At 43.5% G+C, this 576,716-nt stretch overlaps 2 protein-coding genes and 1 long non-coding RNA gene across 15 annotated transcripts; 2 read left to right on the forward strand and 1 right to left on the reverse strand.

Moving 5' to 3' along the window:
• The first annotated feature begins 10,990 nt into the window (after positions 1 to 10,990).
• ARVCF (ARVCF delta catenin family member) lies at positions 10,991 to 292,574 on the forward strand. Of its 12 annotated transcripts, none has more exons than XM_073559056.1 (20): positions 10,991 to 11,078; positions 17,072 to 17,317; positions 175,029 to 175,187; positions 177,906 to 178,516; positions 199,279 to 199,778; positions 214,689 to 214,872; positions 229,605 to 229,722; positions 230,507 to 230,678; positions 232,294 to 232,311; positions 235,422 to 235,493; positions 264,903 to 265,030; positions 269,029 to 269,179; positions 273,212 to 273,404; positions 275,091 to 275,202; positions 278,753 to 278,843; positions 280,749 to 280,802; positions 282,598 to 282,689; positions 283,174 to 283,197; positions 286,326 to 286,440; positions 287,230 to 292,574. In XM_073559056.1, the coding sequence occupies exons 2-19, from the start codon at positions 17,102 to 17,104 to the stop codon at positions 286,425 to 286,427; spliced, it is 2,997 nt and encodes a 998-aa protein (XP_073415157.1). In that variant the 5' UTR covers positions 10,991 to 11,078; positions 17,072 to 17,101; the 3' UTR covers positions 286,428 to 286,440; positions 287,230 to 292,574. The 12 variants fall into 12 exon arrangements, with proteins under 12 accessions (XP_073415157.1, XP_073415159.1, XP_073415158.1 ...); XM_073559058.1 differs by lacking the exon at positions 10,991 to 11,078 and adding an exon at positions 11,098 to 11,425 and having other exon boundaries at positions 17,069 to 17,317; XM_073559057.1 differs by lacking the exon at positions 10,991 to 11,078 and adding an exon at positions 11,211 to 11,425 and having other exon boundaries at positions 17,069 to 17,317; positions 287,355 to 292,574.
• LOC141069481 (uncharacterized) lies at positions 201,013 to 210,383 on the forward strand. Its single transcript, XR_012226581.1, has 2 exons — positions 201,013 to 204,095; positions 204,345 to 210,383. It is a non-coding gene; the product is annotated as an uncharacterized lncRNA (long non-coding RNA).
• Positions 292,575 to 312,316: 19,742 nt separating the features above from the next.
• Positions 312,317 to 369,240, reverse strand: LOC141069482 (catechol O-methyltransferase-like). Of its 2 annotated transcripts, none has more exons than XM_073559070.1 (5): positions 369,092 to 369,240; positions 364,562 to 364,711; positions 324,332 to 324,525; positions 322,887 to 323,018; positions 312,317 to 312,674 (listed from the first exon to the last, which is right to left on the reverse strand). In XM_073559070.1, exons 2-5 carry the CDS (start codon positions 364,695 to 364,697, stop codon positions 312,495 to 312,497), a joined length of 642 nt encoding a protein of 213 aa, XP_073415171.1. In that variant the 5' UTR covers positions 364,698 to 364,711; positions 369,092 to 369,240; the 3' UTR covers positions 312,317 to 312,494. The 2 variants fall into 2 exon arrangements, with proteins under 2 accessions (XP_073415171.1, XP_073415172.1); XM_073559071.1 differs by lacking the exon at positions 369,092 to 369,240 and adding an exon at positions 367,739 to 367,762.
• Between the last annotated feature and the right edge of the window lie 207,476 nt (positions 369,241 to 576,716).

Below are 576,716 nucleotides of genomic sequence, written 5' to 3' on the forward strand. Positions count from 1 at the left end.
ATATTCACAAGGTCTTGCATTACCTTCCTAGATCTTCCAATGATTCTCCCAATCAGAGCTTTGGGTACCGGAACCACATTTTTCCGCAAACCCAGCCGATCCATAGCCTCCCTTGCTAACGCTAGGCGTTGAGCAACCGTCACATTACTCCGCCTGACCAGCTATTTGGCTTGGAGACATTGTAGATGCATCTCCTTCAGGACAGCTACTCGGTTTGATGTATCTTCTCTGGCTGATACTATCACCAACTGCCGAGTCTCAGGCGCCCAGTGCACCTTACACGCTTTGACCGCCTCTTTGAAAGCCTCATGCACACCTTCCTCAACACAGGCTTCTTGCATGTCTTTTGGTACATCAATCATAAACTTGAAGGTCGTGGCCTTGCTCTCTTCCTGGCCAGGAGGCTCTGGCTTTACCACGGACACTTCCCTCACTACAGTTGCCCCGACCGGGTGACTATCTTCTTCAGTTCTCAGCTCCTCAACCTCACGAGATCTCATCTCTTCCCGACCGTCTGCCAAGACGGGCATCGGCAGCTCCGTTCCACCACCCGTCGGACCCGGCCGCTGTTCATCACTGTCCAAGTTCTTCTCCCGCAGAAGACCACTTACAGTTTCTTTAAGCTCCAAGACCTCTTTCTCAAGCTTCTCAACCCTGTGCTCGGCCATTTGTCTCATGACTCTTTCTCGTTCGATATGTCCTTCCACTGTCTCCTTTATTAACTGTATCTCTCGATCTTGTTCTCTTTTGGCCAGCACGTGGCGCACTACTACCTCTTTAATTATATTGTTAAAGGGTACTACTGGGTCAGTCCCGTCAGCCGAGTGGTGAACCGTCCCATTACCGTTTAACCGTGTTTTTACCCCAGTCGTCTCATCTCCCAGCCCACCATCCGTCATATCACGAGACGTCAGGTCCGTAAGTTGGGTAGATGTACTTCTTCCGGTCAGTTCTACGTCTGACCTGTCCGCGTCAGGAGCCATCACTGTCTCAGTGTCTGCTGGCCCCACAGTCGAAACGTGTCCATCGTCCGACCATACGTCATCAAACAAAACAAAGTCCCGACCCCTCTCCAAGGCATAGACTAAGTCCAGTGGTATCCCGCCCCCTTGGCACTCACCACCTATGGGCCCCTCAAACATCACTCTGTCTACCGTATAGTTCACCGTGACCCCATGTTTACAGCGAACCTGGACCATTCTCTCGGTCAGACAGAAAGTGAGAGGAGATCCTGTCAGAGTCACCTGACACTTTGAGTCCAGCCGACCCGAGACTGCTTCTTGGTGCAGAATTACGGTACACACCTGTGGCCCGTCATCCGGAAAGAATATTCCACATTCAGAAAACAACATACACGAACATTGCTGTTCCTCTTTTGACACACTGGCCCCTTTCTGGACCACCCCAATTTGGGTCACTGCCCCCTCCCGGGACTCAACCCCTTTTTGGGTTACCCCCCCCAATTTGGGTCACTGCCCCCTCTGGGACTCCACTTCTTTTTGGGTTACCACCCCAATTTGTGTCAACGCCCCCTTCTGGGACTCCACCCCCTTTTGGGCTACCACCCTGATTTGGGTCACCGCCCCCTTTCGGGATTTCCCCATGTCCTTTATACTGGTCTCCTTAGACCACAGTTCATACAACACAGTTTGACTCTTGTGCGATACCATACAAGTCCTTGTTGGCACCCCCACAGCTCCTGCTGTCACTGATCACCGAGACCACCAGCTGCTGTACACACACAGTGGCTGGTGTCCTCTTCGTAACCCCGCCGAGTTACAGGAAGCCGCTTGTCCCCTTTGTAACTCCGCCGAGTTATAGGAAGCCGCTTGTCCCATTCATAACCCCGCCGAGTTACAGGAAGCCGCTTTTCACCTTCTTGACTCCCAATGAGCCACCGCAGGCTGAGTTGAGAAAAGAAAAAAAACACCACACAAAAAACTCACGTGTCCTTTCTGTGTGCTATTCAGGACGTTCCGTCTCCTCTCCTGAGACCGTCCAACACACAGGGCGCATTGGGTGCTATTCAGGTAGCGACCCTCCTCCCAGGGTTTCCCAACACACTGGCCACACCAACACACCACACAAAACTTACGTGTCCTGTCTGTGTACTATTCAGGATGTTCCGTCTCCGCCTGAGACCGTCCAACACACAGGGCGCACCGGGTGCTATTCAGGGAGCGGCCCTCCTCCCAGGGTTTCCCAACACACCGGCCTCACCAGGTCCAGGGGCTTAGCGGGTGCTCTTCAGGACATCCATCTCCTCCTGAGACTGCCCAACACTCTCGCCTCACCAGGTCCAAGGTCATACCACGTGCTCCAGGGAGATGATTCTTCTCCTAGAACCTCCCAACACTGACCATCCAGGACCTTGCTCACTGAACCCTCCAGGTACACAGTCTTTCCCACTGACCCAGGTCAGTACAACACGAACACCTGTCCGTTACCTGTGTCGGCCACACAGGTCCTCGGGTACCTCATATCCGCAGAGGCACCTTAGCAATCACAAGTCTCTTTCTCACTGACCCCGGTCAGTACAACACGGTTTTCACGTACGTCACCTGCTGGCCGCGCAGGTTCTCGGACCCCTCTACCGCAGAGGTATCCTATAAGTCTCTTTCTCCTGGGGAAACTGCTGCACTGGGCTCACCGATCCGGACAGTGCCTTACTCACTAGGCCGCCCCACTGTTCCAGAACCACAGCCGGGCAGTGGCTTCCCCAACCGTCAGCCCTCCTGGCTCAGCCTTGCCAGCACTGTAACACATGCCTTCGGAAACCGTTGCCCTTAGCAACCGAAACTTTGCAGTCCTTTTCTGTTGCCCCTAGCAACAAGGCTACAATATTGCCCTTTGCAGTTCGCCACCACATGTGAGGTAGCGCTGTCATTTAAGTAGGGGATCACTCGCTTGGCAGCCACAAAATCAGATCCGGCACAGGTTTTCCATAAACCAGTATAGTCGATGCGGTTTATTAAACATCATAAACCATGACCAGCAATATATAAACGGCATAGCGTCCATGACAGAGCTTCACTCTGTTAGCAATGTCCAATACGCAGGCTTTTCAGCCTCACAGTTATATCTCACCCCATCAGGCTTCTCCATACTGCAGACATTCATTCCCTCCAGGGAACTCTCAGGCACTTGCAGCCATTACTCACAGTGTCCACACGTGCTGTCAAGCAGGAAGCCCCATCTCAGCGGGAGCATTCACCCCATGTGACCTACCCTGGCAACATTATATGGTTCATAGCCACACCCATCGGGTCACATGACCCTGACCTCACTACAGGTCCTTCAAGCATTTACACACTCTTTACAACAGTGTTCTTTAAATACACCCCCTGGGTGGGTTTGTAGGTAACCAGGTCCGCCCATCTCTCTAGTTACCTGGAGACTTCTCCCTGACATATTAAAGCAGCACCTCAGCAATGTCATTGCTGATCCACACACATACATAAGTCTCCATCTCAAGGCCACCCACCTTGATATACATAGCGGTCCTTCCATATTCTGCCACTTATCCTCTCTCTTTGGACATCCACACAGCACCCCCTAGCGGACACTGGTCATTACACCACAATACATACACACACAAATGCACATACATATACCATACATTCATACACACACATACCATACTTACACTGTACATACACACAGATACACATACATATACCGCCCATCTCTCTAGTTACCTGGAGACTTCTCCCTGACATATTATAGCAGCACCTCAGCAATGTCATTGCTGATCCACAAACATACATAAGTCTCCATCTCAAGGCCACCCACCTTGAGATACATAGCGGTCCATCCATATTCTGCCACTCATCCTCTCTCTTGGGTCATCCACACAGCGCCCCCTAGCGGACACAGTGGTCATTACACCACAATACATACACACACAGATGCACATACATATACCATACATTAATACACACACATACCATACATACACTGTACATACACACAGATACACATACATATACCGTACATGCAAACACACACATATTCCATACATACACACAGATATACATACATATACCGTACATACATGCACACATATACCGTACATACACACAGGGCCACCATCAGGGCATTACTGCCCTTACTGGTGTATGGGGCACAGTGAGCAGAAGGAAAGAGGGGGGCCTCGGACATGCCGGCTGCTCGGGCGGCGTGCCCCTCCCCTTTGCTTCTACTCACCAGGCCCCAGGGGCAAGAGGGCCTGTCACCGTCAATTAAGAACAGTTACTCTGCTTTACTTTTCACAACTATGCGCGCAGCATCTCCTGTCTTCACAACTCCACCTTCCAGCTCGTCCTGTCTGGCGCCTGTTGATAGATCGCCTCCTTCTCCCTGCACACACTTTCAGCCTGTGCAGAACGGAGTCTGCACTCTCATGGCCGGAAGGAAGATGCAGCTGTGTGCAGGACTACAATTACCCCCTGGACCATAGGTAAAGAACGGCCTGAATCAGTTGCCTGATTGTTTAGCACAGTGATGATGGGAGGCAGGGGCTGCAGTTAGAGACTAGAAGCAGTGATTTACTAACTGTAACCCCAGAGCATTGTGCAGTCTGATCGGTGCAGGATTCTCATCCACACACAGCACTGACCAGAGAGCTCAGAGCTCAAGAACACAGTCATTAAATCACTAGCTGTATTCTCTGACAGGCTGCCTCCTGTCACCATTACTGTAACAAATCCAGGCAGGGACCGACCCCCTAACCCCTGACCCCCATTCCCCAGTGAAGCCTTTAGTCACATATACTGTACCTGTTGTATTTATCACACAGGTACAATACTTAGACACGTAAAACATACATGTATAGTATATCACATCTGCAGTAGACACAGGTTTTTATTATACATGGGTATATTCTATATATGTGTATTATAGTATATAGGTAGGTAATGTGAGTCTACTTCATATATAGCTATACACTGATGCATTGATATAGGCAGCTACCTCATTTTTGCATACTGCTAGTTTTGAAAAATCTCCCCAGAGTGTTTAAGCCCTTAACAAAATTTGACATACAGGGTACATCATATGTTGTCTCCCTGACTTTGATGCAGGCTTGCAAGCTGATCCCGCATCTTTCCTGGCAAATGATGGCAGTGATATTCAGCCATCATCTGTCACTAACAGCCGCTGTTCACTTGTTAAACATTGCTGTGGATCTGTGACAGCAGCATTTACAGCGTGTTGGCAGGGGAGAGTGCTGTTCTATGCGCCTATTGGCACTCTTGTCACATGATCGTGGGGAGCTGATGGGCTGCCATGATGGCCAGAGGCCTGTTGATGGCCTGTGCCTCTGCTAACAATACTCCTGTGAAGACCAGCCTGTAGTGGACTTTCATAGGAGATTGTGATTTTTGCAATATTCAGCAATATTGTGGCACTGCTAAATATAGCACAAGTTATCGGATTATTGCAGGTTCAAGCCCCCTAAGGGGATAAACAAATACAGAGAAAAGTAAAAGAAAAATGCTTTGAAAAATATGAAAAAAAAAAAATCAGCGCACCAGAATTGTGGATTGTCGTCATCCACAACAACATGAGAAAATGTAATAAGAGGTGATCAAAACATCAAATCTGACCCAAAATTTATATAAATGAAAACAACGGCTCGGGGCACAAGAAATAAACCCTTACATGTCTAAGTTGACAAAAAAATAAAAAAAAGTCATGTCTTTAGAAATAAGGGGAAGAAAAAAAAGCGCAAAAATGAAAAATTGCTTTGTCCTTAAGGAGTGTGACAAAGTCACTGGCAGAGTGCTGGAGGGGAGATATGTTTCACTAAAACTATTAGCTTCAGTGATTTGAAACCCAGAAGTTTCCTGCAGCACACTATGTGTTGAGAGGAGTTAATCGGTCATTTTAAAGGCTAAGTTTTTTACGGACAACCATAGAGTAGATGGTAGGTTGTCCACCTTATCTCCACCCCATGATGTGGTCTGAGGCATTCAGTGTGTCAGTTGAGGATTACCCTCATTGCTAACCTGAACCGTGTTTTGCTAACCCTGAGTGGGTGGATCCCCGATACCACAAGGACTGTGCTTTGTGTTACCACTTTGTTTTGTTTTCCTGTTTTGCCCAAAGGGCCGTGTTTATTTATACTTCATCATGGTATATGCCGCATATATAATAAACCAGTGAATATCTTAAAGGGACAGCATAACTGTGTACAGCTGAGTGAGCCGATCTAACACAGGGGTTAAAGCCCTTGTACACATTCAATATCTATAAGCACCGATCGGAGAGACTTCGTTTGTACAGTCATTCTGTACTGACAGAGTCCTTTAAAACCTTAGTTCCTTGCCCCCGTCGTATATTAACCTTCCAGCGTCTTCACCATTTTTTAGCACCACTGCAGTCCCGCTGCACCATCTTGTAAGCGCAACTTCTGACTGGCCGGAAGTCAGAAGCTGCATCGAAAAATTCTCAATGCAAGTTGGAACAAGGCCTGAACAAGGTTCTCATATACTTCATCTGGTCATGATGCTGTGGTATTTGTTCCTTGTATGTGGTATTATTCGGTCACCACGTTGTGATACTTTGTGGTGGTGGTAATATGTGGTCTGGTTATGGTGTGTCAGTATTTGTCCCCTCTATGTGGTATTATTTGGTCAGTATTTGGTGGTAATTTGTGGTCTGGTCATGGTGTGGTGGTATTTGTTCCATTTATGTGGTATTATTGGCCTTGGTATAGGGGATTATGTTGTGTATGGCGGTCACTTACTATCTCTGATATCAATAAGGGGAAGATTCTTGATTTCTAATATAGATGAAATAAAAGTAGAAAAAACGCACTTCCAGGGGTTCGCCTGTGAAAAAGTAATCGCCTATCTAAAGGCCATGTTCATATGTTTTTGGTAAGTATTATACATAAGTATTTGTAAGCCAAAAACAGAAATGGGAGAAAAATACAGAAGTGGTGACGAGTTTCTATTATACTTTTCCTATGATTGTTCCTCTCCTGATTTTTGCCGAAACAAAAGCTGCTGGCTATGTATGTGGTGATGGGAACTGTTACTCTGTGATTGGTGAGGATGTGGTGCAGAAGTGGAGTTTTTCCAAGAGTGGGCGGTGGGACTGTGGACAGTTCAAGAGGTGAAAGCGGAGCTGGAGAGGAGCCTGGATGGAGTATCAAGGGGGTCCTGAAAATTTTGCCAGTGTGGGGCCTCAAAATTCCTAGTGGCAGCCCTGATTGAAACTACAGCGTTCAACTCAGTAAGTCACACATAACTGGAATCTGCCCTTTATCATGATGTTCTCAGATTAGGTGGCAAAACTGGTGACAGATTCCCTTTAAAAGTGATTTCTACAGATGTGGCATGACATAAAGAATTTATAAGGCAAATTCCTCGCAAACAAGTTCTTAGCAAATAGTTTTCTGTAATGACATTTCCATTGTACCATTCGAAGAAAGCCAGTTATTTCCCAAGGAGGTGTTTGTGACCTGCTTCAGGCTGATCTCCTGTCTGCATGTCCATAACCTCGGTGTCAACTGTGAAAAAAAGAAACCTTGCGCATTGTTAGGCACTTGAGAAAGGTTTCATACCTTCACAGCCGTCCACGCGAAAAGCAGACATAAAAGAACAGGCTGAACCCTGTAGGAATTATACTGAAATTGTCAACTTTTTAAAGATTGTTGCCCAGCAGTACGGTGACTAATGAGGGGGCATATCAAAGTTTTCAAGTAAAACTTCACATTTTGGTTCTTTCTGTTTGGGTGACTGCCAATTGAAAAAATTCACAGAAAATTCTGTCTGCATCAATTTTCTTTTCATGCTTCACATTGTTACTTTGGTCTCTCCTATAAATACAAAAAATAAAACTGGAATCACAGAAAGCACAAGAATCCACCACTTTTTGGCATGTAATTGGTGACTTATTTGCTATTCAACATTTTTTTTATCAATTTATAGTCATTTCCTTTTGCAAATCAGTTTGTAAAAGTGAAATGAAAAGTGAGAGTTGTATTCGGCTTGGTCAGGCTTTAGACCGTTTTATAAAATGCAACTTTTTAAAAGAAAAAAAAAACAGTCGTAAATGAGAAATTGAAAAATGAGTCTAATTTCTCCCCCACACAATCCATGGCATAGATAAAGTGCTGTAGTTTTAGGCTGGCTTCATATTAGTATTAGGAAATCAACTTTTCTGTCCCATTGTAATGGAACGAACAAGAGAGTTTATGCAGGGAACAGATGTGTCACATCATGGAAAGAGACTGCTTTATGCACCGCATTGGTTATAAAAGGGGCTGGTTGGGTTTCAGTCTTTGAGTCTGTCACTTTACAAAAAAAATAGATTAAGAATTCTCTCTAAAGCGCTATCTTTTTGAAAAGACCTCTGAACTACAAGATCATACTTACAGAAGTGTCAACAATTTTTTTATTCTGTAATCCATTCTAATTATCTATTAAAAGGAAATTTGTGAGCAGGTTTTTGCTTTTTAATCTTATAGCAGCATAATACAGGGCACACAAGCCTGGTATGTGTCACTTATCAAGCTGTGTGTTGCAGTTTCAATACAATCATTATTTTATCAGCAGGACTACAGCTTACGTGCACACTAGTCAAGCTAATATGTATAATCCCAACCCCACCACTAGAGTTGAGCGACTTTGGTCGGATCGGGTTTCATGAAACAAAATTTGTTTCAGATGAAACTGGTCCGACTAGGGCAAAAAAAGTCGGAGTTTCGTCCGAAACCCAACCCCAATGCAAGTCAATAGGGAATAAAAGTCGGCATTGAGTGGATGAATGTCATCCGCTCAATGCCGACTTTTATTTCCCATTGACTTGCATTGGGGTCGGGTTTCAGACGAAACTCCGACTTTTTTTGCCCTAGTTGGACCAGTTTCATCTGAAACAAATTTTATTTCATGAAACCCGATCCAACCAAAGTCGCTCAAGTCTACCCACCACTGATTAGCAGCTTTCTGACAATTCACAATGTAGATAGGAAAGGTGCAGGTGAGGTTATACACAAAGCCCTGAACTCTAAGGCTACTTTTACACTTGCCGTGTTTTTGCGGGCCGTTTTTGCGGCCCCAATAGATTTCAATGGGGCCGCAAAAATACATCGGAGCGCCGTGTCCCATATGGCCATGAGGGCCGTATATACGGCCGTGAAAAAATATAGAGCTTCCTCGATATTTTTCACGGCTCACGGACACGGTCTCCATTTAAATCAATGGTGCCGCAAAAACAACGGTACCTTGTTTTTGCGGTACACCATATTTGCGGATTGCCGTTTTTTCCCCTGCAATTTGTTACAACAGGGAAAAACGGCGATCCGAGAAGTTTTTTGTGGCCAGTTTTCGCGGGAGACCGCAAAAATCATGGCAATACGGCCCGCAAAAACAGCCCTTAAAAACGTGCCGCAATAAAAATGGCATGTGTAAAAGTAGCCTTAGCTCTGCTACAACTACATTAGACAAAACAGGATTCTATCAAATCTACACCAAGCAGTCCAGTAAGTGATACATTGCTGGGATCAGGATTTCTTGGCCTATATTATGCTACTCTCAGAGTATGTAGCAAAAACCTGCTGACAGATTTCCTTTAATGGCATGTAAGAGTATATGCAATATTTACTGATCACGGTCTTCTCCAGTTTCCAGCACCACTCAGTGCCATGTGACTGCTCTGGTGCTTTGCAGGCTCTCACAGCATTTACTATGTGGGCAGGTGATAAAGGACGAGTTTTGTGCCTAAAATACTCGTCCTTTATCAGCGTGCATGTCTATGAGACTCAGAACAAGGCTGCATAAACTTACATTGAGAAAGTATCTTCTGGCCCAGAACAGACCCTGTAAGGGCTGGCCAGTATGATCTCGGGTCACATGGGTCAGAACAGAGCCGGAGAGGTGATAGAAAAGGGAAGACGGCAATCGGGAAGTATTCTAATACATTTCCAGACCATTGAATATAGAGGAGGTATTACGTAATACAACTTGTGATGAGACTTCTTTTAGTGGTCACTCACAGGAGGTTCACTGCATATTTTATTGTATCAGGTCACTTGTCACTTGTGGTTCGTCTGCTTTCACAGCTGCATGACCCCTAATGAAAGCAAAGCAGCCCCTCTTGAATAATTCAGTGACTTGAAGACACATTTGCATGCACAGTTTATATTGACTTTAGTGCTGCTGTTGGAGATATAGAGAGAATATAAGATCAAGCCTCTATTGGGTTCAGGGAATACTAATGTTCTGATTGCTATATTTATTGGCAAAAATGAGTTCCATGTCACAAAATAAGCATTTGTAACATTACAAGAGGCTTAGTGTTACATTCCATCTGTAGGGGAAGACATTAATCTCCGAGCACTGTGAGCACTGCGTTCTTTTCCTGGCACTTGATGCCAGCTGTGGTTGTTTTATCTCTTCTATGCCAACACGTTGCTTCTGTGATCCATTTTGCCCATGGCTTTGGCTGTCTATTAATGACATACTTTTGACAATCACGGCCTTTGTTGAAAGACAGCACAAATATGTAAATAAGAGGGGTCCTTGTTGGGAACATATATATTGAATTCTTAGACAATGATATGTAAAGAACACTGACTAAAAGTTTTGCCATAATTAAAATCAATATCTCCATTTGTCCCATGTCCCATTTATACTGCACAGACCCTCTGTTGGGGCGTTTTCTAATTATAATTATTTGGTTCCTATCGATAGACTTCCAGAACGCAGGTAGGTCTCGCGCTCTGCCGTGAATACAGCTCTGAAGTGGATGATATATACCATTAGTGCTCACTTTTAGTTGATTGACTTTAGGCTTTATTGATGATTCCAATGTAAATAAGCTGGGGGACCATATTTTCTTTTTTTTCTTTAACCAGGTGATTTATAAAATGTGCGGCAGAGCAGTTAGCATTTCAGGGGTTAGCAATGATTATTAAGACATCAGTAAAGCTGTCTGTAATTTTTCTGACTAACCTTTCCTGTCCTTCCTTTCTTTGTTGTAGCTGATTCTGCTTCAGGCTGCCGCTGTTCTTTCTATAGTCGTAGTGGGTGATGTCTGAGCGTCTCTAAAAGACCCTAACATTCGGCTAGGTGTGTATTGCCTTTTTCTCCCCTCTGCATGCGTTCTTTGCTCTTGCACTTCGTTTTTTATTTTGCTCTTCTAAAAATATTTATTATGTTTTCTTTCTCGTGAACTGTGATGTGCTCTCTTTATTCCATTAGATTTTAGAATTCATTATACACCTGCCATCAATACGCAGAGAGGAATCCGGCCTATAGAGGGGCCGGTATAATACTGAAACTTGGATACCAGCATATCATATTTAAACCCCCATCGGCCCAATAGTTAGATCTTTAGAACAGAACAACATTGCTATTTATGGCTATATTATCAGTGCCATCCATCACAATGCCAGAGAATAAAAAGAAAAACACATGTAAGTCTCGCATTGACTGTCATTATTCAACATGTTACTAAAACGTTTACTTAGTCAATTATCTAGTCATACTATTTTTGGGAAATCATTGTGCTAATAAATATGGCTGCCACAAGGTTTGTAATCCAGCTTCTCTGGGTTTTAAGATAACAAATCTGCCTAGAGGTGCAGTTAAAATAGATGGCAGGTTTTATTGCATAATTAGGCAGATTTAGAAGGAGCACCATGATGTTGCTATTATTTGTTATCCTGTCTTTTCACACTATTTACAGCTTAGAGATTAGTAAATATTTAAAGGAAACCTGTCATGTCCCCAGACACTAAAGTATTAACTCACAAGTGTGGGGTTATGCTGCAGATTAACCCCTTTCCGACGTATTTGTATGCCCACGTTGGACTCCCCCTGCTTTCTGCAGGCTCCTATGACATGTGCCCCTCCAACTGCCGCGGGTGGAATCGTGATCCACCCACGGCTGTTAACTTGTTAAATGCCGCTGTCAATCTCTGACAGCAGCATTTAACTCGCAATTACCGGAAGCACATCGCAAATCCCGCCCATCGGTGACCCTGTTACATGATAGTGGGTCAATGATGAGTTGGCATGACAACCAGAGGTCTGATAGTGCATTTGTCTGGAGGCCTGGACGGGTAAACCTATCTGCTTTTTTGCTGTTTTCTCCCCTCTCATGACAACCAGAGGTCTACAGCAGACCTCTATGGTTGTCATTGCCAGAGTGCTAAGAGCGCCGCCCCGTGGTCAGCGCCCGTAGCAAGTGAGCATTTCTGCACTATTGAAGCATGCAAAAAGTTAAAAAAAAAATGTTTTTAAAAATTTCAAAAATAAAAAAAATAAAAGTTCAAATCACCCCCCTTTCGCCCCATTTAAAATAAAACAATAAAAAAATAAAATATACACATATTTGGTATCGCCGCGTTCAGAATCACCCAGTCTATCAATATAAAAAAATAATTAGTCGTTAAACGGCGTAATGAGAAAAAAATTAAAAACGCCAGAATACGTTTTTTTTGGTTGCCGCTACATTGCAATAAAGTGCAATAACAGGCGATCAAAAGATCGTATCTACACCAAAATGGTATAAAGAAATGTTAGCTCGGTGTGCAAAAAGTAAGCCCTCACCCAGCCCCAGATCACCAAAAATGGAGACGCTACAGGTCTCGAAAATGACACCATTTTTTTAAATAAAAAAGAACCTAGACATGTTTGGTGTCTGTGAACTCATAGTGACCTGGAAAATCATAATAGCAGTTCAGTTTTAACATTTAGTGAACATGGTTAAAAGAAACAAACAGAAAAAACAACCGTAGAATTGCACTTTTTTTTGCAATTTCACCACACTTGGATTTTTCTTGCCGTTTTCCAGTACACAATATGTTAAAACCTATGGTGTCGTTAAAAAGTACAACTCTTCCCGCAAAAAACAAGCCCTCACATGGCCATATTGACTAAAAATAAAAAAGTTGTGGCCCTGGGAAGAGATAGAGCAAAAAACAGAAATTCAAAACCTGAAATACCCCTGGTCGTTAAGGGGTTAATAGCATTCTAAACCTTTGCGGCAGCCGCACTGACCGCCTGTCTACCAGGAGGACATGAATTGATTCCCTCCCGGCAGCCTTCGGCTTTCAGTTATTGAGGCTTGATGGCTTCAGTCATTGCTCAGTACATAGTGAGCGTCAGCTGTAACCACTCACTGGCACTGACTGACAGCCGGATTACAAGTGCTTGGGGACATGACAGGTTCCCTTTAACAACTTCATTCAGTAATGTAAACTGGTCAGTCATAACATTTAAACCACTGCCAGGTGAAGTAAATAACATTGATTATCTCTTTACAATGGTATATGTTAAGGGCTGGGATATATTAGGCTGCAAATAAGCAGTCAGTTTGGAATTTGAGGTTCTGGAAGCTTAGCAGATCGGCAAGTGAGAATTTGAGAGACTTTGAAAAGTGCTAAATTGTGATGGATAGATGACTAGGTCAGAGGATTTTCAAAGGTGGAAAATTTTGGGTCCTTGCAATAACACCTTACTGCAAAATGACTTAACTGTACGTCAAGATTGTAGGTCATTTTCTAAAATTTGATGTACGATTACTTCAGAGAGATGGCATAAACTCCTGAATTATGATGAGCTCAGAGGGTTGGAGACACAGCAGAAGCACTCACTTCTGTGATAAAACAGGCAGAGATATGAGTTACCTGAGGCAGAGATATGAGTTACCTCAGGCACAGATATGAGTTCCCTCAGGCAGAGAGATGTGTTACCCCAGGCAGAGAGATGTGTTACCTGAGGCAGAGATATGTGTTACCCCAGGCAGAGATATGAGTTCCCTCAGGCAGAGAGATGTGTTACCTCAGGCAGAGAGATGTGTTACCTCAGGCAGAGAGATGTGTTACCTCAGGCAGAGAGATGTTACCCCAAGCAGAGAGATATGTTACCTCAGGCAGAGATATGTGTTACCTGAGGCAGAGATATGAGTTACCTCAGGCACAGATATGAGTTCCCTCAGGCAGAGAGATGTGTTACCCCAGGCAGAGAGATGTGTTACCTGAGGCAGAGATATGAGTTCCCTCAGGCAGAGATATGAGTTCCCTCAGGCAGAGAGATGTGTTACCTCAGGCAGAGAGATGTGTTACCTCAGGCAGAGAGATGTGTTACCTCAGGCAGAGAGATGTGTTACCTGAGGGAGAGAGATGTTACCCCAAGCAGAGAGATATGTTACCTCAGGCAGAGATATGTGTTACCTGAGGCAGAGATATGAGTTACCTCAGGCACAGATATGAGTTCCCTCAGGCAGAGAGATGTGTTACCCCAGGCAGAGAGATGTGTTACCTGAGGCAGAGATATGTGTTACCCCAGGCAGAGATATGAGTTCGCTCAGGCAGAGAGATGTGTTACCTCAGGCAGAGAGATGTGTTACCTGAGGCAGAGAGATGTTACCCCAAGCAGAGAGATATGTTACCTCAGGCACAGATATGAGTTACCTGAGGCAGAGAGATGTGTTACCCCAGGCAGAGATATGTGTTACCTCAGGCAGAGATATGAGTTACCTCAGGCAGAGAGATGTGTTACCTCAGGCAGAGAGATATGTTTCCTCAGGCAGAGAGATGTGTTACCTGAGGCAGAGAGATGTTACCCCAAGCAGAGAGATATGTTACCTCAGGCAGAGATATGTGTTACCTGAGGCAGAGATATGAGTTACCTCAGGCACAGATATGAGTTCCCTCAGGCAGAGAGATGTGTTACCTCAGGCAGAGAGATGTGTTACCTGAGGCAGAGAGATGTGTTACCCCAGGCAGAGATATGAGTTCCCTCAGGCAGAGAGATGTGTTACCCCAGGCAGAGATATGTGTTACCCCAGGCAGAGATATGAGTTCCCTCAGGCAGAGAGATGTGTTACCTCAGGCACAGATATGAGTTACCTGAGGCAGAGAGATGTGTTATCTGAGGCAGAGAGATGTGTTACCCCAGGCAGAGATATGTGTTACATCAGGCAGAGAGATCTGTTACCTCAGGCAGAGAGATATGTTACCTCAGGCAGAGAGATGAGTTACCTGACGCAGAAATATATGTTACCCCAGGCAGAGATATGAGTTACCTGAGGCAGATATATGAATTACCTCAGGCAGAGGTATGAGTTACCTGAGGCAGAGATATGAGTTACCTGAGGCAGAGATATGTGTTACCTCAGGCAAAGAGATGTGTTACTTCGGGCATAGATATGTGTTACCCTGGGCAGAGAGATGTGTTATCTCAGGCAAGGAAATATGTCAGCTTAAGCTGCAAGTTCCTGCCGATTCATCTGTACACTCACTTATCATAAGTTACTTTTGCCCACCCCTGCCCAGTAGCTGTGTAATGTGCTGAACATGAACTGGAGCAGCTCTGCACAGACATAGGAAATAACAGTACATAGCAGGGACATATTTATACAATTAGGAACATTCATTTAACACATCCAATTGTGGAACTTATTATTCCAAGATCGATTGATTAAAATGTACTTTGTCCATGGGACAACTGTTTAATTTTTTCTTCTTCATAACTCTTTTGGGGTCCTGAATTCCTCAGTGATTCACTGTTGTTTAAGTGGAATTTGGGGAACCTCGACAATATTAATCTGTTGGTTTTAATATTATGACTGATCAGTGCATATTGAAAGAAGCAAATCCTTTTTAAACTTTGTCCTTCGCTTATAAAGCTGTTATGGAGCCTGAGTATAGCAGACATATTTCGTTTACTTGCAGCTGATTATAGGTTTAATTTCATGGAAGCTGCACTAATTATATATTTAGTAATTAACACTGTCTTGGAAAATATTATAGTTATGCTTTCCTACGAGAAATGCTAATAGCTTTACTTTAACTAGTTGTGAAATGAAAATGATCTAACCCTAAAATTATATAAATATGACACATTTTAGGCATTGCTGATTAATTTGTGCAGCAGTATGTCATTTCTTAATGTAGCCATGAGTTTATATAAAAAATATATGCATTTGTTTTTATTTTATTGAATAAAAAAAAATGAATCATCCTATCATGTATGTAATACGTGACCTAATTTCTACTGTACAGGTGAAAAGAAAGCGCGTTCTTTCTGCATCCTCCTTCTCCATTATGTTCATATCTGTTTATACATCATAATAGTCGCGTTATTGCAAATCTAGCCTGATATTTCCACTGATTAGTCACAGTATGGATGGAAAATCCAACAAATCCAGCACGGCTTGTTCCAAGGCAAAAGGTCTCCACTGTCTTTTGTTTGCTCATATAGGCGCCATTCAGTATTGTGACTGGCGCATGTGCATGCGGGCCTCGTCATACTCTCCACATACCAGTCATGCAAATGCCCGATACGATCTTGTAGGCTGGAATTTAAAAGGAAAGCATTCAGCATTGCTCATTAAAAATAAACATGTTCTTTGCTTCCCTTTGCTGTCCCTGATTTGATTTTCAGAGCCATAAAACCCCACAGCCCACGAGTACATACTCCAAATGCCTACTAGTTTGAGGATCACAAGTTTTCTAGCATTTCTGCTTCGTTGCAAAGATTGAAAGCCTACCTTAATGTTGTCAAATTGATGAGATCTTCAAAGAGTAGTCTCTGCTTCCAAGAAACCTATTATCTTTATGTTCTTTAACTTTACATTGTTATTTGCACAATGAAAATGATTTTGGAATATGCATGAAAATTTAATGTCAAATAGAAGCTTATTTTCTCCTTAAGGGCTTCGTATTTCCCCCAAGAGATTGTTTTACTCCTTAAAGTAGTAGCGGCTTGTTAATGCAAGCCAGTGGCAATTGTGTTTTTAAGTATTTTATAAAGATTGTTGCCTGGGTTTTTCTGTAATAATGTTGGAGAGAACACATTTATGTTAAAAGAGGTTAGGTATAAAATTAATTGTTGTTTTATAGAAGCAAAAGGCAGCAAAATGGCAAAATCTGTTCACGGAAACCTGAATTTCTCACCACCACAACACATGAATATGTTCATCCTGTGCAATAAATCATCACATTGCATGTTCAGTGATCTCTGTGAGTGATATGTGTACATGCTCCCGGTTCACCGAGCAACCGATAACCGTTTTCTAATTTTCCACCTTTTCCTTAAACCCTCTTTAGCAGTTACCAGCAAGACTTCTTTCACAAACAGTTATGGATGACTATGACATAAGGTCTGCTGCCAGTATCCTGGCCTCTGTGAAAGAGCAAGAAGCGCGCTTTGAGAGGTTGACCCGAGCTTTAGAAGAAGAACGTCGTAATGTGTCCCTTCAACTTGAGCGTGCCAATGTGCCCTCTGAAAGAATGAGCATGTGCAACATTGGTAATGGGCAACCGCTAACCACTGCCTGGCAGCAGCTAGTTCTGCAGGTAAAACCTGCTTTTTATATTGTGTTATCACTCGTGTACCAATGATTATTTGCTTGCATATGTTACTACAATTGGTTTTAACATGTTTTACAAGTAGGAGCTGTTCTTTAATTCTATTTATTGTGTATGCAATGTTCTATCCTTTTGCTGCTTTCATCTCTCAGCATTGATTAACTAGCATTGGTACTGTGGACTCTAGGAAACTGACCGACCTATGAGTCATTATGACTAGTGATGAGCGAGTATACTCGTTGCTCGGGTTTTCCTGAGCATGCTCGGGTGATCTCCGAGTATTTTGGCGTGCTCGGAGATTTAGTGTTTGTCGACGCAGCTGAATGCCTGTTTCTGGAATTCCCACATGTATTCAGCCTGTCTAGTAGCCGCAAATCATGCAGCTGGGTCGACAGAAACTAAATCTCCGAGCACGCCAAAGTACTAGGAGGACACACGAGCATGCTCGGGGAAACCCAAGCAACAAGTATACTCGCTCATCACTAATTATGACTTTTTATCTCATCTTCAGTGGTCAGCCGTACAAACTTTGATGACAATTTTAAAGAGCAACATCACATGCTTAAGCCTATTGACTTTTAGAACCATATGATTTGTCAAAACTACACATCACACTACTAATTTATCATTTTGTTATACAGAAGTCTGCCCATGTTGGTGAACGATTTATTCATTACAAATACTTTACAAACGAAAATTTTTTTTTTTTTACTTGCCTAACCCCAACAATTGGCAATGGCATAACATTCAATAATGACCTAGGTAATTATATAATGACGGCTAGCATTGCTAATTGTCACTAATATAGTGACTAACATGTAATTAATCCAAATAAATTATCCACCTGCTTTGTGAGGCCAGTACTTTTTTTTTCTGAGTGGGTAGGGTGGGGATTGTTATGCCTTCCTTTAGATAAAATAGTCAGGTCTGAAGAAAGGTTTAATTTGTTAGGTCTCTTACTATGCATTTTTAGGCTCATTATGGGTCTATAATGACTAGGGAAGTGACAAAGGATCTTGCTTGCCTATTGACTTTGAATGATTACATGATCAGTTTAATACTGGCCTCCGATTATGAAGATGTAATTGGAATGCAGGCATATATGAGAGATGGGGCTTGTTCACACATCTTTTTTGATGTTTCGTTTTTACCCTGAAAAAGAAAAGCTGTTTTACAGTAGTAGCAAAGTGAATTAATTTCTGAAATTTTGTGCACTTGCTACTTACCATATATTTTTTTTCCTACACATTTGAACCATCAAAGCATTTTTTTTTCAAAACAGCAGCATGTCTAGTCCCTCAACCTTTTTGCAGCAAATGAATGGGAAAAAAATGTTCCTGTGCTGACATAATCTTATAAATGTGTCACCTCTTTGTGCTCTGTAATGTCCGTATCTCACCATACAGGAAAATGGTCTGATCTTGCCACAGCTCCTGGGCAGGGGAGAGAGAAAAAAGCATACAGAGATTACAGTATATGATTGTAAATTATTCCATCTTTGAAGTAAAATATTAAAAAAAACAGGTAGGGAAATGCTTTACCTCACAAAAAGAATCAGCTGTGATCCCATGCTGTCCTGTCTGTATACTCTCTTTTGCTTCCTCCCCTGCCCAGGAGCTGTGGTATGATCAGACCATGTTCCTGCACGGTCAGACACAGCCATTACACAGTATACAGCAGGGGCACATTTATAAGATTATCTCAGCAAAGGAACATTTTATTTAAACACATCCAATTGTGGAAATTATTATTATTCGAAGAGGTATTGATTAAAATCAACTTTAAAATTAACTTTATTTGTGGGAAAACCCCTTTAAGTTATAAACGTGGGTGAATTGACACTTGCAGTATATGGGTATGGTCCCCACTTCTTTTTTTGTTCTATTAATTTGGTCATCTTGATTGTCATTGAATCTAGGAAACACGTTCTTTTGGTATCAGTTTTTAATTTTTGTCTATACTGTACAATTTAGAAGCAGAACAAGAACCTTTAGGCTATGTGCACACGCTGCGGATTCACCTGCAGGTCTTTCCGTGCGGAACCACAGGTAAAACCGCAGGTAAAGTGACCTGCGGTTTTCCTGCGGTTTCACGCCTCTACTATGTTAAAGGTGTGAAACCGCAGCGGAATCCTCAGAAACAATTGACATGCTGCGGTTTTATAAACCACAGCAAAACCACATGGAAAAACCGCAGCGTGAGCACAGCGGTTTTTAAAACCCATAGGGTTACATGGTACTGTACCATGTCTGCGGAACTGCTGCAGTTCCGCAGGGCCAAAACCGCAGCAGAACTGCAGCAAAAACTGCAGCATGTGCACATAGCCTTAGATGCTACTATGTGATGAGCCCACACTGAAAAGAACATTACTGCATCTGTGTCTTAGGCTACTTTCAGATTTCCGGATTTTAAATCCGGCGGGCTGCGGCGAAAAGTTGTCAAACTGGATCAGGTAGAAACCGCAGCCCGCCGGATCATCTGTTTTTGCCAGATACGGTGTAGGAGAGGGAGAAAGAGTTTTCACACATGCGCTCTGCAAAAAAGCGGTCCGGCGCTGTCAAAAAACGTTGCATGGAACTTTTTTTTGCAGATGCCGGACAGGCATTTTTTGCCATTTCCGGCAAAAGACGGACACACCGCATGGCCATCAGGCGCAATGCGGCGATAATGTAAGTCTATGGGAAAAAAGCCGGATCCGGTGGCAAAGTTCTCCCAACTTTTGAAGAAGGGAATGATGGACACGCCCAGCCACACCCATTTAACAACTAGTCACACCCATGTGCACACCTAATCACACCCATTTAGCACTGCTGATCACACTGACTGGTACTGAGGGCACAGTGGCTGGCATTATGGGCACACTGACTGGCACTAAGGAAGAGGGAAAACAGAGAGAGAGAGAAAAAAGAAAACAGAGAGAGCGAGAAAGAAAGGGGAAAGAAAGAAAGAACAGTGAGAGACAAAGAAAGAACAGAGAGAGACAGAGAAAGAACAGAGAGAGAAAGAAAGAGGGGAAAGAAAGAAAGAAAGAAAGAAGAGAGAGAGACAGAGAAAGAACAGAGAGAGAAAGAAAGAAGTAAAGAAAAGAAAAGAAAGAAAGAACAGAGAGAAAGAAAGAACAGAGAGAGAAAGAAAAAGAGAGAAAGAAATAAAGATTCTACAAAGATACTATAGCAGCCCGGCTCCCATTGTAGTGCCCACCTGAGCCTCCCGGTTGCAGGACCTATCATGATCCGCTCACATGGCCGGCATCCCCGATTCCAAGGCGATCCTGCTGTCTGTGCTGTCGGAGGAGGAAACGGTGATGGATCTGAAGCATTCCTAGTTCCGTCACAATCTCCTCAAGAAATTATCTCATTTCCGGTCAGCTTCCAGCACATCACTTCAGGTGGAACGTCATGTGTGTGTTTTAAAATGCTCCTCGGGGCTCCGCCGTGTACTCCTGTGTCCGTGGGAAAAGCACGCTTTGTATGCTTTGTACACACTTGGCTCCGCTCCGTACATCCCGTACACATATGGCTCCACTCCATACACACACGGCTCCACTCTGTCCACCTCATACACGCGTGGCTCCTCTCCGTACACCTCGTACACACGGCTCCTCTCCGTACACCTCGTACACGCGCGGCTCCTCTCCATACACCTCGTACACGCGTGGCTCCTCTCCGTACACCTCATACACACACGGCTCCTCTCCGTACACGCGCGGCTCCTCTCCGTACACCTCGTACACACGCGGCTCCTCTCCGTACACCTCGTACACACGCGGCTCCGCTCCGTACACCTCACACACACACGGCTCCTCTCCGTCCACCTCATACACACACGGCTCTGCTACATACACACTGTAAATCCTGACCCCACACATACTTACCTCAACCAGCACCATGACAACAGCAAAGCAGAGTCTTGCAGACGGTAGAGGCAAGGCTGAGCGCACAGGACCTGTGATGAGGTCACAGGAGGGGCGGAGTCAGGGGTGACATGATCGGGGGTCTGGACGAAGGCTCCTGATCATGTGACCCCCTGACTCCTCCCCTCCTGAGACCTCATCACAGGTCCTGCGAACAGAGCGAGCAGGCAAAGCGAGTGCGACGCTGTGAGTGGCTGCGGGGGGGAGGGGGTCTCATGCTAAGGCGAGGTGGGGGGGCGTGGTGGCTTATCTCCCTGCAGTGCGGGAGGAACTTGTAAACTATCACCGCCGTGCCCGCATAGGGCCGGCGGAAGGAGCAACAGTGGCCGCAGCAGCTGGCAAGCGGCCAGATGATTGGGCGCTGCCGCCCGCGGCCCACGTGACAGCGGCCCAGCGGGAAAATGCCCGGTTGGTTATATTGCCAATCCGGGCCTGCTGCCTTGGACTTTAGATTGTGTATACACATAGATGAGTCCTATAGTATTGTTGTTTTGGGAAGTATAATTTTGTGAATTGGAAAAGTGTAAATAGAACATTTCTTCCACATTTTATGTAACTTAATATAGTACGGCCAGGCTTCTTTACCTTTTTTAGTGCTGAAATAAGCGTAGCCTATATTACTTGGTGTGGTTTTCGATCTTTGCTCCCATGTTGTTAGATGAAACCCATTACCTTTTGTCTTGCGGAAAAAAAAGCACTCAAGTTATTTATCAGCAAAAGAAATAAATTGCAGTTGAACCATTGTTTTTAGCACTGCAGTAGAAATACGATATATTTAATGACTGCACGCTGGCCATGATATTTTTCCTGTGAAAGGATTATTCCATGAAATAATACTACCAGTACATTTATCTCATAGCCTGTGTCTGCTATGGTACAACAATTGCCACACACTAAGTCCACAGGGGCAACTCGCTTGATTTTTTGATGTACCACCAGAGGCATAGAAAGTAATTGCTCATTACTACATGGCTATAATTTTGAATTGACGGAATGGCTGAGAAAAAGTTTGAGTTTTTAAAAGGGATTTCAAACTAACAAAATTAAATGGAGATTGAGTATGCATGCTACCGCTCCATACAGCTCTTTGGGATGTATGGAAACAGTCCGGTACGCTTATATTTACTTTTTTACTTTAAAGAGTTATTCCAAACTAAGTTGAGATAGTTATACCCTCCATCCGGAATCTAAGCCATGGAGGTGGAGCATTGGAAACCGTTGAGAGTGACCTAGGAAGTTAAAGAAAAAGAACTGTTCTGCCACTTTCGGCTCTGTATCTCAACCTCCAATGGTCAAAGCCTGGTGAGAGTTACTCTTGTCTCGTCCATGGAAGGCTGAGATGGGAGTGGGAGTAACCCTTTAAAGTAATGTTCCAAACTACATGCAGCAGCGCCGGGCATTACGACTGCTGCCCGGTATGTTTTTTTCTAAAACACTCCAGCATTTCAGTGAAAATGTAGTTTGAGGAGTCAGAAGGGGACTTTTAAAAGGCAGAGACAAAACTTGACTGGCGCTGCCCTGAGCCGGATTCTCCCTGCTTCTCTCTTTCAGGTCCTTCCCTATGCACCTGTCAGTCAACTAGAGGAGTGCAGGGAGAAGCCGGCTGGGGGTAGGGCCGAACTAGTCATATCTCTCCTTATAGTCCCTTGGCCAACTCTTCAAACTGTTTTCTCTGAAATACTTCAGAGAAAAACATACCTGATTGCAATCGTGCAGCCATTCTCTGACTCATGCTGCCCAGTTTTTGGACAGCATAAATCAAGTGACAGGTTCCCTTTAATATATTAATTATTGCTTGTAACATAACTGCTCAACAAACGTAGACAATGTATTCAAGCTTTCTTTTTTTGCCACCTTTCCAGTATTCGTGCCATAATTTAAAAATATTGTTCATAAACCTAAATGTGACCCCAGCGTGTGAACACAGCATAGCTGACACAAATGTAATTGACAGTTACATTAACCTGACTGAACACAGCCAGGCGAGACAGGAATGAATAATATTGAGTCTAAATTATATATTGCACCTTACTATGATACTAACCTAATCACCACAGCCTTGCTGCAAAAAATGAGACCAAGGTCAGATGAAATAAAAAAGGCTGAAGAAAAAGGGTATTGAAATAAATCAGTCATAGCTAAGGTCTGTATTCATTCAGTGTCTGTGCAAAAATGGGATTCATGGAAGAGTAACAACACGATATCTACCGCTATCTAACAGTAACATCAATGGTTATCTCAGGATAAGAAAAAGAATAATAAATGGGTTATCCACAAGTCTTTAACCCCTTAACCCCCAAGGGTGGTTTGCACGTTCATGACCGGGCCAATTTTTACAATTCTGACCACTGTCCCTTTATGAGGTAATAACTCTGAACCGCTTCCATGGATCCCACTGATTCTGACATTGTTTTCTCGTGACATATTGTACTTCATGTTAGTGGTAACATTTCATTCAAATAACTTGCGTTTATTTGTGAAAAAAGCGGAAATTTGGTGAAAATTTTGAAAATTTCACAATTTTCCAGCTTTGAATTTTTATGCCCTTAATTCACAGAGATATGGCACACAAAAAAAACTTAATAAATAACATTTCACATATGTTTACTTTATATCAGCACAATTTTGGAACCAAAATTTTTGTTTGTTAGGAAGTTATAAGGGTTAAAAGTTGACCAGCAATTTCTCATTTTTGCAACACCATTTTATTTTTACGGACCACATCATATTTGAAGTCACTTTGAGGGGTCTATATGATAGAAAATACCCAAAAGTGACACCATTCTAAAAACTGCTTAAAAGGTGCTCAAAACCATATTCAAGAAGTTTATTAACTCTTCAGGTGCTTCACAGGAATTTTTTGAATGTTTAAAAAAAATGAACATTTAACTTTTTTTCACAAAAAAATTACTTCAGGTCCAATTTTTTTTATTTTACCAAGGGTAACAGGAGAAATTGGACTGCAAAAGTTATTGTGCAATGTGTCCAGAGTACGCTGATACCTGATATGTGGGGGGAACCACTGTTTCGGCGCAAGGCAGAGCTCAGAAGGGAAGGAACGCCGTTTGACTTTTTCAATGCAAAATTGGCTGGAATTCAGATTGGATGCCATGTCACGTTTGGAGATCCCCTGACGTACCCAAACAGTGGAAACCCCCCACAAGTAACCCCATTTTCGAAACTAGACCCCCCCAAGGAACTTATCTAGATATGTGGTGAGAATTTTGAACCCACAAGGGCTTCACAGAAGTTTATAACGTACAGCCGTACAATTAAAAAATCATATTTTTTTTTAGCAAAAATGATCTTTTCACCCCCAATTTTTATTTTGCCAAGGATAACAGGACCTAGAAGTTATTGTGCAATTTGTCCTGAGTACGCTGATACCCAATATGTGGGTGTAAACGACTATTTCGGCGCATGGCAGAGCTCGGAAGCGAAGCAGCGCCATTTGACTTTTTGGCTGGAATTGAGATCGGACACCATGTCGCATTTGGAAAGCCTCTGATGTACCAAAACAGTGGAACTAGACCCCCCAAGGAACTTATCTAGATGTGTGGTGAGAACTTTGAACCCCCAAGGGCTTCACAGAAGTTTATAACGTACAGCCGTACAATTAAAAAAGCCCCTGATGTGCCTAAACAGTGGAAACCCCCCACAAATTACACCATTTTGGAAACTAGACCCCCTAAGGAACTTATCTAGATGTGTGGTGAGCACTTTGAAACCCCCAGTGCTTTACAGAAGTTTATAACGCCCGGGCGTGAAAATAAAAAAATCATATTTTTTCCACAAACATGACCTTTTAGTCCCCAATTTTTTATTTTCCCAAGGGTAACAGGAGAAATTGGACCCCAAAAGTTGTTGTCCAATTTGTCCTGAGTACGCTGATACCCCATATGTGGGAGAAAACTACTGTATGGGGAAACGTCAGGGCTCGGAAGGGAAGTAGTGACGTTTTGGAATGCAGACTTTGATGGAATTGTCTGCAGGTGTCATGTCGCGTTTGGAGAGCCCCTGATGTACCTAAACTGTTGAAACTCCCCACAAGTGACCCCATTGTGGAAACTAGACCCCCCACGGAACTTATATAGATGTGTGGTGAGCACTTTGAACCCCCAAGTGCTTCACAGAAGTTTACAACGCCCGGGCGTGAAAATAAAAAAATCATTTTTTTTCCACAAAAATAATATTTTTGTCCCCAATTTTTTATTTTCCTAAAGGTAACAGGAGAAATTGGACCCCAAAAGTTGTTTTGCAATTTGTCCTGAGTACGCTGATACCCCATATATGGGGGTAAAACACTGTTTGGGCACATGGCAGAGCTTGGAAGGGAAGGAGCACCATTTGACTTTTTCAGCGCAGAATTGGCTGGAATTGAGATCAGACACCATGTTGCGTTTGGAGAGCACATGATGTGCACAAACAGTGGAAACCCCCAAATCTAACTCCAACCCTAACCCCAACACACCCCTCACCCTAATCTCAGCCCTAACCCTAGCCAGAAAATGGAAATAAATACGTTTTTTTAATTTTATTATTTTTCCATAACTAATGGGGTGATAACGGGGGGTTTGATTTACTATTTATAGCAGGTTTTTATATTTGGCAGCTGTCGCACGCTAAAAGACACTTTTTATTGTAAAAATAGGTTTTGCATCACCACATTTTGAGAGCTATAATTTTTCCATTTTTTGACCCACCGAGTCATGTGAGGTCTTATTTTTTGCAGGACGAGTTGACGTTTTTATTGGTACCATTTTCGGACACGTGACATTTTTTAATCGCTTTCCGATTTTTGGGACGCAGAATGAACAAAAACCAGCATTTCAAGAATTTCTTTTGGGGGGGTGCGTTTAAACCGTTCCGTGTGCGGTAAAATTGATAAGGCAGTTTTATTCTTTGGGTCAGTACGATTACAGCGATACCTCATTTATGTCTTTTTTTTATGTTTTGGCGCTTTTATGCAATGAAAACAATTTTATATAAAAAATAATTATTTTTGCATCGCTTTAATCTGCAAGCTATAACTTTTTAATTTTTTCACTGATGATGCTGTATGGTGGCTCGTTTTTTGCGGGACAAGATGACGTTTTCAGCGGTACCATCGTTATTTATATCCGTCTTTTTGATCGCGCGTTATTTTGTTCGGCGTTATGATGATAAAGCTTTATTTTTTGGTTTGTTTTTTATTTTTATTTTTTAAGGGGTTCGCTAAGGGGGTTAACTAATGGGACAGTTTTATAGGGTGGGTCGTTACAGACGCGGCGATACCAAATATGTTTACTTTTATTGTTTTTTTTACTTTATTTCCAAAAAATGAATTTATTAGGGAATATTTTTTTTTAATTTATTTTGCGATTTTTTAAATACATTTTTTACACTTTTTTTTTTAACTTTATTACAATGTCCCGGTGGGGACATAACTGTCATATGACAGATCGCTGATCTGTCACATCACAGATCGCTGTGACAGATCAGCGATCTGTCACAGGCAGTGCAAAAGGCTTCCTCGTGCCTGCGCTTTGCAGGCACTGAGGAAGTCGGTTCACTGCAGGCCCCCGAAGGTCCCCGCCGCCATTTTGGATCCAGGGACCTGCAGGGAAGGAGGCCCCCGCGGCAGCGCTGCACATTGCGCTGCTGTGGGGGTCTCAGGGAAGCACGGGGGGAGCCCCCTCCCTGCCGATGCTTCCCTAAATCCCTGGTACACTGCAATCGTGTCCGCCCCTGACACATAGTGCCGGGTGTCAGCTGTGATAAGCAGCGCTCACCACGTGGGCGCCGCTGATTGCTATGACGTATTATCCCGTCCCTGGGAATTAAGTCCCAGGGCACATGGACGGGATGGTATGTCATATGGCAGAAAGGGGTTAAAGAATTTTGGGAGATTACAGGTTCTATTATTGTTTCTCCAGTGCAAATTCGGAATTGTCTATGTTCAGATCAAAAGTCACATATGGTAAGGCAGTGACACAATATGATGCTGATCTTCTACCTCTACCTCATTATTGAAGTAAACAATAACTTTTGCACGAAAAAAAAAATTATAAAGAAGATATATTGCTCAATTCACTTATTCCATTTTTGAAGCATCGATGTAAATACTTATGTTCCAAAAAATGATAAAAGTAGTCAAGGAGTGATACCTTTATTGGCTAACCAGATAATTTATATTTGCAAGCTTTTAGAGCTCAAAAGGCCCCTTCATCAGGCTATATTACAAGTGATGAAGGGGTAGTTTTGAGCTCTGAAAGCTTGCAAATATAATTTCTCTGGTTAGCCAATAAAGGTATCACTCCATGAATACTTTTCTCATTTTTTTGGGACATACGTATTTACATTGATTTTTCTGGCTAACACAGTACCACAATATTATTTTGTATTGTACATTTTTGAAGCATAAAAGTGATGCTCTCAACATGCAGTTTTCAACGTGTCAAATTTTTTTACTATTTGCAAATTATTTTAAAAAGAAGTGGAAAAATGACTGAGCTACGTCAGGTACAATTAGACTGCACCGTGTCGCGGTATACGGCGCCTGAAACACTAAAATTCCATTCTGTCTGTCATATGCTGGTTTTAGTAAATGTACCTCAATGTCTGTTGTCTAGAGGCTGAAGAGTAGCTGTTTGTTGTGACAAGTTAATGATCTCAAAGACAAGAACAAGTCTACATCTGAGTAGCTGAAGAGAACTAAATCCAAGTAAATATCCACTGTGACGCGGCCTGCAGCGTCTGAGGCTCCGTCACAGCTAGCGCTGATGAATCATCAGCGCTAGTGGTATAGCATGTCATCACTAGCGCTGATGAATCATCAGCGCTAGCGGTATAGCATAACACATATCGCGTTATGCTATAGCGTTAATGCAGCCCGTCAACGCTATGCGTTGATAGGGCTGGTTAACGCTATGTGAACCTGGCCTTACCAGAGAAACCAAGGAAAGACCTGCTCACCGGCCACCCCGAAGCACAAACATGTTTCTCATCATAGACACAGACTGTTTGGGGCCTGGGTTCTTTCTGATGCATGACAATGCTAGACCTCATGTAGCTAAGGTGTGTCAGCAGTTCCTGCATGATGAAGGCATTGATGCTATGGACTGGCTGGCCCATTCCCCAGGACTGAATCCAATTATACACATCTGGGACATCGTGTCTTGTTCCATCCACCAACAGATTGTCCAGGAGTTGACTGATGTTTTGATCCAGGTCTGGGAGGAGATCCCTCAGGAAAACATTCGCCGCCTTATCAGGACCATGACCAGGCGTTCTAGGGAAGTTATACAGGCTCGTAGAGGCCACACACGTTACTGAGCATCATCCTTGTATTGAGGCATTTCCACTGAAGTTGGATCAGCCTGTAATTTTTTTTCCACTTGGATAACAAGTATCATTCCAAATCCAGACCTCCATGGGATATTAATTTTGATTTGCATTGATTATTTTTATGTGTAATTGTTCTCAAGCCATTCCACTATGTAAGGCATAAAGATATATATATGCATTTCTATACATACATACATATATATACAGTCATGGCCAAAAGTATTGACACCCCTGCAATTCTGTCAGATAATACTCAGTTTCTTCCTGAAAATGATTGCAAACACAAATTCTTTGGTATTATTATCTTCATTTAATTTGTCTTAAATGAAAAAACACAAAAGAGAATGAAGCAAAAAGCAAAACATTGATCATTTCACACAAAACTCCCAAAATGGGCCAGACAAAAGTATTGGCACCCTCAGCCTAATACTTGGTAGCACAACCTTTAGCCAAAATAACTGCGACCAACCGCTTCCGGTAACCATCAATGAGTTTCTTACAATGATCTGCTGGAATTTTAGACCATTCTTCTTTGGCAAACTGCTCCAGGTCCCTGGGTGCCTTCTCCAAACTGCAATTTTTAGATCTCTCCACAGGTGTTCTATGGGATTCAGGTCTGGACTCATTGCTGGCCACCTTAGAAGTCTCCAATGCTTTCTCTCAAACCATTTTCTAGTGCTTTTTGAAGTGTATTTTGGATCATTGTCCTGCTGGAAGACCCATGACCTCTGAGGGAGACCCAGCTTTCTCACAGTGGGCCCTACATTATGCTGCAAAATTTGTTGGTAGTCTTCAGACTTCATAATGCCATGCACACGGTCAAGCAGTCCAGTGTCATAGGCCGCAAAGCAACCCCAAAACATCAAGGAACCTCCACCATGTTTGACTTTAGGGACCGTGTTCTTTTCTTTGAATGCCTCTTTTTTTCTCCTGTAAACTCTATGTTGATGCCTTTGCCCAAAAAGCTCTACTTTTGTCTCATCTGACCAGAGAACATTCTTCCAAAATGTTTTAGGCTTTTTCAGGTAAGTTTTGGCAAACTCCAGCCTGGCTTTTTTATTTCTCGGGGTAAGAAGTGGGATCTTCCTGGGTCTCCTACCATACAGTCCCTTTTCATTCAGACACCGACGGATAGTACGGGTTGACACTGTTGTACCCTCGGACTGCAGGGCAGCTTGAACTTGTTTGGATGTTAGTCGAGGTTCTTTATCCAACATCCGCACAATGTTGAGTTGAAATCTCTTGTCAATTTTTCTTTTCCGTCCACATCTAGGGAGGTTAGCCACAGTGCCATGGGCTTTAAATTGTTGATGACACTGCACACAGTAGACACAGGAACATTCTGGTCTTTGGAGATGGACTTGTAGCCTGGAGATTGATCATGCTTCCTCACAATTTGGTTTCTCAAGTCCTCAGACAGTTCTTTGGTCTTCTTTCTTTTCTCCATGCTCAATGTGGTACACACAAGGACACAGGACAGAGGTTGAGTCAACTTTAATCCATGTCAACTGGCTGCAAGTGTGATTTAATTATTGCCAACACCTGTTAGGTGCCACAGGTAAGTTACAGGTGCTGTTAATTACACAAATTAGAGAAGTATCACATGATTTTTCGAACAGTGCCAATACTTTTGTCCACCCTCTTTTTTATGTTTGGTGTGGAATTATATCCAATTTGGCTTTAGGACAATTCTTTTTGTGTTTTTTCATTTAAGACAAATTAAATGAAGATAATAATAACAAAGAATTTGTGTTTGCAATCATTTTCAGGAAGAAACTGAGTATTATCTGACAGAATGGCAGGGGTGTCAATACTTTTGGCCATGACTGTATATATATATATTTTTGCATCCATGTCTGAGCCTGCATTGCCCTTCATCTGTGTTTGCTGGTCAGGCAGTGTGTGGAGGTCAAACCTGAGATGTCTGTGTTCAGACCTGGTTGGCCTTCATCTGCACCTGCTCCATCTGGCTGCACGGGAGTGATGCAGATATGCTTCAGGTATGGATTGCATTTGATATGGTCTTGCTTTCAAAACATTTAGAAGGCCGCAATGGCACAGTGAATAAATAAAAATGTAGAGTAGGACCCCCCATATGAGATTGCCTTGGCGTGGTGGGGTGGCTCAATATATTGATCAATATTTTGCTAAATGTCTCATTTTGAATGCAGTAAGATATGTGCATATGCACCTCATGTTATGCGTTCTGACCACTGGCAGTGCTGGCTCTTCTCTCTTTTAATATATATATATATATATATATATATATATATATATATATATATATATATATACACATTTCTATACATACATATATATATATATATATATATATATATATATCTCTCAATGACGGACTGGGACTGAAATTCAGCCCTGGCATTTGAAATCACACAGGACCATGCTGTCCCTGTCCCTGAGCACCGAATGGGGATATATTACTAACATTACCATGCCAATATTTACTACAAGACCAATATTTCTAGTAATACCAATAATATTGATATATAAGATTAAACAGTTATAATATCAAAATAATAATATTGCAATATTACAGGAAAATACCAACAAACCACAACCAATTATTACTAGCATATACAATATTGATAATACCACCATGATGATCGTTAAAGGGATTGAGGTCTATGTAACTTCAGACATCTGAATCCTCTTAGCGCACACTACGAGGATTCTCCGGTGCCGGCATTGGGAGCGGGCCTCATGTGAACGCAAGTATGTAATTTTCACACCTCCGGCCACATTCAGAATAATTGTACTCACCTTTGCTAATCTTGCTTGTATTGAGCAAGGCCATGCATGTCTACTTAGCAGGTGACTGCATGTATGAAAATCTCATACTTGCGGTAACATGATCAGTTGCGTAACTACAGTAGGTGCGAGGGTTGAAAACGCACCCCGGTCCTGGAGACTAGGGGGCCCCAAAAGTCCCTTTGGCCTATATAAAAAAAAGTCCAATGGTATTAAAGACTTACAATAATTGAGGGCCCCATTAGAGGTTTTCCTTTGGGGCCCATGCTGTTCAAGTTACGCCACTGCAGCTCATCACCAACTTCCGGCACCAGCACCAGCAAATCCTCACAGCGTGAAAGCTCTGGGAGAATTCAGAAGTCCGCAGTCACATAGAGTCACTTCATACATTAACCTCAAGCTTGGACAACTACTTTAACCAAAAACACTGTACTAGACTGATATTACCGCCATACAGTGACCATATAATGGTAATATCCGTTTTACACGAGTGCTCTGCATGCCATATATGTGTACAGCTTGCAGGTTCTCACCTGTGACGTTCTTGCTGATTGTTGTCATTCATTTTTCCTTTTCCTGTGCATTCGTTCCAGACCACCATGACCGCTAATTCCATCTATAACTCGTCCCTGCAAAATGTAACTGTAACAACCATGCTGCCGTTACTGCATGGCCTCCCATCCCCCGCACATCAACTTACTCACTGCTTCGGGTCATGCTGTGAATTCTGTCTATTGCCAGCCCTGTGCTCTGTGCCTCTGCTCTTCTGTATGTTTCCTGGCTATGTGTGTATAGGGGGGCGGCGCCAGAGCTTTCTGGTTCTTATGCAGTCAGGGTGCACCTGTCTAATCTGTCCCTGACCAATCACCTAGAGCCCTTGACTATTTAGTTCCGCCACACCCACTGAAACATGGCCTGTGCAATGTCTAATCTCAGTTAGTATCTTGCTGCTGAGGAAACCAGGCCCTGTCCTGTGTATTTCCTCCTTCTCTGGAGGAATACTTCTTGTCTTGCTTTGTACCTTGTCTGCCTGCCAGGAGGCTGAATATCCTGGCCCTTGAGTCTTGGTCCCAGTACCTTGTCTGTATTCTGTCCTACCTTAGTCTCCCTTGTCTGTGGATTTCTTCCCTGCTGTGTCTTTCCTTGTGTCCTCCCTGTCTGTGCATCTGCACCCTTGCAGCTCTGTCTGTGCATCTGCACCCTTGCAGCTCTGTCTGTGCATCTGCACCCTTGCAGCTCTGTCTGTGCATCTGCACCCTTGCCGCTCTGTCTGTGCATCTGCACCCTTGCCGCTCTGTCTGTGCATCTGCACCCTTGCCGCTCTGTCTGTGCATCTGCACCCTTGCCGCTCTGTCTGTGCATCTGCACCCTTGCCGCTCTGTCTCTGCATCTGCACCCTTGCCGCTCTGTCTCTGCATCTGCACCGCTCTGTTCCTACCTGTTCCTTTCCGAGCCGTGCCTGCTTGCCCAGTGTCTCAGCCTGCCTGTTAGTCACACCTGTCCAAGTGACTTGTCCCCGAGTGGGATCAGCAGCCACAGCCAGACACCACCCTGGAGTGGCACCCGACAGCTACCTGCCGCACAAGCCTGACCTCACCATCAGAGGCTCCAGTGAAGACCAAGGTAGCTGTCGTAGTCACGCCCCTTCCAGGGTAGTCTGGTTTGTGGCACAGTGGGGCCACAACCCCCCGGCTCGCGCCATTCAGCCAAGATGTGAGCGTGACAGTAACACAAACATCTTCACCTTACTTATTTTCCAGGACCCTCCTCACATTCTACCATCTCTACACAAACCACAACTTATAAAGCCTTATAAGGATTCCCCTGTGCCTCTTTTAACAATGCTCCTCTTTGCCCTCATAATAATTACACTGTACCTCCTTATAATGACAAAAATATCACCTGTCTTTTCTTATAGTAATAAGAACTCCATGCTTCCCCTAAAATTATAACAATCCTTCCATTGTGCCTTCTTTTATTAATGACAGTCCGTGCATAGAAATAACAGGTGCCCCATAGAAAAAGTCCTATCACGTCACAGTCAAAGAAGAGCACATCTCCCAACATTTTAAGAAATGGGAAAGGAAATATATTGCAGCACTTAGCCAGTTATTTTACCCCTACTGAAGCCTCTAAATGGTCTCACTCACTATGATACCCCTTTCATGACCCCTGTACAGTATTATGCCCCCACAAGCCTTACACAAAGTATGATGCTCCCCATATAGTACTATTGCCACTACAGCCTCTCATACAGTATGGTATCAACCACAGCCTCCAATATACAGTATGAGAGGCACCACAGACCCTCACACATTAAGATCTCTACCACAGGACCCTAAATAAGGTGTGATGTCTACCACAGCCCCCTTACAGTTTGATGTCTCCCGTAACATCCCATACAGTATAATCTATTACTATTATCAATACAACTATTGTTAATCTGTAATTAAGACTACCATATCTTCTCAGTATAGCACGGTGAGTTGTACAATTACAATTCTGGTTCAGTTTACCATATAGTATGGTGGTCCACTCCACAGCACCTTATATACTATGATGGTCCAACTCACAGCTCCCTATATAGTGTGATTTTTCCGTCTCAACTCCCCCAAAAGTAAAAACATCTCTTTACTCACCTAATCCAGACACCTCATCCCCCGTAGCGTCTGACTACTTTTCTATCCATTCTCACAGTGGATGCTGGGGACACGATGCAGTGACGTCATTGCACCACTGACTTTTCCTGTTGATGCTGGCTTCCGGCAGGTCGCAGACAGAAGGGATGCCCGCGGCCTGTTGGGGTAAGTGACGGAGCCAGCAACTTTGTGCTCCGTCACAACAGTTAACAATATGGGCGTCTTGATGATGCAGATTCTGATAACTATGTAGCAAAGTGGTCCACTACCAGACAGGCCCTTCTGGCATTTGCCAGATGGCCAGTCCGACCCTGATATAATATAAATAACAAAGATACACCGGCGCTACCAAGTAAAAATAATAATGGATATGTGCAATACAGCCGCTGCTGGCGAATACCCAGGGTCTGTGCACACCCAGGAAAAGTATATAACGAAAAGTGAAAATTGAATTGCACCTGCGCTGGCTGTCTATATCCTGAATAGGTATTGTACTTACTTCCTGTGAACTGTGGGGCTGCAGATGAATCCAGCATGTGCCATGTATGAAAAAGGCTGTACCCCGATGGAAACCAGAGACGCAACACCAAGGAGGCGTCCCTCCTGCAGACAGTGGTGTAGGAGCGTCCCTTCAATTGACAGCCGCTGGACACGCTGAAAAAGATGGCGGCGCACTCCGGCCGAGAGGCGCCGCCGGCGTGCAGCGGCAAGGAGGGAGGAGAACCAGGTGACGTCACCGGGGAAAAAAGGGAAGGGGGCGCATACAGGCCAAACTACAAGCCAACGCGTTTCTAAGGTCTGCGGACCTTCTTCATCAGGGCTGCCCAGCGTGTCCAGCAGTTGTCAATTGAAGGGACGCTCCTACACCACTGTCTGCAGGAGGGACGCCTCCTTGGTGTTGCGTCTCTGGTTTCCATCGGGGTACAGCCTTTTTCATACATGGCACATGCTGGATTCATCTGCAGCCCCACAGTTCACAGGAAGTAAGTACAATACCTATTCATCATGACCCACTTAGGTGGTCATTGCAGGATATAGACAGCCAGCGCAGGTGCAATTCAATTTTCACTTTTCCTGATATAATATATATATATATATATACACATACACATACATACATACAGCTCTGGCAAAAATTAATTAAGAGACCACCACATCAAAAACCTGTCATGCACAGCCCATTCTGCAGACCTGAACCCAACTGAAAACCTCTGGAATGTAATCAAGGGGATGACGGATAGTCACAAGCCATCAAACAAAGAAGAACTGCTTAAATTTTTGCACCAAAAGCAGTGTGAAAGACTGGTGGAAAGCATGCCAAGACGCATGAAAGCTGTTTTTAAAAGTCATGGTTATTCCACAAAATATTGATTTCTGAACTCTTCCTGAGTTAAAACATTAGTATTGTTGTTTCTAAATGATTATGAACTTGTTTTCTTTGCATTATTTGAGGTCTGAAAGTTGTTGTTTTTTATTTTGACCATTTCTCCTTTTCAGAAAAAAAAAACAACAAAATTTATTGCTTGGAAATTCAGAAACATGTTGTCAGAAGTTTGTAGACTAAAAGAACAATTTACATTTTACTCAAAAATCTAATATATAAAGCTCAATGTGGGTGTGTATGTATGTATGTCCGGGATTTGCATCTGTACCGTCGTAGCTACAGCCACAAAATTTTGTACAGTCACACGTCTGGACCCCGAGAGAGTCATAGGCTATGTTGTGAGGTGAAATTTTAACCCCGCGCGTTCCAATTCACCAAAGAATTTTGCCCCTTTCTACATAATGGGGAAAAAGTGAAAGGAAAAGTGTTGGAGGCAAATTGACAGCTGCCAGATGTGAACAAGGGGGACTTAAAGAATGAGAGCGATGGCGCCAAAGAGTATATACCGTACAGTTGCTAAGGTGGGGCCCTGACATGACTACCATGTGCTTCAACACATATACCACCCTCAGCACACATTTCACCACACATACACCAACCACACCAACCTTGCCACATAAAAGTCGAAACACAAAAGTCGCCACTCAAAACTCGCCACGCTGTCCCAGAGCTGTTTAAAAGATGAAAAATTAGCTGTGATTGGTTGCTATCAGCAACAGTTTTCTTTGTAGACAGTTGTGGTAACTGAGGCCTGTTATTCTTATCATTTCTATGGTGTTATTGTCCTTCTGCAAAACTGGAAATAACACAATTTATTACCATGCCAACACAGACCACCCTCTGACACAGACTGCAGGGGGAGCCCAGTATCACACAGGATAGGATTAGATACACGGCTCAGCAGTCAGTATCACACAGGAGAGGATTAGATACGCAGCTCAGCACACAGTATCACACAGAATAGTATTAGATACACGGCTCAGCAGACAGTATCACACGGAATAGGATTAGATACACGGCTCAGCAGTCAGTATCACACAGGAGAGGATTAGACACATGGTTCAGCAGGCAGTATCACACAGGATAGGATTAGATACACAGCTCAGCAGTCAGTATCACACAGGATAGGAATAGATACATGGCTCAGCAGACCGTATCACACAGGATAGGATTAGATACGCAGCTCAGCACACAGTATCACACAGAATAGTATTAGATACATGGTTCAGCAGACAGTATCACACGGAATAGGATTAGATACACAGCTCAGCAGTCAGTATCACACAGGATAGGATTAGATGCACGGTTTTTATGTGCAATATAATCATTATAATTTGTTATAACTAACCACAGTTGGTTACTATGCCCAGGCAACGCCGGGCTCTTCAGCTAGTATACCTATAAAGAAGAAAATCTGACAAACTGAAAATTTGGAAGTGGTCTCTTAATTTTTACCAGAGCTGTAAATATTAAGATTTGGTGTGGCTTTCTAAAAGTCTTGATTTGAAACCAACAGAGTTATTAGCGGTTACTGCACAGAGATGATGTGTGATTTGGCACTGTATGAATGTAGATGTTTATTGCTGGAGCCATTTGACACGTGTAATGTTCATAGTGACATCACTGCTCTTATTATAATAGAGAACATAGAAACAATCACTGAAAGCCTAATTCAATATAGTGTTCCATTATTTACTGTGGTACAAAGGGTAACATTTCTCTTTGTGGAGAGTACCAAGCCGGCATAAGAAGACTTATACGCCACACAATTCTTCTCTGGAAATTTAAAGAGGTGGCCCGCTACAATGTATATTGTGCACATCGATTTAAACATAAAAATAAGTATTTTCAAATACCTTATGCAGATACTGTATATTTGTCTCCATCACATGATCCCTGGCTACAGCCGCCTCTGACATCCGGTGATGTTACATCAACTTCCGAAATCTGGAAGTTAACTTTGCATCATTGAGGTGTGACTCAGTCTCATGCACTCCCACTGATTGACTGAGCTGTGGGAGGTGTTTCACCACATGTCAAAGCCCAGTATCTGGCATGCGCTTGTGGGGCTCTGCCAATGAAGACAAAGGAGAGAGGGAAAGCTTCTACAGCGTGTGCTGGATACTCAGCTGCGACATGTGGTGAAACACCACCCACAGCCCAGTCAATCAGTGGGAGCACGTGAGACTGGGACACACCTCGGTGATGCAAGGTCAACTTCAAAAGTCTGGAAATTGACGTGATATCACCAGCCGGGGGTCACATGATTGGGACTGAGTGAGCAGAGAGACAAATATGTCAACAAAAGGTATTTGCAAAAACACTTCTTTGAAAGATTTAAATCGTTGTGCACAATATACATTGTAGTGGACCATCTCTTTAAATATGCATATTGTCTCTTCAGAGAGGAAGAGGGCCTGAACTCTAGTGTCACCTATTGGAAGTAGCAGTCTTAAAAGTCAATACCGATCCTTCAATAAGCATTGCCACGTGACTTACATTCAGAAGCCAAACAAGACACACTATTTGTAGACGTGTGTTTCAGGGTGTTTGCCTTCCTCAGTGCAAAGCAAAAGAGGCCTGATTTGTCTAGATGAAAGGCTTTTGATGGGAGTCTAAGGGCTAACGTCTCTCCGTAAGAAAATACGTCTCCAGTTTACTGACTATAGATATAAAACACTGCAAAATTTAGGGAAACATTGAGGGCTAATTTTGTATTTGAACTCTCCTAGAGTGTCTTCTTCAGGTCATACTGTAGGATTTGATACAGAAGCAAATTATTATGCATTTTGATAGAGGTGAACACTTTGGCCAGATATTGTGTTGGTATCTTTCCTTTACAGTTTCTAATGTGCAAATAAATATTGCATATTACCATACCTGTAATACTATGGATGGACTATACTGGTTAATAGTAGAGAACATGGTCAGAAGAATCACGGCGACCACATGTACGTATGTAGATTGCAAAATGTGTAGAATACATTTTTTAACTTTCATATTCCATATTCACCTGATAGTCTGAGTCAAGGTTTTTATTTCCCGGCCTGTCCTTTTAGTGGGTTCAAAAAATATATTTATTTCTGCCAGTCTATACAAAGCCACACAATGTTCTTTTATAATCATATAAGAAACCATTGCCAAAGTTAAGCCGCAGTGAGATGCCTGGGCCCCTTTCCAGAGAAGGCCTGCTGTGGTCTTGACTTTGCTCTCTATTGGAAGGGACACTGCCATACCTTCCTGCCAAAGTAAATCATGACTGATGTCTTGCATGGCACGCTGTATAATACAGGTCAATGTAAAAGAATGATTTCCGCTTACTATGAGGGGCACATATTTAATGTACTATAAACTATGTAATGTAATATTTCCCCTTTTTCCCCGATTTTTAATTCAACATAGTTGCGTTTTTATGCCGTAGCAGAGATTTTTCACCTTTGACTTCTAGTCTTCTGCACTTCCACCTTCTCCACTCCACACTAATAGCAACCTTTGGAGGTACAAGAATTTGCTCCAGGACTTTGATGGGTATTGGACAGTTATGTCTAGGATATAAAGACACTACGAGTTTTCTACATATTGTGAAGAAGGGCTTAATGCTAAATATTCATGTATTTAGCTACTCAGTAAGTTTTCTGTTACTTTTTGTTGCCACTAGACCCTATTATTAAATTCTTACTTCTTCTGGCATATGGACATAACTGCGTAGACTTAGACCCTACAGAATTGTATTGAAGTACTGTATATAATCGGCATGCTCTGATTAGGGCAAGGGGCATTATGAAAGGAGCGGAGAGGGTGAGCTGTGACCATCACCTACTGTGAATGGTGGATCCTGTCTGTGGTGATAATGAGACTACCAAAATATTCTATGCAGATGAGAGAGTGTGAGTCTAATATTAGGACAAAGAAAATGAACGGTCAGCGGAGCGCTGTGAATGCAAAGACACCGCAAGTATTATTCTTTTTAACCTACAACTTGTTTCGACGGTAAGCCCGTCTTCATCAGGTGGTCTTTGTATTCACAGCTCTCCGTTCGTTGACCATTCATTTTCTTCGTCCTAGCTTACTATCCTCCACCGGAGGTGTATGGCTGGAGCTGCAGTGGATCACTGACTCTCGTTTATCCCATTTGCCACCCTCCTGGCGCTCCTCATCGACCGATACCCTTATTGAAATTTGAGTCTAATATTAGGCCTAGTGGTCAATTTGAAAATTGCAATATTTATGTTTTCTTATATGGATATTGAAAACAAACAAAACTAAAAATATGAAAAAGTCTTAAAAATAGGATGTAACTATGCCTTGCTATGTTTGGACAGTTTCCCCTTTTGCACTTGTACTTTGTATGTCATTTTCTATCTCCCTTCTCTCCTTCTTCTTGGATTGATGTTATTTAAGGTAAGGAACATCATTCTGTCTGCCTCACAGACTAGTGACAAGCTCTCTGCGTGTATAATGAAATATTCTCTTACATCAGCAATTAATATGCCATTTTATTTTGCAGCAGCGTAACAAGCCAGCAAATAACAATGAATATAAATTGCACGGTAGCATTGTTTGGAAGATTGACAACCTGTGCCCCTTGATTAGATTTTAATCAACAGCAAAGCATTAAGAGCCCATTGTGTGGAGCACTTTAACAGCCCTAGTAATGATATCAGGTTATCATATTGATAAGTTCATTGTTCACGCAGTGCGCTCAGAATAGATGTCACTGTGCAGATGTCTTTGGTCTTGGCAGTGTGATATGGCAGCTGCCCAAACCGACTTTTCTGGGCATTTCTGGGATGATCAGGCTGATGATGAGCTTGTATGGACACCTCCATTTTACACTTCGGACCACTACTGATTTCTTTACTGGGGAATATTGGCAAGCTTGGTTATCAGTAGTTAGCAGGCGCTTGCTTCAAGCAAGACCGGTGAAATTACCGTAAGCTGTGAGACCACCTGTTATGTTTATTTCATGCACCTTTCTAGCCCAAAGGCAGTAAAAAACCGATGAAGCGCATATTTTCATCATATCTGACACTGTCTTAATGACTTTTCTAGACATCATATCCGTTGGGTTTCATCAATTGAACTTTAGAGTTTTCATATGCAGTTTTAGGAAACCTCTGCAAGCCTGTAGCTGAATCACGGTGATTCCCAGCATAGCAGAACAATGATTTTTTGTGCAAATCATGCATAAACATTGTAGTTGGTTCTGCCAATTTTTTGACTAATTTTTTCAGTTAACATCATGGCCCTTTGATTTTTTTTTTTTTTTTTTTATACTACGGGATTTTTATATAGTTTGGGGGTAAATATGCCCACCAATGTCATCATAGACTACTGGAGCAACACATTTTCCTGGAAAATTTAATTTATGCACTGGTATATAACATAATATTAGGAAACTGGCAGAAAATGGATGTTATTAATTAAAAGAATGTATGAAAGATATGTTAAAATCAATTGACGTGAATAGAGGCGAGCTGCAATTCCACACACAATAGGTGTTTTTTTGGAAGAAAGCAGACATAGATTTCTAATAGCTGACAACCTGGTTATCAGAGTAAAATCTTTTGCTGCCCTGGATTTGTTATACACATTGCAGGGTTTGTTTAATTATCCTTATTTTATAGAGGTGACCGTAAACTACCATTGATTTTAATCCTAAATGTCTGTCTATCTAATGTAATAGCTTTTCTAATATACTACAATTAAAAAGTCCCTACCATTCCCTTTCTACTGTAAGTCGCTGCTGTAGCTTCTTTCCAGAAATCTCTGTTCCCATCTTGAAATTAAGCATCATCAGTGACGTCCATTTCAGGGGCTTGGCTATTTTCAGGATACATTGTTTGTTAATTCTACAGTATGCTCAGTACAAGCTACCTAGTCTCTGTGGAATATTACTTTCAATGCACAGTGGCAGTGAGCTCCCTCGCCATCTGCAATGAGAAGTGATGAGCTGGCAAAAGAGCTCACAGTCAGTATGCATTTTAAGGAGAGATTTTGGCAAGAAGGAAAAGACCAGGAGAGCAGCCTTGCCACTGAAACAAACATCACTTTTGGGGGTGGGGTTGGTCTCTGCTCTATTGCCCTATCGTCACTTCTCATTAGAGCCATTGAAGGAGTGCACTGTCACTGTGCAATTAAAGTAATATTGCACAGTGATAAGAACGCTCATAACTGAGTATAAATCGGAATTGACAACCGACGCATGCTCAGTAGAGCAAGGACAATCCTAGCCCTTTAAATGTACATAATTGATGACAACGCTTTGTTTCAGTGTGAGACAGAGGCTGGGGCTGTGACTGCAGCCTCTGTCCCCTGATGACATACTGTTTTAGTATCTCAGCATTCTTTAGGGATTCTCAAATGAAATGTCATCAAACTGGAAGTAGGTAAAAAAATGAAGCAGAGTAGAGAGGGGAAGATAGGAACTTATAAAGCAAAAATATATTGGAAAAGTGCTTAGATTATTACATTAAATAAACAGACATTTAAGATTAAAATCAATGTTGGTTTCAGACTACCCCTTATGGACATAATTTTGTGGCACTTGGTAATATAGAAGTACTTTGTGGTGTTGACATGTAGGACATATCTCACACCGTTTGCGCTTTCCAACAAATCTGTTTTATATCATTCCTCTGTATTTTTGGATTGTATGTGTTGGGTCATTTGAAGTCTTTTACCCCTTGTGCACTGTTTCTTCCTTGTTGTGTGCTGTATTTTGGTATCTGGCATAGTGTTTCTTGAGCGGTGTTCGCTATGTGGTATCTCCCTTGTGTTCTATGTGTCTATTTACCCAATGTTGTCTCTTGTAAGCTGTTATGACTATAATTGGAGGTGGTACATTGTTTTATGCAGTTACTATGCGTGTGTGATTGTACGTTCCCAAAGTGGACAAAAAAAACCAGAAAGGAAGTGAAAAATCTGCACTTCAGTAAGTGGCACTGCTGTTAGATTCCTTCATCAATGAATGCTAGTTGGACATGTGGTAGTTATGTAGATTTTTTAAAAACAGGTGTGCATGTGGGGCTGGCGGAATTTACTGCTGCCTGAGGTAATACCCACGCAGGCGCATTGGCTAATTTAAAAAAAAACGGTGTGTATGTGGGGCTGGAGGAATTGACTGCTGCCTGAGGTAATCCCCACACAGGCACAGTGGCTATTTTTAAAAACCGGTGTATATGTGGGGCTGTCAGAATTTACTGTTGCCGGAGGTAATCCCCACGCAGACGTAGTGTCTGTTTCTTGCGGCCACAAACTGCGAGCAGGCGCAGTGGCTGTTCCTTGCGGCCACGACGGAATTTACTGCTGCCTGAGGTAATCCCCACGCAGGCGCAGTGGCTGTTCCTTGCGGCCACGAACTGCGCACAGATGCAATGGCTGTTCCTTGCGGCCATGAACTGAAAGTGACATACACGTCACCGCTATTCCTCCGCTGGTGCAGTAACAGCCGCGCCGTTACTACGCATGCGCAAGAATAGCTGTGACGTGTATGTCACTTGCACAAGTGACATACACGTCACCACTATTCCCGCCGCGTCGTTACTATGCATGCACGAGAATAGCGGTGACGTCAATGTCACTTATGCTGGCGCAGTTCGTGCGAACTGCACCTGCGCAAGTGACATACACGTCACCGCTATTCTCGCGCATGCGTAGTAACGATGCAGCTGTTACTGTGCCTTGCTGCGAACTGCGCCTGCGCAAGTGACATTGACATCACCGCTATTCTCGCTCATGCGTAGTTACTATGCGTCTGTTACTGCGCCCACGCGAGAATAGCGGTGACGTGAATGTCACTTGTGCAGGTGCAGTTCGTGGTCGCAAGGCTGTTCATGAACTGCGCCTGCGCAAGTGAGACTGCCGCGGTGCCTTATGTGATTCGGTGACAGCGGCCAACTGGTGATTATATATGTAGATTACAGATACCCCTTAGTGCAGCCTTTCTTATAGATTGCACAGCTCTCCTGTTCTCAATAAAGCTGCTGATGGAGAAGCATATGGCTAGACCTTTCCATAAGTCTCTTCCGATTAAAAAAACAGATTTCCCGTAAGCAGTGGGTTTTTTTTACCAGACGGGGATAACTGCCCTATTAGAACAGAGCGGTGGCGTTGCTCGATTTATCGCGTATAGGACTGCCAGATTTAGCTAAGCCATCCATATTTCAAAGTCACATTCTTCGGAATGGTGGGCATACCAGCAGCTTGACTCTCAGTGATCATCTATTTTGACCCATCCTGTGTATAAGTATTAACTTATCCTGTTGGGAATAACCCTTTAAAGGAGTTTATCACTACAGAACAACCCTATATTCGCGAACAAGTATCAAGTAAAGTATTTTCGTATTTCTGTTGTGTTATTTGGACAGAAGTATGAAAATAAGCGCTATGTGTGCCATACACCTTTGGTGCCTGATGGACTCCCATTATAACGCCATTGACTACTACCGAGCCTTAACCGCTTTACTCCCAAGGGTGGTTTGCATGTTAATGCCCGGGCCAATTTTTACAATTCTGACCACTGTCCCTTTATGAGGTAATAACTCTGGAACGCTTCCATGGATCCCGGTGATTCTGACATTGTTTTCTCGTGACATATTGTCCTTCATGATGGGGTAAAACTTCATTCATATAACTTGCGTTTATTTGTGAAAAAAAAGGAAATTTGGCGAAAATTTTGAAAATTTCGCAATTTTCCAACTTTGAATTTTTATACTCTTAAATCACAGAGATATGGCACACAAAAAACTTAATAAATAACATTTCCCATATGTTTACTTTACATCAGCACAATTTTGGAACTAATATTTTATTTTGTTAGGAAGTTAGAAGGGTTAAAAGTTGACCAGCGATTTCTCATTTTTGCAACACCATTTTATTTTTACGGACCACATCACATTTGAAGTCACTTTAAGGGGTCTATGTGATAGAAAATACCCAAAAGTGACACCACTCTAAAAACTGCAACCCTCAAGGTGCTCAAAACCAGATTCAAGAAGTTTATTAACCCTTCAGATGTTTCACAGGAATTTTTTGAATGTTTAAAAAAAAAATTAACATTTAACTTTTTTTCACAAAAAAATTACTTCAGGTTCAATTTTTTATTTTATCAAGGGTAACAGGAGAAATGGGACTGCAAAAGTTATTGTGCAATTTGTCCTGAGTACGCCGATACCCGATATGTGGGGGGGAACCACTGTTTGGGCGCATGGCAGAGCTCGGAAGGGATGGAGCACCGTTTGACTTTTTCACTGCAAGATTGGCTGGAATTCAGATCGGATGCCATGTCAAGTTTGGAGAGCTCCTGATGTGCCTAAACAGTGGAAACCCCCCACAAGTGACCCCATTTTGGAAACTAGACCCCCCCAAGGAACTTATCTAGATATGTGGTGAGCACTTTGAACCCCCAAGGGCATCACAGAAGTTTATATTGTACAGCCATACAATTAAAAAATCATTTTTTCCACAGAAATGATCTTTTCACCCCCAATTTTTATTTTCCCAAGAGTAACAGGAGCCCAAAAGTTATTGTGCTATTTGTCGTGAGTACACTGATACCCCATATGTGGGGGTAAACCACTATTTGGGCGCATGGCAGAGCTTGGAAGGGAAGCAGCGCCATTTGACTTTTTTGGCTGGAATTGAGATCGGACGCCATGTCGCGTTTGGAAAGCCCCCGATGTGCCAAAGCAGTGGAAACCCCCCAATTCTAACTCCAACCCTAGCCCTAACCCTAGAACCCTAGCCCTAACCCTAGACCTAACCCTAATGGGAAAATGGAAATAAATACTTTTTTTTTCATTTTATTATTTTTCCCTAAGGGGGTGATAACGGGAAGTTTGATTTACTATTTATAGGGGGTTTTTATAATTGATAATGCGGTTTTATTCTTCGGGTCAGTACGGTTACAGCGATACCTCATTTATGTCTTTTTTTATATTTTGGCGCTTTTATGCAATGAAAACAATTTTATATAAAAAGTAATTATTTTTGCATCGCTTTATTCTGCGAGCTATAACTTTTTAATTTTTTCGCTGATGACGCTGTGTGGCAGCTCATTTTTTGCGGGACAAGATGACGTTTTCAGTGGTACCATGGTTATTTATATCTGTCTTTTTGATTGCGCGTTATTGCACTTTTTGTTCGGCGGTATGATGATAAAGCTTTATTTTTTGCTTCGTTTTTTATTTATTTTTTAAGGGGTTCAATAAAGGGGTTAACTAGTGGGACAGTTTTATAGGGCGGGTCGTTATGGACGTGGCGATACCAAATATGTGTACTTTTATTGTTTTTTTTTATTTTCAAAAAATGAATTTATTAGGGAATATTTTTTTTTAAATTTATTTAGCGATTTTGTATAAATTATTTTTACACTTTTTTTTTTAACTTTATCACATTGTCCCAGGGGGGACATCACTGTCATGTGACAGAGCTTCCTCATGCTGGCGCTTTGCAGGCATGAGGAAGCCGGCTCCCTGCAGGCCCCCGCCACCATATTGGATGCGGGGACCTAAAGGGAAGGAGACCCCCTGCAGAAGCGCTGCACATTGCGCTGCTGCGTGGGTCTCAGGGAAGCACGGAGGGAGCCCCGTCCCTGCCGATGCTTCCCTAAACCCTTGGTACACTGCGATAAGCAGCTGACACCCGACCGCGATCAGCTGCGCTCCCCCCGTGAGCGCAGCTGATCGCGCTAGACGTACTATTCCGTCCTTGGGACTTAGGTCCCAGGTCACATGGATGGAATAGTACGTCTAATGTAGGAAAGGGGTTAAAGGGGTTGCTCTGTTCTGGAAAACCCCAGTCTAATTACTTTAGGACCCCAATTAAAATAAAAACAGTCTACACTCACTTCCTACAATGGCGCCGTTCCTGCGATGTTGGTGCTACTGGTCCTGGAGAGTATATTAAACAGAGAAAAAAGGGGAGTACAAGTCCAATAACATAAAAATAATAAGCAAAGTTTTTTAAACATGTAGTACTGACAATTACATAAATGACAGAAGATATATAAAGGATCAGATAAGTATCTGCTGCTTGTTAGTCCAAAGAATTGACAAAATAAAGTGCTTAGTGCCTGTAACAAATATGGGCCATACTTGAGGGATATAAAAGTAAGAGAGATCCTAACAGGTGCGCATCCTGAAAAAATCACTATCCCAAGCCATAGTGCTTACCCATATTGAACTCTGCCAAGGACCACAAGCAGCGCCGCCACCGACGCGCGTTTCGCCTCTTTTTCAAGGTGCCGTGAAAAAGAGGCGAAATGCGCGTCGGTGGCGGCGCTGCTTGTGGTCCTTGGCAGAGTTCAATATGTGTAAGCACTATGGCTTGGGATAGTGATTTTTTCAGGATGCGCACCTGTTAGGATCTCTCTTACTTTTATATCCCTCAAGTATGGCCCATATTTGTTATAGGCACTAAGCACTTTATTTTGTCAATTCTTTGGACTAACAAGCAGCAGATACTTATCTGATCCTTTATATATCTTCTGTCATTTATGTAATTGTCAGTGCTACATGTTTAATAAACTTTGCTTATTATTTTTATGTTATTGGACTTGTACTCCCCTTTTTTCTCTGTTTAATATGTTATGCTGGGGTGTCCATTTCCCATTGAGACGGCACTACATAGTGGGCGACTCTACTGGGATATACATTTGGTTCCGTATGGTTTTGTTTTATATGGTCCTGGAGAGTGTCGTGACTTGTTTTGTCAAATGCAGCTGCAACCAATGAGCAGTCACTCATCAGCCCCAGCCATTACTATTTCGTCCATTCTGATAGAATATTGATAAACTGCAGCTGACGTGTTCCAGCTCAATTGTGTCGTTCTCTGGGAACAGCGGCACTGAAATTGCTACAGTAGCGCCACTGTAGGAAGTGAGTATAGACTGTTTTTATTGAAATGATTAAACTGGGATTATCCACAAGAGGACAACCCCTTTAAGACTCCATGGAGTCTTATGCTTCTGTTGTAAGTCCTTCAGGCACCAAAGATGTCCTCCACACCATAGCTCTTATTTTCATATTTCTGTCCATATAACACAACAGAAATACCTGATTATACTTGTTCGCAAACCTGAATTGAATTAATTATTGCTAGTAGGGGGTTTCCTGTTCCTCTCTCCCAATCTCCTATGGGTAGATGATAAATATTCTTTATGAGTCATGTCAATAAACCATGGAATTTCCCTAATTCACACTATTGGGTCTCATCTTATCATCAGACAGATTATATGTTTGACATTATGAGACATAAAATGTAAAATGATAGAAAAACTGCAAAGACAGGAAACCAAAACAAATTAAACAATTATACAAATTATACATGTAGCGCTTCTTTAGTTCCAAAGCATTATTTCTGAGGATATTTTGCCTGCAGGGATTTGTTGGAGACATAGACCATGTAATTTATGGCTTAAAAAGGGCTGGTACACCTTAGCTCATCATTTGCGTTTTCTGCACTAAACAAGTTGATGAATGTGAACTGCACTGTGTGATCCACCTGTGTGTGTGTCTTCTTCCATGTATGTCTTCGTATAATGGTGGTCATGTTCTGTCGGTGCCTGAGCTTTATTATGCAGGAATCCTCACATTGGGGATCAGTTAAAATAGGCTTGTCAGGAAGCATTAAACTGTTAATTAAACTGCACAACAAACAGCATACCTGGAGCTTGTTCCAAAAACGTCTACTCTGTAAGAATGTACCCAGAGGTCCAATGCTTATTAGTAGTGTGCTACTCTGGAGACCCCCAGACTCCCTGCTGTCAGTCTGGCACAGTTTGATGGATATGTAGATCTATATTATCATCGCCCATGCATTGTTAATAGATTCGGGCTGCCACATTCTTATTTAATTTGTTATTCATGAATATAAGCAAATATAGATGGAGGATTTACCTAGAAATGCCTCTTTCTTTGTAGGCATATTAAGTGTTATTGGGGTATTCCACGTACAGGTGTGAATGGTAATACTAGCAGTCTAAAGTATTGAAGTGTTGTCCCATTCAAGTGAAAATTTTGAACCAACGCTAAAAAAAATGTATGGTGTATGCAAGTACAAACCAGCCTGCATGCTGATATAGACTGAAGAAGAAATCATGGCGGCCTATTCAATCAGGTGAACACAGGGTGCTGAGGGTTGGATCCCCCTACTAATCTAGCCATCATTTTTATAGGACTACATATTAATTTTATATTTACAGCGCTGACCATCTGTTTATATATACATTACCTGTAAAGAATAATAATAGCACCTATTTCACTAGATATTGAAGTATGTCCATAGCATTGGAGCAATCAGGCTGTTGACACAAGTTAAAGCCGGAATGTAATGAGTCAGTCCTAAATCAGACCTTGGTTTAAGTGTTTGGCACTAGCACAGTGCAGAACTGGCAGGGAACAGGCCGGGTTTGTAAACTAGGTTCAGGTCTGCATACTTTTGCTGTAGTCTGATTAAATAATGACACTTTTATGATGGCCACAGTTCAGAATGACTTTTGTGCCAAGAGAATTTACCGCTAGATGCAGGTTAGCATGAGGCTCTTGGATTGCCAACATAAAGGTTTAGTGATCCTCACTACAAACGCACAAATCCTCCCTCTCCTCTCATAAGCTGTGACCGTCAAAACACTACTCCTGAAGGTGACATACAGCCGCTTTTATAGCACTGGGAGGACTTTGCATGCAGCACAAGGCTCGCGAATGATTCTAGCTCAGACTTTAGTTATCGGAGCAAATCTTGTTTTCCATTTGTAGCTGATAGTGTGCGTCATAAAATTAGAACGAGAAATGGTGTGAAGGATTCCTTTGTAACGCACTCCTGGCTATCATTCATTATTATTTCTATTATTTCATTTTTCACTCTTTTAACTTCTTGGAACACAGCTTTATCTAGCTGTCACGTAGCCACTATCTCTTATTTTTTTATCTGCATTCACAGGAATGCTCTTTTTTTAATACTTAAGGTGAAAAATACATTTTCAAAAAAAATATACTGAATCTTTGTCACTTCTTTGGATTTTGTTCAAGACGCAGCATGTATTCTACCCATGTCATGCTGTAGATAACGGCGAATGTAATGTTTTCTTTCTCTCCCTTAGCATCACTCACATCCTCACTGTCTGAGCACTTTTCAGTTTTCCTAATCATTGATCATGGAGCACAATAGAACGTGTAGTAAAGCCCTATATATTTACAGAGATGCCGGCATTTTTCTTCTTATTTTCCAGCATAGTTAGAGCATTTATTCAGTAGAAGGGCTCATTCTGTACATATTGTATGCCTCTGTTTTACAGCATCTCTGTGTGCAATATGAGCGGAAATTATTTGTACTGTCATCTATTTCTTTCTGACTTGGCTATAATCTGTGTTACTTTATGCCTGATAGATTTCCTGTGTGAATTCTTCAAGGTTTTCCATACTTTTCTCAAACAGATGAGAAAAAAACTACCAAATGTGTAGTCTACATAAAAGTATGTCTGGGTGTATTGCAATGAAAGCATAAAGTAAATTGCTCTTGAACATGTAAGTAAAATCTCTACAATATTCAATACTCCCGAGCAGGTACGGACTGGGGCTGAAATTCAGCCTTGGCATTTGAAAACACACAGGCCCATGTTGTCCCACCTCCCCTATCCCCAAGCTCCAGATGGGATATATTACCCTGGATGGAGGAAAGGAAGATTTACTACAAGACCAATATTTCTAATGATACCTGTGGCCTGCTGGGCAAGTGATGGAGTCAGCAACTTTGTGCTCCATCACAACTCTTAACAGTATGGATGTCTTGAGAACACCGATTCTGTTAACAACCTGTCACGTGCCCCGTCCTGAGTGACACAGCCAGCAGGCCGGTAACTGATACAATAGGACGCGGCACGTGAAATTGTCCTATGTGACGCGGCCCGCAGGCCGGTAACAAATACAATAAGACAAAGGAATAGGGAAAACCTGGGTAACAATAACAATGGTGGCCCTGCGATAGGGAACGGGGAAGTGGAGACCTTCTGCACTCCCCTGAGTCAGTGTCTCTACACTCCTAACGTTCCCTAGGCCGATTCCGCACCGAGCGCCGATCAGGAACCTGAAACCCTGACTCGCCCTGCACCTAAACCCTCACTAGGGAATTGGTCAGTGCGGAAACTAATCCCACCACTGCACTAAACACACATAAGGAAAAGTGACAAAACAGGGGAACACCACTTAGCTTTGCTCTGTTGCTTACGCTCCCAGCAACAGAGCCCACCACCTGCGTGCATCTTTTCCTCCACCGAGTCCAACATCTGGGTGCACTGTCCAGAAACGGATCTTCTCAGCACCATAGTGCAGCCTTGGAGCAAACAGAGTCCACATCTGCGTGCAGCTGTCCCGAAACAGAGTTCAGCAAATGAGTCCAGCCTTTCTGCCAAAGAGTCCCAACATTTTGAGTCCAGCTTTCAGCAACCGAGTCTAGCATCCTGAGTGCAGCTCTACATCATAGCTGCCACTCCACCAAGCAATGCCAGCCCTCCTTGCAGACACCATAGCTGACACTCCACCAATCCATGCCAGCCCTCCTTGCAGACACCATAGCTGCTACTCCAGCACTCTGACTGAGCTGCCTGTGACTCTCCTTCAGCTCCATTCTTTACCCAGGCTTGCTTGCAAATGAGGAACTATCACCAACAGTGATTAACACACCTGATACTCTCTTATAGAGCAATCACACCTGTTACCTAATTACGTGCACAAACTAAGGTAACCAGAGTGCAATGACCCTAATGGCCACCGGGGGAAAACTACAACTGAAATCACCACAGTGCAATGACCCTAATGGCCACCGGGGGCAAAACCACCTTTGGCACACAGCCAAGGGAAAAAAAAGTTACCTTGTGCATTTAACCTGTCAGATCCGACCTGGATCGTGTCACAACCTAGCAGACAAGGCAGCTCATGACCAGACAGGCCCTTCTGGCATTTGCCAAAATTACCAGATGGCCAGTCCGGCCCTGCTCCGGAGTAGTGACCGCTTGGGCCCCACCAATCCTGAGAGCCAGGGCTTTGAGCAGCGCCATATGAATAGAGTGATTGACGATCATGCGCACTGCCACTCCACTCATTCTAAAGGAAGTGCTGCACTCTGCAGTCTCCGGCGGTGTGTGCGCATGATTCACCTCCACCCCCTTCACATGGGGCTCTTCAGAGCCCCAGTTCTCAGTATCACTGGGGTCCCATCAGGCAGACCCCAAAGGATCAGAAAGTTATCCCCTATCCCACAGATGGGGGATAATGACCATACTTGAGAATGCCCACTGGAAAAGTGGTGGCACATACTAATGCTTTTTTTCACACATGGGACTTTGTGACCCCTGTTCACGTGATTGGTGGGGGTCCCAGTAGCTAGTTTCTCAGGAACCATACATGTATTACCTATCATGTTTATAGGTGATATATTGTAGTTAAGTAATAACATTCTCAACCATTCGCCTAGACGCTGAGGTTAGATCTGATATTATGTGTCTATTGTAGTATTTTGAGTGCATCAGGGTACAGTATGTTTGTTACATATTAGTGATGAGCGAGTATACTCGTTGCTCAGGTTTTCCCGAGCATGCTTGGGTGATCTCTGAGTATTTGGAAGTGCTCGGAGATTTCGTTTCTGTCGACGCAGCTGCTAGCCAGCCTGAATACATGTGAGGAATGCCTGTTTGTTAGGAAATCTCCACATGTATTCAGCCTGTCTAGCAGCCGCAAATCATGCAGCTGAGGTGATGAAAACTAAATCTCCGAGCACGCCAAAATACTCGGAGGACACCCGAGCATGCTCGGGAAAATCCGAGCAACGAGTATACTCGCTCATCACTATTACATGCCTCTGAATGGGGTTGTGTGGTTAATTCTGCAGCATGTGCACAGGATATTTACAGACGCCATTCAGGTTTCTGGGATGAATTTCAGTTGCAGAAATGTCGACAATCTGTTGAGCGTATCCTGATAATGTTCTCCTGTGAGTGAGCTGTTTAATACTACCTGCATAATTAGAGTAAAAATAAAGCCATAACCATCAGCACTTGCTAGCCAGATGACAGATCTACTTTAAAGTCTGTGCGTGCACACATACAGATACATTAAAATCCATCATCATCCGAAATCAATTTGTGTTGTAATTAGCAATGCAGGAGTGACATGTGGCGTTTCGGAGACGATGTTGCAGACAATGGTGTAATTGTTATACTTTTTGGAAATGTAAATGAAATCTTCACATCCCTGTAGTGAAGCAATTTCTCAACACCAGGCCTGTTAGGTCTTGTCACATTGTCTTTTGTCTCAAAGTAAATGCTTTTCTTCACTCTGGCAGAGCATATTCCCCACCCCAACAAGTTGCATGCTGTTTGGATCATCTTAGAGGCAGGGTGGGGGGCATACCATAGTAATGGCTATATATCGAACCTCTGATAATAAGATCTTCTCCATCTGCGCAATGGTCCATGCCAATGCACCTCCAGTATAGTTACTCACGTCTCACCAAGCTTATATACAGGTTGCCATTCACCAGCGTTCATACCAGCTGAAAGGAACGCTGGGTTTTAGTAGGTGACTAAACCTCATTCACAACATCAGTCGACATTGAAACTGCTATTATATAACCAAAGGTATTTAATTTTAAATCATGTAAAGTGCTCCAAGATGAATTTCATTGAAGCTCAGTCTGGTGTGTGTAAATGTAGGTCAACATTTCTTTTATTGTTAGATCTTTCCCATTAAGTGTTGTAACAAAAAGGAATTATTTAAATGAACATTATAATGAAGCATTAAATAAATCACAGTATCTACATAGTTCTTACTGAATAAATGATGACTAGTCCCTAGCTTAAGAAAAGTTATGTTCAAAGGATAGCATTTTTAACGATAGCCTCTAGGGGCAGTGTTCCTCTGGAACTCAGGGGCATATGGCTGGTATTTGAAAGCTTCATCTATTCCTTGACAGGTCTGTTTTTACAGCTGCTCTGGGCGCTCTGTCTGAATGTACCCTAAATTAGCTGGAGGACCAAGTAGAAAGAATTAAAAAAAAGAATAAAAATATGTTTTGCTTTGTCTGCAGCTCAAGGCAGGTATTGGTAAATGGGAAGATAAACCAGCACCTTAGGTATATAACATGAGTGTATGTACCTGATAATCACTAGTCATGCAGGTGTTTGTAGTCTGTCTTTCCATTGCAAACGCCAGGTCCGCTGCCTTAGCAAGGCTCATTGGTGAGTGGCTGCCAAGTGGATTTAGAGATTGCAGAACTTGTCGAAACCACAAACAGTGTTGCTGCATTACTATGTGAGCACATATACTTCAGAGAGCTGTCAGTCTCATTCACTAGCAAATCACGTCATGCTCTGCATAAGCATTTTTTGTGTCTCACTGTGATGGGTGAGGACTGTGCTTGGCATGAGTCATGGGCAGGTTCAGCAGCCATTGAAGGGATTATTGACTTTAGACATCTGTGCACATAACCATTGTGTATAGGGATATGCTTCTTTCTTAATCTATGTATTAACGTAGTAAGGGTGGTTTTACACAGGTGTTCATGCTTTTTTTCTGGGCCAAATGCAGTAAAGGATTTATAGTCTTGAGAGTGGTAAAGAAAGAACGCATACTTTTGCCTTCTGCTGCATCCTCTTTGCGCAATCAAAAAACTGCAGAAAAAAACTATAGTGGCTTAAAAAAAAAATCTTGAGTGTGAAACAGCCCTAAAGAAAAAAGACTTAAAGGGTTATTCCCTATCTTAGGAATGGGGGATAACTTGCTGGGGGTCTGACTGCTTGGACCCCCAATGATCCAAAGATCGGAGCTTTGGAACTCTGACGAGGCTTTTCAGCCCGCCATAAGTGGAGCAGACGTGCCCACGTGCGGACTCCACTCTGTCCACTGTCTTTGGGACAGTACAGCACTCTGCTTTTTATGGCAGTCCTATAGTCAATGAATAGAGCAGAGGCCGCTCATGTCGATCCACAAGTTGATTTTTTGGGAAAAAACATTTGAGGATGTGATGATATATTTCCTTTGAGCATTACTAGTTTCCTCTAAAATCTCTATTGTAGGTAAAAGATAGGTAATTCGTAAGTAACGTAAATCCTGCTTCCTTTCTAATGCAGTGGGAATGGCAATGCATAACAGGTCCTACGAGTAGCGATTGAGTAATGCGATCTTTGTCAGGAACCTTAGCCCTGCGCTTTTGTTATCAGTAATACTTCCCCTTGTATCCTTATAAGGCATGCTCCTGAATTCTTGAGTGCTATGTAATGCAAGTCTTGGGTCCATGGGCCACCTCACGACTGTACGTTCATGGCAGGAAGCATGCCAGGAGATATTCTCAGGAATGTAAAAAACCTTACGGCATTTCCCCTCTGAGTTGTTTATTTTTATGCAAGTCTGTGTAAGCAACTGCACCTAGCATGACGAGCATGAGAATGGCAAGGCCAGAAGGAAATATTCACATCTCGTAAGTGCGTGAGATACAGAGAATATGGCCTTACCGCTGTTGACACAGCCCCTTATACTACACTTACTATCAGCTACGCTAGAAGGAAAATGCATAATAACAGATAAGGGCCGTGAATTGCTCCATTGGGATCGGTAAAGTAGAAGTGTGGTAAAGTTATACAGCCTCGATAATGCTGTAAATTCTTCATTTTCTTTATAAGAAGAATATTTAGAGTTGAGAGTCCTCAGTGGTTGATACCTTTTAATGGCTAACTTTTCTACTGGCTAACACGGTACAAAGATATATATGTTTCCTGTATCATTTTCTTTAGACGTCCACTTTCCATGAGACGAGGTGAGCACACCCCTTCCGTGACTAAAGGGGTACAACATTTTGGTAAATATGCTGTACATCCCCCAAAACTGTCCAAGCAAAAGTATTACGGTAGAAATAGATCTTGTCAACGAGAATTCTTTCTTCTGTGCGTTAAGCCTGTACATAAGATGATTATTGATCAGTATACAGACGTTAGCCGCCATCAGATCATTTGTACGAATTATCCGACCATGAACATGTCACACAAAAGTGGCAGAATTGGGAAACAGTACAAAAAAGATTCAGGGTGTTAAAAATCTAACTGCCCCATAGAGACTAGAATATTGTCCGGCCAAGTTGCGTTTGTCAACAATTCCTCTATATTGAGTATGGCTCAAATCAGCTGCCTTTGGCACTCTAGGTGTTGTAAAGCTATAACTCCCAGCATTCCCTTACAGCCACAGGTTGACAGACGACTGGTATATTGGGAGATGCATATTCACAGCACCTGGGGTGCAATATGTTGCTGATCTATGCTTTATGGCTGCCTTTATAGGCTGACACTATTAAGGCCTTCATGCACGATAGATAGCTACTGGCCGAACAATAGGTTTCGCCAACAGTGATTCCTCCTGACTCCTCCATTCACAGGAGCGCTTGCTCTGCCGAGGGCGTCTTTGTCCTCTATCAGAGATCTGCGGCCAGACTCCTCTGACAGTGGTTTATTTCAACAAGCGCGAAAGGATCAGCAGTCCGAAGTCAAACATCCTTATCTCCCCCAGCATCATCTGTTGGGGTGAATTGGTAAGCCCTCATATGTCGGCCTAGCATACCAATATCATCAGGTTCGGTGACATTAGTCTAATGTGTATGAGGGCCTTCAGATGATAGAAATGGATACTTGCAAAATATAGCAGTATTTGACTACACAGGACGCACAGAGATGGCACATTGGGTTGAGCTCAAAATTTCTGATAGAGTTACCAGAAATAAAACTTCTAGAGAGCGGGCTTCTTGTGTCTCACACCAATATGTATTGTACTTCCCTCCCGGAGACTTGACATGATTTGTGCAGGCTGGTAAAGGCACCCACTATAGGTGGTGTGAATCGATTCACAGGACCAAGTCCACCAGCTGCGTCAGTAATCTGTGGCCACTGTTCGGTTAGCTCTGAAAACCTGGCTCTAATGTGACGGCATCCACAGCTCTTCTCTTGATTAGCCAGCCTGGTATGATGATGTATGTGGGTGATGTCACAACGATGACATTGCCCCAGCCCGCCTAATTAAAAGACGAACTTTAGCACCTATACATGTTAGATAGCTGTTAGCTGAAAGATCATTAGGGACAGTTACCTCTCTTGCCTCCCCAATACACAGGCATGTGTGGTTTATCAGAGCGCTCCTGTTTTTTTTTTTTTTTTTTTTTTTTTAAGAGAGCTGTTGCTGGACTCCTCTACCAGCGACTTATCTCCCAGGGAACAAAAAAACAATTGAACAGACAGGAACCTTCTCTCCCCTGATATGATCAGTTGGGGGAGAACCAGGAGGCCCCCATATATTACGTTGCCAGCTGAACCTGCTGATATTGGTGGGTTCAGCTGACTGTAGTCTAATGTGTGCAGGGGCCTTATACCGGGGTTACACTTGCGAGTGCAATGCAAGAAACTCGCATCAATACCCGGCACTGCCGCCAGCACTCGGACCGGAGCGTTCAGCTGCGTGGAAATACATGCAGCCGCACACTCCGGTCCTGAGTGCCGGCGGCAGTGCCGGGTATTGATGCGAGTTTCTTGCATTGCACTCGCAACTGTGACCCCTGGCCTTAACCCACATATACAAAATATACACACAATATTTTTAGAATATATTATCATTTATGAGCATTGCAGATTTTGACATTCACAAAAAGCAAATTTCTGTTACTTATTTTGCACCTCCTGAACTAGGGATCATATTTTCTATCTGAAGTTGTATGTTTTGACTGTTTATATTTGCGCTATAAATACCTCTCCATTATTTTTATATGAAGCCATAGAACAAAATATTACATTTGTTTCCTAATATACTTGAATAAATCGGCCATAAAGTCTGTCCTGCAAAATGTTATTAGTGTAAGTGTGTATATAAATCTGAAAGAAAGCATTACTACTCCAAATGTTACTATATAGTCCACCATACTCTCATGAACAAAGTACTGTACCTCCATTAGCGACAATACAGGCAATATGTGTTATATCTATCCAAGGCTTACAGAGCGTTGGGTCACAATGACTATCATTCTGACATTCTGTATGCACAGTAGAGACCAAAAGAAATCTAATGGCTACCCACTAAAGCGAGCCATGCCACGCGGTGCCAGAAGAACGGTGTTAAGATATGTTGCGAACTGGAATGCGGACATCGATATACATAGCACCATTATCAGGAGCATGATATGTTGTGAACGGTCCAGATGATAGTGTGGACCAGGAGCTGAAATCCTCTAAGTAGAGGAATTGTGCTGTAAATTAGCCCCAGATTAATTATTTTAATTACATAGTATAAGCATTTTACGAGTGAGAAAAAAGAAAATGGAATAGTCACTAGAGAATATGGGTCCCTGAGATATCCTTTTCTGCATTTAAAAGAGTTCTCGCCCAAGTGTTTTATGACATGTCCTATCAATATGTCATAAAACACTTCGGTGGCAAAAATCCTGTAAAAATATTGAGCTGCCTTTAGTTATACATGTCCGCTGTAAACCCGATGACTAACCATATATCCATCCTTCACAAGGAGTTGTCACTCTAAATCCTAAATGGAAAGTGTGAAATTATGTCATGAGGTATTCTAGCTTGTCTCCGTTCATAACTAGGCAGAATAAGGCATAAAGGGACATTTACCCAACACTGATGTTTCATACCCCATTCTTAAAGGGAACCTTGCAGCTGTTTCATGCTGCCTGGACTACGGGCAGCAGGAATCAGAGACCTGTTCCTCTATGCTAAAAATCACTGGGATACTTCAGAAAAATACAGATGAAAGCAGACCAAAGGAAGAGGTCCAAGAGGCATGTCTCCACCAGCTTCTCCCTGGCTGCTTAGCTGTAGACAGACAGGCAGGGGTGCACATATCATTGGTGCACCCTGTGCAGCCGCACAGGGCCTAAAGGTACTGTCACACTTAGCGATGTACCAGCGATCCCGACCAGCGATATGACGCGGTCAGGATCGCTGGTACATCGCTAAGTGGTCGCTAGTGAGCTGCCACACAGGCAGATCTCACTAGCGACATCGCTGGGGACGGGGATCGCTACTTACCTGTCAGACGGGGCGATCCTGAGTCCTCCCGCCCGGCTCCACGCGTCGCTCGTCTCTCCACAGGAAGCGCCACAGGAAGCTGACGACGAGAAACAGTCCTGAACGTTCTCGCGCGATCAGCGATAATCAGCGGGGGGAGCCGGGCGTAGGTAAGTATCAGACACAGAGATATCGCTAGCAATATCGCTATAACGTCACTAGTTATAGCGATATTGCTAGCGATATCTCTTAGTGTGACATGCCCTTAAGAGCTAGGGTGGGCCATTTCCAACTCCAAAGCAGGTGGAATTATGCATTTTGATGAGATATTGGGCTACAAAGGGCCCATATATTACTCATGCTTAGGGGCCCTTTTCTGTCTGTGTCCGCCAGTGTAGACAGGTGTATACTGAGAAACTTACCGAACTAAAATCCGCAACGTGCTCACAAATCTCAACAAATATTATTTTAGGGCTCCCAACAATGTAGACCACCAAAATTAGAACAAGCAACTCAACAGTATTTTTCTGTAGTATCAACACATCTCACAATGCTATAGAGAGCTTGTTGTCCTGCATAGTTGGAGATGGTGCCCGTCAGGGACCATAGAGTAGTTATTAGGGTTGCAGATCCCATTCTATCTGCCATGACAGTGGTCTGTGGCCGCTAGAATAGAGAGGGGGTACCACCTCTCACCTAACAGCGTCCTCAGCTCCTCTTGTGATTACCCGCTCTAACACAAGGCCATTATTGTGGCATAACGTACATGTGCCGATGAGTTGCAGATGCCACCAGGTAAGAGGCGGTTCTCCATCTCCCATTCCAATAGCCACAGACCACTGTAATGGCCGATAGTATGGGACAATCGAATCCATTCACACCAACTCTAGTAGTCATCCATAAAGGACAAAAGAAAATGAAGCCTCACCCTTGCTTCACATGTTTCACAGACTGGGTAATGGGTTGGGGAACACTGCTGATATGTGGGTGTCTGCAGATTGGACAATGGTAGGCTACTAAGGCATACCCCAACTGGTAACTCCCAAAGGACAATTTATTCATAGTTTTTTAACACATTGACCTTTGACGTCAAAATGAGCTAGGCAGCCTTACTAACCTTGTCTGACATTACCGTTCCCCTGGCTGCTGCCTCCTTGGCTGCTGCCTCCAGTCCCCCTGGTGTGCTGCCTCCTTGGCTGCTGCCCCTGGTATGCTGCCTCCAGTCCCCCTGGTATGCTGCCTCCTTGGCTGCTGCCTCCAGTCCCCCTGGTGTGCTGCCTCCTTGGCTGCTGCCCCTGGTATGCTGCCTCCAGTCCCCCTGGTATGCTGCCTCCTTGGCTGCTGCCCCCAATCCCCCCGGTGTGCTGCCTCCTTGACTGCTGCCCCCGGTCCCCCCGGTGTGCCGCCTCCTTGGCTGTTGCCCCCGGTCCCCCCGGTGTGCCGCCTCCTTGGCTGTTGCCCCCGGTCCGCCGCCTCCTTGGCTGCTGCCCCCGGTGAGCTGTCTCCTTGGCTGCTGCCCCCGGTTCCCCTGGTGTGCTGTCTCCTTGGCTGCTTCCCCTGGTGTGCTGTCTCCTTGGCTGTTGCCCCCGGTCCCCCTGGTGTGCTGTCTCCTTGGCTGCTGCTCCCGGTTCCCCTGGTGTGCCGCCTCCTTTCCTCCGGCCCCTGGTCCCCCTGGTGTGCCGCCTCCTTGACTGCTGCCCCCGGTCCCCCTGGTGTGCCGCCTGCTTGGCTGCTGCCCCCGGTCCCCCTGGTGTGCCGCCTCCTTGGCTGCTGCCCCCGGTCCCCCCGGTGTGCCGCCTCCTTGGCTGTTGCCCCCGGTGTGCCGCCTCCTTGGCTGCTGCCCCCGGTGAGCTGTCTCCTTGGCTGCTGCCCCCGGTTCCCCTGGTGTGCTGTCTCCTTGGCTGCTGCCCCCGGTCCCCCTGGTGTGCCGCCTCCTTGGCTGCTGCCCCCGGTCCCCCTGGTGTGCCGCCTCCTTGGCTGCTGCCCCCGGTGCCCCTGGTGTGCCGCCTCCTTGGCTGCTGCCCCCGGTCCCCCTGGTGTGCCGTCTCCTTGGCTGCTGCCCCCGGTCCCCCCGGTGTGCTGTCTCCTTGGCTGCTGCCCCCGGTTCCCCTGGTGTGCCGTCTCCTTGGCTGCTGCCCCCGGTCCCCCTGGTGCCGCCTCCTTGGCTGCTGCCCCCGGTCCCCCTGGTGTGCCGTCTCCTTGGCTGCTGCCCCCGGTGTGCCGCCTCCTTGGCTGCTGCCCCCGGTCCCCCCGGTGTGCCGTCTCCTTGGCTGCTGCCCCCGGTCCCCCCGGTGTGCCGTCTCCTTGGCTGCTGCCCCCGGTCCCCCCGGTGTGCCGTCTCCTTGGCTGCTGCCCCGGTCCCCCCGGTGTGCCGTCTCCTTGGCTGCTGCCCCGGTCCCCCCGGTGTGCCGTCTCCTTGGCTGCTGCCCCCGGTTCCCCCGGTGTGCCGTCTCCTTGGCTGCTGCCCCCGGTTCCCCCGGTGTGCCGTCTCCTTGGCTGCTGCCCCCGGTTCCCCCGGTGTGCCGTCTCCTTGGCTGCTGCCCCCGGTTCCCCCGGTGTGCCGTCTCCTTGGCTGCTGCCCCCGGTTCCCCCGGTGTGCCGTCTCCTTGGCTGCTGCCCCCGGTTCCCCCGGTGTGCTGTCTCCTTGGCTGCTGCCCCCGGTGTGCTGTCTCCTTGGCTGCTGCCCCCGGTTCCCCCGGTGTGCTGTCTCCTTGGCTGCTGCCCCTGGTGAGCTGCTCGCACCTGGTCATGTGACCTGCTCAGTAGCTGGGACATTTCGGGGATGACTCCCGGCCCTGTGAGGCAGGATAATCCCGTCCGTAGATTTTCTGCTCCCCACACTGTGTGGCGCCTGCTGGTGGAGCCCCCATAACAGTGAGGGAAGTATCTCCTTGGCTGGGCTCTCTTTCCTGGGCAGCCCGTCCTCCGCCAGCACTGCGTGCACCGGCTCCGCCGCCTGGCTGCTGGGTGTGGCCTGAGTTCAGCTCCCAGCTGTGGCCGTCTATCTGCTCCCACCCTCAGAGGAGGGGGACTGGGGCTGCTCGCTGTGGGGCGGCAGTCTGCCAGGGACGGAGAAGGGGAATGTGAGGCGTACAAAGGAGGAGCGCTGCCGGCGGACTGTGGGCTGTCTGAGGTGCAGGATTTGGGGCTCTTCCAGCGGCGGGCTGGGAGGCTGAGGTGGAGGAGGCACAGGACCGGGCTCCCGGCACGGAGGTGGAAGGAAGCAGCGGAGGCTGTCCCCGCCGGTAGTGACCTGTGGCCGTGCACGGAGGCGGCGGCACTCACAGCTGCATAGATGCCTGCAGAACTCAAGCAGGTCAGTGGTGTGTCCGTGTGTGGCCATTATCCGTGTGTGCTCCGCTCTCTGTGGCGCTGCCCTGCACACCGACAAGTTCCCCCAACTTCTAGGCGGTTGCAGTAGCCCCCATGTCGTGTTTGGGGGTCCCCCGTGTGGGGAGGCTGCACCCTGACTCCAGCAGCACTCGGCATACTTTACATTCTTGCTTCTGCACGGCTGGAGCGTCGGATTCTACTTTTCTGTGGCGTTACTGGGGTGGCCATACCCAGGAGTGGGCATCGGACCCATACTGTATAGTGAGCAGTTACAGTACAGCTGAGCTTCTGTTTGCCTACAAATCGTGACTCAGGGCTAGTTCTCACGATGCAATGAGCTGAATGAGCAAAGCAGCTCTGCTACATCTGTCGGATCCCATCGCATCCTAGCTCCCTGGAAGACTGACACTGTGAGGTGTGGGTGTGCTCCATGTCCCTCCAGATGATACCGAAAAGCTGCATCACGTTGTGTTTGCTGCACCCTGGCACTGTGTGGTGCTGGTACCATCCCCTATGTTATTGGCACAGCAGTCCAATAACCAGTAATAATTAACAGTATTCAATCTGCATAGTAATTTTTGAAGACCTCTCCCCTTGTCAACTAAAAATCAGCGTGTCCCCTCTCCCCCCATGTCCAAAAAGCCAATATGTTGATGCATCTCCTGGTGAACGGCTGGGTTCTGTCGCCACATCCGTTTTGTAATTTAATATCTTGAAAGCAGAACACATTATGCCGTGTTATTTCACTGATCAATATTTGCATCCATGAGATTGCATTTCACTTTTACTTCCTAACTCATTAGTATTGGAAATGGCTTCATAGAGCCTGATGGGGCGATAAGATTTTAATACAGTGACAACATCTTTTATGTACACATCGAAGTTCTGCTATAAAGTAAACTGATGTCCTGGGATCATCTAGCCGCTATGGACTAGCTGTAAATAATTGTCCTTTCTGTTTAGGCCAAGGTATCGTCAGTCAATGAGATGACATTGGTGCACGGTTTCCTACAGTACTGCTCACTTTTACTGTAATGTCTTATTACATGATCCATAGGATTTGTTACTAATGAATGGTCCTATTATGTGTCTGCTAAAAAGACAAATTGTCTGCAAGCTCCTACAGTATGTCAATATATCATCATACCTTGTTTGGAATAATCCCCCATTGCAATAAAGTCCGTTGTACTACTACCACTAGCAGATATTATGCTTGTCTTGATGTAAGCACGCAAGGGCAGGGTCCTCTCTCCTCTGTGGCAATCTATCATTGTTAGTTTGTTTACTGTAAGTGATATTTGTATGTAACCCCTTCTCATGTACAGCACCATGGAATCAATGGTGCTATATAAATAATAATAATTATATTCTGCAAATGGACCCTGAGAACTCAGGTCTCCAATACCATGCACAAGCTATGTCAGTTCTTGCCTGCTCTATCCAAGCCATTTCAGATCACATTTTTCATTAAGTGCATATGACATTGTTGCAGTTGTGTAAGTTTTGCCGCTGCTAAACTTTTTATTGCAGGGTGTGAAGTGAGACCTGGGAGGCTTAAGGCTATGTGCACACGCTTCGGATTGGTCTGCGGATTTGTATCTGTGGAACCGCAGGTAAAATGACCTGCGGTTTTACCTGCGGATTGGCCTGCGGTTTATCACCTCTACAATGGAGGAGATGGTAAACCGCAGCAGAATCCGCAGAAAAGAAGTGACATGTCATTTCTTGCTGCGGATTCAAAACCGCAACTTTTCCGCAGTTAAAAAAACGCAGCATGTGCACAGCAGATTGTAAATCACATAGATGTACACTGTCTGCAGATCTTCTGCGGCCAAAACCGCAGCGAATCCGCAGCAAAAACCGCAGTGTGTGCACATAGCCTTAAATACTGCGTAGTATATTTAGTATTGCCATTTTCACTCCAGTTTGCTATGATATAACCAGGTATATGTGGTAATCAAGATTTCAATGCAACATAATTCTGTTAACACCATTAATGGATGCCCTGGTGGGCCCGCCAATATCAATGCAAGAACAAATCTCTCATATGAGGGTCTTTACTGCACCAATATAGTGGGACCAAAGCAAAGATGGCACTTTGCCAAATTGGAATATTTTTTTTTCTACAAGTGTTAGTTTAGCTCCTTGTCAACTTGATGCATCAGCACCAGGTCTAGCAAACCACTATGAAGAGCAGGTTTCCAGATTTTCTGCATAGCTCTGCACAGAAGAGCAGTTCTGGATAAGCATATACCTGCCTTGGAATATACTGCTAAAGCTTAATGCAATATTGTGGTGGGAGGGTGGATGTGGGAATACCGAAGGTAGGTAAGGTGGAAACCACTAGATCTCCGTATACTGCCTTGGAGTTCTCTTGTAAAGCTTTGGCTGTCAGTATATTGGTGATGGGGGTGGGCTCTGGATTTTGCTTGGGACCCTCTAACTGCTGAATGTGGCTTCCAAGATAAAGGCCCCGTCACACAACAGCGATCTCACCAGCAAGATCGCTGTGTGTGACAGCTATCAGCGACCACCCCCCCCCCCCCGCCGGGATCGCTGTAGGAAAGCCCAGGACTTTTCTTTGGTCGCTGGTCTCCCGCTGGCCAGCACGCATCGCTGCGTGTGACAGGCGGGAGACCAGCGATCAGCTGGTAACTAACGTACACATCAGGTATCCAAGGGACGTACGTCCCTTGGATACCCGATGTGTACGTTAGTTACCAGCTCCCTGCATCAACGCGCTGGTAACTAACGAACACAGCGACGCGGCGCGCTCGGCATCGCTGTGCTGTTCGCTGGTGAAGCTGTCTGTTTGACAGCTCACCAGCGATCACATAGCGACTTACCAGCGATCCTGACACGTTGATATCGTTGTTGGGATCGCTGGTGAGTCGTTATGTGTGACGGGGCCTTAAGAAAGGTTGGGGACCACTGTGGCAGAAGAACAGCTATATGCAGTTCCTCAACCTTTCTGTCTGAACATACAGGTTCAGTTGACCAAGGTGCTAAGATGATGCTTTCTGTGTTATATTTGTTTACAAAATGTTATTAGGATCGCAAACTTATGTTTTTACAAACAAAAATGTGAAAAATAAAGCCTGAGATGTCTAGTAATGTGGCATCTGCCCGGTCCAATTCAATGTGTGACCTGATTGCATGGCTGAAAACTTGGCTTTGTTTATGTTGTTCCTTGGATGCTGCAATATCTTAATCCACACCATGAACATTGAGTTATTAGTGATAATGATCCCTTAATATTCACTTACATACACCTTTTTGTAACTCGCAGCAGAGCATATTAGTATCGGACTTGTGAATTGCTGTCAGCTATGAAGACAAACTGAAGTTCTTATGGGAGTGTTTCAACCTACTGTACAGTACGTAACGCGTTTCACACACCAAGGTGTTAATTGAAACTGTTCCATACGTTACAACTTGTAGATTTCAGCGTGAAGGCTCAGTATCTGGAAAATAGGTGATCTCATTACTCTGCAGATTTGTTTGCTTCCCCGTATGTATGCACTGATAACCTTAGCAGGTGGGTGTATTTTTTTAAATTACTAGGGTGTGTCAGGTGAATGATCCAAGGTTGGGCGTCCTGTCATCCAGGTTCACTTGTATAGACAAAGAAAAGAAATAAATCTCATAGATGGTACCACAGTGTACTCAGCTGATATTTCTTTCTTGGTTTCAAGATGAAAATTATTGATCTTTTTAAATGTAGTATATGTCCCCTGTGACTTCCCCTTACAGACTGGCATTTTATCTAGACAGATGAAGGATGTTTCTTAACGTTTAGTGTCTTGTTCATGTACTGTCTTCTTACAGTTGTGGCCAAAAGTATTGACACCCCTGCAATTCTGTCAGATAATACTCCGTTTCTTCCTGAAAATGATTGCAAACACAAATTCTTTGGTATTATTATCTTCATTTAATTTGTCTTAAATGAAAAAACACAAAAAGAATTGTCCTAAAGCCAAATTGGATATAATTCCACACCAAACATAAAAAAGAGGGTGGACAAAAGTATTGGCACTGTTCGAAAAATCATGTGATGCTTCTCTAATTTGTGTAATTAGCAGCACCTGTAACTTACCCGTGGCACCTAACAGGTGTTGGCAATAACTAAATCACACTTGCAGCCAGTTGACATGGATTAAAGTTGACTCAACCTCTGCCCTGTGTCCTTGTGTGTACCACATTGAGCATGGAGAAAAGAAAGAAGACCAAAGAACTGTCTGAGGACTTGAGAAACCAAATTGTGAGGAAGCATGAGCAATCTCAAGGCTACAAGTCCATCTCCAAAGACCTGAATGTTCCTGTGTCTACCGTGCGCAGTGCCATCAAGAAGTTTAAAGCCCATGGCACTGTGGCTAACCTCCCTAGATGTGGACGGAAAAGAAAAATTGACAAGAGATTTCAACGCAAGATTGTACGGATGTTGGATAAAGAACCTCGACTAACATCCAAACAAGTTCAAGCTGCCCTGCAGTCCGAGGGTACAACAGTGTCGACCCGTACTATCCGTCGGCGTCTGAATGAAAAGGGACTGTATGGTAGGAGACCCAGGAAGACCCCACTTTTTACCCCTAGACATAAAAAAGCCAGGCTGGAGTTTGCCAAAACTTACCTGAAAAAGCCTAAAACGTTTTGGAAGAATGTTCTCTGGTCAGATGAGACAAAAGTAGAGCTTTTTGGGCAAAGGCATCAACATAGAGTTTACAGGAGAAAAAAGAGGCATTCAAAGAAAAGAACATGGTCCCTACAGTCAAACATGGCGGAGGTTCCCTGATGTTTTGGGGTTGCTTTGCTGCCTCTGGCACTGGACTGCTTGACCGTGTGCATGGCATTATGAAGTCAGAAGACTACCAACAAATTTTGCAGCATAATGTAGGGCCCAGTGTTAGAAAGCTGGGTCTCCCTCAGAGGTCATGGGTCTTCCAGCAGGACAATGACCCAAAACACACTTCAAAAAGCACTAGAAAATGGTTTGAGAGAAAGCACTGGAGACTTCTAAGGTGGCCAGCAATGAGTCCAGACCTGAATCCCATAAAACACCTGTGGAGAGATCTAAAAATGGCAGTTTGGAGAAGACACCCTTCTAATATCAGGGACCTGGAGCAGTTTGCCATAGAAGAATGGTCAAAAATTCCAGTAGAGCATTGTAAGAAACTCATTGATGGTTACCGGAAGCGGTTGGTCGCAGTTATTTTGGATAAAGGTTGTGCAACGAAGTATTAGGCTGAGGGTGCCAATACTTTTGTCTGGCCCATTTTTGGAGTTTTGTGTGAAATGATCAATGTTTTGCTTTTTGCTTAATTCTTTTCTGTGTTTTTTCATTTAAGACAAATTAAATGAAGATAATAATACCAAAGAATTTGTTTGCAATCATTTTCAGGAAGAAACTGAGTATTATCAGACAGAATTGCAGGGGTGTCAATACTTTTGGCCACAACTGTACTTGGCTATTAGTATCTGTTGCTGAAGTCTGATCTGTGTTTCAGCGTGCTTCGCATTGGTCTTCTAAGGCTCACTGTATTGGAGGTTACCGTACTTTCTATGGCCATACATATTTGATACCTTAGCTAAAAGAAATTACTGAGACATTTTTTGTCATTTGACCTACTCTCCAGAGTTAATTTTGTGAAATAAGGGAGAACTAAACTAGAAATAGAAGATTAAGTTATCCAGGTATCTGTATTTATTCACTTATATAGCGTTGTTATATGCTATGGCACTTCACAGACATTATCAGCATTGTCCACATTGGGGTCACCATCTTAAAGCGAACCTGTCAGCAGGATTTTGCGAAGTAAACCATAGGTATAGTCATGTTGATACTGTTACACTGATTAAAATGATATCTGGAATGAAGAAATCTGTCTTGTGGTTCTTGTATAATCAGTGTTAGAAGTGTTTTTCAGTTAGTGATGTGACTGTGCTCCGGGCGGGACTGTAGGCAGAGTCTTATCTTCCTGCTCTAGAGAAACCAAGGAATGACCTTACCACAGGCCACCCCGAAGCACAAACATGTCCCTCATCATAGCGAGAGATACAGACTGTGCTATCAGTATGGTTTTGGAGTGTGGGAGGAAACTGGAGTACCTGGAGGAAACCCATGTAAGCATGGGGAGAAAATGCAAACTCCTTGTAGATGTCCTTGGTGGGCTTTGAAGCCAAGGTCCTCAGTGCTATAAAACAGTGCTAACCATTGAGTGGAACTTGCATAAATCTATTTTTTTTTTTTTTCCTTACAAAACTACCCAATTTAAATGACTCAAACTGATTTTCTGCTGCTCTTGTATAAAAATGGTCTTGCAGATAGTGTCAGCAGTCCCTTATAAGTGACAGTGCACTGGAAAAGATCGCTATGTGCAACTTGTGCATATTTTGATGTTAGGGCCTCAATATTTACCAGTAAAATACGACTGGAGGAAATGTGTTGAAAATGTAACTTGGAATGCACCTTTTTTTGATTGACTGAGGCTGTGTGCCCACGATGCGATTTTTAATAGTTTTTGCCGCGATTTTCGGCGCGAAAACGTTTAAAAATTGTCTACAGAACGCCCCCCCATGCATTCCTATGGCATTCCGCACATGCTGTGCTAATGCTGCGCTTTTTTCCGCGGCGGAAACGCATCACGGAAAAAATCGCAGCATGATCATTCTTTTGTGCGGAATCGCAAAGAATTGCCGCGATTCCGCACCCATAGGAATGCATGAGAATCGCTTACTTCCCGCATGTGGCTATGCCCACCATACGGGAAGTTAAGCGTCTCGTGCGGTTGGTACCCACGGTGTGGAGGAGAGGAGACTGTCCTCCAGGCCCTGGGTACCATACCCCTGTAAAAAAAAGAATAAAAAATCGGGGTATATTTACCTTCCGACGTCCCGCGCTGCATTCCCGGCCTAAGCGTTCCCAGTAATGCCTTGCGGCAAGGTCCTGTGATGACGTAGTCTCGCGTGCTCTAGCGGTCTCGCGAGATCGCTATAGTAACGCGAGACCAATGTCATCACAGGTCTCTCAAGGCATTACTGGGAACGCTGATGCCCGGGATGGCAGTGCGGGACGTCGGAAGGTAAATATACCCCGATTTTTTTTTTATTTTTTTTTTTTTATTTTTTTATTTTAACATTCTATCTTTTACTATTGATGCCGCATAGGCGGCCTCAATAGTAAAAAGCTGGTCACACTTGTCAAACACTATGTTTGACGAGTGTGACCAACCTGTCAATCACTTTCCAAGCGATGCTTCAAATCGCTTGGAAAGTGCTTGAGAAAATCGCGGCAAAATTGCGAACAGAATCGCGGTGAAATCGCGTGGAAAAAACCGCCCGATTTCTGGGAAGGAGTCCGGTTTTCAGTGTGCGTTTTAACACGCAACGTGGGTACATAGCCTAAGATTATTTTTGAATCCCCTCCCTATTATCTTTTGTGTTATAACACCAATAGAAACTCGTTTGATTATGAAATGTAACTTAAAAAGCATAAAGCATTTGTTACCCAAGTTCATCCAACATGTTTATGCTGCTGGCAATGTATGAAATAAGACTTTTGTGATGTAGAAGCTCTGTTATTTACTGGCACATTTGGTTTATGAAGTCTGTTCTGTGTTGGTGTGTAATGAGAAGAATGTCAGTCCTGCATCAATGACTGATAGCGATTTCTTCATGATGGCTTATTTATCTTAAATTATTCTGTCTCACCTTTCCAGGCCTCCTAGGCCTTTTTGATGCCTTAGGCGAACGATGATAGAGATCAATGCAGAACCTGCTGCTGACATGTTCTTTATAGAGCTTACAGATTTGTTACTGGCCTCATGCATGTGTATTACAGCTGCAAACAGTCTCCCAAGTTTGACAGAGCGATTGTCACAGGGATACCATGACAGAGAGGGTCCAGAAGATTGAGATGTATGATTTCACAAACTCCTGCACTGGTTGGAAGTATTTTGCCAGCTTATTAAACAGTGCAGGTTTTTTCCTTGCTGGCAGTGCAAGGGTTGATTTGTTCAAGTTGAAGCTCTTGGAGCTTTCCTACCTGGATTATCTCAGCTGTTCAGTGTTGGCTACTCCCCTCTGCTATATATGCTTCCCTTAGGCATTGCCAGTATTTGTTCTTACTGCCTGGTTTGAAGTTGTAAGTGTAGTTTGTGGTTGGAGTTAGGGAATTTTGTTCAGAAGACTGTTACTTGGAGTTTTTTGTGTGGACATCCTCTCCTATTTTGGTTTCTCTGTCCTTTTAACTCTTCTGTGTTCCACTCTGTTTGGATGTATTTTGTATGATTATTTTCATTTATCCCTGTCCGTCTTCCCTTATTTGTCTGGTTAGTGTAATCCTATACACTTTGTCTACCCATCTGCCTGGGTGATGGAGAGGACAGAAAAGGGTTGATATTGGAGCATAGCAAGGCACATAAACCCAGCATCTCCACCTTCAGGAGTAATATGGGGCACACGGATTGACTATTAGGGCTCATACTCACTGGCGATAAAATCGGACGATTGCAGTCCGAATTTAAATCGGATTGCACTCTGACCAATGTTAGTGAATGGGTGACATCTCACTTGCGATTATTTTTTTTTTCTCATCCAAAATCGGTCTGAGAAAAAAAAAAGCAGCATGCTGCGATTTGCAGCGATTTTTGGCAAAACAAGTCAATGGGTGCGATTAAAAAAACGGAACAAATACGGACCATCCTTTTTAAACGGATGCATTACCTTTCTGTGGCATAGAACACTGTAAATGGTCCTGTAAATGACTGAAGAAAAATAGTTGCTGGGAAAAAAAAACGGATTGCAAACGGATGTAAAACGGATGGAAAGATTAAAAATCGCATGACACTCGCATAACACTCCACCCTTTTTTACAGTCTAGAAATCGGACCGTTTTTTTAATCGCCAACGGGTATGAGGCCTTACGCCCCTAGTTCTAGAGACTTGGTTTGCGCCCACATTCCTAATGCACTGTGTGACAACAATAATGTGCATGCATACATATTTATTTGGTCTTGCTCTACCTCTGCATACCTCCCACTTGCTTCAGTTGGATTCCCTATCCTGTCAGATTTGTTTTTGTTTTTTTTTGGGTGGGGGGGTGAGATAGGGAGGTGACTTGGCAAAAGAGAGTAGTACAGAACACGTTAGCCAGAAGGACTAAGGGCCCCGTCACACATAGCGATCTCGCTAGTGAGATCGCTGCTGAGTCACAAGTTTTGTGACACAACAGCGATCTCACCAGCGAGATCGCTGTGTGTGACAGCGATCAGCGACCGGCCCCGGGCTGCCGGGATCGCTGTAGGAAAGCCCTGGACATTTTTTAGATCGCTGGCCAGCACGCATCGCTGCGTGTGACAGGCGGGAGCGATCAGCTGGTAACTAACGTACACATCGGGTATCTAAGGGACGTGCGTCCCTTAGATACCCGATGTGTACGTTAGCTACCAGCGCGCTGATGCAGGGAGCTGGTAACTAACGTACACATCAGGTATCTAAGGGATGCACGTCCCTTAGATACCCGATATGTACATTAGTTACCAGCTCCCTGCATCAGCGCGCTGGTAACTAATGTACACAGCGACGCCGCGCGCTCGGCGTCGCTGTGCTGATCGCTGGTGAAGCTGTCTGTTTGACAGCTCACCAGAGATCATGTAGCTACTTGCCAGCGATCCTGACACGTTGAGATCGTTGTCGGGATTGCTGGTGAGTCGCTATTTGTGACGGGGCCCTAACGCCTCTCTGAAAGCCACATGTAAAAAAAAACTGTGTGGATCTTCCCACTGCAGGGATTAGGTAATCCTTTTGGTGTACTTACAACTGTGGACCTTGGATCTCTTATGGAAACAAAGGGAGAATAGTTATAGTGTTATTAAGGCTTTTTTGCTGTCAGATTTCATCTGTAAAAAAGTCCCACTCTCTGTTTCAGTATATCCCACATACAAAAGGAAGTCCACTTAAGTGCTGGTTCTTATTAATAAGATTGTGTGTTTTCTCTGGTGTGCATGCCTTTCATCACAAGAGAAACTGCTAAGAGATTGGTTAAGTGCTTGGCCTTATTGTATACATGTTATCAGCTCTTAAAACTGCATTGTTCTGTGCTGTTGACATTGTTTGACCTTGGTCACAGCAACCTTAACCAGGGTCAGTAAATGAAGAGTATATTTAATTTGCAGTTGAGCTTTTAGAAAAAAGTTAAAGTGAATGTGTCGTTAAAGGGAACCTGTCTGGTCCCCCATGCCCTCCAATCTAACTACATTCCGCTATGTGTGATTTAAACACTTTATAACATAATTCAGTTAAATTATTTTAAAAAGCATTTATAACCTCTGCTTTTCCTATGCTAATGAGGGCTTTGACTAATCGATGGGGCATTAGTTCCTCAGACTAGTCAGCCCTATCATGCCCCTATGGGCGTGATAAAATAATTTGTAGGAGCCAGCCTCATCACTAGCCCATGCAAATATGTGCAGCGCTCGTTCCAGTAATTTCTCTGAAGCCAGGTGTTTGCTTCCCGCACATGTCTGGAAGATCAAAAGATGGCTTCCGGTCATGTGCAGTGAAGCTAGGTGTACACTTCCCGGCTACAGCGGTGCACTGCGTATGACCGGAAGCCATCTTCTGAACTTTTGTTCACTTCCAGGGGCATGGTAACATGGAATGAGGGCTGACTAATCTGGAGAACTAACGTCCCATCGACTAGTCAAAGCTCTCATTAGCATAGGAAAATCGGAGGTTATAAATGCGTTTTTTCCAGGACGTCCACCTGACAGCACCATGGAGGACGTCCTCCTCCTCCTTACAGGGACAGGAAAGCACACGAGAGGTTAAAAGGCCATGTCCCACCCCCTTTCCCTCAGTGTTTTTCCTGTCCCTGCACGGAGGGACACGTGAGAGCTTACCGGAGGGGCCCAGGGGATCGTGCGGCCGGTCCAATCCTTCCCCTGTCAAGAGGTCCCGGGGCCGAAACTTCCCGGTGGGGAGTCCCTCGGCTCCAAAGGCCAGGAGCAGGACGACGCTCCTGGAGGGAGCCGTTCCTCCCGGTGGGGGGGCTCTCGGCTCCAGGACGGGTCGGCTCCCCGCAGGCGGCTGACCGTGCGGGCACCGACAGAAGTGGGCGCAATCGGCCGCGGCGGGCCGAGTACCCGCAGGACGACGCCGACGGCTGGGCATTGGAGGCCGGAGCACCATAGCAGGCGGGGAGGCGGCTCCCTGCACGCGCCGAGCGCGGTCGCGCGCAGATGCCCGGCAGGAAGTGGAGGCGCGGCTTACCAGTGTCACATCCGGTGACGTCAGACGCCGGTTTCAAATCCAGGGCGTGCGCGCTCCTGGACCACAGCGTTCTCCAGAGTCGTCACAGGTCGTTCCAGGCTGTGTGACTGCATCGGACGCCAGGGGATGGAAGGCAACACTGCATCTGGTGGAGGGGTAAGTGCGCATAGCGCAGACCACCCTCCCCACCCGTCCCCACAGCCCAGATCTGATGAGGTGCCCCTTATGTTATCAGGAAAAGGGAACCCCGGCAGAGTCCCCCTCGGGGAAGGACCCGGTGAAAGCCACCTCCAAATCAGTCAGATGTCCGGTGTGCAGAGTAAAGCTGCCAGACACCTATAGCAAGACCCTATGCGGTCCCTGTACCTCCAGGGTCATAGGCGAGGAACAGCCATCTCTACTTTCCGAAATGAGGTCGCTGATAAGGGAAGAGATTCAGGCCTCTACAACCCGGCGTCGATCCCCCAGCCCTGGGCCAAGTCGCAAGCGTCCGAGGTGGGAACCAGTCCCAGTATCAGAGGCGAGCCCTAGCGAGGAATCCGATTTCCGGGACTCAGATCAGGAGGAAGAAGGCGAGATCCTGGGGGATATTCAGGAGCAGAACAGAAAGTACCTATTCAGACTGGAGGATATGGACGAGCTGGTACACACGGTCAGAAATACCATGCAGATGGAAGAAGTCCCTAAGCCACAGTCCAGACAGGACTTAATGTTTGGAGGACTGGTGTCCCGCTAACAGGTGGTGTTCCCTGTAAGCGAGCACATCAAAGCAATGATCCTGGAGGAGTGGAAAGAAGCAGAGCGTCAGTTGACACTCTCCCGAGACTTTAAAAATAGACTGCCCTTCGATCCCGAGGAAACTCGGGCGTGGGAAGAAGTCCCTAAGATCGACGTCCCAGTCTCCAAGGTTACTAAGAAGTCGGCTATCCCAGCCGAGGACTCATCCGGTCTTCGAGACCCGATGGACAGAAAGGCGGACGTCTTGTTAAAAAGAGCATGGGAGACGTCGGCGGCCCTGATTAGAGCCAACATAGCAGCCACCTCGGTGGCTAGGTCTATGTTCCTGTGGTTGGGGCAGTTGGAGGAACACCTAACCAACAAGACCCCGAGGTCAGAGATACTAGCATCTCTTCCTCTCTTGAAATCAGCCACGGCGTTCCTGTCGGATATGTCGGCGGAATCAGTTAGGTTTGCGGCCAGAAACAGCTCCCTCTCTAATGCGGCCCAGAGAGCAGTCTGGCTTAGATCCTGGTCGGGGGATAACCCTTCTAAAGCAAAGTTATGTGCCATCCCTTTCTCGGGTCTGAGGGTGTTTGGTCCAGCCCTGGATAATATCCTTGAGCTGGTGTCCGATAAGAATAAGGGATTCCCGGAAGAAAAGCCCAGGCGGTCCCAGTCCTTTCGGAGAGGCTCCTTCTTCAGAGGACAGTCAGAGTTTAGGGGCCGGGCGAGGTCTAATAGAAGCTCCTACAAAGGCTCCTTCAGCCAAAGTGGGAGGAACAGAGGTCCCCCATTTGCATCGACATCTAGATCGAGGAGACAATGACGCCATAGGCATTGGGGGGAGACTTCGCCACTTTGCAGCAAACTGGTCTCGAGTCACCAACAATCAGTGGGTCCTCAGAACCATCAGGGAAGGTTACAGGATAGAGCTCTATTCTCCTCCCCCCGACAGATATATTGCCCCCACTGTCGTCCGGGAGGACTCCGCAATGTGGTCGGATCTTCAGGACATGTTAGACTCAGGGGTCATAATACCAGTTTCACCGTCAGAAAGAGGGAAAGGGCACTACTCTTCCCTGTTTGCAATCACAAAGAAATCCGGCGAGGCCCGCACCATCATAAACCTGAAGCCACTAAATACTTGAGTCAGATACAGGAGGTTCCGGATGGAATCAATCCGATCCGCAATTCCTCTGATAGACAGGGACGCAGTTATGTGCACCCTAGACCTAAAAAAGCATACTATCAGGTTCCTATTCATCCCTCATCCCAAGGCCTACTAAGGTTCGCGATCAGTTCACCAGCCCGGACCTGCCATTTCCAGTTTCAGGGTCTTCCATTCGGGCTGGCCTCAGCTCCCAGGATCTTTACAAAGCTGGTGGTAGAGGTGGTGGCCTACCTGAGAGATCAGGGTATTGTGATTGTGCCGTACCTGGACGACTTCTTACTAGTGGCAAGATCCAAAGAAGCGCTCATCCGAGACAGGATCCGAACAACTACTGTGATGGAGTTCCTGGGCTGGGTGATCAACTGGGAGAAGTCGGACCTCACACCAGACACCAGAAAGGTATTCCTGGGAGTCCTCCTAGACTCAGCCGACAGAATATCCTGGCTACCCGAGCAGAAGCAGAAGTCCATTCAGGCCAGAACCAGAGGCCTGTTGAGCGTCAATGCTCCATAAGGGAAGCAATGGAGGTCCTGGGCCTCATGACGGCCTGCATCCAGTGCGTCCGTTGGGCCCAATTCCACTCGCGGTTGTTACAAAGAGAGATTCTCGCGAGGTGGGACAGGAGTCAGGCGTCGCTAGACAAACCCCTAAGGCTCTCAGGACGAGTAAAGGAGTCCCTTCGCTGGTGGTTACAGGCCAGGAACCTTCAGGTGGGCGTGCATTGGACAACCTCTCCATACGTGGTAGTCACCACAGACGCAAGTGCGTGGGGATGGGGAGCCCACATAGAAGGGAAGATCTTCCAGGGGAAGTGGCCAGCAAGCATCAAGGCCAGATCCTCCAATTTCAAGGAACTCTTCGCGGTCTGGGAAGCGTTGCGGAGAAACCGGTCGGTACTAAAGAGTCGTCATGTTCGCATTTTATCCGACAATACAACGACAGTGGCATTCCTGAAACACCAAGGAGGAACCAGACATCAACCACTACAGGCACTGGCGGAAGAGATATTCACGTGGGCAGACCGGACAGTTCGATCCGTGACCGCGGTACATCTAGAGGGTTCCCAAAACGAAGTGGCAGACTACCTGAGCAGACAACAGATCCACCCGACAGAGTGGGAATTGAACGTAGAGATCTTCGACCAGCTTTGTCAGCGCTGGGGGACCCCCAGTATAGATCTCTTCGCAAGCCGGAAGAACTCGAAGGTTCCCAGATTCTACTCCCTAAATCCGATGGACCATCCAGAAGGCGTAGACGCCCTGAGTCAGACTTGGGGAGAATCCCTCTCTTATGCGTTCCCACCACTGGCCCTCATACCGGCAGTGCTCAGAAAGATACGCGAGGACCACGCAAGAGTGATAGTGATAGTGCCATACTGGCCGAGGAGAAGCTGGTTTTCCTTTCTGGGAGCCATGGCAGTAGAAGATCCAGTCGAGCTGCCCTTGTGGGAGAACATCATCCACCAGGGCCCGATCCACCACCCGGACCCAGCAAGACTCCATTTATCGGCTTGGATCCTGAGAGGGACATCCTGAAGGCAAAAGGATTGTCGGAGCAGGTCATATCCACCTTACAGGCCAGCAGGAAGCCGGTGACGTCGGCAATTTATCGGAAGATATGGAAAAGATTCTGTCTGGAGGGTGGCAGGTCCGAGCTCGTGGCAGGCACCCCTGATCTCCCTAACATACTAGGGTTCCTGCAGGCAGGTTTTAATAAAGGCCTCAAGCCCAGCACTCTAAAAGTCCAGGTTTCAGCTTTGAGCGCCTTCTTCGATTATCAGTTAGCTGCACATCCCTGGGTGATAAGGTTTATAAAAGCCACACAGCGCCTGCGCCCCACGATTAGGCAGCTCACCCCGCCATGGGACCTGGGCCTGGTACTTCGGTTCCTCTGCTCGGACACTTTCGCCCTTAGTGAGAAGATAGCCATCCCTGCTCTCACTCGTAAAACGGCCTTTCTAGTAGCCATTACCACGGCCAAAAGAATAGGGGAAATCCAGGCCCTATCCACTAAGGATCCATACCTCCAGATAAGAGAGGATAGTATAATCCTAAGGTTAGACCCGGCATTTACCCCGAAGGTAGCCTCTACAAGAAATCTGAACCAGGAGGTAGTGTTACCCTCTTTCTGCGATAATCCCCGAAATGAGAAGGAGCGGCGGCTCCATTCGCTAGACGTGAGGCGCGCAGTTATAGAATACCTAGAGGCCACCAATAGTTGGCGTGTCGACCCGAACCTGTTCGTTCTCTTTGGAGGTAGGAATAAAGGGAAGAAGGCCTCTAAGGCGTCCATCGCGCGTTGGATTACCTCAGTAATCTCGGATGCCTACCAGGCTGAAGGCGCCAGCCCGCCTGATTCCTTAAAAGCCCACTCTACGAGGGCGGTATCGGCCTCATGGGCCGAGCGGGCGGGGGCGTCAGTTGATCAAATTTGTCGAGCGGCAACCTGGGCTAGTCTTAATACATTCTGCAAACACTAAAAACTAGATGTGTTAGCTGGCCAACAAACCACATTTGGGAGAAAAGTTCTCCAGGCAGTAATCCCACCCTGAGGAGGTGCTTTGGTACTCTCCATGGTGCTGTCAGGTGGACGTCCTGGAAAATAGGTATTAGACCTACCGGTAATGATGTTTCCAGGAGTCCAGCCTGACAGCACGGGTAGTTCCCTCCCTGTTATTTTATACTATGTTGTATTATGTTATGTCATATGCTGTAATATGATTGTTTCATTAAACCGTTACTAGTATCATCCACCTTGTGGTACTTGTCAAATCACTGAGGGAAAGGGGGTGGGACATGGCCTTTTAACCTCTCGTGTGCTTTCCTGTCCCTGTAAGGAGGAGGAGGACGTCCTCCATGGTGCTGTCAGGATGGACTCCTGGAAACATCATTACCGGTAGGTCTAATACCTATTTTTTTTTGCATACAACTGAATTATGATATACCGTGTATATATATATATATATGTATATATATATATATATATATATATATATATTATATATACAGTCATATGTAAAAGTTTGGGCACCCCTATTAATGTTAACCTTTTTTCTTTATAACAATTTTGGTTTTTGCAACAGGTATTTCAGTTTCATATATCTAATAACTGATGGACTCAGTTATATTTCTGGATTCAAATGAGGTTTATTGTACTAACAGAAAATGTGCAATCTGCATTTAAACAAAATTTGACCGGTGCAAAAGTATGGACACCCTTATTTTCTTGATTTGAACACTCCTAACTACTTTTTACTGACTTCCTGAAGCACTAAATTGGTTTTGTAACCTCATTGAGCTTTGAACTTCATAGCCAGGTGTATCAAATCATGAGAAAAGGTATTTAAAGTGGCCACTTGCAAGTAGTTCTCCTATTTGATTCTCCCATGAAGAGTGGCATCATGGGCTCCTCAAAACAACTCTCAAATGATCTGAAAACAAAGATTATTCAACATAGCTTTTCAGGGGAAGGATACAAAAAGTTGTCTCAGAGATTTAACCAGTCAGTTTCCACTGTGAGGAACATAGTAAGGAAATGGAAGAACACAGGTACAGTTCTTGTTAAGCCCAGAAGTGGCAGGCCAAGAAAAATATCAGAAAGGCAGAGAAGAAGAATGGTGAGAACAGTCAAGGACAATCCACAGACCACCTCCAAAGACCTGCAGCATCATCTTGCTGCAGATGGTGTCACTGTGCATCGGTCAACAATACAGCGCATGCATAACGCCTTTTTGTATGACCAAACAACTCAATCTTTGTTTCATCAGTTCACAGGACCTTCTTCCAAAATGTAACTGGCTTGTCCAAATGTGCTTTTGCATACCTCAGGCGACTCTGTTTGTGGCGTGCTTGCAGAAACTGCTTCTTTCGCATCACTCTCCCATACAGCTTCTCCTTGTGCAAAGTGCGCTGTATTGTTGACCGATACACAGTGACACCATCTGCAGCAAGATGATGCTGCAGGTCTTTGGAGGTGGTCTGCGGATTGTCCTTGACTGTTCTCACCATTCTTCTTCTCTGCCTTTCTGATATTTTTCTTGGCCTGCCACTTCTGGGCTTAACAAGAACTGTACCTGTGTTCTTCCATTTCCTTACTATGTTCCTCACAGTGGAAACTGACAGGTTAAATCTCTGAGACAACTTTTTGTATCCTTCCCCTGAAAAGCTATGTTGAATAATCTTTGTTTTCAGATCATTTGAGAGTTGTTTTGAGGAGCCCATGATGCCACTCTTCATAGGAGAATCAAATAGGAGAACTACTTGCAAGTGGCCACTTTAAATACCTTTTCTCATGATTTGATACACCTGGCTATGAAGTTCAAAGCTCAATGAGGTTACAAAACCAATTTAGTGCTTCAGGAAGTCAGTAAAAAGTAGTTAGGAGTGTTCAAATCAAGAAAATGATAAGGGTGCCCATACTTTTGCACCGGTCAAATTTTGTTTAAATGCAGATTGCACATTTTCTGTTAGTACAATAAACCTCATTTGAATCCAGAAATATAACTGAGTCCATCAGTTATTAGATATATGAAACTGAAATAGCTGTTGCAAAAACCAAAATTGTTATAAAGAAAAAAGGTTAACATTAATAGGGGTGCCCAAACTTTTACATATGACTGTATATATGCTCTTTGGGTACTTAGTGCTTTGTCTGTCTTCTGTTTAAGGGGGTGTGGTTTAGTAGAAAACCGGAATGGGCCACTAATCTTTACCACAAAGAAAAGGGGCATTACCCTGCAGTATAGTGTGAAGGAGTGTTATGAACACTCGTATCACGACTATCTTGCCATGTATACAGGCTGCCAACCACCCATTAAACAAGCTAAACACGTGTTCATCTGGTGAAATGGCTTTTTGTTCAGTACAAAACCTCATAGTTCTCGTATGTGTATTATTCTGTGTAAACTGGACTTGTAGTGCCAAGAATTATAGCAACCTATGCGCCGTAGTTTTGCTCATTCATCAGATAACCAGCAGCTTTTCAACACGGCAAGATTAGCGTGAAACGGAACGTTTTTAACAACACTCGTCCACCATTTTCTTACAGTACAAATGCCTCTTTAACAATATTTTTCTGTTTTCAAATTACAAACACTTAAAGAAGTTGTCCACTACTTGTCATGCCCCACACTTTGCTCCGATAAAGTAAAAAAGCCTATACTCCCATGCCGGTGCCGTTTCTGTGGTGCCAGCACTCGCTCTCCCTGGGGCTATTGTGTGAGCGTTGTGACCTTGTAAGCCTGCTGCCCAATCAGTGCTGACGTCGCTGTCACCACCTCCTATCGAACTGAACATTAAGAGAAAGTTGGGGATCAGCTGATGTGACTTCCTGTTCATGTTCATTTTATCTGAAGGCGGGGACAATGACATCAGCACTGATTGGGTGCTGGGGTCTTGTGTCACAGCAGCTGCATGAGAGCGAGTACCGACACTGTGGGAACGGGCATGGGAGGTGAGTATAAAATATAAAAAGCTTACTGCTGCCAAGCATAGGGTATGAGAAGGGGTTGTCCTAGTAGTGGACAATCCATTCAAGAAAAAAAGTCATTATTCATAATGCAGCTGTGCCGTCCAGTGTGGGAGCATTGTCCCATTCACTTGGGTATTACAGCGTTGTACCCCTGAGTACAACAGCTATTAGGCTGTGTGCACACGCTGTGGATTATGTGCGGATTCATCCACGCGGATTTTGTAAAATCCGCAGGTGAAACCGCAGGTCAAAAGACCTGCGGTTTTACCTGCGGATTGCTCTGCGGTTTTGCCCTGCGGTTTTTCATCTCCTCAATGGAGGAGATGGCATACCGCAGCAGGATCCGCAGAAAGAATTGACATGTCAATTCTTTCTGCGGATTGAAAACCGCTCGGAAAATTCCGCACCGTCTGCACTGCGGTTTTTGATTCCCATAGGGAATCATGGTACTGTACACCGCAGCAGAAACTGCTGTGGGTCCGCAGCGGCCAAAACCGCTGCGGAACCGCAGCAAAATCCGCAGCGTGTGCACACAGCCTAAAAGGGAATCTGTCACCCCCGGGATGTATATGACCTATTAATATGGGCATACAGGTAATAGAAATGTTACACTAGTCCTACCTGTATGCCTCGTATTAATGCTCTTGATGCTGAGAAATGTTATATTCTGTCTTTATGTTAATGATTTCTTCCAGGCTCCGGAAAGTGCAGTGCCTTGAAGAAATCCCTGCCTCCTGTCTTTATTGTAATACTACACCCTCCCATCAGTCAGTTACGGCCAAAAACTCGGACCTAAGCGGAAATTAATGAACATGCTGCGTTTTTTTTTTTACCTCTAAGCGTTTCCTTAGCGGTAAAAAAACGCATCCATTGGCACAAAAAAGCCAAAATGCATTTAAATGAATGGGATGCTTCTTTTAAGCGTTTTTGATGCGGTTTGACCCCGAAAAACTCATTGAAAACGCTTAAAAAAAAAAACGCTAAGTGGGCACACAGCCTAAAAGGCATTCGCCTCTTCATGAATTTGGTACCTTGCCAGGCCAAGGAAGACTGGCATAATAGCACTAGCGTAGCACACTTGATGAATTGACCCCCAATGTGTTTTAGACCTTTGTACATCTGTCTGTAGTGTTGAACATTTGTCATGTAAATGGAGCTTAGCTACAATGCGTCATATTTTTTGTGCAATTTGTATATTGATCTATATTATATCACTTAACTGATAGCATTTTTGTACAGATGAACACAAATGGCTTTTTCATCACCACTGAATAAGAAATGGTATAAAGCACAGTCTATTGTAAATAAACATGGTATAGCTGAAATCTTCATCTTGTACCGCGGAAAACTGACAAAGTTATAGCTATCAGAATAAACGATGCAAAAATAATTATTTTTTCTATAAAAACAGTTTTTGTGTAAAAGCGCCAAAATACACAAATATAAATGTGGTAGTGCTGTGTGCCCGAACACTAGATTTCCTCCACATATGGGGGGTAGTGGTGTACTCAGGACAATTTGCACAACACATTGTACTGTTAAGCCCCCTTCTCACATAGCGCGATCGCTAAAGCGTCACTGATTTTGTGACGCAACAGCAATCTCGCTACATGTGACACTTAGCAGTGACGTCTGGCCCCCCCTCCCCCCACTAAAAATCGCTGATCGTGCTGGAATGTTCTGGGCCATTTTTCGTCGTCGGCATCCCGCTGGCCAGCGCGCATCGAGCGACCTCGTTGGCGACGCAGAATTCAGGGACGCAGGTGGGAATCGTTTGAAAAGCTGCTGTGTGACAAGGTACCAATGACCGCCGAGGTTGCAAGGATTGCCAGATCGTTGCTGCATCGCTGAAGAGATCTGCCTGTATGGCAGCTTACTAGCGACCATGTAGCGACGCACCAGCGATCCTTACCAGGTCGTATCGTTGTCAGGATCGCTGGTGCATCGCTTAGTGAAACGGGACCCTTATCCTTGTGAAAATACAAATATTGGTCTGTAAAAAAAAAAAAAAAAAAAAAAAGGGTTTTTGTAAGTTTTGTTGGGAAAAATGAGAAATTGCTTATAAACTATTTAACCCATCTAACTTCCTAACAAAAAAAAATTTAAGAAATGATGGTGATGTAAAGAAGACATATGGGAAGTGTTATTTGTAAATTATAAATTTTGTACAGCATGACTCGATTTAAGGATATAAACATTGGAAATTTTCAATATTTTCGCCAAAATTCTGATATTTTCACAAGTGAACACAAAAAATTCTACCTAAATTTACTACTAACATAAAATACTATGTGCCTAGGAAAAAAAAAAAGAAAATAAGCATTCTCAGAATCACTGGGATTTGTTGACGTGTTCCATAGTTATTAACAGATAAAGTGACACAGGTCAGAATTGTAAAAATTTGGCCTGGTTGCGAAGGTGAAAACAGGCTTCGGGGCAAAGGGGTTAATATATTTCTTCTACTTATTTATACTTTCTGTCAATGTTGTTTTTTTTTCTTGTGACTGTATGCCAGGGAGGAATAGTTCCAGTCCTGTGTGTAATGTCTGAGGAGATATTGTAAATTGACCAAGGTCACAGGAGGACTCTGAAGTGAACCAGACATTCCTAGTTCAGTCGGTCACATTTGGTGTTGACATGTGTGATTTATCTTTAAGCAACTATCGTTATGGTTGAAATGTTTGGCCATATGAAAATGAAATGTTCAGGTCAACAGTGTCTATATTATTATAAGCAGTTGGTAACTTACCAATAGAATTCAAGCCCTGTATTTTATGCATATGTGTGATGCTGCACAATAAATGAAATTGCTTTAAAGAGTTAGGCTACTTTCACACATCAGTTTTTTGCCGTCAGGCAGGATCCGGCTTTTTTTAGAAAAAACGGATCCGGCATAAATTTTGGAGAACTGTAGAAACGGATCCGTTTTTTTGCTGGAGCCGTCTCTGTTCCTGGCGGCTGGCCAATTGGATCTGAGCATGCGCAGACTTAAAAAAACCGGATCCGGTTGCTGGATCCGTCTTTTTCTGGATCCGGCGCCCATAGACTTTCATTGTAGCAAAAAGCTGGAAGCGCCGGATCCGGCGCTTCCGGCTTTTTCGCCGGAGACAAAAAACGTTACAGTAGACGTTTTTTCAAGACGCCGGAATGAGACAAGTTGCCGGATCCGGCAAAAAACGGATGAAACGCAATGCCATCCGGCACGATCCGGCGCTAATGCAAGTCAATGGGGAAAAACCGGATCCGGCATTGCATTTTGCCGGATCCGTTTTTTCCAAAAAAAGCCGGATCGCGCCTGAAGGCAAAAAACTGATGTGTGAAAGAGGCCTTATTGCACTTTTAGGAACTTTTGGCATATGATGGAAATGTCAGAAGGTTTGATTAGTCGGGGTATCTAACTAAAAGGAAAGTACACATGCACAACTCTAATCCTCCCTGGCTTGCTGTGGGTCCAGCATAGTGGTATGTGAGTACATGCATTACTGCTACCAACTTTTTTTTTTCCATTGCCCAGAAGCCTTTGCTTTACATGGGAGAAAGTGTTGCATGCGCCATTGAAGCAGAGATTTAAAACTGATACTTGAGTAGGTATTTATTTACGGTTCTACGTGACTTTTTTTTTTTAACGCATCTCCTGACAAAAGTGCAAAACGCGAGCGGCAGCACATGGCCAATGTACAGCCAGGCATGCAAAACACTTAAATTTTAGAATATTTGCATTTCCTCTGATGTTAACCCCCTCATATACTATTAGCTTTGTCTTTATTATGCTTCTTACACTGAATTGTTATTTATCTATATTTGGCTGTTCTGCTAAATTATTACAGATCATATTGTTCTTGAATAGGTGTTCCATTTCTTTAAAAACTTGCCTTGTTCTAAGTGATGCTTAATTTTTTTTTTTTAATCCTCTTCAAATTATATGTATGGATTTTATAGGGGACATGGTTTGTTTAATTTTTTTTTTTGCTTAGCAGTTATTTCCTGTTTATTATAAGGAAGCGGCTTAAGAATTCAGCTAAACACTGCTATGGTCCAAGCCTAATGATGTACTGGGTGGACAAAAAAATTGTTTGTGTGCCTCTGTTTTTAGTTGGAGATCCCAGATGATAAAAAGTTCTTTCATTCAAAAGTTACTCTTTAAAAGTAAAGGGGCGTTGCAGAGAAAATGGAGCTTGATTCATTAGAAGGCACATGCCACTTAGTGAATTAGGCGCATCTTACAAGTGACATGCACCTAACCAGAAATCTTGCTCCGGTGAAAGAGTATAGTAAGATTTCTGGTGTAAGGTGCTCCATGTCTGGTAATGAATTAGATGGCCATGCCCAGTCCCGCCCCAGCTCCATGGCTGGCAAGAAAAAATGCCATGTCAAAAAATTTTTCACAACTTTGCATTGCGCAAAAATTTTTGTAACTTTTTTTTTCAAGTGTTTTAAGCAACAAAACTGGAGAATACGCTTGGATATTTACAACCTTAAGTATTTTTGGCAAATTGTGTGTGGTTCTCAACAATCATCTATGGTAGTCTTGCGGACCACACCCAATTGCCTAAAAATAATAGTTCTACATGATGAGGAAGTGGGAACAGTAAGGAGTGGAGAAGTGCAGGAACAGAAGTAAAAAAAAAAAATCCTCAGGATTCTCGAACAGCGGCATTTAAACCATGTTGTCAAGCATGCCGGTGGTGCTCGTGGTTTGTGGACCCACTGTGCCACAGATGTTTGCTGAAGCTCCTGATGGTGGAGACAGGCTGGGCTGCAGATAACTGCCAGGTAGCACTTGTAGGCAGGCATCAGTACTGCTGCTGCCGAGGTCACGGACTAGCCAGAAACGGAGATTGATGGACTGTACGGACAATGTGGATGTAAGCGATAGGTTCTTGTTCAGACCTGTAAATCTCAGGAACAGTTCTAGTCCTAGAGCAACCCGCACTAGGACACAGGACTGGCCGCATCTGGACAAAAGTTCGGGTATAGAAACTGCAGACATGGTTTCCGGAATAGGATGCTGCCAATGCTGTGACAGGAACACGGGCAAACTATACTGGAATAACGGGACACAGAATATGAGAATAATTTTAGAATATACTAGAGACGGGGGACCTGGCAGCTTAACGTTGCACACTCCAAAGCACCAGGTACTTCCCTATGAGTAAGCAGACATCCCTGCATGGTGGGAGGAGGAGAACCATGCGGAGGCACCAGCAAACACCACACAGGTAAACAAATTGCATAATTAGGCTGTGTGTCCATGATGAGCTTTTGTGAGGTTTTTTTTTTTTTTATTAAATTTTTATTGAAAAATTATAGCATTTTCAATTACAGAATTACGAAACAGAAAAATAAACAGGACAATATATCATAGAATATAAGTACCATCTAACGTCCACTAAAACATCAAGTTATAGGAAGAAAAAGGAGTAAAGGGAACATTTTAAGCCATCAGTATTTCAATTATGAGATTACGAAAATCCATTGGACACCATACATAGCGTAGCCAAGTGTGAACCAACACGCACCGAAGAAAAGGGCGGGACACATCAGTCTGATGAAATTAAGTAGGCATCAGATTGCTGGAATTCAATCCAGTCTCTCCAAGTTTTTGGTGAGGGTTTTTTTTTTTGTTTTTGTTTTTTTTTTTTACACTGAGTACTTTCGCTGCGTTAAAGTTCCAATAAAGTGGAATTGCTTATTGTGGCAACGTATAGCCTTAAGGTCCTCTTTAGATGGAATCTGTCATCAGAAATTAATCTTTTAAAATCAGATTTTTATGTTACATGTATTTATAAGAAAAAAGAAAATTGCAAATTTTAAATTGGTCATTTTGGTTTTTATACTCCTACTATATTCCTGGAAGAGTTGTGTTTTTTTTTTTTTTTGTTTTTTTTTCTGCAAAACTCTTTATTTGCAGAGGCAGGGTTACAATGACAGTACAGTAACACCAGTCAGTTCTACAGCTGACCCTGCTCCTTCTCCCTTCACAATGACCTTTGCCCATGCTCATTAAATGCTCAATACTAAAGATATGGACGGAGTCTGTGATTAATTTTTTTGTGGATTTTCCTGAAACAGGTTAAAGTTTAAGTGGCCACTGTGAAAATGTGTGGTGTTTTTTTTATATACAGCTCTGGCAAAAATTAAGAGACCACCATATCAAAACCCTGTCATGGGCAGCCCATTCTCCAGACCTGAACTCCACTGAAAACCTCTGGTATGTAATAAAGCGGATGATGGATAGTCACAAGCCATCAAACAAAGAAGAAATGCTTAAATTTTTGCACCAGAAGCAGTGTGAATGACTGTTGGAATGCATGCCAAGACACATGAAGCTGTGATTAAAAATCATGGTTATTCCACAAAATATTGATTTCTGAACTCTTCGTGAGTTAAAACATTAGTATTGTTCTTTCTAAATGATTATGAACTTGTTTTCTTTGCATTGCTTGAGGTCTGAAAGCACTTTTTTTTTTTTTTTTTTTTGACTATTTTTCTCAGAAAAATAATACAAAATTCATTGCTTGGAAATTTGGAGACATGTTAGTAGTTTATAGACTAAAAGAACAATTTACATTTTTCTCAAAAATATACGGTACCTATAAAGAGAAAAATCAGACAAACTGAACATTTGGAAGTTGTCTCTTAATTTTTTGCCAGAGCGGTATAATATAGATTGAGGTATGGGGGAAAAATACATTTTGTAGAAAAACCTGATTTAAATAAGTTTAATTTTTCAATTGCTTTTTTTTTTTTTTAAAGGGAATCTGTCAGTAGGATCAACCCTGCTAAGTCGTCTATATGGGTATATACGAAATGGGAAATTGAATAAAATGGTACCTTAATATCTGTGTTCTGATATCTTAGTCTAGAGAAATCCACTTTATTTACATATTTAAAAAAACAACAAAAAAATCTGTTAAGATCTCTGGGCATGACACAGATTTCCCTTAGAATCTCCCTCCACAGCTTATTTCAAGTGAAAGTGGGTTTTACCAGTGACAGTCTGCTTTCCTGATCTTAATGCAAGTGCTGTGTGTGATTTTACTTTAACATAGTACAGCAGATCTGAGCTGTGTTTCATTACAAACACATCTGCCGTTCTCTTCCCTCCTTACTGTGAATTGTGCTGTACTGCACTCAGCCTATGCTTGCTGTCTGTGAGATAGAAGCTGCAGTGTTAGTCACATCTGGAGAGCAGACTATTCTGATTGAGACATGTGATTAGTCTGCACTCCTTGCATTCTAGCAGCTCTCTAAACAGTGCTGTTAGCTCTGCTGCACTGCCCCTCACCCCACATGGTTGTATGAGATGAAAGCAAAAGTTTATGTAATCACACTGTCTGCTCTACTCATGGCACTTTGTAATCACACAAAGCCCTGCAGTGAGATCTGTCAGTCGTTACATGGCTCACACTGGTAACACCACCTTTCATGTAAAATAAGCTTTGGGGGCAGATTCTCTGGGAGATCTATGTCCAGTCTGTAGTCTTGAACAGTTCATTTACATATTAAGAAAAACGTGGATATCTTTGTAATAAGACAGTTGATCACAAATATCAAGGTATAATTTTATTCTTTGTGACCTGGGTGCCCATATGCATGGCTTAAGAGGTGTGATCTTACAGACAGTTTCCCTTTAAAGACATGGTGGGCACAGAGTGTACTGGGCACATCTTCTAACCACCATTTGTGTGGAATGTTCCCATTTTTTACATTTCTATCCAGTTTTTAATGCATCTTTTGCCATCTGCACTTGTCTCAAGTCATTGTAGTTAACATTTGAGTCTTGTGTGTTTTGGATTCTCATTCAGTGCCCAAATGAACAGTCACTGAAAATTGGCCAACGTTGTGATAGTTCCAAAGGTTTCTTTGTTCTTTTGTTTCATCATTTGCAAGTCCTTTCAGCGTTAAAATGACGTAATTACCATTCCCTTAGTTTATTTCTGTATGTTGGAAAAGCACTGTAATTTTCTGTTGTAATGGCGCTTTGAATACAAAGTGTTAATACTTCAAGAAAGTAAAAGCATTGTAAATGAGCAGGGGAACTACATATTTCATAAGAAACCTTATTCTGGCTTTTACTTTGATTTCTTAAAATACAATATAGCGCAGCAGAATTGTTATGATAACTTTCATCTTTTAGAATCATAGAATGGTAGAGTTGGAAGGGACCTCCTGGGTCATCTTGTCCAACCCCCTGCTCAAAGCAGGATTCGCTAAATCATCCCAGACAGATGTCTGTCCAGCCTCTGTTTGAAGACTTCCATTGAAGGAGAACTCGCCACTTCTCGTGGCAGCCTGTTTTCCTCTATGATTTGCTGATATCTTTTAAGCGTGACTATTGAGACATGGAATAATCTCTTTTTATATACATTTTATCTATAATACCAGGACTACATCTCCACACGGGCACTGGCAAATACTACAAAAACACTAGGCATCAATTGCCTTTATTTGCTCCCTTAACTCCTCTGAATTTCTGGCCTTTTTCCCCATTTTAAATTTTACCCTTGTGAAGATGAAAAAACAGGGGTAAAAAAAATTTTTTTTGTGGAAAAAATGTAATTTTCTTTATTTTCACTGCTCAACAAAATAAACTTCTGTGTAGCACCTGGGGGTTCAAGGTGCTCACCACACATCTAGATAATTTCCTTGAGAGGTATCGTTTCGGAAATGGGATCACTTTTTTTTTTTTTTGGAGGGGGGGGCGGGTTTACACTGTTTAGGCACATCGAGGGCTCTCCATACACGACATGATGTCCGCTAATTATTCCAGCAAATTTTGACATTCAAAAAGTCAAATGGATCTCCTTCCCTTCTGAACGCTGCTGTGCGCCAAAACAGTAGTTTTCCCCCCACATATGGGGTATTTGTGTACTTAAGAGAAAATGCACAACAAATTTGGGGTTCATTTTTTTGTTAACATTGCGAAAATGAAAAAAAAAAATTGGGCATGAAATAAAATATTTGTGACAAAAAAGTTAAATCTTTATTTTTTCCTTCCACATTCTATTAAGTCCTGTGAAGCACCTGAAGGGTTAATCAGATTGTTGAATGTGGTTTTGTGCAACGTGAGGGGGTGCATTTTATAATGGTGTCACTTTTGACATGTCTGTCATATAGACCCCTCAAATTCACTTCAAATGTGATGTGGTCACAAAAAAAGGGTTTTGGAAAAGAATAGAAATAGCTGGTTAACTTTTAACCCTGAAAATTTTTTCTTTAGTCAGGAACTTATGTTTCAAGAATTGTGCTGATGTAAATTGGACATGATATTGGGAGATGATATTTATTAACTATTTTGTGTGATAAATCTCTCTGATTTAAGGTCACAAGAATTAAAATATGAAACTGTGAAATTTTGCAAAAAATTTTTCAGTTCAAATCAGTGTTTTTTTTTTTCTTAAGTTCAGTTTGCACAACCTTTTTGTTGCTGGATTGGTGCTGAATCTGTTCTAACTGATTGCTGAACATGTCAACATAAACTATCTTCCTGTCCTGTTATTATTGTAAATACTTTTATGCCCAAAAATGAAAAAGTATTCTTGGAGTGATGCCTTTATTGGCAAAAAAATATATATTTGCAAGCTTTGAGAGCACGGGGGCTCCTTCTTCAGTTGGGTTTACAAATGTCCTGTTGTAAGATCTCTTAAAGCGAACCCGTCAAGCAGGATTTTGCTCAAGTAAACTACAGGCATTATCAGGTTGGCATTATTACACTGATTTAAAATGATACCTGCTGTGAAGAAATAAGTCTCTTGTGGTTCTTGTGTAATCAGTGTTAGAAGTTTTCAGTTATAGATATGTTCATGCTCTGGGGAGGGATTGTAGACAGAGTCTTATCTTCCTGCTCTAAGCCAGAGAAACAAAGAAGAGACCTGCCCATGGTCCCGCCACGGAGCGCAAACTGTAACTCTTTGTCTCAATGATGGGGAACACGTTTGTGCCTTGGGGCAGCCTGTGGGCAGGCTTTCCTTGGTTTCTCTGGCTTGGAGCACCAAGATAAATCTGCCTACAGTCCCGCCCTGGAGCATGAGCATCTTATTAACTGAAAACTTCTAATACTGATTATGCAAGAACCACAAAATGATTTATTCACAGCAGGTTTCATTTTGATTAGTGTAACATTGGCAACATGACAATGCCTGTAGTTTACGTAGCAAAATCCTGCTGACAGGTTCACTTTTAATGTTGTACTCTTATCTTTTAATTAATTTGTAAACCTCTGTGCTCTGAAAGCTTGCAAATACCGTATATATATTTTTCTGGTTGGCCAACAAAGGTATCGCTCAGAATACTTTTGTCATTTTTGGGCACAAAAGTATTTACATTGATCTTTCTGACTAATATGGTACCACAATATAAGTATTTTTTTTTTTTTTTTATATGCATCATTATTGTACTGGTAAAATTGCATACCTTCACCCTAATCTCTCACAAACCCTTCTCATGAGTAGTGGCATATGAACATGCGCTTCAGTAATATGTGGCTCTAACCAAATTAAAATGCCAAGTTCTCGGGTGAAAACAATAACCCTAGACCAGGGATGCATGCATATATTTCACTGGAATCCCAGAAGCCTCTAAGTGCTGGTGTCTCACCTCTCTGTGCTGGAAGCAGTAAGTGATGTAGTGGAAAGGTTGACATTCCAGACAAGATAAATCCATTTGCAAACATTACATAATGTCTTTTTACTGGCATCCTCTGCATAAAAGCACATAACTATATAAATTTTGCTAGTGCAAGTCAGTATTTGTAAAGGGGTCAATGTCTGTGCTGTAAAACTCTTCTGCCTGCCTGCTTGACTTGTTTAATGCTTTGTCTGAGTAGGTGCCTGTGAAGCATGGCACGCATTCCTGTGGGCTATCATATGATTTCCATAGCTTGCCTTTTGCCAGCAACTAAAGCATTTTCTCACCACACTTGTGCTCTGCTCCCTGAACACATTTTTATACGTTGCTCCATGCATAAACTTAGTTTTGTTGTTCTGATTTTTACTTTTACACCTTTGTTTTGTTTTGTGTTGGCACTATGCTTGACCACTTTGGTGTAGAACCGTGAAGAGTTAATAAACTGCAATTTTATATATTTTGTAATAATCCATAATTGAACTGGTTACTTTTTAAGCTGCAGATGAAAACACCAACTTATACTGGTTGTGCTTCATTTTGCTATTGGTAGATGGTCCGGATACTGCTGGTGAAAAGTACAATTATTGCTTCAGCCCTTTATAGGACCACAAATGATTTTCTCTGGGCAGGCCTACTTTCCCTTTTCTTCACTTGTGTTTATGGCATTGTCTACATGAATAGTGCTGCTTGCAAGCTCTTTATGTCTGAGTGGCACATTGGGGGAGGGTTGGATTGGCTGTTAGAGAATTTGGAGAGTCTCCTAATCTCTGTGTATAGGAATTCATGCAGATGCTTGTTATCGTGTATGTATGGATCATGTCCACCAAAACTTTTTTGAGACCTGCTCATTGTGTAATTGTCGCCATGTAGCAGTAGAACTAGAAACATCCAGAATTTCTTGGCAGTTATAAATATTATTCACAAATTTGTGTTTGTTTCATGGCAATCGTCATATTACATGGTGTGAACACAAATGTAAATCCAACAAGCACTCCACCGGTAGTTTGTATCATCGCTCTTGTTTATGCTTCTGTCTGTATGTAAAGCCTTAATGTACACTGCTGGTATCCTTGTAAATTCTCTTATTTCCCAGTGTCTTGTGTGATTTCCTTCCATTCCCATTTTAGGAGCGCCCCAATATTATGCAACTTTTAGAAGAATGCACTTTGCAGAGTGATTTATTCCTTGCGCTTATAGTCTGCTCTTTCCTGCAATGTTTTCGTTGTATTAAGACATGCATATATGTTTCATGTAATCGTGGCGATGAGTTGAAGAGTTTACACTGCTGCATGCTTGGCCAGATTTTCCCAGCTCTTAGCAATTAGCTGTTCTTGTGAGAACTCTTCCTTGATCAGTCCACAGTATCGGGAGACAATAGCTTCCTTTCTTTTTGCATGTTGCTCCTTTTGTATGTGTGTCTATTATGCTGGAGCCCAACCCTTGTTTGGCCTCCTTTTGATTTGTGTTTATGTGAGCAGCTCTTCACCCAGGACAGTTACTGCACTGGGACATTTTTCTGTACATATTGCACACTGCTGCGTCGGCCACTCACTTGCCCATCATTTTAGGTAGCAATGAGGATGACCAGGTCATCTAGACTCAGGTTCTCTGAATTGTGCTTTCACAGGCAGACGCCTCCATTCAGTATCACATTAGTCTGAACCTTTTTAGACATTCTAGAACTGTCATCTCCATGGTTACCTAACAAAAAGAATATGGAGAGAGACATAAGCTGAAGGGAGAAAAAAAAACAACTTTGAGCCTAAAAGATTTTTATCTGCTAAAATAGAGAGAAAATTGCATCACGTTGTACAAATCCCAGACAAGTCATTTGTTAATAAGTCTCTGGGAAATTACAGTTCTTGCTACTTTTTTTTTGTTTCCTGTAGTAAATGATTATTCTGCATATTCCTGTATAAATCTTCTCTACTTTTTCCCTAGTATGCAACAACTTTTGCAAATTCATTACTAACTGTGGTCTCATTATGAAATATTAGATCTGGCACATGGTCTATGGGCGATTAGACAGCTATCTGAATACCCGCGTCCTGGTTCAAGATAAATGGCCGCTTTTCAAAGAGCCCTGGAGTTTCGGGGTGATCAATGAGTGAAGCTATCATTGTATGAGCATGCCAGTGTCTGCGTCTTCCACAATTGAGTTAACCAGTCACCTCACATTACTCTAATGGGATATAGGAGCAGTAGTTGCAGTACATTTTATTTTTTTTTGCCATTTTTGTTTTTCTAATGTCTTTAGCATAATCCCATCTGCCTTTTTGTCGCATGCAAATTTTAAGCTTCAATGGCATAACATGACCATTTTGCTGAGGATTTCAGCCCCTCTTCTTCATGCCAGACTGTCTTAATGGTCTGTGAATGTTGGTTTTTTTTTTTTTCTTTTTTTAAATTTAAATTATAAAGTGCTTCCATATTTGGGTGACTTGTCCGCACTTTATCTGTTGCTAGAGGCTGGCTGATAACCTTGTGCCATTGTTCAGCCACAGTCTGTGAGGCAATAATAAACTCAAACAGGCTTTGTAATTTGTCAGTTTGGCAAGATATTATCATATGTTCCTTACACCCTTTTTCTACGTTATCAATCGCACTTTTGTGTAGTAGAAAAAATGGAAAAAAAAAATGGCAACTATACAAAACTGCTGGAGTGGTGGCCCTTTCAAATAAATGTCTAATATACATAGGATACAGGGTTGAGGGAGATCTGTCACAAAAAAATCATAAAAATCATGTGATCATCTCAAAGAGGTGGCCTTTTACAAATGATTACTGAATGTTATTAAGCATTTAAAAACTATACTTTGACATAAAAAAATAAAACCAGTTATAGCTCTTATTGTATTCTGGGTACTTTTTTTTTTTCTTTTCTTTTTTGTTAAATACGCCATACATTGCCATAGATATGGGCTCTTTGTTTAGTACTGATTTTGATGGTGTTACCAAGGGGGGCATTGCTCTGAGTAATTCACCAGAGCAGACAGCAAGTATGTTTCCAGATACTCTCAATAATAAGTGTGAAACGATGGCAATTTACAACACAGCCTTGTTTGCTTTTTCCACAGTTTCTGGCCTCACAGCAACAGTTGCACCACAAGCACTACATGTTTAGATATTACCCCAAGGACTCATTCAGATGGACGATATTCATGTACATGTTCTCTCCATGTTTTTCACTGATAGAACACGTTTCCATGATAGTATTTGGCTGTTTGCATGTCCATGTGGAAATTTTTTATTTTTTTTTGTGAAGATATGTCCATTTTTGATCTGAGTCACAGATCTTCTATACCCATACATGTCTGTGGGTCCCTGAAAATAATAAACTGCATACCAGAAAATCACTGATGCAAGCAGTACATTAGTTCTGGTCACAAAGAAGTAACTGCAGCTGCTGGCTACACTGGTGCGGTCACTGCGCATGGGATTTTTCTACTGCTTTTAGCCGTCAACCACCAGTGTCAGTGTCATCTCTAAGGCCAATTGTCAGAGCACAGGGAGACTGTTAACATTGAACCTTTTTTTTTTTCAAGAAAATAATTTATTTTGTTGTTTTTTTTGGCTTGCACAAACTTTATTGCATAGTTTATTTTTTATTGCTTAGTAAGGCTAAAACTCTTGACTTCAAATAACCCATACCAAGTAAACACTCTTCATGTGGGAAATGCTAAGGTATACACACGATAAGTAAACGCTGTGGGTTGGAAGCTGCGTACTTGCGCAACGTCCAACCCACAGTATCCAGCTGTTCCGGCATAGTGGATGGGATTTCAAGAAATTCCATGCCCACTATGCGTGCACAGACGTCCCCGGCTCACCTGCGGAGACAGACATGCGTCGTGTCTTTCTGGACAGCAGCATGTCTATTTATCGTTCGGAGACACGAGCCTCCACAAGATAAATTTCACCCGTGCAATGTATTGGACGCGGTGAATCCACACGGTTAAATGAAACATGCGGATTCACCAGCGTTAAATACCTGGCAGCGCTTTGGACATGTGATGTGTACAAAGCACTGCCAATTAATGAAAGTCTGCACATACCCTAAAAGATTATCTAAAACTTTGGTATTTTTTTGAATATGTTGCTGTTCTCTTAAATGCAAGTAAATCAGTGGTGGTCCTGGTCCTGAGACCAATAGTGTTTGCTCAAAAACGCACCAAGAGGTGGGCAGCTCAGAAGAAAGGAGCACATGCCTGCTGCCTCAGTGGCTACACTGAGCAGGGTATGGATGCGGTAGAAGGTCTCTGCTTTCTACTTCAGCTATACTCTGATCTGTGTGAGAGCTCAGTCAGGAGGCATGTGCTCCTATCTCCTGAGCAGCCCAACTCTCGGGGTGTTTTTGAGTGAACACGATTGGTCTCAGGACCCAGATCACCACTGATAGTTACAATTAAGAGAACATAATGTTACAAAAAAGGCAAATGTTTAGCTACTTTGTAAATGTTTATTTTAATTACCAGAAAGTGACTGAATAGCGCTAGACTGTCATTTTGTTCAGGTAGGCAGATAGCCCATCACCATTCTTGAAATTAAAGGGAATCTGTCAGTAGGTTTTTGCTATGTTATTGGAGAGCAGCATGATGTATGGTCAGAGAGCCTGCTGTTTGTCACTTACTGGACTGTGCGGTGCAGTTTTACTAGAAATCCTGCTTTGTATGTGTGTGGGGGGGGGGGGGATCCGAGTTTTAGATTAGCTGAACTAGTTTGCAGTGATGATCTCCTGCTGATAAAACACTGACTATTGAAACTACAGCATACAACCTTGTAAGTGGACTCTGACTGTACATTATGCTGCTCTGAGATTAAATGACAAAAACCTGGTGACAGATTACCTCTACTGGACCACAGTGCCTGTGTGGCTCTGCCGCCCCTCCTGTTTCTATCAAGCCTTTGCATTCTGTAATCAAAACTCCCCTGTCGGGGAACCTGTCAGGTCCACCATGCCCTCCCACCCAGCATTATCAACAAATATATGACTAAGTTCCCTGTGTAATGCTATGCACTGAAATCTATGTATAAAGAAAATGGTTTTAATGTCCACTATTCAAATGCTAATTAGGCTTTGACTACTCCATGGTATCGTGCCCCTGTAGGCATCAGTTTGGCAGCATCACTGCGCGTCTGTAGCCGGTGTATGCTTCCTGCCTTCAGAGGCGCACTGCGCATGACCGTTAGCCATCTTCTGCACTGCGCAGTGTTCCTCTGAAGCTGTGTGTGTATAGCCGTGGTTTTGGCAGCATGAATCGGCTGTCAGGTTCACTGTAAAGGCATGCATCAGTGGCACAAGGAAAGTTATGACATTACCAGGCACTTTGCACTGAACTACTGCAGAGTGGCTTGGCATGCAGCTATGGATTTCCCACCATGTAGTCTTTGGTTGCGTATTTCATCTGGCTACATTGTTTAACTCAGAGGCTGACATTCTTCTCTGCATGCCACTAAGCACAAACATCCCAGCACACTGTTTCCTATTAGTATTTAGGCATTCAACAGGTGACAAAACAATGCTGAATGCCTTCCTGAATGACACTAGCTGACATACGAGACACCTGTGGAATATTTCTACTCATGACCTCCTGGAATGCACTGTAACTGTGAAATTACAAGTCTTGTAATGGTGTCTTACAGAAAACAAAAAGAAATCCTTGCCATACTGGGGGCAAGGACATAGTTGGAATACCTCCCAGCATTATATACATATGTAAGCCAATTGTTTATGCAACAGAAGGATGGTTCCACCCACCCTATTTTTTGTGATTTACTGAAAATGAAAAAATAAAAATACACAGTATGCTTTTTATATGGTGGAATGGAAAGCCTGTCACAGGTTATCTAGTCTGGATAATGAGATGGCCGCTTAGAGGTTTCAATGTATTTGTCATTTAAAGGAGATGTCTGGCTTAAAAGACTCATTTTCTAGCAACCTTTTTAGGGAATGGTGAGTTAAAGGGAACATATCAAGAACATTTATATCTTCCATATCCCTATCTGTAAAACAAGATGGGGGGGGCAACCTTCAAACACACTAGGCCTAATATTAGGCTCACACTTTCTATTCTACACAGATTTTTCAGCAGTCTCATCAGTGAAGAGAACAGCTCCTTTCCTCAAACCTCTCTGCACAATGACATTTGCCCAGCTTAGGGCATGTCCAGGTTAAACATCTATACAAATAATATGGTTTGAGTTAGTCTTTTGCTGCTAATGCCCACGTGCATCCCAAAAAAGTAATTATACCTTCCAATATATGCTCACAATACCAATATTCTGCAGGACAGGGACAGACTTGCCATTGGTGTGACCTGTGCAGCCACACAGCGGCCCAAGAGGTAAGGAGGACTCGCTACCTCCTCCAAAACAAGGCACAAAAACAGAACACAGTATGACAAACGTGCATAAATACTCTGCTGTAAAACATATGTAACTGTAAGTAGCAAGTGCTAGTAAAAGATGTTAACAAAACCAGGGTATTTTGTTGATACGTTTTTTTGCAAAAAAATGTACGCTAAGCCACTCCGCCGCGTCAAGGCATACCCTTCTCGGAGCAGTCCTATCTAATATATTTAAAAACCCGTTCAGTTTTTGTGCATGTGTCATGTGTTCTGAATCCATTGATTTCTTGCTTATGCAAGCTTTGGGAGATCCCCGCCTCTCTCCTTTGGGACATGCATAAAAAGCCATTTTGCCCAGCGAGCCCATACCGGGCAGCACCTTTCTGAACCCTGCTCATGAAGGTATTATTCACATGTTCAGGTTTTTAAATATATTAGATAGGACTGCTCCGAGAAGGGTATGCCTTGACGCGGCGGAGTGGCTTAGCGTACATTTTTTTGCAAAAAAAGAATCAATAAAATACCCTGGTTTTGTTAACATCTTTTACTAGCACTTGCTACTTACAGTTACATATGTTTTACAGCAGAGTATTTATGCACGTTTGTCATACTGTGTTCTGTTTTTGTGTCTTAGTTCTTGGGTGGTGTGAACAGGGTCTTATGACCCGTTCAGTTTTTGTGCATGTGTCATGTGTTCTCCTCCAAAACAAGTTCAATTGTGCATTACAATAAGCTATTGGACAGCAAAGTGCCCGTATACTATTCTTAAACAGTGACACTCTTCTGTCTGTGTGAGGAATGGGTTATACATTTTATTGCCAGGGTTGGTGTTCTGGTGCTTTGCTACTTCTATTCAGTGCATCAGTGACTTTCCTGCAGCTGTGTTCTGGTCACGAGGTTGTGCTGAAGCTGGGGTAGGATTGGGAGAGGTTTGGGTGGATGTGGGTGTGCTCACTGCTGGCTTGCAGCCCAGAACAAGGGCCAATGGGAACTGTAGTCAGAAGGGAGCAGAGGAAACTGAAAGTTGATGGCTGTGACAACAAAGCTGATTCCATTGGATAGGAAGTTAAGTAGAAAGACACACAGCAACATGAAAATTGGCAGAAATGTATAAGGGGTTCTTTAGGGATTTGTAGGAAATTAAAGGTTTAATGATAATGAACAACCTTTTTAAGGTTAGAAATTATATATGGCTGTTGCTTTTGAATTCTGGTATGAAAAAAAATAGTATGCACTGGAAACTGGAAATTGATGAGATGTACAATTTAGGATAATCTGTATAATCTTCTCCAACTTCAAATAAATCATGGCCTTGTTACGTCCCCTCCCCCCACAATTAATAACAAATTAAAAGTGCCCTATTTTTAGACTGTCCAAGAAATTCCCGACCATTGGCAACTCTGGTACTACTGTCAGTGTGCTCAAGAGTCTGCATACTGATCCAATGATAACCAGTGTGCCTGTGTAAACCAGTGGTACTTTATGAACCAGACTAGTGCATGTGAATGTAAGCAGCTCCTGCACACACCCACAATGCGGATTAGGGCATGGACCTGCACATGGAGCTAGGATGGGACTAGACGCTCGCACTAGTAATGCCCTCTTTTATTAAAAATGCGTCTTGGAGGCAGATTCTTATGCAGATTAGCCTCTGGGCCATAGCCTGGAACAGCTCATTTATGAATAAGAAAAATATGGATTTCTCTGGAATAAGACATAGTATATATCCAAACTGATTCCCCTTTAAATTACTGTGTCTCTAGATATCTCCCTCACCCCCCCCCCCCCCCAAAAAAAAAAAAGGCTTTTTATGTATCTCGTTGCCCATGGATTCATTCTGCAGGTCTTTCATGACAGGTTGTGCATGGGCTTTAGATAACTGCTATTCTAATTCATAGCAAGTGCAAAGGTTCCAGTCACTGACCCCTCTTATAGTTTTACTAATTTAATGCATGAATATTTTTTTTTCTTCTTAACCATAGATATCCATACCTATAAGCACAAGTGAATTGTTTATCTTCATTGCACGAAATAGAAAACTGTTTTCATTGGTTGCTGCCAACAACCAGAGAAAATAGAGTTGTCTCTTTTTAGTTGTGAGAGAGAATATATGAATACATTATTCTTTGATGGGAAATTGTTGATGCTATAGAATTATACAAGGTGTTGGGGGGGCACATTTACACGTATTGATAGGACTGTACACCTCCTCATGTCTTCTTTCAGCTCTACCCCAGTCTCCAGCAGCACATCGATTTTTAGAGCTGTAGGGTAATGTCAGCCGTGCCTAGGGGGGCAGAGTAGTCTGGAGAAGAAAAGGTGTTTTGGGAAATGTAGATTCCTGTGGTCACCCCTGTACAGTTATGGAGAAGCTGTAACCAGAAAATGGAGCAAGTAATTAGCCAGTAAGTATCTGACGGTATGGTTGCTTTACTTTAGAAGTATTTGTGGGCCAAAGCGAGATTGGTGGGGGGGAGAGGGGGAGAGATTCTAGGATAACTTCTTAATTTTTTTGATGATGCAATTAAACTGCATTTCGAGTATTCCTTGTATTCAAGGCTATAAACATGGGGAAATGTGCTGGTGGGAAACATCTCTGATGGTCTTGTCCAAGACATTTGTTTGATATCATACTGTATATAACACTTTAGGTACCTTACATATTTAGCCAAGCATGTGTCCTTTCATTGTGATTGACTTCCTGGAATACTTGAAGGAAGGAAACAAAGAAAGGGGAGGCCTTGTGTGAAGGTTTTCCCTGCAGCAAATACTGTATATGGCTTATAGTATTTGTTCTCATTAACTGGCTACTCTTCCGAAAAGGTAGGCTGCACACGTCACACACAAATGCAGAGCTACAATAGTGTGTTAATTCTTCATTGAAGGTACTTTAACAATAGTTCTCCTTGATCTGCTATTTTTCTTCCTATGCAGATGTGAATGCTTTAAACAAGCTCTACTTTAATACCTCTTTATGAAGGTTTTTTTACCCTGCAGCCTTCTTGTTTGTTCTTTTAATGGAGCTTATTAAACATATTTATTTCCCCCTCTAGCTGGAGGCTTGGATCTGCAAGTTACATAAAACCATCATCAACCTTTTGCATAATTTTGTTGTTTTGCCCATTTCATTCTTGAAATAAACTTTCCCCATATGGATCTTGAAATTTTGATTTCTCTGTGCCTCCCGAAAAGCCTCTGTAGAGCTAAATTTCTGTTTAACAATAGCTGGGATAATTAGAAGGCACTAAAAAAGTTGATTCAATAGAAATGTTCCCTCAATGCAGCTGAAAATATAAATTTGGCAGAGCTAGGAGCAGCAATGAGTTGTCTCCTTCAGTACACATCTTTTAAATATATTTTAAACATGTACGGTAACTCCAAGTTATTACAGTGCAGGAATTCATACAGTCACACAGTAATACCTTGCATAGAAGATGCAATAGAAAATGATAGAAAAAACTCACAGGACTGGACACGTGCCAACAGTGATAATTCAGTATAAACTTATTACCCTCACCCACAAAGCCCTCCATAGCTCAGCATCACCTTACATCTCCTCCCTTGTTTCAGTATACCACCCTACCCACGCCCTCCGTTCTGCTGATGACCTGAGGTTAGCATCCTCAATAGTCAGAACCTCCCACTCCCGTCTCCAAGACTTTACACGTGCCGCGCCAATTCTTTCGAATGCACTTCCCAGGTCAATACGATTAGTCCCCAATCCCCACAATTTTAAGCGTGCCCTGAAAACGCATTTTTTCAGACTGGCCTATCACCTCAACACATTAACCTAATCTATCCCTGTGTGACACAGCCAAAAGTTTTACCATAACCAGATTTCCCGCATCATGTTCCCACATGCTTTATGCATCCATTAGCCCTCTGTGTTTGTACTGTTACACACTTAACATTATGGCTGGTCCATACAATCAGGGCAACTGTTACCACCCACCTTTCGTGTCTACCTCTTTCCTCATAGACTGTAAGCTTGCGAGCAGGGCCCTCTTTCTTCTTGGTATTTGTTATCTACTGTATGTGATTATTGTTATGCTGTAATGTCTGTTGTCTGTACAAATCCCCTCTGAAATGTAAAGTGCTGCGGAATATGTCGGCGCTATAAAAATAAAATTTATTATTATAACTTTTTTTTTGTTGTTGAAGTGGGGCTGCCAGGACTGACTTTATCTTCAGATAAGTGTATGTGTATATATTATTACAATTCCCATGCGCTACACTACTGCTATATAATAAAAAAAAAAAAGAGGTACCTATCGAAATGTGTATAAGTCTTCCACGGTGTCATTGGATTGACCTTAAAGGGAAACCCATCAGCGCTATTTTGCTAAGTAACCTACAAACAGTGTAAGGTTGGCATTGTTATACTGATTAAAGTGATACCTTGGTTGATGAAATCCGTCTTGTGGTTGTTGATTAATCTGTGCTTGTAGTTTTCAGATTCTTGTGTTCTGGGGCGACCTGTGGGGATCTTTATGTGGTGCTCTGCTTGCATATGCATCCTTATGGGCTTATGACAGGTCATTGAGCCTTCAGTGACTTCACCCTAGTTTGCATAATGCATATCATACTGTGGGCTTAGAATTATTTTTTTTTTTTTTTAACATCCAACAAAACGGTGTTGCCAGCACCTGCACAATAGCATCTATCTTATACCAATGGCAGAGCCTGTATCAAAGAGGGCGAGGTGAGATATGACATACCTGTACATCATAGGTTGTCGAGGGGTTAAAAAAGTACTCCCATCAAAATGTTTATCATCTTAATGTAGTGCAGTCATCATTTTATATACATGTAGAGAGCTAAGAGAGGGGATGTGAATTGGGAAAGTCACCTATATCAGATGCACCTTGTTGAGGAGAAATTCACAGCAAGAAGTCACCCTACTCTGGGGCGTAGAAACGATGCAGAAATGAGGAAAGTTTCTTCAGCAATGATGGATGAAATTGTAGATAAAATTCCAAAATGTATTAATGCATTTTAAAAACCACGAAGATTACTGGCAAACCACAAGGGACCCACAGAAAACCAATATGCTTCGGCTATGGAGCATATCATGGTCTATTAATGAGGGCTATTTCTATGCTTATTTCTATGCTTATATAGTCCTTCCTAAAGCTTATATTAACACTGTGCAGGGTCAAACAAAAAAAAGTTAAAAGGCTAAAAACATAATGGAACAATGAAATAAAACTCACCAAATTGTATTGTAGAATTGAATCTTACCTTATATCCATTCCTAGTGGGGCTCTGGTTTGTACCTTTTTAAATATCCAATATACCGTAATTCTCTATTTAAACCAGTTGGAGGAGGAGAGTTGAGATGAAAAATGTTAAACACTTTTTCTATGCCAGTAAATTTCATACATTGCCTGGAAACCGCTGCAATATTCCCTGCTGTAGAGCCAGTAGCATCAGACCGGTGCCTTCTAATGCTCTTTTTCAACGGACCTATTGTACATCCTACATATTGGATTTTGCATTCGATAAGATATGACACCTATTGTTTGGCAATTTATAAAATATGTTATTGTATATTTTTGTCCATTTATATTAGAACAAAAATGTGGCAGATTTTGGGATAAGATTGCAAGATTTGCATAGAGTGTGGCTACACTTGATAAAGCTCTTGAAAGAGAGCCATGATGACTTATTTTGTTGTTTGCTGCTCTCTCTCAAAAAAAAAAAAACCTCTGAAAGTCACGTCCCTAGGGTGGATGCCATTCTGGAATGGACGTCACAATGTTTTCAAATTTCTGACCGTATACTATCCTGATTTAAAATCGGTAAGTACGGTATTTGCTTATGATAACTATGATGTCATTATACTGGAGACCTTGTGTGGAAAAGGTGATGGCCTTTTGAATTGAATAATTTTTTGGTATGTGTTTTTTTTTTTTTGTAAATTATGATTCGATAATAAACTCTGTTAATATTTTCAACAATCGAATTAACCCTCTTTACAGTCCAGTCTTTGTAACATCTATATTTCAGTCAGGGTAGAACTTTTTTAAAATTATTCTCCTGAGAACAATTTCTCTTCGTTCTAATAAATTCCCCGACTGGAATATTTTTTACTGCATTAGGTTGGATGACATGACTAGGCTTCAAAATATGAGGAGATCGCTATCCTACCTGATGTTGTCTCATCTGTTAATGTAATTTCTAAATAATTATTTTGGGGCGGGGGGGGGTTAAACAGTGTGTAAATTTAAAATTAAAGGGAATCTGTCAACCCTTTTTTGAGATATCATATAATGATATAATTCAATTGTGTGTCAAATAAGGATTCTCTTAGTACTTTGGCTTCCCCCTGACCCCGCACCTTTCGTGCATAAATACCTTTCTTATATCGGTTCAGATGTATGTAAACTGACGCTGTCCGGTCCGCTGGGCGGGGCTTATTCAACTGCTCCCCCCTCCCTGTCTTGCTCTACACAAGAAGAAATGCGTAGAGCAAGACGGGGGGGGGGAGCAGGTGAGTAAGCCCAGCGGACCGGACAGCGGCAGTTTACATACAACTGAACCGATATAAGAAAGGTATTTATGCATGAAAGGTGCGGGGTCAGGGGGAAGCAAAAGTACTAAGAGAATCCTTATTTGACACACAATTGAATGATATCATTATATGATATCTCAAAAAGGGGTGACAGATTCCCTTTAAATTACCTTCATTTTTATTTATGTAGGAAATATTCTTCACTTACTCATTCAGTCCCCTCCAAATAATAAAGTCGTCAATATAACAACTATAAAATTCCATCATTATTGGTTGGTAATAATAAATAGAAATGGGTGAAAATTTGCCACCCATACTCACTCAGTTTGCAGGTAAAGTTGTGTGTCAATTGAAAAGCGTAACTGCCATAAAAAGAAACTTTTGTATTTGTTCAGAAAATATGTCAGGCTGTTAGTTGCAGAATCGTGGGGAATCATGTTGATTGTGGTTTGCTTGTGGTTTGCCATTAATCTTTGCTGTTTTTAAAATTAATTTCATCTATCATCGCTGGAGAGATTTTCCCTGTGTCATCATGTTATGCTGTATATAGCACTGTGTATTTACAATTGCTCATTTTGCCCTTCTACCCAGATAATTTTTATTTCATTAGGTCTATGACCTCACGTGTTTAAAAAGCTGACTAGCTGAATTCTGCTAAGCTCTTTGTAGAAACAGGAGGTCCATTTTCCCTGTGTGATTCATGAGTCACTGCAAAATTCCCTGGCACAGGGAGGAGTGAGCAGCTGGGTCAGGAGTTGAAGAGGGGATTTTAAATGTAGGGAATAGAGACTTCCTGTTTCTACATAGAGCAGAGAAAAGAGAAAATTTAGAAGGGCAAAATGACCAATTGTAAGTACACAGTGCTAAATAATGATTGCAATATGAAGAGGATAAAAACTTAAAGGCTATGTGCACATGTTGCAGATTTTTAGCGTTTTTGCCGCGTTTTTTCGCCATGAAAACACTTGCACAACACTTGTATTCAATGGCATTCCGCACATGCTGTGCTAATGCTGCGTATTTTTCTGCAGCATGCTCATTCTTTTTGCAGAATCGCGGGGATTATGCACACATAGGAATGCATTGTTCCGCTTACTTTCCACATGTGGCTATGCCCACCATGCGCAAAGTAAGCGGAAAATGTGCGCATGGTACCCAGGGTCTGGAGGAGCGGAGATTCTCCTCCAGGCTCTGGGTACCATATCCCTATTAAAATAAAAAATTGTGATATTCTCACCTTCCAGCGTCCCCCGCAGCGTTCCCAGGCCTCAGTGATGCTCCCGGCAAGTCCCGTTCCCAGTGATGCCTTGCGACAATGACCTGTGATAACATAGCGATCTTGCGTGATTCTACGTTATCTGGGGTCATTGTCGCAAGGCATCGCTGGGAACGGAACTTGCCGGTAGCATCACAAGGATCGGGAACGTTGCGGGGGATGCCGGAAGGTGAGAATATCACTTTTTTTTTTTTTTTTAATTATTATTACTTTTAACGTTATATCTTTTTACTACTGATGCTGCATAGGCAGCCTCATAGTAAAAAGTTGGTCACACTTGTCAAACACTATGTTTGATAAGTGTGACCAACCTGTCAATCAGTTTTTGAAGCGATGTTACATATCACCTGGAAAACGCTAGTATTCTGCAAGCTAACTACGCTTGCAAAACGCTAGTTTTTCACGTGAATTATGCATGCTGATTTCCCGCGGCAGGGAGTTGCAGAATTGCCGCAGCAATTTCCGCCGCAATTCCGCACGTGTGCACATAGCCTAATGGGTTTGCTTCACTAAAGGGCAGCTAGATCCCAGGGCTGTGGAGTCGGTAAGCCGAACCTGCGACTCCGACTCCTCAATTTCTCTTACACCGACTCCGACTCCCACATATATTGCTTATATTTAAGTGAAAAATTTATTGTAGTACAATGTGAACACCAGACATTTAATCATTTCTATGATCCAATAATCAAGATATTTAGGTAGAACATAATATCTATTTATTGGAATACAACTTTAGAACACACAAAACTGTAATAAATTGTAAATATTTAATACGCTGAATAATATCGATTACATATATATGGTACAGACCAAAAGATTGGACACACCTTCTCATTCAAAGAGTTTTCTTTATTTTCATGACTATGAAAATTGTAGATGCACTCTGAAGGCATCAAAACTATGAATTAACACATGTGGAATTATATAATTAACAAAAAAGTGTGAAACAACTGAAAACATGTCTTATATTCTAGGTTCTTCAAAGTAGCCACCTTTTGCTTTGATTACTGCTTTGCACACTCTTGGCATTCTCTTGATGAGCTTCAAGAGGTGGTCACTGGAAATGGTCTTCCAACAGTCTTGAAGGCGTTTCCAGAGATGCTTAGCACTTGTTGGCCCTTTTGCCTTCACTCTGCGGTCCAGCTCACCCCAAACCATCTCGATTGGGTTCAGGTCTGGTGACTGTGGAGGCCAGGTCATCTGGCGTAGCATCCCATCACTCTCCTTCTTGGTCAAATAGCCCTTACACAGCCTGGAGGTGTGTTTGGGGTCATTGTCCTGTTGAAAAATAAATGATGGTCCAACTAAACGCAAACCGGATGGAATAGCATGCCGCTGCAAGATGCTGTGGTAGCCATGCTGGTTCAGCATGCCTTCAATTTTGAATAAATCCCCAACAGTGTCACCAGCAAAGCACCCCCACACTATCACACCTCCTCCTCCATGCTTCACGGTGGGAACCAGGCACGTAGAGTCCATCCGTTCACCTTTTCTGCGTCGCACAAAGACACGGTGGTTGGAACCAAAGATCTCAAATTTGGACTCATCAGACCAAAGCACAGATTTCCACTGGTCTAATGTCCATTCCTTGTATTCTTTAGCCCAAACAAGCTCTTCTGCTTGTTGCCTGTCCTTAGCAGTGGTTTCCTAGCAGCTATTTTACCATGCAGGCCTGCTGCACAAAGTCTCCTCTTAACAGTTGTTGTAGAGATGTGTCTGCTGCTAGAACTCTGTGTGGCATTAACCTGATCTCTAATCTGAGCTGCTGTTAACCTGCGATTTCTGAGGCTGGTGACTAGGATGAACTTATCCTCCGCAGCAGAGGTGACTCTTGGTCTTCCTTTCCTGGGGCGGTCCTCATGAGAGCCAGTTTCTTTGTAGCGCTTGATGGTTTTTGCCACTGCACTTGGGGACACTTTCAAAGTTTTCCCAATTTTTCGAACTGACTGACCGTCATTTCCTAAAGTAATGATGGCCACTCGTTTTTCTTTACTTAACTGCTTTTTTCTTGCCATAATACAAATTCTAACAGTCTATTCAGTAGGACTATCACCTGTGTATCCACCAGACTTCAGCTCAACACAACTGATGGTCCCAACCCCATTTATAAGGCAAAAAATCCCACTTATTAAACCTGACAGGGCACACCTGTGAAGTGAAAACCATTTCCGGTGACTACCTCTTGAAGCTCATCAAGAGAATGCCAAGAGTGTGCAAAGCAGTAATCAAAGCAAAAGGTGGCTACTTTGAGGAACCTAGAATATAAGACATATTTTCAGTTGTTTCACACTTTTTTGCTAATTGTATAATTCCACATGTGTTAATTCACAGTCTTGATGCCTTTAGAGTGAATCTACAATTTCCATAGTCAGGAAAATAAAGAAAACTCTATGAATGAGAATGTGTGTCCAAACTTTTGATCTGTACTGTGTGTGTGTATGTATGTGTGTGTGTGTATATATATATATATATATATATATATATATTATACACACACACTATGACTTATCTCAACTAAGTCAAAGCCTAGATCCTCAGGCTACATTCACACTATGGGCGTAGCCAGGATCAAACCTGGGGGGGGCAGAACCTCATGCTGTTCTGCAGAATTACATACTGCACACCTCAGCTGCTGCAGAACCTCATACTGCACACCCCTACACTTGAAAATAAAGCCTGCACCTTAAGATGTGGTGATGAATGCAGTCTATTTATTCCAACTATCAATTGATGTTGATGTGTTACTGCAGACGAGCAATGCCTGTCCTGGGCGTCCTTTTGGGCAGCTATGAGGTGTCCCTGACTGGTGCTAAAAAAAAAAAAGGAGTGTGAAGCCCCCGTTACACACTGCGATATCGCTAGCAATATCGCTGTAAAGTCACCGATTTTGTGACGTTACAGCGATATTGCTAGCGATATCGCTGCATGTGATACCTCCGACCGGCTCCCCCGCTGGTTATTGCTGATCGCGCGAGAAGCTCCTGGACCATTCCTCGTCGTCCACTTCCTGCGGCGCTTCCTGCTGTAAAGACGAGCGACGCGTGGAGCCGGGCGGGAGGATGCAGGATCGCCGCGTCTGACAGGTAAGTATCGACCCCCGTCCCCAGCGATGTCGCTGGTGAGATCTGCCTGAGTGGCAGCTCACTAGCGACCACCTAGCGATTCACCAGCGATCCTGACCGCGTCATATCGCTGGTGAGTCGCTAGGTGTAACGGTACCCTTAGTCTGTGTGCTATCCGGCTTTCATTCTTTTTGGTACAGAGAGAGCAAATTTCTAATCTGCTTTTGCTATTGAAAACATTATCTATGAGCTCAAAAACCTTTCCGGTGATGCGGTTTTTTAAAAAGCTGATCTGCTTTTGCAACTGAAAAACATATCTTCAAAAAATGCAGGAAGAACGCGGTGTGTGAATGTAGCCTTAGATCAGGAATAGAACAGCCATTTTATAGGACATTTCATAACTTTCCCAAATTCCTATGAAAAAATACTCAGCACATTCTGCATTGAACTACTGTACCCAATTTATTATGTTTTAGGGGTCGGGCCATTTTATACCAACTCCGACTCCACCAAAATGAGCTCCGACTCCACAGCCCTGCTAGATCCACTATAGTCAATATAGAAAACTATAGCACAAAGCCAGCACTCCTTTTAGTATTACATTTCATATGCATTTACGCCATCTAAGCAGGATTCTATCTCTTATTTGAAAGCAGCTTGGGCACAAAAAAGGTTAGTCTGTAGATTTGGGGTCCATCCAATAAGGTTACCATGTTGCTTCTTGATGGCTTGGCTAACTTGTTTTTTTAATCAAAATGTTGTAACTAAAGGGCCCGTCACACACAGCGATATCGCTAGCAATATCGCTATAACGTCACCGATTTTGTGACGCAGCAGCGATATTGCTAGCGATATCGCTGTGTGTGATACTTACCTCCGACTGGCTCCCCCGCTGGTTATCGCTGATCGCGCGAGAACGGCCTGGGACGTTTATCGTCGTCAGCTTCCTGCTGGGCTTCCTGCTGTGGCAACGAGCGACGCGTGGACGCGGGCGGAAGGTCGTCTTCATCGCCTCGTCTGATAGGTAAGTAGCGACCGCGGGCTGCTGCTATGTTGCTGGTGAGATCTGCCTGTTTGGCAGCTCACTAGCGACCACTTAGCGATGCACCAGCGATCCTGACCGGGTCATATCGTCGGGATCGCTGGTGCATCGCTAAGTGTGACAGTACCTTAAGTGCCTCATGTTTTATTACGTGTTAAAAGGAACCTGTCAGCTGATACACGCTGCCCACAGTTTGGGAAGCATGTATTTATCAGCCTGTAGCTGTATGCTCACCGCCATTTATGTTTGTCTCTTAAACACTGCAGTGTTTCAGAGAAAAACATACTTTTAAGGGCTGTGCTATTGACTAGTCGTACACGTGGGTTCCCTGGCGGCTTTTCCTTTCCCATTAACAGTGACTGACCAGCCTCTGGCTATGTGCGCCCCCAGACAAAGCTGCATGAAATACGCATTGGGGCGCAGGGCTACATACCTAATTTCCTCCTGTACTTTTCTATTTGATGTATATGTTAACCATGTACCAGGGCATGTACTACGATAGATATGTGGGTGTACTAATTATATACAGTTTATATTTTTGGACGGTTTCTTGTTAACCCTCCATTGAGTTACTCTGTTTTGTTTTCTTGGTTTGGCAAAATCCGATAAATTTTATATTAAATTTGATATATTTGTGAGATATTTTGTAGCGCCTTTTTTCATTTGGTTTATCCAGTTGCCAAATACCTGCCTGTTCTGCGCCTATTTGCTGTGAGCTGGCTATCATAACCTCATCAGTGACACCGACAGAGCAAAATGGAAGAGGAAGAGCTGGGCTGTCGACATGAGGCCAAAAGAAGCGGCAGAATTGCTGGCTGGAGCTATCTAAGACCTTCCTGAGCCAGCAGAGATCAGCATCAGAAGAACAAGCAGGTGGCAACAACCTACCTGTAAGATCTTGGCTCTATAAGAAAAATAAGCAAAGTCCCGGATAAACCCTTTAATGCTATAGTTCTCATAGATAATGGAATGGCATTTTGCCTTTTAGAGTACACATGCTCAGCAATGCAATAAACAGCAAGGCTCAAGCATATGGATTAAATGGGAACCGCAGCTCAAGTGGTGGTAATGACTTCTCTGGCCTGCAGTCTGACGAATGAGTTATTTATTCAGTGAGCCGAGTAAGGACTTGATTTCTAGACATGAATATTCCTGACACAGGCCAAACCTGTACATACTGTAATTAACTAATGGTTTGTCAAACAGTTAGCTATTTCGCTGTGATAATGGCCTCAGTGATCCTGCAGCTTTCATGTCCTGACACAACTGTGACGGACAAGAAGCCTAAGCATCGTCCAGAGGATTTTTCTCAAAACACGTCAGGCAAATAGCAGAATTCTCACAGTTTGCTGTAGCTAGCACGTCTCCAGAGTACGCTTGCCATTCATTTCTTTCCCATTCTGTGTTTTTCATCTGCAACAATAAACAAATCCCTGTTATTTAAAGCTTGAATCATTTGAGCAACTGAGTATGTGCAAACAGCGAGGCCCAAGGCCTGTTTCACACCTCCGTTTTTCCCCATCAGTCAAAATCTGCTGTTTTGCAAAAAAACAGATCCACCATTTTTTTTTTTTTTTTTTTTTTTTTTTTTGGTGGATCCGTTTTTTTCCCCATTGACTTGTATTAACGGCTGATCTTGACGGATGGTCATCCATTCGATCCGTTTTTTTACGGATCTGCCAAGATTTTCTCTCTCTCTCTCTCTCTCTCACACTCTCTCTCTCACACTCTCTCTCTCTCTCTCTCTCTCTCGCTCTCTCTCTCTCCAGATTTAGCTGAATTGTCCTTTTCTAGGTGCCAGAAGCACAGATAGGATAAATGGTGCTCCGGCATTACCAATGTCTTTTATTGCTTCAAAACTTTTAACAGGAAAAAATTGCCCCTTCTTATAATTGGTAAAAATAATTAATTTACACCTTACTCGACAGTATGGAAAAAAAAAAGCTCTTTAGGCTGCTTGCACACTTGCGTTCTAAGGCGCAGCGCTCGGCCGCCGCTAAGCTTCGCCCCCGGCCGCGCCCCCTCTGGTCAGCTCCTCCTTATGGACGCATGACACTGCATGCGACCTGGGTCCCCTGTATTTAGCGCTGGGCACGCAGGCCGTGTGCTGGTGCGCCTTCGCTGGCGCATGCGCCAACCGCACCCTGTTGCATTTTGGTGCGCTCGGCGCAGCGCCAAAAGGGCGCATGCGCTGGCAAAAGCGCACCAGCGCACGGCCTGTGTACCCAGCACTAAAAATAGAGGATGCAGGTCGCATGCAGCGTCATGTGCACATAGGCGTAGCTGATAGGAGAGGGCGTGGCCGGGGCGGAGCTTGGCGGCCGAGTGCTGCGCCTCAGAATGCAAGTGTGCCAGTAGCCTTAGCTGCACACATTGCTGACAGTTGCATAAAATCAACCATAGAATTTCCACCGACAGATTTAAGGTACCATACAGCTAAAGGGACTGTCAGTGCAGAATGACTGTTCAAACAAAGTGCAGGCACTCAGTGCATCATGGCAGGGCCAATCATTTAAATATACCTTGCCCACTTGCTTTTTTTTTTCCTGCTTCACACTACTCTGGCTCTATCAAGCCAGAACTGTCAATCAAAGGAGGAGGGGATGGAGACTGAAAGAAACCAAGTAAGTGGGAAGGTGTATATAAATGACTGACCCTGCTGTGAAGCATCGAGCCGCAGAACTTAGTTTGAACATTCATTCTGGGGTGACAGACTTCTTTTTAAGGTAGAATTTTCATAATGTCTTTTTGCGTTTTTTTCAGTGGTGTGGCATATGAGCTCCTGCAACACACAGTTGTGTGAATGTTATTTGTAGAATGGGTTTGGTGGTTTTTAACATAGCACTGTTATGGGTTGCCACCATTCCTCACATTTTGACAAATTTCTGCCAATGTTTGTCGTGCCTCTTTCAAGAAGATATTTTTTGGACTATTATATGAAATTTAGCATACTAAAAAAGACTATATCGGCAAATCCTGTCTGCCTGGATTACACTGCTAGTTTTTTTTTTTATAAATGAAGTTTTAAATGTTGTTGTACTGTTATTGCGCTGCTGCCATAAGAAGCTTGTATTTTCTCATACCTTATACAGTAACAGTCAAATGTTCATGCAAGGTTTTATTTCCTTGTTTTTATTGTAATGTGCACATTGTAGATTCAGACTTACAGGGGTTGTCTAGTCTAAATTGATAAGTCTGCAGTCACTGGAGTGAGGTCGCGCCCTCTAGACTAACTCTGCCCAGGGGGTATGCGTAACGCATAAGTGCCCGGTGGTCCCGGCTCACAGACACCGGTGAATCCTCGCAGCGCATAGTGCGTGCGCTGAGGTGATTTATAAGTCTGCAGTCATACAGAGTGACTGCAGACTTATCAATTTAGACTGGACAAGCCTTTTAAGGTAGTAAACACACAATGGAACACTAATGGAAACAAGGAGTAAAGAAACCAGAATGTGGTAAACCATAGATTCTTCAAAGTACCCCCCCTTTAACAGAATACCAAGGATGTGTAAAAATGTTGTCAATCAGTTTCATCAGGTAGTCACCTAGAATGGCTTTTCAACAATCTTGAAGTTCCCAAAGGGGATGAGCACTTTTTGGCTGCTTTGCCTTCACTCTGCGGTCCAACTCATCCTAAAACATCAGTTGGGTTGAGGCCTGGTGATTGTGGAGGCCATGACACCGACAATGTGCATATTATAATAAGAACATGGAAAACCATTGGCCAAACCTGTTCCTGCAATCTTTTGACCAGTCCTGTACATCAGCTGCATTATGTCATACTATTACAAAGTCATTTTCTTTGTCACATCACAATGTATATTTTATGGCTGCACCGTAGAAGTATTAAAGCTATTCTAGAAACAGCTGATGGAATGGAAGTCTAAAAATATCTGGAATGTCCTGCAGGCATACTAAAAGGAAGATGAATCCTTCTGGAAATTGTCTTCAGTGCCAACAACTAGATTTCTCTTTCTTGCAAAATCCCATCCAGAGTAACCCAAAGAATGACCTAACCTCATTATTGTGGCGATTTTGCTGGTATCTGAGAGAAAGTAGAAACTGCATTTTAATATAATTGGGAATGAATGCAGAGAAGGCAGGCAAGTGGGAAATGAGACCCAAAGTAGAATAGAGCCTATGTCAGCAATCCTGGTGGAGAATGTGCAATCCTCTGCACTGCTGCATTAGACACGTCTGCTCTTACAGAAGCCTCCCCTGTCATCGTGCTGGTAGATTCTGTCACTCATACAGACACTTCAGCATGTGTAGGTCTAGAAATATCAAAACTCTGTTTATGAACATGACCTACTAGGATTTTGCAGTAGTATCTTCATTTGAGGCATTAATAGACGGTGATGCTTTTCTCATAATTTGTCCTTAAAAACCTTTTACAGTAAATGACATTTACCTGTGTGTGCAAGAGTAAGTCACTGGTCCTGGCGTATATCATCAAATATAGTATGTTTAGATGTGGACACACTGGTGCAACCTATACAGCTGCCTAAGGGGTAAGGTTTCATCCTCCAAAGTATATGAAATTGTGCATTATGATGAGCTATTGGATGGCAAAGGGCCCAGATACTGTTCCTGCACAGGGGCCTCTTCTGTATGGGTCCACAAGTGGTGTTGTAGTAAAGTGAAATGTTGGAAGATTGGTAGTTTCTACAGTATTATAGTTTTATCAATTACATGCTAATTTCATAAGTAGGATGTGATTTAATTATTAACATGCATTACATCAATACACAAGAGTTTTACAGAGTTGTGTATGTTTAAAGGGAGTCTGTCACACCCAAAATTCATTTTAAGTGAGCTATACAGTGTTGTAGAGGTCTAAAGGCCCCATTTCACATAGCGAGATTGCTGATGCGCCACTGATTTTGTGAAGCAACAGCGATCTCACCTGCGATCTCGCTACATGTGACGCGCAGCAGCGACCGGCCCACCCTGCTGGATATCACTGATCGTGCAGGAATGTCCTGGGCCATTTTTTCGGCGTTGGCGTCCTGCTGGCCAGCACGCATCGCTGTGTTTGATCGCTGGATGGTTGCTGCGTCGCTGAAGAGATCTGCCTGTTTGGCAGCTTACTAGCGATCATTTAGCGACGCACCAGCAATCCCTACTAGGTCGCATTGTTGTCGGGATTGCTGGTGCGTCGCTAAGTGAATCAGGACCCCTAGCCCCTATAGCAACACTACTAGCACTGTACCTGTTATTTTCTCAGGAACTGTACAAGTAACTTTTAATTACTATGCAAATGAGATGTCTTCGGTGTGGGGAAGAGCTTGGTGCACCATTATTTCTCCTCAGGTGCATATTGGTGCTCTTCCTCTGCATCTAATTGACAGTGCTTGCTTCCCAGGGCGATCACTGTCTGAACGCTGCCGGTGTGTGTGGTCGCACTCTTTCCCTTCTGCCTAGTTTCTACTGGTGCCTCTTGCTGCACTAATACAAGTGCAGAGAGCCACGTCAGTTGAGTACTTACACTCTGGAGGGGATGAATGGCTGGGGCATCTGTCCAGTGTAGGGACCCATATACATATACAGTGCAGATTGCTTCGCTTTCCTATACAATAACAAACAGTATATAGACACATGCCTGCCAGATGGAGACCAAAAAGAACACTCTTTTGGCCGCTCTAGTATGTCAGGAAAAGCTCCTGACATTTATTGTAGGCTAAATGCACAGACGCAGGGTGCACTTAACCTTACCCTTTAAATTTCCTCTGTATTGGAAAGTGTGGTAGACAATGCTTTCTAATATAAGGAATCCAAAACTTATTATGGTAGCATTGCTTATAGAGAATATGGTCCTTCATGGAGACACCATACATCTGTAGAAGGATTGTGTTATACACAGTAATAAGGGGCTATAAGGACTTTCTTCCCTTCTACCAGGTTTGAGCACTCAGCCGTGGTGTGTGCATGGACCCATAGGTCTCACTTATTTATATGTGCTGATGGTCCGTATGGCTTTACCATCAGTGTATGAATTCAAAGAAATATATTTCCAAAGGCCCGTCACACTAAGCGATATCGCTAGCAATATCGCTATAACGTCACTGGTTTTGTGATGCAGCAGCGATATCGCTATGTGTGATACTTGCCTCCGACCGGCTCCCCCCGCTGATTATCGCTGATCGCGTGAGAACGGCCTGGGCCGTTCTCGTCGTCAGCTTTCTGCTGGGCTTCCTGCTGTGCAGATGAACGACGCGTGGACGTGGGCGGTGGGACGTCTTCATCGCCTCGTCTGACAGGTAAGTAGCGACCGCCGCTATGTCGCTGGTGAGATCTGTCTGTGTGGCAGCTCACTAGCGACCACTTAGCGATGCACCAGCGATCCTGACCGCGTCATTTTGTTGTCGGGATCGCTGGTGCATCGCTACGTACCTTAAGTTTCTTTTACTTGTGTGGTGTTTCATTATTATTTCTTTATTATTTACCCATTGATTTGAATGGGCGAGTTAGATCCCACAAGTCTTAACAAAAACTGGCGTGTCGCCATTCCTTTTTTTTTTTTTTTTTGTAGACACTCCGGCCATGTTTCCACGATGAGATTTTGAGTTTTTAATGTTGCAGAATTTCTGCACCTATTCAAATTAAGTTAATTATGTTTTTTAACATGCATTTTTATAGCGTTTTTTTGTCTTTTTTTGGTATGTCATGCTTAAGCTGCTTCGTGTTTGATACTTCCTGGTATTTTGGTTTTGACTTACTTACATATGGATTCTTTTGACATACTTATATATGGATTGCATGCTTTTTTGATGCGTTTCCACTTTGGATAAATTGACATACTGTGGATTGGAAACATGCACCTCAGGTGAGTTTACGCTGCATTAAAAAGAAGCACATTGGGCATGAGATTTCTGTAAATCCCATCCACTTTGCTGGAACTATAAGATGCTGAGTTTTTGACACCGCAAATATATACTGGCAAAAACTTACCAAAAGCTCATCATTGGAACATATACTTAGTCTGCAAAAAAAAAACAACAACTTAAACAGCCCCATAGTCTACAATAGATATATTTCCAGTCTGTGAAAAAAAAAAAAAACAGGCAGAACTCATTCCTAAAAAAAAGCCTAAGACAAATTACTTTGCAGGGTGGCATTTTTCTGGTAGTACTGGCCATTGATTAAGAGAATCATTGTATTAGTGCATTTTTCATTTCGGCCAAAATGAGGGGAAACAACATAGATTGCAGATGCCATCATCTGGCCTTTTTAGCATGTTAAGTATTTAGGTTGGAATCATATCCAAAGTAGGGAACTATTTTTATTTAAACCTAATGTTAAACCGAGTATGTTAGGGTCCCGTTTCACTTAGCGACGCACCAGCAATCCTGACAACGATGCAACCTGGTAGGGATCGCTGGTGCGTCTTTAAATGATCGCTAGCAAGCTGCCAAAGAGGCAGATCTCTTCAGTGACGCAGCAACGATCCAGTGATGAAACACAGCAATGCACGCTGGCCAGCGGGATGCCGACGACGAAAAAATGGCCCAGGACATTCCTGCACGATTAGCGATATCCAGCCGGGGGGGGGGGGGTCGCTGCTGCGTGTCACATGTAGCGAGATCACTGTTGCGTCACAAAAAATTGGTGACACATTAGCAATCACGCTATGTGAGACAGGGCCTTTAACCTCCAAAATGCTATCTAAACCACTTATATGGGTATCTAGTGGACTTGGCCTCTATAACATTCATGCCTCTAGTAAAGCTTTTAGTAGTTTTGTTGTGCCCCCTCAGTTTGAATACTCGGCACTGTCTGGTCATATCTTGGTATAACGATAGAAGCTGGCAATGACACATTGCGAGTGACTGCAGTGTCTGTGTGGAGCTGCTGATAGACTTCATCTTTGTTAATCAAGATATGATGACTCTTCAGTTGTGCTCACATAGTGTCATTGCTGACTCTCACAACTGGCTCCTGTGTGCACCTGCTCCACACCAGGGCCAGCATCAACGCTGTGAGAACGGCTGCAGAGTTCAGGTCAAGAAATCACAAAGTGCTCATTATGTAAATTGAGTTGGTAACAATGAGGTGTAACAAGGCACTTGGGCAAGGGTACCACAAAACTCCCTCATTTGCATACAAAATAAGTATTTTAGTTGAAGGAAAAAAATTATCAAAGCAATGCTACTGGTAAGATTTTCATAGTGGCTGAGTACCCCACATAACTGAATAACAGGTTTAGTTAGTATTTTGGGGATGAGTCTCGTTTTAAACTTTCTAATAAAACAAAATCTTGCTTTTCAAGGTATTCAACAAGTCAGTCAGGATTGTGCCATCAAAGTTCTTTCACAGAATAGGGCTCCTCTGTATGCTCCTCTGCGCCCCTGCAAGGTGATTTGCAGCGTGTCATTAATTACCATAGTAGTCTTGGGCCACTATTTACTGACAGTCTTCTAATTGCCTGTTCTTTTATAGTGTCTGCATAATACTTCTGAATAGCAATTCCAAATCATCAAAGGATCCTAGATGTCACCTGATGAAACAAAACAATTACCGTATGCACTAAAGAATTATGCATGTTTTGCAATGCTGCGATACACGAACAAGTGTGTGGTTTGATGTGTTTTTTTTATTTTTTTTATTTTGCCAATCCAAATATTCATATGTAAAGGTCCCGTTACATTTAGTGATGCACTAGCGATCCCGACAACGATACGACCCGGTCAGGATCGCTGGTGCATCGCTAAATGGTCGCTAGTGAGCTGCAAACAGGCAGATCTCACCAGCGGTCGGCACTTACTTACCTTTCAGACAACAGCTCTGGTGACAACTTCCTCCCGCGTCTATGGAGTCGCTCGTCGGCGCCAGCAGGAAGCCAACGACGAGAAGTGGACCAGGCCAATCTCGCGCGATAAGCGATATCCAGTGGGGAGCCGGGTCGGAGGTAAGTGTCACGTGTTGCGTCACAAAATCGGTGATGATTTAAGGTACTGTCACACTTAGTGATGTACCAGTGATCCCGACCAGCGATATGACGCGGTCAGGATCGCTGGTGCATCGCTAAGTGGTCGCTAGTGAGCTGCCACACAGGCAGATCTCACCAGCAACATCGCAGCGGTCAGGGGTCGTTACTTACCTGTCACACTAGGCGATCCTGACGTCCTCCCGCCCGCGTCCACGCTCGTCTCTCCACAGGAAGCCCAGCAGGAAGCTGACGACGAGAAACAGTCCAGGACGTTCTCGCGCGATCAGCGATAACTAGCGGGGGAGCCGGTTGGAGGTAAGTATCAGACATAGCGATGTCGCTAGCAATATCGCTATAACGTCACAAAACCTGTGACGTTATAGCGATATTGCTAGCGATATCGCTTATTGTGACAGGCCCTTTAAGGATATCGCTAGTTGTTAGGTGAGATGGCATTCTGTTGACAGCTATCTAATATGTAAGGCGACCCTTTTTATTTTATCTCTTGCAGTTGAGACATACTACAGAAATTGGAGGTAGGTCCTTGACAGACAGGCGAACATTAGCAGACAAACTTAAAAGAGCATAATGGGGATTAGGGAAGGCATCTGATTGGACTGTAAGGGAAAGAAAGTTCCAGTACTTAAAAGTTCTGGCCATCTTCTGTATCCGTGTATTGGGGCAAATGGAAAGAAAAGAAAAACAATTCAGCTGCTGCGAGAATAAAAATATATTATCAAAAACAGGTATGTGCAACAAAGACACATGCAATACTATCAGTTACAAGTAAGCAATATGAATATGCATTTATTCAATGGATATGGACCCCTTCAGGGGCTTTTTTTCTGAATGCTTATAATTTGGGCTAAAAATCACTTTTGAAAACAGAAAAATGTTTAATGGAACCTATTTGCAGGCAACAATAAGGTCTTAATGAAATCTTTTATAGGAAGATCTGCAGTACCTCCTTGTATGCTATATAAGATCTTTCAGTCCTAGTCGTGAAGATGAGATTGAACTTTTCATCACCTATCTCATTCTAGCCATAGAGTAGGCTGCGGCTCATCATGTTCAGTGTGCGGTGAGCTCCTCTGACAGCCAAAGGATTAACGTAACTGAAAGATCAGTCAGTCAAATGACTTTCTTATTCCTGTTGTCCTTACATTCCTCTTTTTGCTCTTGAAGAGAAATGCTGATAATAATTTCATATCACTGTCAAGCTTTAATACCTTGCATTCAAGGGATTTAATGTCTTTTTTTTTGTCCTGACCAACGCTGTCTGGGCCTCTTTAGGTGAATTGATTTCTGTGGTTTTGAAAGCTGAACTACACACAGCGCCTGTTGCTAGAGGACTTTTCAGCTCTGCTTGTAGGTGATAGTTTGTTTCTGTGGGTAAGGTCACCTGGGAGGCATAACATTAATGCAGAGAGATGAAATGTGATTGCACTGCTCAAACAATCCAGCTGCGCAATGTATCCAGGACATACAATTACATAGTAGCGTCACTAGATGGTTACAAGGTCAAGACGGAAGGAAAACCATGCCATCAATGAGTTAATACCCATATTGACAACCACATAAGTTTAAGTGAAAATATCAGATGTTGCCGAGTATCTACTTTGTAACATGTTAATCATGCAAACAGTAAATGTAAATCTCCCAAAGCCTAGTTACTGGCTAACTGTGAGCTGAATATCTAAAATACCGTTTTGCATTTGATGCCTCTTATCTGCTTAACCATAAGACAGCAGATTTACCTTTGTTGTAGCGTGAAAACTGGTGTTAAATTGGACTCTGGAAATTTTTTTTTTTTTTAATTAGGTCTTTGTAAAACAAGTTTGTACTACATTTAGTTAAGTTGCAGTTTTATTTCTTTAACATTGAGCAGATCATATAAATAAGGCTCATGAACATCCCTTTTGTCATACTTGTGCTGAGTTTTTCACGGACTGCACATTCACACATTCTGTTCCATGGGGCTACTGTATTTATATTTCATATTTTTTGCCAGTCCTCAAATAAAATAATGAGGACATCCTGCTTTAGTTTGATTTGCAAACCAAATTTGCCTCCATGAAAAAAACAAAACAAAAAAACAGTAAACGCAGCGATGTCTTGATAGCTGCATCCTCATCAGAAGCTTTTAAAAGTTACGGTAAGCTTTTTTTTTTTTTGTGCGAGAAAAATGAACTAGGAACAGATCCAGTACACCAATGGAAAATCTGCTTTTTTATTTTTTATGTATAAGAAAAACTGAATTTTGACCTAACTATATGGGTGACTTCTACCTTGCCTAACTTCTCAACAACTCTGGTACATTCCTGGGAGAACAAAGGATCGGCATGTTCAAATGCAATGTTTCCAGTTATTGTTTTTTTTCTGACTGCAGATGTTACGAACAGTATAAGTCTGTACCATTTATACATTATCATCACATTTTACTGATTATTGATCTGTAAAAAAATTATGATTTGAGAGTTAAGCCCTTCATACAGAAAAGATGGCTATTGGCCATCTTCTCCAACTGCTCCATACGCTTGAATGCTTAACTCGGCCAAGCATTATTGGGTTCTCTGTGAGAGAGCCGCTGTCTGACTCCTCTGGCATCAGCACATCTTTCAGATAATGAGAGGATCGGCAATCCAGTGTGTTGGATCCTTCTGTCAACCAACATCACTTGTTGGTTGAAAGTCTGGAGTTGAGCGTATACATTAATAGCTCTTTGACTGGCATTAGTTTAATATACATGGGGCCTGGGGAGCTTTTAAAGCATTGTCTTTTTCTTTCTCTTTATATATCCCATTTATAGGTTTGATTTCAATTCAGAATAATTTTCTCCTTCCTTTAATATTTGCTTTTTCTTTACTGTCTGAGTATATCATCTAAACAGAAATTATTTGTCCTTCCAATAAGGGGTAATATCCGCAAAAGCTAAACCAGCTAGAATTCTTAGTTTACCTCCAGGCAATGATGTGTAATGCCAGCTACACCCTTTCTGTCCCAACCCTAAGTACCTGGGTGTGTCTGCTTTGCATTGAAGATTTGTCTGTGAAATATAACCTCACTGAGACTTTCTTCTGATTGCTGCAATGGCAAGCAGAATCTATTGTATCTGACAGTGCAGTTTCTAGTATGAGGGCATATACTGTAATTATTCTGAGTCTGATGATTTGCCTTTATTCATGGTTTTAAGAATCTTAAATTTAATTACTCATTTATTGATTGACATGAGAAGATTTTGCTTCTATATGGACAATACGGAAAATCTTTTGCAATATACCCTATAGACCTGTATTACTCTCATTTCTTGGAACCATAACTAGAAGACTAATCCCATACCATGCACTTACTTCCCAAAGCTGATAAATGTCTGATACTTTTATTTATTCTTAATCGCTACATGCTGAAAAGTGTTCATCCCATCAGCAAACATCACCTATAATACAACAATATTGGTAATTGATGTGGAATCATATAAGACTGATCTCTTCCTGAAAACTAGTTTGCATAATCAAAGCCTTTTTTTTTTTTTTTTTTTTTTCCAGATGAGGAGTCTAGAAAATTAGTCCTAATCCATTCTAACCAAGTACTTTCAACAAAATGTAATTTAAATATTCGAGAAACAGGGATGGGTGCCAGGACAAAGTGATAATGAACCAAGTGATCAAAAAATGAGAACTTTATACAAATATTAAAGACCAGTGATTCCAGAACGCAAATGAAGGGTAAAATGAGTGAGTAAGCCAAAGTGGGAACCCCAAGGTAATCGGTACAAATCACAACATACTGAATTATAGGTAAAATAAAGTAATACTCATAAATGGGTAATTAATTATGGTTATAAATGACTACCAAAAAAAGTGTGCTGGAATTATTGGTTTTTAGTATTTGTAGTTGAATAAGATTTTTTTTCAATTTTTCATTTTTCCGGAGGACAGAAAAAAAATCTCTCGATCAAGTGTCGTGCAGTGTAAAGCACACTCTCCCATCGCTACTTATTACCTCCCAGGTTAACAAATCTTAGTTTTTCTAAATATAATTTAGAATCTTGCTTGCAAATTTACTGTAAGGAGGATTTTTTTTTTTTTTGAAAGTAAACTCCAAGAAATTCCTTTTTACTGTAGTTTAATGCTTTCATAGGTATAACTGATGGATTCTTCATTAAGGTTTGGTTCCCATGGTGACTTGTGGCTGAATCCGCATACCATCACATGCTTCTCTAGGATTCCAAATCTAGGTATTCTTTGCTATACACAAATTCCAGAGGAAAATGTCTGTGTACATTGGACACCTGACAGAACCTGTGCAGCAGCACCTTGGCCAAAACATGAAAATTTGCCTTGTGCCTAATGACTTGGTTTGACTGCAGTGTGACTGTTGCAACTAAAAATCCACCATGCTTTGGGTTTTCGCCAAGTTGCAGTCATAGACTACAATTGAAATTTTGTAACTTGTATATTTGAGTATTTTTTTTTTACTGGTTTCTTTCACAAAGTCACACAAATGTTTTTGGTTGCGTGATAATTATGACATGTGGTTGTGTAACACGGGTTTCCTTATGGTCTCCGCACGCTTTGCATTACTATTGGCCTGAAGTTCTGATGATGGCTGTCTTTTCCTAGTCTCCCATACATCGGAACACTCAGCTTATCTAAGCACTCCTGTGTTCTAAGTCTTGCCCAGCAGCAGCTTATCTTCTAGAGCAAAAAAGATGGATCATCCTCTCCATAAGAGGCCACCATGCTTGTTGATGGAGTCTGCACGAATAGATTCGAAGGTCCTGGTTCATCGACTGTCACTAATCTGTGTCCGCTGGTATGGAGCTCTGAGCTCCTCATATCTGACTGCATCCATGTCTTTTGATTTACTGGCCTGGCTCAATGTCACTTGTCCATCATGCTGCAGTGATTATATTGAGCCAGGCCAGCTAATCAAAGCAAGAGCCCACAGATGCCTGGAGGCATGCAACTGTTCTCAGGGCTTCCGTTCAGTGGCCATATATTATCTGTGGTCAGTGGACCAGGTCCTGCAAGTTGACCTACTCCAAGTCTACACATGAGACTGTAAGATTATCTCGCAACATTTGCATATTGGGGACTTGAGCTGTATTGGGTTTGACATTGGATAAGGTTGTTATTGAAGTAGGGAAATTATCAGCCTTTGCTCTTTTTACACAACTTGGATTTCTCATTTAATAACCTCACTTTTTTCCAGGCTTATGTTTAATGTGTTGCATTTTTTTCAGTCACTTGACATTGATTTTCTTATAAAAATACATAGTAGAAAATAATTAGTTGTTACTGCACGGTACATATATCATTATTTAACTGGCATTGAAAATGGAATAGCCTAGAGATAATTTCTAATGAGCAATTAGCTCACTTTAAGAGCGTAGGTGTATTGCATGCTATCCATCCCTTGTTGCAGTAAGAGAATGATCAATGATCAACAAAGTTCACTCCAGATGTTCAGATTTTATTTTATAGCGAATATTTTATATACTTTGTGAAAGATTTGTGAGAATCTTTATAGTGTGAAAATTCTGTTAATGGTGAACTTACTTTCACCATATACTTGTATGATATGTGGTATTGCTAGTCCATTTTAACAAATATGATAATTAAATGTCTGGACAAAGACTGGTATTATGTTTGTTAATAATTGCTCTATTAGGTTGGTTAAAGGGATTGTCCACTTTTTTTTTTTTTTTTTTTTTTTTTTTTTATATATAGCTGGATATTTATTGATTTTCCAATAGAAATTTACAGAATGAAAACAAACACAAGATTGCTGTTTTAAACGTGTGTTTTTTTGTTTTTTTTTGACAATCTTAGTTAGGTCCATATATATTTGGACAGAGACAACATTTTTCTAATTTTGGTTCTAGACATTACCACAATTAATTTTAAACAAAACAATTCAGATGCAGTTGAAGTTCAGACTTTCAGCTTTCATTTGAGGGTATCCACATTAAAGTTGGGTGAAGGGCTTAGGAGTTTCAGCTCCTTAACATGTGCCACCCTGTTTTTAAAGGGACCAAAAGTAATTGGACAATTTACTCCAAGGCTATTTCATGGACCGGTGTGGGCAATCCCTTCGTTATGTCATTCTCAAGCAGATAAAAGGCCTGGAGTTGATTTGAGGTGTGGTGCTTGCATTTGGAAGGTTTTCCTGTGAAGGAAACATGCGGTCAAAGGAGCTCTCCATGCAGGTGAAACAAGCCATCCTTAAGCTGCAAAAACAGAAAAAACCCATCCGAGATATTGCTACAACATTAGGAGTGGCAAAATCTACAGTTTGGTACATCCTGAGAAAGAAAGAAAGCACTGGTGAACTCATCAATGCAAAAAGACCTGGGCGCCCACGGAAGACAACAGTGGTGGATGATCGCAGAATAATCTCCATGGTGAAGAGAAACCCCTTCACAACAGCCAACCAAGTGAACAACACTCTCCAGGAGGTAGGCGTTTCAATATCCATATCTACCATAAAGAGAAGACTGCATGAAAGTAAATACAGAGGGTTCACTGCATGGTGCAAGCCACTCATAAGCATCAAGAATCAAAAGGCTACCCTGGAGTTTGCTAAAAAAAAAATCTAAAAAAGCCAGCACAGTTCTGGAAGAACATTCTTTGGACAGATGAAACCAAGATCAACCTCTACCAGAATGATGCAAAGAGAAAAGTATGGCGAAGGCGTGGTACAGCTCATGATCTAAATCATACCACATCTGTAAAACACGGCGGAGGCAATGTGATGGCTTGGGCATGCATGGCTGCCAGTGGCACTGGGTCACTAGTGTTTATTGATGATGTGACACAGGACAGAAGCAGCCGAATAAATTCTGTGCTATTCAGAGCCATGCTGTTTGCTCAGATCCAGCCAAATGCAGCCAAACTGATTGGTCGTCGTTTAATACTACAGATGGACAATGACCCAAAACATAAAGCCAAAGCAACCCAGGAGTTTATTAAAGCAAAGAAGTGGAATTTTCTTGAATGGCCAAGTCAGTCACCTGATCTCAACCCAATTGAGCATGCATTTCACTTGTTAAAGACTAAACTTCAGACAGAAAGGCCCACAAACAGCAACTGAAAACCACCGCAGTGAAGGCCTGGCACAGCATCAAAAAGTAGGGAACACAGCATCTGGTGATGTCCATGAGTTCAAGACTTCAGGCAGTCATTGCCAACAAAGGGTTTTCAACCAAGTACTAGAAATGAACATTTTATTTACAATTATTTAATCTGTCCAATTACTTTTGATCCCTTTAAAAACAGGGTGGCACATGTTAAGGAGCTGAAACTTCTAAACCCTTCATCCAATTTTAATGTGGATACCCTCAAATGAAAGCTGAAAGTCTGAACTTCAACTGCATCTGAATTGTTTTGTTTAAAAATCATTTATAACCAAATTTAGAAAAATGTTGTCTCTGTCCAAATATATATGGACCTAACGATATGCTTTTAATTGGATTTCAATTATGGTATATACTGTATATATATATTGCGGAATGGATTAATTGAGAAACTGTCAGCGCTAGTTTACTTGGTTTAATACAGTTTGTAATTTTCTATGTGCCTTTTTTTTTCTCTGAGCTCCTCTCAGTTGATTTATAACCACAGAACCCATCCAAGATTAATGTATAGGGAAACAAAGTTCTTATAAACGCAGGACTGTGCAATATTAGTGAAGCTCAATTGAAAAAATAATTTTTTACCTTTTTAAAAATATATGCATTTTAATTAAAAAAAGATTTTTTTTTTATCTCTTGTGCCATATTTTTTTAAGGACATAAATGTGCACTGATCAATACAGTTTATATGGCATCCCACGCATGATACAATTTGTATGACCGAAATGGAATCCATAACAGTATGGGCCTTTACTACTCTATGGGTGTCTTGTGCTCAAGCCTTTACACCAGGGTTCCCCAACTCCAGTCCTCAAGGCCCACCATCAGATCATGTTTTCAGGATTTCCTTAGTATTGCTCAGGTGATAATTGCTTCACCTGTGCAATACAAAGGAAATCCTGAAAACATGATCTGTTGGTGGGCCTTGAGGACTGGAGTTGGGGAACCCTGCTTTACATTACTCTCAAAAAGTTAGCGATATTTGGCTTTTGGGTGAATTTCAGGATAATCCTAAAAAGCACGATTAATCATTTCTTGTGTGCTTAATGTGACATTCTCTAAACTTTTGAATGGAAATGCCCAACTGTTCAATGTCGAGTACTTTTTGCACAACTTGCTGTTCTCTAACAAGGAGCTTAATTACAAAATTCACAACAGATGATGTCTTCATTAATCGCCAAGTAAGCTTCCGGTTCAATCAGAATTGGAATATGAACAGTCCTCAATGTCATACTGTTCATATTTTGACATCGTGAGACCAGCTCAAAATTGATCAACAGTAACTCGACATTGTGAGGCGTCAAGCAGGATGTTCTCAGATGGAAGTGGCCACTAAGTATAGAGTGTCATCAGCAGGTTGCAACAGAGATACAGAGAGACTGTAAGAGTCACAGAAAAGCAGAGGATGTTCTTTGCCTCATCCAATACTGATTTTCTTGTTAACAATACCCTTCAGAACTGGATGATGGGTGCCCCTCACGTCCCTTAAATGTGCCTGAAGTTGTGTGGCATTCAAGTTTCAAGTCTGACTTTTCAAGACAGTTTACATACGTTTATGACCTGCAAGGGTACCTGACTACACCACCAGGCACAGGCGTCAATGATGGCCACCAATGATGTTGGAGACTTCAAGAAGATTTCTATGCATCAGCCACTGGTGTCACCAGATGAGCCTTTGGTGGTGGTGTAGGCAGGTGAGTCTAGTCAATACAGAACCGCCTTAAACTTTGCGAGTGCTACAGTGACAAGCCCCTACTACTTGAATTGATTAGTTCTAATTGATGCTCAATGCCACATGACTACAAGTTATTGAGACATTGACTTTTTTGTGGGGTTTACCCACCACTGTTGGCTTTTGTTTCAATAATTTGTTTGAGATTAGGAAATCGCCATTGCATACTTCTACTTAAATGCCGTACTTTCATGATAAAATATCACTGCTGTTAAGTCAGTAAGTCAAACCTCTGACTCCTCAATTTTTCTGACTCTGACCCCACAGTCCTGCCTCACTACTGAGCATGCACATAAAGTGCAGCAAAGCTTCATCTCCACCGCACTGCCTCACTACTGAGCATGTACATAACGTGCAGCACAGATTCATCTCTCCACAGCACTGCCTCACTACTGAGCATGCACATAAAGTGCAGCACAGCTTCATCTCCACAGCACTGCCTCACTACTGAGCATGTACATAAAGTGCAGCACAAATTCATCTCCACTAAAAGCTGAGATCCTTAGAACAGGAACAGAACAGCCATTCATAGGACATTTCATAACTTTCCTAACTTAGGCTATGTGCACCCGTAGCGGAACTGTCGCGGAAGTTACAGCGAGAATTCCGGAATTCCATTTCGCGGGAAAATTGCATTTTAAATTCCCGCGATTTTCCCGCGGAAAAACTAGCGATTTGCAAGCGTAATTAGCTTGCAGAATGCTAGCGTTTTCCAAGCGATCTGGAGCATCGCTTGGAGAACTGATTGACAGGTTGGTAACACTTGTCAAACATAGTGTTTGACGAGTGTGACCAACTTTTTTACTACTGAGGCTGCCTATGCAGCCTCAGTAGTAAAAGATAAAATGTAAAAAATAATAAAAAAATATTGTTCTCACCTTCCGGCGTCCCGCGCAGCCTTCCCGCCTCTCTCCACGCTCCCGGTCCCAGTAATCCTTTGCGCGAATGACCGCGAGACATCGCGCTCCCGCAATATCTTGACATCATCGCGGTCATTCTCGCAAAGGATTACTGGGAATGGGAGCGTGGAGAGAGGCGGGAAGGCTGCACGGGAGGCCGAAGGTGAGAATAACAATATTTTATTTTAATTCTATTTTTTACAGGGATATGGTACCCAAAGCCGGAGGACAGTCTCCTCTCCTCTGGACCGTGGGTATCATCCGCAAATGTTCTGCTTACTTTTCGCATGGTGGGCACAGCCACATGCGGGAAGTAAGCGGAACAATGCATTCCTGTGTGGGCGGAATCGCCGCGATTCCGCTAAATTAGCATGCTGCATTTTTTACCGCAAAGCGATTCCGCCGCGGAAAAAGCGCAGCATTGCGGAAACCCATAGGATTGCATGGGATGCTTATTTTTTCGCTGCAAAATCGCGCGTTTAAAACCGCCGTGAAAATGCGAAAAACCCGCGACGTGTGAACTCAGCCTTATGAAAGAATTTACAGCACATCCTGCACTGAACTACTGTACCCAATATATTATATATTTTAGGACTCTGTCCTGTTTATACCGACTCCATGAAAATAGACACCGAGTCAGACTCCACATCTCTGGTAGTAGGAATTTTTTATTTTTTCCATAAATTTCACTGAAAACGAGATATATTTTACTTTTTGTAAATGGTGTATATTGGATTACAGTGATCAGATTATCAGAGGGGCTAATGTGTAACGCCAGTCAATGTTGTTTTTGTTCGATTAACACCTCTTTAAAGGATCATTCAGATCTCAGCCATTCATGGAATAATTCTGCCTTGGCTCTGACCTCTGAAGGTGGAGTTATGAAGACTGCCAATAGCTACTGGAACGGCAGAGGTGAGCATAAGCTTTTCTATCAGGGCCAAGCGTGGAGTTGTCCAAGTAGTGGACAATTTTGTTTAAGTTTATTCTAATATACAACATGTTTTATTTAGAAGGTCAAGCTACTTATTTCCTTCAAAGTAATTTTTTTTTTCAGAAAAAATATCCATTTCTCAAATACGATTAATCGCTATTTAGCGGTTATCTGTGGCTCAGATTGTGTTTTGTCTGCTCTCTAGAAGTCACTAAGGCTACATTTTGAGATCCACTAGTAAGTTACATGTTATCATGGGTTAATGTTACATAACTGGGCTGCCACAATATATTTACCATAATTGAAGGAGCAAATTGCTATTTTATTTGGTATGTAATTTGACTGAAGTTACCTGAAAATATCTTGGTATTTTTGGCAAATAATTTGCAGAAATAAGTCAATCCAATACTGGGAAATCTGTATAAATCTGCACGTCATATGTGAATAAAGTCGGCTTTAAGTCGTAGCTGGTGCATGCCTAATTCTCTTGAGTACTGACCTTTTGCTCCATGAAAGCCTAATGCTATATGACTTTTATTTTATTAGCTGCCAAATTAGGTATCCCCTACTGATTTACTGTGTAATTTGCAGCTAATGCACCTATTAAGGTTTGAAAATGAAATCCGTGTAGTGAAGGCCTTAGTAATTGCTTCTATTGTTTTTTATACACTTATTCCTTCTCTATGTAACCATGCTTGGCAGCATACTGAATCTGAGGTGAATACATGTGTTCATACTCTGGTAACCCCCCCATATATAGATTCTAGACATAGGTTGTTGGACCTGAGATGTAAAACTCATCTAGATGCGCACACGATAGAGTAAGCGAGGCCTGTAATCGCTGTAAGACCGCAATGTCCCTATCCTACAAAGTCAGTTTCTTTGCAGTTTTTCTGTTCGACTTAACTGCTATGGATTTTTTTTTTTCTTTCCCCTCTCTATAGGCGAGTAGGATATATATCTATATAAAAGCCAATATTTGGAGTGCTACAATCCAGCAGCAGGACTACTACCTCCTACTTTGTGCAAGGAAAAACAGGATGAGCAGTGCCAGAGCCCTGCAAAATCACCTCCAGCAGGCCACTAACATCCATATGTATGCTCAAACTGTCATAAACAGACTCCATGAGGATGGTATGAGGGCTTGATGTCCACAAGTGGGGTGGACATGACCGTGCAGGGTGATTGGCATTTGTCAGAGAACACTAACATTGGCAGATTAGACATTGGCACCCTGAGCGCTTCCCAGATGAGAGCAGGGTCACACTGAGCACATGTATTTATTTTACTCATTTATATAGCGCCATTAATTCCACAGCGTTCACAGACATTATCGGCACTGTCCCCGATGGGACTCATAATTTAAGTTCCCTATCAGTATGTTTTTGGAATGTGGGAGGAAACCCATACAAACTCCTTGCAGACGTTGTCCTTGGTGGGATTTGAACCCAGGGCCGCAGCACTGCAAGGCTGCAGTGCTAACTACTGAGCCACCTTGCACATGTGACTGATGTGACAAGTCTGAGTCTAGAGATGCTATGGAGAATGTTCTGCTGCCTGCAATATCCTCCAACATCACTGGTTTGGCAGTGGGTCAGTAATGGTGTGGGGAGGCATTTCTTTGGAGGGCCGCACAGCTCTCCATGTGTTAGTCAGAGGTACCCTGACTTGGATGAGATCCCCAGACCTATTGTGAGACCATATGCAGGTGCACTAGGCCCTGGGTTTCTTCTGATGTATTCTGACAATGCTAGTCATCATGTGGCTGAAGTGTCAGCAGTTCCTGCATGATGAATTCATTGATGCTATGGACTGGCTTGCCAGTTCCCCAGACCTGAACCCAATCGAGCATATCTGGGACGTCGTGTCTCGTTCCATCCACCAACGTTGTGTTACACCACAGACTGTCCAGAAGTAAATATGCTTTAATCCAGTTCTGGAAAGAGATTCCTCAGAAGAACATCCATGGCCTTATCAGGACCATGCTCAGGCATTGTAGGGAGGTCATACAGTCACGTGGAGGCCACACTACTGTGCATCATTTCCTTGTACTGCGGCATTTTCACTGAAGTTGGATCAGCCTGTAATTTTATTTTCCACTTTGATTTTGAGTATCATTCCAAATCCAGACCTCCATGAGATATTAATTTTGATTTCTATTATTTTTGTTTTATTGTTCTCAACGCATTTCACTATGTAATGAATAAAGATTTGCAACTGGAGTATTTCATTCAGTGATATCTGGGATGAGCAGCATATATAATAATTATGGGGTCTTCTCCCCTCTGTATCAGTCTGTTATTGTTAGTTTGTTTACTGTAAGTAATACCTGTAATTTGTATGTAACCCCTACTCATGTACAGCACCAAGGAATCAATGGTTCTACATAAATAATCTTATATATACTTGCCTTGTAATGTCACATCCTGTTCCGTCCAGATGTGTCCAGATCCTAGAGTTCCAAGTGGCTGAAGTTCACCGACTGCTATACTGGGACACCCAAGTGATGGGTGTCTCAATATGGAAATTGCTGGTTGTACCAGCCTCTTGCGCAGTACCTCCAGCAGAACACCGTCGCACCACACACACACACACGCACGCACCATACACACACACACTCTGTATACGCCATACGCAGCCTCTTGCACGGTACCACCAGCAGAACACCGTCGCACCACACGCACCACACACACACACACACACACACACACACACACACACACACACACACACTGTATACGCCATACGCAGCTTCTTGCACAGTACCCCCAGCGGAACACCGTAGCGAACACGCCGCCGCAGGGATCAACCGAATGATTCACTGACTGCCGCCATCTTTGTAGAGGAGGAGCGCATGCGCAGTTTTAATGTGATCGTCGCTATCTTTCTGCACAAAGATGGCGGCGGCGGTCTGATTTACTGCGCCTGCGCAAATTCATTTTATTTAACACGGAGGAGGAGGGGTGAGTGCACATAGGAAAGAGGACACACAGGGGGAGACGGCTCAAATGAGAGAACACATGAAGGAAGAAGACAGAACAGTGGTGGAGAGAGAGAGCAGATAAGGGGGAGAGCACATGGGGTACATAGGTCAAAGAAGAGATGACATGAGGGGAGAAGACAGCAGATGGGGGAGAGAGAAAGCACACAAGGGTGAGAGACAGAGCACAGGGGGGAGACATCTCAATCGGGACAGGACATGAGGGGAGAACACAGCACAGGAAGGAGAGAGACAGCAGACAAGGGGGATAGCACATGGGGTAGACAGGTCAAAGAAGAGAGCACAGAAGGGAGACGTCCGCACATGGCGAAAGAGAGAGTGGATAGGTGGGTGAGCACATGGGAGAAATTCTCAACGCTGCAAAGCCTGCCCTCATTCTGACATTACCGCCCTCTATCAGGCCTCCATCTAGTAATAATAATAATTATATTATGACTGTTTTATCCTATGTAAATGCTAAATATCTGTCACATTTTAGGGGTAAGGCATAGTGACAACTTTTAGATAGTTACTTTACAGAAAACACAAGACCTAAGACAGACATGGTAAAGTGGCATTACTATTGGCATCCCCATATGAAGTAATGAAAGTTCTTGAACCCATTATCTCACCTATGACATTTGGGAATCGAGAGCGTTTTTTACAAGAACAAATTGAAGCAACCCTCCGTTTAAGGGTCAAAGGATTACATTTAACAAATGTTGGGTTATAAGGAACAAGAGTTCCAAAAGCTAGTAGTCTAAAATAAGAGTATACTTGCATTACCCAGCAATATTATGTTGTCGGATGTGACTACTGCACCCTCTGACTGGGATCATCGGACTTATTGCATCATTTTCCAATATATGGAGACCAGGGATGCCATATCATCAAAAGGCAGAAGACATAAGATGAATCTACTGATTTTTCTTATATTTGTTGATTACCTGTGGCTTACAGTTTACGTTCACAATTCACAGGCAGTCGACTAAATTTGCAACACAAATAGTGAAATCTGGAAATCTATAGCCCTGATTAAAGGGCCCGTTAAGGGCCCGTTACACATTGCGATATCGCTAGCAATATCGCTGTATATTTCACCGATTTTGTGACGTAGCAGCGATATTGCTACATGTGATACCTCCAACCGGCTCCCTCGCTGGTCGCGCGAGAACGACCTGGACCATTTCTCGTCGGGCGCTTCCTGTGGCGACGCCTGGACGCGGGCGGGAGGATGTCAGGATCGCCGCGTCTGACAGGTAAGTAGCGACCCCTGACCCCTGCAATGTCGCTGGTGAGATCTGCCTGTGTGGCAGCTCACTAGCGACCACTTAGCGATGCCCCAGCGATCCATATCGTTGTCGGGATCGCGGGTGCATCGCTTAGTATAACGGTACCCTTAGTCTCAGGAATATCGGGGCGTGGTCTGACCACATAATCAATCCAATATCCGCTGATCTGCATCTATTTAGAGTCGTATTGTCAACCAAGAAATAATTATTCTACTATATGTCCGGTGACTGGAGGAGTAGAATGTATAGTCCCTCGGGATAACCCACAACCAATTCTTGCGTTTTCTGCTCTACAAATTGACATTCTGCAAATAAATATCTGGTAAATTTTCTCTTCATAAAAAGCCAGCTGCACATGGATGAATTTTTTTTTTTTTTTTAATCCTGTTCACTTGCTTTCTACTGTATTCTGTAGAGTGCTTCCAATTCATGTCAGAGGTGATGGCTTATACCTATTAGGGTATGTGCACACATTGCGGATTTGGCTGCAGATTTTTTTTCTCACAGATTTTGCTATATCTGCAGGTAAAATGACCTGCGTTTTACCTGCGGATTTAGTGCAGATTTCCTGCGGATTTCCCCTGCTTTTTACACCTGCGGATTCCTATAATGGAAGAGGTGTAAAAACGCTGCGGATTCCGCACAAAGAATTGACATGCTGCGGAAAATAAACCGCAGCAAATTTGTGCGGAATTTTCTGCAGCATGTGCACAACGGATTTGGTTTTCCATAGAGTTACATGGTAATGTACACCGCATGGAAAACTGCTGCGGATCCGCAGCCAAATGGTGACAACACGACTGCTGCTGTTGCAACAAAGGTCTGGAACAGAGATAGAGAGGCATTGCATGGGTGGCAGGGTTAAGGCTTACCTTGTATTTTTAAATGGAGCAAATCTGTGCCCCACCCAAAAAAAAATAAAATCCTCTAAGATATTGCTGACCTGTCAGTATCCGATTTATTGGATAAGACTCCCAACATCTGCACTGTATACATCCAGCTGCTGCATCAATGTTGATAACCCCTTGAGCTTGAGAAACAAATTTTAAACCCTTTATCCCCAAGGGTAGTTTGCATGTTAATGACCACGCAAATTTTTACAATTCTGACCACCGTCCCTTTATGAGGTAATAACTCTGGAAACGCTTCCATGGATCCCAGTGATTCTGACATTGTTTTCTCATGACATATTGTACTTCATGATAGTGGTAAAATTTCTTTGATATGACTTGTGTTTATTTGTGAAACCAAAATTTGGCAAAAATTTCATAATTTTCCAACTTTAAATTTTCAAATATGTCACACAAAATACTTAACATTTCCCACATGTTTACTTTACATCATCACAATTTTGGAACCAAATTTTTTTTTTTGTGTAAGAAAGTTATAAGGGTTAAAAGTTTAAAAGCGATTTTTACAACACCATTTTTTTGGGGGAGGACCACATCACATTTGAAGTCACTTTGAGGGGTCTATATGATGGAAAATACCCAAAAGTGACACCATTCTAAAAACTGCACCCCTGAAGGTGCTTAAAACCACATTCAAGAAATTTATTAACTCTTAAGGTTCTTCACAGGAATTTTTGGAATTTTTTTTTTTTTTAAATTAACATATAACTTTTTCACAAAAAATTTACTTCAGATCCATTTTTTTATTTTATTTTACCAAGGGTAACAGAAGAAATTGGACCCCAAAAGTTGTTGTACAATTTGTCCTGAGTACGCTGATACCCCATATATACAGGATATACAGTTAAACCACTGTTTGGGCACATGGCAGAGCTCGGAAGGGATGGAGCGCAATTTGACTTTTCAATGCAAAATTGGCTGGAATTGAGATCGGACACCATGTCGCGTTTGGATAGCCCCTAATGTGCCTAAACAGTGGAAACCCCCCCCACAAGTGACACCATTTTGGAAAGTAGACCCCTAAGGAACTTATTTAGATGTGTGGTGAGCACTTTGAACCCCCAGATACTTCACAGACGTTTATAACATACAGCTGTAAAAATAGAAAATCCATATTTTTTTACATAAATGATCTTTCACCCTCAATTTTTTTATTTTCCCAAGGGTAACATGAAAGATTGGAGCCCAAAGTTGAGCAAATTTGTCCTGAATACGCTGATACCCCATATGTGGGGGTAAACCACTGTTTGGGCGCATGGCAGAGCTCTGAAGGGAAGGAGCGCCGTTTTACCTTTTCAACGCACATTTGTCTGGAATTGAGATCAGACGCCATGTCGCGTTTGGAGAGCCCCTGATGTGCCTAAACAGTGAAACCCTCCCCATCTCTAACTCCAACCCTAAACATACCCCCTAACCCTAACTTTAGCCCAACTCTAACCCTAATGGTAAAATCGAAATACATTTTCTTTTTTTAATTATTTTTCCGTAAGGGGTGGGGGGACTTCAGGAGGGCATGCAGGGACAATGAAGGTACCGGGGGGGAGGGGGAGAGATCGGGGGACCCTGTTTCTCTATCCTCTAATGCAGGGGTCCCCAACCGCCGGTCCGCGGCCCAGCACCGGGCCGCTGCAGTGCCCTTGCCGGTCCGCGGACACAAGGGGAGCCAGGGGCGGTCAGTGGCGTAGCGGGGGCTGGGGCGGCGCGCAGCAGTTCTTAGACTGCCCTCGTGTGGCGGCGGCCAGGGAGCGAGCCAAGCAGCTCCACTGCCTGCAAGTGGGAATAGCAGGAGCGGAGCTGCAAGGACCCGTCCACTGCGTCCAGCTTCCTGCCAGCCGCCCGCGCTTCCTGTCTCTGACTGACACAGAGAGGAGCGCGGCCGCTGCTGTGTCAGCGAGGAAGCACGGGCGATGCTGCGGACAGGTGAGAGGAGAGAGGTGGTGTCTATGTGTATGTATAATGTGTGTGTGTGTATGTCTGTCTGTGTGTGTGTGTGTGTGTGTGTGTGTGTGTGTTGGTCTGTGTTTGTGTAGCCTGGCCCTGGAGGAGATGGGGACATGAGGAGAAGGCCATGAGGGGAGTGATGGAGAGACGGCAGTGATGGGGTGAAGGCAATGATGGGGAGAGGGGAGTGATGGGGTGAAGGCAATGATGGGGAGACAGCAGTGATGGGGTGAAGGCAATGATGGGGAGAGGGGAGTGATGGGGTGAAGGCAATGATGGGGAGAGGGGAGTGATGGGGTGAAGGCAATTATGGGGTGAAGGGAGTGATGGGGTGAAGGCAATGATGGGCAGAAGGGAGTGATGGGGTGAAGGAAATGATGGGGAGAAGGGAGTGATGGGGTGAAGGCAATGATGGGGAGAAGGGAGTGATGGGGTGAAGGCAATGATGGAGAGATGGCAGTGATGGGGTGAAGGCAATGATGGGGAGAAGGGAGTGATGTGGTGAAGGCAATGATGGGGAGAAGGGGGTGATGGAGCACTCATTCAAAACCTATGGTGAGTTGAGTCACATTATAAATGTAATTTAATTATAAGTATGCACTGCTACACTACAACCGTGTCCATAGCCCCGCCCCTTATGACCAAAGCCACGCCTCTGCCACACCTCCATCCCCGCCCTGCCGGGCCATGGAAGAATGGTCTTGCTTGAAACCGGTCCCTGGTGCAAAAAAGGTTGGGGACCACTGCTCTTATGTACGATCACATCAGAGAAGAGATAAAATTAAATGGAAAATCTGACTTTTTTTGCGGTCGCCGTTATACCGTTAATAACAGTGATCGCAACACCGGGGTCGGTAAAAACCGACCCGAATCATGTTCTCTGGGGTCTCGGCTACCCCCAGCAACCAAGACCCCAGAGAAATTCCGACGCTGGTGGGTGCTATAGCCTTAAACCTCAGCACCGTTAAAAAGCGGCTCTGTGGTTTAAGTACCCTTAACTGCTGCCGGTAAAAGGCGTATAGGCGGTCGTTAAGGGGTTAAATGTAACTCTTATCATTGTACCCTGTTCACGCCGGTCGCCAGCAGAGCAGGGGAGAATGACTAGAGCAGTGTTCAGCACCCTGCGCCGGGGACCAGCGCTTACTGCAGTGCTTCCCTGGCGCCTGTCCATGTGGTACTGATGCAGCACATGCCTGCCACACGTATGCTGCAAGTATTACACACACGGACACTAACCTCTCCGGTACCGGAAATACAGAACATGTGAAAGAGCCCTTATAGTGGGTTTTTATGTTTGATAGCTGTCACACGCTAAGACTTTTTTATTGCAAAAATAGTTTTTGCATCACCATACAGTTAGGTCCATATATATTTGGACAGAGACTACATTTTTCTAATTTTGGTTCTAGACATTACCACAATGAATTTTAAACAAAACAATTAAGATGCAGTTGAAGTTCAGACTTTCAGCTTTCATTTGAGGGTATCCACATTAAAGTTGGGTGAATGGCTTAGGAGTTTCAGCTCCTTAACATGTGCCACCCTGTTTTTAAAGGGACCAAAAGTAATTGGACAGATCAAATTGTAAATAAAATGTTCACTTCTAGCACTTGGTTGAAAACCCTTTGTTGGCAATGACTTCCTGAAGTCTTGAACTCCATGGACATCACCAGACGCTGTATTTCCTCCTTTTTGATGCTCTGCCAGGCCTTCACTGCGGTGGTTTTCAGTTGCTGTTTGTTTGTGGGCCTTTCTGTCTGAAGTTTAGTCTTTAACAAGTGAAATGCATGCTCAATTGGGATGAGATCAGGTGACTGACTTGGCCATTCAGGAATATTCCACTTCTTTGCTTTAATAAACTCCTGGATTGCTTTGGCTTTATGTTTTGGGTCATTGTCCATCTGTAGTATGAAACGACGACCAATCAGTTTGGCTGCATTTGGCTGGATCTGAGCACACAGTATGGCTCTGAATACCACAGAATTCATTCGGCTGCTTCTGTCCTGTGTCACATCATCAATAAACACTAGTGACCCAGTGCCACTGGCAGCCATGCATGCCCAAGCCATCACACTGCCTCCGCCGTGTTTTACAGATGATGTGGTATGCTTTGGATCATGAGCTGTACCACGCCTTCGCCATAATTTTCTCTCTTCATCATTCTGGTAGAGGTTGATCTTGGTTTCATCTGTCCAAAGAATGTTCTTCCAGAACTGTGCTGGCTTTTTTAGATTTTTTTTTTTTTTTTTTTTTTAGCAAAGTCCAATCTAGCCTTTTGATTATTGATGCTTATGAGTGGCTTGCACTGTGCAGTGAACCCTCTGTATTTACTTTCATGCAGTCTTCTCTTTATGGTAGATTTGGATATTGATACGCTTACCTCCTGGAGAGTGTTGTTCACTTGTTTGGTTGTTGTGAAGGGGTTTCTCTTCACCATGGAGACTATTCTGCGATCATCCACCACTGTTGTCTTCCATGGGCGCCCAGGTCTTTTGCTTGGATGAGTTCACCAGTGCTTTATTTCTCAGGATGTACCAAACTGTAGATTTTGCCACTCCTAATGTTGTAGCAATTTCTCAGATTTTTTTTTCTGTTTTTGCAGCTTAGGGATGGCTTGTTTCACCTGCATGGAGAGCTCCTTTGACCGCATGTTTCCTTCACAGCAAAACCTTCCAAATGCAGGCACCACACCTCAAATCAACTCCAGGCCTTTTATCTGCGTAATTGAGAATGACATAACGAAGGGATTGCCCACACCTGTCCATGAAGTAGCCTTGGAGTCAGTTGTCCTATTACGTTTGGTCCCTTTAAAAACAGGGTGGCACATGTTAAGGAGCTGAAACTCCTAAACCCTTTATCCAATTTTAATGTGGATACCCTTAAATGAAATCTGAAAGTCTGAACTTCAACTGCATCTGAATTGTTTTGTTTAAAAATCATTGTGGTAATGTCTAGAACCAAAATTAGAAAAATGTTGTCTCTGTCCAAATATATATGGACCTAACTGTATTTTGAGAGCTATAATCTTTCCATATTTTGGCCTAAGGAGTCATGTGAGGTCTTGTTTCTTGCGGGACAGGATATTGGTACCATTTTCGGGCACATGACATTTTTTTTATCGCTTTTTATTACGATATTTGGGAGACAGAATGAACAAAAACCAGCAATTCATGAATTTCTTTGAGGGGGAGGCGTTTATACCATTCCATGTGTTGTAAAATTGATAAAGCGGGTTTATTCTTCGGGTTAGTGCGATTACAGTGATACCTCATTTATATAATTTTTTTAATGTTTTGGCACGTTTATAAAATAAAAACTTTTATATAAAAAATTATTATTTTTGCATCGCATTATTCTGAGTGCTGTAACTTTTTTATTTTTTTGCTGATGACGCTGTTTGGTGGCTTGTTTTTTGCAGGACAAGATGACGTTTTCAGCGGTACCATATTTATTTTATCAGTCTTTTTGATCACGTGTTCTTCCACATTTTGTTTGGCGTTATGATGATAAAGCATTGTTTTTTTTTTGCCGTGTTTTTTTTTATTGTGTTCACTAAAGGGGTCAACTAGTGGGACAGTTTTCTAGGTTGGGTTGTTATGGACGTGGCAATACCAAATATGTGTACTTTTATTGTTTAGACTTTTTTTTCATTCAAATATTTATTGATATGATATTGCTTTTATTATTTTTTAGATTTTTACAATTTTTTTTTTTTTTTTAAATTTTATTCTTACTTTTACACTTTGTCCCACTATGGGACACTCATTTTGTGCAGGCTGATCGCTTATATGGCATGCAGATGAAGCAACATCTGCATGTCATAGAGGCTGTCAGTGCAGCACTCTGCACATTGACCTGAGCGACTTCCTGACATGCACTGCACATGACAGGAAGTTTCTCACCTCTGGTAATCCGAATATCGTCATGACGACATCGGGTTTCAATAGCAGCGATCGAGACCCTCTGTCATGCCGTGGGGTCTCCGATCCAAAGGCAGAGGGGCTGTCGGTATATATATTTATACTTTAGAGAGAGAGGTTGAGATGAATATCAAGAACAGACTTGGCGTAACCAATAGATGGATGTGGAAACTAATGCATTTTGTCACTTGACACTCGTCTGAGCACAGAGTTCAATTCTATGGCGTTAAAGTGTGACATATTAGAAGAATAAAGTAAATATAATTTTGTTAAAAGCCCCTTGGCTGTGTAAATTTGTCGACGTGTATTTGCTCACATCATGCCTTTCTGCAAAGGAATCAGACAGTGGATCCTTTCATTGCTTGCAGGCTCCCATTTTCTTGCACAAACGATAACTTGCTGTGGAAATTGTAAGAATCACAACTGCTTACAGCAAGAACATAAAATAACAGTTTCAGGGTTAGGTTTATCTGTTTTATGTGTTCTACCATTATTACACATTAGTAGGCATAAGAATTTTTTATTTTTTTGAAAACCATTTGCTCCTGTATTTTTCTATGGCCAGACACTATACGAGGAAGTTTAGAGAGTGCGAATGGCTCCCTGGGGCCCTGTCCTTATCTTATAGGGAACGATTCAGTATTGGATTTGCCTGGGTTTTTTCTTTGCTTAATTTGGTGTCTTAAATGTTTTTTTTGCTCCATTATTCATCTTTCCATTTGGCTTTTCTTAACTATGTTTTGTGTTCACTTTTTTGTTGCCTAAGTTCACAACTGTGTGCAGAGTTTTCATGATTTCCAGATATTTTCACCTGATTCATACGCACGTTTTCAAAAAGTTGCAAAATTTATCTCAAATGTTCTTGAGTCTCCCTTTCTCGGAGTAATTTTATGCAGGCTAGATACTTTGGCACAAAATTTTGTGCCATTTTACAAAATATGCGACTTTTTGCACTAAAGTTAAAAAGAACAAAAAGACCCTTTTTGACTTTGCATGAAGCTAATGAACTGCATATGCACAATTTGAGAATTTGATGCAAAAAATGGCAACTAATACCACAAGAATGAAAGGTGACTTAAAAACAGGCAAATGATGACTCTTGGCTATTGTGGTTTCCTAGGATTCACTATAAATTCGGAGTTGCTCTTTTAGGGCACAGTCAGTTGGCTATATATATCGGACCGAGACTGGAATGCAGTGCAAGGACTACCCGGCAGCTCTCCTGACCCGAGAAAACAGCTGCATAGAAATACATGGGGATGTCATGCTCGGGTTGGGAGAGCCACCGGAGAGTCCATGCAGTGTTCCGATCTTGGTCTGAATTTTACCACCGTCGACTGGGCCCTAAGGAGAATGTTGTTTGTTTGTTTTTTTTTCTCTCTTGACTCGTCTATCCATTGATTAGCATTTAAGCAGATTAAAGGGAATCTGTCACCCTATTTTTTGCCTATCCGCTGCAAGTACCACCATCAGGGGCTTATCTACATTATAAGCCCCTGATGGCGGTGCTGGACGGGACAGCGACACCCATCGAACCGAACCGAACGCCAGGGTGAGTATACTCTAACTTTTTTTTCTTATCATTCAGGTTACATCGGGGGCTTATCTACAGCATTACCCTGATGGCGTTACTGGCAGCGGATAGGCAAAAAATAGGGTGACCGATTCCCTTTAAAATAGACCTATACTTCCCTTATAGCTTTGTCTCCCTCTTCTTACCTGACATAAACTTTTTAAGAGAATTCCTCAGTATGTAAGCTTAGCCGATGTGCTAGAAGTACTCCTTCGCATAAACCCATGTCATAATATGGTTTATAAAAGGCAGTGGAACCTAGAAATCAAACAGAGGCTGGACAGACATCTGACTGGGATGACTTAGCGAATCCTGCTTTGAGCAGGGGGTTGGACCAGATGGCCCAGGAGGTCCCTTCCAACTCTACGATTCTATGATTCTGTACTCACCTGCTAAAGGCACCGTGCATTTCTAGGCCATTGCACACCATTATTCTTGTACTGCTTAGTATATGGGGCACAACTCCTAAAGTTATTGCCAGAATTTTTTTTGTGAATATATATTTAGATTGCTTTTTTTGTTTTAAACCTGCCATAAATTTCTCTTTACATAATGTTTGTATATGGGTTGTGCTTTTGTACAAATAGCCCATTAAAATACTGTCTCTTACTAAAGCTGAGATTTATTAACAAAAATGTCCTTGTCCAGAGGAAAGGTCACAGGATTAGTGCTGTCCAAGTGCAAAGAAATGATTAGCATTGCTCAAATTGTTCTGTTCAAGCTGCTTGAATTTTTATGAGCTTGGGAGGGAACACCAGCCACCTTCCATAACTCTATGTAGTTGCGTATCAGAAAAGGTTAATGCCATTTTTCAACTAATTTTTTATTTTCTTTTGTTCTGAAAGTAATGATCCTTTAAGGCTACATTTCCACGAGTTATTAATGTTGCAGATTTTCTGCACAGATTAGGGTATGTACACACGACCAGGAATGGCTCAGTGTTTGCTCTGGATTTGGTGCAGGTGAAATCTGCACCAAATCTGCATCTGAGGTCACTGGCAGGTCATCTGCGTTTTTTCTGCATGCGTGTTTGATGTGTTTATTCATTGCATGCTTTTTTGACATTCTAAATAAAGCTAATTGAAAGTTGGCTACTAGGAAGGAAAAAAAAATGATTTCCTGTTTGGAGATATATTGGGGTATATGCACACGGTCAGTAAACTCTGCGGGTTGGACACCTCGTACTTGCATGCTGAACACTGTGGATGTATGCCGCGTCCAACCCGCAGTGTTTACTGACCGTTGGAACATACCCTGAGGTAAATTGGTTAACTTGCAATTTTTATGTACATTTTTATGTCTTTTACTTTATGCGTCTTGTCTCTTTTTGGTTTGTCATGTTTTACATAAAGCTACGTTATTTGGTATTTTGCTTTGACAAAATTGTTGATAGTCGTGTGGATTTTATATATATTTAGTCTGTTTCGTCAAGAGAAATGCACCAAAAAAGAATATGCATCTTTTACCTGCAGATTTTCTGCCAATAATGCAGTTGCATGGGGAAACATTGCATATAAAACTCAGCGTCCCTGCAAGAGATATTGATATGCTGCGACAATATCTTATGCTGCCACAGCATTAAGAAAAAAAGCACAGTGGATGGGATCGCTATAAATACAATAAACTTTTCTGGAACTACTAAACACTGATTTTTTTTTTTTTTTTTTTCACGCAGAACTAAAAACTCCTCATGGGAACTTGTGTTTAATCTGTTCTATATTTTTTTGTACATTTTGTCTTTGGCATGTAAACTCCTGAAATGCACTAGAAATGGTTTCTGCATTTTTAATCTTTGTAAGGTAAAACACTTCCTAGAGTATAGATTAACAAAAGCGTATTTTCACTGTTAAGAACACAGTGTAGCTGGCAGTTACTACAAGGAATTCATCATTTTTCTTAGCAGCATATTATATATTATACTTGTTATTAGCAATGATATTTGTGTAAAGAGCTGATCAGATCCAAAGGACCAGTCCCCATTCTCAAAATATGGTTCCCAATGGTAGAACACTTCTGTATTATATATCCGTAGGATTTGTGATGCATATCTAAGATGGAAGAAAGTGGATCATGCAGGAAGATTATAGTGAACAAATCCTTACATTATCCAAAGGCTTGCAATTATTGTCCAGTGAGTTTTCAATCTTTTTTTTTTTTTTTCTTTTAATGTATGTTTCCAGTCATTGTAATCCTGTTTATAATTACAGACCATGTCCTTTCAGGAAGAGTTTTCAGCAGGAAGTATGAGTTCAAAATGGCCCTATTGGCCATTGTGTACATTTTGTGTACTACAGATAATGTGAAAAATGTATCCAAAATGTTTAGAAAATATTTGTAGCACTAAAACCTGATTTAAATAGGTCCTTTTTTGATCATTTTTGTGTAAATCAAGTTTATTGAAGTATTTGCTTGTTACATATCAATCAGTATGAGAAGACCTATATCTATTATCATGAAACAAAAATTGTATAACATTTATAACAACTTAGCCTAAAGAAAATCATACATATTTGCCAATGTTAAATACGCAGTTTAAAAGCTTATTCGTATAAGCAATATACATCATTAAGTAACTTTATTCATAAATTAAATTAATCTTTGATGAAATGATGCCTAGAGTAAGGTTCTAGACGCAAAAAGAGAGCATAGAAACGGAAAAGTGAAAGGGAGGGTTAGAAAGGGAAAGAAAGATGGGGATTACAGAGAGTAGAGGTAGAGAGTGGAAATTCACCCTTTAGCTAAACCCATATTTTCTGATATATAAAGGAGCACAAGCTCCAATCCATTAAGTCAATATCAACCAAACAGTTCACCTTCGGATTGTTTCTGTCTTGTGAACGTCTTTTTAAAGCGTACATATAGGTTAAGAACCCCCTTTTTTGATCATTTTTTATTTCTGTAGCATCAACATATTCCACAGCATTATACATATTAGAGGCGACATGTACAGACTATTAACTTCTTTGTGACCAGAGCTTTTTTCGGTTTTGCGTTTTCGTTTTTCGCTCCCCTCCTTCCCAGAGCCATAACTTTTTTTATTTTTCCGTCAATATGGCCATGTGAGGGCTTATTTTTTTTGCAGGACGAGTTGTACTTTTGAACGACACCATTGATTTTTCTATGTCGTGTACTAGAAAAAGGGAAAAGAATTCCAAGTGTGGTGAAATTACAAAAAAAAGGGCAATCCCACACTTGTTTTTTGTTTTGGCTTTTTTGCTAGCTTCACTAAATTCTAAAACGGATCTACCATTATGACTCTCCAGGTCATTACGAGTTCATAGACACCAAACATGTGTAGGTTATTTTTTATCTAAGTGGTGAAAAAAATGCCAAACTTTGCTTAAAAAAATAAATAAATAAAATTCCGAGACCCATAGCGTCTCCATTTTTTGTAATGTAGAGTTGGATGAGGGCTTATTTATTGCGCGCCGAACTGTCGTTTTTAGTGATACCATTTTGGTGCAGATACGTTCTTTTGATTGCCCGTTATTGCATTTAGCAGTCGAGTTGATCCTTTTTTCTATTTTTCGGGTGATTCTGAACGCGGCGATACCTAATATGTGTATGTATTATTTTTTTTATTTTATTTTGAATGGGACAAAAGGGGGGTGATTTAAACTTTTTTTTAAATTTTTGTTTATTATATTTTTAAACATTTAGGAGGCTAGAAGCTGGCACAACTCGATCAGCTCTACTACATACAGGCGATGAGCAGATCACTGGGTGGTGCTCATAGCAATTCGGCACTGACAACCATAGAGGTCTCCAGGAGACCTCTGGTTGTCATGCCGATGCACTGGTGACCCGCAATCACGTGTATTTATATTCATCTCTGTAGTGGTTGGGCAACCAGTGCAACAACTGGCACATGGTAGAGGCATTGGTGTAGCGATTGGAAACTAATATGATCCTGGCTGCTGCATTAAGGATGGATTAGAGAGGGGAGAATTTAGTAAGAGGGAGATAGATTAGTGGAGAGTTGCTAAAGTTCAGACGAGAATCAATAAGGGCAAGAATAAGAGTTTTTGCAGAGTCAATGGTAAGAAAAGGATGAATTCTAGAGATGTTTTGAGGTGTAGGTGACATGAGCATGTGAGCAATCCGATGTAGGAGTGTGTGAATGAATGGAGGGTTGTATCAAATATGACTCCAAGACATCGAGCAGGTTTCTGGAGAATAATGGTAGAATCACACTCTGAAATGGCAATATTGGGTATATATAGGTTAGTAGAGAGAGGACACGCAAGGAGTTCAGTTTTTGACAGATTCCGTTTTAGATAGAGAGAGGACATAATGTTATAGACAGTGGAAAGACCATCACTGGTATTTTGTAGTGATGCAGGCGTAATGTCAGGAGACTGTGTATAATTAGGTGTCATCAGCATAAATATGATGCTGAAAACCAAACCTGCTCATTGTTTGTCAAATAGGGGCATTATATAAGGGTATGTGCACACACTGCAGATTCACCTGCGGGTTTTTTCCTGCGGAACCGCAGGTAAAGTGACCTGCGGTTTTGCTGCGGTTTGGCCTGCAGTTTTGCCCTGCGGTTTCACACCTCTACTATGTTAAAGGTGTGAAACCGCAGCAAAACCGCCTAAGGTCATGTGCACACGCTGCGGATTCTGCTGCGGTTTCACACCTTTAACATAGTAGAGGTGTGAAACCGCAGGGCAAAACCGCAGGTCACTTAACCTGCGGTTTTACCTGCGGTTCCGCATGAAAAAACCTGCAGGTGAATCTGCAGTGTGTGCACATACCCTAAGGGGAAGAGGATGGAACCTAGAACTGAGCCCTGAGGAACCCCGACGGTAAGAGTAGAGGAAGAGGAACCATCAAAAAATTCAATTAAGGAGCTGTCAGAGATAGGAGAACCAAAAGAGAGCAGTATTCTTTAGGCCAGTAGAATGAAGCATAGTGAGGAGGAGCTGGTGACATGGTGTTAAATGCTGCAGAGAAATCCAGGCGAGTCAGAAAGGAGTAGTGACCCATTAGATTTAGCTTTTAGATAGAGACTGTAGTAAGGGCAGTTGCAATAGTGTAAGGAGCGGAAACCAGATTGAAAAGGGTCAAGAACAGCGTTATCTGAGAGATAGTGGATCGCTGATTTTGTGACGCCACACCGATCTCGCCAGCAATATCGCTGTGTGTGACATGTATCAGCGACTGCGCCCCCCGCGCGGCTCTTAGATACCCGCTGTTTACATTGGAAATCGGCTTCCTCACTGGTCCTGATCGCTGGTGGGTCTGTCTATGTGACAGCACACCAGCGATCAGCTATCTATGTCCCAGCGATCCCATCCATGTTGGCTCGTTGGTGGGATCGCTGGGACATTGAAGCGTGTAACGGGGCCTTTAGAGATAGGTCTGTAATTATCAACGAAGTTCTGGTTGAGGGATGGTTTTGTTTTTTTTTTAAATTAATAGGTGTATGCTGGAATGTTTAAAGGAGGAAGGAAAGATACCAGATTTGAGAAAGAGGTTAAATTTTTTATCTACGGGAGTGGTGACAGCCGGAGAAAGGGACTGAAGATGGTGTGATGAATTGGGGTCACTGGTACAGGTAGTAACGCGAGAGAAAAGAACCCTGGTAACTTTTTGTTACATGACTGGTAAATAGACAGATATTGAGCTAGATGAAGAGCATTAGGGAAGAGAATGCATGAGATAAGGAGAAAATGTCCTGTCTGATATGATCAATTTTTACTTTGAAATAATTGGCCAGATCATGAGGGCTGATGTTGGTGATTGGGGCCTGCACTCTTGGACTGAGGAGAGAATGAAAAGTGTCTTTGTTTAAGATGGTTGGATAGGGAGATGAGTGTGGTGAAGTAGGCTTGTTTGGAGAGGTGAAGGGCAGAGTTGTATGTTTTTAAGCATAAGCTTTTATAATGGAGGAAGTCTTTGGCCAGATAGGATTTTCTTCACAGATGTTCGGTGCACCTGGAGCACTGCTGTAGAAGACGTGTTTGCAGCATGTGCTAGGGTTGCCACTGCCTGTACCAATTTGTTTTATGTGTAGGAGGTGCAGCTTCGATCATTTGGTCAATAGCTAAGCCTTCAATAATAGGGAATTATTCATTTAGCCGACAGCTATCTCTTCGTAGTCTCCTATACATAGGAACACTCAGCCTATTTTCTTTATGACAGTGGCTTGTCTCGAAATCTGAGATTCCTTATCCTTCTCTCCCCCATTCATGAATCACTGAAGAGTTAGGAGGCCCCCCCCATACAGTGTTGGACAGTTATCTGTGGGTTCTGCTGACTTTTTTGTCTGGAGGCCTTTAGGCTATGTGCACACGTTGCGGATTCTGCTGCAGATCCGCAGCGTTTCTGGCCCTGCAGGTCCGCAGCAGTTTCTGCTGCGTTGTACAGTACCATTGTTTTCAATGGTAATACCAAAAACGCTGTGCACATGCTGCGGATTTTTCCGCGTTTATTTGCTGCTGGTTACAAACCACAGCATGTCAATTCTTTGTGCGGATTCCGCTGCGGTTTCACACCTTCACCATTGTGAGGTGTGAAACCGCAGGGCTAAACCGCAGGCTAATCCGCAGGTATTTTGAGCTGCGGATTTTTCAAAATCCGCAGCACTTCCAACTACGTGTGCACATAGCCTAAGGCTTCATTGTTCCCCACTTTAATATATGTACAGTATAGCAGGTTAGCAAGAAGATTGTTGACTGCAGAAGCTGCCTGTGCAAGATTTGTTTAATTGTTTAATTATGACCTATTACAAAGTTGATTTACATTAACACTAATAAGTTAAATGTCAAGAAATTGAAAATGTAGGCCATGTACCACGAGAAGCATCTGCACGTGCAGCCAAGAAATGAATGCGTGGGTAGTATTTTTGTTTATCTATATTACCGTGCCAAGACCTATTTGTATGTTGCCAATAAGCCTTTCAGTACAAAAAAAGGGAAAGAGCATTTTTTTTTTTTTTTTGCAAACTACTGCCAAAACTGTACCTAGTTGGGAAGCTATCAGCACGTATTCTTCATTATTTGCATACAGAGTGTAGTAAAATAATGCTAAGCGGTCAGTTATCTAATGTGTGCTGTCTGCAGTGGTATGACCTACATCCAAAAAAGTGGGTTGCTTTGGATGATTATCACACTTTTTCCATCTAGATCATTGACTAAGCGCTGATCTTTACTGTCCAATCATCAGATCCTGTTAAGGGATGTCTGCATAAATAGTAGTTTTTTTATAGTGTTCCTTCACCCACTGTGTTTTGGTGGTCTGAAGTATAAGTAAATCTTAGCTGCACAATATGCTCTGACTCGTCTGCCTTAAAAGAAACTTGGATTTTGTGTTGCAAGAATAAAAACCACAAAAATAGACTAACGAAGAGGAAAGTTCTCATTGACTCTAAGGCTATGTGCATACAATGTGGACTTATTGCGGATCCGCAGCGTTTTTTTTTTCTGCGCGGAATTGCACCAAAAACTCAAAGGATTCCTAAAGCACGGTAAATCAATGATAATCCAGAATTGTTGTGCACATGATGTGGATAATTCTGTCCTGATTCGCAGTGTTTTATTTTCCACAGCATGTCAGTTCTTTTTGCCGATCTGCAGCATTTTTCACACATTGACTTTCATTGAGGCACTCAAATCTGCAACAAAAATGCAGGTGTAAAAGGGTTTGTGGATTTAGTGCGGATTTTATGCAGATTTGGTGCCAAAAATGCAGGAGATTTGGTAAAGGACATGAGGTCATAAAGTGGAAGAGTGTGTGGGTGGAGAATCTAGAATAGAGCCTGTCTTGTTTGAAGCACATCAACAATGGAGGTTAGACTTGAAAATGACATCGTTTTTTTTTTTTTAAGTAATAAAACTTTATTTAGCTAATAAATCCGCCGACCATTCCACATACAAATCCGCATGAAATCCGCACGAAAATGCGAGGAATTTCCACTGCGTTTTTTGCCAAGAGATGCAGAAACCGCGCAGAAATTTCCGCAATCCAATCCGCAACATGCGCATATAACCTAAGGGTATATGCACACGCTGCAGATTTTGCTGTGGATCCGGCCCTGCGGATCCGCAGCAGTTTCTGCTGCGTTGTACAGTACCATTATAATCTATGAAAAAAACGCTGTGCACATGCTGCGGATTTTTCTGCGCGGATTTCCTGCGGTTTCAAATCCGCAGCATGACAATTGTTTGTGCGGAATCCGCAGCGGTTTCACACCTGCTCCAATGTAGAGGTGTGAAACCGCAGGGCTAAACCGCAGGCTAATCCGCAGGTAAACTGCAGGTCTTTTGACCTGCGGATTTATCTGCGGATTTTGCAAAATCCGCGCGGAAAAATCTGCAGGCCAATCCGCAGCATGTGCACATAGCCTAAGTGTTTTAAATTTAGGAAGGTATTCGGTAGGCTTCATTAACATAAGTAATTCAGGCACTCTAGATTATTACAATCTCCATTTTCTAATCTATGCATTCACTTAAGAAAATAAAAACAAAAAGAAAAATATTGCTGCCAGCCGCTTGTGTTTGCCCATAGAAGGGCTGAGTATGTCAGCACTAAACATCCTTCGGTACCGAAAGGGTATGTGTGCACGTTAAGTATTTGTTGCAGATATTTCTACGTCAAAAAACATGTCTCTTGGCAGGAAAAATGCTGCATAGATAACACTCCTGCGTGCGTTTTTGATGGTTTTTTTCTATTCTTTACAGCAGGGGAAAAATGCTGCAAAAAACGCTGAAAGAATTCAAATACTGCAGATTTGAAATTGCTTCAAATCTGCAAGGAAAAAATAAGCACTGTGCATGAGATTTCAGAATTCTTATTCCCTTTGTAAAATGCTGTGTTTTTTACACAACAAATAGGCTTGGGGAAAAATGGCATGTGTGAATGTGCCCTACGAGTTTGTACCGGCCGTGGCTGAAAACTGATCATATACAAGGCAAACAGGATCATGGGGTGCATTAAAAGAGGTCTGGATACAAATGATGAGAGCATTATACTGCCTCTGTACAAATCTCTGGTTAGACCGCACATGGAGTACTGTGTACAGTTTTGGGCATCGGTGCTCAGGAAATATATAATGGAACTAGAGCGGGTACAAAGGAGGGCAACAATATTAATAAAGGGGATGGGGGAACTACAATACCCAGAGGGATTAGCAAAATTAGGTTTATTTAGTCTAGAAAAAAGACGACTGAGGGGCGATCTAATAACCATGTATAAGTATATAAGGGGACAATACAAATATCTCTCCGAGGATCTGTTTATACCAAGGAAGGTGACGGTCACGAGGGCATTCTCTGCGTCTGGAGGAGAAAAGGTTTTTTCACCAACATAGAATTGGATTCTTTACTGTTAGGGCAGTGAGAATCTGGAATTCCCTGCCTGAGGAGGTGGTGATGGCGAACTCAGTCGATGGGTTCAAGAGAGGCCTGGATGTCTTCCTGGAGCGTAACATTATTGTATCTTACAGTTATTGTTAGGTTCTTTAGAAGGACGTAGATCTTGGGATTTATTCTGACAGAATTTTATAGGCTGAACTGGATGGGCTAATGTCTTTTTTCAGCCTTACTAACTATGTTACTATGTTACTAATAATATCAGCCCACAATGTGAATAAACTGGCAGATCAGAAGTATAGTATATAAAAGTCTAAACCAGTTTGGGCCTGATTCATCAGAGCTTTTATGATGATGTAAAATTTTGGCTTAAGTTGAAGCGCCTCCTAAATTTTGTGACCTTTTTGGCTTTCTTGCACCATATTCGTCCAGCTTTGACAAAGATGGAGTAGCTGTGACAGGGAGTAACATCAAATTCATGATGAGTAGCAGTGTTCCTTAAGCCCCAAATCGTACTCCAGTACCTGACTGGAGTAAAATTTGTGGCGAGTTGCACGCCATTTGTCAGGCAATGCTTGTGCCTCTTAATGAATCTGGAGTGTCTGACTCCAGCACACGTATCCCTCATCAATATCCGTGTGAAAAACACTATTCTTGATGAATCTGGTGCTATGTGTCTGCTCAACGTGTCAAATGATTGGCACGAAGTGTCACTTTATGCTATATAAACACCTAGTTTCAACTGTTGATGGATGAACAATCCAATTTGCTGTTGACTTATTTTTGAGTATTGAAGGGTATTATTGACCATCTTTTTTGGTATAACAAAGCAACATCTCCTAAACTTAGCTATGAATCAGATGAAAGTTGGTCGAAGTGGTTAAAAATGCCTGTCACGCCGAGGCAGTCGGAATGGGGATAGTGAACCAACTGGACCACAGAGTATACTGTGGAAGCTGAACCCTAGGAACCAGCCCAACAAGGACATAAGATAATTTGCAAGACTTTATTGGTGACTACAAACAGGTAGATCCACATGGAAAACCCCCTGGACTGAGACACCAAATTCCTCTGAGGGAGCACCGGCGAGCAAACCCCAATACAGGGACTGTGCCGATACAACCAAAGAGACTCGAGTGGAACGGTTCCAAGACCAGCGGATCAAATCCGAGAGGGATAGAGATACACCGAAGAAGGAAAGGGAAGGTCCTGGGAACCGGAGGGGGAGTACCAGATGATCCGGAGAGTCCGAAGACAGATGATGGACAAATGGGACACAACTAGAAGAAAACATGGCGTGTTAATGAAAGAAAGACAAAGATAAAGACCACACGAGCAAGAGCTGGTCTGCGACGTGAGGACGGCAACAGAATAAGACACAAAATTGCCCAGGCACCTCCCAAAGAAAGTGAGGACCTGAAATACACCCAGAACGCAACGTGATTGGCTGAGAGGACATTTCAGGAAATAAGATGCACTGGCCCTTTAAATGCCTTGATAGCGGATCACGCCCTATGCACGCTCTTTTGCAACCAGGAAGCGAGGGAGTGGAGGAGGCACGCTGGACAGACACTGTAGCATGAGGGAGTGTTGCGGGAGTGGGGACTGGATGAGCAGAACTTTGGAGACGAGGGGGACGCCTCCGGGCAGGCAGGAAACGGAAACGGGACCCGCCGGACGGAGCGCTACAATACCATCCTAGTAGCTGTGTCCTCATCCTTGGCTTCCTAACTGATACACCACTTTTTTGTATCTAGTGAGTGAATCATATAACTCCATTTAAAAATCTGACTGAAGATAATTGGCACATCTACACCTTCATACCCTCATGCTTCTAATGATTGTCAGATTTCAACTCCGTAAGTTGAACCAATCCACTATGGTGGGCAATTTCTACTTATCCTCTCTCATCCCTACTGCCTGGTACTCTGACTCAATTTTGTATATGGCAGCAGTGCTCTTAGACCTTAATTATGAGGATCCCATACTCTTGTCTTGTAACATGAACTTACTGTGTCATTTGAAAATGTCAAATCATGATTGCAGAAACAGACAAGGCCGTGTGTAAGCCTACATCATAGCAGAATTGTCCGCCCTGGCATCCAGGTGTGTGCTAAGCAGAAGTTAGTCACGTTCCAGGCAATCTAATTGGGATTTGTCTGAGGTTGTTGAAAGCAAAGAACTTTAATTTAGCTTTTTATCTCCAACTGAGGGAATTGAATTTGTGCTGAGATATAAATACCTATTACCCATTTGCTGCTGTTATATAGAAAGGTTAGGGGTTAGGTGGGGTCAAGCCCGGTTCAAGACAAATTAGGGACCTGGGCAAAATTCAAAGTGGGGCCCCCAATGCTGAAATTTGCCCCATCACGAGTCCGTATAAAACTCGTACTTGTTACACCGGTACCAATCAGTGTGTTGTGCATGTGCCATCTGTGTTTTTCCAATATGGGAAATGAAATTAAAAAGCTTCTCGTATACTTTCAATGCTAAACACATACAGCACGTGGACGGCATGTTTTCACAGACTCATAGAATTGTATTATCCCTTGTCATCCGTGTTGTCGGGAAAACACAGACGTGTAGCACCATAGGTTAAAAAAGGTACATGCGGCATCCATGAAAAGTCACACGGATGCCACACGAGCATGTGAAGGGGCCCATACAGCCAAAGAATGGAAGACATTAGAGAATTGCCGTCTCTTTGTACATCCTACCTTACAAACAGCAGAATAAACAGTGATGTAAAAAAGTCCTAATATGTCCCCCAAACTACCCTGCTAAATCCCCTCTGGCTTCAGTGCTGATGCTCCGGTGTCCCTGATGGCTATTATCTCTGATCACAAGATCACTGCACCCAAGTGGGAAGACTGCCATAGACCTCTGGAGCATCAGTGCAGGACCAGGGAATTTATCATTTCCCGGTAAATCCGTTTTACTGTCTCCTTCACCATTATCTAGTAAAATGTAAGCTTGCAAAGGCAGGGTCCTCTTGCCTCTGTACCAGTCTGTCATTGTTAGTTTGATCACCGTAATTTACACTTGTACCGTATTTTTCTATGTAACCCTTTCTCATGTACAACATCAATGAATCAATGGTGCTGTAAAAAGAAATACAGTAATAGTAATATCCTGAAGACCGCCATGCACCAGGCAGGGATGTAACAGTAGTAGTCTTTGATTTTATACTCCAAAGGATTTAGTATGCAGTACAAAAAAAAAAAATATTTATTTAAATGGAAGTCAATGGCGAGGACATATACTCCTGATACATCTAACAGATTTCATATATGCATACTCCTGGCCACATTCCAACTAGACTGTTTCCGGCCTCGTTTTAGATGCTTCCATTGAGCAAGGCCGCACCCATCTAGTCGGAATGTAGCTGGAAGTATGCATATTGCGTACTTGCGGTCACATGACCACCGATCCCAGCACCAGAGAATCCTCACAGCACGCAGAACTCGGGTGTATCCACGTGTGTTCATTGAACCGTATAGATTTACTGCGTCAAATACATTATATTGGTGACATTTTTGTTGCGGTGTTGTAATGTTTGCACTAAAGAAATTGACATTCTGTGGTCTGGTAAGGCCTGTTTCACACTTCCGTTTTTGTGTCCGCCAAACGGATCCGTTTCCGTTTTTTTGACGGAAACTGATGCAAACGGATCCGTTTTTAAAAAACGGATCCGTTTTTTTGACGGATCCGCGGTAACCACTAATGGAAGTCTATGGGACAAAAAAACGGATCCTGCAAAAAAATGGCGGATCCGTTTTTTTACGGAAACCAACGGATTTTGACGGATTTGAAAAAACGGAAGTGTGAAACAGGCCTTAGACATGCTGCATGTCAGTCTCCACAGATGTCTGTGGACGCATAGTGGACATGGGATGATCCACTATGATGATCCACTATGATGGAACATCTGGCCGCTGTGTTTGAAGCTGCATAAGTACGCAACATCAAACCCGCTGCAACTCCGGATCGTGTGCACATACCCTTAGGGTAAGTGCACACGTTGCGGATTTGGCAAAATCCGCAGGTCAAAAGTTTATCTGCAGATTATCCTGCGGTTTTCCCCTGCGGTTTGACACCTGGACAATGGAGCAGGTGTAAAACCACTGCGGATTCCGCACAAAGACTTGACATGCTGCGGATTTAAAACCGCAGCAAATCCGCCCATAAAAATCAGCAGCAGTGCACAGCGTTTATTTTCCATTGAATATAAAGGTACTGTACACCGCAGCAGAATTCGCAACATGTGCACATACCCTTACTGTTCTAACAAAGTGGATGCGATTTATAGAAGTCTCATGCCCACTCTGCTTCACCCCCCTCCAGCATTGTGAAGCCTGTAACACGCCATTTCTCTTGCATGTACTTTTTTTTTTTTTTTTTTTATGTGCGGATTTTCATTATAGAATTGCATTAGATGTGGAAAGTCTGCAGTTTACATGCTTTAAAATAAATAAATAAAATCTGTACATGTCTTAAATAAAGCTGCTTGATACAGTAATGACATTAAAAAAGCAATGAAATAAACGCAAGTGCCGTAACCTATTTTTACCTAAGTTTGTAGAAAATTTGCAACATCAAAAACTCACTAAATACTCATTGTGAAAATGTAGCCATGGCAGATTTATTGCAGAAATTCCTGTGCATGTCCTGTTCACTGAAATGAGGTATGCAGAAGAGCATGTGGTTCCCAGGAAACTTGTTCATCAAATCTGTCATGTGTGAATATACACTAAACCTGCAATGTGTAAGATTGGTTGCTGTATTGGCTTTCCGTCTCACACACTAAAGGCTATTTTGTTTAATTTAATTTTTTTATTTTATTTTTGGCTTAAAGCTTAATTCCAGGCAGCAATATTGTAAAATTATCTCTTGGGGCTACATCTTGCTGTTGGTGGAGTTGTAGCTAATCACTGTTTGTTAAAATGAAGAAACTCCTCCTCTTCCCCCCCACACACCCTCATTTCATCTTTGATAGAAATCAAAGTTTGCTTCAGACATGTGTTGGATATTTAGTAACCATAGCTACACCATTTCTGTCAAGACTTATCAAATAGTGACATTGTTTGGAAGTTATTTTTCCTCCCTCCTTCATAACCATCTTAATCTGACATTACCATGTTTCCATGCCATTTTTTTCCTTTGTAGCCGTCACTGTCCTAATGCCTCTGCCTATGTAGCCATGGCCTAAGGTTAGACAAATAAAAATGTAAAGGTCTGGAAAAATTAAAATATGAAATGCCGCAGACCGTTTTTGTCCCATTGATATCCTCTGCCTTTACTCATTCTCTTTACTCATACCATCACAATGTAGTAAGTATTTGTGAAGGAAATGATAGATGGTTTTCCAACAATTTTAAAAATATGTGAAAATTATGACGTATTCAGCCCCTCTGCGTCAAAATTTTGTAGGACCACCTTTTTCTGAAATTATTGCTGCAAGTCTGTTTGGGTATGTCTCTACCAGCGTATCTGAAATTGTTGCCCATTTTTCTTTGAAAATTAGCACTAGCTCCGTGGGATTGGCTGATGAGTGTCTGTGATCAGCAATTTTCAAGTCTTGCCACAGATTCTCATTTCGTTTGAACTTTTACTGGGCCATTCACACATGAATATGCTTTGATCTAAACCATTCCAGTGTGGCTCTGGCAGTATGTTTAGGGTAGTTTTCCTGCTTCCCTGTGCATCTTGAAGAAAAGCCTCCCCGCAGCATGAAGCTACCACCACCATGTTTGATGATGGGAATGATATTTTCAGGGCGATGTGCAGTTAGTTTTCTACTATACAGTGTTTTCCATTTAATCCAAAAAATTCCATTTTGGTCTCATCTGATTAGAGCATCTTCTTCAACATGCTAGATGTATTCCCTACATGGCTTTTTGCCAACATGACTGCTTATGGTTACTAAAAAAAAAACAAAACAACTTACTTTCCACTCTTTTCCATAAAGGCCATATTTGTGAAGTGTACGACTAAGGGCTCACTCGCACAAGCGATGATTCTCTCACCGAGAAAATTGGATTGATTATGGTGATGACACTCTAATCCTTGTTTGATCAGAATGTCAATTTACTATGATATACTTCACTCAGCTGAGAAAATTGGATCACAGGTGGGGAGAAGATGAAGAACTTAATTTCTTCATATTGTGCAGTCCGATGTTCTATATGCACCCTTGGACTTGGGTGGGTGCGCGTGATCCCATTTGCAGAGCCACACTTAGCAGGTTGTGATTCGTTCAACAGACCGATTCGGACTGTTGAAGAAAAAATGCAGATCTTCACTGCCCTCATAGTGTAATATCGGTCCAAGTACTATCCGATTTAAAACATTGGATAGCACTCGTCCGAGTTACATGCTCATGTGAGCGAGCCATAGTAGATCTCTGCAACTCCTCCAGGGTGACCATGGGCTCTTGGCTGCTTCTCTAATTAGTGCTCTCTTTGCTTGGGATGTCACTTTAGGCAGACAGCCATGTCTTTCTAGGTTTGCAGTTGTGCGATACTCCCTTCCATTTTTGAATGATGGATTGAACAGTGCTCTGTGAGATGCTCAGAGCTTGGGCTATTTTTTTATGACCTAACCCTTCTTTTACTTTTCTCGACCACCTCCTCCCTGATCGGTGTGCTCCTTGGTTTTCATGATGCTGTTTATCTCTAATCTTCCCACCAAACTTCTGAGGCTTCTACAGAACAGCTGTGGTTATAATGAGATCAAATTACACTCAGCTGAACTCAATTTACTAATTGTGACTTCTGTAAGCTAATGGTCACTCAGGATTTTATTTGGGGGTATCGGACTACAGAGTTTTTGAATACAAATGCACATCGCAATTTTCAGATTTATATTTTTAAAATATTAAACATGTAACATTTAACACTTCTTCATCCTTTACACTTCACATATTCACACATACTTGCTACAAATTCACACATACTTTATACTTTGGTATATCAGAAATTCCAAATAACGTAAAAAAAAAATTGGGTGTAATGTGAAAAAATGTGGAAAAGTTCGTATGAATACTTTTAAAGGTTTTTTGTATGTTAGATGTTAATGACACCCACATGATCTTTTTATTGAAAGCAACTTTTCATATGTACTGAGCTGTGGAAGATAATGATACATTAAAATAAAAAATTAATAGCACCAGTGTTTGTGATTAGCTTGACTTTTTTATGAGGTTTTTCATCAATTAGTAGATCATATTGGCAAATCAGACTGATGGTGATCTAACAACCAAATTCTGGAAAAAAAACTTTTGTTTTATGCATGGTTACTAGACTTTACCTGCATATTAAATTTCTTTTGTTTTCAGATTAGTTAAAAGGGTTTTCTGGGAATTACAGCTATTTTGGTTATGGCGGTACACTACTATAAAATATCAAAACAATCAGTCTATTACTAAATCTTATGCTTTCTGCTGTTCACTTTTCTGAAGTGGCTATGCTACCAATGTTGCCGCTGCAGTCAGTGATTGACCTTTAGTGGTTGTGTTGAGGGTGAGCGGTTATTAATGATTGTTTGTTTATATAGTGTTTACTGCCTTTAGCCAAATTTTATAAATTCCATAAAACCCCTTTTATACTTGTTTTATTTTAATTAAACCTTTATTTTCTGTGGAACATGCTACAAATCTTGAACACTGTAGGTTCTCTGGCACAATACACTTTTCCATTGCAAAGACTATTTAGGGTTTTGAGCGATTCCAGACTAAATTTTAACTTTTGAGATCTTTTCTTGTGGTTTGTAGGCCTCTTCATTGTGATCTTATATAAAAGGGAACCTACACCCTGGAAAGATGCTTCTTCCTAGCTGATATAGTGATAATCTGCAAGGAAATGGCATTAAAGGGCCTCCATCAACACAGGATGGCTGTTCAAGCCAATACAGGTGCTCGGTGCTTCATGGTGGAGACAATCCTTCAAATACACTTTCCCACCTGCTTGGTTTCCTTCTACACCCTGGCTGTATGAAACCAGAGCTGTCAATCAAAGAGAGGGGAGGAGATTGAGGGAAAACAAGCAGGTAGAAAGGTGTATTTAAATGATTGGCCACGCCATCAAGCATTCAGCAGCGGGATTTAGTTTGAACAGTCATCCTCTGTTGACAGTGTACCTTTTTAAGTGCACTTTCCCAGCTGCTTGTTTTCCATTTATCTCTGCCCTTCTCTGGCTCTATCAAGGCAGCATTGTCCATTAAAGAGGAGGCATATAATCACACCCACAGGCTATCAACCCTTAGAAAAAGCTTAGGTGAAACGGTGTGGTCAGGGTGGTAGCCTGTTACACAGATAGACGAGGCACTGGTCACTTTGTAAGTATATCTTTTAGGCAATCCATGGAAACTTCTTTGTTTCATTGTCACTTCTATTGACATCCATTGTAAAATTGATAGCATGGATTTCTAGCCTTACATATAAAATAGCATTACTTGTTATTATATCTAATTGAAACAGTCTTGCCCAGATCATTAGTAGTTTGCTTCCAAAAAATCCATACTACACTTACAAGCACTTGTACTTTGTAACTTTTTTAACCATTGATTTTCTAACCATAGTTTCTTCCACATATGGGTGACATTTTCTATTCATTTGGTGTGTCTTGGGTAACCTAGTCTCATATGGACTTATTGTCATTTTGCCTCCATGATATATGCTAAGTTATGCCTAGGTATTTTGTCTTTTGTAACACGCTACTTGTTGTTTTCTTGCTTTAACTGTAGGTGTAATTATTAATATATGCTCTATTATTTATTTATTTTTTTTTAAACTTTGCAATTAAACCTCCTTTTCCCAGAGTTGATAGCCTGTGGGTGTGTTTTTATATCTGATCTCTTGGTGGCGTTTTGCTTTTACACCTTTGACAGATTGTGTAATGTAATGAAAGAGAAGGGCAGCGGTAGAGCTAGAGGAAAACAAGCAGGTGGGAAAGTGTGGTTAAATGTTTGGCCATGATGCGCCACTTTGGTTGAATAGTTATTCTGTGCAGACAATGTCCTTTTTAAAGTCATCCTGTGATTTCAAAGACACACCGCTCGATGCTTCATTGCCTGGGCCAATAATTTTAAATACACCTGCTTGTTTTCTCTCGATCTCCACCCCCCTCTTCTTTGACAGCTCTGGATTTATAGGGCCAGAGAAGGGTGGAGATAGAGGGGAAATCAAACAGGTGGGAAGGTGTATTTAATTGTTTGGCCCTGTAGTGAAGCACTGAGCTCCTGTTCTTGGTTTGAACAGTCATTCTGTGTTGACAGAGTCCCTTTAAATTATGCTAGCCTGGTGTTCTAAAAGCGCAGCTAAACTTCTATTCTCCTTGCAGTTGCACTCTTCCAATTGTCAGGGTGGTACATAGAGCTGTAATGGTCACTGCTCGCTACACAGTGAGCATGCTGCAATCATTCTCCCTGCACTTAGGGTCCCGTCACATTTAGCGATGCACCAGTGATCCCGACCACGATACGACCCGGTCAGGATCGCTGGTGCATAGCTAAATAGTAGCTTCTGAGCTGCCAAACAGGCAGATCTCGCCAGCGACGCAGCAGCGGCCGTTACTTACCTGTCAAACGCGGCGATGAAGACGTCCACGCGTCGCTCGTCAGCGCGATCAGGAAACCCAGCAGGAAGCCGCCGCCGAGAAACTGCCCAGGATGTTCTCGCGCGATCAGCGATAGCCAGCGGGGAGCCGGTCGGAGGTAAGTGTCATACATATAGCGATATCGCTAGCAATATCGCTGCTGCGTCACAAAATCGGTGACGCTTAAGCGATATCGCTAGCGATCTTGCTTAGTGTGACGGCGCCTTTAGACTGACAGCCTGCTCAGCAGCCTGTGTGTGCAGACTTGGCTGTTGGTGTACCGAGGAGTGATTACATCATTCACTGGACAATCAGCAATAACTGTTACAGCTCCCTGCATTATCCCAAAGACTTTAAGCAAGCAGGAGTGAGAAAAAGAATCTTCCTTTTTTTGCACGTTTATTAATTTACCTTGCAGATATATACCGTACACGGCTTTTTTCTCTGCAGAAAATGCACTTTGCCTTGATTATTATGGCCGGTAGAGCAGCTCACTGCTTTGAGGAAAGTCCCGGGCTTTTATAAGACTTGTAAATGTGAGTAAAGCTGGGGTAAATACCAGCAGTGTGGACTCTGCTCATTCCAAAATTTCACTTCATTTTTTCCCAGTAAAGCAGTCCAACTCTGAGCTAGAAAAGCGATGAACACTTCTATTTATCCTGCAGTTATTACCAGACACAGTAGTTACATTATTCCTCCGCACGGAGAATAGCTTCCTATGTGCTCTGGACATTGAGTGGTCCACGATAACTATTTTGACTTTAGCCTCAGTTTTTCTAACGCTCTGTAGTATTTGGGCATAATCCAGTAAGACTGGGTAGTAATGAGCTTGATTTTGATTAGTATTTCTGGAAATCTTTGTTTCATGATTATAGTTAACATATTAGAAATTAGATGAAGTACGTAGAACATAGCGTAGGCTTGCTGGGTGAGATTTATAAATTCTGTGTTCCACATAATGGAAAAGCTAGATGAGAAAGAAGCTGCTAAAAATCAATAACACTGAAATAAAAATGTTGCATTTAGTCTGTGATTGGTAATATTTGAACATGCTGTCTTATAGAATACTGTAAATGTTAGATGACTCTCTCCCACACTCCACCCCCACCACCCCCCTTTTTGTGTTTTTTTTTTTTTGGTCATTTTATGTGCCACCTAAGGCATTCTAATGGTATGTGCACACAATGTGTTTTTCAGGCGTATTCTGCTTTAAAAGCCGCATGAAAAAGTGCTAATTGAACTCTCAAAACAAAGAACATATGCATTTTGATGTAAAAACGACTTGCTGCTCAGTCTTTTACCTACTTCAAGCCTCCAAAGACAACAAGAAGCTAAAAGAAAGGAGTTGCCGAATGGAACTGCGTTGAGATGCTCTATACTTTATAATAGAAATCAATGGGAAGCTGTCCAGGCTTCTTTCTGATAGTTTTGCTTGCAAAACTGTTATTGGTTTCTTCATTGCTGAAATAAACTTATATAAACAAGAAGAAGTAAATAAAACCGCTTTGCACAAAAATGCTGAAAAAAAACCTACTGACTGCCAAAAATGACAAAAGAGCGATCGGAGAGACAACTAAAAAGAAACACTTTAGGAAACGCTGGTGTTTTTTAAATTTTTCCTTAAGTGTTTTCCTGTTGAAAAAGTTGTCAGGTTCGCCTACCCGTATGACAGTGTGCACACACCCTTAGCGTGCTGCGCTCTTCCGGCATTTCTTAGGGTATGTGCACATGTTGCGGATTCTGCTGCGGATTTGGCTAAATCCGCAGGTAAAATGACCTGCGTTTTACCTGCGGATTTAGTGCTGATTAGCCTGCGGATTCCCCCTGCGTTTTGACACCTGGGGATTTCTATAATGGAGCATGTGTCAAACCGCTGTGGATTCTGCACAAAGAATTGACATGCTGCGGATTTCAATTCGCAGCTAAACCACGTGGAAAAATCTGCAGCATGTGCACAGCGTTGTTCGTTTTCCACTGACTTTAAAGGTACTGTACAACTCAGCAGAATCTGCTGCGGATCCGCAGGGCCAAATCCGCTGGTGATCAGCAGCAGAATCTGCAACGTGTGCACACACCCTTACAGGAATATAACTCTCTTGAATTCTCATAACTTTTTGTATTTCTATGAAATTAATTTCCAAAAGGCACTCCACTATGAATAAGATCCCGAAGGCTTCAGATTAACTTCTGCAGCTCCAAGTCCATCCATCTACATGGAACGTTCTGAAATAGCTAGCTGAAGAGGTTTCAGGAAAATGCATAATTTTCAGTAATGGTTGCTGCTCAGTCTCCCACTCTAAAAATAGACTTTAACCTCATGCCACTTTCCCATTCTTTATAGATGTTCTTCATCTGTGCTGTTAAAAGAGCCAAGAATGATGCATTGACAGGATGAGGCATTTTCATTCCTTTGTGCAGAAAAAGCTTTCATTTGAAATTTATGGGTCAGTGTTTGCAAACTAAACGCTGGTATTCAGTATGTGCGGAGAAAATGTCATCCTGCATTGAAGAGAGGCAGGAAAAGTTTGTATGCTGAAAGTGAGCAGATGAGAGGGCTTGTAAAAATTCTTTATACAAATTGCTTTCTGCCAGAAGCATGAGGAAACTATCCCGACATGTTGATCGACCACTTTAGCGGCAAACAAACATTATTCACTTTCTCCAGTTGTTAAGGCACAAGCACGCTTTCTTTCTTGCGTGATAAGCAGTTGGCGAATCAAATGTAGGTGTCTTTATAAAGGGTCTTGGCAATGTGTCACATGGCAGGAATTCCTGAATAAAATGACATCTGTGTGGTCCTCTTCTCAGTATCTCCGTACGATGAATCTTGGGTGTAAAGGAAATTGTGCAGTTAGTGGAACCACTGCTAGAATGTCTCCAACATATACATTAATTTGCCCTTAGACTTTATTAGCCAAACTTTAGCCAAAAGTATGTTCTTTTTGCATAGATTTTTCCAAAATTAATTTGTCCAGCTATAATGAAAAGCTCTTGGATGGATATATGTATATATTATATTTTATAAATGGGAGACACATGCAAATTTATAGCTTTAATTAGGCTCAGTATTCATCCATCTGAAAAGGATCCAGGAGCAAGCTGTTATCGTAGAAGGACTAAAAAGTTGTGCAGACACAATTTTTTTTTTTTTTTTTTTTTTTTTTGGTATTGCTAATAACTGATTGCAACTGGATCCGTTTTATTAACCTTGACGTTTATGGAAATAGATCCGTTAAATAGCCATCACTTTTTCTTCCACGTGAAACTGATCCATTTTTTTGCGCAATCGTCACTTTCAAATGGATGATTACTTGGCAGTTCACATGACCAGTAGTCATTTGTTTGAAACTGATCCAATAAGCAAAAAATGGATCCGTTTCGAATGGCTGAAAAAAAAAACAGAAGACTATGTAAAGGATCTATTTTACATTAATTTCAATGTAAAAAAAAAGCAACAAAAACCCCTGATCCAGTTGTAGTAATTTATTGTCCTGGTAAGATAAAAGATTGCTGCCAGATCCATTTCAAACGGATTATTACTGGACATATGAACTTGGCGTAACATATGTCGGCGTATTACCAGTCAGTGAAAAAGCAGAAATCGCAACAGGATGACATTAGCACTGAATTGGATCTGACATATTACTGACAAACGTTTATAGTTCAGAGTAAGACTGGAAGAGCATAAATTAATATGCATGTTATACTATATCAAAATATTGCAGTAATACACTAAATAATTATATATATTTACCGGGAAATACCATTTGCTTGGAATTTTGACTCTCATGGGAAAGAGAAAAGAATTCTAGAAACTAGTGAGCTTTTTTAGACCTTAAGATTTTGTTACTCAAAACACATGTGGTGGGAGTGCTGTGATCTATTAACCATGTGTAGCTCTCAGGGTTGTAACTGTAAATCTGCCTGAAATGTTTCTATATCAGCAGCAGGGCTTGTACAGCATAGGAAATGTAAACACTTGCTTGAGTTTGCAGCAGTCTTCATTACGTCCATCATTTTCGTTTAATTGTCTTTGCGGATCTCAACGTCTGGCTGTAAAGCATGCCCACCTACCAGGGACAATTAACATGTGCACTAAGATGTTCTTATGGATGCGGTATTCAGCCGCTTCGTGGAACGTGACCTATAATGTTGGTGCAATTTCGTACACATTGTCACATTTTTAAAATCATGCGTCTTTGCAGCTTCTATGATGTAGAAATACTTGGCACTCGTGTAGGTGTGTTCAAGAACCTGTTAGCAGTGGACACTGCAGGCGCTCACACAGCGCGCTTCCACGCAGATCTCTTCTATCCAGATGACTGATGAAGGTCAAGTATTGACCGAAACGTCTCATTTTTCTGGAATTTCTTCATTCAATGAATAAGTTGTTGAACACATCTATGTGAGTGCCAAGTATTTCTACATCACATTTGACGGATTTGGTTATCCTACTTGTGCACCCCCAGAATAATAATAATAATAATAATATTAATAATAATAAATTTTATTTTTATAGCGCCGACATATTCCGCAGCACTTTACATTTCAGAGGGGATTTGTACAGACAATAGACATTACAGCATAACAATAATCACATACAGTAGATTATAACACATACCAAGAGGAAAGAGGGCCCTGCTCGCAAGCTTACAGTCTATGAGGAAAGAGGGAGACACGAAAGGTGGGTGGTAACAGTTACCCTGAATTGTATGGACCAGTCATAATGTTAAGTGTGTAACAGTACAGACACAGAGGGCTAATGGAGGCATAAAGCATGTGGGAACATGATGCGGGGAACCTGGTTATGGTAAAACTTTTGGCTCTGCCACACAGGGATAGATTAGGTTAATGTGTTGGGGTGGTAGGCCAGTCTGAATAAATGCGTTTTCAGGACACGCTTAAAATTGTGGGGATTGGGGACTAATCGTATTGACCTGGGAAGTGCATTCCAAAGAATTGGTGCGGCACGTGTAAAGTCTTGGAGACGGGAGTGGGAGGTTCTGACTATTGAGGATGCTAATCTCAGGTCATCAGCAGAACGGAGGGCGCGGGTAGGGTGGTATACTGATACAAGGGAGGAGATGTAGGGTGGTGCTGAGCCATGGAGGGCTTTGTGAGTGAGGGTAATAAGTTTATACTGAATTCTGGAGTGGATGGGTAGCCAGTGTAATGACTGGCACAAGGTAGAGGCATCAGTGTAACGATTGGTGAGGAATATGATCCTGGCTGCAGCATTCAAGACAGATTGGAGGGGGGAGAGTTTGGTAAGAGGGAGACCGATTAGAAGAGAGTTACAATAGTCAAGACGAGAATGAATAAGAGAAACAGTAAGAGTTTTTGCAGAGTCAAAGGTAAGAAAAGGTCGAATTCTAGAAATGTTTTTGAGGTGCAGATGACAAGAGCGAGCCAGTGATCGAATGTGGGGGGCAAAGGAAAGCTCGGAATCAAGTATGACCCCAAGACAGCGGGCCTGTTGCTGGGGAGTAATAGTGGAACCACACACAGAAATGGCAATGTCGGGTATAGGTACATTAGTAGAGGGAGGAAACACCAGGAGTTCAGTCTTTGACAGGTTCAGTTTCAGATATAGTGAGGACATGATATTAGACACAGCGTTTAGACAATCGCCGGTGTTTTCTAGAAAGGCTGGCGTGATGTCAGGAGAAGAAGCGTATAATTGGGTGTCATCAGCATAGAGATGGTACTGGAAACCAAATCTACTGAATTCCCTAAGTGCAGGGTTTTCCTAATTTACCGTATTCTTTGCAGCTTCTAGACACTCCTACCCCCCCATCCCACTAAACCATGAACAATTATGTGCAAACAGTATTTTACCCACCATAAAAAAGGCTTTTGCAAAAGGCTATGGCGCAGATTCATTGTTTTTCCAGTTTTCTGAAGTAATTTGCTTTGTATTAATGGCTTTTGGTATATGCACCTTTTGCACCATTTCCTAGTCGTCATTCTTTAAAGAGGGTGTATCATCCGAAAATGATCTATTGTTTAAAACTGGTTTTATGTTGCATTTAGTTTTAATAAATGTTTGTCCTTTTTTTCCATAATATTATCTTTATAAAAAGAAAAAAAGTAAAGCTGCAATTTTCACAATGGCCACCGAGGCTTTTTTTTAGACTTGTACTTATTATTCTTTCTGGAAGCGTTAACAGCAAGGCTATATTATTAGAGGCAGGAGTACAATGATGGGTAACAACTCCATACACTGCTGATGACAGAAGATCCACCGATTTATAATGGGTAATGTCACAGGTTCCTGTTCCTTCACAATGACCATTGCACCGGATCTGACTATTGTGGTTATGTGCATGTGTTTTTTCCTGGAACAATGGGAAGTTAGTCTAAAGAAGCCCCAGTGGACACTTAGAAATTGTGATGTTTCTTTTTTTATTTAATATACAGATTGTGACTTGTGAAATAAAATAAATGCCAAAAAAGTAAAAAAAAAAAACAAAAAACATTTAGCACAAACTGATTTTAGATCATTTTTTTGGATGACATTCCATTTTTTAAGGTTTTTTATTTATTTATTTTTTTAAATTAAATGTGTTAGACTCCTGAAATGCAGATTTTTGCCAACTTTGCGGGTTTTTTTTTTGGGGGGGGGGGGAGGCGGCGAATATCACCCCAGTCCCTGCCTGGAATACAGTTTCTGGAATTTTTGATAGTGCACTAATTTCAGGAGCTGAATGCGACATTTTTTGACAAATTTGTCGCAAAAAGCCCCAAATATCAAATTCAACAATTCTCACAAGACAAAAGAAAAGTGACTTAAAAAAATTTAAATAATTACTCTGGGTCTATGAAACGTTTTTTCTTATTTATTTTTTTTGTATTACAAACACAGCAGACATGCATTAAAAAGAGGACTGTGAAAACTGCTTGATGCATTTATCAGCTTCATTAATTGAGACTTTAGGCAGCTATACAGGTGTCTGCATCCTACACATGACTTGAATGGTAAATGCTTTCTGATTTCATGGTATTCTCCTATGTCAGATAGTGTTTTTTTTTTTGTTTTTTTTTGCCTGAGCTATGCATTACTTGTTAGTTCCTCGATATTCTGCTGATCCATGCACTTTCAAGTCAAGTTGTTAAAACTCTCTGCCCCATTGAATTGCAGTAATGTTGCTCTCCACCTGCATGTTGGGTTCAATAACAAAATCACATACAGTGGGGAAAAAAAGGATTTAGTCAGTCAGCAATAGTGCAAGTTCCACCACTTAAAAAGATGAGAGGCGTCTGTAATTTACATCATAGGTAGACCTCAACTATGGGAGACAAACTGAGGAAAAAAAAAACAGAAAATCACATTGTCTGTTTTTTTTTTTTTTCATTTTATTTGCATATTATGGTGGAAAATAAGTATTTGGTCAGAAACAAAATTTCATCTCAATACTTTGTGATATATCCTTTGTTGGCAATGACAGAGGTCAAACGTTTTCTGTAAGTCTTCACAAGGTTGCCACACACTGTTGTTGGTATGTTGGCCCATTCCTCCATGCAGATCTCCTCTAGAGCAGTGATGTTTTTGGCTTTTCGCTTGGCAACACGGACTTTCAACTCCCTCCAAAGGTTTTCTATAGGGTTGAGATCTGGAGACTGGCTAGGCCACTCCAGGACCTTGAAATGCTTCTTACGAAGCCACTCCTTCGTTGCCCTGGCGGTGTGCTTTGGATCATTGTCATGTTGAAAGACCCAGCCACGTTTCATCTTCAATGCCCTTGCTGATGGAAGGAGGTTTGCACTCAAAATCTCACGATACGTGGCCCCATTCATTCTTTCATGTACCCGGATCAGTCGTCCTGGCCCCTTTGCAGAGAAACAGCCCCAAAGCATGATGTTTCCACCACCATGCTTTACAGTAGGTATGGTGTTTGATGGATGCAACTCAGTATTCTTTTTCCTCCAAACACGACAAGTTGTGTTTCTACCAAACAGTTCCAGTTTGGTTTCATCAGACCATAGGACATTCTCCCAAAACTCCTCTGGATCATCCAAATGTTCTCTAGCAAACTTCAGACGGGCCCGGACATGTACAGGCTTAAGCAGTGGGACACGTCTGGCACTGCAGGATCTGAGTCCATGGTGGCGTAGTGTGTTACTTATGGTAGGCCTTGTTACATTGGTCCCAGCTCTCTGCAGTTCATTCACTAGGTCCCCCCGCGTGGTTCTGGGATTTTTGCTCACCGTTCTTGTGATCATTCTGACCCCACGGGGTGGGATTTTGCGTGGAGCACCAGATCGAGGGAGATTATCAGTGGTCTTGTATGTCTTCCATTTTCTAATTATTTCTCCCACAGTTGATTTCTTCACTCCAAGCTGGTTGGCTATTGCAGATTCAGTCTTCCCAGCCTGGTGCAGGGCTACAATTTTGTTTCTGGTGTCCTTTGACAGCTCTTTGGTCTTCACCATAGTGGAGTTTGGAGTCAGACTGTTTGAGGGTGTGCACAGGTGTCTTTTTATACTGATAACAAGTTTAAACAGGTGCCATTACTACAGGTAATGAGTGGAGGAAAGAGGAGACTCTTAAAGAAGAAGTTACAGGTCTGTGAGAGCCAGAAATCTTGATTGCTTGTTTCTGACCAAATACTTATTTTCCACCATAATATGCAAATAAAATGAAAAAAAAAACAGACAATGTGATTTTCTGGATTTTTTTTTCTCAGTTTGTCTCCCATAGTTGAGGTCTACCTATGATGTAAATTACAGACGCCTCTCATCTTTTTAAGTGGTGGAACTTGCACTATTGCTGACTGACTAAATACTTTTTTTCCCCACTGTATATCAGAATCTCTTCTCTGCCAATGCAAGGAGCGTTTACTCTCCTGCTGTGGTTAGCAATTTGGGGTGGAAATGTATTGGCTCTAATAAGTAACAGCAGCCTGGTCTGAAACCATAAATCATCCCTGCCATGTCTGAGCAAATGACTGTTGAATATGGAGTGCTATGAATTTTAAATGCATGAATGTTACAGTCAGGAAGGCACTCATTACACTTAAATGTGAAAAGATTCCTTCATACCAACCGTGGCAATAAATGCTAATCCGCTGGTCTTCTGTAGAAGCAATCTTTACTGTTAAATCTCCTTATTCCGTGCCGCCCGTGTGATATTCTGTAGTATATGAAAGGTCAATAAGCTCTCACTATGAATTATGCTGCTGAAGACCTGTCACTTGGCATGTCATATTACTAGTGTGCAGCCAGATATATGGTAATATGATACATTTCATAAAATTAACAGGCTCCTATAATTATACACAGGCCTATTTAATGTCCCTTGGAAAAATGGATTTGTGAATTAATACCAGTATTAGAATAGTTTAAACCGTTTCTCCATCTTATAAGAGTAATTATTATTTTTTTTTTTGTGTGTGTGGCATGGCTTTCTGCTGCATCACATTGCAAAATGCTAAAGTGGCCAGGTAATGACAATAGAACTCTTTGGCTGCTATAAAGAAACGGGTGAAACATGTAGTGTTTTGTACGAAGCTTAAGTGCACCCTCTATAAAAACAAAAAATATTCCCAGGGATATTTAAGGGTAGTGTTTTCAATCGCTCAGAAACATTGATTTAAACTACAAGTTATAATATTTCAGAAGAATAACACCCTTGTGTTTATTATATTGAGTGCATACTGTGTCTGTGCCCATTTTTTTTCTCTCTCTTGAGGTATACTTAAAATGAACCTGTCTTTAGGATTTTGCTCAGTAAACTACACTGTCAGATCAGTAACGTTAGGGTATTTCTCCATGGTCAGTATTGCCAGCGCTTTGGACGCAGCTCCGTCCAAAACGCAGCCAGCTTTTGTATGCGCAGTGATTCAGCATGTGTTCATTGAACCATGCAGAATCACTGTATACCTATACATAGCCTGTGACATTTATTTTGCGGAGACTGAGCGTCTCCAGAGGTCTCCCTGCATGCATAGTGGAGACGGGATTTCATAAAGTCCCCTCCACTATGCTGTAACATCTGGCCGCTGCGGCTGTATGCAGTGTTTACTGACCGTGGAAACATACCCTTATTCTAAGTGCACACGGTGCAGATTCTTGTGCGGATCCACAGTGTTTCTGGCCCTGCGGGTCCGCAGCAGATTTAGGTGCGTTGTACAGTACCATTGTTTACAATGGTAAACTGAAAAACGCTGTGCACATGCTGCTGATTTTTCCGCGGGTTACAATCTGCAGCATGTCAATTCTTTGTGCGGATTCCGCTGCGGTTTCACACCTTATCCATTATGAGGTGTGAAACCGCAGGGCAAAACCGCAGGCTAATCCGCAGATAAACGCGGATGTACCTGCGGATTTTTCAACAAAATCCGCACAACCTAAAAACTACGTGTGCACATACCCTTATGCTAATTTTATAATGATACCTTGGCTGATGAAATCTGTCTTGTGGTTGTTGTTTAATCTTTATTTGTAGTTTTCAGTTAATGAAATTCTCGTGCTCTGGGGCAGCCTGTGGGGGGGTCTTTTTGTGGTCCTCTGTTTAGATATTCATCCTTATTGGCTTATGAGGCTGTGTGCACACGCTGCGGATTAGGTGCGGATTCATCCGCACGGATTTTGTACAATCCGCAGGTGAAACCGCAGGTCAAAAGACCTGCGGTTTTACCTGCGGATTGCTCTGCGGTTTTGCCCTGCGGTTTATCATCTCCTCAATGGAGGAGATGGCATACCGCAGCGGAATCCGCAGAAAGAATTGACATGTCAATTCTTTCTGCGGATTGAAAACCGCAGATAATCCGCGCGGAAAATTCCGCACCGTCTGCACTGCGGTTTTTGATTCCCATAGGGAATCATGGTACTGTACACCGCAGCGGCCAAAACCGCTGCGGAACCGCAGCAAAATCTGCAGCGTGTGCACACAGCCTGACACGTCAATGATCCCTCAGTGACCTGCCCCATATTTTACATACTGCGTATACTATAATTAATGAGTTTAGAAGAAAAAAATTGACTTTGATCAAAATGGCACCTACGCAGTAGCATATATATCATTATGCCTATATTATTGCCAGATAAAAAATTATAATTAACCTCGTCAAAATGGCAGGGGCACATGCTCAGTAGCATCTATAGTGTTCTGATAGATGCTGCTGTTCAAGCACTACCGCTGACGCCGTTTTACTGCAACCAATTTTTTTTTTTTCTCTAGCAAAATGACGCTGGGGGACTTTGTATGAGCAGGACAGGATCAGGAGCAGATTCAGACAGAATTAACTGGATCAGGAGTGTGGGCAGGAACAGGTACAGACAGGGTGGACAAGATCGGAATCGGGGAAACCAGGTACAGGGACCTTACTACTTAGATGGACATGTATAACAATAATGGACTAGATTAGCTGAGGCATTTCCTTATAGGGGAAGATTCCTTAAATACCTGATGCCTCCCAGCCATTGGCTGGGGACATTTTCAGAAGTGTGTGCTGCCCCTTTAAGAAACAGTGAGCGCGCACCCTAAGCACACTCCCAGGAGACCAGCGTGCCATGTGCATTCCTGGAAGGAAACGGATGATACGGGATCAGAGCAATGTGGGTGGGTAAGCGCAAACACGCAGGCGGAACTGCTGAGAGGAGAAGGGGACTCATGCAAGCGTGCCGGCGCTGTCCTAACAGACCGCAAGAGCCTCCACAAATAAGTAACAAATACAGTGTTTGTGCATGTAGTAAATTGTATATGTATATAAAATTTATTACAAGGGGTTACCATGGTGGACAGATACCTAGACATCCACACTACATATGTATGGTGTGTAGCTCAAGAGTATATGCACCCAATAGTGACCATAAATAGTGTATATCTTTAGCCTTAAGCCTCATTCACATGTCCGTTATTCAACATGGATGTGAAAAAAATTATATTGCTGTCATCAATGTTTTGGATCATTGTGTCATCAGTTTTTGGTCTGTGTGTCCGTATTTACCGTGTGTGTCATTAGTGTTTTTCACGGATAAATAAATTAGAAAGCTTCTCCTATCCTTTGCAATGTTAAAAATGGACAGCACACGGACTGTACACTGATGCCATCCATGTGATTTACATGTTTTACACAGACCTATAGACTTTTATTGGTACTTTTTCATCCGTGATAAGAGAAAATCTGACATGTCTGAGTTTTGCACGGTTCATGAAAGAACACGGACATGTGAATAGAATAACAGACTATAATGGGTACATGATCTATTCTTGAAAAACACTGATGAAGCAAATATGAGTAACACACACATCTGAATAAGACCTAAGGGTGCATTTAGTCTGACAGATCTTGTCCCTTTAATAAGTGCTTATTGACTATAGACAAGCAGATTGATGCTCGTATACTGGCCTGTTTATATGGGCTGAAAAAAACTGATTGGTATAGAGCTCATACTATGTTAAACTCTGGTAAGCGAGCCACATCTGGCTCACAGTGTGAGTATAATTCACCCAGCAGGTTTCCCCTGCCCAACATTGCACTTTAACCTGGCATTACCTTTTCAACTATATCTGCATCCTAGATGCCGATAGAATTGAAAGCAATGATGGAGGAGCGTCAGCTGATGATCTCTCCCATTGTTGTTCCCCCTCTGTGTCTGATTCTCAGCGCAGGAGGCGTGATAACGTCATTTCATTGTTCCCGTTCTTCCAAGTTGTGCAGAGGATCTGAAGACACCAGGAGACCGGAGAATTGAGGGAACGGGCAGAGGTATTTCATTTATTTATTTTTTTTATGTAGGGCCTATTATACTGTACGGAGCATTATATGGAGCCAAAATACTTTATGGATCACTGTGGGACCAATACACTGTATGGAGCTCTACCTGAGTCCATTATACTATATCGATCAAAACGTGTGGTCATTATGCTATATGGGGTACTATATGGGACCCATTATACTTTACGGAGCACTGTGAGGCCATTATACTGCATTGAGCACTATGTGGGGCACATTATACTGCATGGAGCACTATGTGGGGCCATTTTATTGTATGAAGCACTTTTTGTGACCATTATACTGTGTGGAAAACTGTGTGGGGATTACAGTTGGAGAATCATTCTGTGATGGAATCACCAGTCTTTGGGGGGGGGATTGAGGGAAGCTGGTACAGTAGGGTCTACATACCATGAGTGTGAAGGGTACTGTGGATGAATGAATTGTAGGGGTATCAAACTGTGTTTGGGGCCACTTTTGTTTGCACCATACTTTATATGTATAATTCAAGGTTTTTTTAATCCTTTATTACATATTTAAATTAGGCCATTGGGCCATATGCTTTTTATTGCTCTTTCATAGCATAATATAATATTCCAATACTTTATTCTAAGATTAATGTATTAAAATGTACTATGTTCTTTGGACAACCCCTTTACGTGTGTTTACATATGAAAAAGTTCATGGTTATATAAGGAAAAATTCTCAGATGTACGGTAGACTTTTTTTTTTTTTTTAATAAATATCAAGGTTGGCCCGCGACTTTGTCTAAGCTTTTAATTTTGGCCCTATGTGTATTTGAGTTTGACATCCCTGGTATAGAGCGATTGTTGATATGATCATTCAGTCCACATATATATATATATATATATATATATATATATATATATATATATATTTATATATTGTAGTGTAGTGACCACTGTGTCCACTATGGGGCGCTGTATGGATGTCCCAGGAGAGTGGATGAATGGCAAGATACTGAATGACCGTTATGTATCTCAAGGTGGGTGGCCTTGAGATGGAGATTTATGTGTGTGTGAAGGACCTGTGGTGAGATCATAGTCATGTGACACCCGGTGGGCGTGGCTATGGACCATATAATGTGGCCAGGGTAGGTCACATGGGAGTGAATGCTTGGACCCGGTTGGTCCAGTCTGGAAGGTCCTGCTGAGAAGAGGCTTCCTGCCTGACAGCACGTGTGGACGCTGTGAGCAATGGCGATGTGTGCCTGAGAGTTCCCTGGAGGGAATGAACGTGTGCGGGATGCTGAAGCCGCATGAGGAGCCCTGACGTGGGTGAGATAATTGTGAGGCTAAGAGAGCCTGCGTACTGGACATTGATAACCAGAGTGAAGCACTATAATGGACGCTATGCAGATGTTATGAAGTTATGTTGCTTCTATGGGTTTATGCTGCTAAATAAACCGCATGGACTGGTTTGGTTTATGGAAAACCCAGTGCCGGATGTGTTTTGTTCGCTGCCTAGAGAGTGATCCCCTACATAGATGACAGTGCTACCTCACATTATATATAATATTTATGTATAATGTTTTTGCCAGCATAAACTGTTTTACATGGGCTAATAATCGTTAAAAAGCGTTCATGAAAACCCTTGTTCTAAGAATTTCCTACCTAGCCTAAATGCACCATTTTTAATTGGTGTTAAAGGGAACTGTTCTTCATCATAGTAATTGAAACTTGTGTATATGTAACACTTTTTTTTTTTTTTATAATCTTGTATGCAAGAGCGTAAAACTCTAGGGCAGTATAGAATATGCCCATCTAATCAGAACAAATTTACTGCTTCCAAAGTGAGCTGATTTGGAAAAAATATTTTATTTTACATTTATTGTCTCCTTTCATTAGTCACAAGAAAATGTAGCATATGTAATTTTAAAATGTCCTGCCAACAGGAGCAGAGTCCCAATAACCAGACATCAATCGCCATGATGCAAGAACCTCCAGAGATGCTGGAAGAGACTGTTACTGTAGAAGAAGATCCTGGAACACCCACCTCTCATGTGTCAATTGTTACATCCGAGGATGGAACCACAAGAAGGACAGAAACAAAGGTATGTCTTCATCTGTGTGTTACCATTTTCAGATGCAGGGCTGCAGTTCAGATACCCAGTCAAACGTACATTAGTCTTAATATATCACAAACCTATATAATACTACTACACTCCACATACAGATCCCTATATAACACACGTAGTCCATACACAATACATTATGTGGTACATTAAACACACTTGCATACACATTTTTATACATATTATACATACTCACTCTGCTGTAACTTTCTGCTGAGGATGCAGGGTGAAAGCAGGACTTCCTAGGATCCTCTACATCTGTCGAGCCCCCCCCCCCCATATCTTATTGTCTTTTCTATCCCCAATCTCGCTACACCCCTGATTTATACATGTGTTTTCTTGTATTGTTTTATGACGTGTCTCCATCTTTCGCCCAAACGTTTTAGTTAATAGTTTACTTTGAGTGAAAAATAATTATTCATTGGAGTGCATGCACTCTGCAGAATTCCCTGCTCTTGTGTGTGGAAACGAAGCTCCTCTCTCCAGTCTCTTACAGTGCAGTCTTCAACCTAGTAATTTTAAATCTGCAGATAGAGCAAGAAAAAGCCCCTTATACATTCCAAACACAAAGGGGAGTTTAGCCTTTCCTTGTATCCTCATGCGGTATTTGTGCTGGGAATCAAACATTTTGCAGGATAATCCAGTGTGGGTCACCTTCAAGATGTTTTAGATGGTATAAAAGCACATCTAATAAGACCGGAGAATACAAGCCTCTACAAAAAATCCCCTGGAATCTGTTATGTCTTTGTTAAAAGCACAATACTCTTGCCTGTTCTTTTAGCTACAAGAATTATTACCACCAAATTAAAATGTATGTTGGATCAAAGCGTGTTTCACAAAAGCCATAGTGTAAACCTCATTTATCTTGGCCAAACAAGTCTTGAGGCTATACAAGTGCATGGCATTGCTTTCCTACTTTTCAGATATACCATAGGTCACAAAGCAGTGCACATGTAGCCAATAAGGTCATCTATACCTCACTTATCTGCCAAAATAATTCTCTTATTTATGGTGTATAGCTGGTTCCTCTTTTCCTTCATTTGTCTGTTTGTGTGCTTTACATACCATTTTTAATAAATGTATTATTTATACAGCCTCATAATGAGGTAGTCTTTCTTTGCTTATTTATTTTGTTACAGGTTATTATTTCTTCCACTCTAAGAGGGGGGTCTGAATCTTCTAACACACCAAGCTAACATAGTGAGGGCAGGCCAAGTTTTCATTTCAAGAGAGTCAGCGTTATACAGTCTATTATAAATAGCCAGAGGATTCATACTAAATGGAACCTATCATTTAGTTTTATGCTGCCTGAACTATGGGCAATATGAATCGTTGCCTGGCTGCACAATTGCTGCCAGGTATGTTCTACTGTGAACCAATGTAGTTTGAATAAATCTATTTTGAAAAGCCTGCCGAGGACTAAAGCATGGGACTGGATTAGTCTGTGTTCCCCCTACTGGCTTCTCCCGACCGTACTGAAGTTCATAGGTCTCACATTGAATACACACATGGGACAGACTTGTCAGTCAATTGGAGCGGTGCAGGGTTTTTGTACCCGGAACCTCATCGGACTAATTGTGCCACTTGATGGGGCAGTTTCGACCTGAAAAATTCAACTTCTGGTACTAGCAGTAATTTCCCTAGACTAAAGTTACTTTGTAAAGTTCTGACTGGTAGTTTGGCATATATGTTCTGCAAAAATATTTAACCTACATTAGCAAGGTGTGACACTACATTAGGTTTTCTGATGAGGTTGATGCCAATTCACTGGAAGATGTTTTATGAAAAAATGGCTGAAACTTTTGTCTCAAAAGCTTGAAGTTCACGTCACGTCTGTTTTCCTGTTCATAATTCTGCTGGGGGCTTCCTTCTGCGTTTCCAACAAACTGGATTCAGACATGTCCCCAACGAAACCATGGACTGCAATGAGGCAAACTGAGGACAAGATATTTAAGTCAATGAACAGTTTTGCAGGGATTCAGATGCCAGATGGTGTCATCAAAGACGTGATATGAACTTCACCTTCTGCTATTGCATTATAAGTTTGCTAATTGACAGTGAAAGAGAGAGAGACTGTCTAGCTAAGCTGGATTTAGCGATAACTAGATTATTTCAAAAACTTTCAGATGCTATTTAAAAAAAAAAAAAGAAAAACAATGTTAATATGAAAGTTGGTCAGAATTAGTTAACCTTTTTTTATTGAGCATTGCTTCAGAGTGATCAAAATTTAAGTGCCAATATGTACAATATATCTTGAGGAGAAGCTGTAAAGTTTGAGATCTGGTGATTATCAGCTGACCATCATGGTTCTTCATGGCAGCTGAAAGCACCAACAATCTCCTGACCGCATTAGGAAATAGGTCTATTACATGTTGGCCAGCAGTCTTTACATGTTGGCCAGCAGTCTGTTTTACAGCCACTCTTCAATTTTGCTGGTAGTGAGGATGGGAGAGTTTCAATCTGTTGCCTCCATATTTCCCTATTCTTTCTAACCTTCTCTGTAATTACTGTGGTAGGATTTCTTATGTGTTTTTCTTCTGTTACCTAATCCCCCCCTTTCTTTTCCCCATGGTTGCACTTGATGGATATATATATCTTCTTTTCACCTTTACTAATTATGTAAGTATTTACTGAGATAATGTGCAATGTCAGCTGATTTTGCTTTACTTTTTAGCTTAATATATGTTTCTTCTGCAGGTTACAAAGATGGTAAAAACAGTCACCACAAGAACTGTGCGGCAAGTGCCACTTGGCCCAGATGGGATGCCTGTTCTTGATGCTTCTTCTCCAATCAGTGGTTATACAGATTCTATTGACAGAAGATACATGAAAAATGGGGAGAGATTCATAGCCCCTCAGGCAACTTCAACTTTGACTAGATCCTACAACAACAGTTACAATGATTCTTATGGTGATCCTCATGATACCCCATATCGACCCTTCATGGCACATGAAGGTTATGGAGACATGCCAGACAACTATGGAAGCCTTTCGCGCGGAATAAATTACCGCCCTCGATATGCTTACACTCCAGGAAATAGCTATCGCCCTGAAGATGGCAGTTATACTCTCCCAACTCGTAGGGAGAACTATGTTCCCATTGCACAGCCTCAAGTGCCAATTGGAAGTAGTGTGGACTTAAACCGGTCCCAGCCAGAGCGTTTCCAGCCCGAGCCGTATGGTCTAGAGGATGATAATCGTAGTCTTGGAGCAGATGATGAAGGTTATGAATTGGATCCAGATTATTCAACAATGAATAGAAGAGTTCTTCCTGGAATGCCCCTTACAGGCAGACCCCACAAAGCAAGGTAATTGAACCCACAACAAATGATATATTCAATTTTGTTTTAAATGAGTAGCCCCTGGGTATGCAAGGCCATTCTATGTTGAATAACATCATGTCATGTATAGACAAGATATAACTTCCTGCTTTAGAACCCACTTGTCCTGTCTTTTGACTGAATGTAAACCATCAGAACCTTCAAGCTACCATATAAAATTCTAACTAATTATAAATTGCTCTGTATGCAGGACAGGTAGACGCTTGGTATTTATTATAATGTTTTGTGTCAGTGATTTGTAAATTAAAAGAATTGTTAATTTTATTTATATCCTGCTTTTTCAGTCTTTCCCTTAGTGAGCTATTCAGTTGTGCAGATGTTGAGGCTATTTTATTACTATAGTCATCTTTCCATAGGTTGTCACTTTGATTAGAGATCAGGATTTGCAATATGTTCACACAACAGGATTTTTGGTATGAGTGCTGTCCGTGTAATAATCTCGCAGCACTCTGACCAGTTTTATTCAATTGGTCTGTTCAGATGTTTTTTTTTTTTTATGTAAACCGAATGTCTGCTTGAAAAAAAATAAATTGAAGTATGCACTAGTTAGTCTTTGCTTTAGCTGCTCTGCTGACAGCAATTCAGAGGTCATTTTTCAGGAAGGTGAGAAGGTGAGCTGCAGTAATCGCCTACTGTGAATGGAGAATCCTGCATTATCTTTGTACAGGGGTTCCAGTCATTGTATTCCTGTCTGTGAAAACTGTGATTAAGCTTGGCTGTTCCTCTCCCAGTATTAAGCCTCTTACTCAGCTGTTTGTTTATCGCTGTGTATCAACCCTAGTATGAAAATGATGATCATTATCACTTGTTTCCATATCCTTATTCATACACTTGACTATAATCCTAAAAAATCCCTGATTTAGTGCAAGTGTACCTTGAAGAATTGGTGCTATTTTATGGGCAAAGGTTGATCACATCAAATAATTGATTTGATTTTAATTTCTGTTTTGTTCTTTCACTTTACATTTTGTTAATTGATAAAGACAAACTGACACATTTTTAAAATCATTTGTATTTTTTCCACACCTACCTAAAACTATTTCACTGTCCATTCATAATTTGAGATGGGAGAATCAATTTGCAGGACTCTGGTTCATCGGCCAGGTCAGTACTCTATAACCACTGGACAGGAGACCTGTGTATCTCATTACCTTCCAGAACTCCCAGCTCCTATAGACTTGTGAGAATAGATTCAGTTTAACATTTGTTTAATCATTTGATCCTCTGCTCTTTCTGAGAGTCAGTCCAGTGGGCGATCCTCTCAGTAACTGACAGCTTTCTTTTGTATAAGTGTGCATACAGATATAGCTGTCAGTCACTGATAGGACCACCATTGGACCAAAAATCTCAGAGCAGAGGATTTAGGCTACGGTCACACAATCAGTATTTGGTCAGTATTTTCTCTCTATATTTGTAAGCCCAAACCAGGAGTGGGTCAAAAATGCAGAAGTGGTGATGTGTTTCTATTAAACTTTTTCTTTGAATTTCTTTGATTGTTCCTCACCTGGTTTTGGGTTACAAGTACTAAAGAGAAAATACTGTGCAAGTAGTTAGACCTGGGCAAACAACCAATTGTTGTTAAATGTTAAATATTTTGTAAGGCAGCGGTAGCACCATACGCAGTAAAGAGGCAGTGACCCACAAAAGTCTCTTTAACCCCTTCCCGACCTGTGACACAGCGTATGCGTCATGAAAGTCGGTGCCAATCCGACCTATGACGCATACCCTGTGTCATGAATTCAAAGCCCCCCTGCGGGTCGGGTGACCGGGGTCAATGAAAGGTCACCTGACCCGCAGATACAGGGGGCTTTGCAATTCACCACAGGGGGCGTGGCTTCGCCCCCACATGGCTACGATCGCTCTGATTGGCTGTTAAAAGTGAAACAGCCAATCAGAGCGATAGTAATATTTCATCAATGAAAATTGATGAAATATTACAATCCAGCCATGGCCGATGCTGCAGTAGCATCGGACATGGCTGGAGACACCGATTTGACCCCCCCACCGGCGATCGCCCCCCCCTGCCACTGAATGACAGCGGCGATCTGCCGCCGCTGTCATCATCTGCCCCCTCTCCCATTCCCTTCGCTCCCCGCCAGCTTCCGATCCCCCCCTCACCCACTCTCACCGCCCCCGGCACCTTCCAAGTCCCCCCGTCGCTCCCGGTGTCCGGCGGGTCCGGTTCATGGGCGCCGCCATCTTAGAAAATGGCGGGCGCATGCGCAGTGCGCCCGCCCGAATCTGCCGGCTGCAGATTCCATTATTTCATTTTGATCACTCTCAGAGTGATCAAAATGAAATAAAAAGTAAATGAACCCCCCGATTATCACCCCCATAGGTAGGCAGAACTAATAAAATAAAGAAAATATTTTTATTTTTATTTTTCCATCAGGGTTAGGGTTAGGGTGGGAAAGAGGGTTAGGGTTGGAAAGAGGGTTAGGGTTGGAATTAGGGTTAGGGTTGGAATTAGGGTTAGGGTTGGAAAGAGGGTTAGGGTTGGAAAGAGGGTTAGGGTTGGAAAGAGGGTTAGGGTTGGAAAGAGGGTTAGGGTTGGAAAGAGGGTTAGGGTTGGAAAGAGGGTTAGGGTTGGAAAGAGGGTTAGGGTTGGAAAGAGGGTTAGGGTTGGAAAGAGGGTTAGGGTTAGAATTAGGGTTAGGCTTGTGGTTAGTGTTATGGTTAGTGTTGGGGTTAGGGGTGTGTTGGGGTTAGGGTTGGGATTAGGGTTAGGGATGTGTTGGGGTTAGGGTTGTGGTTAGGGGTGTGTTGGGGTTAGGGTTGGAGTTAGAATTGAGGGGTTTCCACTGTTTAGCCACATCAGGGGGTCTCCAAACGCGACATGGTGCAACCTTTGATTCCAGCCAATTTTGCGTTCAAAAAGTCAAATGGTGCTCACTCCCTTCCAAGCCCCGACGTGTGCCCAAACAGTGGTTTACCCCCACATATGGGGTATCAGTGTACTCAGGAAAAATTGCACAACAACTTTTGGGGTCTAATTTCTCCTGTTACCCTTGGGAAAATAAAAAATTGGGGGCTAAAAAATTATTTTTGTGGAAAAAAAATGTTTTTTTCATTTTCATGTCTCTGCATTATAAACTTCTGTGAAGCACTTGGGGGTTGAAAGTGCTCACCATACATCTACATAAGTTCCTTGGAAGGTCTAGTTTCCAAAATGGGGTCACTTGTGGGGGGTTTCCACTGTTTAGGCACATCAGGGGCTCTGCAAACGTAATGACGACTGCAGACTATTCCATCAAAGTCTGCATTTCAAAACGTCACTACTTCCATTGCGAGCCCTGACGTGTGCCCAAACAATGGTTCCCCCACACATATGGGGTATCAGCGTACTCAGGACAAACTGGACAAAAACTTTTGGGGTCCAATTTATCCTGTTACCCTTGTGAAAAAAAAAATTGCGGGCTAAAAATCATTTTTTTTGAGGGAAAAAAATGATTTTTTATTTTCACGGCTCTGCGTTATAAACTTCTGTGAAGCACTTGGGGGTTCAAGGTGCTCACCATACATCTAGATAAGTTCCCTGGGGGGTCTAGTTTCCAAAATGGGGTCACTTGTGGGAGGTTTCTACTGTTTAGGCACACAGGGGCTCAGCAAATGTAACATGACGCCCGCAGACCATTCCATCAAAGTCAGCATTTCAAAATGTCACTACTTCCCTGCTGAGACCCAACGTGTGCCCAAACAGTGGTTTCCCCCCACATATGGGGTACCAGCGTACTCAGGACAAACTGGACAACAACTTTTGGGGTCCAATTTCTCCTGTTACCCTTGTGAAAATAAAAAATTGCGAGCTAAAAATTCATTTTTTGAGGAAAAAAAATTTTTTTTATTTTCATGGCTCTGCGTTACAATCTTCTGTGAAGCACTTCGGGGTTCAAGGTGCTCACCACACATCTAGGCAAGTTCCTTATGGGGTCTAGTTTCCAAAATGGGGTCACTTATGGGGGGTTTCCACAGTTTAGGAACATCAAGGGCTCTGGAAATGTAGCATGATGCCCGCAGACCATTCCATCAAAGTCAGCATACCAAAACGTCACTACTTCCCTTCCGAGCCCTGACGTGTGCCCATACAGTGGTCATCCCCCACATATGGGGTATCAGCATACTCAGGACAAACTAGACAACAACTTTTGGGGTCCAGTTTCTCCTGTTACCCTTGTGAAAAAAAAAATTGCGGGCTAAAAATCATTTTTTTTGAGGGAAAAAAATGATTTTTTATTTTCACGGCTCTGCGTTACAATCTTCTGTGAAGCACTTGGGGGTTCAAGGTGCTCACCACACATCTAGATAAGTTCCTTGGGGGGTCTTGTTTCCAAAATGGGGTCCCTTGTGGGGGTTTCTACTGTTTAGGCACACAGGGGCTCAGCAAATGTAACATGATGCCCGCAGACTATTCCATCAAAGTCAGCATTTCAAAATGTCACTACTTCCCTTCCGAGCCCCGACGTGTGCCCAAACAGTGGTCTCCCCCCACATATGGGGTACCAGCGTACTCAGGACAAACTGGAAAACAACTTTTGGGGTCCAATTTATCCTGGTACCCTTGTGAAAATAAAAAATTGCAGACTAAAAAATTTTTTTTTAGGAAAAAAAAAAGATTTTTTATTTTCACTGCTCTGCATTATAAACTTCTGTGAATCACCTGGGGGTTCAAAGTGCTCACTATGCATCTAGATAAGTTCCTTAGGGGGTCTAGTTTCCAAAATGGGGTCATTTGTGGGGGAGCTCCAAATTTTAGGCACACTGGGGATCTCCAAACACGACATGGTGTCCGCTAACGATTGGAGCCAATTTTCATTTCAAAAAGTCAAATGGCGCTCATTCCCTTCTGCGCCCTGCCGTGCACCCAAACAGTGCCCCCCCCACATATGGGGTACCAGCGTACTCAGGACAATCTGGACAACAACTTTTGTGGTCCAATTTCTCCTGTTACCCTTGTGAAAATAAAAAATAGCGTGCTAAAAAATCATTTTTGAGGAAAAAAAAATGATTTTTTTTATTTACACTGCTCTATGTTATAAACTTTTGTGAGGCACTTGGGGGTTCAAAGTGCTCACTACACATCTAGATAAGTTCCTTAAGGGGTCTAGTTGCCAAAATGGTGTCACTTGTGGGGGAGCTCCAATGTTTAGGCACACAGGGGCTCTCCAAACGCGACATGGTGTCCGATAACGATTGGAGCTAATTTTCCATTCAAAAAGTCAAATGGCGCTCCTTCCCTTCCGGGCCCTGCCCTGCACCCAAACAGTGGTTTATGACCACATATGAGGTATTGGTGTGCTCAGGAGAAATTGCCCAACAAATTTTAGGATCCATTTTATCCTGTTGCCCATGTAAAAATGAAAAAACTGAGGCTAAAAGATAATTTTTGTGAAAAAAAAGTACTTTTTTTTTTTTTTTTTACAGATCAATTTGAGAAGCACCTGGGGGTTCAAAGTGATCACTATGCATCTAGATAAGTTCCTTGGGGGGTCTAGTTTCCAAAATGGGGTCACTTGTGGGGGAGCTCCAGTGTTTAGGCACACAGCGACTCTCCAAACGCGACATGGCAACCGCTAAATATTCCAGCATATTTTCCATTCAAAAAGTCAAATGGTGCTCCTTCCCTTCTGAGCCCTGCCGTACGCCCAAACAGTGGTTTATGACCACATATGAGGTATCGGTGTACTCAGGGGAAATTGCCCAACAAATTTAAGGATCCATTTTATCCTGTTGCCCATGTGAAAATGAAAAAATTGATGCTGAAAGGAAATTTGTGTTGGAAAAATTAAAATGTCCATTTTTTCCTTCCACATTGCCTTAGCTGTTGTGAAACACCTGAAGGGTTAATAATCTTCTTGAATGTGGTTTTGAGTAGCTTGAGGGGTGCAGTTTTTAGAATGGTGTCACTTTTGGGTATTTTCTGCCATATAGACCCCTCAAAGTGACTTCAAATGTGAGGTGGTCCCTAAAAAAAATGGTTTTGTAAATTTTGTTGTAAAAATGAGAAATCGCTGGTCAACTTTTAACCCTTATAACTTCCTAACAAAAAAATATTTTGCTTCCAAAATTGTGCTTATGTAAAGTAGACATGTGGGAAATGTTATTTAGTAACTATTTTGTGTCACATAACTCTCTAGTTTAACAGAATAAAAATTCAAAATTTGAAAATTGCAAAATTTTCAAAATTTTCGCCAAATTTCTGATTTTTTTCACAAATAAACGCAAAAATTATCGACCTAAATTTACCACTAACATGAAGCCCAATATGTCACAAAAAAACAATCTCAGAATCGCTAGGATGCGTTGAAGCGTTCCAGAGTTATTACCTCATAAAGGGACACTGGTCAGAATTGCAAAAAATGGCCAGGTCATTAAGGTCAAAATAGGCTGGGTCATGAAGGGGTTAATGTGTTTCCTCACAGCATTAAAAGTCCAATCCACACAAGTGCATATAACTTCAGTGCATATAACTAGTATCCATTTCACCATTTGCAGAAAATAAATTATACGGCAACGTTCATTTTACAGACACTAAACACGCCAGTCTTCCTCTAGTTCCCATGGGTGTCTATGCGCCGTATCCAAGACTCTATTCACAGCATTACATGTTGCAGGCACTACACACGCTAGTTCTCCTCCCGTACCCATCTTTAACATTGGGTACGCAGGCCATGCGAATGTATGTGGATGCCTCCGCATGCGTCGTTTTGACGATGCGGCGACCGCATCAAATTTGCAACATGTTGCGTTCGAGGGTCGCCGCATTGTCAAAACAACGCATGCGGAGGCATCAGCATACATCCGCACGACCTGCGTACCCAATGTTAAAGATAGGTACACAGGCCGCATGCAGACGTAGTCAAAGATAACTGGAGGTGTGGCAGTGGGCGGAGCTTCATGGAGTAAGTCTGCAGCCCTCCGCAGCTCGGCCATCCTCAAATGTGAACCTAGCCTAAGCGTTCTCTCAGACCTACTCAGATCTCACTAACCCTTTCCTGCAGGGCTTTTATCACAGAAACCTTTCAGCCACATGGAAAACCTGGGTCCAGAATGGAACAGACTGCAACACTATCATACTGCAACCTGTTCCAAACACAACATCCAGAGCAGGTTTTCCCTACCTCTGTCTTGGACACTAACATGTCTAAGACTAACACTTTGTGACTGCCATGCACACCTATGGCCTTCATACACCTCTGTGCATATCCTGGGGAGACTACACAGCGACCCCTACCTGTGACAATCCCAGCTACGCCTGTGACCACAATGCATTCTCATAACCTCAATACGCTTCCGTGCGTATCATGGGGGAGAACACACAGTGCCCTCTAGCTGTAACAGGGGTCACTGCCTAACAATTTAAATTATCTTTAAAAAATAGAAAATAAAGCCTTTCATTAAAAACAATATCCCCGATCCTGGCCCCTTCCTGTAATAATGTGTTGGAATATGTTTGGTGCTACAACTCCATTCCTGTCTGAGTGTTTAGTTGATAGATTTGTATGCCATTTATAAAGTTAGAACAAAAAAAACTCCCAGAGGCTCACACAGGGAGAGCATGTGACTGTATTTCCTGTTTTTCCTGTGTCTGTGTATGAGAGAAGCAGCCTGCTGTAGATGATGCACAGATAGAGACACAAATGATTTATTCCTGATCTATTAAGCTTATCATATATTGTTCCTGTTTGTTCCTGAATAAAGAAGCTCTGTTGTCACACGCTTGGAGAGTACAACATAATGTCCCCACAACCTGTGCCTTTTTCCTATAATAATTTCCTCTATCCTAGCTCCTTCCCGTAATAATGTCCACAATCCTGAGCCTTTGCTGCTAAATTGTCCCACAATATCCTGGGCCCCTTGCAGTAATAATGTCCACCATCCTAGAATATATTCTTCATCCTTTGCCCTTTCCTGTTATAATGTCCTCAATCTTGAACCCCTTTCAGTAATGTAAGTCCCCTATCCTGGTATAATGCTTCTCTATCCTGTGCCCCTTACAGTAATAAAAAAAAACATGTTCTGTGTCTCTTCTCCAACAAATATAACAAAATGACTTGCATGCCGACGTCAGTTGCCGGCCTCTGATTGGCCAGCAGCGTGTATTGCAGTGCAGTGACCCAGCAATACATTTCAGCTGAATGTGGGTCCTCTGACTCACATCCAGCTGAAATAGCTGCTGGCATTGGCAGTTTCCCCTCCAGCATGTGCACACTCTGTCACCACTATTGTTACACCCTGCCTGCAAATTGGAATGCAATTTCATTGTGACAGACTCCCACATTCTCCCGCTAACTGTATTGAATACCTCATTTGCACACCACTGAAAAACTTGGATTTTACTAGATTCAGGCAATGTATTGACAATGAGTTAATCGTTCTCTAGGCTACTTGCACATCTAAAATATTTTAGTGATGTCAAACTTACTGACACTCTGTCTTAAATTTTGGTTTGATTTTTTAGTATTATTCATTTTTCACATCTCTGCTCAGCTCATGTTTTTCTCTGGTAAAATAAAGAAAGTACAAAAAGTTCCTACTGAGAGAACAAACTGTTAGTTTAAGGTAAAAAATATTCCCATCTGTTTACACTTCACTATGTATCATGTCTTTTTGTCCTGGTGGAGGAGTGTTTGGCTTCACCCTATGGACTGTTTTACATTGGCACAATTTTTCATTGTTTCAAGCACTGAGTTCAATTCTGTTGCTGTTATGCAGATTGCCTGCAGTGGGCTATCACTAGATCACTAATTTACTGTAATCTTCTGGCACGTTTCCAGGCCAATTGGGTTTATGTGAATGTAGCATCCTGCGGCTTCATTCCCAATAAGTAGCTCATCCAAATGGTAAATTCAAGTGGCCAATCTAAACTGAACAATGGAAAGAGATTGTTCTGTAAATAAAGCACAATAAGTATCATAAAAGGTTCTGTTCATAGTTGTCTGGTAAAGCATTTTTTTATTTATTTTTAAGTATTTTCTGTTTAAACATCTTGAACAGTGCACATAAATACACCAGAAAAATAAAATGAATTTGTCCTCCTCTCGTGTCAAAAGGAGCAGCTCATCCTGGCACAGATGAAAATAATACAGATCATATGGTAATATACTATAGCTAGGCCCTACTAGACAGCAAATCATTTTGTGCATTTCAGTAATACAGGGGAGAAGTTGCCTCAACCTTTGAGTTGTGTGTCTGTGTTTGGCACACTAAGCATGAAGAAGAAAGAGAAGAGAATAATGGGCGAACCAATGTATGTTCGGGTTCAGCCAAACATCTAAGAAAAGTTCGGTTCTGCATGACAGTGCGGCAAACAGACTCTGATTAGCAATAAGATTATTACTGGCAGTCAGAGCTGTTATTTCCACTCTGTCAGGTGACAAAATGAGCCAGCAGCTGTGACAGGGGCTGATGAGAGGGTACTACTCCCATCAGCCTACGCCTGCTGTTGCTGATAACAGCGAGAGCAGGTGCCGCTGATGGGAGTATTCGTCAAACGGCACCTGTGCTATGAATAAATGAATTAAAAAAAAAAAATACCTTGGGGGTCTCTTCTATTTTTGATAACCAGCACAGTTAATACTGACAGCAACAGGCTGCAACCCAGAGCTTTTAGCTTCATCATGGCTGGTTATTAAAAATAGCTGGCTGGTTGTTTTCTTAAAACAAATAATTGAAAAAAAATGGACTGGGGTCCCCCTCATTTTTTACAACCATCCAAGCTAAAACAGACATCTGGGGCTTGTATATTCAGGTTGAAACGGGGCCATGGATATTGTCCCCCAGCCTAAAAATAGCAGCTTGCAGCCACCCCAGAAAAGGCACCTCTATTAGAGGTGCCAATTCTGGAACTTTGCTTGGCTATCCCACTTGCCCTGGCAAGTGGGGTAATATTTGAGGGGATGATGTCAGCTGTTTTTTATGGCTGCTGACATCAAGCCCACAGGTTAGTAATGGAGAAGCGTCTATAAGCCCACTCTATTGAAGCCCTTGTCACATGTAAGAAAAAAAAATCCCTCACCTTTCTGAAGTGAAGATTAGCAGTACTGTCCCACGCCATAATCCATCTCTGTGATAGGTGGTTTACAATCTGAACGGTGCCATGATGCGACCGCCCGTGCTGAAAACCATGGGAGAAGGAGGTGCTGCGAGCGCAGCTTCAGTGACTAGCGGTGATGTCAGCGAAGTTACCGCAGGATACTGAGTCTGAATTCTCACCTGCACTTCACTGTGAGCCAGGACTACAGTGCCTACAAGTAGTATTCAACCCCCTGCAGATTTAGCAGGTTTGATAAGATGCAAATAAGTTAGAGCCTTCAAACTTCACACAAGAGCAGGATTTATTAACAGATGCATAAATCTTACAAACCAAAAAGTTATGTTGCTCAGTTAAATTTTAATAAATTTTAAACATACAAGTGTGGGTCAATTATTATTCAACCCCTAGGTTTAATATTTTGTGGAATAACCCTTGTTTGCAATTACAGCTAATAATCGTCTTTTATAAGACCTGATCAGGCCGGCACAGGTCTCTGGAGTTATCTTGGCCCACTCCTCCATGCAGATCTTCTCCAAGTTATCTAGGTTCTTTGGGTGTCTCATGTGGACTTTAATCTTGAGCTCCTTCCACAAGTTTTCAATTGGGTTAAGGTCAGGAGACTGACTAGGCCACTCCAACACCTTGATTTTTTTGCCTCTTGAACCAGGCCTTGGTTTTCTTGGCTGTGTGCTTTGGGTCGTTGTCTTGTTGGAAGATGAAATGACGACCCATCTTGAGATCCTTGATGGAGGAGCGGAGGTTCTTGGCCAAAATCTCCAGGTAGGCCGTGCTATCCATCTTCCCATGGATGCGGACCAGATGGCCAGGCCCCTTGGCTGAGAAACAGCCCCACAGCATGATGCTGCCACCACCATGCTTGACTGTAGGGATGGTATTCTTGGGGTCGTATGCAGTGCCATCCAGTCTCCAAACGTCACGTGTGTGGTTGGCACCAAAGGTCTCGATCTTGGTCTCATCAGACCAGAGAACCTTGAACCAGTCTGTCTCAGAGTCCTCCAAGTGATCATGAGCAAACTGTAGACGAGCCTTGACATGATGCTTTGAAAGTAAAGGTACCTTACGGGCTCGTCTGGAACGGAGACCATTGCGGTGGAGTACGTTACTTATGGTATTGACTGAAACCAATGTCCCCACTGCCATGAGATCTTCCCGGAGCTCCTTCCTTGTTGTCCTTGGGTTAGCCTTGACTCTTCGGACAAGCCTGGCCTCGGCACGGGAGGAAACTTTCAAAGGCTAGCCAGGCCGTGGAAGGCTAACAGTAGTTCCATAAGCCTTCCACTTCCGGATGATGCTCCCAACAGTGGAGACAGGTAGGCCCAACTCCTTGGAAAGGGTTTTGTACCCCTTGCCAGCCTTGTGACCCTCCACGATCTTGTCTCTGATGGCCTTGGAATGCTCCTTTGTCTTTCCCATGTTGACCATGTATGAGTGCTGTTCACAAGTTTGGGGAGGGTCTTAAATAGTCAGAAAAGGCTGGAAAAAGAGATAATTAATCCAAACATGTGAAGCTCATTGTTCTTTGTGCCTGAAATACTTCTTAATACTTTAGGGGAACCAAACAGAATTCTGGTGGTTTGAGGGGTTGAATAATAAGTGACCCTCTGAATAAACTTTTCACAATTTAAAAAAAAATTAAACAAAGAAATAACATTCTTTTTTTGCTGCAGTGCATTTCACACTTCCAGGCTGATCTACAGTCCAAATATCACAATGCCAAGTTAATTCCGAATGTGTAAACCTGCTAAATCTGCAGGGGGTTGAATACTACTTGTAGGCACTGTATATGAACTGCGGTGACGTCAGGGAGATGATTTTGAGTATAACTGTTCTTTTTTTTTATTTCAAATAAATGAGTCAGTGTCTTTCTTTGAAATAAAGGATTTTTGACTGTGTCTTTTTATACAATCTAACTATGGGGTTGGTAATGGAGAGGCGTCTTATAGCTTTAGCTTGGCCGGTTGTCAAAAATTGGGGGAACCCCTCACTTTTTTTCTTCAAAAAATTATTTTTTTAAACAATTGAAAAAAAAAAAAAAACTGTGGGAACCCCTCTATTATTGACAACCAGCCATGATAAAGCTGACAGCTGAGGGTTGCAGCTGTCAGTTTTACCTGCACTGTTTATCAAAAATAGAAGAGACCACGTAATTTAGTTAATTATTTATATAGGCACTGGCTGTTGAATACTCCTATCAGCAGCGCCTGCTCTCGCTTACATCAGTGACAGCAGGCGTAGGCTGATGGAATATAAACCTATAGAATTGTCAACATGGCCAATTGGGACACACCCCTAAGCCTAAACAACTAAAACAGATAAAAAATTAAGGATCTCTGAATATAAAGCTCTGAATGAGGAGACTCAGACAAGTTCTCGTAGTCATATAAATTTTTTTATAAATACTAAGCCCAAGATTCAAATAAAGTAAGGGGATTTTTACAAATACAAATGTTATTGCACTTAACAGACAAAAGAGAAAAAAAATAGTAACCAGGTGAGGTAAAATACAGAACAGCAGCTAGACAAGCCGGTGCTAGCAAAAATGTATAGATGAAGAGAGTACTGCATCGGGAAGAGAAACACGTGTCTGTTTTTCATTTTTTTATGTAACTATGAGAAATTGTCTGAGTCTTCATATTCAGAGCTTTATATCCAGAGATACTTACTTTTTATCGGTTTTGGTAGGCTGATGGAAGTAGTACACTCATCACGTGATCGCCGGTCACATCTGCTGACTCACACTGTTATCTAACAGTGTGGGAACCACAGCTGTCTGACCAGCGGTAATAATCTTACCGAAGATCTGAGCCGCTGTTTCTTGCGCTGTCAGGCAGATAACAGCGTGGGAAACAACTTATGTTCAGGGTGCACTACCAAACAGAAAGGCTGGGATCACACTTGCAAGAAACTCGCATGAGTCTTGCACCTCAATATCCGGCAATACCGCCGGCACTTGGGACCGAAGTGTGTGGCTGCATGTATTTCTATGCAGCCGCACACTCCGGTCCAGAGTGCTGGCGGCAGTGCTGGATTTTGAGGTGCGAGACCCGTGCGACTTTCTCGCAAGTGTGATCCTGGCCTAACATGGACTTCCTGGAGAAGTCCGCATTTGGGATACAACCCATGTCACTGTGGTTAATCTCCCTGGATGGCGGAGAGAAATTGATGAAAGGTTACAGCGCAGGTTAGTCCAGATGGTGTATAATCAGCCCCAATTACATTGCAAACAAATTCAAGCTATCCTGCAGGCTCAGGGTGCATCAATGTCAGCGCGAACTATCTGTCGACATTTAAATGAAATGAAGTGTTATGGTAGGAGACCCAGGAGGACCCCACTGCTGACACAGAGACATGAAAATGCTAGACTGCAGTTTGGCAAAATGTGCGAGAGTAAGCCAAAATCCTTTAGTGACAGTGTTTTGCGGACAGATGAGACCAAGATAGAGCTTTTTGGTGAAGCACATCATTCTGATATTTACTGAAAAGGTAATGAGGCCTACAACAAAAAGAACACATTACCTACAATCAAATATGTTCAAAGAAAAGTAAAGGTGATCAACACATCTAAAAAAAGATACAATTTTATTTTTTTTTTCCATAAGTATCAAATAATTAAAATCCACATGAAAAAAAAATTCTGATGCATTTCTGGCGCTGTGTGCGCCTGTGACGCTAGTCACTTCTCACTGCCAAGCCGTGAGTCAGAGTGGTCAAGGAGTCCAAGGTTAGAAGCCAGGAGGGTACATTATAAACAGAAGGAAGAGACAAAAGCGTAGTCGGGTAACATTCTGAGGTCAGAGTGACAGCGCCTTTGTCATAGAGGGTTGTCATGCTTGCTTAGTGTATTGTGCCATCACAGGTTCTAGTCTTCTAGTGAGAGTAAGAAAGGCTTACATATTTTTTTTTTTTTTTAATAACTCATACAAGCAAAGAAAAGAGCAGGCTATTAGAGGGTGCCTCTGAATATGATTAAAAAAAATTATGCAGTATACAACAGCATACCCTCAAAAGGAACTTTAAACTTTATGGGTGATGAAAATACACTACATACTGTATATTCAAAAGGCTCCTCAAAATCTCATTGGCCTGCAGCTTCCACTCCCAGATACAAAAAACCTAGATGCAGTACTCTGCTAGACAAGGATAGAAAAAACTAAAGCATGGCAGTCACCAGATTGAAAGATACAGTGAAAACTGTGGTGTGTGCTACATATGGAAGGCCTTCACTCAGGGAGAAACGAAGAATATGGTGTAGCCGCATTCTGTAGGTTAATAAAATCCCTTACTACTTGGTTAAAAAAAGATGACTGGACTGTGCATTATAAAGGAGTGTGTTTTTTGACTGCATGTTTATTAATCAAATACGTGCCTTACGTGGTTTTGTCATTTGTGAGGTTAGTTGTTGCCTCTGTATGGTACAGCAGTTGTATTTTTATTCATAATGAAGTCATACTATAAACAGTACAATGATCATAGAATTAGCGTTGTCATTTCCGCAGTCTCAATTAGTGAGGTCTCCTTGATTTGGAAGGCTGTTGTTTTCAGCAACCTTGCAGCAGCGTTATAGCAGGCATATACCGTAAGTACGTGCATTCCCGTTGATGACATGTCCTGACTAAGGCTACTTTCACACATCAGTTTTTTGCCGTCAGGCAGGATCCGGCTATTTTTAGAAAAAACGGATCCGGCATAAATTTTGGAGAACTGTTGAAACGGATCCGTTTTTCTGCCGGATCCGTCTTGCAGGTTATATCTGTTTCCTGGGGGCTGGCCAATTGGATCTGAGCATGCGCAGACTTAAAAAAACGGATCCGGTGGCTGGATCCGTCTTTTCCTGGATCCGGCGCATTCCGGCGCCCATAGACTTTCATTGTGGCAAAAAGCCGGAAGCGTCGGATCCGGCGCTTCCGGCTTTTTTGCCGGAGACAAAAAACGTTACAGTAGCCGGTTTTTCCAGACGCCGGAATGAGACAAGTAGCCGGATCCGGCAAAAAACGGATGAAACGCAATGCCATCTGGCGCGATCCGGCGCTAATGCAAGTCAATGGGGAAAAACTGGATCCGGCATTGCATTTCGCCGGATCCGGTTTTACAGAAAAAAGCCGGATCGCGCCTGATGGCGAAAAACTGATGTGTGAAAGAGGCCTAAAGGGAAACCTGAAACTAGTCGATAGCTCAGAGGTATTTTGTTTTCTTATGGTTTTATTGTCTAAGTTCTTAAACCACCTATAATATTGGAAGACTCATGTTCATCATTATCATCTAAGGTTGAGAAGTTTGAGAGAAAGCAATATGGGAAATGGCGAATAAATGACTGGTTCCCCCTGACAACATGCAAGTGAAGAGCTTCCCTGTGTAACGCACACACACTAGCTCTCACTGCCTTCCATTTAGTTTTTGCTTTATTTTTATGTAATCATTTATTTAGTTTTTTAGAAAATATAATAAAAAAAAAAAAAGCCCACTAGTTTTAATTCATTCTATTACATAAAAATAATTGGTATTGATGTATTTGTAACTTTCTGAAATATTGCAAAATTTTGCATCCACCGTGAATGATATAAAATAAAAAGATATAAGCAAAATGAAAAGTAATCTGTACCTCAAAAATAGTATTAACCCCTTAAGGACCAGGGGTGTTTCCGTTTTTGCGTTTCCATTTGTTGCTCCCCTTTTTCCCAGAACCATAACTTTGTGTTATTTTGTCATCAATATGGCCATGTGAGGACTTGTTTTTTGCAGGTCGAGTTGTACGTTTGAACGGCACTATTGATTTTACCATAACGTGTACAGGAAACCGGGAAAGAAATTCAAAGTACGGTGAAATTGCAAAAAAAAGTGCAATTCCACAATTATTTTATGGAATTTTTTTTTTTTTTTTGCAATGTCCAGTAATGCAAAAAATGACCTGCTATTATCCAGGTCATTACGAGTTCATAGACACCAAACAGGTCTAGGTTCTTATTTAATTAAGTGGTGGGGAAAATAAATCCCCCACCCCCCCCAATTTTTTTTTTTTTTGCCATTTTCCGAGATCTGGATAAGGGTCTATTCTTTGCGTGACGATCTGACGATTTTATTGATACCATTTTAGTGTAGATACGATCTTTTGATCGCCTGTTATTGCATTTTATTGCATTGTTGCAGTGACCAAAAAAACCTTAATTCTGGCGTTAACTTTTTTTTGCCCGCAGCTCTGTTTACCGATCGGATTAATTCTTTTTATATATTGATAGTTTGGGCGATTTTGGAATGTGACGATTCTAAATGTGTATTCTTTTTTTAATTGTTTTGTTTTAAATGGGGCGAATGGGAGGTGATTTGAACTTTTTATATTTTTAAAAATATATATTATTTTTACTTCAATAGTCTCCATGGGAGACTAGAAGCTACGATGATCCGATTGCTTGTGCTACATAGAGCAGGGCTGCAGCTCTATGTAGCAGAAATGCTCACTTGCTATGTGCGCCAACGATAGCAATCCAAAAATGACAACCACAGGGGTCTCCTGCACACCCTGGTTTGTAATGCCAACCCATCGGCGACCCATGGTCATGTGACACGGGCACCAATTGGTGGGGTTAATCATGCGCTTCCTGCCAGAGTTTGACAGCTGCATTTAACATGTTAACAGCCGCTGCTGTTAGGGGCACATGACAGCTGATCAGATCAGCGGTCATTGGCCGGAAAAGGTGCGGGCTCATCGCCGCAGCCCGCACCAAACAGAGGGAGGTGTCCAATGTCAAATCTATCAATCATTGGATAAACTCTGGCAAGCTTGGGGAGAAACAAGCCCTCACACACCTATCAACAGAAAAATAAAAGTTATGGGTCCCAAAATATGGCAACATAAACCAATATTTACTGTTTTTAAATGTAGTAAAACAGTAAACTGTAGTCTGTATAAAATTATATTTATATAATTATAAATTTATTATAATTATATTTATTATTATTATTATTATTATTATTATTATTATATATTATTTTGAAAGAATAATGTGATGTTTGATTGGACCAGAAAACTACAATACACTCCAACTACTACATGTTTTTCCTCTATGGTAATTTTTTTTAATCAAAGGGAAGATAAGCTGATGATTATTTTAACCCCTTCTACCTGAAAGACATTTATCTGGTATTTTCAGTTGCTGAAGTTCGGGCCTACCTTCTGGCTTTGTCTTTTGCCCTGTGTATCTGATTAAGCTGTTTTTGGCTCTACAGGGATCGGCTGATATCAGCAGCTTCTTTTCTATGTGCTCGATGATACGAGAGAGACCTTTTTTCCATGCATCATCTGACTTGCACCACATGTAGAACAATGTAGGAATTTCGGGTAATAAAATATGCACATGATTTCAGCCGAGAGAAGTACAGTGAGATTGTGTGTAGGTTCTTATTAGTGAAATGTTTTACATAACAATTTATCACCTCTTCCAGTACCTTACCAGTTGTCAGCAATGGGTTCCCTCAGACTGTGGTCTAAATACTGCTCTGACATTTTAAAATTAATGAGAAACATTTTAGTGGGTCAGGATGTGATTTTTTTTTTTTTTATTTTCTTTATATGCAAAATCTCCTAGAATCATCTTTTTAATTGAGACTTTTTTTTAATTTTCCTTCTCTTCAACCTTGCAATAATACAATTTATTTGTGCTATTTCTATATGGTTGAAATGCCAGAAACTGGATGATTTTTACAGCGTGTTGCTAGTGCTCATGGCACATATTCCAAATAGATCGACTGGGCTTCATTCACAAGAGTATATTTTTGGCATTCATAGGTATACTTCATTTTATCAGAAGGTCTATTCATACCCCAACCATAATAAATTGGGGGGAGAGGGAAAAAACGACCAATAAACATCCCAATAAAATAATATCAAGTAATCTTTATTATACACAAATAATAGCAAATGGTAACAGCTGGGTAAAAGAATGATGTCTGTGTTTTTGATACTATACATCACTCTTTTACCCAGCTGTTACCATTTGCTATAATTTGTGTATAATAAAGATTACTTGATAGTATTTTATTAGGATGTTTATTGGTTGTTTTTTTTCCCTCGCTCCCCCTCTTTATTAAAATTTTGCACTGACTGTCCCGCACCTTTACTTTAGTCTGCTCTGCTTGGTCACATTATTATAGTAAGTTATAATAAATATAAATTGATTGATGACCTTGTTATAGACCTACTGGTGCCCTTGCTACTCACTCTTAGGGTACCGTTACACCTAGCGATGCACCAGCGATCCCGACCAGCGATATGACGCAGTCAGGATCGCTGGTGCATCGCTAGGTGGTCGCTAGTGAGCTGCCACTCAGGCAGATCTCACCAGCGACATCGCTGGGGACGGGGATCGCTACTTACCTGTCAGACGCGGCGATGCTGCGTCCTCCCGCCCGGCTCCACGCGCTGCTCGTCGTCACAGCAGGAAGTGACCGACGAGGAATGGTCCAGCAGCTTCTCGCGCGATCAGCGATTACCAGCGGGGGAGCCGGTCGGAGGTAAGTATCACATGCAGCGATATCGCTAGTAATATCGCTGCAACGTCACAAAATCGGTGACTTTACAGCGATATTGCTAGCGATATCGCAGTGTGTAACGGGGGCTTTATACCCCAACCATGTTAAAGACAACCTGTTGGCACAATTTTGTAATGCAAAGTAAAGTCCATAATACAGATTACCTTTGGTGAAGAAAGTTGCTTTGTTCTTCTGCAATCACCATTTGAAGTTATCTGCTAATTAGATTTCGGTGCACAGAGGCTGGACTATACACTTTTCTTTTCTTCCCCGGCCTCTTTTCCTACCTCCGGTCTCTAAATGACCTGCTTCCTCTGTTTGAAATCTCAGCACTGACCTGTCAATCCAGGGGCATAATTCAGGGTGGAGGGGCTGGGAAATTTTATCGGGAGAAGACCCAGTGTACAGTTCGGCCCCTGTGCACCGAAATCTAATTACTGAAAACTTGAAATGGTAATTACAGAAGAACCACTAAACGAATTTGTTCACGAAAGGCATCAATGGAGTCAGTATTACATCTCTATTACCGCTGTGTCTTTACATTACAAAATTGTGCTTACAGGGTCAATTTAACTTGACAGTAACACAGTGGCCTCCGTCTCTATATTACCAATTTCCAATTAATTGAGAACTTATTTGCGAATTGCATACAGTGTTCTTAATGTCGTAGTCTGAAATGTTGGCAGGGGAAAAACTGGGCTTTTATCATAGACCCATACAATATGTATCTAACAGATTTTGAATCCTTTAAAGGGTTTTTTCACATGAACAACGTTAATTTTAAGGTTGATTTTAATCATTGCATTTGGAAGAATAATAATTTCCACAATTGGATGTGTTTAAAAAAAAAAAAAAAATGTTCCTGTGCTGAAATAATCTTATAAATGTGCCCCTGCTGTGTCCTGTGTAATGGCTGTGTCTCATCATACATGAACATGGTCTGATCATACCACAGTTCCTGGGCAGGGGGGCGGCAAGAGAGTATGCAGATATTACAGCACTGGATCGCAGATAATTCTTTCTCTGAGGTAAAATATTGTTTAAATATTTGGGAAATTTTTGGACTCACAAAGAATCAGCCACGATCCCGTGCTGTAATGTCTGTATACTCTTTTCCTTCCTCCCCTGCCCAGTAGCTGTGGTATGATCAGACCATGTTTTTATATGGTCATACACGGCCATTACACAGTACACAGCAGGGGCACATTTAGAAGATTATCTCAGCACAGGAACATTTTTATTTAAAGAGAACTTGTCACCTGTTATGGCCGCTATAACATACGGGCACCACCTTTCAAGGCTTATCTACAGCATTCTATAATGCCCGTGGTCCGATCTGAAAGATAAGAGAAATAACTTTTATTATACTCACCCGTGGAGGGCGGTCCAATGCGGGCCGGTCTGATGGGTGTCGCAGGTCCGGGTCCGGCGCCTCCCATCTTTTTGCGACGCCTCCCTCCTGCTTGCTTAATTGCTCCCCGGCATCGCGCTCCTGCGCAGGTGTGCTTCTGCCCTGTTGAGGGCAGAGCAAAGTACTGCAGTGCGCAGGCGCTGGGCCTCTGACCTTTCCTGGCGCCTGTGCACTGCAGTACTTTACTCTGCACTCAACAGGGCAGATAAGTACGCCTGCGCAGGAGCGTGATGCCGGGGAGCGATGAAGCAAGCAATAGGGCGGCGTGGCAAAAAGATGGGAGGTGCCGGGCTCGGACTTGCGGCACCCATCGGACCAGACTGCCCCCTTCCCCAGGTGAGTATAATAAGTTATTTTTTTTTCTATCTTTAAGGTCAGACCAGGGTCTTATCTGCAGCATTATAGAATGTTGTAGATAAGCCCTGAAAGGCAGTGGCCGCATCTTATAGCAGCCAAAACAGCTGACAGGTTCGCTTTAAACACATCCAGTTGTGGAAATTATTATTCCAAGATCTATTGATTTAAAATTAACTTTGTTCATGGGAAAACCCCTTTAAGTGTTAAAGCATTATTTGACTTGGTGCTGACATATTTAACTTCCTTATATTCATTAACTTGATCATATCTTCTACAATTCACCTGGTTCTGTATTCCGTGTGACATAGGTAATGTTTGCATTTTTTTTGTAGTACAACATGTCAAATAAGCATACATATAAATATTTCTAACTTCTACCCTCAGGGCTTATGATGACCCCCTGGAGTCGGAACTGATTGAAGAGCGAATTCCCTACCTTCACGGTGGCTATGCTGCACCACTGGCTCAGCCTGAAAGGGGAAGCCTGGCCAGCATAGACCGATTGGGAAAACGTTCACCTTCCATCGACAGCATCCGCAAAGATCCTCGATGGCGAGATCCTGATCTTCCTGAGGTCATTGCAATGCTCAATCATCCAATTGACCCAGTCAAGTCCAATGCAGCTGCTTATCTGCAGCACTTGTGTTATGAAAATGATAAAATAAAGAAAGAGGTAAGACATCTCAAAGGAATTCCCATTCTCGTGGGCTTATTAGACCACCCAAAGCCCGAAGTCCACAGAAAAGCCTGCGGAGCCCTTCGTAACATTTCATATGGAAAAGATAATGAAAACAAAGTGTCAATTAAGAACTGTGATGGAATTCCTGCTTTAATTCGACTTTTGAGGAAAACCAATGACATGGAAGTGAGAGAGCTCATAACAGGTATGTGTAATGATTGCCCCTTTTTCAAATCGCAGTCTATCTGTTTTTTTTTTTGTTTTTTTTATTAGTGATGAGCGAAGGTGCTCGGATAATGTCTTATCCGAGCATGCCCAGGTGCTATACGAGCATCTGGGAGTGCTCGTAAATTACCGTATGTTCAAGTCCATGTGGCTGCATGATTTGCACCTATTAAGGGCCCGTTACACATAGCGATATCTGGTCACTGGTTTTGTGACGTTGTAGCGATATTGCTAGCGATATCGCTGTGTATGTATGATACTTACCTCCGACTGGCTCCCTCACTGTCCATCGCTGATCGCGCGAGAATGTCCTGGGCCGTTTCTCGTCGGCCACTTCCTGCTGTGCTTCTTGAGGCGCCAACGAGCGACGCGTGGAGGCGGGCGGGTGGATCGCCTCGTCTGACAGGTAAGTAGCGACCCCCGACCCCTGCTATGTCGCTGGTGAGATCTGCCTGTTTGGCAGCTCACTAGCGACCACTTAGCGATGCACCAGCGATCCATATCGTTATCGGGATCGTTGGTGCATCGCTAAGTGTAACGGTACCGTTAGACAGCTTGAACACATGGGAGTTGCCAGTTTGTTACGCAATGCCTACATGTGTTGAGGCTGTCTAACAATAGCAAATCATGCAGCCACGTGGACTTGAACATTGCTCATCACTACCTTTTTATTTTCTGATCAAAAATCTTTTGTTTGCTTACTTCTGTAACTATTAATCAAATATTAACAAGAGAAGGATGAACTTTTTCTTAAGCGCCTCCTCCCCCTCCATACACAGACTAGCGCTAGCCATTCCCGCAGATATTGATAGGTTCGGCCAACAGTCTATTTATGGGGGCCTGGGACGGAAGATTGAGTGAAGGATCCATCTTGTCCCGTTTCATAAGTTAAAACAAAAACAAGAGATGTTTGGTAGTAGCTCTCGGTGGAGTGGGCGCTCCTGTTTATGGGAGAGTTAGGCGAGATAGTTCGGCAGTCATCTATCGATCGACTCACAGCCATCTAAGGTGCATGTGTGGCTTAGTCTTCTGGTTGGTACGTACTGCATTTCACCTAGATCCTGTGATTCCTTTAAGGCCGGGGTCAGACTTGCGAGAAACTTGGACGAGTCTCGCGTCTTAATACCAGGCACTGCCGCCGGCACTCGGATCGGAGCTTGCGGCTGCATAGAACTACTTGCAGCTGAACGCTCTGCTCTCGAGTGCCAGCGGCAGTGCCTGGTATTAAGACGCGAGACTCGTCCGAGTTTCTCGCAAGTGTGACCCTGGCCTAAAATTGAGAATGTATCATTAGGAAATTCTTGATTTGTACAGTATAGGCAATTGAACCCTTGGACTCGAAAGAGATGTTCACATATAAAATAACTTTAAAAAAATCATGAGTTCTAAACGTATATTCAATTTAACGAGTAAGTACTTTAAGTACTATGTATAAAATGCATACCCAGAACATTTGCTTTGAAAAAAAAGTGCTTTTACATCAGACAAGCTACGTGTGAATCCAGCCTTAGGGTATGTTCACATGTGGCATTTTAGGTGCGTTTTTGTAATGCTTTTATGCAAACATCAGCTGCACTTTAGAGTCTGAAATTTCAGAAATCTCATTCACACACCTTGGTATTTTTTTGTTTTTGTTCTCAGTATATTTGCTATTCTTTGCTTATTTTTTTGCACCCTTTGAATGTAATGGGTAGTGAAAAAACGCTGAAAAAAACCTTTGCTGCATTTTTTGTGCCAAAACATTATAAAGTAGAATGATTTTTTTTTGTCACTAAACTTTATCAGCGTGCACAAAAGAAAAATGTAGCATGACAAAAACACAGCAAAAAATGCAAGAAAAATCAAACAAAACCTGCTTTTTTCCGCAGCTTCTTTACTGCCAACAGAGCAGTCAAAAATGCCATTTGGGATCATAGCCTAAAGAGGTATTATTTTTTAATTCATTTGTCATTTCTTAGTAAGGACTGGTTAAAGGGAACCTGTTACCAACAAAAATGCTATTAACCTGGAGATATTGGGTTAATTTGCAGGTTAGTAGCGTTACTAACCTGCTCAGCGCCTGCAAGTAGCCGAACACTGCGGGGAGAAAATGAACTTTATTCTCTCTGGCAGCATTCGCTTTCAATCATGGGGTCACTGTTTCAGTCATTACTCTGAGAAAATAGAGCGGCTGCTGTAACTGCACCCCCTGTCCCTGACTGACAGCCGACCCCAATGTACCGCTTGTGTCAGTCAGGGCTGGGGGCGCGTTTACAGCAGCCACTCTGTAGTTCAAGAGCAGTGACTGAACTGGCGCCAACATCATGACTGAAACCGGGACAGTGCTGGGGAGAATGATGTTCATTTTCTCCCCGCAGCAGTCAGCTAGGTGCAGGTACCGGCCAGGTTAGTAACGCTATTAACCTGCAGACTAAGCCCATATCTTCAGGTTAATAGCATTTTTGCTAGTGACAGGTTCCCTTAAAGGCAGGAGGCTGTACAGTGCAAAATTCAGTGGTCAGTGAGCGATCAGTGACCTGTCAGCAGTCTCCATTATTAATAGCACCACATGAAGACCCCACAGGATGCCCCAATGCACCGAGCATATCCATATCACTAACTAAAAACTGAAAATAAAGGTTAACCCCTTAGTGACGGGGCCAGTTTTTTTAAATTCCGACCAATGTCACTTTATGGGGCAATAACTCTGGAATGCTTCAACAAATCCCATTAATTTTGAGAATGTTTTTTCGTGGCACATTATAATTTATGATAATAGTAAATTTAGGTTGATATGTTTTTGTGTTTATTTATAAAAAAAAAATATCAGAAACTTGACAAAAATGTAAAAAAAAATGCGATTTTCAAACTTTGAATGATTATCCATTTAATCCAGATAGTCATACCACAGAAAACATTAATAATTAACAGTTCCCACATGTCGGCTTTACATCAGCACCATTTTTAAAACGCTAATTTATTTTGTTAGCCTTTTAGGAGGTTTAAAAATGTAGCAGTAATTTTTCATTTTTTCAAGGAAATTAACAATTTATTTTTTTTAGGGACCTATCCAGGTTTGAAGTCACTTTGGGGTTTTCCAATATATAGGACCCCCAAACGTGATACCATTTTAAAAACCGTACCCCCTGACATAGTAGTACAGCAGGAATGAAAAAGTGTTTGTTTACCGCCTAAATGTCGCTAACTTCTGAACTGACCGCTATAACCGGGAGAGTCTAAGGCCGCTATTTGGCAAATATCAGAACCACACAATCATGGTCTCGGTGTGTCAATTAGATTAAAGCGAAACCCCCCCCCCACAATCTATTAACCATTTATTTGATGTAGTCACTTTTGACAGCAGCAACTAAGGGGTTAAACAGATATGGACAGTGCCAACACTGACCATGGCTGATTCAGCAAGTTGTCAGCTATAGTGCACAGTTGACAGCTGCTAGATTGTTATCTGTATGGGGGGGCTATTCTCTTAGATCTCAGGTCAGTTAAAAGACGTATTGGCTGTCATTAAGGGGTTAAACAACAACCTCAAGACCTATTTCATCAACCAATGTATCATTGTAATCAGTTTAACCGCACTGACCTGACACTGTCTGTAGGTTACTGTGCATGATAGAGAGAAAAACAATCCATGAAATATTCACACCTGTTCTGTGGACTGAAGTTGCTCCTTGGTTTTGCTTATAAATAGTGATGGTATTCGAATATTACAAAGACACAGGTGTGTGAATAAGCTTTTAGAAGCAAAAGAACAAGGTGTTTTGTGGCCATGTACAGAAGGTCTTAGGCCCTGCTCATAAATGGGTTATCGGGAACTATTTTATTACGGTATGTTCTCTTGGGGTTGAGAACTGACAGGCAGGTAGTTGCTAACATAAAATATGTCTGCTCTCCCTGCAAAATAAAAAAAATACCGCACAGTTCTTTCAACTGAAAAAATCTAAACATTAAAGATTTCTGAATTTTTTTTCACAACTGAAAAATGGATATGTTTACAGTATCTCGTACTGACTTTGTGAAGTATGCTGCTTGGCACTTTTACTGAAGATTGAATACCGTAAAAAAAAAAAAAACACAGAAAACATTGGCAAAAATTACCATAGTTTTTTATTTTTTTTGAAACTTAACCACTAAAATGTATTTCCTGTTTTCAGTACATTGTATGGGGAAAAATGAATGGTAGTATTCAAAAGTACAACTTGTCTCACAAAAAACATGCTTAATGTGTCTATGTAGACTGAAACCTAAACAAAAAATGATTTTGGTAAAAGGGGAGATAAAAACTAAAACTCTAAAATTCGTCTTAGGCCTGTTTCACACTTCCGTTTTTTCAAATCCGTCAAAATCCGTTGGTTTCCGTAAAAAAACGGATCCGCCATTTTTTTGCAGGATCCGTTTTTTTTGTCCCATAGACTTCCATTAGTGGTTACCGCGGATCCGTCAAAAAAACGGATCCGGTTTTTTAAAAACGGATCCGTTTGCATCAGTTTCCGTCAAAAAAACGGAAACGGATCCGTTTGGCGGACACAAAAACGGAAGTGTGAAACAGGCCTTAGCAGGAAAGGGTTGATGTCACTTTCCTTCTCCTGTTTGCTTCTATTTAACCCTTCACATGTAAACCTATACAATTGATTTCTTCACTACCAGTTTCCAACACACATCCATCATAGCTTTAGGGCAAATAAATAAGCAAGAAGCGTAAATCTTCCAAATTAGAAGCCTTTGTCATTTCTCTGTTCCTCAGTTGGAGAATATCTTGCTGTTAACTACAAACCTAAATGCAGGCTTACAAAAAGCTAACTGATTATATTTGATTTACAGTATTTTATTTGGACTCTTGCTGAAAATAGTTTCTGCAAGATGATGAATTTGGTGCTACATATGTTGCCGGATGGGATCAGTGTGACGGCCATATCATTCTTTGTCATAGTTTTAGTATCTGTAGTGTGTGACTGTCACTACCAGATATCTGACAAGCTTCTGCCATCCCTTGCCTTTTTATATAGTAAAATGAAAACTGTAGTCTGTAATTTCTTAGGGAGGGCCCGGGAGACTGGGTGAAAATGGCATTCCTCCCAGACGCGTAAGAAAACAAACAATTCTCGGCCTTTTCCTCTTTTTAGCATTGTTGCATTCTTCCGTATATTATTTTGGAGCACCATGTCCCACCCCGTGTTTGTGAATATTCATGGCTGGAAACAGGCAAGTCATAGCTCTAAAGGGAAAATTAATGAGACCCCACACTTACACTAATGTATATTTTACAGTTGTGGCCAAAAGTATTGACACACCTGCAATTCTGTCAGATAATACTCAGTTTCTTCCTGAAAATGATTGCAAGCACAAATTCTTTGTTATTATCTTCATTTATTTGTCTTAACCCCTTTCCTATAATGGACGTACTATTCCGTCCATGTGACCTGGGACCTAAGTCCCAAGGACGGAATAGTTCGTCTAGTACGATCAGCGGCGCTCACGTGGTGATTGCGGCCGGGTGTCAGCTGATTATCACAGCTGACACCCGGCACAATGTGTCAGGGGTGGTCACGGACCGCCCCCGACATGTTAACCCCTTGCACACCGCGATCAAACACGATCGCGGTGTACCTGGGGGTTAAAGGGAAGCATCGGCAGGGAGGGGGCTCCCTCTGTGCTTCCCTGAGCCCCCCACAGCAGCGCAATGTGCAAAGCTGCTGCGGGGGGGGCTCCATCCCTGCAGGTCCCCGAGTCCAAGATGGCGACGGGGACCTTCGGGGGCCTGCAGGGAGCTGACTTCCTCAGTGCCTGCAAAGCGCAGGCATGAGGAAGTCTGCGTCTATGCCTGTGACAGATCGCTGATCTGTCACAGTGATCTGTGATGTGACAGATCAGCAATCTGTCACAGGACAGTGATGTCCCCCCTGGGACAACCTAATAAAGTTAAAAAAAAAAAAAAAAAAAAGTTAAATAATTTGAAAAAAAATTGCTAAATAAATTAAAAAAAAAAAAAAAAATATTCCCTAATAAATTCATTTTTTGGAAATGAAAAAAAAAAAATACCGTAAAAGTGCACATATTTGGTATCACCGCGTCCGTAACGACCCGCCCTATAAAACTGTCCCATTAGCAAAGCCCTTAAAAAATAAAAATAAAAAACGAAGCAAAAAAGAATGATTTATCATACTGCCAAACAAAAAGTGCAACAACGCACGATCAAAAAGACGCATATTAATATCCATGGTACCGCTGAAAACGTCATCTTGTCCCGCAAAAAACGAGCCGCCACACAGCATAATCAGCGAAAAAATAAAAGTTAGAGCTCGCAGAATAAAGCGATGCAAAAATAATTATTTTTTATATAAAATTGTTTTCATTGCATCAAAGCGCTAAAACACAAAAAAACAACATAAGTGAGGTATCGCTGTAACCATACTGACCCGAAGAATAAAACCGCTTTATCAATTTTACCGCACGCAGAACTGTGTAAAACGCACCCCCCAAAAGAAATTCATGAAACGCTGGTTTTTGTTCATTCTGCGTCCCAAAAATCGGAATAAAAAGCGATCAAAAGATGTCACGTGCCTGAAAATGATACCAATAAAAACGTCAACTCGTCTCGCAAAAAATAAGACCTCACATGACTCGGTGGGTCAAAATATGGAAAAATTATAGCTCTCAATATGTGGTGATGCAAAAACTATTTTTACAATAAAAAGCGTCTTTTAGCGTGCGACAGCTGCCAAACATAAAAACCGCCATAAATAGTAAATCAAACCCCCCATTATCACCCCCTTAGTTAGGGAAAAATAATAAAATTAAAAAATGTATTTCCATTTTCCCGTTAGGGTTAGGGGTGTGTTGGGGTTAGGGTTAGAGTTAGAATTGGGGGTTTTCCACTGTTTGGGCACATCAGGTGCTCTCCAAACGCAACATGGCATCTGATCTCAATCCCAGCCAATTTTGCGTTGAAAAAGTCAAATGGTGCTCCTTCCCTTCCAAGCTCTGCCATGTGCCCAAACAGTGTTTTATTCCCATATATGGGGTATCAGCCTACTCAGCACAAATTGCAAAACAACTTTTGGGGTCCAATTTCTCTTGTTGCCCTTACGAAAATAAAAAAATTGGGGGCAAAAATATCATTTTTGTGGAAAAAAATGATTTTTTTATTTTCACGCCCGGGCGTTATAAACGTCTGTGAAGAACTTAGGGGTTCAAAGTGCTCACCACACATCTAGATAAGTTCCGTGGGGGGTCTAGTTTCCAAAATGGGGTCACTTGTGGGGAGTTTGAATAGTTTAGGTACATCAGAGGCTCTCCAAACGCACATGACACCCGCAGACCATTCCATCAAAGTCTGCATTCCAAAACGTCACTCTTTCCCTTCCGAGCCCCGACGTGTGCCCATACAGTAGTTTTCTCCCACATATGAGGTATCAGCGTACTCAGGACAAATTGGACCACAACTTTTGGGGTCCAATTTCTCCTGGTACCCTTGGGAAATTAAAAAAATTGGGGACTAAATGATCATGTTTGTGGAAAAAATATGATTTTTTTTAATTGTACGGCTGTACGTTATAAACTTCTGTGAAGCCCTTGGGGGTTCAAAGTTCTCACCACACATCTAGATAAGTTCCTTGGGGGGTCTAGTCTCCAAAATGGGGTCACTTGGGGGGGTTTTCCACTGTTTAGGTACATCAGAGGCTCTCCTAACGTGACATGGCGTCCGATCTGAATTCCAGCCAATTTTGCATTGAAAAAGTCAAACAGCGCTCCTTCCCTTCTGAGCTCTGCCATGCAGCGAAACAGTGGTTCCCCCCCCACATATCAGGTATCGGCGTACTCAGGAGAAATTGCACAATAACTTTTGCAGTCCAATTTCTCCTGTTACCGTTGGTAAAATAAAAAAAATTGAACCTGAAATATTTTTTTGGGGAAAAAAAGTTAAATGTTCATTTTTTTTTTTTTTTTTTAATATTCAAAAAATTCCTGTGAAGCACCTGAAGGGTTAATAAACTTCTTGAATGTGGTTTTGAGCACCTTGAGGGGTGCAGTTTTTAGAATGGTGTCACTTTTGGGCATTTTCTATCATATAGACCCCTCAAAGTGGCTTCAAATGTGATGTGGTCCGTAAAAATAAAATGGTGTTGCAAAAATGAGAAATCGCTGGTCAACTTTTAACCCTTCTAACTTCCTAACAAAATAAAATATTAGTCCCAAAATTGTGCTGATGTAAAGTAAATATGTGGGAAATGTTACTTATCAAGTTTTTTGTGTGCCATATCTCTGTGATTTAAGGGCATAAAAATTCAAAGTTGGAAAATTGCGAAATTTTTGCCAAATTTCTGTTTTTTTCAAAATAAGCACAAGTTATTTGAATTAATGAAATTTTACCACTAACATGAAGTACAATATGTCACAAGAAAACAGTGTCAGAATCACCGGGATCCATGGAAGCGTTTCAGAGTTATTACGTCATAAAGGGACAGTGGTCAGAATTGTAAAAATTGGCCCGGGAGTTAACGTGCAAACCACCCTTGGTAGTGAAGGGGTTAAATGAAAAAAACACAAAGAATTGTCCTAAAGCCAAATTGGATATAATTCCACACCAAACATAAAAAAAAAAAAAAAGAGGGTGGACAAAAGTATTGGCACTGCTCGAAAAATCATGTGATGCTTCTCTAATTTGTGTAATTAACAGCACCTGTAACTTACCTGTGGCACCTAACAGGTGTTGGCAATAACTAAATCACACTTGCAGCCAGTTGACATGGATTAAAGTTGACTCAACCTCTGTCCTGTGTCCTTGTGTGTACCACATTGAGCATGGAGAAAAGAAAGACCAAAGAACTGTCTGAGGACTTGAGAAACCAAATTAATAATAATAATAATCTTTATTTTTATATAGCGCTAACATATTCCGCAGCGCTTTACAATTTGCACACATTATCATCACTGTCCCCAATGGGGCTCACAATCTAAATTCCTTGTCAGTATGCCTTTAGAATGTGGGAGGAAACCGGAGTACCCGGAGGAAACCCACGCAAACACGGGGAGAACATACAAACTCCTTGTAGATTTTGTCATTGGTGGGATTCGAACCCAGGACCCCAGCACTGCAAGGCTGCAGCACTAACCACTGAGCCACCGTGCCACCCAAATTGTGAAGAAGCATGAGCAATCTCAAGGCTACAAGTCCATCTCCAAAGACCTGAATGTTCCTGTGTCTACCGTGCGCAGTGTCATCAAGAAGTTTAAAGCCCATGGCACTGTGGCTAACCTCCCTAGATGTGCACAGAAAAGAAAAATTGACAAGAGATGTCAACGCAAGATTGTGCGGAAGTTGGATAAAGAACCTCGACTAACATCCAAACAAGTTCAAGCTGCCCTGCAGTCCGAGGGTACAACCGTGTCAACCCATACTATCCGTCGGCGTCTGAATGAAAAGGGACTGTATGGTAGGAGACCCAGGAAGACCCCACTTCTTACCCCGAGACCTAAAAATGCCAAAACTTACCTGAAAAAAGCCTAAAACTTTTTGGAAGAATGTTCTCTGGTCAGATGAGACAAAAGTAGAGCTTTTTGGGCAAAGGCATCAACATAGAGTTTACAGGAGAAAAAAAGAGGCATTCAAAGAAAAGAACACTGTCCCTACAGTCAAACATGGTGGAGGTTCCCTGATGTTTTGGGGTTGCTTTGCTGCCTCTGGCACTGGACTTCTTGACCGTGTGCATGGCATTATGAAGTCAGAAGACTACCAACAAATTTTGCAGCATAATGTAGGGCCCAATGTGAGAAAGCTGGGTCCCCCTCAGAGGTCATGGGTCGTCCAGCAGGACAATGACCTAAAACACACTTCAAAAAGCACTAGAAAATGGTTTGAGAGAATGCACTGGAGACTTCTAAGGTGGCCAGCAATGAGTCCAGACCTGAATCCCATAGAACACCTGTGGAGAGATCTAAAAATGGCAGTTTGGAGAACGCACCCTTCAAATATCAGGGACCTGGAGCAGTTTGCCAAAGAAGAATGGTCTAAAATTCCAGCAGAGCATTGTAAGAAACTCATTGATGGTTACCGGAAGCGGTTGGTCGCAGTTATTTTGGCTAAAGGTTGTGCAACAAAGTATTAGGCTGAGGGTGCCAATACTTTTGTCTGGCCCATTTTTGGAGTTTTGTGTGAAATGATCAATGTTTTGCTTTTTGCTTCATTCTCTTTTGTGTTTTTTCATTTAAGACAAATTAAATGAAGATAATAATACTAAAGAATTTGTGTTTGCAATCATTTTCAGGAAGAAACTGAGTATTATCTGACAGAATTGCAGGGGTGTCAATACTTTTGGCCACAACTGTATGTCCAGCTACACAGAAATGAGTCATGTTTACATGTTGTATATATACTACCATTCAAAAGTTTAGGGTCGCTTAGAAATTTCCTTATTTTTGAAAGAAAAGCACAGTTTTTTCTAATGAAGCTAACATTAAATGATTCAGAAATTCAGTGCTTTGCAAATTATTTGGGACAAAGCATTTTTTTTAAAGGGAATCTGTCACCCCTTTTTTGAGATATCATATAATGATATCATTCAATTGTGTGTCACATAAGGATTCTCTTAGTACCTCTGCTTCCCCCTGACCCCGCACCTTTCATGCATAAATACCTTTTTTATATCGGTACAGATGTATGTAAACTGCCGCTGTCCGGTCCTCTGTGCGGGGCTTATTCAACTGCTCCCCCCTCCCTGTCTTGCTCTATGCATTTCTTCTTGTGTAGAGCAAGACAGGGAGGGGGGGAGCAGTTGAATGAGTCCCGCCCAGCGGACCGGACAGCGGCAGTTTACATACATCTGAACCGATATAAAAAAGGTATTTATGCATGAAAGGTGCAGGGTCAGGGGGAAGCAAAAGTACTAAAAGAATCCTTATGTGACACACAATTGAATGATATCATTATATGATATCTCAAAAAAGGGGTGACAGATTCCCTTTAAGTAAAATCGTAAGTTGGTTACCAGTCAGTGATTCAAACCAGTTTTAACTGCTTTGAACAGGCACTCACACCTGTTCAAACCAGTTAAAACTGGTTTGAATCACTGACTGGTAACCAACTTACAATTTTACTTAAAAAAATGCTTTGTCTCTATTAATTTGCACAGCACTGTACACTCTACATTGTTAATGTGGTAAATGACTATTCTAGCTGAAAACGTCTGGTTTGTAATGCAATATGTTCAATATGTTATAATAATAATAATACTTTATTTTTATATAGCGCTAACATATTCCGCAGCGCTTTACAGTTTGCACATATTTTCATCACTGTCCCTGATGGGGCTCACAATCTAAATTCCCTATCAGTATGTTTTTTGGAATGTGGGAGGAAACCGGAGTGCCCGGAGGAAACCCACGCAAACACGGGGAGAACATACAAACTCCTTGCAGATGTTGGCTTTGGTGCTGGTAAAGTGGGAGATTTGTACAAGGTAAAAGGGCTTTTGAATAAGGAAGAGGCTATCACTCCATTTTGCAATGCCATACCCTGTGGACAGCACTTGATTGGAGCCAATTTCATCCTACAACAGGACAATGACCCAAAGCACACCTCCAAATTATGCAAGAACTATTTAGGGAAGAAGCAGACAGCTGGTATTCTATCTGTAATGGAGTGGCCAGTGCAGTCACCAGATCTCAACCCCATTGAGCTGCTGTGGGAGCAGCTTGACAGTATGGTATGCAAAAAGTGCCCATCAAGCCAAACCAACTTGTGGGAGGGGCTTCTGGAAGCATGGGGTGAAATTTCTCCAGATTACCTCAGCAAATTAACTGCTAGAATGCCAAAGGTCTGCAATGCTGTAAAAGGAGCATTCTTTGACGAAAGCAAAGTTGGAAGGAGAAAATTATTATTTCAAATAAAAATCTTTCATTTTTTTAACCTTGTCAATGTCTGGACTAGATTTTAAATTTATTTGGCAACTCATTTGATTAATAAAAGTATGAGTTTTCATGGAAAACACAAAATTGTCTGGGTGACCCCAAACTTTTGAACGGTAGTGTAATGTTTCTAATAATTTACACTAAATGCGTTTATTTGAAATTAAAAGTTGGGCAAATGTCGTCATCTGTCACTTTTTACATTTCTTTATACTTTTGTCAATGTACAAACAGAAATGAAGATCAATTGACCATCTCAATAGTTCAGTAAAAGATTTTGTCCTAAATCAGGTAAAGGGAATTTGTAAGCAGGTTTTTACTATGTAATCTGAAGGCAGTGTGAAGTAGGGGCTGAGACACTGATTTCAGCGATGTGTCACTTTTTAGGCTGTGTGCTGCTGTTTCAATACAATCAGTGTTTTATCAGCAGGAGATTAACACTACAGGACTGGAGTGACTGCAGGAGGACATTAACACTACATCTGTTGTGCATCCTGGATCAGCCACGCACCACACTGTGAATGGACAGTGTACATACAGAAGCTGGTGTGGACAGGGGCAGCTTTCTGGGCGCTGCTACATCTAAAAACACTCATTGTATCACAACTGCTGCACCCAGGTTTGATACATCGCTGGAATCGGGGTCTTTCTCTACACTATGCTGCTTTCAGATTAGGTAGCAAAAACCTGGTGACAGATTCCCTTAAAGGTTGCAGCTGTTGTCATGACACCTTTTGCAACATATTGAAATGCGTGTAAAAATATAATGCATTTATTTTTTATTTTTGATTCTGTAAAGAAGCATACAGCGGAAACGAGTATGTTACATTTAAAAAATAATCCAGAAGCCCTGCAAACTAAAGACAATTGCTGCGTGTATGGAGTTCACAGCTAGAGATGGGCGGACACCTGTATGGTCAGGTTCCACCTTTATACCTCTGATCACAGCTGCGGGTTCATTTGACAGCGTGGGAACCGCAGCTGTCTTACCAGCGGTAATGATTTTACCACTGATCAGAAGCAGGGTTTGCTGCGCTGTCACGCACATGACAGCGTGACTAACACCCGTTCAGGGGTCCAAACGTGAACAATATCACAGACTTCCTGGTGAAGTACATGTTCGGTGTCCATGCCTTGAACAGTAGGTGTTCAGTACGGACGCCTTACTTTACTGTTTGGGTTCTCCTATCTATAGACACAACATTTTTCTATTGACTTTAGAGTAACATCCAAAATAAATTTAACGAAATTGTATATGAATGTGGTCTAATAACCCAGATTCTGTTTCAAGCTCTCATTTAAAGACTTTTGTGTTATCGCTATCCGATGTGTAGTTATTTTGGCAGTAGGAAAAAATTGCTGAAATGTTTTTGACATTCAGCTACTCATGACGATTGTAGGCCAATATCTCACAATTACCAGTCGCTACTGTCGCTAGTCTTATACTGTATACCTATATAGGAAATTTGAGGACAGTTACTAGCAATCTTAGAGATAGTTTCACCAGCCTTATCACACTGCTAAGTATTAACAATGAATTTAAAGTTAGGTGTTGACCCTTAAGTATTGGAGTATTTTCCCTGAGTATTTATAAGCCAAAACCAGGAGAGGGTGATAAATACAGAAGTGCATGTGTTTGTATACGTTTCCTCTGATTTCTCCACTCCTAGTTTTGACTTATAAATATAGAAAATGCTGACCAAATACTGAATGTGTGATTACGGCCTAACATTGGTCATTAGTTGTGTACGGATGATATGCTATAATTTTGTGTTGTGTCGGTGCTGTAGCTGCCGAATGTGTTGCTGATCCGATGTGAAATAAAGCATTGTGTGGGGGACTGTCTAGGGAGAGCAGAATCTGGACTGCTTCATAACAAATTGAGACAGATTTTTTAGTCTATGAACTTTAATGATTGTATTGATTGCCTAATACTGTCCAATTCTAGCAGGGTTTCCTTATAAACCAGGTGAATGCTTCTGTCCTCCATTTAGAGGGGTTTGTAAATCTTAATGCAAGTCAACGTTTATGACCTCAAATTATGATAAACGATAAAATGAGCAGCTGCGGTATTGATTACCCACATCACAAGATGGGCAGCAGATGTCCGATTACTAGTGCCATTTAGTAAGTAGGAGAACAAGGTTGTATTTTTAAATACTGATCAGGCTTATTTAATTGGATGAATAGATTATTTCCCTTTCAAGTAAAATTATTTATATAGTGTGTTTGTACTGCTATAACTTCAGATTATTGGTTAGTGAAAGCATACACTATCCAGCAAATTGTGCTGCTGATAATATACAGTCCATTTGTGACAAAATTGACAGGAATGTACTTTTCATCCATAAAGGGGTCCTGGTCATATTATACTGATACCCAGTCCTACAGATGGATCGGTGGGGACTACTGAGTGTCGAACCCCCTACCAATCTAATAGTTTTGATTTATCTAAAGGGCAGGTAGAGCTGATGTGTGTTTGGTCAGAGTGTGATCCAATGTTGTGTAATATTTATTGTATAATATTAATGTTCTATATCCATTCTTTTCCTTGGACTGTGTATGTCCGTGGAAAAATTGCGGCGTGCCTGAGTTTGATCTGATATCCGGGTTGGCTATCCAAGTCAGTGAGTGCGTTGAAAACAATGTACTGCACTCCGATGACTTTTGAGGGCAGTCTGATTTCCTCGCACTGACGGAATGGAGGAGATGGAGACATTTTATTTTTCTCCATCTTCTCGACATCTGAGAGAATCGGAGCACACTCAGTCAGATTAAATGTTGATCAGAGTGTCATTTGCATAATCGGTCCAAATCTTGGATGAGAGAATCTATGGCCATCTGCATCTTCCCAAAGAATAGGTAATCAGCATGTTGTGAACTAACAGCACCTTCACACTTTGTAACCTTGATTATAATTGTGTCATAATGTTAACATTTTACTCTGTTTGACTGACATTCACACAAACATTTATTATCCTTTCCAAAGGTACCCTGTGGAACTTGTCCTCCTATGAACCTTTAAAGATGGTGATCATTAACCATGGTCTCCAAACTCTTACTAATGAGGTGATCATACCTCATTCTGGCTGGGAGAACGAACCCAATGAAGACTCCAAACCTCGAGATGCAGAGTGGACAACAGTGTTTAAAAACACTTCTGGCTGCTTAAGGTAATCTTGGTTTTTAGTTATTTTTGCTGATGTGTGAAAATATTATGGGATTGTTTTACTTACTAATTGGTGATTGGGAAAACTCCTAGTCATGCTTTTGGTAGTAACATCACAATATATTATAGTGTCTACTTCTCGGTTGGTTTACTTAGTGCAGAAAATTTGCTACTCAATTCTAACTTTTTTTTTTTTTTGCTGCACGACATTGCATAATAAGGCCCCATGCCTTTCCTGATAAACAGTGACTCATTTTAGTGAGACCATCGATTAGGATAAGTGTCTATAACTCATAAATATGCTACAAGTGATGTATACCACTTGTTTGCTCAATTTTCACCAGAATTCCCGTGTTTTTCGGTTAACAAATCTCCATAGCCTTTCATAAGTTAAGACAATGTACAATACATGGGAGTGACTGAAATTAAGTGACCGCATGCATGCACAACCAACCAACCCTCTTAACTACAGCTGTGCTCGTGTAACCTAGTAATTGGGGGACCATCATTGATTATATATTTATCTTGTAGTCTATTGATGGGTCATACATATATTTGGTGGGAAAACAGATTTATTCAAGGAACTTCTGTGGATTTTCTTTTTCATGCTTCTATTAAGGGGTTTTTCACCCCTTATTGGCCGCAGTGTGCAGCAGAAATCTATAAAATCTATACTTGCCCCCCAATTGGTGCCGCTCCTACACTCTCTGCCCCGATATCCTCCCTGCCTGTCCCCTGACAAACAATGAAACTAAAGCCACCGTCACACATAGCGACCTCGCTAGCGTGATCGCTGCTGAGTCACAAGTTTTGTGATGCAACAGCGAGATCGCTGTGTGTGACACTTATCAGCGGCCGGCCCCCCTGCCGGGTATCGCTGATCGTCCTCGAATGGCCTGAACATTTTTTTGATCGCTGGTCTCCCACTGGCCAGGTGGGTGTGGCTGGCGGGAGACCAGCAACGCTGGAGCTGGTAACCAAGGTAAACATCGGGTTTCTAAGCGCCGTGCGGCGCTTAGAAACCCGATGTGTACGTTAGATACCAGCACGCTGGTGCAGGGAGCTGGTAACCAAGGTACACATCGGGTTTCTAAGCGGCGCTTAGAAACCCGATGTGTACCTTGGGTACCAGCTCCCTGCACCAGCACGCTGGTATCTAACTACACTGTGGGTAACTAAGCGACATGCGTCGCTTGTTACCCACGTGTCGCTGTCCTGATCGCTGGTGAAGCTGCCTGTTTGGCAGCTCACCAGAGATCATGTAGCGACACACCAGCGATCCTGACAAGTTCATATAGTTGTCGGGATCGCTGGTGAGTCGCTATGTGTGACGGGGCCCTAAGTGCTAGAGCAAATCATCAGCTGCTGATCAACTTCAGCCTTTACAATTACCTCCGTGTGGAAGACAGATAGAAATGTGTCCACTATTGGACAACCCCTTTAAGCCTATAACCGTGACAGCAATTTAAAAAATCTAACTAAAATAAGCATTGGCTCCAAACTGTCCATAATAACCATGATGCTGTGAAGCAGCCTGAGAGCCCTTCATGTTTATTCTTTATTTTAACCTCTTTCACTTGTTCAGTGAGAAGCCTTTGATCCTTATGATTTCTCTCTGTAATGATGAATTTTGTCTTCTCTAAGAATGCCTGGCTTTGTCTGAATGACTCTGAGGTGTTGGGTTGTTTCTTTTGTTGGGGGTGTACTAATGTGTAATGATACTGTTTGGCAATCTTTGTTTTCTTTCCTATAGGAATTCTCACAGATACACTTGTGTATCTGCTTGGCCGATAAATGCCATGAATTGGTATTTAATCTGGTTACATTGGATAATCGCTAATATAACATGCATAGTATTGCAACATTTGATGGTCTATAACTGAATGCCATCAATTTGTTAGTCATTTCTAAAGCCCAAAGCATTTTTTTTTTTTTTTTTTTTCAACTTTTACAATCAATGAAATACAGTTGAAACCAAAAGTTTTTATACACTATATAAAAAGACACATATGCATGTTTTTTCTCATTATCTCTCAATATCTAATAAGAAATCAGAATATACCTTTCCCTTTTTTGGTCAATTAGGATTACCAGAATTCTTAATGTTTACTAAATCACAGAATATATGAGAGATGTTTTAAGGCATTTTTATTACTTATTGCAAAGTCAAACATTTACATACACTATGCCTTTAAACCATTCTAGACTGCCAATATGATGATGTCATGTCTTTGGAAGCTTCTTTTTTGGCAACATCTGAGCTAATTAGAGACACCTGTGGATGTATTTTAATGCACAACTGAAACACACTGCTTCTTTGTGTAGCATCTTGGGAAAGTATCAAGAAATCTGCCAAGATATCAGGAAGAGAATCAACCTCAATCTCCACAAGGTAAACGGCCTACTCTATGGATACACTGCGGTGATTCCGGATGTGTTCAATGAGCACATCCGGAATCACCGCGTGTACAGAAGGGGGCGGGGCTTTGGGCAGAGCGGGGTTTTCGCTCCGTCCAAAGCGCAGACATTACGGTGCGTGGAAATGTACCTTAAGAACACCGTCACGAGGGTGCAGCATCATGTTTTGCTGCAGGAGGGACTGGTACACTTCACAAAATAGTTGACATCATTAGAAAAGAAGATTGTGTGGCAATACTGAAGCAACCTCTCAAGACATCAGCCAGGAAGGATACATACAAACCTGGATCAGTTACACCAGTTTTGTCAGGAGGAATAGGCCCAAATTCCAGCCAACTGTTGTGAGAAGCTTGTGGAAGGATATCACAAATGTTTGACCCAAGTCCTTCAGTTTAAGGGTAATGGTACCAAATACTAATGAAATATATGTAAACTTTTGACTTTGCATCAAGTAATAAAAATGACTTAAAAAATTCTCTCTCATTTCATGTCAGATATTGAGAAAAGCATGCATATGTGTCTTTTTTATATTGTATGTAAACGTCTGGTTTCAACTGTATTTCATTCATTGTAAAAGTTGAAAGAAACAAGCAAAAACAAAACATGCTTTGGGCTTTAGAAATGACTAGCAAATTGATAGCATTTTGTTAAAGACCATCAAATACTGCAATACTATGCATGTTATGTTAGCGATTATCCAATGTATGGTGTATGCAAACTTCTGGCTTCAACTGTATATGTACCTGAGTCTTTAAAGATGTTCCTGCTTTTATTGTAATTTATTTATTTCTTTTTTTTTAAAGAAGCACTCTTATGAATATTTTTTCCATTAAATATATGTGAATGGTATGTAGTAAGTGTATGTGTATACTCTCCTTCTGCTGGTATCTCCGAGATCCAGCGTCACTCTGTTTTCTCTGTTCCGCTTCTCAGTGACATCACCACAATTCAGACTAGTCGGTTCGCTCTATGTGCTTTTATGCATGTCGCATGAGAGAATCGCATCACGTGTGGAGAAGACTGAGAACTCAATTTCTCCATCTTCTCCATTGTCTCTGTGAGCGTACATCAGACTGAATGGCATTCAAGTGCAGTGCAATCTTTCACACGCACCCATAGACTTGTATGGGTGCAAGTGATCCGATTATCGGAGCCACACACAGCATACATCCTGTGGCATTTTAGCACTTGTGAAGCTATAACTCCTACCATGCATAAACAGTTGGTGGTCTGATGCATGCAGTGAGTTGTAGTTTACAACATAAGTCAGTGAACTGTTGTTAAAGTAAAATTTTCGGGTTGCTCATGAAAGCATACATCTTCCGGGCCTCGACCCTTAAGATCCCGTTACATTTAGGGATGCACCAGCGATCCCGACAACGATACGACCTGGTAAGGATCGCTGGTGCATCGCTAAATGGTCGCTAGTGAGCTGCCAAACAGGCAGATCTCACCAGCGATGCAGCAGTGGTCGGCGGTCGTTACTTACCTGTCACACGCAGCTCTGCTGACGTCTTCTGCCCGCGTCCATGCGTCGCTCGTCGGCAACAGCAGGAAGCCGGCGATGAGAAAATGGACCATCCCGTTCTCGCGCGATCAGCGATATCCAGCGGGGAGCCGGGTCGGAGGTAAGTGTCACATGTTGCGTCACAAAATCGGTGATGCTTTAGCGATATCGCTAGCGATCTCGCTATGTGTGAAGGGGGCTTTATGGAAGACTGTGGAGATGTGTGGGGCTAAGGTGCACCATTCCTTACATCTGGTTGGCTTGTTCTGCCTTGCACAGATGATATGCTGTAATAGTGTAGCTTGTTAGCTATCGTACACACAGTATTATAGAATTATTTCAGTTTCCACTACCGCACCTGGCATTTGTATATTTTGGTTTTTATTTTTTTGCTTGCCGTGGACAACTAGGCTCACTTGGAAAATGTTGGAAAACTGCCGAAAAATGTGTTTTTGTTGACGACCAGCAATGCCCAGCATGCAACATTAAACCAAAAATCGGAAATTTAATAACCTCACCAACTATACTGTTCCTTTTCAAGCACTCTTAAGGGGGTTTTACACTAAGCAATATCGCTAGCAATATCGCTAAAACGTCACTGGTTTTGTGACGTTATAGCGATATTGCTAGTGATATCGCTATGTGTGATACTTACCTCCGACCGGCTCCCCCGCTGCTCATCGCTGATCGCGCGAGAATGTCCGGCTCCATTTCTCGTCGGGCGCTTCCTGCTGAGACTTCCTGCTGTGACGTCCAGCGACGCGTGGAGGTGGGCGGGAGGACGCAGGATCGCTGTGTGTGAAAGGTAAGTATCGTGCGCTGCGTCGCTGCTGCATCGCTGTGAGATCTTTCTGTATGAAAGCTCACTAGCGATCATTTAGCGATGCACCAGCGATCCTGACCGGGTCGGATCGCTGGTTGGATCGCTGGTGCATCGCTAAATGTAAAAGGGCCTTTACTGTCTGTAAATACAAGCTAATCCTGTTTATGGAGCTATAATTACAGTAGTGCTAGAGTTAATCATGAAGGTTGGTAGAGAAACTTTTTCAGGTTGACACCAGTGGACTTTTTACATGAAATCTGTTAGTTAGCCCCAGCATTGCTCTGTATGTAGTTGAGCTTACTATGAAGTGTCAGATTTAAGTGTGAATACCTTATAATTAGAGTGGAAGATAATACAGAATATGTCCGGGGTTTTATCGTATTAATGAAATTGCTCTTATTTTCTTGATAAGATAAAGAATTAATGAGAAGGGTGAATGCTGCTTACATCCACCTATCTGTCACTGTCAAGTAGTTATTAGTGAGACGCCTAATTATGAATCTAAATGCAACCACTGGATTTGCTCTCATGTGACCAAATTGTTTTAATCTTTTTGTTGGTTTTACTGAATACAATTTTCTGGATATCGCCTCTTTGTAAATTATAATGGTTCCTGACCACATGAGATGGCTGTTGGCCGAATGCTATATCTCCTGAGTCCCCCAAACACGGGGATACCCTGAATGTGTCGTCATACTAGTCTTTGACCTATGTGATGTTTTTTTCCCTTTAAATGAAAGAAAATTATGATATGATATTCTTTAGCATATTACTGTAGGCGTATCTACAGAATGACCTCTGTGTCTTCACTCAATCCGGTAATGTCATGTATCTGCTGTAACCTCAGAAATTTAAGTTGTTCAAAATTCCCTTCTGCCAATGTAAATGTCATAAGCCTTAAGGCCCCCCATTTACATTTGTGTAAAGTCTGTTGAACCCGATACTGACAGACTCGGCCTTTGGGCTAATGCATATGGAAGGCACCGGCTGATCGAGAGATGTCGATCGCGTATGTCCGATTTTGGACTGCCAATCTCATTGATCTCCTGAGAAACTGCCAGCCACCGTGTCAACCGGTATTTTTCTCATAGAGAAAACAGAAGCGATTGGCTGAGCAAGTGCTCCTGTGTATGGGAGATTTGGCTGAGAAGGCCGTCAGCCAAAGCATCTTTGAGCCGACAGACATCTAATGTGTATGGCCAGGCTTAACCTTGTGCCATCACCACAATAACACCTATTATTAATGTGCCTGAAATGGTGCTGTAACATTCTGGCACAAAACCTTGCTTCTGTCTGCATATTATTATTATAGCCCATCATTGGCAAAGTGATTTTCTGAGCAATTAGTGAAATGCCATAGATGATGGCATTACATTGTGTTGTATGAAGGAAAGATGGCTAGATGTACATACAGCATGTATAGATGTACATTTTTTTGCTCTGCAATGAAGTGGCAGGATTATTTCATGGACTTTGATTCTGGGAATGGTAATTGTGATGCAGAGGTAATAGAGCATATATTACCCATACATTCAGGCTATGAGAGATTTTGCAGAGTGGTAGAAATCCATCATCTATATAGTATGTAAATCCAATGTTCCATAGATGGACAGTGACTTCAGTAGAACATTGTAAAAGATTGATGCAGCCGCCCTCCACCTGACTTGACAGCGCTGCCCTCCTATGTATCCTTTGGTTAGAGCAGCGGTTTTGCCATTATCTCTCCTGTGTGCGCTGTCTCCAGAATAAAAGAAAGCTCTGTGGGAATGAGCCAATGCTCTACCTCCCCTATTAATCGTGATTAATTCAGAGTTTGTCTCTCAAAGAAAGTGGCTGGGAATTAGAGCTTTCACAATGAATTACATTCAAGCCTTATCTGTGCTGCAATCTGAATAACTTGGCATTTCAGAGAAATTTGTTTGCATTCTCTCCTAGAGCCTCCTCGAGGTGGCTGAGTTAATGAATGTGTGCCATCTATAAAGATTGAGAGTAGCCAGTGTTTACCATGCTGAAGGTCAAAGGCTTTACCTCCATGTACTGTGGCCTCTATAATAAACTTGTCTAGTGGATTTAGAGGCGGGTGTCAGTGGCCATGGCCCTATACAGGTTCATAGAATCATAGAATCGTAGAGTTGGAAGGGACCTCCTGGGCCATCTGGTCCAACCCCCTGCTCAAAGCAGGATTCGCTAAATCATCCCAGTCAGATGTCTGTCCAGCCTCTGTTTGAAGACTTCCATTGAAGGAGAACTCACCACTTCTCGTGGCAGCCTGTTCGACTCATTGATCACTCTAACTGTCAAAAAGTTTTTTCTAATATCTAATCTGTGTCTCCTCCCATTCAGTTTCATCCCATTGCTTCTAGTCTTTCCTTGTGCAAATGAGAATAAAGTTGATCCTTCTACAATGTGACAGCCCTTTAGATATTTGTAGACAGCTATTAAGTCTCCTCTCAGTCTTCTCTTTTGCAAACTAAACATTCCCAAATCCTGCAACCTTTCCTCATAAGACAGGGTTTGCAGACCGGTCACCATTCTGGTCGCTCTTTTCTGAACTTGCTCCAGTTTGTTGATGTCTTTTTTAAAATGTGGTGCCCAAAACTGGACACAATGTTCCAGATGAGGTCTGAACAAAGAGGAGTAGAGGGAAATAATGACTTCACGTGATCTAGACTGTATGCTTCTGTTAATACATCCTAGAATTGCATTTGCCTTTTTTGCTGCTGCATCACACTGTTGACTCATATTCAGTCTGTGATCTATTAGTATACCCAAGTCTTTTTCGCATGTGCTGTCACTTAGCCCTATTCCTCCCATTCTATATATGCTTTTTTCATTTTTATTGCCCAGATGTAGTACTTTGCATTTCTCCCTGTTAAAAACCATTCTGTTAGTTGCTGCCCACTTCTCCAGTTTATTTAAATCTTTTTGAATCCTCTCTCTCTCTTCTCTAGTATTAGCTATCCCTCCTAGCTTTGTGTCATCAGCAAATTTAATCAGTTTACCCTCAATTCCTTCATCTAAATCGTTGATAAAGATGTTGAACAATACAGGGCCCAGGACAGAGCCCTGTGGTACCCCACTTGAGACATTCTTCCAACTGGATGTGCAGCCATTTACGACCACTCTTTGGGTCCGATCACTAAGCCAGTTATGAATCCACCTAACAGTTGCCTTGTCCATTCCATACTTAGTCATTTTTTCAATAAGGATTGTATGAGAGACTTTGTCAAATGCTTTGCTGAAGTCAAGATATACTATATCTACAGCATTTCCTTGATCCACCCAATCAGTGATACCGTCATAGAATAATAATAATAATAAATTTTATTTTTATAGCGCCGACATATTCCGCAGCACTTTACATTTCAGAGGGGATTTGTACAGACAATAGACATTACAGCATAACAATAATCACATACAGTAGATTATAACAAATAACAAGAGGAGTGAGGGCCCTGCTCGCAAGCTTACAGTCTATGAGGAAAGAGGGAGACACGAAAGGTGGGTGGTAACAGTTGCCCTGATTGTATGGACCAGCCATAATGTTAAGTGTGTAACAGTACAGACACAGAGGGCTAATGGATGCATAAAGCATGTGGGAACATGATGCTGGGAACCTGGTTATGGTAAAACTTTTGGCTCTGCCACACAGGGATAGGTTAGGTTAATGTGTTGAGGCGATAGGCCAGTCTGAATAAATGCGTTTTCAGGACACGCTTAAAATTGTGGGGATTGGGGACTAATCGTATTGACCTGGGAAGTGCATTCCAAAGAATTGGCGCGGCACGTGTAAAGTCTTGGAGACGGGAGTGGGAGATTCTGACTATTGAGGATACTAACCTCAGGTCATCAGCAGAACGGAGGGCACGGGTAGGGTGTTATACTGAAACAAGGGAGGAGATGTAGGGTGGTGCTGAGCCATGGAGGGCTTTGTGGGTGAGGGTAATAAGTTTATACTGAATTCTGGAGTGGATGGGTAGCCAGTGTAATGACTGGCACAAGGTAGAGGCATCGGTGTAACGATTGGTGAGGAATATGATCCTGGCTGCAGCATTCAAGACAGATTGGAGAGGGGAGAGTTTGGTAAGAGGGAGACCGATTAGAAGAGAGTTACAATAGTCGAGACGAGAATGCATAAGAGAAACAGTAAGAGTTTTTGCAGAGTCATAAGTAAGAAAAGGTCGAATTCTAGAAATGTTTTTGAGGTGCAGATGACAAGAGCGAGCCAGTGATCGAATGTGGGGGGCAAAGGAAAGCTCGGAATCAAGTTGACCCCAAGACAGCGGGCATGTTGCTGGGGAGTAATAGTGGAACCACACACAGAAATAGCAATGTCTGGTATAGGTACATTAGTAGCGGGAGGAAACACCAGGAGTTCAGTCTTTGACAGGTTCAGTTTCAGATATAGTGAGGACATGATATTAGACACAGCGTTTAGACAATCGCCAGTGTTTTCTAGAAAGGCTGGCGTGATGTCAGGAGAAGAAGCGTATAATTGGGTGTCATCAGCATAGAGATGGTACTGGAAACCAAATCTACTGATTGTTTGACCAATAGGGGCAGTGTACAAGGAGAAGAGGAGGGGGCGTATAACCGATCCTTGAGGAACCCCAACAGTAAGGGGAAGGTGAGAGGAGGAGGAACCGGCAAAAGAAACAGTAAAGGAGCGGTCGGAGAGATAGGAGGAGAACCAGGAGAGAACGGTGTCCTTGAGGCCAATGGAATGGAGCATAGTGAGGAGGAGCTGATGATCCACAGTGTCGAATGCTGCAGAGAGATCCAAGAGAATTAGCATGGAGTAATGACCATTTGATTTAGCTGTTAGCAGATCATTAGAGACTTTAGTGAGGGCAGTTTCGGTGGAGTGTAAAGAGCGGAAACCAGATTGGAGAGGGTCGAGAACAGAGTTTTCTGAGAGATAGCGGATAAGACGGGAGTGGACCAGGCGTTCCAGGAGTTTAGAGATGAAGGGAAGATTAGAGACAGGTCTATAGTTAGCGGCACAGTTTTGGTCGAGGGATGGTTTTTTAAGTAGTGGATGTATGATGGCATGCTTAAATGAGGAGGGAAAAATACCAGAAGAGAGAGAGAGGTTAAATATTTTAGTTAGGTGAGGGGTGACAGCAGGGGAAAGGGACTGGAGGAGATGTGACGGAAATGGGTCACTGGTGCAAGTAGTTGGGCGAGAAGATGCAAGGAGCCTGCTTACTTCTTCTGTGACTGGTTCAAAATCAGAGAGTGAGTTAGATGCAGTGGGGGAGGGAGGACAGTGCATGGTATGAGGGGATTTGGAGATAATTTCCTGTCGGATCTAGTCAATTTTTTCTTTGAAGTAATTGGCCAGATCGTCAGCTCGGAGCTCCGTGGTTGGGGCCTGTACTCTTGGATTGAGTAGAGAATGAAAAGTGTCAAAGAGACGTTTCGGGTTGTTGGACAGTGAGGTGATGAGGGTGTTGAAATAGGTTTGTTTGGAGAGGTGAAGGGCAGTGTTGTATGTTCTAAGCATAAACTTAAAATGGATGAAATCTTCGTGTAGATTGGATTTTCTCCACAGACGTTCGGCGCACCTGGAGCACCGCTGCAGGAAACGTGTTTGCACCGTGTGCCAGGGTTGTCGCCGTCTGTGTTGTGGTGTTCTATTTATAGGGGGTGCAAATTCATCCAGGGCACTTTGAAGTGTTTCATTGTAATGCTTCAATGCAGAATCAGGACATGAGAGGGAGGAGATAGGGGCCAATGAAGACTGCAAGTTCTTCAGAAGTTTCTGGGTGTTAATGGCCTGTATGTTTCTATAAGTCTGGACAGTGGGGGTGACCTGAGCAGCCTGGCAGTTCTTTATAGAGAATGAAAGAAGATTGTGGTCAGAGAGCGGGAGAGGGGAGTTTGCAAAATCATCCACTGCACAAAGCCGAGAGAAGACCAAGTCGAGGGAGTTTCCGTCTTCATGCGTTGGAGAATTAGTAAGCTGCGAAAGGCCAAATGAGGAGGTTAGAGATAAAAGGTGAGTAGCAGATGGGGAGAGGGGAAGAGCAATGGGGATGTTGAAATCTCCCATGATGAGGGTAGGGATGTCACAGGAGAGAAAATGTGGAAGCCAAGTGGCAAAATGATCCAGGAACTGATGGGAGGGGCCGGGAGGACGATACACCACCGCCACTTGCATGGAGAAAGGGGTGTAGAGTCTGACGGCATGGACCTCAAAAGAAGGGAAGACAAGTGAGGGTACTTGAGGGATAACCTGAAAGGTACATTTTGGTGATAGGAGCAGACCAACGCCTCCACCAGCTCTATTGTCTGATCTTGGGGTATGAGAGAAGTGTAGCCCCCCGTATGAAAGAGCAGCAGCAGCGGTAGTATCTGACTGCTGGATCCAGGTTTCAGTAAAAGCCAGGAGGTTAAGAGAATTAGAAAGGAAGAAGTCATGAATGAAGGAGAGTTTGTTACACACTGAGCGAGAATTCCAAAGTGCACAATTAAGAGAGACAGATGGCATGCAGGGAATATTAATGAGATTAGAGGGGTTTCTGAGTGTAGCAGTGGGGGGGGTTTGACTTTCTATAACATGGGGGACCAGGGTTGGGAGCAATGTCTCCTGCGACTAGGAGAAGGAGGATAGAAAGAGTGAGCAGATGGTTAAGTGATTTGTGAGAGCGTCTCTGGTGTTGAATGGTGGGACTGCCTGGATCTGTGCAATTTAACAATGTGAAAAGAGCGTGAGTGCTACACATAGGAGAGGAAAGAAGCGAGGGGCCAATATGGATGGAGTGTGGAGAGTTAATGCCAGGGCGGTGGATGTGTGTGAATGCAGCGGCAAGGATATACATTACACAAATGCATATGGTATATATTTGTTGTACTCCAAATGTACAGGGAAGGAAATTAAGTTAGTCTGACATGACTTATTAGTTACAAACCCATGCTGACTCCGTTTAATCACTTCATTCTTATCCAGGTATTGACATACATGTTGTTTAATAATTTGTTCAAAGATCTTTCCTGGTATAGAAGTCAGACTCACCGGCCTATAGTTGCCTGGGTCCACCTTCTTCCCCTTTTTGAAGATAGGAACAACATTTGATCTTCTCCAGTCTTCTGGCACTTCTCCTGTTCTCCAAGAATTTTCAAAGATTATGGAGAGGGGTTCAAAAATTTCTTCTGCTATCTCCTTCAGTACTCTGGGGTGTAATTCATCTGGACCTGGAGACTTGAATTCATTTAGGTTAGCTAAGTGTTTCCTCACTATCTTTCTGTTTATAGATATCCTGGATTCTTCTATTCCCTTAATAGGACAGTGAATAACAGTTGATGTTACATTTCCTTTCTGAGAGAAAACAGATGCAAAATAGGAATTTAAAAGTTCAGCCTTTTCAACATCCTGTCTTACCATTTCATCATTTTCATCCTGTAAAAATCCTATAGCATCTTTGACTTTTCTTTTACTTTTGACATATCCCCAAAATCCTTTATTATTGCTTTTGACATCTCTTGCAAGCCTCAATTCATTTTCAGCTTTAGATAATCTGATTTGTGCCCTGCAGGTTCTGCAGACAACATTATATTCTTCTTTAGATATGCCTCCCTCTTTCCATTTTATAAACATTTTTTTCTTCCTTTTTAGCATGTGCTTAAGTTCTATGTTCATCCATCCTGCTTTCCTTAAATGCTTCCTATTCTTCCCTCTTTTCGGAATTGTTAACAACTGTGCTTTGAGAATTTCATTTTTCAAGATTTCCCATCCTTCCTGGACATTTTTGTCTTTAAGGATATCCAGCCATTGGATCCCTCCAATTCTCTTTCTGAATCCCTTAAAATCTGCCTTTCTGAAATCTAACCTTGACGTCTGAGTCTTCACAGGTCTTCCGCCTCTAGTTATCCAAAATTCTAAAATAGCATGGTCGCTACCTCCTAGGGTCCCAGCCACTTTTACCTCCTCAACCATTTCCTCCCTGTTTATAAGGATTAGATCCAAGGTAGCAGTTCCCCTTGTTTTCTCCCTTACCTTTTGGAAGATAAAGTTGTCAGCAAGAGAGGATAAGAATTTCCTTGACCTGTTAGTTTTGCCTGAGAGAGATTCCCAACAAATGTCTGGATAGTTGAAATCTCCCATGACAACTATGTCATATTTTTTGGAGAACTTGGCCATTTGATGCATAAAGAGTTCATCCATATCTTCAGCTTGCACAGGCGGCCTGTAGTAAATGCCTACAATGGTGTCCTTTCCATTGTTCTGTCCTTGTATTCTTACCCAAACAGTTTCCACAGAACTCCCAGTCTCTGAAGCTTCAATCTCTGTGCAGATATACGCATTTCTAACATACAATGCGACACCTCCTCCTCGTTTATCAAGTCTGTTTCTTGCAAATAAGTTGTATCCTTCTAGTCTTGTATTCCAATCATGTGTATTGTCCCACCAAGTTTCAGTGATTCCAATGACATCATATTTCTTTTCCTGTGTTAGTAGTTCCAATTCTCCTTGTTTGTTGCCCATGCTTTGTGCATTAGTATAGAAACATTTTAGTTTGTGATTGGTTTCTCTTTCTCCAATATTTTTATTAATTAGATTCTTTCGTCTTTGTTCTTCCTTTCCACTTCTAATAGCAGAGTTCTCAATAGCATTTGTCAGGTGTATGGCTTTTTCTGGTCTTTTGCTTCCCTTCCCATGTTGTTCTAGTTTAAAGCTCTCCTTACATTTCATTTTCATTTATGTGTAGACAGCTTGGAAATCTGTTGCTTATATAGAACTTTTTGCATGTATGAATTATGTACCGTTTCGAAGCCTAGTTAGGCCTCTTTGACACTTCACTTCAGTTTTTTGTTTCAGTTAAAATCCGTCAAAAAGCGGATCCGTTCCTAACTGATGTGAACGGATGGCACAGGATCCTTATTTTGACGGATCCGCAGAATGAAGAATTTTAAAGGAACCGCTGGCCAGGGAGAGAGAGAATTTTTTTCGCCTGCCAGAAAGGATTTCAGGGTTAATTTTCTCCCTGACTTCCTTTCACCTTGCATGCGCAATGGAAAATGCGGATCCAACAACTAAAAAAAACCTTACAAGGTCCGTCCAGGCATGCCGGCGGATGAAAAAAATTTGGCGGATCCTCACAAAAACGGCAAGTGATGCAACTCAATGGGGAAAAAAAACGGATCCGCAAAAAAATGGCGGATCAGTTTTTTTCAAAACCTGGCGGATTTTGACTGATGGTCAAAAACGGAAGTGTGAAAGAGGCCTTACTCATCGCCATTGCATACAGTGCATATGGTATCTGTTGCCAAGTACAGTGCATGTGTACTCCATTAGGCCTGTTTCACACATCCGTTGTTTAGCTCAGTTGAAATCCGTCAAAATGGCGGAAAACAAAGAGAGATTTTTTTTCAGCCGCCAGAACAGAGTTTAGGGTTAAATTTCCGGCTGAGTCAATTCCTCCGGGCATGCGCACTGTAAAATGCGGGGCCGGCCAAAAAAACGTTGCATTGTCTGTCCGGGCAAGTCGGCGGACGCCAAAATTTTGGTGGATCCATATAAAAACGGATCCAACGGATGACCATCCATCAAGATCCGCCGGTAATGCAACTCAGTGGGGGAAAAAAAAAAACGGATCCGCCAAGAAAAATGGCGGATCCGTTATTTTTTAGCAAAACGGCGGATTTTGACTGATGGTGACAGACGGATGGATGTGTGAAAGAGGCCTTAGTCGGATGAGTTGCAAAGGATTCTGCATTAATCTAGCAACTAGTTGGGGACTCTTCCTTTATGTATAAGTAATATTATTCTTTGACGTTTATCTTATGCTACTTTTTATATTCTGTGGAACATGCATCATATAGACACTTTTCAGTGGATATAGAGTAGCTCTTTGTTGTGCCTCTGATATTCACCTTCAGTTCTTGTTTGCGTCTTTCCATTTTTCGTATTGATGATGCACCAGCAATTTGCAAGTCTATGATAAAACTGAAAATATTCTCAATGTTTGTGTTGATATGTTTTTAGGAATGTCAGTTCAGATGGGGCTGAAGCCCGCAGAAGGCTGCGAGAGTGTGATGGATTGGTGGATGCCCTGCTACATGCCCTTCAGTCTGCAGTTAGCAAAAAGGACACAGACAACAAGGTAAGACTTGAGCATTCTGGTGTGTTTCTGAAAGCCGTGCTTAAAATGTCTGAAGTTGGAAGTGACATGCACTTGTAGCTATGGCTGTAGTGCCCCTTAAACTACAAGGATATGTTTAGAAGTGGCGGACTTACCATGTATTCTGCACCACAAATCTGAAGCAAATTGCACTACAACATATGTGAATGAGGTTTTAAAAATGCATCCACATGAAAGCGAAATATTCTGCGTGCCGCCGATTTCATCCGCTTCAGTATATAGCAGTGAAACCCACTAAGAATCTGCTGCATGTAAAAAGTTTATATTTTGCGGCAGAACCTTCGTTTGCAATGAGATCTGTGCTGGGATATTTTAGGTAAACTAAGAAAAGGTGGTTTGACCCATCAATCCTGAAAGGTTTTTCGATTTTCTATCTCTATGGCATGTGCAATAATGAAATCCATTTATCATATGAACTGTGCTGTTTGCTGAGCCAGCCTATGGTTGACTTCCAACTTAACCGTTAATAATTAGCTTTGCTAGAAAATTTTCATCATTTTCAGAATTTGATTATGTATAGCAGAAGAGCAGTAAAGAATAGAATTCATTTTAGACATGTCAATATGGTGTTCTTTAAAATCATTGAGGAGGTAGAGTGCCCAATTTGGGGAAATGTGCGTGTGTCAGGTAAAATCTTGGTCTGTTGTAATAAAATTAAGTAAGTAATATTGAGCTAGAGAGATTGGTTTGTACATTCCGAAATACAAGTTTTTAATTATCTTATTGTTCTCTCTTTTACTTCCAGTCAGTTGAAAATTGTGTGTGCATCATGCGCAACCTTTCATACCACGTCCACAAGGAGGTGCCAGGAGCAGACAGATTCCACGACTTAGACGGCAATCTCCAAAGTGGGATTGGTGGACAGCAAAAGAAAAAGAAAGATGATGCTGGCTGCTTTGGAGGCAAAAAAGCTAAAGGTAACTAGTGTGTGACATTTTGAGCTTTGGCAAAATCCATAAAATCTTGCACTGAAACCACTATTAGCACTGTGCATCACTGCCTGCTTGACTGATATGCTTTCAGTTATGTGAAAACGTATTACAGGATATCCTGCCTCTGCTTTGTCACTTGTCAAGGCAGGGTTTTATGCATTGACAGTGACATACATTTAGATTTGCTTTGCTATTATGCAGTATATAGAAGTTTGCAGCAGCAGAAGAGTTAGTCATAGAGGTTTATGAAGTTGATGATGGTCTATTAACTTGTAAGGTAAACAGCACTGCTGAACTGGCTCTTTGTCTGCCACCACCTTCTGACTTGCTATCGCCAATCTCTCTGGGCAAAGTCTGGCTTGCTGAAACCTGCTCTGTATGTGTTTATAGAGGCAAGATTCCAGCTACATTCCCGGCCATGGTCTGTCGCAGTCACGCTATGACTCCCATGTCTACCTGCCGATCCCTTCCCAATCCTTATTACTTATGGTAGACCTAATTAGGTGGTCTCTATAGCTTTAGTGTGATGAAAGGCTTGTCATTTCCTGGGTTCTTGCATTTAAAAACTTGTCATTTTTTTCTTTAGATTTCTAAAGCTAGCATGTTTACTAATGACTCACTATAAAAAATAGAGATTGCATCTTTCCACTATATATGTAGGAAATTCATAGTCTTTAGGTTGAAAGAATTTGTTACCCTATGTTAAATTAACATACTGCAACTCTGAAACCCCCATCGCAAGTCAGCTTACGCAGCGTTAAAAATAAGTGCAGTGTGCATGTAATTTCTTTAAATCCCATCCACTATGATTGTAATGTAGAACGCTGCCTTTTTGGATGCAGCGAAAATACTCTGCATCCAGAATGCTACAATTCCTGATTGTTGGCACGTACCCCTCAGTCAGCAATATTTGTGACATAACAACAAATATATATCACTCCATCAAAATCTGTTTTATACTAACTAAGCAGAAATATTCTAAATAGACGTGGAGACACACGTGGTAGTGAGTGTGGCACAAAGATGTGTTGTCCCTCAAGCTTTTGTCTACTTTTTATATTGTAGCTATATTAAAGATGTACTGGAAGGACCCTCAGTAAGGTGGGCTGTGTATATGGCAGCTGACATTATGTTTTACATTGGACAAGATGAACATTTGTCTCATACCGTACTTACTGTACACACATTTCAACAAAACTTGGGAGTAAATTCAAGAACGATGTTCATTTTCGAGCATTGCTGCCAGATGTTCGCCTTAGTTGAACAGGCATATCAAAAATGCATGTGGCTCTTTTTGGTCACTTACAGCTGCTATGGTCGGTGAAATCTTCCTTTCTATAGAAACTGAACCCAGGAGAAGTGAAGATCGGAAGACCTTTCCAAAGGTTTTCATACTTGAAGAAAGAATTGGCCTTTCCGATACTTGTGCACATTACAACGAAAGGTAGCCTCTGTATGACTGCCTTTACTTAGGCAGCATCAGTAAAGTAACAGGTCCTTGATATAGCTACATGATCTGCATTACTGTTACTAGATCTGCTTGCTTTATTCTCTTCCTCCCTCTAATTCACCTTTCTTCTCTTGCTTTCCTGCTTATTAGAGGAGTGGTTTAATCAAGGTGAGTCTGTAGCTTCTGCCTTTCACCTCTCCTTTTTTTCCTGCCTGTGATATTATATAAAACACAAAATATATTTTTCTAGTTTCCACAATTCCATTTGGTTTTGGAGTGGGTGTTAAAACAGTTGACTCAATAGTCTAATAAATTGTTGTCTTCTACATTACCCAAGTGTAATTTAATGGGCGGTGTCAAGTTAACTTGTTAAAATAAGCTGGCACGGCATTCACCAGACGCAATGGGTCTGGTCTCCTTAACCCCCAGCATATAGCTGCCCAAGCATTTAAACCTGCTGGAGCTTGAAGAGCACCTTTCTGCTTTGGCTTCCAGAGGGTGTGCGCTCTCAGGGGACCCACATTTTCCATCTACGACATTGATATAGCCTACGGTAATAGAACACAAGAACCGGTTATGACTGAGGCAACCACTTTAAATGTAACCAATCCTATACTTTTCTTGCTATGTGCTTAGGACATTCTACTCAATATATCAAATCAGGCTACATTGCAACCATTTATTTTTTCTTATTGTAGCAAGCTAAAGTGGCCAAAAATATGCTTACTTTGTTTTCATTGTTCCATTTCGGTCTGAAAAATAATAAATACAGATTTATGATTCCAGTTGGTCCAATAATCTCTCCTTTGTTGGTGTGCATCACACATAATGTTTTTTCAGTTTTTAATTCATTCAACAAGAGTTCCTTTTTTTTTAGCTAAGGCCAGATTTACATTTGTGTTGGAAATGTAGGTTCTCTCATCTTTCTTGGTAACAAAAGCGCGGCAGTACTGCGTTATTTAGTTTTTGGGTTTTTTTTAACATTTCTGGTAAAATGTCAAACACCATAACCAAAAACAAACAGTCCCTATTATAGTGGATGGCTCAGAACCATTCCATTCATAAGCTCTGAATTCCAAAGACCACTGTTAACTTGGCCTAGGGTCTGTTGTATATTGGTTTAAGTTGGGGGAGAGTTACAAAGCCTCCATATGCATTTTGCTGAGCCTGCCAATATGTGTGTTGGGGGAGGATAGAAAGATGTAGGATAGAAAGTGTACATAGTTTTTAAATAGTTGTCCATTATTATATATTCTGTCATGTGATTTATATTCAGTGTTACAAATACCTTTAATCATTAATATAGTAACTAAGTAACTGTATCATGAAAGTGACCCCTATGGCTCTTTTCTTCAAAAGGGGTCTGTACATGTTCTATAGCGGACATCTGAATAATAGCTGTCAGTTGTTCAACATGCATGTGTTCTCAATAGGGAGAGAGGAGTAATGAATTGCCAGATACAAAAGGATTGGCTGAAATTCAACATACCCATTCCTTCAGTTTGTCTGACTTTGCTCTAATGTGTATTACCTCATTGTATGTGCTGCATTTATCTACTAACTTGGATTTGTTGAATATGTTAGAAACAAATCAAATTCATTCTCCTACAACAAAATGGAAAGCAACATGATGTATTTACCAATTAGTCATTCAAACTGCCCCCAAACCTTTTACATGTCTGTAGGTTGAGAATATATGTACCGTAATTCTGTACCTTTTATTAAGCAAAGCGCTGCTCTGTTGCCAAGAAATCCACTTTAGAAGTGTTATGTAGATAAGGCTGGAAGTGCTCAGAGTGGGATGGAGCACTTCTACTGCCTCAGCTCCATTCTCATCCTAAGGGCTCATACTCGCGAGATTCTTGTGCGAGTCTCTCGCATGAAAACCTGGCACTGCCGCCGGCACTGGGACCTGAGCGTGCGGCTGCATAGGAGTGCATGTAGCCGCACACTCCGGTCCGAGTGCCGGCGGCAGCGCCAGGTTTTCATGTGAGACTCGCATGAGAATGGTGTGAGTCTCTCGCAAGTGAGTATGAGCCCTATCATTGCCCTCCACTAGGTGAGGAATAGCACTGTAGCAGTAAGTGAATTGTTCCGCAATAGTGATTTTTTTGCTTAAAAAATGTACAGAATTTCTTATGTACTCATAGCCTAATAATTGGTTGGGGGTTGCGTGAACTGACAGACTCCCTTTAACTAATGAGTAATTGGTCAGTGCCATCAGTAAGTTTTAGTTTCACAATTATTGAAATTTGTTCTTGTTTGTGCTGTTTTATGTCCCTTATATGGATCTCTATATCCATCCTTGTTTTGTCCTTCAGTACACTGTTGTTGTGATCATATAAACACTTTGGCCGGGGTCACAGGAGCGTATAATATGGCCGAGTGCTATGCAGTAGAACATCGCATAGCACTGGGGCCAGTTTTATACTATGGGGCAGTGTACATCTGCGATTACTTTGTAATGCCGATTCGGCATGAGAGAACAATCCCTGCATGCTGCGAGTGGCAGGGAGACTCTGCTCACACTCGCCAATATACCGGTTACTGGTAAGTCTATGTGCGTGTGAAACATCGGACTGCACTCTGATGTCATCCCAGTGCAGTCCAATATACGCTGAGACAGGTAATGGAAAAGATGGAGTAATGACGGTACTTTCTCAGTCTCCTTCACACCTGTGCTGCGATTCTCCCATATGAGAGGATTGGAGCACAGAGCACTGACATTCGGCTCACGCTCGCAGCAGAGCTGAATCATGGGATCATTAGCATATCGCATCCAATGCGCTCACATCGGATGTCATATGCTAGTGTGATTCCAGCCTTCCCAACACAAGGTTTTCCCCCTCCTCCTTTAGATAGGGCTGGGCACAGTTTTGGGCTGCACTACATTCAGTATACATCTACAGATTCTTAAGAAGCGATTTGCATTTTTTTTATTTTTGGAACTGGTGCAGTTTATTCCGAATATTAGTTAAGCATTCTGATGATCAGGTCTTTATTTGTCTATTCAGTTTCACATAACTCAAGTATTCAGCTGCCTCTGATACCATCTATTTATTTCTTGTTTGTGTCTGCACAAGGTGTCGTAAATCTCTGCTGTACTGTGGAGGATTCGGTTCAGAAATGAGTGTATGCGTAATGCTCAGCAATAAATAAAGAATTGGAAAGCAACTATTGAAATTGAGTGAATTGATTTGCAATTTGGTTTCAGAGTATGTATCCCTGTGAGGTTGCTCTGCTCAGCCAAAAAATAACATACAGCTTCTGACTTGCAGGAAAAAAGAATGGGGACATGGATAAGAACTTTGACACTCTTGACTTGCCAAAACGTTCAGAATCTGTAAAAGGTACAGTATGGGTTCTTGATTTTATTTTTCAAACCATATCTATAGTTTGTTCAAGATAAGATAATTATGCCACTGATATTTTTTAGCTCCTGGTATACAATGAATGGGTGGTTCAGACATATTGATACAGTAACATAACAGTAACCTTTGGTACTACTCATAAATGCTGATTAGTCTGTAACTAGATTTCCATCCAGATTCTGTCGGGCTATAATTACTCATCCATTGTACACGTCCATGCGGTGTCTTTTTTTTTTTTTTTTTCTCTGACAGCACACTCGCCCATAATTTAATTGATCCATACACACATTGGTGAGTCAAGGTGTTACATGGATGGAAAAACTAAAGACCTCGTTTTACCTTCAGTTTTCCATCCATCTTTTTTCTATTTTAGCAATGAAATTATGACAGTCAATGGATAAATAAAAGTTCCGACAGTTTTCCTCAAGGTTTTATAAATAAAAGCATAAAAAACAAATGCAAATTGCATGACACATAAGTGAAAAACTGACCTTAAATGATATAAAACAGACCTGGATGTGTGAATGTAGTTTTATACTCACTATCCGCAAATCATTAAGTTGTGTTCTTGACGCATCGGAGAACATTTTGAGAATGATCAGCAGCAGATCTTGCTCTCAGGTATATTTATCCTGATTGCATAGTTGATCAGAGAGAAGATAGAAGCGCCTTCATTATTGCTGCAGTTTTTCGTGAAGATGAAAATGTGCTTGTTGTGTGCGGCACGGCACTCTGGAGACCCTGCGCCAGACGTCTAATGGCCCATTTAGGTGGGCTGATAATCGTCTAAGAAAGCTTGTAAACGCCTGTTGAATGAGTGAAATGCTTGTTGGATGGGTACTGGCTTAAAAATCAGTGTTATCGATGGCACATTATTCTGTATGAGAGGTGATGTGCTGCCGATACTATAATCTATGGGCATGGAAAAATCGTATTAACGATGGTTGTGTGCACCTATAATTGTGGTCAGTCTGACTAACGGACCATTAAACAACCGTCGATCAGTTTACATATTCCTGATTGGCAGCTGTCTAAAAGCCGCAATTGTTCTGTGTAAAGCCGGCATTACTTAGTTGAAGTTTTCTTTTCCATCTCATCTGTTCTGACTGTGTTATGTTGTTTGTCTACTAATCTTCATTGCTTTCGTGCAATATTAAAGGGATACCAAAAGGTTAAAATGGGGAAATCTACTCTAATTACATTCTGGCAAAGTACCAATGAAATACATAGATAAGTCACTGGGCTTGTGGGAAATTCTAAGCCTCCACAACAAGGTGATTGAACTTTTGGGTGCAGACACATAACCCTTCATCTTTTACTGGAGCGGCTGCTTTGTATTAGGCCTACATTCTACACAGAGATCTTCTCTTGTTTAGTGCATTCACAACATGTCCTTCTGGTAGCTCACATCTTTGATATGTGGCGCTGCTTCTTGCACTGTGCACCCAGGGCAATCGATCAATCGCCATGCAGACAGTAAGTGCTGGCTGACCTCAGAATCTTTTAGTATTGATTGTTTCTGTGGCTACCAGCTCTCCTGCAGACCATGACTTATAGGAAGTACACATAGAGACATCTGTTTATAGATTACTAGAACTCAGAAGGCCAAGCTTTTAAGTCTGCTGTGTTTTCTTTATTTAGGCTTTACCAGTTTATTAACAAATATATAGAAGTTATGCTAAGGAGATACTAATGTATGAAATTCTTATAGTATACATTATGGCAGTATTGTATTGCTTTGTCACTCATATTCCATATCACTGTATAATATAAATGGGCAAAATACATGCACAAATAGAATAAATAAAATAACTAGCTGACCAAACAAACAGAATTGATTGATACAGTAGTAGAGAGTTCTGCGTAATGAGCAAATAATCTATAGGAACAGATGGCTGGCAAAAGTGGTACTGGATTGAGGTTTATAGCAGATTTTCTAGTGCACTTGCATCCAATTATCAGATTTGTAGGGATTTCCCCCATTATTATTGCTGATGACATACCGTATGTGTTTTTTTTTCTTTTCTATCTTTCTTTCCTTTTTAAATATTGGGAGCTTAATTGGAACTTTGAGGAGGTGTCCTAGCTAAACTATTATGAGAACAGAGAGGAGGGGATGCAAGCCTGTTCAAAGGTATTCCACAAAAGAGTGTTGTAGTTTGGCTAAAATATAATGGGGACTTGAGCAAACAGAATGCTTGTACTAGATGTGAGGAAGGAGTAGTATTAACATAATACACTAAATAGATTACCTAAAAGACCAGAATCAAATGTTGTCCTCAAAAAGTAGGATTTAGAAGACTCTTGTATGAAGCCTTTCTGGTGAAAAGTTGGAAATCTGTCACCGGTTGCAAACCAGGTTTTTTTCTTCCTATACTAGGGTTAGGGCCCCGTCACACATAGCGACTCACCAGCGATCCCGACAACGATATGAACTTGTCAGGATCGCTGGTGTGTCGCTACATGATCGCTGGTGAGCTGCCAAACAGGCAGCTTCACCAGCGATCAGGACAGCGACATGCGGGTAACAAGCGACGCACGTCGCTTAGTTACCCACTGTGTACCTTGGGTACCTGCGCGCTGGTGCATGGAGCTGGTAACCAAGGTATACATCGGGTTTCTAAGCGGCGCGTGACACTTAGAAATCCGATGTGTACCTTGGTTACCAGCTCACTGATCGCTGGTCTCCCGCCTGCCAAATGCAGCGATGTGTGCTGACCAGTGATCAAAAAAATATCCAGGCCATTCGAGGACGATCAGCGATACCCGGCAGGGGGGCGGGCGCTGATAAGTGTCACACACAACGATCTCGCTGGTGAGATCGCTATTGCGTCACAAAACTTGTGACTCAGCAGCGATCTGGCTAGCGAGATCGCTGTGTGTGACGGGGGCTTTACTTTCCCAGTGGTAATATGACAGTGGAAGCACAGTCACATAGGAGTCTTGTTATTTACTGATTTACAGTTGAAACCAGAAGTTTACAGACACTATATAAAGAGACACATGCATGTGTTTCTCGATATCTGACATGAAATCAAAATAAACCTTTCCCGTTTTAGGTCAGTTAGGATTACCATAATTATTATTTGCCAAATGCCAGAATAACGAGAGAGAGAATGTTTAAAGGCATTTTTATTACTTACAGCAAAGTCAAAAGTTTACATACATTTCATTAGTATTTGGTACCATTGCACTTAAACTGAATGACTTTTGTTAAACGTTTGGTATATCCTTCCACAAGCTTCTCACAATAGTTAAATTTGGGCCCATTCCTCCTGACAGAACTGGTGTAACTGATCCAGGTTTGTAGGCCGCCTTGCTCGCACCTGCCTTTTCAACTTTGCCCATAAATTTTCAATAGGATTGAGATCAGGGATTTGTGATGGCCTCTCCCAAACATTTACTTTGTTATCCTTAAGCCACTTTGTTACCATTTTGGCAGCATGCTTAGGGTCATTGTCCATTTGGAAGACCCATTTCTGCTCAAGCTTTAAGTTCCTGGCTGATGTCTTGAGATGTTACTTCAGTATTGCCACATACAGTTGTGCTCAAAAGTTTACATATCCCGGCAGAATTTTTGCATTCTTGGCCTTTTTTCAGAGAATATGAATGATAGCACCAAAACTTTCTCTACTCATGGTTAGTTGTTGGGTGAAGCCATTTATTGTCTAACTACTCTGTTTTCTCTTTTTAAATCATAATGACATCCCAAAACATCCAAATGACTCTGATAAAAAGTTTACATACCCTGGTGATTTTGGGCTGATAACATGCTCAGAAGTTGACACAAATGGGTTTGAATGACTACTAAAGGTAACACCCTCACCTATGACCTGTGACAAATTCCAGGAAAATTGTTCGGGATGCAAAGAAAAACCCACAAATATCAGCTGAAATACTGGACTCTCTGAAAACTAGCGGTGTGGCTGTTTCAAGATGCCCAATAAGGAGGCACTTGAAGAAAAATGGGATGCATGATCGAGTCGCCAGAAGAAAGCCATTGCTGCACAAATGCCATAAAGTGTCTCGCTTACAATACACAAAACAGCACAGAGACAAGCCTCAAAACTTCTGGAAGAAGGTAATTTGGAGTGATGAGACCAAAATTGAACTTTTTGGCCACAACCATAAATGTTACGTTTGGAGAGAGGTCAACAAGGCCTATGATGAAAAGAACACCATTCCTACTGTAAAGCACGAAGGTGGATCGCTGCTGTTCTGGCGATGTGTGAGCAACAAAAGCACAGAAAACTTGTTCAAAGTTGAAGGAAAGATGAATGCAGCATGTTATCAGCAAATACTGGAGGCAAATTTGCAGTCATCAGCCTGGAAGCTGCACATGGGACGTACTTGGATGTTCCAATATGAGAACGGTCCAAAACACAAGGCCAAGTCAACCTGTCATTGGCTACAGCAGAACAAAGTGAAGGTTCTGGAGATGCCATCTCAGTCTACTGTCCTCTATATCCTTGAGCCACTCTGGGGAGATCTCAATCACGCAGTTCATTCTAGACAGTCCAGGAATGTACAGGAACTGGAGGCTTTTTGCCAAGAAGAGTGGGCAGCTTTACCATCTGAGAAAATAAAGAGCCTCATCCACAACTACCACAAAAGACTTCAAGATGTCATTGGTGTTAGAAGGGGGAAATCCACAGTATTAAGAAATGGGGTATGTGAACTTTTGATCAGGGTCATTTGGCTTTCTTCTGGTGACTTGACCATGCAGCCCATTTTTCTTCAAGTGTCTCCTTATTGTGCATCTTGAAACAGCCACACCGCTAGTTTTCAGAGATTCCAGTATTTCAGCTGATGTTATTTGTGGGTTTTTCTTCACATCCTGAACAATTTTCCTGGCATTTCTCACAGGCCACAGGTGAGGATGTAACCTTTAGTAGCCATTCAAACCCACTTGTGTCAACTTCTTTCAGGCCAAAATCACCAGGGTATGTTAACTTTGGATCAGGGTCATTTGGATGTTTTGGGTTGTCATTTATAATTTATAAAAGAGAAAGCACAGTAGTGTGACAATAAATGGCTTCACCCAACCACTAACCAAGAAAGCAAAAATTCTGCAGGGGTATGTAAACTATTGAGCACAACTGTAATTTTCTTTTCTCATGATGACCTCTACAGTGAAGGAAATAATTATTTGATCCCTTGCTGATTTTGTAAGTTTGCCCACTGAAAAAGACACAAACGGCCTATAATTTTAAGGGTAGGTTAATTTTAACATTGAGAGATAGAATGTCAAAAATAAAATCCAGAACATCACATTGTATAAATTATATATGGGCTACAAAACCATAAGTAAGAAGCTGGGTGAGAAGGAGACAACTGTTGGTGCAATAGTAAGAAAATGGAAGAAATACAAAATAATTGACAGTCGACATTAATCTGGGGCACCATGCAAAATCTCACCTTGTGTGGTATCTTTGATCATGAGGAAGGTGAGAGATCAGCCTAAAACTACACGAGGGAACTTGTTAATGGCAGCTGGGACCATAGTCACACCAAGAAAACCATTGTTAACATATTAAGCTATAAAGGTTTAAAATCTTGCAGTGCCCACTGTCAAGCATGTTAAAATTAACTTACTCTTAAAATTATAGAAAGTTCATGTCTTTGTCAGTGAGTAAACTTACAAAATCAGCAAGGGATCAAATAATTATTTCCTTCACTGTATTTTGTGATGTGCACCAGTTCTTCCTGCAGCAAAACAACCCCACATGATGCTGCCACCCCCTTGTTTTACAGTTGGGATGGTCTTCTTGAGCTTCCAAGCTTCTCCCTTTTTCCTCCAAACGTAATGATGGTCATTATGCCCAAAAATTTCAATTTTAGTTTCATCAGACCACAGGCATCTCTTCAAAATTTAAGGTCTTTTTTCTGTGTGCATTTGCAAACCTTAATCTGGCTTTGCACATGTTGGACCAAAGCATGTTCAACTCTGGGACACAGAACCCATCTCCTTCCTGAGTGGTATGATGGCTGGACATTCCCATCTTGTTTGTACTTGCGTACAATTGTTTGTACAGATGAACGAGACACCTTCAAGTATCTTGAAATTGTACTCAAGGATGAGCCAGACTTGTGCAAATCCACAATTCTCTTCCATATATCTTGGCTGATTTCTTGATACTTTCCCATGATGCTACACAAAGAAGCAGTGTGTTTCAGGTGTGCATTAAAATACATCCACAGGTGTGTCTCCAATTAACTCACGTTAACAAAAAACGGAAGCTTCCAAACACATGACATCATCATATGGGCAGTCCAGAATTGTTTAAAGGCATAGTAATTTTAGTGTATGTAAACTTTTGACTTTGCAGTCAGTAATTAAAATGCCTTAAAACATTCTCTCTGTCATTTGGCAAATAGTAATTATTGTAATCCTAATTGACCTAAAACGGGAAAGGTTTATTTTGATTTCATGTCAGATATTGAGAAAAACATGCATGTATGTAAACTTCTTCTGGTTTCATTCTCCTTAACACATTATTGTGTATATAATTAGGTCACAAATGGCAAGAAATAGCTTCAAACACTGTTTCATGTGTTACTTTACCTATTGTAGTCAGACTGTTAGGCCGGGGTCAGACATGCGAATGTGATGTGAGAAACTCACACATCAATACCTGGCACTGCCGCCGGCACTGGGGACCGGAGTGTGCGGCTGCATAGCAATACATGCAGCCACACACTCCGGTCCCGGGTATTGATGCTAGAGACTCGCGTAAGTTTCTCACATCAAACTCGCAAGTGTGACCCCGGCCTAATAGTGTTAAAGGTACTTTTATATGCTATATTATATAAGCACTTAGCATTTAATTCCTGGGTATAGGTTTGATCATCACTGTATAGACCTCGGTGCTTGTTACTGGTATACCTGTGGCATTAAGTGACTGACATGTTGACTTGCTCTCTATTTGGGTTTTAAATGGTTTTATGGGAACTTAACAAATAAAGATATATTTTTGTTCTGTAAAAGTCTGATATTTTTAATTTCTGTATGTGTTATCATAATTATTGATGAATTTTGAGCTTGCATTGATGAGATTGATTGGAATCTAGCGGTGAGATGGTATGGAATGATTTACTGAAATTCTTAGTTTGTTTGTGGACAGGAGGTTTGGAAGGTGGAAATATAAACTTCACTACACACCAATGACAAAAAAAACTATTCAGAAATGTATACCATCATTGTGTTAATTTAATTAGTTTATTTTGGCTTTCGTTTAAGAAACTTTCTATATGTTGATTGTGTTTAACAATATGAATCGGCGCATCTTTTTCAGTGCTGAGGAATGGTATGATATGACAAGTATGAAACCTTTTATATTGTTGGGTTGCCAGACATTTTTCCCTGAATCGTGCAGCTAATTATAAACATAAAATGCTAAACCGCTGTTCAGCAAGTCTGCAGGTTCTTGGACTAACAGTATTACAGGGTTTTTGGAAGCTCAATGTGATGTTTTTTTAGAATGAATTGGTAGATGTAGTCTTTGTAGATATTCCATAGCACTATTGAGAAAAGAATATGTAACGGCTATCAAAAAAGCGAGTAACAAAGCAAATATTTAAGATGCAAATTTATAATATCCTACGTCAAAATCCTGCATCTGCTCATCAGCTCCAAAGGCATTAGCATTGTGATATTATTCATTTTATTATCAAATTTCATCAGTGTTCCTGTAGTGAAAATCGGAAAGGCTGCACCCTTTAAGGAATGTTCGCAGACTGCAAATATTCATCAGATTGTCCACTGCAGATTTGCTTTCTGGAAAATCGCTGCATACAGTAGCTCGAGTTTTTGAGATTTCTTCATAGAAAATCTGCTGCTCAAATTTTTAAAATCTGAAGCACACCCATTTTATGCTGTGATTTTTACCTTTTGTATTGCAAGAATGTCGCTCAGGCCATGTGTAATTGGAGCCCTAGTGGATCAGTCATTTATTGTACGTTTTGGAGTTCTAATATAATGTAAATGTCCATTTATATTGATCCTGGTCCTCTAGTAGCCACGTCTGAAGTCCCTTGCTGCCGAGCTAGAGCCCTGTGAACCTCCTACATTCAGTATGCTCAATGCCTCTTCTGATTAGTAGGCAGATTATTAACCAGAAGAGGCGCCAGGATATCACAGGTAGTAAGAAGTTCTCATGGCTCTGGTTTGGCAGCCAAGGGCTGCAGATATGGCCACTAGACCCAGGGCTCTGTGAATCTTTTTGCTCAGCGTTATAACAAGATCATTTATTTTGCGGTCGCATAATAAAGTGCTCTGCTGAGAATGTTAGGGAAAGCTATAATGTATGATGAGCTGAAGAGTGGTGTTGTGGCCTTACACTGCATGGTGACTTGTTCATCGTTATCACATCATTTGTAGAGAACAGCTTGGTCTTACTGCAGTCCTCTGCCATTCTGATGAGATCCTGGTGCTGCTCTGCTTCACTTCTCATTCCCAACATGAACATAGAAAAGAGACTCTAATGAACACTAGAATTCGACTGGGCTTTGAATAAACCATTGTCAACTAGAAAGCAGGTGGATGTTTGTGTGTGTATACACGAAGTGTGTGTGTGTGTGTGTGTGTGTGTGTGTGTGTGTGTGTGTGTATATATATATATATTATACACACCCTGGCTTGCTCTGGCTTGGTCCTCTATTGCAGCTGGACTTTGCTTCTACATTCTCAGCCTGGCATCTCCTAGGCGTCTCTGTTGCTTCCTAGGCATCAAGACATAATGATATTGGGATGCAAGGCATGTCATGTTACAGGGCCTAGGAGGTGCCCAGGAGAGGTGCCAGCTGCACAGGCGATATCAGGCTGCAACAGAGGACTGGACCAGAGTCTGGAACTGGATCCTACAAATCTTTTCTGGCATCTCTAATATGGTATATATTGTACTGTAAATGTATATAACTTTAGGCTATTTCAAGTCACTATAAGGCCTTGACTTCTAATACTCATATCCGTTTACAGTAAGATGCGTATTTTATATTGCATATAATGTACCCCTCAGCTGCTGCAGAACTTCTTTATTAAGACTAAGGAGGTGCTTCCTGTTCAACATTGATTGAAATGCTCTCAACCTTTGAAAGTGATTGCTGTAGCTGAGGTACATTATGATGTTCTGCAGAAGCCTGGGTACTGTATTCTGCTGTAAAATGTAATTTTAAAAAGATGAAGTTATTCGTGTGAACATAACAGAAGAGACCGTGACCTGTGAAAGGCAAGTGAAGATTTTAAGATCAATAGGAAATTTGTGTTTTTATTAATGTATACCAATACCTGATTATACCAATTCCTGATTAAGGTCGGTTTCACATTTGCGTTTAGGGCCGCAGCGTCGGCCTGCACACGGCCGCCGCTAAGCCCCGCCCCCTGACTTGCCTCTGTCGGTAGCTCCGCCTCCGGGCGCATGACGCAGCATGCGTCCCCTATCTTTCACTGAGGACGCAGGCCGTTCGCAGTATGCGTTTTGGCGGCGCCTGCGTCCTTTTGACGGTGCGCCGACCAGCGCCAAACGCAACCTGTTGCAATTTGGTTGCGCTTGGCGCACCGTCAAAAGGACGCAGGCGCCGCCAAACGCATACTGCGCACGGCCTGCGTCCTCAGTGATAAAGATTAGTGATGGGTAGCTCCCGAAGGAGCCGGCTCTAAGAGCCGGCTCTTTATAGTGAATCCTATGAGCCGGCTCCTGGCAGGGAGCCAATTGAAATTTAAACGGCTCTTTGCCAGTTCACATTCCACAGTCAGTCCCCTCTTGCCCCGCCCCTCCCGGCAGTAGTCACTCTGATCTTATCCAGGAGACTGAGAAAGAATGCATGCTCCTCCTGCTGCCGCACATAGCACTGACTCACAGCCCCGCCCCCCTCCAATCTGTGACAAGCATTCCTTGCCCTCTTGTGATTGTTTTTAAGTTAACACACACGCTGTTATTTTGGAAATTATCAGGTTTAAAGGGGTAGGCTCAATTCTTACCTTTCCCGGCTCCAGCGCTGCATTTTCTCTTATGCCCCTGCCTCAGGGGGCGGGGCCGGAGATGCGACAGGCAGTTCTGTGCGCACGCATGACATGCGCACAGAACTCCGTGATTGGCCTCCGGGGACCGATCGCACAGCTCCGTGCTGTCACCGCCCGACCCACAACGGCACAAATTCCTTATCTAAATCCGCCTGGATGCAGATGCGACATGTGACACTGCAGTTTTGCTGCAGACTGTTTGCAGCAGACAGCCCACAGCGAACTTGCGAAGTGTGAAGGTAGCTTTAAAATGTGGCACTGATAATTAGGATCTTGTTGCTATTTTGCATGTTCATTTTGTGTTTGTTAAAGTTTTTACAGCAAATATAAAATCTGGTTATTCTGGAAACTATTCTGTTTTATGTCATAAATTGGCACATGTGTAGATTTTTACTAAAAGGTATACAATCATGGGTTAACACATACCAGAATTTGGCTTCAAATTTAAAGCCAAAGGTAATAGGAAATGAAGAGCCGTTTTTGGAGCCAAAAGAGCCGGCTCTTTTTGATGTGCCGATCCAAAAGAGCCGGCTCACCAAAAAAACGCATTTTACCCATCACTAATAAAGATAGGGGACGCATGCATCGTCATGCGCCCGGAGGCGGAGCTACCGGCAGGGGCGGGGCTTAGCGGCAGCTGTGCGCAGGCCGCCGCTGCGGCCCTAAATGCAAATGTGAAACCGGCCTGAGGCTGGAAAAAAGCCACATGCATATGCAGGATTATGTTTCTCAAAAAAACTCTCAAGAACAGCTTATTTGAATCCAGCACATTAAGAATGTGTCCCTTCTACCAACTAGATTGCAGGAAATATTTGGTCTCTGGAAAGAGAATTATTTTGTAGGAATCAAAGATTTATTATTTGTTAATCTGTGTAATTTACTATTGCTCTCATTTTCTTAAAGCAGCCCTGTCAGTAGAACAAAGCTTAAAGTGAGGATTTGCGTCCAGTTCTTCCTGTTCCCAAATATATTTATGAGACAGGAGAAGCCATGGATTAAGACGCTTATGAGTTATGGAACGGTCTCTTATTGTTATTGCGCATTCCGTGGTGAATGGTATTAACCACAAGAATTTCCTTCTAAAAATAATCTTTAAATCACAGGGAGGCGGCTGTAGGGACAGAGCTCGGCCAAGAATCAACTGAATCTGCAGGATGGTCTTTCAAGGAAAAGTCTCTCCATGCCTCAGACCCAGCCCTCCATTCATACTATGCCCAGGGTTCCATAATGTTTAATGACTTTTTATGATGCAAAAGAAATAGAAGCAATTTTCTAAAGACTGAATTCCTTATAAATTACCTGAATTAACGCGGATTCATCAACAGCTGTTTTTTGTTTTTTTTAATTTTTGCCAAACCTTGAAAATGTTCTGTTCTCCAATCCCCTCTTAAATATTAATGAATTAAAACAAATATTACTTTACTATGTTAAGTAAATTTGTTACATTTTATCTGTTAGATCATTTTTGTATCTCAAAAAAGTAAAACATGGAATGTTGTGAAACAAAGTTTTGGCTGTCTATGACACACAAGTAAATGGAACAGGTTATGTAAAGATTTTTGCACTTCTTTATAAGTTTAAAGATACTCATGGTTAAGCATTGAATAAGGAACCAGCGTTTTGTCAGACTGTTTACTTAGTGTTGTGATGCTAACAAAGTTCATAGGGCTCAGTTGAACACTCTCATTATTATTAGGCAACTTTTACACGTGCCGTGTTTTTTGTGGCCCATTTTTACGGGCTGTTTTTGCGGTCCGTATTTACGTGATTTTTGAGGTCTCCCGCAAAAACGGGCCGCAAAAAACCTTCTTGGATCGATGTTTTTCCCTGTTGTAACAAATTGCAGGGTAAAAAAACGGCGATCCGCAAATATGGTGTACCGCAAAAACAAGCTACTGTTGTTTTTGTGGTACCATTGTTTTAAATGGAGGCCGTGTCCGTGAGCCGTCAAAAATATCGAGCAAGCTTGATGTTTTTTCACGATCGTATATATGGCCCTCACGGCCATACAGCACAGATGTATTTTTGCAGGCTATTTTTGTGGCCGCATAGAAATCTATTGGGGCTGCAAAAACGACCCGCAAAAACACGGCAAGTGTAAAAGCAGCCTTATTATGTTTTGCTTATATAGTGCTATCTTAAGGGAGTTTTACACATGGCGATATCACTAACAATATCGCTAAAGCATCACCGATTTGGTGAAGCGGCAGCGATATCGCTAGCGATATCGCTATGTGTGATACTTGCCTCCAACCGGCCCCCCCGCTGGCTATCGCTGATCGCGCAGCTCCATTTCTCGTTGTCTGCTTCCTGCTGGGCTTCCTGCTGGCGCCGACGAGCGACGTGTGGACGCGGGCGGGAGGACGTCAGGATCGCTGCGTGTGAAAGGCAAGTAATGACCGCTAGATCGCTGCTGCATCGCTGTGAGATCTTCAGGTGTGAAAGCTCACTAGCGACCACTTAGCGATGCACCAGCGATCCTGACCGGGTCATATCGCTGGTCGGGATCGCTGGTGTATCACTAAATGTAAAGGGTCCTTTATTCCACGGCGCTTTACAGACATTATCATCATTGTCCCCAATGGGGCTCACAATCTACTTTCCCTATCAGTATGTCTTTGGAATGAATATTGGACACTAGATTTTTTTTTTTCTTTGCCGCTAATGCTCCTAGTGGAGCTAGCCGTCTTCTGATAGTGGATGCTGAAGGGCAGTACACATTTGCTTCCTATTGATTTGAATAGTAGATGTATGTGTAGTACCCAGCCTCGGCCACTACCATAAGGCGGCCAGCTTTACAAGTGAGTACTTCCGTCCAGCGGCTGCCGCTGACACCTTTAACAGCTGATCGGTGGGGGTGCCAACTGATCAGAGACTAATGACCTATCCAAAGGATAGGTTATTAATGCATAAGTAGTGGACAACTTCTTTAAGCAAGGAAACATGTTTTCATCCACAAATGGCAACTACACTTGCCACTGAAGAGCAGCTAACAAACTGTTAGTTGAGGTGCTATTCGTGACTGAACCACCTAAATTCTCCTTTAAGTAACAACTTGTGTTCTTCACATTTCTCTTATTAAATTATCTACATTTTTGTCCAGAATTTGTTGTATTCCCAGTCATACTGCAGTAATGTTACGTGCTGTGCCCCTTACAGATTACACATAATGATATCAGAGGACATTGCCCGCTACTGTATTCCTAGAATGCACAGTGGGTTACATTGTCCTATATATAATTTATACGATATCATCTTGGCCTAGCAGCTACTCATGTATTATAAATAAACCATTATATACTTTCTATATGGGCTGAATCGGTGCATTTGCTCCTTTGGGCATAAGATCACTATTCTAGTACCACCGTGGATCTGCGCAGACCATCATTACATTACCATGTCTAATTCCCATCAGAAACATTAAGCATGGCTTGTCAACAGTACAAAGTTCACCTTACCATAAGTAATTCATAATTTACAGCAATATGGCTTACTCTGCTGAAAGGCTCTCAAACAGGTTGATTGCTAGATGAGTGGTTACCTAAGTTAAGATTTCCCCAATGGACTGGACCTCTCTAAAATGGCTTTTATATTTCAGCTATTGCAATCTTATATGCTTGCTAAGGATTTATTGCTATGTTTCCTTATCTTTCTTGGTCTGCTGCTTGTGATTTGTGGTTATATTAATGTACCATCATATCCTCTTTCACTGGCCATCATGGGGAGAGATGATTGCAGCACACGCCAAATAACTTGGAATCAATTAAGGCTTCAAGCTTTACAGCTATTCACTAATTGGTTACCAATAGGCTCTATGTGGCTTGAGCATGAAAATACTTTTGTTACTTTTTACTGGTTTGAACATTGGCACATGCAGAGTATGATATATAATCTGAATACAGATTCTAGTCTGGTATTTCAAATCAAATTGGTACAACACAGCTACATCCATTGATTTAAAGGATCACCTCTGTAAAAAAAAATAAAAAATCTTCTGACCTGTTTTTATCTTTTATTCGAGAGGATATGCTGCACATAAGTTATTTGCTATTGTACATTTCTATAACAGTAACTGAAAATGTTGCAAACCATTGGGCCTCGTCCAGACGTCTGTTTTTTACGCATGTGTTGGTGCTCATTTTAGTCTATGGGGTAGTTCTCCATGTCTGTGATATTTTCATGGACGCATGGTCAGCAAAGAAACTAGAGTGGCACGTATAAATCTATGGGTCTGTACAAACCGCAGACAGCACACAGATGCCACGTCCACTTTCAACATAGCGTTTCATCTTGCAGAGAGCAAAATCTGACACACTGACTAAACCCTAATGAAAATTTGATCCGAAACACTGATTAACCTTTTTTTGGGTTTGAAAGAAATCATTAAAGGGAATCTGTCACCCCATTTTAGCCCTATCAGATGTGGCCACTGACATCAGGGGCTTATCTACAGCATTCTGTAATGCTGTAGATAAGCTCCTGATGAAACTTGAAGGATAAGAAAAACACGTTAGATTATACTCACCGGGGGGCGGAGTCGGGTGCGGTGGGTGTCGCGGTCCGGTCCGGCACCTCACCTCTTCATACGATGATGTCCTCCTCCTTGCTTGTCCCTCGGCTCCTGCGCAGGCGTACTTTCTCTGCCCTATTGAGGGCAGAGTAAAGTACTGCAGTGCGCAGGCGTTGGGAAAGGTCAGAGAGGTGCAGATAAAGTACGCCTGCACAGGAGCCGAGGTAGAAGCAAGGAGGAGGATGTCATCATATGAAGATAGGAGGCGTCGGACGGGACGGTGACACCCATAGGACCGAACGCCCGGGTGAGTATAATCCAACTTTTCTTATCTTTCAGGTTACATCGGGGGCTTATCTACAGCATTACAGAATGCTGTAGATAAGCCCCTGGTGGTGGTTTCGGTGAAAATTGGGGGGACAGATCCCCTTTAATGTCTGAATGAGACCTTTTTATGTGTAAGTCGTTCAATGACGCAGAGTATACAAACCTTTTTAAAACCCCTAAACAATCATTGTGCAATTTTCTAAAATTGCACAGTGATTATTACATCTTGATGATTTAGGCTAGGGCTAGCAACACTGAAATTGCAGCGACACACAGCAGTATAGGATCTAATAATTTCCTATGTACAGTCGCAAATGTTTCCAAATGTGTTGGATTTAGGCTATGTGCCCACGTAGCAATTCTGAAGCAGAATAAACCTGAGCAGAATCGCACACCCTGCTCCCAGGAAAACGCATGCGTTTTTTGACGCGCTTTTGTAAGCGTTTCTCAAGCGTTTTTGCATGCGTTTTCCTAAGCTTTTTTGCCAATACAGTTGATGGTATGTGGAATCGCGTGCGATTCCGCAAAATTAATGAACATGCTGCGTTTTTAATCGCTAAGCGTTTCCGCAGCGGTTAAAAACGCACCATTGGCACAACATGTGCATTTTTCATTAAAAATCAATTGGATGCTTTTCTTTAGCATTTCTGCAGCAGAATCGCTTGTCTAAAAGCGCTGCAGAAACGCTTACACGCTACGTGGGCACACAGCCTAACTGTCTCTGCTCGCAAGTCATACACGACACAGTTGCCACAGGCTTCAATGCAAGTCGTATTAGACTTTTTTGCGAGTTTTATGCTACTTTGTTATTTTATTTATAGCAAAATCTGAGCTATAAAATAATTGTGGCACATGAAATTGCTGTAACGTGTTATGTCATTGTGTAGCCCCAGCCTTAATGTCACAAGCTATGGAGGAGCATGATGTTTTATATTGAAGCCAAATACACAAGGCAGTGCCCACTGTGACCACATGGATAGATGGTGACCACTTGTTTCTTGTGAAAGGTATTGCTATTAATGGATTAGTATGGTCGGTCTCCCTTTAAAGAGTCTGTTTGACCTAAATGTAAACTAGGTTGCAGATTAGTGAATCAAAATTCAGAACAACTCCTCAAATTTGATTAACTTTGACATTGCTTTTATAAAAATTACATCAGGGAGTGCAGCCATATTAGTTCACTCTTGAATTGGCTTTTTAGAAAATTTTATCAATTAGTTTGGCTGTTATGTGTTTAACAAAATGAGAACAAATAATAAGTACACATATTTGTAAAAACAAATTCTGCCACAACTAAAAAGAAAAATGCCAACTTTCCTTTTTAAACGGGACATGTAATGAGAAAATCTGATTTGTAATTTCTGAGAACTCCAGCGCTGAAATTGTATGCAAATGAGCAGCAAGTGCTTTCGGGGTGGGACATTGAACGTGCAGCTCTCGTACTCTTCCACTGCCTGACTCCTCCGTCCTCTGACAGGTCATTTTTATTTAGTGGCCTGTCAGACACACAAGGCAGGTGGTGGGCAGGGAATGGGAAGTGCTGCAAGTGCAATGTCCCCCTCCAAAGCACTTGTAGTTTGTTGCATACAAATTCATGTCTTGATTTCTCAAACTATAAAAATTGATTTCTGCAATCACTCTATGGATTTAATGAGCCTGAAAGTGACTATACATGCATGCTATTAGTTTGGTGTGTAAAATTCTCATGACAGGTTTTCTTTTAAGTAAAAAAGAAAATAATTACCGAACTGTGGCTGTTTCTCTAACTTCTGATCGAAGTTATGGACTTTTGGTTGGAAAGGAGAATTCTGCAGATTTGTTTAAATGAACAAAAGATTTCACCGTATGTTATATATTGTAGTCTCTTTAAGCTCCTAACTAACCTAAGTTCTATTTAGGCAGCCGTTCTCTGCGTCCTGATCTGCCCTCTTGCTCTAGTTGCATTCTGCAGAAGCCTGACTCTCCATTTGGAAGGGAAGAGCTGCAGCTTTTACTTGAGGTTCTATTGGTCTTTTGGGTGTGACGGTAAAATCAGAATGGCATGTTGGTGGTTGTAACTTACAACCTGGTCAGCCACTTAAAATGCAATGCTCCACAGATGTTCAATCAAGCTGGCATTAGCAGGATTTAACAACCAGCTAGGGAAGCCAAAGTATTCAGCCCTTGCATATTTAAGCTGAGAATATGCTGCCTTTGAAGTCGGCGCCTGAAACTCCTTTTGAGGTATGCAGCTGTGTACCTGGATCGCTAATGCCCTTCCGTCCTGTGCTTATTATATTAATGAGAATATTATTTAATTCCTTTATATTTCCGCTGTCGGATTATCTTTTAGCATTATGTATATTCTGATACAATGTAGCTATCTACTGTGAATGCTGACATCTTGTTGGAGAATTTGTCTGCAGCTCACCCTTGCTGCACTGCACCAAATATGCAGCCTGAGTGGAGAATGTAGCTTATATTTCTGTAGAGATCTTAGGGGGATAATATTCTAACCCGCACTGCCCCCAGCTCAGACATTCTTGCATATTTTACATTGTGCCGGCAAAGTTTATTATAGTTAATACCATCTAGAGATGTCTGGCTAATCTTATATATCCAGACACTGGCTCAAATAAACAATTTTTTTTTTAATTTTTTTGTCGAGAGGGAAAGAAGGTAATGTAAGCCCTCCATACTGTGAGCATGATCATTTCTAGAACTTTCTATCATTAGAATGAGCTAAATGAAGGCACACATTACCATTCCCTCGGCTACTTCTTCCTGCTGGTTTTTGGTGAATTATGTGTAAATAGTCCTGTATATGGTGTTTCTTTACTGTTTAGTAATGTGGTAACTATAGCAACTGTGTGCCGCAGGGCCCCTGCTGACTGACGCTAGCTGCTCCGCCAGCTCCTGTAAAGATGCCCCTCGTTTCTGTTAACCACGTTAATAATGCCCTTGTGCTTCTGTTCACGAAGTACATTGTCACTATCCTTTACATTATACCTGTGCCTCCAACACTTGGCATTGGAGATATACCGAGCAGGCTTTAATTTCTGCAGCTAATGACCCTGCATGATGAATGAAGACATGTCTTGTATGATTCACACGGCTGATGCCGACATGTGCTCTTTTAGTGCAAGCAAAATTCCCTGGATATCTCATGGGAAGGTCTTTCTTTTTATACCTAAGCTGAAAGGCCTGTCTACTTTAGGTAAGAATAAAGTGACAATACAATGATTATAATGATCTCGCACCTATACGGAGTATAGCGGTGCATAGTGGCGACTACCAGGGGATTGAGATTTAGCAATGATTTGATTTACTGATTAGCTGCCAATTTGGAGCTCATGCAAATGCAAGTTTATGAATCTATATTTCTGTCTCCATACTGAGGCCTTAAGGTTTTTTTTTTTTCATTTTTATGTCAGTTTTTAGACGTGCAGGTATTTTTCCCTAGAACCATACACTAAGATCATGGGCTCCATGCTGACTAGTTTTTGGGCACTTTCCACTGTCATACAGCCATTAACTATTACCTGTGTAATACTAAGGGAAAAACCTGAAAACATGATCTGTTGTGGTTAGTAGAGTACTGCCATTGACAATTATTGGGTTAGGATATTCACTCACTTTTGTCAAGCTACCAAGACTATTTTGACATCCCCTTTATTCGTAGATAAAGTTTATCCTTCCTCCAGAGCTCTGCTGTATTGATTTTGCTTAGTTGTGGATCTCCATGTTTCATTCTAAGCCTTTACCTTTTTAGATTTGTGACAGGAGTGTGTAGCTATCCAATAAGCTCCCGTGATGTTGTATTTCTAACATTGAGAGGGCTATTATTTTTCATACAAAATCCATACAGGTTTTTAACATATGGCCTTCAATGATAGATTCTTAGCTGTCTGGAAACCCATTAACCATGCGTTGTCCCAAACAACATTTAATAGCGGTAAAGGGAACCATACAGCCCATACATGCTGAGTGATCTGCAGACATGTATCAGACACTGGCTGTATGATCTCAGCCAGGTACAGTTGAAACTAGAAGTTTACATACACTATACAAATAGACACACATGCATGTTTTTTATCAGTATCTGAATTGAAATCCGAATAAGCCTTTCCCTTTGTAGGACAATTAGGATTACCATTATTATTTGCCAAATGCCAGAATGAGAGAGAATGTTTTAAGGCATTTTTATTACTTAGAGCAAAGTCAAAAGATTACACACATTTCATTAGTATTTGGTACTATTAGCCTTAAAGTGAAGGACTTGGGTCAAATGTTTGGGATATCCTTCCACGAGCTTCTCACAATAGTTGGTCGGAATTTGGGTCCATTCCTCCTGACAAAACTGGTGTAACTGATCCAGGTTTGTAGGTCGCCTTGCTTGCACCTGCGTTTTCAGCTTTGCCCAACTTCTGGTTTCAACTGTACCTGGCTGAGATCATACAGCCAGTGTCTGATGCAAGGAGCTAGGTGGGAGGGGTGCGTGGTAGGGGCAGGACAACGCAACTCCTCTTTTCATGACTCGTTGTGGCTTTCCTTACCCCATAAATCTTACTATAGTCAGGTAAGATTTCTGGCATTGAGCTCGCCACTCATCAGATGCTACCAATTCATTAAAGCATCATTCCAGCATTTTTTTTTTTTTTATTTCTCCACCCTAGTAATATCACTAATGCATTTTCCTTGCCCCTAGTAAAATTCTTTTCAGCCACCATTTTGTGACCGCAGCTCCAGACTGACCAAAAGTCAGAGGGTAACGGTCACAAGCTCTCAATGGGAGTTTTGTTGTGGCTCTCATAGAATAACATTGAATAGTGCTTCCAATCTGGCCAGCAAACACTGGAGCGATCCAACAGGTCACAACCATCAGAAGACAGAAAGAGCAGCACGAAGTATGGAAGAAGGTGGATGCTGCTAATTATTTTACTATGGGCAAGTAACATGCATTAATGATATCACTCTGGCGCTATATGGAGGGTCAGACACCAACATGCCCCCCCCCCCCATATATCAAGACCAGTGAGATAATTGAAAGTTTGTTGAATTAGGATCATAGAATATATTGAGCCCATAAATTGCTCTGGACACACTCCTGTTGGATCTGAGCACTACTTCTTGTAGAGGTGGACAAATCGGAGCATTGTTTTGAGCTATCAGTGGAGATCTTAGTTAAACGTGTTGCTGATTGGTAAGGGTCTGGGTCCTATGTATAACACATGCAAAATACATTTAAATGATAAAAAAGCAATATAGAAAATACACACTGGCGCACCTGGACCTAGAGGACTATAGTAGCTGCAAGTGAAAAAAACAGGAACTGTGCAAACCTGCTAGAAATTGAACCAATGTATCAAAAGATACTTACTTCAAAAATACATGGTTCAGCTCATATCTGGGCACTGAGACGCTGCACTGATTATACATGTCGGCATGCTTAGATCTATAGGTGCAAATACATAAAGAATTGCACTGGCAGCATATTTGCATGTGTCATTTGCACATTTATATCTATTTCAGCAGATCTGCACTGCACATATCTTCAGTACAGAGATTTCTAACCCAGGATCGCCAGTTTGTTCCATTTAATATTTGCTCTGGTATAATGTATTATATCTTATTGTTTTCCCTATCATATTTTTGAAGTAAGCGCAGTGAATTTATATCTTTCGATACATTTAAATGATAGCTACTTTTTACTGAAAAATGCTTGTCTTCATACAGTTACTGTCTAACTCATGTATTTTGATAGATCTGGCTCATCTTTAGATTATCTTCTTTAAAGAAGCTGTCCACTACTTGGATATCTTCTTTTAATACCCCTTGCTTGGACCACATAAAATAATAAATCTGATACTCACCTTCCATGCCGGCTCTGATCTTGCAGTGTCGGCACTCTGTCTTCCAGGGCTCCCTTACTGTTGTTGTGACACATGATGCTGGTGCCCAATAAGCGCCGACGTTACTGTCCCCCACCTCCTGTCGAACTTGAGCAGGAAGGACTCAGAGATACTCTGTAGCTTGGACTTCATCTTCATGTTTGATTTATCCAAAGGCGAGACTGTGACTCTGAGTGCTGGCATCACGTGTCACAAAAACTGCACAGGAGACGGAGTGCCGACACCATGGCAACGGCACCAGCACTATAGGTGAGTATAGGCTTTATTATTTTATGGAGGCCAAACATTTTGATCAAGAAGGGGTTGTCCTAGTAGTGGACAACCCCTTTAAGTTTTCATCACCTATTAGTTGGCTTACTTTGTGCCAGAAATTTGAACTTAAATTTTGATGCAGTGTTACATGTTGGAACACATGCTTTTCTGCTAAGCCGTGCTCTAGGTAAGGGCTCTTTCACACATCATGATATTTCCGGTACTGGAGAAATCAGTACAGGAGCTATCCGTGTGTTACATATGTGTGCTGCATCAGTGTGACACATACTGGCGCCTGGGAAAAGCGGTACAGTTCTCACTGTTCCTCGACGCTGGGTGCTAAAGGCAGCTCAGATCATTGTTGTCTGGTCTCCCTGAGATCAGCGCAACCTGGCGACAGTGATGGGAGCTGTATTCAGCAACCGCTGTGTACATTGTGTGTAAAATAAATAAATTTTGTCGGGTCCCGCGTAATTTTCATAACTAGCTGTTAATGTTAATTAACTGGTAAAGATCTGGTAATGATGATGATCTGGTCTGGGAAAGAGGACAGTATCCCAAAAGGTTCCCATGCTATTAATTGTTTGCATAGCCTTTTACTGGTTAGGTGAAGAGGACTCCAGAAAAAAAATGACATCGGTTTCCTCTACAAATTCTAACCAGCAAAGGCTAACCAGAAAGCTGTGGGCTAATACTAATAGCCTTCCAATGGGCCCGGGATATTTCCCCCCTCCCAGGCTAAGAATATCAGACGTCTGCCACCTCAGAAATGGCAGCTTGGTGTGTCCTGGATTCATGGCTAAGCGGTCACATCATGACACTGCTCAGGGATGCAATCCAGATGTAGCAGAGCTGGAGTTCTCCATGGACAAATGGATGGTCGTCAGACCAGTGAGGAATATAGTGTTTTTTATTATTTTAATTTTTACAGTAATAAATAGGAAATGAGGTGGGGTATGTTTATTTCAATTAAGAGTCAGTGTCTTTCAATTCAAGGACTTCTTGCTGTATATTTTTTTAAAAATATGACTGAGGATAGTAATGGGGCGCCTTATAGACGATCTATTACTAAAGTCTGGGCTTGATGTCAGCAGCCATAAAACGGCTGACATCAACTCAACCCTATTACAACACTTGCTACTGCACCAGGGCAAATGGGGAAAAACAAGGCTAGGTGCCAGAATTGGCGCATCTTATGGATGCACCAGTTCTGGGGCAGCTAAAGCTGATGTTCTAAGCCCACAGCTGTCTTTTTAGCTTTTGCTGGTTAGAATTTATAGGGGAACCCTACTTCTTTTTTTGTTTTCTGGGGTCCCTTGTAAACTAACCAGCAAAGGCAAAGTAAACATCTGTGAGCTGTTAATAGCTCCATGTGTTGTGTTGATTTAACATTGTAATAGTAAGGAAAAGCTTTGTGGCTTCTTTTTATTTTATTTTTGCATACCATAAAATTGCTAATGGTAAAAAAAGACATATTGACCAAGCACTGATGACATTTGGTCCACCGCACTGTTCGGCGTCCCGTTCGCTATGTGGCCGAAGTGTCATGTAAAATCTGTCAGATTATTTGTGTAGCTTTATTAGTGACAGGCAGAGAATAGAAAGGAGTGCTGTTAATTGTAGTCTTAGTAGTATCTGATTCATTCAACAGCTGGAACTTTAACCCTTCTTCTACAACTTGAGGTTTCATGCAGGACTGATTAAAAACAATATTGTTTTGGTGGCTACATGCCCAAAAATGTGAGGCTTGGGACTAGGGCCATGTCTAAGTACACAAACAATAGCAATGAGCTGCCTTCAGACCGAGCCAATGAGGAAAGACTAGTGATAAAAATACATGCACTTCCCAGGTTGGGTTAATATGGAGTAAGGTTGTTTGTTTTAATTGTTTCTCTTTATATATCACTGTTACATTTATATGTTAAGCACACTATTTTGGCCTGGATATTTAGAAAACAATGTAATGGAGTTCTTTGTTTTTAATCTATTTTATTTTAGCTGATACTTTTTTTTTTCTTTAAATGCTGAGATAACTAGTACAACAATGTAGGTAATGGGGTGCTCACCACAATAAAGTAGGTGCTCTGAGGTAAAGAGTTAATTCTAATAGAAAAAATAACCTCGGCACACTCATATACAAATTCCAAGGAATAAACTCACGTAGCTACTTATAATTTTTATTCAGAATTTCAGCGGACCAAAAAATGATTGCTATAGTACAGATAAAAATATCCAACGTTTCGGCTCACAGGCCTTTATCAAGGATTTATCTGTAAATAGATAGAAGACAAACGGGTCCTAAATGCTGACTGGATATATGTTCAATAGTGACCTATAGGAGTCACCTACTATTGTATGAGTACACATCCAGGCCGTCAGAGGAAAGTGCGCACCACGTTACCGTGGTACGGAAATTAACACTGGAGGCAGAGTTTTCTTGCAGGCACTGCATGCCCCGGAGCCTGAAAGAGCTAAGTAAGTGTTGAGCGAGTGTGTTTGGATAAGGTGTTTGTCCGCGCATACTTGTGTCCTAATCGAGTATTTTTGGCGTGCTTGAAAAAAATGCTCGACTCGCCCCAGCTGCATGTATTGCAGCTTTCGAACAGCCGCGAGGCATGAAGTCGCGTCTACTCAAGCATGCTGAAAATACTCTTAGGACACGAGCGTGCTCTGATAAATACAGTATCTGAGCACGCTCGCTCATCACTACTAATTAACATAAAATATTAAGTCTGTTTCTCAGCAACAAGATCACAGCTATGAGGTAAACAGGTAGGACTAGTTTAACAATTCTATTCCCTATATGCCCATACTAATAACTTTAAAGCGTCCCAGGGGATGATAGATTCCCTTGAAGTGACTTGACAAATCAGAGATCTCATCTCAACCTTATTGAACATGTTGGGGCTGAACTAGAACAGAAATTGTGAGACAGGCACTCTTCTCCAATGTAAAAGTCTGACCTCACAATTATTCTTCTGGATGAAGGGGCAAATAGACGTTCCACAATCTTGTAGAAATCCATTCAAGAAGGGTGTAGGTTTTTTCTTTTTATTTATTTTTTTTGTGGAAGGAGCTCGAGATGAACAACTCCATATTAATGGGGATGGATTTAGGTTAAATGTTCAGGTGTCCTAATGCACGTCTCCGTATAGAGGGTGTGTACGTGTACACATTTTATAAAATGAACTTCTGTATTTATGCAAAATAAAGAATTTAGACTGTAACATTATTAGTATAATGCCTTGGTCCTAATATAAATATGAGGAAATAATAAAAATCCATCTACACTGTGTTCCAAATTATTATGCAAAAAATATCTTCTCATATTTTCTCTAAATTACCTATATGAATTGCAGTCATTGTTATTTTCCAGTCATCTACTATTCTAGTATAATTGCAATGTTTTTCAACAAACTGCCTATGAAAACAGTATATTTTTAAAATTAATAAACACTCAAAATGCATGTTCCAAATTATTATGCACAGCAGAGTTTTCACCCTTTTTATTTTTATTTTGAACAAAAAAATGGTCAATTGTGAAATTATAAGCATTATCAGCTTATTACGAAATGAAATCAAACAGTTTTCAAGTCAAAACTTTATTCTAGGTGATGTTACATTTGCACATAGGACCCCTTGTTCGAAAGAAGCTTCTGAACTCTCTCGTCCATTGAATTTGTCAGTTTTTGGATGGTTTGTGCTTCAATTGTTTTGCATGTGGACAGAATACCCTCCCAGAGCTGTTGCTTAGATGTGAACTGCCTCCCGCCATCATAGACACTCCTTTTGATGATGCTCCAGAGGTTCTCAATGGGGTTGAGGTCAGGGGAAGATGGTGGCCACACCATAAGTTTGTCCTCTTTTATGCCCATAGCAGCCAGAGATGCAGGTGTGTTATTTGCAGCATGAGACGGTGCATTATCATGCATGAAAATGATCTTGCTGCGGAAAGCACGGTTCTTCCTCTTGAACCATGGCAGGAAGTGCTGTTTTAGAAACTTCTCATAGATTATGGAGTTCATCTTTACCCCTTCAGGGATCCTAAAGGGGCCCACAATCTCTCCCCATGATTCCAGCCCAAAACATTACTCCACCTCCTCCTTGTTGGCGCCTTAGCCGTGTTTTCATGGGGTGTCCATCAACCAGCCATCCTCCACTCCATCCATCTGGACCATCGAGCATTGCACGGCACTCATCGGTGAACAAAACAGTTTGGAAGTCAGTCTTCATGTATCGTTTGGCCCACTGGAGCTGTTTCTGCTTGTGTGCAGTGGATAGAGGTGGTCGACAGGATGGCTTATGCACAGCTGCAAACCTCTGAAGGACCCTGCATCTTGTTGTTCGGGGGACGTTGGAGGCACCAGCAGCTTCAAAAACTTGTCTGCTGCTATGACAAGGCATTTTTGCAGCTGCTCTTTTAACCTGATGCAATTGCCTGTTGGAAAGAGTACTCAATCTTTCCTTATCAGCACGCACACGTGTGTGCTGGGAATCGGCTACATACTTCTTGATTGTGCGATGATCACGATGAAGTGTCTTGGCAATGTTGATTGTACTCCTGCCTTGACCTAAATACTCCACAATTTGTTGCTTCTCAGCAGCCGACACATCCTTTTTCTTTCCCATTTTGGCAAAAAATGTAGGCTGCTTAATAATGTGGAACAGCCTTCTTAAGTAGTCTTGCCTTTATTTGGACACACCTGCCAAACTAATTTGCACAGGTATCTGCAATTACTTTCAGTGATATAAAGAGCCCTGACACACATCACCATCAATGAGTTTAAATGACAAACAAAAAAATTCTAAACTTCTCACTCCTAAACTCTTTTTGCATAATAATTTGGAACACAGTGTATATCTGTCTATAATCCATTTGTGCATTATAGTGGTTGTTCACGATTTGTTGAAGCTAAGACTAAGGGCCCCGTCACATATAGCGATCTCGCTAGCGAGATCGCTGCTGAGTCACAAGTTTTGTGACGTAACAGCGATCTCACCAGCGAGATCGCTGTGTGTGACAGCCATCAGCGACGGGCCCCCCTGCCGGTATCGCTGATCGCTGTAGAATCATAGAATCATAGAATCGTAGAGTTGGAAGGGACCTCCTGGGCCATCTGGTCCAACCCCCTGCTCAAAGCAGGATTCGCTAAATCATCCCAGTTAGATGTCTGTCCAGCCTCTGTTTGAAGACTTCCATTGAAGGAGAACTCACCACTTCTCGTGGCAGCCTGTTCCACTCATTGATCACTCTAACTGTCAAAAAGTTTTTTCTAATATCTAATCTGTGTCTCCTCCCATTCAGCTTCATCCCATTGCTTCTAGTCTTTCCTTGTGCAAATGAGAATAAAGTTGATCCTTCTACAATGTGACAGCCCTTTAGATATTTGTAGACAGCTATTAAGTCTCCTCTCAGTCTTCTCTGTAGGAAAGCCCTGGACATTTTTTTGGTCGCTGGTCTCCCGCTGGCCAGCATGCATCGCTGCGTGTGACAGGCGGGAGACCAGCGATCAGCTGGTAACTAAGGTAAACGCAGGGTTTCTAAGCACGGCGCTGTGCTTAGAAACCCTCTGTGTACCTTAGTTACCAGCACGCTGATGCAGGGAGCTGGTAACTAAGGTACACATCGGGTTTCTAAGTGACGCACGTCCCTTACAAACCCGATGTGTACCTTAGTTACCAGCTCCCTGCATCAGCGCGCTGGTAACTAAAGTACACAGCGACGCCGCGCACTCGGTGTCACTGGTGCTGATCGCTGGTGAAGCTGTCTGTTTGACAGCTCACCAGCGATCATGTAGCGACTCACCAGCGATCCTGACACGTTGATATCGTTGTCTGGATCGCTGGTGAGTCGCGATGTGTGATGGGGCCTTTAATCCAAGAACTTGTCTTCTGGCTTGGATAAATGACTCCTATTAGTCTCAGGTTATAGTTGCTTTGGCTCAAGCAAACCATTGTCCTTTACTCAAATGAGTTGTGTGTTTTTGTTTTTTTTTCTGTGAGCCTTCTCCGTAATAGATTGTACTGTGGCGAGTCCAGTGTTTGTATTTTAATATTAGCAGTAAGGCATTGGAATACTTTATGGTGCTTTATGTGATAACATTGGAAACATTGAAATCTTTTAGAGTGGCTGAGAGCATTACTTTCCTTGACTGTGACCTTGAGCAAATTTATAGTTGTGCTTGTACTGCCCTCATGTGGCTGGCGTGCTGTATGTACTTTTATCTGGTATAGAAGTATGTTTAAAAAATGTGGCGAGGAAGAAATCTAACGAGTTACAGAATATTAAATATTCAAAAGAAAAGAAAAACCTCTGTTTTTGGTTTTAGTTAATCTAAATTGTCACTTTAGTCAATTTGCCTATGAGAGAATTGAAAAGGGTTTTCCCACAAACAAAAGTTTATTTTAATCAATAGATCTTGGAATAATTATAAAGTTCCACAATTGGATGTGTTTAAATAAAATCTCCCTGTACTGAGATAATCTTATAAATGTGCCCCTGCTTTGTACTGTGTAATAGCTGTGTCTGACTGTGCAGAGGCATGGTCTGGTCATACCACAGCTCCTGGGCAGGGGAGGAGGAGATGTGCTATGATCACACCATACTCCTGCACGGTGAGACACAGCCATTACACTGTACACAGCAGGGGCACATTTATAAAATTATCTCAGCGCAGGAACATTTTATTTAAACACATTCACAATTGCGGAAATTATTATTATTCCAAGATCTTTTGATTAAAATCAACTTTGTTTGTGGGATAACACCCGTTAAGGGGGTTTCTGAAATTCCCCCAAAAACTTTCTACAAGTTGAGAGATATCTTTGGGGGGTGATTGGGGGCTTACCTGTTGTATCTCCTCCTGCCCCTGTCCCGGCTCTGTAATTAGTATTCTCCTGGCTTGTCTGTTTGGCTGCTGTGGTGTCATGCCCTCTAGTTCACATGACCATGGCAGCCAATCACTGACTTAGGACACATTCACACACGTAATATTTGGTCAGTATTTACATCAATATCTATAGGGGTCTTTGCACACGTTGCGGATTCTGCAGCGGATTTGGCCCTGCGGATCTGCAGCAGAAATGTACAGTACCATTTAAGTCAATGCAAAATGAAAAACGCAGTGCCAGCGGTGCGGAATTTTTCACGCAGATTTGCTGCGGTTTTAAATCCACAGCATGTCACTTCTTTGTGCGCATTCCGCAGTGGTTTGGCACCTCCTCCATGACAGGTGTCAAACCGCAGGGGAAAACCGCAGGCTAATCCGCAGATAAACTGCAGGTCTTTTGACCTGCGGATTTACCTGTGGATTTCGACAAATCCTTGCGTAAAATTCCGCAGCAGAATCCGCAGCGTGTGCACACACCTTGAGCCAAAACCAGGAGTGGGTGTTAAATACAGACGTGGTGACGAGTTTCTATTAAACTTTCATCTGCTGCTGGTTTTGGCTTACAAATACTGATGTAAAATACTGAACATGTGAACATAGCCTTACTCATTGTATGGCATGAGAATGCCGAGACCAGTAATTGCCTGCAGCGGTCACCTGTAGTATATCGCATGTGACTGCTACTGCCTGGGAATGCTTCTTTTAATATTTTGTCACGTGCCTCTATCCACATCCTACTTTTTGTTTCTGTTGCATGCCAGTAAGCCTTACACATGTACTGCGTTTTTGAGATTTCAAAAATCTTATGCACATCGGCTTATTTTTTTTCCCTGTTTTTCACCCATTCAAATAAATGGTAAAAAAAAAGCATATAAAAACATCTATGAAGATGCATATTTTACACTGCGTTTTTCAAATCAACTCTCCAGTATTTGCAGTAGATTTTTTTTTCACCAAAAATCAAATATGTATACATACCTTTAAAAATTGTATACATTAAAATTAGTGATGAGCGAATGTGATCGGATAAGGTGTTATGTGCTAATCAAGTGTCTTCAGCGTGCTCAAAAAATATGTTCCAGTCCCTCCGGTTGCATGTCTTGCAGCTGTTAGACAGCCGCAACAAATGCGGGGAATGCCTGTTTGTTAAGCAATCCCTGCATGTGTTGCGGCTGTCGAACAACCTTGAGTCATGCAGCCACGGGAACCGGAACATATTTTTTGAGCATGCCGAAGACACTCGATTGGCACACGAGCATGCTCAAATAACACCTTATCCGAGCACATTTGCTCATCACTAATTAAAACCTAAGAAGTAGGGCCATTATTATATTAGCACCTATTGGAATTGGCCTTAATCTAAAAGTACCGTGCAATCCTGGCATTTTGGGGAGGAAGTTAGCCGCAAAATGATGGCATGAGCATTGTTATACAGTATATATGCATCACCATAGTCCGATGTCATGATAACTAATTTCTATGATTTCCTTTTTAAAGGATTTGAACTTTTGTACCAACCAGAGGTTGTACGTCTCTACTTATCCATACTGACGGAAAGCCAAAACTACAACACCTTGGAGGCAGCGGCTGGAGCACTGCAGAATCTGAGTGCTGGCAACTGGACTGTAAGTGGCATCTTCACGCTAATCTTGGGTCAGCCGTTGGTGGCTGTCTGTGAATGATCAGTCGGCAGTCCTCTGTGTTTTGCTGACACTTCTAAATATACTGCTCATAATCCCTCTTTACCTTATGCTGTAATGTTGTACTTTTTATTCTTGCATTATTTTAGTTTTGATATATGCTGCAAACTCTGTTGTGAAATTATTGCAGAACGAATCTGTGTTTTTTCTTTTTGTGTGGTGAGCTGACTTTTTTTTATTGGTACCATTTTAGGGTACATGCGATGTTTGAGTGCTTCGTTCTTATTTGTAAAGTTGCAGCAAGCGAAATATCACACTAGTATATACCAAAGAGTGGTCGTGAATGGCTGCACATACAGTTGGAAGAATGTCTCAAGTGGAATACCAGAGGGGTCTGTCCTGGGCCCTGTATTGTTCAACATCTTTAACAATAATTTAGATGAAGGAATTAAGGGTACACTGATTAAATTTGCTGATGACACAAAGCTAGGAGGGATAGCTAATACTAGAGAAGAGAGAGAGAGGATTCAAAAAGACATAAATAAACTGGAGCAGTGGGCAGCAACTAACAGAATGGTTTTTAACAGGTAAAAATGCAAAGTACTACATCTGGGCAATAAAAATAAAAAAAGCATATGCAGAATGGGAGTATTATGGCTAAGCAACAGCACATGTGAAAAAGGCTTGGGTATACTAATAGACCATAAACTAAACATGAGTCAACAGTGTGATGCAGCAGCAAAAAGGCAAATACAATTCTGGGATGTATTAACAGAGGCTTACAGTCTAGATCACGTGAAGTCAATATCCCCCTTTACTCCTCTTTGGTCAGACCTCATCTGGAAGGAATACTGTGTCCAGTTTTGGCACCACATTTTAAAAAAAGACATCAACAAACTGGAGCAACTTCAGAGAAGAGTGACCAGAATGGTGACCGGTCTGCAAACCATGTCCTATGAGGAAAGGTTACAGGAATGTTTAGCTTGCAAAAAAGAAGACTGAGATGAGACTTAATAGCTGTCTACAAATATCTCCAGGGCTGTCACATTGTCCTCCTGTGCAACCAGCCTCTGGACACCTACCCCTGTTGGTGCAGCCAGCCTCCACACACCTACCCCTGTCTGCGCAGTTCTGTCCTGTGAAACTAGCCTCCATGCAGTACCCCTCATTCCCCCGTTAGCGCTGCTTACTGGCTCAGTTCTCTATAGCCAGCCTTCACCGCCCGCCCCATGTAAGTGGTACTCTCCTACTTAGTTATCTGTTGCTAGCCTCCACACATCTACCCTTGTCAGCATTGCTCTCTGGCTCTGTACTTTATAGCCAGTTTCCACGCACAGTCCTGCCAGCATTGCTCTCTGACTCCATTTTCTTCTGCAACTAGCCTCCATACAACCCCTTCTCTGCCAGCACTGCTCCCTGACAGAGAAGGGGTTATCTTCAGCCAGCGTCCACACTTCTCCCTCGTCTGTCTGCGTGGCCTCCTGTTTCGGTTCTCCTCCATATCCAGCCTCCGCACAACCCCTCCCCCCATCTCCTTTATTGTATTGTCTGCAACCGGGTCCACACAGACTGTAGGAGAGCCTCTATCTCTGAGTGATTCATGCTCCTGTCACTTCTACTATTGCCCTCTCCCTGTAGACCTCTACATTCACAGGCCATGCCCCCCATGATTTCCTGGCTGAGCTCCGCCCCATCATACTGGGATCCGCCTGATGGGCAGGGAGTGAGGAGTCACCACATGTGAGCGCTAGGGAACAAGCAAGAATTTTAATAGCAACTAAATTAAGAAGTTTCTTTATTTCTCACACTTTCCAAATGTTTAATAATCAGTATGTCCGATTAATCCCTTTTAAGCTTGTATTTATCAAGGCAACATTGGTGAAGAAACTTTTTTTTTCTGTTTACTAGTCCCTTCATAGTGAATAGAATGTGTCCTGAGCTTATTTTTCGCAGAACATTCTTTAGTTCCAGTGCATGTCAGGCTTTCAGCTTAATATGCAGCTGCCAGGTACATTTCTATAAGCCTATTATTTCTGCTCTGTGACGCGAGGCATAGATTGACCATTTACCTTCCTCCCAACATAAGTTAACATTAGCTGTTTTATCCACACACATTTTATACTTGAATATTTATACAGTGTATTTATTTCTAAGTGGATTGTTTCCCGGGCCCCCTTCACTCAATGGAATCTAAGTCAAATCCAGCAACATTCTGCATCTCGTACATGTGGGTGGACTTTCCACAACACCAAAAGGAGCATCAAATTTTCATGCAAATTTTTTTGGGCAGGAGAAAAATCCATCATGGTGAAAAGAAGTAACTTGCTATTTATTCAGTGGCATGTTTCCATTAGCAATGACAGTGGAGCAAAGTCTCACGTGGACCTGCTGCACACAGCATCACATCTGCAGAAAATCCATATGGCTTTTAAATGAAAGTGTTAGCACAGCATAATGCTTTAGTCTCACTTTCTTCAGAATCTCAATCTGTGCACACATTGGGTAATATCGCAGTCTGCAGTGGTGTTCTTGTAAGCAAACATACTGGAACTTTGAAAGAGCCTATAAAAGTGTGTAAACAAGACCTATAAATATGGCCACATTCCATGGGACCTACACTCAGATGAAATTATTAAGCATGGGTTATATAAATGTAATCCGGAGAGCCAGTTGTGTATGGAGGAGGGTGGAACGGTAAGTCATATACATTTATCTGTAGATCATTGGCAGATCCAGCTCATTTTAAGCACCTAGTCTGTTAATTTGGGTGTGTGACTGCCACAGATCTCACAGGGAGCAGTTGGATGTGACGATTGCCTAAGATACATAGTTCATATGTACAGTCAGCTTTTGGTATCCATCTTTGGGCTCATGTAGATGACTTTTTTTTTTTTTTTTTTTTTTTTTTTTTTTTTTTTTCAGTTCAAGTGCCATCTGACAAAGCATCAGATTACACTCTGACCAATGATATTGTTTGATGCTATGCATGTCCTTTTTTTTTTTTTTGACCAAGTCGGAACAAGGAAAAAAATTGCAACATGCACAATTTGTATCTGATATTTGGATCACACTCAGCCATGCAAGTCAGTGAGTTCATGGAAAAAATTGGACTACACTTGGGTGACATCATGTCACCCGAGTGCAGTCAGATTTTCACAGACAATGGAGAAGATGGAGATTTTTTTCCACCTTCTCCTCATCTGAGAAAATCTGAGCTGAACCTGATTCTGATCTGAATGTGATTATCATAATTGTGCCACAACTCGCTTGGATGAGCGAATATTGCGATGCGATCTTAACAATGTAACCAATACTGAGAAGACAAGTGGAGTCATAACTGGGAGTCTATATTAGATGTAAAACCTGTAGAAGGACTTTTTCCCTAGAAAACTAGCTTTATCTACCCAAGTAAAGGGGAAAAAAATCTAAAAGAGGTTGTGTGGTCTTTTGATCACTCAGTGACTGCAGACTTCGGAATCTTTACAGCATGCACAGTGCACTTTGTCAGAATTCCAGTGTCGGGACTGGGAGGTCACGTGACCGCAAACATGTGATTTACACACTTCCTGCTGCATTCTGATGAGGCATGCGCTACCTTGCTCAATACAAGTGAATTGAGTGAGGCCGAGCACGTCTAGTCAGTACTTGACTGCATGTATGCAAATAGCATACTTGTGGTCACATGACTGCCCGCTCTCAGCGGCAACACCAGACAATCCTGACAGTGTGTGGTGTGCATGCAGAAAGGATTCCGAAGTCTATATTCACATAATGACTGCAGACTTTTATCAGCAGAACCCTTGTAATTCAGTATGGCCATTAGGCTAGTATGAGTATCCTACAGGTATCATATCTTGATTTATTATTGGACAGTGTAAAAGAGCAGCAGTACTGATTGCATTGTGTATGTACAATATTCAAGGTTTTCTCTGCATGTTATCCTGATGGTTTTTTTTTTTTTTTTTTAATTTCCTGCTTTTTAGTGGTCTACCTATATCCGTGCTACAGTTCGTAAGGAGAGGGGCCTGCCAGTGCTGGTAGAGTTGCTTCAGTCAGACTCTGACAAAGTAGTAAGGGCTGTCGCCATAGCTCTAAGGAATCTTTCTATGGACCGGCGCAACAAAGACTTGATTGGTATGTGTTCTCCTATTTAGTACTGTTACTGAATTCCTACATTTTTTTTCTTTTTTCACAACACCTTTGTCCTTGGCATGCAAATGTTTGACATACTCTATTGTACATTTGATTTAAAGTGAATCTGTCAGTAGGATCAACCCTCCTAAGCTAACTATATGGACATGTAGGTCAGAGGAAGCTGAATAAAATGATACTTTGATATCTGCGATCTGAGCGGAATCCACACTTGTCTTATATGTAAATTGGCTCTTTAGGGCTATGGGCTGGACCCTGGTTTGCATGAGAACTTGCCTACAGAGCTTATTTTAGATGAAAATGGGAGTTACCAGTGTGAAACAAGTAACTAACCCAGGAAAGGAGAACTGAACTTTCTCATAACAAACATCTTAGGAGCTGCAGCTCTCACAGCTCTGCAGTATTGCAACACTGACTGCCTGTAAGATGGAAAATGAAACAGTGAGAGGACACCTGCAGATGTCAGTTAAGCTGCAGACAGAAGGCCATTGCAGTCCTCAGGCTGGTCATTGGCTCTTCTGAATCGAGCGGGAATGCATGTATTTCTATGCAGCTGTTATGCTCCACTTGGGAGAGCCGATGACCAGTCCGAGGATTGCGATCCTCGTGCAAGTAATTCGGTCGTCTGACTGTGCCCTTCTCATGGCAGAGCTGTGTGTGATATCAGGAAGAAAATGCGGATTTTTCAGGAATAATACATCACAGAAATCAAGGTATCATATTTTTTTTGTTCAGGTCCTATGACTTGAATGCTCATGTAGACAGTTTAGGAGGGTTCATCCCACTGACAGTCCCTTTAATATGCATAGTATGAAAAGCTGTTAAAATGTCGGTTAGGCAGGGAAATATATAATACATAATTTAACGTATATAGATATAGAGATTTGCAGTGCCTTGTGAAAGTATTCACCAGCCCCCTTGACATTTTTTGTCCTACCTCACATCCTGGGATTTTACAGTTTGTTTTTTGTTTTTGTTTTTTTTGTTAGGATTTGCATCAGTTCATGTAAAGAACATGCCTACAACTGTGAACATTTGGTTTTCTTTTTATTGTGAAGCAATAAACAAATGGGTCAAAGTTACTGAAAACTTCAGTGTGCATAACTATTTACCCCCTAAAGTCCTGCAGTTTGTAAAGCCTCCTTTGGTTGCAATTACAGCTGCAAGTCGCTTTGGATAATTCTCAATGAGCTTTCCACATCTTTTCACTGGGATTTTTGCCCATTCCTCAAGGCAAAACTGCTCCACCTCCTTCAAGTTAGATGGTCTCTTCTGGTGAACAACAGTCACAGATTCTCAACTGGATTAAGGTCTGGGCTTTGACTAGGCCATTCCATTTACATGTTTCCCCTTAAAACGGTTGAGTATGTTTTGGGTCATTGTCTTGTTGGAAGGTGAACCTCCTTCCCAGTCTCAAATCACTGACAGCCTGAAAGAGGTATTGCTCAATAATATCCCTGTATTTCACATCATCCATTTCTTCCTCGACTTGGCCATTTTCCCTATCCTTCCTTCCAAGAAATATCCCCACATCATGATGCTGCCACCACCACCTTGTTTCACTGTGGGGGTGTTCTTGGAGTGATGAGCTGTGTTGGTTTTGAACCAGACATAGCGTTTATCTTGGTGGCCAAACAGTTCAATTTTGGTCTCATCTGGCCACAGCACCTTGCTTCATACATTTATGAGATCTCACAACTCATAACGAGCATTAAGATTTTTGTGTGTAAGTAAAGGCTTTTTTCTGCCAACTCTTCCATAAAGGCCACTTCTATGGAGTGTACAGAGTATTGTGGTCGTATAGACAGATACTCCAGTCTCTGCTTAGGAACTCTGCAGCTCCTTCAGGGTTACCTTTGGTGTCTGTGCTCCCACTTTGATTAATGCCCTACTTGCCCTGGGTGAGAGTTTTGGTGGGCGGCACGCTTGACAGGTTTGTTGTGGTGTACCATGTTATTGCCTTTTGATGATAATGGATTTGATGGTGCTCCGGGGGATCATCAGAAATGGGGAGTTTTTTTGTTTGTTTTTTTTATAACCCAGCCCTGACTTGTACTGCTCAACAACTTTGCCTCTGACTTGTTTGAAGATACCCTTGGTCTTCATGGTGTTGTTTGGTTAGTGGTGCCTCTTGCTTAATGATGTTGTGGCCTTTCAGAAAAGATGTGTATACTGACAGACCATGTGACACTTAGGTTGCACACAGGTGGACTTCCTTTCACTAAGCATGTGACTTATGAAGGTAATTTCTTGCACCAGAACTTTTTAGGGGCTTCATCGCAAAAGGGGTGAATACATATTCACATGTCAATGTTTAGTTATTTGATCCCACTGATAGATGCTGATAGATCATACACAAATCGGATTAGAAAAATATTTAAACACACAGGTTGTAATATAACAAAATAGATAAAAAGCCAAGGCGGGTTGAATCCTCATGCAAGCCTCTGTGTATCTATACCATCTCATAGAGGAAAATGTACTATATCACTCTATCGTATTTTTCGGACCATAAGACGCACTTTTTTTTCCTCCAAATTTGGGAGGAAAGTGTGGGTGCGTCTTATGGTCGGAATGTAGCATGTGGGGAGGGGGCAGCGGGGAGTGAGACCGCACTGCGATAGCAGGAGGCAGAAAAATGTTGCCTGCTGCAGGAATCCAGCCGCTGGGGAAACCATGTGGTCCCAATACTTAAAGTGAAGTGAATATTCATGAGCCGCTTCCCTGCTCTCCTGTCAGCTGAGCAGTGAGCGGGGAGCAGCAAATGACAAACCCACATGGTTTCCCAGGCGGATTCATGCAGCAGCTGGGGAGATGTTTGTCCGTGGTGGAGGGGGCAGGAGCAGAGTGCAGCAGGAGGGATCACATACCTGACAGGCAGGGGCTGTGCTGATGCCATGCTGATTGCTCCTGTAGAGGACCTGTGGTGAGGTCATGAAGAGGGCGGGCTGGAGCATCACATGACCGCACAAAGCCTTGCATCTTCATGATGTCATCACAGGTCCTGCAGACAACGCACTACAAACAGTGCAGCTTCCTCATACATGACCTGTGGTGAGGTCATAACAGAGCTCTGTGCGGCCATGGGATGCTGCATTACCTCACCACAGTGTTGCTGGCTGGCTGCAGGACCTGCACTGAGCACAGTGAGCAGCCTGTACAAGAATGAATTATAAGGTTAGTGATTGCAGCACATAAAAATCACTCTGACATCCTGTGATGAACTATAACTCCCAGCATGCCATATGATCTGCAGGACATGCTGAGAGTTATGGTTCTCCATTGGGATCTTAAAGCAGCACTCCAGTGTTATTTTTTATTTTTCAGTGCTGGAGTGGTGTTTAAATATAAGCCCTGTGCCCCCATTCTTATACTCACCCTCCAGCGTCACCACATAGAACTTTACAGACACCACATAGGTCCCACAGCGCCATCTTCTACCTATAGCTCCCAACATAATAATATACTATTATATACTGTATATTAGCAGCACGTATAATAGTATGTTATTTATGTTATTAAATATTTTACCACTTTTTTTGGTTCAAATATATTTTTTCCTATTTTCCACCTCTAAAACCTGGGTGCGTCTTATAGACCGGTGCGTCTTATAGTCTGAAAAATACGGTACTTTACGCCTGTTCTGTAAAGTCATTCGGCGACTGCACCTTTATGTAGCTGCAGAACTGAAAGGAGGCAAAGCTAGATTTCAGCTGTGTATTGATGTAGAGAATTTTTCCTTTTTCTGTGCATTACATTCACATCACATAAAAATAGATGCCAGGTTTCCCAGCAATGCAAGGGAAGCCAAGGCTGAAAATATAAATATTTAAGAGAACAACTCAGAAGGGAATAGTCTTGAAATTCATATTTTTAGAGTAGGTAAATAATCATATTGAAAACTGGAAAGGAATGTCTAATTGGCACATTGCATGAGATGTTATGACTAAGTGTCCTGAAGTATATGACCTTGTGACCTAACTCAAGTGGCTTGCTTTATTTTTTTTTCTTTAGGCAATTATGCCATGGGACAGCTGGTCCGAAACTTGCCTGGAGGGCAACAGCGTCCAGCTAAGAATCTGGAGGAAGACACTGTGGTTGCTGTGCTAAACACTATCCATGAAATAGTCACAGACAGCTCTGAAAATGCCCGTTCCCTCATCCAGACACAGGGAATTGAAAAACTTATCACTATAAATAAATCCAGGTAACTAAAGATGAGCCCAGACATGAGAAAAGCAGATGTGTAAAGTTAGCCTCTGCAAAGGCACAGAAAGCCGGCTTTAGAAAGGGAGGAGATCACATGAAGAGGAAATAAGTGCAGTATAGAAGCTGTGCTCATATGAGCTGATAAATACAACAGCACCTTGTATACGCTCAGACATCACATCCAGCCCAATTTACTGGGAGAGACACTCCTGCAAGTGTTAAATCTAAAATATTGATCAGTCTGGAAGCTACATATCAGAGGATCTGAAAATGAATAAAGTAATGAAAACTGTCAGTGTTTGCCTTTAGGTAATGGACTAACATAATTAAAAAAAAGTTTTCATATCAAAGGTGTCCATAACCTTTAAAGCATACCTCCCAAATATTCACTAAAAGCCTATAAAATTTTGCGTCTCCGTGTGTAAATGTAAGATTGAGAATTGAGCAGGGGGATGGACACAATGACCCTTGAGGTCCCTTCCAACTTTAACATTCTATGACTCTAAAATAGAATTAATACATGATTATTCACGTCTGGTCATTAGTATTGTAGATTCGGAGAAGATTTTGTAACAGCCTTGACACTGAGTCAAGTAGGGTGGAAAATTTATTAAAGGTTGGTGGCAAGTAAAATATAACACTGTGGTTTTGTAGAAACTGACCAGGCTGCAGCTCCACTGCTTCTGTAACATGGCATACTGAGAACTTTCTGTTCTGAAAAGCTTCAAGGCTTCATATACGTACTGCAAAGCTTTTTGTATTATTAGTTTTTCTTCTTTTGGGGATAAAAATAGTATATTTGTATAGAACAGTATAGCCACAGGGGTGAACACATACGGAAATTGCTGTAACCTGCGCAGCCGCACGGGCACGGAAGGTAAGAGGGCTCAGTAACACCTCAAAAGCAGATGGAATTGTGCGTTAAGGCCGGGGTCACACTGGCGAGGAATACGGCCAAGTGAGAGGCGCTAAAAGCACGCATTAGACACGGACAAATGATTCTCTATGGGGTCACTCGCACCAGGCGTATATTTCTCATCCGTATCCTACGCTCAGTGCCAATCGCAGCATGCTGCAATTGTCAGCGTACTACGCCCGTAGTACGCCAATGCAAGTCTATGGGAGCGAAAAAATACGGATTACACACGGACCACACATGTGACTTGCGAGAAATACGCATCCGGTGTCTTTTAGCAAAGGCGGCAATTCAGTGCGCTATACAGTAAAATCACACTGACAGGTTTAATAAAGAAAGAATAGATATATATACGCATAGAATGCATATATATAGATATATATATTCTATGTGTCTATATCTATTCTTTGGTTTCTGTTAGAAACCCTGTCATAGGGCTCCATTATATGTCCATTTTGCAAGCCTGCGAGAAAATCTCGCCATACGGATGCTTACATGCGCAAAATACGCGACCACACCTTGATTACAGATGACATACGGAGCACTATTTAGGGTTCATTCATCCGTATTACGCAGGTAAAATAATGACCGTATTTTGCGTCGGTTAGTGTGACCCCGGCCTTATGGTGAGCTATTGGACTGCAAAAGGCCCATACACTGTTCTTCCACCTGGACCCTTTGCTGTTTATGTCTGTCAGTGTATAGCTATGTTGCAGTTTGGTGGTGAAAACAATAATGATGTCTTGAATCTTCTGCTATTTTACTCAGTCAGTGTCCAAGAGAGGTGAAAGCTGCCTCCCATGTCCTACAGATGATCTGGAGCTATAAGGAACTCCGCAGTGCTCTTCAGAAAGAAGGATGGAACAAGGCAAACTTCCAGGTAAAGATTTCCCATGATGTTCTGCTCCTGTTCGTAATTTAAGAACAGAGATCAAATATATTAAAGTAACACTTTCAAATACTGACCTGATCATACTGGTACTTTAGCAGTGAAATGTTGCTAGAACAACCCCTACCATTACAGAAATATTCTGATTTATAAGATTATCTGGTATGTCAGACCCTCTTTATACATTGTAATTTTTCTCCAAATGCTGGGATTTTAGATTTAAAGGGGCATCTCAGCAACAAGAAGTTATCACCGAACGATCAGTGGGGGTCTCACCATGGATATCTCCACTGATCGCCTTTTTTGTATTATTATATCTCTGGCAGCCCAATAAAAAATGAATGGGGCTGCGGAGCACTGTCACTTTATTCACACTAAGGACAAAAGTGTCATGGTTTGGTAGTCAGACCCTTTACATTATAGGGAACGTGTTACGTTCCTCATGCCCTCCAACCTTGCACCATTCACTTATGTATCCGGAAATTCCCTACTAACCAGCCCTGTATAATGTATTTAGGTAAAAAATCGGTTTAAAAAAAAAAACCTTTATATTGTCCCTGTTTTCTATGCTAATGAGCATAGAAAACCAGAGAGGTATGTGACACAAAATAGTTACTAAATAACATTTCCCACATGTCTACTTTACATCAGCATAATTTTGGAAACCACTTTTTTTTTTTTTTGTTAGGGAGTTATAACTGTTAAAAGTTGACCAGCGATTTCTCATTTTTACATCAAAATTTACAAAACCATTTTTTTTAGAGACCACCTCACATTTGAAGTCACTTTGAGGGGTCTATATGGCAGAAAATACCCAAATGTGACACCATTCTAAAAACTGCACCCCTCAAGCTACTCAAAACTACATTCAAGAAGATTATTAACCCTTCAGGTGCTTCACAGGAACTAAAGCAACGTGGAAGGAAAAAATGGACATTTTAATTTTTCCAACAAAAATTTTCTTTTAGCATCAATTTTTTCATTTTCATGTGGGTAACAGGATAAAATGGATCAAAAAATTTGTTGGGCAATTTCTCCTGAGTACATCGATACCTCATATGTGGTCATAAACCACTGTTTGGGCGCGCGGCAGGGCCCAGAAGGGAAGGAGCGCCATTTGACTTTTTGAATGGAAAATATGCTGGAATATTTAGCGGTTGCCATGTCGCGTTTGGAGAGTCCCTGTGTGCCTAAACATTGGAGCTCCCCCACAAATGACCCCATTTTGGAAACTAGACCCTCCAAGGAACTTATCTAGATGCATAATGAGCAATTTGAACCCCAAGGTGCTTCACAAATTGATCCGTAAAAAAAAATACTTTTTTTCACAAAAATGTTCTTTTAGCCTCCGTTTTTTCATTTTCACATGGGCAACAGGATAAAATGGATCATAAAATTTGTTGGTCAATTTCTCCTGAGTACACCGATACCTCATATGTGGTCATAAACCACTGTTTGGGCGCACGGCAGGGCCCGGAAGGGAAGGAGCGCCATTTGACTTTTTGAATGGAAAATTAGCTCCAATCGTTAGCGGACACCATGTCGTGTTTGGAGAGCCCCTGTGTGCCTAAACATTGGAGCTCCCCCACAAGTGACCCCATTTTGGAAACTAGACCCCCTAAGGAGCTTATCTAGATGTGTGGTGAGCACGTTGAACCCCCAAGTGCTTCACAGAAGTGTATAACGCAGAACCGTGAAAATAAAAAATATTTTTTTCTCCACAAAAAATATTTTTTTAGCCCCCAATTTTTAATTTTCCCAAGGGTAACCGGAGAAATTAGACCCCTAAAGTTCTTGTGAAATTTTTCCTGAGTACACTGATACCCCATATGTGGGGGTAAACCACTGTTTGGGCACACATCGGGGCTCGGAATGCGTACTGCGCATGTGCCCACCATTTTCCAAGATGGCGGCACCCATAGATGGGACACCGGGATGGCCAGGGGGGGTTAGTGAGTATCGTGGGGGGGAGCGTGTGACAGCGGCAGCCGATCGCCGCCGTCAGTCGTTGGCGGCGCCCGATCGCTGCCGTCAGTTGGCGGGGGGGTTAACTTAGTGTCTCCAGCCATGTCCGATGCTCTTTCAGCATCGGCCATGGCTGGATTGTAATATTTCATCAAATTTTATTAATGAAATATTACTATCGCTCTGATTGGCTGTTTCACTTTTAACAGCCAATCAGAGCGATCGTAGCCACGTGGGGGTGAAGCCACGCCCCCTGTGGTGAAGAACAAAGCCCCCTGTATCTGTGGGTCGGGTGACCTTTCAGTGACCCCGGTCACCCGACCCGCAGGGGGGCTTTAAAGTCATGACGCCACATAGGCGTCATGGGTCGTTTTGGCACGACTTTTCATGACGCCTATGTGGCGTCAAAGGTCATGAAGGGGTTAATCTTCAAAGTGAGCCTAGAAATACCACTGTAGTCGCATGTGCCTGCATCGGTCATTCCCATCTCACAAATTAACCCTTGATATTGCTGCCTATGTGGCGACTAGTGCTGTGATTCTGGACTCATTTCGAATCTTAGTTTTCAAAGTGAAATAAATTAAAAAATAACTTGCCTTTACAGCAACATTAGGATCAAATTCCAAAAGTTTATCAATACATATGAAGGGACACTGAGCAACATCAAAACAGAATAACCCTTGGAGAACTCAACAGTTCTTAGCAATGGTCTGAAACCTTGACTCTGATATCAAGCGTTAATAATCTTCCCACGAAACCATTTATTTTATTTTCAGTTGTTGCAGTTGAAACGTGCTCCTGTTGCCTTCAAAGTTTCGGTTTTTCATGCATTTGGTTTATTTATTTATTTTAATCACTTGTACATCGCCATTAATTCCACAGCGCTTTACAGACATTATCAGCACTGTCCCCATTGGGGCTCACAACCTAGAATCCCTATCAGTGTATGTCTTTGGCGTGTGAGAGGAAACGGGAGAACCTGGAGGAAACCCACAAACACTGGGGAAACATACAAACTTTGAGTCACTTAACTGATCCTGTGAGATCCAGGTCACTATTGCTTTATTGCAGGCTAAGACCCTGCCTGTTAAAATGCCCCCACCCTTTTCCTGCCTTCAGCCAATGTGAAGGAGGAGGTGAGGAACTGACAGGCTGCAGGGACAGGAGAGATCTCCTATTTTTTTTTTTTTTTTTTTTTTTTTACATAGGAGATCATATATAAATGTAGAAAAGTGCCATTTGCATTTGACTTTCTTCTAAACATGAAAAAATAAACTTGTTTCCACTATTTTTTTTTTGTGCCAATTTCAACAGGGCCCCCCATAATCTCATATCTGTAGGGACCAGGACAGTCCAACTGACCATCTTGTCTCTTGTCAGGGAAATTTTTTTGAAGGGTGGGAAGGGTTGGAGTCACAGGAGCACCAGAGCGGTCTCATACCCTCTCCTTATGAAATAATTGACTGAGCTAAACAGACATGGCCAAAATTTGTCTTCTTATATCCATTTTTTTTCTACTTCAGTCTTAATAGTAAAGTTTACTTTTAACCTCTTTGCTTCAATACATATACTTTAGTCTGCCACATCAACGCTTCCAAAGGGATCGAAGGGTAATGGAAAGACTGGATTTGATGACAGCACTCTTCCGCTAGTGGACAAAAATCAAGGTGAGAAACACTACACAATTAAGCCTCAGAAAAAGATTTTACATGTTTCTGTGACTGATATTTTTAAAGTGTAACTGTCATTTAATTTTATTTTTATTCCATAAATCAATCATACATGTAAAAATCAGCAACTTTGTAATATATCTTATCAGAGTAATTGGCTTATTTCTCTGCCAAATTGATCAGTCATTTATTAAATTTCTCAATTCAGAGGTAAAATCTGTGAAGACAGACTTTCCCGTTACTGATATAGGAGATGGCAGCTGCTACAGATACAATTCTATGTAGATGGAGGAGGGAGGAGCTAAATGCAGAGCTCCTCCCTCCTCCACTCCCCCTCTTCTCTACATAGAATTGTATCTGTAGCAGCTGCCATCTCCTGTCAGTAATGGGAAAGACAACAAAAATGCAGAAAAAGCGCTGCAAAAACTGTGCAAAACCGGCTTTTTGTAAGCATATTCTTTACTGTCAAGGAAGCAGGTTTTGCCTGTGGAAAAAATGGCAGCAAAAACATAGCTTTAGGGAGGATTTATGACCACTATTGCCACCAGGGATCTTGGGGAGACTCTCCTCATTCCCACCTCCGATTTCACCCCATCCTGACATGCAACACATGTGTTACAGGGTGCGGACAGTTGTATGGAGTCTAATCTATAGGCCGTAGATGCTGACTTTGTTTCAATCGCTGCTGTTGAACATCTTAGCCACTCAGTATCATTTAAATGCAACAAAATCTATATCTGAGGTGATGGTAGAGAGGTTTGATATGGTGGCCGCTCCACTGGAGACAATGGTGAGGTGCCCTGTGGGTTACCACTGCAGATGGTACAACAACCTCACAAACCCTAGGCATGTAAAAAAATATTTTACTTAAAGTAAAATGAAGAAGGAAAAAAAAAAATATATATATATTATTATATTGTTAAGATCGCCCTCCCTTTTTCCCCCATTCTATGAGAAGATTTTGATTCTGTTTATGAAAATACACTAAAAAATGACCTAGTTCATCTGGTACAGATAGGGTAAATCCTGGGTGTGAGCCATGCTCGTGTAAGGCATTCCAATTAAAATCCATAAATACTTCTTTAGTCCAGGCGTAGGGAGAGAGCATAAAATTATTTATTTTTTTTTAAATATTGAATAAAAACATTTTGTGAAGGTGCAAGATCATGTAAATGGGGTATAGAGAAGATTTTATGCTCTATAGCTGGATGAAAGGTCTATTCTTGGCATGTCAATATTATCTAATCTGAGAATATAAAATAATTTAACTCACACAGTTAGTCCCTTTTTAAAAATGAAATATGCAGAAAAAAATGTATAATATTGGAACTCCAGAATTGCTGATTTTTGGTCAGTGCACCTCACACCCTCAAACAATGTGGTAGAAAGTATGTAAAATGTCGTATGTACACTAGAATGGTATAAATAAAAGTAGAGCTTGCCACGTAAAAACAAACCATCAGCGCTATTGGCAAAAATATAAGAAAGGTTTTTTGTAAGTTCTGAATTTTTTTTAAAAACAGGAAAATTTTACAAACCTATACAGTGATACCAAGCTTACAATCATACTGACCTGAAGAGTTCTCTTGCCTAGGCATTTTGAAATGCTGCAGTACACACTTAAACTGAATTAAAATTAAGGAATTCGATTTATGCACAGGCGCAGCAAAGTCTGCATTCTGGCGTAGTTATAGCCTTGCATTTTTCTAGAATGGATTTCTTCATGTATTGCCTTAGGGTTTACGCTTTATGGTCATTCTGCCTTGACTCTGTGCTTCCATGTTGGTTTCTTCAGAACGACATTTGCTACGAACAGATTTGCCATATCTCTTGTTTACACCTTTTTATATGTGGAAACCCCTTTGCAAGACTAATCAACCATAACTGAATTACACTTTACAGGAAATAAAAAATCTGGAAGTCGTGACATGATTCCCATGGGAGAGCTTGGCCCTGGTAAGCAAACAATGGAAGAGAAGATACAGTTCTCAAGAGAATTACCATTACCTCTGACTCTTCTATAAAGTCATCAAAATTGTCTTATATTAAAGGGAATCTGTCAGAAGGAGTTCAGCTCTCAAACTATTTATATGTGCATGTAGTGCTTTAAAAAAGAAGTCCAGCAATACCTTTACATGGCCAGTCTGTTACTACATTACTGAAAAATCAGAGTTAGAATTTCTATGCAATGGAGATTGTAAGGCTATGGTAGATCTAAAGCCTCTGTGACTCCAGCTCTGCTCCCTACCCAGTGTTTCCTCCTGCTTGACTGACGGCAGCTATGAGGTGTGGCTTCAGGCAAAGGAGCCATCAGTTAAAGGGAATCTGTCACCCTTTTTTTGAGATATCATATAATGATATAATTCAATTGTGTGTCACATAAGGATTCTCTTAGTACTTTTGCTTCCCCCTGACCCCGCACCTTTCATGCATAAATACCTTTTTTATATTGGTTCAGATGTATGTAAACTGCCGCAGTCCGGTCCGCTGGGCGGGGCTTATTCAACTGCTCCCCCCTCTCTGTCTTTTTCTACACAAGAAGAAATGCGTAGTGCAAGACAGGGAGGGGGGAGCAGTTGAATAAGCCCCGCCCAGCGGACCGGACAGCGGCAGTTTACATACATCTGAACCGATATAAAAAAGGTATTTATGCATGAAAGGTGCGGGGTCAGGGGGAAGCAAAAGTACTAAGAGAATCCTTATGTGACACACAATTGAATGATATCATTATATGATATCTCAAAAAAGGGGTGACAGATTCCCTTTAAGCAGGAGAAGGTGACACAAGTCAGTGAATAGAGCTGGAGTGACAGAGGCTTCAGACCTACCATAGACATTTACATATCAATTCAAATCCTGATTTCTCAATAATGGAGGAACAAACTGGCCATGTAAAGGTATTGCTGAACTTGTTTTTAAAGCCGCTACTTGCGCGTATGAATAGTTGGGAGGAGAGTGACAGATTCCCTTTAACTCTGTGTTGTACAGCTATAATATGTGCATGACTGCCAGCATTTAACTCCCTGCATGTCTGGATATGAAACGTTTCTGATAATTTTCATCATTGGTTCTGGTAAGCATGACCTAATTTGACAGATATCATCACAAATGACATCATCTCTGTCAGTAGTGCAGTTGAAATATAGATTTGTCTAAAATGTATGAAGTGCCCATTTATTGTGAGGCTTGTAACGTTTTGCTCTTTGCAATGGTATGTTACACAGTACCCATTTATATCATGTCTGTTAGGCCGGGATCACACATGCGAGGAATACGGCCGAGTCTCGCATGTTAATACCGGCACTGCCGGCTGCACTCTGGAGTGGAGCGTGCGGCTCCATGTATTGCTATGCGGCTGCACGCTCTGCTCCTGAGTGCCGGCGCCAGTGCCGGGTATTAACATGCGAGACTCGGCCGTATTCTTTGCATGTGTGATCCCGGCCTCCTACAGATGTTCATTGACTGTTATTTACACATGCTTATGTATTGTAAAAAGTGGCACAAGTCTATAGTTTTGTATGACTTATCCAGCAACATTGTCCTTGCTTCTGTTATGAGAATAAACCATGATGTATATGTGAATAGAGCCTTATACTGATTTACATGAGGTTTTTTTTCAACACTTTAATACCTGCCTAGAAAAGGGTTTATAGATATCGCCCGACTCCCAACCCAAATATGGCATAATGAGAGTAGAGCACATAAAGCTGGAATGGAAAAAGTCATATTGATTTTTTGTTTTTTTCCTTAGATGGATATTCCACTATTGATCACAGAGACAAGGAGCGCAAATACAGATCAAATGAAAACATGGGGGATCTGTCAGAGAAAGAGCCCTTAAAGGTAACTTATTCTCAGCAATCCCATAGATTTGCATGGGTGGAGGTTTAACCTGCGGAGCAGCGGCAGTGTCACTTGCTGGTGTATGGCATATCACACTTGCCGCTGTAGGTTGTGTAATTAATTGACCGCGGCATATTTGCCTTCCTTGAAATATGTTATTTTGAGAAATTAAATGGTGACATCTCATCAGAATGAGGCTGGATTTACACATCCATCATTTTCAATCCATCATTTACAGGTATTGTGATATGAGGCTGAATTTGGATCCAGAGATCTACTGTAAGTCCGTAGATTGTACTCGGACCATGAATGACTCATGTGTGAAGCCAGCCTAAACATGAAATACTGCTTTAGACAAAAATGTAAAGGCTTGACCTCATCCTTTTTACAGACTTGCATTTATTTCCTAGGTTTTTTTTTAATTTTTCAGTTGTATTTTTTTACTTTAAAGTTGTACTTTTTCTTCTTTCTTTTGATGATATAGCCCTCATTTAAAAAGGAAAACCATGTAAGTTTAATGACATCCACTAGGTGTCACTGCTTTAGTATGAATGTGCTGAACATATAAAGAAAATGAGAATAGTCGGCTAAGTATAGAAGCGTACTTACTGAATGTTCAGCCTCCGCTTTCATATTTCATCTAGTGGTCAGAGCTCCGTATTATTTCCAGTGTTCATGTGTTATCTGTACGCATTATGTTTTGTCCACTTGCATACTACAGACTGAAATGCAGTAAAATTGCCATAGAAATTAGGACCATGTCAATTTTTTTTTTTTTTTTAATAGCACCATTTATTTGCTTGCAACAAATTACATCAAACGTAAAGAAAAGCTATAATAAAAAATGACCTATTGTTTAAGTCAGGTTTTTGTGTTACATATTTTTGGGGCAATTTTATTTTTCTGTAATTTGATGATTTATGTTAAAAATCTTGCAATTGCTCTGGCAACTAGGCCTTTTAAGATTCTGACTTCTTATTTCATTAAACAAATGTACTTGTATCATAATGCACAGACCCTGTTCACTATAATATAAGCAGTAATCCTTTGACTGCTGATGAAAACTCTTCCTGCAAGGACAGGCAGTAACACAAAAGCCTTATTAAAACTAAAGGTTGTTTTCTGATGATAAAATAAATCTTTATTTTTATATAGCGCTAACATATTCCGCAGCGCTTTACAGTTTGCGCACATTATCATCACTGTCCCCAATGGGGCTCACAATCTAAATTCCCTATCAGTATGTCTTTGGAATGTGGGAGGAAACCCACGCAAACACAGGGAGAACATACAAACTCCTTGCAGATGTTGTTCTTGGTGGGATTCGAACCCAGGACCCGTGCTGCCCATGATGGCTCCTCTTAAACTTGTAGATGGGTACTGGTGTGGGTTAGCTAGTGGCAGGATGTAGAAGTGAAGAACTGTAGAGGGGCAAAGTGCACCAATAGGCAGTATGACACCTGGGGGTGATGGGACCACACTTGTTTAAATATGAAAATCCGCTGCTGCCTCCATGGCTGGAGGAGATATCTTCAGATGTATATTTGCCACAGTGGAGAGAATTGCGTTAGGTGGCCTGCGCTGTGAGAAATGAGGAGCCTGGGAGCTTCAGATAAGGTATTAGTACCAATGCGTTTCAGTGCCGGACCGTCGCCTTTCACCGGCTCAAAAAAACAAATGAGTCTCACTTGTTTTTTTTGTTGTTTTTACCTTATGGAAAGGCGCCAAAATGCACTGGTACTGAAAAAAAAAAACCTTATCTGAAGCTCCAAGGCTCCTCATTTCTCCCCATTCTGGAAAGTGGCCGCACATAGGCTCTCATACATTTTATGAGACATCTCCTGGTTGTTGCTAAAATGTATTTGTGACCTATAAAATGTATAAGAATATTTACTGATCTAAACAAATTTTTTTTTTATTATATTGAAAAATTCTTTGGCAATATTGAACGAATATAAACGACTTCTAGCAGCACACAACAATTATCCATACACTGATTAATTGGTTAAATAACAATGTCAAAAATATTCAAAATGCCAATAAATCTTGGGCTGCACTTCATGTAGAAATATGCAGGAAAAACAGTTTTGCTCCTTATATTGTAAGCAGGCTTAAATTAGAAGTGACCAACAACAATTCTTATAATTATAAAAACAGAACAGGAGGTTCATAGTTACGCGAACAACTCTGGGTATTGCAGCAAATTTCGGGTACACGAAGTTTCTCAGCTCCACTGTTTAAACATTGGTCACATGGTGGTATTTCTCCTCCTATATGGGTTCTCATGGATAGGGAGCATGCATATATTGCAATTAAAATGTTTTCTATATGGTAGCTTATAGTATGGAGACCTTGGACTTGGATTACAATCTTTATGTGCCTATAAACCATATGATTAAACTAGTGCCATTTAGTGGTTGACTATTAAAATAGCACCTTATTTTCTACTTGGTATCAATATATTTTTATCAGGATAGCCCTTAAAATAAATCTGTTTTTGGAACAATCGTTTTTCACATTAATTGTTCTTTATGCACAGGCAGTTTAGAGATTATGGAATATTCTTGTCTAAAAAAATCAAAAAAAACTTTTTGATTTATGTGGCTTTTTTTGATTAGCAAAGGAATTAGAGAGTAGTAATATAGTGTTCTTAAGCCCCCTTCTCACATAGCGAGATTGCTAGCGATATCGCTAAAGCGTCACCGATTTTGTGACGCAACAGCGATATCGCTAGCGATCTCGCTACATGTGACACTTACCTCCGACCCGGCTCCCCGCTGGATATCGCTGATCACACTCGAATGTCCTGGGCCATTTCTTCCTCGTTGGCGTCCCGCTGGCGCCGACTAGCGACGCTTTGATGCAGGCGGAAGTAGTCCTCATCGCTGCGGTGTGACAGGTAAGAGCGACCCCTGACGGATCGCTTATCGCTGCTGCGTCGCTGTGAGATCTGCCTGTGTGACAGCTCACTAGCGACCATTTAGCGATGCGCCAGCGATCCTGACCGGGTCGTATCGTTGTCAGGATCACTGGTGCATCACTAAATGTAACGGGACCTTTAGCTGCTACAAATTAATTTGTCTTATCTGGACCTTCTTCTTTCCAGCACCTTTTTCTGAAATTTTAATGTTTTTCATGTTATGTTTTTTTATAACTATAAGAATTGTTGTTGGTCACTTCTATTTTGAGCCTGCTTACAATATCAGGAGTTAAATTGTTTTTCAACTGGTTATTTGGTGTCAGGCCACACATCCAGGTGAAATATCACTCACTATGGCTGGGATAATTATGTGACTGTGATAGAAGCATGTGTGATAAGGGATTTTAGCCTCCTTTGGCCCAAATCTTAGTCTGCACAGCCTATTGTAGTTACCTACCCTTGTGAAGCAGGTTGAAAGTGCTGTCTTGTAAATGTCATATTTAGATATTGTATTATTTTTGTATTGTATCTTGATGTGATATGTTACATATTTTAGGAATACATAGGAATATTGCATTGCTCTTTTGCTAATGATTTGTCACTCCTTTCAACCTGTCACATAATTAACTCCTTTCCTTACAAGCCTTGGTTGGCATTGCACCTCTCCTTGCATTAATATCTGTTTTGCTCTCTTCTTTCCTTTACTGCTGCTGCAGAATGACTCAAATAAGAAACACATTACCCGGAGTAACAGGCCTACTGTCAATCTGGTGGATGCACGCGACACTAAACCGCAGCCTGTTGACTCCTGGGTCTAATTTTGCATGCATGGTAGGTCTGTCTAATGTCTTTGTGGGAACTTGGTTTTGTAGCTTTTCACCACTCAAGGTATCATTTCTTTACAAAATCACTCAAACTAAAGAAGATTTTAATTCTCACGGATGATGCATGATCTGTTGGTTTCTGAAAGCTTTGAAATGTGCGCTTCCTTTCTGTCCGGTTTCCCTTTTTATCTAACCTGCTTAATTTACTCTTTGTCACTGTAAAAAGTGTGATCAGCATGTATTACAAATGCCAATCTCAACTTCTATTTCTAAATGTCATACAATTTTAAATTAAATGGAGTTGAGGTGCACTACCAAACACCACCTGTGAATAAGAGTGGCGCTGTTTCTTCGAATGAGAAAAAAATCCAATTTTTTTTACATTTCTGATAGAATCACTTAAGTTTTCCTTCTTGATAAAAGTACAGTGAAAACAAAAATAAACTATTTCCTTCTGTTAAGCTTTCATGATTACTTATGACGGGATCTTGATAATAACTATCATTTATATCACTATCAAATATCCTTTGAGAGGTTAGCTTCATCTTCCAATCTAGTGCATAGTGATAAATGTTTAGGCTTGGAAGTTTACCCAAGGTTACGTTTCTGTATACATTTTGCAGGCTGGTCTTTGCTGCATTTATGATATAGAGTCTGAATTATATGCCAGTGCCATAACTTGTATATTTTCTGTTTTGTTTTTTTTTTTTGTTTTTTTTTTTACAATTTCTTCTTGACATCACCTCTTTCTGATCAGTCTTCCTCCAATGTACTGTTTGTTTGTTTTTTCTCACAGGGATAATCTTATGGTGATTTCTTTTTGAGAAGACCTTTTTCTGTTAATATTTTTTTTTTCCCAAACCAAGAATCACTCATTTTTAATATACGTCATTGCCCACCACTGCCATAATGTTTTCACAGGAGGACCACTTTGGTTAGAGACTGGATGAAAACTGCCATCTGCTGTGACTGAGAACCAAACTATGTGATCATCGCCAAAAACCGCTGTTGCTTAATTTTACTTCCGAACTGAATCTTTTTTAGTACATATGTATAGTATATATTCATAAAGTAACATTCCCTTTGAAGCTTCCTGCACCTTGCGCCATTTGAAGAAGAATCACCTTTCCGATTGAACGTTGAGATGGTGCAGCTCGTAAGACTAGAAGATTGAAAGAAGGGAATTGTTTTTATTGGACGCATTTCCTGCACGAAAAAAAAAGCCACAAAACTTTGAGGCATTGACTTAAATTGAGCACTTTTTCCATTTTTTTTATTTTTTTATTTTGGTTTGCTGCCTCAGCTTGAACTGTGAAAAAAAAAACAAAAACCGTTTTGTGGTCTGAGGTGCATATAATTTTATTTTCTTGCTATTAAACGATGGGAATATCATAAGGATTGTGGTTTTCACCAAGGTGGAGTAAGATGTAAGTTGCTGCATGGAATGAGAAAGTGGAGGAAAAGAAAAAAAAAAGTTAGATAGCGTCTGTACTGTAGACCCTGATGATTTTGTCCTTTTTAGAAAGTATCTGAATGTGATGTAAGGCTTTACACGCCGGCAATTGAGCTCCCTCCCCAGGTCATTTCTGCGTTCTGACTATGGAATGTGTTCTACACTGTCATCATTCTGTCAAATACTCAACCTTTAGCAAGACTTTTCTTAAGGACATGCATGTCATTAACTGGAATGCAGTGTGAGCTCATACATATACTTACATCATTTTATACCTGATGCTTAGTGGGTTGTAGAATGAAAGAGAATATATATATATATATATCTATATCTATATCACGGGACCCCCTACTGCTGGTTTAGCCAGAGACTGCGGCTACAGTACATTTCTCTTTGGTTGCAGCCTGTGTGCAGAAAATTTTGCTGTATATCGATTTTGCCTTTTATCTCGAGATTTCTCTCTTCATTCATTCTTCAACAAGATTTAGACCAATCAACCATCTACGAACTCTGCGGCAGTCTTTTATTAGCTATTCTCATCTTGCAATCGCCTCAACTGTTTCCAGATCTTTTACCATGAACACATTGCTGCAATTCTAATCCTTTGAATTAAAATAAGGAATTATGTTTACTGTTGAATTTTAATGTATTTTCAGTAGGTGCTCAAAAAGAAAATCCATAACGGAGGGTGAGGTGTGCATTCTTTTCTTGTGTTTGCAGGGATGGGGCTGGGTTTTTTTTATTTTTACATTAATGTAATATTTCATGCTGTACTAAACTTAATGTACGTAGATGTTTTCTTGGATGTAGAAAAAAAAAAAATCAAAGCAGTCAAGATCATCTTACTGGTCGCCATCTGTTAGCGTGAGTTGTATGGGGTCAACCTGCACCCTTGTAATCCTTAAATTAATCACGAAGTTCTGATGTGAATGCAATCAATTTATCTGGTTTTGATGCAGACAATTCTTGTGTACCATATTGAATTCTGAATAATTATTTAATCCACTACCTATTACAGGATGGTTGTCTTGTATACAAGGCTGCAGGTCCCCCCAGTCCTTAGATATGGTGTGCTGTCCAGACACACATGTATCCTACTCTAAACTTCAACGTTTACAGACTCCATATGCAGTCATATGATAGCAGCACTTTTATGTTTTTGTAGCCTTGTTTATTCTTAGAATATATTACTATACTTTCAAGAGAACTTTGAAACTATATCAGAGACAAACACTTTGAGATTGTAACTATACCCGAATAGAGGATTGAATCTGCTTTTTAACATCTGTATGATAAAGTATTTTATAAATGACTGTTAATATCTTTAGCATTATTCCTGTGAACAGTGGAATTTGCGCTGCCTTTTGCCTTGCAGGTCGGTTTTCATATGTGGTTGTATGAGAAGCTTTGAATTTAGTAGGTTCACGTGTGAATAATTTCACCCCATTGATCCAAGCATTGGGTTATAGGTTCAATAACCGATAATCTGCATTTGGCTTAATACATGTTTGAAAAATCTTTGAATAACCTGGCCAGAGGGGGATTAATACAGATTTAAAGACTGCTTCTTTGCGATCCCATATGATATCTGTGTATCCGTCATGAAGAGTCACATGACAGATGGTGTGAATTGTAGAAAGGGCAGACCATAACTCATTCAGAGTTGGATTTTAAGTAGACAGCTTTGTAGGAACATGACAGCATACAATTTTGTACCTATATCCATATGGCGATAGTAGCCTATATCCTTAATGTCTGCTCATAGTACTCTGAGTATACTACCATATTTCTAGGCCCGAGGTGATTTGTCAGAAGTGCTATTCTCAATGTTCTCAGAACTGCCATACAGAATATGAGCCTAGTTCAAGCAGAGCTTGTTACCTCAGCAGAAATGTGTGTGGACTGGACGAGACTTTTGGAAATAGAATACTTTTGGATAATGGACAAAGTAATTGTAAGATAAGGTTTTTAACAATATCTGCAATGCTTTTGTCTTTCAATTGTGGTTATAAACTGGAGACAAAACTATTCATTATCTGTTCTTGATTTTCAGTGTTTAAGATAAACTTTTACTAATCCTGATCTCTAAGATTTTTGCACAGGTCCACATACTCTGCAACAGAGAATAAAGGTCTGACCTTAGTAATGTCTTTTGCTGCGTGTTAAAAAGAGTCAAAGGGTGGCCCTAGAGTTTTTTTTTTTTTTTTTTAAAGCGGCAAGATGACAGGGGATGCATTAAGAGCGCAAAATAAATCCTACACACTCGAGAAAGCCTTTGTCAATCCAGTGATCTTGCCACTCACTTGGCTGTCCTGCAGTGGATGTTTCGAATACCCTCAGGTAATCTTAATAGCTAATCACTGTCCTCAGTGATCAGAAGCCAACCATGCTGCCATCACCCATGCGACAAGAGATTGGACAACACCTTCAAGATTTCATACAGCTATAATCATACAATTTGATAAACTGCATGAATGGCCCTACAGGGATTGTACACACCTAATTTCCCATCTCTATAGGTACCTAATTTATAATAATAAAAAAATGTTTTGGTATACCACACAATAATTGATATTCACACGGTCTTTTTCCTCCTGAACTACAGATCTTGTTCGCTTTAAATCATAATTGTGTAATTTATAGATCTTGTTCGCTTTAAATCATAATTGTGTAATTGTTGTAATTAAACTTATGAATATCTCCTGCCATTTGAAAATCAAACCTAATTTCAACTGACCTGAATATTTAAAAAGTTAGGGATTGGCCACTACTTTTCACTGATGGACTAAGTGGTCATTTGACACCTGGCATCTCCACCTACCCGATCTGCTGTTACCATCGTTGGCCGGAAGTTTTTGTATGCAGTCGCAACACAACAGCTCAGTCAACTGAAGATGCAAAATTCTCTATACTTATATCATGCTCCACTGTTCCACTGTAAAATATTGATGAAGAATAAGTCAGATGGTCTAAAAAAAATTTCTAACATCTCGCAAGATGCACCAAATTTATGATTTAATTTTATGCTGTTGAAATTGAGCCAGATGATTACTGTCCAGAAATTAAGAAACAAATATATTTCTGACGTGTGAAGTAGGTTTGATGGTCTACTGGTTTTACAATTTATTTGTGTATACATTTCATCCCACCAGTGATGCAAAACGTGATTTGAAGTTTAAGAATATCATTGAATTCTTATTTAGTGCAAAGCCTTTGTTTTAGAAAGTGTGTAATTACTCCATGTAGTGGAATATAAACAACATAATTGCTAAAAGTCCCAATATCTCTTATATTGTAAAGCAAAAAAAAGTAGAAAGACAATTTAGAAATCCTCTTGAAATTTGAGTCTGAAACTTTTGCTTTTTTTGGTTGCACCACTGTTTGGTGAAACATGTACATATAATATTCCAGCTAAATACCGATTCCACGCTTGAATATTTTAGCCAGTATTTTGCATCAGTATTTGTAAGCCAAGATCAGAAGGCGTTCCAAAATATGAAAAGGGTGCACGAATTTGAATTTTTGGCTTTCTCGAGGTTTACTCCAAGATTTGACTTGCAAATACTAATGTTAAATAGTAACCTAATAGTGTCCATAAAGGGGTTGTGTAGCGCCTCATATTTCTGCATTTGTCATTGAGAAATGCGGCCGCGCACTAGGCGGGACAGTTGCTGGTGATGTGATGATTGCCCTTCATTTACTCCTACTTTTATTTTTTGTGTTTTAAAAAAAGTGTGATAGGTTCATATGTTATTTTTTTCTTCTCCAACACATCTGAATATGTGAACAATGTGTAATGGAAAAAAGTTTGGGTGGCTGCGATATACCATGCATTGCCACTATGTCATGTTAGTGTTTATCATTAACCATGTATCTGCTGATTATGAAAGCTGCTCTGGTTATAGAATAAGTCCAGAGTCTGTAGGTGACCCATTCAGTATGTGTCTTGCCATGTTGCATAGATTCAAAAAGTTATCCTCACATTGAGGTTAGCATTGTAATAATTAATGATTGGAGAAGAGCATGTTAAACAGGACAAGCAAGAAAATATTCTAAACAACCCTGGCAATCTATCATGCATGGCGATCATTGTATTAGGTGGGTCAGAGATTTCCTTGGGGACCAAGCCTGTGCACATTAAGTATTGCTTTATTATGGTTGACAATAGCCCTTTTTCTCTTGTAGTCAAATGTTGCAAGACATCCCAGACTTTGCTCACTGTTCCCAAACTTTGGCAGCTAAAGTTTATTAAAGTAAACTCCTGAAAAAAATGTATTGGTAACTAAAAACAAACATGTTTGTAACTATCATGTGCCTTAAACAAATTTTTCATGATAGATATGAGCAAAGTGGAAAAAAATCTGCAGAAGGTTTTCGATCCTCCCCTCTCATTCTTTGCAACATTTTATTGTGTGAAGCCGGTGGGTTGACATGTATGTAGACTGTAATATAATTATTTTGAACAGGAAAACATTGGTTTTAAAGTGATTGTTACGTGAAAAGCTTTGATTTTTTGAAAAATTTTCCCCAAAAGTGATATATAATCAGAATCGAAGAATGAATTGAGATATCATTGTATATTCTATGCTGATGTTTTACTAATCTGGATAGATTTAATGCCTGTTAAGTGCCAGGTGTGAAAAGATGACAAGCTTGACCTGTTTTCAATAAACCATCCCTGGACCAAACATTGCATGTGATCTTGTTCTATGTTCTTTGGACTGCACCAGCAGGAGGCCTCTGTGAATGCCCATTCTCAATAGAACAGACTATATGAAGGCATAACACTACCTCTAGAAATTTATGACTTTTTTCTCCTTACCTTGTAGTTCTCATGTCTAATAACACTGTTTTATTAAGCAATGTTCATCTGGTAATAAATGTTATATATTGTCAAGTCCTATGAGTTAAGGTTCAATTTACACTACATTTTTCCATACATGGAAATATATGTTTGGAACCCAAAATCTGGTGTATTGATATATATCATTTTTCCTCTGGTGTAGTGCAGACATATTTTAATCATATTTCCTTTTTTGTATGTAAAGACAGTTCAGCAGGACTTGGGTGCTTTATTGCCACTGGAATGAAGGAAAGTAATTAACAGGATGCATTTTGTTTTCAGCAGTTTCAAAAAAATTGTGGAAAATGGCTCAATTTTTACCATGCTTTTGCAAAAATATGGCAGAAAATGTAATGCAAGACCTCTAGCAGAACATTAGAGCTGTCTGCATATTTTGTCCAAGCCTACACAGCAAAGCTGACATGTGAGCAATAGAAAAGTGTCTATTTCAATATATAGTGGGTACGGAAAGTATTCAGACCCCTTTAATTTTTTCACTCTTTGTTTCATTGCAGCCATTTGGTAAATTCAAAAAAGTTCATTTTTTTTTTATCATTAATATACACTCTGCACCCCATCTTGACTGAAAACAAACAGAAATGTAGAAATGTTTGCAAATTTATTAAAACAGAAAAACTGAATGATGCAACAAGTTTTTCACACTTGGATTTGGGGATCCTCTGCCATTCTTCCTTGTAGATCCTCTCCAGTTCCGTCAAGTTGGATGGTGAACGTTGGTGGACAGCCATTTTCAGGTCTCTCCAGTGATGCTCAATTGGGTTTAGGTCTGGGCTCTGGCTGGGCCAGTCAAGAATGGTCACAGAGTTGTTCTGAAGTCACTCCTTTGTTATGTTAGCTGTGTGCTTAGTGTCATTGTCTTGTTGGAAGGTGAATGAACCTTCAAACCAGTCTGAGGTCCAGAGCACTCTGGAAGAGGTTTTCATATCTGGATATCTGTACTTGGCCGCATTCATGTTTGCTTTAATGGCAACCACTTGTTCTGTCCCTGCAGCTGAAAAACACCCCCATGTTTCACTGTTGGGATTGTATTGAGCAGGTGATGAGCAGTGCCTGGTTTTCACCACACATACTGCTTAGAATTATCACCAAAAAGGTCTATCTACTCATCAGACCAGAGAATCTTATTCCTCATCCGAGAGTCCTCCATGTGTTTTTTAGCAAACTCTATGTGGCCTTTCATATGTCTTGCACTGAGAGGCTTCCGTCGGGCCACTCTGCCATAAAGACCCGACTGGTGAAGGGCTGCAGTGATAGTTGACTTCCTGGAACTTTCTCCCATCTCCCTACTGCATTTGTGGAGCTCAGCCACAGTGATCTTGAGGTTCTTCTTTACCTCTCTCACCAAGGCTCTTTTCCCATGATTGCTCAGTTTGGCTGGACGGCCAGGTCCAGGAAGACTTCTAGTGGTCCCAAACTTCTTCCATTTAAGGAATATGGAGGCTACTGCGCTCTTAGGAACCTTGAATACTGCAGAAATTCCTTTGACCTCATGATTCTCATTTGGCTTGACATGCACTGTGAGCTGTGAGGTCTTCTATAGACTGGTGTGTGCCTTTCCAAATCAAGTCCTATCAGTTTAATTAAACACAACTGGACTCCAATGAAGGAGTAGAACCATCTCGAGGATCACAAGGAAATGGACAGCATGTGATTTAAATGAGTGTCTAAGCAAAGGATCTTAATACTTATGACCATGTGATATTTCGTTTTTTTTAGTTTTTTTAAATAAATTTGCAAAAATTTCTACATTTGTTTTTTTTCAGTTAAGATGGGGTGCAGAGTGTACATTAATGAGGAAAAAAATGAACTTTTTTTGAATTTGCCAAATGGCTGCAATGAACAGTGAAATTTTTTTAAAGGGGTCGGAATACTTTCCGTACCCACTGTATATGAACAGTGGTATAAAAGATAACACAGTTTTATTCAAATCTGGCTTCAATATATTACATCTTTTTTGCCTATACCTTTTCTTTTGGCCTAATTAACATATATCATTATTTTTGGGCAGTGTTTAATCTTTGTTTTGTAACCACTCCTAGTTTTGGCTTGCAAATACTGATCAGATGTGAATTTTTCAATTATAGTGTTTCTCATTGTAGTTTCTGCTTTTGTCCATATTCACGTAAGCACATTACACATTATGCCTGCTTAAGCAGGAACCAAACTTACAGCATCATAGGTACATGTGAGACTCTATGTAAAGGTTGTGAGCCCCGCAATCAATCCATGCATTGCTGTTTGTATACGAACCTTGTAATGCGTTCATGTGAGCCGCCCAGCCTTTAGCTGTCAAAATTTATGAAAAATACTGACCAAAAACTTCTCTGTGAATAGGGCTGTAAGGGCTTGGCAACCTAAGGGGATGTTGTGTTTTGTAGAATAAACTTTATTCTGCTACTGGTTGAACTAACCCCTGGATGTAGCACAACCGTTGATGGATGGTTACCAACTCAGACCTTAGGTTGTTGACCGATTATACTAAAATGGATGCTCATCTACAATATACATTTTTGGGCAGTTTATTATGGGGCAGACCCTTTACGAGCCAAATTGCTGCCATTCGCAGTCAGCGAAGTTTTGACATTAAGTGTTCAACATACCATTTGAATGATGCTTCATTGAATATCTATACACTAGTGCCAACTTACTGTTTAATTGCTGAATTTCGAACTACTTTCTTGCAAACACAAGAGTAAATCTTTTAAAAGCAAGGCAAAATCTGATAAATGAGTAGGAGATTCAACAGACAGATGACTTAATACCTAGAGATAAAAACAGGTTAGACCTGAAGTGAAATGAGTGAGTTTACAATCTGTGAAAATAGTGGTGACTAGGACACTAAAATGCTCGGATGCTCGTTTCTCGAAATAAGCAATTTCTAATGCTTGGATGCTCATTTTGAATAATGAGTTTAATGGGAAATCTGAGCTTTTTTCTAGCAGTCTCTAGATGGAGGTCTGGGTGCAGTAAAAATGTTGAAATGGATGGGAAAAGTGCTGAATGGAAGGAGAACAGCATTGGGAAAACTCTTAAGGCCCCGTTACACATAACGATGTCCCAGCGATCCCACCAACGATCCGACATGGATGGGATCGCTGGGACATCGTTAGGCTGATCGTGGGTGAGCTGTCACATAGACAGCCCCTCCAGCAATCAAGACCAGCGAGCAAGCTGGTTTCTAATGTAAACATCGGGTATCCAGGAGCCGCGGCTCTTGAATACCCGCTGTTTACCTTGGAAACCGGCGTACATGCTAGTTTCCAAGGTAAACATTGGGTATCTAAGAGCCGCGTGGCTCCTGGATACCCGCTGTTTACCTTGGAAACCAGCGTGTGCGCGGGTATCCAAGAGCTGTGGCTCCTGGATACCTGATATTTACATTAGAAACCAGCTTCGCTGATCGCTGGTCTCTCACTGCCACACGCAGCAATGCGTGCTGGCCAGCGATCAAAAAATGGCCCAGGCCAATGGAGCACGATCAGCGATACCCGGCAGGGGGGCCGGTCGCTGATCCCTGTCACACACAGCGATCACGCTGGCAAGATCGCTGTGGCGTCACAAAATCAGCGATCTCGCTAGCGCAATCGCTGTGTGTGACGGGGTTTCCTGCTGAGAACAATGGTGTCACGTTTACTCTACTTTAAGGACTGACAATAAAATGTTCAAAATCAATGAGAAATTGGAGTTTACAGGGGAAAAAATGTAAAGTTCTTTCCTGTATAATGACTTTAAAAGGGATTTAAAAAAAAAATTGAATAAGTCAAAATTGAGATTTTTATTAAAAAATTGGAAATTTCAGTGTAATTTATGAAGCAAGTAGAAACTGCCAAAGCTCTGATGGAAGAGGGACTCCGATACACCCTGTATTAGAGATAAAGGAGGTCCTAAAGAACCCAATTAAAATTAATCAAAATGATACTTGATGAAAAAACATCGTTGCTAATATATTGCACTTTAATCAGATAATTGTAGTCTAAATTTCCTGGTCTGCATGTTCGCATAATTTTATAATTATTTGATACTTATTTTATTATACCATAAAAGGGATATTATTTTGATTACTTTTAAACAGGTTTTTGTACGCCCTTTCTCTTTGTGTATATTACTATGGTTAGATTATACCTGTTGCCCTTGATATAATTATCGGAGGCATTGGTTTTTTGTATTCATAAACAGACATTTTGTTCAAATTGTCATGTAGTGGTACTCCTAAACTCATAAAGGCTATGCACTAAGTGCAAAGCCTGCCAAAAATTACAAGCAGGGTCAGCCATACATCCTTGAATGCACCAACTGTAGTGCCTCATTAAAATATTAAAATATAGTAATTGTAATCTTACACTCATAAAGGTAAAGGCTCTACACACAATGCAAAGTCAGAAAAAAAATGAATCCGTACACCCTTGAAGGCACCAACTGGAGTGCATCATAAAAAAGTGAAGTTGTGGCACTTCTACGCTCAAAAGCTTTGCACACAGTGTAAAGCCAGGAAAAAATTATAAGGAGGGTAATAGTCATCCATAGACCCTTGATGACAAAAACTAGTGGGCCTCATTCAAATATTGAAGATTAAAAACACTGTGCTGTTGTCATCTGGTGGTGTGGAAAAGTCAGGGCTATTCCAGGCTTTGTTCATTTTTTTTTATCAGTGAGCCCGACAGCATTTTCTGTTGACAGCCAAAAGCGCCTCTCGTTATGACTCCCCCTGGTGGTACTCAACACCCGCTCAGACAACGCTAGCAGCAGGGCAGCGCACACAGCTCATGCCAGGTGTCCAGCTTTGAGACACAATAGTTGAAAGTCGCAGATGAATTAGGGAGTACATTGGTTTTGTCAGCCAGGTATTGCTTGACTTTTTAAAAGACTTCCCTCCTTGTTAAAAATTATCTGGCCATGAAGGCATGTACGCTGAGATGGTGTCATGAAATTGGCCCAAGCCTTTGACAGTGTACCCCTGCCTCTGCTGTACCTGGAGTGGGTCTACCTTGGATGGGAAAGGAAGCTTGCCCCCTGCCATAGCATTGTCAGATGGAAACATTTTTTCAAAGTCTTTTCCACAATTGCCTTCTGATATAGCACCATTTTAGCAGACCTCTCCACCTCCTGAAGGAGAAATGGTAGGTTCACTTTGTAGCATGGGTCTAGCAGGGTGAACAACTATAATTTTTTTTTTTTTTTGGGGGGGGGGGGGAGATGAATGTAATACGAGGATGCTGGGAAAGGCGGCAGTACATAGTCGGCCATATGTGCCACATTCCCTACAGCCAACACCTCCCTGTCTACACCATAATGGCTACTCTTTATCTCTTCCTCATTCCCCTCCTCAGCCCATCCACGTAGGAGAGACTGGTCGAGGCCTGTGTGGGAACTAACCTCTATTGTGCTAACAACCATCTGTTCCTCCTCAACCTCCACTTCCTCGTTACCCAATCTACGCTGAACAGATGAGACGAGGCTGGGCAGGGTAGTATCTCCCTGTCTCAAGTCTTCCTCCATCTCCACCTGGTACGTATGCAAAGCTTCAGCTTTAATTGTTAGCAGCGGCTGTTTAAGTAGGCTCAGATGCAGGATCATTGCACTGATTATGGTGCCATCTTTGTGGAGTCCCGAAAGTCTTGTAGAGCTGCACAAATTTTAGACATCCATGCTCACTCCAGTTATGCACGGAGGTGGTCCAGAATAGTGATGGAGTGTTGGAGCTGGTATTCAACAACTGACCTCTGTTGCTCACAAAGCATTGCCAGCAAGTGCAGTGTTGATTTCTAGCATGTGGTAACATCCCACAACAATAAGGGAGCTGGCACTTGCATGTGCTGCTGCAGCAGCAATGCAAGAGCCATCGCAGCTGTAGCCATCTTTAGTAAATGTGCGCTGCTGCGATGTACCTTGACCAAAAGCTCTTGCAAATCTGGATGAGATTTCAGAAATAGCTGAACCACCAAGTTTAGCACATTGGCCAAGCATGGTTACATGTGTGAGCTTACAAATCTTCACAGCCGCCACCACGTTCCGACCATTATCACACACAGCCATGACTAGTTGGAGGTTCAGCGGCGAGAGCCACAGATCTGTCTGGTCTGTTATTCCTTTCAATAACTGACGCGGTGTGCGGTTTGTTTCTTAGATAAGTTAGCTTCAGCAGAGCCTGTTGCTGCTTTTCTGAGGCAGTGCTGCAGAGCTTCCAGCTGATGTGGATGACATGCTCTGAGATACCAAATCTGAGATGGAGGAGCAGAAGTGGGTGGAGGAATGGTGTAAGAGGTGCAGGAAACCTTGATAGAAATAGGGCCAGCAATCCTTGGTGTCTGTTGCAATGTGCCGTGCCAGGGTGGGACTTAGCCCCAGCCTCCACAATGTTCCCACAGTGTGCCATCAGGAAAATGTAGCATCCCTGGCCGCAAGCGCTAGTCCATTTGTTGGTCATGAAATGTACAGTCCCACTAACATTTCCAAGCAGTCTGGAAATGTGCCCCTTTAGCATTTGGGTGGGAACTTTCTTTTTTGTTCCAAGGTCTGGGGTAGGAACAGCTGAACTCTGTGCTGGGCCAAGTTTTTGCAAGTGCTTGATGATGGTGCCTCAGAATGTGCAAGGACAGATGCAGGGCGGGAGGCATCTGCATCAGTATAATGGACAGGGGATTGGGAAGCATCTAGCACAGAGGAAGAGGCAGTGGTGCCACCCACTGGCACCAATCGTGAACCCAGGCTGGTGGTTGGGCTCTTAGTGGTCAGGCCCCTGCTGATCTTGGCATGGCACAGGTTGCAAATTAACTTTTTGTCTCAGAACTCTTTAAAAAGTCCCAGACTGGGGAACGTCTAACTCTTGCTCTGCGGAACAGTTGTCTACCTTCTACATCTGGTCACCCCACTGCCTTTCCTGCCTGTTTTGGTGCTGCTGATCTCTCCTCAGCGCTGCTGGACTCACTCTGCATGCAAGCTTTTCAGGTTGAGTCAGTGACATTATTATCCACCACCTCGTCTTTCATCAATGCACCCTGGTCCTCCTGACTTGGTGACTTAACAAACTGACTTATTGGCAACTGTGTCTCATCTTCTACCTCCTTAGACAAAATTTACCATTTCCCGCCATCATCATCTTATGACCCAAACTGTTCTAAGTTTCGTGCATCACTAAAAAGCACCTCCTCCTGTCCCTCCTGGAACATGCAGGGTGAGAGGTCACAGTCAATAAATTATGTTAAGAGCTCCTCGGAGTGTCCTAGTGTTGGATTACTGGTCTCCTGGGACTCAACATGGTGGGAGGAAGGGGGATCAAGGTGAGGATTACGTGGTTCAGACTAGACTGGGTGTTGTTGGCAAGCATGCTGGAGGCATTATCTACTATCCAACCGACCACTTGTTCGCCCTGGTGTGGCTTCAGAAGTGGTGTACAGTGCCTCTTTGAAAATTGGAACAGGAAGCTATGTAGAATCATAGAATGTTAGAGTTGGAAGGGAACTCCAGGGTCATCATCATGTTCAACTCCCTGCTCAAAGCAAGATTCACTAAACCATCACAGACTGGTGTTTCCATGTGCAAATGAGAATAAGCAATAAAGATGATCCGTCTACACACTGACATCACTTCAGATGTTTGTAGACAGCTATTAAGTCTCCTCTTAGCCTTTTTTTTTGCCAGCTAAACATTCCCAGATCCTTTAACCGTACCTTGTACACTTTGCAAAATAGGAATTTAAAATTTCCCAGCCACCTTTACTTTTGTTGTAGCTCCTTTTGTTTGCTTGTCTACCTTTTGAAAAATATCTGGCTAGCTAAAATGTCCCATAATCACTATGTCATACTTTTTTGAGGACAGACATCTGATGTAAAAAGAATTCATCCATATCTTCAGTCTTTCATGTAGCCTATAGTAAACACCTACAATAGTAAACACCTACAATAGTGTCCTTTCTGTTCTTCTCTCCTTGTATTCTTACCCAAACTGTTTCTGCAGAGTTACCATTCTTGGAAGCCTGGATCTCTGTGGAGATATAAGTTTTCCTAACATACAATGCAACACCCCCTTCCCTCTTGTTTATCCTGTTTCTAATAAGTTGTAGACTTCGAGGTTTGTATTCCAACCATCTGTATCATCTTACCAAGTTTCAGTGAGACCTGTGACATCATATCTCTCATCCTGTGTTAGCAGCTCCATTTGTCCTTGTTTGTTTCTGTGCTCTGTGCATTTGTAGAGACACATTTTAGTTTGTAGTTGTTTTCTCTTGCTCCTCGATCTTCATTCAGAATCTGTTTTTGTTCTTTATTTCCACTTTTAATAGCAGGGTTCTCAAAAGAATTCATTAGCTGCTTTTTTTCTGGATGTACTGTATATTTCCCATCCCATACTGCTCTAGTTTAAAGCTCTCCTGATGAGTGTAGCAAGGTGTCTACCAAGTATGCACTTTGGGCACTTCTGGTCAAAATTACTGTTATTGTGAACAGTTAGGCAGGTTGAAGATGAAAATTATCGCTAAAAGGCCTAAAGTTAAAGATGACACACTTCCTTTGTATTTTACACACAAAAAAAAAATATATATATATATATATATATATATATATATATATATATATATATATATATATATATAGTATTCATCTTTTACATTTTAAAAATTAAAAAAGAAAAAAAGTTTGGGTACCCTTGAGTTTTGTGTGCTCTGATAACTTTGACCAAGGTTTCAGACCTTAATTAGCCTGTTAGGGTTAAGGCTTGTTCACCATCATCATTAGGAAAGGCCACGTGATGTAAATTTCCAAGTTTTATAAAAACTCAGGCTGCTCTAACCTTATGCCAAAAAACCAGCTGTGAGTTCTTCAAAGCAGCTGCCTAGCCTTCTGACAATGAAAATGGTGGAGGCCCACAAAGCAGGAAAGGCTATAAGATGATAGCAAAGCATTTTGAAGTTACCCTTTTCTCAGTTTGAAATGTAATTAAGAAATCTAAGTTAACAGAAACGGTGGATGTCAAGATAAGGTCTGAAAGTCCAAGCAAAATTTCAGTGACAGCTGCTCATAAGATTGCTAAAGAGGCAAATTGGCACGCCTGTTTGACGGCAAAACACCTCCAGAAAGATTTAGCAGACTCTGGAGTTGTTGTACATTGTTCTACTGTTGAGAGACACCTGCACAAATATGACCTTCATGGAAGTCATCAGAACAGCTCGAGCAGCGCAAAACGGCCGTTGTCAGCCTTTCTTGCACTCCTTATGTCACTCCCCCGACTTGACATGTTCATGATATGTCAATAAATCAGTGAAACTTCCATCTCGACGAGTGCGACCTTTTCTCTTTGCATGGGTACATTGTTCTACTGTTGAGAGACACCTGCACAAATATGGCCTTCATGGAAGTCATCACAACAAAACCCCTCCTGCGTCCTCACCATAAAATTCAGCATCAGAAATATGCTAAAGAATATCTGAACAAGCCTGGTGCATCTTGGAAACAAGTGCTGTGGACCGATGAGGTTAAAATAGGACTGTTTGGCCACAATGATCAAAGCTATGTGTGGAGAAAAAAGGGCACATCCCTCCAACCATTAAGTATAGGATCAATCATGTTTTAGGGTTGTGTTGCAGCAAATGGCACAGGGAATATTTCACTGGTAGAGGAAAGAATGGATTCAATGAAATTTCAACTAATTCTTGATGCAAACAACACCATCTGTAAAAAAAAAAGCTTAAGTTGAAAAGAGGATGGCTTCTTCAAATGGATAATAATCCTAAACAAAATTCAAAATCGACATTAGGCTACCTTAAAAGGTGCAAGCTGAAGGTTTTGCAATGGCCCTCATAGTCCCCTGATCTGAACATCAATGAAAATCTGTGACTAGACCTCAAAATAGTGCATACAAGATGAATCTCACAGAACTGGAAGAACTTTCCAAGGAGTATGGATCCCTCAAACAAGAATTGAAAGACTTTTTTTCTGACTACAAAAAGTATTTACAATCAGTGATACTTTCAAAACGAAGTCCTACTAGGTACTAACCATGCAGGGTGTCCAATCTTTTGCATCGGCCCATTTTCCTTTTTAGAATTTTTATGTAAAAGATGCAGAAAAAAAAAATATACACACACGTGCTCACAAAATAACTTTTTGATGATATTCTTAATTTATTTCAGTTCTTCAATACAAAAAGTGAAACTCACATATAGAGTCATTACAGAGTGATCTAATTCAAGTCTTTATTTCTGTTAATGATTATGACTTACAGCCAATGAAACCCCAAAAGTCGTCATCTCAGTAAACTAGAATAATTAACAAAAACACCTGCAAAGGCTTCCCAAACATTTAAAAAGGTCCCTTAGTCTGTTTCAGTAGGCTCCACCATCATGGGGAAGACTGCTGACAACAGATGTCCAGAAGGCAGTCATTAATATACTCCACAAGGAAGGTAAGCCACAAAAGGTCATTGCTAAAGAAACTGGCTGTTCACAGAGTGCTGCATCCAACGGAAAGTTGAGTGGAAGGAAAGTGTGGTAGAAAAAGGTGCACAAGCAACCAGGATAACCGCAGCCTTGAAAGGATTTTTAAGAAAAGGCCATTCAAAAATTTAGGGGAGATTCACAAGGAGTGGCCTGATGCTGGAGTCATTGCTTCAAGACCCACCACACACAGACGTATCCAGGACATGGTATACAAGAGCCATGTTCCTTGTGTCAAGCCACTCATGACCAATAGACAACGCCAGAAGCGTCTTACTGGACAAAGGAGAAAAAAAGAACTGGACTGTTGCTCAGTGGTCCAAGGTGTTGTTTTCAAAGTAAATTTTGCATTTCATTAGGAAATCAATGTCCCAGAGTCTGGAGGAAGAGTGGAGAGGCAGGCACACAGTCCAAGCTGCTTAAGGTCTAATGTGAAGTTTCAACAATCAGTGATGGCTTGGGGAACCATGTCATGGAAACATCAACAGAAGTTAGTTTAACCCCTTAATGACCGCCAATACATCTTTTAACTGACGTGAGATATAAGAGAATAGCATCCCCATACAGGTGACAATCCTGCAGCTGTCGGCTGTCCACTATAGCTGACAAATTGCTGCATCAGCCATGATCAGTGTTTGCACCATCCAAATCATTTTAACCCCTTAGATGCTACTGTTAATAGTGACATCATATAAATAGTTAACAGAGTGTGGGGGCTTCCTCTTTATCCCCATCGGCACCCTGAGATCATGGTTGTGTGGTCCTGATGTTTGCCATGGCAATTCACGACCAATTAGCGGCCTTAGAGCCTGACGGCTGTTGTAACCTGTTCAGAAGTTAACGGCATTTAGGTGGTAAATTTCTGTCATGCCACTTTGCATTAATTCCAGAAAATGATCTGAAGGGTTAATAAACTACCTGACTGCAGTTTTCAATATGTCAGGGGGTGCTGTTTTTAAAATGGTATAAATTTTGGGGATTTTCCAATTTGTAGGACCACCAAAGTCACTTCAAACCAGGATAGGTCCCTAAAAAATGTTTTTGTAAATTTCCTTGATAAAATGAAAAATTACTGCTACATTTTTAAACCACCTAAAATGCTAACAAAATCAAAGAACATTTTAAAAATGGTGCTGATGTAAAGCAGGCATCTGGAAAATGTTAATTATGAATGTTTTTGTGTGGTATGACAATCTGGATTAAAGGGATAAGCATTAAAAGTTTGAAAATTGCAAATTTTTTAACATTTTTCTTAAATTTCTGATATTTTATATAAAAAACAAAACATATTGACCTAAATTTACCGTTATCATAAAGTATAAAGTGTCACGAAAAAACAATCTCAAAATCACTGGGATACGATGAAGCGTTCGAGTTATTACCACATAGTGACACTGGTCAGATTTCAAAAATTTGACTCCGTCACTAAGGGGTTAATATGGTGTAGGTCCACCTTTTGTGGCGATTACAGCCTCAATTATCCGAGGTATGGATTCATACAAGGTGTGAATTATTTACAAAGGAATTGTAGCCCATTCTTCAGTTAAAACACCCTCCAGTTCTTTGAGCGACGATGGCGGCGGAAATCGACGTCTAACTTGAATCTCTAAAATCGGACATAAATGGTCAATGTTGAGGTCTGGGGATTGTGGGGGCCAGATGAGATGCTCAACTTCATTACAATGTTCCTCATGCCATGCTTTTACGATTCTAGCTGTATGAATTGGTGCATTATCACCCTGAAATCACCCTGAAAGATGGCGTTCCCCTCCGGGAACAGTGCTTGAACCATAGGATGCACTTGGCCGCCCAAAATGCCTAAATAATCGCGGTTGTTTATTCTTCCATGAAGGGATATCATTGGCTTGGCGGATCTCCACGAAATAGCACCCCAGATCATCACAGAACCTCCATGTTTTACGGTTGGGATAAGGCAGTCTGGATGGAATGTTTCTTTCGGCTGTCTCCAAACGTACACTCGGCCGGAGGTTGGAAATGGGGTAAACGATGATTCGTCTGAGAATATCACATGTTTCCACTGCTCGAGGGACCTATTCTGGAGGTTTCTACACCACTCTAAACGCTTGGAAACATTTGTCATTGAGAGCAGCGGTTTTCGAATTGCAGCTCTTCCTTGGAATGTGCAGCTCCCGACGAATATTTTTCGTGGAAACTGGGTTCTGTAGGTGTTAATTGAGCTCAGCAGTGATTTTCGGAGCAGTGGTCTTGCGATCCTCTCTCAAAATTCGCTTTAGAGTCAGACGGTCTCTCTCAGTCAACTTCGACTTTTGGCCGGACCTGTGCTTTGCTGCGGACATTTTTCCTTCTCTTTCAAACGCTTTCATTACTTTGGAGACAGTACCTCTTGACACGCCAAGCATTCAGGCACTTTGTTACACTAGCGCCTGCCATACGAGCACCAACAATTTGGCCTCTTTGAAAATTAGAGAGGTCTGCCATTGGCATCAGGTTTTCATCAATGTTCTTACAATTCTGCAAAACAAACAGTTAATTTACATACACATTACATAACACAAATAATCAACTACAATCATAGAATCATAGAATCGTAGAGTTGGAAGGGACCTCCTGGGCCATCTGGTCCAACCCCCTGCTCAAAGCAGGATTCGCTAAATCATCCCAGTTAGATGTCTGTCCAGCCTCTGAAGACTTCCATTGAAGGAGAACTCACCACTTCTCGTGGCAGCCTGTTCCACTCATTGATCACTCTAACTGTCAAAAAGTTTTTTCTAATATCTAATCTGTGTCTCCTCCCATTCAGCTTCATCCCATTGCTTCTAGTCTTTCCTTGTGCAAATGAGAATAAAGTTGATCCTTCTACAATGTGACAGCCCTTTAGATATTTGTAGACAGCTACTAAGTCTCCTCTCAGTCTTCTCTTTTGCAAACTAAACATTCCCAAATCCTGCAACCTTTCCTCATAAGACAGGGTTTGCAGACCGGTCACCATTCTGGTCGCTCTTTTCTGAACTTGCTCCAGTTTGTTGATGTCTTTTTTAAAATGTGGTGCCCAAAATTGGACACAATATTCCAGATGAGGTCTGACCAAAGAGGAGTAGAGGGAAATAATTACTTCACGTGATCTAGACTGTATGCTTCTGTTAATACATCCTAGAATTGCATTTGCCTTTTTTGCTGCTGCATCACACTGTTGACTCATATTCAGTCTGTGATCTATTAGTATACCCAAGTCTTTTTCACATGTGCTGTCACTTAGCCCTATTCCTCCCATTCTATATATGCTTTTTTCATTTATTGCCCAGATGTAGAACTTTGCATTTCTCCCTGTTAAAAACCATTCTGTTAGTTGCTGCCCACTTCTCCAGTTTATTTATATCTTTTTGAATCCTCTCTCTCTCTTCTCTAGTATTAGCTATCCCTCCTAGCTTTGTGTCATCAGCAAATTTAATCAGTTTACCCTCAATTCCTTCATCTAAATCGTTGATAAAGATGTTGAACAATACAGGGCCCAGGACAGAGCCCTGTGGTATCCCACTTGAGACATTCTTCCAACTGGATGTGCAGCCATTTACGACCACTCTTTGGGTCCGATCACTAAGCCAGTTATGAATCCACCTAACAGTTGCCTTGTCCATTCCATACTTAGTCATTTTTTCAATAAGGATTGTATGAGAGACTTTGTCAAATGCTTTGCTGAAGTCAAGATATACTATATCTACAGCATTTCCTTGATCCACCCAATCAGTAATACCGTCATAGAAGGAAATTAAATTAGTCTGACATGACTTATTAGTTACAAACCCATGCTGACTCTGTTTAATCACTTCATTCTTATCCAGGTATTGACATACATGTTGTTTAATAACACAGGTCAACGAAAAAAAATTTTTTTTCTGGTGTCCAAAATATTTTAATGAATTTGGGGTATTTTTGGGGTGCTGATTCTGAATATGTCATCAGTTTTGCCAGATTGGCTCAAGTTTTTGAGATTTTTGGTATCTTATTTATAGCACTTGTTGGTAAATGCGACGCATCATCTCATTAATTTCTTTGGATTAGTACTTGAACTGAGCAGTTCTCAATATAGTTTTGTGTTAATTAGTGTTCTAAAAGTTTGTTCATAGCTTGATTTTTGCACTAACTTTATGTTGTTGTCTGTTTTCCAGTGAAAAGCATGAACTCATCATGAAGAAGTTGTCTTAACGATCCAGACTCATTCTGTTACATTTGTGGTGAATATACACTGCCAAAACATAGAAGAAACATAACAGACTTCGTAAAAAAAGTGTATTTTGCCTATTTTGGGGTTATGCTTGGGGACCAAGACAAGTTTTGGGCACCACACATAGTGTGCAAAGCATGTATCGAATTATTACGAAAATGGAGCAAAGGACAAAGAAAAAGCTTCAAATTTGGTGTTCCAATGGTGTGGAGAGACCCAAAAAATCATCATGATGACTGTTATTTCTGTGCAGTGCAAGTGCAAGGATTCAATAAGCATAAGAAACGAAAATGGGAGTAACATGGAATCTGCAAGAAGGCCTGTCCCTCATTGTGAAGATGTGCCTGTACCTGTGTTTACCATAAATAACAGTCATCATGATGATTTTTTGGCTCTCTCCACACCATTGGAACACCAAATTTGAAGCTTTTTCTTTGTCCTTTGCTCCATTTTCGTAATAATTCGATACATGCTTTGCACACTATGTGTGGTGCCCAAAACTTGTCTTGGTCCCCAAGCATAACCCCAAAATAGGCAAAATACACTTTTTTTACGAAGTCTGTTATGTTTCTTCTATGTTTTGGCAGTGTGTATTCACCACAAATGTAACAGAATGAGTCTGGATCGTTAAGACAACTTCTTCATGATGAGTTCATGCTTTTCACTGGAAAACAGACAACAACATAAAGTTAGTGCAAAAATCAAGCTATGAACAAACTTTTAGAACACTAATTAACACAAAACTATATTGAGAACTGCTCAGTTCAAGTACTAATCCAAAGAAATTAATGAGATGATGCGTCGCATTTACCAACAAGTGCTATAAATAAGATACCAAAAATCTCAAAAACTTGAGCCAATCTGGCAAAACTGATGACATATTCAGAATCAGCACCCCAAAAATACCCTAAATTCGATGAAATATCTTTGGCACCAAAAATGCTGTTGACCAGTGTAATTTGTTCAAAGATCTTTCCTGGTATAGAAGTCAGACTCACCGGCCTATAGTTGCCTGGGTCCACCACCTTCCCCTTTTTGAAGATAGGAACAACATTTGCTCTTCTCCAGTCTTCTGGCACTTCTCCTGTTCTCCAAGAATTTTCAAAGGTTATGGAGAGGGGTTCAAAAATTTCTTCTGCTATCTCCTTCAGTACTCTGGGGTGTAATTCATCTGGACCTGGAGACTTGAATTCATTTAGGTTAGCTAAGTGTTTCCTCACTATCTTTCTGTTTATAGATATCCTGGATTCTTCTATTCCCTTAATAGGACAGTGAATAACAGTTGATGTTACATTTCCTTTCTGAGAGAAAACAGATGCAAAATAGGAATTTAAAAGTTCAGCCTTCTCAACATCCTGTCTTACCATTTCATCATTTTCATCCTGTAAAAATCCTATAGCATCTTTGACTTTTCTTTTACTTTTGACATATCCCCAAAATCCTTTATTATTGCTTTTGACATCTCTTGCAAGCCTCAATTTATTTTCAGCTTTAGATAATCTGATTTGTGCCCTGCAGGTTCTGCAGACAGCATTATATTCTTCTTTAGATATGCCTCCCTCTTTCCATTTTATAAACTTTTTTTCTTCCTTTTCAGTATGTGCTTAAGTTCTGTGTTCATCCATCCTGGTTTCCTTAAATGCTTCCTATTCTTCCCTCTTTTCGGATTTGTTAACAACTGTGCTTTGAGAATTTCATTTTTCAAGATTTCCCATCCTTCCTGGACATTTTTGTCTTTAAGGATATCCAGCCATTGCATCCCTCCAATTCTCTTTCTGAATCCCTTAAAATCTGCCTTTCTGAAATCTAACCTTGACGTCTGAGTCTTCACAGGTCTTCCGCCTCTAGTTATCCAAAATTCTAAAATAGCATGGTCGCTACCTCCTAGGGTCCCAGCCACTTTTACCTCCTCAACCATTTCCTCCCTGTTTATAAGGATTAGATCCAAGGTAGCAGTTCCCCTTGTTTTCTCCTTTACCTTTTGGAAGATAAAGTTGTCAGCAAGAGAGGATAAGAATTTCCTTGACCTGTTGGTTTTGCCTGAGAGAGATTCCCAACAAATGTCTGGATAGTTGAAATCTCCCATGACAACTATGTCATATTTTTTGGAGAACTTGGTCATTTGATGCATAAAGAGTTCATCCATATCTTCAGCTTGCACAGGCGGCCTGTAGTAAATGCCTACAATGGTGTCCTTTCCATTGTTCTGTCCTTGTATTCTTACCCAAACAGTTTCCACAGAACTCCCAGTCTCTGAAGCTTCAATCTCTGTGCAGATATACGCATTTCTAACATACAATGCGACACCCCCTCCTCGTTTATCAAGTCTGTTTCTTGCAAATAAGTTGTATCCTTCTAGTCTTGTATTCCAATCATGTGTATTGTCCCACCAAGTTTCAGTGATTCCAATGACATCATATTTCTTTTCCTGTGTTAGTAGTTCCAATTCTCCTTGTTTGTTGCCCATGCTTTGTGCATTAGTATAGAAGCATTTTAGTTTGTGATTGGTTTCTCTTTCTCCAATATTTTTATTAATTAGATTCTTTCGTCTTTGTTCTTCCTTTCCACTTCTAATAGCAGAGTTCTCAATAGCATTTGTCAGGTGTATGGCTTTTTCTGGTCTTTTGCTTCCCTTCCCATGTTGTTCTAGTTTAAAGCTCTCCTTACAAGTGTAGCAAGGCGACTTCCAAATACCTGCTTTCCAGTCAAATACATGCTTTACCATATGTCACGGTTTGCATGTTTATAACATGTTTGAAGATTATGATGCCAAAACGTTAGGTGTTTCCATTATTTTGTCCATCCCCTGTATATATACACATACACACACTACCGTTCAAAAGTTTAGGGTCACTTTGAAATTTCCTTATTTTTGAAAGAAAAGCACAGTTTTTTCCAATGAAGCTAACAGGGAATGATTCAGAAATATATTCTATACATTGTTAATGTGGTAAATGACTATTCTAGCTGCAAACGTCTGGTTTGTAATGCAATATCTTCATAGGAGTATAGAGGCCCATTTCAAACAACCATCACGCCAGTGTTCTTATGATAGTTTGTGTTTGCTAACTGTGTAAGAAGGCTAATGGATAGTTAGAATACCCTTGAAAACCCTTGTGCAAGTATGTTAGCACAGCTGAAAACAGTTTGGCTGATTAGAGAAGCTATAAACCTGACCTTCCTTTGATTCCATGTGAGAAATTGTCAAGAAACTGAAGATTTCCTACAACGGTGTTTACTACTCCCTTCAGAGGAGAGCACAAACAGGCTCTATCCAGAGTAGAAAGAGAAGTGGGAGGCCCCGCTGCACAACTGAGCAACAAGCACATTAGAGTCTGTAGTTTGAGAAATCGATGCTTCACAGGTCCTCAACTGGCAGCTTCATTAAATAGTACACGCAAAATGCCAGTGTCAACGTCTACAGTGAAGAGGCGACTCCGGAATGTTGGCCTTCAGTGCAGAGTGGCAAAGAAAAAGCCATATCTGAGACTGGCTAATAAAAGGAAAAGATTAATATGGGCAAAAGAACATAGACATTGGACAGAGGAAAATTGGAAAGAAAGTGTTAGGCCAAGTTCACATAGCGTCAATGCAGTCCGTTCAACGCATAGCATTGGTGGTCTGCGTTAACGCTACTCCCTAACGCGATCGCGCTACCGCAGATGCTCCATCTGCGCTAGCAGCGACGGACCCTGGGGCGCTGCAGACCGCGTCCGAGGGTACGTCACAGAATGATGGCACCTCGCTAATGCATGCAGATTATGACATGCATTAGCAATGCGCTTGTCTATAGCAGTGTATAGCGTTAATTCCGCTATGTAACGGATGCGTTAAACGCACCCCTCTAATGCAATATGAACCCAGCCTTATGAACAGACAAATCAAGTTTGAGATGTTTGGATCACACAGAAAAACATTTGTGAGATGCAGAACAACTGAAAAGATACTGGAAAAGTGCCTAACGCCATCTGTCAAGCATGGTGGAGGTAATGTGATGGTCTGGGGTTGCTTTGGTGCTGGTAAAGTGGGAGATTTGTACAAGGTAAAAGGGATTTTGCAACGCCATGCCATACCCTGTGGACAGCGCTGGATTGGAACCAATTTCAGCCTACAACAGGACAATGACCCAAAGCACGCCTCCAAATTATGCAAGAACTATTTATGGAAGAAGCAGGCAGCTGGTATTCTATCTGTAATGGAGTGGCCAGCGTAGTCACCAGATCTCAACCCCATTGAGCTGTTGTGGGAGCAGCTTGACCGTATGGTTCGCAAAAAGTGCCCATCAAGCCAAACCAACTTGTGGGAGGGGCTTCTGGAAGCATGGGGTGAAATTTCCCCAGATTGCCACAGCAAGTTAACTGCTAGAATGCCAAAGGTCTGCAATGCTGTAATTGCTGCAAAGGGAGCATTCTTTGACGAAAGCAAAGTTTGAAGGAGAAAATTGTTTCAAATAAAAATCTTTTTTTCGAACCTCGTCAATGTCTGGACTAGATTTTAAATTAATTTGGCAACTCGTATGAGTTTTCATGGAAAACACAAAATTGGGCGACCCCAAACTTTTGAATGGTAGTGTATATATTTTCAGGTTTATCAACCTTTGAAATATATATTAAAATTGTGCACATACATATACACATCACATCACACAGAGGGCTCTGTTCACGTGTCCTTAGTTTCCACAATGCTACCCCATCATAGGAGGAGTGTAGCAAGTATGACATGACTGATTCACTCTCCTGAAGTACAACAACTATTCCAGACTGACCCTATTCACTATAATGGAGGGAGGATTCCTGTTGCAGTGTCTCTTAAAGAACAAATGAAAACAACATGCTCCCATTATTTTTAACTAGATCTGTGACAGACTGAACATTGTTATCTACTGAAAATGTATGTCCCAAGCCCTCAAAAGGAATAAAAATAGATGGAATCAGAGTGCAGTGATTTACTATCGATTCACTGTTTATTTGACACAAATCTGTGAGAAAAATTACAGTAAAAGGTAAAAAATTGATTAGTACTGACAGACAACGTTTATATAACCATGTCTTGACATTTTTTTTCTTTAATTTTATTTTAAACACAATTAATTGCATCCCAGTGGTTCTGTTTAATTAGCCCTTAAAAACTGCCTTTTCCAAGGCATCCTCCTTGTCTCTGTATTCGACATGAGATGGGTAGTTGGTGCAGTCATAGCGTCCACATGTCCTGACATATTCAAGGAAGTCTGGAGCCCCAGGACACACAACGTTGTCTGCTAGAATCACAGATCCCGTCTTGATCACACCACATTCCTGTTCAAGTAGCAGAAGAAGACACAATTATATGTATAAATAGTCATAAAAGAATACAATGCACTAGAGCAAATGGTTACTGCGTTTTATGTCAAGTAAGGCTGTGAAACATGAACCATCCTCACACCAAAAGACCTATCCTGACTTCCCGGCCTCTAGACCTGAGCTACCTGCCTCCTACAGGCCCATGATGTACAGTAGTTAGCTAAGGAAGCCAATGCATTAAGGCAAGGTTTCCTTATGTGAGGATGGTCCATTTTAAACAGATGTGGCCTAATTTAGAATTAAATGATTAATCATACTCAAATTTTACAGTGAGCTTAAAGGGTTTTTCCCCATGAACTAAAGGTTCATTTTAATCAAAAGATCTTGGAATAATAACACATCCAATTGTGGAAGTTTTTAACAAAAAATGTTCCTGTGCTGAGATACTCTTATAACTGTGCCCCTGTTGTGTTCTGTGTAATGGCTGTGTCTGACCATGCAGGAACATGGTCTGATCACACCACAGCTCCTGGGCAGGGGAGGAAGGAAAAGAGACTACAGACAGGACAGCATGGGATCAAAGCTTATTCTTTTTGTGAAGCAAAACATTTCCCTGCCTCTTTTTAAATGTTTTACTTTAAAAAAAAAAAAAAAATCAGCTGTGATCCCGTGCTGTAATGTCTGTACACTCTTCCTTCCTCCTCTGCCCAGGAGCTGCGATATGAAAAAAAACAGGCATAAGCATAACAGACTTAAAAAAGTCACAAATGAAATGAAGAATTTGGCGCAAATGAAAAACAGGCTTAAGGCACAAATGCAATAATGAATGAATCAAGTAATGAACTGGGCAGTATATGTACAGTGGTATGTAAAAGTTTGGACACCCCTGGTCAAAATTATTGTTATTGTGAACAGTTAGGCAAAGTTGAAGATGACATTTCCAAATAAATACATTGTCATTTTTTTTTTCATTTTATAATTGGCAAAAAGGAAAATGGGCCAATGCAAAGATTTGTGTGCTCAGATAACTTTGATAACAAGGTTTCAGACCTGAATTAGCCTGCTCAGGTTATGGCTTGTTCACCATCTTTTATAAAGGCCAAGTGATGCAAATTTCCCAACTTTACAAAAACCCAGCCTCCTCAAACCTTGTACCAAAAAACAGCAGACACTCAGAAAATAAAAATGGTGGAGGCCCAGAAAGCAGGAAAAGGCTACAAGAAGATGGCAAAGCATTTAATTTGCTCTTTCCTCAGTTTGAAATGTAATTAAAAAATGGCCAAGCAAAATTTCAGTGAGAGCTGCTTGTAGGATTGCTAGACAGACAAGTCAGAACCCCAGCTTGACTGCATAAGACCTTCAGAAAGATTTAGAAGAGTCTGGGGTTATGTTACATTGTTCTACAGTTCAGAAACACCTACACAAATATGGCCTTCATGGAAGAGTCATCAGAAGAAAACCTGTCCTGCGTCCTCACCATTAAATGCAGCTTCAGAGGTATGCAAGAGAACATCTAAATAAGCCTGATGCATTTTTGAAACAAGTCCTGTGGATCGATGAGGTTAACATAGAACTCTCTGGGCACAATGATCAAAGCTATGTGTGGAAAAAAGGGCACAGAATTTCAGTGAAAAAAAAAAAAACATTCATGATACGGCACAGAAGAATATGGAACGGGTTCACAAAATACTGAAGGTGATATAATCACTCAAAAGATTAGTGATTTCTAGAGGCATGGAATGGTGGACACTCTTCCCCAGACAAATCTTTTGAGTGATGTATATTGCCTTCGGTATTTGGAGAGATCGTTCCATATTCTTCTATGCCGTACCATGAATGTAGCTTCTATGTGGTAATTATGTAGGTGGTAAAAGGGTTTCAGACACACCACTTACCATAAGCTACATTAGCAGTATGAATGTCTAACTACATTATAAAGTTGAATTTTTGTTTAGTAGACATAATACCTAGTGTGCAAATGCATATTAAAATATCTGGCTTTCTATTAATTAGTCGGACAGAGATTCAGCTCTTTTGCCTCATGTAGATCTGATTTGAGTTATAATATTATAAGATACATAGGTACTCTTGCACACGGTGTTGTAATATACACAACACTCTCAGAAACACCCAGATTCACTTCTGATTTCTATACTGTAGTGAGTGTTCTTAGGCTAGTTTCACACTAGCGTTTATTCGACGCAGCGCACGGCGCCGCAAGCCCGGCTCCCTGCCCGCCCCATCCGGTCATCGCCGCCTACTATCGCACATGGACGCTTGCGATCTGCGCACCCTATCTTTAGCATAGGGTGCGCAGATCGTGCGCTGGCCGTGCGCTAGGATTTTGGCGTGCGCTGCGCACTTTTGAAGGTGCGCCCGTGCGCGCCGAACGCACCATGTTGCATTTCGGCGCACCTTCAAAAGTGCGCAGCGCACGCCAAAATCCTACTACCGCACGGCCAGCGCACGATCTGCGCCACCTATGCTAAATATAGGGTGCGCAGATCGCAAGCATCCTTGTGCGATAGTAGGCGGCGATGACCGGATGGGGCGGGCAGGGAGCCGGCAGGGGGCGGGACTTGCAGCGCCGTGCGCTGCGTCAAATAAACGTTAGTGTGAAACTAGCCTTATATATTCCTGCAATAGAGGTATCGCATGTGGAGTATACCAGTTGTCAGGAGTATTTATTTATGCATTTACTGGAGAGACTAATGGTCCTCTTTAGGTCATAGCATTGAATTCACAACTATATATCTAGCGTTTATACCACATGAATGTATTGTTTGTCCTTGCACTTTGGTTTTATGTGATGATTTATTTTTTATTTTATCATTAAAAGTTATATTTTAACCCAAACACTGCATATCTCAAATAGAAGCATACTGAACCCGCTGGAGAGCATTGTAATTACAGCCATAGCAGTGGTTACAATGCAAAATAAAAGAGCATGGATTTAGTCAAACTACTTGTGCGGGACAGTAGTGGAGCGGATCTCTCCATCCACTCCGGATCTTGGGGTTGGTCCAAGTCACGATTCACATTTAAACTTTCAGTTAGCGTTTTGGTGTGTCAGTGTTTGGTTTGCAAGCATCGGAGCATGAGGCGTCTGTGTGAGACTGAGCAGAGCCACTGATGTACCCACGGCAAAGGATTTGAAACGGACTGTTATGGATGATCCAGATGCGAACCGGAGCATGAAGTTTGAGTTATTTTGTAAGTTGTCAAAATAAAAGACATTTAAGTTGGACTAACCTGGGTTACTGCCTCTTTACCACACTGTTGTGAAAGCCGCTGCATTACAATGGCTTAACTTCAAAATATCAGTGCATGCAAAAAAAAACAAATCTCACACAACTGGAAGTATTTTCCAAGGAGAAATAGATGAAATTACCTCAAACAAGAATTGAAAGATTCTTGGCTGGCTACAAAAAAAAGTTTACAAGCTGTGATACTTTGAAAAGGGGGTGCTACTAGGTACTAACAATGTAGGGTGCCCAAACTTTTGTATCTGCCAATTTTTATTTTTGTAATTTTCAAAACGTAAGACATGAAATTAAAGAGTGGGTACGAAAAGCATTCATACCCCTTTAAATTTTTCACTCTTTGTTTCATTGCAGCTATTTGGTAAATTCAAAAAAGTTCATTTTTTTCTCATTAATATACACTGCACCCCATCTTAACTGAAAAAAAAACAGAAATGTAGAAATTTTTGCAAATTTATTAAAAAAGAAAAACTGAAATATCACATGGTTATAAGTATTCAGACCCTTTGCTCAGATACTCATATTTAAGTCACATGCTGTCCATTTCCTTGTGATCCTCCATGAGATGGTTCTACTCCTTCATTGGAGTCCAGCTGTGTTTCATTAAACTGATAGGAATTGATTTGTAAAGTAACACACCTGTCTTATGCGGAGCCAGGATCCGATCCATCGCCCTCTGGAAGGTGACTGGAGCACCCTGCAGACCGAAGAGCATCCTGGTGTATTGAAAACACTCATCAGGCGTTGAGAAGGCCATCTTCTCCTTGGCACTCTGGGACATGGGTAGCTGCCAAAAGCCCTTTGTAGAGGGTTGTAATGTATCTCATGGGTCCCAGTCTCTCAATGGGTTCGTCCACACGAGGCATCAGGTAAGCGTCAAAACTAGAGACTTCAGCTTGTGGTAGTCGTTGCAAAACCGACACTCAGGCTGAGTTCACACGTGGCGTTTTTTTCGCGTTTCCGCGGCGGTTTTAACCGCGCGATTTTGCCGCGAAAAATAAGCATCCCATGCATTCCTATGGGATTCCGCAATGCTGTACTAATGCTGCGGCTTTTACCGCGGCGGAATCGCTTTGCGGTAAAAACCGCAGCATGCTCATTAATTTGCGGAATCGCGGCGATCCCGCACCCATAGGAATGCATTGTTCCGCTTACCTCCCGCATGTGGCTGTGCACACCATGCGGAAAGTAAGCAGAACATTTGCGGATGGTACCCACGGTCCGGAGGAGAGGAGACTGTCCTCCGGGCTTTGGGTACCATATCCCTGTAAAAAATAGAATTTAAAAATAAAAAATATTGTTATTCTTACCTTCCGACGTCCCGCGCAGCCTTCCCGCCTCTCTCTACGCTCCCGGTCCCAGTAATCCTTTGTGAAAATGCCCGCGATGGCGTCCGTTCTCACGGGATCGCGAAGTCTCGCGGTCATTTGCGCGACGTCATCGCGAATTACCGCGAGACGTCGCGATCCCGCGAGAACTGACGTCATCGCGGACATTTTCGCAAAGGATTACTGGGAACGGATGCGCGGGACGTCGGAGGGTAAGAATAACACCATTTTTTATTTTTTTTTTTACATTCTATCTTTTACTATTGATGCCGCATAGGCAGCCTCAGTAGTAAAAAGTTGGTCACACTTGTCAAACACTATGTTTGACGAGTGTGACCAACCTGTCAATCAGTTCTCCAAGTGATGCTACAGATCGCTTGGAGAACGCTAGCATTTTGCAAGCTAAATACGCTTGCAAAATGCTAGTTTTTCCACGGGAAAATCGCGGGAATTTAAAATGCGATTTTCCCGCGGACTGGAATTCCGGAATTCTCGCGGTAATTTCCGCGAGAGTTCCGGTACGTGTGCACTTAGCCTCACTGTCAGGCTTCAGTACGAGAACGATGGGACTCGACCATCCACTTTTCGACTCCTTTATCACCCCGAGGTCTAATATCCTCTTCATCTCATTGGATATCATCTCTCTCTGTGCTTCTGGAATCCTATAGGGCTTGAGGTTCAACCTTACATGCGGTTCCATCAACACATCAAGTTCGACCACCTGCATTTTCCCCGGCAACTTTGAGAATAGGTCCTAGTTCCGCTGCAACAGCTTCTGACACTGTTGCCTCTGGGTCGGCATCAGGGTCTCTGCAATGGTGACATCATCCACGGTGACTTTTGGACTAGCTTCCAGGCAAGGGGTGTCCAGCGGTTCTTGGTCTTGCCAGGATTTGAGCAAATTCACGTGATAAGACTTGGTGCAGCTTCCTTCGCCCCGGCTGGTGTACTTTATAATTAACTTTGCTCAGTTTTTCCACCACCTTGTATGGGCCTTGCCACTTGGCTAGGAACTTGCTCTACACCATAGGTATAACCACTACCACACGGTCCCGGGCTGGAACTGCCTCAGCCTCGATGATTGGTTATATACCCTTGCCTGTGCCTCGAGAAGATGCTCCTTCACGACAGGCATCACTTTTGCCATTCTCTCCTGCAGCTGGGCAATATGCTTTATGATGCTCTTGTGTGGCGTGACCTCAGCTTCCCATGTTTCTTTAGTGATGTCCAGGAGCCCTTGCGGATGTCGACCATACAGAAGCTCAAACGGCGAGAAGCCAGTAGAGGCCTGGGGCACTTCCCTGATGGAAAAGAGCAAAAATGGAGGCGGTAGTCCCAGTCTCGACCGTCATTCTCAGTGACCTTTTTGAGCATAGTTTTCAAGGTTTTGTTGAAGCGTTCTACTAGGCCGTTGGTCTGTGGATGGTACACTGAGGTTTGCAGCTAGGCAATCTGTAGTACCCTTCACAGTTACTTCATTACCTTGCTCATGAAGGGGGTTCCCTGGTCTGTCAAAATCTCCTTTGGCAGGCCTTTCCTAGTTACTGTGCACAATCCTGCTAACAGGTTCCGTTTAATTACATCTCAGTTATCTCATTCTAAATCAAACAGTGTCATGCAGAGTCCAAATCACAAAGATTCGGTCACTGTCGAAATATCTCTGGACCTAACTACATATGAGACCTATTACTTGATAAAGCAATAAAATGACATGGCAAAAATTATATAATTAAAATAAAATGGTAAATTACCAATCAATATTCATCAATTCAATAATGCCTATAAATATTTGCATAATTTATAATGGTTTATGATATTATTGTACAGCATTAGCTTTAGCATATTAGTGTATTTTAGCTATTGTTATTTATTGCATTAGTGACACTTTTTTTTTTCCATCTATTCCTTACAAAACAGCTGCAATAATTAATGATTTTTCCAAATCAACTTGTAGGCTCTGGTAACATGTGCTTTAATATATGCTTTTTAATAATTCAGGGCTGTGGGGTCGGAGTCGTGGAGTCGGAGCTCATTTTGGTGGAGTCGGTATAAAATGGTCCGACTCCTAAAATATATAATAAATTGGGTACAGTAGTTCAATGCAGAATGTGCTGAATATTTTTTCATAGGAATTTGGGAAAGTTATGAAATGTCCTATAAATGGCTGTTCTATTCCTGATCTAAGGCTACATTCACACACAGCGTTTTTTGAGGATACGTTTTTTAGCTGCAAAAGCAGATCAGCTTTTTAAAAAACCGCATCACCTGAAAGGTTTTTGAGCTCATAGATAATGTTTTCAATAGCAAAATCAGATTAGAAATCTGCTCTATCTATCCATTTATCCATATCTGTCTATCCATATCTTATCTGTACCACAAAGAATGAAAGCCAAAGTAGCACAGACTAACACTCCTTTTTTCAGCACCAGTCAGGTATACCTCATAGCTGCCCAAAAGGACGCCCAGGACAGGCATTGCTCGTCTTCAGTAACACATCAAAATCAATTGATAGATGGAATAAATAGACTGCATTCACCACATCTTAAGGTGCAGGCTTTATTTTCAAGTGTAGGGGTGTGCAGTATAAGGTTCTGCAGCAGCTGAGGTGTGCAGTATGAGATTCTGCGGAACAGTATGAGGTTCTGCCCCCCCCCCCAGTTTTGATCCTGGCTAAAAGCGTTTCTTATAGATATGGCGAACCCTCAGGTAACCCTAAATGAAGGTCAATGGACACAGGTGGCTGAATTGAAGGAATTGCTTAATCACCTATATACCGTGACTAAGAAATTACAAGCTGAGGGTTTAACTCCTGGCATTTTCATAAGGGAGTGGAAGAACTTGCTATTTTGCCTGTCCCAAAGAGGAGATTTAATCGCAGATGGCATTTCTGCTTCAATGAAACGGAGAGAGAGACAGCTAATTTTTCTGGCAGCTGTTTATGTGGACCCAAGTCATCGTATATTGCTTGATGATCAACAGCTTACTAAAGGAAAAGAAGCTCTGACTGAGGTAGCAGTTAGGATGAGTGGCCTACAGGAGGACTGCCAGGCGCAAGAAGACTTATCTTGCCATATCTTCATTCTCATCAGATGAGGAGTTTGACTTTGACAAGTATTTGGATGATATGGAGCAGGCAAAGCGTTGCAAGGAAAAAGATTTCATTCCGTCTCCTATAGCAAGCAGATTGACCATATTTCAGAAAAATGTTTCACTTGCTCTCAAAGAAAAAGAAAAATTCAACCGCTCATCAAAACTGACTGTGCATGAGGCAATTCCTTTATACTTGGAAATTGTTAGAGATGTTGCCCATGTGGTTACGGCTTTGCCTCCAACCCAAGTTAGTGTAGAGAGGTTGTTCTCTGGCCTTAAAATTATTAGGTCAGATTTGAGGTCATCTATGAAGGAGGATCTGATGGAGGCAATTCTATTTCTTAGAACAAATTCATAGACAGCACAAATGTTATTTAGTATGTTTTTGTTGAAAACTGTTTTTTGCCACTGACATAGTTTATTACATAGTGATATATATATATATATATATATATACACTGTATGTATATATATATATATATATATATATATATATATGTAATCGATATTACATAGTGTATTGCATATTTACATATTTACAATTTATTACAGTTTTTTGTGTTCTAACGTTGTATTCCAATAAATATATATTATGTTCTATCTAAATGTCTTGATTATTGTATCATAAAAATGATTAAATGTCTGATGTTCACATTGTACTACAATAAATTTTTCACTTAAATATAAGCAATATATGTCGGGAGTCGGAGTCGTGGAGTCGGTGGAAGGGAAATTGAGGAGTCGGAGTCGCAGGTTTGGCTTACCGACTCCACAGCCCTGCTTTTTATGCCAGAATTTAAATTTGCATACATGAGCCAATCTTTGGAGAAGGGTGCAGGCATCAGGAACATACATCGCTAACTAAAGAGAACATAAGAGCGCATGACATCTAGAAGTCCGCATAAATAATTTTGTATGACAGCAAGCGCTGTGGCCTATGGTGATGCCAACCATGACATGGAGGCGCTGCCTCTCCTCTCGCTATGATGTGGTATGCATAGAGCTAGTGTGCTGTCAGTCTTATGATGCAACTCTTCCACAAAGGAATTGACAGAACCAGAGAGACATCACAATAAGATCATAACCAAGCCTTTAGAAGCCTAGCAGCTCAACTCGTGTTCAGCATAGGCCTGTTTCACACATACGTTTTTTTACATCAGCTGCAATCCGCGAAAATGGCGGGACACGGATCCGCAAATGTTTTGAAAGCAACGTGTGCTACCGGACCGTTGCTTTGACGGATCCAGGGAAGGCAGAAATTTCAAGGAACCCGTGAGAGAGAGAGAATTTTTACCAGCCGCCAGAACGGGATTTAGGGTTAAATTTCCGGCAAAGGCAATGCTTCCGGGCATGCGCAGTGACAAATGCGGATCCGGCCAGCCTAAAAAAAAGTTTCATTGTCCGTCCTGTCATGTCAGCGGACGCCAAAATTTTGGCGGATTCGTAAAAAAACGGATCCAACGGATGACCATCCGTCAAGATCCGCCGATAATGCAAGTCAATGGGGAAAAAAACGGATCCGCCAAGGAAAATGGCGGATCTGTTTTTTTTGCAAAACGGCAGATTTTGACTGATGGAGACAAACGGATGTGTGAAACAGGCCATAGCCACTTTTTGCTCGAAGACACCACCACCATTATGTGGTGAAACATGTCAGGTGGCCATAAGTGATTATTAAATGCAGGCACCTGATCCGTATGCCCTGGTACAAAGCTAACTTATGAATTCCAAATGTAGCTAAACTTAATATTTACCATAGATTCAGAGACAATCATTTCGGAATACAAACCGTTGCACCAGGAAACGTCCTTCAATAATATTATCGAGGAATAACTTTCAATTCCTAAGTTTAGCTACGCAGATTGGTTCACTGATCCATACTGTATATTCAGGAATACAATTGGGAATTGGTGTTAGCTTTGTGTCAGGGTATACAGATCCCTAGCTCAGAGGAGGCCTGGCTTGACACAGAGAGATAAGACACAAGAGGTTAGGACCATCCATATAAAAGGTACGCCTTCATGCGGTTGGATGGCTTTTACACTTTTTGATCAAAAAATGTTAACTAAGCGCCTTATGTTTTTAACGTGAATAGCAATGATGGAATTCATGTATTTATTCATTGCAGTGTGCTGACACATAGTGTATGTATATATTATATATATGTTTCCATATTGGTTGCAGTGCATCAGTACACCTGTACATTATTTAATACTAAAGGTGTGCAGGTCCTTTTTATTTTCCTTGTTTTTGTAGAGAATCTATCACATCTCAATATAAACATTCCCAAACTATGCGATATAGACAAACACTGAGCAAGATGTGCCAAAATTCGGGCTCAATTTGCTTGTAAACTGGCTACATGCTTTCACTGCCTTTATTTCATGCCCTACTAGGCAGTTTATTAAAAAATAAAAAGTGCTAAGGAAAGGGGACTTTCCACATTTCTTTGCATTGCTTTTCTGTGTCTTTTTTGTAGCAAAAAATGCTGTGGCCAGAGTTTAGTTGGCAATATTCATTAGCGGTTACAAAAAAACCCTACTCACCTCAAGTAATTTGGTGTCGGATGCATAGTGCTCCTTGAAATGATCCATGAATACAAAGTCCACATGATCCACACCAATCTTTGCTTTCAGGCTCGGAATGATTTCCTCTGTGGAGCCCTGCAGGATCTCTACCTATGGAAAACAAAATTTCGATTTACTTTCTATGCATCTTTATATCTAAAATATTTGGTTAGTCTAAGGTGGCCTAACAATCATCTTAGACTTATGCATAGAAATTGCTCATTATTTAATATGCAATAACTACTCTTCTGAGTAAGAAAATTACCTATTACAATGAAGAAAATCACAAAATTCTATATGCTGATTTTTTTGGATTGCTTTTTGAAAACATGGTGTTATCAGAGCCATTATATATGGGAGGTCACATTCACATGTTCAGTATTTGGACAGTATTTTACATCAGTATTTGTAAGCCAAAACCAAGAGTGGACCAATCTTTAAAAAAAAAGTATAATGGAAACACGTCACCCACTTCTGTATTTTTGATCAACCTCTGATTTTGAATTACAAATACTGATGTGAATTACTGATCAAAATACTGTTGTGTGAACGTAGCAATAGGGCACAATCAAATGTCAGTATTACACAGAGAATCGCATTGCAATGCATGGACTGACCGGCGGCTCTCCTGACCTGAGTGTGACAGCTTCATGTATTTCTATGCTGCTGTCATGCTCGGGTCAGGAGAGCCGCCGGCAAGTCCGTGCACTGCGATGCAATAGTCATCTGCGTTATGCGACCGTCTGACTGTGTCCTTAGGCATTTTTCAGATGCCATTTCTGCAAATAATGCTAAGTGCTATATACTAGATATAAGACATACACAAATCTGCCAAAATTTGAATTTGGTAAATTAGCGCAAAATCGTCTATGGAATTCAAAGGTATTCAAATAAGCCGTGATTGCCATTTAAAAAACACAATGTTCTAAGATCTCTACAAGGCATAATAAGCGGATTTGACAAGAAGAGTTTAAAATAAATAAAAATTCATATCACAGCCCTTCAATTGTCACTGCTGCTTCAGCTCCCTGCCGATCCTCCGCTGGCTCCTTATACTCCTCCGCTCTGGCCACTTCTTGGCTGTCACAGGGTAGGCCCTGACATGCAAAAGTACTAGCAAATAGTGAAAAGGACATTGGCCCTGGAAAGGAGCTGGGACTTAGAAAAGCAACGTAGGACTAAAGTCCAGCGCTAAGGCAGGCAACTATTATTTTTTATTGTTCTAAACTCCACCTCTGACCAAAAGACTACATCAAAATGGTGAGTGGCTGGCCGCCATTTAGCTGGATTCGCACAAAATTAAAATTCTACAGAATCCACAAATATTGGTAAATTCTAACTGAAAAATTTAGAATCAATTTACTCCCACTTATTAGATATAATGTAGTCTATACTTTACAGATTTTATGCTACTTAAGGAGAACCTTATCTTGCACGCCAGCAAACTTTATCATCTCTTTGGCCACAGCAGCATATTCTGGATTCATTTCCACAGTAAACAGACGACATCCTGGCTTCAGTAAACGGGATATCCGGATAGCAGAATAACCACAGTATGTGCCAAGCTCTAGAGTCGTGGTTGGATTTGTCTCTATGACCACATTATCCAGAATCAGACCTGAAATAAAAATTGTGTAATTGAAAGGTAGTCATCAGATTTTTCAATGAAGAAAATCCACATAATTTGTATTAGCTAATAATTATCTCCCCTCAGGCTGTGTGCCCAGGTTGTGTTTTTTAAGCATTTCCGCCGTGTTTTTGCCGCTGTGGAAACGCTTAAAAAACGCTAACAAAACGCATCCCATGCAATCCTATGGGATTCCGCAGTTGCTGTGCCAATGCTGCAGCTTTTTCAGTTTCAGAATCGCATAGCGACCGCTACATCATCAAAGGTCATTCTCGCAAAGCACGCCCGGGAATGGAACCTGCCTGCAGCGTCGTTGAGGACCGGGATCGCCGCTGAGGAGATCAGGGGTCGCCAGGAGGTGAGTATATCCATATTTTTTATTATTTTTAACATTCTATCTTTTACTATTGATGCTGCATAGGCAGCATCAATAGTAAAAAGTTGGTCACACTTTTCAAGCACTATGCTTGACAAGTGTGACCAACCTGTCAATCACTTTTCCAAGCGATGCTTCAAATCGCTTGGAAAAGCACTAGCATTTGGCAAGCTAAAAACGCTTGCAAAATGCTTGTGTTTTGCGGGAAAACACATGTGAATTACGCATGTGTTTTACCCACGGCGGGGAGTTGCAGAAATGCTGAGGACAATTCCGCCGCATTTCTGCAATGTGGGCACATAGCCTGTCTTTTGCTTAAGAGTGCAGAGTTGCAAACTCCCTAGCAGGATAAAACTGGGTTCAGTTATACTGTTTATACTGATACTCATCCAATCCTGTTGAAGTAGGTTGATTAATCCAACATACAGTGGGATGTAAAAGTTTGCCACCCCTGGTCAAACTGACTGTTATAGTAAACAGTTAAGAAAGTTGAAGATGAAATGATCTCTGAAAAGCCTTAAGTTAAAGATGACACATTTCCTTTGCATTTTAGGCAAAAAAAAATTGGTCATTTGTTTTCATTTTAAAAACTATATAAAGGAAAATGGGAAAAGTCGTAGTTACTCACCGGTTAACGGTGTTTTTCGGAGTCCATGACAGCACTACCTGAGAGAGGGGATCCGCCCTTTAGGAACAGGAAACCTACAGATACAAAAAGGCGGCACCTCTCCCACGCATCAGTTGGATTACAGAGCACAAGAGGACCACAACGGTTAATAGCATAATTTATATACAATACTTTACACGACTATTTAAATTACCCGTGTACCTATAAGGGGAAGAAGTGCACACCCAAAATTTTAAACTAAAGGGAGGGAATATACGGGTGCTGTCATGGACTCCGAAAAACACCGTTAACCGGTGAGTAACTACGACTTTCTTCGGTCGTCCATGACAGCACCACCTGAGAGAATTACAGAGAGTAATAACTATTTAGGGAGGGACTACAGCCTGCAGTACCCTTAAACCAAAAGAGAGGTCTGTGGAAGCACCCAAGTCTAGCCTATAATGACTATAAAAGGTGCTCGGAGAGGACCAAGTAGCCGCCTTACATATCTGGTCGATGGAGACTTCTGATCTCTCGGCCCACGAGGTCGCCATGGCTCTGGTGGAATGCGCCCTCAGCTTTCCGGGTGGCGACCTGCCTTTTGAGGTGTATGCTATTGAGATCGCCTCTCTAATCCACCTAGCTAGTGTGCTTTTTGACACTCTACAACCTTTCCTAGGGCCTTGATGGGAGACAAACAGGGCATTATCTTTTCTCCAGGGATCGGTAACTGCCAGATATTCTTTGAGGCATCTCCTAACATCTAGGGTGTGTAGTTTCTCTTCCTTCTCATTAGCTGGATTAGGGAGGAAGGATGGAAGGACTATCTCCTGTGTCCTGTGAAAGCTAGAAATTACCTTAGGTAAGTACGCCGGATCAGGTCTGAGTGTTACTCTATCGTCCTTAAACTGTATATAAGGAGGACGCCTAGATAATGCCTGGATGTCGCTCACCCTACGAGCTGAGGTTAGAGCTACCAGGAAGGCTACTTTAAGGGACAGGTTTTTTATGGAAGTTGATGAAATAGGTTCGAATGGAGCCTCTGTCATAGCCGTGAGGACTAGGTTTAAGTCCCACGGCATGAACCTATCTTTCACTATTGGCCTGGATCTACTTGCTGCTTTAATGAATCTACTGATCCAGTAATTACCCGCTATGTTGCAGCTAAAGAGGGCCCCCAAGGCTGATACCTGTACTTTAAGGGTACTGGTGGAAAGCCCCATATCCAGACCTTTGAAGAAACTCTAAGATCTGGTTTATAGGTGCTGAACCCCCAGCGACTATTACGGAGTTCTGAAGGAATCTCTTCCAAATCCTGACATAGATTTTGGTAGTGATGATTTTTCTACTTTTAAGTAGAGTGTTAATCAGGTCTGGGGAGAAGCCTTTATCTCTTAGCAATGTCCGTTCAAACTCCACGCCATCAGATGTAGGCCAGCCACCTGAGGATGGAAGACTGGGCCCTGGGATAGGAGATCCGGGATGTCTGGAACGACCCAAGGCTCGGACACCGACATGGTCCTGAGGCATGAGAACCATGCCCTCCTGGGCCAAAATGGAGCGATAACTATAACCCTCGCTCTGTCCCTCCTGATTTTTCTCAACACCAGGGGTAGTAGTGATAGGGGAGGGAAGGCGTATGCTAGCCTGAAGTCCCACTTTGTCAGAAAGGCATCTACCGCCAGGGGGTTCTCTCTGGGATTTAGGGAGCAGAACTGTCCTACTTTCCTGTTTGACATGGTAGCAAAGAGATCTACCTCTGGTTGACCCCATTTTTGTACAATCAGGTCGATGATGGAAGTTTTTAGGGACCATTCTCCTTGTCTTAGTAGATTGCGGCTTAAGAAATCTGCTGTGATATTTTCTTTCCCTTTTATATGTAGCGCTGTTAAAGATAGAAAATGCCGCTCTGCTAGCTGGAACAACCGTTCTGCCACATTCATCAGGGGTTTGGAACGAGTCCCGCCTTGGTGGTTGATATAAGCCACGGTGACCTGATTGTCGGAGAACACCCGCACATGATGGCCCTGTAGATACACAAGTAGTCTCTTAGCTGCCTGTTCTACTGCTGTCAACTCTTTCAGGTTAGATGACATCTCTATCTGATGATGCTCCCATAGGCCCTGGACCAGAATCTCACCCATATGGGCCCCCCAACCGGAAGGGCTAGCATCCGTGGTGATTATTCGGGATATGTCATACTCCCATGGAACCCCTCTGGATAAATTATCCTTGTCTAGCCACCACTCTAAGGACTCCCTTGTGTTCCGGGACAAGGTTAGCTGGCCCTCTAAGTAACCTCCGAGCACTCTTTGATGTACTAAAACTTCGCCCTGTAGTGTTCTTGAATGGAATTGGGCCCACTGGACAGCCGGGATACAGGAAGAAAGAGAACCCAGAAGGGACATGGCTTTCCTGAGGGACATGGTGGGGTTATTGGAAGCGTTCAGGACCTGATAGTGTAGGCGAACAAGCTTCTCCGGAGGCAGACGGCATTCCTGTTTCTCAGAATCTAGGATCAAGCCCAAGAATTGTTGGACTCTCATCGGTTGCAACCGAGATTTTTTAATGTTAAGCAGCCAACCTAACCCGTCTAAGGCAGACATTGCCCTTTGTAGCTGTTCCATACAATGTTTCACCGTTTTCCCTACAATCAGGAAGTCATCTAAGTAGGAAACTACTAGAATGTCTGATTCACGTAGATGGGCCATAACCTCCGCTACCACTTTAGTAAATACTCGGGGAGCGTCTGCCACCCCAAGGGGGAGGGCCGCATATTGGAAATGCTGAACTGACCCATCTAACTGAACCGCCACTCTGAGGAAACGCTGATGAGCTGCATGAATGGGTATATGGTAGTAAGCATCTTTTAAATCTAACACTACCATAAAGCAATTTTTAAACAGCATTTTTATTGATGAATTAATTGTCTCCATTTTAAACGGGCGTATGACCAGGAATTCGTTGAGGGACTTAAGATTTATTATAGTCCTAAAGGAGCCGTCTGGCTTGCGGACCAGGAACAGAGGGGAGTAGAAATCTTTTCCCCTTTCTCCTTCTGGAACCATAGTTAGGACCTTCTTGCGGCAAAGATCATGAACCTCGTCCTCCAGGGCAGCTTGTTCTGATGTGGAAGTCCTAAGCGGGGTGACCTTAAAACGATCTTGGGGGACCCGGGTGAACTCTAGTCGTAGACCTGCAGCTATCACCCCCAGTATCCAGCTACTACTAGAAATCCTAGACCAGGCTGGGTAGAAGGCAGCTAGTCTCCCCCTACCGGAGCAGCTAGTCATTGGGGCGGCTTTTTAGTGTCACGGGCTGGACCTTCCTGGCGCCCCCCACCTCCAAACATGAAACCTGTACCTCTCCTTTTCTTGTCATCCCATCTGCCCTGGTCCCTGGACGGCCTTCTACGGAAATATCCTTTCCTAGTAAAGGGACGTCTATAAGAAGAGTTCGGCAGACTGGGGAACTTCTTTTTATCATCCCCAGCCTTCTCTAAAAGTTCATCCAAAACGGGCCAAACAGATATTCCCCTTCGCATGGAATGGAGCAGAGTCGTGACCTGGCCTGGATATCTCCTGGCCAGCATTTTAACCAGAGAGCCCTTCGTGCTGCGTTAGAAAAACTCGCGGTCCTCGCCGCCATTCTCTCAGAGTCTGCTGAGGCATCAGCCAAAAAAGCGGCAGCACTTTGGATGATTGGTAGGGTTTTCCGGATGGATGCTCTTGAGGCTCAGTCCTTCAGTTGGGAATCCAGTTGATCTAGCCAGACCATCATGGATCTGGCCGTACATGTGGCAGCTATCGCTGGTCTTAGTGCGCCTGCTGACATCTCCCATGTTCCCTTTAGAAAGGAATCCGCTTTTTTATCCAGCGGGTCTTTTAAGGAGGCCATGTCATCGAATGGTATGGAGGATTTTTTGGAGGCTTTGGCTACTGCCGCGTCCAGCTTAGGGGCCTTATCCCATCTGTTTACCACTGGATCATCGAACGAGTACCTCCGCTTGAAGGCAGGTGGCAAGGAGCCCCTTTTTTCAGGTCTTTTCCATTCCCTATCTATCAGGCTCTGGACTTTGTCATTTAAAGGAAAGGCCCTGCGCTTTCTGGGATCTAGACCCCCGAACATCACGTCCTGTGCGGAAAGTTCTGGTTTTGCGTCTGCTACCCCCATGGTGGACCTCATTGCTTTAATCAGCCTATCCATTTGATCTAAGGGGAAGCAGAATCGGCTTGCGCCTTCCTCTGAAGACGACGAAGTGGAGGCCGGGGAATCTGAGGAGTCATCGTTCCAAGGAGCGGCTGAGGACTCCGAACCTGAGAGACTAATTTCTCTTACTTTAGAAGAATCCCTTTTAGATAGGGCCTTCATTTCCGACCTGATAATTTCCCTCAGGCTTGTGGTGAAGTCTGGCGTTTCTTCCGCTACCTGTATGGACGGGGGAGAGTGTAAGGGCCTGTCAATCTACCCCTGGGCTCCCGTCCCTATCCAACCCCTACCGTTTGTCGCACACATGGCTGACACAACTTTTTAGGGTGGCCGTCTGGCAAGGGGCAACTACAGAGGGCACATTCCCTGTGCTTCTGTTTTCCCGTAGCTTTCCTCCCCTGCGAAAAAAACATAAGGGAACACTGCATCAGGGTACATTCACAGAGATCTCTTACCCATGCAGATGAGGCAGGTACCGGATCACGGAGGGAGGCAGGAGGGTCCTTTATCCTGGAGGAACTTCTGTGGCTCTGTTCGCTTGGACGTTTCTGCTTTTTTTGCTGGCCACTCGCATGAGGCTTCACCGTGGCCTGTTTCTGTGGGCGCTCCTGTGCCTCGTCCTGCTGGGGGCTTCTGTCGTCTCCATTGCTGGGCCTTCAGAAGCACCCCAGCAGCGTCACCTTCTGTGCTTTTAAGGCCTCCCAGCCGGGTCAGCAGGGTTCTGGCGTGGCACCCCTCCTGGGACCCCCCCGCGACCTCCCCCCCGCCTGTACCGGCCACCCCCTCCCCGCCCCGGGTACCGCGCGCCACCCCGGGCCGCCGTGCACCCGCGGCGTGCACTGGAAAGCCGTCCGGCACCCGACTTCCGGTTTCGGAGTTCCCGGCCCCTTCCACTGCGTCACTTCCGCCGCTCATCAGTGCCCGTGGGAGCGCGCGGAAGGAGCCGGCACGGCGCCCCCGGCTCCGGTATGAGCGATGCCCCACGCGCGCGCCGACCTGCGCCCGCCGCCCGGATAGGAGAGGGGAACCGGACCCCCGGGGGAGAACGCACCAGGAGGGGCCCGGGGCATACATACTTGGTGCCCGCAACATGGAGGCGGCTGTCCACCGGACCCTGTGCTCCACCTGCTCCGACCACTGCCGTGGCAACCTACCCGGCCCCACCGTGGCGCTTCCAGGGACCCGAGCGTGACCGAGGTAGGAGAACCCCCCGCTACCTGAGTCGGTCAGCCGGCCTGGGAATCCCTCGACGACTCCATGATGGACGATCTGAAGGAAGTCCCGTCCTCTAGGAACAGGAAACCAACTGATGCGTAGGAGAGGTGCCGCCTTTTTGTATCTGTAGGTTTCCTGTTCCTAAAGGGCGGATCCCCTCTCTCAGGTGGTGCTGTCATGGACGACCGAAGAAACATTTGGGCACCCTTGGAGATTTATGTGCTCAGAAAACCTTGACCAACGATTCAGACCTTAAAGAGAACTTGTCACCCCCCCAGAGCGTTTTTAAGTAAAAGAGCCACCTTCAGCAGCACTAAGGCTGCATTCTGTAAAGGTGGCTCTTATGTTTCTGATCCCTAATAACACTGATATATTGACTTTTATAAATTGCGCGCCATACCTGTATTGAGTCCCAGAGGTATGGTGTCTGCCCCTGTGTCAGCCGCCTCCCAGCCGTCCATCATCCCCCTCTTGCGTCTGTGCGCCACCTCCTGTGTTGCTGTTACATGCCCGGCGCCTGCGCTGTGCCAACAGTTCTCGACATGTGCAGTGCGCGCTGCCCGTGTATTATGTATGTATTCACACTGTGGGGCTGGGAATCTGGCGCCTGCGCAGTGAGCATCTATATCTGCGCCTGCCCCCACCTCCCTCCTCCTCTTTCCTCCCTCAGCAGCGTTTGATGAGCTGAGCTCCCCAAATACAGTTCACTGGCAGGTCAGCTCATCAGCCACTGCCGAGGGAGGAAAGAGAAACAGCAACACAGGAGGTGGTGCACAGACGCAAGAGAGGGATGATGGATGGATGGCTGGCAGGCGGCTGACACAGGGGGAGACACCATACCTCTGGGACTCAATACAGGTATGGCGCGCAATTTAGAAAAGTCAATATTTCAGTGTTACTAAGGATCAGAAACATAAGAGCCACCTTAACAGAATGCAGCCTTAGTGCTGCTGAAGGTGGCTCTTTTACTTAAAAATGCCCTGGGGGGTGATAAGTTCCCTTTAATTAGCCTGTTAGGGTTATGAGTTGTTCACCATAATCGGAAAGGCCAGGTGATGCAAATTTCCAAGCTTTATAAAAACCCAGCCTACTCTGGACTCTTCTGAGCAGCTGCCTAGCACACTGAAAATGAAAATGGTGGAGGCATACAAGCAGGAGAAGGTTATAAGAAGATAGCAAAGAGTTTTCAAGTTGTTCTTTCCTTAGTTTGAAATGTAATAAAGAAATGTCGGTTAACAGGAACAGTGGAGATAAAGACAACATCTCAAAAACCAAGCAAAATTTCAGTGAGAGCTGCTCGTAGGATTGCTAAAGAGGCAAATCAGAACCCTCACTTGACTGCAAAAGACCTTCAGAAAGCTTTAGCAGACTCTAAAGTTGTAGTACATTGCTCTACTGTTCAGAGTCATCTGCACAAATATGGCCTTCATGGAAGAGTCATCAGAAGAAAACCTCTCCTACGTCCTCACCATAAAATTTGGCATCATAAGCATGCAAAAGAACATCTAAGCAAGTCTGACGCATATTAGAAACAAGACTTGTGGACTGATCAGGTTAAAATAAAACTCTTTTTCCTCAATTATCCAAGGCATGTGTGGAAAAAAGAACATCTTGACATCCATTAAACTTGGGGGTGGATCAATCATGCTTTGGGGTTGTGTTGCGGCATGAGGAACATTTCACGGGTAGAGGGAAGAATGGATTCAATGAAATGTCAACAAATTCTTGATCCAAACATAACACTGTCTGTAAAAAAGCTAAAGTTGAGAAGAGGAGGCTTCTACAAAAAGCTCAAGCTGAAGGTTTTACAATGGCCCTAACAGTGCCCTGATCTGAATAACATTGAAAATCTGTGGCTAGACTTCAAAATAGCAGTGCATGCAAGACGACCCAGGAATGCAGCAGCAAAAAAGGCAAATGCAATTCTAGGATGTATTAACAGAAGCATACAGTCTAGATCACGTGAAGTCATTATTGCCCTCTACTAATCTTTGGTCAGACCTCATCTGGAATATTGTGTCCAGTTTTGGGCACCACATTTTAAAAAAGACATCAACAAACTGGAGCAAGTTCAGAAAAGAGCGACCAGAATGGTGACCGGTCTGCAAACCCTGTCTTATGAGGAAAGGTTGCAGAATTTGGGAATGTTTAGTTTGCAAAAGAGAAGACTGAGAGGAGACTTAATAGCTGTCTACAAATATCTAAAGGGCTGTCACATTGTAGAAGGATCAACTTTATTCTCATTTGCACAAGGAAAGACTAGAAGCAATGGGATGAAACTGAATGGGAGGAGACACAGATTAGATATTAGGAAAAACTTTTGACAGTTAGAGTGATCAATGAGTGGAACAGGCTGCCACGAGAAGTGGTGAGTTCTCCTTCAATGGAAGTCTTCAAACAGAGGCTGGACATACATCTGACTGGGATGATTTAGCGAATCCTGCTTTGAGCAGGGGGTTGGACCAGATGGCCCAGGAGGTCCCTTCCAACTCTACGATTCTATGAATCTCACAGAACTGGAAGAATGTTCCAAGGAAAAATGGATGAAAATCCCTCAAATAAGAATTGAAACACTCTTGGCTGGCTACAAAAAGTATTTACAAGCTGTCATATTTTCAAAATGGGCTGCTACTAGGTACTAACCATGCAGGGTGCCCAAACTTTGCATTGGTTATTTTTCCTTTTTCTAATTTTTAAAATGTAAAAGATGAAAATATATATTAATTTTTTGCCTAAAATACAAAGGACATGTGTCATCTTTAACTTTAGGCCTTTTAGAGATCATTTCATTTTCAACTTTCTTAACTGTAAGGGTATGTGCACACTTTGCGGTTTCTGCTGCGTTTCCACAGCGGTTTTGGCTCTGCAGAAACGCAGCAGATTCTGCTGCATTGTACAGTACCTTTATTTCCTATGGAAATTTAAAAAAGCTGTGCACATGCTGCGTTTTTTTCCGCGCGGTTTTGCTGCGGTTTTCAAAACGCAGCATGTCAATTGTTTGGTGCAGAAATGCTGCAGTTTTACACCTCATCCATTATGAGGTGTAAAACCGCAGGGCAAAACCGCAGATAAACCGCAGGACTTTGTCCTGCAGATTTACCTGCGGTTTTCTCTACAAAATCCGCAGAGACAAAAAACTATGTGTGCACATACCCTAAGGAGTTTGTATGATCTCCCCATGCTTGCGTGGGTCTCCGCCGGGTACGGGCAGCAACGATAATCTATGTAAAGCGCTGCGGAATATATGATAGCGCTATATAAGCAAAGTATAATAAATAGCTGTTCACAATATCAGTAATTTTGATCAGGGGTGCCCAAACTATAACATGCCAATGTATGTATGGCAGTGAACTTTATCAGGGCCAGTGTTGGACTGAGGTTCCAAGGGCCACCACAAACATTGACTTTGGGGGGCCCACTTTTCACCTGCATACAAATATTACACGACTCTGGTTCACAAATTTACCTATATCTCTATATAATAATAAAATGGGTAGCTTGGTTAATGAATGAGATGCTGCTTTTTTTCTGTACAGAATGAATCAAGTGAATTATGACAAGTACTGCCCATACAGTAAGGTTGGGGGCCCAGATCTGCACAGGGGCCCACCGGGGGATTCCCCTGTTCCCCTCTGGGCCAGTCCGAGCCTGATCAGGGCCAAGTGAATGTCTAATAATGGTTCAAAGTTAATGGAATTCCAAAATATTTTTATGCAAAAATAATGTGGTTTTCGGACTAAAGACGCACCAGACCAGATGGTTTCTATGCGGTGGACTCCAGGAAAATGGCTGCTGTAGGTGGAGCATGCACAGATTGCAATCTCAGAAGCTGAGATCTCAGACCAAAGATTTCAATCTGTGCATGCGCCGCCTCTGGCAGCCATTTTCCTGGAGTCCACTGCATTGAAACCATGGAAGTGTGAAAGCTCCGGGCTTCACAAAATGCAAGAGCCCCTGCACCGCCCCCCACACATCATCCTACCAGCCTGGGACTAGCATCTTCGCCCCGCAGCGTCGCACCTCCGAACACCCAATCCCAACACAGGGCCCACAGCTTCACCTGCAGTATCACCCAATTCCTGCTGCCACCGCCCCTCTGGTAAGCTAGTCTGGTTCAGACTAAAAGTTTGGGGAAAAAAGTGAATCTTATGTTTTGAAAAATACAGTATGTGTTCTTGCACAAAAAAAATAGAAAGCTGAAAGAATTAACTTATCATATAAAATATTGTAGGGCATCACTTTCATGTTGCACTATAGATGCTTGAAATTGTTCCAGAAAATGAAGTATTTCTCCTCGAAAATTATTGCAATTACACAATGTTTTGTTATACATGTTTATTTCCCTTGTGTGTATTGAAAAAACAAAAAAATGAAAATATGGCAAATTGGACATAATTTTGATCAAAACTCCAAAAATGGTCCAAAAACTCCAAAACTGGTCTGGACAAAATGGTTGACACCCTCAATGTAATATTTGGTTTCACACCCAATAACTGCAATCCATTGCTTCCCATAACCATTAACAAGCTTTTTACACCTCTCAACTGGAATTTTGGACCACGCTTCCTTTGCACACTGCTTCAAGTCGCTCATATTTCAAGGGTGCCTTCTCCGAACAGCAATTTTCAGATTTCTCCACAGATGTTCAATGGAATTTAAACCTATTGCTGGCTACTTTAAAATTCTCCAGGGCTTTGTTTCCTTCCATTTCTGGGTGCTTCTTGAAGTATGTTTGGGGTCATTGTCCTGCTGAAAAACCCAAGACCTAGGATGCAAACTCAGCTTTCAGACACTGGGCACTACATAGCAAGCCAAAATTCTTTGGTAAGCTTCAGATTTCATGATGCCTTGCACACCGTCAAGCTACCCAGTCCCAGAGGCAGCAAAACAACCCCATAACATCTTTGAACCTCAACCATATTTGACTGTACGTACTGTGTCCTTTTCTTTGTAAGCCTCTTTCCATTTTCGGTAAACCGTAGAATGATGTGCTTCACCAAAAAGCTCTATCTTGGTCTTAGCTGTCCACAAGATGCTTTCCCAGAAGGATTTTAACTTACTCATGTACATTTTTACAATCTGGCTTTTTCATGCCTCTGTGTCAGCAGTGAGGTTCTCCTGCCATAGTTTCATCTTATTCAAATGTCGACAGCTGACACTGAAGCACTCTGTGGCTGCAGGACAGCTTCAATTTCTTTGGAACTTGATGGAGGCTGCTTATCCACCATCCAGACTATCCTGCTTTGCAACCTTTTCTCAATTTTTCTCTGCCATCCACATCCAGGGACATTGGCTACAGTGCCATGCGTTGTATACTTCTTGATTATGTTGAGGTGGACAAAGGAACATCCAGACCTCTGGCGATGGACTTGTAACTTTGAGATTGTTCATACTGTTCAACAATTTTGGTTCTCAAGTCTTCAGACAGCTCTCTTCTCTTTTTGTTCTCCATGCTTAGTGTGGCATACACAGACACACAAGGCAAAGATTGAATCAACGTCTTTTTGTATCTGGTTTCAGGTTAGATTTCTGTCATGGTTAGGACATGGTTAATGTCCTGTTCTCACAGGGTTAACTTTTGCCGGCCTCTCTTTGGATCTGGGAGGGGTATTTATACTCACTCCAGACTAGGATTCCCTGTCAGCTATACTGTTATTCTGGCTGTGTGTCTGACCCCCCTGGTGTGCGTGGATACTGCATTGCTTGTTTGATTCCCGTGTATGACCCGGTCTGTCCCCTCAGTTCTCTGTCTCACGCATTGGTATTATCGTCTTCTCCGGTTCTGACCTCCTGGCTTGGCTATTGTTACTCCGTTACAGTTTGTCCCTATTGTACCGTCCATTGCCCGTTCTGGTTTTCTGATCTATTGCTACGTCCTGACTATTCGCTCTGTCTAACCGTTTGGTACTGTCCTGCTATCACGTGCTTTGACCCGGCTTGATCTGGTTTACGTCCCTGTCTATGCCCCTTGGTAGCTTGTCCCGTAGTTACCTTTCTAGGAGTTTCCCTGCAGCTCCTAGCTCTGTGGAGCTTAGGTCATGCCCCCAGTAGTCACGTGCTTCAGGTCCTGATAGTTTGAAGCACGCATCGTCACCACTGCTGTCCCGCTCCACAGCTATCTTTGAGCACTGTTTTTGTACTCAGGGCACGCGCACTGGCTCAGTTAGCAAGTGCAGTGCGGTCTTACTGACATTATAGCTGACCATTTCAGTTTTGTTTTTTTTTCTCTTCCCTCTGAAGGAAAAAAAAAAAAAAAGGTGTGTTATCCTCATGGATCCCATACAAGCTTTGGCTAATAAGGTAAAGCACCTGACCCAAATGTTCCACAAACAATGTGGAACAGCGCACGATGGCCCATACCTAGCAACAGTTGGTGGATACTGTGCAGGGGGCTGTCGCTGCAGGGGCTCCTAGTGCTGGGGATAGAGATGTGTCATTGGCATCCCCCGAATCTCCGGTCAAATTGCCAGACCCTTTCTCAGGGGATAAAAGGGAGTTCAACTAGACGTAGAAAAAGCGTTTGACAACGTGAGGTGGCCGTGGCTGGGTCAAGTATTAGATAGAATACACCTGGTGGGCCTATTTAGGGATTTTGTGACAGCTCTTTATCATAACCCAAGAGCAAGGATATATAAGCCCGGTTTTTTGTCAGAAACCTTCGAGCTGAAAAAAGGAACAAGGCAGGGGTGCTCTCTGTCCCCTCTACTGTTTAACCTGGCAATAGAACCCCTGTCAAGATATCTAAATGATCATGATATATACAGGGGAGTGGCGGTGGGGAGACAGATGGCTAAATCTGCATTATTTGCGGATGACATAATTTTATCTATGAGAAATCCAGAAGAAGATCTCCCTAGATTACTATCAGAGATTGAAAAATTTGGAGAATTTTCGGGCTTTCGGTTAAACAAGAGTAAATGTGAGATTTTGTTTATGAGAAATGGTGAGAAAAGAAACCAGGAAAATAATATAGTGGGTATTCCGAAAGCGACAACATTTATAAAATACTTGGGAATAAATTTGGCGAGATCGCCGAAACAGATATATGATCTAAACTATAAACCAATTATTGACAAAATAGAAAAAGAATTTGGAAAGATGGGGGAGCTTACCCCTCTCACTATTAGGAAGATGCCATCTAATCAAAATGACAAGTTTTGCAAGACTTTTGTACCCTTTGCAGATTATCCCAATGCTGATCAGACACGTGGATGTTCTAAGACTGAATAAGGCCTTTTCTAAGTTCATATGGAGAGGGAGAAGGGCGAGACTTGCTTTGAGAGTTCTAATGTGCTCAAAAGAGGGAGGGGGGTAGGTTTTCCAAACATTAGAGGATACAATCTCTCATGCTTAATGAGAAATGTAATTGATAGGATTAAAAAGACGGGGCGTTATACCGACTATGCGCTAGAATAGGAATTTTGCGGTCCATGGGACCTGACGGCATTGCTTCACACACCATTGTCACATATTCCTCCAGATATTAAGCACTTGGTAATCTGTAAGGATACCATTGCCACATGGAAGGCAGTACGGAAAAAACTGAAAATGTCATGGAGGGTATCAAAACATCTTAATCCCTGGGCGTTCCCAGCCTTTAAACTGGGCAGAGAAAATAAGCTAAATTCGGAATGGATCCAAAAAGGTATACAGACGCTAGATGACTTAATACATGTTCAGGGATGTCGTTGGTTGACGGGACCAGAGGTGATAGACAAATATAAATTGCCACGTTTCCATCTGATGCTATATAGTCAATTAAAGCACTATGTATTAGATAATTTGCAGGATGTGAGGAGGGAAATTGACTCCGAGGTATGGGGCCATAAGGCTACCAGGGACATTGGGGAAGTATCGATCTCCTCAATATATGGTGATCTGAGGGACACGCTACGTCCATCGGGAACAGACAGAGTTTTTCACAAATGGGAAAAACATATACAAGATGGAGAACGCGATCATAAAATACTACAAGGTTGGGAACTGGTAAGGAAACATTATCAATGAGCAGTGGAGGGACAGCCAGTTTAGGATAATGCACAAAACAATATGCGGATTTAATATACAGCCTACTCCACAAAAACCTGATAGGCAAATGAGTTGTCCTAAATGTAACACTCCTAAAACAGACATGGAACATGGAATATGGTCGTGCCCTAAAACACAAGAACTCTGGGTTAAGATCCAAGGCATGTATTTACAGATGTGTGGGATTCGGGTGAATATTGATCCATTGAGCTGGCTGTTCCATTATACGATAGGCAAAACGAGTGGTGGAAAACTGCACGATCTGTTTCACACCCTGACTCTGGTAACAAAGCGTCTAATTTTACAATATTGGCTTGCCAAAACGCTTCCAGGGGTAAAAGAGGTAAAGGCAGGGCTGCTTTCTGTCTTGTATTTGGAAAAAAAACTGGCAGAAGGACAGAAAGATAACATGACAGAAAAGTTTTTCAGAAAATGGAATGTTCATGGAATCGATGCTGTCTACTGGAAAAATACAGGGGATAATGGTGTCTTTCATTAACTCAGATTGGTATCTATTAGAAGACTTAAGCGGTAATTTGGGTAGACTTAAATGTCATTGAGTAATCACATCAGAAAGTTTACAGACAGGATATTGGTTGATCAATGTGTGGCAGGTAGAGTTATGGACATATGGGGATAGGTTATTTTTGCTTGGGTAATCTCAATTTGTTTGACCCAACCTTATGTACATTTTGTATGTATAAATTACGCTTGTAGCTATTGCACTTTATACAATGGTCTTTATGTTGTATTCGTTATAAATTCAACAAAAAAGTTTAAAAAGATGAAAAAAAAAGGGAGTTCAGGTCGTTCAGAGAGGGATGTAAGCTTTTTTTTTCTCTGAGGCCCCGCTCCTCCGGGGATGAGTTCCAGAGGGAGGGGGTCGTCATTTCCCTACTTCGGGGGGCATGGGCTTTCTCTCTCTCTCTTCCTCTGCTCCTGAACGTATGTCTGTGAATTTGTTCTTTGAGGCTCTGGGGCACATTTATGATGAGCCTGATAGAGTGCGTCTGGCAGAGGATATGGTGATGAGTGTGACACAGGGTAGGCACTCTGCTGAATGGTTCTGCTCAGAGTTTAGACGTTGGACGTCCTAAGTATCCTGGAACGCCGCCCCCCTGAGGGGGTTGTACCGCAGGGGCCTGTCTGACCGTCTGCAGGATGCTCTGGCATTACATCCTCCTCCTGATACCCTGGAGGACGCCATGATGCAGGAGGTCCATATGGACCGGAAACGCCGTGCTAGAGGAATGATGCAACAAGAGTCTCCCTTGTACCCCAAATTGTGCGACACTGCACCTGTATCCAAGCCCATGGAGGTTGGGTCAGTCTCGGTTAAGGAGAAAGAGAGAAGGCACCGTAGAGACAACCTATTATGCTTTTACTGTGGAGCCTCTGGACATTGGAAAAGGAATTGCCCCTCCTGCCCTTCTTCAGAGAACGACTGAGTCTGGGCAACAATCGAGGAGGTTGTCCAGACTCCCAGGTACATTTTTTTCTCATGTACAACAATGGTGCTCCAGGTTGAATTGGAACTTGCTGGCGGTCCTGTTATGACCACCGCCTTTGTTGACTGTGGTTCCTCCATTAATCTGATTGATGCCCAAGTTGTGACTCTTAATAAGATAGGGACAGTCAGGTTAAAAGACCCTGTTAAAATTGTGGCTGTGGATTCATCCCCTCTTACCCGGGATGGAATTTGTTTTATGTCTGAAGTTTTTTCTATGATAGTGGGTTCCACTCATGTGGGAAATTTAAGTTGTTTCATTATGAATAATCTGCCTGCAGGACTGGTGTTGGAAATGCCCTGGTTGCAACGCCACAATCCTCTTATTGATTGGGTGAAGGGGGAGATCACCCGATGGGGATGTAATGATAATGGTCTGTGTTGTAACCCGGTTCCTTTTGTCAATCTGATAAAATCTGTGTCTGTGTCATCTGTCGGTCTGGAGGGTATTCTGGAGTACCTGAGAGACTTTGAAGATGTGTTTTCCGAAAGCGAGGCTGAGGCGCTCCCACCACATAGACCATATGATTGTGCTATCGATTTAGTACCTGGAGCCAAATTACCCAAGGCTCGTGTTTAATTTGTACGGGCCTGAGCGCCAAGCTATGAAAGAGTACATCAAAGAGAGCCTTCGCAAGGGGCATATTTGGCCCTCGGTCTCACCCGTGGCAGCGGGGTTTTTCTTTGTAAAGAAAAAAGATGGTGGGTTGCGACCGTGCCTCGACTTTCGGGAACTGAACAAAATTACTGTTAAGAACACGTACCCTCTCCAGTTGATTCCTGATCTATGCAATCAACTCACGGGGGCCAAATGGTTTTCTAAGCTCGATCTACGAGGGGCTTATAACCTTATAAGGATCCAGGAGGGGGATGAATGGAAAACAGCGGTCCTGACAACTGAGGGGCTGTTTGAAAACCTGGTTATGCCCTTTGGCCTCACTAACGCTCCTGCTGTTTTTCAGAACTTTATTAATGTTGTTTATTCTGACTTGATTGGACGTTATGTAGTCATTTACCTGGATGACATCTTGATTTACTCTGAAGACAGTCAGTCACACTTACACCATCTACGTACGGTTCTTATGAGACTCCGGGAGAACCATTTGTATGCTAAGCTGGAGAAGTGCTCATTTTTTATGCAAGAACTATCTTTTCTGGGTGTAATTGTATCCGGGGAGGGATTCCGCATGGATCCAGGGAAGGTTCAGGCCATTACAGATTGGGTGCAGCCTCATGACCTGAAGGGGTTGCAGCGATTTCTGGGCTTCGCTAGTTATTATAGGAAGTTCATTAAAGGGTTCTCGCAGGTGGTGAAACCCTTGACGGACCTCACTCTTAAAGGGGCAGATGTAAAAAATTGGTCCGTGGCTGCAAAAAATTCCTTCCTTGCATTAAAGAAGTGTTTTACTACAGCCCCTGTGTTGATACAACCTGATTTGTCAAGACCTTTTATCGTCGAGGTCGATGCTTCGGAGGTGGGGGTGGGGGCAGTATTGTCACAGGGCCCCCCTACCCTGACTAACCTCAAACCCTGTGCCTTTTTCTCTAAGAAGTTCTCTTCGGCCGAGAGAAACTATGATGTCGGTAACAGGGAATTGTTAGCAGTTAAATTGGCCTTTGAAGAATGGAGGCATTTTTTGAAGGGGGCCGCTCAACCCATTACGGTCATCACTGATCATAAAAACCTGGCCTATATCGAGTCTGCCAAGAGGTTGACCCCCAGACAGGCTCGGTGGGCACTTTTTTTTTCTCGATTTCATTTTACCATCACGTTCCGACCAGGGTCTAAAAATGTAAAGTGGGATACCTTATTCCGAAGTTTTGATCCTGTGTCCCCTCCAGACTCTCCTTCCTCCATTCTTCAACCGGGAGTGGTTGTAGCTGAAATCTCCTCTGAGTTACAGAGAGAGATTCTGGAAGCACAAGCACAAACTCCCAGGAATAAACCCCCAGGTAAATTGTTTGTACCCAAACAATTCCATCTCACACTCCTTCAAGAATTTCATGATTTTGTGTTAAGTGCACACCCTGGTAGCACACCCTGGTATTGCAGCTACCCTTGGGGCAGTAGCTAGGGGTTTTTGGTGGCCCTCTATGGGTACTGATATAAAAAGGTTTGTGAATACTTGTGGGGTGTGCGCTCGCTCTAAAAGTTCTCAGGTCCGGCCGGCAGGCCGGGGAGTTGGTGCCTTTGCCAATTCCGGATAAACCATGGACACACCTGTCCATGGACTTTATTACTAATCTTCAATGGGCAACTCAGTGGTATGGGTAGTGGTTGATAGATTTTCTAAGCAAGCCCACTTTGTGCCATTACCTGCATTACCATCTGCTGAAACCTTAGCCCGCTTGTTTATACAGCACATTGTTCGGCTGCATGGAGTGCCTGTGAACGTGGTGTCGGACAGAGGTGTGCAATTTGTGGCCAGATTTTGGAGAGCGTTTTGTTTGAAGTTGGGGGGTCACGTTGTCATTCTCCTCTGCCTATCACCCGGAATCCAACGGACAAACTAAACGCAACAACCAGTCATTGGAGCAGATTCTGAGATGACTGGCCTCCTCCAGACAGGAGGACTGGTGTGAGGTATTACCCATGGCAGAATTTGCATTCAACTGTCGGATTAATCAGTCTACCGGAAAGTCTCCCTTTCAGGTCAATTATGGGTTTGTTCCGCAGTTTGGGGAATTTTCCCGTATGGATTCGGATTGTCCTGGTGCCGAGGGGATGGTACAACAGCTAAAAACCCTCTGGAAGGAGGTGCAGGGGAACATCTCCAAAGCCCAGAAGAAGTTCAAACATTTTGCGGACAGGAGGAGGGGGGTGGTTCCTGCGTTGACAGTGGGGGAAAAAGTCTGGTTGTCCACCCGTAACATCAAACTTAAAATACCCTCTATGAAGTTGGGCCCCAAATTTATTGGCCCATACAAGATTGTAGAGGTGATCAACTCTGTGGCATACAGATTACAGTTGCCCACCTCCTTCAAAATCTCTAACGTCTTCCACAGGTCCCTATTAAAACCTGTGGGGACAGTTAGAGAAGATCCCTCATCCGTGGCTCCACCGTGTTGGTAGAGGGTCAACTGGAGTACGAGGTAGGGCGCATCGTTGATTCACGGTGGGTGCGCCGGAGGCTTCAGTACCTTATTCATTGGAAGGGATATTCCGTTGAGGATCGGTCATGGGTTCCGGCCAGTTCGGTGCACGCTGATCGACTGGTGCAGGCTTTTCATGCCAGATACCCTGAGAAACCTGGGGGTCCAGTGGCCCCCCTTTAAAAGGGGGGTACTGTCATCGTTAGGACATGGTTAATGTCCTGTTCTCACAGGATTAACTTTTGCCAGCCTCTCTTTGGATCTGGGAGGGGTATTTATACTCACTCCAGACTAGGATTCCCTGTCAGCTATACTGTTATTCTGGCTGTGTGTCTGACCCCCCTGGTGTGCGTGGATACTACATTGCTTGTTTGATTCCCGTGTATGACCCGGTCTGTCCCCTCACTCAGTTCTCTGTCTCACGCTTTGGTATTATTGTCTTCTCCGGTTCTGACCTCCTGGCTTGGCTATTGTTACTTCGTTACAGTTCGTCCCTATTGTACCGTCCATTGCCCGTTCTGGTTTTCTGATCTATTGCTACGTCCTGACTATTCGCTCTGTCTAACCCTTTGGTACTGTCCTGCTATCTCATGCTTTGACCCGGCTTGATCTGGTTTACGTCCCTGTCTATGCCCCTTAGTAACTTGTCCCGTAGTTACCTTTCTAGGAGTTTCCCTGCAGCTCCTAGCTCTGTGGAGCTTAGGTCACGCCCCCAGCAGTCACGTGCTTCAGGTCCTGAGAGTCTGAAGCACGCATCTTCACCGCTGCTGTCCCGCTCCACAGGTATCTTTGAGCACTGTTTTTGTACTCAGGGCACGCGCACTGGCTCAGTGAGCAAGTGCAGTGTGGTGTTCCTGACAATTTCATATTGCCCACACCTGTTACTTGCCACAGGAGAGTTTGATCAAGCATCACATGATTGAACAAAGTTATTTACCCATAATTTTGGAAAGGTGCCAACAATTATGTCCAGGCCATTTTTGTTCTGCTTGTATGAAAGTAGGTCCAATTTGCCTTTCTTTCATTTTTGTGTTGTTCCAATACACAGAAAGGAAATAAACATGTGTATAACAAAACATGTGTAATTGCAATAATATCTGGGAGAAATAACTCATTTTCTCAAACATTCTCAAGGGTACCAACAATTTTGGTCATGACATGGACAAAATTCTTGCTACCCTTGTGTAAACAATGGTCACTGAAATAACTTGAAACTGACAAAGGTAATTTTAAATTAAATTTATTGAATATTAAATAATGACTATCAGACACTAATTGTGAATTATTGTTCAACAAAAAACATGTTATAAAAAAAATTAACTAATGAAAATGAGCTGAACAAAAATGATGGCTCCCATAACTTAATAAGGCTGGCTTCACACTTGTGTTGTGTAGCGCTGCGGATGGCAGCCTACTTCCTTCCTCCTTTAAGCCCCTCCCACTGCCGCACCGCTTCCTTCAGCTCCGCCTACGTCTGCATGCATCCTGCGTACCTATTTTTAACATTGGGTACGCAGGCCATGAGGATGTATGCTGACGCATCCGCATGGGTCATTTTGACGCTGCGCCGAATGCAACGTGTTGAGTTTTGTTGCGGTCGGCGGGAGCGTCAAAACAACGCATGCGGATACGTCAGCATATATCCGCATGGCCTGCGTACGAATGTTAAAAATAGGACACATGCAGACGTAGGCGGAGCTGAAGGAAGAGGTGCAGCAGTGGGCGGGCTTAACAGAGGAAAACAGGAGGAAGTAGGTTGCCATCCGCAGCACCACACAACGCAAGTGAGAAGCTAGCCTAATCTGTAACTGCAAACAAACTATTTCTGTAACTTTCAATGAGACCTCTGTACCTGTCCACAGGTATTTTTATGCAATCCTTGTGAGCAAACTGCTCCAGCTGTCTCAGGTTTGAAGTGTGCCGCCTTCTAGTCTATTTTTTATGATTCGCTTTTGTTATAGTACATATTTATATTTGATTTATTATTTAGACAATTAAATCTACCTATACAGCTTTGATAATTTTGTATTTCAGTATTAGCTTTATAAGTGTTGTTCATAAAAGCAATAACACAGGGCATTGTATCTTATATAGAGGTGCCTGTGTTAAAGCTTTCCTTTTGTTTTTAAAAGTACTGTTAATTGGACAAAGCAACTTTTAAGGAGTTCTGCAGAATCCATACTTTATAGTCTTGTTATTACCAATTAAAATACTAGCTTTCTGGAGTAATGTACTTAGCCATTACCCTTTCTTCTGGGGGTGTAATAAAATACTTGTTGCTTGGGATCTGAGAGCAGACAAGAATTTTACAATGACAGACACTGGCTGTATGTTAATTTCTTATCTCCGATGCATCGTATTTAATTTGAACCAATAATGGCAGGTTGGAGATGGTTTGCATCTCAACCCAAATTAGCTCTTCTTCGAAGGGGATACCACAACACTTTCAGCAGTGGTATCCTCCTCAGTAACATTCCATGAAGATCACTTTGGCTAGACAATGATAGGTGGTGCGTTCTGACAATGATCTACCTTGATCTTGGAGTTCACTTCTAATCTCTTTACAAGTTATTTTGGGCTCTTTGGTTACAATTCCTATTATCCGTCTTCTCAATTTGTCAACAGCCACGTCTAGGGAAGTTGACTACAGTCCCATAGACTTTTCAACTTCTGAATAACGTGTGCAATTTTAGTAACAGGAACATCAAACTGTTTGGAGATTCTCTTATAGACTTTACCTTTAACATGATTGTCTACAATTTTCTTTCTAATCTCCTGAGACAACGCTCTCCTTTGCTTTCTTTGGTCCATGTTCAGTGTGGTACAGATCATGATACCAAACAGCATAGCAACTACTTTTCACTCTTCAAAGTTTGTTGACACCTGTGATGCTAACTATAGGACACAACTTAGTTTAAAGGGAATCTGTCACCAGGTTTTTGTTATATAATCTAAGGGCAGCACAAGGTAGAGGTTGAGACACTGATTTCAACAATGTGTCACTTATTAGGCTGTGTTGTGTTATTTCAATACAAAGTGTTTTATCAACATGAGATTAGCACTGCCAGACTAGCTGCCTGTGTGCCTCCTAGCCCAACCATGCCCCACCACCGATTAGCAGCTTACTGTCAATATACAATGTACATAGAAAGCTTCTAAACAGTGATGTGGATGGGCACAGCTTTCTGAGCGCTACTACATCTGCAGCGGAGAAAATTCTGATTGTATCACAACTGATGCACCCAGTAAACTAAGTGATACATCACTAGAATTAGATTAGATTAGATTAGATTAGATAAACTTTATTGATCCCGGAGGAAATTACAGTATTACAGCAGCAGAACAAAGATCAAGAACATTACAAGAACAATACACACTTTACAAAATAAGTCTATATGGACAGCAGATGCGGATAGACTGGTACTTGTAACTCACCAATTCCCCCCCATACACTTTGAACTTCATTTAGTCTTGGGATGCTTTACACTTATACATTTGTTAAACATCCCCACAGCTGTCGGAACAAACGATTTTCTATATCTTTCCTTTTTACACATTAGTTGGAGTAGACGCTTGCTGAATGTGCTCTTTTGCTTCGCAAACAGTTCATAGAGCGGGTGTGTATTGTTGCTCATTATAGCCTTGCATTTCTTAGTAATTCTATCCTCTAATACCTCCTCGAAAGTCCTGAGTTGTAGACCCACCGCCGCACTAGCCTTCTTGATAAGTTTATTCAGCTTATTCGCGTCAGCTGTGCGCACACTACTACCCCAGCATATAATTGCATCAAAGATTGCACTCGCCACAATGGATTGGTAGAACATTTCAAGCATTTTGCTACACACATTAAACGACCTTAACTTCCTTAGGAAGTAAAGTCTACTCATCCCTTTCTTGCAAACCTTCTCCATATGGCACCTCCAATCAAGCTTGCTGTCCAGGTGAACCCCCAAATATTTGAAATTCTCCACCATCTCCACATCCTGACCATCAATAGTGATAGGTAAGCAATCCTTCATGCACCTTCCATAACTCAACACCAGCTCCCTGGTTTTCTTTACGTTGAGTTCTAAATGGTTAGCCTGGCACCAGTCAACAAAGTCCAAAACCACCCTTCTGTATTCCTCCTCCCCCCGGTCTCTCTCAATACCTCCGACTATCACTGAGTCATCAGAGTACTTCTGAAGGTGACAAAGGTCTGATTTATACTGAAAATCAGCTGTGTATAACGTAAAAAGGAATGGCGACAGCACCGTTCCCTGAGGGGCTCCAACACTACTCCGCACACTATCCGATACGGCCGCCCCCAACCTCACAAACTGTGGCCTGTCCGACAGATAATCAATGATCCAATTCACTAGTCCCTCATCAACCGCCATTTCAACCAGCTTTTTACGTAATAATAGTGGCTGTAAGGTGTTGAATGCACTGGAGAAATCGAAGAACATGGCACGCACAGTGGTTCTATCATTGTCCAAAAAGGAATGTACTGTTTGTAGTAGATACGCTACAGCATCGTCCACCCCCAGACTCTGCCGATACGCAAACTGAAGGGGGTCCGTAAAAGCAGACACCCTCGGACACAAGTAGGCAAGTACAATTCTCTCCAAGGACTTCATCACATGCGATGTTAAGGCCACCGGTCTATAGTCATTATGGGAGCTCGGGAAGGTAGTCTTGGGAACCGGCACCAGGCAAGAAGTCTTCCATAGAACTGGTACTCTCTGTGATTGTAAGCTCCAGTTAAACAGGTGCTGGAAGACAGTGCACAACTGATTCGCACACACTCTGAGGACACGTGGACAGATACCATCAGGCCCTGCTGCTTTACCCATGACCAGCTTACTAAACTGTTCCCTCACATCATTTTCGGAGATCAAGAAAGACTCCGACTTCCTCCCCCCAGTTGATATTGCTCGTCTCTCCCCGGCCCTCTCCTCTGTTGACATGGCACATTTATTGTTGAATCTGTTGAAAAAAACATTCATTTCATTAGCCATGATCAGCCCCCCACCCCCCTGATCTGACCTTGCCTTAAACCCAGTCAAAAGCTTCATTCCAGCCCACACTTCTCTGGAGTTGTTATGTGACAATTTATTTTCCAATTTAATTCTGAATGCTTCACGGGCAATCCTAATTTTCCCCTTTAAGTCTCTCTGAACAATTTTCATTTCCTCCTTGTCCTTCCTTTCAAAAGCTTTTTTTTTCCTGTTTAGTAGATGTTTCAATTCTTTTGTAATCCAAGGCTTATTGTTTGCAAAACACCGAACCTCATGAATAGGTACAATATTGTCAGTACAAAAGTTGACGTAATCAGTAACTCTCCTGGTAACCTCATTAACATCATCATTAGGTTCCCTGGCACATAACACCTCCCAGTCTGTGCATTCAAAGCAGTCTTGTCCCCTACATTATGTTGGTCACAGATGAGGTAGCAAAAACCTGGGGACAGATTCTCTTTAACATGTCCCTTATTATCAAATTATTTTCAATCTTTTCTAGGGCTACCCTTTATTTTTACCAGCCCATTTTCTTTAGTTTCTCTTTTTAATTTGATGAATCACAATTCAAAAACAATGTCTGATTGCCATTGTGGGTTTTTCTTACTTTAACAAAAGGGTACCAACAATTTTGTCCATGTTTTTATGATCCTGTATATAGCACTGCTACAGTGGCTTGCAAAAGTACTCACCCCCTTGACATTTTTTGTGTTTTGCTATCTCAGATCCAGGATTTTCAGTTTTTTTGAGGGTTTGTGTAAGTTCATGTAAAGAACATGCCTACAATTGTGAACATTTGTTGTTCTTTTTATTGTAAAACAAACCACAAAATAACTGAAAACTTCAGTATGCATAGTTATTCATCCCCCTAAAGTCAGTACTTTGTAGAGCCCATTCGTCAAGGCAAAACTGCTCCAGCTCCTTCAAGTTACATGGATTCCTCTGGTAAATAGCAATTTTCAAGTCTGACCACAGATTCTCAATTGGATTAAGTTCTGGGTTTTGACTAGGCCACTCCAAAAGATTGACACATTTTCCCTTAACGACCGCCGATATGCATTTTAACGGCAGCAGTTAAGGTGCCTTATTTCTCAGCGCCGCTTTTTATCGGCGCTGAAAAATAAGTGTATAGTCGGTTTATAATGTTCTGTCACGTGATTGCCGCTATTCACTGAATAACGGTGATCAGAAAAAGAAAAAAAAGTCCAATTTTCCATTCACTTCTCACGCTTCTGATATGATCTAGCATACCAGAGGAGAGAGAAATGGGGTCCCCTAAGCCCTCCCGGTACCTCCGCTATCCCCGGATCCTCCTCCTTCCACTGGCCTTACACATCATCTTCCTGGAAGAAAACGGCTGGCGCATGCGCAGTGCGCCCGTCGAGATCTGTTGGCCTTACACATCATCTTCCTGGAAGAAAACGGCTGGCGCATGCGCAGTGCGCCCGTCGAGATCTGTTGGCCAGTAGCGGGCAACAATAGGAGATTTTTCCTATTGGTTCACTTTGATCAGTGTGATATTGTCTATCAGGGTATTTTCTGTCATATAGACCCCTAAAAGTTATTTCAAATGTGATGTGGTCCCTAAAAAATGGTTTTGTAAATTTTGTTGGAAAAATGAGAACTCGCTGGTTAACTCTTAACCCTTGTAAGTTCTAACAAAAAAAATATGCTTCCAAAATTGTGCTAATGTAAAGTAGACATGTGGGAAATGTTATTTATTAACTCTCTTGTGTGACATGACTCTTTGATTTAAGGGCACAAAAAATAAGTTTGAAAAATACAAAATTTTCAACATTTTTGCCATATTTCCATTTTTTCATAAATAAATGCAAGTCTTTTAGAATAAATATTACCACTAACATGAAGTATAAGATGTCATGAAAAAACATTCTCAGAATTAGTGGGATACTCTGAAGCGTTCCAGAGCTATGACCTCATAAAGTGACAGTGGTCAAGAATTGTACAAATTGGGTTGGTCATTAACCCCTTAATCCCATATGACGTACTATCCCGTCCATGTGCCCTGGGACTTAATTCCCAGGGATGGGATAGTACGTCATAGCGATCAGCGGCACCCACGTGGTGAGCGCCGCTGATCGCAGCCGGGTGTCAGCTGATTATCACAGCTGACACCCGGCACAATGTGTCAGGGGCGGTCACGGACACGTTAACCCCTTGCACACCGCGATCAAACACGATCGTGGTGTACCGGGGGTTAAGGGGAAGCATCGGCAGGGAGGGGGCTCCCTCCGTGCTTCCCTGAGCCCCCCACGGCAGCGCTATGTGCAGGGCTGCTGCGAGGGGGTCCTTCCCTGCAGAACCTCGAATTCAAGATGGCGACGGGGACCTTCGGCGGCCTGCAGGGAGCCGGCTTCCTCAGTGCCTGCAAAGCGCAGGCACGAGGAAGCCTGCTGATCTGTCACAGTGATCTGTGATGTGACAGATCAGCGATCTGTCACAGGACAGTGATGTCCCACCTGGGACAATGTAATAAAGTTAAAACAAAAAAAAAGTGTTAAAATAATTTTAAAAAATCGCCAAATAAATTAGAAAAAAAATAAAATTCCCCCAATAAATTCATTTTTTGGAAATAAAAAAAACAAAAAACAATAAAAGTACACATATTTGGTATCGCCGCGTCCGTAACGACCTGCCCTATAAAACTGTCCCATTAGTTAACCCTTTTAGCGAACCCCTTAAAAAATAAAAAAAAACGAAGCAAAAAATGATAATTAATTATCATACCGCCGAACAAAAAGTGCAATAACGCGCGATCAAAAAGACGTATATAAATATCCATGGTACCGCTGAAAACATCATCTTATCCCGCAAAAAACGAGCCACCATACAGCATCATCAGCGAAAAAATTAAAAAGTTATAGCTCGCAGAATAAAGCGATGCAAAAATAATTATTTTTTATATAAAATAGTTTTCATTGCATATAACCGACAAAACATAAAAAAAGACCTAAATGAGGTATCGCTGTAACCGTACCGACCCGAAGAATAAAACTGCTTTATCAGTTTTATCGCACGCGGAACTGTGTAAACGCACCCCCCCAAAAGAAGTTCAGGAAACGCTGGTTTTTGTTCATTCTGCGTCCCAAAAATCGGAATAAAAAGCGATCAAAAAATGTCACGTGCCTGAAAATGGTACCAATAAAAACGTCAACTCGTCCTGCAAAGAATAAGACCCCACATGACTCGGTGGGTCAAAATAAGGAAAAATTATAGCTCTCAATATGTGGTGATGCAAAAACTATTTTTACAATAAAAAGCGTCTTTTTGCGTGTGAGAGCTGCCAAACATAAAAACCCGCCATAAATAGTAAATCAAACCCCCCGTTATCACCCCCTTAGTTAGGGAAAAATAATAAAATTAAAAGAAAATGTATTTATTTCCATTTTCCCGTTAGGGATAGGGCTAGGGCTGAGATTAGGGTTAGGGGTGTGTTGGGGTTAGGGTTGGAGTTAGAATTGGGGGTCTCCACTGTTTGGGCACATCAGGTGCTCTCCAAATGCAACATGGCGTCTGATCTCAATTCCAGCCAATTCTGAGTTGAAAAAGTCAAATGGTGGTCCTTCCCTTCCAAGCTCTGCCATGCGCCCAAACTGTGTTTTACCCCCACATATGGGGTATCAGACTACTCAGGACAAATTGCAAAACAACTTTTGGGGTCCAATTTCTCCTGTTACCCTTAGGAAAATAAAAATTGGGGGCAAAAATATCATTTTTGTGGAAAAAAATGATTTTTTTATTTTCACGCCCGGGCGTTATAAACTTCTGTGAAGCACTTGGGGGTTCAAAGTGCTCACCACACATCTAGATAAGTTCCGTGGGGGGTCTAGTTTCCAAAATGGGGTCACTTGTTGGGCGTTTCAATAGTTTAGGTACATCAGGGGCTCTCCAAACGCACATGACACCCGCAGACCATTCCATCAAAGTCTGCATTCCAAAACGTCACTACTTCCCTTCCGAGACCCGACATGTGCCCATACAGTAGTTTTCTCCCACATATGGGGTATCAGCATACTCAGGACAAATTGGACAACAACTTTTGGGGTCCAATTTCTCCTGGTACCCTTGGGAAAATAAAAAAATTGGTGATTAAAAGATCACGTTTGTGGAAAAAATACGATTTTTTTATTTTCACGCCCGGGCGTTATAAACTTCTATGAAGCACTGGAGGGGTCAAAGTGCTCACCACACATCTAGATAATTTCCTTGGGGGGTCTGGTTTCCAAAAAGGTGTCATTTGTGGGGGGTTTCCACTGTTTTGGTACATCAGGAGCTCTCCAAACGCAACATGGTGTCCGATCTCAATTCCAGCCAAAAACGTCAAATGGCGCTGCTTCCCTTCCGAGCTCTGCCATGCGCCCAAATAGTGGTCTACCTCCACATATGGGGTATCAGCATACTCAGGACAAATTGCACAATAACTTTTAGGGTCCTGTTACCCTTGGAAAAATAAGAATTGAGGGTGAAAAGTTCATTTTTGTGGAAAAAATATGATTTTTTTAATTGTACGGCTGTATGTTATAAACTTCTGTGAAGCCCTTGGGGGTTCAAAGTTCTCACCACACATCTAGATAAGTTCCTTCGGGGGTCTAGATTCCAAAATGGTGTAATTTGTGGGGGGTTTCCACTGTTTTGGTACATCAGGGGTTTTCTAATCGCGACATGGTGTCCGATCTCAATTCTAGCCAAAACCGTCAAATGGCGCTGCTTCCCTTCCGAGCTCTGCTATGCGCCAAAATAGTCATTTACACCCACATATGGGGTATCAGCGTACTCAGGACAAATTGCAAAATAACTTTTAGGGTCCTGTTACCCTTGGGAAAAAAAAATTGGGGGTGAAAAGATCATTTTTGTGGAAAAAATATGATTTTTTAATTGTACCACTGTACATTATAGCGCTCCTCTCCATAATGGAATAATACACACCAGCTAGTGCCGACTTTTTCTCTTAGTGTCTCTTCACAGCTCCATTTGAATGCCTTTTTGTTTTCCTGCTACTCTGGCCCACCAGGTCATTTATGAGCTTTAACAAGATTATGTTCATGTCTGAAGAAGGTCCATTGTAAGGACCGAAACGTCACATTAAGAGTACATGTCTTGTGGAGAAATAAGCTGTGAATAAAACGAATTTTCTTATTTCTGCATATGGGAGTGCCAGTTTTTTGATTTTTAGACTGTACATTATAAACTTCTGTGAGGCCCTTGTGGGTTCAAAGTTCTCACCACATATCTAGATAAGTTCCTTGGGGGGTCTAGTTTCCAAAATGGGGTCACTTGTGGGGGGTTTCCACTGTTTAGGTACATCAGCGGCTCTCCAATCGTGACATGGCGTCCGATCTGAATTCCAGCCAATTTTGCATTGAAAAAGTCAAACGGCACTCCTTCCCTTCTGAGCTCAGCCATGCGCCGAAACAGTGGTTCCCCCCCACATATCAGGTATCAGCGTACTGAGGACAAATTGCACAATAAATTTTGCAGTCCAATTTCTCCTGTTACCCTTGGTAAAAAAAATTTTGGTTCCAAAATTGTGCTGATGTAAAGTAAACATGTGGGAAATGTTACTTATCAAGTTTTTTGTGTGCCGTATCTCTGTGATTTAAGGGCATAAAAATTCAAAGTTGAAAAATTGCGAAATTTTCAAAATTTTCGCCAAATTTCCATTTTTTTCACAAATAAACGCAAGTTATTTGAATGACATTTTACCACTAACATGAAGTACAATATGTCACAAGAAAACAATGTCAGAATCACCGGGATCCATGGAAGCGTTTCAGAGTTATTACCTCATAAAGTGACAGTGGTCAGAATTGTAAAAATTGGCCCGGTCATGAACGTGCAAACCACCCTTGGGGCTTAAGGGGTTAAGGTCAAAATTGGCTTGGTCACAAAGGGGTTAAACCACTTGAGTGTTGTTTTAGCAGTATGCTTTGGGCCATTGTCTTGTTGGAAGGCGAAGCTCTGTCACAGGCTCAAATAGGACAAGAGTGAAACAGGTTTTGCTCAAGAATATCCCTGCATTTAGCACCATCCAACTTCCCCTTGACTCGGACCATTTTCCATGTCCCTGCTGCCAAAAAACATCCCCACAGCAGAATGCTGCCTCCATCACATTTCACTGCTGGGATGGTGTTCTTGGGGTGATGAGTTGTGTTGGTTTGGCGCCAGACAGAGCATCTACCTTGGTGGCAAAAAAAGTTCAATTTTTGTCTCATCTCACCACTGTACCTTCCTCCATACATTTAGGGAGTCTCCGACATGTCTTTTGGCAAATTCAAAACGAGCCTTACTATTTTTGTGTGTTAGTAAAGGCTTTTTTTCTGCATAAAGGCCACCTCTATGGAATGTACGGCTTATTGAGGTCACATGGACAGATACTCCAGTCTCTGTTTGGAACTCTGCATCTCTTTCAGGGTTACCTGTGGTCTCTGTGCTGCCTCTCTGATTACTTCCCTCCTTGCCAGGGTTAAGAGTTTTTGTGGGTGGCCCTCTGTTGCCAGGTTTATTATGGTACCATGCTCTTTTCATTTGATGATAAAGGATTTGATGATGCTCAAGGGAATAAACAGAGATTGGGTTAATTTTTTTTTTTTTTTATAATTCAACCCTGACTTGTACTTCTCAACAACTTTGTCTGTGACTTGTTTGGAAATCACCTTGGTCTTCGTGGTGTTGTTTGGCTAGTGGTGCATCTTGCCTAATGATGTTGCAGCCTCTGTGGCCTTTCACAAAGGCTGGCGTCACACTTGCAAGAAACTCACACGAGTCTCGCATCTTAATACCCGGCACTTCCGCTGGCACTCAGGACTGGAGCGCTCAGCTGCATAGAAATACATGCAGCGGCGCACTCAGGTCCCGAGTGCCAACGGCAGTACTGGGTATCAAGATATGAGACTCGTGCGAGTTTCTCACAAGTGTGACGCTGGCCTAAAGATGAGTATATACTGACAGACCATTTGACATTTAGACTGCACACAGGTGGACAGTGTTTTTTCGCGCAGCGCATCGTGCGCTATCGGTCGCATGCGCCCCTATGTTTAACATGGTGGGCGCATCGTCTAGCGCTTGCACGCGTTCGTCTGCGTTATCGTGCGCATGCGCTTTTTCCAGGTGTGTGCCTAGACGCGCTCGACGCAACATGTTGCATCCTTTGTTCCGCCCAAAGGCGTAAAAAAAGCATGCCTTCGTTGCGCGCACGGAATGCACCAAAACAAAGCATTGTAATCTATGGGAATGCATGGCATGCGCACGCCTGTGCTTTTTAACGCATGCGGTTTTTTTTTTATGAACTTGTCTAGACACTGCTTAATTCACCCCCTAAACAAAGAAACATTGTTTGGGGGGTAGTGTAGATAAAAGAAGGTGTTGTCACGGGCAGTCCACTACTCTACAGAATGAAGAGAGAAGGACGTTGGAGAGATTGGAGAATAGCAGCAACTTTAATAATGTGAGTATTAAATCTAATGTCTGCCTGTCCTTTTTTCTCAATTTATTATGTACTAATGTCTCTTTTTTATTGCAGCATGTCTTCTGGAGAGGAATACAGACCGGCCCGTGGTGAACTGGCCCAAGCAGAGCATGAAGTGAGTATCTTCCTTCCCTACAGTTTGGGTAAGTATTCGCATCTACACATGTGGCAAATTAATTTTTGTTCTTTTTCAGACCTCATCATCCATGGTAAGTGAGGAGGAACATCAGGAGCAGTCAGTTCAAGTGCAGGCAGGGAGACTGCCTGTAAGTATAGACTGTGACTGTACTCTCTTTTTTTTAATTCCCTGACTTTTTTCTGGCCTGTTTTTCATCTTCAATCTTGCTTCTTTTCTGTATTTTTTTTTCTATCTTTTTCATTTCCAAATCTTTCCAACATTAATGTTTTTCTTTCTTTTCTAGGCTCCACAACAGGATGAAGAGCTCGCCCTGGACAATGATGCCCTCATCCAGTCGGTCCAGGAGCGAGTCCCGTTGTGGGACAGCCATGATCCACTGCAGGCGTACAAGGTGGTGACCCGGCGGCGCTGGAATGAGATGGCCGCAGCGCTGATGGATGACAGGGATTTTGGGAAATTGCAGACTGTCCAGAATTTTTCAGCTATTTCAATCCGCAGTGCGCAGGGCATAAATTCTAGGCAGAGAACGTCCCACAAAGCCCGACAGGTGTCCGCAAATATTCCCGACAAGGTGGAGATTCCAAGCCGGTACTGGAAGTGGAGTGAAGATAGGGTCTCTCCAGTAGCCAGGAATCTGCCAAACAGAGAAAGAAAAAAAAAATAATATTTATATCTAGGGTTTTGCAAAACACGGAAAAGAAAAAACATTTGTACATGGCATAACAATATTTCTGCATCCTTTGGAACAGTACATAGCAGAACAAAAACAATTATGCAGGCATTTTTTTTTTTAAATATTACGTACCGTAATGTGACCAGGAGCCGTTCCTCAGGAGGAATCGCACGACGGAACTGTGTGTCCTGTCTCCGGATGGCTCCTTGAACACGAGCATGCAAATCCATGAAGCTTTCTTGGGACATCCGGGTATAGTCACTAAATTTCACCGGGTTTGCCTGGAGCTCGCTATGGAGGGTTTGGTCCGCTCCACGGCTCTCCCAGAGTTCAATAATCGGATGTATCCACAAACGTCACCGCTGCTGTCTTCGCTCTCTCTCTGCCTTTCTTGCTGGCAAGCAAATGCAAAAGCCTGAGACAGCGCGATGTCCAGATCCAAGTTGAAGTGAAAACTCTTCCACTGCAGGTCCAAGTTGACAAAGGAAAAAACAACAAAATCTGAAGAATTCAGCTGCAACAGGGTCTATATAAAGAATTCTCATGACACACGCCCATTGGTGTCCCATTGGTGGAGTATGTTTCAAGGATTTTCCTCCTGTGAAATGTCACACCTAGAGAATGCATGCGCATAAAAAACACAAACGCATGAAAACGTATGTAAACGCTGCATTTTGTCGTCATGCGCACGCTGATGCGTCTAAAAATCGCTGCGTTTACATGCGCTTGCATGCGTTTCAATTGCGCACAAAGCGCTGCGCAAAAAGGCGCAAATGTGAAATTAGCCTAATGAAGGCAAATGCTTGCACTGAAAGTTTTGAAGGGCTTTCCAAAACACAAGTTGTAATGTAACAAAATAGGTAAAAAGCCAAGGGGGTGAATGCTTTTGCAATCCACTATATCTAAACCTGGACTTCAAATTTAAAGGCAACGAAATGCCATGACTTAGTCGACTATGTCTAGCTGCTCTTCTCCAATAGGTAGAAATCAGAGGTGTACCACCAATGGCAGTAGGTCACGCCACTGCTATGAGGCCAGGGGGGGCCCAGTGTCAGCACCCGTACCGGGCACTCCCTCCATCCGTCTGCACAGAATGATAGAGGTGGAAGCAATTTGCTGATCCTATGGTGTGAAGCGCCGCATATGTAATGATGTCATCGCATGCACTATTTTGACACATCAGATGCCAAGGAAGAATGATTGGGATGGAACGGAGCATGGCCGTCAGCACGAGCAATGATGATGGAGGGGGGAGCGTCAGCAGACGGTTCCACCCTAATCATTCTTCCTCAGCGTCTGACATGTCAAAGCAGTGTGCGCGATGACGTCATTACATGTCCAGCACTTTACACGAAAGGCCCAGCAAATTGGAGCATCAGGGACTGGTGGCCATAATAGCGTATGGAAGACCATGGAGGGATGAATTACATTGTATGGAGGACCATGGTGGGGAGGTTGCATTTTATTGTATGTGGGACCATGGGGGGAGGGCATTACATTCGATTGAGGACCATGGGGAGTGCATTATATTCTATGAAGGACCATGGGGGGTGTATTATACTATATGGAGGACCTTGTGGTGATGTATTGCATTATATTCTATGAAGGACCATGGGGGTGCATTACCGCATTTTTCGGACTAAAAGACGTACTTTTTTCCCAAAAATTTTTTGGGGAAAATGGGGCGTCTTATAGTTGGAATATACCTACAAGTAGTGTTGTGGCAGCAGGAGTCAGGTGATTCTGCGGTGGTCCGACGCTGCAGGGAGATTATCACACAGGCTGGTGCGGCAGTATTAGGGGGTGCGCAGTGGTGCAGGGCCTTCTCCGCCATTTTCTGAAAGCCTGGAGCCACTGCACTTCCATTGCTGTGATGGGTGGCCTCCGGGAAAATGGCTCCCAGAAGCGGCGCATGTACAGATTGAGATCTCAGCAACGAGATCTCGCCCCGAGATCTCAATAGGCGCATGTGCCGACCCGGCGGGCATTTTCCCGGAGGCCACCGCATCTCAGAAGTGTGAATGTGCGGGTCCCCGGACTTTCACAAAATGTCGGGGGAGCCCCCGCACCACTGAGCACCAACGAACTTTCCGCACCAGCCCGGGATGGGATTTACCGGAGTTCATCACTTCACAGCAATGGATGTGCAGTGGCTCCGGGCTTTCAGAAAATGTAGGTGGAGACCCCGCACCACGAGCACCGCAAAACCTGCCACACCAGTCTGGGATGGGAGTCATATCATCGCCGGACCACCGAACACTCCGTGACCATACTCCATCAGCCATACGGATTTCTCCCGGTAAGCTGAATTCGGCATATAAGATGCACCGGACCATAAGACGCACCCCAAATTTTCAGAAGGAAAAAAAAAAAGGGAAAAAAATTAATGCGTCAAAAATATATGGTATATTTTATGAAGGACCATGGGGTGCATTATATTCTATGAAGGACCATGGAGGGGTGCATTATATTTTATGGTGGACCATGGAGGGTACATTATACCGTATGGAGAACAATGGGGAGTGCATTATATTCTATGAAGGACCATGAGGGGTGCATTATATTCTATAGAGGACCATGGGGGGTGCTTTATATTTTATGAATGACCATGTGGGTGCATTTTACTGTGTGGAGGACCATGGGGAGGCATTAAACTGTATAGAGGACCATGGAGGGTGCATTATACTATATGGAGGACCATGGAGGGTGCATTTTATTCTATGTAGAACCACGGGGTGCATTATATTCTATGATGGACCATGGGTGGTGCATTATATTCTATGAATAGGAGGATGCATTATGGAGGACCATATGGGGTGCATTATATTGTACATAGGACCATGTAGAGGTGCATTATATCATATGGAGGAATATGGAGAGTGCATTATATTCTATTGAGGACCATGTGGAGTGATTTTCTATATTTTATGGATGACCATGAGTGGTGCATTATATTCCGTGGTGTGCGCATTGTATTCTATGAAGGACCATGGGGAGAGCATTTTAATTTATGGAGGACCATAGGAGGGCGCATTATACAGTATGGAGGACCATAGGGAGCGCATTATACAGTATGGAGGACCATGGGGGGGGCATTATATTGTATAGAGGACCATAGTGGGGCGCATTATACAGTATGGAGGACCATAGGGGGGCGCATTATACAGTATGGAGGACCATAGGGAGTGCATTATACAGTATGGAGGACCATGGGGGGGGCATTGTATTGTATAGAGGACCACAGAAGGTTCATTATATCACATGGAGGAATATGGAGAGTGCATTATATTCTATTGAGGACCATGTGGAGTGATTTTCTATATTTTGTGGATGACCATGAGTGGTGCATTATATTCCATGGTGTGCGCATTATATTCTATGAAGGACCATGGGGAGTGCATTTTATTCTACGGAGGACCATGGGGAGTGCATTATACTATATGGAGGATTATGGGGGTGCATCATACTATGTTGAAGGTTATGAGGGGCCATTATAATATTTGGAGGGCTGTGTGGGGTGCCATAATACTACTGCATGCATGCAATCCATCAAACTGTGCGGGAGGCTAGCGCAGGCCATTATATAGTGTAGGGCTATTATACTGTATGTAGGCCCATTATACTGCAAGGAAGGCTGTGTGGGGGATCATACTTTGCCTTGGGAGTACAGTAGGGTCATTATATTGTGCATGTAGAGGTTAATGTGGAGGACTTCACCATGAAGTCAAGATGGTAAGATTTAATTAGATTATATAGTCAATGTAGCGTACATGTAGTTCTGGTTGAGAGGAAGCCCTCTTTTCTGAGTAAAGTCCTTGATGTACTGTGTTGGCTTTCTTCTGCCACTACCTTTCAGGAAATGAGTTTACTACTACAGTCCTACTTGATAGATAGTCATTTTCCTCGTGTGTGAACTGACTGGAAGCAAAATTCTTTCTCCATACCATTTACATCCCCAATTGTGGGATAGTTATAACGTCACTATGATCTGCTCAGAAATGCCCACCTTAAGGGGAATCTGTCACCAGCATGATTTAGGGGCCGAGAGCCTGATTTCAGTAATGTGTCACTTATTGGGCTGCTTGGTGCAATTGTCTTAGTTTTCCCTGTTGTGGATGTAGTAGCGGTCAGAATGGTGAGCTGTGCATATCCCCACCTACAACCTTGGTTGGCAGCTTACTATGTACTGTGTACATTGTCAGCAAACTGCTAATCAGTGGTGAAGGTTGGGTTACACAGATTAGCCTTGCTGTCTTGCACACAACACCTAATTGATAATCGTCTCCTGAAAAAATACTGATTGTGTTACTGCACATAGCCAATCAAAGGCCCCGTCACACTAAGCGATCTCGCTAGTGAGATCGCTGATTTTGTGACACGCCAGCGAGATCGCTGTGTGTGACGGTGATCAGCGACCGGCCCTCCTGCTGGTTATCGCTGATCGTGCTCTAGCGGCCTGGGCCGTTTTTCGATCGCTGGTCTGCCGCTGCCCAGCGCGCATCGCTGCGTGTGACAGCAAGATACCAGCGATCAGCGACGCTGGTTGCTAATGTAAACGTCGGGTATCCAGGAGCCGCGGCTCCTGGATACCCGCTGTTTACCTTGGAAACCGGCCTACACGCTGGTTTCCAAGGTAAACGTCGGGTATCCAGGAGTCACGCGGCTTCTAGATACCCGATGTTTACCTTGGAAACCAGCGTGTAGGCCGGTTTCCAAGGTAAACAGCGGGTATCCAGGAGCCGCGGCTCCTGGATACCCGACGTTTACATTAGCAACCAGCGTCGCTGATCGCTGGTATCTTGCTGTCACACGCAGCGATGCGCGCTGGGCAGCGGGAGACCAGCGATCGAAAAACGGCCCAGGCCGCTAGAGCACGATCAGCGATAACCAGCAGGAGGGCCGGTCGCTGATCACCGTCACACACAGCGATCTCGCTGGCGTGTCACAAAATCAGCGATCTCACTAGCGAGATCACTTAGTGTGACGGGGCCTTTAATTGGCTATGTGCAGTAACACAATCAGTATTTTTTCAGGAGACGATTATCAATTAGGTGTTGCGTGCAAGACAGCAAGGCTAATCTGTGTAACCCGACCTTCACCACTGATTAGCAGTTTGCTGACAATGTACACAGTACATAGTAAGCTGCCAACCAAGGTTGTAGGTGGGGATATGCACAGCTCACCACTCTGACCGCTACTACATCCACAACAGGGAAAACTAAAGGGGGTTTTACACTAAGCAATATCGCTAGCAATATCGCTAAAACGTCACTGGTTTTGTGACGTTATAGCGATATTGCTAGCGATATCGCTATGTGTGATACTTACCTCCGACCGGCTCCCCCGCTGTCCGTCGCTGATCGCGCGAGAATGTCCGGCTCCATTTCTCGTCGGGCGCTTCCTGCTGAGACTTCCTGCTGTGACGTCCAGCGACGCGTGGAGGCGGGCGGGAGGACGCCAGGATCGCTGTGTGTGAATGGTAAGTATCGTGCGCTGCGTCGCTGCTGCATCGCTGTGAGATCTTTCTGTATGAAAGCTCACTAGCGATCATTTAGCGATGCACCAGCGATCCTGACCGGGTCGGATCGCTCGTCGGATCGCTGGTGCATCGCTAAATGTAAAAGGGCCTTTAGTCGCCCGACTCCTGGATACCCGCTGTTTACATTAGAAACTAGCGTCGCTGGTCCTGATCGCTAGGGCTGTCTATGTGACAGCTCACCAGCGATCAGCCTAACGATGTCCCAGCGATCCCATCATGTCGGATCGTTGGTGGGATCGCTGGGACATCGTTTAGTGTGACGGGGCCTTAAGCGAAACATCCCTGAAATCAAGCTCTCCGTCCCAACATTATGCTTTCAGATTAAACCTGCTGACAGATTCCCTTTAACCCCTTCATGACATATAATGTAAATTTAGGTCATTTGTAGAGTTGAGTGAATATCTTCTGTTCCCCACTTATTCGGCAAGCTATAGCACTTGCCGAATAATCTACAGCGGTAACCTGGCTTCCTGGATCGAGACGGCCACTGTCAAAGCACATGCATGGAGAGCCCAACACATAGGCTCTCCATGCATGTGTTGTGACAGCGACACAGCCGTGATACATGCAGCTGCGGCGCTGATCAGCCGATGCAATCCAGGAAGCCGGGTTCCCGCTGTAGCTTATTCGGCAAGCACTATAGCTTGCTGAATAAGCGGGGAACCGAAGATATTTGCTCAACTCTAGTCATATGTCTTGTCCCTGCCTTTGATGCAGGCTCTCAAGCTGATCCTGCATCTTTCCCTGCAAGTGACAGCTGATTTGATTATTTATGTGCCTCTAACAGTCGCAGGTGAAGTGGAGCTCTGCTCATGGTTGTTAACTTGTTAAATTCTGCTGTCAATCTCTGACAGCATCATTTAATATGCGCCAACAGGGGTGTACATAGTTCCATGCTCCCATCGGCGTGCCAGTGACGTGATCGCAGGATAACGATGGGTGTCATTACAGCCGAGGGTCTGCTGAAGATCACCGTGCTTGTAATTATGATCCTCCTGTGAAAGCCAGCCTATATGGAGGACTATGGGATACATTATACTATATGGAGGACTATGGGGATGCATTATACTATAGGGAGGAGTATGAATTGTGTTCTATACAATATGGAGGACTATGAGGACTGCATTGTACTTCTGGTATGGGGCCCCATGACTTCTTTGTATGCCCCTGGTCAGTACAATGGTTAATTTTTTTCCATACATTAAAGTACAGCAGCAGAATGGGTGACTTGTACCAGGATGGAGGATATATATACTAGGATGGGTCCCAGGATAAGGGACATATATACTAGGTATGGGGATATATACACCAGGATGGGTCCCAAGATAAGGAACATATACCAAGATGGAAGATATATATACCAGAATGGGGCCAGGAAGAGGGACATATATATCAGGATGGAGGGCGCATATATATATATCAATTCAGGATTGGGGGGTCCTGGTCCAAATCTTGCATTAGGGCCCATCAGTCTCTAATTACAACACTGCAAAAAAAACTATACATGTTTGGCATTTGCGTAATCATACTGACCTGGAGAATCATATTTCCAAGTCCATTTTACCATATAGTGAACATGGTAAAGAACACACCCCCATCCCCTCCCCAACAAAAAAAAAAATTGTGAAATTGCACTTTTTTGCAATTTTAACACTCTTGGATTTTTTCCCCCATTTTCTAGTACACTATGTGTTAAAATGAATGGTGTTATTCAAAAGTAAAGCTTGTCCCACAATAAATCAAGCCCTCATATGGCAATACTGACTAAAAAATAAAAAAATGTCATTGCTCTTGTAAGAAGGGGAGGAAAAGAACGGAAAAAAAATAAAAATAAAATGTCAATGGAGTGAAGGTGCTAAAGTAAATCTATGCAAGATTACCAGATTTTTGAGTCACAAAAAACAGAACTGTTTGTGAAAAAAGATAGATCTAGTCATGTATCTTTCAACAAATAACCCAAGTTATATTTACACCTTAACATTTAAATATCACTTTAGACTAGTTTTTTGTATGCTTTATTATTCTCATTCATGAAAACTTATGTTGATTTTTTTAATAACTAATTCACATGTTTAGATCAAACAATTTGCACTAGTGGGATCAGTCTGTTAATATGATAAAATTATATTCTTCATGCCAAAATTGTACACGTCACCTTTTTCATCTCCCACATTCATGGCCCATTCTTTTTGGCTGCAGTATTGATCAATGTGGTCCAACACACTTTGAGCGTCCCCTTCTGCTGCATTTTGCTTTACAAACTCCAAAATTCTCTTTTCCTTCTGAGCCATTTTGTACGATAATTCTGCAAATCAAATGAGGCTTTGTTTTAGGCAGGGTAGTTTCCACTGAATTTAATACAAAACAGTAAAGCTCTGCTACACTGTGGTCAACTGCATTCACCATATATGTAGCAGATCAAGCTAATCTATGTCTAGAATACTCTTTTCTTCTGTACACTATATGGTCCTGTATATAACGCTGCCTGACCTATTCTCATCTGCCATCTACGTCAACATAGTTGCATGTGTTTTTAAGCATTAATCTATTGGTTTCTAGTAGAGATCAAAAGTAGTGATGAGCGAGTATACTCGTTGCTCGGGTTTTTCCGAGAATGCTCACGTGATCGCCGAGTATTTGGATGTGCTCGGAGATTTAGTTTCTGTTGCCGTAGTTGCATGATTTGCGGCTACTTGACAGCCTGAATACATGTGGAGATTCTCTAACAAACAGGCAATCCCCACATGTATTCAGGCTGTCAAGTAGCTGCAAATCATGCAGCTGCGGCGACAGAAACTAAATCTCCGAGCACATCCAAATACTCGGCGATCACGTGAGCATGCTCAGGAAAACCCGAGCAACGAGTATACTCGCTCATCACTAGTCAAAAGTTCTGCATTCTGCTCTGCCTGCACATCGGAACTTGTAATAGCTGAGCACTGCAGGGCTGAGCTGAGTTTGATAACTGCTACTGACCTATCAATGCAGAACTGAAAATGCGGCACAGTTGATGAATGTGGCAGAGATACTGTTTCTACATTCTGCATTAACACAGAGGCAATTGCAGTTTCACTTAATTGACTTATGACCTGCCTGTGACAGCTCTACAGTGCTGTGTGGTGCAGATAGAGCGGAGCGCAGGGCAGCTGAGCTATGCTGGAAACAGTTTTCAGAACAATGCTATAAAAACACATGTAGCTATGTTGAAGTAGATAAAGAAAATAAAGTTGATCTGGCAGAATAGTGAACAGGGCCATACAGTGTACAGAAGAACAGAGTATGTTCTAAATGTAGGGCCGGGTGCACACGAACCGCAACCGACAGCGCTTTGGATGAAGCACATGTCCGCTATATCCAAAGCGCTGCAGTCTATAGAACGCAGGTGAATCCGCATATGTTCTCAGAATCGTGCAGATTCACCTCGTCCAATACATTCTATGGGTGAAATTTCTCTTACGGAGACTAGCGCCTCCACAAGAGAAATTGACATGCTGCGGTCTGGAAAGACGCTCCGCGTGTCAGTCTCCGTGGGCGTCTGTGGACACATAGTGGACATGGGATTTCTTGAAATCCTATCCACTATGCTGTAACATCTGGATGCCGCAGAAGTACGCAGCATCCATCCAGCAGCAATTACTGGTCATGTGCACATGCCCTAAAATATACTCTATGTCAGTGGTGGAGGCAAAGCGGAGCTATACTGGAAGCCAGCACAGAGAGTCTGCACTGCGCATGCTTAGCTAGCAGCCCTGGAACTACAGAAGGATGGATCCAATGACAACTGGAGGGTAAATGGAGCCTGGAGGGGCACAGGGGTGATATCTGCTGATCGGGGCATATTTAATATTGAGAAATAATTGCAGAAATGAATAACTACATATGTATATTATTACAACCCCAGGGTGAGGGGACGCCGAGCAGACCCCAGTGGCCACCTGTTACCGGTAAAGTAACCTTCATTTTCATAGGTTTACCTGTTTTTGCATTTAGTAGGCAGTTATGTTTCAGCTAAAAAAGCAGTATCATGAAATCTAGCTAATAGTTTCTATGTGAGTGAGATTTACATTGACCTACCGTCATATTACTTACCGGTCTCAGGCAGCGCCAATAAGTGAGGTGTTGTTTATATTTAGCACTGTCCTCCTGAGCTAATTAATCTTGCTATTTCATAGGGGGAGCTATTACATGCACATTTATCCCCCTTGTTATTATTATTAATATTTTTGTGCATTTTTGGTTCACCTCACCTACTGCTTGGTGTCCCTTTACAGCATTTTGCTTTTTTATTTCTTGTTTTTAACATTATATATTTAATAAAATGTACGGTATTTTAATTGTACTTGCGTTGGATCTCTTCCTATTCTCCCGCATGTACCAAAGTGAGGGAGTTTTTGTTGTTGCATCTTGATTGAAGTGCCTTACATTTGAGACAAATTTGATTTTATTACCCATATTAATCGTTTAGATAGGTCAAATGTGGTGGCAGATTCGCTTTAATCTTATAGATGTGTGTAATGGTTGGTGGATAAAAACTAGATTCTTCTCAAAATGGAGAGGTCCAGATGATTTTTAAGGGGTTGATCAGGATTTGAATAACATGGCTGCTTTCTCTAGAAACAGTACCAGACCTGGCTGTTTAGTGTTAGGGTATGTGCACACGTTCCGCATTCTGCTGCATTGTACAGTACCATTAAAGTCAATGAAAAATGAAAAACGCTGTGCACATGCTGCGGATTTTTCCACGCACATTTGAATCCGCAGCATGTCAATTGTTTGTGCAGAATCCGCAGCGTTTTTACACCTGCTCCATTATAGAAATCCGCAGGTGTAAAAACACAGGCAAAATCTGCACAAAAACTGCAGAAAATCTGCACTAAATCCGCAGGGAAAACTCAGGTTATTTTACCTATGGATTTAGCAAAATCCGCGCTGAAAAATCCACAGCAGAATCCGCAACGTGTGCACTTACCCTTAGGTATTGCAACTTAACTATTGAAATGAAAGAGGTAACCTATTTACAAGAACCATATGAGAGTCATAAAGTATGCTGCACAATCGAAATATAATGCCCCTACAAAAATAACGTGTCCCAATTTTCATTGAGAAAATGTAAGATATTAATTCAATTTTCCAAAAAAAAAAAACATCATATAAATAAATGCAAAATAAATTCTGGGAAATACAAAACCTAAAAACAGATATTCATAGGTAGAGATATGATAACATAATTAAAGGGATCAAATGTCAGTTAATCATGCAAAAGTCAATAGGTCCAAATGAGTACATAGAAATGCATGAAGCTGTCCAAGATATATGTACAAGTATACGGTACCTTTTAGTAAATGACTGTATAGCAGTCGGGATCCAGGCACATTTTTTCAGCTTTTATTTTCTGCAGCAAAACCTGATCTCTTGGCTGTGGATTTTCATTCATGTCAAAGGGTGAAAAACACATGAAAGAAGTGACGTGCTCTATTGTGCAAAAAAAAAAACATATGCAAAGCACAAAATCCTGATAAAAAAAACTAAATGTGTGCGCATGAGATATCTAAAATCTCATAGTCATAGCTGGTACTGTAAAACGCAGCTGAAAGTTTGCATAAAAAAATGCATTAAAAAATGCATAAAAACAGCACAATGTGAACTTACCATTATTGTCTTTGCGTAATGGTACAAAACTTGATCACATTTACGATCATGTCACGGCTACTATTATAGTCATTTACTAAAAGGTATATTTGTACACATATATCTCAGAGGTTTAATGGTGTCTCAGAGTTTCATGCATGTATATGTACCAATAGACTTTTGCATAATTTTCCGACGTTTGATCCTTTTGATTATGTCACCGTATTTCTACTTATGTATGTCCAATTTAATGTTTTATATTTCCCTGATTTTATTTCACCTTATTTATGACAATTTTTTAAAGAAAGATTGAATTAAAATAATACATTTTATCGACGAAAAGTGAGACACATTTTTGTAGCAACATTCCATTAATATGAATATTGATGAGCTGCAATGCCTCCCAAATCCAACGTGTGGCGCTGTGTCTCTAGGAGAATAGCCATGTTTTTCTCCCACAAAAATCTTCTTTTTTTTACATGTTTTGCATCTGTTCTGAGAAAAGTCACATTATCTGTCAATATATTGTTAGCAACGCAACAAAATTACTCTACAAAGGGGGTAAAAAAAAGTCACAAATAATAAATCAGCTGCAAACATCTGGATTATAAAAGCCACGAATGATGAATAGCCAAATAAAGAACAGGAAAAAAAAAAAGGTGAAAATAGACTTTAAAATAGGCTACAACTAAGAGGAGAAATTGGTGCAAAGAAAAGAAAGTCTTAAAAACTAGACAAAATAGGCAAAAATGCAATAATGAAGCGATATCCTGAGCACTGAAAAATAATGCAGAAAACATTAGTGTTGTGACCAGAAAAGGTCTGTGGTGTAACTGGACAGAAAGACATGGGCTCAGAGCAGAAACAACAACCCCGCACTGTGAGGAGGAAGGAGGAGTGAAGCCTCAGCTTCGCATAACACAGAGCTCAGGGGGTTTATGGTTTTCTGCCTGTGTCCTTGTCACTAGTGATAATAATGTAATGGTGGCTGTAAACCTGCCAGGTTTCTATCACTGTTTGATAAAAGGTGAGGCCCACAGCCAGAGATCCTACTCACATGCTCTCTGCAGCAGATCCAGGAAGTGAGTGATTCCTCCTCCTCAGCAAGGCATGACTAAGCAAAGGGACTGGAGTCAGCTCCATCCTTTGGGGAGTTACCCTCACTCTACTACAAGGATCCCTTTGTCTAATATTCCCAGTAGTGCAGCTTTGTATGGGACATACTAAAAAAGAATGAAGAAAAGTAAGAAGGAAAAAGAATGAACAATATGGAGAGGTATTAGACTAAGTGCACACGTTGCAGAAAATTTCTGCTCAAAAACCTGAATCCCTTCCCAGAAACCGCACGTATTTTTCTGCGGCGGTTTTTGCGCGTTTTTTGCACGGTTTTGATGCGTTTTTGATGCGTTTTTTCCGCAGCGGTTTCAAACCGCATGGAAGAAGCCAAAACCGCGGAAAAATCCGCAAAATTAATGAGCATGCTGCACAAAAAGTGCAAAATGCATAGAAATGACTGGGAAGCTTATTTTTAGCGGTTTTATAGTGAAATCCGCGGTAAAAAACGCTAAAAAAACGCTGTGTGTGAACACAGTCTCATAGATTTCTTATGCATCTTGGATATGAAATGTACATGAATTATATGTAGACAATTAGTAAATCAACACATATCCCATATAAACAGGTGTATATTATATTCCCTGAGCTTGATAGGTGTGGGAATGAACATGAAATACAAACTCTCCATTTAGGAAGTAACACTGATTGACAATCAATTTTACATGCTGTTGTGCAAATGGATTAGACAACAGATGGAAATTATTGGCAATTATCAAGACACCCTCAATAAAGGAGTGGTTCTGCAGGTAGGGACCACAGACCACATCTCAGTACCAATGTTTTCTGGCTGATGTTTTGGTCACTTTTTAATGTTGGTTGTGCTTTCACACTCGTGGTAGCATAAGACGGACTCTACATCCCACACAAGTGGCTCAGGTAGTGCAGCTCATCCAGGATGGCACATCAATGTGAACTGTGGCAAGAATTTTTGCTGTGTCTGTTAGCGGAGTGTCCAGAGGCTGGAGTCGCTACCAGGAGACAGGCCAGTACACCAGGAGACGTGGAGGGGACCGTAAGAGGGCAACAACCCAGTAGCAGAACCGTTTCCTCAGCCTTTGTGCGAGGAGGAACAGGAGGAGCACTGCCAGAGCATGTAAAATGACCTCCAGCAGGCCAAAAATGTGTATGTGTCTGCATAAACAGTTAGAAACCGACTCCATGAGGATGGTCTGAGTGCCTGACGTCCACAGATGGGGGTTGTGCTCATAGCCCAACACCGTGCAGGACGCTTGGTATTTGCCACAGAACACCAGGATTGACAAATTCGCCACTGGCAACCTGTGCTCTTCACAGATGAAAGCAGGTTCACACTGAGCACATGTGACAAACATGACAAAGTCTGGAGATGCCGTGGAGAGCGATCTACTGCCTGCAACATCCATCAGCATGACCGGTTTGGCAGTGGGTCAGTAATGGTGTCGGGTGGCATTTCTTTGGAAGGCTGCAAAGCCCTCCATGTGTTCGCCAGAGGTAGCCTGACTGCCATTAGGTACCAAGATGAGATCCTCAGACCCCTTTACAAAAAAATAACTGCAATACTGAGTCGAGCCCCTTAGTTTTTAGGAAAAATAAGTAGATATAATCTCCTAAATGTCATAAAAATACATCAAATGACACTAAAAGTATACACTTAAAGCACATTTGCCAACAGATTTCACTTCCAACTACTTACATTAAGGAGATCTCTCTGGTGCAGCTGGTCTACTTACTGGGAAAATCTATGCCAGAATGGTTGTATAATCTTTCAGGAAAGTTTAACTCTATCTCCTACCAGCTAGTCTGATGTACAGGTCTTCAGTGTCTCTCCTGAGCTCTCACACGGTTCAGTAGAAGCTGCAGCAGACACTCAGCCTGGGTCGGTGAAGCTTCAAACCATTATTTTTAGTAGTGATTCAGGCTAATTTTTTTTTTTGGAAAATTATTGCAGTTACACTCGATTATTTCCTTTATTTGTATCATAAACAACACAAAACAGCTGAGAAAAAAAAGCAAATCAGACATCATTTCACACAAAACCCCCAAAATGGGCCAGACAAAATTGTTGGCACCCTCAACTTAAAGAGGTTTTGCACTACTTTTACATTCATGGCCTATCATTAGGATAGGTCATCAAAGTCTGATCACCTGGTGTCTGACACCTGGCACCACCGCCCATAACCATCAAAAAGCTTCTTACGCTTCTCAAGTGGAATTTTGGTCCACTCTTCTTTTGCAAACTGCTTCAGGTCCTATTCCTCAGCCAGTCGATGAAATACATTGCCCATTATGACCATGATAGCAAGTCGATCAAGTGTTAGGCCAACGTCTTTCTCTCCTTAAACCCGTTGTCCAAATTGTTCCTCTTCCTCTTTTTCACTTGCAGAAGGGTGTTTACGTCTTCAGTAGTCATGTCACTGAAGCCCTCTCCTCCCAGTATTTTTACCAGCTTCACAGCCTAATCCACCGCAGAGTAGAGTTGAGCGACTTTGGTCGGATCGGGTTTCATGAAACAAAATTTGAGTCGGATGAAATTGGTCCGACTAGGGCAAAAAAAGTCGGAGTTTTGTCCATAACCCGACCCCGATGCAAGTCAATGGGGAATAAAAGTCGGCGTTGAGTGGATGAATGTCATCTGCTCAATGCCGACTTTTATTCCCCATAGACTTGCATTGGGGTCGGGTTTCGGACGAAACTCCGACTTTTTTGCCCTAGTCGGACCAGTTTAATCTGAAACGAATTGTTTCATGAAACCCAATCCGACCAAAGTCGCTCAACTCTACCGCAGAGTGATAGATTTCATCAAGAGAAAGTCTGACTCTTCATTTTCTTTATGTCTTTAGAATATTTTTTCAATACATTTTTTGTCTTTATATATTTGTGATAGACTCGCGCTGAAAAAACCAAGAAGTGGGAGAAAAGCTAGTCACTTATTAATGAGACAGATAAAAGAATATTTACTGTATATACTCGTGTATAAGCCGAGTTTTTCAGCACATTTGTTTGTGCTGAAAACACCCCCCCCCCCCCTCGGTTTATACACGAGTCATGGTCCCAGAAAGCCAGCGGGGCAGGGAGCAGCAGGTCACAGAGGCCACCAGCTTCCAGCACACCATACTCACATGCCTGCACACCTCTCCACTCCCATAGGCGTGGAGCGCATATTTATTACCTTAATGAGCGGTACCACACTCTGCAGGTGTCAGGGGGTGGTCTCACGCAGGGCCGTATCTAGGGGGGCATCCGGGGCAGTTGCCCCGGGCGCAGCCAGCAGGGGGGCGCAGTCGGGCCGCCTAATGCAGCGGTCCGCAGTGTCTCCCCCCGGCGGCTGCGTTCTGCCACCCCCCGGCCTGGGAGTCGGCGGTTCTCTGTGTCAGCTGTCAAGCTGACAGCCGGCACAGAGAAGGAGCGCGTGCCGGCTCCCAGGGAACAATTGTACTGGCGTCTATACAGACGCCAGTACAAATGAAGCTCTGACCGCCGGGCCAGAGCGACGTCAGCATCGTGATCAGGTCATGTGATCACGCTGCTGACGTCACTTCCTGGCGCCCAAAGCAAGCGCTGGTGGTAAGTGTGCTCCTCTGTGGAGCTGAAGAACCACCGAAGATGGGAGATGAGGGCGAGTTAATGAGTGGAGATGGGGGGGATTTGTAGAGGGGATGGCGGTTAATGTGTGTGGGGATGCCATGGGGTTAATGTGTGGGGGGATTTGGAGTGGAGATGGGGGTTATTTAATGTGATGGGGTTAATGAGTGGGGATTGGGTTAATGTGTGCGGGGGTTAATGAATGGGGATGGGGGTTAATGTGTGGGGGCGTTAATGAGTGGGGATGGGGGTTAATGAGTGGGGATGGGGGTCAATGTGTGTGGGGGTTAATGAATGGGGATGGGGGTTAATGTGTGGGGGGGTTAATGAATGGGGATGGGGGTTAATGTGTGGGGGCGTTAATGAGTGGGGATGGGGTTAATGTGTGTGGGGGTTAATGAATGGGGATGGGGGTTAATGTGTGGGGGCGTTAATGAGTGGGGATGGGGGTTAATGTGGGGATGGGGGTCAATGTGTGTGTGGGTTAATGAATGGGGATGGGGGTTAATGTGTGGGGGCGTTAATGAGTGGGAATGGGGGTTAATGTGGGGATGGGGGTCAATGTGTGTGGGGGTTAATGAATGGGGATGGGGGTTAATGTGTGGGGGCGTTAATGAGTGGGGATGGGGGTTAATGTGGGGATGGGGTTAATGAGTGGGGATGGGGGTCAATGTGTGTGGGGGTTAATGAATGGGGATGGGGTTAATGTGTGGGGGCGTTAATGAGTGGGAATGGGGGTTAATGTGGGGATGGGGGTCAATGTGTGTGGGGGTTAATGAATGGGGATGGGGGTTAATGTGTGGGGGCGTTAATGAGTGAGGATGGGGGTCAATGTGTGTGGGGGTTAATGAATGGGGATGGGGTTAATGTGTGGGGGCGTTAATGAGTGGGGATGGGGGTTAATGTGGGGATGGGGTTAATGAGTGGGGATGGGGGTCAATGTGTGTGGGGGTTAATGAATGGGGATGGGGGTTAATGTGTGGGGGTATTTGGAGTGGGGGTGGGGGGATTTGGAGTGCTGATGGGGGTTAATGAGTGGGGATTGGGTTAATGTGTGGGGGGATTTGGAGTGGGGATGGGGGGTTATTTAATGTGTGGGGGGATTTGGAGTGGGGATGGGGGGTACTTAATGTGTGTGGGGGATTGAGGATGGGGGGATTTAATGTGTGGGGAGATTTGAGGACACAAAATAAAGAGTATGTATGAGGAAACAGTATGGGGGATTGGTGCAGACAGTATGGGGAGCGAATGGGTTAATGTAAGTGGACACAGTATGGGGAGTCAGGGATATGTGTGAGCAGACAGTATAGAGAGTGAGGGGGTAAATATATGAGGAGACAGTATGGTGAACAGGTGGGATGCTAGAGGGGACAGTATGAGGAGGGAGGGGAATAGTGTGAGGTGAAAGTATATTGCAGATATTTTTATTTAGGGGCATTATAATGACACTTCTATCTTTAAGGGCATCATGTGGAGATTTGCTGCAGAAGACCGTAGAAGATCGAAGTCTACAGAGACGAGATGTGGATGAGAAAACTCATCATTGGGTCTAGAAGAAAAGGAGAACGACTCCAGAGACGACGTCATCTATAAGGTACCTGGATGTAAATGTTATTTGTGATACTGACTTATTCTCATGTTTTTATTTGTTAGGAACATTAAAGGGGTTGTCCAGGTTTGTACGGAGTCTGCAGTCATTCTATGTGACTGCAGACTTCTGAATTCTCACAGTGCTCACTGAACGCTGTTAGGATTCTCTCATGCCGGTAATTTGCATACATGCGGTCACATGCTGACTAGACATGTGTGGCCTCACTCAATGAAAATGAACGAAGCGAGGCCGGGCACGTCTAGTTGGAATGTGGCCAGAAGTATACAAATCACATACTTGTGCTGACATGACTGTACATCGGCAAGGGAGAATCCTAAATGTGTGCAGTGTATTCATTGTGAGAATTCAGAAGCTGCAATGTCAGGATTCAGCTCTGAAAGTTCCAGTGTCATCACATGGACACTTCACTCATGTGCGATTTTCATAGGTATGGTCCTGTGACAACGAGCTTTTCTTCCTGCTTCTCTCAGTTTTTTACTGAACATTGAGAGCATTAGGAAGAGCAGCTCGTGGGTACATGGCTAAGTGTGCAAGTCGCATATGTACTTGGCGGGGGGGGGCGCCGAACCGAATTCTTGCCCCGGGTGCCAGAAAGCCTAGATACGCCTCTGGTCTCACGGGCCCCCTGACTTGTGCTCAGTGTTATAATTGTGTCCCCTTTATGTTGGGGTCTCCCAGCTGACAGAGCATGAATGGCCTGTGTGCAGTGAGCTGGGGCTCCTGAGGTGGTAGGTGAGCTGCGGATTATTCTACAGAATAATGCGAGTCCCTCTTTGTCTCCCCTCGCACCCCACTCACAGGAAGTCTTCTCTCCATGGATTGACTCTTGCATATGCTCCTCAGTCAGGGCTGCAGTGTAAAGCATGGAGACTGAGGAACACACTGGGCCTCTGGTGATGGGGATCTTAATGAGCACATATAGCTGAGCTAGTCACTTACCACACCTGCTCCATGATGAAGTGCAGCTGCAGTGCAAAGCAGGAGGGAAGGAAAACAGGACTTGGAACTAGTTATGGGACAGGAAGTGAAACGTAGATGACATCGGGCTCTAACAGACAGTGCAACGAAGCGAGAGGGCTGGTCCTGGCCTATGAATGGCTGATAATGGGGACCAATAGCTGCAGGAATGTATAATGTGAACGATAAAGAATGTTCTAAATATTCACTGTCATTACCAAGAATAATCCGTGTTATATGGCCGGAACGAGATGCAGTGCCACCGAGGGCGCGCAGGCAGGTAAATTGGATGTTTTTTTCTTAATTTTTAACAGGAATCATACATACAAAGATATGGGATAAGGAGCCATGCATACAATGACAGGGACGGGGGAACCATGCGTACCACGATAGGTATGAGGGGACAATGCATACCACGATAGGGATGAGGGGCAAATGCATACCCGGCTTATACTCGAGTCAATAAGTTTACCCAGTTTTTCGTGGCAAAAGTAGGTGCCTCGGCTTATACTCGGGTCGGCTTATACCCGAGTATATACGGTAGTAAGTAGGGATTAGCGAGCATAATCGTGGGTATTCGGTACTTGGCGAGTAATGAAGTACTTGCGGTACTCAGAACATAGCGAGTATTTCACTACTCGCTTCGCACTATTCAGATCTCCCGCCCAGCATTTGCCAATCACAGTAATGCCGCAACCTTCTTGGTTGTGGGCGGCATTACTATGATTGGCTGGCCACCCAGCGTCATACATGAGTCATAGCCTGGCTCTATGTAAGCCCTGCCTATGCCATTTTCTGCACATTGCATGCAGAACACAGCTAGTGTAGGGAGAGTGTGAGCAGCTGCTAGGGAGAGTTGTGTTTGTTTGTTCAAATCATCCAGAAATCCTTTGTAAAACCCAAAAGCTCTTTTCATAGCTGAAAGCATAAGGTCAGGGACAGAGTAGTGACAGTTTTCCCAGCTATTTTTGGGGTCAAATTTACCCTTGCAGGACACTTTTTTGTGCTGTTGCAGTGCTGTGTTCACAGCAAATAGGATGCACGGTACTGCACATCTGACAAGCAGCCAGCACCGCTGTCTTGTGTGGTGACTGGGGTGCGTAATCTCTCCCTAAACCCCAGGGCAATTTTTTAGTGGCAGCATCGCTGTCTCGTGTGGTTACTGGGGTGCGTAATCTTGCCTTAAACCTCAGGGCAAATTTTTTTATTTACAGCATCACTGTCTTGTGTGCTTACTGGGGTGCGTAATCTTGCCTTAAATCTCAGGGCAATTATTTTACTTTACATCCCCTTGAGAAAGCTACTGCACTCCAGGCAAAACGCGCATTGGGGGTCTGTTTTGGGGATCCAAACCTGGTGTCCTATACCTGCCTTCCATAGGTAAGCGTCGCTCCGCTTTATTTATACACCCAAAAGTTTTTACTTTACTTGCTGGTGACGACACTCTGCCAATTGGGTCATATGCTGCTGTTATAGCACTCTAGGGTTGAGGGATTGTTGGTTCATCCCTGGTTTCCCGTGCTTTTTATTATATATGGGTCTCTACTGCCCCCATGTTTTACTTTTGCATAAGTCCTGTTAATTAGGAATAAAAGTACTCTAACTTTTTTGGGGTTGGTATGCCTAATCATTGGTATATGTGCGGCACAGGGTCCTGGGATACAATTCTTTCTTCCCCCCCCCCATTTTTTCTTCCATCCATGTATCATGTACCATGTCTTTTTGTACAATTTTACTACGGTATTGAACTTTTCTGATAGATGATTAATAAACTTTATTTTATACGTACATGCTCCTTTGCTCTCCTTTTTGTGTACAATTATTTTATTGGCAGCATCGCTGTCTTGTGTGGTTACTGGGGTGCGTAATCTCGCCTTAAACCTCAAGGCAATATTTTTGTTTTCCAATAATTTTTATTAAGGTATTTCAAATTTAACAAACATAGGAAAAAAGGGTATGGGAAATGGGATACAGAAGGAAAGGGAAGGGAAAAGAAAATACAATAGGAAACTCAATGAGTGATCATTTATAGCCATTACTCCATAAGCATCTTAAAGGTAAAAGCTAAGAATATAACTAAAACTTAACATCTGAAGTCTAAAATCTAAAATAAACAGAAGAAAAGAAAAATAAGATCCTATCTGGATTCATCAGTGACAACAAAACTAGTTTTTTGTAAGAAAAGTTTTATTCCATACTTCCCACTTTTTATTATATTTGTCCAAGAAGTTATTATGTAGAGCAAAGCGTCTTTCTAATGCGCTATGTATCAGAAGATTGTGAAAAATATCTTCGAATTTTGGTATATCGGTTTTTTCCAGTGTGCTGCTATTGAGTTTTTAACTACTGGTAAAATATGTACTATCATTAATGTATCTGAAAAGTCTAAATTTTCTAGATCTAATAAAAGAAGAGCCATACTAGGGGAAATAACCAATTTCCTTCCCAAAAATGTGTTGATATGAACAGATACTTCCTTCCATAGACTCTTAACATTAGGGCATTCCCAAAATATGTGATATATGTTTCCCACCATTCCACACTCTCTCCAACATAAGTTGGAGTTACCTGGATTTATAAAATTCAGCCTCGAAGGGGTATAATACCATCTCACAAACATTTTGTAGTAAGACTCTTGTAGTGTCATTGAGATTGTTGCTATGTAAGAAAACTTCAAGGCATCTTGCCATTGTTCCAGTGTGGGTGTAATGTTTAATTCTGACTCCCATCGCTTCATATATGCGCTCTTTAATATAAACGTGTCTTTATTGAAAATTTTATATATGTTCTTTAAGCGCCAAACGTTCTTTTTCTCTATGTTTCCCAAGTATAAAGATATAATGTCCAAATTTAGTGGCTTAATTTGGGAGAATTTTTTAATGTAGCTTTTTAGAATGGTGAAAAAGAGAAATTCTGAGGAGGGAAGATTAAATTTTGTTTTAATCTCGCTAAAGGAAAGGAAGGTACCATTGTATATATCTCCTATTTTTTTAATATTACATGTAGTCCAAATTTCTGGAATAGTACACTTGTAAAAGATAGATATTAAGTTTAGTGGAAAATTACACATTTGTCTCACTTTGTTCCAATTTTTCCCTGGTCTAATAAAATTTTTCCAAGCCAAGAGTATGGGATGAGAAGGCAAACTTGGTCGGGAACCCAATACATTAGCAAAGAAAATATTGTGGAATATGTCATTATTACTTTGACTTTCTTCCAAGGCGATCCACGCAGGTGTTGCATTACGACTAAACCAATAAACGCTAGCTTTAATCAGTAAGGCTTGGTAATAAGCTGTTTCATTCGGTAGCCCCAGACCTCCATTTTTTTTTACTTTTATAAAGGATGTTCGACGCAATTCTTGATTTTTTGCCATCCCAAACAAAGGAGTTTATTAATTTTTGAATTTTTGACAATTGCGCTGAAGGAATGTATACTGGAAGGATCCTAAACAAATACAATATCTTAGGTAAAACAAATGACTTGACAGCCAATATTTTCCCGAACAAGGATAAACCAATACGTTTAAAATTTACAAAATCTGTGGTGATATTGTGAATTAAGTTGTTAAGATTAATTGAGATAGTTGAATGTAATTTGTTTGTCAGCTTCATCCCCAAATATCCAACTTCCTCCTCCTTGCACGAAAATTTTGAGAGAGTTCCTAAACGTTCCACTTTTTGAGGATTTAAGTTAAAGGGTAAAATCTTTGATTTTGAATGATTTATTTTAAAATAAGATATATTTGAGAATAGCTTTAAATCTGATGACAATGCTGTGATAGAAATCTCTGGGTTTAAGACTGTCAGCACTATATCGTCCGCAAACAGACTGATTATAAATGTGCGTTGAGGAGTTTCAAGGCCAAAGATGTTAGGATTAGATCTGATTTTTTCTGCCAGGGGTTCTATTGCCAAAACAAATAAAAGTGGAGAAAGGGGACACCCCTGCCTTGTACCATTTGAAATAGGAAATGACTTTGATAAATGATTATTCGTGTATACTTTTGCACAAGGCTCTGAATACAAGGCCATAACTGAAGAAATGAAGTGATCATTAAATCCAAATTTCAATAATGCTTTCTTTAGATACGCCCAATCTAGCCTATCAAATGCTTTTTCAGCGTCTAGCGTAACTAGAACTGAAGGATCTGTAGAAAATTTAGTAGCGGTAATTATATTCATGATCCTTCTAGTCCCGTCAGCAGCTTGACGACCTTCTACAAAGCCAATTTGATCGTCTTTTATTAAAAAAGGTAGAACCTTTTTAAGTCTTTCAGCCCATATTTTTGAGTACAGCTTTGCATCCCCATTAATGAGTGAAATTGGTCTGTAGCTCTGAACCTTGTCAGGGTCTCCCTTCTCCTTAGGTATCATAACAATCGTAGCTTCTAACATTTCCTTTGGAAAGGAGCCCTGACAGGTAGCCATGTTAAATATGTTTTCCAGATAAGGAGCTAGGATAGTTTGAAAGGTCTTATAATATTCATTGGTAATCCCGTCAGGCCCCGGTGATTTCTGGGCTTTAAGTTTATTAATCGCATCAAATATTTCTTCTGTTGATATGGGTCTGTTTATATGTTCCAACTCTAAAGGATCAATTCGGGGGAAATCTAATTTGTCTAAGAATGTATCTATCAATTTAACATCTGGTTGTGTTGTTTCAGCGTCCGAAGCTAAATTGTATAAGCCTTGAAAAAACTCTGCAAAGGCGTTTGCAATATCCCGAGGATGAGTCTTAACATTTCCGTTGTTGTCTTTGATTTTAACTATTCTCTTATTAATTCTCTCTTGTTTGAATCTTTTCATCATATATGCAGTTGGTTTGTTAATAGATGAGTAGAATTTAAATTTAGAATTTTTGATAACTGCATCATAATCCGAAATGATTGCAGTTCTTAATTCCTGCCTTAATTTCAGTATTTCCTAGTGAACACTCGAGGATGGAACCGGCAAACTGTTTTGAAACTCTTCTTTCAGTTTTATCTGAGACTGTAAATTTGTGATTGTCTGTCTTTTTATCCTTTTTGATTTGGACGAAAGTTGAATCAAATGGCCTCTCAGGACCGCCTTGTGAGCGTTCCAAAGAACGAACGGATTTATATCACCAACGTCATTTTCTTTAAAATAGTTAGAGATTGCATTTGAAATTATTTCCTTATATTCGGGATTTTTAAATAAAGTGGAGTTAGCTTTCCAGAGAAACATGTTTTCTGAATAGGATCCCAATTCAAACTCCGCCAGCACAGGGACACGATCTGATATAGATTTGCCCAAGATATTAATTTTTTTGAATTTAGAAATAGCAAAAACATCTGTCAATATTAGGTCTATTCTCGATGATGTTTTGTGCGTGTCCGAATAGTGCGTGTATTCACACGAAGAAGTATTCAGACAGCGATAAATGTCAAAGAGTTCATTAGAAATTAACCATTTACTAAGAGAAGGTGCTTTATGGCGTACTGGCGATGAAGAATCCATTGTACTATCAGGGACTATATTAAAGTCTCCTGCGAACATAAGCATCCCTTTCTTAACTTTATTGATCTTATCCATTAATCTATTTAGATATGAAATGGTCTTTTTATTTGGAGCGTATACATTAATTATTGTGCAAAGTTTATGATTGAGTTGACATATAAGGATATGATATCTCCCTTGTGGATCTGTGATTTCTTCTATTAATTCAAATGGAATATTATTTTTTATAATTGTAATGACCCCGGCCTTCTTTTTCCCTTTCAGGGATTGAAACATATGTGGAAATTTCTTATTTTGAAAGAACGGATGATTTTCCCTGGTAAACTTGACTTCTTGTAGACATACAATGTCCGCTTTGCTATATTCTATCTCCCTCCAAAGTGTATGCCTTTTATAAGGGATATTTAGGCCCCTAACGTTGAAAGACAAAATTTTAAGCTTCATGTTTATGTTGCTGTGAAATAAAGTAGGAAGTGGAACAAATCCAAATAAGACTCCTAACTACAGCACTGTAAATACCAAGTGATAGAAATAAGACTTCAGTAAGTCTATGTAACAAACAATAAAAAAAAAAAAAAAAAAAAAAGAAAAGAGAGAAACAAAAGAAAAATCAAAAAAAAAAATCAAAAAATAAACTCGAATGAGTCCCCTGGAGGAATCCAACCTAGAAGGATTCTCACCTAGTTTGGGGTTATATGAAAAAAAAGTGGTTCAACTCCTACCCTTACACCTAATATTTCTATTAATCCTTCTAATTTTTAAGTATTATAAACATTCCAAATAATGAAAATGAAACCCAGTACTTCTTGACAATAAGTTCAGCCAATGGCATCCTGAAATGATTGGACGAAAAGCATTGCTTCTTCCGGTGTAAAAAAAGGGATTGTCTTCCCCCTATACCACACCAAAAGTTTAGCAGGTTAACCCCATCTATATGAAATGCCAAGATCTTTTATTTTTGTATTTACTTCTCTAAAAGGTTTTCTGAACTCCATGGTTGCCTTGGAGAAATCTCCAAAAACTCTTATGTTGGTATAAGGATCTGGAAACTTTCCCTTGTCTCTGATATAGTGTAAAAAATTTTTCTTTGTTTCAAAATAATGCATATGGAGGATAGTATCCCTCGGCTTATAAACAGACAAGCCTCTAGGACGCGGAATACGGTGGATTCTGTCAATCCTAAATTCAAAATCTGGAAGATCAGGTAGAGCCTTTGTAAATATAGTTTTCGTGTAGTTGGAAAGCTCATCTTGTGAGATATTTTCAGGGATACCTCTTATTTTAAGATTATTCCTCCTACTCCTATCCACCACATCCATCAATTTAGTTTTCAATGTCTGTATTTCCATTTTCAATTCAAAATTCTGTTTAAGCAAAGTATCCGCTTTATTTTCAACAACTAAGATCCTGTTTTCATTCTGTTCTATTCTCTTAGTGATTTTGTCACTCACTTCATCCATTTTCTTATTCTGAGCTTCAAATCCCAAAGCCATAGAGTCACTAAGCATTTTACAAAATCTAGCCATAGAGCCTTCTGTCACTACCTTTTCAGAGGCTAAAAGTATATCTAGATCAGTGGGAGCTAGCCCTTGTTTTAAAGGTTGAGATGAAGGTCGATCTTTTTTAGTACGTTGTCTAGTTGGACTACCGTCAGGTGAAGAGTATTCTGAGTTGTTTCCAGATTCGGCTGGTGTTGAACTTTCAAGTTCTTTTCTTTTGGTGGATTTGGAAGTATCCATTGCGTCAGAGTTAACCTCTTTAATTGTGGGCACCTGAATAGGATGATTAGGCTCTAGTCCTTTACCTTCTATATCCTTTTTTGGTGGTTTACTCTGAGCTGTTGTAGGTACCTGACTAGCCTGTGGATCCCTCTTTAATGGAGACCTTGATTTCATAGGACTTAATATGTTGGGGGAGTCTTCCCTAGGTTTATTATAAGACCTATGTGGAGGTTGCTTTCCTTTTTGATTTCTGTTTGAAGAGGTCATCTTATGAATTAAGACAGTTTAATATACAGAATATTAATTCCTGATTATTTGTAATTGAATAATCAACTTAATAGTATCTATGAATCAGATAGTTAGAATCCTGAATTCACTCAAGGGTCTACCCAAATTGGCAACAGGGATTATTATCCTATTAAATTAGTTAGGAGTTAGAGATATCACAAAAACAAACTCTATAACCTCAAAAAGGCCTAAGTTAGAATAATACCTGACTTATGTATCGTTGCCTATCAACAATAATACTAAAGATTTCCTATAGATCTCTATATCCTATATCTTTCCTAAAAAGAGAAAAGAGAACAAAAGCCTATATATAGAGTTGTGTAGGATATACTGCTAATAAGCAGCTAAACCAAAGATTATTGTATATGATTTGAAATATTAGTTATGAGGATAGAAATTATATATAGTATATACAACCACAGTAATCAAGTAAGCATCTAACAATAGCATATAATATATATCTAATGTTGATTGGGTTATTAGAGCCTGGTGATTAATAGTAAAAAAGTATAGAATTTGTACTGCTATCCAGGTACCAAATTATAAGTAATAAAATATGTTATGTTCAGGAGCTCCGTAGCTTTAAATATCAAACAGCCGCAATCACCTAAAGCTCAGCTTCCACTCTCTATCCTCAGTAGCCTTAAGTATCAAACAGCCGCGATCATTTAAAGCTCAGCTTCCACTCTCTATCCTCAGTGGCTTTAAGTATTGAACAGCCGCGATCTTTTAAAGCTCAGCTTCACTCTCTATCCGCAGCAGTCTTAAGTATCAAACAGCCGCTATCATTTAAAACTCAGCTTCCACTCTCTATCCTCAGTGGCCTTAAATATCAAGCAGCCGCGATCGTTTAGAGCTCAGCTTCTACTCTCTATCCTCAGTGGTTTTAAGTATCAAACAGCCGCTATCGTTTAAAACTGAGCTTCCACTCTCTATCCTCATTGACTTTAGGTATCAAACAGCCGCAAATTTTTAAAGCTCAGCTTCCACTCTTTTTCCTCAATGGTTTTAAGTATCAGACAGCCGCGAACACTTAAAGCTCTATCAAACAGCCGTGATCATTTAAAGCTCAGCTTCCACTCAAGTATCAAACAGCCGCTTTCAGTAAAGCTCAGCCCCCACTCAGATATCAAACAGCCGCTTTCAGTAAAGCTCAGCTTCCATTCAAGTATCAAACAGCCGCTTTCAGTAAAGCTCAGCTTCCACTCAAATATCAAACAGCCGCTTTCAGTAAAGCTCAACTTCCACACTCTCCTGACCCATCAATATCTGCTTATCAGGGATTACAAAGTTCTCCTTGTATTCCAATATATCAGGACTCTGTCTTCTTCCTTAAAGTCTCCTTGGAGCCAAAGAAAGGGATTTCCCACGGATCAAGCCAGCAAGAGGAATGCAACACCACAGCGATCGCGGCAAATTGGGGAGTATGGCAGTCACTCAAATCCAGTGCCAGTACCCTCTCTTCTCCTCCCCAGGGGCCCACTCAAGAAAGGACTCGAAGATCCGGATCGGCAAGGGCTCACAACAAACCTTAGATCACGTTGAATCTGCGCACCGGCAGCAGCTGTCAATCATCTGCCTGCTCCTGCTTCTCCTGCCCCGCCAAGGATTTTAGCCAATAACTCCTCCAATTTTCAGCAGATTTCTTCGTGCCCGGTCTTGATCTGCTCAGAATATCTCTCCGGATCCTACTAAGCAAGGTCCCCCGGGATCATGTCCACCGGCGTGGTACAACACCCCGAAAACCGCGGCGGGTCTGTGGATGCCGCGGCTGCTAACGTCACACTCCAAGTCCTGCTCTTCTCCTTCCTTGGTCTTCCGTAGCCACCTCAGAGTCCAGGAATATTACCAAACACCGGCGGCTTGCACTTTTCAGCAGTATGCTTCTCTCCTGAAGCCCTTTTCCTTCTCCAACAGGCAGGCAACAGCGGGTAGTGTAGAACGCGGGCCTGAACAGGACCCACGGACAAGCGCCAGTCCTCCGGTCTCTGCACACAAACAGCCCGGTCACCTCCACTCCTCCTGATCACCGATACAACAGGATAGCTGTTCGGTAGATGTGAAACTCCTCCACCTCCTTTCTTCTTCTGCAGGAGTCAGCTACAGGCCCCTCTCTTCTGCTCAGCACAGGAAAACAACACCGCTACTCCTCAGTAGCTGTAGTTCCGTTATTTTTGGTCCAATCTTCAAATTCTTGATATCAAAATGCTCCAGGCGACTTCTAGACTCTTGTTGTGAGTAGGAATTCTTGATTGGAGGATTCCTGTCGCTTCAAAGTCGCTTCATATAGGTAGTTGAGCAGGAGCCCTGAGCAGACACTTTCTCACACCATCACAGCTCAGGCCACGCCCCCCTCAAGGCAATATTTTTGTGCTGTTGCGGTGCTGTTTGTAAAACACAAAGCAGTACTAGACTGTATTGCTACCTTCCACAAAGCACTAACTGCTCCTTGTTCCCCAATATCTGCATCTGAACATCTGCAACTATAGCAGAAAAATCCAAAATTCCTAAAAAGGATGTTGTGAAAGGACAGGGACGTGGACGTGGGGTTGTCATTGGTGCCCAACAAGGCACAGAGTCTGGGAGACCGAAGAAAGTTGATGCTTCTAGGTTCCTGGCGAAATTTCCCGGTCTGGAACGTAAACGGGTCTGGAAGCCAGAAGAACAAGAGCAGATACTATCTTGGATGGCTGATAAGGCCTCAACGAAATTTTCTAGCAGCAGTGGCACCCAATCTTCCATGACAAAACAGTCTCCTGTCCGTGCAGAGAACGCTGGGTCATCCTATTCTCAACCTGTTCCTAGTTCATCACCCCGTCAAGAGTCAAAGGAAACATTTTACCCCAACCTTGGCCACTCCGAGGATCTGTTTGGCCTATTTACTTTCGTTGCCTCTGGCCTCTCATCACGCGACATTGAAGAGGAACGTGAGGAGGTATCGTTTGTTGATGATGGACAAATATTTGAAACTCAACGGCCAGAAGAAAGCCACTTTCATCCACGTGATATACCTGGTGAAGAGGTGGAGGATGATGGTAATGACACACAGTTGCCATCTGGCCAGTCACCAATATCAACACGGAAGGAGGATGACATGGATGACGAGGTGGTCGATGATGAGACCACCGAACCGACCTGGACCATTGGCACGCATAGCCAGCACAGCAGCACAGAGGAAGAAGGTGGATATGTATCACCATCAAAGGCACCAAGGGCTACTTGTTTGAGCAGAGTGTGAAGTGTCTTCACTGTTGCCAAGAGCAATCCCTCTGTGCCCCAAGTCAAGGCAAGGGTGCGTTCAGCCGCTGTCTGGAAATTTTTTTCCAATAGTCCTTCTGAACCAAATGTTGTCATCTGTAGCATCTGCCATACGAAGCTGAGCAGAGGCCAGGGCAAAGGCAACCAAAGCACCACCAGTATGCGGAAACACATGGCAGCCAAGCACCTAGTCAGTCGGCTGAACAACAGGGTGCCAAATCGGTGTCTGTGGGTCAAACCACTGCCATGTCGCCTGTGATACGTCCTTCCCAATCTGCTGGGCAGGAAGCAGGTGATCATCATACCTCTTGCTCAAAAGCTGCGGTTGCACAGACACAGGACACAACAAGCTCATCCACTTGTTTGTCCCAGGAAAACATCCAATTGTCCGTGCCCCAGATGTATGAAAGGAGGCGTAAATACCAAGCCACGCACCCACAAGCACAAATACTAAACGCGCACATTGCCAAGTTGCTAGCCGTGGAGATGTTGCCGTTTAGGCTTGTAGGGACACAGTCTTTCCCTGATCTGTTGGCTGTGGCTGCCACACGATACTCCGTTCCCAGCCGCCAGTATTTTTCCCGGTGTGCCGTCCCCCGCGTTACACCAGCACGTCCTAAAGAATCTAAAGTGTGCTCTCACCAATGCCGTAACCGGGAAGGTCCACCTTACAACAGACACGTGGACAAGTACTTGTGGCCAGGGACGATAAATCTCTGTCACGGCACACTGATGGAGGGTGGGACAAAGTCTCAAACTGGACCATCACATATCCTACCCACGCCACGAATAGCGGGCCCAACCTCAATCAGGGTTTCCGCCTCATCATATATGTCCTGACTCCCCTCTTCCTCCTCCTCTGCCTCTTAATTCTCTGCTGAATTACCCTTCACATCACTCCCAAGTTGGGAGCTGTGCAGCAGCGCATCGGCAAAGCGGCAACATGCTCTGCTGAAGCTGATCTGCTTAGGTGAAACACCACACTCTGCAGCAGAGCTGTGGCAAGGACTAAAACAGACCGATCAGTGGCTCTCCCCACTGCAACTCCAACCCGGTCTGGTTGTCTGCGACAATGGGCGTAACCTGGTGGCGGCTTTAAAGCTCGGGAAGCTGGTACACGTGCCATGCATGGCTCACGTGCTGAACCTAGTGGTGCAGAAATTTATAAAAACATACCCTGACTTGCCGTACCTACTTGAGAAGGTGCGCCGTATTTGCGCCCATTTTTGCCATTCCTCAACCGCTGTTGCCGGTCCTGTAGCGCTTCAAAAGCAATTTAATTTGCCAAACCACCGACTCATTTGCGACCTGCCAACACAGTGGAACTCATCATATGTTGGCAAGGATAAGTGAGCAGCAGAGGGCACTTGCTGAATACCAGCTTAAACATGCCCGTCACACTGAGACTCAGACAAGACACATAACAATTGTCGAGTGGGTGTGGATCGCTGATATTTGTGAGGTGCTTCATAACTTTGAGTACTGCACCAAGCTTGTGAGCGGTGATCAGGCTATTATCAGCGAAACCATCCCTATGCTATGTCTGCTGAAAAAAAATCGCTGCAGAATCAAAAAATGGAATCTTTGCATGCCCAGCACCTGGGTATGGAGCAAGATTTCACAATGAGTGATCCAACCCAGTCCAGCCAATATCATCAGGTAAGATTGGGGGATGAAGATGATGATGAAAATGAGGGAGAGGAATTCTTTTTCAGTGGTACCGAGGGGACACTTCATGCTACAGAGGGGAATCCCAACCCCAGGTTCATGTCTGTCCAGCATGGGTGGGCTGGAGAGGAGGAGGTGGAGGAGAAGAGTCAGTGTGAGAAGAGGATAGGTACTGTTCCTCCTTCTGCGGTCACAGAAGATTTGCCTCTTTGCAGCTTGGCACACATGGCACACTTCATATCTGACTGTCTGTGCCAAGACCCTCGCGTAATCCACATTTTCAATAGCAACCTATACTGGTTGGCCACCTTTCTAGACCCATGGTACAAGGACAAATTTCTTTCGCCACTGTTGCAGTCACCAAGGGGTTTCGCAATGGAATCCTTCAAGAGGGCCGTTGTCGATCATTTGATGGCAACAGCACCCTCAGACACCACTGCTAGCAGAGGTACCAGCTCTGTACAACAGCATGCATTAATGGGGAGAGAGAGACACTAAGCAGGTCCAAAATAGGTGAATAGGTGGTGTTAAAATGTCCACAAACTGGGCCATCTTCAAAAAACCGCCTCATCAACAAGAACTGGAACAGTAACAATGTCAAGGAGGGAGAAGTTGAACAAGATGGTCAACAACTATCTAAGTGACCATACCTGCATCCTTCCTGACGCTTCTGTTCCATTTAATTACTGGGTATCCAAGCTGCATAGTCGGCCAGACCTCTCCTTCTATGCCTTGGAGGTGCTGGCCTGCCCTGCTGCTAGTGTGATGTCAGAGCGTATTTTCAGTGCCGCTGGGGAAATCATCACAGATACAGCACACGGTTGACTACAGAGAATGCAGACAGGCTGACTCTGATAAAATTTAACAAGGACTGAATTTCGCAACAGTATTTAAGCCCTCCAGATGACAGTATCCCAACCTAAAGTCACCCAAAACGTTTTTTTTTTTGCAATTGGTGATCACGTCCATCCCTTCCCATACAAGCCCCTTTTCTTCTTCTTACACATGTTTTCAAATTCGGCTTTTGCCACATGTACCTCATGGTCAATAAGGTAAAAACAATGTTCCGTTAATTAATATTTCCCATCGGAGGCACTTGTGATGAGAGTGAGACCCTTCTTCCTTAACTACTATGCTAGTAGTCCTAGCTTCATCATTATTGTTTGGCCCTTCAGACCTGCCTTGCTTCCTTCATCAACTATGATACAGCCACTAGGGCTAATTTTTGGAGACACTATGGCTATGCCTGGACACTGGGCACTGCAACTACTGAGCTAGTAGTCCTAGCTTCATCATAATTGTTTGGCCCTTCAGACCTGCCCTGCTTCCTTCATCAACCATGAGACAGCCCCTAGGGCTAATGTTTTGAAGACACTATGTCTATGCCTGCACATTGGGCACTGGAACTACCATGCTAGTAGTCTACTTTCATAATTGTCTGGCTCTTGAGGCCTCCTTCTTGTGTCAACCATGAGACAACCCCTAGGTCTAATGTTTTGAAGACACTGTCTATGCCTACACACTGGGCAGTGGCAGTGGAACAACAAGGACAGTAGTCCAAGCTTTATTATTGTGAATCCCTTGTGATGATGATGATGGGTGGCTTCTTCCTGCGTTAACCATCACACAGCCCCTAGGTCAGATCACTCTCCTTACACCACTTACACACTTAGCTGTCAGAAGATCGCCTCCATCATCACTAGCTCTTACGGCACTTCTGATATATTACTGGCACTGCGTAAGTGGCGTACGAGTCCCGATCTTCCGGCAAAAAATGACAGAACTTCAAATAGTGTTTGTACATTCTAGTGAAAACTGATATGTAGTCCATATAGTATTTAAAATATTAATTTTTATTAGTATCTCAGGTTTAAAACCAATTAAAAACAATGTCAGGTACATTTTCCATGATAACAGTATCCTTATATAAGGGCGCAAATGTCCAGTTGCACATAGAAAATGATGTGGATGATTAAAAATTATATAAAAAAGTTAAAAAAGTTTTATATATATATATATATATATATATATATATATATATATATATAAAACACTATATGACAAAAGCAGCGTGCCGAAACGAGCGTTGGAGAGGGCGCCTGTCCAGGAGGCCAGGAGTCATTATCTTGTGAGTTACTTTTCTATGATTGACATCAATATATACCTTATAAATTTCATTGTATTTACTTACGCCTTGGTCACACACTATAGGATGTGGATACACTGACACCTGGTGGTGCCTTTTGATCATTGCACTTTAGATCTATTTTCACACTGTGTTCATTACACTGTTTTTTGTATACTTTGTCCAACACTTGTTGTATACACAAGTTGTACACTTTATGGCACACTTTTTTGTGCACTTTTTATGCACTTTTTGATGGTCATTTTTTAGCATATAGATATAAAGAACATATAGTTTTTTTTATTTATCTAATATATATAGCTCAATGTGTGTATGTATGCATGTATGTCCGGGATTGGCATCCGCACCGACACAAAATTTGGCACAGTCACACGTCTGGACCCTGAGAGTGTCATAGGCTATGTTGTGAGGCGAAATTTTAACCATGCACGTTCCAATTCACCAAACTATTTTGCCCCTATCTACATAATGGGGAAAAAGTGTATGTATGTATTGGCATCTGCACCGTCGTAGCTACAGCCTCAAAATTTTGCACAGTCACACGTCTGGACCCCGAGAGTCATAGGCTATGTTGTGAGGTGATATTTTAACCCCGCGCGTTCCAATTCACCAAACAATTTTGCCCCTATCTACATAATGGGGAAAAAGTGAAAGGAAAAGTGTTGGAGGCAAATTGACAGCTGCCAGATGTGAACAAGGGGGACTTAACCCCTTCACCCCCAAGGGTGGTTTGCACGTTCATGACCGGGCCAATTTTTACAATTCTGACCACTGTACCTTTATGAGGTCATAACTCTGGAACGCTTCCATGGATCCCAGTGATTCTGACATTGTTTTCTCGTGACATATTGTACTTCATGTTAGTGGTAAAATTTCATTCAAATAACTTGCATTTATTTGTGAGAAAAACGGAAATTTGGCGAAAATTTTGAAAATTTCGCAATTTTCCAACTTTGAATTTTTATGCCCTTAAATCACAGAGATACGGCACACAAAAAACTTGATAACTAACATTACCCACATGTTTACTTTACATCAGCACAATTTTGGAACCAAAATTTTTTTTTGTTAGGAAGTTATAAGGGTTAAAAGTTGACCAGCGATTTCTCATTTTTACAACACCATTTTATTTTTAGGACCACATCACATTTGAAGCCACTTTGAGGGGTCTATATGATAGAAAATACCCAAAAGTGACACCATTCTAAAAACTGCACCCCTTAAAGTGATCAAAACCACATTCAAGAAGTTTATTAACCCTTTAGGTGCGTCACAGGAATTTTTTTGAATATTTAAAAAAAAATGAACATCTAACTTTTTTTCATAAAAAAATACTTCAGGTTCAATTTTTTTTATTTTACCAAGGGTAACAGGAGAAATTGGACTGCAAAAGTTATTGTGCAATTTGTCCTGAGTACGCAGATACCTGATATGTGGGGGGGAACCACTGTTTCGGTGCATGGCAGAGCTCAGAATGGAAGGAGCGCCGTTTGACTTTTTCAATGCAAAATTGGCTGGAATTCAGATTGGATGCCATGTCACGTTTGGAGAGTCCCTGATGTACCTAAACAGTGGAAACCCCCCACAAGTGACCCCATTTTGGAAACTAGACCCCCCAAGGAACTTATCTAGATATGTGGTGAGAACTTTGAACCCACAAGGGCTTTACAGAAGTTTATAACGTACAGCGGTACAATTAAAAAATCATATTTTTTCCACAAAAATGATCTTTTCACCCCAATTTTTATTTTTCCAAGGGTAACAGGACCCTAAAAGTTATTGTGCAATTTGTCCTGAGTACGCTGATACCCCACATGTGGGGGTAAACCACTATTTGGGCGCATGGCAGAGCTCGAAAGGGAAGCAGCGCCATTTGACGTTTTTGGCTGGAATTGAGATCGGACACCATGTCGCGTTTGGAAAACTCCTGATGTACCAAAACAGTGGAAACCCCCCACAAGTGACACCATTTTGGAAACTAGACCCCGTAAGGAACTTATCTAGATGTGTGGTGAGAACTTTGAACCCCCATGGGCTTCACAGACGTTTATAACATAAAGCCATACAATTAAAAAATCATATTTTTTCCACAAAAATGATCTTTTCACCCCAATTTTTATTTTTCCAAGGGTAACAGGACCCTAAAAGTTATTGTGCAATTTGTCCTGAGTACGCTGATACCCCACATGTGGGGGTAAACCACTATTTGTGCGCATGGCAGAGCTCGGAAGGGAAGCAGCGCCATTTGACGTTTTTGGCTGGAATTGAGATCGGACACCATGTCGCATTTGGAAAACTCCTGATGTACCAAAACAGTGGAAACCCCCCACAAGTGACACCATTTTGGAAACTAGACCCCCTAAGGAACTTATCTAGATGTGTGGTGAGCACTTTGACCCCCCCAGTGCTTCACAGAAGTTTATAATGCCCGGGCGTGAAAATAAAAAATTTGTATTTTTTCCACAAACATGATCTTTTAGTCACCATTTTTTTATTTTCCCAAGGGTACCAGGAGAAATTGGACCCCAAAAGTTGTTGTCCAATTTGTCCTGAGTATGCTGATACCCCATATGTGGGAGAAAACTACTGTATGGGCACACGTCGGGGCTCGGAAGGGAAGTAGTGACGTTTTGGAATGCAGATTTTGATGGAATGGTCTGCGGGTGTCATGTTGCCTTTGGAGAGCCCCTAATGTACCTAAACAGTGGAAACCCCCCACAAATGACACCATTTTGTAAACTAGACCCCCCAAGGAACTTATCTAGATGTGTGGTGAGCACTTTGAACCCCCCAGTGCTTCACAGAAGTTTATAACGCCCGGGCGTGAAAATAAAAAATTTGTATTTTTTCCACAAACATGATCTTTTAGTCACCATTTTTTTATTTTCCCAAGGGTACCAGGAGAAATTGGACCCCAAAAGTTGTTGTCCAATTTGTCCTGAGTATGCTGACACCCCATATGTGGGAGAAAACTACTGTATGGGCACACGTCGGGGCTCGGAAGGGAAGTAGTGACGTTTTGGAATGCAGACTTTGATGGAATGGTCTGCGGGTGTCATGTTGCCTTTGGAGAGCCCCTAATGTACCTAAACAGTGGAAACCCCCCACAAATGACCCCATTTTGAAAACTAGACCCACTAAGGAACTTATCTAGATGTGAGGTGAGCACTTTGAACCCCCAAGGGCTTCACAGAAGTTTATAATGCCAGGGCATGAAAGTAAAAAAATCGTATTTTTTCCAGAAACATGATCAATTAGTCCCCAATTTTTTCATTTTCCCAAGGGTAACAGGAGAAATTGGACCCCCAAAAGTTGTTGTCCAATTTGGCCTGAGTACGCTGACACCCCATATGTGGGAGAAAACTACTGTATGGACACACGTCGGGGCTCGGAAGGGAAGCAGTGACGTTTTGGAATGCAGACTTTGATGGAATGGTCTGCGGGTGTCATGTGCGTTTGGAGAGCCCCTGATGTACCTAAACTATTGAAATTCCCCACAAGTGACCCCATTTTGGACACTAGACCCCCCACGGAACTTATCTAGATGTGTGGTGAGCACTTTGAACCCCCAAGTGCTTCACAGAAGTTTATAACACTAGGACGTGAAAATAAAAAAATCATTTTTTTCCACAAAAATGATATTTTTGCCCCCAATTTTTTATTTTCCTAAGGGTAACAGGAGAAATTGGACCCCAAAAATTGTTTTGCAATTTGTCCTGAGTAGGCTGATACCCTACATGTGGGGGTAAAACACTGTTTGGGTGCATGGCAGAGCTTGGAAGGGTAGGAGCACCATTTGACTTTTTCAACTCAGAATTGGCTGGAATTGAGATCAGACGCCATGTTGCATTTGGAGAGCCCCTGATGTGCCCAAACAGTGGAAACCCCCCAATTATAACTCCAACCCTAACCCCAACACACCCCTAACCCTAATCTGAGCCCTAACCCTAGCCCTAACCCTAGCCCTAACCCTAACCCTAGCCCTAACGGGAAAATGGAGATAAATCCTTTTTTTTAATTTTATTATTTTTCCCTAACTAAGGGGGTGATGACGGGGGGTTTGATTTACTATTTATGGCGGTTTTTATGTTTGGCAGCTGTCGCACGCTAAAAGACGCTTTTTATTGTAAAAATAGTTTTTGCATCACCACATATTGAGAGCTATAATTTTTCCGTATTTTGACTCACTGAGTCATGTGAGGTCTTATTTTTTGCGGGACGAGTTGACGTTTTTATTGGTACCATTTTCAGGCACGTGACATTTTTTGATCGCTTTTTATTCCTATTTTTGGGACGCAGAATGAACAAAAACCAGCGTTTCATGAATTTCTTTTGGGGGGGTGCGTTTACACCGTTCCGCTTGCGGTAAAATTGATAAAGCGGTTTTATTCTTCGGGTCAGTACGGTTACAGCGATACCTCATTTAGGTCGTTTTTTTATGTTTTTGTCGGTTTTATGCAATGAAAACTATTTTATATAAAAAATAATTATTTTTGCATCGCTTTATTCTGCGAGCTATAACTTTTTTATTTTTTTGCTGATGATGCTGTGTGGTGGCTCGTTTTTTGCAGGACAAGATGACGTTTTCAGCGGTACCATGGATATTTATATGCGTCTTTTTGATCGCGCGTTATTACACTTTTTGATTGGCGGTATGATAATAAATCATTATTTTTTGCTTCGTTTTTTATTTTTATTTTTTAAGGGGTTCGCTAAAGGGGTTAACTAATGGGACAGTTTTATAGGGCGGGTCATTACGGACGCGGCGATACCTAATATGTGTACTTTTATTGTTTTTTTTTTTTATTATTTCCAAAAAATGGATTTATTGGGGGAATATTTTTTTTTTTTTTTCTAATTTATTTGGCGATTTTTTTTAAATTATTTTAACACTTTTTTTTATTTTTTTTTTTACTTTATTAAATAGTCCCAGGTGGGACATCACTGTCCTGTGACAGATCGCTGATCTGTCACATCACAGATCACTGTGACAGATCAGCGATCTGACACAGGCACTGCAGAAGGCTTCCTCATGCCTGCGGTTTGCAGGCACTGAGGAAGCCAGCTTCCTCAGGCCCCCGAAGGCCCCCGTCGCCATCTTGGATTCGGGGGCCTGGAGGAAAGGAGCCCCCCGCAGCAGCGCTGTACATTGCGCTGCCGTGGGGGGCTCAGGGAAGCACGGAGGGAGCCCCCTCCCTGCCGATGCTTCCCTTTAACCCCCGGTACACCGCGATCATGTTTGATCGCGGTGTGCAAGGGGTTAACGTGTCGGGGGCGGTCCGTGACCGCCCCTGACACATTGTGCCGGGTGTCAGCTGTGATAATCAGCTGACACCCGGCCGCGATCAGCGGCGCTCACCACGTGGGCGCCGCTGGTCGCGCTAGACGTACTATCCCGTCCTTGGGCATAGGGGCCCGGGTCCCATGGACGGGATAGTACGTCGGATGTCAGGAAGGGGTTAAAGTATGAGAGCGATGGCGCCAAAGAGTATATACCGTACAGTTGCTAAGGTAGGGCCCTGACATGGGATACTCAGCACACACGGGGATATGATCACACACAAAATGCGTCACACACTACCACGTGCTTCAACACTTATACCACCCTCAGCACACATTTCACCACACATACACCAACCTCGCCACATAAAAGTCCAAACACAAAAGTCGCCACTCAAAACTCGCTACGCTGTCCCAGAGCTGTTTAAAAGATGAAAAATGAGCTGTGATTGGTTGCTATCAGCAACAGTTTTCTTTGTAGACAGTTGTGGTAACTGAGGCCTATTATTCTTATCATTTCTATGGTGTATCGTCCTTCTGTAAAGCTGGAAATAACACAATTTATTACCGTGCCAACACAGACCACCCTCTGACACAGACTGCAGGGGGAGCCCAGTATCACACAGGATAGGATTAGATACACGGCTCAGCAGTCAGTATCACACAGGAGAAGATTAGATATACAGCTCAGCAGTCAGTATCACACAGGAGAGGATTAGATACATAGCTCAGCAGTCAGTATCACACAGGAGGATTAGATACACAGCTCAGCAGTCAGTATCACACAGGATAGGATTAGATACACGGCTCAGCAGACAGTATCACACAGGAGAGGATTAGACACACGGCTCAGCAGTCAGTATCACACAGGATAGGGTTAGATACACAGCTCAGCAGTCAGTATCACACAGGATAGGATTAGATACACAGCTCAGCAGTCAGTATCACACAAGATAGGATTAGATACACAGCTCAGCAGTCAGTATCACACAAGATAGGATTAGGTACACGGCTCAGCAGACAGTATCACACAGGAGAGGATTAGACACATGGCTCAGCAGTCAGTATCACACATGATAGGAATAGATACACAGCTCAGCAGTCAGTATCACACAGGATAGGATTAGATACATAGCTCAGCAGACAGTATTACACAGGATAGGATTAGATACACACCTCAGCAGTCAGTATCACACAGGATAGGAATAGATACACAGCTCAGCAGTCAGTATCACACAGGAGAGGATTAGATACATGGCTCAGCAGTCAGTATCACACAGGATAGGATTAGATGAACGGTTTTTATGCGCAAAATAATCATTATAATTTGTTATAACTAACCACAGTTGGTTACTATGCCCAGGCAACGCCGGGCTCTTCAGCTAGTATATATATATATATTCTCTCACACTTTTTATTTAATTTTTAGTCATCCACATCATTTTCTATGTGCAACTGGACATTTGCCCCCTTATATAAGTATACTGTTATCATGGAATATGGAACTGACATTGTTTTTAATTGGTTTTAAACCAGAGATGCTAAAAAAAAAAAAAAATACTATTTCTATATACTATATGGACTACATATCTGTTTTCTCTTGGGTTTTTTGAATGGTAGTTTGCTCCGATTGTCCAATAATTCACACAGTCCATATTTTCGGTGTGCACGTTACTTAACTAATTTTACATATTCTGATCTAAACAAACAATTTGTAGATATATAATATTTATTTAATTAATTATATATAATCAGATATATATATACAATTGGCACTTATGTGATATTATTGCGCACCGATATTGGGTCCCCTTTTCTTCTTTTGTGCTTGTACATTCTAGTGAAGCAGTGGTGTAAAACCACTCGTGCAGCCTGTGACCAGGTGCTCCCATGTTATATACATTTGTTTACAGCATACATTTTTTTTTTACCATTTTCACATTTTTTAGCCTTTTCCTCAGCCTCCAGACCACTTTGTAGGGTCCAGCAGACAATTACTCGCATTTTCCATTGACTATCATTGGACTCGCTACTCGTACCAAATACCCGAGTATTACGGTATACTCGGTACGAGTATAAATAGTCCGAATACTTCACTATTCGCTCATCCCTAGTAATAAGTAAAACCTGACAAGAATAACCCCCCAGTGCTTCACATAAGTTTTTAACGCAGATCCATGAAAATAAAAAATCATTTTTGTTCCACAAAAATGATGTTTTCACCCCAAAATGTTTTTTCTTTCATAAGGATAACAGGAGAAACTTGTCGTGCAATTTGTCCTGAGTACGCCGATACCCCATATGTGGGGGGAACCACTGTTTGGGTGCACGGCAGGGCTAGGAAGGGAAGGAGCGCCGTTTAATATTTTCACCCAAGTGTGTGTTCTATATATTAACCCTTTACTTGGTGCAGCTCTTATTTGCAGCCTCTAGGAGACCTATTCAGGTACATGCCATCTCTCCTTGGTTAATCAACTATTTGAGTGCAATACTTGGTACTTCCATTAACTACCATTTTTTTCACAGCTTTGTACTGGGCGAGTTGCAATATATTTAATAAGATATACTAATCACTATTTATTTCTCAGCTATTTATGCCCACGATTGGGATAACTGCAATTTATTGTTTATTCTTGTCAGGTTTTACCTATTAAATATTTTAAATATTCTTCTATTTGTCTCATTAATAAGTGACTAGCTTTTCTCCCAGCTTTTTTCAGCGTGAGTCTACCACAAATATTTATAATCCTTTTGATTTCCTTGTGGTTGGTATCTAGACTCACAGCAGTTACAAATCCTTTTACACAGGAGCCACTTTATCTCTCTCCTTCATTTTTTGTTTTTAATTTTTTTTTCCCTGAACCTGTAGCTGGATATTTCCTTCTTTTGAATTCCCTTCTATCTATAGTATGATTTTGCACATTGCTTCCTAGATACAGTATGAGCACCAACATAGCCTCCTATATACAGTATGAGCACCCACATAGCCTCCTATATACAGAATAAGCACCCACATAGCCTCCTATATACAGAATAAGCACCCACATAGCTTCCTATATACAGTATAGAATCATAGAATCGTAGAGTTGGAAGGGACCTCCTGGGCCATCTGGTCCAACCCCCTGCTCAAAGCAGGATTCGCTAAATCATCCCAGTCAGATGTCTGTCCAGCCTCTGTTTGAAGACTTCCATTGAAGGAGAACTCACCACTTCTCGTGGCAGCCTGTTCCACTCATTGATCACTCTAACTGTCAAAAAGTTTTTTCTAATATCTAATCTGTGTCTCCTCCCATTCAGTTTCATCCCATTGCTTCTAGTCTTTCCTTGTGTAAATGAGAATAAAGTTGATCCTTCTACAATGTGACAGCCCTTTAGATATTTGTAGACAGCTATTAAGTCTCCTCTCAGTCTTCTCTTTTGCAAACTAAACATTCCCAAATCCTGGAACCTTTCCTCATAAGACAGGGTTTGCAGACCGGTCACCATTCTGATCGCTCTTTTCTGAACTTGCTCCAGTTTGTTGATGTCTTTTTTAAAATGTGGTGCCCAAAACTGGACACAATATTCCAGATGAGGTCTGACCAAAGAGGAGTAGAGGGAAATAATGACTTCACGTGATCTAGACTGTATGCTTCTGTTAATACATCCTAGAATTGCATTTGCCTTTTTTGCTGCTGCATCACACTGTTGACTCATATTCAGTCTGTGATCTATTAGTATACCCAAGTCTTTTTCACATGTGCTATCACTTAGCCCTATTCCTCCCATTCTGTATATGCTTTTTTCATTTTTATTGCCCAGATGTAGTACTTTGCATTTCTCCCTGTTAAAAACCATTCTGTTAGTTGCTGCCCACTTCTCCAGTTTATTTAAATCTTTTTGAATCCTCTCTCTCTCTTCTCTAGTATTAGCTATCCCTCCTAGCTTTGTGTCATCAGCAAATTTAATCAGTTTACCCTCAACTCCTTCATCTGAATCGTTGATAAAGATGTTGAACAATACAGGGCCCAGGACAGAGCCCTGTGATACCCCACTTGAGACATTCTTCCAACTGGATGTGCAGCCATTTACGACCACTCTTTGGGTCCGATCACTAAGCCAGTTATGAATCCACCTAACAGTTGCCATGTCCATTCCATACTTAGTCATTTTTTCAATAAGGATTGTATGAGAGACTTTGTCAAATTCTTTGCTGAAGTCAAGATATACTATATCTACAGCATTTCCTTGATCCACCCAATCAGTGATACCGTCATAGAAGGAAATTAAGTTAGTCTGACATGACTTATTAGTTACAAACCCATGCTGACTCTGTTTAATCACTTCATTCTTATCCAGGTATTGACATACATGTTGTTTAATAATTTGTTCAAAGATCTTTCCTGGTATAGAAGTCAGACTCACCGGCCTATAGTTGCCTGGGTCCACCTTCTTCCCCTTTTTGAAGATAGGAACAACATTTGCTCTTCTCCAGTCTTCTGGAACTTCTCCTGTTCTCCAAGAATTTTCAAAGATTATGGAGAGGGGTTCAAAAATTTCTTCTGCTATCTCCTTCAGTACTCTGGGGTGTAATTCATCTGGACCTGGAGACTTGAATTCATTTAGGTTGGCTAAGTGTTTCCTCACTATCTTTCTGTTTATAGATATCCTGGATTCTTCTATTCCCTTAATAGGACAGTGAATAACAGTTGATGTTACATTTCACGGACAGTATGAGGCCGCATATAGCCTCCTATATACAGTATGAGGCTGCATATGGCCTCCTATATGCAGTGTTTGCCGCCATATTGCCTCCTATATACAGTGTGAGTCCCCATATAGCCTCTTATATACAGTACTAGATGGTGGCCCGATTCTATCGCATCGGGTATTCTAGAGTCTCTGTTAAATTAAAAAATAGTTATATACTCACCTTCCGCGAAACACCGCTGATGACGTCGCGCTCACGTGAGAGTGACGTCATCTCCGGCCCTTCTCGCTAAGCATTACTGGGACCGGAAGATGCAGGGAACGGCCTAACTGCCGCAACCAATCAGCAAGGCGGGATTTCCATTACAGACAGACATCACGAAACAATCACTGACCTCAGGGAGACCAGTCAAAGAAAACACTGCGGCAGCCGGCAAAGGCGCTCAATCAGTGAAATCCTAGGTGCATTGCTCCCTGGGAAATACGAATATGCAAATAAAGTCCGTGGAGCCTCATTTAAGAGTCTCAAACACGGGACTAGCCAGATCTTCCTCCAGGGAAGGACCCAGCCAAGGAGTGGCTCCTTTCGGAAACCACCATTACCACCATCTACTAGGCATTACTCCCACCTAACCAGAATCCTACTCCACACTGATGAGGGGCAACACCCCGAAACAGCTGTCTGTGGATGGATACCTGGCCTTGGTATTTCCCTTGTCATATCTGTAAACTCGTAAAGAGCTGGATATTGACTTAAAGGGAAACTTAATATGGTGGTAATTGTGGTTTCCGAAAGGAGCCACTCCTTGGCTGGGTCCTTCCCTGGAGGAAGATCTGGCTAGTCCCGTGTTTGAGACTCTTAAATGAGGCTCCACGGACTTTATTTGCACATGACAGACAGACAGACAGAATTAGACAATTATATAGTAGATGAGCCCCAATATAGCCTCCTATATCTAACTGCATTCACCTCGGTATTATTCATTTTCTATGAGACTGCTCTGTTCTCATATTGTGCATTTATAAATTTAGTAGGGGCTTAATGGAATGATTGTGCTTGTTACACATCAACTCTGAAGATGCGCTCATTTATACTTTGGTTGGGGCAACTTTAAAATATAATAATGATAATGGTCCTGTCTAGTGACAAGTTTATTTTACAGGCTTCTGGAGAAAGGAATAGTGCCCGTCATTCTAGGGTTAATTCTTTGGAACACGGAGAGGGACTTTCTAGCCAATGAAACAACAGTATAAAACACCTGTGGTAACTATGGCAACTGCGCTGATGTCATAAACACATGCATCTATGATACAGGAGCAGATACCAGAACCACAAGTCATTCCGCCGTAGGAGGAGCCGTACTTGATGTGTCTGGAGACCTGGAGCTTCATCACTCCACAAAGGGAGGAAGGGAACACCGCCTAGCCAGCCAGATCAGCCATACCGCCTAGCCAGCCAGATCAGCCATACCGCCTAGCCAGCCAGATCAGCCATACCGCCTAGCCAGCCAGATCAATGGGGTGACAGATGTTGCAGCCAGATCTCCCTCACGTCCAGTACTCGCCGCCTTCACCTTTAAGTGTACGGCCTGGAGAGGTCGCTTTAGGCTTCTCCATAACAAATATGACACAATGTACAAAGTCTGGTACAATTTGCTGTTACATGTTGGCATTAACCTTCTAAGCCCAAGGGAAGGGCAGTCCTACAGCCATGGTTCCCTAGAGGTTTCCACCACAGGGGGTTTTTCCTCTCCTGAGTGCTGAAGGATGATTCTTCGTGAGTCGGGGGTTCTGCCATTTTCAGTGTCTTTTTCATAGTAATTGGCTGATTCTAAATTTCAGACACTGAATGAAATAATAATTATGAGATTTGGAATAAAATTCGGTCGAGTTAACATCCAATAAAAGTGTTTTGTGTGTTTCTTTCACAATCTTGGGTTGGTGGGATTTTGTCTGGGGATCAGGATCCAGCATCTATGATCAAACAATGAAGCCAGATATGGAGTCGGAGCAATTTAACCCTGCGCTGGAAGACAGGACGGAGCAGAGAGTGCAAAGTATAACTGCACAATTAGCACAAGTTCAGACTCTTCCTTGCATTCAGATACTCGAGGGGATTCAGGGCCAAATTGGGACTAAAAGGCAGCCCCGGCACACAAATTTCACCAGCCCACATACAATAAGTGTCCTCAACCAAAATCGTAGAACACTGATAGGTCATGTGGGATTTTGCTTTATACGTTACCAGGGCCAGAGTAAAGTATTTTGGTACCCCCAAGACAGATGAAGCCGAAGGCGCCCATTTTGCCTTTCTACCCAGCTCATTCTTCCCTTTTCCATTAGGTCTATGACATCATGTGATTAATAACTGACGAGCAGAATCCTTCTAAGTCAGGCACATATACATTTGTATCTCATGAACCTGCAACTCCTAGTATGTCCTTAACAATGGTAAGGAGATGCTGGGAGTTGTTATCAGTCTTTATCAGACTGCAGACTATACAGGAATCACAGAACTGATGAGACGCAGTCAGTATCAACAAGTAAAAATCTACATCCTGGTACCTTATAAGTGACCTCTTCTCTGATTGAGTCTTTTCTTTCTCTTAGTCTCCATCTTGTCCAGACGCCATGATGACTTTTCTCATCCACATCTCCTTTCTTTAGATTTCCCTCTTCTCCAGTCTCCTGCAGCACATCCCGACACTGAGTCCTTTAAAAATAACAGTGCTAATAAAATGCTCCTGAATAAAAAATATCTGTCCATATTATGACGTAAATAAGCCTCCTCTAGTATATGGCCTCCACACTGTCCTGTAGTCCATCTGTTCAGAGATGGTAGCTGGGAAAACACAGAATAACAACTGAAACAATATCATCAGAACAGAAAGCAGGTTACAGTCACAATATGCCAAAAACAGCCCTACGCCTTAAATAGGGGGATTATAAAAGTGAGCACAATGGACACTCCCAACATGGAATTATCTACTAAAGACATGGAGTCAACAATCCACCAAGAAAATATAACAATATTTTGTATCATTAAATTGTAACATCACTTGTCTTATCTATTGCGTTATTTCTGTGCTGTCTTGTGTATAAATATGTGATTCTTTAGATGTTGTATAAAGGTACTGTCACACTTAGCGATGCACCAGCGATATGACGCGGTCAGGATCTCTGGTGCATCACTAAGTGGTTGCTAGTGAGCTGCCACACAGGCAGATCTCACCAGCGACATAGCAGGGGTCGGGGGTCGCTACTTATCTGTCAGACGAGGCGATCCTGACATCCTCCCACCCGCGTCCACACTCATCGCTCGTCTCTCCACCGGAAGCCCAGCAGGAAGCTGACGACGAGAAACGATCCAGGACGTTCTCGCGCGATCAGCGATAACCAGCGGTGGAGCGGGTCGTAGATAAGTATCAGACATAGCGATATTGCTAGCGATATCTCTTAGTGTGACAGGCCGTTTAGTCTATACCTGATGAAGAGACCTGAGTAGTCTCGAAAGCTTGCAATTTGTTACCATCTTTTCAGTTAGCCATTAAAAGGTATCAACCACTGAGGACTCTCAATTTGAAATATTCTTCTAACTCTTCTAACATCAAGAAGGCATACACGTATATATACACATATATCAGTACCCCAGATATTCACCTCATTGGGGATACAATTGTGGCATGCCTTTATATGATTGGGGATGGTCTTTAACGTGCTCACACCATCCACATCATGTGCGGTGAGTTTTTACATGTAGTTCCCGGGATGTGAGGCCAATATAAATCAGATTACAAGTACATATGGCATAATACACAACAGGAGTTATATTTACTTGTCACTTTAAGATTAACACATTAGCTTTTGCCGGTATTAGATTAGGTCATGCACAATACCACTATCCAATGTATTCTGATTATGCTTAGCCTAGAAAGGTATTAGCCTATAGCCATTACTAATTGAGTGGGCCCCTAACAGGAGAACATATCATTGGAGCAACCTGCACAACCGCACATGGGCGCAAGAGGTAAGGGGGCCCATATCTACCTCCAAAGAAGGTGCTCTTGGGCTGCAAAGGGCCCATATATTGCACAGGGACCCTTTATGTCTGTGTCTCCTTGTGGCCACTAACTAGATAATCATGCTATGGCGGTATAGGGGAACCTCAGGAGATGACCACACTGTTATTGAAAATAAATCTCTATACAAAGACCAGCACTGATATTACCGCCATATGGTGACACATAGTGGTAGATACCAGTCCTACAGAACATATAGGAGATTACAGTACAGTTATAGATGGTGACTTACAGCTGACGTTCTTTCAGGTGAAGTCATTCACTTTTCCCGTCTATTCTATGTGACCCAGACAGACATGTCAACTTCTACAGCCAAGTCTCATCTGTAGAGACTACAACAAAGACACATCTGACTTCTCACATTTCCAGCACCGTTCACATGTAGAATCATAAACCTTGTATCCAATCCCCTGCTCAATGCTGGATTCACTAAACCATCTCAGACAGATGTCTGTCCAGCCTCTGTTTGAAGACCTCCATTGAAGGAGAACTCACCTCCTCTCGTGAAAGTCTATTCCACTCACTGATCACCCTCACTGTCAAAAATTTTTTTCTAATATCTAATCTGTATCTTGTCCCTTTCAGTTTCATCCCATTGCTTCTTGTGTTTCCATGTGCAAATGTATTCCCAACCTGCACAAACTCCTCATCCTGCTGATACCCCAATAATGAGCCGCTGCTGCCATATGATTCCCTATTACTGCACCTACAGTGTGGTACAAAAGCAGAGCTGCTCTTACTGTCTCATATAGTAATGCCAACACTGTGCCCTTTATATCGTAATAATGCCTCCTTTGCAGGGGTGAACCTAGCCTCTCTGCTGCATGAGGCGAACAGCAAAATGACGCCCCCCCCCCGCACACAAAGTAAATTTTCATATCTATCCTGTAAAACTGAGTACAATAGTGGACATTTTGATTTAGATAAATAGAAAAAAAAGGTGTCCAAACACAAGGATGTCAGCGCCATCACACACACATACAAGAACAACACAGAAGTATCCAGAACAAGGGTCATTAATGGCAATGGTAGGCCTGGCACAGGACCGGACTGCCGGACTGGGACAAAAATGCAGCCCTGCCACACAAATCCCACCAGCCCACAAACTATAACACTCCTCACCCCGATCAGTGAATTTTTGCTATACTTTGTCGTCTCCTCATCATTCTCTTAAAGGAGTTATTTGAAGAGCCACATGTGAATGGCGCCATAGTGCGTATGATTGACCACAGCTCCATTTACATGGTGCTCTTCAAAGCTACGTTTCCCAGGATCATGGGGGTCCCAGCGGTCAGATCCACAACAAACAGAAAGTCATCCCCTATCCCCACATAATGCTCCATACAGTATTATGGGCCCCATATATTACTGCATACAGTATTATGGGCCCCATATAATGCTCCATACAGTTTATTGGGCCCCATATATTACTTCATACAGTATAATGGGCACCATATATTACATCATACAGCATAATGGGTCCCATATAATTCTCACCATACTCCGCTGCTCTGGTCTCCTCTGTGTATTCTGATCCTCCGCACTGCTTGGCACAGGGACATCATTAACTTTACGTATATAATTGTCCACTTGGACTGATAGGAATAGTGATTTGTTTGTACCCTGTCGTCTGGGGCTGGCCCACTTTATGGGGCTGCTCAGGGCATATGATTATACACCAGTAAAAAGTATGAAAGGCTCAATGTGACCAGTGCCACCTAGTTTCCTACCCCTCTTATTCTACAGGTACTGTGGGCACACTGACTGGTACTGAGGAAGATAAAGAACAGAGAGAGAGAAAAAAGAAACCAGAGAGAAAGGAAGAAAGAAAGAAGAGAGAGACAAAGAAAGAAAGTAAGAAAGAAGAGAGAGAGAAAGAAAGAGGGGAAAGAAAGAAAGAAAGAAACAAACAGAGACAAAGAAAGAACAGAGAGAGAGAAAGAAAGAGGGGGCAGAAAAAAAGAACAGAGAGTGAGAAAGAAAAAGAGGGGACAGAAAAAAAGAACAGAGAGAAAAAAAGAAAGAGGGGAAAGAAAGAAAGAACAGAGAGGGAGAGAGAAAGAAAGAGGGGAATGAAAGAAAGAACAGAGAGGGAGAGAGAAAGAAAGAGGGGAAAGAAAGAAAGAACAGAGAGAGAAAGAAAAAGAAAGAGGGGAAAGAACAGAGAGAGAAAGAGGGGGAAAAACAAAGAACAGATAGAGAAAGAAAGGGGAAAGAAAGAAAAAACAGAGAGAAAGAAAGAGGGGACATAAAAAAGAACAAAAAGAGAAAAAAGAAAGAGGGGAAAGAAAGGACAGAGAGAGAGAAAGAAAGAGGGGAAAGAAAGAACAGACAGAAAGAGAAATAAAGAAAGAACACACAGAGAGAGAAAGAACAGAGAGAGAGAGAAAGAAAGAACAGAGAGAAAGAAAGGAAGAACAGAGAGAGAAAGAAAGATTAGAGAGAGAAAGAAAAAGATTACAGAAAGAAAGAAAGAAAGAAACAGAGACAAAGAAAGAACAGAGAGAGAAAGAAGGAGTGGGCAGAAAAAAAGAACAGAGAGTGAGAAAGAAAGAAAGAGGGGACAGAAAAAAAGAACAGAGAGAAAAAAAGAAAGAGGGGAAAGAAAGAAAGAACAGAGAGGGAGAGACAAAGAAAGAGGGGAAAGAAAGAACAGAGAGAGAAAGAAAAAGAAAGAGGGGAAAGAAAGAACAGAGAGAGAAAGAGGGGGAAGAAACAAAGAACAGATAGAGAAAGAAAGGGGAAAGAAAGAAAGAACAGAGAGAAAGAAAGAGGGGACATAAAAAAGAACAAAGAAAGAATAAAGAAAGAGGGGAAAGAAAGGACAGAGAGAGAGAAAGAAAGAGGGAAAAGAAAGAACAGACAGAAAGAAAGAGAAATAAAGAAAGAACACACAGAGAGAGAAAGAACAGAGAGAGAAAGAAAGAACAGAGAGAAAGAAAGGAAGAGCAGAGAGAGAAAGAAAGATTAGAGAGAGAAAGAAAAAGATTACAGAAAGAAAGAGAAAGAACAGTGAAAGAGGGGACAGAAAGAACAGAGAGAGAAAGAAAGAAAGAGGGGAAAGAGAGAACACAGAGAAAGAAAAAAGAAAGAAAAAGAATAGAGAGAAAGAAAGTGTGGACAGAAAAAAAGAACAGAGCGAGAAAAAAAGAAAAAAGGAGAAAGAAAGAACAGAGGGAGAGAGAAAGAGAGGGGAAATAAATAAAAAACAGAGAGAGAAAGAAAGAGGGAAAAGAGAACAGAGAGAGAGAAATAAATAGAGGAAAGAAAGAAAGAACAGAGAAAGAAAGATGGGAAAGAAAGATGGGAAAGAACAGAGAGAGAAAGAACAGAGAGAAAAAGAACAGAGAGAGAAAGAGAGGAAACAAAAAGAGAGAAGAGAGCGAATGAAAGAGTGAGGGGAAAGAAAGAACAGAGAGAAAGAAAGAACAGAGAGAGAAAGGAAGAACAGAGAGAGAGAAAGGAAGAACAGAGAGAGAGAAAGGAAGAACAGAGAGAGAGAAAGGAAGAACAGAGAGAGAAAGAAAGAACAGAGAGAGAAAGAAAAAGCAGAGATAAAAAGAAAAAAAGATTAGAGAGAGAAAGAAAGAGGGGAAAGAAAGAAAGAACAGAGAGAGATAAAGGAAGAGGGGAAAGAAAGGAGAGAGAAAGAGAGGAAAGAAAGAACAGAGAGAGAGAGAAAGAAAAAAGAAAGATTAGAGAAAGAAAGAACAGAGAGAGAAAGAAAGAAAGATTCTATAAAGATACTATAGCAGCCCGGCTCCCATTGTAGTGCCCACCTGAGCCTCCCGATGCAGGACATATAATGATCTGCTCACATGGCCGGCGTCCCCGAGTCCAAGGCGATCCCGCTGTCCGCGCTATCGGAGGACACGGTGATGGAACTGAAGCATTCCCTGAAGTGCCTCCATGGTTCCGTCACAATCTCCTCCCGAAATTACCTCATTTCCGGTCAGCTTTTAGCACGACACTTCCGGTGGAACGTCATTTGCGAATTTTAAAGTGCTCCTCGGGGCTCTGCCGTGTACTCCTGTGTACTCCGGCCTGGTCAGACGCTCTCAAAATCGGGACTGTCCCGCTGGGAGGTATGGATGCTTCCCACCATACACCTTGTACACGTATGGCTCCGCACACCTCATACACACACAGTTCTGCTTTTTATGCCTCGCACACACATGGTTCCACTCCGTAAACCTCGTACACATGCGGCTCTGCTCCGTACACCTTTTACACACGTGGCCACGTTCTGTACACCTTGTACACACATGGCTCCACTCCGTAAACCTTGTTCACATGCAGCTTTGCTCCATACACCTCCTACACACGTGGTTCCACTCCATACACACGTGGCTCCACTCCATACATACATGGCTCTGCTCCGCTCCATACACACACAGCTCTGCTCCGTACACTTCGTACACACAGGACTCTGTTTTGTACGCCCCATACACACAGCTCTCTCCGTACAACCCTTACACACGCGGCTTCGCTCCGTACACCCTGTACATACACGGCTCCGCTCTGTACACCCCGTACACACGCAGCTCCGCTCCTTACACCCCGTACACACGCGGCTCCACTCTGAACACCTCGCACACACACGGCTCCACTCAGTACACACATGGCTCCACTCCGTAAACTTTGTACACATGTGGCTCTGCTCCGTACACCTTTTACACATGTAGCCACGCTCTGTACACCTTGTACATACATGGCTCTACTCAGTAAACCTTGTACACATGTGGCTTTGCTCCGTACACCTCGCACACACGCGACTCCACTCCGTACACACACGCACGGCTCAGCTCCATACACTTCGTACACACATGGCTCCGTTTTGTATGCCCCATACACACACACATCTCCACTCCGTACAACCTGTACACGCTCGGCTCCGCTCCATACACCTCGCACACACATGGCTCTGCTCCGTACACCTCGCACACGTGCGGCTCCGCTCTGTACACCTCACACACACATGGCTCTGTTCCGTACACCTCGCACACACACAGCTCTGCTCTGTACACCTCGTACACACACGGCTCTGCTCCGTACACCTCCTACGCACACAGCTCTGCTATATCCACCCTGCAAACCCCTCCTGACCCCACACACATCCAGCACAGCAGAGTCTTGCTTACACTGAGGCCTCTGATCATGTGACCTCGACTCCTCCCCTCCTGTGACCTCATCACAAGTCCTATCACTGTGGCAGAGACTAGAACATAGGGGCAGAGCAGGGATTTGAGATGATCGGTAGACTGAGGGCTGATGAGCACAGGACCTGTGATGAGGTCATAGGTGGGGAGGCCTCAGGGGTGCGGCCCTACTCCTTTGTGATCGCTAGGACAATACTGAGTCCCCCTATAACAATAATGTTTAAGTGCCCAATTAACATTTAATTATGTCACTAAGTTCCCCATGTACAACTCCCCTATATACAGTAGGCTGGGCTTACAGCTCCCTATACACCATATGATGATCCCACAGCTCCCGTACATAGATTATGTTGTCCCCAGTGATCCCCTATATATAGAATGATGTCCCCACTGCTCCTCCAATAATGCCTCCTTTGTGATCGCTAGATGGTAAAATTGCCTCCTAGAAAATATTAATTTCATGTGCATGTGCCCTCCACATTTTGTCGCTAGAAAGTAATAATACTCCATTTGCAACTTTGATGGTAACAATACTGAGTGCCCCTATAACAATAATGTCTAAGGCTGGTTTCACATTTGCGTTTTTTTTCGCGGTAATTTAGCGCTAAATAGCGCATGCGTTTTTTTTCCTATACTTTGCATGGGATGCGCTTATGTGCGCATACACATGCGTTTGTACGCGTTTTACCGCGCATGCGTTTTTTTGCGGTATGCGCTCGGGCGCACAAAATGCAACTTGTTGCATTTTTTGTGCGTCCGATTTGCCTCAAAAAAATGCATGCGCGCTCAATGCGTTTTTTTACAGCAAGATACCCATTATAAGTCTATGGTGAGCATATGTGCGCATTGGCATGCTTATGTATGCGTTTTTTTGCACATGCATTTTTTTTTTACCATTAGTTTAGACAATGGAATTTAGGGGTTTGGGTAAAGTTAGGGTTAGTTAAGGGGGTTTAGGGTTAGGGTCAGGGTTAGGGTTAGGGTTAGGGTCAGGGTTAGGGTTAAGTATGGTTTGGTTAAGGGTTAGGGTTAGGGTTAGGGTCAGGGTTAGGGTTAAGTATGGTTTGGTTAAGGGTTAGGGTTAGGGTTAGGGTTAGGGTTAGGGTTAAGGTTAAGTATGGTTTGGTTAAGGGTTAGGGTCAGGGTTAGGGTTAAGTATGGTTTGGTTAAGGGTTAGGGTTAGGGTTAGGGTCAGGGTTAGGGTTAGGGTCAGGGTTAGGGTTAGGGTCAGGGTCAGGGTTAGGGTCAGGGTTAGGGTTAAGTATGGTTTGGTTAAGGGTTAGGTTCAGGGTTAGGGTCAGGGTTAGGGTTAAGTATGGTTTGGTTAAGGGTTAGGGTTAGGGTCAGGGTTAGGGTTAGGGTTAGGGTTAGGGTCAGGGTTAGGGTCAGAGTTAGGGTTAAGTATGGTTTGGTTAAGGGTTAGGGTTAGGGTCAGGGTTAGGGTTAGGGTTAGTAAAGTCATGGTTTGGGTTAGTGTGAGTGGCCACCTAATGTTGGAAAAAACCGCAAACGCAGTAAAAACGCACTAAAAACGCATACAAACTCTTAAAACGCTGCGTTTTTTCATGCATGCTCATAAAAATGCTTGAAAAAAACGCAGCAGTTGTATGCTTTTGTATGCGTTTTTCAATGCGTTTTTTTGCGGGAAAAACGCGCTGCAAAAAAAAGCAAGTGTGAAACAGGCCTAAGTGTCCAATTAACATTTAATTATGTCCCTAAGTTCCCCATGTACAACTCCCCTATATACAGTATGCCGGGCTCCCTATACACTGTATGATGATCCCACAGCTCCTGTACATACAGTATGATGTCCCCCAGTGATCCCCTATATATAGAATGGTGTCCCCACTGCTCCTCCAATACACAGTATAATGTATAATTGTTAAGTGTTTTGACACCATGCGGCGCCTGCACTGAGAGCCCCTCTGCAGGGAGGAAATGAACTTTATTCCTCCCAGCAGCCTTGCTCTTCCAGTCATAGTGGTTGCGCTGGCATGGTATCAGTCACCGCTCTGTGTATAGAAAGTGGCGGCTGTAGCAGTGTAGTACAGAGGCCGACTGGGGGGTGGTCCCTTTCTGCTGCAGAACAGACGCAGAAATCCGTTCAATCAGGTCCAAACTTTATTGGGTGTCCTCTTGACATCCACAGCAGACACAACAGCTTCTGCTCCTTGGCCTGGGTACCTGTCACTTTCCTTCTGCTTCTGTTTGGCGAAGAACCCTGGGTTCCTTCACTGTGGCTGCCGTTAGGCCCACAGCCACAGCGCTTCCCCCGTCCGAGTCTGCCTGCTGTAACACCTACTCACTCTTCAGTGTCCAGCCATCCTGTACCCCAGACCTTCGTTAGTCACTGCCGTCCCGTCCTGCAGCTGTCCTCTCAGAGCCATGCCCTTCTCCACGTAACCGTCTCTTTCTCTTCTGCCTTCCCTGAGCTTCTCCTTCCTCTGTCCTCTCCTGAGCTCTTCCCGCTTCTCTCTTTCTCCTAGGTGTTTGTCCTACCCCTGGGACTCTCCTTCCTTATATTTCCTCTTTCTGGAAATCCCCTTCCAATCCCGTAACTCCGCCCACCATGACTATGCGGTTTCCCTAGCCTAAGACATGATGTTAAGTCCTTCTCTCACTACTCAATGCCCCCATCTTGTGGTCAAAACCTGGTACTACACCATCTTCCACTAATTCTAGCTGTTGTCCCACACATTTACATACAAGTCAGAATAAAGCATTGTATACATCATCTCCTTCACCTTCCCCTCTTCATCAGACAGGTCCGTAGGTCAGTCCACCCCCTACAGCAGCGCCACGGCACTGACTGACAGCTGGCTCAGCACCGTCTGCCACCCACTAGCTACCCTACTGGTGCCCCTATAAATAATAATGCTTCTTAAGTGCCCACTTAATATTTAACTGAGTCCCCTCATGTACAGTAACATGGCCCAAGCATTACTAATGTGAGCAGAGGGTCTTGTGATGACTCGCTCGGCTTCTCCCAATTATCTTCTATTGAGAAAAGTCAAACTTATCTAATCGGCACAGACACACAGCAAATGTGGCCGCATGACCGCCTGATCGCACCAGTGGTATTGGGGTCTCATGACAGCAGGTGCACCATATCATGATTTGGCCATCTGTAGTCTCAGAGTGACTGCAGACATTTATCCTGTGCCTTTAATAACTTTATAATAAAAAATTAATTATGAAATTATTAGATAGAATGCAGCTCGTGGTTACTGTATTGTTATACTTGTTAGGTGGCAGACAGACGGATGTATTTCTCGTGCGAGGATCGCATCGCAATCCTCGGTCTGATAGTTGGCTCTCCTTACCCGAGTGTAACAGCTGCATAGTAATCCATCACACTGTCACACTCATGTATAATATAGCGTGGCACTACTACAGGGTGCACAAGTAGGTTACCCAAACCAAAGTAAATAGTGAAAATAACTTGGCCCTCAACTTAAGATGTCCTTGTCATGCTCGCCATGTCTGTCATGTCCGCCATGTCTGTTTTGCTCATGACCCCTGGAGCGGTGTGCACGCGCATCTCATGTCTGCTATCCTGCATGTTCCCTAGAGCAGTGTGCACACTCACCTCATGACTGCTGAGCTGTGGGATGCCTGCGTTTCTGCTCTGCCTTCTGTGATCGTCTCGTCATGTCTAGAACCCCTGATCATGTGTCCTTCCTATGTTCCAGCAGAGGCTGGTTCTGCATTCATCTCTGCATGTCTGGAACTCTGATCATGTGACCTGCCTAGGTTTCAGCACTGGTTCTGGAATCATCCCTGCATGTCTGGAATTCTGATCATGTGACCTGCCTAGGTTTCAGCACTGGTTCTGGAATCATCCCTGCATGTCTGGAATCCTGATCATGTGACTGCTCCCTGTGATCCTGGAGGACTGAACTGGAAGTTCTTCCCTGGTCTTGACCCGCAAGTGGAGGTGCTATGCCCTGTATCAGACTGCCCCTTCCTATGCTCAGGGCCTGAGTAGTGTGTCGCTTCCCTGCATGGCTGCTTGGTCTGCTGGGTTGCTCCCTCTATTCTGTGCCCTTGCGCTTTGCTCTGTCATGCGTCTCTGCACACGCTCCGTGCTCGTATTCCGTCTCTTGTCTCGTGCTTTGTCTCGTGTTGTCCTTCGTGTTTTGTTTGTCCTCGCTATGCTTCCTTGTTATGCTGTGTTCTGTACCCTGTCCCTGATGTGTCTTTCTACACGTGCAGGCCACCGCTCTGTACCCTGTCCCTGACGTGTCTCTCTACACGAGCAGGCCTCCGTTCTGTACCCTGTCCCTGAAGTGTCTCTCTACACGTGCAGACCTCTGCTCTGTACCCTGTCCCTGACGTGTCTCTCTACATGTGCAGGCCTCCGTTCTGTACCCTGTCCCTGGCATGCCTCTCTACACGTGCAGGCCTCCGCTCTGTACTCTGTCTAGTCCCTAGGCTCTCCCTTGGCCCGGCTCTGGGCTTCGGCCTACGCTCCGCTGCTAGACTCTGTCCCTGTCGTGTCTCTCCACATGCGCAGGCCTTGTCTTGTACTTTGCCCCTGGCATGCCCTCTGCTTGCGCAGGACTCTGCCTCCTACCCTGCCTTGTCGCTGATGTTTCGTGCGCCCTTGCACTTTTTGTACTAGGCTTTGCCGTGCTGTTTCGCACGCGTCTCTGTCCTGTACCTTTGCCTAGCCCTGCCTTGTGGCTCCGTGCCCTCGTGCACGCGCCTGGTCGCCCTGTGCCTGCCTGTTGTGCCTCAGATGTGCCGCCTCTAGTCTTGTCACCTGTGTGCCTCAGCCGTGCCCACCATCCAGTGCTATAGTGGTTACCGGCTGTGTGAGCCGCAGCTGTGCCGCCTCTAAGTCGTGACCGCCTGCTTATGCCACCGTCGGTACCGCCTGCCAGTGCCCCAGCCGTGGTTTCCGTGCTCCCTTGCACGCACGCTGGTTTTCGCACTGTGCTTTTTTGTGCTACTCTTGCACAAAGTCTTTTGCTTACTTTGCTCTGCTCTGAACCCTGTCTTGCCTGCCGGATTCCATAACCTGCCGACCGCTGCCAGAGGTCCGGACCTAGATGACTGCGGCCTGATGTCCGGTGCTGATTTCCGCAGTCTGATTCCTGGACCCTGTCGGTCGATGCCAGCACCCCGGATTCCGATGCCACCGTACCCTATCTTGGTCCCTGGCGTGTCCTCTGCACGCACAGGCCTCCGTCCTTTATCTCTCCCTGGCGTGTCTCTTCGCATGCGCAGGCCACCGTCCCTGTTCCTGTCCCTGGCATGTCCCTTGGCATGTGCATGCCTCCGTCCTGTGAACCTGACCCGGGCGTGTTCGTTGACACGCATCCTGTTTCTAACTTTGTCTTGTCTCCTTGCATGGAACCCTGGTTTGCTTACCGGATGTCCGGAACCTGCTGATCACCTTCAGAACAACAGAACCTGATGTCCCAGTTGATCGTTGCCTGCTGTCCGGAGTCCGATGTCCTCGTGCCTCTGTCTACCATCTGCACGTACCATGCTTTGTACCTCGGCGTGCTCTTGCACGCACCTTGCTCTATGTACTCTGTGTGTTCACGTTTTGCACCTGTTATACCCTGAAGTGTTCCTCATGCCTTGGACCTCGGCGTGCCCTTGCACGCATCTTGCTTTATGTACTTTGTGTGTTCACGTTTTGCACCTGTTGTACCCAGAAGTGTTCCTTAATGAAGTTTCCTTGAACTAACGTCTTGTCTTGCCTTGTCTTGTTTCCCTGAGCCGGCTGTCTGGTCCAGCTGCTGTGGTGGCTCACCCCCTTGGTCTTGCCCCTGACACTCCCTGTATAGGGGGTGGATTCTCACTAGGTCAGCTCGCCCTAGGTGGGTGGGTGCCATGGCACAGAGGGTCCACTCATTCAAAAGGAAAACGACTCAGCGTAAGCTGATGCTCGTCACAGTCCTTAATCAGAAGACAAATTTTTATTAATGCAGTTTGTACAACGTTTCCTCAGTCCGACTGCTTAAAAATTGGTGGATAGGTAATGAAGCTTTGTATCAGTTCCTAGTATAAATTCTGTGGTATGGAGTGTAGAAAGTGTGTCGGCTCTCTGTATTAGGACGGTTTCTGTGAATAGGCTTTGTATCAGGCCCCTGCAAATGTGGTGCGCTAATTACCTGTGAATAGGCTTTGTATCAGGCCCCGGCTTCCACCTCCTGTCTCATTGCTCTGAGCACATCACCAGTGGGGCATGATCTGATATTGCCCTGGGAAGATATTCAATCATACGCGGGTCTGATTGTCAAGGTGAAAATATATTTTCTTATATAACTTTTATACTTTTATACTGTGAAACAATAAGTTTTTCCTAATTGCTTGCTAATGCAAATGTAACTGTATTAAAGATGGCTGCCAGTGTTCACTTTCACTTAAATTCAGTGTCTAAAGAGTTAAGTTAAGTTTCATTTCTCCTAAAAAAAGATAACTCAGGAATGTGAAGAAGAAGTAACCATCGGGAGACTTTTTGACGAATCAGAGAGAGACTGGACACTAGATGTATACTGCATAAACCCCGCCTAATGCACGCCTTCCCCTAACACTCAATATAGTATTGTGTATTTGTAAATAAAGCAAGTTGTTGTACTGCTCCTGACAGGTGTGGATGCGGGACATTAGCTAAGACTGAATCAGCTGCGTGTCTGAGTCATTCTTAATTGGTACCAGATGTTTTGCGCTCGCACAATGATTTGGAATGACTGGTGAATGAGGATTTATTGTCGTTTACGACCCCGACAATTTGGAGCCCAACGGGGGGCGTGGACAGTGATCCGAGGCTCCTCTGGACCCATGCCTGGATGTCTGTGGATGATACCTGTAGTGGCTGACCTCGAGGACTGATCACCCTCCAAAACACGGTAAGTGAGATCATATACACTGTATGTGTCACACTTGCTAGTGTCTCAGCCGTTATTGGTTTGTCTGTGGTCTCCTTGGGTCTGAGGGGTGACCGGTCGAGTGGTGAGACTGAGTGCGATCCTGTGCCACGCTCTGAACCAGCAACTGAGAGACGTCGCATTCTGCGCGTCCTCGTGTACACCACACCTCCTCCACCGGTCATTGTACTCCATTTAACCACCCTACCCGTGACTATTGTCTAGTAGTGAAGTGGAGTGATAAATTGAGCTAGTTGCAGATTGTGGGGCAACTTAGAGGAAGGGATAGGAGACGCAGCCTCTGTGATATTGTACCAGCTAGGTAATTAAGACGTCCCGAGAAGGGACCACCTGTATTTCTGTGGAGGGCTCTCACTAGGAGACCGCCTCCCGACTGTTGGAATATCGTGGCAGGATAATCTGTTAATCACTGCTGTTCAAGGTTAGGGAAAGGAAATATTGAGCGCGAGGCTCTTTTCCTAGTACGTCGAACGTGAGGCTCCGTACTGTGGAACATCAGTGTTGATATCGCTACCAGTGGTTTTTCTGCAGAGAACCATAGTATTCTGTAAGAGTCATGCTGCGTATCTTAAAGCAGAAGAAGTCTGTGCCCCACAAGTTAGATGAGGATGCTGTGGAGGTCAAGGCAATAGTAGCGTCACGGGAAGGCAAGAAGGCAGTCAAGAATGTTGAGAGATTGTATAAGCATGTAGGATTGCCCTCGTCAGGGAGATTACAGCCGGCTATGTGGCATAATCTCATAGAGAACAAACGAGGCATGTTGAAAGATAAAGGATTGTTAGAACAAGCACAAGCTCATCTGCGAGTTGCGCGATGCTTGAAGAATGAAGGATGGAAAGAGATTGATGGGGAAGGAGGATCAGACAATGCGGAACCTGTGTTTGGTTATAAAATGCCTTTGAACTGTGATCTTATAGATTGTAAAATGGCCGCCGTGCCACTGATGATGAAAATGCAGTCCCAACCACCGCCCTATAATGGCGACAAGACGAGCTCTCCAGAAGCGTGGGTGTGTCCTGTTTGTGGCGTGCAGAATCCAACCTGGGTGGAAACCTGCCGTGTGTGTGGGGCGGGCCGTCCTTGGGGTTCCGCCCAGACCATGGACGGAAGTGGGGCATGCCACGCCTCCACCGGCAGCCATCTTGGTGCACCCGGAATTCCTCCCCAGCCACTATGTCCGCTGGTAACACTTTCCGGCGAGTACTATCAGGGACCACCACTTCCTGAGAAACCTCCGGCACCGACCGATGCTGTTCCCACCTCTAATGTTCCTGTTTCTGTTCCGGCCTCTGGGCCTAGTCTCCCGGTGCAACCCACTGTGATATTTGTAAATACACCTGGTCAAGGTCCCTTCACTCTTGATGCCCTGACCGGCAGTACGGCTTTCCGGTCCGTAATGCGTATGAGGCGCCAAGCTATCGGAGATGATGAGGGATCAGAAGATTCTGACAATCAGGTTGCTACAATTCCCCCTGCCCCGCCACTGCTATTAGGTCCGTTCGAATCCCCCCGGCCCGGAAGGAGCCCACTACCTACCCCTCTCAACAAATCCTCTAGGTTGCCCCATGACCCTGAAATCTGGTTCCCCTGTCATTCACGCTATTACATCACACCTCAGGGCTCCCAGGTTCTTTTCTCAGTGGGGTATGGGGACATAGTTACCCACCAGGTAGGAGCCATAGTGAACCCAGCTAACTCTACCCTGTCGCATAGAGGTGGTTTGGCCCAACAGATAGCTAAAAAGGGAGGCCCAGCCATAACCCAAGAGTGTCAGGCCTACCTTACCAATTATGGCCCCTTGCATCCAGGAGACGCTATGTCCACCCAGGGAGGGAATTTGCCCTGTGATATAGTGTTACACACTGCAGGCCCTATATATGATTACAGGACACCCGAGCATTGCCGTACAATATTGCAGACCGCCTTACAGACAGTGCTTATCTTTGCAGGACGGCTAGGGAGAGATACACTTCCTCGTAGAACTTTGGCTATACCATTGATATCTTCAGGACTCTTTGGATACCCACTGGGCCCCTGTATGAAGGAACACGTTGAAGTCATCAAGAATTGTCTCCAATCAACCCCAGATCTCGATTTACAAGAAGTTAGGATCGTCTGTTACCATGAATCCGGATTAGAGGGCATCATGCCCTTGGTAGCTGAATACATGATACCACTGATGCACACAGGTATAAAGCCCCTGGATGAGGTAATACCCACAGCACCCCCAACTGCCCCGAAGGATGAGGCAGTGACACATGACGAAGAAGAAGAAGGGCTGAAGCTGAAATACAAACCCTTCACTCCGGTACAAATTGATGCTATTGTTAACAAGTTACCTGACCCGGACAAATTTCCCATGCAGTATGTAAGGAAACTGGAACAGACTAGGAGCATCTACGGGGCTACATGGTCTGATCTATCAGGCATCACCTCAATCAAAGCCTCCGAATATTTTCTCCCCACCATCATGAAGGAATTGGACCCCACTAAAGCAGGACCTCTCAACAAGTTCAAGTCTGGAAAGGAGTTTATCGCTCAACTCACAAAGTGGGCCCAGGATCGTCTCTGTGACGAAGCAGGATCAATACAGGATATACAACAAGAATCTGGTGAAGCTGTGGAGAAATACGCTGCCAGACTAACTATGCAGTTTGAAGACTTGGGTTATTCAACTCATGTGAAGACGCAGGCAGCCTTGTTGGTCCGTGCTTTTATTGATGGTCTGGAAGATCCACTGAAGGATAAGGTCATGAAGCTTCGTCCCGAATTACCTGATGGTCCCCTAAAACAGGCCCTCACTGTTGTGAAGAGTTATCAGAAAATGCTTCAAAGGGAAGAAAAAGAAGCAGAAAAGGAAGCAGAGAAGGAAGCACAGAAGGACAAAGGTAAGAAGAAACCAGCCATGTATATGGCAGAAGCCTCAGAAGTACCTGTTATGGTGTATCAGGCTCAGGATCGGTATGGATCACCATGCTTGAGGCTGAGAGGGTCCCAGGGCCAAAACTACAGGGACAGACCAGTTCGTGATGACCAAGGGAGACCTCTGTGTTGGGAGTGTGCCAGCCCTGGTCATATGAGAAGTTGTCCTCGCAGGGGGCACCCTCAGAGACCTCTTCCTCCTCCACACTCATGAAGTTCAGGCCAACCGGTGCCCACTTTTCCCGCCACCTGTACTTCCTCGTCTTGTGGTACAGTGACCCTGGAAGTGGACAATCAACCTCTCAAGTTCTTAGTGGACACTGGGGCGGCCACCTCTGTTATCTCTTCATCTCAGCTGCCTCCTACAATCTCCCTGTCTTCAGATTTCCTCACATGTATTGGAGTTGAAGGTCAACAAACCTCATCACCACTCACTGTTCCCGTCCCAGCTGGCCCATTCTCTGGTGTCTTTGCCAAATTTCTGGTGTCTGAAACCTGCCCCGTCAACCTTCTAGGAGCTGACCTCCTTCAAAGGCTTCACGCTACCATCATCTTCGGTGATCAAGGGATGGAATTGCAATTACAAGATCCTGCCTCACAACAAGGCACTGAAGATCGTTGTGTCCTTAAGGCTTTCCCTCTGATGATGATGACTCTGCAAACGACACCTTCCCCGGATTTGCCCAATCTACCTACCACTCTGTGGTCAACTGGACCTGAGGATGTGGGTCTGCTCAAAGTGCCTCCAGTAAAAGTCCACCTCAAACCTGGGCACCCATACCCCAGACTACCTCAGTATCCGCTTAAGGCTGCCCAAGAGCGGAGCCTTGGAGTTCAGATTACCTCCCTCTTACATTCTGGAGTGCTAATCAGATGTGTTTCACCCTGTAACACACCCCTGTTTCCAGTGAAGAAGAAGACAGCTCCTGGAGACCCTCCGAAGTACAGACTTGTACAGGACCTCAGAGCAGTCAATTCAGCCACCATCTTGGAAACTCCTGTGGTACCCAACCCAAACACCTTGCTTTCTCAAGTGCCTACTTCAGCAACACTCTTCACCGTTATTGACCTGGCTAATGCTTTCTTCAGTGTTCCGCTTCATGAAGACTCACAGTTTTTATTTGCCTTCACGTTTCAAGGATCTCAGCTGACCTGGACCAGGACACCACAGGGTGCCCAGAACTCCCCTAACCAGTTCACTCATGCTATGAAGATGACCCTGGATCCGTGGGTGTTACAGAATCTTCATGTCACGCTTCTCCAGTATGTTGATGACCTACTCCTCTGTGGAACTGAAGAGAATCTGTTTGCTGCTTCTGAGTCCTTGCTCCTTTTTCTTCATTCTGCCAACTGCAAAGTCTCAAAGGCCAAGGTCCAGTGGTGCAAAGAGAAAGTCGTCTTCCTCGGACACTGCATCTCTCAAGGCTCGAGACACCTCACCGAGGACAGAAAACATGCAATCGAGGATATCCCTTATCCAAAGACATACTCTGCTATGCAGTCTTTCTTAGGACTCATTACCTACTGCAGACAGTGGATTCCGGATGCTTCAAGACTCATGCAACCTTTGTATGATTGCCTCAAGACTGGAGGACCGGACTGGGATCATGCTGAAAATCCGTATATCTATGCTCAGCAAAAGGACTGTTTCCTGGCTCTCAAGGAAGCTGTTGTCAGCACCCCTGCTCTGGGTCTCCCTGACTACACTCAGCCGTTTCATCTCTTTGTTTCAGAATCTGAAGGACATGCCTCTGGTGTGCTGGCACAGAAACATGCTGATCGTTTCCGTCCTCTGGCCTACTACTCAGCCAGGCTAGACCCTGTTGCCAGAACTGCTCCTTCCTGCCTCAAGGCTGTGCATGCAGCCCATGTTCTTCTGGATAAGTCTGCTGACATAGCACTTGGTCATGACTTGGTCATTCAAGCTGGACATGATCTCTCTGCTGTCCTCCAACAAACATCTCCTAAGCATCTAACGAGCCAAAGACATCTCAGACTTCAGTGCTCTCTACTTCTGCCCTCCAACATCACCTTCCAGAAATGTACTACCATCAACCCAGCCACTTTGCTTCCACATTCTAGGGGGGAGTTCCCTGACGGGTATAAGGACTTACCAGACGGGAGGTCACCTGATGACCCGCATGACTGTGTAAAAGCACTGGAACAAGAAGCCTCTGCACCACAAAATGTGGTAACTCAAGAACTTCTCAACCCTGATTTGCAACTATGGACTGATGGATCTCGATTTGCAGACTCTTATGGCAAGTTCCACACTGGATATGCGGTCACCACTGAAACAGAAGTCCTTCTGGCTGAAGCCTTGCCACCTCACCTTTCGGCTCAAGAAGCCGAACTTGTGGCCCTACAACAAGCATGTTATCTAGCAGAAGGGAAGACGGCCAATGTCTACACTGACTCAAGATACGGCTATGGAATCTGTCACGATTTTGGATTCCTGTGGAAGTCCCGAGGGTTCATTACGGCTACAGGAACCCCTGTTAAACATGCACTAAGGATTAAAGCCCTGATGAAGGCATTGGAGCTACCTGTACAAATTGCGGTGATCAAGGTCAAAGCTCACGGGAAAGTCAATTCGAAGGAGACTAGAGGAAACCATTTAGCAGATCAAGCTGCCAAAGTGGGAAGAAGAAGAAACAGCACCAGAAAAACCCTGTTGGGAAGGCACTGATACACCTGTGATGCCTGTGCTTACCAGAGCACAAACAAGAGAACAGGCAACCAAAGAAGCTACCCAAGCCGAAGAAGAACGATACTTTGAGAAGTCCGAAGCCCGAAGAAAGAAGAGGGAGTTGATAGAAGACATGGAAATGGAATACCCTGCCACCGGATCTGTCTGGAAGCCAGCCCGACCACCTGAAGAGAGATTGTGGGAAGAACAAAAGTTGACCTCTAAAGAAGAAAAGAAGCAGTGGGAAGCTGCAGGAGCCATTCATGGGAATCGTAGTTCTGCCGGACAATACCAATTTCCTAGACTCTATAAGGTGGATGGGAAACCCTGTCTACCCAAAAGAATGTATCCAGCCGTTGCAGCATGGGCTCATGGATCAACTCATCGAGGAAAGAACCAAGCTCTGGCCTGTATCAAGAAGCTCTACTGGGCCCCAGGAATCTCTACCACTGTCACAGCCTACTCAAGAGCCTGCCCAGTCTGTGCCATCTGTAACCCAACAGCCACCGCCAAGGTTCCACTTCAGCATCTTGCCAAACCAGACTACCCTTGGCAGAGAATCCAGGTTGATCATATTCAGATGCCCAAGTCAGGAAAGTATGAGTACGTCCTAGTGGCTGTGGATATGTTCTCAGGATGGCCCGAAGCCTACTCAGTGACCAACATGACTGCCAAAACTACAGCTAAGAAGCTCATCACTGAAATTTCGTGCAGATTTGGAATTCCCGAAGTTGTTGAATCAGATCAAGGCCCAGCCTTCACTGCCAATGTCTACGAGGAATTGTGGCACATGTTAGGGACAGATTTGGGTCTGCACACCCCCTATCACCCCTCCAGTTCAGCCAAAGTTGAGAGAATGAACTCCACAATTAAGACCCAGTTGCTTAAAATGAGCCAGGACCACCCACTCCCATGGCCAGATTTGCTCCCCGTGGTCCTATACCATATCAGACACACCCCACAGGGAAAACACGGCCTGACTCCCTTTGAGATTCTTTTTGGTGCTCCACCTAAAATAGGAGACATTAGGCCAAAAGAGTTGTCTGAGACAAATGATAAAGTTGTACAATTTGTGATTGCATTGTCTAAGGAACTGTCTAACACCCACTCTACAGTTTCTGCTTCTCTTCCAGAATCCACAGGTGACGTGGTCCATGACTTTGTGCCAGGAGACCTGGTGTATGTGAAAAAGTTTGTGCGCAGAGATTGTCTCCAGCCGAGATTTGAAGGACCCCACACGGTGATCCTGGTCACCCCCACTGCAGTAAAACTTGAAGGAAAGAGCACCTGGATTCATGCTTCACACTGTAAAAGAGACCGAACCAGTGTTTAGTCACAGTAGTGACTGAAGGGAAATGTTGCTGTTGTTTTTGACCTTGGGACTGGGGGTCATCCTCGCCCCTACCTCTTCGGCCCCTATTGTAAATAAGAATTCTGGTCCCTTTATTCTCTGGGTAAACCTGACAGCCCCGGTGAATATCTGGCGATTTGATTTCTGTGATGTAGTCAAGTGCCTTGAGACTGAACGGGTGGTAGAGGGGATCATCCAGTTCTATATGTGTGTTACCAGACAAGACAACAATAATTGTCATTATTGGACAGATGCTGCCTGGAGTACGGGGAATGATTGGGGATATAAACCTAGCGAAGCCATGTTCCCCAAGGATGGGACGGGTAGGAGTCTTCGTGAGAGAATGCATCTAACAGCCCTTCTGCAACCATTTAGGGGCTGTAAATGGGGTAGAAGCTGTCACCCCCTTCTCCTAAATCTTGAAAGCCCTCAATCTGCTGATCTGCAGACGTTCGTACTAGGAAGGCATTATAATTATGTATTTAGTGCTGGACCTTATGCGTATTTAGGCCATATACGGCTTCAGGATATTAGCTTCAGACCAACCAAGGCCCCCGTTACCAGTACACCTAGTATATATTGATGCTATTGGAGTGCCAAGGGGGGTGCCTGACCAATTTAAAGCCCAGAACCAGATCTATGCTGGCTTTGCTTCTATAATCCCACAGGTGCAGATTAATAAAAATGTTGAATGGATCAATTACATATATTACAGTGAACAAAGGTTTGTCAATTTCAGCCAAGATGCCTTCCAAGGTATAGTTGAAGAATTGGGCCCTAACACTAGAATGACACTCCAAAATCGACTAGCCCTTGATATGATATTAGCTGAGAAAGGAGGAGTTTGTGGGATGGTGGGAGAGGAGTGTTGTACCTATATCCCTCAGAACTCTGGAGTGAATGGAAAAACCATGATAGCCCTTAAAAAGATAACTGGGTTAGCAGCAGAATTGAAAACTAATGCTGGAGTAGACACATCTTTCTTTTCCGGCTGGTTGGGTGGACTCAAGGGATTCCTTCAACAAGCTTGTATAGTACTGATTGCCCTCCTTGTAATTGGATCGATAACTCTTTGTTGTGTTATTCCCTTGTATAAAAAGGTTATTGCCAAAGCAACTCCGACTGGCACCTTCCTCAATCAAGAAGTAGACCCACCAGAGTACGATGGTACTGATCTAGGGGAGATCCCTAAGTATATTCCCCTCAAGAGAGTAGACAAAACCCCCCATTCTCAGATGATGTTAAGAGACTTAGTTTAGGGACAGCGGGAGAACTCCATGTGAGGTTAGTGAAGGGTTCAGCTGCCTGGAGGCCTCTCGCTAGGGGAGAGCTTCTGAGGTGTCTGGATGAAGAAATCCACCTCCCCTTTTCCCATCGCATGGACAGTCTCGAAGGATCTTTCATTAAGGGAAAAACTTAGTGTTTAGGGGGGATTGTCAAGGTGAAAATATATTTTCTTATATAACTTTTATACTTTTATACTGTGAAACAATAAGTTTTTCCTAATTGCTTGCTAATGCAAATGTAACTGTATTAAAGATGGCTGCCAGTGTTCACTTTCACTTAAATTCAGTGTCTAAAGAGTTAAGTTAAGTTTCATTTCTCCTAAAAAAAGATAACTCAGGAATGTGAAGAAGGAGTAACCATCGGGAGACGTTTGACGAATCAGAGAGAGACTGGAGACTAGATGTATACTGCATAAACCCCGCCTAATGCACGCCTTCCCCTAACACTCAATATAGTATTGTGTATTTGTAAATAAAGCCAGTTGTTGTACTGCTCCTGACAGGTGTGGATGCGGGACATTAGCTAAGACTGAATCAGCTGCGTGTCTGAGTCATTCTTAATTGGTACCAGATGTTTTGCGCTCGCACAATGATTTGGAATGACTGGTGAATGAGGATTTATTGTCGTTTACGACCCCGACATGATAGTGCAGTATTATTCCCAAATGCGTGATCAATCCTGGACAGACAATGAACGGCCGGGGTATAACAGGAGAATTCTTTCTTAAGAGTGTGTTACTGTCTCCATAAATCAATCCAGCCCATCTCCTTTACAAAAGCATCTAACGATGTGGTGTTGTGACCATCAGATCCAGAGCTCGCAGCTCTCATTCTATCCAAATAAGTATTAAGAACCATATTGAAATCACCCATGCATACCATTTTAGCATCAGGGTACTGTGACACAAAAATTGCAGCTTGTTGAAGTACCTCCAATTTGGCTGGTGGGGGATTGTAGATAGTAATTAATCCATAAGGCATCAAGTCTACGAATGCATATATAAAAATGAATCTACCCTCTGGGTCTTTCTTAATCTTCTGGACAGACCATCTCAAGGATCTATGCACCATAACAGTTACCCCCCCTGGAATAGGACGTATGTGTGGCGTGTTTCTGCCATTGTATCAAGGGCTTGTTCATTCTTGATATAGTATCTGGTGTCAAGTGGGTTTCCTGAAGACATTATCTGCGCATGGGTTTTACGTATCTGTGAGAACACCATATTCCGCTTCCTAGCACTCCCCAGCCCCCTAATGTTCCATGAAAGGAGTTTAAGCCATATAGATCTCACATACAGACCATCTTCAGACAATGAAATATGGATGCAATGCTGGTTTTTAACTAGATTAACAATTAAACTATAAATTCTTGACCAATAGTGGTCATCAAAACAAAACAAGAGATGCCCATGTACTTCTCCGAACTGAAGCATAGGAATAAGAAAAGTCTCCATCTCCTCCTCTCCTCAATCTGAACCACAAATAATAAATGTGGCTCATGCAATGCATGTCATAAAGTCTGATTCCCCCATTCCCCTTATCTCAAAAAAGAGTATCTCTAGATTCAGTCCGGTCACCCAGTTTTTACTAGACCCATAGGGTAACCAGGTTCCCGGACCAGGGAGTTTAACACCGACAAACACACATATAAAAAACGGGCTGGAAAAAAAAAAAGCACTAGCCAGCTCACCAACCACAACCAGAGCACGGAACCTCATCTGGATCCAAACGAAAGTTGATTGTAGGCAAAGAAAGAAGAAATGTTCCAGCTTCCAGGATAATACATTTTTATTCCAAAATATAGATATAAAATTCCATACACAGCTTTCTCCCCATATGCAAATGGATGTGTGTCAGGCACTGAATCAGCTACGCATTTCGATCCTTAGTGGATCTTTTTCACAGCTGAAAAATTAGTGACATGACGCAAGTCTTATATTTTTCAAGGACCAATAGAAATAACAACTGCTGTCACAAGATTAAATTGACAGGTCCTGCACGCATTTGTCTACATAATGCAAGATTGCATTATACTAATTCATTAAAATACAAAACAGAAACAAATTTAACATATATTAAAATACAGAAATAATTAATAATAATACATGATTTTGTTTCTTTTATTTAAACCGCTGGGATATCTAGAGCCTAAATATAGGATCCAGAATGCTTCTCGTGAGAAGCCGTTTTTTCTATCTCCTCCACGTTTGGAGCTTTTAAAGGTGTGTGCACACGCTGCGGATTCTGCTGCGGATTGATCCGCGTGGATTTTGCAAAATCCGCAGGTAAATCCGCAGGTCAAAAGACCTGCGGTTTATCTGTGGATTAGTCTGCGGGTTTGCGAGATCGCTGCTGAGTCACAAGTTTTGTGACGCAACAGCGATCTCACCAGCGAGATCGCTGTGTGTGACACTGACCAGCGAGCGGCCCCCCTGCCGGGTATCGCTGATCATCCTGAAATAGCCAGGACATTTTTTTGATCGCTCGTCTCCCGCTGGCCAGAACGCATCGCTGCGTGTGACAGGCGGGAGACCAGCGATCAGCGCGCTGGTTGCTAAGGTAAATGTAGGGCTTCTAAGCAGCGCACGGTGCTTAGAAACCCGATGTGTACCTTAGTTACCAGCGCGCTGATGCAGGGAGCTGGTAACCAAGGTACACATCGGGTTTCTAAGTGATGTGCGCTTCTTATTAACCCGATGTGTACCTTAGTTACCAGCTCCCTGGATCAGCACGCTGGTAACTAACGTAGACAGCGACGCGCCCGCTCGGCGTCGCTGGTGCTGATCGCTGGTGAAGCTGCCTGTTTGACAGCTCACCAGCGATCCTGACAAGTTGATATCATTGTGAATTTAATCATGTGACAGCAGTTGTTATTTCTATTGGTCCTTGAAAAATATAAGATTTGCGTCATGTCACTAATTTTTCAGCTGTGAAAAAGATCCACTAAGAGTCGCAACGCGTAGCTGATTCAGTGCCCGACACACATCCATTTGCATATGGGGACAAAGCTGTGTATGGAATTTTATATCTATATTTTGGAATAAAAATGTATTATCCTTGAAGCTGGAACTTTCCTTCTTTCCTCGCCTATAGTATAACACCGACGCCCCAGTATTGGATGCCCCTGCCACCCTCCCATAAAGTGTTGTAACATCCATTCCTTTCCTGAGGAAAGAAAAAAGATCCATGTACTTATGTAAAATGGTCACTTCAAAATGAGGTAGTCAGGCGGAGTGGGGGGGGGGGACAAAGGATATAACCGCATTAACCAACCAACATATATATATATATATATATATATATATATATATAAAAAAAAAAAATCTTATCAAAATTATACATGAAGTAATAGTATGAGAAATATAGCTATCGGCCATTTTATAGTAACTCGGTTAGGGCATACGTATAGATCATCACATTAACAAGTATTATCCTCGCTACTTCCTGCAAAGACGTAAATCAGCAAATAGCATTAGGGATGTGATCCTTAGCCACTACAGTGACTCAGCCAAGGTACCCAGATACACCATCACACCAACATGTATTATCCTCACTACTACTGGCAGAGTCATATAGGAACAAATAATAATAGACTTGCAGTAGGTAACCACTGTAGTGTCAAAAATATAATATATTATAATATTATAATATTATCAGCCACCTCAGTGACTCAGTTAAGGCATCCATATAGGTCATCACATTAACATATATTATCCATATTATTCTAGAAACATAGCCGCTGGTCACCACAGTAGTCCGGTGCAGATATATATCTAGCTAATAAGTATTTTTAGAAATGTAGCTATTGGCCACTATAGCAGCTAAGTTCAGGTACATGTATAGATCAGTATGTTGAGATATACTACCATTACTGCCACTAGCGTCTTTCTCTCTTGGAGATCCACTCCTCTGCCTCTGCCGGATTCTGAAAGAAAGTCACTCTCTAACCATCCACCACTCTAAGCCTGGCTGGGTATGCCATTGAATAAATCACATTAGCACTCTTGAGACATTTCTTGACTGATGTGAATGAGGCTTTTCGCTTCTGTAAATCTGCTGAGAAATCTGGAAACAACATCACAGTGGTGTTATCATGTTTGATTACTTGGGCCTTTCGTGCCAATTGCAGGATATGGTCTCTGTCCCTCCAATTGAGAAATCTGGCCAAAAGGGGTCTAGGAGGGGCTCCAGGGGGATTCGGTTTTCCAGGTACCCGCTGCGCTCTCTCCACCGCGTAGGCAGCAGAGAAGTTGGCGTACGGAAACAGAGTACGGATCCATTTCTCCACAAAGTTACTCGGGTTATTTCCTTCAGCCCTTTCCGGCAATCCAACAATACGGAAATTATTCCGCTTCAGTCTATTCTCAAGATCGTCGTGCTTTTGTACACATAGCTCCATTTTTTGTTCTAATACTCTAATACGCTCAGGCAAAGGTACTGTCTGGTCCTTCAGACTTGAGATTCTATTCTCCGCCTGTCGGATTTTGTCTCCCAGATTGGACATATCATTAAGGAGGAGTCCCAAATCTATTTTAACTTCCTCAATTTTTCCAGTTAGTGAGGCTGTACTACCCTGGATGGCAGTCATAAATTTTGACGATACTTGTTTCAGGGTGGGTTCTGTATCCATACTCTCTATTTCTTGTGACACTGATACCTCACCCTGAGTCGATTTATTAGGGGACTTCTGCATGGTCCTTGAATTATTGCCCCTAGCATATGACTTATGTTTATTAGCAGCTGATTTTGCCTTGGAGGGGCCCATGATGTCTTTCCAAAGAGATGTATATACTATTAGGAGAAGTCACGTATGCCAAACAATATGCCTTCAGAAGATAATGGTGGTGGTTCGGACATTAACAGAAGAAGAAACAAGAAGACCTAGAAAGTCATTTCTCCATTAAATTTGGTTGAGAAAAATGTGTGCAACAGGCATAATTTCCAGAGAGGGCACTAGGTGGCAGGAGAGCGCTGCACAGCACAAGGCTATAAATTTAAATGCTTTAGTAGACATCAAGGTGTATGCCCAAGATGAAAGGAGGGGGGGAGGGGGAGAAAAAAAGCTGTATCTCCACTCCGATCTGCAGATCCGGAATCATCCCCTGAAAATAGGCCCGCTCCAGGATTACAGTCAGTAGTATTCCAGCCTGCGATGCCTCAGAGTTTTAGTTGCAGTCAGTATCCAAGATGGCCGCCGTCACCCAGCCTTCTCCCCACCTCCAGCGGCCCAGGTCTTCAGCGGCGCAGAGACGGTCCGGGTCCAGCTTCAGACCACCCTCACACTCCCAGCTCTTTACCGCCTCCAGCCCACCGGCAGTGATCATCACGTAAGCCACAAGCCGACTGTGTCAGGCACGCCACCCCCGGTCCGCAACTCTAGACCGCGGCTCCGCAAGAAGTTTAGGCCGCAGCACCATGCGTCTCTGCCCAAATCACCACTCGCCACCAATCCAGTCTTCAGAGCTCCCAGGCAGGCATCGGGGATGCCAAGTGCCCAGTATCTTGTCCCGGAGTCATCGCTGAAGGCGAGAACCGAGCAGGAGCCGATACGACTGTTCAGGGCAGCGCGCCCCAGCAGGCTCCAGGCCCACGTGTGGGCCTCAGTCTCCGTTCGCCTCCAGATATGTCCAGGCGGGCCTGAGAAGCACCGAAACCCGTCAATATAGTTTCCCAGTGTACAACTGGGTCCGGATGGTATATAGATGTGGCTCCAAGTGCCAGATAAAGGCCAGATTGTCGGCAGGGTCTCAGGAGCTTCCAAAAGCACGTCCTGCTCCTTCTGCTGCTAGCCACGCCCCTCCGTATTAATGAAAATTTGTTTTCTGATTAAGGACATCTTAAGTTGAGTGCCAAGTTATTTTCACTACTGTCACACTCATGTCAGGAGCGGCAGTGGCTAGTTCGAGAATTGCGAAGCGATCCTTGCACGAGTTATACGGCTGTCTGCCTGCGCCCTTATGCTAAGGCCGGGGTCACACTTGCGAGAAACTCGCACGAGTCTCGCACTTCAATACCCGGCAGCACTCGGGACCGGAATGTGCGGCTGCATGTATTTCTATGCAGCCGCACACGATGGACTGAGTGCCAGCGGCAGTGCCGGGTATTGATGCGAGAGATTTGCGCGAGTTTCTCGCATCACACTCACAAGTCTGACCCCAGCCTTATACTTATCCTGGTTATACTAATACTTTATTAACCCCTTATTAACGAACCATTGCTATTAACCTGTATTGTTATGCTTATCATACTAATACTTATAAAAGACCCAGCTTGCAAGTCCTATTATATCCTTAGTCCAGAGTTAATGCTTTAATATACATAAGAGAGACAGAAGATTCGGCACTGCTCCTTAACCCCAAAGCAGTTTCATGACTGCTATTCAAGTCAAAAATCACACACCTGGACCGACCGCCAAAATACCGTCAGAACGGGTGCTCAATCCAGAAAAGCAAACATGTAATCTGATTTTGTACAAAAAAGAAAAAAAAAGTAATGGCACTCACCGATCTGTCATGAAAATTCTTTATTATTTATGCTCAGGACCCGTTGAAGCGCAAGTGCGTGAAACGGCCGTTGTCCACTCTCTGTACGTTCCTACCGTGCCAATGTGTGGTGCCCCCAGGAGTATGGTCGCCACAATGGCATTACCTTCCTCCTAGGGAGTGTGATGTCATGCCTGGCAATCAAGCAATGAAGGGTCTCTCTGACAGTTAATCTCTACATACAACACAGTTCCCACTCCAGGCCAGCAGAGGGAGCTCTGAACCAATACTGAGGGGAAGAGCTTCTCTATGGGGGCCAGGAGGGGAAATTAGTCAGTTCTGTGAGGAGGGCGAAGTGTGTGGATGTGGAGAGAGGAGCTGGGGGATTGAGCAGAGAGTTGACGCTCATTCCCAGCTGGAGCGCATGATCTGGAGCCTGGTCTCCAAGGTTGTATGGATACTGACAGTTCTGCAACAGAAACCAGAGGAATAGGAAGCTGTAAAAGCTCTATTCCCATCTAAGACTCGGAGGCACAACAGCGACGTGTGAGCCAAATGAGATAGAAGGCTACAGCTGTCTGCCATACGAGGTAGATCCAAAAGGGAAGAAGGAGGAACGTCAGTGTAATACAGTACTGCATGTACCTCAAGTAAGCGCTAGAGAGGAGACTACACAACCCATCTGATAGAGAGATTCCTAAGTTGCTTCCAGACTAATCAGCTCCTGTGCCATCTTTAATCTGGACCCTGGACTGCACTTACAAAGTAAAGGTAAAGAAACTACACTTTGTTGTGTCCTTGCCTTCTTCCTGCAACTTCTTCAGCACTGCTACATCTCTGTGCCAGACACAGCGCCCTCTTCCTCAACACCTATCCTCTTCATCTACTCTGCCCTGGGACTACAGCCCTGCCTGTGGAGGGCTACACCATCATTGCTGCACCCCACCATCTGTCCCAGAGGATCTGTCCCCAGCGTCGGCTTAACATCTTCATTGCCGAACACCACAGGTGGCGTCACGAATCACTCATAAACTTTATTTCATCACTCAATCCTCTTTTACATGGGTGCCCAGGGCCACGGACCAGATCACCGCTGCTGTGACATTCCCCTCTGAAGGACCGGCCCGGTACCGAGTACCCCACAGCCCTGGGAGGGCGACCCAAATGCCGTTTAATTGCTGTATATACTCGTGTATAAGCCGAGACTTGCAGAGACCGTGGCAAGATGGGTGAGTATAGCGATATTCACCTGTTCCCCGGTCCATCGCTGCTCACCGCTGTCTCTGCTGCATCCTGTGTCAGTGACGTTTAGGCAGCAGGGGGCGCGGTGACGTGGTTAGTGCGCGTTGCCCCTCTGTTGGCTGAACAGTCACTGACACAAGAAGCGGCAGACAGCGGCGATGGACCCAGGATAGGTGAGTATGGCATTTTTTTTGCTGCATATGGGGGCATATTCTATGGGGCAGCATATGGGGGGATAGTCTATGGGGCAGCATATGGGGGGCATAAACTATGGAGAAGCATATGGGGGCATATTCTATGGAGCAGCATATGGGGGCATATTCTATGGAGCAGCATATGGGGGCATAGTCTATGGATTCCACCCTCGGCTTATACACGAGTCAATAAGTTTTCCCAGTTTTTTGTGGAAAAATTAGGGGGTCGGCTTATACATGAGTATATACGGTAATAAAGAATTTTCACGACAGAACGGTGAGTGCCATCACTTTTTTTCTCTTTTTTTTTTCTCGTTTGTACAAAATCTTAATGCTTTAATATACCTGCACTCATAAAATAGTCCAATGTCTATAGCTGTGGGGAGAGCTGCCCCGGCCGGTGACAGCTACTCCAAGTACTTACTCCAATGAGTGGAGGGCTCGTGCCCAGTGAAATAGTGCACTCAAAAGTGCAAGGTGATTTCACCATTGTAACGGGGTCTACCAAGCTTGAGTACCTCTTTCAGTACCACCCTGTGTTTTCGTAGGTCCGCTCTGCGTTGGCTGGAGTCTGAATGAATGACGCTGGCTGGAATTCCTTGGTTACATGGGCGCATATAAAAGATCACTGCTTCTCCACGTATTTCCAGTCTGACAACACAAGACACAGAATATATCACACAGATACAAAGGGCAGGCCAATAGAAAAGCGGCAGGCCAGACATGCATTACAAAAGCCGCAGGTGGCCGGAGCCTGCCGATGTTTACTGTGGGAATTACAAAAGTGGGGGGAGGGCGGACAAAAGGAGAATATCGTGTCCCCTCTGTCCCCCTGGGTCACAGCCTGTGGGCTGATGCATTACGGACATGCATTTCACATAGAACCTATTATACATACGTAACACGGCTCCCCTTTTCAGCGATGCGATCGGCATACACAGTCTGATCCTCAACGGATCGGTTTGGGGATGACCGAAGTTTATGGGGTTGGTACAAGTTCCGTTTGTCGACTTAGTCCATCGGCGTTACCGTTTTGTTTGCCGGGTCTGTGGTGGATGGTGAAGTCCAGAGGTTGTAGGGCTAAACTCCACCGCAGCAATCTGGCGTTGTCTCCGGAGACCCGATTAAGCCAGACTAGGGGATTATGGTCCGTTAGGAGGGAAAACTGTTGTCCATACAAATATGGTTGCAACTTCTTGAGTGCCCATACTACCGCCAGGCACTCCTTTTCGATGGCCGCGTAGCTTACTTCACGGGGCAGTAGTTTCCGACTCAGGTAAGCTACCGGGTGTTCTTGGCCGTCCGGCCCGACTTGGCTCAGTACTGCCACCAATCCAAACATAGAAGCGTCTGTGTGAACCAGGAAACGTTTAGTTGGATCGGGTGCGGCCAATACAGGGGTATTCGTGAGGGCGTCCTTTAGTTGGCGGAAGGCTTCCTCACACTCTGAGGTCCAGGTTACCTGGCGGGGTTGGTTCTTACGGGTCAGATCAGTGAGGGGCTTGGCTACGCTGCTGTAATTGGGAACGAATTTCCTGTAATACCCCGCTGTCCCTAGAAACGCCATGACCTGGGTTTTAGTGCGTGGGATGGGCCATTTGGCTATGGCCTCAATCTTGGCTGGTTCTGGTCGCTGTTAGAAACTTCCCACCCAATGCCCTAAATACTGAACCTCTGCTTTGCCCATGAAACACTAGTTTGGGTTCAGGGTGATTCCGGCCTGGTGGATCCTGTCCAATACTGTCTCTAGGTGATTTAGATGCTCTTCCCATGTCGCACTGTAGATGGTGATGTCGTCCAGGTAGGCACAAGCATAGTCCTGGAGACTATCCAGAAGCCGGTCAGCCAGCCTTTGGAAGGTCGCCGGGGAATTCTTCATCCCGAATGGCATAACTCGAAACTGGAATAAGCCGAACCGGGTGACAAATGCCGACTTGGGAATAGCGTCAGGACTAAGGGGAATCTGCCAGTAGCCTTTGCATAGATCGATGGTGGTCAAATACTTTGCCCCCGCCAGCCGGTCTAACAACTCATCCACACGCGGCATGGGGTATGCATCCGTCACTGTTTTCTCATTGAGCTTGCGTTAGTCTACACAAAACCGTGTAGTCCCATCCTTCTTGAGCACTAACACTACGAGAGATGCCCAGGGATTTTCTGACTCTTCAATGACCCCTAAACGCAGCATCTCTTGTATCTCTTGTCGCATCCCCTCTCGTACAGACTCAGGGACGCGGAAGGGGTTTTGTCGTAGGGGGGTCTGATCCTGGGTCTCAACCTTGTGTTGTGCCAGGCGAGTGTACCCCGGTCTCTCTGAAAACATCCTCTGTCGCAGCCTCAACAACGCCTCCGCCTGTTGTCTCTCCCGGGGGCATAGGTCTTCACCCAAGTGTACCTGGTCCCATGTTTTAAACTGAGTCCTTTCCCCTAAGACATCCGGCAAGGGAAGTCCGGCTAAATCCTCTGCTTCAGGTGCACAGATGGCCACTACCTCTTCAGGGCGCTCCCGGTAGGGCTTCAGCATATTCACGTGGAACATGCGGATAACCCTGGGGTCGTCACAATCGGCGACATTATAGGTTGTGTCGGCTATTTTCCCCACTACCTGGTAGGGCCCCTGCCATGCAGCTTGAAACTTATTCTGCTTAGTGGGCTCTAACACCAGGACCTTCTGTCCTATTTCCAAAGTGCGCTCTCTGGCCCTCCGATCGTACCATATGTGCTGGCGCCGCTGGGTCACCTGCAGATTCTCACGTACAACCTGGGTCAGCTCCTGTAGGCGGTCCCAGAATTACAGCACATAGGGTACAATAGGTACCCCTTCTATGAGGCCCTCCCCCTCCCAGTGTTCCAGCACTAAGTCTAGGGGTCCCCTTACCCGTCTCCCGTATACCAACTCGAACGGGGAGTACCCCGTGAATTCTTGGGGCACCTCCCGATAGGAAATCATTTGAAAGGTAACTCACCAAACCCTGACTGATGCACTGGCAGGACGCAGCAGAACCCCATTGATAAAGGTTTAGGCAGCACAGGTGCATTCCACTGATGAGGACAGCCAGTAACCATTTGTGGTCCGGCTGCCCAGTGGAAATGCACACAGATGAGGCTTGCATAAGGCATAAGTCACACTGATAAATGTGATGCAAAAGTGTCTGAGCAGCCTATTGATCACGCCCATAGTATTAGCAGGCGGGCTGCTCTGCACTATAGATACATGCAACACACAAGGACCCAAGCCAAATATAAAGGGTTCTGGCTGCGTCCTGCTGAAAAGTGCAAAAAAGATAAATAGATATGGGGTATTGGTTACTATTTTGGCCAAAGCAGATAAGCTCACAACCCAACGTCAAGGGTCCCCAGATATTGTGAGTCCCTAACACTAAATATAAACAAACACTAATCAGAAAAAAATCCATAAAAAATCATTTGAAAGGTAACTCACCAAACCCTGACTGATGCACTGGCAGGACGCAGCAGAACCCCATTGATAAAGGTTTAGGCAGCACAGGTGCATTCCACTGATGAGGACAGCCAGTAACCATTTGTGGTCCGGCTGCCCAGTGGAAATGCACACAGATGAGGCTTGCATAAGGCATAAGTCACACTGATAAATGTGATGCAAAAGTGTCTGAGCAGCCTATTGATCACGCCCATAGTATTAGCAGGCGGGCTGCTCTGCACTATAGATACATGCAACACACAAGGAACCAAGCCAAATATAAAGGGTTCTGGCTGCGTCCTGCTGAAAAGTGCAAAAAAGATAAATAGATATGGGGTATTGGTTACTATTTTGGCCAAAGCAGATAAGCTCACAACCCAACGTCAAGGGTCCCCAGATATTGTGAGTCCCGATAGGCAAACAGGAGGTGTGGCAAGAATTTCTCCCAGTCCCTGTAGGTCCTGGTAAAAGTCCCAATGAGCTGTTTTAATGTCCCGTTAAAGCGTTTACACAACCCATTGGTTTGCGGGTGGTACGGGGCGCTTCTAATGGACTTTACGCCGCACAGCTTCCACAGTTGGTTGGTCACCTCTGCTGTAAACTGGGTACCCTGGTCCGAGATAATCTCCCGGGGAAATCCAACTCGTGAGAAAACCTGGAGCAGGGCGGCAGCCACCGTCTCTGCCAGTATGTTAGGTAACGCAACCGCCTCTGGATACCGTGTGGCATAATCTACCACTGTCAATATATACTTTTTCCCTGACGGACTGGGTTTGGCTAACGGCCCTATCAGATTGACCGCTACTCGGCTAAATGGTTCCTCCACAATGGGGAGGGGGCGTAATTTGGCCTTGCATCGATCCCCCCCTCTTGCCAATGCGCTGACAACTGTCACAGGTCTGGCAGTACTGACGAACATCATAGGTCACCCCCGGCCAAAAGAAGTTTTGTGTCAGACGATGCCTGGTGCAACTGACGCCGAAGTGCCCAGCCAAGGGTATATCATGAGAGATTCGCAGTAACTCCTGCCTATACTTCTTGGGAACTACCAGCTGTTGTTTTATAGTGGGGCTCGTCCCTGTGTGGTGCTGTTCTGTGATCCGGTAGAGGAGTCCCTGCTTCCATACAAACAGTTCCCCTTCCAGTACTCCTCTTCCCTCCTGTGCCTTCCCACAATATCCCTCTAATGAAGGATCCTCAAGTAACTCCCTCTTAAATTTATCTGGGGTGGCCCAAGAAATGTGTCTGGCTATGGGAATACATGTAGGGCTGGGATGTCTTACCTGAACCTCCACTGAGTGTGATTCCGCCTCCACAGCTCGAGCTTGTCTCCGGGTGGTCACAGGATAGGTCTCAGCCAGAGGGGCCACCGAGAATGCAGACAACATGGGCCCCAAGTCATTTCCCAGCAAGACGTCTGCCGGCAAATCCTCCATCAAGCCGACTTCAACAAGGCCATCCCCGACTCCCCAATTCAGGTGAATCCTGGCAGTGGGCAGTCGATGTATAGCTCCCCCTGCTACACGGACTGCCACTGTCCGGTCCGTCTTCTCTTGGTCCCGGACGAGATGAGGCTTCACAAGGGTCAAAGTTGCCCCAGATTCTCTTAGTCCCTGCATACGTTTCCCATTAACCCACACGACCTGTCGATGCTGTTGTCGATTATCTGCCTGGGCTGCCTGCACGGGGTCTACTTCATGCAGCTCTTCCTCCATCTCTTCCACCCCTTGGTTAGTCGTAGCCCCCAATGCCGGGTCAGCTTCGCTTTGGTAGCAGTGTACAGCAGCCCGGCTGAAGGTAGCTGTTCCCGCCTTTGGTCACTGGGTATGCTGAGTCCGGATGGGACATCGTCTTTGCAGGTGGCCCAGCTGACGACAGGTGTGGTATCGCGCCCCAGGGGGACTGTGGTAGGCCGGGTTTCTAGCTGGTCCCCCTACAATCTTCGGTGGTTTGGGGCCCTCCAGGTCCATGGACGGGCCCCTAGTGACCACCTTTGATCCGGACAACTGCGGCCTCCTGGCATCATGATGTTCATCGGCCAGATGAGCGGCTTACTTCGGAGTCGTTGGCCGCCTGTCCCGAAGCCATTCCTGTGTCTCGGGGTTTAGTCCATTAAAGAATCGTTCTAACAGGAAGAGCTGGAGGACGTCCTCCTTAGTGGTTGCTTGGCTCCCTTGTACCCACTGTAGCAGTGACTGCCGTAATTTACAGGCCCATTCAGCGTAAGTATCGGTTACGCATTTTATAAGTCCGCGGAAATTTTGGCAGTAGGCCTCTGGTGTCAGCGCATACCGGGCCAAGATCACTTCTTTGAACCGGTCATAGTCCATACAGTCCTCATCAGGTACCGTGCGATAGGCGTCCGCTGCCCGGCCTGTCAGCTTGAATGCCAGAATCTGAACCCGTTCCTCCGACTTCACTTGATGAAGGGCACACTGCCGCTCAAAGTCCTGCAGAAAGCCATCAATGTCTTCCTCTGCCTCCCCAAACTGTCGGAAGGCATTATACTGGATCTTTTTGTGGCTTACTGTTGAAGGTACCTGGTTGAAGGCCAGAGCTCCCCCTGCTCGCTGACTCTCCTCTCTCCGCTCCGCCATCTCCATCTTGGCCAGCTCCTCTTTGGTCCGCTCTGCCATCTCCATCTTGGCTAGCTCTATCCTGGTCCGCTCGGCCATCTTTTCCTTCAGATCAGTACGCACATCAGCCATCACCTCTCGTATGATCTCTACTGCAGGGTTTAGGCCATATAACGCCAGTCTGTTCTTTACCTCCCTCTGGAATTCGGTCTCCTCCACATTCACATTGGGGGGCGCTGCACTGTTGTGCTCCATGATGGCTGCTATCAAATCCGCTTTTGTTTTGTTGCTGGCGATCAAACCTCAGGCTTCCACCAGATCTTTTAATGTAGTCCTCTTTAACTTCTTGTAGTTATTTTCCATTCATTCCTTTCCTCCTGTAGAAGGGGTATCATATCCCTCTGTCTGCCACCAGTGTAACGGGGTCTACCAAGCTGGAGTACCTCTTTCAGTACCACCCCGTGTTTTCGGAGGTCCGCTCTGCGTTGGCTGGAGTCTGAATGAATGACGCTGGCTGGAATTCCTTGGTTACATGGGCGCATATAAAAGATCACTGCTTCTCCACGTATTTCCAGTCTGACAACACTTTACTCACAGGACACAGAATATATCACACAGATACAGAGGGCAGGCCAATAGAAAAGCGGCAGGCCAGACATGCATTACAAAAGCCGCAGGTGGCCGGAGCCTGCCGATGTTTACTGTGGGAATTACAAAGGTGGTGGGAGGGCGGACAAAAGGAGAATATCGTGTCCCCTCTGTTCCCCTGGGGCGCAGCCTGTGGGCTGATGCATTAGGGACATGCATTTCACATAGAACCTATTATACATACGTAACAACCATATATAGTTGTACGCGAATGTTGCTACTCACAATACCTCTGATGGTCTGTGTAGGATCTGGTGACTGCGTTCTGGCTGGTGCAGTAAAGGCAGGGCCGGTTTTAGGCAAAGTGGGGCCTTAGGCAAAAGTTTAAAATGGGGCCCCAAATGCTAACATATTGCACATCACACAGAAGCATTTTGGTTGTATTTACATGCGCCAAGTTCAGGCCGTTAAATAAGTGTGATCGACAATATTGAAATCATTCAACACTTGTTTCCCGGCTTCTTTCCACCAGCTAAGCAATAATGATGGGGACAGAGCAATCACGAATGGATCAATCTGTCCCCATACAGTATCATGTTATCAGCAGCATATCTACAGTTTACATCGGTGATGTGCTGCTGAGAACAACGATTACTGTTCCGGCATAAACAATCCCAATCACTTGAAGAATAGGTAGCATTTTGCCTGTTTAGTATAATACACCCCATAGTCCTCCATATATTATACTGTGCACCACAGTCCTCCATATTGTAAAATGCACACCCCATAGTCCTCCATATAATATAATGTGCCCCATAGTTCTCCGTATATTACAATGCACCCCATAGTCCTCCATATAATATAATGTGCCCCGCAGTCCTCCATATAGCATCATACACTCCCCATAGTCCTCAATATAGTATAATACACTCCCTATAGTCATCCATATATTAAAATACACTCCTCAGTCCTCCATATAGTATAATACACTTCCCATAGTCCTCCATATAGTATAATACACTCCTCATAGTCCTCCATATAGTATACTACAGTCCTCAATATAGTATAATACACTGCTCAAAGTCCTCCATATATTAGATACACTGCTCAGTCCTCCATATAGTATAATACAATAGTGTGCCATAAAGTATAATACACTCCTCATAGTGCTCAATACAGTATAATACACTCCTCAGTCCTTCATATAGTATAATACACTCCTCATAGTGCTCCATATAGTATAATACATTCATCAGTCGTCCATATAGTATAATACACTCATCATTGTGTTCCATATAGTACAATTCACCTCCATAATCATCCATGTAGTACAATTCACTTCCTATAGTATAATGCACCCCATAATTATTCATATAGTATAATGTAGTCCCCATAGTCCTTGATATAGTATAATGCATCCATCCCACAGAGTATAATGCATCCCCGCCATAAAATATAATGTAACCCCCATAGAATATAATGCAGCCCCTCCATAGAATACATGGTAGCCCCTCACAGAATATAAGGCAGCCCCTCCATAGAATATAATGCAGCCCCCTTATATAGTATAATGTAGCCCATCCATAGAATACAATGTAGCCCTCCTCACATAGTATAATGCAGCCCCACATAGAATATAATGTAGCCTCCTCATAGAGTATAATGAAACCCCCCATACAGTATTATCTAGCCCCCTCAATAGAATATAATGCAGCCCCCATAGAATACAATGTAGCCACCTCATAGAGTATGATGCAATCACCTGCCACAGAATACAATAAATATAATACAACCCCCATAGAATATAATGTAGCCCCCAATAGAATATAATACAGCCCACCTCCCCATAGAATATAATGCAGCCCCTCTATAGAATATATGGTAGCCCCTCAGAATATAAGGCAGCCCCTCCATAGAATATAATGCAGCCACCTTATATAGTATAATGTAGCCCATCCATAGAATACAATGTAGCCCTCCTCACATAGTTTAATGCAGCTCCACATAGAATATAATGTAGCCTCCTCATGGAGTATAATGAAGCCCCCCATACAGTATTATCTAGCCCCTCAATAGAATATAATGCAGCCCCCATAGAATACAATGTAGCCACCTCATAGAGCATGATGCAATCACCTGCCACAGAATACAATAAATATAATACAGCCCCCATAGAATATAATGTAGCCCCCAATAGAATATAATACAGCCCACCTCCCCATAGAATATAATGCAGCCCCTCTATAGAATATATGGTAGCCCCTCAGAATATAAGGCAGCCCCTCCATAGAATATAATGCAGCCCCCTTATATAGTATAATGTAGCCCATCCATAGAATACAATGTAGCCCTCCTCACATAGTTTAATGCAGCTCAACATAGAATATAATGTAGCCTCCTCATGGAGTATAATGAAGCCCCCCATACAGTATTATCTAGCCCCTCAATAGAATATAATGCAGCCCCCATAGAATACAATGTAGCCACCTCATAGAGTATGATGCAATCACCTCCCACAGAATACAATAAATATAATACAGCCCCCATAGAATATAATGTAGCCCCCAATAGAATATAATACAGCCCACCTCCCCATAGAATATAATGTTGCCCCCCCATAGAATATAATACAGTCCACCACCCCAAAGAATATCTTTAGTGAGACAACCTCAACAAATGATAAGGAAAAAAAAAATCAAAAAATCACAACCAAGTGACATTATATTAGCACAGGAGATGGTGCGAACATGAGATCCTTGTAAGGTGGATGGCCACACAGGGGCAGTGAGAAGGACACGGTCAAATGGTGACTAGGGGGCAGGGGAGAAGGACACAAGGGGGCTACGGCTACGGGAGACAGGCGCAAGGATGACACAGGGGGGCTAGGGAGCAAGAGAGACAGGCACAAGGGAACACACGGGGCAAGGAAGCAGGGGAGAAGGCACAAGGGGAAACACGGGGACTAGTGGGCAAGGGAGACTGACACAAGCGGACAAGTGAGACAGGCACAAGGGGACACACAGGGACTAGTGGGCAAGGGAGACTGACACAAGGGGACACACAGAGACTAGTGGGCAAGGGAGACTGACACAAGGGGACACACGGGGACTAGTGGGCAAGGGAGACTGACACAAGGGGACAAGGGAGACAGGCACAAGGGGACACACGGGGAATCCGAGGGTAGAGTAGATAGGGGCGCATGGGGATACAGGGCTGCAAGGTTAAAGGGGAAGATGGGGGGAGGGGGGACTTGGGAGCAGGGAAGGAGCACAGGGATTACGAAGACAGGGTAGATGGGGACACACAGCAAGAAAGGGTCGCAAGGGGGCAAGAGAGACAGGGGAACAAGGGGATGAAGGGAGACTTGAGAGCAGGGCAGACGGGTCACACAGGGACAAGGGGCAGGGAATGCATGGGGGTGCAGGAGGACTCAGGGCATGGGAGATGGGGAGCATTGGAGGACCAGGTGAGGAGAGACAAGGCACGTACAGGGGCCCAGGAGGAGCTCAATGACCTGGGGACCTACGAGTGCATGGGGCACAGGAGAGCAGGGAGCAAGGGCAGAGCATGGAGGAATGTACGGGGCTGGTGTCACAGGGGCCCGTGGAGGCTCGAGGCCGAGGATGGCGACACACGGGCAGCAGACCCACCTCACTGTCGCCGGTCCCGTACACCTTCGGTTCCTCCACATGGCTGAGACGCTGCGGCATCCTCCCCCCACACGGCTCGGTCCACGCACCCCCCGCCAACTCCTAAAGGGGGGAGTGGAGAGGTGAAAATACCTTGAGCCACCTGTTCCCGGGCCCCGCTACTACCAACATGGCGGCCGCCGCCACCTGTGCCGATGCTGCACAACGGGTGTGCGATGAAGTGACATCATCGCGCACCCGCAATGTCAGAGGGGAATTATGGGAGAGGGAGCGTCATCTGGCGCTCTCTCCCCTATCATTGCTTTGGACAGTATCAGCATCATAATGACTCCGGTATAGTTCAATGCGGAGGGGGGGGAGTCGGCACTGGGGGCAGGCGGGCCCCCTGACCCATGGTCCCCATAGCGGCTGCATGGCATGCCGCCACTGGCTGTGGGCCCCTGTGGGAGCGGGGACCCTAGGCAGCTGCCTGCCCCTAACGCCGACCCTGAGTAAAGGTTGGACTTGGGAGATGCGGCGATATGTCGAGGTATAGAGTGAGACCATCGCTCCTGCCCTCCAGCTGTCGGCAGGGATCCGGTTACTATGGTCAATAGCTGCGTCCCGGCGGATGTGCAGTAGGAGCAGGACCTGTGTGACGCGGTGGATCACGTGGTGCCACGTAACTGCTGCTGGATGGAGGTACGGGTGGCAAAGAGGACCAAAACCAACACGTTTTGGAAAACACGGTTTCCTTCTTCAGGACAGGGACATATTGCTTATAACCATTTAATATTTGCACCCAATTATGTGTTCTATGTAAATATTAACCCTTTACTTCCTGCCACTCTTATTTGCAGCCTCTAGGAGAATTCTATTCAGGTACATGTCAGCTCTCCTTGGTTAATCAACTGAGTGCAATATTTGCTATTTCCATTAACTACCATTTTTTTCACAGCTTTGTACTGGACGAGTTGCAATATATTTAATAAGATATACTAATCACTATTTATTTCTCAGCTATTTATCCCCACGATTGGGATAACTGCAATTTATTGTTTATTCTTGTCAGGTTTTACCTATTAAATATTCTTCTATTTGTCTCATTAATAGGGACTAGCTTTTCTCCCAGCTTTTTTCAGCGCGAGTCTATCACAAATATTTATAATCCTTTTGATTTCCTTGTGGTTGGTATCTAGACTCACAGCAGTTACAAATCCTTTTACACAGGAGCCACTTTATCTCTCTCCTTCATTTTTTTTTTTTTTTAATTTTTCCCTGAACCTGTAGCTGGATATTTCCTTCTTTTGAATTCCCTCCAATCTAGAGCATGATTTTGCACATCGCTTCCTATATACAGTACGAGCACCCACATAGCCTCCTATATACAGTATGATGCCACATACAGTCATATGTTAAAGTTTGGGCACCCCTATTAATGTTAACCTTTTTTCTTTATAACAATTTTGGTTTTTGCAACAGCTATTTCAGTTTCATATATCTAATAACTGATGGACTCAGTTATATTTCTGGATTCAAATGAGGCTTATTGTACTAACAGAAAATGTGCAATCTGCATTTAAACAAAATTTGACCGGTGCAAAAGTATGGGCACCCTTATCATTTTCTTGATTTGAACACTCCTAACTACTTTTTACTGACTTCCTGAAGCACTAAATTGGTTTTGTAACCTCATTGATCTTTGAACTTCATAGCCAGGTGTATCAAATCATGAGAAAAGGTATTTAAGGTGGTCACTTGCAAGTAGTTCTCCTATTTGATTCTCCTATGAAGAGTGGCATCATGGACTCCTCAAAACAACTCTCAAATGATCTGAAAACAAAGATTATTCAACATAGCTTTTCAGGGGAAGGATACAAAAAGTTGTCTCAGAGATTTAACCTGTCAGTTTCCACTGTGAGGAACATAGTAAGGAAATGGAAGAACACAGGCACAGTTCTTGTTAAGCCCAGAAGTGGCAGGCCAAGAAAAATATCAGAAAGGCAGAGAAGAAGAATGGTGAGAACAGTCTGGTGAGAACAGTCAAGGACAATCCACAGACCACCTTCAAAGACCTGCAGCATCATCTTACTGCAGATGGTGTCACTGTGCATCGGTCAACAATACAGCGCACTGATGCGAAAGAAGCCATTTCTGCAAGCACGCCACAAACAGTCGCCTGAGGTATGCAAAAGCACATTTGGACAAACCAGTTACATTTTGGAAGAAGGTCCTGTGGACTGATGAAACAAAGATTGAGTTGTTTGGTCATACAAAAAGGCGTTATGCATGGAGGCTAAAAAACACAGCATTCCAAGAAAAACACTTGCTACCCACAGTAAAATTTGGTGGAGGTTCCATCATGCTTTGGGGCTGTGTGGCCAATGCCGGCACCGGGAATCTTGTTAAAGTTGAGGGTCGCATGGATTCAACTCAGTATCAGCAGATTCTTGACAATAATGTGCAAGAATCAGTGACGAAGTTGAAGTTACGCAGGGGATGGATATTTCAGCAAGACAATGATCCAAAACACCGCTCCAAATCTACTCAGGCATTCATGCAGAGGAACAATTACAATGTTCTGGAATGGCCATCCCAGTCCCCAGACCTGAATATCATTGAACATCTGTGGGATGATTTGAAGCGGGCTGTCCATGCTCGGCGACCATCAAACTTAACTGAACTGGAATTGTTTTGTAAACAGGAATGGTCACAAATACCTCCATCCAGGATCCAGTAACTCATCAATAGCTACAGGAAGTGACTAGAGGCTGTTATTTTTGCAAAAGGAGGATCTACGAAATATTAATGTCACTTTTATGTTGAGGTGCCCATACTTTTGCACCGGTCAAATTTTGTTGAAATGCAGATTGCACATTTTCTGTTAGTACAATAAACCACATTTGAATCCAGAAATAAAACTGAGTCCATCAGTTATTAGATATATGAAACTGAAATAGCTGTTGCAAAAACCAAAATTGTTATAAAGAAAAGGTTAACATTAATAGGGGTGCCCAAACTTTAACATATGACTGTATAGCCTGCTATATACAGTATGAGGCCTCATATAGCCTCCTGAATACATTGTTTGCCACCATATTGCCTCCTATATACAGTGTGAGGCCACATATAGCCTCTTATATACAGTATGAGCACCCACATAGCCTCCTATATATAGTATGAGCCCCCACGTAGCCTCCTATGTACAGTATGAGCCCACATATAGCCTCCTGAATACAATGTTTGCCACTATATTGCCTCCTATATACAGTATGAGGCCGCATATTGCTTCCTATACACAGTATGAGCACCCACATAGCCTCCTATATACAGTATGAGCACCCACATAGCTTCCTATATACAGTATGAGGCCGCATATAGCCTCCTATATACAGTATGAGTCCACATATAGCCTACTGAATACAGTGTTTGCCACCATATTGCCTTCTATATATAGTGTGAGTCCCCATATAGCCCCTTATATACAGTATGAGCCCCTATATAGCCTCCTATATCTAACTGCATACACCTCGGTATCATTCATTTTCTATGAGACTGCTCTGTTCTCATATTGTGCATTTATAAATTTAGTAAGGCTTAATGGAATTATTTTGCTTGTTACATATTAACTCTGAAGATGCGCTCATTTGTTAGACTTTGGGGCAACTTTAAAATATAATATTAACAATGGTCCTGTCTAGTGACAAGTTTATTTTACAGGCTTCTGGAGAAAGGCATAGTGCCAGTCACTCAAGGGTTAATTCTTTGGAACACTGAGAGGTACTTTCTAGCCAATTAAACAACAGTATAAAACACCTGCGGTAACTATGGCAACTGCGCTGATGTCATAAACACATGCATCTATGATACAGGAGAAGATTCCAGAACCACAAGTCATTCCGCAGTAGGAGGAGCCGTACTTGATGTGTCTGGAGACCTGGAGCTTCATCACTCCACAATGGGAGGAAGGGGACACCGCCTAGCCAGCCAGATCAGCCATAGCGCCTAGCCAGCCAGATCAGCCATACGGCCTAGCCAGCCAGATCAGCCATAGCGCCTAGCCAGCCAGATCAGCCATAGCGCCTAGCCAGCCAGATCAGCCATACCGCCTAGCCAGCCAGATCAGCCATAGCGCCTAGCCAGCCAGATCAGCCATAGCGCCTAGCCAGCCAGATCAGCCATAACACCTAGCCAGCCAGATCAGCCATACCGCCTAGCCAGCCAGATCAGCCATACCGCCTAGCCAGCCAGATCAATGGGGTGACAGATGTTGCAGCCAGATCTCCCTCACGTCCGGTACTCGCCGCCTTCACCTTTATATGGACGGCCTGGAGAGGTCGCATTAGGCTTCTCCATAAAATATGACACAATGTACAAATTCTGGTACAATTTGCTGTTACATGTTGGCATTAACCTTCTAAGCCCAAGGGAAGGGCAGTCCTACAGCCATGGTTCCCTAGAGGTTTCCACCACAGGGGTTTTTTCCTCTCCTGAGTGCTGAAGGATGATTCTTCGTGAGTCGGGGGTTCTGCCATTTTCAGTGTCTTTTCATAGTAATTGGCTGATTCTAAATTTCAGACACTGAATGAAATAATAATTATGAGATTTGGAATAAAATTCGGTCGATTTAACATCCAATAAAAGTGTTTTGTGTGTTTCTTTCACAATCTTGGGTTGGTGGGATTTTGTTGGGGATCAGGATCCAGCATCTATGATCAAGCCATGAAGCCAGATATGGAGTCGGAGCAATCTAACCCTGCGCTGGAAGACAGGACGGAGCAGAGATGACAAAGTGTTACTGCACAATTAGCACAAGTTCACACTCTTCCTTACATTTAGATACACGAGGGGATTCAGGGCCGAATTGGGACTAAAAAGCAGCCCCAGCACACAAAATTCTCCAGCCCACATACAATAAGAGTCCTCAACCCAAATCGTAGAACACTGATAAGTCATGTGGGATTTTGCTTTATCCGTTACCAGGGCCAGAGTAAAGTATTTTGGTGCCCAAGGCAGATGAAGCCGAAGGCGCCCATTTTGCCTTTCTACCCAGCTAATTCTTCCCTTTTCCATTAGGTCTATGACATCATGTGATTAATAACTGACGAGCAGAATCCTTCTAAGTCAGGCACATGTACATTGTATCTCATGAACCTACAACTCCCAGTATGTCCTTAACAATGGTAAGGAGATGCTGGGAGTTACCAGTCTATCAGACTGCGGACTATACAGGAACCACAGTACTGATGAGACGCAGTCAGTATCAACAAGTAAAAATGTACATCCTGGTACCTTATAAGTGACCTCTTCTCTGACTGAGTCTTTTCTTTCTCTTAGTCTCCATCTTGTCCAGACGCCATGATGACTTTTCTCATCCACATCTCCTTTCTTTAGATTTCCCTCTTCTCCAGTCTCCTGCAGCACATCCCGACACGGAGTGCTAATAAAATGTTCCTGAATAAAAAATATCTGTCCATATTATGACGTAAATAAGCCTCCTCTAGTATATGGCCTCCACACTGTCCTGTAGTCCATCTGTTCAGAGATGGTAGCTGGGAAAACACAGAATAACAACTGAAACAATATCATCAGGACAGAAAGCAGGTTACAGTCACAATATGCCAAAAACAGCCCTACGCCTTAAATAGGGGGATTATAAAAGTGAGCACAATCGACACTCCCAACATGGAATTATCTACTAAAGACATGGAGTCAACAATCCACCAAGAAAATATAAAAATATTTTGTATCATTAAATTGTAACATCAAGAAGGCATACACATATATATATACACATATATCAGTACCCCAGATATTCACCTCATTGGGGATACAATTGTGGCATGCCTTTATATGACTGGGGATCGTCTTTACCGTGCTCACACCATCCACATCATGTGCGGTGAGTTTTTACATGTAGTTCCCGGGATGTGAGGCCAATATAAATCAGATTACAAGTACATGTGGCGTAATACACAACAGGAGTTATATTTACTTGTCACTTTAAGATTAACACATTAGTTTTTGCCGGTATTAGATTAGGTCATGCACAATACCACTTACCAATGTATTCTGATTATGCTTAGCCTAGAAACGTATTAGCCTATAGCCATTACCAATTTGCCCATACCTAAGATGGAGTCTGGTCAGTACGCCTGAGATGTGATGCGCATCAGAGCATTCCCAACTGCACCTTTTCATTGACACCTGACAATCAGTGACGTCACAGGGGATTTCCGCATGTCCCGACGTGTCACCTAGGTCGCCGTAAGTGATGCAATCTCCGCAGAGGCGTAGCTAGGGGTTCAGCTCAGGGGGGGGGCAAAACATCTGAGTGGGCCCCTAAAAGGAGGACATATCAATGGTGCAACCTGCGCAACCGAACATGGGTGCAAGAGGTAAGGGGGCCCATATCTACCTCCAAAGAAGGTGCTCTTGGGTTGCAAAGGGCCCATATATTTCTCTTGCACAGGGGCCCTTTCTGTCTGTGTCTCCTTGTGACCACTAACTAGGTAATCATGCTGTGGCGGTATAGGGGAACCTCAGGAGATGACCACACTGTTATTGAAAATAAATCTCTATACAAAGAACAGCACTGATATTACCGCCATATGGTGACACATAGTGGTAGATACCAGTCCTACAGAACACATAGGAGATTACAGTACAGTTATAGATGGTGACATACAGCTGACGTTCTTTCAGGTGAAGTCATTCACTTTTCCCGTCTATTCCATGTGACCCAGACAGACATGTCTACTTCTCCAGCCAGGACTCATCTGCAGAGATTACAACAAAGACACATCTGACTTCTCACATTTCCAGCACCATTCACATGTAGAATCATAATCCTCATGTCCAACCCCCTGCTCAAAGCTGGATTCACTAAACCATCTCAGACAGATGTCTGTCCAGCCTCTGTTTGAAGACCTCCATTGAAGGAGAACTCACCACCTTTCATGGCAGCCTGTTCCACTCATTGATCACCCTCACTGTCAAAAAGTTTTTTTCTAATATCTAATCTGTATCTTCTCCCTTTTAGTTTCATCCGATTGCTTATTGTGCTTTCATGTGGAAATGTATTTCCAACCTGAACAAACTCCTCATGCTGCTGATACCCCAATACTGAACAGCTGCTGCTACATGATTCCATATTACTGTGGGTCGCCCTCCCAGGGCTGTGGTGTACTCGGTACCGGGCCGGTGTCGGCGGGATGTGTCACAGCAGCGGTGACCCGGTCCGTGGCCCTGGGCGCCCAATTAATGGGGGAAATTGAATGGTAGAATGTAGTGAATGGAATAGTTCGTGACGCCACCTGTGGTGTTCGGCAAGTGAGATGTTAGGCCGACGCTGCATGCAGATCCTCTGGGGCTGGTGGTGTGTTGCAGCCAAGATGGTGAAGCTCCCCACAAGTGGAGCTGTAGCCCCAGGGCAGTGTAGATGTAGGGGAAGAGGAGAGGCACAAGCGGTGTAGAAGCTGGTACCCAGATGTAGCGGTGCCGAGTGCGTTGGCGCAAGAATGAATGGAGGACACCAGGGCTTGTAGTTCCAAAGCTTTACTCACAGTCTGTAGTACACACCGGTGCCTGCCTCCGTGCCGTGTCCTCTGGGTCAGGGACTCAGTCAACCTCCAGGCAAGATGGAATGCTCCCTTCCAACACTCTGCCAACGTGTGCCTTTGTAGGGAAGGTGACCTGACGGACGGACGGACTAGTCAGAGTGAAGAAAGATAGGTTTGCACAGTGTAGGTAGGAGTCAGTGATTACAGTGGGGAAACAACTAGGAAAGTGTAGTGGACGTGCAGTACCTTGGGATGACCATTAGATGGCAGGGAGGAGTGTGAGCAAAGGACTTTACAGCAGCTTAGGGCTTTAGAAACCGTTGGTCATGGGGGGCGTGGTGACAGTTAGAGTGACAGTTTCAAGGAACCGGGAGAGTTATAAATACTGAGGGAGGGTTCCAGAAGGTTCCAGTCCCCAGGGGGAGCCCAGGTGACAGGAGGACTACGCCAGTCTGTGTGCCCTGAGGAGAATCCGACCAAGGGGACTGAGGAGAGGAAACGTCAGGGGGTGGTCCTGACAGAAAGATACCGCAGAAGAGACGAGGCAGTGAGTGCCATATACCGTATTTGACACGACGACTGACCAGTGAAAGCGCTGTTGGTTATTGGGCCTAGGGCGGCCACAGTGGCGGACCTGTCAGGAGCGTCGAACAAGTGAAGGAGGGACAGTACGCATATGTACGTCCCTATTGTAAAAGTACGGTGTGTAAACGGCTCTGGAAACGGAGGGCCGATAAGTGAAGAAACGTGCGGTGTGCTGCGGAGGCCGTCAGGCGGACGGCAAGTAATGAAATAAACTTGGACCTGTTGCACCCAGAATCTGCCTCATCGTGTCTCTGTTATCATCTCTGCGCGGTACAAAAGTAGGACCACCCCCCCCAGCTCGGCACCCCACCACCGACACTACATTTGGCGTAGTCGGCAGGATAGACGCCGCTAATACATCATCTTCTGCGGCAGGCCTGCCTCAAAGACTGGAAAAGGACTTGGACTACTCTTTGGATTACAATTACCTGTGGATTACAAATGACCTACCTGTGGAATACAAATGGGAAACGCTGTGGCGGATCTGTGTGGCCAGCAGAGGATCCGGGGCGGTACCAGGTACTGTGCAGTATGGCGGTGTTGCTTCAGCGCAGAGGAGAGGTCCGGGTGTTTGCAGTCATGTTGAATGGACTGGGACCCCCTCCAACGTATCCCAAAAGGAAGCAGTATGTGCCTGGAGATCGACGCTTCCATATATTGGACCCTGACAGGAGGGTGGAGAGGCCTGCCGACACCTCACCTCACAGAGGGAGTGGCACAGAAGAAAAACTTGGCTGCGGCTGTCTGATGCCATTCGAGTGCTGCCCAACGGACGGTATGAGACTCTGCAGGTGTCGGGGCATCGGCCGCCTAGAGTGGCAGTGGTGGCAGGGGATGGAGCTGTGCCAGAAGTTGCCCTCAGAGCCACGCGAGAGCAGCGGGATGCTGAGCTGGGGAGCGGAGCCTGAGCGGAGTCAGCGAGAACGGCCGCCACCAATACCAGCAGAGGACTTCTCAGCGGAGCCCCCGAGTTTGGGGGAAAGACCCGCGGGACAGTGGAGCGAGGGACGGAGGCTGCGGGTGAAGCCGCGTATTGATGTGATGGAGGCCGCAGCGCCGGAGAAGGTGAGAGTACCCCCGGCACCACCAGTGCCTCCGCCAGCGGCCCTCATCATTCCGCCGCAGCACGCTGCCCCCTGCGCACCGGAAGGCCTGGGTACATCGGGCCCAGTGGTGTATGCAGAGTTGTGCGAGGCCCCTGCTCAAGTCCCTGAGGTACCCCGCCTGGAGCCGCCAGTGCGGAAGTCATCCAAAGAAGACGCTGCTGCGTTCCCCCTGCTGATAGCAGCTGCGTCGTTGGAACCGGCCGTTACTCCGGCTCCATTGGAAGTAGTGGATGCGGCCTGTCCTGAGGCCGCGGTTATGCCGCTGCTGAAGTCGACTGCGGCCGACTTAGTGGGCCTTGTGATTCCAGCCCCCGAGGACCCGGTTCTCCCCATTTGCCACCTGACCCCAGCGGCTGCTGGGCCGCAGAAATCTTCGGCCGTTTCTGTCTTGCGGTCTTTTTCAGCGGAGTCCCGCCCACCGGACTCCAGGGCCCGTGCTGTTCCCTCCGTGTGGGAAGCGGAGGTGATCAGGAAGAAAAAGGCCCGGGAGCAGGAAGTGTGGAACCTGCTCCACACTCAAGGAGAGGCCGTCATGGAAAAGAAGAGGACTTGAATGGACACCCTCAGTATCCCCGTGGAGCCCTCACCTCTGTCCATTGAGAGTGGTATAGACTGTCAGGAGTTCGATGCACCGTTGTGCAGATTATAAGGACAGTTGCATTTAGAAAAAAGTTTTGTTGTTGTTTAACTGATGCAACTATTTTCTCTCTCTCTCTCTTTCTTTCTTCTTTCTATGTTCTTTATATACGAAAATATGTTTACCTGACAGAACGGGGATATGGAAAGCGGAGGAGTGTCCAGGTCCAAGGAAGGGGGGAGGAGGAAAGAAGACATGCAATGTTATGTTGTTATATGTTGGTTTTAAAATGAGCAAAAGAAAACGGAAAAAAAAAAAAATTATAAAAAAATGGGGTACTTGTGCTATTATAAAGTTGTATGATGTATAATATGCAAAGTAAAATGCAACAGGTCCGGGTAAGGGAAGGTCTGCGGGACCAAAGGAAAGTGTGAGATCCGGTAGGGATCTAAGAGTTGAGGAGGTCTGGGAGACCGGGACGCCGACCATGACATGTAACTGAAAGAAGGAAAATGAGTTGGAAGACGTGAGAAAGACAGCCGTCCTAGGTCAGGTCCCCAACACCACGGACACCCCTGAAGAAGGAAAGGCGGGCGCCGGCAATGATCTGGTAGGTGAGTGGCCTCGATCATGGCGTACCGGATAGTGAAAGGTAACAGTAGGGGAGAGTAGGGGAAAGATACACGCCGTAGAGAGAATACGGGTGTACCTTGCCCAATTTGAAAGACGTTGTCATGTGGCGTGCGCGCTGGTGAGTAGCAGTAGGCTGCTCAGAGCATAGTGCTCCCAGTATGGTTCGGCCCCCGCAGATAGTGGGTTTGGCTCAACTTCTGGTCCGACAACAGAATGTAGGTGTAGATTCAGAACGACGAAGGCAGGGATGACAATTGTCGAGGACGACAATGGACAAAGGAAGGGGGAGTGTAGGGAAGGTGACCTGACGGACGGACGGACTAGTCAGAGTGAAGAAAGATAGGTTTGCACAGTGTAGGTAGGAGTCAGTGATTACAGTGGGGAAACAACTAGGAAAGTGTAGTGGACGTGCAGTACCTTGGGATGACCATTAGATGGCAGGGAGGAGTGTGAGCAAAGGACTTTACAGCAGCTTAGGGCTTTAGAAACCGTTGGTCATGGGGGGCGTGGTGACAGTTAGAGTGACAGTTTCAAGGAACCGGGAGAGTTATAAATACTGAGGGAGGGTTCCAGAAGGTTCCAGTCCCCAGGGGGAGCCCAGGTGACAGGAGGACTACGCCAGTCTGTGTGCCCTGAGGAGAATCCGACCAAGGGGACTGAGGAGAGGAAACGTCAGGGGGTGGTCCTGACAGAAAGATACCGCAGAAGAGACGAGGCAGTGAGTGCCATATACCGTATTTGACACGACGACTGACCAGTGAAAGCGCTGTTGGTTATTGGGCCTAGGGCGGCCACAGTGGCGGACCTGTCAGGAGCGTCGAACAAGTGAAGGAGGGACAGTACGCATATGTACGTCCCTATTGTAAAAGTACGGTGTGTAAACGGCTCTGGAAACGGAGGGCCGATAAGTGAAGAAACGTGCGGTGTGCTGCGGAGGCCGTCAGGCGGACGGCAAGTAATGAAATAAACTTGGACCTGTTGCACCCAGAATCTGCCTCATCGTGTCTCTGTTATCATCTCTGCGCGGTACAAAAGTAGGACCACCCCCCCCCAGCTCGGCACCCCACCACCGACACTACACCTTTCTGAGACAGACGCAGAAATCCGTTCAATCAGGTCCAAACTGAATTGGGTGTTCCCTTGACATCCACAGCAGACACAACAGCTTCTGCTCCCTGGCCTGGGTACCTGTCACTTTCCTTCTGCTTCTGTTTGGTGAAGACCCATGGGTTCCTTCACTGTAGCTGCCATTAGGCCCACGGCCACAGCGCTTCCCCTGTCCGAGTCTGCCTGCTGCAACACCTACTCACTCTTCTGTGTCCAGCCGTCCTGTGCCCCAGACCTCTGTTAATCACTGTCGTCCCGTCCTGCAGCTGTCCTCTCAGGTCCACCCCCTTCTCCGCGTAACCGTCTCTTTCTCCTCTGCCTTCCCTGAGCTTCTCCTTCCTCTGTCCTCTCATTAGATCTTTCCGCTTCTCTCTTCCTCCTGGGTGTCTGCCCTACTCCGGGACTGTACTTTCTTATATCTCCTCTTTCTGGAAATCCCCTTCTCAGTCCCGTAACTCCACCCACCATGACTGTGCGGTTTCCCTAGCCTAAAGCTTGCTGTTAAAGGGAATCTGTCACCTTTTTTTGCCTTTCAGATGCCGGCATAGACATCGGGGGCTTATCTACAGCATTCTGTAATGCTGTAGATAAGCCCCCGATGTAACCTGAAAGAGAAGAAAAACACGTTATATTATACTCACCGAGGTGGGCGGTCCGGTCAGATGGGTGTCGCTGTCCCGTCCGGCGCTTCCCTTCTTCATGCGATGACGTCCTCTTCTCCCATCCTGAAATGGCTCCGGCGCAGGCGCATTGCTCTGCCCTGTTGAGGGTAGAGAAGAGTCCTGCAGTGCGCAGGCGTCGGGAGAGGTCTGGCGCCTGCGCACTGCAGAATTCTGCTCTGCCCTCAACAGGGCAGAGCAATGTGCCTGCGCCGGAGCCTTTTCAGGACGGGAGAAGAGGTCGTCATCGCATGAAGAAGGGAGGCGCCGGACCGGACCGCAACACCCATCGAACCAGACCGCCCACCTCAGTGAGTATAATATAACGTGTTTTTCTTCTCTTTCAGGTTACATCGGGGGCTTATCTACAGCATTACAGAATGCTGTAGATAAGCCCCCCGATGTCTATGCCGGCAGCTAATAGGGCAAAAAAAGGTGACAGATTCCCTTTAAGTCCTTCACTCACTCCTCTATGTCCCCATCTTGTGGCCCAAAGCTGGTACTACACGATCTTCCACTAATTCTAGCTGTTGTCCCACACATTTACATATAAGTCAGAATAAAGCATTGTATACATCATCTCCTTCATCTTCTCCTCTTCATTACACAGGTCTATAGGTCAGTCCACCCCCTACAGCAGCACCACGGCACTGACTGACAGCCGGCTCAGCACCGTCTGCCACCCAGTAGCTACCCTACTAGTGCCCCTATAAATAATAATGCTTCTTAAGTGCCCACTTAATATTTAACCGAGTCCCCTCATGTACAGTAACATGGCCCCAGCATTGCTGATGTGAGCAGAGGGTTTTGTGATGACTCACTCGGCTTCTCCCAGTTATCTTCTATTGAGAAAAGTCAAACTTATCCAATCGACACAGACACATAGCAAACGTGGTCGCATGACCGCCTGATCGCACCAGTGGTATTGGGGTCTCATGACAGCAGGTGCACCATATCATGATTTGGCCGCTGTAGTCTCAGAGTGACTGCAGACATTTATCACGTGCCTTTAATAACTTTATAGTAAAAAATTAATTATGAAATTATTAAATAGAATGCAGCTCGTGGTTACTGTATTGTTATACTTGTTAGGTGGCAGACAGACAGACGTATTTCTCGTGCGAGGATCGCATCGCAATCCTCGGTCTGACAGTTCGCTCTCCGACCTGAGTATAACAGCTGCATAGTAATCCATCACACTGTCACACTCATCTCAGGAGTGGAAGCGGCTAGTCCGAGGATTGAGAAGCGATCCTCGCATGAGTTATACAGCCGTCTGCCTGCGCCCTTATGCTAAGGCTGGGGTCACACTTGCGAGAAACTCGCACGAGTCTTGCACCTCAATACCCGGCACTGCCGCCGGCACTCGGGACCGGAGTGTGCGGCTGCATGTATTTCTATGCAGCCGCACACGCCGGACTGATTGCCGGCGGCAGTGCCGGGTATTGATGCAAGAGATTTGCGTGAGTTTCTCGCATCACACTCACAAGTCTGACCCCAGCCTTATACTTATCCTGGTTATAATAATGCTTAGATATTAACCCCTTATTAACGTACTATTGCTATTAACCTGTATTGTTATGCTAATGTAGTAATCGCACGTACGCGGGATGCAGTAATGAGGCAGGAGACAGAAGAAACTTTAAGATGTAACTTTTATATACTGTGTATAGATGCCTATAGGGGCTATCTCGAGCAACCAAACAAGCTAACAGCAGTTATCCTCGCAGGGATCAACACAAGAATACACTGGTAACACAAACACGACTAACCCGGCAAAGACCGGACACTATAGGGCCGCGGTATGGCCGACTATGGGTCCAGAATGTTAACTACAATGTGTCACTTATCCTCTCTGACGTCCGGCAGAGCGATGGTCGATGATGCTTCGGCGTATCAGCCGATGGGCCCAGCCGACGAGGATTTGGCGCAGACTTCGGTTGTTCCTACGCCACGGCGAAGTGGGGGCACAGCAGGCCCCTGAAGAGTTCCTCTGTGTCGCACCGCCCGGCGGAGGTGGGACAGCGTTGCCCGGGGTCTGGACAGCGTAGGCCGCAGCCACGGGCCGGAGCCGAGCTGGGGGGCCGCAGGCGGCAGCAGACAGGCCGCAACTGCAGGCTGGAGTAGAGCGGCGTCGGCCGCGGGCGGAAGCGGACGGGCTGCACCCACGGGGTGGAGTCGGTCGGCGGCTGCCGCGGGCGGGAGCGGTCGGGCCGCACCTGGGGGGTGGAGTCGGTGGTGGCGGCCGCGGGTGGCAGCGGACAGGCCCCCCCGGGCAGTGTCTCTCCGTTGGACGGCTTTGTGCCTTCTCCCTTCTGTTAGTGGTGAGTCTCCCTTCAGTGTCACCCGTCGCTGCTCTGCTCTCCTTGCCCTGGTTCTGGCTCTCGCTCTGGCTCTCTGGTGCCCTCTAGCTTCCTCTCTTCTCCTGCTGCATCGACTGACTCCTGCTGGCGTCCTCAGCCCCTTTTTTAGTAGCTCCTCCCCCAACCTTTCTAGAAGTCTCTGCGGTCCGTCCCCCAATTGTGTCCCCCGGAAACAGTCTCCCTAGGAACCTTGGTGACGGCCCCCTTGGGTCCGGCCCGGACACACAGCGGGGAGTCCTCCTCCTACACTTATACTAATACTTATAAAAGACCCAGCTTGAAAGTCCTATTATATTCTTAGTCCATAGTTAATGCTTTAATATACCTGCTCTCATAAAATAGTCCAATGTCTATAGCCGTGGGGAGAGCTGCGCCGGCCAGTGACAGCTACTCCAAGTACTTACTCCAATGATTGGAGGGCTCATGCCCAGTGAAATAGCGCACTCAACAGTACATGGTGATTTCACCATATATAGTTGTACGCGAGTGTTGCTACTCACAGTACCTCCGATGGTCTACCTAGGATCTGGTGACTGTGTTCTGGCTGGTGCAGTAAAGGCAGGGCCGGTTTTAGGCAAAGTGGGGCCCTAGGCAAAAGTTTAAAATGGGGCCCCAAATGCTAACATATTGCACATCACACAGAAGTATTTGGGTTGTATTTATATGCGCCGAGTTCAGGCCGCTAAACAAGTGTGATCAACAATATTGAAATCTTTCAACACTTGTTTCCCGGCTTCTTTCCTCCGCCTAAGCAATAATGATAGAGACAGAACAATCACTAATGGATCAATCTGTCCCCATACAGTATCATGTTATCAGCAGAATATCTACAGTTTACACCGATGATGTGCTGCTGAGAACAACGATTTCTGTTCCAGCATAAACAATCCAATCACTCGAAGAATAGGCAGCATTTTGCCTGTTTAGTATAATACACCCCATAGTCCTCCATATATTATAATGTGCACCACAGTTCTCCATAATGTAAAATGCACACCCCATAGTCCTCTATATAATATAATGTGCCCCATAGTTCTCCATATATTACAATGCACCCCATAGTCCTCCATATAATATAATGTGCCCCACAGTCTTCCATATAGTATCATACACTCACCATAGTCCTCAGTATAGTATAATAGTAATAATAATAATAATACATTTTATTTCTATAGCGCTGACATATTCCGCAGCACTTTACATTTCAGAGGGGACTTGTACAGACAATATACATTACAGCATAACAATAATCACATAGATCATAACAGATACCAAGAGGAATGAGGGCCCTGCTCGCAAGCTTACAATCTATGAGGAAAAAAGGGGAGACACGAAAGGTGGGTGGTAACAGTTGCCCTGATTGTATGGACCAGCCATAATGTTAAGTGTGTAACAGTACGGATGCAGAGGGCTAATGGATGCATAAAGCATGTGGGAACATGATGCGGGGAACCTGGTTATGGTAAAAAACTTTTGGCTGTGCCACATAGGGATAGATTAGGTTAATGTGTTGAGGCGGTAGGCTAGTCTGAATAAATGCGTTTTCAGGGCACGCTTAAAATTGTGGGGATTGGGGACTATTCGTATTGACCTGGGAAGTGCATTCCAAAGAATTGGCGCAGCGCGTGTATAGTCTTGAAGACGGGAGTGGGAGGTTCTGATTATTGAGGATGCTAACCTCAGGTCATCAGCAGAACGGAGGGCGCGAGTAGGATGGTATACTGAAACAAGGGAGGAGATGTAGGGTGGTGCTGAGCAATGAAGAGCTTTGTGGGTGAGGGTAATAAGTTTGTACTGGATTCTGGAGTGGATGGGTAGCCAGTGTAATGACTGGCACAAGGTAGAGGCAACGGTGTAACGATTGGCGAGGAATATGATACTGGCAGCTGCATTCAAGACAGATTGGAGGGGGGAGAGTTTGGTAAGAGGGAGACCGATTAGAAAGGAGTTACAATAGTCGGGACGAGAATGAATAAGAGAAACAGTCAGAGTTTTTGCAGAATCAAAAGTAAGAAAAGGTCGAATTCTAGAAATGTTTTTGAGGTGCAGATAACAAGAGCGAGCCAGTGATCGGATGTGGGGAACAAAGGAAAGCTCAGAGTCAAGTATGACCCCAAGACAGCGGGCATGTTGCTGGGGAGTAATAGTAGAACCACACACGGACATGGCAATGTCGGGTATAGGTACATTAGTAGCGGGAGGAAACACAAGGAGTTCAGTCTTTGACAGGTTCAGTTTCAGATATAGTGAGGACATGATGTTAGACACAGCGTTTAGACAATTGCCGGTGTTTTCTTGAAAGGCTGGCGTGATGTCAGGAGAAGAAGCGTATAATTGGGTGTCGTCAGCATAGAGATGGTAGTGGAAACCAAATCTACTGATTGTTTGACCAATAGGGGCAGTATACAAAGAGAAGAGGAGGGGGCCTAGGACTGATCCTTGAGGAACCCCAACAGTAAGGGGAAGATGAGAGGAGGAGGAGCCAGCAAAAGATACAGCAAAGGAGCGGTCAGAGAGATAGGAGGAGAACAAGGAGAGAACGGTGTCCTTGAGGCCAATGGAACGGAGCATAGTGAGGAGGAGCTGATGATCCACAGTGTCGAATGCTGCAGAGAGATCCAAGAGAATTAGCATGGAGTAATGACCATTTGATTTAGCTGTTAGTAGATCATTACTTTAGTGAGGGCAGTTTCAGTAGAATGTAAAAAGCGGAAACCGGATTGGAGAGGGTCGAGAAGAGAGTTTTCTGAGTGATAGCGGATAAGACGGGAGTGGACCAGGCGTTCCAGTAGTTTAGCGATGAAGGGAAGATTAGAAACAGGTCTATAGTTAGCGGCACAGTTTTGGTCGAGGGATGGTTTTTTAAGTAGTGGATGTATGATGGCATGCTTAAATGAGGAGGGAAAGATACCAGAAGAGAGAGAGAGGTTAAATATTTTAGTTAGGTGAGGGGTGACAGCAGGGGAAAGGGTCTGGAGTAGATGTGACGGAAATGGGTCACTGGTGCAAGTGGTTGGGTGGGAAGATGCAAGGAGCCTGCTTACTTCTTCTTCTGTGACTGGTTCAAAGTCAGAGAGTGAGCTAGATGCAGTGGGGGAGGGAGGACAGTGCATCCAGATCGTCAGCTCGAAGCTCCGTGGTAGGGGCCTGTACTCTTGGGTTGAGTAGAGAATGAAAAGTGTCAAAGAGACGTTTAGGTTTATTGGACAATGAAGTGATGAGGGTGTTGAAATAGGTTTGTTTTGAAAGGTGAAGGGCAGTGTTGTATGTTCGAAGCATAAACTTATAATGGATGAAATCTTCGGGTAGGTTGGATTTTCTCCACAGACGTTCGCCGCACCTGGAGCACCGCATATACACTCCCTATAGTCATCCATATATTAAAATACACTCCTCAGTCCTCCATATAGTAAAATACACTTCCCATAGTCCTCCATATAGTATAATACACTCCTCATGGTGCTCCATATAGTATACTACAGTCCTCAGTATAGTATAATACACTCCTCATAGTCCTCCATATATTAAAATACACTGCTCAGTACTCCATATAGTATAATACACTCCTCATTGTGTGCCATAAAGTATAATACACTCCTCATAGTGCTCCATATAGTATAATACACTCATCAGTCCTTCATATAGTATAATAGACTCCTCATAGTGTTCCATATAGTACAATTCACCTCCATAATCATCCATGTAGTACAATTCACTTCCTATAGTATAATGCACTCCATAATTCTTCATATAGTATAATGTAGTCCCCATAGTCCTTGATATAGTATAATGCATCCATCCCAGAGAGTATAATGCAGCCCCGCCATAAAATATAATGTAACCTCCATAGAATATAATACAGCCCTTATAGAATACAATGCAGCCCGCTCATAGAGTATGATGCAATCACCTGCCACAGAATATAATAAATATAATACAGCCCCCATAGAATATAATGTAGCCCCCAATAGAATATAAAACAGCCCACCTCCCCATAGAATATAATACAGCCCCCCCATAGAATATATAATACAGTCCACCTCCCCAAAGAATACCTTTAGTGAGACAACCTCAACAAATAAGAAAAAAATAATAATTCACAACCAAGTGACATTATATTAGCACAGGAGATGGTGCGATCATGAGACCCTTGTAAGGTGGAGGGTCACACAGGGGCAGTGAGAAGGACATAGTCAAACGGTGACTAGGGGGCAGGGGAGAAGGACACAAGGTGGCTAGTGGAGACAGGCACAAGGGTGACACAGGGAGGCTAGGGAGCAAGGGAGAAAGGCACAAGGGAACACACGGGGCAAGGAAGCAGGGGAGAAGGGCACAAGGGGACACACGGGGAGTAGTGGGCAAGGGAGACTGACACAAGAGGACACACAGGGACTAGTGGGCAAGGGAGACTGACAAAAGGGGAAAAGGGAGATAGGCACAAGGGGACATACGCGGACTAGTGGGCAAGGGAGAGTGACACAAGGGGACAAGGGAGACAGGAAAAAGGGGACACACGGAGAATCCGAGGGCAGAGTAGATAGGGACACATGGGGATACAGGGCTGCAAGGGTAAAGGGGAAGATGGGGGAGGGGGGACTTGGGAGCAGGGAAGAAAGGCGCACAGGGATTACAAAGACAGGGTAGACGGGGGGACACAGTGAGAAATGGTCGCAAGGGGATAAGAGATGGGGGAACAAGGGGATGCAGGGAGACTTGAGAGCAGGGCAGACGAGTCACACAGGGACAAGGGGCAGGGAATGCATGGGGGTACAGGAGGACTCAGGGCATGGGAGATGGGGATCATTGGGGGACCAGGGGAGGAGAGACAAGGCACGTACAGGGGCCTAGGAGGAGCACAATGACCTGGGGACCTACAAGGACATGGGGCCTTGGAAAGCAGGGAGCAAGGGCAGTGCATGGAGGAATTTACGGGGCTGGTGTCACAGGGGGCCGGGGAGGATGGAGGCCGAGGATGGCGACACACGGGCAGCAGACCCACCTCACTGTCGCTGGTCCCGTACACCTCCGGTTCCTCCACATGGCTGAGACGCTGCCAAAGGGGGGAATGGAGAGGTGAGAATACCCTGTCTGGAGCCACCTTTTCCCGGTCCCCGCTATGGCTAATATGGCAGCCGCAGCCACCTGTGCTGATGCTGCACAGCAGGTGCGCGATGAAGTGACGTCATCGCGCACCCGCAATGTCAGAGGAGAATGATGGGAGAGGGAGCATCATCTGATGCTCTCTACCCCATCATTGCTTTGAACTGTACCTCATACTGTATATAGGAGGCTATGTGGGTGCTCGTACTGTATATAGGAAGCGATGTGCAAAATCATACTACAGATAGGAGAGAATTCAAAAGAAGGAAATATCTAGCTACAGGTTTAGGGAAAAATTTCAATGGGGCGGGGAGGAGTCGGAGCTGGGGGCAGGCAGGCCCGCCTGACCCACGGGCCCCATAGCGGCTGCATGTTAGTTTTGGCAAAGAGGGCCAAAACCAACAGGGCCAAAACTCAGTTTCCTTCTTCAGGACAGGGACATATTGCTTATGATCATTTAATATTTTCACCCAATTATGTGTTCTATGTACATATTAACCCTTTACTTCCTGCTGCTATTATTTGCAGCCTCTTGGAGAATTCTATTCAGGTACATGCCATCTTTCCTTGGTTAATCAACTATTTGAGTGCAGTACTTGCTATTTCCATTAACTACCATTTTTTTCACAGCTTTGTACTGGGCGAGTTGCAATATATTTAAAAAGATATACTAATCACTATTTATTTCTCAGCTATTTATCCCCACGATTGGGATAACTGCAATTTATTGTTTATTTTTGTCAGGTTTTACCTATTAAATATTCTTCTATTTGTCTCATTAATAAGTGACTAGCTTTTCTCCCAGCTTTTTTCAGCGCGAGTCTATCACAAATATTTATAATCCTTTTGATTTCCTTGTGGTTGGTATCTAGACTCACAGCAGTTACAAATCGTTTTACACAGGTGCCACTCTTCATAGGAGAATCAAATAGGAGAACTACTTGCAAGTGGCCACTTTAAATACCTTTTCTCATGATTTGATACACCTGGCTATGAAGTTCAAAGCTCAATGAGGTTACAAAACCAATTTAGTGCTTCAGGAAGTCAGTAAAAAGTAGTTAGGAGTGTTCAAATCAAGAAAATGATAAGGGTGCCCATACTTTTGCACCGGTCAAATTTTGTTTAAATGCAGATTGCACATTTTCTGTTAGTACAATAAACCTCATTTGAATCCAGAAATATAACTGAGTCCATCAGTTATTAGATATATGAAACTGAAATAGCTGTTGCAAAAATCAATATTGCTATTAAGAAAAAAGGTTAACATTAATAGGGGTGCCCAAACTTTTACATATGACTGTATGTATCTCATGAACTTACAACGCCCAGTATGTCCTTAACAATGGTAAGGAGATGCTGGGAGTTGTTATCAGTCTTTATCAGACTGCGGACTATACAGGAACCACAGTACTGATGAGACGCAGTCAGTATCCACAAGTAAAAATGGACATCCTGGTACCTTATAAGTGACCTCTTCTCTGACTGAGTCTTTTCTTTCTCTTAGTCTCCATCTTGTCCAGACGCCATGATGACTTTTCTCATCCACATCTCCTTTCTTTAGATTTCCCTCTTCTCCAGTCTCCTGCAGCACATCCCGACACGGAGTCCTTTAAAAATAACAGTGCTAATAAAATGCTCCTGAATAAAAAATATCTGTCCATATTATGACGTAAATAAGCCTCCTCTAGTATATGGCCTCCACACTGTCCTGTAGTCCATCTGTTCAGAGATGGTAGCTGGGAAAACACAGAATAACAACTGAAACAATATCATCAGGACAGAAAGCAGGTTACAGTCACAATATGCCAAAAACAGCCCTACGCCTTAAATAGGGGGATTATAAAAGTGAGCACAATGGACACTCCCAACATGGAATTATCTACTAAAGACATGGAGTCAACAATCCACCAAGAAAATATAACAATATTTTGTATCATTAAATTGTAATATCAAGAAGGCATACAGGTATATCTAATATATAAAGCTCAAGTGTGTGTATGTATGTGTGTATGTCCGGGATTGTCATCCGCACCGTCGCAGCTACAGCCACAAAATTTGTCACAGTTACACGTCTGGACCCCGAGAGTGTCCTAGGCTATGTTGTGAGGCGAAATTTTAACCCCGTGCATTCCAATTCACCAAACAATTTTGCCCCTATCTACATAATGGGGAAAAAGTGTGTGTGTGTCAAGCCCCGCAGCTTATTATGATGTCATAATGGTTGACTATGGGATGGAGGATGTGTGATGGGTATATGGGCACTGGACTATGGGATGGAGGATATGTATGATGGGTATATGGGCACGGGACTATGGGATGGAGGAAATGTATGATGGGTATATGGGCATGGGACTATGGGATGGAGGATATGTATGATGGGTATATGGGCAGGGGACTATGGGATGGAGGATTTGTGATAGGCAGAGGCATAGCTAGGGGTTCAGCTCAGGGGGGCAAAACATCTGAGTGGGCCCCTAACAGGAGAACAGGAGAACATATCAATGGTGCAACCTGTGCAACCGAACATGGGCGCAAGAGGTAAGGGGGCCCATATCTACCTCCAAAGAAGGTGCTCATGGGCTGCAAAGAGCCCATATATTGTTCTTGCACAGGGGCCCTTTCTGTCTGTGTCTCCTTGTGGCCACTAACTAGGTAATCATGCTATGGCAGTATAGGGGAACCTCAGGAGATGACCACACTGTTATTGAAAATAAATCTCTATACAAAGACCAGCACTGATATTACCACCATGTGGTGACACATAGTGGTAGATACCAGTCCTACAGAACATATAGGAGATTACAGTACAGTTATAGATGGTGACTTTCAACTGACGTTCTTTCAGGTGAAGTCATTCACTTTTCCCGTCTATTCCATGTGGCTCAGACAGACATGTCTACTTCTCCAGCCAGGACTCATCTGCAGAGATCACAACAGACACATCTGACTTCTCACATTTCCAGCACCGTTCACATGTAGAATCATAATCCTCATGTCCAACCCCCTGCTCAATGCTGGATTCACTAAACCATCTCAGACAGATGTCTGTCCAGCCTCTGTTTGAAGACCCCCATTGATTGAGAACTCACCTCCTCTCGTGGCAGCCTGTTCCACTCATTGATCACCCTCACTGTCAAAAAGTTTTTTCTAATATCTAATCTGTATCTTCTCCCTTTTAGTTTCATCCCATTGCTTATTGTGTTTTCATGTGCAAATGTATTTCCAACCTGCACAAACTCCTCATCCTGCTGATACCCCAGTACTGAGCCGCTGCTGCCATATGATTCCCTATTACTGCGCCCACTGTGTGGTACAAAAACAGAGCTCCCCTAACTGCCCCATATAGTAATGCCAACACTGTGCCCTTTATATCGTAATAATGCCTCCTTTGTGATCGCTAGATGGTAAAATTGCCTCCAAGAAAATATTAATTTCATGTGCATGTGCCCTCCACATTTTGTCCCTTGAAAGTAATAATACTCCATGTGCAACTTTGATGGTCACAATACTGAGTGCCCCTATAACAATAATGTTTAAGAGCCCAATTAACATTTAATTATGTCCCTAAGTTCCCCATGTACAACTCCTCTTTATACAGTATGCTGGGCTTACAGCTCCCCTATACACCATATGATGATCCCACAGCTTCCGTACATACATTTTGTTGTCCCCCAGTGATCCCCTATATATAGAATGGTGTCCCCACTGCTCCTCCAATACACAGTATAATTGTTAATAGTGTTCTGACACCATGCGGCGCCTGCACTGAGAGCCCCTCTGCAGGGAGGAAATGAACTTTATTCCTCCCAGCAGCCTTGCTCTTCCAGTCATAGTGGTTGGCTGGCACGGTATCAGTCACCGCTCTGTGTATAGAAAGTGGCGGCTGTAGCAGTGTAATACAGGGGCCAACTGGGGGGTCGTCCCTTTCGGCTGCGGAACAGACGGGAGACAGACGCAGAAATCCATTCAATCAGGTCCAAACTGAATTGGGTGTTCCCGTGACATCCACAGCAGACACAACAGCTTCTGCTCCATGGCCTGGGTACCTGTCACTTTCCTTCTGCTTCTGTTTGGCGAAGACCCCTGGGTTCCTTCACTGTGGCTGCCGTTAGGCCCACGGCCGCAGCGCTTCCCCTGTCTGAGTCTGCCTGCTGCAACACCTACTCACTCTTCAGTGTCCAGCCGTCCTGTACCCCAGACCTCCGTTAGTCACTGCCGTCCCGTCCTGCAGCTGTCCTCTCAGGTCCCCTTCTCCACGTAACTGCCTCTTCTCCTTCCTCTGTCCTCTCATGAGCTCTTTCCGCTTCTCTCTTCCTCCTGGGTGTCTGCCCTAACCCAGGACTGTCCTTCCTTATATCTCCTCTTTCTGGAAATCCCCTTCCCAGTCCCGTAACTCCACCCACCATGACTGTGCGGTTTCCCTAGCCTAAGGCTTGCTGTTAAAGGGAATCTGTCACCTTTTTTTTGCCTTTCAGATGCCGGCATAGACATTGGGGGCTTATCTACAGCATTCTGTAATGCTGTAGATAAGCCCCCGATGTAACCTGAAAGAGAAGAAAAACACGTTATATTATACTCACCGAGGTGGGCGATCCGGTCCGATGGGTGTCGCTGTCCCGTCCGGCGCCTCCCTTCTTCATGCGATGATGTCCTCTTCTCCCATCCTGAAATGGCTCCGGCGCAGGCGCATTGCTCTGCCCTGTTGAGAGCAGAGAAGAGTCCTGCAGTGCGCAGGCGTCGGGAGAGGTCTGGCACCTGCGCACTGCAGAATTTTGCTCTGCCCTGCCGGCGGCAGTGCCGGGTATTGATGCAAGAGATTTGCGTGAGATTCTCGCATCACACTTGCAAGTCTGACCCCAGCCTTATACTTATCCTGATTATAGTAATACTTAGATATTAACCCCTTATTAATGTACTATTGCTATTAACCTGTATTGTTATGCTAATGTAGTAATCGCACGTGCGCGGGATGCAGTAACGAGGCGGGAAACAGAAAGAACTTTAAGATGTAACTTTTATATACTGTGTATAGATGCCTATAGGGGCTATCTGGAGCAACCAAACAAGCTAACAGCAGTTATCCTCGCAGGGATCAACACAAGGATACACTGGTAACACAAACACGACTAACCTGGCAAAGACCGGACACAATAGGGCCGCGGTATGGCCGACTACGGGTCCAGAATGTTAACTACAACGTGTCACTTATCTTCTCTGACGTCCGGCAGAGCGATGATGCTTCGGCGTATCAGCCGATGGGCCCAGCCGACGAGGATTTGGCGTAGACTTCGGTTGTTCCTACGCCCCTGGCGAAGTGGGGGCACAGCAGGCCCCTGAAGAGCTCCTCTGCATCGCACCTCCCGGTGGAGGTGGGACGGCGTTGCCCGGGGTCTGGACAGCGTAGGCCGCAGTCGCGGGCCGGAGCCGAGCTGGGGGGCTGCAGGCGGCAGCAGAAAGGCCGCAACTGCAGGCTGGAGTGGAAAGAGCAACAAAATTGACAGTGCATAGGGCTAGAAAATAAATATGTATAATTTAGATTCAATTTAATGAAAATCCAAATAATCATGTTTTTAGGAGCCCAAATGCAATACAAAAATAGGATACACTGACTATATAATATAAAGAAGCAGTCGAAAAAAACAGTGCATAAGCATCCAAGATAATAGAAATAACGTGAATCTTTATTTAAGGACACAGATAAAAATTGGCATGACAGAAGTGACACAAGCAGAACGCACAGAGGTACAGAGATAACCTAAGGTATGTCAACATGATAAAACATATCTCCATTAATAGTGTATATAAGCCGACCAGTCATGGAAAAATAAAGGGCAAAATCCACAGACCGCCAGGCAACCCACAAAAAGAGGGGGATTAAGAGAGATCATAGTGCAAGCATTATACTCATACCTAAGGGAACACTGGACCACTGGCGCTAGGAAAACAGCCCAACGTACGTTTCGGAAGCAACACCGCTTCCTTCCTCAGGGGGTGTGTCATAACAGGCCACCGGGTGTGCTATAAATAGGGGTCCAAATAGAACATAAGCGCCAATCAGGGGAGCGACCCACCACCCACCCACCAACACATCCGGGCTGGCGCCGACAATACACGGGGCCCCGTGACGTCAGACGCCAGACCACGGGCGGATGGGGGTGGAGTAAGGTGCGCGTCACCCGCGCATGTGCAGACGGCCAGACGATAGTCGCGGCCATCTTGGATGAGGGCATAGTGGATGGCAAACAAAAACATGAGATATCAAACACGATATTTGACCAAGAAGAAGAGCGCCAAATGTTTTACCAGTATCCAATGCATCCCATAGTGACTATAATAGGCACCATGGATAAATGACCATAAGCATAGGTGGATAAGGTAACCGCACATGCGCTGATGACCATAAACAATATGCGGCCATCAAAAAAGGGGGAAACATACCTAATAGTAAGCGTAAAAAACACACCAATGTATTTATATGAAAATTTATAGATAATTACCAAACATCAAGGATAGTTTAAACCCAGGAATTATAAAAATATAGAATAGCCAATAGCCAAACGTATTCCAGCACTATACAATTAAATAATAAACAATATATATACCTCATACATTAGTTTAATCAAAAAATTATTAACTGTAAAGGTGTATATGATACCATTAAAATCTAAATAGAACAAGTAGGCCAACAGTAATGCCATTACAGTAACATGTAGAGTTTATTATAATACGCAGTGCATAGAATAACGTTATTGTGCATTGCCCCCATATACATAAGTAGATACGTTAATACATATAGGTGTGTACAACTATCATATAGAAATCCACCCATACAGATGAAAAAATCGGCAACAAAAGGAACACATCTTCATCTTCTTGTATAGGAGAATGTTAATATATTCAAAGAAGGGACGATCATATTTATCCAAAGCCTCCAGATGATATTTCGGACCCAGACAACCCAACCAAAAAGATGCCAGATCTAAAAACTAAAATAAAACAAAGTTAAAAAAATTAAAAAAGACACAACAAGTGTGACTCCAAAGGTGTAACAGTATCACAGCAAGGAGGTAGATAGAGGAGAAGAGGAAAACTAAATGGAAAAACTCACAAGAATGGAACGAATGAAAGACATTCGTTAAGGCCATATGGATGGACTGTTTTCAGTTTCCAAATCCATTTAGCTTCTAATTGACTCAATCATTTAGAGAGCCCCCCACCTCGAATATCTATTCTCAGGGCCTCAATGCCCCGTACCATAAGTGAGGTGGAATCACAGCCATGGTGCTCCTTGAAGTGTCTAGGTATAGTCCTCAGGATGGAGGCATCCGTGTGGCCACGAGCCGCCTGAATCCCCAACACGTGCTCCCTGACTCGAACCTTAAATTGTCGCGTGGTAAGGCCTACATAAATAAGGCCACAAGGGAACGTAGCATAGTATACGACATACAGTCATATGTAAAAGTTTGGGCACCCCTATTAATGTTAACCTTTTTTCTTAATAGCAATTTTGGTTTTTGCAACAGCTATTTCAGTTTCATATATCTAATAACTGATGGACTCAGTTATATTTCTGGATTCAAATGAGGTTTATTGTACTAACAGAAAATGTGCAATCTGCATTTAAACAAAATTTGACCGGTGCAAAAGTATGGGCACCCTTATCATTTTCTTGATTTGAACACTCCTAACTACTTTTTACTGACTTCCTGAAGCACTAAATTTGTTTTGTAACCTCATTGAGCTTTGAACTTCATAGCCAGGTGTATCAAATCATGAGAAAAGGTATTTAAAGTGGCCACTTGCAAGTAGTTCTCCTATTTGATTCTCCTATGAGGAGTGGCATCATGGGCTCCTCAAAACAACTCTCAAATGATCTGAAAACAAAGATTATTCAACATAGCTTTTCAGGGGAAGGATACAAAAAGTTGTCTCAGAGATTTAACCTGTCAGTTTCCACTGTGAGGAACATAGTAAGGAAATGGAAGAACACAGGTACAGTTCTTGTTAAGCCCAGAAGTGGCAGGCCAAGAAAAATATCAGAAAGGCAGAGAAGAAGAATGCTGAGAACAGTCAAGGACAATCCACAGACCACCTCCAAAGACCTGCAGCATCATCTTCCTGCAGATGGTGTCACTGTGCATCGGTCAACAATACAGCGCACTTTGCACAAGGAGAAGCTGTATGGGAGAGTGATGCGAAAGAAGCCGTTTCTGCAAGCACGCCACAAACAGAGTCACCTGAGGTATGCAAAAGCACATTAGAACAAGCCAGTTACATTTTGGAAGAAGGTCCTGTGGACTGATGAAAGAAAGATTGAGTTGTTTGGTCATACAAAAAGGCGTTATGCATGCGCTGTATTGTTGACCGATGCACAGTGACACCATCTGCAGGAAGATGATGCTGCAGGTCTTTGGAGGTGGTCTGTGGATTGTCCTTGACTGTTCTCACCATTCTTCTTCTCTGCCTTTCTGATATTTTTCTTGGCCTGCCACTTCTGGGCTTAACAAGAACTGTACCTGTGTTCTTCCATTTCCTTACTATGTTCCTCACAGTGGAAACTGACAGGTTAAATCTCTGAGACAACTTTTTGTATCCTTCCCCTGAAAAGCTATGTTGAATAATCTTTGTTTTCAGATCATTTGAGAGATGTTTTGAGGAGCCCATGATGCCACTCTTCATAGGAGAATCAAATAGGAGAACTACTTGCAAGTGGCCACTTTAAATTCCTTTTCTCATGATTTGATACACCTGGCTATGAAGTTCAAAGCTCAATGAGGTTACAAAACCAATTTAGTGCTTCAGAAAGTCAGTAAAAAGTAGTTAGGAGTGTTCAAATCAAGAAAATGATAAGGGTGCCCATACTTTTGCACCGGTCAAATTTTGGTTAAATGCAGATTGCACATTTTCTGTTAGTACAATAAACCTCATTTGAATCCAGAAATATAACTGAGTCCATCAGTTATTAGATATATGAAACTGAAATAGCTGTTGCAAAAACCAAAATTGTTATAAAGAAAAAAGGTTAACATTAATAGGGGTGCCCAAACTTTTACATATGACTGTACCTAGTCGTACAGGTAATGCGCTGTCTAATACTGAAGACCTGGTCTCCACTTGAATTATTAAATTCAGTACACCGCAAAATGTTGGGGCAGGCGACACAGTGGCCACACGGATAACAACCAACCCTGGGAGGGTGACCATCCAGGAAAGTAGTTTTAGAGCCCACAGAGTAGTGGCTCATAACCAGATGATCCCTTGAATTTCTAGACCGTCGGAACGCCATGGCTGGTCTCTCTGTTGTAATCCTATTGATGACCGGGTCAATGCGAAGAATAGGCCATGCTTTATCGAGGGCAGAACGAACAGCCTCTGATCTGGAGCTGAAAGTAGTAATAAACCTAACAATTTGGTTTCCCCTAGATGTATTGGACATCCCTGATCTGTATAGTAAATCCTGCCTAGTAGCATGCTTAGCTCGATTGAAAGCAATTTTAATGGATCTCCGGCTATATCCACATTCTAGAAATCGTTGACGAAGCTCATCCGCTCGATGAAAGAATGTCTCATCTGTAGAACAGATGCGGCGCAGTCATAAAAATTGACCCATGGGTACCGCCTTAATGACATGTCTCGGATGTGCGGATGAGGCGTGCAACAAGGAATTAGTCGCAGTAGTCTTTCTAAAAATGTCTGTTTGCACCATCCCATGGGGATCTCTCCTTACAGTGACGTCCAGAAAGTCCAATTCATTAGCATCAGATGTAAACGTAAGTACAATATTACGATCATTATTGTTCAATTTTGAGATCAGCTGCGAAAGGTCGACGGAGCTGCCTTGCCAGATGAAGGATATGTCATCAATGTACCATGTCCAAAGGGGACACGGCACATTGACACATCTTCATCTGACAAAAAGAGGTCCCTCTCCCACAGCCCCAGGAAGAGACCAGCATAGGTGGGCGCTTATGTTCTATTTGGACCCCTATTTATAGCACACGCGGTGGCCTGTTATGACACACCCCCTGAGGAAGGAAGCGGTGTTGCTTCCGAAACGTACGTTGGGCTGTTTTCCTAGCGCCAGTGGTCCAGTGTTCCCTTAGGTATGAGTACAATGCTTGCACTATGATCTCTCTTAATCCCCCTCTTTTTGTGGGTTGCCTGGCGGTCTGGGGATTTTACCCTTTATTTTTCCATGACTGGTCGGCTTATATACACTATTAATGGAGATATGTTTTATCATGTTGACATACCTTAGGTTATCTCTGAACATCTGTGCGTTCTGCTTGTGTCACTTCTGTCATGCCAATTTTTATCTGTGTCCTTAAATAAAGATTCATGTTATTTCTATTTATCTTGGATGCTTATGCACTGTTTTTTTCGGCTGCTTCTTTATATTATATAGTCAGTGTATCCTATTTTTGTATTGCATTTGGGCTCCTAAAAACATGATTATTTGGATTTTCATTAAATTGAATCTAAATTATACATATTTATTTTCTAGCCCTATGCACTGTCAATTTTGTTGCTTATTAATTGTTGCTGTGTTATGCACAGGTTTTCTGACAGACGATATGGATTTCCGGGCCAAAGAGAAATCTTGGCTTTCGCAAATGGACCAGGTGTTTGGCATGAACATGGCTGGTGTACAGCCGCCGGGGGATATTGGATTAGAGGATAAATTCATTACGGTTAAATCTTTAATAACTAAACGATCTAAAATTTGGTGGAACCGTATATTTTTGGAAAAATACAAAAGTAGTAAAATGATTCCGAGAGGTCTTAGAGTGAGAGTTGTACCATCTTTTCCTGTTGAGGACGAAACATTTATCGCTACATGGGAGGAGTCATGTAACAATTGCTCCTTTTCTCTTTTACAATGTTTGATTGACTATAATACATCCTCTATTACTAATTTGGACATGTTGATTGATACGGCACTAGGAGAATTTTGTGAGACATTCTTTCATCGAGCGGATGAGCTTCGTCAACGATTTCTAGAACGTGGATATAGCCGGAGATCCATTAAAATTGCTTTCAATCGAGCTAAGCATGCTACTAGGCAGGATTTACTATACAGATCAGGGATGTCCAATACATCTAGGGGAAACCAAATTGTTAGGTTTATTACTACTTTCAGCTCCAGATCAGAGGCTGTTCGTTCTGCCCTCGATAAAGCATGGCCTATTCTTCGCATTGACCCGGTCATCAATAGGATTACAACAGAGAGACCAGCCATGGCGTTCCGACGGTCTAGAAATTTAAGGGATCATCTGGTTATGAGCCACTACTCTGTGGGCTCTAAAACTACTTTCCTGGATGGTCACCCTCCCAGGGTTGGTTGTTATCCGTGTGGCCACTGTGTCGCCTGCCCCAACATTTTGCGGTGTACTGAATTTAATAATTCAAGTGGAGACCAGGTCTTCAGTATTAGACAGCGCATTACCTGTACGACTAGGTATGTCGTATACTATGCTACGTGCCCTTGTGGCCTTATTTATGTAGGCCTTACCACGCGACAATTTAAGGTTCGAGTCAGGGAGCACGTGTTGGGGATTCAGGCGGCTCGTGGCCACACGGATGCCTCCACCCTGAGGACTATACCTAGACACTTCAAGGAGCACCATGGCTGTGACTCCACCTCACTTATGGTACGGGGCATTGAGGCCCTGAGAATAGATATTCGAGGTGGGGGGCTCTCTAAAAGATTGAGTCAATTAGAAGCTAAATGGATTTGGAAACTGAAAACAGTCCATCCATATGGCCTTAATGAATGTCTTTCATTCGTTCCATTCTTGTGAGTTTTTCCATTTAGTTTTCCTCTTCTCCTCTATCTACCTCCTTGCTGTGATACTGTTACACCTTTGGAGTGACACTTGTTGTGTCTTTTTTAATTTTTTAACTTTGTTTTATTTTAGTTTTTAGATCTGGCATCTTTTTGGTTGGGTTGTCTGGGTCCGAAATATCATCTGGAGGCTTTGGATAAATATGATCGTCCCTTCTATGAATATATTAACATTCTCCTATAGAAGAAGATGAAGATGTGTTCCTTTTGTTGCCGATTTTTTCATCTGTATGGGTGTATTTCTATATGATAGTTGTACACACCTATATGTATTAACGTATCTAGTTATGTATATGGGGGCAATGCACAATAACGTTATTCTATGCACTGCGTATTATAATAAACTCTACATGTTACTGTAATGGCATTACTGTTGGCCTACTTGTTCTATTTAGATTATAATGGTATCATATACACCTTTACGGTTAATAATTTTTTGATTAAACTAATGTATGGGGTATATATATTGTTTATTATTTAATTGTATAGTGCTGGAATACGTTTGGCTATTGGCTATTCTATATTTTTATAATTCCTGGGTTTAAACTATCCTTGATGTTTGGTAATTATCTATAAATTTTCATATAAATACATTGGTGTGTTTTTTACTCTTACTATTAGGTATGTTTCCCCCTTTTTTGATGGCCGCATATTGTTTATGGTCATCAGCGCATGTGCGGTTACCTTATCCACCTATGCTTATGGTCATTTATCCATGGTGCCTATTATAGTCACTATGGGATGCATTGGATACTGGTAAAACATTTGGCGCTCTTCTTCTTGGTCAAATATCGTGTTTGATATCTCTTGTTTTTGTTTGCCATCCACTATGCCCTCATCCAAGATGGCCGCGACTATCGTCTGGCCGTCTGCGCATGCGTGGGTGACGCGCACCTTACTCCACCCCCATCCGCCCATGGTCTGGCGTCTGACGTCACGGGGCCCCGTGTATTGTCGGCGCCAGCCCGGATGTGTTGGTGGGTGGGTGGTGGGTCGCTCCCCTGATTGGCGCTTATGTTCTATTTGGACCCCTATTTATAGCACACCCGGTGGCCTGTTATGACACACCCCCTGAGGAAGGAAGCGGTGTTGCTTCCGAAACGTACGTTGGGCTGTTTTCCTAGCGCCAGTGGTCCAGTGTTCCCTTAGGTATGAGTACAATGCTTGCACTATGATCTCTCTTAATCCCCCTCTTTTTGTGGGTTGCCTGGTGGTCTGTAGATTTTGCCCTTTATTTTTCCATGACTGGTCGGCTTATATACACTATTAATGGAGATATGTTTTATCATGTTGACATACCTTAGGTTATCTCTGTACCTCTGTGCGTTCTGCTTGTGTCACTTCTGTCATGCCAATTTTTATCTGTGTCCTTAAATAAAGATTCATGTTATTTCTATTTAGGCTGGAGTGGAGCGGCGTCGGCCATGGGCGGAAGCGGACGGGCCGCACCTGTGGGGCGGAGTCGGGCGTCGGCTGCCGCGGGTGGGAGCAGTCGAGCCGCACCCGTGGGGTGGAGTCGGTCGGCTGCTTCCACGGGCGGGAGAGGTCGGGCCGCACCCGCGGGGTGGAGTCGGGTGGTGGCAGCCACGGGTGGCAGCGGATAGGCCCCCCTGGGGGGGAGCCGGGCGGTGTCTCTACGTTGGACGGCTTGGTGCTGTCTCCCTTCTGTTAGTGGTGAGTCTCCCTTCAGTGTCTCCCATCGCTGCTCTGCTCTCATTGCCCTGGTTCTGGCTCTCGCTCTGGCTCTCTGGCGCCCTCTAGCTTCCTCTCTTCTCCTCTCCTGCTGCAATGACTGACTCCTGCTGGCGTCCTCAGCCCCTTTTATAGTAGCTCCTCCCCAAACCTTTCTAGAAGTCTCTGCGGCCCGTCCCCCAATTGTGTCCCCCAGAAACAGTCTCCCTAGGAACCTTGGTGATGGCCCCCTTGGGTTCGGCCCGGATACACAGCGGGGACTCCTCCTCCTACACTTATACTAATACTTATAAAAGACCCAGCTTGCAAGTTCTATTATATTCTTAGTCTATAGTTAATGCTTTAATATACAGTGGGGAAAAAAAGTATTTAGTCAGTCAGCAATAGTGCAAGTTCCACCACTTAAAAAGATGAGAGGCGTCTGTAATTTACATCATAGGTAGACCTCAACTATGGGAGACAAACTGAGAAAAAAAAATCCAGAAAATCACATTGTCTGTTTTTTTTTCATTTTTTTTGCATATTATGGTGGAAAATAAGTATTTGGTCAGAAACAAGCAATCAAGATTTCTGGCTCTCACAGACCTGTAACTTCTTCTTTAAGAGTCTCCTCTTTCCTCCACTCATTACCTGTAGTAATAGCACCTGTTTAAACTTGTTATCAGTATAAAAAGACACCTGTGCACACCCTCAAACAGTCTGACTCCAAACTCCACTATGGTGAAGACCAAAGAGCTGTCAAAGGACACCAGAAACAAAATTGTAGCCCTGCACCAGGCTGGGAAGACTGAATCTGCAATAGCCAACCAGCTTGGAGTGAAGAAATCAACTGTGGGAGCAATAATTAGAAAATGGAAGACATACTAGACAACTGATAATCTCCCTCGATCTGGTGCTCCACGCAAAATCCCACCCCGTGGGGTCAGAATGATCACAAGAACGGTGAGCAAAAATCCCAGAACCACGCGGGGGGACCTAGTGAATAAACTGCAGAGAGCTGGGACCAATGTAACAAGGCCTACCATAAGTAACACACTACGCCACCATGGACTCAGATCCTGCAGTGCCAGATGTGTCCCACTGCTTAAGCCTGTACATGTCCAGGCCCGTCTGAAGTTTGCTAGAGAGCATTTGGATGATCCAGAGGAGTTTTGTGAGAATGTCCTATGGTCTGATGAAACAAAACTGGAACTGTTTGGTAGAAACACAACTTGTCGTGTTTGGAGGAAAAAGAATACTGAGTTGCATCCATCAAACACCATACCTACTGTAAAGCATGGTGGTGGAAACATCATGCTTTGGGTCTGTTTCTCTGCAAAGGGGCCAGGACGACTGATCCGGGTACATGAAATAATGAATGGGGCCATGTATCGTGAGATTTTGAGTGCAAACCTCCTTCCATCAGCAAGGGCATTGAAGATGAAACGTGGCTGGGTCTTTCAACATGATAATGATCCAAAGCACACCGCCAGGGCAACGAAGGAGTGGCTTCGTAAGAAGCATTTCAAGGTCCTGGAGTGGCCTAGCCAGTCTCCAGATCTCAACCCTATAGAAAACCTTTGGAGGGAGTTGAAAGTCCGTGTTGCCAAGCGAAAAGCCAAAAGCATCACTGCTCTAGAGGAGATCTGCATGGAGGAATGGGCCAACATACCAACAACAGTGTGTGGCAACCTTGTGAAGACTTACAGAAAACGTTTGACCTCTGTCATTGCCAACAAAGGATATATCACAAAGTATTGAGATGAAATTTTGTTTCTGACCAAATACTTATTTTCCACCATAATATGCAAATAAAATGAAAAAAAAACAGACAATGTGATTTCCTGGATTTTTTTTTCTCAGTTTGTCTCCCATAGTTGAGGTCTACCTATGATGTAAATTACAGACGCCTCTCATCTTTTTAAGTGGTGGACCTTGCACTATTGCTGACTGACTAAATACTTTTTTTCCCCACTGTACCTGCACTCATAAAATAGTCCAATGTCTATAGTCGTGGGGAGAGCTGCCCCGGCCAGTGACAGCTACTCGAAGTACTTACTCCAATGATTGGAGGGCTCATGCCCAGTGAAATAGCGCACTCAACAGTACAAGGTGATTTCACCATATATAGTTGTACGCGAGTGTTGCTACTCACAATACCTCCGATGGTCTGCGTAGGATCTGGTGACTGTGTTCTGGCTGGTGCAGTAAAGGCAGGGCCGGTTTTAGACATAGTGGGGCCCTAGGCAAAAGGTTAAAATGAGGCCCCAAATGCTAACATATTGCACATCACACAGAAGCATTTGGGTTGTATTTACATGCGTCGAGTTCAGGCCGCTAAACAAGCGTGATCAACAATATTGAAATCTTTCAACACTTGTTTCCTGGCTTCTTTCCACCGGCTAAGCAATAATGATGGGGACTGAACAATCACTAATGGATCAATCTGTCCCCATACAGTATCATGTTATCAGCAGCATATGTACAGTTTACACCGATGATGTGCTGCTGAGAACAACGATTTCTGTTCCAGCATAAACAATCGAATCACTCGAAGAATAGGCAGCATTTTGCCTGTTCAGTATAATACACCCCATAGTCCTCCATATATTATAATGTGCACCACAGTTCTCCATATTGTAAAATGCACACCCCATAGTCCTCCATATAATATAATGTGCCCCATAGTTCTCCATATATTACAAGCCACCCCATAGTCCTCCATATAATATAATGTGCCCCACAGCCTTCCATATAGCATCATACACTCACCATAGTCCTCAATATAGTATAATACACTCCCTATAGTCATCCATATATTGAAATACACTCCCAGTCCTCCATACAGTATAATACACTTCCCATAGTACTCCATAAAGTATAATACACTCCTCATGGTGCTCCATATAGTATACTACAGTCTTCAGTATAGTATAATACACGCCTCATAGTCCTCTATATATTAAAATACACTGCTCAGTCCTCCATATAGTATGATACACTCCTCATTGTGTGCCATAAAGTATACTACACTCCTCATAGTGCTCCATATAGTATAATACACTCATCAGTCCTTCATATAGTATAATACACTCCTCATAGTGTTCCATATAGTACAATTCACCTCCATAATCATCCATGTAGTACAATTCACTTCCTATAGTATAATGCACCCCATAATTCTTCATATAGTATAATGTAGTCCCAATAGTCCTTGATATAGTATAATGCATCCATCCCAGAGAGTGTAATGCAGCCCCGCCATAAAATATAATGTAACCTCCATAGAATATAATGAAGCCCTCATAGAATACAATGTAGCCAACTCAGAGTATGATGCAAACACCTGCCACAGAATATAATAAATATAATACAGCCCCCATAGAATATACAGTAATGTAGCCCACCCATAGAATATATAATACAGTCGACCTCCCCAAAGAATACCTTTAGTGAGACAACCTCAACAAATAAGAAAAAAATAATAATTCACAACCAAGTGACATTATATTAGCACAGGAGATGGTGCAATCATGAGACCCTTGTAAGGTGGAGGGCCACACAGGGGCAGTGAGAAGGACATGGTCAAATGATGACTAGGGGGCAGGGGAGAAGGACACAAGGGGGCTAGGGGAGACAGGCACAAGGGTGACACAGGGGGGCAAGGAAGCAGGGGAGAAGGGCACAAGAGGACACACGGGGAGTAGTGGGCAAGGGAGACTGACACAAGGGGACACACGGGGACTAGTGGGCAAGGTAGACTGACACAAGGGGACAAGTGAGACAGGCACAATGGAACACACAGGCACTAGTGGGCAAGGGAGACTGACACAAGAGGACACATGGGGACTAGTGGGCAAGGGAGACTGACACAAGGGGAAAAGGGAGATAGGCACAAGGGGACATACGGGGACTAGTGGGCAAGGGAGAGTGACACAAGGGGACAAGGGAGACAGGAAAAAGGGGACACACAGGGAATCCGAGGGCAGAGTAGATAGGGACACATGGGGATACAGGGCTGCAAGGGTAAAAGGGAAGATGGGGGACTTGGGAGCAGGGAAGAAAGGAGCACAGGGATTACAAAGGCAGGGTAGATGGGGGGACACAGTGAGCAATGGTCGCAAGGGGATAAGAGATGGGGGAACAAGGGGATGCAGGGAGACTTGAGAGCAGGGCAGACGAGTCACACAGGGACAAGAGGCAGGGAATGCAAGGGGGTGCAGGAGGACTCAGGATATAGGAGATGGGGAGCATTGGGGGACCAGGGGAGGAGAGACAAGGAACATACAGGGGCCCAGGAGGAGCACAATGACCTGGGGACCTACAAGGACATGGGGCCTTGGAAAGCAGGGAGCAAGGCCAGAGCATGGAGGAATTTACGGGGCTGGTGTCACAGGGGGCCGGGGAGGCTGGAGGCCGAGGATGGCGACACACGGGCAGCAGACCCACCTCACTGTCGCTGGTCCCGTACACCTCCGGTTCCTCCACATGGCTGAGACACTGCCAAAGGGGGAATGGAGAGGTGAGAATACGCTGTCTGGAGCCACCTGTTCCAGGTCCCCGCTATGGCTAATATGGCGGCAGCCGCCACCTGTGCCGATGCTGCACAGTGGGTGAGTGATGAAGTGACGTCATCGCGCACCCGCAATGTCAGAGGAAGCATCATCTGATGCTCTCTGCCCCATCATTGCTTTGAACTGCACCTCATACTGTATATAGGAGGCTATGTGGGTGCTCGTACTGTATATAGGAAGCGATGTGCAAAATCATACAATAGATAGGAGGGAATTCAAAAGAAGGAAACATCCAGCTACAAGTTTAGGGAAAAATTTCAATGCGGCGGGGAGGAGTTGGCGCTGGGGGCAGGCAGGCCCCCCTGACCCACGGGCCCCATAGCGGCTGCGTGTTGGTTTTGGCAAAGAGGGCCAAAACCAACACGTTTCGGAAAACTCAGTTTCCTTGTGGGTGCTCGTACTGTATATAGGAAGCGATGTGCAAAATCATGCTATAGATAGGAGGGAATTCAAAAGAAGGAAACATCCAGCTACAAGTTTAGGGAAAAATTTCAATGCGGCGGGGAGGAGGTGGCGCTGGGGCAGGCAGACCCCCCTGACCCACGGGCCCCATAGCGGCTGCGTGTTGGTTTTGGCAAAGAGGGCCAAAACCAACACGTTTCGGAAAACTCAGTTTCCTTCTTCAGGACCGGGACATATTGCTTATGACCATTTAATATTTTCACCCAATTATGTGTTCTATGTACATATTAACCCTTTACTTCCTGCTGCTATTATTTGCAACCTCTAGGAGAATTCTATTCAGGTACATGCCATCTTTCCTTGGTTTATCAACTATTTGAGTGCAATACTTGCTATTTCCATTAACTACCATTTTTTTCACAGCTTTGTACTGGGCGAGTTGCAATATATTTAAAAAGATATACTAATCACTATTTATTTCTCAGCTATTTATCTCCACGATTGGGATAACTGCAATTTATTGTTTATTCTTGTCAGGTTTTACCTATTAAATATTCTTCTATTTGTCTCATTAATAAGTGACTAGCTTTTCTCCCAGCTTTTTTCAGTGCGAGTCTATCACAAATATTTATAATCCTTTTGATTTCCTTGTGGTTGGTATCTAGACTCACAGCAGTTACAAATCCTTTTACACAGGTGCCACTTTATCTCTCTCCTTCATTTTTTGTTTTTAAATTTTTTTCCCTAAACCTGTAACTGGATATTTCCTTCTTTTGAATTCCCTCCTATCTAAAGTATGATTTTGTACATCACTTCCTATATACATTACGAGCACCCACATAGTCTCCTATATACAGTATGAGGCCACATATAGCCTCCTATATACAGTATGAGCACCCACATAGCCTCCTATATACAGTATGAGGCCGCATATAGCCTACTATATACAGTATGAGGCCACTTATAGCCTCCTGAATACATTGCCACCATATTGCCTCCTATATACAGTGTGAGTCCTCATATAGCCTGTTATATACAGTATGGGCCCCTATATAGCCTCCTATATCTAACTACACCTTGGTATAATTCATTTTCTATGAGACTGCTCTGTTCTCATATTGTGAATTTATACATTTAGTAGGGCTTAATGGAATTATTGTGCTTGTTACACATCAACTCTGTAGATGTGCTCATTTATTAGGCTTTGGTTGGGGCAACTTTAAAATATAATAATGATAATGGTCATGCCTTGTGACAAGTTTATTTTACAGGCTTCTGGAGAAAGGCATAGTGCCAGTCATTCAAGGGTTAATTCTTTGGAACACAGAGGGACTTTCTAGCCAATGAAACAACAGTATAAAACACCTGTGGTAACTATGGCAACTGCGCTGATGTCATAAACACATGCATCTATGATACAGGAGAAGATTCCAGAACCACAAGTAATTCCGCCGTAGGAGGAGCTGTACTTGATGTGTCTGGAGACCTGGAGCTTCATCACTCCACAATGGGAGGAAGGGGACACCGCCTAGCCAGCCAGATCAGCCATAGCGCCTAGCCAGCCAGATCAGCCATACCGCCTAGCCAGCCAGATCAGCCATACCGCCTAGCCAGCCAGATCAATGGGGTGACAGATGTTGCAGCCAGATCTCCCTCAGGTCCAGTACTCGCCACCTTCACCTTTATGTGTACGGCCTGGAGAGGTCGCATTAGGCTTCTCCATAACAAATATGACACAATGTACAAATTCTGGTACAATTTCCTGCTACATGTTGGCATTAACCTTCTAAGCCCAAGGGAAGGGCAGTCCTACAGCCATGGTTCCCTAGAGGTTTCCACCACAGGGGGTTTTTCCTCTCCTGAGTGCTGAAGGATGATTCTTCGTGAGTCGGGGGTTCTGCCATTTTCAGTGTCTTTTTCATAGTAATTGGCTGATTCTAAATTTCAGACACTGAATGAAATAATAATTATGAGATTTGGAATAAAATTTGGTCGATTTAACATCCAATAAAAGTGTTTTGTGTGTTTCTTTCACAATCTTGGGTTGGTGGGATTTTGTTGGGGATCAGGATCCAGCATCTATGATCAAGCCATGAAGCCAGATATGGAGTCGGAGCAATTTAACCCTGCGCTGGAAGACAGGACGGAGCAGAGATGACAAAGTGTTACTGCACAATTAGCACAAGTTCAAACTCTTCCTTGCATTCAGATACACGAGGGGATTCAGGGCCGAATTGGGATTAAAAAGCAGCTCTGGCACACAAAATTCACCAGCCCACATACAATAAATGTCCTCAACCCAAATCGTAGAACACTGATAGGTCATGTGGGATTTTGCTTTATCCGTTACCAGGGCCAGAGTAAAGTACTTTGGTGTCCAAGGCAGATGAAGCCGAAGGCGCCCATTTTGCCTTTCTACCCAGCTAATTCTTCCCTTTTCCATTAGGTCTATGACATCATGTGATTAATAACTGACGAGCAGAATCCTTCTAAGTCAGGCACATATACATTTGTATCTCATGAACCTATAACTCCCAGTATGTCCTTAACAATGGTAAGGAGATGCTGGGAGTTGTTATCAGTCTTTATCAGACTGCGGACTATACAGGAACCACAGTACTGATGAGACGCAGTCAGTATCAACAAGTAAAAATGTACATCCTGGTACCTTATAAGTGACCTCTTCTCTGACTGAGTCTTTTCTTTCTCTTAGGCTGTGTACCCACGTACGCGTTTTTTTGCGTTTTTTAAGCGTTTTTACCAGGAAAAATGCTTAAAAAACGCTTGCAAGAAGCATGCCATTCATTTTAATGAATTCGCGCTTTTTGTGCATATTGATGTTTTTTTTTCCGTGAAAAAAACGCATCCCAGTAATAAACGCAGCATGCTAATTAATTTCACGGAAAAATCCGCATTTCTAACTATATTCTATGAGACTGGGGACGCTCCGGAAAAAAACGCATAAAGAAAAACGCGAGGAAAAAAATGCGCGTTTCCTGGGAAGGAGTCCAGTTATTAGTCAGGAATTTTCTGCATACGTAGGTACATAGCCTTAGGGTACCGTTACACATAGCGATGCACCAGCGATCCCGACAACGATATGGATCGCTGAAGAAACCACTGGAGCCATAGGCGGAGGAGGACATGACTTGGGGATGGGTGGACCTTTACTCCTGCAGCTTTTTTGGTGTAGTGGTGTAGATTTTTAAGCACGAGGGATGTTGCTTTCAGAGTAGGAAGCCCAGTATGTCTGTGCCTGGGGGTTACTGTGAGGAGGGGGGGCTTATATAGAGCAGGAAATCTGTGTCTCTCTCTCTCTCTTTAATGCACAGGATGAACAGGAGGAAGCATGTCTGCAGTGTCAGGGAGTATAATACTGGGGATATCACCTCACATTACAGCTGATAGGAGCACATTCACCTCAGATACTAGTGTAGTATCAGCACCTACATTATGTATGGGACCAATATTACCTCAGAAATTCAGGCAGCTGCCATGTCCCTGATAGGAACTGAAGGAGTTAAATTGAGTTCTGTCTATGTTGCATTTTCTTGTTTAAAATTTATCCTTTCTTCGAGGAGATGTCTCAGTCATCTCCCTTGTGAACCAAGGTCAAATACTCCTGCTTTTTAGCCTACATAACTTTCTTTGTAGAAAACAAGTTGTGAAATCATTTTTTATACTGCGCATGTCTGTAAATGTTTAAATTCTTTGCTATAAAAGATGGAAGCCTAACTGATAAGCCAGAGGCGCTCAGCAGGCATCCCGAGTCGTATCATACAGCTTATGTCTGTGTCATTCTTCTCGACGGAGCAATCGATTAGAGACATATGGTGCCTCACACCTAAGAACATCGGTCCTTCAGGTGAAAGAGTAATCTGAGGGATCCCGACAGTTTCCTGGCGCCCGAAACAGGGACCTGATATAGGCACCTCTCCAAGACTACCCGATCTACAGACCACTCCAGTTACTGATGAAATTGTGAACAGCAGACCTAAACACCTGGCCAGGTAAGAGATCAATTCTTCTCTTCTCTGCTCTTCATAATCTATCATTATAACTAAGGTCCATATCAAGGGGAATCTAGTAGAGGAGGGGGCCGTAAAATCAGGTCCATATAAGAACTCTGAGGAAATCGGGTGTGACACGCATATGTAATTTCTGCTCGAATGAGAGGTTACTGTAGGTTCTGTCTGTGCACAGCTATTTTTAGAAAAAGAGCTGATGCAAATCGAAATGGGAGAGGTCTGACATTACGGAATATAAGGCTGGGTGAACAGTTCATACTGCGCAGCCCGGACGGACAAGTTTTTCACAATAGAAGATTCCGTGTTAGGAATCAGGGAGGTTGTTGAATGGCTACTTTGATTTGAAGGACTGTGGAAAGTAGACAAATAAGCTGCACAGTAGGTATTCGTTCAAAGAGTGGTGATATTGCCTAACTGGGTCATGTGACAGCGTCCTTTCGGGGAGGTCACCGCCTAAGCTTAAATCAACACCCTTTACGAATAAACCTTGTGACAGATAAGAGTGTGACCGAATGAGCACAGGACCACGAAATGAGCCTGTGACAGGATATGATTGAAGAACCCCAGTAGATGGACACTTTATTTACAATCCTGTGTGTTGTGGGAGTGTTACTGTTCGGATGCTACCTAGCATATAAGTACACGAGACACGTAGTACAAGGAGGAACAGACACCCCGTTTAACCTGTTGGCACCTTAGGAAGAAGGTAACGAGGTAAAGTAGAGCCTAGTCTTGAGCTTACCCAATACACCACCTAAGGCAGGGGACCAACAGGAAAGAAACAAGAAAAACAGGATAAGAATAAAAGATAAAATGGGGAACAATCAGGGAAAGACACCTGAAGAAGGAGACCGGTTATGTGATATAATTGAGGATAGATATGGAAGTAGTGCAGCAAAGAACCTGGAAAAAGTATTAATCAAATCCAAAGTGCAAGATAGGCAGGCTGTGTGAATCCTTGTATATATGTCTATGAGAACCTCTGAATAAGATGAGAGATGAGTAATTGAGTAAAAAAAAAAAAAAAAAATAATCAGTGAATGAGCACGTATGAATGAATCATCACACATCATTTTTGTGTCAAGAGATTTGTGACCTTTCTAGTCGTGGTGGAATCCCGGACAGATGTGTTATAGATATTTCAAATCTACATCTGAGACTGAATGAATTGAGTAATGATATAGTTCGTGTTATATGTGGCATTACATTGTAAAGTTTCCTGAATGCATTTGGCCAGAAAAAGGGCAAGGCATGGTTAATCTCATTATACAGTTATCTGCCCTTACAGTGAAATCCCGTGATTTTGAGTTTTTTTGTAGAAATTGATTTTGATAAGTCTAAAGAACTACAGAATTCTGTGAAGGACGACGCTGCATTCTGATGGGAGGGGGGAATGATACCGCTGCGCAGTTTTTCTTCTCCCTTCGGTCTTATCTCTGCTGAGTGTGAGCTGTGCTCAAAATTCTCTGTAATTCTATCCGTAAGGTACGCGCTGAAAGATTTGTGCATTTTAAAGCAACAGTACTTAATTGAAGATTGGAAGTTAAAAGTAAGATATGGTGCCTAATTTAGAAGGGAATTGTAAGTGATTGCTTGGTCATTAATGTGTTTGAACCTGCTTCTAGTTGTGTGATTGATTTGTATAGCAAATTGTGTCAAATTACAAAAGACAGAGAAGGAAGGAAGCAGTAAAACAAGTGGGACAAATATTGAAAAAGGCAAAAATACCAGAGTGTGAATGTTTGGATGTACAAAAAGGCACAGACAAGGGAAGAAAATAGCAAGTGAATAAATGATGCTTGAGAATGTGCAGCAGTATGGAAGGTGTATTATGAATGTTTGATTGACAAAGTGTAACCAGAGACCCAGACAAAACAGATGGACTTGTAAACACTGTGGTCAGACTCAGACAAACCCAGACTGAATAGCTACTTGTGTGACCTGTGCTACTGACCTAAGCGAATTGCACTAAATCCTATCCAGACAAGATCATAAGAAGCTGACATGATAGTGTGGATAGTGGGTAGTGGGGACATTGGCCCTTGAGGAGTAAGCTGACAGTAGACATCAGACGACCAACCCCATCAGGACCTAGAAGTGTGACTAGAATAAGAAAGATACAGGTGTATTATCCCTGGAGCCCCTCTGACCAGCTAGCTTTGCTGAAGCAGCTGCCTGACCCTGAAGAACAACCATTCCCGTTTACAGACACATAAAGGAAGTACAGCAGACATATAAGTGTACCTGGGCAGACCTAGAGAGGTTGGTGAGTTTAAAGGCAGGTGACGAACTAGGACATATAATTAAGACACACAGATGTGACAAAGGATCAGGCTTGGGGCATGGATGATAAATCTGCACGATCTGGGGAGACGTACTGTGAGTCACTAAGACAATGGGCTGCAGTGGAACAATCAGAGCAGTCTGTACTCCTGACTAATGTGACACAGCAAAAAGGAGAGAGTGTAGAGATGTACTTTGGACGGTTACAGCTGAAATGGGCAGACATGGGGTACATTTGCATAAACCCACTTGATGCTAGAATACTGGTGAATGCATTCATTGACGGTATGAACAAAGACTTACGAGACGCAGTACAGACAGCCAGACCTGAATGGAGACATGTAGATCCGAAAGACCTCCTTAAGGTAGCTAAAGAAATTGAGCAAACAAGGACAATAAAACGACCTGTCATGTATGCTGGAGCACAAGGAAAAAAGGTGGAGACGTAATAGGGAAGGCATGTGAGATGACACTGACGTTTCTTTTGACAATCTATTCCCCACATGACATCCATGCCATACTCCTACAAGTTCAACCAAAACATCTGTCTATGGCCAGATAGCTCCAACTTGAGTGTGCTCTACTAATTCCTGAGTATGTCACTCCTCAAAAGATGTAACGTTCTGAATCCAGCCACCCTCCTGCCTGTGGATTCAGAAAGGGGGGAATTGGTGACCGTATTAGCGAGTGAGGAAGGATACTTTGACATGACGCATGAACATGTCTGCATAGAACTGATGAGTCAGGAGACAGTTGGGTTTGCACACATTCATGAAAAACCTGTTCCTAATGCAGACTTTGAGTTTCTTTTTTGTAGATGGCCCCAGATACCACCAGGATGGACGATTCTACACTGGATATGCAGTAGTATCTTCACATGAGGTAATCCGAGCGGAACCACTCTCTCCTCACATGTCGGCGCAGGAGGCAGAGTTGAAGGCACTCACTGAGGCGTGTAGAGCCGCTGCAGGTAAAGTCGCTAATATTTTCACAGATTCGAAGCCCATTAAAAATGCAGAGCTGGTGAAACAATTGATGGAGGCATTGATGTTACCAGTCCAGGTTGGCATTGTCAAGGTAAAAGCACACACAAAGGTGACTCCGTGGAGGAAGAGGGCAATAGAAGGGCGAACGAGGCTGCTAAAATAGCACAAGGCGGCCTAGAGAGAGCAGTGGACGGTGGCGGGGAGTCAGCGTATTCCAGCCACATTGGGTCTAGATGTCCTGAAATCCCTCCAGCAAAAGGCTGCCCAAACAGAGAAGGTACACTGGGGGAGACTGGGAGCTGAGCTGAACTCAAATGGAGTATGGGAGAATAAGGATAAATTGTGCCCACCAAAGTCCCTGTTCCCAATCATGGCGCAAGCAGCACATGGCCCCAATCACACCTCAAAAAGTCACATGTGTGCCATGGTAGATGCCTTCTGGATCGCTCCTGGTTTCAGTTACGCAGCCGCGAAACTTGTACAATCATGCCTCATCTGTGCACAGCACAACCCAGGTAAAACAGTAAAAGTCCCTAAGAAAGCGACACCTAGGCCTCTCTACCTGTTTCAGAGACGGCAGATTGACGACATACAGCTACCAAGGTAGGAGTGTATGCAAATATCCTAGTATGTGTAGATCTCTTCTCTGGATGGCCAGAGGCCTACCCGGTGAAAACGGCTACAGCTCGAGCTACTGCAAAGAAACTGGTGATGGAACTAATACCACGATTCGGTGTCCCTGAGACAATTGAATCAGACAGAGGTACACACTTTACTGCTGAGGTAATGCAAAATGTAATGCAAATGATAGGTGTAGAACAAGCGTTCCATACACCCTACCACCCACAGAGTTCGGGAAGGTAGAAAGAATGAATGGGACACTAAAATTAAAAATACAGAAAACCATGGAACAAACCCATAAACCATGGCCAGAGTGTCTCCCATTAGCATTATTCTCAGTAAGGTACACACCCACGGGGAAAACTAAACTGTCACCCTTCGAGATACTGTTTGGAAGACCACCAAACACAGGGTTGTACTACCCACAGGTCTTAACACTTAATGTGGATAATTTGACAAGTTACGTAATCCAGTTGCAAAAGCATTTAACTCAAATGCATTCTCTAGTTTTCTCTTCCATTCCAGATCCAGATAGTGTGGAAGGAACTCACTGTCTACAACCTGGTGATTACGTATATGTCAAGAAACACTCCAGAAAGACCCTTGAACCCCGATATCAAGGACCTTACCAAGTACTCCTAACAACGCCTACTTCTGTTAAGTTGGAAGGACGACCAACCTGGATCCACGCATCACATTGCAAACTAGCCACAGGAATTAACAAAGCATAAGAGTGCATAATGTTTTGGTTTGGTTTTGTTGCATTATCTGTAATAATGGTAGCTGCGTGGGATAGTCTAAATTCTCCAATGTCCTTGAATAATAAGTTTATACAACATCATGAAAAAATACTGAATGATTGGTCAAAAGACACTCAATCTCCAGCAGATTGCTGGATCTGCACACATTCACCAGTATCAGCCACTAGTATTCCGTTCCTTGTTATTCCTGTGCCACCCGAGGAATTATTTGCCTGGACCAATTGTTCTGATACACTTGCTAATAATGCCACAAATAATGTGAAGTTATGGAACACAACTGTTGGTATACCTATTGTGGGATGGGTAGGATACCCTTGGTGGCAGGGTAATCTTTCAGGAAGTAATACACACCTTCAATATCTGGCATATAAAGGGGGGGCTTGGGTACCCAGGAATAGAACTCGATTAACCCACCTGGGGCAAATTCCAATGTATGGCCTACAAGTTAGTTTTAATGTAACTTCCCACTCTACTGATGCCTTCAAACCAATACTGCTAGAAAGAAGGTTGCATAACACGTCCTGGGAGTATTCCAATTTATTTCCCCAGGGCAATAATGAAACTTGTTTTAATATTTCAGGTAATATACCTTGCAACGAGTCATCTGGATATGAGAAAGGAACTCCCACCTGTAGAAATCCCGATGTAGGGTATTGTAGCCCTTTAGGACAACTTCCAAATTGGTGTATGCTTCAGAATGTATCTGCGTTCATAGATTTAGTTCATAGACTGGTATTACAACATTCAGCCCTGTGGGACCTACCTAGTGACATGTACTGGATATGTGGAGACAATGCATATAAATGGTTACCACCAAAAATTGTGGAAACCACAGTAGAAAATTGCGACCATAGATCCGTATTGATAAAATTACTTCTCTTTATTAAATTATGGACAAGACAAGACAAAAATGGGGAACAAGTGTAAAGGACAATCAAAAGAGTGCAATAGTACAAATGCTAATGCAAGCAGAACCTGCCCCAGTACACCTGAGCTATCATATGCCGAGATTAATGTATATATATCCTGTATTTACACTCACTGGCCACTTTATTAGGTACACCTGTCCAACTGTGTGTTAAGACTTAATTTCTAATCAGCCAATCACATGGCGGCAACTCAGTGCATTTAGGCATGTAGACATGGTCAAGACAATCTCCTGCAGTTCAAACCGAGCATCAGTATGGGGAAGAAAGGTGATTTGAGTGCCTTTGAACGTGGCATGATTGTTGGTGCCAGAAGGGCTGGTCTGAGAATTTCAGAAACTGCTGATCTACTGGGATTTTCACGCACAACCATCTCTAGGGTTTACAGAGAATGGTCCGAAAAAGAAAAAAAATCCAGTGAGCGGCAGTTCTGTGGCCGGAAATGCCATGTTGATGCCAGAGGTCAGAGGAGAATGGGCAGACTGGTTCGAGCTGATAGAAAGGCAACAGTGACTCAAATTGCCACCCGTTACAACCAAGGTAGGCAGAAGAGCATCTCTGAACGCACAGTGCGTCGAACTTTGAGGCAGATGGGCTACAGCAGCAGAAGACCACACTGGGTACCACTCCTCTCAGCTAAGAATAGGAAACTGAGGCTACAATTTGCACAAGCTCATCGAAATTGGACAGTAGAAGATTGGAAAAACGTTGCCTGGTCTGATGAGTCTCGATTTCTGCTGCGACATTCGGATGGTAGGGTCAGAATTTGGCGTAAACAACATGAAAGCATGGATCCATCCTGCCTTGTATCAACGGTTCAGGCTGGTGGTGGTGGTGTCATGGTGTGGGGAATTTTTTCTGGGCACTCTTTGGGCCCCTTGGTACCAATTGAGCATCGTTGCAACGCCACAGCCTACCTGAGTATTGTTGCTGACCATGTCCATCCCTTTATGACCACAATGTACCCAACATCTGATGGCTACTTTCAGCAGGATAATGCGCCATGTCATAAAGCTCGAATCATCTCAGATTGGTTTCTTGAACATGACAATGAGTTCACTGTACTCAAATGGCCTCCTCAGTCACCAGATCTCAATCCAATAGAGCATCTTTGGGATGTGGTGGAACGGGAGATTCGCATCAGGGATGTGCAGCCGACAAATCTGCGCCAACTGTGTGATGCCATCATGTCAATATGGTCCAAAATCTCTGAGGAATGCTTCCAGCACCTTGTTGAATCTCTGCCACGAAGAATTGAGGCAGTTCTGAAGGCAAAAGGGGGTCCAACCCCTTACTAGCATGGTGTACCTAATAAAGTGGCCAGTGAGTGTATATTCCATGTAACGAGCATTATATCTTGCATAGAAAGGGGAACAGTGCCCATCATCTATCAAACAGAATAAGTCTATACACTATCCCAAAAGAGGTAATTAGGGGGTTAACAATGAGTTAACAATACTACCCTCAGGGCCATGTGGAACACATCTTACATATATAGAAAGACAGAAATTGGTGCAGCAAACAATGCCAGGGCTGCGCCGGCGGGCAAATACCCGCCCTAGATAGATTAGGACCCAAAAACATTACCTAGATGAAGCTTCAGGATAACCGGGCGGAACGCTCGTTTCCCCGACGCGCGTTTCGGAGCAATAAGCTCCTTCCTCAGGGGGCAATAATGAAACTTGTTTTAATATTTCAGGTAATATACCTTGCAACGAGTCATCTGGATATGAGAAAGGAACTCCCACCTGTAGAAATCCCGATGTAGGGTATTGTAGCCCTTTAGGACAACTTCCAAATTGGTGTATGCTTCAGAATGTATCTGCGTTCATAGATTTAGTTCATAGACTGGTATTACAACATTCAGCCCTGTGGGACCTACCTAGTGACATGTACTGGATATGTGGAGACAATGCATATAAATGGTTACCAGTAGGGGTAAGAGGTACTTGTACTCTGGGACGTTTGACTCCGGCTACCTTTATCATTCCAAACCAACAATTAGATATGCAGGCAGTACCCAAACATACATTATACAAAAGAGCTGCTGATAATACACCTCGCCTCTCTGGGAGACCACATGTAGTACAGATGAGTGTGGCCAATAAAATTGTCAGCTCTATTTTTATTTATCCTATGATTACTCAAATGTGGGATAAATTAGTCAGGGCTACAGATGTCGTTGCAGGACCCAGTGTTCCAGATTGTGAAGAATAAAGATGTCAAAGGGGGGAATGATAGGAACTGAAGGAGTTAAATTGAGTTCTGTCTATGTTGCATTTTCTTGTTTAAAATTTATCTTTTCTTCGAGGAGATGTCTCAGACATCTCCCTTGTGAACCAAGGTCAAATACTCCTGCTTTTTAGCCTACATAACTTTCTTTGTAGAAAACAAGTTGTGAAATCATTTTTTATACTGCGCATGTCTGTAAATGTTTAAATTCTTTGCTATAAAAGATGGAAGCCTAACTGATAAGCCAGAGGCGCTCAGCAGGCATCCCGAGTCGTATCATACAGCTTATGTCTGTGTCATTCTTCTCGACGGAGCAATCGATTAGAGACATATGGTGCCTCACACCTAAGAACATCGGTCCTTCAGGTGAAAGAGTAATCTGAGGGATCCCGACATCCCTCATGTGCATGCTACATTTTCCTCACAGACTGTGAGCTTCCGTGTGACCTCCCTGCAGACATGTTTGATATACTACTCTGCATTCACCTCAGACATTGTGTAGTGTGTACTAGGGTAGTATCAGCTCCTACATCATATCTGGGATCAAGATTACCTCAGAAATTCATGTAGCTGCCATGTTCCCTCACTTATTGCAGAGGCAGCTTTTGTGTGTCCTCCCTGCAGACATTTCTGATATCCCACATTACTGCTGTATTATACAGAGTCTTCATGAGTTCTGGGTATATGTATGATAGGACAGAGCAGGGACGCATACAGTGTCTGCCATTACTATGGTGGAGCTGGTCAGTCACATGTATTAGAGACACTGGTGAGAGAGGAGCAGTCGGGGGATGGTATATGTATGATGATGAGAGTCTGCACTTCATGTTAGTGCACTGTATACTGACCCTGCTGTGTGCTGATTACCCCCCTTCCCAGTTATGGAGTCTGATGATCTGTATGTGACCTCATCTCTGTTACATACTGTGAGGCTGGGTGTACAGATCCAGTGTAAAATATATGTGGTGTATATGTAAAGGCTCTATTCCTGTGCTGTATACTTAACCTGTACCACAGGCCTGTATACATGCTATCACTCCTCACTCTGCTATATACGGATCATGCTGGGTATAGACATCCTGTGTCTCCAGGTTATTTTCCTGGCTGTACATATAATCTGGACATGACTTCCAGCTTAGTGCTTGATTTCTGTAGCTATTGCTGCCTTTAGTCCTCTTATGTTACATGCAGTCCTGCCGGATATATCCATCCTGTTTATATTGTCCCCCTCGTATGTTGCATGATCAGAGTGTACCCACCAAGAGCTTATTTTATATTACCTAAGATGGTGGATAGCACAGGCCTGAATGGATTATGTTTTATCATGTGTAAAATAAATAATCGTGGAGTAACTCGGCACATTTGAGTGGGCAGTAATAACTCAGCACATGGCGGGCAGTGAGTGGGCACTAATAACTCACCACATGGCGGGCAGTGAGTGTGCACTAATAACTCAGCACATGGCGGGCAGTGAGTGGGCACTCCTAGTGTGAGGCTGCACATTGCTCTGGAGGACTCATCATGGGCCCAGTTTTCAGCCCTGTCTCTCGTCTATTGTAGTTGTATGTAGTAGAGTGACTGGGATACAGAACTTGCAGTTTTCTGCTCACACACCTATGGCTGCAGGCAGCTTATATTAGACCTACATGTTTCTTACCATTTATGTGCAGCTGGTGATTAGAGTCTGTAACTGCTGTAGAGGAGCAGGCGGCTTCTCATTTATTGTTACAGCATATAACACAACATTGCCCATCTCTGTCTATTCCTGGACCTTACGATGGGATATTTTCCATTATTAACCTGTTGTATACCTTGGTTGTAAACCTGCATGATTTCACCCTCACTTATCCCACATTTTGTGCGGTTGGAGGGGTCCTTGAAGTTGGTTAAATATGGTCTGGGGGATCCATTGGGATATGGTTTCCTCCTTTTGGAATTCAATATGTTTCTGATCTGGTGAAAGGTGGAGGGGAGTTTCGGCAAGGGTTTGTCGGATCCCCAGGAAATTCAAGTGAACATTGGAACCCTTGTGGTTATGGTGCTCCCAAGCTGGTGGGGTAACGGCTGGGAGTAATTGTTGGTACATTTTTATGTTCACTTTATGTTGGGTAATCACCAGATTTTTGGGAGCTTCAAGGACTCCTACCAGCGTGTTAATATTATTTATGCTTTGATGTTTTATGGTATGTTTGTTTTAATAAAGGTGTGAATAATAATTATATTAAAAAAAAAAAAAAAAAAAAAAAAAAAGGATCGGTGTATACCCACCAAGTGCTTATTTTATATTACTTAAGATGGCGGATAGCACAGGCCTGAGTGGATTACCTGGAGCCTGGTGGTTGGGGGGGTCCTTGAAGTTGGTTAGAAATTGGTCTGGGGGATCCATTGGGATATGGATTCCTCTTTTTGGAAGTTAATATGGTTCTGGACCTGGTGAAAGGTGGAGGGGAGTTTGTCGGATCCCCAGGAAATTCAAGTGAACATTGGAACCCTTGTGGTTATGGTGCTCCCGAGCCAGTGGGGTAACGGCTGGGAGTAATTGTTGGTACATTTTATGTTTAGTAATCACCAGGGAGCTTCAAGGACTCCCCCAGCGTGTTAACGTTATTTATGCTTTGATGTTTATTTTGTTTATTTTAATAAGGACATGAGTTTAAAATTAAAAAAAAAAAACAAAAACAAAAAGACAAAAAAAAAACCAAACAGTTATTTGTTTTCCTTTTAGTGGGTCCTTGGAAGTTATTTATAAATTTGTCAGTAGGGGTAACCATATTAAGTATGGACCTCTGGGGTGGGGTTCTTGGAGTTGACGTTGAATCAGCGAAAAGGAATTGGTAGTTAAAATTCTGGATCTGGCTTTTGGTTACGGCTCTGGACGGGTAACACTGGACGGGGTGTTACCCGGGAGCCTTTGGTGGTTGGACTTCCCGGAACGGGATGTTTGGTGCCCTCGAGCTGGTGGTTTACGGCTGAGGGTAACGTGGATTTTTAAGTTCTTGTGTTTTTGCCAAATATTTAGCCAGAATTTTTGGCGCTCCAAGAACCCTTCCCTCATGTCGTATAAGATTGTGTATTTAATACTTATTGTAAATGTTTATGTTATTTGTTAATAAACTGGCCGCTGACCCCCCCCGGGTTTGGAAGGGTAACCATTTCAGGTATGGCACCCTGTTTTTGAGGGGTAATTATCTCAGGTATGGCCCCCTGGTGTGGAGGGTAACCATCTCGTGTATGGCCCCCTGGTGTGGAGGGGGTAACCATCTCGGGTATGGCCCCCTGGTATGGAGGGGTGACCATCACGGTATGGCCCCCTGGTTTCAAGAAGCATTTATATTTTATAGGACCCTGTTAGGGTAAAGTCCCTGGGGTCATGGCAATCATATTTTGCATGCCTACAGAAGAAATTGCCTCCTCTGAGCCAGGAACAGCGGCTGGAGGGGAGAAGAGAACAAGGTTGTCGTCTGGACAATGCAGTTATCTAGTGCATGAAACTGAAGAGCAATGTACCTAATCTATGTGCCCTTGAGCCAGTGGGAGCGGCTAAGGGTAAAGTAATCAAGTGCATTAACACGAAGGGCAATATACCTATTCCCAATGCCTTTGACCCAGTTGGAGAGGTCAACGGTAAATGTTATCAAGCGCATGAAAAACAACAATGGCGTGGCAGGGTTATTAATAATGCCTTTGTAGACTTTTTCTGCTTTAGGTTTATTTAAATTACTACTTCCAGATATTCTGAACGTTATTTTATGGTCCGTTATAATGTTGTTATATTGTGTATAGTTTTTAATTACTCCCTATTTATAATATCTTTCTATTGATGTGTTCATCACTTTTCGGGTAGTGATAGTAAGTGGGTTTAAGAAATTTTACTGCACAGCTACTGTAAATAATGGTGGTTTCTAGAACTAAAATCTGTGATTTGGTGAATTATTAGAGCTGGCTACAATACGTGCGGTATAATAGTTTTTTGAGGCATGACAGATGTCATTATACAGGTATTCAGATTGTGGCTGCGACCTTAATTATGGTTTACTTTCCACATTCCCCATTATGGGATCCTCATTGCAGGATGTTTAGCAACTGCTATTTTGCTGTAGTTACCGTATTATCGATCATAACTTGGTAGCATGGCATTGATAAAATTAATCTGTCGGAGCTCTGGATTTTTAAGTTTACTACTTGTGTGCACAGACTTTCCATAGCATGTAGAAATGGTTAATGGGGGTCGAGTCCATTTAAGGTGTCAAATGGCCTCTCTGGTGGCGGTTTAGGAGTCAGGTGGAAGTTGCAGGCAAGTTAAGGTGGACTCATTTTAACTAATAGAGGATGTAAAACCTCATGGTGGTGAACAGGCTCGGCTTTGGTGGCCAGCCTCAAGGACGTTGTAATGGTAACGTCAATCAGGGGCGGGCACAGTGGTTAAGCACAGGAGTGAGGATAATAGGGTCATTGGTGCCCTGAAAGTTTACTGGCTCTGCTTGAATGGCAAGCCAGTGTGTGCCGCCCCTTTATGGCTGTCTGTCCTGGTTCTGTATGTCAGACAGCTGGGGATATCACAGTACTTGTGAATCCCAATGTACTAGCACTTCACCTGACTCCTACTGTGATTGTTTTTAATCCTGTGATTTAAATAAAGCTGTGGCCATTTTGACAACCAAAATAATGTGTTGTGTATTTATTCTAGTGCCTAGGTTTACTGTAGTTATGGTGGTTTTAAGATGGAGTGGGGGTCCGTCCCATATCCATAAGTCAAGAAACCACTGGAGCCATAGGCGGAGGAGGACATGACTTGGGGATGGGTGGACCTTTACTCCTGCAGCTTTTTTGGTGTAGTGGTGTAGATTTTTAAGCACGAGGGATGTTGCTTTCAGAGTAAGAAGCCCAGTATGTCTGTGCCTGGTGGGTTACTGTGAGGAGGGTGGGGCTTATATAGAGCAGGAAATCTGTGTCTCTCTCTCTCTTTCATGCACAGGATGAACAGGAGGAAGCATTTCCCGCCCACCCGCCCTGTTTATAATCATTGTCCTAAAACGTTTTAATTATTGCTTGTATGATGAATGCTTTATTGTATTTTTGAACTTACCATTGTATATTTGTTCCAGGTTCAGTTTTATCATGGCTATAAAGAGTTAACAGCATTAACCTTCTAAGCCCAAGGGAAGGGCAATCCTTCAGCCATGGTTCCCTAGAGGTTTCCTCCACAGGGGGTTTTTCCTCTCCTGAGTGCTGTAGGATGACTCTTTGTGAGTCGGAGGTTTGCCAAGTTAGTCCCCTTAATGCTTTTGCAGGGACTTCTAGTTTATAAGTTTACTAAAGTGATTTATAAAAAAAAAAAAAAAAAAAATGGTGTCAAATGTGAATTTATAACCCGTCACAGCTTTGCGGTTTAGGAGTCAGGTGGAAGTTGCAGGCAAGTTAAGGTGGACTCATTTTAACTAATAGAGGATGTAAAACCTCATGGTGGTGAACAGGCTCGGCTTTGGTGGCCAGCCTCAAGGACGTTGTAATGGTAACGTCAATCAGGGGCGGCCACAGTGGTTAAGCACAGGAGTGAGGATAATAGGGTCATTGGTGCCCTGAAAGTTTACTGGCTCTGCTTGAATGGCAAGCCAGTGCGTGCCGCCCCCTTTATGGCTGTCTGGCCTGGTTCTGTATGTCAGACAGCTGGGGATATCACAGTACTTGTGAATCCCAATGTTCTAGCACTTCACCTGACTCCTACTGTGATTGTTTTTAATCCTGTGATTTAAATAAAGCTGTGGCCATTTTGACAACCAAAATAATGTGTTGTGTATTTATTCTAGTGCCTAGGTTTACTGTAGTTATGGTGGTTTTAAGATGGAGTGGGGGTCCGTCCCATATCCATAAGTCATGCATCGCTAAGTGGTCGCTAGTGAGCTGCCACACAGGCAGATCTCACCAGCGACATCGCTGGGGATGGGGGTCGTTACTTACCTGTCAGACGCGGTGATCCTGATGTCCTCCCGCCCGCGTTCACACGTCGCTTTTCGGCGCCACAGGAAGGCCAGCAGGAAGCAGATGACGAGAAATGATCCAGGACCTTCTCGCGAGACCAGCGATAACCAGCGGGGGAGCCGGTCGGAGGTAAGTATCACATGTAACGATATCGCTAGCAATATCGCTGCTACGTCACAAAATCGGTGACTTTACAGCGATATTGCTAGCGATATCGCTATGTGTAATGGGGGCTTTAGTCTCCATCTTGTCCAGACGCCATGATGACTTTTCTCATCCACATCTCCTTTCTTTAGACTTCCATCTTCTCCAGTCTCCTGCAGTACATCCCGACACGGAGTCCTTTAAAAATAACCGTGTTATTAAAATGCTCCTGAATAAAAAATATCTGTCCATATTATGACGTAAATAAGCCTCCTCTAGTATATGGCCTCCACACTGTCCTGTAGTCCATCTGTTCAGAGATGGTAGCTGGGAAAACACAATAACAACTGAAACAATATCATCAGAACAGAAAGCAGGTTACATTCACAATATGCCAAAAACAGCCCTACGCCTTAAATAGGGGGATTATAAAAGTGAGCACAATGGACACTCCCAACAGGGAATTATCTACTAAAGACATGGAGTCAACAATCCACCAAGAAAATATAACAATATTTTGTATCATTAAATTGTAACATCAAGAAGGCATACACGTATATATACACATATATCAGTACCCCAGATATTCACCTCATTGGGGATACAATTGTGGCATGCCTTTATATGACTGGGGATGGTCTTTAACGTGCTCACACCATCCACATCATGTGCGGTGAGTTTTCACATGTAGTTCCCGGGATGTGAGGCCAATATAAATCAGCTTACAAGTACATATGGCATAATACACAACATGAGTTATATTTACTCGCTGCACTTTTCACTTTAAGATTAACACATTAGTTTTTGCCGGTATTAGATTAGGTCATGCACAATACCACTTACCAATGTATTCTGATTATGCTTAGCCTAGAAAGGTATTAGCGTATAGCCCTTACTAATTGAGTGGGCCCCTAACAGGAGAACATATCATTGGTTCAACCTGTGCAACCACACATGGGCGCAAGAGGTAAGGGGGCCCATATCTACCTCCAACAAAGGTGCTCTTGGGCTGCAAAGGGCCCTTATATTGCTCTTGCACAGGGGCCCTTTCTGTCTGTGTCTCCTTGTGGCCACTAACTAGGTAATCATGCAGTGGCGGTATAGGGGAACCTCAGGAGATGACCACACTGTTATTGAAAATAAATCTCTATACAAAGACCAGCACTGATATTATCGCCATATGGTGACACATAGTGGTAGATACCAGTCCTACAGAACATATAAGAAATTACAGTACAGTTATAGATGGTGACTTACAGCTGACGTTCTTTTAGGTGAAGTCATTCACTTTTCCCGTCTATTCCATGTGGCCCAGACAGACGTGTCTACTTCTCCAGCCAGGACTCATCTGCAGAGATTACAACAAAGACACAATGATAATGTGTGCAAATTGTAAAGCGCTGCGGAATATGTTAGCGCTATATAAAAATAAAGATTATTATTATTATTATTATTTGACTTCTCACATTTCCAGCACCATTCACATGTAGAATCATAATCCTCGTGTCCAACCCCCTGCTCAATGCTGGATTCACTAAACCATCTCAGACAGATGTCTGTCCAGCCTCTGTTTGAAGACCTCCATTGAAGGAGAACTCACCACCTCTCGTGGCAGCCTGTTCCACTCATTGATAACCCTCACTGTCAAAAAGTTTTTTCTAATATCTAATCTGTATCTTCTCCCTTTTAGTTTCATCCCATTGCTTATTGTGTTTCCATGTGCAAATGTATTTCCAACCTCCTCATGCTGCGGATACCCCAATACTAAGCCGCTGCTGCCATATGATTCCCTGTTACTGCACCTACTGTGTGGTACAAAAACAGAGCTCCTCTTACTGCCCCATATAGTAATGCCAAAACTGTGCCCCTTACATCGTAATAATGCCTCCTTTGTGATCGCTAGATGGTAAAATTGCCTCCAAGAAAATATTAATTTCATGTGCATGTGCCCTCCACATTTTGTCCCTTGAAAGTAATAATACTCCATGTGCAACTTTGATGGTCACAATACTGAGTGCCCCTATAACAATAATGTCTAAGTGTTCAATTAACATTTAATTATGTTCCTAAGTTCCCCATGTACAACTCCCCTATATACAGTATGCTGGACTTACAGCTCCCTATACACCATATGATGATCCCACAGCTCCCGTACATACAGTATGATGTCCCCCAGTGATCCCCTATATATAGAATGGTGTCCCCACTGCTCCTCCAATACACAGTATAATTGCTAATAGTGTTCTGACACCATGCGGCGCCTGCACTGAGAGCCCCTCTGCAGGGAGGAAATGAACTTTATTCCTCCCAGCAGCCTTGCTCTTCCAGTCATAGTGGTTGCACTGGCATGATATTAGTCACCGCTCTATGGATAGAAAAAGGCGGCTGTATCAGCACCACAGCACTGACTGACAGCCGGCTCAGCACCGTCTGCCACCCACTAGCTACCCTACTGGTGCCCCTATAAATAATAATGCTTCTTAAGTGCCCACTTAATATTTAACCGAGTCCCCTCATGTACAGTAACATGGCCCCAGCGTTGCTGATGTGAGCAGAGGGTCTTGTGATGACTCGCTCGGCTTCTCCCAATTATCTTCTATTGAGAAAAGTCAAACTTATCTAATCAAGACAGGCACATAGCAAACGTGGTCGCATGACCGCCTGATCGCACCAGTGATATTGGGGTCTCATGACAGCAGGTGCGCCATATCATGATTTGGCCATCTGTAGTCTCAGAGTGACTGCAGACTTTTATCCCGTGCCGTTAATAACTTTATAAAAAAAAAAAATATTTATGAAATTATTAAATAGAATGTAGCTCGTGGTTACTGTATTGTAAGACTGTGTTCACATGTAGCGTTTTTTTCGCGTTTTTTCCAAATAAACCGCGTCAAAAACGCTTAAAAGAAGCTTACCATTCATTTAAATGAATTCCGCAATTTTTGTGCAGATGTATGCGATTTTACCGTGAAAAAAACGATTTGCGGTAAAAAACGCAGCATGCTCATTAATTCGCGGAAAATTCCGCATTTTTAGCTATTTTCTATGGGTCTGGAACCGCGCGGAAAAAAACGCAAAAAAACGCAGAAAATGCGCGGAAAAATACGCGCGTTTTCTGGGAAGGATTCAGGATTTTATGCAGAAATGTGCGCATAGCCTTATACTTGTTAGGTGGCAGACAGACGGACGTATTTCTCGTGCGAGGATCGCATCGCAATCCTCGGTCTGACAGTTGGCTCTCCGGACCTGAGTGTAACAGCTGCATAGTAATCCATCACACTGTCACACTCATGTCAGGAGCGGCAGTGCTAGGCCGGGGTCACACTGGCGAGGAATACGGGAGAGTGAGAGGCGCAAAAAGCACGCATTAGACACGGACCAATGATTCTCTATGGGGTCCCTCGCACCAGCTGTATATTTCTCATCCGTATTCTACGCTCCGTGCCACTCGCAGCATGCTGCAATTGTCAGCGTACTACGCCCGTAATACGCCAATGCAAGTCTATGGGTGCGCAAAAAATACGGATTACACACGGACCACACATGTGACTTGCGAGAAATACGCACCCGGTGTCTTTTAGAAAAGCCGGCAATTTAGTGCCTATACAGTAAACTCACACTGACAGGTTTAATAAAGAAACGAAAGAATAGATATAGACACATAGAATACATATATATATATATATATGCATTCTATGTGTGTATATCTATTCTTTCTTTTCTTTATTAAAACTGTCATAGGGCTCCATTATATGTCCATTTTGCAAGCCTGCGAGAAAATCTCACCATACGGATGCCATACGGATTACATACGGATGCTGACATGCGCAAAATACGCGACCACACCTTGATTACGGATGACATACGGAGCACTGTTTAGGGGTCTGTCATCCGTATTACGCATGTAAAATACTGACTGTATTTTGCGCAGGTTAGTGTGACCCCGGCCTTAGTCCAAGGATTGCATGAGTTATAAGGTCATCTGCCTGCGCCCTTATACTAAGGCCGGGTTCACACTTGCGAGAAACTCGCACGAGTCTTGCACTTCAATACCCGGCACTGCCGCCGGCACTCGGGACCGGAGTGTGCGGCTGCATGTATGCATGTATTTCTATGCAGCCGCACATGCCGGTCCGAGTGCCGGGTATTGATGCGAGAGATTCACGCGAGTTTCTCGCATCACACTCGCAAGTCTTAGATATTAACCCCTTATTAACGTACTATTGCTATTAACCTGTATTGTTATGCTTATCATACTAATACTTATAAAAGACCTAGCTTGCAAGTCCTATTATATCCTTAGTCCATAGTTAATGCTTAGTATATACCTGCATTCATAAAGTAGTCCAAAGTCTAAAGCCGTGGGGAGAGCTGCCCCGGCCAGTGACAGCTACTCCAAGTACTTACTCCAATGAGTGGAGGGCTCGTGCCCAGTGAAATAGCGCACGCAACAGTACAAGGTGATTTCACCTTATAGTCCGGAGTCATACACAATGATTAAAAAATCGTTCTGATTTTTATGGTACGAAATCGCACAAAGATTTCTTGTCCAGGGATCCGTCTGTCATCCGAATTTCCGGCGATGAGCCGATTTTATTCGCATCTAAGCATCCGTTTGACATCCAATACCAATGCCTGATGCTCTTTCCTGTTGACCTGGAGAAGTCTTGCGATTTAATCGCAAGTCACATGTGTGGTCCGTTTTCAATGCGATTTTTAATCGCATCCATAGACTTGCATTGGCGAATCCGATCCGAAAATCGGTGACAATCGCACCATGCTGCGATTGTCTCGGTCCAAGGAACAGATCCGATTAAAAAACGGATGATGGGAGCAGCACCATAGAATAACATTGGGAGTGGACGAATGCAATGCGATTTTTTATCGCATTGCATTCGTCCGATTTAATCGCTAGTGTGACTCCGGCCATAAAGTTATACGCGAGTGTTGCTACTCACAATACCTCCGATGGTCTGCCTAGGATCTGGTGACTGCGTTCTGGCTGGTGCAGTAAAGGCAGGGCCGGTTTTAGGCAAAGTGGGGTCCTAGGCAAAAGTTTAAAATGGGGCCCCAAATGCTAACATATTGCACATCACACAGAACATTTGGGTTGTATTTACATGCGCTGAGTTCAGTCCGCTAAACAAGTGTGATCGACAATATTGAAATCGTTCAACACTTGTTTCCCGGCTTCTTTCCACCGGCTAAGCAATAATGATGGGGACAAAACAATCACTAATGGATCAATCTGTCCCCATACAGTATCATGTTATCAGCAGCATATCTACAGTTTACACCGATGATGTGCTGCAGAGAACAACGATTTCTGTTCTGGCATAAACAATCCAATCACTCAAAGAATAGGCAGCATTTTGCCTGTTTAGTATAATACACCACATAGTCCTCCATATAATATAATGTGCCCTATAGTTCTCCATATATTACAATGCACCCCATAGTCCTCAATATAGCATAATACACTCCCTATTGTCATCCATAATAATAATAATAATCTTTATTTATATAGCGCCAACATATTCCGCAGCGCTTTACAGTTGAACAGTTTCAAATACAACAGTCATAAGTAATAATGTTAACAATGCAATAATTAAAGCGAAATAAGACGACCCTGCTCATGGGAGCTTACAATCTACAATGAGGTGGGGGCGATACAAAGCACAGGTTTGTATTTACAATGATGTATTTACAATGGGCTACACACACACAAGCATAAAATGACTTTGATTACTGAATGTGATAGGCCGCTCTGAACAAATGTGTTTTGAGCGAGCGCCAAAAACTATGCAAATTGTGGATGGTCCAAATATCTTGGGGTAGAGCATTCCAGAGGATTGGCGCAGCACGGGAGAAGTCTTGGAGTCGGGAGTGGGAGGTACTGATTAGGGCAGAGGTTAGTCGAAAGTCATTTGCAGAGCGCAGTGGTCGGTTAGGCCGATAGACAGAAATGAGGGAGGAGATGTAAGGGGGTGCCGCACTGTGGATAGCTTTGTGGGTGAGAACAAGTACTTTGAATTGTGTCCTGTAATCAATGGGTAGCCAGTGTAACGACAGGCGAAGAGTGGACGCGTCCGAGAAACGATTAGCCAGATGGACAACCCTGGCTGCTGCATTAAGGATGGACTGGAGAGGGGAGAGTCGAGTGAGGGGGAGGCCAATTAATAGAGCGTTACAGTAGTCCAGGCGGGAGTGGATCAGGGCGACATGAGGGTTTTTGTTGTTTCCATGGTGAGAAAAGGGCGGATTCTAGAGATGTTCTTTAGGTGTAAGCGGCACGAGCGGGCAAGAGATTGTATATGGGAGGTGAAGGAGAGATCGGAGTCAAACATAACGCCCAGACAGCGCGCCTGCTGTCGGGGTGTTATTATGGTGCCACCCACGGAGAGTGAAATGTCAGATTTAGGGAGGTTAGGCTAGTTTCACACTAGCGTTTGTGAGCGCAGCGACGGCCTGCGCACGGCCGCAGCTAAGCCCCGCCCCTGCCGCGCCTCCACCGGTAGCTCCGCCTACCGGCGCATGACGCTGCATGCGCCCTGCGTCCCCTATCTTTATCACTGGGGGCGCAGGCCGTGCGCAGTATGCGATTGGCGGCGCATGCGTCCTTTTTCGACGGTGCGCCGACCTGCGCCAAACGCAACCTGCTGCAGTTTGGTTGCGCCGGCGCACCGTCAAAAAGGTGCATGCGCCGCCAAACGCATACTGCGCACGGCCTGCGCCCCCAGTGATAAAGATAGGGGACGCAGGGCGCATGCAGCGTCATGCGCCGGTAGGCGGAGCTACCGGCGGAGGCGCGGCAGGGGGCGGGGCTTAGCGACGGCCGTGCGCAGGCCGTCGCTGCGCTCACAAACGCTAGTGTGAAACTAGCCTTAGTAGATGGCGGGAGCAGAAGAAGTTCAGTTTTGGAGAGGTTGAGTTTCAGATAGAGAGCAGACATGATGTTGGAAACTGCCGACAGACAGTCAGTGGCGTTCTGTGGTACAGCGGGGGTAAGGTCAGGGGATGATGTGTATAGTTGTGTGTCATCAGCATAAAGATGGTACTGAAAGCCAAATCTGCTGATGGTCTGTTCATTTGGGGCTGTGTAGAGAGGGAAGAGAAGGGGGCCAAGGACTGAGCCCTGAGGTACCCCGACAGAGAGAGGAAGAGGAGATGAAGTGGAGCCAGAGAACAGAACACTGAAGGAGCGGTCAGAAAGATAGGAGGAGAACCAGGAGAGAGCAGTGTCCTTAATGCCTAGTGACTGGAGCCTAGAGAGTAGGAGAGGGTGGTCAACAGTGTCGAAAGCTGCAGAAAGGTCGAGAAGAATGAGCAGAGAGTGGTCACCCTTACGTTTTGCTGTCAGAAGGTCATTGGTCACTTTGATGAGTGTAGTTTCTGTCGAATGTAGGGGGCGGAAACCGGACTGTGAAGGGTCTAGGAGGGAGTGAATGGAGAGGTAACGGGTAAGGCGGGAGTATATCAGGCGCTCCAAGAGTTTAGAGATGAAGGGGAGATTGGAGACTGGTCTGTAGTTGTTTGTGCAGGATGGGTCGAGGGAGGGTTTCCTTGGTAATAGAGTAATGATAGAGTGTTTGAAGGAGGAGGGGAAAATGCCAGAGGAGAGGGAGAGATTAAAGATTGTAGTTAGGTGAGTTGTGACGACTGGAGAGAGAGACTGGAGGAGATGTGAGGGAATGGGGTCGGTTGTGCATGTAGTCGGACGAGAAGAGGAGAGGAGCCTGGAGACTTCTTCTTCTGTGATGGGATCAAATGTGGAGAGTGAGCCAGGGGAAATGCAGGGAGGGATGGGAGTCACTGAACTTGGTGATTGGGAGCGGATTTCCTGGCGGATATTGTCTATTTTCTCTATAAAGTGGGAGGCCAGGTCATCAGCACAAATGTCTGTGATAGGGGCTTGTGCTTTTGGTCTGAGGAGGGAGTGAAAGGTGTCAAAAAGTTTCTTGGGGTTGTTGGATAGTGAGGAGATCAGGGTGGTGAAGTAGGTCTGTTTGGCGAGGTGAAGGGCAGAGTTATATGTCCTTAACATAAATTTGAAGTGTATGAAGTCTTCTGGTGTGCGTGTTTTCTTCCATAAGCGTTCAGCACACCTAGAGCATCGCTGGAGAAATCGGGTTTGTGATGTGAGCCAGGGCTGTTTCACTCTATGTTTGGAGGTTCTGAGGGTGAGGGGAGCTACTTGGTCAAGGGTGCTTCTAAGAGTGTCATTGAAGTGATGTACAGCTAGATCAGGACAGGACAAAGAAGAGATTGGGGACAATGATGAGTGTAGGGAGTCTGAAAGTGTATGAGGGTTAATGGCTTGTAGATTTCTGACTGAATGGTAGGTAGGAGGGTGCTGGGGTGAGCAAGGATTTGAGAGTGTAAAGGAGAGAATGTTGTGGTCAGAGAGGGGAAGCGGTGAGTTATCTAGGTAGGAGATTGAGCAGAGCCGGGCGAAAACCAGGTCCAGGGTGTTACCGTCTTTGTGTGTTTCAGAGGTTGAGAGCTGTGAGAGGCCTAGGGAAGTGGTTAGTGATAGAAGCTGGGATGCAGATGTGGAAGTGGGGCTGTTAATGGGGATGTTGAAGTCTCCCCGGATAAGGGTTGGTAGTTCTGAGGACATGAAGTGCGGCAGCCAGGCAGAGAAATGGTCAAGGAAGTGGGTGGGTGAGCCTGGGGGCCGGTATATGACCGCTACTCTGAGGGAGAGGGGACGAAAGAGCCTGATGGTGTGGACTTCAAAAGAAGGGAATGAGAGTGATGGAACTGGGGGGATGACCTGGAAAGTGCATTGTGGGGACAGGAGTATGCCGACTCCACCACCAGGTCTGTTTGTCGGTCTCGGGGAATGGGAGAATTGTAAGCCTCCATGGGAAATGGCAACAGGAGAGACAGTGTTAGAATCCTGAATCCAGGTTTCTGTGAGGGCCAACAGATTCAGAGAGTTTTTCAGAAAGTAATTGTGTAGGAAAGGAAGCTTGTTGCATCCATATATTAAAATATACTCCTCAGTCCTCCATATAGTATAAGTGACGTCATTGCGCACCCGCAGTGTCAGAGTGGAATGATGGGAGAGGGAGGGTCATTTGACACTCTCTCCCCCATCATTGCTTTGAACTGTACCGGCGTCATAATGACGCCAGTATAGTTCAAAGCGGCGGGGGCAGTCGGCGCTGGGGGCAGGCGGACCCCCCTGACCCACGGGCCCCATAGCGGCTGTGTGGCGTGCCGCCACTGGCTTGGGGCCCTAGGCAGCTGCCTGCCCCTAACGCCGGCCCTGAGTAAAGGTTGGACCTGGGAGATGCGGCTGTCATGTCGGACGCTATTCACACCACAGCGTCCGGCAGGCAGCGGTAGTTCCATCTCCGTCCACTATAGCCTCAGTGGCGCCAGCTTGATTTTACTCAGGTTATCGGGGGTTAATCTAGCTGGAAATCAGGTGGGATGTTTGGTCACGCCCACGGTCTTTAAATAGTCGTGCTGGCCTATGGGCGTCGCCGATTATAGCTTGTGTTTTTTGCCAAGTGGTTCCGGGCTGGAGAGGAGCTGTTGGAGAGAGAAATTCGTATCTGGTGGCGTATGATACGTTGTTACCTTTTCGCCTTCCTATATTTGTGTTTTGTTTTGCCCTCTTCACATTACGGTATTGCCTGTGTGTATGCGGCGCGGTGCGGTTTAAGTTCTCCCTGTCTGTCATTACTGTGTGGGCTTTGGTGGTTTGATGACTCACTGGGTGGAGGGTTCAGCTTAGGGCTGAGCAGGAGATAAGGAAAGGTTGGAGGCTGAGGCATTTGCACCATTAGCAAAAACCCTGGGTTGAGGGTCAGACAGGGTTTTCCCTAGTTGGAGGGACTCCGCAGGGGCCCCGGGTATTTCAGCCTTCTTTGACCTAAGCCCCGCGTAACATTATAATCGGCCTACAATATTTTGGTAGTCCATGGATTCCATGACTTCCATAAACCGCCAGTTGGCGGCGCTGTCCTTACAGGTCACCAAGTTGAAGGGGGCAGTTCAGCAGCAGGGCCTGGTTGTAGCTAATGTGCAAGCGGCTTCTGCAGGTGCAGGTGCAGAGCCGAAGATTCTGCTGCCTGAACGATTTGCTGGGGAACGCAGCAAATTTGTCATCTTTCGGGAGGCCTGCAAGTTATACTTTCGCATGCGCCCGGTCTCCTCAGCTAATGAGGCTCAGCGGGTGGGTCTGGTATTATCATTACTGAGTGGGGACCCCCAAGCATGGGCGTTTTCCTTACCAGCTGACTCTGCTACATTTAATTCGGTTGAGAATGTTTTTTCAGCACTTGGGCTCATTTATGATGATCCCGACAGATTGGCTCTAGCGGAATCTAAAATCCGTGCCCTCCGTCAGGGGGAACGTATGGCGGAAGACTATTGTTCAGAATTTCGCCGTTGGGCAGTAGACAAACAGTGGAACGACCCAGCGCTGCGGAGTCAGTTTATTCATGGGGTTTCAGGAAGAGTTAAACAGGCCCTCCTGATGTATGAGACTCCTGCATCGTTAGAGTCTGCCATGAGTCTGGTTATTCGTATTGATCGCCGTTTGCGTCAGGGGGCGCAGGAGACTCTGCCCCTGGGGGAAAGCAGGGGTGCAAGTGTGGTTGCTGCAGGTGAGCCCACGGAACCTATGCAAATCGCTGGGGTATCACATGTTAAGCGTCGCGTTCCTGGGTTCAGGAAGCAAGGAGCATGTTTTCTCTGTGGTAAAAGAGATCATTATGTAAATGCTTGTCCTGTGCTACCTAAGAAAGTCGCACCGGCGGAAAACTGGTAAGCTCAGAGGGTATGGAGGAGGCCCAACTGAGCGTATGCATATCCTCCATGATGGTATCTCAATGTATGCTCCCTGCCAGGGTTATTATTGCGGGCAGAGATCTACCAATATCAGTGTTTGTGGATAGCGGTTCCACCACCAATCTCATGGATGAGGAGTTTGCACGCACGGCCGGTTTTAAGATCGAAAAACTCCCTCATCCTATTCGCGTGGTTACCATTAATGCGGCTCCCCTCCCACAGGGGGAGATTACTGAGTTTGTAGCTGAGGTTAAACTCCACATTGGGGTCCTACATTCTGAGTGGGTTACATGTAGCGTACTCAATAATCTCCCAGCACAAATGGTCCTGGGTTTCCTATGGTTGTCCAAGCACAACCTGGTGATTGACTGGAGAACCCAGGACATAGTCCAGTGGAGTGGTTTCTGCCAGGAAAATTGCTTGGCCACATGTGTGTCCACCGTGAAGTTCAGCCTTCCGGAGGCATTGCTGGATTTTGCGGACGTATTCTCTGAGAGGGGTTGTTCATAACTACCTCCACATCGAACCTATGACTGTGTGATTAGGTTAAAACCCGGGGCCAAATTGCCAAAGGCTAGGATGTTTAGTATTTCTGGTCCGGAGAGACAAGCTCTTAAAGACTACATCGCGGAGAGTCTAAGTAAAGGGCACATCCGGCCTTCATCCTCGCCTGTAGCAGCTGGGTTTTTCTTCATTAAGAAGAAAGATGGGGGGTTACGCCCGTGTCTGGATTTCCGGGAGTTAAACCAGATTACGGTCCGTGATCCCTACCCGATGCCTCTGATCCCTGATTTGTTCAACCAGGTGGCTGGTGCGAAGTGGTTTTACAAAGTTGACCTCAGGGGGGCGTACAACCTCATAAGGGTCCGTCAGGGGAATGAGTGGAAGACGGCGTTTAATACCCCTGAGGGTCATTTTGAAAGCCTAGTTATGCCATTTGGGTTGACAACCGCGCCTGCTGTTTTCCAACATTTCATAAATGATGTATTCGCTCATGTGCTGGGGAAATTTGTGATCGTGTACCTGGATGATATCCTCATTTATTCGAGCGACCGGGACACTCATTTAGAGCATGTCAGGCAGGTGTTACAGTTGCTCCGTGAGAATAAGCTCTATGCTAAGCTTGAAAAATGCGTATTTTTTGTTCAGGAGTTGCCTTTTTTGGGATATATTGTGTCCGCCGCAGGGTTTAAAATGGACGCCGCGAAGGTGCAAGCGGTGCTGCGATGGGAACGGCCTGATAATCTAAAAGCGCTCCAGCGGTTCCTTGGGTTTACCAACTATTATAGGAAGTTTATTAAGAATTTTTCTACTATAGCCAAACCGCTCACGGACATGACGAGAAAAGGTACCAATCTCGCTATCTGGCCTGAGGTTGCGGTGCGTGCATTTGAGCTTCTGAAAAACCGTTTTGCTTCAGCCCCCATTCTGGTGCAACCGGACGTATCTAAACCTTTTACTGTGGAGGTCGATGCATCTGAGGTAGGAGTGGGGGCAGTACTGTCACAGGGCTCGTCCTTGAGCAATATGCGTCCATGCGCCTACTTCTCCAAGAAGCTGTCGCCTGCCGAACGGAATTACGATATCGGCAATAGGGAGTTGTTGGCCATCAAATTGGCTTTTGAGGAATGGCGACACTTCTTGGAGGGGGCGGCCCACCAGGTCACAGTCATCACCGACCATAAAAACCTGCTCTATCTGGAGTCGGCCAAGCGTCTGTCTCCCAGGCAGGCTCGCTGGGCATTGTTTTTTACACGATTTAACTTTCTGGTGACTTACCGTCCTGGGGCTAAAAACACCAAGGTGGATGCCTTGTCCAGGTGTTTTCCGGGGGGAGAACCTCGGGAAGATCCGGTACCCATCCTCCAGGAAGGTGTAGTGGCTTCGGCTCTCACGACTGAGGTAGAGGCGGAGATCGCCGAGGCCCAGGAGGAGGTACCGCCAGGACTCCCCGCTAACAAGTCATTCGTACCCCTTCATCTTCGTCTTACGTTGTTGGGGGAACACTACGACTCTGTCCTGGTCGGTCATCCAGGGGTTAGGGGCACCTTGGAGCTGGTATCGCGCCGCTTTTGGTGGCCAAAAATCCGGCAGGACGTGGTCTCGTACGTGGCAGCTTGCATCACGTGCGCCAGGGCCAAGTCGCCCAGATCCCGTCCTGCTGGCACTCTACAGCCTCTGGGGGTACCTAGTAGGCCATGGACAGAAATCTCCATGGACTTTATCACGGACTTGCCTGCCTCGGCGGGGAACACGGTCATCCTGGTGGTGGTTGATCGATTTTCGAAGATGGCGCATTTTGTGTCGTTGCCTGCCTTGCCCAACATGAAGACGTTGGCTCAGGTTTTTGTGCAGGAGGTGGTCAGACTACATGGAGTTCCATCAGACATAGTGTCTGATAGGGGTACCCAGCTTGTGGCGAAGTTTTGGAAAGCTTTTTGCTCATAATTGGGGATCAAGTTGTCTCATTCGTCGGCGTTTCATCCGCAGTCAAATGGTCAAACTGAGCGCATGAACCAAAATCTGGAGCAGTATTTGCGATGTTTTGTGTCTGACAACCAAGAGGAGTGGTCGACATTCCTTCCCTTGGCCGAGTTCGCGTTAAATAATCACCGCCAAGAATCATCGGGAGAGTCTCCGTTCTTTTGTGTTTACGGGCACCATCCTCAATTTTGTACCTTGCATCAGGGTGGCTCTGGGGGCGTCCCGGAGGAGGACCAGCTAGGAGTTCAACTATCATCGGTCTGGAGGAGTGTGAAACAGCGATTGCTGAGCATGAGTGCAAGGTACAAACGAGTGGCTGACGCTAGACGCGTGCTAGGTCCGGACCTGTGTGTGGGTGATTGGGTGTGGTGGACTCTCGAGTACTGCGCCGTACTCTTCAGTATTTGGTACACTGGCGGGGGTATGGTCCGGAGGAGAGGTCTTGGGTACCAGCCACGGACATAAATGCGGATCGGCTGGTCAGTTCATTTCACCGCCGTCATCCGGACAAGCTGGGTCCCATGAGTCTTGAGGGCCCTGGGGTCCCTCGTAGAAGACGGGATACTGTCATGTTGGACGCTATTCACACCACAGCGTCCGGCAGGCAGTGGTAGTTCCATCTCCGTCCACTATAGCCTCAGTGGCGCCGGCTTGATTTTACTCAGGTTATCGGGGGTTAATCTAGCTGGAAATCAGGTGGGATGTTTGGTCACGCCCACGGTCTTTAAATAGTCATGCTGGCCTATGGGCGTCACCGATTATAGCTTGTGTTTTATGCCAAGTAGTTCCGGTCTGGAGAGGAGGTGTTGGAGAAAGAAATTCGTATCTGGTGGCGTATGATCTGTTGTTACCTTTTCGCCTTCCTATATTTGTGTTTTGTTTTGCCCTGTTCACATTACGGTATTGTCCTGTGTGTATGCGGCGCGGTTTAAGTTCTCCCTGTCTGTCATTACTGTGTGGGCTTTGGTGGTTTGACGACTCACTGGGTGGAGGGTGGAGGGTTCAGCTTAGGGCTGAGCAGGAGATAAGGAAAGGTTGGAGGCTGAGGCATTTGCACCATTAGCAAAAACCCTGGGTTGAGGGTCAGACAGGGTTTTCCCTAGTTGGAGGGACTCCGCAGGGGCCCCGGGTATTTCAGCCTTCTTTGACCTAAGCCCCGTGTAACAGCGGCGATATGCCAAGGTGTAGTGTGAGACTAGGGCTCCTGCCCTCCAGCGGACGGCGGGGATCCGGTCACTATGATCGATAGCTACGTCCCGGCGGATGTGCAGTAGGAGCAGGACCTGTGTGACGCAGTGGATCAAGTGGTGCAACGTAACTGCTGCTGGATGGAGGTACGGGTGGCAAAGAGGGCCAAAACCAACACATTTCAGAAAACTCAGTTTCCTTCTTCAGGACCAGGACATATTGCTTATGACTATTTAATGTTTTCACCCAATTATGTGTTCTATGTAAATATTAACCCTTTACTTCCTGCCGCTCTTATTTGCAGCCTCTAGGAGAATTCTATTCAGGTACATGCCATCTCTCCTTGGTTAATCAACTGTTTGAGTGCAATATTTGCTATTTCCATTAACTACCATTTTTTCCACAGCTTTGTACTGGGCGAGTTGCAATATACAGTATTTAATAAGATATACTAATCACTATTTATTTCTCAGCTATTTATCCCCACGATTGGGATAACTGCAATTTATTGTTTATTCTTGTCAGGTTTTTTCTATTAAATATTCTTCTATTTGTCTCATTAATAGGGACTAGCTTTTCTCCCAGCTTTTTTCAGCGTGAGTCTATCACAAATATTTATAATCCTTTCGATTTACTTGTGGTTGGTATCTAGACTCACAGCAGTTACAAATCTTTTTACACAGGCTCCACTTTATCTCTCTCCTTCATTTTTTGTTTTTAATTAAAATTTTTTCCCTAAACCTGTAGCTGGATATTTCCTTCTTTTGAATTCCCTCCTATCTATAGTATGAATTTGCACATCGCTTCCTATATACAGTACGAGCACCCACATAGCCTCCTACAGTATATACAGTATGAGACCACATATAGCCTCCTATATACAGAGTGAGCACCCACATATCCTTCTATATACAGTATGAGACCACATATAGCCTCCTATATACAGAGTGAGCACCCACATATCCTTCTATATACAGTATGAGGCCAGATATAGCCTCCTATATACAGTATGAGCCAGCATATTGCCTCCTATATACTGTACAGTGTGAGTCCCCATATAGCCTCCTATATCTAACTGCATTCACCTCGATATCATTCATTTTCTATGAGACTGCTCTGTGCTCATATTGTGCATTTATACATTTAGTAGGGCTTAATGGAATGATTGTGCTTGTTACACATCAACTCTGTAGATGCGCTCACTTATTACACTTTGGTTGGGGCAACTTTAAAATATAATAATGATAATGGTCCTGTCTAGTGACAAGTTTATTTTACAGGCTTCTGGAGAAAGGAATAGTGCCAGTCATTCAAGGGTTAATTCTTTGGAACACTGAGAGGGACTTTCTAGCCAATGAAACAACAGCATAAAACACCTGTGCTAACTATGGCAACTGTGCTGATGTCATAAACACATGCATCTATGATACAGGAGAAGATTCCAGAACCACAAGTCATTCCGCCGTAGGAGGAGCCGTACTTGATGTGTCTGGAGACCTGGAGCTTCATCACTCCACAATGGGAGGAAGGGGACACCGCCTAGCCAGCCAGATCAGCCATAGCGCCTAGCCAGCCAGATCAGCCATACCGCCTAGCCAGCCAGATCAGCCATACCGCCTAGCCAGCCAGATCAGCCATACCGCCTAGCCAGCCAGATCAGCCATAGCGCCTAGCCAGCCAGATCAGCCATACCGCCTAGCAAGCCAGATCAGCCATACCGCCTAGCCAGCCAGATCAATGGGGTGACAGATGTTGCAGCCAGATCTCCCTCACGTCCGATACTCGCCGCCTTCACCTTTATATGGACGGCCTGGAGAGGTCGCTTTAGGCTTCTCCATAACAAATATGACACAATGTACAAATTCTGGTACAATTTGCTGTTACATGTTGGCATTAACCTCCTAAGCCCAAGGGAAGGGCAGTCCTACAGCCATGGTTCCCTAGAGGTTTCCACCACAGGGGTTTTTTCCTCTCCTGAGTGCTGAAGGATGATTCTTCGTGAGTCGGGGGTCCTGTCATTTTCAGTGTCTTTTTCATAGTAATTGGCTGATTCTAAATTTCAGACACTGAATGAAATAATAATTATGAGATTTGGAATAAAATTCAGTCGATTTAACGGAGCAGAGCAGCGCGTGTACGAGATGTACGGAGCGTCGCCGCGTGTGTACGAGGTGTACGGAGCGTCGCCGCGTGTGTACGAGGTGTGGTGAGTGGAGCCGCGTGTGTACGAGGTGTACGGAGCGGAGCCGTGTGTGTATAAACAATAATAATAATAAAAGTGCTTTGTGTGTTTCTTTCACAATCTTGGGTTGGTGGGATTTTGTTGGGGATCAGGATCCAGCATCTATGATCAAGCCATGAAGCCAGATATGGAGTCGGAGCAATTTAACCCTGCGCTGGAAGACAGGACGGAGCAGAGATGACAAAGTGTTACTGCACAATTAGCACAAGTTCACACTCTTCCTTGCATTCAGATACACAAGGGGATTCAGGGCTGAATTGGGATTAAAAAGCAGCTCTGGCACACAATTCACCAGCCCACATACAATAAGTGTCCTCAACCCAAATTGTAGAACACTGATAGGTCATGTGGGATTTTGCTTTATCCGTTACCAGGGCCGGAACAAAGTAATTTGGTGTCCAAGGCAGATGAAGCCGAAGGCGCCCATTTTGCCTTTCTACCCAGCTAATTCTTCCCTTTTCCATTAGGTCTATGACATCATGTGATTAATAACTGACGAGCAGAATCCTTCTAAGTCAGGCACATGTACATTTGTATCTCATGAACCTACAACTCCCAGTATGTCTTTAACAATGGTAAGGAGATGCTGGGAGTTGTTATCAGTCTTTATCAGACTGCGGACTATACAGGAACCACAGTACTGATGAGACGCAGTCAGTATCCACAAGTAAAAATGTACATCCTGCTACCTTATAAGTGACCTCTTCTCTGACTGAGTCTTTTCTTTCTCTTAGGCTGTGTACCCACGTAAGCGTTTTTACAAGTACATATGGCATAATACACAACAGGAGTTATATTTACTTGTCACTTTTTAGAGTAACACTTTAGTTTTTGCCGGTATTAGATTAGGTCATGCAAAATACCACTTACCAATGTATTCTGACTATGATTAGCCTAGAAACGTATTAGCCTATAGCCATTACTAATTTGCCCATACCTAAGATGGAGTCTGGTCAGCACGCCTGAGATGTGATGTGCATCAGAGCATTGCCAACTGCACCTTTTCATTGACACCTGACAATCAGTGACGTCACAGGGGATTCCCGCATGTCCCGGCGTGTCACCTAGGTCGCCGTAAGTGATGCAATCTCCGCAGAGGCGTAGCTAGGGGTTCAGCTCAGGGGACGGGCAAAACATCTGAGTGGGCCCCTAACAGGAGAACATATCAATGGTGCAACCTGCGCAACCACACATGGGCGCAAGAGGTAAGAGGGCCCATATCTACCTCCAAAGAAGGTGCTCTTGGTCTGCAAAGGTCCCTTATATTTCTCTTGCACAGGGGCCCTTTCTGTCTGTGTCTCCTTGTGGCCACTAACTAGATAATCATGCTGTGGCGGTATAGGGGAACCTCAGGAGATGACCACACTGTTATTGAAAATAAATCTCTATACAAAGACCAGCACTGATATTACCGCCATATGGTGACACCTAGTGGTAGATACCAGTCCTACAGAACATATAGGAGATTACAGTACAGTTATAGATGGTGACTTACAGCTGACGTTCTTTTAGGTGAAGTCATTCACTTTTCCCGTCTATTCCATGTGGCCCAGACAGACATGTCTACTTCTCCAGCCAGGACTCATCTGCAGAGATTACAACAAAGACACATTGATAATGTGTGCAAACTGTAAAGCGCTGCGGAATATGTTAGCGCTATATAAAAATAAAGATTATTATTATTTGACTTCTCACATTTCCAGCACCATTCACATGTAGAATCATAATCCTCGTGTCCAACCCCCTGCTCAATGCTGGATTCACTAAACCATCTCAGACAGATGTCTGTCCAGCCTCTGTTTGAAGACCTCCATTGAAGGAGAACTCACCACCTCTCGTGGCAGCCTGTTCCACTCATTGATCACCCTCACTGTCAAAAAGTTTTTTCTAATATCTAATCTGTATCTTCTCCCTTTCAGTTTCATCCCATTGCTTCTTGTGCTTCCATGTGCAAATGTATTTCCAACCTCCTCATCCTGCTGATCCCCCAATACTGAGCCGCTGCTGCCATATGATTCCCTATTACTGCACCTACTGTGTGGTACAAAAACAGAGCTTCTCTTACTGCCCCATATAGTAATGCCAACACTGTGCCCTTGATATCGTAATAATGCCTCCTTTGTGATCGCTAGATAGTAAAATTGCCTCCAAGAAAATATTAATTTCATGTGCCCTCCACATTTTGTCCCTAGAAAGTAATAATACTCCATGTGCAACTTTGATGGTCACAATACTGAGTGCCCCTATAACAATAATGTCTAAGTGTCCAATTAACATTTAATTATGTTCCTAAGTTCCCCATTTACAACTCCCCTATATACAGTATGCTGGGCTTACAGCTCCCTATACACCATATGATGATCCCACAGCTCCTGTGCATACAGTATGATGTCCCCCAGTGATCCCCTATATATAGAATGGTGTCCCCACTGCTCCTCCAATACACAGTATAATTGTTAATAGTGTTCTGACTCCATGCGGCGCCTGCACTGAGAGCCCCTCTGCAGGGAGGAAATGAACTTTATTCCTCCCAGCAGCCTTGCTCTTCCAGTCATAGTGGTTGCACTGGCATGATATTAGTCACCGCTCTGTGGATAGAAAAAGGCGGCTGTATCAGCACCACGGCACTGACTGACAGCCGGCTCAGCACCGTCTGCCACCCACTAGCTACCCTACTGGTGCCCCTATAAATAATAATGCTTCTTAAGGGCCCACTTAATATTTAACCGAGTCCCCTCATGTACAGTAACATGGCCCCAGCGTTGCTGATGTGAGCAGAGGGTCTTGTGATTACTCGCTCGGCTTCTCCCAATTATCTTCTATTGAGAAAAGTCAAACTAGTCGAGACAGGTACATAGTAAACGTGCTCGCATGACCGCCTGATCGCACCAGTGGTATTGGGGTCTCTTGACAGCAGGTGCACCATATCATGATTTGGCCGCTGTAGTCTCAGAGTGACTGCAGACATTTATCCCGTGCCTTTAATAACTTTATAATAAAAAAATATTCATGAAATTATTAAATAGAATGCAGCTCGTGGTTACTGCATTGTAAGGCTGTGTTCACATGTAGCGTTTTTTCGCGTTTTTTCCAAATAAACTGCGTCAAAAACGCTTAAAAGAAGCTTACCATTCATTTAAATGAATTCCGCAATTTTTGTGCAGATGTATGCAATTTTACCGTGAAAAAAACGATTTGCGGTAAAAAACGCAGCATGCTCATTAATTCGCGGAAAATTCCGCATTTTTAGCTATTTTCTATGGGTCTGGAACCACGCGGAAAAAAACGCAAAAAAAACGCAGAAAATGCGCGGAAAAAAACGCGCGTTTTCTGGGAAGGATTCAGGATTTTATGCAGAAATGTGCGCATAGCCTTATACTTGTCAGGCTGAGTGCAGACGAAGTTTTGAGCCCTGCGGATTTTTCCGTGCAGAATGGAAGAAAACCGCAGGTCAAATGACCTGCATTTTTCCTGCGGATTTCTTCCATTTTTCACGCGGTTTTCATGCGGTTTTTGTGCGGTTTTCCATTGCGGTTTTCCCCCTGCGGATTTGGTGACAGGGGAGATGGAAAACCGCACAAAAGAAGTAACATGCTGCGGATTTGTACCGCGGGAAAACCGCGCGGAAAAATCAGCAGCGTCTGCACAGCGTTTTTGTTTTACATTCATTTTAAAGCTACTGTACATCACAATGCGGATATGCAACGTTTCTGCGCAGTAAAATCCGCTGCGGAACCGCTGCAAATCTGCATCGTGTGCACATGGCCTCAGGTGGAAGACAAACGGACATATTTCTCGTGCGAGGACCGCATCGCAATCCTCGGTCTGACAGTTGGCTCTCCGGACCTGAGTGTAACAGCTGCATAGTAATCCATCACACTGTCACACTCATGTCAGGAGCGGCAGTGCTAGTCCAAGGATTGCATGAGTTATAAGGTCATCTGCCTGCGCCCTTATACTAAGGCCGGGGTCACACTTGCGAGAAACTCGCACGAGTCTTGCACCTCAATACCCGGCACTGCCGCCGGCACTCGGGACCGGAATGTGCGGCTGCATGTATGCATGTATTTCTATGCAGCCGCACATGCCGGTCCGAGTGCCGGGTATTGATGCGAGAGATTCACGCGAGTTTCTCGCATCACACTCGCAAGTCTTAGATATTAACCCCTTATTAACGTACTATTGCTATTAACCTGTATTGTTATGCTTATCATACTAATACTTATAAAAGACCTAGCTTGCAAGTCCTATTATATCCTTAGTCCATAGTTAATGCTTAGTATATACCTGCATTCATAAAGTAGTCCAAAGTCTAAAGCCGTGGGGAGAGCTGCCCCGGCCAGTGACAGCTACTCCAAGTACTTACTCCAATGAGTGGAGGGCTCGTGCCCAGTGAAATAGCGCACGCAACAGTACAAGGTGATTTCACCTTATAGGCCGGAGTCATACACAACGATTAAAAAATCGTTCTGATTTTTATGGTACGAAATCGCACAAAGATTTCTTGTCCAGGGATCGTCTGTTATCCGAATTTCCGGCGATGAACCGATTTTATTCGCATCTAAGCATCCGTTTGACATCCAATACCAATGCCTGATGCTCTTTCCTGTTGACCTGGAGAAGTCTTGCGATTTAATCGCAAGTCACATGTGTGGTCCGTTTTCAATGCGATTTTTAATCGCACCCATAGACTTGCATTGGCGAATCCGATCCGAAAATCGGTGACAATCGCACCATGCTGCGATTGTCTCAGTCCGAGGAACGGATCCGATTAAAAAACGGATGATGGGAGCAGCACCATAGAATAACATTGGGACGAATGCAATGCGATTTTTTATCGCATTGCATTCCTCCGATTTAATCGCTAGTGTGACTCCGGCCATAAAGTTGTACGCGAGTGTTGCTACTCACAATACTTCCGATGGTCTGCCTAGGATCTGGTGACTGCGTTCTGGCTGGTGCAGTAAAGGCAGGGCCGGTTTTAGGCAAAGTGGGGCCCTAGGCAAAAGTTTAAAATGGGGCCACAAATGCTAACATATTGCACATCACCCAGAACATTTGGGTTGTATTTACATGTGCTGAGTTCAGTCCGCTAAACAAGTGTGATCGACAATATTGAAATCGTTCAACACTTGTTTCCCGGCTTCTTTCTACCGGCTAAGCAATAATGATGGGGACAGAACAATCACTAATGGATCAATCTGTCCCCATACAGTATCATGTTATCAGCAGCATATCTACAGTTTACACCGATGATGTGCTGCTGAGAACAACGATTTCTGTTCTGGCATAAACAATCCAATCACTCGAAGAATAGGCAGCATTTTGCCTGTTTAGTATAATACACCACATAGTCCTCCATATAATATAATGTGCCCTATAGTTCTCCATATATTACAATGCACCCCATAGTCCTCAATATAGCATAATACACTCCCTATTGTCATCCATAATAATAATAATAATAATCTTTATTTATATAGTGCCAACATATTCCGCAGCGCTTTACAGTTGAACAGTTTCAAATACAACAGTCATAAGTAATAATGTTAACAATGCAATAATTAAAGCAAAATAAGACGACCCTGCTCATGGGAGCTTACAATCTACAATGAGGTGGGGGCGATACAAAGCACAGGTTTGTATTTACAATGAAGTATTTACAATGATGGTGCAGCCATCTTCAGGGGGTGGGGGATAGATGGAGATAGTGAATGGGCTACACACACACACAAGCATAAAATGACTTTGATTACTGAATGTGATAGGCCGCTCTGAACAAATGTGTTTTGAGCAAGCGCCTAAAACTATGCAAATTGTGGATGGTCCTAATATCTTGGGGTAGAGCATTCCAGAGGATTGGCGCAGCACGGGAGAAGTCTTGGAGTCGGGAGTGGGAGGTACGGATTAGGGCAGAGGTTAGTCAAAAGTCATTTGCAGAGCGCAGTGGTCGGTTAGGCCGATAGACAGAAATGAGGGAGATGTAAGGGGGTGCCGCACTGTGGATAGCTTTGTGGGTGAGAACAAGTACTTTGAATTGTGTCCTGTAATCAATGGGCAGACAGTGTAACGACTGGCGAAGAGTGGACGCGTCCGAGAAACGATTAGCCAGATGGACAACCCTGGCTGCTGCATTAAGGATGGACTGGAGAGGGGAGAGTCGAGTGAGGGGGAGGCCAATTAATAGAGCATTACAGTAGTCCAGGCGGGAGTGAATCAGGGCGACAGTGAGAGTTTTTGTTGTTTCCATGGTGAGAAAAGGGCGGATTCTAGAGATGTTCTTTAGGTGTAAGCGGCACGAGCGTGCAAGAGATTGTATATGGGAGGTGAAGGAGAGATCGGAGTCAAACATAATGCCCAGACAGCGCCTGCTGTCGGGGTGTTATTATGGTGCCACCCACGGAGAGTGAAATGTCAGATTTAGGGAGGTTAGTAGATGGCGGGAGCAGAAGAAGTTCAGTTTTGGAGAGGTTGAGTTTCAGATAGAGAGCAGACATGATGTTGGAGACTGCCGACAGACAGTCAGTGGCGTTCTGTAGTACAGCGGGGGTAAGGTCAGGGGATGATGTGTATAGTTGTGTGTCATCAGCATAAAGATGGTACTGAAAGCCTAATCTGCTGATGGTCTGTCTAATTGGGGCTGTGTAGAGAGAGAAGAGAAGGGGGCCAAGGACTGAGCCCTGAGGTACCCCGACAGTGAGAGGAAGAGGAGATGAAGTGGAGCCAGAGAACAGAACACTGAAGGAGCGGTCAGAAAGATAGGAGGAGAACCAGGAGAGAGCAGTGTACTTAATGCCTAGTGACTGGAGCCTAGAGAGTAGGAGAGGGTGGTCAACAGTGTCGAAAGCTGCAGAAAGGTCTAGAAGAATGAGCAGAGAGTGGTCACCGCTACGTTTTGCTGTCAGAAGGTCATTGGTCACTTTGATGAGTGCAGTTTCTGTCGAATGTAGGGGGCGGAAACCGGACTGTGAAGGGTCTAGGAGGGAGTGAGTGGAGAGGTAACGGGTAAGGCGGGAGTATATCAGGCGCTCCAAGAGTTTAGAGATGAAGGGGAGATTGGAGACTGGTCTGTAGTTGTTTGTGCAGGATGGGTCGAGGGAGGGTTTCTTTGGTAATAGAGTAATGATAGAGTGTTTGAAGGAGGAGGGGAAAATGCCAGAGGAGAGGGAGAGATTAAAGATTGTAGTTAGGTGAGTTGTGACGACTGGAGAGAGAGACTGGAGGAGATGTGAGGGAATGGGGTCGGTTGTGCATGTAGTCGGACGAGAAGAGGAGAGGAGCCTGGAGACTTCTTCTGTGATGGGATCAAATGTGGAGAGTGAGCCAGGGGAAATGCAGGGAGGGATGGGAGTCACTGAACTTGGTGATTGGGAGCGGATTTCCTGGCGGATATTGTTTATTTTCTCTATAAAGTGGGAGGCCAGGTCATCAGCACAAATGTCTGTGATAGGGGCTTGTGCTTTTGGCCTGAGGAGGGAGTGAAAGGTGTCAAAAAGTTTCTTGGGGTTGTTGGATAGTGAGGAGATCAGGGTGGTGAAGTAGGTCTGTTTGGCGAGGTGAAGGGCAGAGTTATATGTCCTTAACATAAATTTGAAGTGTATGAAGTCTTCTGGTGTGCGTGTTTTCCTCCATAAGCGTTCAGCATACCTAGAGCATCGCTGGAGAAATTGGGTTTGTGATGTGAGCCAGGGCTGTTTCACTCTATGTTTGGAGGTTCTGAGGGTGAGGGGAGCTACTTTGTCAAGGGTGCTTCTAAGAGTGTCATTGAAGTGATGTACAGCTAGATCAGGACAGGACAAAGAAGAGATTGGGGACAATGATGAGTGTAGGGAGTCTGAAAGTGTATGAGGGTTAATGGCTTGTAGATTTCTGACTGAATGGTAGGTAGGAGGGTGGGGTGAGCAAGGATTTGTGAGTGTAAAGGAGAGAATGTTGTGGTCAGAGAGGGGAAGTGGTGAGTTATCTAGGTAGGAGATTGAGCAGAGCCAGGCGAAAACCAGGTCCAGGGTGTTACCGTCTTTGTGTGTTTCAGAGGTTGAGAGCTGTGAGAGGCCTAGAGAAGTGGTTAGTGATAGAAGCTGGGATGCAGATGTGGAAGTGGGGCTATTAATGGGGATGTTGAAGTCTCCCCGGATAAGGGTTGGTAGTTCTGAGGACATGAAGTGCGGCAGCCAGGCAGAGAAATGGTCAAGGAAGTGGGTGGGTGAGCCTGGGGGCCGGTATATGACTGCTACTCTGAGGGAGAGCTAACGAAAGAGCCTGATGGTGTGGACTTCAAAAGAAGGGAATGAGAGTGATGGAACTGGGGGGATGACCTGGAAAGTGCATTGTGGGGACAGGAGTATGCCGACTCCACCACCAGGTCTGTTTGTCGGTCTCGGGGAATGGGAGAATTGTAAGCCTCCATGGGAAATGGCAACAGGAGAGACAGTGTCAGAATCCTGAATCCAGGTTTGCGTGAGGGCCAACAGATTCAGAGAGTTTTTCAGAAAGTAATTGTGTAGGAAAGGAAGCTTGTTGCATCCATATATTAAAATACACTCCTCAGTCCTCCATATAGTATAAGTGACATCATTGCGCACTCGCAGTGTCAGAGTGGAATGATGGGAGAGGGAGCGTCATTTGACACTCTCTCCCCCATCATTGCTTTGAACTGTACCGGCGTCATAATGATGCCAGTATAGTTCAAAGCGGCGGGGGCAGTCGGCGCTGGGGGGCAGGCGGGCCCCCCTGACCCACGGGCCCCATAGCGGCTGCGTGGCGTGCCGCCACTGGCTGGGGGCCCTAGGCAGCTGCCTGCCCCTAACGCCGGCCCTGAGTAAAGGTTGGACCTGGGAGATGCGGTGATATGCCAAGGTGTAGTGTGAGACTAGAGCTCCTGCCCTCCAGCGGTCGGCGGGGATCCGGTCACTATGATCGATAGCTGCGTCCCGGCGGATGTCCAGTAGGAGCAGGACCTGTGTGACGCGGTGGATCACGTGGTCCCGCGTAACTGCTGCTGGATGGAGGTACGGGTGGCAAAGAGGGCCAAAACCAACACGTTTCGGAAAACTCAGTTTCCTTCTTCAGGACCAGGACATATTGCTTATGACTATTTAATGTTTTCACCCAATTATGTGTTCTATGTAAATATTAACCTTTACTTCCTGCCGCTCTTATTTTCAGCCTCTAGGAGAATTCTATTCAGGTAAATGCCATCTCTCCTTGGTTAATCAACTGTTTGAGTGCAATATTTGCTATTTCCATTAACTACCATTTTTTTCACAGCTTTGTACTGGGCGAGTTGCAATGTATTTAATAAGATATACTAATCACTATTTATTTCTCAGCTATTTATCCCCACGATTGGGATAACTGCAATTTATTGTTTATTCTTGTCAGGTTTTATCTATTAAATATTCTTCTATTTGTCTCATTAATAGGGACTAGCTTTTCTCCCAGCTTTTTTCAGCGCGAGTTTATCACAAATATTTATAATCCTTTTGATTTCCTTGTGGTTGGTATCTAGACTCACAGCCGTTACAAATCTTTTTACACAGGCTCCACTTTATCTCTCTCCTTCATTTTTTGTTTTTAATTAAAATTTTTTCCCTAAACCTGTAGCTGGATATTTCCTTCTTTTGAATTCCCTCCTATCTATAGTATGAATTTGCACATCGCTTCCTATATACAGTACGAGCACCCACATAGCCTCCTACAGTATATACAGTATGAGGCCACATATAGCCTCCTATATACAGTATGAGCACCCACATAGCCTTCTATATACAGTGTGAGTCCCCATATAGCCTCCTATATACAGTATGAGCACCCACATAGCCTTCTATATACAGTATGGGCCCCCATATAGCCTCCTATATCTAACTGCATTCACCTCGATATCATTCATTTTCTATGAGACTGCTCTGTGCTCATATTGTGCATTTATGCATTTAGTAGGGCTTAATGGAATGATTGTGCTTGTTACACATCAACTCTGTAGATGCGCTCACTTATTACACTTTGGTTGGGGCAACTTTAAAATATAATAATGATAATGGTCCTGTCTAGTGACAAGTTTATTTTACAGGCTTCTGGAGAAAGGCATAGTGCCAGTCATTCAAGGGTTAATTCTTTGGAACACTGAGAGGGACTTTCTAGCCAATGAAACAACAGTATAAAACACCTGTGCTAACTATGGCAACTGCGCTGATGTCATAAACACATGCATCTATGATACAGAAGAATATTCCAGAACCACAAGTCATTCCGCGGTAGGAGGAGTGGTACTTGATGTGTCTGGAGACCTGGAGCTTCATCACTCCACAATGGGAGGAAGGGGACACCGCCTAGCCAGCCAGATCAGCCATATCGCCTAGCCAGCCAGATCAGCCATAACGCCTAGCCAGCCAGATCAGCCATACCGCCTAGCCAGCCAGATCAATGGGGTGACAGATGTTGCAGCCAGATCTCCCTCACGTCCGGTACTCGCCGCCTTCACCTTTATGTGTACGGCCTGGAGAGGTCGCATTAGGCTTCTCCATAACAAATATGACACAATGTACAAATTCTGGTACAATTTGCTGTTACATGTTGGCATTAACCTTCTAAGCCCAAGGGAAGGGCAGTCCTACAGCCATGGTTCCCTAGAGGTTTTCACCACAGGGGGTTTTTACCTCTCCTGAGTGCTGAAGGATGATTCTTCGTGAGTCGGGGGTTCTGCCATTTTCAGTGTCTTTTTCATAGCAATTGGCTGATTCTAAATTTCAGACACTGAATGAAATAATAATTATGAGATTTGGAATAAAATTCGGTCGATTTAACATCCAATAAAAGTGTTTTGTGTGTTTCTTTCACAATCTTGGGTTGGTGGGATTTTGTTGGGGATCAGGATCCATCATCTATGATCAAGCCATGAAGCCAGATATGGAGTCGGAGCAATTTAACCCTGCGCTGGAAAACAGGACGGAGCAGAGATGACAAAGTGTTACTGCACAATTAGCACAAGTTCACACTCTTCCTTGCATTCAGATACACGAGGGGATACAGGGCCAAACTGGGACTAAAAAGTAGCCCTTGTACACAAAATTCACCAGCCCACATACAATAAGTGTCCTCAACCCAAATCGTAGAACACTGATCGGTCATGTGGGATTTTTGCTTTATCCGTTACCAGGGCCAGAGTAAAGTATTTTGGTACCCCCAAGACAGATGAAGCCGAAGGCGCCCATTTTGCCTTTCTACCCAGCTAATTCTTCCCTTTTCCATTAGGTCTATGACATCATGTGATTAATAACTGACGAGCAGAATCCTTCTAAGTCAGACACATATACATTTGTATCTCATGAACCTACAACTCCCAGTATGTCCTTAACAATGGTAAGGAGATGCTGGGAGTTGTTATCAGTCTTTATCAGACTGCGGACTATACAGGAACCACAGTACTGAAGAGACGCAGTCAGTATCCACAAGTAAAAATGTACATCCTGGTACCTCTTCTCTGATTGAGTCTTTTCTTTCTCTTAGTCTCCATCTTGTCCAGACGCCATGATGACTTTTCTCATCCACATCTCCTTTCTTTAGATTTCCCTCTTCTCCAGTCTCCTGCAGCACATCCCGACACGGAGTGCTAATAAAATGCTCCTGAATAAAAACTATCTGTCCATATTATGACCTAAATAAGCCTCCTCTAGTATATGGCCTCCACACTGTCCTGTAGTCCATCTGTTCAGTGATGGTAGCTGGGAAAACACAGAATAACAACTGAAACAATATCATCAGAACAGAAAGCAGGTTACAGTCACAATATGCCAAAAACAGCCCTACGCCTTAAATAGGGGGATTATAAAAGTGAGCACAATGGACACTCCCAACATGGAATTATCTACTAAAGACATGGAGTCAACAATCGACCAAGAAAACATAACAATATTTTGTATCATTTAATTGTAACATCAAGAAGGCATACAGGTATATCTAATATATAAAGCTCAAGTGTGTGTATGTATGTGTGTATGTCCGGGATTGTCATCCGCATCGTCGCAGCTACAGCGACAAAATTTGGCACAGTCACACGTCTGGACCCCGAGAGTGTCCTAGGCTATGTTGTGAGGCGAAATTTTAACCCCGTGCGTTCCAATTCACCAAACAATTTTTCCCCAATCTACATAATGGGGAAAAAGTGTGTGTGTGTCAAAGAAAAAGTGTGTGTGTGTCAAGCCCCGCCGCTCATTATGATGTCATAATGGTTGACTATGGGATGGAGGATGTGTGATGGGTATATGGGCACTGGACTATGGGATGGAGGATATGTATGACGGGTATATGGGCACGGGACTAAGGGATGGCGGATATGTATGATGGGTATTTGGGCACGGGACTATGGGATGGAGGATATGTATGATGGGTATATGGGCATGGGACTATGGGATGGAGGATATGTATGATGGGTATATGGGCACGGGACTATGGGATGGAGGATATGTATGACGGGTATATGGGCACGGGACTATGAGATGAAGGATGTGTGATGGGTATATGGGCACTCGACTATAGGATGGCGAATATGTATAATGGGTATATGGGCATGGGACTATGGGATGGAGGATGTGTGATGGGTATATGGGCACTGGAATATGGGATGGAGGATATGTATGATGGGTATATGGGCATGGGACTATGGGATGGAGGATGTGTGATGGGTATATGGGCACTGGACTATGGGATGGAGGATATGTATGATGGGTATATGGGCATGGGACTATGGGATGGAGAATATGTATGATGGGTATATGGGCATGGGACTATGGGATGGAGGATGTGTGATGGGTATATGGGCACGGGACTATGGGATGGAGGATATGTATGATGGGTATATGGGCACGGGCCTATGGGATCGTGGATATGTATGATGGGTATATGGGCACGGGACTATGGGATGGAGGATAATTATAATTTGCTATAACTAACCACAGTTAGTTACTATGCCCAGGCTCTTCAGCAAGTATACACATATATCAGTAGCCCAGATATTCACCTCATTGGGGATACAATTGTGGCATGCCTTTATATGACTGGGGATGGTCTTTAACGTGCTCACACCATCCACATCATGTGCGGTTAGTTTTTACATGTAGTTCCCGGGATGTGAGGCCAATATAAATCAGATTACAAGTACATATGGCATAATACACAACATGAGTTATATTTACTTGTCACTTTAAGATTAACACTTTAGTTTTTGCCGGTATTAGTTTTTGCCGGTCATGCACAATGCCACTTACCAATGTATTCTGTCTATGATTAACCTAGAAACGTATTAGCCTATAGCCATTACTAATTTGCCCATACCTAAGATGGAGTCTGGTCAGTACGCCTGAGATGTGATGCGCATCAGAGCATTGCCAACTGCACCTTTTCATTGACACCTGACAATCAGTGACGTCACAGGGGATTCCCGCATGTCCCGGCGTGTCACCTAGGTCGCCGTAAGTGATGCAATCTCCGCAGAGGCGTAGCTAGGGGTCAGCTCGGGGGGGGGCAAAACATCTGAGTGGGCCCCTAACAGGAGAACATATCAATGGTGCGACCTGTGCAACCGAACACGGGCGCAAGAGGTAAGGGGGCCCATATCTACCTCCAAAGAAGGTGCTCTTGGGCTGCAAAGGGCTCATATATTGTTTTTGCACAGGGGCCCTTTCTGTCTGTGTCTCCTTGTGGCCACTAACTAGATAATCATGCTATGGCGGTATAGGGGAACCTCAGGAGATAACCACATTGTTATTGAAAATAAATCTCTAGACAAAGACCAGCACTGATATTACCACCATATGGTGACACATAGTGGTAGTTACCAGTCCTACAGAACATATAAGAGATTACAGTACAGTTATAGATGGTGACTTACAGCTGACATTCTTTCAGGTGAAGTCATTCACTTTTCCCATCTATTCCATGTGGCCCAGACAGACATGTCTACTTCTCCAGCCAGGACTCATCTGCAGAGATCACAACAGACACATCTGACTTCTCACATTTCCAGCACCGTTCACATGAAGAATCATAATCCTCATGTCCAACCCCCTGCTCAATGCTGGATTCACTAAACCATCTCAGACAGATGTCTGTCCAGCCTCTGTTTGAAGACCCCCATTGATTGAGAACTCACCTCCTCTCGTGGCAGCCTGTTCCACTCATTGATCACCCTCACTGTCAAAAAGTTTTTTCTAATATCTAATCTGTATCTTCTCCCTTTCAGTTTCATCCCATTGCTTCTTGTGCTTCCATGTGCAAATGTATTTCCAACCTCCTCATCCTGCTGATACCCCAATACTGAGCCGCTGCTGCCATATGATTCCTTATTACTGCACCTACTGTGTGGTACAAAAACAGAGCTTCTCTTACTGCCCCATATAGTAATGCCAACACTGTGCCCTTTACATCGTAATAATGCCGCCTTAGTGATCGCTAGATGGTAAAATTGCCTCCAAGAAAATATTAATTTCATGTGCATGTGCCCTTCACATTTTGTCCCTAGAAAGTAATAATACTCCATTTGCAGCTTTGATGGTCACAATACTGAGTGCCCTTATAACAATAATGTTTAAATGTCCAATTAACATTTAATTATGTCCCCTAAGTTCCCCATGTACAACTCCTCTATATACAGTATGCTGGGCTTACAGCTCCCCTATACACCATATGATGATCCCACAGCTCCCGTACATACATTTTGTTGTCCCCCAGTGATCCCCAATATATAGAATGGTGTCCCAACTGCTCCTCCAATACACAGTATAATTGTTAATAGTGTTCTGACACCATGCGGCGCCTGCACTGAGAGCCCCTCTGCAGGGAGGAAATGAACTTTATTCCTCCCAGCAGCCTTGCTCTTCCAGTCATAGTGGTTGGCTGGCACGGTATCAGTCACCGCTCTGTGTATAGAAAGTGGCGGCTGTAGCAGTGTAATACAGGGGCCAACTGGGGGGTGGTCCCTTTCGGCTGCGGAACAGACGGGAGACTGACGCAGAAATCCATTCAATCAGGTCCAAACTGAATTGGGTGTTCCCTTGACATCCACAGCAGACACAACAGCTTCTGCTCCATGGCCTGGGTACCTGTCACTTTCCTTCTGCTTCTGTTTGGCGAAGACCCCTGGGTTCCTTCACTGTGGCTGCCGTTAGGCCCACGGCCACAGTGCTTCCCCTTTCCGAGTCTGCCTGCTGCAACACCTACTCACTCTTCAGTGTCCAGCCGTCCTGTACCCCAGACCTCCGTTAGTCACTGCCGTCCCGTCCTGCAGCTGTCCTCTCAGGTCCACCCCCTTCTCCACGTAACCGCCTCTTTCTCCTCTGCCTTCCCTGAGCTTCTCCTTCCTCTGTCCTCTCATGAGCTCTTTCCGCTTCTCTCTTCCTCCTGGGTGTCTGCCCAAACCCGGGACTGTCCTTCCTTATATCTCCTCTTTCTGGAAATCCCCTTCTAAGTCCCGTAACTCCACCCACCATGACTGTGCGGTTTCCCTAGCCTAAGGCTTGCTGTTAAAGGAAATCTGTCACCTTTTTTTTGCCTTTCAGATGCTGGCATAGACATTGGGGGCTTATCTACAGCATTCTGTAATGCTGTAGATAAGCCCCCGATGTATCCTGAAAAAGAAGAAAAACACGTTATATTATACTCACCGAGGTGGGCGGTCCGGTCCGATGGGTGTCGCTGTCCCGTCCGGCGCCTCCCTTCTTCATGCGATGATGTCCTCTTCTCCCGTCCTGAAATGGCTCCGGCGCAGGCGCATTGCTCTGCCATGTTGAGAGCAGAGAAGAGTCCTGCAGTGCGCAGGCATCGGGAGAGGTCTGGCGCCTGCGCACTGCAGAATTCTGCTCTGCCCTCAAGAGGGCAGAGCAATGCGCCTGCACCGGAGCCATTTCAGGATGGGAGAAGAGGACGTCATCGCATGAAGAAGGGAGGCGCCGGACCGGACCGCAACACCCATCGGACCGGACCGCCCACCTCGGTAAGTATAATATAACGTGTTTTTCTTCTCTTTCAGGTTACATCAGGGGCTTATCTACAGCATTACAGAATGCTGTAGATAAGCCCCCGATGTCTATTCCGGCAGCTAATAGGGCAAAAAAGGGTGATAGATTCCCTTTAAGTCCTTCTCTCACTCCTCTATGTCCCCATCTTGTGGCCCAAAGCTGGTACTACACCATCTTCCACTAATTCTAGCTGAATAATACAAGTCAGAATAAAGCATTGTATACATCATCTCCTTCACCCTCTCCTCTTCATTAGACAGGTCTATAGGTCAGTCCACCCCCTACAGCAGCACCACGGCACTGACTGACAGCCGGCTCAGCACCGTCTGCCACCCACTAGCTACCCTACTAGTGCCCCTATAGATAATAATGCTTCTTAAGTGCCCACTTAATATTTAACCAAGTCCCCTCATGTACAGTAACATGGCTCCAGCATTGCTGATGTGAGCAGAGGGTTTTGTGATGACTCACTCGGCTTCTCCCAGTTATCTTCTATTGAGAAAAGTCAAACTTGTCCAATCGACACAGACACATAGCAAACGTGGTCACATGATCACCTGATCGCACCACTGTTATTGGGGTCTCATGACAGCAGGTGCACCATATCATGATTTTGCCGCTGTAGTCTCAGAGTGACTGCAGACATTTATCACGTGCCTTTAATAACTTTATAGTAAAAAATTAATTATGAAATTATTAAATAGAATGCAGCGCGTGGTTACTGTATTGTTATACTTGTTAGGTGGCAGACAGACGGACGTATTTGTCGTGCAAGGATCGCATTGCAATCCTCGGTCTGACAGTTCGCTCTCCGACCTGAGTGTAACAGCTGCATAGTAATCCATCACACTATCACACTTATGTCAGGAGTGGAAGCGGCTAGTCCGAGGATTGCGAAGCGATCCTCGCATGAGTTATACAGCCGTCTGCCTGCGCCCTTATGCTATGGCTGGGGTCACACTTGCGAGAAACTCGCACGAGTCTTGCACCTCAATACCCGACACTGCCGCCGGCACTCGGGACCGGAGTGTGCGGCTGCATGTATTTCTATGCAGCCGCACACACCGGACTGCGTGCCGGCGGCAGTGCCGGGTATTGATGCAAGAGATTTGCGTGAGATTCTCGCATCACACTCGCAAGTCTGACCCCAGCCTTATACTTATCCTGGTTATAGTAATACTTAGATATTAACCCCTTATTAATGTACTATTGCTATTAACCTGTATTGTTATGCTAATGTAGTAATCGCACGTACGCGGGATACAGTAATGAGGCGGGAGACAGAAGAAACTTTAAGATGTAACTTTTATACACTGTGTATAGATGCCTATAGGGGCTATCTCGAGCAACCAAACAAGCTAACAGCAGTTATCCTCGCAGGGATCAACACAAGAATACACTGGTAACACAAACACGACTAACCCGGCAAAGACCGGTCACTATAGGGCCGCGGTATGGCCGACTACGGTTCCAGAATGTTAACTACAACGTGTCACTTATCTTCTCTGACGTCCGGCAGAGCGATGGTCGATGATGCTTCGGCGTATCAGCCGATGGGCCCAGCCAACGAGGATTTGGCGTAGACTTCGGTCATTCCTACGCCCCAGCGAAGTGGGGGCACAGCAGGCCCCTGAAGAGTTCCTCTGCGTCGCACCTCCCGGCGGAGGTGGGACGGCGTTGCCCGGGGTCTGTGTAGGCTGCAGACGCGGGCCAGAGCCGAGCTGGGGGGGCCGCAGGCGGCAGCAGACAGGCCGCAACTGCAGGCTGGAGTGGAGCGGCGGCGGCCACGGGCAGCAGCGGACGGGCCGCACCCACGGGATGGAGTCGGGTGTCGGCTGCCGCTGACAGGAACAGTCGGGCCGCACCCGTGGGGTGGAGTCAGGTGGCGGCTGCCGTGGGCGGGATCGATCAGGCCGCACCCGCGGGGTGGAGTCGGGTGGTGGCGACCACAGGTGGCAGCGGACAGGCCACACCCATGGGGCGGAGCCGGGTGGTGTCTCTCCATTGGACAGCTCGGTGCCATCTCCCTTCTGTTAGTGGTGAGTCTCCCTTCAGTGTCTCCCGTCGCTGCTCTGCTCTCCTTACCCTGGTTCTGGCTCTCGCTCTGGCTCTCTTGCGCCTTTTATCTTCCTCTCTTCTCCTCTCCTGCTGCATCCACTGACTCCTGCTGGCATCCTCAGCCCCTTTTATAGTAGCTCCTCCCCCAACCTTTCAAGAAGTCTCTGTGGTCCGTCCCCCAATTGTGTCCCCCGGAAACAGTCTCCCTAGGAACCTTGGTGACGGCCCCCTTGGTTCCGGCCCGGATACACAGCGGGGACTCCTCCTCCTACACTCCCCCATGCTGTATGCTCGCCAGTCCTCAGGCGTGGGCTTGGGGAGGCCTGGGTCAGTATCTTGAGATGAAAGTTTCCTTTGCCACACGAACTGATCCTGTTCGTAGCGTTCAGGGGGTTTGACTGCTCGGATCGTCTTGGTTCAACTGTGGTGGAGTCTTCTGGGGTGGTGGAAGGTGGCGGATCGGTCGGGCCTGGTGGGTCAACTGGGTCCGCTGGGATATTATTCCTTGAAGTGTCCGTTTGTACTGCTGGGAGGTCTTCCTTGTCGTCCTCATCCCATACTGCTGGCAGAAGTTCTGAGACCTGAGGCGTGGTCTCGGGTCGTTTGGGGTCAGTGGAAGTACAGGGCCGTAATATATTACGATGCACGGTACGGGTAGGGAGATCCCTGTCTTTCTCAGGTTGTATTTCGTACACTGGCTTGTCGGGGCTTACTCGGCGCAGCACTCGATATGGACTCTTTTCCCAGTGGGGTTCCAGCTTGTTCTGAGGGTGCTGATCTCATACGAGTACCCGATCCCCGGCCCGGTGGTCGATTGGTTGAGGTAGAGTCCCCCCTGGATGTTCCAGGTCCTGGAGTTTTGTGTGGATGATTCGGTGCAGGGTTTCTAGCTGATGCCGGTGGTTCCACACCCACTATGAGACCCCTGTCCACGGTTGTTGCTCTTCCGGATTTAATTCCACCTCCGTGATCCCCTTGTCTTCCCAGCCAAATAGCAGCAAGTAAGAGGTGTAACCGGTGACTCGGTGTACCCGGTTGTTATAAACCCACACCAGTTCAGGGATGTACTCATGCCAGCGGGCCTTCCGGTCGCTCTCCAGAGTGCGTAACATTTGAATTAGCGTTCGATTAAATCGTTCACAGGCCCCATTCCCCTGCGGGTGGTCCGGAGTGGTCCGGGACTTATCGATACCGTATAAACGGTGTAGCTCTTCCATGACCTTTCCCAGGAAACACGCCCCCTGATCTGAGTGTATTCGTTGGGGGCAGCCATATACTTGGATAAAGTTTTTGCAAATCGCGTAGGCGGCCGACTCTGCAGTTTGATCTCGGGTAGGGGTTACCATGGCGAATTTGGTGAAATGGTCCACCATGACGAGACAATGTTCATACCCCTGATGTATGGGGCCAATGGTCAAATAGTCAATCATCAAGAGTTCGAGGGGTGCTGATGTTACTATTGTGTGTACTGGGGCCCACTGTGCGGGTGGTTTAGCTAGTTTGCATAGGCAGCACGCCCGGCAAGCCTCTTCCACTGCAGTTTGTAAGCGAGGATGGTACGCCATTTGCTGTAACCACTGAAAAGTCTTTGAAGCCCCGAAATAAGCCCCTTTTTCATGGGCCTCTCGAGCTAGTTCACCAAGTTGGGCTCCTGGAACGACTACCTGCCAATCTGTTGCTGATGTCGTCCGCGATACTGCCTTGCGGTACAATAGTCCCTTTCTGATCACTAATTTCTCCCATTGGCGCAGCATTAACTACGTGTCCTGAGTCAAGGTCTGCCTCTGGGAGTCGTTAGGTAATTTGCCGGTGGCCACCCATTGACGTAGGGGTCCAATTTCTCCATCTTCCTTCTGTTGCTGGATCCACTTATCACGGGGCTGTTCTAGCATGCCTCGTGGGGCTCCATATGGGATTGTTCTCGCGTGGTGGCCGTGAGTCCGGCGGGGGCCAGAGTGAATGGCGTTTCCTCTCCTTCCAGTTAGTCATCTCGACTTTGCCCTGGGGTTGTACGCCGGATCCTGGAGAGGGCGTCGGCATGCACATTCTCCGCTCCCCTTTTATAGATGATTTTGTACTTGAATTTCGCCATCCGGGCCATCCATCGTTGCTCCAGAGCCCCTAATTTGGCATTTTCGAGGTGGGCCAGCGGGTTATTGTCAGTTCGTACCACCACCTCGGAGCCCGCCAGGTACTCTGCGAACCGCTCTGTCATAGCCCACAATATTGCGAGGAGTTCGAGCTTAAAGGAGCTGTAATTGTCAGGATCACGTTCGGAGTCGTGGAGTGATCGACTGCCGTAAGCGATCACTCTTTCCCAGCCGTCTTGGACTTGAGACAATACAGCTTCTAGCCCATGTAGGCTCCCGTCAGTGTGCAGTATGAACGGCTGCGAGAAATCCGCATACGCTAACACTGGGGCGTCCGAGAGTGCGGCTTTGAGATCTTGGAAGGCCTCTTCTTGCGGTTTGCGCCACTGAATCTTCCATCCATTCGCTCTGGCAAGGGAGCCTTTCAGCAGGTCTTGCAGGGCTCGAGTGCGTCGTGCAAAGTTCTTTACGAAGCGATGGTAATATCAGGCCAGCCCCAGGAAGACTCGTACATCTTTTACCGTCTCGGGAGTAGGCCACCCTTGGATCGCGGCGACCTTTTCCATGGATGGTCTAACGCCTTCGGCGGAGGCGGTATGCCCCAGGTATTCGATCTGTGTAACAAGTGGCATTTCTAGGGCTTTACCTTCAACCTGTACTTCTGCAGTCGCCCGAGCACCTGCCCCAACCGCCGCAGGTGGTCCTCAAATGTGGCGTCATAGATGATGATGTTGTCCAGGTATATCAATGTGGCCTCGAAGTTGAGATCTCCCAGACACCTCTCCATCAGCCGTTGGAAGGTCTCGGGGGCGTTGGCCAGCCCGAACGGCATACGATTAAATTCGAACAGTCCCATGGGGAGAATGAACGCGGTCTTGGCACGGTCTTCCTCTGACATTGGCACCTGCCAGTACCCGCTGGCCAGATCTAAAGTTGAGAAGTATGTCGCCTTCCCCAGGCAGATAGGGACTCCTCTATTCGAGGCAGCGGGTATGAGTCTTTGATGGTACAAGTGTTCAATTTCCGATAGTCCACACAGAACTGCAAGGTGCCATCCTTCTTGTGGACTAACACAATGGGGGCCACCCAGGGACTCTGGCTTTCTCGGATAACTCCTTTCCGCAGCATTTGCCCCAGTAAAGTTTTCACCTCCTGATAAAGTTGCGGGGGAATCTGCCGATACTGCTCTCTGATGGGAGCCGTTCCTGCCATGGTAATGCCATACATAATGGCTGTGGTACATCCAAAATCATCCTCAAGGTTGGCGAATACCTCCTGGTACTGGTCCAAAAGCGTTTCTACCTGGAGAATTTGGGCCGGGGTAAGGCCAGAGAGTTCTGCTCGCATTCTCTCCAGGATGGCTTGGCCCTTTTCTTCGGTTGAGGTCCCGGTCATCTGAAGAGACCAGATAGACACCGCCCAAGGATCCCCGGCCTGCACTTTTAGTTGGAACGCAGGGGTCGAAAGCACCTCTTCCAAAGGTCTCACCAACTTCGCCATTTCGGCTCGTGGCTTCAGGACGATGTCTTGGTCTTCTAGGTTGACGCAGCGCACCAGGACAGTCCCTTTCTGCACAGTGGCTAGGTTGTTTGGCCACCAGGACTCCAGAGGGTAGGCGTTCCGAGAAGCACGGCTCCACCTGCATCTCTACTCCCTCCAGGGGCACAGGGACCCGGATAGGCAAGGCCACTACTGTCTGCCCAGGTGGCAGCACGAGTGGAGGAGCCGCCGGCACGATCACCTTCCCCAGTACCTCACCGTCCTGGCAGTCCTGGAGGACTCGCGCTCGCCGCGCCAACTCCTGGAAGACCCGTCCTTGGGGCGTGCGGGAGCCCCACTGGCTCAGAGTCTCTTGCGTGGGCTCATTGAGGAGATGGTTGCCGAACTCCCGCAGTATATTCATACCCAGGGTACCGGATGTTTGTTGTCTGTGTCTCCCTGGGTCAGGACCACTCCCCGGCGGCCGAATGATTTGCCGCTTAGCGAAATCTGCATCCAGACTACTCCAACGACAGGAACCGGTAGCTGGTTGGCGGGTACCAACTTTATCACGGACCCTCACTGAGGTCTCACTGCTTTGGGAAAATGCTGCGAAAATAAGTCTCTGGCATGGTCGTTACTTGCAACCCCGTATCTACTAGACATCGTACGGCACGGCCTTCGCCCTCTGCCCATACCACTGGACACTGCGCGACCAGGTCTTCGCGACTTCCACCACCCCGTGTGGTGGACTCTGGCCCTGAGCGGCATCCCCTCAGCTCAGGGTCCTCTGATTTTATTGGCCAGCGGGGCAGGTTCCTCCTGCAACGTGGGCACTTTCGGGCGGAGTGTCCGATTGCTCCACAATCGTAACAGGCGAGTGGTCGTGGGAACCGACTGGTGAGGGCCGCGATGGTTCATGCCTTCTCTGCCCGGCCCTAGCCGACTTCTTGTGACCTCTTTCTTCGCTTCGGCCAATTCGTCTTTAATACTTTGTATCTCTTGCTTCTTGTACCCAGTGGGGTTCACCCAGGGCGCTTACGGATGCTTCGATACTCCGAGCCATCCCCACAGGGACCATCACCCCTTGCTCCTGTTTCCGAACACATGCCTCCTTTCCTATCTCTGAAAAGGTCAGATGCGGGTTCACTCGCACCCGCTCTCGCAGAGCCTGTTTCGTCAGGGTGTCTCTTAGCCCGGTCACTAAAGGGTCACGTAATGTTACGTCCACGGTCCCCACGCCGACCCCATTCTTCCTTTCAATGGCTACAAACAATTCCTGCAAAAAATTCATATATTGCGTCACTGTTTCCCCCTCTTTCTGCATGCAACTAAACATCCGGGTTCTCAGTTCTCCCACATCAGTCGGGTCCCCATGGGTCTCCTCTAAGATCTGTAACACTCTGACAAAGGTGTTTCGCTGCCCCGGGGGCCTCAACATTATGGAATCCCGGGCCTCCCCGTCCAACGCCATTATGGCCACTTCTGCCTCTAGGTCAGGGGTCAGCGGATGCATCCTAAATAGCCCATGCATTCGCTCCATCCAGTTCCACAGCATAGTATTGCTGCCAAAGAACCTGTGTAGATTGCTCAGCATAGCCCCCAAGGATAGGCTGGGCTGGGGCTCACTGTTGCCCCCCTGGCCCACACCATCTCCGCTCGGAGACTGCATCCTGCCAACTACGCCAAATGTAGTAATCGCAGGTACGCGGGATGCAGTGACGAGGCGGGAGGCGGAAGGAACTTTAAGATGTAACTTTTATATATATAGATGCCTATAGGGGCTATCTCGAGCAACCAAGCAAGCTAACAGCAGTTATCCTCGCAGGGATCAACACAAGAATACAAAGACCGGACACTATAGGGCCGCGGTATGGCTGACTACGGGTCCATGTTAACTACAACATGTCACTTATCTTCTCTGACGTCCGGCAGAGCGATGGTCGATGATGCTTCGGGGTATCAGCCGATGGGCCCAGCCGACGAGGATTTGGCATAGACTTCGGTTGTTCCTACGCCCCTGGCGAAGTGGGGGCACAGCAGGCCCCTGAACAGTTCCTCTGCGTCGCACTTCCCGGCGGAGGTGGGACGGCGTTGCCCGGGGTCTGGACAGCGTAGGCCGCAGCCGCGGGCCAGAGCCGAGCTGGGGGGCCGCAGGCGGCAGCAGAAAGGCCGCAACTGCAGGCTGGAGTGGAGTGTTGTCGGCCACGGGCGGAAGCGGACGGGCCGCACCTGTGGGGTGGAGTCGGGCGTCGGCTGCCGCGAGTGGGAGCGGTCGGGCCGCACCCGCGGGGTGGAGTCGGTCGGCGGCTGCCGCGGGCGGGAGCGGTCGGGCCGCACCCGCGGGGTGGAGTCGGGTGCTGGCGGCCGTGGGTGGCAGCGGACGGGACCCCCAGGGGCGGAGCCGGGCGGTGTCTCTCCATTGGACGGCTTGGTGCCGTCTCCCTTCTGTTAGTGGTGAGTCTCCCTTCAGTGTCTCCCATCGCTGCTCTGCTCTCCTTGCCCTGGTTCTGGCTCTCGCTCTGGCACCCTCTAGCTTCCTCTCTTCTCCTCTCCTGCTGCATCGACTGACTCCTGCTGGCGTCCTCAGGCCCTTTTATAGTAGCTCCTCCCCCAACCTTTCTAGAAGTCTCTGCAGTCCGTCCCCCAATTGTGTCCCCCAGAAACAGTCTCCCTAGGAACCTTGGTGATGGCTCCCTTGGGCCCGGCCTGGCCCGGATACACAGCGGGGACTCCTCCTCCTACACTTATACTAATACTTATAAAAGACCCAGCTTGCAAGTCCTATTATATTCTTAGTCCATAGTTAATGCTTTAATATACCTGCACTCATAAAATAGTCCAATGTCTATAGCCGTGGGGAGAGCTGCCCCGGCCAGTGACAGCTACTCCAAGTACTTACTCCAATGAGTTGAGGGCTCATGCCCAGTGAAACAGCGCACTCAACAGTACAAGGTGATTTCACCATATATAGTTTTACGCGAGTGTTGCTACTCACAATACCTCCGATGGTCTGCGTAGGATCTAGTGACTGTGTTCTGGCTGGTGCAGTAAAGGCAGGGCCGGTTTTAGGCAAAGTGGGGCCCTAGGCAAAAGGTTAAAATGGGGCCCCAAATGCTAACATATTGCACATCACACAGAAGCATTTGGGTTGTATTTACATGCGCCGAGTTCAGGCCGCTAAACAAGTGTGATCGAGAATATTGAAATCTTTCAACACTTGTTTCCCGGCTTCTTTCCACCGGCTAAGCAATAATGATGGGGACTGAACAATCACTAATGGATCAATCTGTCCCCATACAGTATCATGTTATCAGCAGAATATCTACAGTTTATACAGATGATGTGCTGCTGAGAACAACGATTTCTGTTCCAGCATAAACAATCCAATCACTCGAAGAATAGGCAGCATTTTGCCTGTTTAGTATAATACACCCCATAGTCCTCCATATATTATAATGTGCACCACAGTTCTCCATATTGTAAAATGCACACCCCATAGTCCTCCATATAATATAATGTGCCCCATAGTTCTCCATATATTACAAGGCACCCCATAGTCCTCCATATAATATAATGTGCCCCACAGTCTTCCATATAGTATCATACACTCACCATAGTCCTCAATATAGTATAATACACTCCCTATAGTCATCCATATATTAAGATACACTCCCAGTCCTCCATACAGTATAATACACTTCCCATAGTCCTCCATATAGCATAATACACTCATCAGTCCTTCATATAGTATAATACACTCCTCATAGTGTTCCATATAGTACAATTCACCTCCATAATCATCCATGTAGTACAATTCACTTCCTATAGTATAATGCACTCCATAATTCTTCATATAGTATAATGTAGTCCCCATAGTCCTTGATATAGTATAATGCATCCATCCCAGAGAGTATAATGCAGCCCCGCCATAAAATATAATGTAACCTCCATAGAATATAATGAAGCCCTTATAGAATACAGTGTAGCCAACTCAGAGTATGATGCAATCACCTGCCACAGAATATAATAAATATAATACAGCCCCAATAGAATATACAGTAATGTAGCCCCCAATAGAATATAATACAGCCCACCTCCCCATAGAATATAATGTAGCCTCCCCATAGAATATATAATACAGTCCACCTCCCCAAAGAATACCTTTAGTGAGACAACCTCAACAAATAAGAAAAAAAAAATAATTCACAACCAAGTGACATTATATTAGCACAGGAGATGGTGCGATCATGAGACCCTTGTAAGGTGGAGGGCCACACAGGGGCAGTGAGAAGGACATGGTCAAATGGTGACTAGGGGTCAGGGGAGAAGGACACAAGGGGGCTAGGGGAGACAGGCACAAGGGTGACACAGGGGGGCTAGGGAGCAAGGGAGAAAGGCACAAGGGAACACACTGGGCAAGGAAGCAGGGGAGAAGGGCACAAGGGGACACACGGGGAGTAGTGGGCAAGGGAGACTGACACAAGGGGACACGAGGGGACTAGTGGGCAAGGTAGACTGACACAAGGGGACAAGTGAGACAGGCACAAGGGGACACATAGGCACTAGTGGGCAAGGGAGACTGACACAAGAGGACACACAGGGACTAGTGGGAAAGGGAGACTGACACAAGGGGACAAGGGAGACAGGCACAAGGGGACACATGGGGAATCCGAGGGCAGAGTAGATAGGGACGCATGGGGATACAGGGCTGCAAGGGTAAAGGGGAAGATGGGGGAGGGGGACTTGGGAGCAGGGAAGAAAGGAGCACAGGGATTACAAGGACAGGGTAGATGGGGGGACACAGTGAGAAATGTTCGCAAGGGGATAAGAGATGGGGGAACAAGGGGATACAGGGAGACTTGAGAGCAGGGCAGACGGATCACACAGGGACAAGGGGCAGGGAATGCATGGGGGTGCAGGAGGACTCAGGGCATGGGAGATGGGGAGCATTGGGGACCAGGGGAGGAGAGACAAGGCACGTACAGGGGCCCAGGAGGAGCACAATGACCTGGGGACCTACGAGGACATGGGGCCTTGGAAAGCAGGGAGCAAGGGCAGAGCATGGAGGAATTTACGGGGCTGGTGTCACAGGGGGCCGGGGAGGCTGGAGGCCGAGGATGGCGACACACGGGCAGCAGACCCACCTCACTGTCGCTGATCCCGTACACCTCCGGTTCCTCCACATGGCTGAGACGCTGCCAAAGGGGGGAATGGAGAGGTTAGAATACCCTGTCTGGAGCCACCTCTTCCCGGTCCCCGCTATGGCTAACATGGCGGCCGCCGCCACCTGTGCCGATGCTGCACAGCGGGTGCGCGATGAAGTGACGTCATCGCGCACCTGCAATGTCAGAGGGGAATGATGGGGGAGAGGGCATCATCTGATGCTCTCTACCCCATCATTGCTTTGAACTGCACCTCATACTGCATATAGAAGGCTATGTGGGTGCTCGTACTGTATATAGGAAGCGATGTGCAAAATCATACTATAGATAGGAGAGAATTCAAAAGAAGGAAACATCCAGCTACAAGTTTAGGGAAAAATTTCAATGCGGCGGGGAGGAGTTGGCACTGGGGGCAGGCAGGCCCCCCTGACCCACGGGCCCCATAGCGGCTGCGTGTTGGTTTTGGCAAAGAGGGCCAAAACCAACACGTTTCGGAAAACTCAGTTTCCTTCTTCAGGACCGGGACATATTGCTTATGACCATTTAATATTTTCACCCAATTATGTGTTCTATGTACATATTAACCCTTTACTTCCTGCTGCTATTATTTGCAACCTCTAGGAGAATTCTATTCAGGTACATGCCATCTTTCCTTGGTTAATCAACTATTTGAGTGCAATACTTGCTATTTCCATTAACTACCATTTTTTTCACAGCTTTGTACTGGGCGAGTTGCAATATATTTAAAAAGATATACTAATCACTATTTATTTCTCAGCTATTTATCTCCACGATTGGGATAACTGCAATTTATTGTTTATTCTTGTCAGGTTTTACCTATTACATATTCTTCTATTTGTCTCATTAATAAGTGACTAGCTTTTCTCCCAGCTTTTTTCAGCGCGAGTCTATCACAAATATTTATAATCCTTTTGATTTCCTTGTGGTTGGTATCTAGACTCACAGCAGTTACAAATCCTTTCACACAGGAGCCACTTTATCTCTCTCCTTCATTTTTTGTTTTTAAAATTTTTTCCCTAAACCTGTAGCTGGATATTTCCTTCTTTTGAATTCCCTCCTATCTATAGTATGATTTTGCACATCGCTTCCTATATACAGTACGAGCACCCACATAACCTCCTATATACAGTATGAGGCCACATACAGTCATATGTAAAAGTTTGGGCACCCCTATTAATGTTAACCTTTTTTCTTTATAACAATTTTGTTTTTTGCAACAGCTATTTCAGTTTCATATATCTAATAACTGATGGACTCAGTTATATTTCTGGATTCAAATGAGGTTTATTGTACTAACAGAAAATTTGCATTCTGCATTTTAACAAAATTTGACCGGTGCAAAAGTATGGGCACCTCAACATAAAAGTGACATTAATATTTCGTAGATCCTCCTTTTGCAAAAATAACAGCCTCTAGTCGCTTCCTGTAGCTATTAATGAGTTCCTGGATCCTGGATGAAGGTATTTGTGACCATTCCTGTTTACAAAACAATTCCAGTTCAGTTAAGTTTGATGGTCGCCGAGCATGGACAGCCCGCTTCAAATCATCCCACAGATGGTCAATGATATTCAGGTCTGGGGACTGGGATGGCCATTCCAGAACATTGTAATTGTTCCTCTGCATGAATGCCTGAGTAGATTTGGAGCGGTGTTTTTGATCATTGTCTTGCTGAAATATCCATCCCCTGCGTAACTTTAACTTCGTCACTGATTCTTGCACATTATTGTCAAGGATCTGCTGATGCTGAGTTGAATCCATGCGACCCTCAACTTTAACAAGATTCCCGGTGCCGGCATTGGCCACACAGCCCCAAAGCATGATGGAACCTCCACCAAATTTTACTGTGGGTAGCAAGTGTTTTTCTTGGAATGCTGTGTTTTTTAGCCTCCATGCATAACGCCTTTTTGTATGACCAAACAACTCAATCTTTGTTTCATCAGTCCACAGGACCTTCTTCCAAAATGTAACTGGCTTGTCCAAATGTGCTTTTGCAGACTTCAGGCGACTCTGTTTGTGGCGTGCTTGCAGAAACCGCGTCTTTCGCATCACTCTCCCATACAGCTTCTCCTTGTGCAAAGTGCGCTGTATTGTTGACCGATGCACAGTGACACCATCTGCAGCAAGATGATGCTGCAGGTCTTTGGAGGTGGTCTGTGGATTGTCCTTGACTGTTCTCACCATTCTTCTTCTCTGCCTTTCTGATATTTTTCTTGGCCTGCCACTTCTGGGCTTAACAAGAACTGTGCCTGTGTTCTTCCATTTCCTTACTATGTTCCTCACAGTGGAAACTGACAGGTTAAATCTCTGAGACAACTTTTTGTATCCTTCCCCTGAAAAGCTATGTTGAATAATCTTTGCTTTCAGATCATTTGAGAGATGTTTTGAGGAGCCTATGATGCCACTCTTCATAGGAGAATCAAATAGGAGAACTACTTGCAAGTGGCCACCTTAAATACCTTTTCTCATGATTTGATACACCTGGCTATGAAGTTCAAAACTCAATGAGGTCACAAAACCAATTTAGTGCTTCAGGAAGTCAGTAAAAAGTAGTTAGGAGTGTTCAAATCAAGAAAATGATAAGGGTGCCCATACTTTTGCACCGGTCAAATTTTGTTAAAATGCAGATTGCACATTTTCTGTTAGTACAATAAACCTCATTTGAATCCAGAAATATAACTGAGTCCATCAGTTATTAGATATATGAAACTGAAATAGCTGTTGCAAAAACCAAAATTATTATAAAGAAAAAAGGTTAACATTAATAAGGTGCCCAAACTTTTACATATGACTGTATAGCCTCCTATATACAGTATGAGCACCCACATAGCCTCCTATATACAGTATAAGCCTGCACATAGCCTCCTATATACAGTATGAGCCAGCATATAGCATTCTATATACAGTATGAGGCCGCATATAGCCTCCTATATACAGTATGAGCACCCACATAGCCTCCTATATACAGTATAAGCCTGCACATAGCCTCCTATATACAGTATGAGCCAGCATATAGCATTCTATATACAGTATGAGGCCGCATATAGCCTCCTATATACAGTATGAGCCTGCACATCACTTCCTTTATACAGTATGATGCCACATATAGCCTCCTGAATACATTGTTTGCCACCATATTGCCTCCTATATACAGTGTGAGTCCTCATATAGCCCCTTATATACAGTATAGGCCCCTATATAGCCTCCTATATCTAACTACACCTCGGTATCATTCATTTTCTATGAGACTGCTCTGTTCTCATATTGTGCCTTTATACACTTAGTAGGGCTTAATGGAATTATTGTGCTTGTTACACATAAACTCTGTAGATGTGTTCATTTATTAGACTTTGGTTGGGGCAACTTTAAAATATAATAATGATAATGGTCCTGTCTAGTGACAAGTTTATTTTACAGGCTTCTGGAGAAAGGCATAGTGCCAGTCATTCAAGGGTTAATTCTTTGGAACACTGAGAGGGACTTTCTAGCCAATGAAACAACAGTATAAAACACCTGTGGTAACTATGGCAACTGCGCTGATGTCATAAACACATGCATCTATGATACAGGAGAAGATTCCAGAACCACAAGTCATTCCGCCGTAGGAGGAGCCGTACTTGATGTGTCTGGAGACCTGGAGCTTCATCACTCCACAATGGGAGGAAGGGGACACCGCCTAGCCAGCCAGATCAGCCATAGCGCCTAGCCAGCCAGATCAGCCATACCGCCTAGCCAGCCAGATCAGCCATACCGCCTAGCCAGCCAGATCAATGGGGTGACAGATGTTGCAGCCAGATCTCCCTCACGTCCGGTACTCGCCGCCTTCACCTTTATATGGACGGCCTGGAGAGGTCGCATTAGGCTTCTCCATAACAAATATGATACAATGTGCAAATTCTGGTACAATTTGCTGTTACATGTTGGCATTAACCTTCTAAGCCCAAGGGAAGGGCAGTCCTACAGCCATGGTTCCCTAGAGGTTTCCACCACAGGGGGTTTTTCCTCTCCTGAGTGCTGAAGGATGATTCTTCGTGAGTCGGGGGTTCTGCCATTTTCAGTGTCTTTTTCATAGTAATTGGCTGATTCTAAATTTCAGACACTGAATTAAATAATAATTATGAGATTTGGAATAAAATTCGGTCGATTTAACATCCAATAAAAGTGCTTTGTGTGTTCCTTTCACAATCGTGGGTTGGTGGGATTTTGTTGGGGATCAGGATCCAGCATCTATGATCAAGCCATGAAGCCAGATATGGAGTCGGAGCAATTTAACCCTGCGCTGGAAGACAGGACGGAGCAGAGGTGACAAAGTGTTACTGCACAATTAGCACAAGTTCACACTCTTCCTTGCATTCAGATACACGAGGGGATTCAGGGCTGAATTGGGACTAAAAAGCAGCCCTGGCACACAAAATTCACCAGCCCACATACAATAAGTGTCCTCAACCCAAATCATAGAACACTGATAAGTCATGTGGGATTTTGCTTTATCTGTTACTAGGGCCAGAGTAAAGTATTTTGGTGTCCAAGGCAGATGAAGCCAAAGGCGCCCATTTTGCCTTTCTACCCAGCAAATTCTTCCCTTTTCCATTAGGTCTATGACATCATGTGATTAATAATGATGAGCAGAATCCTTCTAAGTCAGGCACATATACATTTGTATCTCATGAATCTTCAACTCCCGGTATGTCTTTAACAATGGTAAGGAGATGCTGGGAGTTGTTATCAGTCTTTATCAGACTGCGGACTATACAGGAACCACAGTACTGATGAGACACATCAGTATCAAGTAAAAATTTACATCCTGGTACCTTATAAGTGACCTCTTCTCTGATTGAGTCTTTTCTTTCTCTTAGGCTGTGTACCCACGTAAGCGTTTTTTTTTGCGTTTTTTAAGCGTTTTTACCGCAAAAATGCTTAAAAAACGCTTACAAGAAGCATCCCATTCATTTTAATGAATTCCGCGCTTTTTGTGCTTATTGATTTTTTTTTTCCGTGAAAAAAGCGCATCCCGGTAAAAAACGCAGCATGCTCATTAATTTTGCGGAAAAATCCGCATTTCTAACTATATTCTATGAGACTGGGGACGCTCCGGAAAAAAACGCATAAAAAAAAGTGAGGAAAAAAATGCGCGTTTCCTGGGAAGGAGTCCGGTTTTTAGTCAGGAATTTTCTGCATACGTAGGTACATATCAACTGCCAAATCACAGAACATGTCAGCTCACAAATACAAAATCTTGATCAACCAATTGGTGGCTCCTACACGACCCCCAAGAACATGAGCAAAAACCAATGATTCAAAAAGTATCAAAAATCCTTTATTAATTACCATTAAAAATATTTGCATAATTCAGAAGTACAGTACAGTAACAAACAAACATGACACCAACCAGCTCCCCACAAACAATATTAGTTGCTGCTTAGCATGAGACAAAGCGCCATTACAACCTGTCGTTTTTCAATTTTACCATCATTATGGGGATTTTGAAACTGCCTATAATAAATGTCATCCCCCTGTTCATTGCTGTGTCAACCAACACCTGCACAATAAGACCACTAGGGGATATCACAGTAGAAATCAGGCCTTCAAAACCACTACACACCTCCTCTACATATAGAATCCCAACTAGGGTGTTAACCCATAGAGCAGTGAACTAAGAGGAGAATGTGCCCAACTTAAATAGAGTATGAGTACTACATGTTGCAACCGTCCGCCATGTACACATTACCCGTATCTCTGCAGCATCAAGACCAGTAAAAAGGAGCCTGTGTCACTCAGCCCCGACGCGCACGTTTCGCCCTGCTTCCTCGGGGGGCGTGTCTACACTGAGGGTACGTTTACCTTATATATGCCCCTAGCAATGGGTAAGGAGTTCCTCAATCCGAGGAAATGTATGTCACCTGAGTGAACGTGGATGGCGCATGCGCCGATGGAGCTACGCTTCTGTCAAAAGCGGTCATCAAGGCACGGCTATGGTGGCTAAACCACATCCCCCGGCGATGACGCGGTGATGGGAAGTGAAGCCTCCAGCTGATGCCGTTGCCTGGATGCCCGAGTGTGCACAAGTCCGCGCATGTGCACTACGTCACTCAGGGTTACAGAACCGTGTGTTCCTAGATCCTGCGAGAGTTCGCGCTTATGCCGTGTTATCGCTAAAAAGTAAAACCCGCGGCTGTGCCCGATGACTGAATATCCAAATCGCACATCTCGTTTCTTTCGATTTCCCTCTTCTCCAGTCTCCCGCAGTACATCCCGACACTGAGTCCTTTAAAAATAACAGTGTTATTAAAATGCTCCTGAATAAAAAATATCTGTCCATATTATGACGTAAATAAGCCTCCTCTAGTATATGGCCTCCACACTGTCCTGTTGTCCATCTGTTCAGTGATGGTAGCTGGGAAAACACAGAATAACAACTGAAACAATATCATCAGAACAGAAAGCAGGTTACAGTCACAATATGCCAAAAATAGCCCTACGCCTTAAATAGGGGGATTATAAAAGTGAGCACAATGGTCACTCCCAACATGGAATTATCTACTAAAGACATGGAGTCAACAATCCACCAAGAAAATATAACAATATTTTGTATCATTAAATTGTAACATCAAGAAGGCATACAGGTATATATACACATATATCAGTACCCCAGATATTCAACTCATTGGGGATACAATTGTGGCATGCCTTTATATGACTGGGGATGGTCTTTAACGTGCTCACACCATCCACATCATGTGCGGTGAGTTTTTACATGTAGTTCCCGGGATGTGAGGCCGATATAAATCAGCTTACAAGTACATATGGCATAATACACAACATGAGTTATATTTACTCGCTGCACTTTTCACTTTAAGATTAACACATTAGTTTTTGCCGGTATTAGATTAGGTCATGCACAATACCACTAAGCAATGTATTCTGATTATGCTTAGCCTAGAAAGGTATTAGTGGGTCGCCCTCCCAGGGCTGTGGGGTACTCGGTACCGGGCCGGCATCATGGGGGTGTGTCACAGCAGTGGTGACCCAGTCCGTGGCCCTGGGTGCCCAAGTCAATGGCGGAAGATGTTTGTAATGTAGTTTATATGGAAAGTTCGTGACGCCACCTGTGGTATTTGGCAAGTGAGGTGTTAGCCAACGCTGCGTGCAGATCCTCTGGGGCTGATGGTATGTTGCAGCTTAGATGGTTAGCTCCCCACAGGTGAAGCTGTAACCCCAGGGCAGTGTAAAAGTGGTTGGCACAGGGACGTAGCAGTGCCGACAGGGTAGGAAGCAGACAAGACACAGCGGGGTGCAATTTCTGTACCATTACTTGATAACTGCAGTCCAGGGTCCTGATTACAGATGGTAACAGAGCAGGCTAGCCTGGAAGCAACTCAGGGATTCTCTCCCACAGACAGGCTGTGCAGTCTCCTTCCTAGCGCTTGTGTGGTGTGAAGAACTCCAGTACTTAGTTACTCTGAAGTTCCTCCTGTCATATGTTCCTAGAACTTTGCTTGTATGACAGACAGTTGTAGCCTGATCAGGGACGCTCACTCCCGGCTCTCTATCCGTTTTGCTGTTGTGCCTCAAGTCTTAGATGGGAGTAGAGCATTAACAGACTCCTACACCTCTGGTGTCTGTGGCAGGACCGTTAGTATCCGTACCACCGTGGAGACCAGACCACAGTTCTTGCGCTCTCAAGCTGAGGGAGCTCGCCTTCTGCAGCTCAACCTCCAGCTTCTCACTCCACATCTGCACACTTCACCCTCCGCAGACTAACTAACTATTTCCTCCTCCTGGCCCACAGAGAGCACTCCTCCCCTCAATCCTGGGTCAGAGCTCCCCCTGCTGGCCTGGAGTGGAACTGTGTTGTATGTAAGGATTGACTGTGACAGAGACCCATCATTGCCTCAAAGCCTGGCATTACCCTCCTGTTGTGAGTTCATTCTCCCCTTCACCTTTGATGTCTGATGAACTCCCTCTGCTGGTGAAGAGAGGTAGTGAAATTGATTGGGATGGGAAGAACCTGTCATCTGAACAGGCAGAGTGTGATTGGACATCTGGAATTTCTGAGTGGATATAAGGCAGCCGACGCCCTGCAGGGCTGCTGGTGATCCTTTCTGCTCTGAGCTCTTGCATCCAGCTTAGTTTCTGTCTACTAAAAGCTAAGTTTTTGCCCTGCTATTATTCCATGAGATTTTGTTTGGTTTCCTTAGTGTTTGTATTCAGCCAGTCCTGGTTGGGACTGTCTGAGTTCCATTTTTGTCTCTGATCAGTTGATCTCTTTGCTCTGTTTTCAGAATATACCGGAGTGCTGATATAGTGATTTTGAAGTCTAGCTACTTCAGGGCCTTTTCCCTATCAGACGGTTGGGACATTTTTGGTAGGGTTTTTTGCGGATTGCAGCCAGCATCTTTTCTGTCCTGTCCTATCTAGTTAGTTGGGCCCCATCGTTTGCTCAGCCTGTCTTTCTGTGTTTGTGTTTTCATCTGTTTTTCACCGACAATACATGTTGGGGGCTGTCTATTGCTTTGGGGTCTGCTCTGGGGCAGTTTAGATTTCCCCTTTCCTTCTTTAGGCTTATGTAGTTCTCCGGCTGTGACGAGGGGCCTAGGGCACCGTATGAACCCCCCACGGCTACTGTTAGTTGTGGTGTATAGGATCAGGGGTCTGCAATCCGATAGCTACCAACCTCTCCGGTTTTCTGGATTTAGCTTGTATTTTTGTTTTCTCCTCCTCCGGTGACTCATTCATAACAGAATCACCAGCCATACCGCAGATTCTAGGGTGCTCAATAGCAGGAAAGAATTGTAAAAAAAAAAAAAAAAAAGTGTCAGAATTTTTTTTTTGTGCATATTTTTTCCTCTATTTCTCTGAGGCCGTAGGGGGAATTTTTTCTCAATGGAGATTAAGCAATTGTCTGATCGTGTGGAGCAGCTTACTGCTGAAGTGCTGGGAATTTCCACCTATCTTGCTCATTCACATGCTGCTGAACCAAAGATCCCTACTCCTGATGTGTTTTTTGGGGATTGGTCTAAATTTCTGAATTTTAAGAATAATTGTAAATTATTTTTTGCCTTGAAGCCTAACTCATTGGGGAGCTCCGCGCAGCAGGTTAAAATTGTCATCTCTTTGCTGTGCGGCGATCCCCAGGATTGGGCGTTTTCTTTGAAACCTGATGATCCTATTCTGACTGATTTGAACGCATTTTTTCAGGCCTTGGGGTTGTTGTATGATGAACCTAATGCTATTGATCAGGCTGCAAAGGCCCTGTTGGCATTGAGCCAGGGTCAGGATTCTGCAGAGTTGTACTGTCAAAAATTCTGAAAGTGGGCGGTCTGTTGTGAGTTCATTTTCCCCTTCACTACTGAGGCCCGAGGAACTCCCTCTTCTGGTGAAGAAAGGTAGTGAGCCTGATTGTCAAACACCTGGGGCTGATGATGATGACTGGCTGAGTGGAGTTAATGACTGGATATAAGGCTGCCGACGCCCTTCTGGCCTGCGGGTGATTTCTCTGTGGACTTCTAGGAAACCAGTCTGATTCCTGCTCATCTAAAGCTAAGATTTCTGCTTTTCCTTTTTGCATTAGTGTTTTGTTTTCCTTGCTTTTCTGGATTCTGCCATTCCCTGCTGGGGTGAGCTGAATCTCCTTTTGCCTGTTGCTCTGTCTTCAGAATATTCCTGAGTACTGACATAGCCTTTTTTGAAGCCTAGCATCTTCAGGGCCTTTTTTACTGTCAGTTTGTTGGCTCTTATTTTCATAGGGTTTTTTACGGATTGCAGACAGCAGGCTTCCTGTCCTTTCCTATCTTAGCTACCTTGGGCCCCATCTTTGCTCAGTCTATCTTTCTGTCTGTGTTTTGTTCTTTCTTCTTGCTTCACCGTCATTATATGTGGGGGGCTGCCTTTTGCTTTGGGGTCTGCTCTGGGGCAGTTTAGATTTCCCTTTCTGTCTTTAGGCGATGCAGTCCTCCGGCTGTGATCGAGGGGCCTAGGGCATCGTAGGAGCCCCCCACGGCTACTGCTAGTTGTGTTGATAGGTTCAGGGGTCTGCAATCCGATAGCTGCCAACTTCTCTGGTTTTCTGGACTTAGCTAGCATTTCTATTTTTGCCTCCTACAGTGACTCAATCATAACAGAATCACCCGCCATACCGCAGATCCTAGGGTACTCAATAGCAGGAAAGAATTGTATAAAAAAAAAAAAAAAAGGTGTGTATATTTTTTCGTCTATATCTCTGAGGCCGTAGGGGGAATTTTTTTTTCTCTCAATGGAGATAAAGCAATTGTCTGATCATGTGGAGCAGCTCGCTGCGGAAGTGCGGGGAATTTCCACCTACCTTGCTCATTCACATGCTGCTGAACCAATGATTCCTACACCTGATGTATTTTTTGGGGATCGGTCTAAATTTTTGAATTTCAAAAATAATTGTAAATTATTTTTTGCCTTGAAGCCTAACTCGTCAGGGAGCTCCGCGCAGCAGGTTAAAATTGTCATCTCTTTGCTGCGTGGCGATCCCCAGGATTGGGCGTTTTCTTTGAAACCAGGTGATCCTATTCTGACTAATGTGAACGCATTTTTTCAGGCCTTGGGGTTGTTGTATGACGAACCTAATGCCATTGATCAGGCTGAAAAGACCCTGCTGGCATTGAACCAGGGTCGTGATTCTGCAGAATTGTACTGTCAAAAATTCCGAAAGTGGGCAGTACTTACTACCTGGAATGATAATGCCTTGGCTGCTCTCTTTCGGAAGGGGTTGTCAGAAGCCGTAAATGATACTATGGTGGGATTTCCTGTTCCCTCTGGTCTTGACGATTCTATGTCTTTAGCCATTCAGGTTGATCGGCGTTTGCGCGAACGCAGAGCTGCACGAGAGGGGTTGCCACCTGTTGAACAGATGTCTGAACCTATGCAATGTGATAGAGTTTTTTCCAGAGAGCAGCGTCAGGAGTTCAGAAGGCGTAATAAGTTGTGTTTTTTCTGTGGAGATGCCTCGCATATTATTTCTGTCTGTCCTAAACATGAGAAACGCCTTGCACACACGTTTTCTGTTGGTGGTGTTCAACCTAAGTTTCTTCTGGCTATTACTCTGATCTGCTCCCTGTCCACATTTTCCACCAAGGCTTTTGTGGATTCGGGAGCAGCTCTAAACCTAATGGACTTGGATTTTGCTAAACGTTGTGGATTTCCGATGACACCTCTGCAGACGCCTATCCCTTTGAGGGGGATTGATGCTACTCCTTTGGCTAAAAATAAACCTCAGTTTTGGACCCAGGTGGTAATGCGGGTCGCCCCAGACCATCAAGAAAATTGCAGGTTTTTGGTGTTACATAATCTGCATGATACTATTGTTCTGGGGTTTCCCTGGTTACAAATTCATAATCCAGTTTTGGATTGGAAATCTGTGTCTGTGGTGAGTTGGGGTTGTCGGTGTGCCTTTAGTGAGGCTCCGGTGTTTTCCACCTCTCCTCAGTCGCATGATGCCCTGATTATTTGGCGGACTTTTATGATGTATTTAGTGAGAATGAGTCTGCGTCTCTGCCTCCTCATAGGAGTTATGACTGTGCAATTGAACTGAGCCCGGGGTGTAAATTTCCCAAGGGTCGGCTCTTCAATTTATCTCTACCCGAGCACGAGGCTATGCGATCCTATATTAAGGAGGCGTTGGATAAGGGTCATATTAGACCATCCTCGTCACCCTTAGGTGCCGGTTTTTTTTTTGTAGTCAAAAAGGATGGATCATTAAGACCTTGTATTGATTATCGTGCCCTCAACAAAATTACTGTTAAATATCAGTATCCGTTACCCCTGATTTCTGATCTATTCTCCAGAGTTAAAGGTGCTTGCTGGTTTACCAAGCTTGACCTCAGGGGGGCGTATAATCTTATTAGCATTAAGCATGGGGATGAATGGAAGACGGCGTTTAATACTCCGGAGGGACATTTTGAGTACCTGGTGATGCCTTTTGGGCTCACTAATGCCCCTTCTGTCTTCCAGTGCTTCATGAACGATATTTTCCGAGATTGTCGATAAATTTTTGATTATCTATCTGGATGATATTTTGATCTTCTCCAAGGATTGGGATTCTCATGTGGAACATATTCGGACTGTGTTCCGGATCTTGAGGGAGAATTCCCTGTATGTCAAAGGATGTAAATGCCTTTTTGGAGTACAGAGGATTTCTTTTTTGGGATTTATTTTGTCCCCGTCAACTATTGAAATGGACCCGGCCAAGGTACAGGCCATTTACGATTGGGTTCAGCCCACTTCTTTGAAGGCCCTCCAGAAGTTTTTGGGTTTTGCTAATTTTTATCGGAAATTTATAGCAAAATTTTCTAGTATTGCCAAGCCATTGACTGATTTGACTAAGAAGGGTGCTGATGTGTTAAATTGGTCTCCGGAGGCTGTTTCTTCCTTTCAGGAGCTGAAGCGAAGATTCACCTCCGCCCCGGTTTTGCGGCAACGTGATGTCTCACTTCCGTTCCAGGTAGAGGTGGATGCTTCTGAGATTGGTGCAGGAGCTGTTTTGTCCCAAAAGGATCCTGTAACATCTAAAATGAATCCCTGTGCTTTCTTTTCCCGAAAGTTCTCTCCATCTGAACGTAACTATGATGTGGGGAATCGGGAACTGTTAGCCATGAAATGGGCATTTGAGGAGTGGAGACATTGGTTGGAGGGAGCTAAGCATCAAGTCGTGGTCCTCACTGACCACAAGAATTTGATTTACCTAGAGTCGGCTAAGCGCTTGAACCCTAGACAGGCTAGGTGGGCCTTGTTTTTTACACATTTTGATTTTGTGGTTTCTTTTTTTCCTGGAACTAAGAATGTCAAGGCTGACGCCCTCTCTAGGAGCTTCTTTGCTGATTCTCCTGTGGTGACCAAGCCTGCTACCATCTTAGGCGAAGGGGTAGTTCTTTCTGCCATCTCGCCCGATTTGAGACGTGCTCTGGAAGAGTTCCAGGAGGACAAACCTGAGCGTTGTCCCAGTGGAAAGTTGTATGTTCCTGACCAGTGGAAGAAGAGAGTGATGTCTGAAGTTCATTGCTCTGCTTTGGCTGGTCATCCAGGTATTTTTGGTACTAGAGATCTGGTGAGTCGGTCTTTTTGGTGGCCCTCCTTGTCTCGTGATGTCAGGAATTTTGTGCAGTCCTGTGGGACATGCTCCCGGTCTAAATCGTGTTCTCGCTCTAGTGGGTTGTTGATGCCTTTGCCTGTCCCCAAGAGGCCATGGACCCATATTTCAATGGATTTCATCTCTGATATGCCTGTCTCTCAAAGGATGACTGTTATTTGGGTGATTTGTGATAGGTTCTCTAAGATGGTTCATCTTGTACCACTCCCTAAGTTGCCGTCTTCCTCTGAATTGGTGCCCCTGTTTTTACAACTGGTGGTTCGCTTGCACGGGATTCCTGAGAACATTGTATCTGACCAGCGTCGGACTGGAACACCTTGGGCCCACCAGAGAAAATCATTCTTGGGGCCCACTATGTAGCTGCATAGAGTTAAATACCAGACCACCAATTGTGCGGTAAAATACGCTAATATCCGGGTATAATATAAGGTTGTACATGTCTTAATTATGTAGCAGGAGTTGGGGTAGCCCCCTCATAGAATATAAAGCAGCCCCCTCATAGAATATAATGTAGACCCCTCATAGAATATAATGCAGCCTCCTCATAGAATATAATGCAGCCATCTCATAGAATATAATACTGCCCCCCTCATAGGGTATAATGCACCCCCTCATAGGGTATAATGCACCCCCTCATAGGGTATAATACTGCCCCCCTCATAGGGTATAATACTGCCCCCCTCATAGGGAATAATGCACCCCCTCATAGGGTATAATGCACCCCCTCATAGGGTATAATACTGCCCCCCTCATAGGGTATAATGCACCCCCTCATAGGGTTTAATGCACCCCCTCATAGGGTATAATGCACCCCCTCATAGGGTATAATACTGCCCCCCTCATAGGGAATAATGCACCCCCTCATAGGGAATAATGCACCCCCTCATAGGGTATAATGCTGCCCCCTCATAGGGTATAATACTGCCCCCCTCATAGGGAATAATGCACCCCGTCATAGGGAATAATGCTGCCCTCCTCGTAGGGTATAATGCTGCCTCCTCATAGGGTATAATACTGCCCCCCTCATAGGGAATAATGCTGCCTCCTCATAGGGTATAATGCTGCCCCCTCATAGGGTATAATACTGCCCCCCTCATAGGGAATAATGCACCCCCTCATAGGGTATAATGCTGCCTCCTCATAGGGTATAATACTGCCCCCCTCATAGGGAATAATGCTGCCCTCCTCATAGGGTATAATGCTGCCTCCTCATAGGGTATAATGCTGCCTCCTCATAGGGTATAATACTGCCCCCCTCATAGGGAATAATGCACCCCCTCATATGGTATAATGCTATATAGATATAGAGTTAGATAGATATAGATAGAAAGATAGATGTAGAAATAGATAGATATAGAGATAGATAGTAGATAATGGATAGAAAGTAGATAATGGATAGATATAGATAGAAAGATTCATAGAGATAGATAGAGATAGATAGAGATAGATATAAAGATAGATATAGAAAGAAATATAGATAGATAGATAGATAGATAGATCGATAGGTAGATAGATATAGAGATAGATAGAAAATAGATAATGGATAGATAGATAGATAGATATAGAGATACATAGCTATAGATAGAAAGATATATAGATAGATAGATATATAGATAGAGATAGATAATAGATAGAGATATACAGATATAATAATAATAATATAGACATATATAGATAGATATAGAGATAAATATATATAGATAGATGGCTATAAATAAAAATAGATATAGAGATATACACTCACTGGCCACTTTATTAGGTACACCATGCTAGTAACGGGTTGGACCCCCTTTTGCCTTCAGAACTGCCTCAATTCTTCGTGGCAGAGATTCAACAAGGTGCTGGAAGCATTCCTCAGAGATTTTGGACCATATTGACATGATGGCATCACACAGTTGGCGCAGATTTGTCGGCTGCACATCCCTGATGCGAATCTCCCGTTCCACCACATCCCAAAGATGCTCTATTGGATTGAGATCTGGTGACTGAGGAGGCCATTTGAGTACAGTGAACTCATTGTCATGTTCAAGAAACCAATCTGAGATGATTCGAGCTTTATGACATGGCGCATTATCCTGCTGAAAGTAGCCATCAGATGTTGGGTACATTGTGGTCATAAAGGGATGGACATGGTCAGCAACAATACTCAGGTAGGCTGTGGCGTTGCAACGATGCTCAATTGGTACCAAGGGGCCCAAAGAGTGCCAAGAAAAAATTCCCCACACCATGACACCACCACCACCAGCCTGAACCGTTGATACAAGGATGGATGGATCCATGCTTTCATGTTGTTTACGCCAAATTCTGACCCTACCATCCGAATGTCGCAGCAGAAATCGAGACTCATCAGACCAGGCAACGTTTTTCCAATCTTCTACTGTCCAATTTCGATGAGCTTGTGCAAATTGTAGCCTCAGTTTCCTGTTCTTAGCTGAGAGGAGTGGTACCCAGTGTGGTCTTCTGCTGCTGTAGCCCATCTGCCTCAAAGTTCGACGCACTGTGCGTTCAGAGATGCTCTTCTGCCTACCTTGGTTGTAACGGGTGGCAATTTGAGTCACTGTTGCCTTTCTATCAGCTCGAACCAGTCTGCCCATTCTCCTCTGACCTCTGGCATCAACATGTCATTTCCGGCCACAGAACTGCCGCTCACTGGATTTTTTTTCTTTTTCGGACCATTCTCTGTAAACCCTAGAGATGGTTGTGCGTGAAAATCCCAGTAGATCAGCAGTTTCTGAAATACTCAGACCAGCCCTTCTGGCACCAACAATCATGCCACGTTCAAAGGCACTCAAATCACCTTTCTTCCCCATACTGATGCTCGGTTTGAACTGCAGGAGATTGTCTTGACCATGTCTACATGCCTAAATGCACTGAGTTGCCGCCATGTGATTGGCTGATTAGAAATTAAGTCTTAACACACAGTTGGACAGGTGTACCTAATAAAGTGGCCAGTGAGTGTATATAGAGATAGATAGATATAGAGATAACAGATAGAGATAGATAGATAGATATAGAGATAGATATAGAGACAGATAGATATAGAAAGATAGATATAGAGATAGATATAGAGATAATAGCTAGATATAGAGATATGTATAGATATAGACAGATATAGAGTTAGAAAGATAGATAGATAGATAGATAGATAGATATCGAGAGAGATATAGAGATAGAGATAGCTAGATAGATAGATGGATAGATAGATATAGATAATAGAGATAATAGATAGATGTGATAGATATAGAGATAGATATAGAGATAGATGGATAGATCAATAGATAGATAGATAAAGAGAGAGAGATAGAGATAGATAGATAATGAGATATAGAGATAGATATAGAGATATAGTGTTAGATAGAAAGATAGATATAGAGATAGATAGATATAGATAGATATAGAGATAGATATGGATATAGAGATAACAGATAGATATAGAGATAGATAGATAGATATAGAGATAGATAGATAGATATAGAGATAATATATAGATAGATAGATATAGAGATAATATATAGATAGCTATAGAGAGAGAGATATAGAGATAGATATAGAGAGAAACAGATATAGAAATAGAGATAGATATAGAGATAGATAGATATAGAGATAATAGATAGATATAGATATAAAGATAGATAGAGATAGAGAGAGCGGTAGATAGAGAGAGAGATAGATATAGAGAGAGATAGATACAGAGATCGATAAATAGATAGAGAGATAGATATAGATAATAGATAGAGATAGATAGATAGATAGATAAAGATAGATAATAAATATAGAGATAACAGATAGATATAAAGATAGAGTAAGATAGAAAGATATAGAGATAGGTAGATATAGATAATAGAGATAGCTAGATAGATAGACATAATAGATATATATATATATAGATATAGATAGATATAGAGATAGATAGAAAGATAGATATAGAGATAGATGTAGAGATAGAAAGATAGATATAGAGATAGAGCGATAGATAGATAGAGATAGATATAGATAATAGATAGAGATAAATAGATAGATAGATAGAGAAAGATAGATAGATATAGAGATAGATATAGAGATAGAAAGATAGATAGATATACAGAGAGATAGATATAGAGATAGAGATAAATAGATAGATATAGAGAGATATAGAGAGAAATAGATATAGATATAGAGATAATAGATATATATAGAGATATATATATAGATATAGAGAGAGATAGATACAGAGAAAAGATATAGAGATAAATAGATAGAGAAATATATAGAGATATAGAGATAGAAAGATAGATATAGAGATAGAGCGATAGATAGATATACAGAGAGATAGATATAGAGATAGATAGAGATATATAGATAGATAGCTATAGAGAGAGATATAGAGATAGATATAGAGAGAAATAGATATAGAGATAGATATAGAGATAGATAGAGATAGATATATAGATATAGATATAAAGATAGATATAGAGATAGATATAGAGATAGAGCGATAGATAGCGAGAGATATAGAGATAGATAGATACAGAGAAAAGATATAGAGATAGATAACGGATAGATAAATAGATAGACAGGTATAGAGATAGATAGATATAGATATTAGATAGAGATATATATATAGATAAAGATAGATAGATATAGATGGTAGCTAGATAGATAATAAATATAGAGATAATAGATATAGAGATAGATAGAGTAAGATAGATAGATATAGAGATAGATAGACATAATAGATAGATATAGAGATATATAGATAGATAGATATAGAGATAGATAGATAGATAGATATAGAGATAGATGTAGAGATAGAAAGATAGATATAAAGATAGAGCGATAGATAGAGATAGATATAGAAATAGATAGATATAGATAATAGATAGAGATAGATAGATATAGATAATAGATAGAGATAGAAAGATAGATATAAGAGAGATAGAGAGAGATATATATAGAGATAGATAGATAGATAGATAGAGAGAGAGAGACAGATAGAGAGAGCGAGAGAGATATAAAAAAAAACAAAAAAACACAATACTCACCTCTCCTCCTCGCTCCCACGCTGATCCCGGCTTCAGTGTCAGGAGCTGCCCCCTCTGCCAGACACACAGCGGGTGCGCGATGTAGTGACGTCATCGCGCACTGGCTGTGAGCCAGGAGCAGAGAGGACTGAGGGCGGCGCCGGCCCTGATTTACAGCTGTAGTCTGCAGAGCGGCTTACTGGGCTGGGGGCGGGGCCTCTGGGGGTGTGGAGACCTGAAATGATATTCACTGCTTCGCAGTGAATATTCATTTTTCTTTAGCAGCGGGGACAGGGGCTCCTGCCTCCTGACACCCGCTGCTGCTCCGCTGGCAGGGGCCCCCATAGCAGCTGCATGGTGTGCGACACACCACTGGCTGGGGGCCCCTGGAGCAGCGGGGGCCCAAGGCAACTGCTGGCCCTGTATGCCTGCAGGTGCCAGGGCCCACCAGATGCCAGGGCCCACCGGAGAATCCACCGGTTCTCCGGTGGGCCAGTCCGACGCTGTATCTGACAGAGGAATCCAGTTTGTGTCTAGATTTTGGAGAACTTTCTGTTCTAAGCTGGGAATTCAGTTGTCCTTCTCCTCTGCTTTTCACCCTCAGACCAATGGGCAGACAGAGAGAACAAACCAGACCTTGGAGTCATATTTGAGATGTTTTATTTCTGCTGATCAGGATGATTGGGTTTCATTTTTGCCCTTGGCCGAATTTGCTTTAAATAATAGAGCTAGTTCTGCCACTTTGATGTCACCTTTTTTTTGTAACTTTGGGTTTCATCCTCGATTTTCTTCAGGGCAGGTGGAGCCCTCTGCCTGCCCAGGTGTTGACACTGTGGTGGAGAGAATGCACCAGATCTGGGACCAAGTGGTGGATAAGTTATCTCTCTCCCAGGAAAAGGCCCAGCGGTTTTCCAACCGACATAGGACCATTGGTCCCCAGTTTAAGGTTGGTGATATGGTGTGGTTATCGTCAAAAAATATTGCTATGAAGGTGGCTTCTCCTAAGTTTAAGCCTAGATTTATTGGAGCTTACAAGATTTTGGAGATTATTAATCCGGTCTCTTTTCGTTTGGCTCTTCCTGTCACATTTAAAATCCATAATGTGTTCCATAAATCTTTGTTGAAGAGGTTTGTTGAACCTGTTGTTCCGGGGGTTGCACCTCCAGACCCTGTATTGGTTGAAGGTAACATGGAATATGAGGTAGAGAAAGTACTGGATTCCCGTCTGGCTAGACGGAGACTCCAGTATTTGGTTAAGTGGAAGGGTTATGGTCAGGAGGATAATTCCTGGGTCTCTGCCTCTGATATTCATGCCAAAAGATTGGTGCATGCCTTTCATCGGGCTCACCCTGATCGCCCTGGTGGCGTGGTTGAGGGTTCGGTGACCCCTCCTCAAGGGGGAGGTACTGTTGTGAGTTCATTTTCCCCTTCACTACTGAGGCCCGAGGAACTCCCTCTTCTGGTGAAGAAAGGTAGTGAGCCTGATTGTCAAACACCTGGGGCTGATGATGATGACTGGCTGAGTGGAGTTAATGACTGGATATAAGGCTGCCGACGCCCTTCTGGCCTGCGGGTGATTTCTCTGTGGACTTCTAGGAAACCAGTCTGATTCCTGCTCATCTAAAGCTAAGATTTCTGCTTTTCCTTTTTGCATTAGTGTTTTGTTTTCCTTGCTTTTCTGGATTCTGCCATTCCCTGCTGGGGTGAGCTGAATCTCCTTTTGCCTGTTGCTCTGTCTTCAGAATATTCCTGAGTACTGACATAGCCTTTTTTGAAGCCTAGCGTCTTCAGGGCCTTTTTTACTGTCAGTTTGTTGGCTCTTATTTTCATAGGGTTTTTTACGGATTGCAGACAGCAGCCTTCCTGTCCTTTCCTATCTTAGCTAGCGTGGGCCCCATCTTTGCTCAGTCTATCTTTCTGTCTGTGTTTTGTTCTTTCTTCTTGCTTCACCGTCATTATATGTGGGGGGCTGCCTTTTGCTTTGGGGTCTGCTCTGGGGCAGTTTAGATTTCCCTTTCTGTCTTTAGGCTATGTAGTCCTCCGTCTGTGATCGAGGGGCCTAGGGCATCGTAGGAGCCCCCCACGGCTACTGCTAGTTGTGTTGATAGGTTCAGGGGTCTGCAATCCGATAGCTGCCAACTTCTCTGGTTTTCTGGACTTAGCTAGCATTTCTATTTTTGCCTCCTACGGTGACTCAATCATAACAGCGGTCCTTACTACCTGGAATGATGGTGCCTTGGCAGCTCTCTTTCGGAAAGGTTTGTCAGAAACCGTAAAAGATACTATGGTGGGATTTCCTGTTCCCTCTGGTCTTGACGATTCTATGTCATTAGCCATTCAGGTTGATCGGCGTTTGCGTGAACGCAAAACTGCACGAGAGGTGTTGCCACCTGTTGAACAAATGTCTGAACCTATGCAATGTGATAGAGTTTTGTCTAGGGCGCAACGTCAGGAGGTCAGAAGGCGTAATAAGCTGTGTTTTTTCTGTGGAGATGCCTCTCATATTATTTCTGTCTGCCCTAAATGAGAGAAACGTTTTGCACACACATTTGCTATGGGTGGTGTTCAACCTAAGTTTCTTCTAGCAATTACTCTGATCTGCTCCCTGTCCACATTTTCCGCTAAGGCTTTTATGGATTCGGGAGCAGCTCTGAACCTGATGGACTTGGATTTTGCTAAACGTTGTGGGTTTCCTATGACACCTCTGCGGATGCCTATCCCTTTGAGGGGTATTGATGCTACTCCTTTGGCGAAGAATAAACCTCAGTTTTGGACCCAGGTGGTAATGCGGGTCGCCCCAGACCATCAAGAAAATTGCAGATTTTTGGTGTTGCATAATTTGCATGATACCATCGTTCTGGGGTTTCCCTGGTTGCAAATCCATAATCCAGTTTTGGATTGGAAATCTGTGTCTGTGGTGAGTTGAGGTTGTTGGTGTGCCCTTAGTGACGCTCCTATTTTCTCCACCTCTCCCCTCTTGAATCCTAGACAGGCTAGGTGGGCCTTGTTTTTCACATGTTTTGATTTTGTGGTCTCTTTTCTTCCGGGCACTAAGAATGTCAAGGCAGACGCCCTCTCTAGGAGTTTCTTTGCTGATTCTCCTATTGTGACCAAGCCTGCTACCATCTTAGGTGAGGGGGTAGTTCTTTCTGCCATCTCGCCCGATTTGAGACGTGTTCTGGAAGAGTTTCATGAGGAGACAAACCTGAGCGTTGTCCCATTGGAAAATTGTATGTTCCTGACCAGTGGAGGAAGAGAGTGATGTCTGAGGTTCATTGCTCCGTATTGGCTGGTCATCCAGGTATTTTTGGTACTAGAGATTTGGTGAGTCGGTCTTTTTAGTGGCCCGCCTCGTCTCGTGATGTCAGGAATTTTGTGTAGTCCTGTGGGACTTGCTCCCGGTCTAAACCTTGTTCTCGCTCTAGTGGGTTGTTGATGCCTTTGCCGGTGCCCAGGAGGCCATGGACCCATATTTCAATGGATTTTATCTCTGATATGCCTGTCTCTCAGAGAATGACTGTTATTTGGGTGATTTGTGATAGATTCTCTAAGATGGTCCATCTTGTACCACTCAACAAGTTGCCATCTTCCTCAGAGTTGGTGCCCTTGTTTTTGCAACAGGTGGTTCGCTTGCACGGGATTCCTGAAAACATTGTATCTGACAGAGGAGTTCAGTTTGTTTCTAGATTTTGGAGGACTTTCTGTTCCAAGCTGGGAATTCAGTTGCCCTTCTCCTCTGCGTTTCACCCTCAGATCAATGGGCAGACGGAGAGAACAAACCAGACTTTGGAGTCGTATTTGAGATGTTTTATTTCTGCTGATCAGGATGATTGGGTTTCATTTTTGCCCTTGGCCGAATTTGCTTTAAATAATAGAGCTAGTTCTGCCACTTTGATGTCACCTTTTTTTTGTAACTTTGGGTTTCATCCTCGATTCTCTTCAGGGCAGGTGGAGTCTTCTGCCTGCCCAGGTGTTGACACTGTGGTGGAGAGAATGCACCAGATTTGGGACCAAGTGGTGGATAAGTTGACTCTCTCCCAGGAAAAGGCCCAGTGGTTTTCCAACCGGCATAGGACCATTGGTCCCCGGTTTAAGGTGGGTGATATGGTTTGGTTGTCATCAAAGAATATCTCTATGAAGGTGGCTTCTCCAAAGTTTAAACCTAGATTTATTGGACCTTACAAGATTTTGGAGATTCTTAATCCAGTCTCTTTTCGATTGGCTCTTCCTGTTACATTCAAGATCCATAACGTGTTTCATAAGTCTCTGTTAAAGAGGTTTGTTGAGCCAGTAGTTCCTGTGGTGGCACCTCCTGACCCTGTATTGGTTGAAGGTAATGTGGAATATGAGGTTGAGAAGATACTGGATTCTCGTCTGGCTAGACGGAGACTCCAGTATTTGATTAAATGGAAGGGTTATGGCCAGGAGGATAATTCTTGGGTCCCTGCATCCGATATTCATGCCGAAAGATTGGTTCGTGCTTTTCATCGGGCCCATCCCGATCGCCCTGGTGGCGTGGATGAGGGTTCAGTGACCCCTCCTCAAGGGGGAGGTACTGTTGTGAGTTCATTCTCCCCTTCACCTTTGATGTCTGATGAACTCCCTCTGCTCGTGAAGAGAGGTAGTGAAATTGATTGGGATGGGAAGAACCTGTCATCTGAACAGGCGGAGTGTGATTGGACATCTGGAATTTCTGAGTGGATATAAGGCAGCCGATGCCCTGCAGGGCTGCTGGTGATCCTTTCTGCTCTGAGCTCTTGCATCCAGCTTAGTTCCTGTCTACTAAAAGCTAAGTTTTTGCCCTGCAATTATTCCATGAGATTTTGTTTGGTTTCCTTAGTGTTTGTATTCAGCCAGTCCTGGTTGGGACTGTCTGAGTTCCATTTTTGTCTCTGATCAGTTGATCTCTTTGCTCTGTTTTCAGAATATACCTGAGTGCTGATATAGTGATTTTGAAGTCTAGCGACTTCAGGGCCTTTTTCCCTATCAGACGGTTGGGACATTTTTGGTAGGGTTTTTTGCGGATTGCAGCCAGCATCTTTTCTGTCCTGTCCTATCTAGTTAGTTGGGCCCCATCGTTTGCTCAGCCTGTCTTTCTGTCTGTGTTTGTGTTTTCATCTGTTTTTCACCGACAATACATGTTGGGGGCTGTCTATTGCTTTGGGGTCTGCTCTGGGGCAGTTTAGATTTCCCCTTTCCTTCTTTAGGCTTATGTAGTTCTCCGGCTGTGACGAGGGGTCTAGGGCACCGTAGGAACCCCCCACGGCTACTGTTAGTTGTGGTGTATAGGATCAGGGGTCTGCAATCCGATAGCTACCAACCTCTCCGGTTTTCTGGACTTAGCTTGTATTTTTGTTTTCTCCTCCTCCGGTGACTCATTCATAACACCCTTCCCTGGAGGAAGGCAAAGCCAGTGTGGCGACCATACTCCTGGGGGCGCCACATTCCCCCCTAGTGAAAGTCAGCACTCCTAGGCTGAACAAAAAGAAACATATAATACACAAATACTTAAGCAATAATAATTTGTACAAGATTGAAAAAGGGAAAAATGTACAAAAACCAAGTGTTTCCAGAAATGGTCCTATGATAATAAGTCCAGCATCAATGTCCATGGTCCAGTCCTGGGCAAATGGTAACTATTTATAAAGAAAGTTTTTGACCACACACAAGTCCTGTGGTTCAGTGTCCATAAAGCAAACTGGTAAAATCAAAAGGGAACTCTTACAGGTTACCTGTAGGCACAAAACTTGGAAAACAGTTACATATTTACATTCAATTTCAATATTCACATTTACTTTATATGCGGAACTTAACTGATAGTATTCCCTGTGTGGTACGAGTAGATCTGCGTAACACTGGTGCTGTAGTGTGTGAGGTACTGGGTACACTACTGGGGATTCTACCTGGCACAGGGGTACGTGATTGTCTGTGAACTCTTGGACTCACCAGGGGCACAACAGGTTCACCACTGGCAGGGCGAGGGTTCTCTGGCTCCACTGCTGGTGTGGCTTCTGCTACCTGATTCTCCTCATCCTCTCGAGTCACGTCCTCCTGTGCTTCCACTTGGGGAAATAACAACACTGGTACCACTATTACATCATTAATTCTAGTCTAATTCGCAGGGAATTCTCCAAGTATTATGCTGACCTTCTTTTCTTCCACTATTGGTTGGCTGTTATCTGGCTCTTCTTTTCTCTCTTTTAACTGGTCAGGGCACAACTTTAAATGATCCCTGGATACAGCATGCTGAGGTCTCTCCTCCATCTTTACTAACAAGGCATACTATAGCATTATCAAAGTTTGAGGGCAGAATGATATAAGGTTCAGCCTCCCATTGATCATCCAGCTTGTGCAACCTCCTCTTCCTTTTGAGGACTAGTTCTCTCGGCGAAAAGGGGACAGCAGGTGCATTCTGATTGTAAAGCTTCTCCTGCTTTTGTCTTGCCTGGGCCAGAACTCTTCTCTATGCACTCCTGTACTCTTCTGTACTGCCGTTGCCTCTCCTGGTCCCAGTCAACATCTGGCGATGTGGCCTCCGGCGTGAGGACTCCCATGTCCAAATCCACAGGCAGCCTACCCGGTCTTGCTCTCATCAGGTATGCTGGAGTACAGTTGGTAGAGTTCAGTAGAATATGGTTGTAGAGGTCTACCAGATCTGGCAACTTCTCAGGCCACAGATTCCTCACCTCCAAGGCAATGTCTTCAGTAGGTCAATCACTACCTGGTTCATCTTCTCGCACATGCCATTGGTCTGTGGGTGATAAGGTGTTGTCCGGATCTTCTTACAACCATACAACTTGCAGAACTCATGGAACACTTCTGCCTCGAAAGCTGGACCTTGATCTGTGAGTACTCTTTCAGGATACCCATGTAGCCTACAGAAGTGCTGTTGGAAGGCTCTGGCTGCTGTCCTAGCAGTTAGATCTTTGACAGGCACAACTACCAGGAATCTCGAGTAGTGGTTCACAATGGTAAGAGCATAGATGTAGCCCGACCGGCTTGGAACCAGCTTCACATGGTCCAGGGCTACCAACTCAAGGGGCTGTTTGGTGATGATTGGTTCCAGGGGAGCTCTCTGGTTGTCTCGATCCTTTCTGCGCAGGTTACATTGTCCACACTCCCGGCACCACCTCTCAATGACTTTCCTCATACCAGCCCTGTAGAACCTCTCTCGGAGCAATGCTTCCAACTTCTTCCATCTGAAGTGTCCAGCTCCTTGGTGGTATGCTTCCAGGACCATTGATGCCTCTCTCTTTGGGACTATTACCTGCCAGACCAGTTCATGTGTGCGGGCATTGATACTCCTCCGACACAGCTTCCCTTCGTAGATAAACAGCTGGCCTTTCTCCTTCCACAACTGCTGGGTTTCTTCAGGAGCATCCACCTCTGGGCGTGAGTCAGCTCATATCAACAGCTCCTTCACCAGGCGGATTGCAGGGTCACTATCTTGCGTTTCTGCCCAGTCATGATGGGGCAAGGGATTCAGGGTGACCACCTTCAAGCCAGACCATCTGTCTCTCACTCCTTGAGCACGTTGGGCCGCCAGTGGCCGGTGGAAGGGAGGTAGCTCTATCTCTTCAAGAGCCTCAGGGTCTTCTCCTGCATCTGGTAGTTTAGGCATCCTGGACAGCGCATCAGCATTGGCATTCTTGTGCCCTGCTCGGTACTTGATAGTGAACTCGTAGTTAGATAGCCGAGCCATCCATCACTCTTCCAGTGCACCTAGCTTTGCAGTGTCCAAGTGAGTCAATGGATTGTTGTCCGTGAAGATTGTAAACTTAGCTGAGGCTAGGTAATGCTTGAATCTTTTGGTGACAGCCCAGACTATGGCAAGGAACGCCAACTTGAAAGAACTGTAGTTATCAGAGTTCCTTTCGGTGGGACGCAACTTCCTGCTGGCGTAGGAGATCACTCTTTCTTTTCCATTCTGTACCTGCGACAGTACTGCTCCTAGTCCCACATTGCTGGCATCTGTGTACAGCACAAAGGGTTTCTCATAATCTGGGTAGGCCAAAACTTTGTCACCTGTGAGAGCCATCTTCAATCTGGTGAAGGACCTCTCTAACTCTTCAGTCCATTCAAAGGTGGAATTTTTCTGCTTGTTCTTCTTGGACTGCCCCAACAGAAGGTTTTGCATAGGGGTAGCTATTCAGCTATTCAGTAAAGCCCTTGATGAATCTTCGGTAGTAGCCTACCAGTCCAAGGAATTGGCGTACTTCATGAAGGTTGCTGGGCTTCAGCCAGTCCCGGATGACTGTGACCTTGTCAGGATCTGGTGCCACACCTTCTGCACTGACCACATGACCGAGGTACTGTACCTTGGGCTTCAGGAGGTGGCATTTGGAGGGCTTCACCTTCAGGCCAAAATTGGACAAAGCTTCAAACACTTCAGCCAGGTGTTCCAGATGCTTTTCATAGGTTTTGGAGAAAACAATGACATCATCCAGGTACAGCAGGACCGTTTCAAAGTTCATGTGTCCCAGGCAGCACTCCATCAGCCGTTGAAATGTTCCTGGCGCGGTGCAGAGCGCAAATGGCATATAATTAAACTCACAGAGACCCATTGGAGTGGTAAATGTGGTTTTCTCCTTATCTGCCTCTGCCACGGTAACCTGCCAATACCCACTGGTGAGATCCAAGGTGGAAAAGTAGTTAGCAGTTTTAAGTGCAGCTAAGGATTCCTCAATCCTAGGTAACGGGTAGGCATCTTTATGTGTAATGCTGTTAATTTTCCTGTAATCAACACACATTCTCATGGTACCATCCTTTTTCTTTACAAAAACTATTGGAGCTGCCCAGGGGCTACAACTGTCTCTGATAACCCCAGCCTCCTTCATCTCCCTCAACATACTCTTAGCACACTGGTACTGTGTTGGGGGTATAGGTCTGTACCTCTCTTTTATGGGTGGATTGTCCCCCGTGGGGATATGATGTTGGACCCCTTTTGCCTGCCCAAAATCTAGTGGGTGTTTGCTGAATACCTGCTCATACTCTTGTGTCACTCTGTAGACCCCATTTCTCTGGTATGAAGGTGTAGAGTCAGTTCCCACCTGCAGTTGCTGGCACCACTCCTCTGGCTGTTTCACAGAACCATTGTCCTCCACCTGATCGGATAAGACCAAAGGCTCTGCTGTCTGCAAAGAGTTGTTATTAACGGTGAGCAGCTTAGCAACTGTGGCGTACCGATGTATTGTGGCCTCTTCTTCCCCACAATTCAGAAGACGTACAGGTACTCTCCCTTTTTTGACATCAACCACCCCTCTGGCTGTCAGGACAGTGGGCCTACTTTCGGAGTATACTGGTTCTACCAATGCCTGGTAATCTCTCCCTCTAACACCTATAGCTGCCCGACACCATACCAACATTTCACATCTGGGGGGTATTGCAATGGGGAAGGCATCACTCACTCTGACGCTGCCAATCTCGCCGCCAGAGAGTTCCACCTGTTGTCTTTGCATCAGGGCTCGGATCTCCTTCTGCAGGACTCTTTGTTCTCTGGGACCAGCAGTCTCAGCCACCTGTTGCAACAAGGCAATAACCTCGGACAGACAGTTTTCAATTACATTTGTACCAAGAGTCATCATGGGATTACATTCACGTCGATCAATATGAACAACTATCAGGCCCTGAGATTTCAGCTCTACCCGACCCACTTTGACAGTAATCTCTTTACACCCAATCTGCGGCAAAGACTGTCCATTACTGGCAACTACTGTCAGTTCATCTGTTGGACCACGGGTGAGTTCAGAATCAGCCCAATATCTCTTGTAAAGAATATAGGGCATGGTGGTCACCTGGGAGCCAGTGTCCAGCAAAACATTCATAGGGATGCTGTCAATCACCACAGGAAGGATTGGTCTCCCTCCCACATACTTGGCTCTCCAGTGTGTGAAGTCTTTAATTTTTCCAGTCTATTCCATGTGGCCCAGACAGACATGTCTACTTCTCCAGCTAGGACTCATCTGCAGAGATTACAACAAAGACACATTTGACTTCTCACATTTCCAGCACCATTCACATGTAGAATCATAATCCTCGTCTCCAACCCCCTGCTCAATGCTGGATTCACTAAACCATCTCAGACAGATGTTTGTCCAGCCTCTGTTTGAAGACCTCCATTGAAGGAGAACTCACCACCTCTCGTGGCAGCCTGTTCCACTCATTGATCACCCTCACTGTCAAAAAGTTTTTTTATAATATCTAATCTGTATCTTCTCCCTTTTAGTTTCATTCAATTGCTTCTTGTGTTTCCATGTGCAAATGTATTTCCAACCTGCACAAACTCCTCATCCTGCTGATACCCTAATACTAAGCCGCTGCTGCCATATGATTCCCTATTACTGCACCTACTGTGTGGTACAAAAACAGAGCTTCTCTTACTGCCCCAAATAGTAATGCCAACACTGTGCTCCTTAGGCTAGTTTCACACTTGCTTTTTTTTGCAGCGCGTTTTTCCCGCAAAAAAACGCATTGAAAAAACGCATACAAAAGCATACAACTGCTGCGTTTTTTTCAAGCATTTTTATGAGCATGCATGAAAAAAACGCAGCGTTTTTATGCGTTTGTATGCGTTTTTAGTGCGTTTTTACCGCATTTGCGTTTTTTTCCAACATTAGGTGGCCCCTCACACTAACCCAAACCATGACTTTACTAACCCTAACCCTGACCCTAACCCTTAACCCTAACCCTGACCCTAACCCTAACCCTAACCCTGACCCTAAACCTTAACCAAACCATACTTAACCCTAACCCAAACCCTAAACCCTAACTAACCCTAACCCTAACCCTAACCCTGACCCTAACCCTAACCCTAACCCTGACCCTAACCCTTAACCAAACCATACTTAACCCTAACCCTGACCCTAACCCTTAACCAAATCATACTTAACCCTAACCCAAACCCTAACTAACCCTAACCCTGACCTTAACCCTAACCCTAACCCTAACCCTGACCCTAACCCTAACCCTAACCCTGACCCTAACCCTAACCCTGACCCTAACCCTTAACCAAACCATACTTAACCCTAACCCTGACCCTAACCCTTAACCAAACCATACTTAACCCTAACCCTGACCCTAACCCTAACCCTAACCCTGACCCTGACCCTAACCCTAACCCTAAACCCCCTTAACTAACCCTAACTCTAACCCAAACCCCTAAATTCCATGGTTAACAAAAAAAAACGCATGTGCAAAAAACGCATACATGAGCATGCCAGTGCGCACGTATGCGCATCCATAGGCTATAATGGCCATTTTTAGCGCAAAACGTGCACATACGTGCGCATGCGCTTTTTTGCAGGGCCAAAAAATGCAACATGCTGCGTCTGGAAAATACAAACGCACACCCCAAAAAAACGCAGCGCATGAAAATCGCATACGTGCGCTTACCAGTGCGCAGGTATGCGCACCCATGTTAAATATAGGGGAAAAAACGCATGCGCAGGTATGCGTTTTTTTCCAGCGCAAAAAAACGCAAATGTGAAACCAGCCTTACATCGTAATAATGCCTCCTTTGTGATCGCTAGATGGTAAAATTGCCTCCAAGAAAATACTAATTTCATGTGCATGTGACCTCCATATTTTGTCCCTGGGAAATGAACTTTATTCCTCCCAGCAGCCTTGCTCTTCCAGTCATAGTGGTTGCACTGGCATGGTATTAGTCACCGCTCTGCGTATAGAAAAAGGCGGCTGTATCAGCACCACAGCACTGACTGACAGCCGGCTCAGCACCATCTGCCACCCACTAGCTACCCTACTGGTGCCCCTATAAATAATAATGCTTCTTAAGTGCCCATTTAATATTTAACCGAGTCCCCTCATGTACAGTAACATGGCCCCAGCGTTGCTGATGTGAGCAGAGGGTCTTGTGATGACTCGCTCGGCTTCTCCCAATTATCTTCTATTGAGAAAAGTCAAACTTATCTAATCGACACAGGCACATAGTAAACGTGCTCACATGACCGCCTGATCGCACCAGTGGTATTGGTGTCTCATGAGAGCAGGTGTGCCATATCATGATTTGGCCGCCTGTAGTCTCAGAGTGACTGCAGACATTTATTCCGTGCCTTTAATAACTTTATATTAAAAAAATAACTATGAAATTATTAAATAGAATGCAGCTCGTGGTTACTGTATTGTAAGGCTGTGTTCACACGTAGCGTTTTTTCCGCGGTTTTACCAAATAAACCGCGTCAAAAACGCTTAAAAGAAGCTTACCATTCAATTAAATGAATTCCGCAATTTTTGTGCAGATGTATGCGTTTTTACCGTGAAAAAACCGCTTCGCGGTAAAAAACGCAGCATGCCGATTAATTTGCGGAAAATTCAGCATTTTTAGCTATTTTCTATGGGTCTGGAACCGCGCGGAAAAAAAAACGAGCAGAAAACGCGCGTTTTCTGGGAAGGATTCAGGATTTTCTGCAGAAATTTTCTGCATACGTGTGCGCATAGCCTTATACTTGTTAGGTGGCAGACAGACGGACGTATTTCTCGTGCGAAGATCGCATCGCAATCCTCGGTCTGACAGTTGGCTCTCCGGGAGTGTAACAGCTGCATAGTAATCCATCACACTGTAACACTCATGTCAGGAGCGGCAGTGCTAGTCCAAGGATTGCGAAGCGATCCTCGCATGAGTTATAAGGTCATCTGCCTGCGCCCTTATACTAAGGCCGGGGTCACACTTGTGAGAAACTCGCACGAGTCTTGCAGCTCACTACCCGGCACTGCCGCCGGCACTCGGGACCAGAATGTGCGGCTGCATGTATGCATGTATTTCTATGCAGCCGCACACGCCGGTCCGAGTGTCGGCAGCAGGGTATTGATACGAGAGATTCACGCGAGTTTCTCACATCACACTCGCAAGTCTTAGATATTATCCCCTTATTAACGTACTATTGCTATTAACCTGTATTGTTATGCTTATCATATTAATACTTATAAAAGACCTAGCTTGCAAGTCCTATTATATCCTTAGTCCATAGTTAATGCTTAGTATATACCTGCATTCATAAAGTAGTCCAATGTCTAAAGCCGTGGGGAGAGCTGCCCCGGCCAGTGACATCTACTCCATGTACTTACTCCAATGAGTGGAGGGCTCGTGCCCTGTGAAATAGCGCACTCAACAGTACAAGGTGATTTCACCATATATAGTTGTACGTGAGTGTTGCTACTCACAATACCTCCGATGGTCTGCCTAGGATCTGGTGACTGCGTTCTGGCTGGTGCAGTAAAGGCAGGGCCGGTTTTAGGCAAAGTGGGGCCCTAGGCAAAAGTTTAAAATGGGGCCCCAAATGCTAACATATTGCACATCACACAGAAGCATTTGGGTTGTATTTACATGCGCCGAGTTCAGGCCGCTAAACAAGTGTGATCGACAATATTGAAATCGTTCAACACTTGTTTCCCGGCTTCTTTCCACCGGCTAAGCAATAATGATGGGGACAGAACAATCACTAATGGATCAATCTGTCCCCATACAGTATCATGTTATCAGCAGAATATCTACAGTTTACACCGATGATGTGCTACTGAGAACAACGATTTCTGTTCTGGCATAAACAATCCAATCACTCGAAGAATAGGCAGCATTTTGCCTGTTTAGTATAATACACCCCATAGTCCTCCATATATTATAATGTGCACCACAGTCCTCCATATTGTATAATGCACACCCCATAGTCCTCCATATAATATAATGTGCCCCATAGTTCTTCATATATTACAGTGCACCCCATAGTCCTCAATATAGCATAATACACTCCCTATAGTCATCCATATATTAAAATACACTCCTCAGTCCTCCATATAGTATAATAAACTTCCCATAGTCCTCCATATAGTATAATACACTCCTCATAGTGCTCCATATAGTATACTACAGTCCTCAATATAGTATAATACACTCCTCATAGTCCTCTATATATTAAAATACACTGCTCAGGCCTCCATATAGTATACACTGTGTTCCAAATTATTATGCAAATGATATTTTTCTATGATTTTCCTAAATAGTCAGTACAAATGACAGTCAGTCTAATAAAAGTCATCACCCGTTAGAGTATACATCAAATTTTATTGAAGAAACCTCCCAATGATAACAGTATAATCTCCAAAATGAATAAAAACTCAAATTGCACTGTTCCAAATTATTAGGCACAGTAGAATTTCTAAACATTTGATATGTTTTAAAGAACTGAAAATGTTCATTTGTGGAATTTGCAGCATTAGGAGGTCACATTCACTGAACAAAAAAGCTATTTAACTCTAAAACATCCTAACAGGCCAAGTTACATGCTATCATAGGAACCCTTCTGTGACATCACCTTCACAATTCTTGCATCCATTGAACTTGAGAGTTTTTGGAGAGTTTCTGCTTGGATTTCTTTGCATGAAGTCGGAATAGCCTCCCAGAGTTGCTGTTTTGATTTGATCTGCCTCCCTCATAGATCTTTTGCTTGATGATACACCAAAGGTTCTCTACAGGGTTGAGGTCAGGGGAAGATGGTGGCCACACCATGAGTTTATCTCCTTTTATGCCTATAGCAGTCAATGACTCAGAGGTATTCTTTGCAGCATGAGATGGTGCATTGTCATGCATGAAGAGGATTTTGCTCCTGAAGGCACATTTCTGCTTTTTATACCATGGAAGACAGCTGTCAGTCAGAAACTCTATATACAGTACTTTGCAGAGGTAATTTTCACACCTTCAGGAACCTTAAAGTGCCCTACCAGCTGTTTCCTCATGATTCCGGCCCAAAACATGACTCCTCCTCTTTGCTGAAGTCGCAGCCTTGTTGGGACATAGTGGCCATCCACCAACCATCCATCTGGACCATCCAGGGTTGCTCGACACTCATCAGTAAACAAGACTGTATGAAAAATAGTCTTCATGTATGTTTGGACCCACTGCTACAATTTCTGCTTGTGAACACTTTTTAGGGGTGGGTGAATAGTAGGTTTATGCACCACAGCAAGCCTTTGAAGGATCCTACACCATGAGGTTCGAGGGACTCCAGAGGCACCAGCAGCTTTAAATATCTGTTTGCTGGTTTGTAATGGCTTTTTAGCAGCTGCTCTCTTAATCCGATGAACTTACCTGGCAGAAACCTTCCTCATTCTGCCTTTATCAGCACAAACATGTCTGTGCTCAGAATCAACCACAAATCTCTTAACAGTACGATGGTCACGTTTAAATTTTTGGGAAATATCTAATGTTTTCATCTCTTGACCAAGGCATTGCAGTATTTGATGCTTTTCAGCAGCAGAGAGGTCCTTTTTCTTTCCTAAATTCCTTGAAACCTGTGCCCTGCTTAATAATGTGGAACATCATTCTTAAGTAGTTTTCCTTTAATTGGGCTCACCTGGTAAACTAATTATCACAGGAATTTGAGATTGATTTCAGTGATCCAAAGAGACCTGATACACGATATATTTATTTGAAAAACAAAAAATTACATCTTTATGACACTTAAATCCAATTTGCATAATAATTTGGAACGCAGTGTAATACACTCCTCATAGTGTGCCATAAAGTATAACACACTCCTCATAGTGCTCCATATAGTATAATACACTCCTCATAGTGCTCCATATAGTATAATACACTCCTCAGTCCTTCATATAGTATAATACAATCCTCATAGTGCTCCATATAGAATAATACATTCATCAGTCCTCCATATAGTATAATACACTCCTCAGAGTGTTCCATATAGTATAATGCACCGCCATAATCATCCATGTAGTACAATTGACTTCCCATAGTATAATGCACCCCATAATTCTTCATATAGTGTAATGTAGTCCCCATAGTCCTCGATATAGCATAATGCATCCATCCCATAAAGTATAATGCAGCGCCGCCATAAAATATAATGTGACCCCCATAGAATATAATGCAGCCCCTCCATAGAATATATGGTAGCCCCTCACAAAATATAAGGCAGCCCCTCCATAGAATATAATGCAGCCCCCTTATATAGTATAATGTAGCCCATCCATAGAATACAATGTAGCCCTCCTCATATAGTATAATGAAGCCCCCCGTACAATATAATGTAGCCTCCTCATGGAGTATAATGAAGTCCCCATACAGTATTATCTAGCCCCCCAATAGAATATAATGCAGCCCCCATAGAATACAATGTAGCCCCCTCATAGAGTAGGGGACACACGGGGACTAGTGGGCAAAGGAGACTGACACAAGGGGACAAGTGAGACAGGCACAAGGGGACACACGGGGACTAGTGGGCAAGGGAGACTGACACAAGGGGACATACAGGGACTAGTGGGCAAGGGAGACTGACACAAAGGGACAAGTGAAACAGGCACAAGGGGACACATGGGGACTAGTGGGCAATGGAGACTTACACAAGGGGACACACTGGGACTAGTGGGCAAGGGAGACTGACACAAGGGGCCAAGGGAGACAGGCACAAGGGGACACACGGGGACTAGTGGGCAAGGGAGACTGACACAAGGGGACACACAGGGAATCTGAGGGCAGAGTAGATAGGGATGCAGGGGAATACAGGGCTGCAAGGGTAAAGCGGAAGATGGGGAGGGG

Source organism: Dendrobates tinctorius, unplaced genomic scaffold, assembly GCF_039654945.1.
Source record: "Dendrobates tinctorius isolate UK_male_01 unplaced genomic scaffold, ASM3965494v1 ptg000265l, whole genome shotgun sequence".
Taxonomy (NCBI): Eukaryota; Metazoa; Chordata; class Amphibia; order Anura; family Dendrobatidae; genus Dendrobates; species Dendrobates tinctorius.

Excerpts from the sequence above, each read along its gene's own strand:
- ARVCF (XM_073559056.1), top strand. The coding sequence starts at position 17,102 with ATGGATGACTATGACATAAGGTCTGCTGCCAGTATCCTGGCCTCTGTG. Across the intron at positions 199,779-214,688 it reads AGTGAGAGAGCTCATAACAG|GTACCCTGTGGAACTTGTCC; the intron begins GTATGTGTAATG and ends TCCTTTCCAAAG. Across the intron at positions 235,494-264,902 it reads ACGTTCAGAATCTGTAAAAG|GATTTGAACTTTTGTACCAA; the intron begins GTACAGTATGGG and ends TCCTTTTTAAAG.
- LOC141069482 (XM_073559070.1), bottom strand. The coding sequence starts at position 364,697 with ATGGCTCAGAAGGAAAAGAGAATTTTGGAGTTTGTAAAGCAAAATGCA. Across the intron at positions 324,526-364,561 it reads GAATGTGGGAGATGAAAAAG|GTCTGATTCTGGATAATGTG; the intron begins GTGACGTGTACA and ends TTTTTATTTCAG. Across the intron at positions 312,675-322,886 it reads CCGACACCAAATTACTTGAG|GAATGTGGTGTGATCAAGAC; the intron begins GTGAGTAGGGTT and ends CTACTTGAACAG.